Source organism: Bombus bifarius, unplaced genomic scaffold, assembly GCF_011952205.1.
Source record: "Bombus bifarius isolate JDL3187 unplaced genomic scaffold, Bbif_JDL3187 scf7180000007984, whole genome shotgun sequence".
NCBI classification, from domain to species: Eukaryota; Metazoa; Arthropoda; class Insecta; order Hymenoptera; family Apidae; genus Bombus; species Bombus bifarius.
Genome location: NW_022884367.1, coordinates 401 through 469,915, shown reverse-complemented (window position 1 = coordinate 469,915; position 469,515 = coordinate 401). Strand labels below are relative to the sequence as shown.

Sequence of the window (469,515 nt, the reverse complement as noted above, 5' to 3'; positions counted from 1 at the left end):
TGCGTATTATCCATTTTTGAGGGACCGTGGCCACGTGTAGCATCTCTGCGTTTAATTTGTATTCAGGCCGGGTCCCGTGGCATCTTAAATTTCTTTTAGTCTTCGTGACGCTTATGCGCTGCTTCAACCACGTAACTCGTAACGTGCATTAATTTCAGATTACATCGAAAGCTATCAAGGCCGAGCGCGTCTCACGGCGTGCCTTGGATCGCATTGTACTGTTTCCAAGGATTCTCTCCCTCTCTCGCTCTGATCGTTAACTGCGTCAAGAGTGGATTAACGAATATAACGGTCGGTTTACATCTCCTCCGCAAAACATTCGCGGATCTTAAATGCACGTCTGTGAAGGGGTACTCTGTACTTCATTGAAAAGATTGCATTGTGACTACCCTTTTAGGTAAGAGACACGGGGCCTCTAAAGATTGAAATAAAGTATTTACTCCGGTTTCTCGGTGGGATTGTGCCTTCTTCCAAATGTTTCGGTAAAACCAGGCGACGTTGGATTTTCCTTATTCGAAGTATACGGTCGAAGTATACGGAGAGGAGACGGTCGTTAACTAACTGTATTACAACGATGCCCCCGGTTCGAGAGATAAAAATCGTGGACAAAAGACGAGTGGAAGAGGAGGAATTAAAAGAAGCAGAATACTGTAGACTTAGGTGGTACGCCGACTCGCGTATACTCAAATGAAACTTTTCGTTTGCCGTGCGCGTCAAGAGGCCAGGCCTTTAATAAACTTCCCGGGATTTTCACCGAGCCGTTGCGAATAACTGTTACCTATTACCTGTCACGCGCACGCTTACGAGTTTATCAAGACCAGCGAGTACGTGTAACGTGGAACTAGGTCCAAGATGCGGACGTAAGAACAAAGGCCACGGAGCGATCGCATGAAAGTTTCGTGTTGAACAAGAAAAATGGAAGAGGAAACTCGCGAAAGGGAATTCTCTGATCATTGTCACGTAGCCATATCTTTCCCATGCTGTTCTAAAGGAAAGGGAAATATTCATCTTCTCTTTTTTGGGGCAATTTCGAATTGCACGATTCCGCGGTACGGTTTGCTGGCAGCTTCGCATATTTGGCACTCGGACGACAATAAAGTGGAAAAACTCGACTAGAAGAAGGTAAAAGCTCGACGTATCGCAAGGGGAGAAAAAATAGCCGACGAACGAAGACGCTGCGGGGACGATTGTGACGCAAGTGTCTCTCCGGGGACGTCGCGATACACCGAGGGGGTCGGTGTCATTAACGAAGCGCGGTAGCATGAAGCGTCCTACAGTGTATCATCGACGTCGATGAACAATGGCCGGACCAGGCTCCGGAGTGTTATTCGAGCATCTAGTTATACACGGTTATTCAGAAAATTGTGCTTGAATGAAGTGTGCATCGCTGATTAAATAATACCGGACTGTGCAATAACGATTTCATCAATTTATTGCGCATCATCGATTGAACTTAACGCTGGCTCTATTAATTTACCGACATTGGGCCCAGAGGGCATCAATTTGTAGCCGTCGCGTCGGTTTGCTAACAGCACGTGCTATGCCAAATTGCGTGGCTGCGATGAATCGACGCCCCGGTCCGTGATACACGCGATCGCTCGTGTGCAATTTTCCATCTCAAAAATTGTAAATTCAATCAGGGCAAAGACGCAAAAAGATGTAAAAAAGAAAAGAACAAAAGTAAAGAAAAAGACTCTACACGCCGGCTATTGTTGCTCCTATTCTGTCTGAAGATTCGAACGATTCGCTATTTTATTCCAATCACGTTTTTTCAATGGAACGTCGTATCGAATCGAATATCTGAAGACCTTCCTCGGAACGGAGGAAATGAATTCGCGAGGACAACGTTCTAGCCACTGTGCTTCGCACCTCCTTCGCGAACGCAACACGATGCTATCGACGCAGCCGAACCGCGAAGGACTATCGAAATGCGAAATGTTTTCACTGCGTTCGACACGAAAAGCGTGCGTTAATAAATTTGGGAAATATCTGCAAATATTCGCTGATTGCCAAACCCAAACGTACAAACATCGCGCTCGCGGACAGAAAAAAAGGACTGAAAACAAACTCTGTCGAGAATTTGCTATCTTTCATTTTGGATTGTTTCGCGCTCGTACCATCGTATCGCGCTCAGACATGGCTGCTATACTGATTGGAATTATTTAGTACTGGATGAACAGTAATAATATAATAGGAGGAAATGTTCATGTAGCTCGTGCAAGCTTTCAAGTCTTACAACTATTCAACGTTTCATCTTTGAGAAAGCTTGATAAAAATGAGAATAAATGATCGTGATATTACGTTATATTCAGTGCGTGGGATGAATGGAGTTGAACATTCCAGTTAGCGTCCGATGACATCTTGTTATACCAATTTCAGTTTCCTCTTCGAGCCAGGAATAGCATTTGTTCTAAACTTAATATACGATATATTTAAATATTTATCGATGTACGACGTTCCTTCGTCAGAGCGTTGATTGGGTAGGCTGAGTTAGAGTGGCTCATTGTTTCAATGACTGAGAACAAATATACTCCTGCAAAGGGTCAAAGGGATTTTTCAATTTGCCCTACAGATATTTTGTTTCTAGGATGGAATAAAGAAAATATTAAAGCAGTTAGACAGTTTGAATCGTTTCGAGTGGATTGAAATGGTTCGAAATTCCAATTTAGCTGCTGTAAGCTTCTGCTTGTACGTCGCTGAAGCGAGAAATGGAGATTTTATTTTCTTCTTGTCGTTACACTTGTTATAATAAATTAAAGTTTTATGCAATATTTGAAGCGGCTTTTAGTGGAAGTTGCTTTCTACAACAAGCTTCCGCGGAATATATCAGAAATATTTCCTCAGGAAACGTTTCTCCTCGTATTTTCTTCGACTAATAACAAGATTTTATTAATAGCATGTTTTCTACCATCGCAAACATTAAAAATCATGACTACGAAAGTGTCAGTACGAGTATCTACCGAGTATGATAGAAGGATAGAATTACTAAACGTGCTTTCGAGGGATCGTCAATTGCGAAATATCTGTAGACGTTGAAAAATGCCAGAATGCCAGAAGATCACGAATTATTCAAAACAGGATGTAACGATATACAGAATATTCAGATACAATGTCGTCTTCATTTCAAAACCGAAGTTGTGATGAACGATGAAAGAAATGTAAGCAATTTGAGTGTAAAATCTGTATGGAAACGTTGCAAAATTAACATATGGATATTCCACGAAATGACTCACAAATCATATCAAAGAATTTTGAATATTTACACCGACGTAAGGGGGAGAATATGTATTTTACATCGAAGAGATCTGCTTTAAACTTTATAGAATCGAATTCTACGATCATTCCCAAAGTACATCATGAAATTACGTAAGTTACTTGAAGATGAAAGAAATTATCTGTCAAAATAATATGGCAGACTTCGTCTTTATTAGAAGAAGATGATACAAATGACAGTAAATTCGTGATGACTTAAACTTCGCTGATAACATTAATTCATCGTGCGAGAAGGCTTAGATCTCTACCAAACAAAACTTCTTTCAACGTCCGGTCATTAAACCCATCTGTCGTCTAATTTACCGGTTTACCGGTTTACCATAATTGAGAGATTTCATTGTTTAACGCTCTCGTCTATGCGAAGGACGTAGCCCATTTGGTCGTATTAGAAACGTAGAGGAACAGCGGCGGGAAAAAAGAAACTGAAAGAGAGCAGAGACGCGAAGGAGGAAAAACAAGTCGTCGTCATTGTTGCTTTCGACAATGTAGCTGTACGGTTGCATTGGAACACGTATCGCAACGAACTTGTATAGATGTTACGTTAAACTGCGAAGAAAGCGAAGCACGGGGCCGTCGTTCGCATGGAAACTGGAGTGAGTTCCGCGAAGGAGTAAGGAGAAGAGCTGAGGGGGATGAGGAAAACGGAATACTGGAAAGAGCGTCGTGCAACTATCGACCACTCTCATTTCGTCATCTTCTTCGTTGTGTGTATCGGGCATATCTTGGGTCTTTCGAGTAAATTCCATGCAATCATCTAGCCAGGACGAATCTGCCTGCCGAGTGGAGGCGAGAAGTCGCAATAAAATTGACGATCGAGGAAAAAGAGAAGTTGTTAATTTCCTTTTCCCCCAGCGTTACTCCCCGTCCACGTTACGATGGATTCGATCTTGTCGTTAATCTATCGATGCCCCAGCGTTATTGTCCATCTTGTGCACGAGTTTTCAATAAAAAGGAAAAAAAAGAAGGAAAAAGGACAAAGAAAAGAGTAAAAAGGAGGAAATGACACCATGAAATATTAAAAGTTTCGCGCCAGTGTACCGCGATGACGGGCACGACGTTCGTTACTTGTTTCGATTACTCGACGAAGATTAATACGCGCCGGCTAATTAATACGTCAGCTATCTCCGTAAACTTTCTTCTTATCGCGGGATGTATCTTACAGTGTCGAGGACTGATGAAAAGCCTGCCGAGGTAAAGTAACGCTCATCACCGTTAGGCACGTCTTTATCGTATAAACTAAGGAAAACTGGATTCAATGAAGAGACCAGGATCACGATCGAGTAATTGTACGTGATAAAAGGGAAGATAAATCCGGTTTCTAAACGATCCATCGGCAGAGTTTGTTATAATCAGCCGTTGAGGGAGTTGGTCACAGCCACAGCTGTCTCATTGACTTTCCGCGAAGCAGTCGGCTTTTACCCTCGAGGGACAAGATACTATCCGACCAGAGCCGAGAAAGAAGAATCAGCTGTGCGTCGGCGTAGCAAAAGTAGAATGAGGACGTGGAAGAAGCCGAGTAGTCGCGTGCCAGACAAACGTCTGCTTCGTGCATCGGAAAACAGGAGTTCCACGTATAGTTGCAAGAGAATGGGATAGCTTTTACACGAACATGAACGTGCGCGCGTGCGTGCTCGTCGTCGAGTTCTCGATTCGCTGGAAAGTGAACAGAGCGGAGAAAATAGAGCAAGAAAAAATGGTGAAAGGGAGAAAGAGATACTGACGGTGGCGACGATGGTGGTAGTAGCGATACGTGTGAAAACGGCCTGAAAATAAAGGGCTGAAAGAGGGTTACATAGCGTCGCAACCCGACCAAGCGGTCGTCGCAGGAACGAGATAGTAGTCGCGCCTTCTTCCTTTTGCGAACACGAGCGAGAGAAAACGGTTCGGCCGGCCAGAGTAGAGCTACAAGTGGTGATAAACGAGGCCGAATCCTCGTTATTGCCTGTTGGGGAAGCCTCGAAAATTCCTGCGGAATTCAACCAGTTGATTCCAGCCTGAACTCGTCTGCTTTTATTATCGTTTCTTGTTTCGTGAACGCGCGGATTTCTAATACGAAGTTCACGCGTTCGCGCGTCCAGTATCGGTGTTCAAACGGAGAGTCAAATAACGGGGCGGCTTGATAAAAATTCCCTTTTACAGTCAGAAAAGCGAGGATGACCGAGCGTCGAGTCAGCTTGAATTAGATGAATATCATTGCTAGTACAATTCTATTTCTTATGAACAGTATGCGTAATGAATCGATCCGATGGTAAAACGAAGAACAGGCTGTTAGAATGTCCAAAGTATATCGTGTAATTTTATACCGCGTTCTTCGCTAGTTCAACGGGATGGAGAAATCTTATTATAGAAATACGTAGCCAGAATAATAAAAGCCGGCAGTTTATCATTATTTGGAAGCCAATTCCTGTTCCAAGAGACCAGACGGTTTGGTAAACACGTCGTATTCTCGCGTCGAGACGGTACATCGCTCACTTCGATTTCTGAAACCATCTTCAGCCAACTATATTTTGCTTAAAGGAAACGCCTATCATCCTAGCTGGGTGCTCCGGTCTTAGTATAGAATATACTTGTTGCAAAGGAGGACAAGAGGAGCGGTGATCGTGCAAAACCGTTCATCGCGCGGCGAATTTCACTCGGAAGCATTCCGCCGGCTCTTTCTCCGAGAAATCTCCGGTCCTATGACGGAAAATGAAATCCGATATTGTAATTCCACGCGCTTGTGTAACGCGACCTGCCATTGGAAACGTCGAGAACGACATGTGCGTCGCCCTTTTTCAAACCCGACGCTGCTGCACTTCGTGAAATGAATTTAAAGCGTGGGCGGCACGGTGACGCGAACGTGAACGCCGCGATATTAAAACACAAAACGGCTGGATGTCAGACTGAAATTCACTAGAAACCACTGGCTACGCTTTATACGAGCTGCAGACACCTAATAATAACGTGACGCGACGCGGCCACGTGTGCTCGTTTAAATTCGACGTGTGAACGCCAAATATGAAATTAGCTATATCCCAAGTTATCTCTCCGCCGAGTTCGAACGTCGCGTCGCGTCAGAGGTACTCGACAGGATTAGCTCGAGACCTTTCGACGACGTAACCTCGCCTGCAATTTTCCATAACGTCCGAAAACCGTTCAATGTGTCGTCGCTCTTTCCTTCTTGCCATTTTAGTTTCTTTCGTCGTCGAACCACGCGCCGTTCGCTTCTTCGTTCGTTTGCTCGCCAACCCGACTTATCTGCTTGTTCGTTCGTTATTCCGTGAATAAATAATTGAACGAACATGCGCGTGCGAAAGCACGATGAAAATTTCAATCGATGGCTTTTCGTCCGTTCACTACTTCAAAATTATTCATTGATCTCCTTTTTGCAGTCCGGTCTATTCCACTATTTCACACTCCCTTGTTCCGCTTCTCTTAATTTCTCTCTCTTTCTCCGTCTCTATTTCTCCCTGTGGGAGCGGCTACGAGTCCTGCAACAAGGAATACTCTGCTCGCGCAGCATCCATATTAGCCTAATCGAAAATCTCGCTTCACCTTGCATTTATGCCACGCTGATGAGCGTTGCAGGATACGTTTCGCAATTGTAAAACATACGTCGATGTATCTGTTTCTTTCAACAGCGATATAGCTGGAGGGAAACGGGGAATGGCCTATGAATATCTGCCACTTCGACTAGCGTTTAATCTAGGTCAACGGAATTGAATGTAGGATCGAGTTGAGATACTGTGACTATGGAGTGTCAAGACCAAATACATTCGAAGCAGTACTGAAATTTGATGGAATAGATTCGAAATAAATAACGATGACGTTTAAGCCCGGAATCGTATTTTGTAAGAATTTCCATGGTTAAATATATCATACTGAAATGGAGTGTAAACGCACGCAAAGTGCTAGAGTAAATTTCATCCTGTTTCTAATGTTTCTTACCTATGAAAATCCCTCTTCTGAAGCACAATATATCGCTGCTTTGTTAACTACAAGTAATTCCCAGAAGCTGTGTCACGCTCAAAAGAAACATCTAGCGTCCTACTCCGCATTCCTTTTTGCCTTTGAGATAAAATAAACGAGAATAGATGAATGGGACATTGTCTATTATGCCGAACACTATATAGTTTATTTGTAATGAGATTTCTTACTCGTATGTTTGAGTCTTACACGTAATAAGCAATTTCGACATCCTAACAGCGTTTCATAAACAATTTAGTTGTTTTTACGCTACTGATATAAATCTAACGACTAATGCTCACGTAGCCAGTTCTTTAACATTCATAATGACGCATTGAACTTGACCCGCACACAATTACGGTTCGTTCGAACACGAGCAAACAGCTTCCAGAAAACTCTCTTTTGCTCAACGCTACTACTTTATTCGTGCAAGTGTGCGAGGCAAAGGCGGGCTCGAATAATTCGTTCGCGCAAGCCTGAGGTTCTGTGTCTTCGCTACGCGGCTACTTACATTCTTCTTCTTTATCTAACAAGTTAAGCGTAGCGATGGTACACGCATTTGACCTACGTATATGTATACGCGGATGTACGGGAAGGCAATGTAAATAAATGATTTCAAGCAACGCCAGGCCACGCTACCGCTGCTAAATCATCTCGCGGATCAATCATACCTTTGTCGCATATTACAACGGTGAATCCGGGAATGGGAAACGTCGAACATCAGCCAGGAAGTAATAGACGAGTGATAGAGTTGAGCACAGGGAATTTTTATGGGTAAATCGATGTTGCACGCGGAAAGGGCAAGACTGTGTGAGAGGGAAACGTCAGGCGACTCGTAGAGGGGCAAAGAGAAAGAGCGAGAAGGACAGCAAGAGGAAAATAGCAGGGAGAGAGAGAAGGCCCGATTGGTCGAGGAGAAGGGAGTAGCTGCGAAGGAGTGAGCGAGAGAGGAAAAGAGAGAGAGAAAGGTGAAATGTGTATACACGTACGATTGAGCGACAAAGAAGGTGAGAGGCAAAGGGCGCTAGAAATCTGGAGCGGGGATAGATCCAGGGGCTTTTGCGCTGTGCACGCGACCTTGAATGCCAGCCAGCCTAGACCTTGCCACAGCTCTTTCGCTCGGCTTGCCTAGTCCAGAGACCGCTCCGCCTCTACATACATACTGTTGTTTCGAGCGCCGCGCCGGCCTAAATCCGATATCTCGCTTCCTCTTTCTTCTTGCCTCACCTATCCTATGGCTTGCGGCGGGTTCAGGCCGCGCGCGATCGCACCGATTACGTAAAGATAAAAACTCGAATAATCGCTGGCTGGATCTCTGGTAATTTTACTTAGAGTCATATCGGTCGGTGCAATTATTTCTGAAATGCAATAATATTGCATTTTCTAGAGGAGCTTGGACCTAGAATCACATTTTGCTATGACTGAGCACTATCACATACTATGACTGTACAAACTGTAATTTAAAACTTGAATCTATACTTATGCTTCTTGTCACTGCGCTTGAAAATACGATATGAATTTTTACATAAATATATCATTTTCTATAATTAACATATTCGTATGCTCCTTAATGCGTATAATGTTCTTCTCGTTTCATTTTTAATTCTATGTTGAAAATTTTAAAGGAATAATTTAGGACGATCAAACTGGAAATCAACGAGGAGGAAATTCTACAGAATATCGCATATTTACCGTGCAAACATCGAAGGATACAAAGTCGTAGCTTAACTTTCTATTTATACTCTTCTAATGATGAACTTGTACATTCTTTTCTAAACAAAACTGATTTATCTAACCTTTATCGTAAATATACAAGCATAGCAAACCTACGACTGAAAAACAACAAAACAGATAGTATTTCTAAGATACGCATTTAGAAACATTCGTACTTACATCAGGCATTTTCATTTTTATGACATTATGCTCTTCCTATTTGTAAAAGGCAGACGAAGATATCGTTTCGCCTTATGACATACATGAATATTAGATACTTCACTGTAGGTTTGTGTCTACTGATCACGGAGCTTTTAAATTGAGGTTTATATTTCAAATCATACAAGAATAATACGTATCTGAAGTATAGCGTTCAAGGTTTACGATTCTGTTGCTCGCTGAAGCGTTCGCGCTAGATGGGATCATAACGGATCTTTGGACGCGACCGCGCCTAGAATCCAATGGGTCCAACACAACTCCGCGGTTTATCCACCTGACTTTTTATGTTTTTGCCAAATTGTGCACTTCTTAAGATTGCAGCGGCATCTGCCTTGAGAATCGCGAGGCGTTCGTAATCACGTGACTACAATTGCACCGGTTTTCTACTCAGATGTTACCGATCACATGATCTATTGAAGTTCGTGCCAAATTGCACCGATTCTTCATTTTCAATGGATAGTGAGCTTAAATTGATTTTGAAGAATTATGAAATTCGTTATTATACGTTTCCAAGTATTAGGTAATTTTATTATCTTTGTATTTTATGTTTCTTCTGAAGAATTGTAAATTATGAAGTAAGGAAAGCGAAGTATTCTTATGAACGATGTAACACTTTTAATAAATATAGTAAAATATGTTATATTGTTATATATATATGTGTGTATCATTGCGAATAACTTTGTAAGTAATATATTTGTACTAAAAAACAGTATGATATATAGTACGATAATATGAAAGAAAAAAATGTAAGCAATGTGTATACATAAAATTCCACGAATGTAAGTAAATTCACATATGGCTGAAGATATCACATGTGGTTTGCTATATATAATAAAACTTTTATAACTTATTCTATTATATTTAACATTTTACCAAACAATAATATAATATAAAAAAATGATTTTAAGTTCTAGCGTTCTTTATTTTAATACAAAATCAAAATATTATAAATTAAGGTACTATTTATCAAAAAATGTTTCGGAATTCTTTTGTTGTTTATAGATGTCATATCTAGCACCGATGTAGAATCGTAGTGCACAAAGTACGTAGTACATAAATTTGTAATTGTGCTAAATCTAATATAATATTCAATCAAAGTACACATTTTTACTACGTTTTGTCTGTCGGAATTAATTTGAATTTGCTTTATTAGGTTTGTAAGAGATATTTTACTCTATTATTTAAAAGGTGTATTGCGCGGGTACTCAAAGTCTTGTGCCGCCACTGGGACAGAATTCAAATGTGTGCCGCTTCGAGTTCCGCGTGCCGTACCGTGGCGTGTAACTAAAGAGGTTCGTTGATTCGATTAGTGAGTGTTTGAAATTGGTGATCGTACGAGTTATTCATTATGAATAAAATGAAGTTCAGAAAAAATTTCAAGTATATTCAAAATTACAATTTTCCACCTACAAAACTTCGAAATGTATTTTGTACACAATGTAAACACCAATTTTTTTTTGAAGGTAATCATTCATGTTCTCGAGTCATATACTTACCGGTGTTTTATTCTTTCTATTATTTACATGTTGTACATATTAAATCTAAGCGAAATACTTATTTTTAACCTTTTGTAATGTGATTTCAACAATCGTATTGTAAAAATCTTTTGATCTACTTCCATGAACATATATTTTCGTTAATGACATTTTATAATAAGGAAAAACAGGAAATTTACACAAGAAGTATGCCTGCTACTTTCCTTTGTAATTCTAATATAAATGATATCCCAGAGGTTAGAATAATATATAAATTAAGGTTGATAGCATTGTTTAGATTTGTGTTACTCATGCCATTTATAAAGTATGATTAGAAAAAATACTAAGAAAGCTTTATCTTGTTTGTTTCAGCATTTGTTCCTATGCGTGGTACAATACCTCTGTTATTAGACTGTGGACATATAATATGTGATAAATGTGCTAAATCATTTGTTAATCAACCTTGTCCTATATGCAATATAATCTCAGAGTGTGACAATAATAATATACTTCAGTTACCTCTAAACATATATGCTTTGGGATTAATAGTCATGTCACATAATCGACCAATTAATACAGATGATCAAGATATTTCTTTTTGTAAACCTTCTACTTCTAAATCAAAGCAACAGAGCATACAAGGTCTGTATCATATCAGAGAAGGAGAAATTATATTTTTTAAACGATGCTTTAAGTTACAATGAAGTATCCTTCATTTTCAGGTTTATGTTCTGAATGTGGAATTCAAGCCACACTAAAGTGCCAACAATGTAACGTTCTCTTTTGTCATATTTGTTATTCCAAGGTATATTGCTTATTACAACTGCTTTTTATTACATTATTATTTGTTTGTTTTTGGGGATGTATCATTGATTGCATTTTCTATAAATTATAAGAGTATGTATGTCATAGTTAGTTTTATCTTTATGTTATATTAGATTCATGGGAAAGCGCTACAAAATCATTCAAAGGTCGTGCTAACGGAGGAAAATAATGAAAATTCCTTCATTTTAAAAAATACTTGCTCAGAACAGTGTCTTGAACGGATAGGATATTACTGTGAAAATTGTGATATAGCTGGATGCTCACATTGTATGATACAATTACATAAACAACATAATTACTTTCCTTTAAGCCAACAGGTTTGTATTATAACCGATGTAAACAATTTATTAGTGTGACACTGAAAAGAAATAATATAGTTTTATTCGTGTGTTTATTAGAACAATAAACTGATGACTGAATTCCACGACGTGTTTAACCGTGTGAGTGAGAATCTCAAGAGGGTTCAGCAGGTGCAAAAGGTAAGTTTAAATTAATTTTTTATTCTTCTTATGGAAAAGTTATTAGATCTTAGAGCAGATTATTAAGAATTATAGTGCATGCATAATAAAGAAAAATATTCATGTTAAATGGTAAATAAATAATTTTATTATGTACTTGCAACAAAGTATTAAGTACAAATATTAATCATTATCGTAGAATCAATTTGTTGCAATATAATTAATTGTACAAACTGTTCTCTGAAGTAGCAGAAATTTTCAAATTAATTTATCGTCATACTTGTTTATAATTGAGTATAATATGTTGCATATATGATATATACCTAACATATAGAAGACTGTTATTTGTCTGTGAAATGCATGTATAAATGCAAACGTTTTTTTATAAAGTAATAAAGAATATATGCTGTCATAAATAATTACATAATACAAATATGACTAGAGGGAAGAAAAATACTTATTGACATTATCGGTTGTTCCATATGTGTCCAGTTCCTGCATTTCCAGTTGCTTTAAGTGCTTGAATAATTAGATTCTGCATATTAAATATTTCATTACAGTAATAATGTAGTGATTTGATTTCTTCAATCTAGAGATCTTATACCAAACTTTTCTTATAAAATACACTATATATATATAAGAATAAATCACACACAAACCTATAATAAAAATATTGCACATTTTTGAGTTTCACAAAATTTCTCCACATCCAATGATGTGTAAGAGACACAACCTACAATCGTTCACTGCTATTTATAACAAATAATGGCAACAAGGTATATACGTTAAATACGTACTAGAGTTGAATCAGCAAAATTACAATAATTTAACTAGGATCTAGACATATCGATTATTCATTTTCTTTCTCCTGTGTTTGTTGTTTATCCTTGAGTTTTTCTTTTTGCTTCTCTTTCTCTTTCTCTTTCTCCTCCTGCTGTTTCTTCAGCTTTTTCTCCTTCAGTTTCGCCTCCATCTCTTTAAATTTGAGTTCTAAATACCGATCTACTTCCGGACCGGTGAAGTCCTCCGGGAACTTTGGCATTATCGGCAGAATGTACTTGTAGAGTCGTTCGTTTAACACGTATAATTGAGTTGTTGTTTCGCATTTCACGTTGAACCACCAGTCGCACGTCAACGCCACTTGACTGAATATAGTACCGTTCGGGCATAAAAACGATGATTTACCACCATTAAGATCGCAGTAATGCCATACCTGCGAGAACAACATTATTATCACTGTTAGAAATCGCAAGCAACTTTGAAATTTCTGTATACAAGGTGAACAAGAATAGGTGGTACAAGTATCACGCAAAGACAAATTTTTTCAATCATCGTTTTTCAATATTTGTATACGACAATAGGAGCGAGAGTTCCAATAATTCCTTAATTAATACAATTGATAGATTTATTAATGAAATTATCAACATTACTTATTACTTGATAACCTTTATGACATCATCCAGGCATTAGTCATGAGAATTTATTTGTTTATAGATCTTTCAAATTTTTATATATAACTCTACAACATATCTTTTTTCATAGTTTCGATTTATATCTATATAAGATATCGTCCTATGTTTAATTGTTCCACTCATTCTTGCCTAGTTTGTAATATAAGTCGTCACACAATCAATTTTATTATTAGAAATTTAATATTAGAAAATACAAAAAATAAAGACATTACCTGGCATCCAGTATCCGGATCGCCAAAGAATCCTTTGTAACGCTGCTCCTTACAATTGAAATTCGTACGAGGTATACTAGAATAGGCCGGATAGTCGACGTTAGCCTTTCCTCTGGTAGCACCATATTTTAGCGACGTCTGTGGGACAACTTCCGTGGTAACAGGTGGCAAAGGATATCGTTCCTGTTGCAATACATCGTCACTCAAATCCTCCGTGATAGCGTAGGAATGATCAGTCGGATCTTCGTTGGTTTGCGGTCTGATCGTCGGTAGGAACGGTTCTTTCTGTTTCGTTGGAATTTCTTGCACAATAGGAACATAATATTCCACCACGTTGTTGTTGGTCAAGCTGTTCGTGTTGTAATTCGACTGAGGTGGTGGTTTAGGTTTCGTTTCATCCTCGTACGACGTTATTTTGTAACGTTCAGGATCATCGGTCAAATATAGCGGATTTGGTGTAGCTTGAAATCGCGTCTCGGTTATTACTTTTGGCCTCGTTTGCGGTCTTACCCTGAAACTCGTTGGTTTCTCCGGTATCCTGGGTGGTAGAGGTGCCACCACTGGTGTTAAAGGAGACGCTTGGATTTGCGGGAATTCTTCCTTTTTCGTGCTGTGAAGGATATTCAATATCTCTACAAGTGTCTTTAGACTATTGTCTATGTTATCCTTGTTCAATGTTTCTGGTAAACGTTCACTTAGTTGAAAGCTTTCCACTATTTGTTGTAGGTTTACGTTAGGATTTCGTGGTAGGGCGAGCATTGGAGATTGTTTACTCGCTGGTAGAGGTTCCAGCACGTTGGGATACACGTTAGGTAGTGGAATTTGTCGGTGATCTTGGAATTCCTTCGCAGGATAATTAACAGCAGTACTTGGTCTGACATTATAATCAAGCATGTACTCATCTCGTAGATTACTGTAAATAGGTTTAATGGGTTGTTTTCTAGGCAAGTGATCTCTGCCATTTGTTGTGTAAGGTCGTAATGGTCTCACGTTTGCATAGTATCTGTTCTCCTTACGGATAGCTTGGCTGGATACCGTAGTTATCTCGGGATACGCTACCTTTTGATCCCGATACAGTTGATACGGTATCGGGTACTCCTCATAATTGACCTTCGAACTGTGTCTCACGGGTGTGAAATAGTCGCTATCGGCTCCTACGTTTCGCGGATCGTATTGTATCGATGGAATGAATTTCTTGTCTTGATTCGGTACATTCGTGCGATAATTGTTCGTCCTTCGTGGCACGGTATTCACTCTGACGAACGATTGCGGGCTCTTTCTCACTCCTACCAGGCCACTTTGTATCTCTTTTCCAGGAGTGCCTTGTGACACCGGGTTTTGCCCGTTTACGTAGTTGTTTGCTACGTAGAACGTCATGTAGGGTATCAGTCTCCTGTACCTTTCTTTGAATTCCTCCAGCGTGATCTCTGGCAACGATTCGTCATCTTCTTCGTCGACTACGACTTTCGTCGAGTTTGAATCAGAAGATGCTGCGCTAGTCTTGGTGGTTAACACTGTAACAAAAAATTAAAATTAATTCGTACGAGGTTTTTTTCTATGTAGAATAGGTATTAAGTAAACACGTATATTTTATAGAGCATAGAGAATGCAAAAATTGTCGACCCAATAAAACTAGCCGGCATAAATAACGAAACGCAAAAAAAGGCTATCCCGTTAACCAAGTAAATAGATCGATCTGCGCGCGAATCACAAGCTAGGAAACAACTTGCATAAAATACGCTTGAATGGTTTAACACAATTGAAGTACCGAAATGGTTAGAGGGTCGCGCATTTGACAAACGTATCGTACGAGTCCCTCTGAAATTTAAGTGTTTTCGAGTGTTGCGCGAGCGTGTCGATGAGAGAAGGACAATAATAATAGGAACGATCTGGCGAGTTCTAATTACTACGACGATCCTGGTGCGGGGAAGCTGATAAAAAGACCAAATGGAAATCGAGGGCGGAGGGGAAAACAGAAAATTGGAGGAAAGTATGTGAGGCAAGAAGAAAGAGGGGAAAAAGAATCAATTCAACGCGATGACGCTGCCTCATAGCAACGCGTGAGACATCTTCTTAATCGGTCTTTTAAAAAGCTACCAGCGTGCATAGTTATACTTCAACGCGCCTATTTCTTCCCTCCCTCCCTTCTTATTCTTAATCTTTTCCCTCTTGCCGGGTTACGTGCGAAGTAATGCGTACGCTGCACTCCGGTCTGGTGAAATTAAATTAAGGGGAAAACATTCGTAGAGCTGGCCAACGCTTTTGTACGTGCACCGAGATAGCAAGAATAAAGACCGTATCGGTGTGTACCTATATACGAACACGCATGCTGATATATTCGAAGCACTCAGTGCGCGAGCGCGTTTGTTCCCTTGCGTGTGTGTATGCAGTCGTGCAGGATATATTCGCCCTGGCACGTTCGAGTGCTGCAACCACTAAAAACATACCAATCCTCCGGCTCTGCTCTCCTCTGGCTTCGAACCTCAACCCTACGCGTGTACGACTACTTTTCCCCTTTATTCGCGTCTTGCTCGATCGTACAGAATGGTTCAATCTTTTGGTGTTGCTGCAGACGTATGTACGCTGCCTGGTTGAATCAAATATCCCTGGGAAATGGAGTCTGTTCGATCGATTCCGTTGCCAATTATTCCCGTGTTTAACAGCTAATTATGTTTTCTTCATTTTGCTGTTCTTTCATGCTTCTTCGTTGCAAGGTATTTGCGGCTCTTTTTTTGTTCGTACGTTTCGAACGGATTTATTAACTTTGATTAATAGGTCTTGGAAACGGAGGGTGGAACTATTTGTGCGGCGATTCTTTGTTCATTCTGAAGAAAGATACAGTTAACTCTAGTTGATAACATTTTGCTTGACTACGCGGACTTTGATCAATATAGCTACTGCACAGCGCAGCTAATTAAGAAGTTCTTCATGTAAAAATAGGAGAAGTTACTTTGTGTTATCGTTATTGCATTGATTTTCATCTTGTTTATTCTTCTTTTAATTAGAAACATTTCTTAACTTTGTATCGTAAAGAATCGTTCGTTTATGGCGGATTTGAACGTACTTATTTCTATGCAAATAATTTCAACTAGAGGCATATAAATTAGGACTCAAACTAAAGATTACTTAACCTCTCCTTCCGAAACAGTATTGATTTATCTTCGTGCATTCATATCGATTTCTTTGTATGAATAGTTATATATATATCTAGAACTGGAAGAGAATGTGCACAGATTTTCTACCATTCGATTTCATTTCTTTATTGCTTGAAAAGATTTTTATATGGAAAGTTGCGGAATATTCCTATCGGCTGAATTGAAAGCGATGAAAAAATTCATGTTTGCGAAGAGATAACTGTGGATGAAAGTTTCATGTTGTTGGAAAAAGTAAAAATTGAAATTTTGCTGGTTTAATCGACGTATACGATCGGTTAACGCTTAAAGAGTGATATTATAAAGGTGCTCGATTATATTTACCTTCAGTCAGTATTCAAACTTTCATCCTCAATCTATTTGTAATTTTTATACTTTTACAATCTCTATTCGTAACACCCGATATTACTCGTATAACGAACACGTGCTAATATTTCAAACAAAATCCTCCAATCCTCGATTCTCTTTCTCTAAACGAACGCCAGGAGGCCGTCTTCGCTATGCCTGATCCTGTTCGTCACAGAGATGGTCGTATTCGGTGCAAAGGAAAATGTGTGTGTGTGTGGCCATAAACCCGACGCTTCTCTGTATCCTGCATGAATTTTTATAAACCGATTATTTAGTGGCGATGTAACATAGTACGTGGCTAGGTGGTATCGTTTTCGCGTTATAGATAGACAGAGATAGAAGAAGCTCAACGGTATTCGAGCGTGGCACATCAAAGGGACCCAGTCTCTCTGTTGCATTGCACACAGATATACACCGACCCCGACCTGGAAATCCAATTCGATTCTGCATGAAATGAGTCTGGAAACTCTCCGCGTAGCGCGCGCCGCTTTATTAATCCTGTCAGTACGGAACGTGATTGAAAAATCCGCAAAGCGCGTGTGCCGCGAGTAACTCTCTCCGTTTGCCCTGTCTAAAGAGGTGCTTGCCCTGAAAATTTACAAAGCGCCGTCGCCTATGTCTGTATCTGCGTAAGGATGTGCACCTTCCTTTGGGATAACCGGACTCTTGACCTCTCCACCCTTTACTTTTGCATTTTCTCCTCTTGTTCGCGCGAACCCGATTCTGCTCGACAAGTTATGTTCACACTCGTGCTGGCCACATCACAGACACTTCGTTTCTCGTCGAAGAAAATTTTGAAGAAACGTTTGGAGTACGCTGAACTCGTATTTGAATGATATTGCTAGATAGCTATGTATCTTAGAGAATGGCGATCCTTCGCAGGTTTGATTTCTTTAGTCCGCGAATTTTCTATCGCGATGAGCGATCGGCGCTTTACCGAGGTAGGTTTGGGATTGTTGGTCGGTAAATTTGAGACATACAGGACTGTCAGGCTATAGGAAGGTTGTAAGGATACAAAAGCCTCGAGTTTTCTTGAAATTTATTTGTTTTACATATAAACTTGTGATAGTAACAGAGAAATACAAGTTAGGCTCAGGTTTCTTCGTATCACAGTGACGTAGATACTTTTGCAGTTGATTTTAGAGTATGAAATCTTGACGAATAAAACCTAGATCTCAAAATCAATCAGCATTCGATTCCTTTGTACCACAAAGCCAATCGTTATGCCAATTTCTAATAAATTTCATTACACACCTCGATAACCTTGTACCGTTCTATCGATTCGTCACAAACATGCAGATTGTCGTTTGTTCAACCTAAAAATTCCGTGCCGAAAATTTACAATGTACAGCCACGTCCGACTCTGCTAATGAACGTTCTCCCTGTTCAATTTTTTATCATTTGATTACCTTGTTCTCGCAAATACCTTTTGTTTTCCCAAGCTTCAGATGCTCTTTTCTTTTTGTCTTTTTAATGCCGCTCGTGCACGGTATATTCACACTGAGGCGAGTATTAATTTCGTATGCGATTCACGCACGCGAGTTAATATTTCCGGCAAAGGCGTCGCGATAGTTTTTCACTCGTTAAGGAACTTTCGTTTTCCGCAGGCGGGAAAATGAGAAACGGGTTTATTTGGTCGGATGTTCGGAGCGCGTATTGCCTCGCTTTTTGACACGGCCCTTCGTCTCCTGGCCCATACAATAAATAAAACCGGCGGTCGCAGTAATTTTACCGGCTCGCGCGATTGGGAATATCGACGTTGCTCTGTTTTCCATAGGCGATATCAATTGTCCGCAGCAGTTGTTCTCTATTCTGTTGGTCTCGTATCTCTGAATTACGATTGTAACGATAGGCTTGTATTACGCGAACTGGTGTCCATGGATTTTTGTTTATTTTATGCCGTCGAACCGCGAACAAGACAAAATAGACACCTGGCCGCGGCGGGATTTTTATTATCCAACGAGAGTGCGACCAACCAATGAATTTTTTTCTCGCCCCTTTTCTCACTGTGCTTCCTTTTTTTGTTTCTTTTTTTTTCAATTGTAGATTCTATAATAAATTGCGTTGTATTTCACAGCGAATCCCGACTATTCGATTCTTCGGCGTCCGTCTCGAAACCCGGTGACATTTTATGTTATTGTTTATTCATTTTTATAGAGGGAATTAACAGCGTTCAAGGATTAAAAAATGTTAAGAGCGTCCGTCTGCTGGATTATACGCGTCCTTGTCAATTATGGAGGTTATACTAATTCGGTCGTACGTGGGGACGGAGGAAAGAGGTTGTTTTGTAAATTCATAAATGCTCGCATTAAATTTATTATTGCCGTTGTAGATTGTAATATCTCGTCTCTGGCAATATAACTTTTATTCCATTTGAAATTAATTTGTAGCTTGTAGTTTAGAATAATTTACTAATCTTATACTTTCTCACTATCATAAACAGAATTTCTGTAGTCTTTGTTTTTAAAAGCATCGTTTTTGTGACCAGATTAATCTCCGAACTAAAACAACACAGCGTGAGTCTTTTTTTGGCCATGTTTGTCTCAAATGTCTTTGTTCTTTGTTTATATAAATATTGCCGTTTCGTTGACTACGCAGCTATATGTACACTTCACGCTCGTGTCACATTACATTGCTAATGGAATTTCAGAATGTTTTGTGTAACATATACGATATGACTAGGAGTCCAGATACTTTCGTGAGTCATGGTATGTTGCAATATTTCGGGTCTCGCCGCGGATTGATCACCGCGTCTGTTCCTCTTTACGCTGCACGGGTTTCTACATTTGTGCAACGTATCGTGGCGAGTGGCCACGACACGAAAACTCGACGTGTCCGGCAGAATGTCGTGCCGATTCATCGGTATCTCGATACGGAATATTAATTGACGGCTATTGGTCTCCCGGATTACGTTATTTCGAAGGCACGTGATCTGGAAGCGTGACAGACGAGGAGTCCCATTGCGAGACAACTACTCAGTAGACGCAAACGGAATTCAGAGGCTCTTCTCCACCTTTGGTGCCAAACCTCTCTTCAACCTCTCTTTCGAACCCGTGTCTCTTGCACAATGGGAAAACTAATTAAAATCGTGGCGAACAGGGGGTATCTTCCTCTGTCGTAAGGTTTCGAAACAGTTCGCCTGTTATCTCTAGGTCGGATACACGTGAGTCGAACGTGGAGAAAGAAGTGTTTCCAATCAAGCTGAATACCTTTCTCGTTTCTTCATTTTTCTGTCTTGTTTCGTTTAAGATGAACGGTCTCTGTTTATTGTTTCCTTTATCGATGAAGTTTCATGGTATAGAGTGTTTTGGTACAGAGTTGGTTGTTAGGCAGTTTTCTTTTGTCCTTTTATTCTGTTTGGATGTTTTATTGAAAAGAAGAGAAGGAAATAGGTCGGAGAGGTTCTGCCGAATTATTTTAAATTATTCTGAATTAATAGCATCGGTTAATAGAATTGGTTTGGCGTGTAACAATTATACAGGGTGGTTGGTAACTGGTGGTACAAGCGGAAAGGGGGTGATTCTACGCGAAAAAAGAAGTCGAAAATATAGAATAAAAATTTTTAAAAAACTGTTTAAAAATTTTTAAAAATAACGACAATCGAGACAACGATCTACAGTGAGATCCGTTATAACGAGACGTGATAAAGTGCACGCGTACCGAGCGAAAATTCAAAGTCGATTTTTTGAAGAACAAAGTCTCAAACGAAAAATTTTTATTCTATATTTTCCACTTCTTTTTTCGCGTAGAATCACCCCCTTTCCACTTGTACCACCGATTACCAACCACTCTGTATAATTCGTAAGATTTTCGGTATTACGGATAGCTTTGAAAGAAGTTGTACGAATTTGACAAAGTTCTATATTTACGTGGCCATGTAAAATCCTAGCGTTAATCTACGATAAAAGTTGAATATTCTAGAGGATGATTAAGCTACTGACTTTCAATTTGCTAACGAAAATAAAATAAAAGTACGACGAAACAATGAATTTAATTGGCAACGTAATTTTAGCTGAAACCATCGAATTGAAATCTCTTTGAACGAATCAACGTTTGAACGTTCATCGAATACATGAAACGGTAAATAAATGAAACAGCTTTTTCAAGAGCGACGATTCTATGCACGATCCTGGACGCGCACGTGAAGTAGAACGACGGTGAGTTTCATAAAAATTGAAAGGGACCCAGGTTTGTAACCTGTATTCTGTCGCGTCGAGTGGATGTGTAATGACCCTTTCGCTTTCGTATCGCGTGCATGTAATTACCTTCGTTACGCGCGCGTACGACCGCATGAAACGGCGTATTTTCGCTTTTCCTTCGCATGTACGCGCACCGGCGTCAAGATGAGAGAATACGCGTTATAATTGCGCGTTATAAAAGCCTCCATTTAAAATTTCGGATTCGGTATATCGGAAAAAGGTGAGCCGACGACTGGCCGCCGAGAATAACGAGATTAGCACAGGCTAAATGAGGTTTTAATGATGATCGTTTTAGTAACGTTCCCGTTCAGCGTCATCGATAATTAATGATTGTTGTTCTTCCTTTCTCTCGTTTTACCGGGCCTGATTGCGTCTCTTTTTAAGGCTAAACCCCATGCCATCCGTATCGTTCTCATCGAGGATGTCCATTCCTATGAATACATCTGTTAGAACTCTCAATTAACAGGTGTTTTTCATACGGTAACAAGCTTCAGCGAGATTATATCACGTAAATTATTTTGTTTTACAGAAGTTAACGCAGATTTGCTTTATATCTGACACGGATTATCCCGCTGATAAAGACAATCGAATTTTTTCGTAATTCGTATAATTCCTAAACTTTCCACGCCAGGGTTAATTTAATATAAAATTGTTTGGTCTGCTCGTACAGTTGGAAACATCGATAACGAATTTAAGCTAGACTCGTTGCACCGCTATTCCTGTTTTTACTGTTGCACACATGCAACGAATTGCTTTAATAAAAGTTTACCAACTGCTATTGTGCGGCTTATATGTTTTTTGGCGGGGCATCGATCCTCGTATTCGATAATAGATAATGAAGCATAATTTTCTAGGAGAGAAACGTTAAAGCCGTAAACTATTTAGTAATGTAGTTTCAGGATGTAAAAGCGACAGTGTGATTCTTTTTATGATACTGCAACGTTGAATATGTTATTTCGTTTAAATTATTGAGAGATTTTCTTGCGTTACAGGTAGGAAAATATCTCCTTAAATTCCATACCACCTTGCGATTATAGCCGTAAGTTCATTCCAACAGGAAGTCCCGTGCATAATATACAGGGAGTTACATAAAGTCTGTTGCAACTGTATTCTTGCAAAAGATATCTTGATCTCTTATTATGGAGGTCTTGAATTCCATTCTCAGGTATTAAAGAGAAATACCGGACAATATATAATATATATATATTATACTGTATGGTTCAGTTACTAAATTTTCTGCTATTTCTCTGATAGCTAGAATTTCCAAATTAGATTTTCCATCGAATATGTTGATGTTAGAATTTGTAATATTCCAGCAGAATCTATTTCGTCCATACTGTGTAGTGTATAGGACACGATATCCTGCTCGAATGTATGTAAACAAATTCCACAGTTTCTGGGAAGAAGAATTACAAACTATCAATCACAAAGCTTGAGGTTCCCTTGCAGAATGTTGTCAAACATCGACGAATGTTCAGGATACGTAAGACTAAAGTGAATGTCATATTAAAAAGTCCAGGAATAATTTCCCCCCAGAAATCAGAATCTATCGATCAAAGAAATTGCACGTAGAATGCAATTCCTTTACAGAATGTCAAACGACTACAAATTCTTCGATCAAATCGTCAAACCTAAAAGTGCGCCGGAATCCAACAAACCATGGAAAAATCTAACGGTAGCGCGTTAATACGCAGTCGGTTGACAGCACGAATTTCTGGTTTATCTTTGACCCGTCTGAGTACAGGTATCCGGGAAGCCAGAAACGCGACTCTGCGCCGCGCGTTTCGCACGTCATTTAATTAAAACCGGAAAACGAGCCGCGTAACGACACTCGTCCCAGCGGCGAGTCGCGCGAGACATCGGTGTGTGTGTGCGTTTCGAGTCTCGTGGACTCTCCTCGAGTAACCGAGAACGCTGGATCACCTGGTTGTCGGCTCGCGATCCTGTTCGCAGGATTCGTGTGTACCGTCGCGTTACGCGTCCCTTGTGACGAAACTGGTCCCTAAGGGAAATACAGAGCTGTGAAATTAGACGAAACAAGAACGGACTGTGTGTGTGTGTGTGTGTTTCCTAAGAAGTTGCTGCGAGCAACGTTGCGTCTTGTTACCGGAATGGCAAGCGACTCTGTTCTACAGGATTTGACACTGCTGTAATGGTCATTGCGTACAAGCGTCACGCAAGTTCATTTACTTGGCGATTCCAACGAATTTGTGTTACGATTGTTGTTTAACTTCGCTTCTTCTTCTCTGGTGCAAGAGGTAGGTGTTGATTTAGGATGTAGAAACGTTGATGATCTTTACGTGGGTTTTAGTTAAATTAATAATGGGTTGCTCTGGAAATTTATTGTTGGAGTTGGGTTGCACACAGTTGAATAAGATTATTTTGTTTCTGAGGATGAAATTCATTGTATATTGACCTGAACTTTTTGGGAAGAGGAAAATACCTAAGTTTCAAAGGGATAGATAGATGGTTCAATTTCTTTTTAGTGTCAAGATGAGGGTTTCATTCCAAGGTAGAGAAAAATGTGTGATTTTGACTATTGGTGGTTTTTAAAAAGATGGAGATTTCATGAAATAACGTAAGATTTCTCATAATAAATAAAATAGAATAACATGAATTTTCTTCTTTTCTTTCACTTTGCCAAATTTGTAATCCGAAAGATTTTGTCCGCAATTCTAAATCGATTTAGTCGATTCGTAAAATATTTCCACTGATCCACATTTTACACTGGTTTTCATTACTCGATTGAACGTAATCTAATTCCTCGAAATCCTGCTTCATCTATAATACATCACTGAATACTAAAAACGTTGAAAGCAGCGCAACAACCAGAAACTTCTAATTAGAATGGAAGAATTCCAACTATTATAGAAGTACAACTAGAATTTTTCTACTCATTAAACGATTACATGATAGGATATTAATAGAAAACAGCAAACGAAGTTGGAATCGTTCGTTTGGAAAACAGGAAAAACTGGCGTTGTATCATAAAATTCGCATGGCTTCGCTCGATTTTGCCAGCGTACAATACGGTCTCGATTAAGCGACAAAAGGCAGGCAAACGAAAATTAATACAACGCTGTGGACGCGTGTATTCAATATTGCATGCATTTGCCCGTCCTCTCTGCTCCTTTGCCGGGTTCCTGCCAGACCATTATGCGTCTCGTTGCTCCGTTCCTCTTGTTAATTTCCTCGTTTAACACATGCAATCTGAACATTTAACAAGAAGAAATACTTTCGAATCGGGTTTAATCAGTTTTGATGTTTCTAACGGATAAGTGCAGAAACGACATGTTGACGTGTTGACGCGAGGGACATCGATGACTGTCAGTGGAATTGTTGATGAGAATCGAGGTTGATTGCGACGCTTGAATCGAATGAAAAGTAATATTTAGAAAATTTTGTGGAAGCGTTAGGATTTTTGTCGAAAGAATCTTTGAAATCGATAAAAGATTTGTACAAATGAAAGTATACGATTATTGGGACGCTATAGAAAATGAAATGAAAGTTCGAGTATGATTAGGAAATTATTAAGACGTTTTAATTGTTTGCTTGATTGGCATCTTACGTGAACGTAGAGATTATATTTCTTCTCGTTTATGTCCATTATACCTTTCGATCAATCTATTTGTTTTTCCTTAATTCTGAATATAATTCTTAGAAATGTAATTTAGTAATTTTTGTATCGTTACCTCACATGCAAAATAGTGATTGATTACTTGTTTCCTTGATAATTTCAACTGATTACCGCATGCTATAAGAGAAATTAGACCTTTCCATGTGATCGATAATCTTTCTTCTCGTATATGAAAATTCATTACACAGATGCTGTTTGAATTAAAATATGAAATTCCACGGTTCTCTGGCTGTTCTATAGATTTATTTTTCATAAATTACCATCAATTGCTCATAAATGTTTTATTAATCGTTATCAATTGCTCATAAATTACTATTAAACATCCAGACTAATTTTCCAAGGTAGGACTTTGCTGATCGAAATTACCCAAACATTCGATAAATCCAGTACCTTATACGTCAGAATTATTTAGAATAAAGAAGATCATATGAAAAATAGAACGTGTATTGATTACGACAGTTTAAGTCTACAAACGCACAATAAAATATTCAAACTCTTTCATTTTACTATAAGATACGTGTTACACCTTGTCGCGATGCCACGATACGCAAAATTGATTCGATAGCGAACGTGTTGAAGTTTCACGTTCACTATGATTTCTTGTCGAATGATCTGCCCACGTTTTCGCAGTGGTTGCTCAATTAGTCAGACAAAATTAGGTAGTGGCGAATAGCGATTAAATAGAGACCCCGGGCAGGTCTTCCTATCGAGATATCGCGGTGGACAAACGATCGTGCTCGAACAGTTCGGCGGAAAGTGTGCACACGTCCGAATGTCAATAAATAATCGATTAGTTTGGATTCCGGTCGGTCGTAATGGATTGGTATATTTGTGATTCGAACGATAGCTCGTCGATACTGGAGGAGCATGTACGAACATCGATTCTGTTTAGAAAGTACTTATTTGTACAGAGTTGCACAATGAGTATCTTTTGTCTCAAGATGATCCTATATTCGAGGGATAGAGAGAACACGTAAAAGGAAGAGTTTATTTTACTTTTGCTTCATTTCCGCCCTATTTAAGAATTGACGTTACGTGAATGCAATATTTCAATTACAATCTTGTTCTGTCAAATTTACATTGTTCAATTATATTTTTGAACGTTGTGAATTCCAAGGATTTGCTTGATGTTTATTTCGTCACAGTTTATTCTTCCACTTGGATCATATAATTTTACAAAATTTTCTGAAATTGAAGTATTTAAAGCACGCTATGACAAACTGTTCTTTCTTTCAAATTGTACAGCGTACCGCGTGTTGTACCTATTTGTCCAATGAGATTCTACAAAGTATTGTTCCAGTAATATTCGTATATTTTGAGAAAACGATAAGTAATTTTATTTATATTTTTCTATCTATTCTTTAATGGAAAATTACGCTAAAAAGATATTAATCTTTCTTCGTTAAAATTTTATTTCAAAAGAATTGTTTCGTTTAAAATTCAAATAAAATATAAATAAAATAAAAATACGAAATATAATAAAAAATGATTTCCTTTGACATTATACATTTAATATTCTATCAAATTGTCGTTCACTACAAGTAACTCGATAAGAGTCCATATCACGAATCAAACCGCACGTGGCAGAAAGTTTTTGTACGATATCTTTTATTCGTTTCTATATGCAAAACCATTCCTTAGCCAGTGGTGGTGGTACATCAGCGATAGCGAAACACCCTCTAGCAATTACCATCGACGAGGAGGTTTTATACTTTTTGCGTCAGGTGACGTTCGATCGCCGTTCGAACGTCGATTATGAGTCACAGTAAGCTGCGGCACAATGGAAAAAATCGTTCCTTTCAGATGGACAATCAGAATGGAGATTTATTGTGTTTTATATTTAATTACATTGGCGACGGGCCTCTTAATTTAAAATTAATTATTCCGCTTGCGAAACTGACGCTTTGTTCCCGTTTTTAGAAAAGTGAACGACTCGTAGGTACGTTCCGAATCTATTGAAACACATAATCGCGCCACAAATGCGCCGCTATTATTTGAATTTTCAACCGACTCGTTCATTTGCCCGAATAATTTCAACTATTCGGTCCAGGTACCCCGCAAATTTAAATCGATTCTATGCGACCCGATCTTATTGGCCCGCTCGTACTGGCCACACGTAATATAAAATTAGCGATGAAACGCTTTGATAATTGGGTATTAAAATCTTGCGATAATCGTGCTTTGTGCCCGGCCCCATCCACAATGCGTGTTCTTTCCTTTTGCAAATATTTATGCCCCCGCGAATTTCCCATCGTGCGCTACCCGTTGTTTCATGCACCGTTTCGTCAAATACGTTGTTGCTGCTGCTTGATGATGGCTAAATTAACCCCATTTTGTTGTAAATTGCCTGTTTGTGAAATTAACTAAACCGCGCTCTTCGAGTACAGTTTGTATTTCCTTCTCTACGTTATGCTGTTTCACGTCTAATTTTTGTTTACTATATAAACAATGATAAAACGTTGATTTTTATCAGTGCTGTTAAAGGGAACTTTTCTGCTTCTTTATTTTTGGTATTTTAAGATACAGCAGATTATTACCATTGATACGAAATAAGATAATTAGTTTGCTTCTTTCACTGTTGACTGGTTGCGAGTTATGTGCAAATAGACAGATAAGTATTTGCGAGAATTTAAGTGAAATTATTTCTTGTTCGCACGTTTCATGTTTTATCGAAACTTGTTTAGCTCTTCTATGTAGGAAGGTATTTTTATAAAAATAAATAATCGACAATGTGAGAAATAAATTTGTCATGTTACGTTATATGGGAATTTCATGCTTTATATTGCGCTCTTAAATTTTGAAAATTGCACGCGATAAAGAAAGTTGAAGTAATTGTGTAGGATGAATCCTTTCAAGCCACGCAATATTCGTTCGATCCAATCTTCCCTAACGCTAGTTATTCAACGAGTTATTCAGGTAGTTCCAGGGAAAAGTATGATAAACAAGATAATCCATTCTGGAACGACTTATAAAAGCGCCATGAAAAATATCGTACTTATCAGTACGGGAATAAAATTCTATTTTTTTTCCCTTACTTTAGAAACTTGTGCGAATGCACACGTGTTGACACATATCTTTCAATACTTTTCTTCCTATAACCAGAATTATTTTACTTACGGAGATGGCGTTAAACTATACACATTAATTCTCTTCTTATAAAACCGCAATTATCAGATGAGTAGCTTTAAACTTTTGACATAAGGTTTCTAAATAAAGTTTTTAAAGAAAAGTTTCCACTCGAAATGATAATTTTATTGCACTAAAAATTGTTTCTATCGCTACTTCTTCGACTATATGACAAGTTACCAAATATGTTACGTTTCTCATGAACTGATTAAACTTACTCGTCGCTTCTACATGCGTTTCATACGATACGTGCTACAGTCTTGAAAGTATTTTGCTAATTTTACAGACGATTTTCTCCAACTATATCTTAAATTTAGAAAAATCAATATCCTTCGAAGTATCTCGTTTTCGTCTATTCTTATCACGATTTTTTAGATTTGTCGGGTTAAACGGAAAGCACGTTACATTTTAATTTCCCTTTTCCATCAAACTGAAGTACGTGTTTTCTCCTTTACGCGTGTTGTTCTCCATCAATGAATTCCCTTCGATGACTTTTCGCCATCTTTGCGATAACTTCGTTATACCATCGGCGTGAAATAATTTATTCCTCTGAGAAAAAAAAAGAAAACGTTCCAATCCGCCCCTGTATTCTTCCAAAGAAGATAAGTTCTTATTGTCGAGGTAGTTCTGTGACGAGCGGAATAAATGGTAACCCGAGCATGCAAGAGCGGTAAAATGTGATAGACGAGATAGAAAATCCCATTCGAGCTGCGCCAATTTTTGTCCTGATACAATTGGCACATGTGGCCTTGCGTTGCTTGCTGAACCTTGGTGAACCACGTTTGAACCTATGCCAAGCCAACAAAAGACAAGTATCTCCAAAAATGTTCCTGAATGAATGAAAAATGAAGTACCTCAATTAAATTGTTTAATCTCAGTTTCGTCTCGCTACGAAAAACCAAACGATCTGTCTGTTCAACCCAACATTTTTACCACGTTGTACGTCGTTAAACGTTCCACACACGCAGGTCGTCTTTCGCAAACACCTGGCGCAGCTTCTTCGATTATGGCACAATACAGTTCTTCGTTAATATCTTCACAGCGATCAAACTATTCCCGGTTGGTTGTCGTCGTGTTCCACAAAGAGAGGGCGCGAGTTCTTCAGCGAACGCGATATGGAGATGACTTCCAAATAGTTTCAAAGCATATTATTCTCCGGCTCAGTGCAAAGGGTATCACGGTCAAAGGATAGCAGAATCGCCGTTGCGATGCCGGAATCAACGAAGGTTCGAGAGTGGATACAAATTGGAAATATTCGCCGGAACGGAAAATGATACTCGAAGGTTTAATGCGATTTATACGAGCTCGATCGGAATTTTCATTTTGTTCTTATGAGGCTCGATCGGCTGATGACGTTAATTGAATAGAATATTGCTCGTTACAAGTAATCGTACCTGAAACGCGTATGTATCTCTCTGCTTTTAACGAAGACGATCCGGTGAAAGTGGCTGTCGATACGCGGTTAAATCCGTCATTTTCTCGGATCAATGAGATCTCCGAATTCTTTCTATTTTTAAAGGTAGTTTAAAAGGTTTAGTCGTGTAAAAATTTAGGCGTAGGCGTTTTATACGTTAAAACTAGTAAAAAGAAAAAAAAAAGAAAAAAAGAGAAACGCTCAAACACACGTTTGTTTATCTTTAACGAGGAGCTCGTTTGCTCAATCACAAATTTCCAGCTTCAGTGGATATGGAGATACAGAGATACCCTTTCAGAAAACAACTTACCCTTTTTCATCTCTGCGAAGGTTGGATTTTGAAAAGCGCCTGTTTGTCTATTTTCAATGAGAAGCCCATATGTCGAATTTCGCGTCTCGAATTTTATCAAAACGTGGAACACGAATATCCTTTAGAAAAAACGGATTCGTTCTTCAGGATTCGTATTTCCAAAATACCTTTCTTATCTGATATTTCGCGCTATAAAACAGGTATACTGTTACGTCCCGAGGCTTACTAAAGATCGTGTTCCTAACCGTCGCCCTTGGTGCTTCAATGTCGTAGACAGATCGTCTTACATGACCGCTGAGATAAACACAATGTGGCGATAAGCGTATAGTTGTTGCCAAGCAGCGAATTCTAAAAAACATCGATTCGCCCTCGGTCCGTTATTTTACCAACACAAAAAAGGTGGCTTAGTGATCATAGGTCGTGAGACTTGAGCGTGGTGGGGGTCGTCTCCAAGAGAAGATAAAGGAAAAAATCGAAGGGCAATGAGTATCATACGAGGAGTCAAGCCGAATTCATCGGGAGGTTCAGAGAAATAAAATCAAGGTCGCCTAGTCAAACGAATACGTCGAGAAATACTATAAAGTCGAGTCGAATTATGATAACAAACTAGTTGTATCATCGTTCAATCATTTGTAACGTGTTAATTGTAATTTTAAATATTGTTAAAAATAGAAGCTTATGTTAATCCTGTTAATTCAGTGTTACAATCGTTTGAACTACCTCTGTTATTCTAATCGAAACAGAGCAACGACTGATTTGCGGCGTCGACTATCAAAATCGTAGCGAGAATTAAAGCCTCTCGTTGACGCGTTTCTTCGCGATCGCGTCTCTCCGCGAACGGTCGTAACACTGCCCAAGTTCTGCGTTTCTAGGTATAGCAGTTGGGTTGCACGTTGGTGAGCGAATCAGTCATTTTTACAATTTATATACAGGGTGGTTGGTGGTACAAGCGGAAAGGGGGTGATTCTACGCGAAAAAAGAAGTCGAAAATATAGAATAAAAACTTTTTTTTTTTCATTTTTCCATCGAGACAACGATCTACAGTGAGATCCGTTATAACGTACCGCACGCGTACCGAGCGAAAATTCAAAGTCGATTTTCTCGAAAACAAAGCCTCAAGTGAAAAATTTTTATTGTATATTTTCGACTTCTTTTTTCGCGTAGAATCACCCCCTTTCCGCTTGTACCACTAGTTACCAACCACCCTGTATATGTATAGATAAGAAAAGGTGTCTATAGCGTGTTTTAAAATTCATTCAAGATATAATTTTATTCAGCCATCGAAATTATCAAATTTGTCTTTTTATTAAATTTGATTATGGGGTCCTCTTGAGATATATTTGCATTAAAAATATTAATTTCTCAACTCTTCCTAAAATACTATCTATTTCGAAAGAATTGATTATATTTTAGATACTAGGTACGTGGTTACTTTGCTCAGCATAAGCTTAAGCTGGCTGTATACGAAATTCTAGTTAAAAATGACAATCATGACAACCGTGTCTCACTGTCGTGTCGATGAAATTTCAAAAATGCTTCGTATAACATACAATGCCATTTACCATAAACGTTTTTTCTTGTTTCAACATATAAAACTTACACTCAAATTTTGGTTCAGTCATTTCGAAAGATCCTGCGTAATTCTGTTTCTAAATTTTCCTACGACTCATTAGACTCGACAGAAGTTAAAAACAAGCAAGTTTGCCGGCTATTTGTAATTTAATTGACTGTCATAAAAACGATATTATGGTAAGAACAGTAGCCGGAGAACAATTGTAGCGTTTTATCTTTTAATAACGAATACAAAACCAAGTATCACGGCCAGCATTCGGAGAGATGCGACTCACGTACAATATTAAAGGAAAGTTTCGGATGCACGAGCATATTCTTTTGCCAGTTTAATTATTTTCATTCTGATCAATACTACATTCACAATTGCGCAGACGTTGGTATAAGGGAGTTTTCGAATTCGTTTTCCTCCAAGAGCCGCATGTGTTTACACTTTCTTTAGAAAATGGTTCAACATCGTCGACTGGAAATTCTGCTTAATTACGAGCCTGAATTTTCAAGTGGAATTCTTCTCAAAACTTCATATTCTGAAAACTACGGCCGCATAGTAGCACCTGTAAATATTTTACTTCGTTTAACGTAGCTTCTGATCATTTTCCTCGTATCCGAACACCGAAAATCCAACGAATAGTTCCGTTAAAAGTTCAAACGGCAAATTGCGACTTTTCATTTCCAACGAATTTGTCATAACGAAAATTCATTCGTGTGGAAAAATAGCAGCTTTCTTCGTTAATCCAGTTGAACGCTCTTTCCCGAGTAACCCGCCACTTTCGCCAATGCTTCGCCATTCTTATGCGCTCGTACACGTTTGCTTATTACGATACTTTCTCCGATTATTTAGCTGTGGGTGTTTCGTTTTGTCAAATATCAAACACATTCTTCACATACTACGAATACATAGCTATGAAGCTTGCTTGTGTCCAACGAATGAAGTATCGTTACTATTAACTTATCACTTTGCTAAACGCGTGTAGAACAAGCTGCGAACTATGCGTTCCTACATAATCAGGAATTACTCAAACACGCGCATATATATCTGACAAGTTTACAAACTCGATTTTCTCGGAAGCCCTAAAAGCCATAGAATTCGCCTGACTTCAATTATGCCAGGAATTTACGACCACGGTGTACATTTCCTTCTTTCAACCATAATTCGCGTATCTACTTGCTAAAACCGTGACGACAAAAATTAGCCTACGCGAGGATCCAGTTCTCGAGTCGAATTTAACGAGCACAGCTTTATTTGCATTAATCCTGTGTACACGACGCGTTTGATAATCGAATTGCTGGCAAAGTAACGCAAGGGGGAAGAAAGGCGCGTTCCCAACGGTGGGTGGCTGCACTCGTACACACACACAATCGCATTCGCGTCGTATGCGTACACATCGAGAGACGAAAGAAGCTCGTGTGGATGAGTCACGATGTTGTATCGGTAGTCTAGCGACAAACTTGCACTCGAACGAACAATTTCCCACTCGACACCGAGAGCACGGCGAATACTGTCTTCGCTCGTTGAAATTACAAACGCGACGACGGCCTGTCCTCTGTCGTTACGATCTTCGTGACCAGTTCGTGCCACCTAGACACGTTGTGAAGTGGAACTTCGCGACGTGAACATCCGCGAGACGAAGCAAACCTGCCGAGTTACAAATAACGAAAAGTATTCTGTCTCACTCCCCTCTGTCTGCCAGACTTCGCTGTCTGTATTTCTCCCTCGACTGCTTCCATCCAACTTTTACATGCATTGGATGGAGAAACAAACGAACGAGAGAAATAGCACGAAGGCCGACCCTTTTATACCGACGAGCGTGCGAGTAAAGGGATACGAAGGGAAACGTTGATTGCTAGGAAGGAAAACCGACCGGATTTCTCAGTGATTATAAAGCCAGCACGATAGGTTGCTGGGCCATGATAATGTTATTCCGCAGTCATTTTTATTTCGATGTACATTGTGCCTTTCAGCATTGTTGTGGCAATAAAGTGGAGCAGAGACGAGGGTGCCTTTTTGTCAAGTACTCGTTTTACGATGGTTTAATTAACTTCTCGATGTAACGTGTCCTTGGTACGACGCAGCATTTCTTCGCGGAATTTCAGTCGCTTTAAATGAATTTAATCAGTAAGAGATTTGCAAGAAGTTGCATTAGCCTGTAAATGAATTATCGTATTATTTATTCGTTTGAAAATTGGAAACACCAGTACATAGTTTATCTTATTGGAAATGTATGGTTTTGCGACGAGATTGTGGTGATCTCTGAAAGGAAGCGATGTATGGTACAAAAACATCAGAAGATTCACAAGGTTCCATAAGATCTCTAACAGGAAGATTAGTTTTGTCTACAATGACTCGACGTAATACAGTGGATGTTAGAGTAATCACATTATAAAGAGATATTAACCATTAGAAAGTTTAAACTTTCACAATAGTGTAAAAATTCGTAAATTGTTAAAACACGCGAAACATTCTTATTGCATTACTATCGGCCTTACGAAGAACAACCTACTGTTATCGTACTCAATTGATTAGCTTCAGCGATGAAATGAAAAATGATAAGAATCCATTTCGCTACGTTTTGCATAACGAACTAAAACGCGCAATACGCATCAATTTTCGCTTGTCCTGTTTGTTCGAAAGGCTGCATCGGTGCACACGATGCTCACGATAAAAAATCGAATTTGGGAAATGACACTAAGGGAAGGGGTGAGCGAATGAGACACAGGGGTGAACGAATGAGACACAGGGGTGAGCGAATGAGACACAGGGGTGAGCTGCTAATGTCGCGGAAACGCGGCGATTCTTTGACACGGACGCCTCGTTGCATATCCTACGCACGTTACTTACGCGAGCTCGTGACGATACACAGGTTAAACGCTTTCTTGAAAATGCTCGTCCGTGACTCTAGCGCAGTTTCCGGAAGCGTGATTGCGAATTTATCGCAAGTGATCTTGAAATTTAGTCGGAAAGGGTAGTTGGGTCTATTGTTTAAAATTATCGCTTCAAACGATCGTTTCTAGCAGTTTTATTTTAGAAATAAGTTAGAAGTAAGAGAAAATTTGTTGCGACGAATGTGTAACGAATAAATGTCCAATGTTGGTGGTTACGCTTTAGGTCTTTCTGAAGATTTCTTCTTTCGGAAGAAAGACCGGATAGAGTAGAAAGAAAATATGCGAAATGGATATTAGGCTTAGATATGACAACACCAAATTATATATTGATAGAAGAATGCAAGATAATAGAAATAAAAGAAAAAGCATTAAAAAGAGCAGCAAGGTATGAAGAGAAAGCCCTAGAATCAAAAAAGGAATTAGTAAAGGAGTGCATAAAGGAAAGAGAGAGAAACTGGGGAAATGGCCATGAAGGGAAAAGAGCAAGAAAGAGAAATAAGAGACTAGAAGAGATGAGAAAGGGAGGGGCGTAGATAGAAGCAGGAGAGGAGCAAGAAAGGATGACAGCAGACCAAATTATAGAAGAAAGAAGAAAGAGAGAAGCAGAAGAGAGGGGAAAATGATAAGGGAATCCAAATATAATATACACTACAGAAATATAGCTAAAGAAAAATTACCAAAGTACTTAGAAGGGAGGATGAAGTGGAAGGACAGAAGAATACTGGCAAAATTCAGGTGTGGAAACGAGACCAAAGCAAGGGAATACTGGAAAGAAGAGGGAGAAAAAAAATGCAGACTATGTAGAAGGAAAGAAGAAGACCTGAGACATGTAATAGGAGAATGTGAAATAATGGGAGGACCAAAGGACATAGGAAAAACGCTAAATGAGGCTGGAGAAGGTTTAACAGAACTGAAAGCAATAGTAGAGAAGAGTAGGGCAAACGACAGGAAGGATGCACAGCAAGGAGGCTAAAGACCAAAGTTGCAATAGTTTTTAGGCATTAGTTGTTAATTTGTGGTTTCTAGTTTTAGTTTTTAGAGATAGAATAATTAAGGGAATGCAATAGAATAGAGTGGAAAAGAGAGGAGATAGACATATAAGAAGAGAAATAGACATAAGAGATGTAAAACCGAAAGTTCGTCCAAAGCCGAAAGGCACAGACTAAGCAATAATAAAATAAATAAATTACAACAGTGCACTTTCATACAAACGCGAAACCAAGTCTGTTAAATGTTGCGGTGTTTATCTCAACAGAATAAAATGGATCGTACGTAATTCGACAAAATAATATAAAACAAAAAACATTGTGCGTCTATTATTTCCTCATAAAACGAGAGAAACTTTTCGGATAACATAATATTTTAGTGCAAGTATCCGTAATCTACTTATGGTCGGCAATATGCATCATGTATATCTATGGCGATAGTGTTGATGTTGCTAATAGAAGAACAGCCGAGTAACACCAGTAACCGACTCTATGTGTATGGGTGCTTATCCCACGAACTAAGTTAGTCGATTCCCTATGGTCACTCGCCTATCGATTGGTCGAAACTCTGAGCTTTCGTTGTTCCGCGCTGTGGCTAAGCCTCCTGCTCCACGGGGGTTCGTTTCTGGTTTCGCCAACATCGCACCACCCCCCATAACAAACTACGGATTGGTAACTAGTCGTTCTTCCACCGGTACCAGGGATTGTTCTATGGAAATGGAAATTGTTTTTGTTCCTTTCTGCGACTGTTCTTGGCGAGCTAATGTACAAACGTGTTAGTTGCAATTCTTTGTTTAGGAAGTGAAGCTTTAATCCGTTTCTCGAGTCGTTAAGAAATAGAACGAATTCGGTTCTTCTTGGATCCTATTTTCAGGATTAATAGTTCATTTTTTGACCATTAGCGTGTCAAAGTTTGCATGACTTAGATGGATTGGAAAGTTAGGATGATTTAGTTTTCGTGGTTTTCACCGATTTTTCGTGTCAAGGGAGCACACGAGGTTTTAAAGACTCTCAGCACGTAGAATTCGACAAAGTTCTGATAGATTTGTAGCTCATAGACCAGAGTCTCGCGGAATAATGTCGCCACGGAATTTTAAATAGAGTTACAACAGTTACGCACACAGTTGAGAAGAATAGTAGTATCGTTATGCACTTACATTTGTTACAAGATATCATCGTAGACTGTATGATTGCGATTAATATGATAATTAGACACGATGGATGTTGGATCGTGTGATATTTTATACCACATGTAATACAAATACTCGGACCAGTTCTCGTCAAGTATTCTCTCCATTCTTGCACAAGGGTTGCAAATAACAAATTAAACAAAATTACTCCTAACTCAATTGTTCGCAAAAACTCACGAATTTCCTGATTACACCACCTCTTCGAATCGTCATGCATTCCACTACGTAGACCCGAACGTAAGAAGACCGCTCTCTGCATTTCCCTTTTCGAACGTTGTCGCTGTTTACGTAAACAATTGGAAGAAACCATAAGGAAAGGCCAGGATACAGAAAGAAATAAACGAAATAGAGTAATACTTATTTGGGACGAAAACGCGGTTTAACGCGCACAATGGCTGTTCCTTTCAAAATGCAGCTGGAAGTTCGAGTACAGCGTTTCCAGAGAAACATTCTCCGGTGGATGGATCGCGGAAACGTGAACATTTGTTTTTCACGATAAAACGACCGCTACGGAAGAGAAGAAAAGGCCAACTTCCGCGCCACGACGGTTAAAAAGCGACGAAGACATTGTCGCGAATGAGTAGCAGCTCGTCGAGAAGGGGGATGAAAAGCGAAAGAATTGTGAGGGAGGAGGCAAGCGTTTTCTAATTGCATTATAAACTATCAAAGGCCCTGGCCATCATAATTGGCTTCCGGTTGCCGTGCAATTTGCATGGCTGTAGGCGCGCGCTTTGTGCTAATGATCGCATCGGCCATTGTGCACTCTTAGAAATCGAAGGCTACCTCTCTTATATTTGTGTCGCTTGTTTCCGCCCCGGTGAATTGATTCGCGCTAAAGGGTAGCAGCAACGGCGCGGTTCGTGGGCCACGTAGATCAGGCAAATGGAAAAGAGGAAAATATCTAATAGAGAGAGAGAGAGAGAGAGAGAGAGAGAGAAAGAGAGACAGCGGGGCAGCCGTCGAGCAAAACGATACGCCTCCGTCGCTTAATTAAAGATCGCTTCGAACTATTCGCTTCGAACCATTTGCTTCGAATGATTCCGACGTCAGTGACGATGCATCTGTTAAATTAAGACTCATCGATGATTTGTACATTCAGCGTCCTATTTTACGTTACAAATATATTCCATCCAATGTATATGTATTCCATTGTTCGCAAGCATTTGATTACTTTGATCGATTTTTCGATATTTTACTTCTATTTCTTTCTAGTCAATTTGAAATTCTTTTATGAATCCTATCAATTCACATTATGGGATTCTATTGAATTCATATCGCGATCACGAAGAGAAATAATTCGTTCAATAATTCGTTTCTTTCAGCTAAATCCTATAATTTTACGAAGTTCGAAGAAGATTAAGTATTTTATCGAACCATGACGAGCTATCTCTTTCGAATCGTGGTATTTGTTCTAGATTATATTCTATATTCGATTAGATTGCTCTAAATTATATTCTATAATTTATCTACTATCGTAATATATTGTTTTACTTTGTACTTTTAATCAGACTGAGTTCGTGCAATTATATCGCAGCTCGTTTCTTAATAAATCGACAATATTCGAAATTGAGCAAAAGTGTATAAATTATTGACGAATTAATGATTGAAAGTAGGGCTTACTATCTCTTTCAGAAGCGAATATTTTTTTGAATTAGTATCGTTCTTCGAGATTACACGCGATCGATGTTTCACCACGTAATACTCGCTTAATGTTAACAACGTGTGTAATCAAACTTATCGAGGCACATCGACATTTGTCTCTTTATAATGCGGCTAAATCATGAAGTCGATGAGTTTCCATTTCGAAAGTCCGCGCTAATTGCTCTATTTTTTATTCTCCGGATAGTCGATACATTTAACTTGGAACCAGCAGTAATAATACGTACACTTAAAACTGTACTGTGTCACGCACAATGCACGTCGCTTCTTAGCAGCATTTTCATTCGAAATATTCGCATTAATTAAACCACTTTCTACGCCCAGAACCATCCAAATTATCATTCCGTTCCACAAGAAGAACGTAATATCAGTAACATCGACTACGCCATACAATGCTCGAAAGTTTAAATCGAAAGCCACTCTTAATTTCACATTCTTTTTCCGATTTAATATTATTTTCCTTGGCCTTCGTGTGCTTCGTGTGTTTACGAAATCTGTTAGAGAAATTTAACAACTGAAGGGATCAGCTACGATCTGATATTACAACATATTTTGTAATCCCTAATTGAACAAACGTCGAATAAAATGTGCAATGGGGTCATAGAAGTATAAAAAAAAGTATAATCAAAGTACAGAGAAATACAAAGTATAGAATGAAATATAAAATAGTATGCAATGTAGCATGTAATTTACGGAAATTTACAGTTAACATGGAGTATGGGATATATGAAACCAAATTATAGAAAATATCGAATACAAACCATATAGAGTAAAGCTATAGAAAATACCAAATATATAGTTGTATAAATAAAATTATAGAGAATGTAAAATATGAAATATGGAATACCAAATATTTATATTTTAATATGCATTTTGTATTGTAGCGTATAGAATCTATTACTATACTTAAATATCAAGCACGAAATAAAATTGGGTTGTAGGTTCCTGCTTGAAATTTGATCGGTGATTCCATACTATCAGATTTACATCGAAATAGTATCACTGGAATAGCAAGTATTAATTCGAGGACGTCACTTTTACGCATTACGGGGCATTCGTTAGCGCCGCTTTTGTTGTCGTCAACAAAGTCGCTACGATAATTCAGGACGAATTTAAAGGGTAGAAGATTAGTACGCGATCACGGGTGCTTATTAGCGCGCAGTCGTAATGCATAATTGTCCCGCTTGGCTGAAACAATGACGCGAACGAGATTCTCGCAGGCTTGTTCCTCTGCACGCTTTGGCACGAATCTTAGCAACAATAAGACGGCAGTTCAAATAGAATTTAAACGACGGGAACAAAGTGGATGTTGACTTGATGCGCCGAATAAAACGACAAGCCGCCGGTAAAAGGGTCCTCCGACTATTTACGTCGTTTCATCAACATTCTGTCAACACACCGCGTAACGAGCTACGAATTTTATGTTTCTGAGTGCTGGATTAATTTTCTTTTCTTTGAAACAGTCAACCATTCGATTTATAACATAACAAAAGTTATATTATTTCGGTAATTCCATTTTTGCAATAGCAACGGCGAACAGTGTTTCCAAACATCTCTTCATTTAGAATCACGTAAAAGCTGACGGTTTCTTGCTATTGTTATGTCATATAGGTCTTTATTGGAACAATAAATATTATTTTAATCGTATTCTTGGTTAGAAATTGCACGCGTCGTACATGGAAATTATCGCTGCCCCTCGAATAGTTGTTTTCTTGATATTAAATAATCAAATAACGCTTCTATGTTCAATATTTTCACGGACGTTGTAATTATTAACGAACGAAGACTACGTCGATCGAAAATTCAAGTGATAAGACATTCACAAAGAAATTGTCGTAGTCTGTGGCTATATTATTTACTGGCAAAATAGAAACGTTGAAGCCTCGAAAGAGTGCACCCGATTATCTTTGGAATAATGCAACTAGTTTGGAAGTTCAGCGCGTTCATTCACTCTTAATCGAGAATGATTAGCGGCAACGCGCTTTTTTTTACGCAAGTTGGACTTTTTGGTGGATCGAGAAAGTCTTTATGGCAGCTCTTTATTATCGTATGGACGTAACAAGGGAGCCCGAGAGAAAGCGAACGAACGGGCCAGTTGGTCCGGTCTTGGTCCGCTGATTTTACGGTGTCCACGGTTGCTACGGTTTTACTTCCGACCGAGCTAGATTTTTCGTGCCTCTGCACGATCGATACTTTACGTGCTAAACGTGTCGAGAATGCCACGTTATGTAATTTCCGCGCGTTTTCCTTTTCGTCGTGTATCGGATTCGATCGTTTTACCAGCCTGAAGTTGAAGTAGCAAGGAGACCATGGTGATACGTATTGTATGTTTGCTCGTGTTGCTTAAAACGAATCTGCCGGCAATCGCCTTAGAATCAATATTGCTATCATCGATTTTTATCGACGTTTCTATCGTTTCGATAAATAAGTAGATTTCCTCGAGAATGCAATTTATAGACATTTTTATCTTCGTGGCTTTAACTTCCCTGCGATCGTAATCCTCAATTATCTCGTTGCAAAACCTGCGTCGATGTAAAACAACTGAAAACAGTTCGGTTTGCTTTGATATTTTATCGTCGAATAATGTTCTTCTTCCATTTCTAGATTGCGTAAAACTGAACTTGGTCATTGATATAATTATTCAGATATTGGAAAATATTAAAATACAAGGTAACGTAACGCAGATTGTCCGCAACGAAGCAGAAAAACGTACAGTCCTGTTACTAAGAATAAAAGTAGTACGATGTAACGCTGAACGGTTGAAGAAATCTGACGAACGATGGAGAGTTAACTTTCCTCGAATAATTGTGTGCAAACTATTCTAGTATTGTACCTAAACAGTGCTATTTGATTCGGAATGGACGACAAGAATGTCTTAAATATTCAAGTAATCGCTGTTAATGGCGGGAAAACGAGGAAACGAGTGTTTGCAGAAAATTAATCGGAAACAATACGCGGAACGAAATGTCTACGAAATGTCGAACCGTTCTAACGAAGCTTCTAACTTCGTTAGGGTTTACAATATTCGTTAACCCGTTTTTTTAACCGAAATTTTTTTTTTTTAAATCGAAAGACGCGATATCTGTATCGCTCGTCCATAAAACGAAAACTCGTAGAAACATTATTTTAACACTGCCAATAAAAACAGCGTGCTTCGTTAAAAACAGTACGCCACGACGAGCAAACTCGTAAATGCAATTCAGCTTAGCAGAAGCGAGGATATTCTAGGCAATGGCGCCAATAAACAGCGAGATTTGCCTGAAAGACGGCGTTAGTTATGTAACAAACTTGTCAGATTGCAAACGAGCCAGATAGTCTGACCACGAACGCTACTAATTTCACTTGCGTCCCCGAGCATCGTGGAAACAGAGACACTCGCCTTTCCCTTGGCTGGAAACTCGGTTGTCGGCTGGACACCGACACCAAGGTCGAAATCGCGTCGACACAGTGCCTTGGGGAGGTCGTTGGAAAGCGCAGAGCTAGAGATGGCTGCAGTGGCAAAACGATGGACACTGATATACAAAAGCACGAGGGAGAAAGTGTGTCCGCGTATAACGTTGGACTTGGCGTGTTTCGGGTTAACGGCTGTCTTTATGCCGCGTTTCTACATACGTAGACGCGTGTACGACTGGGGATACATTATGCAAACACGTTGACAGAGGGTGAATGGGAATTCTCGAGGCGGCGTGATCGCAGTTTCTATCGTGGCTAAGAGGACAAACGTTACGAACGCTAGCCGACTGCGGTTTCTAAATGGCCAACTTCGTTCGGCTTGCCAATTAATAGTATCCACATTCCTGCGACGTGTCGCTAATTAACGCTTTCCGCTAAATCTTTCTTTCCTGCTCGGTAATTCTCTCTGTTCTCTGTCTGTCTCTTTCTCTCTTTTTCGTGCGCGCTTTCTCTCTCTTTATCTGTCTGCCTCTTCTCACTTCGGCACCCATTGTCCCGACGGTGGAATAGCATCGTTATTATTTCCGCGACGCCTCGCGGAGGACAGGAATCACCAGGCTAGACTCTTTGTCGTCGCCTGCGAGTTTCTGGTCCAGCATCCTGACAATTCGTCGCGAAACATTTCCATTCCGATGACTCGGGCTCCGTAATTGCGTTACTCGACAGACAGACGACGAGTTCGAGTCTCCTTTGGCATCCAACGAGTGCTTGGCTTCTCGATACGCATTTTTATGCTGGATACGAGATATCGGAAGAGTGAGAGACAGGTAAGAAACGATCCGCATGAACGAGGATAATTATCGTACGATGCCGGGTTATTCGTGAAAGATTTATCGTCTCGAACGGTTGATTATGATGAAACGTAAGGTTAATGGAAATCCAATAGAGCCTGTTCAAAGTTTGAGAACAGATTCGTTATTGGATGTCATTGTTACGTTGAGAGTAACGCGTTTCCACTTTCTTTTTGTCTCGAAATTCTCGTAAGATTGTGCATTTGAATAAACAGAAAATATCTTCGTCGATCACGTGTATCGAGAACAACTTTTTCATGTATTCATCAAACACAAGACATTTTTGAACGACAGAATTCGAGAACAACACACGTATTAAGAATTATCGACGTGTTTTTTGTAATAATTTAGACGAAGAGATTAGTATATGTAATTTATTTTTTAAACTTTCATTTTCCTTCTCTTGATTTCACTTCAACAATCAGCGTACGCGCAGCGCATAAAACTGTTCAGCAAATTCCCAATAACCAAACAGCGTGACAATAATTCCTGAAGATCAAAGTACCCACATTTCCTTCGATTCTCATTTTCGTTGTAGCCTCGTTATTCTGAATTTTCTGCCTTCGCGTTAGAAGCATCGTCGCCTCTCTATTTTCAGGTCAGATCCAACGTGCAAGGACCGCGTTTTCACGGTTCTTCGCCGCTCTAAACGGCTATTCCACTTTTGCGCGTGGCGATACCGGGTTCTACAGCCCCTTCAGATTTTCCCTGTCGCATTGAAAAGGCTGTCGACGACGACGGTTAGACGCGGTGCGGATGTTTGCATGAGTCAGAGTCAGAGATCGATGGAGATACGTACACGTTCCTCGTTGCACTCAGCGAGACTCCAACGAACAGAAGCTAAGTTCTCGTTCTGGAAAATTTCAATTATTCGCATCGTCTCATCTCTGACTTTCGGTATCCACCTTTTCTCTTCTTCTAGAACGCCGACTATTTTCTTCTTTTCTATTCTTCCTGCTTTTCTTCTTTCTTCTTCGCCACGTTTCTCGTCTTTTCTTCCTCATCTTAGTCATAGTCGTCGTCGTCGTCGTCGTCGTCGTCGTCGTCGTCGTCGTCGTTGTATCATTCCTTTTTTCCTCGTCCGCGCCTCCCCTTTCATATCTGTCTATTTGTCGCGCGAGCACTCGTATTCCTCGACTGAAATAGATTTCCGCTCGTTTATACGGGGTGCGCAAGTGACTGAAGTTTCGCTAATTTTGATGCCGCTCGTTGCGCGACCCTCTGTCTCCCGACTTTGATGCGAACGCGCGCCAATGATCTCTCCTTAGGATGTTTCTTTACAGCTCTATGTGTCGTCAGTTGGAATTTTCGTGGAAATGGTAAAGAGGAACGCTAGTTATCTGTGGAATTCAGCCGAATAACAGGCTTCCGCGAGAACACGGCGCGGATGTTGTAAAATTTCGAAAGGGTTGAAACGCGATGAGAATTCGAATCGAAGGTAAAGGTCATTGTGGAAAATTCCACCGGAGAATTCGTCTGGAATCGTCTGGATTCTCCTACGGATTGTTAGAATCTGACGTAATAAGGTGATTTTTTCCGATGTAATTGCTTATCATGGAAATTACATGTTATTAAGGTTACTATTAGGCAAGATATAATTAAATAAATTATTAAAGTTATATGGAATTTTCATACGAAGAAATTTGTTAATTATAGTTTGATATACAATTAGATGTTTAGATATCGATATTCGGGTTATATATTTTAGAATCTTGTTTAGATTAGACATAACTTAAGTAGAGCTAAATTTCGTACGATATAATATTTTGTAAGTGAAGCGAAGAAAAGTTATTGATATCGTCTGGTAATAAGTAAATATATTAAGGAAGATATTGTAAAGGAAAAAAGAAAAGAGAAAAGAATACTTAAGATCAGATCCTTGAATTCTAAGCCGTCTTTTCTCCAAACATTTTTCTATACGACAGTAAATTGTTAACGATATCCAGTTAAGATAGAACACACCGAAACACTAAATACACCTACGAACGATCAACCGATAGATTAAAGTACGCGTGGCTACCAAATTGTTACATAAACTGAGGAACATAGACTTATTCCTGACACTGTCTCATACTTTGATTGATATCTTCTCTTCATCAGTCAGCCACTTTTACCCACCTTCTTACCACGGAACACTTTCATCTCAGTTATTCAGGAAAGTGCAAACGTGTACGGAGAAAAACAAATATTTGGCAACGTAGTATGGTAATGGCAAAAAACGAGCTCTGGTGCAGCTTTTTAAATAGGAACTTCTCCGTTAATCACCGCTGACGCTAAGTTTCTTCCTCGTAAACACCATTGTCATTCTGCCGAGGTTTTTATCGCGTCAGGAATTTCTCTGTCTAAGATTGGAACGCTTCCAACCTTTACAAAACCGAGAAACCGCCCGGCGAAAGTCATTTCCTATAGTTCCCCATTGCAGACCTTATATCTTTCTTATCCACTCTCGTATCATTTTAAAAGAATTCCGCTCCGGAATATATAAAAGAGTATAAAAGAGTTATAATAGTAGGATTTTGCTCGGCAAGATTTATTACACGCTCGCCAAGATTTTTTAGCGAAGATCCTTAAGTATTAATTATCGTACTGCCCTCCTTAAGCGAAATGTCCTATCCGCTGCCACTTGGAAACCAAAGTTTTATTATTTTCCATATTTAAAATACGATGATTCATTATTTCGCAACAACCTGTACAATGTAACTTTACTCGTCTACGTATCTTGAATGACGAAGTCATTCTCGTCACAGTCTCGTCTTAATTGTAACATTAATTTAAACTTAATTGGCCTACAATATAGGTATACGTTAACCTTTTGCACTCTGAATTTTATTTCAATTTCGTTACCAGCAGCTCTCAACGCTTTTAAATGTCTTATTTGAAATTTACTTTAACCAAAAAATAAGACGATTTAAATAAATAAAGGAAGAAACAAATTCACTTAAATACCAGTTTTATTCACACTATTGTTGTATTTTGTGATTTTTAAGTGTATGATATATCCTGAAACAATTTCCAGGATGCAATTCTGGTTTTCTTTCGCACGTTTCACGAGAAAAAGTGGACATGAAAGAATGTCGAGTGGGACTCGACAAAGGAGCTCCTGAGATAAAAAGTGACGTCGGTCACACTCGACATAGGAGTGCAAAGGGTTAAAGATAAATAATTTCTAGTATCAACGAAAGTTCGAGTCAGATCTTCCCTAACAGTAATATATATTGGCTTCATAGTTATTCTAACAATATTCGTCAAAACTTTCTGTCGCAAACAAAACACTAACGAACGAATAAAAAAATGAGAATAAGGCACAGAAACACGAAAAAAGGGACACTCGATCTAAAGCTACGGATACTAATCTGATTGTCGACAGATGGTATGCCTTCAATCATGTTTCGTCTAATTCCCGTCCAAATTCCAGTTAGCAGCCTGTTAAAGTTTAATCCGCAAACGATTTGTTTGCCCATTATTGCGGTTAGAAATTGAATCGCTAACTATGCCGTATTGTTATGCATCTGGTTGTCGGAGGGTTGGAGAGATTTCAGCAGAGGGATGAAAGAGCAAGGGGTTGGAAAATAGAAATTTTCAGCGAGCGCAGCAACAACGCCGGTCTTTGTGATCACGCGATTCATACAGACGTTTGCGCGTGCGTACGTACTAGCGAAGCGTTGTCGGTTCTCCAGTTAGTGTGCGAGAAATTCCAAATATAAAGCCGTCGGTATAATTAATTGTTACCGTGTACAGTTTTAATATAATTGTACAAGGTAGCCAATGGTACTGCTAATTGCGAAAGTTTGCCGAGTTCGCGGCCATCTACTCTCCGTTCGACAATTAACGGAAGTCACGACCTAATTGCCCACCTTTTTATAAGTTTCGAGCGGGTAAAATCGCGCGCCACATTGTTAACATCAATTTCAATTCCCTACCGGGCTGGCACAAGGCAGGTTTGAAACGGCAGGTAAGGTGGAAGTCTGATTGGTCGAAACTTGTTGATATTTACGTTGCTTATACAGCTCGAAATGTATTTTGTGGTATACAACAGTTAGCGGAATGTTTAAATATGAGATTCAATTTGTATTTGCTTTTAAACTTCGTTCTCCGTGTTACATATAACTGAAACTCGCGTTATTATTAAAAAAAGCGTAACGAATTTAGAAATCAATATGGAGAAGATTTATCTTTCTTGGGTTTCTAAAACTCGTCGAAAGTGTAACGAATTTTTCAATCGATATAGGAAAGGTTTGCTTCTAGTGAATTTCTGAAACTTCAGTCAGACATCTTCGTTATATCTCAATCTTTCGTGTTAAATTAACTTCTAGTTTTTGCGAGCTTCTAATGTTTTCAGTTTCCTGTCACGAAAGAAATGTTTTACAAAGATTAGAATGTGAACAGGGATACATTCTTAACAAATATCGACTACTTTTTATATAAATAATTCTGTTCAAACAATGTCAAATATATACTGCAACGGAGTGAGCTTCTCAAACAACCAAATGTTTCAATTTTATATTGACAAGCCAGCGAACGAATGAAATAACTGGTTCGTGCGATTGCACCAATTCAAATATCGTGTATTAAGTCAATCCTTTGATTGACCCTTTCTGCTAACGTTTGACATTTCATTTTAACTAATTCATACACGATGAACTACTTTCAAAACCTGTGCATAATTTCAACGAATATTTACATTTTCCTAATCAAAGGCACACCTATGTTTGTATACTTCTGCTAAATTCGTCTATAACGCCAAAGAGTACATTTTACGTATGAAAACTAAGAAGAATCGTATGAAATAGAATATCAAGTCTAGTTGGACATAGAGCCACAAAGAGCTGATGCATCCACTAGCTCTTTCCGTTACCTCACACAACTTCCAACCACGTACATTCACAAGTAACTCTGGATCAATAAGCTGTATCAACAAGCACTCGATCTCGAGAACAACTAAAAGCCGTATTAAACGTTACCATCGTTTAGTTTCACCAACTCAGCTCACAACGATCCGTCCAACTTACCCGCCTGATGTACGCTATCGATATCCGATATCGCACGGTACACCGAGTATACGGAAATGTCGTGGTTGTATGGAAACTCGTGACCCTCTGACATCGTCCCGGCAGGCTTTCTCGTGCGGGACGCCAAAAATCCGACCCTAAATCGACCGCGTGGTCTCTTTCTTTCACAATGACCTGCCTCCACCCTCTCGGGAACGGCCTCTTGAACGGCGCCGTAGTTTCACGCCGACGAGCGATTCGGCTCTCGTGCAACAGGTAGACCTGGCTACGGGCCAGCTGCTACCCCTATTATGCATAATTGCTCGAGAGGGAACGAGGAGTGGAAGACTCTTCTAGCAATCGAACACGCGTTCTCCCGTGCTTTGTCTCGCGCTTCTTCTCTTTCTTCTCTCCTTATTCCTCGTTCATCCCCTATCTTTCGTCTTCTACGATCGCTTATCATCCCCTTTGCAATAGGAATTTTCTTTCTGTTTTGCCTTGCCAGGTGATTGATGAGCTTTTATTGCTCAGCAGAGATGGATGGGCTCGCCATGTCTTGGATTTACATATTTTTTTAATTCCATAGAACAGGCTTGTTTGTGTCTTAGCTTGGTCGATTTCTTTTCTGCTCGATGATAAATTACGAGTTACCAACGCTGCATCTTATACTAATGACGCCACGCTGTATGTACCGGTCTGTTTGTTACGTAGGACATAGTCGTCCAGGATGGTTATACAAATTTTTGCGAAGTTAGAAGAACGTAAACGTAAACAAAGGAGTAGAAATTTGTTTTACTCACCAGATATTATAACATGTACTCGGTGTACTTTGAATATTTCTACGTATAAAGTGTATATACTACGTAAAAAGTATATTCCATATACTTTTGCATCTTTAAGTTGTTCATAAATGTACAAATATCCACTCTCTACGTATCGAAATAGAATTAGGGTTTGTTACGATTGTAATGGAAGTCCCCGGCGTTCTCGAAGTGAGATCAACTGTTAAGCACAGTTTCACGGCCGAGAGCGCGGATAAAGTTGTCCAATTTTTCAACTCTCCGTTAGAGCAATTCCCCACGCGAATTTTAAGTTGATTGTTAGCCGAAGTTAGGCGCATTTTCGGTGCTATCATGTTCTCGCAAGGAAAGTTTTATACTAACTGCAGTTATTATTACAAACTAGCTTTTCTTACCAACAATCTTTTATCCGTTTTCCTTGCTATCCGGATATACATTAGGATATCTTCCGACATCATGTGAATTGTGTCGATTGATTTAAATTATCAAGAAAACGATTAATCGACAATGATTTTGCATTTATGCGAGAATTTGTGAGAAGTGATATTTCACGATGAGATGATGATAAGTGATGAGATATTTCATGAATATATTATGTGTGTTACGTGGAACATTTTGAAATTTCATTAGCGCTGTTATGAGACTCTTATGAGTATATTGATAATCTTTGAAACAAATTATATGTATATACAGAAATTACAAGATATTTAATACAAGCGTATATTTCGTAGATCATACGAGTATTTAAACAGTTAATTATTCATTGTATTAATAATCCTCGATATTTATCTGTAATAAATATTTTGCAATTTATGTATCTTCAGATTGTTTCCAAATTTTACCAATGTAGTCATGACAGCCGTGTCTCATTACAGTGCTGGTGAAATTTCGAAATGTTTTCTATAATATATTAGCAAAAAGTTTCTATAAGCGTCGAAATATTTTCGCGTGTTACTCCATCTATCTTTACATAAGCTTCAAATTTAATATAATAATATTTTCTATAATAATAAAAATATAATAATTCTTGAAGGTTTTAATAGCTTTCCTTCTATAATATATTAGCAAAAAGTTTCTATAAGCGTCGAAATATTTTCGCGTGTTACTCCATCTATCTTTACATAAGCTTCAAACTTAATATAATAATATTTTCTATAATAATAAAAATATAATAATTCTTGAAGGTTTTAATAGCTTTCGTTCTATAATATATTAGCAAAAAGTTTCTATAAGCGTCAAAATATTTTCTTGTGTTACTCCATCTATCTTTATATAAGCTTCAAACTTAATATAATCATTTTTCTGTAATAATAAAAATATAATAATTCTTGGAGGTTCTAAGAGCTTCCCTAAGTTTAAGAGATTTTCTAATCGTTTCTGAGGATGATCTTGCTTTCTGTAAGTATACGTAAATATTCGTAACGCTTATAAACATTGCTAGCTTCCTTTTTGAAGCCATCAAGGAGAATTTCGATGGTGGATTGACCTCGCGCGCGCTTCAGTATGCCCTGTCGTCAATCAGAACCTTCGTCGATGGATTCTAGTGCGTTTGAAATATAATAATGCGTCTGTCGATCCGTCCAATGTGTCACGATTCCACCACGATATGAAATGATGTATATTTCCATCGAATATCCGCCGCCAACCCCGCTCGGTCGTCCGTCGTCATGTATTAACGATAGAATTACCAGTTCGTTCGAGAAATTGACGGCCTCTCTCTGTGCCTTTCTCTCGCGTAAATTTAAAGTGTAAAGATATTTTTACCTTAACCAGGAAACGTGATATCTTTGCGAGCATGTAAATTGCGAAAGGTGACGATACGCGGATGTAGTAAAATCTGAACGTAGATGAGCGATTGTCAGAGATTCCGTGATTTTTTATTCCTTAAGACGTTTCACAGGTGAAACTAAAGAAATGGAAAAAATAGAGATTTCTATCAAGTCTAAATATAGAGATTTATGGTACGTTTTAAGTTTTAATACGAATCTATAGTTTGCTTCGAATGTTTTGTATATTTTCGGTTGTTATAGGTGTTCTGTATGCCTCTACGTAAATAGACTTTTTACAAATGCATAATCATTTATGGTCGATTGAAGATTGCTGATTGTAAAATTGGATTTATAACGTAGATTGATTACATTAGCGTTGCTACAATAAATAGCAATTTAGCTTTTGAATTATCGAGCTTTTTCATCTAATTTGTACGACAATGATTCTTCGTTAGCCGATTCATTATTCCTAAAAGGATTGAAATATCACGAGAATAGGATATTTGAATAAGAAGTAGTCACTTGCGTTAGAATAAACAGGTGCTACGAGAAGATCACTGTAATCAAACACGGTCGCAACTATATGCTTTGGATCTGATTGCTCAACATTGAACTCAAGCATGGTACTCTCCGAGTAATTGTGTAATAAAACTGAAATTACAGAAGCTTGGTTGCTTCAAACGCGGAAGATGAAATTGGTTAAACAAACATACATACAGACTAAATAAAAATAGATTGTGTCTGAAATATCTTGCAATTTATCTCATGCTTCATTATATATACATATTTTTTATCAACGGTTAATCCCAGAAAGTTATATATATATAATAAATTTATTTAGCAAGGTTATTTACTGAAGTAATAAAATATGTGCATTCTTTATTTCTTCTCTCTGATAAATAGGAATTTATTCTTCCTGTTCCATCATCAAATTAATCGGAACAGCAAGATTGAACTTTTTCTCAAAACTAACAAAAATCATAATTCAAATTTTACATTTTCTTTAATATTATTACGTTCTTCTAACTGCACAAAAAGTGCAACCAGCAAAAATATTATAGAAACATTATAAATTGCTGATGTAATCTCGCAGAATAATCAATCCTCTACTTTCTCAGTAGCCTACCTCTGACTAGCCAATTTTTAATGGAAATGCATCCCACGTACATAAAAATATATCTCTTCTAAATACTGATCTTAAATGAGAAACAGAGGAAAAAATCTATAATTCGCAAAGACAGAAGAATATTTTATCCATATACTTGTACAATATTTTACAAAAAAAAAAAAAAGAAGAATACTCATTGCACATTTACAAAATTTTCATGAAAAACTCCAAACTAAGTATAAAATATAAAATTAAAATATATCGCTAATAAAACAAACCATCTATACTGGTAGCATTCAAATAAATGGCAAATTAATTCAGAACAAAAGAGCAAGATCGTAATTCGCATCCGCAGCGAAACGACGGGCAACGAATTCGACTCACGACGCAGGACGATCGTCGTGGCTTTGATCGATTTCCTATCAGCAATTTCCCCGCGTGTGCACGGTCGTTCGTAGCCGATACTCAACGCGTTTCTCGTCTACCTGCACCATGAGGGAAAAGGGAAAAGGGATAAACAGGGTGCGCTGCAGTTATCCCTAGCTGGTTTTACGAGCGGCACTCAACGCGTTCGAAACAGGCGCCTCTCCCTGTATGCAGGACCGTAAAACTTAATTGCCGTTGCAATCCGTACATACGTACGTCTATGTGCTTCAGCTCTATGTATCGTTGCCTCTATGTACACCTCTATTCATCATGATACTATGGTATATTCGTCATATACGACTCTTGTCTTTCCTCGCTGTCGTTGGAACCGTATTTAACGTTCTAGAATGTATAATGTGTCTTCTCGTTTATCATATATTTTTATTTTCCGTACCTTTGTCGGATTCTTTCTGCTTTTTGTTTCATTCTTGTCGAGATGACTTGTAAATTGCGGGTTTAGTTTACGTCGTTTCTGTTTCTTGATTTTGCTTAAGTAACGTTGATTCTATGAAGTGAGGATTCTAGAATGAGAACGTACCCGGGTTACACTGTATCAACCATCGTACAATGATTGAACTTTAAGAGCAATCTTAACAAGAAGCTACGAATCAGCCTGCTTTCTTGACGATTAGATTACGAGAACGAAATTCTACGATGGAGAAAAAGGCTGGAAAAGTGAAAAGATAGAAGCTAACGAATATGATACGACAGGGTATCTATTTACATAATTGCTTGGAATTGATATATTGATATATGCTATGAATAACAGTACGGTAGTCAGTCAGAATCTCTTTACAAAAAGCAGATATTTTGTTTCTGATGTGTAGTTCGAAGTATTAAATGGTCAATATTTTTGTCTGTTGAGGTTATCTAATATAGGAACGCGTGGATGAATTTTTAATAGAAATATATATCGAAGTATAAGTATAAGTATAAGTATAGATATAATGTATGATGATCCAGATCTTCACTCTAGCAGTGTTACATTACAATAGGAAATGATAGGCAGTACGTTGATACATTTATAGCCAAAGACATTGCCAGAAAAATAACCTCGGTGTGTAACTTTAGTTGTAGGTTACAAGAAACATCAATAAAAGTCTACTTATAGCTCTTTTGTTTCTAGACCTTCTAACACAAAAACAACATTCATATTCAAGGACACAATAATATGGGCCTCTCCTTTTTTAATCTTTTGCTTCACTAAAGTGTAAATATTTTCTTCGTAACAGCGGTGTCCATGTCACGGGTATACAAAAGAAAAAGATGTAGAGTTTTCCTTGAAGTAATTACTTCAACATTGTCTATAAAATCTTACAAAGCAACTGATCATTCACAACTTATGTAGCTTCTATTTCACTGATTGAATACGTAAGTGGTAGATGTTTGTAACTTAATGAAACTGAAAATTCGATTAAGAAATGTAAATGAAAGACATATTTTTAAGTATTCTTGTCTTTGATGCATCTTTAACGTTTCCATGGCCTGTAAGTTCAAGCAAGGCTCGCCGAACGAAGAGGCAATTTCAAGTCTCTGTAATTTCTAAAAAGTTAAATGAATCTTTAAACTTTTCCTGATCTTCCTTGTATTTACCTCTTTTACATTGGAGAATGACAATGGGAGTGCTTTGTTCAGCGCGGTGTATCTTTCACGAAGTGTAATATCAGATTTTTTCTCGCGTCTATCAATTAAGTAAAGTACGTACATCTGAGTAGTTGAAAACTGTTCCAAATAACTGTCACTCTTCTGCTTAAAAATCTTCTGTCAGGCATCAGTCAGCGAATATATTCGATATGATTGATAAGGATTATTTCGCTATTTGCTATCTCTTCGTGACACCTCTATCACACGTACAGTCGATGTTCTTCGTTGCTCGGAAACGTTTAATTTTCTCCGATCACTTGAACTGCGCTTTATTTCGACTGAGGAGTTGTTTGGAATAATGGAAGGAAATATTTACAAATTAACTCATTTTGTTACGTGTTAAAATATAATCTTCAACAATTCCTTGTAATTTTATACCGTTAATTCTATACACATAGGAATTCTTATGCACAAAACGAATTCGCAATGCATTACACATTCGAAATCATTGACGTTATTAAGATTGGAAAATATAGATTTGAAAAAATAAATATTCATTGAAATGTATTAAGATGAAAATTGATGAAAATCTTTGCTGACATGTCGTAAAAGTTCAAATGTCTTTAGAAGTGGAAGATATTAAATCGAAAAAGGACGTTTTTTCTGAAACTTAGCCATTTAACATATTTGTATTCCAGTGAATTATCGCAGTATAACATTGGTAATTTACAAGAATATTTAGCAAAGTTCGTAAATCATAATATTGCGATTAATGGAAAAAGAGACGATTCCTAACGCTGCACAAAATCATTCTGAATTTTCTTACCTGTAATTTTGCAATTAAATCATATCATATTAAATATAGGTCAGTGCTCAGATAGTTTTGTGCGATAGTGTGCACAATACAACGAAACGTTTAGACGCACTTCCCATTGTGGCGATGAGAGAGACGATGTACGAAAGGCACGATTAATCAGGATGCTTGCAATTTCGGTTGCGAGCCTCTATGCTCTGTGTCGTTTCAATGAAGCAGAGAGCATGCAGCCTGGACCAGGTTCGTTTAATCAAATTCAGCGATTTGAAGCCGGAGGAATAGCAAACGACAAGGAGGTGGAATCGATTGGGACTGGTGATGCTAGTTGAAACAGCTACGTTTATCTCGTAAAATTTCGTGGTTGTTGCGCGTGGAACGCGTGTGTCGGAACTGGATGAACAAAAGGGAGAGTACAAGGTACAAACCTGGAAACGCTTATGCGGTGCAGAAGCGAGATCGAAAGGAAATAGAGGCAAAATCTTATTGCAGCAAACACGCTTGAACTATACGATTTTTAGATCTAAAATCTCTAACAGCTGGATTCGATGAATGCACAAGTAGAAAAACGTTTAAATATTATTAGCATCGAAAGCAGCTTTCCTAACATAGTTTCGTTTGTTGTTACTAACATATTAATAACAGAAAAACAATCGTTTTTTTTCATCCATTATTACACATAGCTGTCATATCATTTACTTTCATGGTAAATTTGATCAATATGCTGAAAATACAGCAATAAAAATACTAATTTAAAAAAATTAAATATTCACATTATACGTATAAGTTACTTAACGAGTAAATGATGTAACTTCGTAATTAACTCGACGGCCGATATTCTCAAACAAATATTGAAGAACATCGAACGACTGATTGTGAGTTTGTTAACCGACAGATTTGTTGTCAAACCTTTCTTCGAAGAGTTCCTCAGATTCTTCGATCAGGATAAACACATTGGAAATCGTGGCACGTACGAGAATTTACGTCGATACTACTTCGCTGGTAATTCGGTTCTGTGAAATGAATGGAGGGAATCAAAGAGAGACCGTAACTGGAGGAAGGAAGGGAGAAACAAATATCCTGGCTACGACTCCCAGATAATGGAGAACCGTTTAATCATTGGACTCATTATAGAATGGAATTCTTGATCCGTGCCTCTTTGATTTCTGCGTGTACTTTATGGCGTAAAGAGGATTTCTTCTACCTTGATTAAAGAGAGTTTGAGGCGTAGGTCGAGTCGTTTGAGCTCTGTTTTGTGTATACAGATGTCCGATTGGTGGAATTTTTGAGGATATTTCCAATGTTATTTTAAATACTTGTCATCAGAGTGTTACAGCGAAGAAGATAAATGAGAGATTATTTGGAAACAAAATTTAATACAATATGTATTGTAAATTTGTTTCGTGTAACACACGTAATATATTCACAAAAGGTATCGATAAATGTAATCACAAATCGTATGTTAATGTCAGAAATTGGCAATCAATTACGCCGATGCCACAAGAGGATGCATAGCAGAATATATTATTTTTGATCATTAGTTTTCATTAATTCGTGCATTTGAATAACATTTATGTATTTTGTTATTAATATAAATCGACAGAAGTGTCCATATATTTATGGCTGCGACTCCCTGCGGTTTCCAGTTATCGCAGCCACGCAAAAGAAACTATTGTATTTCCAGAATCCACGGAATTCCGGCAAAGTTTCCGGTCTGCGTTTTATATCCGGTCAGTTGTTGGCGATTTATCGTTATAGACGATACGCTCGGTTCTATGCTGAGAATTTCTATTAATAATTTGCAACTATGCGTAACGAACTTCATCGTGTATCGCACACGCAGTTTTGCATCTTCCTTGCTTATTGCTGTACCGCGAGAACGAACTGGTATTAATAAACTGGTCATAGAATTCACGGTATTCGATATCGATGAGGATTCTTTGAGAGACGAACGAAAGTTTCACTTGGGAGTTTTATGCACGTTGGTTGATTTTTATCTTAAACAGTTTCATGGTGTGCATGGTTTCTATAACGGAATGTAATTAGTTTGATAGGCTATTTTGTTAACTGGATTCTTCAACTGGAATGGAATCTTGTGATTGTGAATTTTTTAATTACCAAAGACTGATACAAATTTTATCTGCTGCGAAATTCAAACTCGACTTTGTGACATTAATTTGTTAAAAGTAGAATAAAAGTCATTTTTTCTTTGTTTGTAATCTAGACTGAACTTCCATTGCTATCAGCCAGTTCTGGTCATTCATACCGAAGAATATTAGGCAGTGTAAAGATCGTAAAGTATAATAAGAATTACTTTTCAATTATTCTTTCGGAAGATTAAAAGGCTTTTACAAGAAATGAAATGGGTTAATAGGTTTTACGAAACTCTTATACCGCGTTGTTTCAGTGATTACATGTGTTAAGTCAGCTACCAGATATTTCAATGCCGGAACCACGGGAAGAAGGTAGAAATATTATACACAATTTACATTTCATAATTCTCAATTTCACAAATGAGAACTGAAATTAAACTTTACCACGAGTACAACCGGTGTTCATAACCTTCGGACCATAATCCCCTGCAGAAGCGTAACTCCACGTTATAATACAGAGTTAACATACTCCGCTACATATTCATTACATTCTTACTCTCAATAACGTAAAAAACCATTTAACGATCTATCTAAAAGTCTGCTAATTCTTCAAAGAAAATTCACATAAAACTCTCATCCCCATATTCTCTTTATCAGCCACATTTCAGCTGTAATCGTTTCTGAATTCAAACTTGAATTTTCGAGAGGTTCTCTTATACGTACAGTGTTAATAAAAAGTTCGTATTAGTATCTTTATAAGACAGTAATTTGTATCGAATTAACACGTTCGCTGCTAATCCAGCCATCATCGTTTATACTATACGGTAACAAGTAGTGTCTTACTTATTAATTGTTACAAAAGTGCTTTGATAGGACGCTGCATGGACGTCATAAAACTAAGTATATGCTGACTCGGATTTGGGACATATCAGTGCGCAGTGAACATAATAATTTTCATGAATAAATTGATAGATATTTACATGCACAGAATAACCATATACATATTATACCGCATTTACTGGTTGGTCCTAATGTACAAATTAAAAACCAATGTGTTTTCTCTTGTTGCTACGTGCATTTTTACGAACACTGCGACTTCTTCAGGATCGATGTAATTCAAAAATCCTGAGTATATTTTCGTTCTGTAACACCGACACTCGTATCCAACGCAACCAGCAAACTGTCTAAGCGATCTCCTTCTCTTGCTTTACTCTTACGTTATTCTTCACCGATTAAGAAAATCGTATCACGATTCACGGAAAATATCTTATATCCGGAAAGAAACTCGTATAAACTCGTCTAGCTACATTCTGGCGGTGTATTTTTCTCCGTGCACGGGGCGCAACGACAGCGATCAATCCCGGTTGGAGAGCAGCTTCGGGATTTCGAGTTAATTGCGCGCTCTAACACGTGTTAATGGGACTGGCAATAGGGCTGTCAGGTATTTTGTGCCCGCGAGGTAAGCAGGGACGCGCACGGTGAACGAGGGTGCGACAGGCGGTGGTGTCAGGACGCATACACGTCCGCCGATTGGGCGAACTACGTACGCTGGAACGAGATAACAGTTGACTAGGCGAAGAAAGGGAAACAAGAGAGAGAGAGAGAGAGAGAGAGAGAGAGAGAGAGAGATGGTTCGTATAGATAGAAGCAACGAGAGAAGAGGGGAGTTGCAATCTGTTCCCGATGGCTCCCGCACTGTGCTCTGTGGTTACCACTTTACAGTCCCTCGCCTGTAAAGCCATCCTTGCTAGCGTATCTATGTGTGCGTCACCAGGCCTCTCTGTGTGTCTGTCTTTCTCTTTTCATCCTCTATCCACCCTGTGACTCACCCTCTTCTCGTTCTACCCCTCCGTCTGGCCATCATTCTCTCTTCTCTGCTCCCACCCTGGAACCTATCAACGTCAGGGCAACCTCATCTGCCCGGCTGTCCGCAGGACATTAACCGAACTCAACGTTTGGTTTCCGTTTATCCGCGTCCACTTACGCACTGCCGCGCAGCGCGCGCTGCACATACCTCCGCGCCATCGGCTTGCATCCTTTGCGCTGTCATTTCGTTCGATATTCCAATTGAAGTTGGATCGGCCTGAGAAATTCGCTTCATCCCGCTACCATCGCCTGCTCTCTCTCTTTCTCTCGCTCTCACTCATTTTCCGCGGGATCTGTAACGTAATACGTGGACTCGTCTACGAACGATGTAAAGTAATTTCCATCGGTTTCTCGTTATTTTCGTTTAGCCTTTCCTCGCCAAGCTTTTTTCACTGGACCATCCCTTTGACCGGTCAGTACCTCTCACCAGGACCAGGATAGGCTAGTTAGCGTTCAAACAAGGGGTGAATTGTTAATTCTCGTTGATAGAGGACGAGTGAAGGGAATGGATATGATGTGTATGAATGTTTTAATTGAATATCCGGAGACAAGTTTTCGCTTTTCGACGGCGTAGACGCATTTTTGGAGGTGGGACAGGATCTGTGAGACTTTGATCGAGAGGACGTGAGCTTTTTCTCTGCTTCTAGTCGTGAGTCGCTCTCAAATTTTTTAGTTGTACGAAATTTTTGTTTTTTAGGTTTCTTTATAGCTCTGCTCTTTCTTTTTACCCGATTGCTGTTGATAGTTGGTTGATAACGTATCGAATTTTAATATTACTAGATAAAAGAGGGAGAATACGACTTGTAATTGCCTTACGGTGTTCGATTTTCTAATGAACTACACTAATGAAGTGTAACTTTCCTTCTTATGAGTAGCTTGTGGTTGTTTGCACGTTTATATAAAAATTGAAATCTGCAAAAATATACGGGATATCTGAAGTAAAATGATCGTTACAATATCTAGACGATAAAATATATCTATATATTTAATATGAAAATCCAGTAAAAAGGGAGAAACTGTTAACGTAAAATTCATTGACAACATGTCGAATTTTAATACAGCTTCCCTATAAAACATGAAAAATGTGGCTTCTCACGTTTTTCTCCTGTGACCTACATATATTAAGCTCAACCTATTAGAAAATAATTTCCGAGAAGGAAGTATTCAAATTTCCTTCGGTGTTTCTATCTATCTCTACTCCAATTGAACGTGATTTATAGTTCACGATGGCGTGCATACGCGGCTGTAAGAAATTGTCGATGAGTATTTTTCATCGGCACCCGGTTACCACTAAAATCATAGCATGTAGACGGAAACGTTTTACGCACGGCGAGCATATTCGCGAGGTTCATAAAAGGCGGGCACCATGTGCCCCGTTCGACCGACAAATGGTCGTAAAAGTCCATCCCGCCGTTAGAAATTATAGTAATTCCGTGATATACGAGGAGTTTCGGTAACGATCTCTAAAGAGAGAACTGCGACCGTTTATATATCGAGTGTGCAAGACACGAGCAAAGACAACGACACACTGCGTATGGTCGGCCTAGCTACCGAAGTAATTGATATATCGAGCGATCGTTCGGAAAAGCCGCGATATTACAGCATTCAAGATGTTATGGCCTGTCTTATTTTCCATTCGACTACGAACAATAGTCGTTCCTATCGTATCGTACTTCTTGCCGACAGTTGTGTATATTTTTATATCTTCTCTCCGTTTAACCTTCCAATTCTCATAGTTCTGGTTATGATGCAATTCGAAGATATTATTAATTCCTGTTTCTCTTCGTACGGAATAATAACAAGTTGCTACAGTTTATTTTGTATTAGATATAAAATATCTTCTTCCTTCTTTCCCTTGCAAATTCAAAAGTCCACAATCGTCCATTTACCACATTTTCTCCTTTCTATTTTTATTTCTGTCCGCTTATAATATTCGTCAAAAATTTGCCAGAATCGTATCAACTCGATTGATTACACTACTCGTCCGCTCGACAAGAGTAATATTCAGCAACTCCGTGAAGCGGAGCATGAAAGCCTCCTCTCCTCCTATTATTTCGCTCACAGCGACGATGCAGCGGTAACGACGATGGATCGTCATCGGTTTCGCGAACCATCGTGTCCGCCTTTTCCATAAACGACGTGAATACGCGGCTGGATCGGGAACGTCGCGGCCGTCTTGCGCGTATTTGCTCGGCGTCGATTGGCCAGACCGTATAGCGTGGCGGTTTTACGAGCCGCGGTAAAATTTTCTATGCTACAAAGTTATGAATTCGTTCCTGACGAAACCGTCCTTTTCCCTCTGCGTTCTCTCGCTGGCGGCCTCTTCTCTTCATCTTTCGTCCTCTTATTCTTTTGCGTTTCTCATCCACCCCTCCACCCACCACCAGATCCGCTACCTTTGTTTCTCTCGTCCGTTTCACGAGCGGCAGAGCCAGAGCTCGACGTCGCGTTGTCGACCTCCTCCTACTCCTCCTCGTTTGACGACTACACCGCGCTTTATGACACGCGATATCCTTCATCCGAAATATTATGCCTTGCTGAACCCCGTTGGCCCTCGCTGCTCGTCCGATGCACGCGCCCAACCCTCTTTCCTCCCCCCGCGAGCTTGCAAATCCTGTACAGTCGGCCTGCAAACGGTCGTGCACACAGATGCACACGTACAGTGCGTACGTGCAGCAACGACCAAGAGATTATATTGAAACCGTAGTAAACTTTAATTTTGTCCGCCCCCGGCCCGAGGGGAATTTAAGAAGCAGAAACGCCGTTTGACAAAGAACGTGCATGTCAAAGGACCACGCGGAATCAGATCTGATGAAGAACTGCCGCTGCTACCGTTGTCGACCGACTATCGCGTTGCCAAGACACTCTTCGACTACTTACAGCGACGATATCGCCGAAACACGATGGTTTATTAGGCGTTTCATTCAATTTTCGGTAGCGTCATGTTTGCTGTGCGTGTGTGTGAGCTGGTTTTGAATGGTGTTATTAGAATGGTTGGAATAATTAATTCACAGTTTGCTCGTAGGAATTTTGTAAATTTATAACGGTAGGTTTTTGAGAATTTAATATATGTAATATAATATAATTTATGATTTTTGATAAAGCATATTTTGACGAGGGACGATGGTTTCTGGTCTTGGACTATTATCCTGATTTCTTTGATAGAAGTTTATATTAATTCGTAGTTTGTATTAGTTGTTCTGGCGTTATAGATACTGGAATATCTTTTGCGAGAATTATTCAAATTAGTAGTCGGTGATTTACTGGCACATCTTTCTTCTTTATATATTTTTTTTCTGAGGTCTGTTCTAATAGGTTTTAAAGTAACTTGTCTCCTATTGTGAGTGCCAAATTATGGTGCCGTACAAGCTTTCAAAACAAGTTTTTACTTTCTAGTTTATAAAACTTGTTTCTCTGTGTACTTAAAAGGATATGCCGTAAAGAAGCGATATCACCATTGACAAATTGGTAAATAGAGAAGTGGACAAGAAAACCTGAATGTATATATCGATCGTGAACTTGCTTTCTCTCCATGTTTTTCGGGGAATGTAATTCAAATGAACAATTATGTTACTGGAAAATAATCGTTTAAAAAGCGAAAGATATAGTAGAAAAACTCTGCAAGTGTAAGCGCCTTTGAATTAGTTTCTGATGTTACGGAATTATTAAATCCTGCTGTTTAAGAATTTTTGTATGCTTTTGTTTCAACATGCAAAGCGACTTTTAATGTTTCAAGAGACACTCCAGCGTAAAATTCTAACTAAAATATAAAATTAATAACGAACGATAAGTATAGAATTACAGGTATAGGCAAAGTATATCAACAATGGCTTTTAATGATTTTTTTCAAATTAAAAAAAATTTGTAAGGATAAAAAAATTCGACAATAGTGTTAAAAAAGAAAGACCAAAGAAAAGACTAGCGGAAGAATATTAGAAGATTATCGATACATTGGAATAATTCAAGATCTTATTACTCAAAAGGCCTGAAAGTTTCTTGGTAATAAATCAATTTCTCCAAGCTTGGTTCTTCTGGTGCCTGCAAATAGGGCCATTCTTATCCACCAACATCTTCCTCGAGAACTTTTACGAACGTAATAAGTTCGGGCATACGTTTCATAAATTTCAATGTACCAAACTTTTAACAAGGATCGAATATTCCATGATAAGATGATCACCGTTGCACTGACCCTGATATCCATTTTCTGCTATATGTATATTTATTTATTTATAAAGAACTGTATAGATTCTTAGATTATATCGAGTTTCATGCTATTGGAAGAAATGGATAAAAAATATTCAAATGCCCGTGTATATTTAATCGCAATTAAACATCACAGATGCTAATACACGCAATATTTCTGCACAACGATGTTGTATATCCAATAGAAAATACTTCCTGCTGATATTCTAGTGTCTCAACATTTTCTCTCAATTCTATACAAATTTCATCAATGATAGTCTCAGCGCTGATCGTGAATTTTGTATCGGTGAATCGTTTCAATTTACAGTTAGTTGGTTTTAGATTTTCGTATTCATTACGGTTGTTTTATTTTCGATAAGTATCATCGACCAAGCACAATCGATCAGCTAAGGAGCACTGTAACAAATTTTCTACACGGCAATTCATCTCTAATTGCAACGTCCAAGTATACGAGAAGAAGAGAAAAGAGATGAAAACCGTCAATTGGATGCAATCAATCATCAGAGAAATAATATAACAAATTTTCACTCGCCTTGCCAGTATAGATTTCTCGATAGCTTCAGTATCGGGGAAAATCATCAGTATTCCAGGCGAGAAACAAACGGACAACTAAATCAAATGCGTACACGTTCGGGCGAACGCGAGGCGCGTACTTTGTTTTTCGACACCTTTCCGAACAGGTTTATTTTCGAAAAGGTCCGGTAGAAATATCTCTTAGCGACACGGTGTCCGCGTTCCGGGCTGAAAAGCATTAACACGACCGGGAGCCATGCATATTCATCGCGAGCGTGCCAGAACAAATCTCAACAATTACAGGCATGCAGGATTGAACGTACAATGAAATTTTCACGAACCGGTTCTACCCGTTACGTGACTGCAGAATCACGTTGACGTTTTTTTTCAACGCGACACACGTCGTCCGTCGCTTCCTGCATCTGGTTTCTCGGTATCTCTTCGGGATAACTTTTGTCCGCGTAACTGACGCTGCACCGGGGATCCCGCGAACTGGAAGATCTTACCCAGAATTGGACTAACCTAGGTGGATTCCATCGCTGTTATTCTCTCGAACTTTTTCTTTTTTCGAACGATTTTCTTCCCTTTTTTCTCCTTTTTTGTTTTACGAACTTTGAAATTGCGATTAGAAAAGAATCCGCGTACAGTTGAATTAAATTACAATCACGTAGCTACATAGAGATAAAATATTCGCATAGTGGTAGAGTTTCGTTTGTATAAATTTGATTTATTTGAACGAAGTGTTAGCTAGTGATTGATTCAACGAACTTCTGTTAATTGAGTCTACTCGTTTGTATGTGAATTCGCTGTGTTATATGAAACGATATGTCGTAACAGGATAAGCTTTCTTTATACAATATATATAATTTCATATAATCGTTGCATCATTGTACGATGGTTGACTGACGAATTAATTTCAATGATTTTAACTATAGTTTAATTACAAGACAGTCTTAAATAGTAACACGGGAAATTATAGTACGAGTTTTTCCATAAAAGATTCCGTGTTCATCAGTTGGTTTCAAGATTGATCTAAGTCGTGTACACAGTTGCTGATCCAATTCTTTGAGCCGTAAATTCAAGTATTCGCTTCATTAATTCCCATGCACCTCACACTTGCGAAGCAAAGTAACAAACATTGTCAACGACATCCCCGGTCCAATCTACGCGGCAGGAAACCCTGCAGGAAGCTTGGAACGCTGTGAAACTTAGCTTGAAACAACACACTCTCGGAGCCTCTCTTAAACTTACAAATTCTCTGGCCGAATGGTATCGCATCAAACGAAAACTTGCTACCCTTTCGTGGCCATCTTTTTTCCTAACCCTGGTTCGTTCGTCCGACGAAAGATAAAACGTTTATCCAAAGGCGTGTGCGCGCACGACACCGGCAATAAAAACTTGCTGCGCCAGGCTCTGTGATAAGTTAAGCAGAAAAGGTACCGGTTGCTGTCTGTCCCCTATTTCCACGAGGAAAATCTATCCACTGGCGAGCACAGCTGCAAGCAGAATCTCCAAAGGAACGAGATGGATTCGACAAAAGTTATTTCTGGAAATCACTTTGGCTTTTGAGCCACGGACGTCGTGCTAATAGCGCGTATCGCTGAAAGGTAAAAATTCTCCTTGAAACGGGATGGATAGCGGGATTTTTGCGTGGATATTTGCGCGATGCACGGTCCGCTTTTTCGCTACAACCCCTTCTTCCCTCATCGTTCACCTTTCGCCCCTATTTTTATCTGCCACCAACCGATCTCTCTCTCTCTCTCTCTTTCAACCCCATCCGCATCCTCATCCCTCGTTCAGTATTTTATCGCCAAACGTAGCCGCGAGCTGTTTCCTTTTTGCTATCGATATCTCTTCCAGTCTCGACGAAATTAACGACGGTATAAACGACACCACTTTGAAGCTCGCCTCTCGATCACAACGTTCGTTCGGTTTGGCCGATGGATCGATCTGCAGCCGACCTTCGGGCTAAAGTAAGTCGTTGATCGTGGCATCCCTCCATTTTATCCATCGGCTAATTCGTTCTATCTGTTCGGTTTTCCCTCTCTGTCGCAACGTCCGGGGGAGGCAAAGAAACACGCGACCCTGAGCCACGGCGTTTTTACGCGTTGCGCTTGCCAAATATCCTCCTCTCTTCTATCTCTCGTTGTTGCAATATGCGTCGCTCAAAGAGAATATTTATGGGATACCGCGCGAACGTCGGCTGTTTCGCATGGCGATCGCGTTACGATTTTCGACGATTGTGAACGGTTTTCGTGCGATGAAATTCTGATCGTAGCCGTGTTGAAATCGCGAGGCTTAGTCGAATGGTAATTTGATGCGATGGAAATTGAAACGGACTCCCAAGTTTGCTTTCCATTTGATTTGCTCTTTTCCGACTTGGTTTCAGCGTGTTGTTCCTATGCATTTGACGTAATAGCATATTGCGTGAATCGTGCGTTAGGTAGATTGATCGGCGTTCAGATTCGTGATAACTGCAGAAACCGCGTTTTACTCTTCCATTGTTATAAAATGTTTTATTCTTCGAACATACAGAAACGATTTGTAACTTCGTTCGCTCGCTGCTGGCAACTCTGCGACCAACGATCTAAGAAAATAACGTACTGTGGAGTAAATTTCTATCGGATCATCGGAAATTCTCTAAAAGAAAGAATTGTCGATAGCAACTCGCTTATGGTTGAATAGTCGTCATTTAAATTGCACGATATATATGACAAAGTGGTCGATTGTTTCTTAAAATCCGTTAATAGATCTAAATCGAGGATTGTAAACGTCAAATTTGAAATCTAACAGTGTCTTTGCAAGAATTTGCCAAAAGTGTTTGTCATCGAGATACACAAAATGCTCTCTGATACCTGGAACATCGTAAGTTGGATCGATCAATTTCAGCCACGTAGCATTTTCACCAGGATGACAGAGTTCTGCTCTCGGGATCTATCTCGAAACGTTTCCAAACTTTTCACTTATTTAAAGGCACGAACAAACGTTTTTGGACGGGCTCGAGCGAACGCACAGGGGTTGCGATGCAGGGGTTGGAGGCAACTAGTAAAAATGATTTTGATGGATATGGAAAGAAAGAGTCGAAAGTGCGACGGCAAACACACACGGTGTGTTCGCCCATACAAATATTATCGGGCCGATAGCTCGAAATCGAGGCGGCACTATCATCTGCCTGCTATCCCAATCGAACAGTACTTAATCCTCGCAAATATTGTCGGAATTCCAATGCATTGTTGCGCATACGACAGCCAGATTCGAATATCGCTACTGCGCACGTCCTACTAATCGCTCTGTCGTTCATCCATACGCCGATTAATTATCGGTCGACTGTGTAATCCCAACCTGCTCGAATCACACTCAGATTTGTCGTTCGCGTGTCCTCGAATTTTCACCCGGAATCCCCCGAAATCGATGCCAGTTTCCCACGCACTCGCTTCATTTTTTTAGCCACATATGTTACATTATGGATGAGCTATGAATAATTGAAGGAAACTGCGAATCTTTGGTATTCTTATTGCACAATTAAACGAAGCGTTAAAATGTTTAACTTGAGAAGGCACTGGTAGACTTTAATACTAAAATTAAAACACAAGAACCGATCTGTATAAACGTTGATTTTATATATCGTTTTGTTTTTAGAGATACACGGCATACGACAGTGTTTCTGGTTAAATTAATATACATTTTTCCGGGGATTGTATATTTTCATCATATTCATCGTTATGTTACTTCGTCTTACCATTGTAGTCGTTTACGTATGATATAATTAGGCACACGTTAGGGGTTGGTAGTTTTATTGTTCATCACGATTAAAGAAAAATGTTCGTTATAACCATATTTCACGACGTACGTGTCACTGCCAATCGTCTATTGAGTTGGATTATTGATATAATGCATGACAGTGTGATCAAATGCAAAATTCCATATTTTACATAAATTTGACAAAAATTTTATAAAACTCTAAAACTTTCGTAAATAATTTGAACTTATATTTATATCTTCGAATAATTATAGGAACGTCCCACTCCATTTCCTCGAAAGTACAGTACACGTTACTCCTCGAATCGCAGATGAATCGATGCAATTTTTTCATGTTTCAGCGTTACTCTCTGAAATAAATTATCCTTTTCTGCCAATTATTAGTCGGTATCCGTAAAGAGAGTAAACATTCCACAGTCGAACGGGCACGTAATTCCTAATTAGGCACGCGTCTCTGCATGGTCAGCTTGATTAATACGTTCTTACGTGTAACGAAACTAGTTTAATCCTTTGCGGCTGACAAACTGGCAAGATGATTATCTAGAACGCGTTCAATCGTCACATTCTCACGGCCTTCGGGCTAAAACCGCGATCGGTTGAGATTGTCGCTCTTCCGCTTCGTTGTACTTTATCCGCTCCCCTCGGCCCTTCTCCATGTCTTTTTTACTTTTCAAATAACACGCAGGATAATTAAGCATTCTGATAGGGTAATCGATAGAAACCAGTTTACCGTTTTAATGAGCAACTTTTTCCGTTGATTTCGGCATGCTTTCCATTCGGATGTCGATCTAAATTCACGAATGGCGGTGTTTTTTATTGCGCACGTCGGCAACGATACGCGCAGCTCATAACATTTGTTACAATTACCGGTTGGCTCTGGTAGTAAAAAAGGCACGAAAAAAAAGCAGAATGAAAGAAAAGGCAAAAAGAAAAAAAAAGAAAAAAGAAGAGAAGAACGAGCGAACCGACAAAAAGGATGGAAAAGGAAGGATAGAGATACAAAAAAAAAAAAACCAAAGGAAAAACAAACACAGGAACGAAAATTTGCTCCCAGTGTTTTACTGTCACCTGTCACTTTTTATCCCTGCGCGTAAAAAAGCGACGATGCGCCACGATGCATGTTGATTTCGCGTTTAAATATCCAGAGCGGTGACGTCGCGCGGGAGCGCGCGTGTCCGAGCGGGTCGGGCGGGAAAAAATATAAATGCAAATAATACCATAAATTTCGGCTTTAATTTATTTGGACGTTTTAAAAGTGCCTTTTTTCCCCATCGAAATATGACGTTATAAATGTTATTGGCCGCCGGGAAAAATGACACCCGACGCTTCTACTTGTCTCGTGCACGCGCGAAATTTTCTAATCATGCGTTCCGCTTTCCGCTTCGAGAATCGTCCTCGGAAAAAAGAGGTGAATTCATATCCCGTTGCTCTTTCCGGTGTCAACGTTCGTTGAGGTATTCGTGTTTGTTGTTTGCTTTTACGTTTCGCGGGAATTTATTCGAAACCATAATTAGGGGCTGTTCAGAGACAATTTTTTATCATTTCGGTGGTTCCCGCTCGAGTTTTCTTTTATTCTGCTCCCTTATACATATTATATATAAGAAAACGAGTCTTCAAACTTCGTATACTTGTTAATATTCGCGTTAATTCAATATATTTTATATCTTTACATTCGTGTTTTCCATGTTACACTAAAATCTTCTCGTTTAAATTGTTTATCGTATTGGCCATTAACTTTTCTTCCAATTCGTAGACTTGGAACCTGATACCCCTGATAAATATAATATGCATTTTTACGAGAGAAAGGTCTCATGTCTTTGTTTGTACAAACTGATGCTACAACGAACAAGGTTTCAGAACCAATCGGTTGGTTCTGTCGGGTTGGCAACTAAGTGATTGCGGATTTTGTCAATACCACCGAATGACATAATCCGCAATCACTTAGTTGCCAACCCAATAACATTCCCCAGTGTATTTTCAACATCCACCGACGATTATGTCCGATCGATCTTCCGCCTTTTGCAATACCATTTACTTAGAGATATCGTGCTCTTCTATCAAGGTGGCGCCATAAAAATCTCCAAAACTTCCACATCAATCTGTCTCGTATGCATTCGGTACAGAGGTCCTTGCGTTTTACGGTGCTTTCGCCGTCGTCGAGTGAGAACAACGCGGTGATCAGAATTCGTTGATAGCGGCACATTTGCATGGGAAATCGATGCAGCGAGTGAACTGCGAAGGAAAGTGGGACCAGAGGGAAAATTATCCCCTAAGCCGGTGTTCACTTTCTCGAATCGATCTTGATAAGACGGAACGAGACGGTCCTGAGCACGAGCAGCGTCGTTATTTCGACTTGATCAAGTGCAGTAGCAGACGGACCGCAGTGCCGTTAAGTGAAAGCTAAAGAGCGGTGAATGAGAGGCGTATTAATTTGCATTGGACTTGTACGTATTTGTGCCTGAGACTTCGCTACGTATAATGCGTGTGGGAAAAAAAGCGAAAGTGTATATGCATGTTGTTTTATCGTTGTTAAACGATAGGCCTTTGAACAGCTTGCATTTAGAGTTTTACTGGTCGTTGGAGATCGGCGATATTTAGACCGTGAATGTACATACTTGTGGAAAATCAAAGCATGTAATCGTGTATTATGCGTTTAGGGGAAATATTAGAAACGCAAAAATAGACAGAACATGTATAGTGGCTTGGACATGATAAAAAAAATTGTACGTTCTTTCGCTTTCCAATTAAAAAGTTTTTTTTATCAGCTTTTACATTTCATTTTCTTAATATCAAATTTTTGTGGTCACGCGAAAGCACAGTGTGAAAGTGAAGAAACTTGAATCTAATTAATCAATATGTAAATGGCACGACAAATACACTGGCGTGTCTAATATCTTTTATAGCTACTGTAAAATAAGCAAATATATAAAATATCCAAAGTGTAGTACTTGTTACGATATTGGGTGAAACAAATCTCCGGTTAGGTTCCGTTCTTCTAATTGTGTCCAATGGAAATAACGAATTTTAAGATAAAATTGAAGTTTCAATTGCTTAAAATGAAAGTCTCTGTGAAACAAAATGTCTAGTTGTGAATGTAAATCGAGCATCATCATCTATCAGCAAACTTATATTTCGCAGTTGCAAGATTTGTTTTCGCACTTTCTGCAAAGTTACGTGTGTGCACGCAAAGCCTGACGTAGTACGTGTCAGAGGCGCGTGAAATACTTGAAACTGCGTTTGGCCAAAAGATTATGTGCACGCACGTTCAATTGAATTTATCTTCTTCGCTTGGAATCTCTGTAAAACACGTACTGCTGCAATTTTCAATGAGTCTTCATTTAAAAAGAAAACTAACAATATTTTATTTTCCACGTTCCATTTGAATAGTTGCTCGTTCAGTCTTCATATTTCTCTGACACAATTCTAAAATATTTTGTTATATCTTCTAACTATCCTTGTTTCTAAAAAATGGCCAATTTTCATCTGTTAAAAGTTGCCGCTATTTTTCCTCCACAATCATCCTTTTTCCGAAAAAATGACCAAACCCTACCAGCTAGAAAAATTTATCTGCCAGTTATTTTTACTTTACGTTATTTCTATGTTTACTCTACTTTGCAAATATTCAGCAAAATCATCTTTATTTCCGAAAAATGCCAAACCATCGCGCTTTTACCAAAATTAATTCACCAAATATTCCCCGCAATCGACGAAACGGATCCCATAGCCACGATCAACGTGTCACGCGTACGATATAATGCGTACCAGCTAAGAGATGCTCGAAAACCCGGCAAAGTGTAATAAGAATCGCCATCGGATAAAGCAAAGTTCATCGCTACATTTCGACTAATTTACAACGCGAGTAATCTAGCCGTATTCCGCTAAAAGAAGACGCTTCATCGCTGACATTTTTTTGCCTACGCTTCGTCCACCGTTTGCTCGTTTCCACGTTTTTAACGCGCCCACTGCCACAGTGGTCATCGACGACCCGCGCTTTTTACGTTGACATTTTAGAAATAAGATAAATTTTATAAACTAAAAATTTGTCAACAATTCCAATGACTTCGAGAATATCACACTCAGAGAAAAAGTGTATTTAGGAAAATTAAATGTTACGGCCGTATGGCTGGTGGCACGAAATATGCAAATTCACACGACGAGTGTTAATAGCAGGTTCCCATAAACTCGAAAAATTCAAGAGCCACCGTGACCTGCGATGCTCGTCCGTTCTGTCTCTGTAGCGTTGGAAAGAACGTATGGATGATGCAGAAGAGAAGGGAGGGTGGTTAAAACAGGGAATACAGAACGGGGTGGTGGCAGGTGACGGGAGAGACGCGCAGGAACGAGAAGAGACCGACGGTATGTATTCGATAATACAATTTACGGTGGCGTACGATGGCGTATAAATTTTCATGGTGATCAGGTAGTACACCGGTTGATATACCCATAGCCGACGTGCATGTATGCGCGCTGAATTGCGTGCGCGCTACGATTACGGGGGTGGCGGTATGCTGCTGCCCGCTCCGAACCAAACCTGTATAACGATCACCCTCTTCTCTACGTCGCTTCAATCGAACAAACAGTGTATTGTCGCGTTTATGGAAACCTTGTTGTTGTCCCTTATCACCATCGTTCGTTTTATATTTTGTGTTCGAGGATATTTAGATGAGGGCGGATGAATGGTTAAAGATGCGAGTAAATTGTACAATAGACGTCTATGCATTACGTTTCTTAAAAATATGTATTACGATGCTGTATAGAATGCGCATAATACGTGCATCGAAGATATTGAAAGTATTTGTCACGATAAGTTGGTGGATTGTATCTTGCAAATTTTATTCACAAGAATATGAATTTGCGTGAACGTGATCGGAGCGACGTTTGAAAAAGTCTGTTGGTTGATTGGGTTTCTGTAGGTTCTTCGCTGGCTTTTTATTTTATCTTCTTTTCATTTTAGAAGAATACGAAGTGATGTTGATACAGGCATAGGGTGTATAAAATATAAGTTCGCGAATACCGTTAGATATCTTGATACACGACTTCGAATATCTTTAACCAGGAATATCTTTATTTTCAATTTGCACAATAATAATAATGAAAGACTACGTTTTGCTATAATTCTATGTATAATAAAGTGATTAAGTTGAAAGCTGCAGGACTATAAATCGACACAAACGCGAATCTGCACTGGTATAGGACGATTCAGTTTCAAAGCACCGAGCAAGTAACAAAGACGAGCGAGTTCAAAATTTATCGATTTCTCGAATCCATTCGAATCGTTACAGTTTTGGTCGTCGACTGATCGAATAATTGTGTCGGAAGACGTGTTTCAGCGTAAAAATCGCCCAGAGGAAAACGCATTTCACCGGAATACCTGTCGATTGATCGTCCAGCCGTAGATTTTCGTAGTTATCGAACGAGAACGTGGAGGAACAAACTATCGGAGACACAATAAAAGTGGCACGCATAGAAGAACACAATCGGTACTCTATGCATTGTATAGAGAAGATCGACGAAACTAGAAAGGCCATAAATTAACATCAAGATCAACAGAGTGGCCAAACTGACCGATTCGTCGCTTTTCATAGAAATTTTATAGATTTTCTAATTTTTGGAAATTCGAATCATGTGTAAACCTCGTCTTAATCGAATCTTTTGTTTATGTTCCCCGCTTATTTCACTGCTCTCATACAGATATGAAGTTGCATGAACATCCGCGGTCCGTTTATAACTATAGCCAAATCATGGACAGTTTTTCTATTTTACATAATAATTGCAAGTAAGATTAGAGTCACGATCAAACGTTCCACGTAGAATAACTCGGCCGTAAAGTATTTAACACTGGAACTACCACACCAGTCAAAATGACTGGTTCTACAATTTTAGAAATATGTCAATCCTCGTTTAGGGATCATGATCCCAGATGGATTAACAATACCAAAAATCTACTACGTAACATGGAATTCTTTTTGTTTAGAAAGTAATAAATCAATAAATATAAAAATATTCTATTATTACGTATTTTTTAAGGACCAGTCATTTTGACTGGTTTCTTTAGTAGAAATAGCTTCGTGTTAACTATCGGCAGTTCTAGTGTTAAAGATCAAAGCAAAGTTGTAATCCAACGTTGTCATATAAGTCAGATCGTATTTTAGCGAGAAGAGGCTGCTTCCTGGAAATTGCGAAACAGCGGCAAAACGCGCACTGGTACACTGAGACTTTTATTTCCGAATAAAAGATCGAATGGAGCGATTGTTATCGGTGGAAATATAATTCGCTCGAATCAATATCATTTGCATCATCCTCTGTGCCTTTCCTGTTACGCGTCAGTTTCCGTTTTGTCAGAACGCGACGTCAATGGCGACAACAACGAGGATGATTCGTTTTCGGTACGTTTCCCGCACGCACCGACAATAATCGCGTCGATAATAATGAAATTGAAGTAATGTGGCCGCGATACTCGCGATGTTTGGTCTACGGTTATTTATTGTGTCTCATGTTCCTTTCTTGCATCCGCATTTCGTTCCAACGGTTATTCATTTTACCCGACGCTGCGGTAGTTGTAGCGCTAATCATCGGGAATTGAGTTTTCGCGAGAACGGTGTATCTATTATTTTAGTTTTCCATTCGATGTGTTGGTTCCTATCGAATTTAGCGCAATTTTGGGTATTTGTTTGATAGACTGTGGTCATTTTTTTTTATTTTCCTATTTAATTTTGTTATAGCGAGAACGGTTAGGTCTCGTTCGCGGTACAACGAGTTCAAAATTGTATAACTGCGTCAATTATATTAGGTAATTGACAATATCATTCACAATTATATGTAACACCATAATATGTAGCATACGATTCACAATATATGCAATGCAGTTTTAATTTGTTTTACAAGGGATCGTCTCTGGTTTTCTCTTAATCTATCAATTTCTATTAATTTTCTATTAATGGATGTTCCAATAACCGATTCTTTCGTATCCAGCGTCTATCGTATCCGATTCGTATCTTAAAGATAATTCTGGCTTAGTTTGCTGTTTTGTAATTTTGAAATTAAACTACTCTGATACGTAAGAACTACAGCACCTCGTAATAGCAAATAATAAAATAGCGTTGGAAACAATAGAAGTTGAAAGTGTTGGATCAGTGGCGTATACAGAATGATACGGAATTCTGTATAATTTGTTACGGTTCGAGACCAGAGGTGATTATGAAGCGAAGTGAGAGTAAGAGGAGCAAAGGGCAAAAGGTAAAATTTTAATAGAATCGAGAAGTTCAAGCGTACACAGACCGAAGTATGTGATAAGTTCAATTCAAAGCATCCTTTGTATCTTCAACTTAGAATTCGAAATTGAGTTTCTACTTATTACAGCAAAGAAATTTGCTTCCTCGTTTGTCGACTGTAACGTTCAAGATCTTCTTCTACCTGTAATTACTTTGCTTTCACCGATCGTTCTCATTTCGTTTACATATATTCTTTCTCCCATATATTCCACCTTGCTCGTTTATGAAAAAGATTGAAAATATGCATTCAATGTCTTAATTATCTACTAAAGAGATGCTAACAAAATCTCGCAGTTTTCTTAGACGAGAATTTCTTATCATACGAGATAACTGTGAAATATTTTAAGGAACATCTAACTCCATAAAAGATATTTCGCACGTATAAAGAAAAAAATATTTCGACCAATATTTTGACCAAGCGCCAACAAGTGTACGGCGTAAAATTTTCCAAACCTCTTGTCTCGTATTATCGAAACAAACCAAACAAACCGATTCTAAATTGCAAACCAATACTCTCCCAGCAATGTTACCTATTTCTTTGCAAACCTCTCGTACGAAACCTTCTTGCAGTTCGAAATATCGTACATAGAAGCTGGGTCGGTGGCGAGACACGGAATTAACGTCGTTACGTTTTATTGCCGCCTCGTCGGCAGAAACTGATTCGTTGTAAGGAGAAAAACGAGAGAAGACAGCACGTAACGCGACGAAACACCGTATCACGATTGCCAACGTGGGAGGGGATCGTTCGGACAGGAAACAGGGAGGATGGACAGGAGTGGAAGAGGCAAATAGAGCTTTTCGAGGACCTCTGTCAGCGTTTAGTACCGGGGACGATCGTAAGAATTTCGCGCCAGCGCAGCGTCGCGATGCACCGTGTCGTTTAATGGCCGTGCACGTGTTCCTGCTTCCACTAGCTCTATTTTTCTCTGTTTTTGACGTTTGCCCTCGTAAATTTTCCATTCGATCGATCGACCATCAAGGTTGATTCGTTACCAATATTCTTGTATCTTTTGAACGAATACAATCGCTTTCGTGATCGAATTTTTCGTTGGTATAGAGCGGTCGATTTATAATAATTTTTCGTTTTAGCTGGTTTTATCTTCCACATTTATGCTTTCGTTCCTCCGTATTTGGATGTCCAGGGTTATTGACCCAAGAAATTTTATGCGTAACCCACATGGATCATTTAACTGTAATGTAAAGATCGAGCGAACGCGAAGCGATCTTTATCAGTGCTAAAGATCGTTTTAGAAAGTTTCTAATGAGTCTACTTAATCGTTCTCGGTCCAGGGAGTTATCGATATAAGTAGATCCTACAAGATACAGCGAGTTGTAAGATTTTCTTCTATCATTTAGATTAGAACGTTGGATAGAACTTGAGAAATTTAGGAAAGTTTCGAAAATACATCCGCGATGCGATCAATTGTCAAATACTTTTAAACCCAGGCAAAATCCGAATATTAAACACTCTAAAGAATTAGTCGAACCTACGTATTTCTACACTAAACTCTTATCCATTTTGACTGTAATTTAATTGATAGATTTTTGTCTCGCGGTATCTTCGAAACGAAAGAAAATTATTCCGACACTTTGAACCTATCTTCTACCGTTCTTTGTCACACTTACGTTACGGAAGGCAGCTTATTTCTTTCCTCTACGATGCCACAGAAGACAGCCGACGATAGAAAAGGTACTTTAAATTCTCAAACGCCTCTGAAACTTCGATAAGAGACATCGACTCCTCGATTATACAGTATTGATCTTCATTAACTTTACTTTTCATTCTATTTCCTATTACCTTAAAAATTTCCATGTCGGTACCTCCACACACATCCCAAACATTCTATACAAAATCAGAATAACAAGCAGGAAAACAAATAGCTGTGCAATCAACCTCTCGAAATCAGTCTCGTGCGGCCAAGAAGAATCGAACGTAGAAGAACAACGGTGCGCCACCCTTACGCGGAAAACAAACGTCGGTCACACACGGATGTTGGAAATGAACGGAAAATCGGATCAGGCCGCGTTGGTTCGAAAATCTGCTCGCGGCTGGGAAATTCCGCGGGAAAATTCTCCTGTTCTTTAATTTGCATCTACTTGGTGACTTAATGATCGGAGACGCGAGTTGTTCCCGCGGAGTCGTAGGCGCCATGGGGCCGCGGCGTAATGAAATTCGAGAGGAAAATCAGCGCGAGCTGCGAGCCACGAACCGGGAGGCCGACGCGACGTTTCGAACGTGACATGCTCAGCCCCATCATTTTATGCAAATAAAACTGGAGAACGCTTGATTTCCCTTGGTGTTCGCCGACGACGACGACGTCCTCGACGTCGTTCAAGCGTGCCAGACGCTGACCGGAAACACAAACCGTGTCCCGCTCTCACCTCTCTTTTTTTTTTTAAGTTTCTTCCTTTTTTTTTTTTTAAATTATCCGTTCTCGATGAAGAGATACACTGGCAGGAACAAGTGGAAATTATGCGTTTCTTTTTGTCTTTGAAGGTGTTGCAACGTTGGAAATATTATACGTAAGAACAAGGGGTAGGTTAGATAGAAATGTGCGTGCTTGTTGATACGATTTAGGAAGTGATGATTTACTTGTTTACAGTATCCGCAGTTAAGAGCAGAAATTATAGAAATTTGGGAGTTTCATTGACGATAATCAAGCGAGTATATTTCTTTTTCTTCCTTTTTTGCAGCTTGAGCGTGTTGAGAGGAAAACGAAATTCGAAATATGTAAGAGGTTTGTAGCATACGAGAGAGAAATTGTTTAGACGTAATTTACAGAGCGATTTATGGTATTTTATGGATCGTATTTATGGATTTATTGTAAATTAATCTAGAGCCTTCGATTGTATAAAATCATATAGAAATCGAAATTTTTTTTAAAGAAAGGCACAATTTTATTCCAATTACAATTTAGTTTCAAATTTTTCGTACGATGGACGAGTATTTGAATAAAAAATTGATACGTTGTATCGTATGTAATCTTCCACATCAAAGATACTAATGTTCCTCTAAAAACGATACTTTACACGAACGATATCTCTGCTTTATTTTCACACCCACATTTTTACGGGGATTCGCCTTGTGGCATCGTGATGGTCTCTTCACGTGGAAACGGTACTCGCATCGATTCCCGTGGGAGCGGTGGCGTACGTGTCACGGAATACATGTTTACACCGTCCTGGGACTCGCTTAACGCCGACTTCACCCGCGCGTTCTGCATTCGAAACGCACAGCTTCGATCAGTTTACACCTGCGCGGCAATTTGCTTTTTCCTTCGACTTCCTGTTTTCGTTCGATACCGTTTGAACGTTACAGCTGGTGCGTTCTCTTTTTTTTTTTTTTTTTCATCGAGTTACGCGGAACAGTGCCAATTCTTGCGTGTCGTTTAATAAAAAAGTAAACGAAGAATTGGATTTCTAGACCAGGTTGCGAAACACCGAACGATACACTCGTTACAGTGGTTTTTTTTATATTTATTGCGTTTCCCGCGGATTTTTATGTATTTATAGGAAATTTGAAAATGGGTAGCTGCGCGAAATGCACACAACATAAAAAAGTACATGAAATATTGAAGGTGCAGTGGCTTCGTATAATACTTGATACGTCAAACAATTTTCTACCGAATTTTCTCATTCCGCTAAGTATATCCTCAAAAATGTGAACTTGCATAAAAGTTCGCAGTTTAACTGCCACGCTAACGCATTTCTAATTGCTATTTTCTAATCGATATTTTCAGTCGAGGATAAATTCTCGAAGTTTGCTTTCATACTTTATTGTCATTGGCCACTTCGCGATATAACAAATATGATAAAATGAAGTCATGTTCGGAACGATTATTATTGGAAATTATTTATTATTTATTATTATTATTATTCGGAAATTATTGCAATATCTTTCTGTTATTGAAACTTTTAACGAAATTGAAGAAGAGGAAAACGAAAAGGGAAAGTTCGGAAATCAACTCCTATCGAAATAAATACAATTTCAAAAATATGGTTGCTGCTGAAAGCAACGATTTTGATAATTGCACGATGCTATACCACGAAAGCCCTAATCTCCGTTATTAAACTGGAAGTCCGTTATTACTGAACATTTAGTGAAAACGCAAGCCTGGAACATGCTGGTTCCCATAGCGATTGACGTATCATAAACCTGAAGATGTGTCGCAGCAATTAACAGACCCGCTAGCCTGGCTGAACACCTGGGGTCTGTTCCCCTGCGAGTCTTTCCGTAACCGACATTGTTCCCTGTAGACGATGGGCGGTGACTGATTATCCACGAAACTGTAACGATCGTTCAGCCCTTTGTTAACGCTACCCATCATTTGCTTTAATTATTTTCATATCCAAGACAAGTGCGAGCTTCGTCAAAGGATTCGAATGTTAGACGTAAAAAATAAGACGCATAGTTAATGCTGTGATTTCAAGAGACGAACAACGACAGATTAGCTGTTTCTACAGACCGTGATATTCGCTTTAACTAACGAACAAAACAGTTTTCTTGGTAACGATGACTGCGTATCTTGTGGATGAACTTTGTAAAAAATGTATTCACTCGTATGGAAATAAACGGAACAGAAAAATCTAACTTTAAAATAGTATACGGTTTAGAGTAGAAAAATTACATTAATCTAAATAAAATACGATTATCCATACGTTTTATCCATTTATGTAATAAACACAAAAACAGGACAAATCCACGTTACAATCTTATATTACGAGGACTACTCTACTTTTTGCATTCCGTACCCTATAAACACCTAAACATTCACAGCTTCTTCATCGGTACCATTCCTATCTAACTCCAAAATCTTGCATCTATCAAACCATAATTCCTCCTTGAAGACTGCTATCTCAAGAACCACCTCATCGCTCGCTGAACGACGTACACCTCGTTTAACGGACAATCAACATTCACCGATACTTTTCTACCTCGAGAACTTTGCTTCTTCGTATTTCCTTTAGATATACAGTAGGCGACAAAAATAAAGAGACAAATACCGAAAGTAGGTATCAACGAAACATGATCCAACTCTACGATTAGCGTCGTATACTCAAGTTTTATTTATTACAAAGCCTGGAAGCACAAAGTTAAGCTAGCAAATAATCGAAATCGATATTCACATCTTCGTGTAAACCAGCCGTGTTTAACGAAGCTTCATTGATACCATTTCCATTGCACTGTTACTCGCACTTATTTTTATCGCCGACTGTAAATCCTTTGTATCCACACTGTCGTATCGCAAGCGTACGATGTGTCCCATGGTACACGCGCGGAAGACGAAGATTCTTACTCACCCAGGGCGCACAGTAGAACGTGAACGAAGCACACGGGGACACTGGGAGACCGCATTTTTCCGTCAGACGCACTTGTGCACAAAGCGAGGCGACGCGACGCGACGCGATCGTGTGTGTATCAGGCCACGCGTGCAAAGAGGACGCGCGCGGATCGAGGCCTACCCGTTGCGGCGAAGTCCACGCGGAAACTGGCGGTTCTCGGTGACACACGGCCGCCTAGTATTGCCGGCTCGCTTCGACCAGAACGGAACAACGTTCGCCGACTTTTGCCTTTGCCAACGGTGTGCAGGCTGGCCTCTCTGCCGCCCAGAATCTCAGACCCAGTGGTGGGAAAGAAGGAAAGAAAGCGGCAGGCGGAGGCGCACTTACATCCTCTCGCAGAATCGCGAACGCCTTCGGGACGGCCGGTTCTCTGCTGCCTTTTTGGCTACTTGGTCGGATCGAAAGTTGCATGGACTGGGAGAATGTGTGAACGATGATCGAGATGTTTGGACAGAATGCATGGGATGGGATTGTCAGATTTTGTTCTTGTTGCACGTGTTTGAAAATTGTGAGATTTCGTGGATTGTTATCCGTCGAATGCTACGGAAAACGGGTTTGTTAATGTTTGACGAGGTATCTGAAAATGAGGTACTTTTTAAGATTCTCGGTGTCAGAGAATTATTTGGAAGAAAATATTTCGAACGTATGATAAAGTTGCTTTTTATGAAAGTATATGTAATGTTTAAATATATGGTATCTTTTCGTTGTTTTGTTGCTGTAATAAACGTAATCACTTAATTAGTAATATTAATTTTAAGTGTTGTCTTTTTAAGCCCTTCTTTGTATAGAACGGAGAAATATACTAAACAAGGCTGTGTTTATTAACATTATAGTTTTACTCCTTATCTAGTATGTTTATAGTAATTGGCAGAGAGCATAATTATTAAAGTTTAATGAACACGTTTAGAAACAAAGTACTGTTCCTGGAGAAAATCTCAGTCCTCTTCGTGAATTCAAGGATATAATTAAAAAACGAAAGAAACATTGTTCTTTCTTTGTGTTTTAATAGTGGTACGATTAAAATGTATACAAAGTACATGTATAAAGTAATAGTAACTGAATGTTATCTTAATAGCAGATAAGAAAGTATGAAAGTTACTGACAGGATAAGATATTGGATATTCAGATAGAGATTTTTCTTTTTACCGTTTCTAATTACCGTGAGATAGTTTAGAGTCTCTTAAACGTTATTCCAAATTTAAATACCATACAAAGCTGATAAATTAATCGTACTTTAAAAATAGTACAAAATATTTACTTCGTCGTTGAATTGCGTATCACAAAGGGTATGCAGACTTGATGAAACAGTTATTGAAAGGATCGCATAAATTCTAAGTTTTAAATAGGAAACACTTCGATTTTTATGGAAAAATTTTAAACGTTGTGCAAACGTTCTCTATGGTAAACTTGAAAGTTTCCAGTTTTCTTAACCTAACGCTTTATTCATTGAAAATGGCAATGACGAAAAGTTCGTTAAAAGCACTTGCTGAAGCACTCGGATATCGTAAGATGTCCACAACTCACCGGGAGAATTCGCAGGATATCTTACAAGTGTGAAAATTGTATATTCATACTGGTGTTGGCATAGCGTTCCTTCGTTGAAACCCTACCGATGCAGTTCCTTTGTTGCTTCTTTTTCGTGACGTAATTTTTCTGCTAGTAATAACTTTCGAACGTTGCATAAGTATAGGTGGTTCGAATTTCCATTCACGTACTGAACAAGTAGAAAAATTCTGTCCGATGGAATATTAAAAATATTCATTGGAATTGTGCTCGATGTAATGTAACGCGTGTATATGATTGATCACTGTATAAGACTTTCTCTTATTGTTCAAGTTCAATTTCGTGATAATCGTTCAAAATTCCACATCGTACAATCGATTTTACCATCTCACATTTTCACGTTGTTTCCATACTTTTTAATGTTTAAAGTGTAAAGCTCTCATTCTTCTGTGATTTTAATCATAATCATTTAATACTCCATCGCGCTTGAAAAATCAGATTTTTCACTATAACTGTTTCTTCTAGTTTCTATTATTCTAGTGTCTATTCTAGTTATTTTTAAAGACTGGAATTTTCTTGTATCTCGGTACTTACCGTCTTTTATCGAATACGCATATTTTTAAATAATATATAAACACAGTATTAATAAATTATCGATATGAATATTAATATGTATATTCACGGTCTGTATATTTATGTTTCAGGTACGTACGAAATATCAGAGTGTGCTAAATCATCAATTGTGAGTAATTTAAAATCATATTACCATTCATTAGCAATAGTAACTTTCCAATAATTACAAACTGCATCGTATATACTTTACGTCACATGCATTTTACGTAAAATTCCCCAGAATATCAATTACCTATTCCCACATTATCTTTTGCTTAAACAGGATCAACTTCCCATAAGAGCGACCGGTAAACGATTAAAAGCGAGCCGCGACTTACGCGTTCTGCTTTTTCTTTTTTTCGGTACTTGCTTGATTCGAAAGTGACTCGACCACTTTCCATCCAAGTTTTTCGCGTTAAAACTAATCCGTGATATTCCGCCCTAAAGGAAAACAGTGAAGCAAAAAAAAAAAAAAAAAAAGAGAAAAAAAAGAAATAATCAAAAGGTGACAAAATTAGGCAAAAAGATTGACATAGCAACTATCCTGTCGCTGCGTAGAATTATACTGCGTAGAATCGTGCATCTTCTTTCGTGTTTTCGCGTTAAACTTAATTCAAGAAAATAAATGCGTATAAAGAATTGCATAGAAGTTGGACTGAAATGTTGATGATTATCAAATTCAAGAATCTATAAGATATCTTATTTTCATACTTAGAAATATCGTATTTATTTTCATACTTATCTTAGACGTATCGTATTTATTTTCATACTTATCACTTAATTTGCTTTCCGTGATATCCATTTACTTTATAATAACGTGAAACCATCTATGCAAAGCAGTAGAAATTGAATCGTTTCGATCGAGTTGATCGTTGCGTTGTTAAACAGAATTCAGTTCACGCGTCAAACGCAAAACATTAAATATAGTGAAACGAAAAACACATGACTCAAGCCACTTTCATAATCATCGGTTCGACTAGAGAAGGCAGAAAACTAGATTCTGGTCAAAAAATTAGATAGACAATTGGTATACTTTGTCGTTTAAACTACGAAATTGTACAATTTGGACAATGTAAATCGCACTGGAACGTGATAACGTTATCAGAAAAAAGAAAAACATAATGTCTGATTAGCTTTCTAACGTTACATCGCATAATCGATTCGCTATAGCATTTCAATCTTCGCGTGAGATACGCGATGTTTTTTTTTTTTTTTAGAGAAATTTAATTGTCTGCCTTTTGGACGCGGAAGATTTATTTGCTTTTTCCAAATTAGCGGAAACGAATATTTTAAATTTATCTAGCGCAATGGTTATTAATGTTATCTAGAAGAAAAATTCACTGTTAATTTATCGAACGTGTATTTGAAAGATAGTATACGAAAAACACAAATTCCCAGGCCGAGAGTTAATAAATTTTCGTATCTATATATGTAGCTGAATTTCACGTATAAAAATAACCGTATGTCATATATTGAAATATGATATTACTAAAATACTACGATACAGTAGAGATATTGAAGTAGATATTAAAATAATAACAGTCGCATTTCTAATAATCTCCAATACAAATATTCTTCTTACAATATCAAAATGTTCATTATACAAATACGTTGATTTTGTAGGAAACAAATGAAATCTTGGAGTGATATGCAAGAGTAGCTTTTTATTTTCAGAGCGATAAAACTAATTTGAAGAAAAAATGGAAAATAATTGAAAGAAATACGTTTTAGAAAAGAAGACGAAAGCTACATATTCAGAATCTTTAAACCTTTTTTTCCATCAGAACGAAACTCATCGATCAACGATCTAATTAAATTTAGTTTCGGAACAGACAATAACCTAACGATAAAAAACATTGAAAAATCACTGAAAAGACAACGAAAGTTTAGAAAGATGAATCTATAAATCATTTATAGTATTTGTGACATAACTTGATCTCTGGCACAAAGTAAAAATAACCAACTATCAAATCACTGGAATTCAGTCTCTTCTCAAAAAGTTAAACGAAGTTACCGACAAAAAGAAAAGAAAAAAAAAGACGCCCAGAAAAAAATAAAAGGTAAAAGTAGTATTAAGAAATAAAATATTAAGCCATAGACCTTTAGGGAAGTTTCGTTGCTCTTTGAACCGCGCTAGTGTACAGATAAATAAATAAGCGAGGAAACAGAAGCGGGTGCCTAAGAATAAAGACAGAAGACACGGCAAAGAAAAGGGTATAACCGGTCTAATTAAAAGGGTGTAATTAGTCGTAATTATGCCAGTAGTTCTGCTTTCGAAAAGCGTGACGTTTCTAGCGAAACGCAGTTCAAAAAGCGAGCGAATCAACGCCGACAAGATATAAAGATGGCAAAATGGAAAAAAAAGCGTGCAAGACACTCGAGTGGCCCGTTCGTTTGTTAACATCGTGCGTTACCTCAATATCATATTACGTGTTAAATTAACGAATCCAACCGCGGAAGAAAATACTATTCGTATAATTCGCCGCGGCGACGGGATTATTGTTTTGTATCTTTTTTAATTAAGTTCTTTTTTTTTCTCTCTTTTTGTTGCTTTTTCACTTAGCCATTAGGACCTGGTTTATTTTCCTCAAAATGATGTGCACTTTTATTTTATCATTCGTTTTATTCAGAATAATATCAGGTGTACGTACAGCGCTATATGCCGACGAATAATTTTCATGTAGAGCTGACTTCGCTACCGTAAAACGTTACATACGCACTTTCTATGCATTCTTATGGAAATTCGTTTCTAAAAACTTTAATACTTACGCGGTTTAATCGTCACTTTGTTGTTTCAATACTACGGGGCCAATCAGCACAAAATACACTGTTATCAATGTGGCAAATTTAACTCTTTCAATGAATTAAATACAATGATTTGCAGCCTTTTACTTCAGTGGAATATAAATGTCTCTTTGTATTTGAAATAATAGCAAACTATTCTCTGTGTAGAAAATTGCTTGATGACTGTTTGCTGGGTACAACGAGTCTAAACTTAATAAAGTCAAACAAAACATTTCTAGCATTAATGAGTTTTATACATTTCTATAAATAATTCCTAAATGCCTGATATCGATGAATCTGGGTGCACGAAGATTCGAACAAATGTAAAATATTAATCATTGTTACACTTGCAATCAATATTTTCTTATAGAAAATAATTTCTGATAAATAATTTCACAATGTTCAATCAGGAAATTCGTAATGCAGCCGATGGGAATTACGAAGCGAACATTATACATGTTCGCAATCAATAGCGATTAACATCGTAAAGTATCGCGTGTAATTAGGTGTTACGTGATATATGAAAACGTTGCGTTTTCTTTGGCGTACGCGTTTCCATGTACTTTCGCGCGAGACGAACCGCTTGCCGGATCTTGTTTTAAGCAGATTAACCACTGCGAGTCTATTTGCATTTTGCATACAGCTTTCCTGCTGCTCGAATTCGGCCGATCGCGTGTTGCTGTAAATTTTATTTCGCCCTTGCTCCAATTAATTCAACGTTCGAATTTAACGCGCGTCCGATGAACATGACAAACGAAAATGCATAAATTATCGCTCTACTTATCTATATGAGTCGATAATTATTCGTAGACCGGCGGATTTTCCACTGACGCGTGTAGTAAATTAAAGATTTACTGAGATTTTTTCATTTTGTGATGCTACCACGTGCGAACCAAGTATCGCGATCTTGAAAGTTTATCGTTCAAGCTTCTTGAGGATTGTACAGGAATTTATAGAAATTATATTTATATTTATATTCGTGTATTACAATTACGCGATATGAAGGATATTTTTTTAGAAAGGATTCGAAGTGCGTGGGAGAGAAATGAAGAACATCGAAATATTCTTTCCAGGAAAAAGACATACATAGGCAAAAATTGTTTTGTTTGCACGAAAAAGAATGCAATGAAGGAAAAAAAAAACAAACTTGTATCCGCACATTTTACAAAAAGTTATTTAAATCCGTAAAACAGTACCACTGTGTGGCTACAAAAAATTCTATACAAACTTACGGGATGATAATTTCGAGCATTCTAGTAGTTTCAATGTAAAAGGAGGTTAATTTACTCGACCATAATAAAATAAATACCATTGCACGCGGTACTATTTCATTAAGGCCAAAACAGGCTACAAAAACATACTGCATAGCTCGATGGACGAATAAAAGTACAAAAAGTAGCCGCAATAACGCGCGTACCATCTCGATATCTCCTGCAGCTGCGTAACGATTAAAGTTAATTATTCGATAATTCATTTGACATAGTTTTTAGGGGTGAATCGTCAATCGGCTGAACATCATACGGCGCGTATACGGCCACGTGTACACAACCATAGAAAACTCGACAGTGTCGTAGATTTCCGTGGGAATAGCCTGGTCGTAGCATTTGTATAATTCACAATATCGACGTCAAATAAATAATCTATACAACGAAACATAAATAGTCGTGGAGCAACGATTCGCTGTCGACCAGCCTCGCTCCATTCCCCGGCTCCTCGGCTCGTATTTTTTTGTGCTTTCATTACGAATGGAAATTTTCACGCTCGTGTTTCATCCGGGATATTCCTGGTGAAAAAATAGCGACGATAACGAACACATCAGCGGCCGTGGCCAGTAATTGTCCCGCGCGAAAAACTGTTGCACGACGACCGAGCGAAAAAAGCTTTTTCCCCGGTCGCTCGGCCCCCATTTTCCCACTAATTTCCGTTCTTCGTTGCAAGTCGATGCGAAATCGTCGACGTAGTGTGTCCTCGTCCTTGCTGGAACGTGGCACGAACGTAGGTCAGACGATACCTTGAGGAGTTCGACTTGCTTCGTCTAAGGTTCCGTTTAGGAAAGTTATTTGGTGATCGGTTTTTCAACAGATTTGATTTATGGGAATTGAGACGATGACTGTAATAACGATGCTATACCGTACAGTTAGGTTAGAATTGGGAATAGGTGTGTACAAATTTTGCGAATTTCTCTTTAACAGGTTGGTCCATAAACTCGCGCGATTTTCACTTCATATTGAATATTATCTCGTAACAATTGCCTATCATCTATGTCTTATATTTATGTTATTCGATAGCTCCTCTTTCCTTTTTTTTATGCGGTCGTATATTCTTTCGTTCTCTGTCGATAGCAAAGCGATTAATTGTTCGAAAAATATGGAGGTTAACAAAAATTTCATTTTCCACCCGTTCGCAAATTTGATAAAAACGCGCCTGAAAATTGTGGATGAGAAGTTCTCTAACATCCACCCTGCTCGTCGAATCTCGTCCCAACGGATTATCAAGATTTTCGTTCCCTCCAACATGGTCTAACTGATGTTTTCTTCCACGACGACGTGGAATTGCGAAAATGGCTGGCAGATTCGTTTGCTTGAAAAACTGCGGAGTTCTTCGAGCGAGGAATCCAAAAACTACTCGAACCTTTGGCAAGAAGCTGTAAATAACGATGGACAATACACGGTGTAGACGAATTTGCAGTAAACATTCGAGAAAAGAGGCAGAACTTGTCGCGTTCAACAAGCCGCACAAACTTGTGGATCAGCTCGATATTAATTTAACGATAGGCAGGCTGTGGATATTTATGCATTTTTGGAAAATCTCAAGATGGAAAAATGCGATAAATACGCGTAACAGGAGGAAATGTACGCAGAATATCCGAAGGAAAGAGCGCGTCATAGCATCTAGCAGGTAAGACGAGGCTCCATTTAGTTTGCACTTGTTTTATCATTTTGATAAAAATATGAATTTGAACAATTCGATTATCCGTACAGCGTGTGTCATGATCAATTCGTGCGATAGAGATTCTACTACGTTTCACTCCTAATTTCCATTTCGCGCGTCCTTTCGCGAGATATTCGCTTATGAAGAGACACGCGACGACGTTCTTGTCCTGTGACGTTGCTGCCAGCAAGGTTATTCGAACGTAGACGTTAATCCATCCTCGAGAACAAGTCGAGGGTGCTTCTTGTCTGGAAAACTCTTTCCGCCCGCGGAGCTCTTTGCACATCCCCGAAATCAAAGTCTCTCGAATTGCAGACGCGAGGATATATTATTAAGTATTCAGCGAGTGAAGACAAATTACTGAAGGCTGCCACGTAGAATTTCAAACTTTTCTCATGAAACAAGTTGGCGCGCGCAAATCGCAACGTTGGAACGACGAATCTTCGTCGCGGAATTTCGCAGATACTTCGCGTTCCTGAACGACTGTTAATTATCAACCTTTTTAGTTTCCACTCCACACAGATACGCACATCCGGAAATACCTAAAAACTTTTAGCAAAATTATCGCGTCCATTTTAAGGGGTTCGACTGGAAAAATAGGATTGTTTGTTGGAAGAATCTCCGATTGTAATCTACGAAAATAACAGTGGCGAAAGGAAGAAAAATTGAGAAAAATTGTGTTCAGCTTGGAACAGAATGTTCGTAGAATTCTAAGAACACAGAAAAAATAGGAATTTTCGAATAAAAATGATCGATCCTGCTCTTTATTTCGTAGAGAGGGGTAGCTTTTCAGTCTTCTGAAAGATGTTTAAGCGACAGAAATTACCGATAAGACAAGCTAGCACCAACCAGACAGATTGTACAAAACTATTCGAGTCTTTCCAATTATTACAAAAACGCGTTATATAACTCTTTAACGTGAACCTAAATTCTTCGTGTACTTCGTTACACATACGAGTAGAAGCTTGTTTATCGTCCATCTCATTCTAGCAAATTAATTTTTTTTAATTTACACGTCGAGCAATATCAATAATAACTAATACAAATTCGCAAAGTTCATTGGTCAATTTAACGTTGAATGCGTAAATAGCGGAAACCTATCTACCTAACATTTATTGCACGACTACAGAAATTTGATTTTATAGACCAAACTATAATCTATAAATTCGTCCTTTAAGAAGTCAAATATTTTATTCGCGATTCCGACGTTTTGCTTTATTTCTCTTCGCGGAAAATCCGGGGGAGGGAAATGTAGCGCAACGACCAGGGATTACGTTTTTACGCAATTCGAGCCAGAGGTCTGGATTACACGTGAGAAGTCTGGGATCTAACAAAGCCTGCTTGACGTAAGAAATTGCGAGCGCGTGTTGGCCTCGGGGCTTTGTGCTCTCCTAGAATGATGCATTGCGTTGTACGCGCTAATGAAACGAACTAGAACGATTAAAGAAGAATGCCAGGCTCGCTGTGGAACACCACTTGTTCATTCATTAGCCCGTGGATTTTTCTATTAAGAGAAAGATCATGAAGACGTACATGCTTGCGTTTGAACGAATTGCGTGATCCTGCACTCCAAGATTAATTGAATCATCCATCATTTTCGTCTAACGATTAATATTCCCTAGAATCTTTCGCCATTGTCTACAATGATCTATGGTTGTACCCATTTACGATGATAATGATAAATTCATTTCACTGCGTCCAAGGAAAATTGTTTATACGTAGAACTTGGAGACGAACATTTTTCTTCCCATGATGAATATAATCATAGTAATAATAATACTAATAATGTAAGAATGGTATAATGATTTAACAATACGGATAGTGAAACACGCAAATTTGGAAAAAGTTAGATAGATATAATTTGCAAAATAAAATGTGTAGAAGTAGCTTCGTATTTATAATAGGCCTCGTTGGTATTAGGAAAATTATAATAAATATTTCTGGAAATTATCGGCGCTGATATTGCCTAGTAATAGGTAGGATAAATGCATTGAAAAATGTAGATTAATTGATATAAGAGATTCGTAATATAAATTAATAAATCAATAGATGTATATAATAAGAAGTGAAATGCTGTCAGAACAAATTATGCAAAATTAGTAACAGCTGGATGTAAATGATGGTGACTAGTGATATGATGTGTGCAGTACCGCTTTTTCAAATGAATGTATGATTCTCTATTACGAATGAGAGGGTGAAGCTAAATTATGTGGATTCTACAGAAATAAATAGTGAGTATTACCCCCATAATGTTTGATACATAATGTTTAACAAATAAATGATATATAATGACTCTTTAAAATATATTACGTAGGTTTTCGTGTTATCGTTAGTAGTATGAATACGTTACCAAACATAGAAAACATATTTACAGCAAAAAAAAATCTTGTATCGTTAAAACGAAATCATTTCGATGGGAAGATTATTCCGGAAATCATGAATGTCCTTTTCCATAACGTTGTTTTGCATAGTCGTACAGTACTAGTTATATAATTGTAAAGAAATTCCCCGATGAAGTATTAGTTATAAAAAATCAAAATTTTAATAAAATACGTCGTTCATGCTTTTAATGTCCTATCTATGTGAAATCGTATACGTGGCCAAATTGTGCGTGTGTGTATGTGCGCGCGCTCGCCAATCGCGCGTATACCGGAAATTCCCTTGAAAACGAAGCAAAACCAGACGTCCACTCTGGGTTTCCCATTTATTTTCCCACCGAGTATCACACCTTTATGAAACGCGCGGTAGAACGAGTATTATAACGACCATATTGCCGCGAAGCTTGGAATATTCATTCAATCGAGGGGTAACACTGGAAAACACTGTTATAATATTGATAACGCGAAGAAAATGGCCGGTTCACGGCTAGTTTTTCTCTCGCTCCAATAAAGTTTTATCTTTCCCCCGTGGTGGGAGTTGAAAAAGAAAGAGAGACAGGAGAAAAGGGTGGAAAATATAAAGAGCGGGGGGAAAAAAAAGAATGGTAAAACCGTATAATCGCGACATAATCGGATCAAAACCGAGCATTCCGAAAGCCGATTACCGACTAATAGCATAATGAATTTTCATGCCGAAAAGAATCGGTGTAAAGTAAATTACTGCTCCACCAACGACTCGAATTCGCGAAATACTTCGGATCCTTTCATCTTGCTGAAGTATCGATATTTCGTCTTTGACGAATGATGTGGGCTCTATGGTATCAAATCTTCTGTTTATTTTGTGCAATTTAAAGGTTGAGATCGGTGAATTTGATCTCTTTAAAACACGTAATATAATGAGCGAAAAGTTTCTTTGGTATTTTTATCGTTCTACGTTGGAAGACGAGATTACGTGCTCGATTTTGTATCTAAATTTAATTAGCGATTATTGTAGGAAGTTTAAGATGATTTAAATGGATCTTTTTAATTGAAATACGAAATTGTGTGATTTTTTAAAGATCGAATAACGTTGAAATGTCTATTGGTGAATATAGGATAAACTGTAGGAAATAGAATGTTCTATATTACGAAAAGCTGGTTTGGATGGTAATATTTCCTAGAAAATAACTCAACAGCGGTATTTTTAATTAGTCGCTTTCCAATCACCTTATTAAGGATAGTTGATTGACGAATAAATAATTAATCAAGAAATTTTCAAATTGCTTTATAATACTTTATATTGCTTTTTAATATTGATTTATAATATAAAAGCAAAATACAAAATATAACGAGGAAAATTTAAGTTTCGAGGAACAATAGCCTGCAAAAATGTTTCTAGTGTGAGACATTTTTATGTCATGAGACTTTGGTTTTTATTAAAAATACATTGTCACCATTCTTTACTATAATTATAGTTTATTCCTTTCCAACGAGCAATATTTAGAATAATGTCGATCAAGCGAAATTGAAATATGATTGCATAATTATAATGTATAATTTTTTCTATTCTTTTTTGTTTGATAATTTTTATCGTGGAAAATCAATTCGTAATTTACTTCTCCGTTAGATTTCTTTCTGCTCGTACGAACAGTCGTTCTTAACATTAAGTTCGCTGATTAATACGCTGTTATCGGAAATATTACTGTATTCCTTTTGACTGACATTGTTTATCGAGCAATTTTCCGCGATTATTACATTTACTCGACTGAATTATAAACAGTGTTTGCTTTCATAGAGTAGTAATCAAGAACTTGAAAGGCTGAACGTTTAAACGAATCAGGAGAATTGCAAACTCGATGCAATATGCATATTGATGTAAATATTGATGGAATCATTTCTGTTGTGCAACGTGACACGACTTTCAACGTAAGAGAACAAAATAGAAAAATGAGGGGCCGAGTAATTGGCGAATTATCGATGCTAATATCACGATAGCTACTTAGGCAGTCGCATAATTCGAAACACAATGAAATCAACGTAGTCATAGTTCATCCTATTATCCTTGCGATACCAATCTACAGTTGCTACATTAAGCATAATACACACCGTTGTATTTACTACAGCATTTATATAACAGTTAATTAAATATACGAAATACATTAAGTTTCATATTATTTTCTGACTACACAGACATTTAATATTTATTATAAAAATGAAACGCGGAATCTGATTAAAAAAAGCTTGGTTAAAAAATAACAGTACGTGGAGATCATTTTTCCACCCACTATGCGTCAAACTTCTTCCATATCCTATGACCAGTTTTACGTAACAAATGTAATAAGGTTTCGCGATATAGGTGCCCGAAGACGTAACGAGTTTCGTGTGTTCCAAGCAATTTCATTGTTGCACTTATGATCCCTATTGAACCCGGTCATGGGAGAGTGTTTTCGCCTTTCGAAAGCAGGGATCCATTGTTCGATTCGACAACGGGACAATGTCCCAAAGGCTGGAGGAGTCAGCTTGCTGGAATATATCCAGTCGTTGAGAGAGTTTCAGCCGAATCGAGCTGATTTCCGTAGAAAGTCGTGGAATTCGGCTCCCTCGGATTCGTTCGTGTTCCGTCCTTGAAAACGATATAATTGGAATCCAAAGAACGGTGAAAGTAGCCCAATCTCTTACTAACCGGCGGATGGGCGAGTTTCCAACAAGTGAACTAACAGCAATTCTCATTGGCGATTTTATTCGCCACTTATGGAACGCGGTGAAGTGATTAGCATTATCTGATTATTCCAGAAATAGGTTCTACCGATTAAGCAACTGTCAGAATAACGTAGTTCTTTTTCTTGTTACATATTTTAGGTGAAAATGAACAGCTATCTGGTTGTAATTAAGAGGCGATGTTAAGGGCGAACGTAACGTTTCGTTTGTAATGTTGATTTTGTTTATTTAAATTATTTAATTCAGATTTATCTAACCGGGCAAGTCAATTGATACCTTTTACTTTTCAGACGAAAGTAACAGCAATAATCGATTAGAATGTTTCACTTCGAAAACTATTATTAAGTCTCCATCATTCACTGATCCATTGATAGCGTGTCGTTGACTATTAAAATAATATTAATGAACACTACACTGCCTTCTCATTCTACTTTCTCAACAATACGTTTTCCTACGAAGCGTTCGTTCCAAAAGAAGGGAAAAAAGAATGGAAGGAAAAAACGTAGAAGCTTGGAGAAATGTAGCACGAAACCCCATGAAGATGGCGAAATCGCTGCGACTTGACCAATTTTCGCAGCGCACGAAGCCCGTTCAGGTTTCTTTCTTCACGGGAAATCCCGCGAGCGATCGGATACCACTAACGTGTACCGTTAACCGAGAAATCGTATCGGGACGTTTGCACTGGCGCACCAGGAAGTCGGAACACAGAGACATTTCTTATTCATCGTGGTGCTCCTTTGACACGGTACTGGAAAGACTAAATTTCGTACTGTCATTCCTGTCTGACTAGGTCTTTTTCATAATCATCGGATACTTTTTGCTGACGACAGGTGTTGCGAAGATTGTAAAAATTGTTACATAGATATTTCATAAATAATGATAATTACGGATGTTGGTTGGAGGTAGACGTGGCACGATCTCAAAATAGAAAATATCACACGGGACAATCTCAAAGTAGAAGATATCGTATGCCACAATCTCCAAGTAGAAGATATCACAGTAATAGTAAAGGATGCTTTTTGTCAGAAAGAACATTTACTAAATAAAATTAATGTATTTTAGGCTCTACAATTGTATATGTTGCTATCGATGTTGGTTCGTACATACAACACACTGAAGGATACTTAGCGTATTATTTTTATAAATCGCTGAATATCGTGATTCGAATGTCAAAGTCACGTGTTTCATTCATAGGCTATCCGTCTATGTAGGACAACCAGATATGCAATTTCGAGGACATTATCCGATGCCTTAATTTCGAGAAACCGGTTCGTAATTCCACACGTTGACTCTGCATATTCGAAACTTAGCATTCACTCGAGCTCCACATAAACGTATCCGTGTCCACTATAGAAAGAAATTTCAGGGTTCCTTATCTTTGATTAAAACTCGAACGAACTGTCGTGGTAACATCTGCTTGCAATTACGTACAGCTCGAGTCGTAATTTAACGAGCACAAAGAATCTACGTTTTGATCTTGTAAAGTATTGAAATATCTCTTCCTTCGGAATTTCTAAAGTGTATCACGTGTTTCGATCGTTTGCTCAAGGCTTCCGAAGGTGGAGAAACATATTTCGCGGTGAAGAAACTTGGATAATTCTTTAGAAAACTGGTGTTACTTGATTTTTTTTGTACAGTGAATATGACGGTGCGTTGGCTGTAATTGGTTATGACGAAGATCATCGTAAAGCAATTAAAACAACGTTAAAATTTATTTGTATCCAAGACAAAGAGACTGAGAAAACATCATACAGCGTACAGATTAATCTTGTTGGTTATATATTAACATGGAATAGCGATTGAAACGTTTCGTAAATAAACAGCGACAATTACTTCAAAGTTGCAGGATTCTCGATTAAATACTGAAACGATCTCGTAGCCAGTAAATCGTTGTTCCTTCTAATATGGTTCAGGTTAATTAGAAATCGATCTACTCGCTTTTCAATCTTTGTGTTTTTCGTTTTTTTTTTTTTTTTTGTATTTCAAAGTTTTATTGTAAGTGGAATTTACCTTTACTTGTCGTTTATTTCGTTTTGGATTAATTTCGGTCTGGTTAATTCGAACCTCTATGACCAACGAATTATAACTTTCTAACTTGCGTTCTAAGCTTCGTACAAAATTGAAAAAGAAATAGGTCGAATTCTCCTTTCTGTGAATTACAACTTTCTAAGATACGATCTTTGAATGGTCTTCTTCAATTAGAGCTGAAAAGTGGTGGATGGATCTCTCCGTTTTATATCTTTTCTTATCTTCCGACTGTTAGTGACATATTTGAAACGTGATATTAGAACATAAGGCAATTGTAACTGATCGTTTGATTAAACTTTAGAAACGACATTATTAAGAAGTAAAACATTATTATTTGTGTTACAGGAACAGACTCGATCGGTCTTCCTAGCGTTAATCTCACTCTTTAATAACTAATAATACCACAATTAATTTTTTTCAATTGGAAGTAAAATGAAAACGATATTTTCTTGAGACTACACATTTGTTAATAGAAAGCACAAAAATTCAGTAAAATTTAACCAATGAAATAATATACCACAGAAATGAAAGTACGCTTTGGAACATAGTCTTCAATTAATAGTTAATATTAATAGTTAATATACATAATTATTATCATTTTTAAAAAATGTAAAAACATTGTTAACCATACCCAACACGGTTTTATCAAATAATCGAAAAAAGATCGATGTTCTATTTGTAAAATCCAATTGCTCGAACTGTTCTTACTGAATCAATGTCTGTCAATAAAACATCCGTTTGCTACATACTTTTATTGAAAAGTTCGGATTAGAAAAGAGAAAGCACGCGTTCAAGAAGCCTGTTTGTTAGCTTGGACGTCTCGTTTGCCTGTCTCGTTCGACACCCGCGGTGCGATTGCTCGAATTATCGTCCTTCTCGTTTGAATATGCTTTATGCAGAGCTTCTTACTCGCGACAGGAATGAGAGTCATTTAGCTGCTGCTGCACGTGCACCGTTGCCTCGGTATCCGACGACAACGTGACGCGTGTATATTGTGCATGCGAATAAATTAACATCATTGTCCTGATTCGTCGCGAAAGCAATGCCATCGCAGCTCCGTGGCTCCTCTGCGTTTCTTCCTACCGATCAGAGTACCGATTTTGTGGATGAAAATCTGAAAAGGACTTAACTATCTTGTGTATCAGGTTGATCGAAGAGTTTTCTTGTCGAATTTTGTAACAGTGGTTTATGAAATTGGTCTAATACTCGTAGAAATCGATGGTGAATGTATCGTTCCTGTTACAGGGAACATTTTCTTCTTTTTTTTTTATTTAAGAAACTTCAATGAAAGTTTACATATACATGTATGAGCTTAAGCTTCGCTATAGCCTATATCATAGTGATTATCTAACAAGTGCAATGCGTTTTTCTAAATTACATTCCTTTAGAGAAGCAAAAAAGTATATACAAACTACGATGTTGGGTTTGACAATTGACATTTTCGTATTTGTAGGAAAGTTGAAATGTTATCTTCTGTGAATTTTTATTAATTCAGTAGAATTAGCTGTACTCTTTGAGTATCGTACAGTTTATACGGCCAGATAATATGATTCATATCTTCGCTTTCATAGTAACATTTGCATTTTCCATCGCTTGCTGCATTTACGCGAGCAGGACAGGCTGCCAAATTATAATGTTCCGATCTTACGCGGTTTATTGTGACAATGAAATCTCTGGGAAAATCGCCGTTCGATAAATCGAAAATCCCATTCACCGACACGTACGAAAAACACACACGAGAAAGAAAGGGGGGCTAAATTGTGTACGCGGAATATGATTAAAGAACCTTGGTACTCATACGGGACATTTACATAATATCTGAGAAACAATCTTTCATTAACATACTATTCCATAGTGTATGTTCGATGTTGCATTTTGTACGAGTCAAAGATAAAACTTGCGGTGGAGACATTTTTCATGGTCAGATCTAATCTGTTTGAGGTAAATTGATAGTTTGTTTAGATTTGAAAAAACTTTTTGACACAATATTCTCCTTGTACCGAATTATTATATTACTGTACATGTGAAAATTCTGTACGTCCGATAAAAGAAATTCGTGTTAATACTTTTCTCCCTCGATGACAACATACGCAGTGAATCGTCATATCAAAGCACGCGAATGATTACCATTTGATCCAGATATTATTGATACATAACGCATACCTGATTCCTTAGGTTCCTGGATCCTACCGACCGTTTCTTCCACCGAGAAAGTGAAAGGATGTCGAGATCCGATGTGTCTCCACGTGAAAGCAACACGCTGAAGCGACATGGTGGAGTAAAATTCCAAAGTTCCATAGAAAAGACGTGTATTCAATGAACAACCTTATTTTTTTTCCTTTGTAATAATTTTGTTTCATTTTTTTTTTCAATTATAGTCGTCTTCTTCCCTCTGTTTCTTTTTAGGTGATTTTTTATAAAAGGTTTCATGAGATTTTTAATCGCGTTTTTGTTAGGTTATGAATCGAATAATGGAAAATTCTACCACTTTAAAGAAAATCGTGTTTAAAACACATCCGTAGATGGTATGCTGGATAAAATGTTTGGCGAAATATAAAGTTAATTAAATCTGTGTCTGCGTCTGTATCGACGCCAAATGAACGGTACCAAATTAATTAAAATGAAAATCGTGAAGTTTGCTCTAAAAATTGTCGGTGAAGGTTGAAATTCGTTCATCGTTCCCGATATTTTAACATTCTCGTTCTACATTCGAGAAACGTACCTTTAAATGTACAATAATCAGCCATTATTAAATACCGTACAATTTATCTCAAGTATTTGTAACAAATAACATTCGTGAATTAAATATAAAGTATTTAACTCGTAACTAAGAAACAATATCGAGAGATATCTAAATTAATCTAAATTCTAAAAGAAACGTAACTAAATTAATCTAAATTCGTTTATAAAGAATTCCGAATATAACGTATGAAAACTCGATTTAAATATATCGATTAACAATTCTGAAGAAAAATTGTACGATATAAGCTAAATCTTGAAAATCATTCACGAATTATAGTAGAAATGTATCTTGAATAGTGTAAATAGACACAATTATTCAATGCCAATTTATCAATCAATCACCGGGAAGGAAAATTGCTGGATTAGCAACGAATGATCACTTAGACTTAGAGGATTACTTATAAATCATCATATCCATAAAGTATCCAATTAGAATTTTCTAGTCAATTGTCACGAAGGAAAGTTATAGGCGAATAATAACTTTCAGAATCACTTGTGATAATAATGTAATTTCGAATAATAATATGATTACAAAGTATTCAGTCATCATAGAATTAATGAAAACAGGATAAAGGAAAATTGCCGTACAAATGGCGAATAATTATTTCGTAGATTATCCACAAGTCATAGTGTAATACTAGTTATTTTATTATCAGTTTATTATTTCACTCTGATCATGTATGCGCTATAATGTAAAATGTTAACACAGAAACTATCCACTTTTAAATGCGTGTTTAAATATGATACACGTAATTTATTACAACTAAAACCATGTAACGTGTAAACACAAATACATATACGTATTCCATATATATCCATGGTATAACAATATTTCTATCTCAATAAAACTGAATATTAACATCGTCAAAAATACCCTTCGTGTTTGTAATAATTAATAACGATAGTAATTTTAATAATTGTAGAATCAAAAATCCTTGTATCAAACGTGTTCCCATCGATTTAACAGTTCTGGTGTTAAATAAAATAAAATTTGTGCAAGTTTTTTCACAAGTCTATCCATTAGACGTTCTAACACTTGTGTTCACCAAAGTGTCTCGCAAAATACTAGTCTGTACGAATCACGAAGCAGTCGTTCGCTCAAGTCGCGAATAACAACGAACGTATTTATCATTTTTCTGGCGAAACCATGCGCCGAAACACGTTCGATTGGATGACGTCGAAATTATCAACGACAGGGGAGGGGAAGAGAATCAATCTGGCCTGGAGAACGCGGGCGCGGGCAGGCTGAATCTCGAATTTCGCGTCAACTATTTCGCAAATATTGATGGTTAATAACGTCGGTGGATACCGTTTAATGGAACGCTCAAAGTTGATCGAGAATTCGTTTCCCACCTGTTCACTTGTATCTTTCTCCCTTTCACCTCTCGTTTAGCGCTCATTACTCCCGTACGTTCGTATTATTACACACCGATGTCAGTATAATCTGATTATCCGCGCGCCGATGATCGGTCGCGGATTTTACTCGTTAAGAATGCGCGGCCCGCGTTCCTCCGGTTTTCGTTCTACCCGGTTTCGTTGTATTTCCCATAGCGGCGGAACACGAGCCCTGCATATTTCCGTTGAAATTTCTATGGCTAATACGAAGCCGATAATTTTATTCGTTTAGAGAAAACACGTGGGAATGAACATGTGTTGCCCATCGATATTCCGGATTAGGAAAATATTATTGTAGCGGAGGTTTGCAAACATTCTAGCTTTGTCTTCTGCAGGCGATTATTAGATCGGTCTGTATGAAATTCGTTCGAAGGATAGAATTTTCATCAGTCGTAGTTTCTTCAAAGTATCATATATTTCATCGATATAATAATTCTATACTCGGTTCTCTATTTTCATGTATTGTATACTTAATTCGTTGTACGTGCATACGTTGCATCGTCGATTTAATTAAAAGTAAGTCGCTTTTGTGAATTTTTCATTCCGTAGTGAGAACAGTTTTTACGTATGAAACAGTCTAGTTAACATTATTAAATCTTGTGTTTGCTGAAGCAAAACGATCAGACTGCAATTTATTCGTTATTGTAAGGGTTATAACGCATTAAATGATTGATATCGTTATAAGTATTTTGTGCGTCTTTTATAATATTATTTGTGTAACGATTGGACGATTCACATCGAATTTTACAGTTGCAGAATTAAAGTAAAATATACGGATACTTACTTTTGTTATATTAGTTTTACTTAATTTTCTTATATTTTAAATTTATTTCTTTTTTGAGAGAAAACATTGTCCATCTAAATGCATATACGTGGGATAGTGTGACATCAGGGAAGGACGTGGCGTGAGGGGTAATTGTTTATTAGCGTTGTCAAGATATGTTGACATTGTCAAAGAGTGTTGTTGTGAGCGTTACCAAGGTATGTTTAGGAAAAAAGTGTAACGAGAGTTGAAAAAGTCAGAGTTGAATTTATCGTTGTCGTGAAACAGGGTATTATATTCGATTTCGTGTGGGTGCAAACGATATTGTATAAATTATACTGTTACCTACAAACTAATAATATAACATTCCTACATATATATTTTGTTTACTCAAGAGAGATTATAATATCGTATTCGTAATCCTAATAAATGATCCACGTTTAAGTAAAGTAATAATAAATGTGATTTGTATGCAGTTAGAATAGAAGCTTGGTTATTTTATTAAAAAATAAATCTCATACTTTCACATATTCATCAATATACCTGGATATATACAAATTATTCGCATCAACGTTAACGGACGAATAAAACTCACCACTCCCCAATCGTTAAGCTGCTAAAGGTTCGCATTATACTCTTAACATACATGCACATATAATATCAAAACCACAAGGAAACATATCGTGGTGTGGGTACGGTAAAACACGATTTTGCGATTATTATACACGGTATTCTCTTATGGTGTACGCAATTTCTCTGAAATTGGTGACCGCGATGTTATCCGTTCTTCTCGTAAAAGCTAAGTGGGATAACAGAATTGATAAAACTGAGGTTATACTGCTATCAATATTTGTAAATCCTGAACGCAAACAGGAGTACGAAACTTACGATTATTTGTCGTATTTCAGTAGGAGTATCGTTTTTTAGATTTTCCAAGCGTATATATTGTCGAAAATTAACGAGATTGTGAAAAACATGCCGTTTATAAAACTGTACAATTTTCGTTAGAAATTATTAATTATAAAATTTATGAGTATACCCTGCTATCTTTAGTATTGATCATTTTTAACAAAAACGAATTCTTCACAATCCGGATAGCAGTTTAGACGTCGGAAGGTGAAGTTACGCTGGTTAAAAAGCATAGCTGACAGTAACGTGTTGCGATGGATATCTTCTGAGATTGGTTACGTTCTTACGAATGGCCATAAACAAAATCATTCATTTATTTTTATTCTTAGACAGATAATATTTTGAAAAATGTCCGGCGTATATTTTACCTTACTTTAGTAACGTCATCGATTGAACGTGCATTATATTCACGAAGCTTGTTCGTTTAATAATTATAATTCGTTTCCACAATCCAGATAGCAGTTTAGACGTCGGAAGGTGAAGTTACGCTGGTTAAAAAGCATAACTGTCAGTAACGTGTTGCGATGGATATCTTCTGAATTTTCATAGAAATAAAATTGGTTATGTTCTTACGAATGGCCATAAACGAAACCATTCATTATATTCACGGAGCTTGATCGTTTAACAATTACAATATTATTGGAAGATAGTACAAAGATTAATTTAGTATTATAAATTCTACATGTTGAATACCATTCTATCCATACTATATGCAATCCAATTAGAATTGTTGCACAATCGGATATGAAAGCTGACGAATGTAAGACGGATCGACCAGAGAAACGATGGTTAATGGGACATAAAGCAGTTTCGATGGTAACGAGTGTAGAATGGAGCTGCGGGGGTTGAAATTGTGGAAACTTGGAGCGCGAAACCGATTATGATAGCCATACGATCCGCTTTTAGCGGGATTCATGTAAATTTCAGCAAGATTTCCAGCCGAATATATCGCGTGGGGCGCATGACGCATCGCCGTTGCGAGAAAATCCTCTCGTCGCTGACGGATAATTCGCTGATGGCTAATGGCCGTCGAACCCAAACTGGTGTACGTGCAACGCGGATTTAATTCACTATACCTGAATATTGGTGCGCTCGAAGAGAAAGCACGTCGAGTCGCTTCTAAAAACCCTTTCCATCGAAAGAACAGTCCAACTTGGCGAATAGACGATAGTTCGTTCCTAAACAATGATAAAGACTATGAGTATTGTGAGATACGATCGCTCGAACTCTGATATCTTAAAATTCCATCTTGTGCTTTGCATAGAATAATCAAACTCGTTGTATACTAACGAGACATCGTTATCTTTAATATAATGAAGGAAGAATTAGAAAATATCGTGTTCGGTTGGAAAAAATATTGAAAACTAGGGAATAACTCTACGATAGGGTTGTTTGAATCGGTAAGGATGTATTATACAGGATCTACTAAGATATAGAAGATCATTTCCAGGAATAAAGAAATATATATGTGATAGTGAATTATGATAATTGCAATTGAGGATGTTAATATCAATATTGATGAGTAAAGGCTAGGAAAGTATAGCTGTCAAACTGTGAATAGTATATTTCACTGTTTATTATGCAACCTATTAACGAGTTAAATAGTTTGTTTTCAAATGTAGATGCCTCAAATATCGTTCATAATCGAATTTATTTAATTACAGAGAAAATTATTTACAATTAGTTTGATTTAAAAATCCCATTTTACTCTATGCAGAATTGGGAATAGGAATATTTGTACTAAACAAGTAATTTGTAATTTCTTGTATATTTTCAAATTGGTTTTAAACTTTACAAACGTAATCATGATAAGCGAGTCTCAGTGACAGCTTTTATGAAAATTCAAAGTGTTTCGTACAAGACACACGATATACTCGTAACAAGTTTCCACAAATGTTCGAATATTTTGCTGAGTCTGCGTCTTAATGTTCAGCAGTTGCACGTACATCAACTCTGGTAATATTTCAAAACCAATACGAATTAAATATATTCAAAGTTCTATTTCTTTCAAAAATAAAGTCTTCGTAGTACACAAATCTCACGAATGAGAATATTTCACGCGTCACATGACGTGATCGGTTGTTCCTTTTTATTTAACCACGGAAACTTTCGAAGGATACAAACATTAACACTTTTTCCATAGGTCTGCTGATATTTGACGGACATAGTGGTCGAGCATAGAGCTTGCTGTGGCTGCTCGAAGAGGAGGAAACTTCGTTTTGCGATTCCTTCTGACGCGAGACGGAAATCGGTTTATGACGCATCTTAGGATTAACGAAATCCTCTTGAGCTGCCGCTTCACAGGCAGTGGCATGGTTTGATGAAAATTTTACTGGCTCGTCGCCTGTTCGACCTGTTTGTTTTACTAATTCTCACACGTATACTTTGTACATCAATTCCTAACCTGTTCTTCGCCTATCGCAAAATTATTGCATTATGGGAACTACGCTTTAAGTTCTTTTTTACTTTCTTGCTTCTAAGTTTTAACTTTTCATATTTTTCAATGATCGTTTGCTTAATTTGTTTACATATTCTTCATAGATTTTAACTAATTTTAACGATAAATTACCATAGGTCTTTCGAAGCTATTGGACTGAAAATACAGTTAAAATAATAATTTACGTTACAATATCGTTAAAACTATTTATCGATTATCTTAATTTACATTTTATCAATGCCACGCTGATCTTTTCATCGAGACACGACTCTGCCCGAAAATTCCAGCTTCTGCAACCAACAATTTTCCATAACCGTCGTCAAAAGCGGATACAGTGGAAGTTAGGAATCGTTAGAAAAATGTTAAACGTAAATGTTTTAAAAACAAGGTCTGTGACTAGGAGAATGCCAGCCGACCTGTGTGACGTCGATCAATAAAATCAGCTGCGCACAAATAGAAACGTACCTACTCCGTGGACGATAACTAAAACGACAGGACGTGAAACGAGAGGCCGCGAGGAGTGGGTGGCCGTCGGTGAATGGGTGCCCTCTCGGTGTCGGGACGCATTGCCAAAAGCAGTCTCGGTTATGGCGATCGTAAACTCTAAATTACAGGTGCACACCGTGAAAGCTTGCCTGTTTTGCATCCTACCGGCCGTTATTCCCTCGCTCTCTCGTTTTATCTCGTCCCTCTGCCTCTTTCTCTCCTCCCGTCTGCGTCCTCTGTTCTTCTTCATACCGCGTTATAATGCTTGTACGGTTGAAAAAAATGGGTGGCGAAACTTTCGGTCGTCTCGAATTAAAGCGATGCATAATTAATGGCTGGGTAGTACGCGTGTGACGAAGAAAGCGATTTTCCAAGAGAACGATCTCGCGTTTCTTCGTTGCGAAATTTCACGCCATAACGTCGCTGTAGTAAAATTTTTGCCGATCGTTTCGATCTCGCTTCTTTCCATTTATTTCGCCGCGTATTCTTGCTTCGTCCAATCTGCCGGCATTATTTTTCTGCTTTTAGAGTTGTTGCCACGATCGCTACGAATCGATAGGCTACGTATAGTCAGCTGTCTTTAGACCGGGAGTTTATCGATTTTCTATTACACTGTTTTACGAGATGCTCGTCTTATAAATTCACAAGGTTTCGTTGATCACGATATTGTTACAAGATTCATAGGGTTCGAACGATACTGGTAGCGAATTGAGGTGGAAATTTGTTGATTCGATGTTTAGGAAATGAAGTGCAAGATGAAGGTGTATTATGCATTGATCACTGATAAGTTGGATTTATTAATTTTTAACAGTCGATCGCATGGATTCTCGATTTTTTAAATTGTTGCCCGGTTATTTTTAATTTTCCCCTTGTCAAGATTTCCAATTAAGCTTGTGCATTGAATTATTAAGATGCAAATTTGAAATTTTTCGTGATATTAACGAAGAAATGCCACTGCTCCATTTTTTTTTTTTTTTTTAAGAGAGAATATAAAAATAAGGGATATATAGAAATATATTCCCATATATTTATGATTTTTACTTTGTCATTAATATTTCCGGAATGTCGTTGCACACTTGTCCGCCATTCGAAAGCGTTAGAATAATTCACCGTTTTGTCCCTCATCCCCTACCCTTCAAACAACAAATACGCCACGTCGATAAAATATCGACATTTTGTGTTTTACACGGAGGTAAAATGCACAAGTAATCGTGCAGCTGCACTTTCATATCGAATAATAAACGTCAGCCAGTGAAACCATTGGCCACGTAATACGACGTAACTAACCTTTGGCCGAGTAAAAAATTACAAACCTTAAAAGACGAAACACGTCTGCAAATACGTCGTTTACTCTTGTTTCTCTTCCAGACAGATTACCGCGAGACGAGAAATAATTGAAATTTATTCAGCGAATTTTAAGCTGATACAGAGGAGCCAAATTCGTACGTCAACTGTAATTTCTCCATTCGAATTACAATTCTTCGAATCGCTCGAACGAATAGCTACGAACGCCGTAAATGCGAGTTATTTAATCAAGGTTGTTTTTAGCAAAATTAAGTTGCTGTTGGCATACTTCGATTATTATCCTTTAACATAATGAATATCCATAATCTCTTCGTCTCTCTTTCGAATGTCTATAATACGATATTTTATATGAAAATTTTGCCTTTACAAGGAAAGGGGGTTTGATCGTTCATTATAAATATTCAATAATTATGTATGCAGATTAAAATTTATGGCGTTCACTTCGATATTCGTTCATTAATTTATCAAGTGTTTTTCATTATATATGAATGGCATAGAAGCTGTAGCGATTAACTTGGTAAATTGAAACATACAGAAAAGTGACCATGTTATAAAGAATAATTTTTTATCATTCTCTTTGATATGAAAACTTATGCGAACGTTAATAAAGCAACGATAAAATAATCGAAATGCTCCAATAAATTACAGAAGATTTTCCAAAACACCAACACAAATTTCTTCACGCTTCGAATTTTAAAATACATCATATTATGTAAAAGATAAAATTTCCTATTTAAAAAATAGTATAAAATAATAAAATTCAGGTGATCGTACGTACAAAACGTCTGTAGAACATCAACAGACTTCTTTTTACATTCATCAAATTCTGCAATATTTTATGCATAATACTCGCAATTGTTCAACCTTGAGATTAGGCTGACGAGTCAGTTCCTTTGTGAAGATCATACAGAACTATCGGAAGTTCTTTACCTCGAGTTTAACGGTTTAACATCAAACAAATGCTTTACAGAAGAGGATCGAGAATCAATGAGCTGGACAATGGCGGAAAGTAAAGCTCGCCGCAAAGGGACGCGAGTTCGTGGTCTCGTTATTACGTTTCGTGGTCGTCCGTGTCGGTTTGCTACGGATACTGTTGACGAAACATCGATGTACCGAGTCTGGACACAATGCACCGGCCGTTACGCGCAAATAATTGCTTTTGTCAACGAGTCTGGTCTTTTAAACGTTAACAAAATATGCTTTCTAATTATTTATCGCTGTTTGACATTTTCGATTTTGCGAAAATTGAAAGTCTTCCCATCTATCGTCATTCGATGGCTCTCGATGGAATTTTGTTTCATTTCCATTTTAACTTGTTTTACACGGTTTTCTGTTCTTGACGTTACAACCACTGACAAGTAAAATATAAGAAAGGAAAATAAAACAAAAAATAAAGAACTATCTAGACACGAATTTTATTTCCACTTTATCTTTGTTTTACACGGCTTTTTATTTTTGACGTTACAACCACTGACAAGTAAAATATAAGAAAAGAAAAAAAAAATAAAGAACTATTTACACACGTATATAATACCACTACTTTGAGCAACGCTTTTATAAATATCGAGGGCAATTGTGTTTTAAAATTGAACTTGAAGTGGAAGTTTCTTTTGAAACCTTAACAGGCTCTTAACATTTATAGCGAGTGTGTACGTTAAATGTACCTACGTTAAAATGTATCACATCGTCGTCGAGCGAACTGACACAGCAATTGAACAGCTTTCAAAGGCCCCGAAGAAAGCCATTCGACAATTAAAAAATCCTCGCGAATCGTTGCTAAACAACAAGGCATTACGTGCGCGCGTTCGGACGAAACGCGTTCGCATCGCGAAAGCGGAAGCTCTCGTGCAAAATGCGCTTCCGAGCAACCGTCTATCCCTCTTTTTCTCTCTCTCAAGTGATTAAGCGCGTGGAAGACCGATGCACATCGAAACAAGCGAAAAGCGAGCAACGAGACAACAAAAAAATGGAGAGAGAGAGAGAGAGAGAGAGAGAGAGAGAGAAAAGGGAGACCTAAAAAAAAGGAGGGTAGAGGGTGGAAAGGAAGAAAAACAGAAAGCGAAAAAAGAAAAGGATGGGGCGGAGAAAAAAAAGCAAAACCACGGTACGGTTGCACAAACCGCTCGCTAATAAAAGTTTCAATCGTATTTCGCTCGCGAAACGCGATAATTTCCATACAGAGCTCTCTCGTTACCCTCCAGTGACGAAGACCGGATACTTGTTACACGCAAACGACGATTAAAAGAAAAAAGGAAAAGAAAGAAAAAAAGAAGCGACGCGAAGGAAGAAGGATAAAGGTGGAGAAAAAGAAGAAGCCAGTATATGGACCAGCTTGAAAGCTTTGTCGCAATAGAAGCCAGTCGTAACGGAACTTTTAATTATATTTATCTGTCGGAGATGACGCGACTCTACAGCGTGCTTTTGTCCTACAAAAACCGCGTTTTCCTCTCCTCCGCACCATCGTGTCTCTCGAGTACTCGATTCTCAATTACACGAATACATACGTGCCATTTATTTTCTCTCAGACGTAGTATCAAAAAAAGATTGAGCGAGGGTGCACATCGGAGGCGAACCTACATACGTATATTCCTCTCGCGTCGATGAAATTGTTTCAGTTACTTGTTCGAGTGATGTTTGAATGGAGTTTTGTTATTAGATTTTGATGGTATGCGTGGGGATGGGTTATTAAAAGAGCTGTGAAAACCGTAAGTCACAGGTTACAGTGGAAGATTCTTGAATACAACCCGTAGTGAATTGGCATCATTAAGAACTTTTAACATCTATGGGTTTAAGAAGACACAGTTTTAAATATATTTAATTATAATTCTCGACCTGATGCATAAAATCCTTGCATAACGTTAACAAGTTTGCCAGCGAAAGAAATTCAATTTTGCAGGTAAATTATACTAATTGTACGGTTCTTATCTTATTCCACGAGAAATTATAAAATTGTAAGGAAACTTGTAACCTACAGCTCATAACTTGTCAAGTTACTGATATTAATAGTTGACAAAATATTGCGCAAGAAGGCACTGGCTTTGTCTCGCAGATATTTCTGATACAAATTTGAAAAAACAACAGAAGTTTCGTTTTATCAAAATTGTCTCCGATATCAGCGTTGAATTTTTCACTATCGATACTAGAAGATATTTCTGAGCTTCAAACGATTAAAGTACGCGTTCGAGAACCAAAAATTTCGACTTATCAACAATTTAATACTCGTAGCTATTAACAATTAAAAGGATATTATCTGTTTAAACGCGTCTGTACAAAATTCACCTTAAGACCATCTTCCGAAAAACTCTCTAGCAGAGACAAAAAGTGGAAAACTTTTTCCGCTCGTTGGCCACCTCCGCTCCGTAACTCCTATTCGTTTGGTTATTTCCTTGAGTTTCGTGGTAGACGTAGCGCGCGGCCCCGGACATTATTCAAATAGGAACAGACGCAATTTTTGCGCTGCTCGTGCCCAGACGATACTCATTTTTAATAACCGGTGCACTCGGACCCCTGTCACCCACTCTCCGCCGTTCTCACATGCAGCCGCGTGTACATCCGTTTGCTCGTTTCGCGTGCATACGAACGACCGTTTACACAGAAACGGAGTCGCTCGCCCCGATCCCATGAAACTTAAATTTCCTTCGAAACGGCCACGGAGTTACGTTCTCTGCTGCGAGTGACGCTTCTGAAATTCCTAAGGCAGATATATCTCTCTTATTCCTCGTTCTCTTTCACATTCTCACACTACCCTTTCGCTCTTCGCACCGTCTGTCCTCGTTTATCTTCCACGTACACCCTTTCTCTAACTTTCGCGTGTTGGTTGCTCGGTTCACGGTGAAACTGCCGGAATTACTGGCATAAACCCGCGCGTATATATCGGATAACGTAAAACTCGCGCCACGAAACAGATGTTCGTACGACGAAGGAAGAACGAGAGAAAGAGAGGAGAGAGAGAGAAGAGCAGGACGAAGGTGAGTGTTAAGGTGCTAACAATATGCAGATAGTTTTAAGTCGGGTTTATGACGTGGGTGTGAGTTCTATGATATTTTTCACGTTTTACATCTTCAATACTTATTTTGATCAAAGTCTCGTTCTTTTCGAGAACGTCGAATTTTTGGAGGATCAACGGAGAAATCAGAGTTTCCTCCTGTCCTAGCATTTCACGTACAAATTCGCGAGGTCCTGAATCCTATGGGAGAAATTACTGCCGTTTACTTTGGATTCTCTTTAACTCGACTCACGTGTACGTCGTTTCGATATTTATTCGTGCGCGTTGCCAATGTTTTAGAAACTAAGTAATTCTGCATTGGCCGGTACTCAACTAACTGTCTACGCTTGTCCTGCCTTTCTTCTGATTTCATGGCCGAACCATACTCGAGGAACGTGACTTTAGTTCATTATTGCGTGCTTGTGTTAATGGAAATTGCATAGCGGCTGCCAAAACCAAACATACCAACTTTGTGCGCCAGTCAACGCGTTAATCGCGATACAGTATCAAACCATCTTCGTAATAATTTGCATAATCGTGCGTTACGCTAACCGACTTTGTTCTAGTCACGTAACTTTTACTAACAATACACACCAACTCCCCTTGGTTCCTGGCTGTTTTTAAAGTCACGAAGACCGAGTCACTCGCAACGTAACATCGATGCTTGTGCAACAAACGTAAAATAGAAAGAGGTGGATAAACGCGAAGGACAAAGAGGGCGAAGGAAGGAGGCGAGAAGGTTGGCGTTATGAATTTGGCGTTTAAAACTTCGCTACGGCCGCGCCACCCTCTGCCATCCTCCAACCCCTCCGTGTTGCACCCTCTACACACGCGATCCGCGAGCAGTGCCGCGAAATGGCGGCTGTTCATTCTCGACTGCGGCATAGATAGCTCTCCTCTTTGCATGCGTATCAGTGTACGTGTGTTTTCGCCGTACGTGCGCGCTGGTCAAACGGAGAAACACGAAGGATCGGATGGATGGGCGAGAAGGGGACAGAAAGAGAAAGAGGATGGAGGTGTGCGTTATTGAAATTTCGAAATCGATAGCCGATGACGCCTCCGGTACAATCGATGCAGCCTCCTGCTACGTGTAAGGGATTTCTCCGGGTTGTTCCGAGGATTTTTTCCATTCGACTGAAGGGCTCCTGGCTATTGGAAAGGCTTTGGAGAATTTGAGGGTGCAGCAGTTCGCGGATGAAACAGGGTTGCGTACGGACGTCGAGACTGGCTTAGGTCGAGGAATCTGCGCGTACATCGTCGTTCCTAAACATTAGGACACTTACTGGTTACATGGGGCAAGCGTAGGAAATTTTTATTCATTTAGAGTTTTATGTTATTAGATACACATGTTGCGAATGGAATAGTAGGTTTGGAATAGGATGATTAGAATATGGAGAGAGAAGTAGCAGTTAACTCATTTACGAATCTCAGAGTACTATCTTTTTTTTTTTTTGTAATTTATGTGTTCTGTTTTACATATACTTTTTCATCGATATCTTCGATCAGCAATTTCTGATCATTTTCCTACCTGTGGGGATTTACGAGGAATAAGAAAATTCTGCTATATAACTACATTTTATAATTATATATAAACATAGAAATTCTGTTGTATAAATACAAAGGTTTCAAACTTTCTACTAAAAACAAAAGCTCGTACAGAAAAGAAACAAATCTTTCCACGCCTCTCACACGTGTTTCACCGTTTCCCGACTTCATCGCAATTTCCCGCAACTCGCTATTTACTACTTCCATGCACGGTATACTAACTCAAAAACCTCAAAACGCACGAACCGTTCCGCGCTACCTCCAACTGAATTCTCGCTAGCATATCCAACCCTATTTCACAACCTCTAAAGAACGCTAGAAAAAATAAAAAGCAAAAAGAAAGAGCAAGGAGGAGAACCAAGAAAAATGAAAGAAAAGAAAAATAAAAGCAAAAGTTCGCCTTTTCACATCGATTAACCCCTCCAAAATCTGATTCTCAAGAATTAATCGCGTTATTGAGCGGGTGTCAAGCGCATAAAGCTGCTATTTGAACTGCATCGCGTTACTTGTCGACGATTAGCTGCACGAGAGCGCGGGAATTTTCGTAGACCTGGCAGTGCGCGCCTTGTTCGTTTGCTCGAACAGAGGCTAAAGGGGAGAAGGGAAAAAAGAAATCCACGAAGAACAGCAGGCATCGTCGGCCTACCGTAATTGAAACCCAAACACCTTTGCCATCCAACTCTATTCTATTCTTTTTTTCTCTTCTTTTTCTATTTCACGCTTTCTTTTCCGTTGTACCTTTCATTCTGCACCACGATCGAGAAACAGAGAAAAAGAGAGAGAGGGAGAGGGAGAGAGAAAGATCGACGCAGCTTCCCCCGATTTAACAACCCTCCGCGATTTGAAATCGATCGCACAGCGACAAGACCTCGTCTCTTCTCGCGTTCTCCTTTCGTTCGAGACGAGGTCACGAAGCTCTCGAAAAATAGTAGAAGAGCGTCATTACACGTCTAGCGCGCAGGGACGACGATTCTTTCGTTTGCTAGGACTGGAAAATCGCTCGAAACAACGACGAAGGAGGAGTGAGCGAATCGGTAGTGCCAACAGCGACGCGTTCCCATAGAAATAAACGCTGTACCGTTGTTAATGACCTGCTATTATTGTCTTGGTTTTCGCGCTGTGCACTCGTGCCTGCAGTCCAATCAGCGCCGGGTTTATTGGCTTTTAATTGATTACAAATGACGGTTTGATTGGTCCTCTCTCTGTCTCTCCCGTCCTCACTTGGAATTCGCGTTTCCCACGTTCTCTCCTCCTCTGTCTCGAAACCCTTGTGTTCGATTCTCGCATCGCGTGAATTTCTCCAACGATCGTGTGCGCTCGCTTGCTTACTCGTTTCGTGTGTTCAACCCTCGTTTTCTTCGTTTCTCAGGGGCAGGGATTATCCTGGCTAATACTTTGTTCGTTGCACCGTGTACACCGGTGAAATTGGCGCGGTACATAGTGCGTGATCGGCAAACGTTCGGGTTCCTGGTTGTGGGTTTTCGTGCTACAGGACAGGAGTGAAGAGATTGAGGACTTTGGGGTAGGTGATGGATGGTGTCGTGGAATTATCTGGTTGTTCTCAGACGAACGAGATTCGCGTATCGTATAATCAAGCGTTTAAATGTTCTTGTGATTCTTCGTGATTTCATATACTTGTACTGAGTGAGTCGTTCGTTGGTCATATCGATCGATTGTATAAATTGAAAATGGAGAAAACTGACGTTACAAACGCTATTCTTTCTTTTTTGATTTACCTTGGAATTTACATTTATTTATTCCATTTGTTCGTAACAAGTAAACTTATGCAAGTAACCGTAATTTTCTTGAAAATCCAACACTAATTGCATTACGTAGGTAACGAAATTGAGAAACTTGCAAAACCCGCAGTTGATCCAGGTATCTTGTCATTTCTATATGTATTCTCAGATTTGTTTCCCACTGTACCAAGCTAATCAACGATAGCTAAGTGTCGTAACAACGTTAATGGAATTTCAAAATCTTCTATACGAGGGAAGTATCCTCGAGCATTCGAATACTCGAGCCTGTGTATTCATAAGAAATTTCTACAAGTGTCCCATACTTTCCTGAGCTACTGTATCTGTTCTCCATGTTTTCATCTGCCTATCCCCAAGCAAGCAATCGTTCGATTACCACACGTTATTTCGCGGGAGATAAAAGTAAACGCAAAGAGTTCAGTGGACAGCTGATATCCGATATTAAAAAGCTACCTTTCACTCGCGGCAATAATTTGAGTAAAAACCACGGAAACTCTTTTACAGTGGGAAAATCGCGCGAGTTGTACGCAGCGAGAAAGAGAGAAAGGGAGGGGTGGTTAGGGGTGCTTTTATGGGATTGCGTGTCGTTAGGATTCTACGTGTTATATCCGTCCGGTTTTGCCATCCGCTAATTACGATTTAACCCTTTGGCCGTTGTTGAGCGGCTGTCTCTCTCACAAAGCTAAAATTTACAATTCCGTTAATGCGACGCATTAAGCCGGAATCAATTATTCGAGTGATTTTATATTATATTTGATCGTGCCGGTTCTTTTCGCAAAGGGAATATATATCGAATAGATATTCCACTGACCAGCTTAAAAATACCCGCTGCATGTACGATATCCCATTTGAGATGCGATTATCGGGTTGCTTTTCAATGTTTTTCGAATGTACCGAATCTTGAGCTTTTTTTTATGCAAATCTTCCCAATGGAATTTTATTTTAATTCTTCTTTCTGTTCTGGTCAAATGAAAATTTAACGAGACGCGAAAATTTTAGAGAATACTTTTAACAGTGTTTTTTTTTTTTTGTCGGGATCTCTTTTGTCGGGTTTTATTTAAATTTTATGATTCTCGGTGGAATGGAAGAGATATTTTAGAGAGTTTTTGGCGTTGTTGAGCTTCTTCCTTCGGCAGAATTTTTTTTTTATAATTTTTACTAAGATTAGTTGATACATTAACGAGTACTTTTTTCACAGTTGACAACGAGATGAAAGGTACACGAAGTTAAATTATCGATGACATCTTTCCGAGGTATATTTTGTGCATCGCTAAGCGACTATTGACAATCCTTTTGTCTTATTATTGGGAAATTATAGCGTAGGCATCGTTAGCTAAGCTATAAATCTTCTATCAAATACCAATAATAGAACTTTTAGTATAGTTTTGGTATTCCATAACAATTGATAAATTGTATCGTCATCTTGACGCGTGACTATAATCACTATACAACATTTATTGCGTATTGTAATCTACCTTAAAAAACGTCAATGTTTTATCATTTATTGCACACCATTCGTAATACACTAACCTAAGAAAATATTCTACAGTCTGTACATTCTACATTCTAATTTAGAGTAAAGTCACCAAACCAGAATTCATTGTACGATAGGATGTCACGATAGGAATTCGTGATAATTCAAGCAGAAAGGATCTCCGAAAGCACTTTGCTGAGATACTCCGATGCTGCAAAGATTAAGATGACGATTAAGGGCGCGTGATGGTCTTAACAGCAACCATCCACTGGGACAGAGCTGACGCAGAGCAATTTCATTCGTCACGATCCAGCTACTCGTATCAATTAACTTTTCGAAGCGAACTCCTCCTACGATTATCTCTTTGCTACATAATTCACCGGCTATTTACCGGCTCGTATCCTCGAATTACGAAGCTTGTGGCCAGACATCATTTTCTGCCTCGTTTTGCACGTGTTATGTCTCGAGGCAGTTTCAGAAGTTTTCTCGACGCCTGCTTGCTAACCGCACGTTCCATCTACCGAAATCGTAGCGTCTCAACGTTTGATGACTGAAACGTTCCACTGATTGGTTAATGCGAGTCTTCTTTTACACCGCTTCTCTGTTATTTAAGAAGCGTGATTCCATTGTAACATCCATGAATAGTGTTTCTGGAAGAACCTGAAATCTTCGGTTAACGCGAATTCGTTAGTTTCCAGCTGCTGTTGCTATTAATAGACGTGATTTTATATTGGATGATCGATAGTGAATTTAAATAGGAAGACTTTGAACATTGTATTCTCTGTCTTCCTTTGCTTAGAATCTCTTGTTCTTTTATCGGCGAGATGAAATGATCTTTCCAAGATCTGGAAGCTTCAGAACGAGAAGCATTTAATCCTTATTAGAAATTGTGATAGTTTATTGAACTAGGCTTCCAAGCAACGCATAATATTAATTATCGTGGAATATATACAATATTGAACAAGGCTATGTAAGGAGATCATTCGTATCTTCGATCTTTAATATCAGTCAGTAAGAGTGCAATGAAAAAATACTGATATATATTATGAAACACTAAGTATGTGCCATACAGATTAATACAGGTTGTCATTAAGTTCATAGAAGAATAATCAGAAACAATTTTCAACATACAAATCTTCTTATCAATATTTAACAAATACGTAAAGTATTTACATATCTCTCGATATGAAGATTCTCTTCATTATGAATCTCCTCATTACGTATCATCTCTTAAATCACTCTGAAAGACTACTCCAACGGAAAAGAAGATTACGCATTTGGAATAAACCAAGCCAAGAGTATGAATCGTAAAAGGCAAAAACTATTTCCTGTTATATCCAGCCAATGGTCCAAACTTTCATCAAAATAATTATCCATCCTTGTTGGAATTACATATTTGCACTTTCTAAATACCAACGTCAACAGTTGTCTCCGTGTTCGCTGATCTTTTACGGAGAGACACTCGCGTGTAATTCGCAGGTATTTCTTTAGAATTCATAACCGTGACATATTAGGCTGGTCGTGGTTGACCTTCTCTATGGAAAGTTTAGCAACTCCACCTTTCTCACGATTCACCGTCGCAGAAGCAACTTACTATGCGATTACTATACCTGAAACTCTGATTAGGCAAGAGGGTTATGTGTCTGCTCCATGCTGGCATCAGTCAAATGCGTACTAATTATACTAACGAACTTAACAGATAACAAATTACGTTCAAAGTGCAATTATTGTACATACCGGTAATCGTCTCCTTCGCTGATTGTTTTATTTTTATAAATGTACAGTAACAAATCGCTAGAAATCTTTGGATTGTGTCATTGTGGCTTTCTGAATGACAGCGACGATATATTGGATTATTTATTGAGTTAAGTTTAAAAAAATACAGGCTTTTATCGTGGAAGTTTGACGAAATTAAAGTAGACAGGTAACTTGGTAGAAAAAGATATAAAATTATCGTAAATTCATCGATCAGCGGGTTTCATTTTCATCTAGTATGCGAAAATAAATAATCATATTATTGCTGGAATGGCGATATCGTGTTTGAAAATTTCAATCAAATGATAGTGGATTTATCGAGGATTCTCTGGTAAAAACCTTTTGCTTCTTGTGTTTTCAATAATAATATTTTTAATTGGATTTCTATGTTTATGGTAGTTTATTGTACGTATAAGTGTCTAGGAATTCAGTTAATTATCTCCCTTAGATTTTCGTTTTCAAGATCATTCGATATTCTATGTGTTTGAGATACAATCTTCAATTAAAATTTATAATCGTGGCTGTCAGGTTGGTTTCAATAATATCTTCGATTAAAATTTGCATTTTCTATAATAATAATTGATTCTGTAAATGATTTTACTGTTACGTGCGCCATTAACTGATAATATTGATGTAGAATTAAATTTCACGATGTTGGAAGTGTAATATTTTATGAGTTAGTTATTAATTGATAGCGCAGTGTCAATAGAACGGCAATTATCAGTATAAATTTATGGAAGGTTTTGTGTATGTGGAACTATTTGTTCGTTGTTTTTGCAGCAATAGTGTTTTCGATTGGGATTCTATTTTATAAATGACCGATAATCAAATCGTCTTTGTCATGTGGATTATTGAGTGACGATGACAATATAATGTTGCATTTAGTGGAAGTACGTTATGAATAAATTATTGATTGATCATGCAATATAAGCTTAATGGAAATTGTCACCATGTATTTCCTACATTCAATATTACTTATTTCCCTGGAATCGAATCATTTTCGATGGATTTGACAAAATGGTTTCATTCCTGTAATATCGGAAAACATTCATAAACAAATTTAGTGTAATCATACATTTAAAAAATCTTCTTACGAAAATTACATTCTTTTTACAAAGGAATTGAAGGATATTTGAATATTTTTTCCGTTTCTCTTCTTTTGTCTTGTAAAAAGAATTTTTTAATTGTATTTCAAAATTTTATTTCGTACAGCTTCTATTTTTCGTATAACGCAACACACGTAGTGTAATAAGAACAAGAACGTAAATCCACGAACCTTAAATTCACTTTAAAGAAACTGCAAAATTCTGACGCGCAATAATCAGAGGAAAGTTCACCTAACGTGACGAAGATTGTTTCTTCTAATTGTAGCTCCGTATAACTTTATCATCAGAAAGTAGATTTCGCTGGATCCCAGTTAAAACAAATGCTTGGCCATATATTACATGGTAGATGAAACGATTGCAACACAGATCTTAAATCAAGGTTATTTATCGCGAAATAAATAGCTCAACTAATAATTACCTGCATAAAGTGAAGCACTGCTAATTGTTACCTTGAGTAGAATGTTTCAAGAGAAATCGATTTTACTTAATGAGGCACATCAAGTACTTCCGACTAATTCCTTTGTGAATTTTCTCGTTCTTTGAAGATTTCAAAGAAGAACTTCATTTTAATTACGAGTCTTTTTTTTTTTTTATTACAGTATACTTGCTTCATTATTTTTTTTCTTTTCTTTCTATTCTTCTCTTCTTACAGTTTAACTTATTACACAAAGCAGATTGTTCGCATTTGTAAATGCTAAATAAATTAATCTCTCGCAATTAAATTTTCAATCCCAACGTTGTTAGTGGTAGCCATAGGTAACACAGTACGATTCGAGTTGGATTTAGAATAATTTATGTAGTTTCAACGTTATTGCCCACCACGTACTTTAATACAATCTGTTAATATCCAATTTCATGTAAAATATAGAACAAGTAACAAATTTGTGTAAATATTTTTAAATTGATCTAAAATATTCTAACTTAAACTATACTAATTATCCATAATCCAAAAATATCAATGGAAGGTCAATTTTGAACTACGCTTTCTAGGAAATTTTTTTTTTACTTAAAATGATCAAAAATAATACATTAAGTGCTCAACGGCATTGTTATTAAATAGCATAATCACTAGAATTATTCTATCCCAGAGAGTGGCTGGAAAACTCCTTTTCCTCGTGATGTAAGATAAAGCACGTAGAATTTCTAAGAGCGTGCGATTGACGGCTGAAAGGTTCTCAAAGTGAAAATCCAAGAAATAATAAGAAATACAAACTAAACAATTTTTTATATAAATTTTTATAAATCACACTATGTTTGTCAAAGGTACATACTATTATAAAAATATTCCTGATTCCCCAATAAAACTGTTGAAATTTTCACTTCAGTCATACTTTGCTATGTTCATTAACAACACTCACTGCTTTAATAACATGTTATTACGAAACATCTCATTACATTCAGCATTCCGTCCACCAGACACACGATAAACTAATTTCCACTTTAACCACCAGGAAAGATAATTCAATCGCGTGTAGTCTCATCAGAAATGCTGATACCTTTAATAACACACTGTCGTTAAATTCTGTTCGTTACGGAAAATTCAATTTACAATATTCTTCTATTTTAGTTCTATATCTGTCTTACCTGTTTTCGCCTGAAATTATACGATCGAGATTAATTATACCTGGTAATAAACTCGGCAGTATTGTGTAAATACACCTACAAGTACAGTAAGCTCAGAAAGTTTCTGAAACTATCGTTGCTATGTGAGTTTTCGTAAGATGAAAAAGTATTTTTAGAAAATCAAATATATTCGCAAATAATTTGAAAAGTGGTGGATTCATCGAAATGTTACGTTAGAAGTTATTACGTACTTTCTTCTTGATTTCTCCGCCGAAATGAATTTTTTCACTTACTATCGACGATTTCTTTGAGTTTAATCCCGTGGCAATTTTAAACGTTACGATGTACTGGTTGCACGTAATGTACAGCTTTCTGTTCAACGTCAGTCAACGTCTGCCAACATCGACCAATAGTTCTCTTAAAAACTCCAATATACCACCATACCACACTCGCTAAAAATAACAATTACACAACAAATTAGAACTCAAAAATCGCTGCACAATTGGTGCAACCAGCCCCAGCCACACGAACCTCTGTAACGCCTGATCTCAGAAGCAGCGCGTTTTCCTGTGCACTCCACAAAATGCGTCACGGTTATCGAAACTTTAGACACACACGGATAGCATAATTATAAAAACACACACGACAGATGAAAAGTCAAACAGCCAACTAGGTCTAACTACGCGAAGCTTCACGTGCAGTACGTCTGATCTCAAAGCGAACGAGTATTTCTATGCGCTCGGCAACATGCGCCACGGTTATCGAAACTTCGGATACACGCGGATAGCGTAATTATAAAAACAACAACACGGAACAGATCAAAAGTCAAACACCCAACTAGGTCTAACTACGCAAACAAACTCTACACACAACGCTTGATCTCAAAATCAACGAGTATTTCTATGCCCTGCACAAAATGCGTCAGAGTCATCCGAACGACGATCACGCGTGGATAGCGTAATTATCCGAACGAACGAAACACAGCGAAAAGGGGTTGGCTAGTTGGTGGTTACAACGAACACAAACGAGAGAGACAATGCGAGAGAGCGCAGGGCCGGTGAACGATGTGTTCGCAGCCACTTGTGGCGCATGGAACAGGCACGTGAGCGGGTGCAGGAGTCGCGTGTTGCATTCTATAGCGAGAAATGGGGTGAAGTGCGCGATTACACGAGTCGTGGCTATATAGAGGCCCGAAAGCGTGCTGCCAGCTCGCCAAGCAACAGTGTGCTCTCTCTCGTTCTCTTCCTGTCCTGTCTATACACCGGAACAGCCGTTTCCATTCGCGCGCGCGGCCACTTGCCTCGAAACTTTTCCCTTCTTTCCAGACGAGGACTTATTTATCTTTGTTCCTGCTGATTAAGAACATGAAAGAACTTCAAGGGCGGATACTTGACCGGTGCTTTTCAGAGATCGTGCATAATTTGTGCTACAATGGTTATTTCTTTTTTTGCGGGTAAATGACTGGTGATGGAGGCCAGGTGTGAATCTTAACAATAATCGAGGAATTTGGAATTTTTTGCATTGGTAGAATTATTCGTTGTTTTAGTAAATGGTTTGTGAATTTATATTTAATGATTTTAAACCCTCGTTTGTTTGTAAGTATAGATTACTATGATTTCTCGGCACGTTGTATTTTAAATATATAAGTAGTAGCTAATTACCTGAGAATAATTTTCTCGATGATGGTGAAAAGATCTGTGAGAAACATCTATAGAGGATTTGAAATTGTCTCGTCTGGCTAATAAGATCGAATCTACTTGAAGATGCCTCCTTTCGAGCGATCTAAATTGATCGTAGTTCGTATTTCTGTTCAATATTACTAGTCATTACAAGTCTCAATCTACTCCTGTGTTATTATATCTGGTTAATATAACATACTACGTATTTAAATAACATATAATAATTCATAAAAAATGCTTATAGTCAAAACATGCAATAGAAATAAATTTATGAAAAATATATATATAAAATTTACAACCACACGTTTAAGTCTCTATTTAATATACACGTAGACTACTATCGTATCTAAAATTTTGAAATCTTCGAAAATCGATAAAGGATAAGCGCTAAAAACTGTGGATCTAACAAATTATTGAACCATACACGTGATTTCATACATGCGAACACATGTGCAGGTACAATCCACGGAGATGATTATAGTGAGGATAATGTTAATTTAATAAAGTCATGAGAGGAGAGCAGCACATTCATTCGGCTGCAATTTTGCGCATAGGTGGTGCACGTCATGTTGTATTAAATGCATAGGACACGTTGCTAAAAGTTTCATGAGAAATGCGTGTTTAAAGGTTTCCATTCCGCATATGCTGTACTCGTAACTGCCATTAACTTTCCCATTTTTCCGAATAAAACAAATTCATTGGGAAACCAACGCTAGACGCGTTTCGCCTTCGATTTTCATTTCGGTCCCATAAGTCAACAATTTCAAACGAGAATATTGCCTACTAGTTTTTTAGGTTTGTCTAACATTCCATAAAATTCTTCGCAATGAGAAACAGAAATTTAAAAATATGAATTTGCGTAAACATTCACAGGTTAATAATATTCATCTTGAATTTCCAAGCGGTGGAAGAAAATTCGATGGTAGAGGAACGAACGTGAATTATTCGCTATATAATGCAATTAATCGTATCGCTATATCAGCAAACTTACTCACTGACGCGTTACATCGTCGCGAACCAGCACGATGATCCGCTCACTACGCGAAATTGTGAAATTTGCGGCGGATTATAACGTAGGGTTGCGGGGGTTCGGTGAATTTACGATTAACGGGAATACGAAATGACAGTCGTTAGCCCTTTGATTAATATTGAATCTACAGGATATTGTAAATAATTGCACATAGTCGATTAACAACGCGCTCAAACGTACAAACGCGAGCGCTCCAAAAACCGGCCGCGTCGGGACTCGATTATGAATGCTGCAGGCTACGCCGTGAAACGTGGCTCGTCATTGCTCGAGTTAACTGGAATAGAAGTAGTTGACCCGAGGCTCTTGTCGCAAATCGGCGTGTTCGAGCTTCAGGAAATAATAGTCGTTCCTATTCGAGGTTAATCGTGTTAATTTCAGTCCTCTCAAATTGTATATTCTCGGAGCTCTTGTAAAGTAATGTTCTTTTAAGTTAGTTTCTTTAGTTTCTAAGGAAGGAAGAATTAAGAGTTCGTTTTCTTCTTATTTCTTATTGACGTTTTCTAAATTTCATTTGTTATATCACCCTATTATGAAAATTAATTTCATACCGTGCAATTATTTTGTCTAACGATAGTCATCATCAATTGTCTCTGAGAGGAGACGGAAGTTTTATTTATTTCACTTTAGAAGCTGCAGCGTTTAACAATCTTCAATTGTATTTAAAAGATCTTAGTGGATACGTCAATTGCGGTCATATTATTCTAACTTTGAATATAAACAAAGAAAATTTCATTATATAATAAATTGTTTAGTATAGTATGTGCCTCCGATATTTTAATTTTAATAAAGGAATTTCATTAGAAGATTTTGAAAATAAAATAAACTTGAGTGTTATATTTGCCACACTGTCATACTATCATACTGTCATACTGCATCAATGCAAATGTCACTCAAAAACTATCCTAATATTCTGCCAAAAGAAATCACCCTTCCTCTAAATCTTAACTGTACAAAATCTGCGCAAACTTGAACAATTAGAAATCCAAATGGAATTTAATCGAGCGTATCCAAGCGATTCCACGTGTCAGGCGGAAACGATTCTAAAAATCCTCGGAAAAGCCACGCTTTTGCTCGCTGTTGCGTCACACGCAAACATAATTATCCCCTAAAACTGCAGCAACTAAACAGAAATCCAAATTGAATCTAATCGGGCGGACCGAAGCAACTCTGTTCGTCTCTTCAGCCGGTCTCCGAGATATTTGCCGTGACCAGATCGTGTCGACGTTATCCTCGCCAAACAAACGTGCCACGTGGAAAGTGGAAAGACGGGAGAGAGCAAACCCGGCGAAACTTGAGAAACAGAGACGAAAGAGAGCGAAACGTGTGCTTGGCGGTGAAGAGGATCGAGTCGCGACGTGAACGAGATGGAAACGAGGATAAAACGTAGCCACACGCTCCAGGCTGAACGTTGGGCGGTTGCAACGAAAAGGGGCTATATCCGCGCGTAGGATTGGGGAGATGGAAACTCGCGCGGGGGTGGCCAGGGGTCGATTTGACATGGGGCTCCATATAATCAACCAGCTAGCGTATTTATGGTCGAGAGCCACCCACTATACTTGGTGTGTACCCATTCCTCATTTCTGCGTCCTGCTCGACACACAGGGCTATTAAATTTGGAAACTCTATATTCCTGGTTGCATGCATATACACTGTACACATGTACTGCGTGTATGCATGCACCGGCTCGAACCTACTGCGTTTTATAAGCGCATCAAAGTTAATGGCGGAGGCGCTCCCTGCAATTCCGTCTAAAGCGCATCCCCTGTTCTCCGTTTCCAACATCCCTCTACCTGTGTCGAAACACCGGGGGAGGGTGGTTTTTAATACGTGTGCCCCCCCTCGCGTGTATCACCGATGTGAAGATAAATTCGGCAGTTGGATGCGAAAGCTGGCGTAAACGTGCTGCGTTATAGGGTTGCTTGTAACTTGCAACGTATTAGGACGTTTATGGGAGCTGTATAGCGTATGGCGAGTGATTGTCTGTAGTAGTGAGCCTTCATGCACGAGTGTTTTATGCAGACAAGTGGAGGCTAAAGAACACAAACGTGGATCGATGTGCGCGTGCTTTTTATCTGGCTTAGGTTTGTACCTATGCTGCGCGAATCCACAGAATAGGAACGAGAGATCTGTTAATATCAATTACACATTTTATGGTGTAGTCCGTACGTACGTTGTATCGTTTGTTTATTTTTTAAATCGAGCGTAATCTATAGTAACTGACGATCGATTGATAAGTAAACTGTGGATGTTTATACTATGCACATTTATGGATTTGAAAGTAGAAAATGCAATAATGGAATGGATAAATACGTATGAATAAACGTAATCGTAGATTTATTGGTAATTGCGGTTTTTCATTTTTATATGACACACAAAATCAACCATTTTTGTAGAACAGTATAATGAATGGAAAAGAGAGAGAGAGAGAGAGAATTATTATGTACTATAGGTAGATAATATAACATTTTTAATTTTCTTGTTTAAATTCTTCGTTCGAAATCGTAAACATATTTTCGTTTTCGATAGAAGCGCGACGTGTTGTAAACACAAAACTCGGTGGCAATAATAATTTCATACGATGCGCAGTCCTTGAGTCGAAAGTTTTTGCGGAGTTTCGTATCAACAGGTCACGTTCCAGCAGAACAGAGGGTTGGAATCTGGAAAATCGGCTCACATACGCTTCGACCATCGATCGGGTCGGGTGTGTCGCTTACGTGATAAACGTGGGTTCGCGCGTGTAGTATCGGAAATATCCGGTTCGTAATTTGTAAATACGCAATTAGTGGCGTGTTCAAACAACGACGATACAACGTACATAGGTGTTTCTGATTCATGCTGCGTATAACGTAACGACTGTTTTATTTTATTCTTTTCTCTTCATTTGTTACAACAATTACAGTTTAATTTCTTGTTTGCCTAAATAACTTTTCTTCTTCTTCTTCTTTTTCTACCATACTCTTACACGTTATTATTTTGCATTAGTGTTTAATAAACTCGGAAAATTGACGGTTTTTAACAAACGATTTAGAAATACGTATATATGAAAGCAAGACGTTAACAATTTGTATAATTGCTATAACAATATTTATAACGTGTAGACTGATTCACAAGTCCATGGTGATAGTTAAGAGTTAAACAAAAATTAGACAAATTTCGCTCTTCCATAGAAGAAAACTCTTTCAAACAAAATTCAATTTACATACGTTGCAAATTTTCCTTCTTACTCTTCGTTAAAGTGAAATCGTAGAAAACTGAAATTCGTTCTTTATCTACCGACTTTTAAATTCTTCGTCTAACAAGAAATATACCGTTATACTACACTGGTCGTTGAAAACGGGTGATTCTGCAGAAAGATTCTGCATCGGATATGGCATAATGGAACGATCGTGAACGTTTCGAATACGTAAAGAAATTAAGTATGAGCCATTAAGAAACTGTGGCGGTGTAATAGCGAACAGAAGCCGTTGCAGATGGTAAGATCGTATTTTTGTTTACAATCCTCGGTGAATCTGTAGCCAGGGAACGAGGCAGAATATGGCCTCGGTCCCGCCCCAAGAGTTTCCCCGGTAACGATACAGCTTCCATGCTACATCTCCGCCACGACCGACGTATAAACGTGTCGCAATAAAAGATCGGTGTAATTTAGTTCGTTCTAGTTCTGGCAGTTTTTACTGCTCTTCGCGCTCGTCAAGGGAAAGGGATGTTTGCGTTTCAAATTTCCCACTCTTGCAGCTTTTTTCTTTTATATGGATATCGACCGCTGAGTACAATTTTTAATTAACTGTTATAGATTTGAAAGTTAACATCGTACGAAGTTGACTGCAAAATCAAATCACTTTTTTGTCCTTTTTAATGTTGGACAAAATACAGCAAAGATAAGAGAGAGAAAGAGATAGAGAGGGGGGGGCAGAGAGTTTGGAGGAATTTTATAGCTTTTTTTATAGCTCGATCGAAATTTTATAGTTCTTTTGTGACGTATATCAAAACTTGACTATGGTACAACCATAAATTAAGTTCTCCACACTTCCTTACCTTTTTGAACATTTTTATCTATAGAATGTCATTTATAGTATTTTTAAAATATATATATGTATAATATATTCACAATCGTTAATTTATATTCGTAATATGAACTAACAGATTCAATTCCTCACTGTCGATATTAAAGATATTTTAGGTTCTTCCTTTTTATCCTTTCTATATTTCTTCCTATAATTTTTATCGAATCGTATTTTACAAGAAATTCAGTTCAGTTTAGTATCTTTGTTCTTTATCGTTAAATTCACACTGATTAATGTGAAAAATACAAACGTGTGGGGATGTTGCAACAAGTTCTCTCTGTCGCGGGTGAACGATTTGCGATCTGCAACGATGTGCCGAAGTCGTATAGTAGCAAGTGCACGCACGTGCAGGATATTGGATAGTGTAACACGAGCTATCTCGTAAAGTTAACCGCAATAATCGCGCCACATTGCACCCAGCCTAACGTCTATCTGCCACGCACATATTGCGGAACGAAACGTTCGCTATCGGTCGTTTTATCGCGAAACTACACTGATCTCGTTCGCCTAATAATTTTTCACAATTTATTTAATTTATTACGGTCAATCTACCGTGCTATTCGGTTAATTCTTTTAGTAATCGGAGCGTAGTTAACGAAGTTACGATTAACCAACGGTTCAGTCTTTAACTGAACGATACAAGTTATTTATTAAAAGATTTTATATTAGAATTAAGTTAGGACGCTTAAGTTAGTTATTATGATTCGCGAGTGATAATTACATAATTATCGATTAAGAAATCATTAGGAAATAGATCATTACGATTGACTGTATTCTAATTTGAGAAATACATTTTCCGCAATTAAGCTTCTAATACCATTTGCGCGTTTTTCAAATTTGTTCGCAACTATTCTCCTACCTTGTGGTCCTTAATCTTCATTTTTTATTATTGCGCCGAAAAAACTGCGAGATACTGTCCACCTGGGAACACAAATTTTTGGAAGCTATTTGTTCGTCATAGTATCAAAAGGGAAAGAAGAGAAATAAAATAATTTGGACTGTATATTATTTATTGTTATTGGACGAATATCAGAATGACAAAAGATTTACGAGCGCCATTGCATCATCGACGATGTATAGAAATACAAAACATCATTTTCTACACTCGTCGATGTTTTCTGGAGGTAACGAAGCGACGTTAACTCGCAAAGGAAATCTCTTTATCCCGTTAAAAACGCTCGTGTCGCGATCATCGCTTTTTAATCAACCCTTTGCGCCACTTGAGAGAAATATAAACGCGTGTAAAATATGCAAAATGCAGGAGGGTGACGGGGTTGCTGTTTTCCGACAATATCGCGGTACCTAATTATGCAGCCCATTTACAGTCAACACAGAGTTTAATGTTCTTGCGACCAATACACGTTGCTTGGTGTCGTCAAAATGTTTCAATACAAATTCCACTGGCCATCCTGTTCTACATGGTGAAACGATTAATTCGAATGACGATGATTAAGCAATAATCGAGTGGAATAGCTATAATATGTACACTATTGTAGCCTCACTTACGACGGTATTCATGCACGAATTTGTTATGTGTGTAACGCGAAATATTTCGAAATTTCACTACTACTGCATTGAAATTTCTTTATCACGATTATATTGCGAAAGTTATAGAGAAATATATAGAGAAATCATAAGGTATTTAGTATAAATATATATTTTATAGATATTAGAAAAATACTTAAGCTTCAGTACTCAGTGGGGCCATGTTTAACGTCTACAACAAGTTTGTCGTACTACAGCGTACATAACATAGCTACTCAGTTGTGTACTAATTTTTTTTTTACTAAATATATGTATTTGCAGATTTTTTTAAGGGGGGAGGTAAGGTTAATTCGTACAAAAATAAAGTATGTTTTTGTGAATTATTTGTGATGACACAGTCAAAATCTCTTTATTAAAACCAATAGTACATTAAAGTATGACATTCGAAGAATATTGTATAAAATTTTCAAGGAGAAATATTAAAAAATACGGCACTGGCAGCAATTATTCGGATGTGTCTCGGGAAAAAAGGAAGAATTGCGGTGCCCCTGATAACTTGGTGCTGGATCATCTGAAATAAGAGAATCAAAGTTCATTCGTTAGGTAACAGTTTTCCCCAGGTAACGCTGGGAGGGTTTTTCGAAATTTCAATTTTTCACTTTTTTGGAACACTTTGAAGGGAAAATTAGCCGCAAATTTTCTCAAAATCGGTAACCTTACCCCCCCCCTTAAACGAAACACTCGTCTCATTAAATTGAATTTATGTTCATGACTAAAATATTCTTTACCAGATGTTTTTTCGACCAATCGCGAGGAGAGACGTCAACGGGAGTCGTAAATTCCCGTTACGATTATAACAATCGACACCGCGAATTGATCGATCCCCTGATTTCCGTTGAGATAATAGGGGTGATTAAGTTTGTATAACACTGTGATTCACAGAATTATAAATTATGTAATTCCAACACTTAGATTACACTGTTGAGCATAGATAAATAGATAATCACTTATCGTACGAAGATAAGATAGATATGTACGTTAGAGCAGGGCTCTTATAATTGGATTTAATGTATTAGTGGACGTAGCACTATAATATATTTAGTAGAGGAGATGTATGCTCGACAATACCGAGAACCAACGCTAGCGTTATGCTTAGACTTAGTAGCTGACTTTTCCAACGATGTAGAAGAAGCGAAGTTGAGTGACGATGCTGTGTCGGAGGAAAACTAGTGATGGGTGTGTCTAGCGCACGGGACCATCGGATTTGTTCATGCCATTTTAGGTCAGGAAGTGAGGGCAGTATACATTGCTTCGGATTGGATAAACGAAGGTTGGTGGACTAGGAAGGGTCTTAACCGCCCTCGATAGAAAGTTGCTAGTGGGAAGCATCGTACGTGAGAAAAACTAACTTTCCCGTGTCAAGCCGAGTAAACAATAGTCTTTAGAAACTGATTTAAAAAAAGACATTTGTTGGGTCTGAAGGACCTTAGCAGGCAAGTTACTCGGGTTTATGACAGGCGCTTAAGGCTATTGAGGGTACGCCGTACGGAAGAGCGGACATCTGGTGTCCGTCTGGCCCGCGGTGTGTGACCTGGGCCAGGCAGAGTCGCCCGGCGTAACACCAGATGTACTCACGTTTAATGCTATGCATCAAGTGACAGTTACATGATAGGAATACGCGTAAACGCGTATTGAAACAAGACTTTAAGATCGCCATTTATGTAAAAGAAGACACATAGAAAGGGAAAAGGAAAGGAGAAGCTGAGATTCTTAGTAAAATCGTAGAGAAATATTGAAATGAAACTTGAATGCGCGAGAGTGTTAGATTCGACGTGGTAAAAGCGATTAAAATATTCCAATTGGTGGACAACGTGGAGATTGAAATCCTCTTGCCTTCCGTGGAATCTGAATCTCTGGGACGCAGATGTTTACCGGCTTACAAAACGACCTTTTTTCGTTCTATTTGTTTCGATTAAAAAGCGAAACTTTTATAAAATGACAATATGATGTAAAAATAATGACTTGTCAGCTACAACCATCATTTCGCAGGGCGAAATGAAAGTAACTGAATAAAGTAAAACTAATGGGACAAATTCTCTTCGTTATTTTTCCTAGATATTACAAATTACTTTCGTACTAACGTTCGTCGTATAATACTTGCAAATATATTTAAAAAAAACACACAATACTTTACATAATTTTCTATCCAATTTACCAGCAAATTTTTCCCTCGAAATTCCTTAAGCTTGCATAGAGAAAAGGAAACTTACAAATTTTCTTATCCAATTCATGCGTTTACTACGTGCGTCTGTCTAATTTCCTGCATTTCACAGCTCGAAAATCACGTCCTACTTTTTAAGAACCACCAGCAACAAAATAACCGAGCAAAGTCTCCGACGGGCCACAATTAGATTTCTAACCTCGTCCTAGAGCGCGACAGTGGAAAAATAGGAATTATAATGTCGAAGCTTTTAAACGCTTCCCGGACGGACGACCGAAACTGACACCGACGAAATTTTCCGATATCATACGGAATCGCGGTTTCAAAGCTTGCGGTCTGCTTACAAACGTCGCATTCTATTAGTAGATTTGGCCACTAAGTAAACTCGTCGGTTTGCCCATCCTATTCGCCGGTTAATCATCGTGTCGAGTTTGTTTTGTACGCTCAAAGTATTCTGCACGTCTCAGTCGGCGAACTACCACCAGCCCTGTCGAAGAAGCTTACAGGGCCGAAGGGATTATACCTTTGTCATCATCCGAATACACTTTGCTACTCTTCCGGCCGATTTAGCCCTTGTTTCTTCGTTTTTTATTCTTCTTGCAATTGTGTCGGCTACAGTTTACGTCGAGGGATAAAAGAGGTGATGACGCAACGAAAGATTATTTTTGAGGAAGAGATTTGTATGAAACTGTAATCGTTCAAAGCGAAGGATTAATTAAAGGGATAATAATTAAGAACAGATTAGGAAGAAACGATAGAGTTTTCGTTGATGTAACTCGCAATTTCGATATTTGTTCGATTCGTTCTACGATCGAGATCCTTCTGCTTTTTCCGAGAGACGAGACGAGTGAATGGTGTAACGAGGAATAATTTTGTATCGGAAAGAAGTCTATATGAGAGTATATGAGAGACTACATAATCATGGAATAAAAATTTCGTAATAATAATGTCACGGAAATGTTAAAAAAAAGCACCAGCTACTTAATTAACGTAAAATATATCTTAATTTTTCGTTGGAATTTTTTAATGTTCGAGTGTTTCGTGTCAAGCCACTCAATATCAATCTTCAACGACCAACTAACTTGGAATCTGCGCACAGTATCGGAGAATACGTACAATCACTGACAGTCAATCTCGCTCCCTTTTACTCCAAATAAAATTCTGTCCCTGTAACCGCTACGAAACAGATCGTTACATCACGATCGGCCCTGATCCTTTCTCACGGAGTGATGTATAGCTACGTAATAAATATTCCTGGCAAGCGTTGCAGAATCGGAATACAAGATCAGCGCAGAACTCTCGAAACATCATTGCGTAATGAATCTATTACGAGAGGTTTGCGTTATTAATTGCGAATGACCATAAACGACGTGAAAGAATAGCTTTGTACATACTCGCTACAAAATTTGAACACATATTACAAAATGCTTCGATGTAGACGTGTATGCGTGTATTATATTCTGTATTTTGAAATATCATTAACACTGTCGTAATTATATTGGTAAAATATTCATTTTTGTATCTTAGCTTGAAATATTTACTTTTTAATATTTTAGAAATCTTGAAATTTTCAATTATCGATCATCTGACTTTTGGAACCTGTAAACTTTGGAATTTTTAAGTTTGAAAGATTTTACATTTCGGTTTGAAATATGGACGTTTTCCAAACTTTGAAACTTCGAAAATTGGACATTTCTCCGTGAACGTTCGTTTCTCAACAGTACCGAATTTTCATTCAACGAACGTTTGTTTCATTATTTTTACGACGAGACAATTTCAACGTTGGAGACAGAATTTAAAGCGCAGGTAGCGGCATTACACGCTGTCTGATGAAGAAAGGCCGGTTAATAAGGTGAAAGAGAAAATACCATAATCATTGGCTTCTTCGTCAGCGATGGCACGTGTTCGTCGGCGACGTCACCATTCGATCGAGTTTTCAGCTAAAAATATTACAGGATTTTCCTGCGATACGACGTTCTTTTTCCTGTCTCTTGGCTTTAATTTCCACTTTCCTCAAGAAGAAAAATATAAAAATAACGATTCATATGTTATTTGATCGAAGAGTAACATGTCTAAAAAATGATTCATTTTGAAACAGCTGTGAAGATTAACTTTATAAGAGTGTAATCATTTTTACACGATGAGATTATGCTACGTGACAAATAGCGTGTCACGATTCAAAAACTGTTTCACTCTTTCTTTTTCCATTAATTCCGCGTCATTAAATATTCTTATTCGAACAGATTTTTTCGATCTAGCAAAGAGTTGATAAATTGCTGTTTCGTATGCATCTCGAACCTTAAATTTACTCGTCCAACCGAGCGAACGAATTTAATCAACAAAGTTACAATTAACTTGTCCGTAACTTGAATTTCCTACTGTATAGCAACACGAAGCATGACGCTGTATCTTAATGAAAGTACAAAGCATTAGTCTACGAAAATTTAACGACTCTAACAGAGCGCTATGATCCATCCCTGTTATATATATTTGCCAGTAGAACGTTTCATTTTTCTAACAAATGTCTCGTAATTAACGTTTGTCATTTTATTAATTGTACAAAATTTGACAATTACAAACGTACAATTTTGTCACAATAAGTAGCCATAAAAATCATAAAGAAGAAGGTTATAGTTCGATTCGTCTGCAATCTCGTAATTAAAATTCGTCCTATTAAAAGTAATCAAATGTTGGAATACTTGTGAACGGTAATGCGACTATGATACTTCGTCACACTTCTCAATTTCCTCGCAAACGCGTGATTCGTTTCATCCCGTAATGAAACGCTAAAAACGTCGACAAACACGTACAACAACGCGCAGAAATATAAGGGGATTTATCGGCGATGTTTCTAATTACCGCTTATAATGCTCCAGCTGATAAATTTCTCTATGTACGCGCACTTTATTCCATCCCGTGATAAAACACTAACAAAACACCAAACGGGTAACGACATGAAAAACAAAAAGCAAGAAAATGGCCAGCATTTATCGGCGATTTTTCTATCGGTCGGGCATATTTCATCGTGAAAAACACGGCGGTATCGCGTCGATAAGTTTACAGAGGCGTAGCAGAATTTTCGATCGGGCAGCATGCGTCATTTGCGCGGCGATTAAAACGCGCGATCATAACCCCTGTCGGCCTGATGCCCGTTCGACTTTTAATAGAGCACCGTTCTATTTGATTTTCCTCTGGAGCGTGCCGCGCGCGTGTTTGCCGGTGCACGCGCGCTAGATGAACGCACGCGAGTAAACAAGCCAGAAACATGCATCGCTCTCTCTTTTTCCGGTTTTTATTATTCCATCTAGACGGAGATTCGCAGCCAATTCTCTTGGCGAGAGTTCGCCATCCGCTGCGACTATGTTTCAATTCGTCCTCGCACTTTGTATCCGCTTTTGTTTGGCGTGGTTCAACGATCCTTGATTTTTCATGGCACTCGTGCTTCACGGGGATGGCTGTTGTTCGGCGATGCAGAGTGAAATTGAGTCGTTTGTTTGTGTAATTCTTGCCGGCTCGGCTCCATGTTCATGGAAATGACTATTTGGAAATTATACATATCGAATTGGCCTTCTGATTTTTTTTTTCTTTTTTTTTGGAGATTGAGGAGACTGTTATGGTTTCAGAGATAGTTCGCTTCTACTGTGCAAACCTGCATCTTTCATAGCGTTTCGTGTGTTTTCGTAAAAATATGTCGTGGTTTGTCAAACATCTTGGAACTGTTTCGTTGTATAACAAACTCCTCGTCTTCGGGTTGTTTTTTTCTAAACTAAAGATTTCTTGTAGACAACTGAGACTGTAAGTGCGCGAATTGAACAATTTTTCTTTTGTTTCTTTCTTGTCGTGCAAGTTTGACGTCACCAAGGCATACACTCTTACACACACTCTCTCTCTCTTTCTCTCTTCCCCAGCACTCTTACGATTCTTAGTTTATACCTTAAATTTACAACTTATACTATCCCAAGAAAACTCGAACTTAAATATATGACAGACCGAGCGTATACCTCCTTTTTTTGATATTACATTTTTTTCTAAATAAAGAAATGCTTGAAGCTGCTAAATTTGACCGTAGTCTGTGACTTTGTAAGAATAAAAGATAATAAATACTGCTCATTTATTCCCTATCAATTCGTAGATTATAATCAAATTCGTATATACTATTACCGTAAGTCCAGCAAAATGTCCAGATAGCCACTTATGGACACATACGTAAGCACTATATTCGGTGAAGTATGAGAAACCTTCTAAGCTCTTAAGCTTATGTTTGACAGCGGTGATTTAAAGCATTACATATACTTTCAACCCTCTTGCGAACACATAACTCACCGTCAATTTACAACCACGTTACCCAAAGTTCCCTAAAGTACTTCGTAAATTAAGTTTACCCAAGACAATCGATAATCTAGCGATATCATTCAAACTCAACTCTAAAATATTCTCATCCAAGTATCGAACGAATTTTTGCTCCCATTCGGTCACCATTATCCACGTAATTACGTTTGACGTCGTTCGAACGTGCTAGATGAATTCGCTTATTAAATCGTCGCTTATAATCGCGACCGATAATTGAACCTCAGCCATCTTTATTTTCATTCTCTTTTCCCATCCTCTTCGTCGAGTTTCAACACTTTCCAATGAGATCTAAACTAGGAAGTCGTGTGAGGGATAATACGTAATTCTGAACTCGTCGCGTTCTTCTGTTAATCCTCGAATGGCAAATTCCTAAATTATCATGCTGCGTTAATACAAAATCCTGATCGTTCGATCATTTTCTCGATAACAGAAACAATTGTCACGTTTCTGGTAAAATGAGATCGATTTCATTTTCGATTACACGTCGTATTAAACCCCTGCTCTTTAATCAGCCAGTGACGTTGAAGTCAGAAAATCAACAAGCGCATACACTAATCACGCTTTTCCGCTGCGATATTCGATTCATTACACAAACCCGCATCGCGACGATTTATGCAAACGTTACTGCACCGCCGGTGCTTTTGAATTACCTGTAGAGACATAAAAAAAAAAACCTCTCCCAGGAGAAACTGGCGGTCGCGATAGCTTTGTAATTGAAGTGCGGTTTGAATGCTGCAATGGCGGGAAACGTATTAAAATTCAAACGACCGGCTCTCGGTGAAATTTCGCGCCGCGCGGCTTCTTTTTCGAAAGGTCGTGCAGCGTGAAACGTCGAAATGACGGCCCTGCGCGCCGATATAAAAGTCCCAGAGCGCGTTCATTTCCGCGCGAATATCACCCTCGATGAATTATGGAGAAACCCGTAGGAAAATAGCGGAGAGCGTTGTCCCCAACGCGTGGATCATCGAAACGCGCTTCGTTTTCAGTTGATTATACTGAGCAGCGTATGATTTTCATCGGTGGCCGTCACTCGTGTAATTGCCACGGGCATTTTCAAACGCGTGATTGATAATTTTTTTCGCCGTAATTGTTTTTTAAATACTCCTGTCGCGGATACCTTTTCCCTCGACGAGCACCCGTTGTTTTATTTCGTTGTTCGGTCCCAGAGGATAGTTTCGAACGCTTGTTACTTTGCTGTTGCCCGGTTTAATGGTTTTACTTTCCAACATTTTGATCCGCGAGCTTTAATAGTTTTTGATGGGCGATTGATGATAGCTGGTTGTGGAAAATGATGTGGCATGTTGGAAAGCATTGCATGAGGGAATTTAACCGGCCTTCCTTTCTCGACAATTCTGCCGGACAATTATTCGCTTTGTTATAGTTATAGCATAGTAAGATTTCAGAGCCGCGTATACACGTTGCTGTTTTTTATCTTCCGAAATTTTTAGATTTCGAATGATTCTAATCTTAAAGTTTATGTCGCGTTTGACAAACGTTTTTATCCAATTCCTGAATATTTTTATGATCGCATGTATGCAATATTGTGTTTTATCAAGTTGTTAATTAACCAGATGATTTTCCTTCCGATAGAACTGGTCCTAGTTTCACTGTATCGTATCTTCTTTACAAAAACGTCAGAGAAAATGTCATTTTATTATTAATAATCGATAAGCAAAAAATTGATCGTAACCTGAAAGGACATTTTGAAGTCTCACTTTGAGTCTCCAAATTAGATTTCGATACGAAGACACTCAGTCCTGGGAACAAGAGTTAAGCAACTATATCTACATAACATTTTAGTAAGTTACTTTATATAAAAATTTGCTCGAATCACGCGTGACAACCTTGACACCGAAAAACTTCCATTCTCTTCAACAAACCGAAAGAGACACGATCAGTTCCCAGGCGTGGAAGTACCATTTCATCAGCAAGCACATTTCGCCACCCTTCTAATCGGTTTGTCACGCTCTCTGAAAGTGGCTTAGATCACAGAAATCGGCTTCCTTTCCGTCGCGAAATCAGTCGATCGTTCCTTTCATTCGTTGAACAAAAGGCTGTCGGTTGATTTCGTTACTCCTGACCAAGATGCGATATCCCTTTTCCGGCCTCGCTCGATCCTTTCTCCCTTGCCTCTCGTCCATTTGCGCCACAAACTAGCTTAATCGCTCTCAGCTCGTGCACGCCACGTCGATCCGCCTCGTAAATAGAGCGGCCGCTTTCCACGACCACATTTGCGTCCGTCCCTCGAGCCTGGCCTCGGCGAATGGGAAAAGCCACGTAATAATCTCACCTGCCACGTGGGATGCCGTTCGACCCTGCAAAGAACTTGTATCCGATCGACTGCACCACGTGTGATCGATGATTCAACTGATTCGCAATTATCTTTATGGCGTCGGGGTGCGGCCTTAATTTTTTGAGGCGAACACAGTGTGAAGTATGGCGATAGTTTGTGGGTTGTTGGAAAGAGCGACGAACTAATGTGGTGGCTGGGAAAAATGTTTGCACGTGCCCTTGGTGTACTTAATAATTTTTATATATTTAAGTAAGTGAATTTTAATATAGCAAATTTTTGCATTAAATGATATGAAAGTTTGATATAATTGGGTAATTAATTTGTATCACGTGCTATAATAAGTACTGTGTGGCCATTGCAAATTGAATTACTTTTACACGGTGCAAGAGGAATCGAACAATTTGTTTCTTTTCAAATTTTGAAAATCTTTTGCATGGTATGTTAAGATATGCCGATGTCCAAACTAATAGAGAGACACGGGTGTCTGGATAATTCAATTTTCGAATTACAAACATTTTTATATTGTTATATATATTTCATAAAACGACACTTTGATTTCTTTTACTCCTTGCATTTTAGTAAGCCTTTTTTGCTCATTAAAATATTAAAAACACGTCACAGTTTCCGGGTTGTCGAAAAGAATGAGGAAAAAATAGATTATATGTGGAAAGAGTTGAAAAATTTGTAGTAATTGGTTTTTAAAATTTGAACGTTTTCAAATGGAATTTGTTAGCGATATGTTCTGGTTCTGCGAGAATTTTGATTGATCATGATAGATAACCGAGTGTTGTACAAGGTGTGCTATTAAAATCGATCCCTGAAACTAATCTTGACATCGATGAATGTTAGCAACTGAAATTGAACAATTTTAAATGGAACATAATTTCTCTGAAACACGTCAAGAATATGGATATATCAGCTTCTTTTTTTCAAACGGAATCGTATAATTACATATCTCTTAATGCATTAATCGATGACGTTCAGAACAGTACAAATCAATTGTAGCGAATATGTAGCAAAATTTTGAAGTAATATCGTCAAGATAGTCGGCAAAAATTATGATATTAAATAAAACGTACTCGTTTTCTTTCGTGTGTTGTGGCAGCTCGTACGATTAACTGTAATTAAAATAGTTATTAATGAGCGATTTGCTTACGAAAGAGCAGTAAAAATAATTGCGGGTAATTAACTTGAACCTTTCTAAACCTAGTTCGCATAAATCCAGATGATCAAGATTACGTCGATGACTGAAAATATAACCTGCAAGTGAAAGTTTCATACTTTGAATGCCACTTGCTAATGGATTTACTCGACTCTATAAATCATTTTTATGATTGGTAGTTGCATCGCGTAATTGATAAAAATATTGGCTAGCTTAGAGTAGACTGAATCGGAATTACATATAATTTAATCCGTTATGGAGTATATTTCTCGCGTAAAGGTCACGATTTAAAGATCACAAATTCCTTAACACGTTCGCTATCGAAAAAGTTGCAAGGAACAGTTGAAAACCTATAACGAAATATTGTCAAAATTTCGAATGAAAGGATACGATATAATTGTACACCGTTCAATGGAAAATCGAAATACCAGAAATTCATTAAACAAACGATATTTCTACCAAACTATTCACATTCTATCGCTCTTCACTCTGATTTCAAACATCATCTGTTACGTCACGAAACACGTTAGCGAATCAACTATACCTGACAATATACCAGTTTCTGCAACATAATCAGGTGACCGTAACTCGCGTAACATTCACATATGGAACCAGTGACTCTAATAACAGGTGTCATTTTTTTCCACGATCATTCAAGCTCGGACAGCGTCTAATATCGAAGTAAAATTATGCTCGGTAATGACCAGGAATATCTGCTTCCTTTCCGGTGTAATATTAGCAACGATGCAATTCCACGGAAAAAATCTAAGTAAGAATCTAAGTAACTATCCCCCGTGGTTTCATGTAATTGGCTATCCATCTAAAGATGCACGCGAAAGATCGCTGCCTTCCTTCTCGTTGCGTAGTTCGCTCGAAATTGAGTTAACGAACGCGTACGATTTCTTGGAACTGTTTGGAATCGGCCGGTATCCATGGAAAGGGTATCGGCAATTTTCTTGTAACACGCTTCACTATACTCCTTTTTCTCGTGGATGATAAAGTGGTAAATCAGACCTCCGGTAGAAACCAGGTTTCACAAGCAGGTATTATAAACGGTAGTTTCGTTTCGTTGTGTAATTAATCAGCAGTAGTTAACCTAATCGTTGTTGCTCTTTTATGCCAATAGAGATTCTGAGGATGATCGGTGAAATTGGTCGATTATGAGATCAGTCAAATGCAGGAGATTACGGTGAAGATTTGTATGCCGCGTTAAAAGCAGATGGGAATGTGCGAATAATTCTTTCGGTTAAAATCTTGAATCTTTGTGATTTGCATTGTTCTAATTGTCGAGAGAAATCTTCCGAATGCAAATTCTTAGATACCCAACGACTACCGCAGCATTTACAATTTTTTCTTTTGCGATAATTCCAAATTATGTTAAAATACTGCACTCGTAATTAGATTGCAGTTTGTTGTGCAATTGTGTAAATAAAACTGTGCGAAATAAAAATGTCCAAAACACTCATTATGATACTTAGCAGATAAGAAAAGATCCTATTTTTTCCAGTTGTGATGAAAAAGATTTGAGCCTATAACAGCTTAAAAATTTGTCGAAACGGCACCCGACGATATCAAACTTGTCGAAAGCAAATTGTAGCTACTCTATCGAACCATATGTGTTACAACACCTACATTGCACAAAGTAACATCTACGATCGTCTAACCTTGCTCGACACTCGAGAATCGACTTCCATCGTGCTTAATCGCGTTCGAGTAGAAACGGTAAGAGGAAAGATCGATGCAGTTCCCTTGAATGTTACACCGCGAACCGGAAATAGGAAACGCGCGGTGATTCACGTAGATCGGCCGTATTTCGCGTCGATTAAATTAGATCTTGGTGCGAGTGGCGTGTTCTAGTCTGGTATCTTGCTCGCCCGGCTAAACTTCGTTCGCCACAGGGATGAAGTACCGTTGATTAGACGCGTACCGAGTATCTTATATAGCGTGCTCAGAAGTAAACTCGCAGTGGCGCACAACGTATTGGCGTTGATTCTAACAAAACTATATAGGATATATAATTTCTCTTATCGAGTCGGCGAGTGTTATGGACGTGGATTGTTTTAGGGGCGAGTTACGTTTTTGAGATATAACGAGAAGCTACACGCTGGCAAAATCGAGGTTGGTTGATTCGTTGGAGAGGGTAGAGGGTTAATCGTGTTGCGAGGTGAGATGAGAAACTGAGAGGTTCGAGTTGGAAATGGATAAGTATAATTCCTTGGCCATTCGACGATTTTATTTATCCATTTCGTTTATTGATAGAAACTGCTTAAACGAATAATAACGAACAATGTTTTTAATATTGCACGAATGTGAAATTATATCATCTCGATACTTCATCGATATCAGGTATTTTTACTGGAACGATGATTCTCTTCAAAAGTATATTTCCTAAATTATTTAACATGCCGATATGAAAATTTCTGCGTGTATTGTTACTTAACGTTATTCAAATAGTTACTATTCTAGTAGCTGTACATGTATGACCAGTTATTATTAAGCGATTCTTATAACGAGGCTGTATCATACATTCACAGTCCACGACCATGTCTCGCTTCTTTAAAATCTCTATCAATGTTAACATCTGCCATAAAAATCTCGTATCAAACGGAAGATCTGTTAATTGTTAATGTCTCCAGCAACGCATGAAATTTCAACTGAACGAAAAAAATCTTACAATTCCCTCAAACATTCCGCAAAGAAACACCCAGGAAAAATCCTCGCGGTTCTATCGAACGTAACGTTCTACATACATTCCAAAGCAAACGAGAGCAGACGATGGTTAAACGATCGCGAGGTGCGTTCGTGGGAAAGGAACTCGCTCTGTTTAAGCGAGATAAGCTGCTCACTCATCGAAGCTAGTTGTAGCGAACGTGCAAGCAAGTAAGCGACCAACCAAGCAACCAACCAACCAACCAACCAACCAACCAGCCAGCCAACACTGGCAACGGCCTTACCTTTTCCACCTTGGACGGCCCTGCGGTGAGCAGTTTGATCGACTAAATTGCCGGCGGGCTGTCAGTAACACCGAGCGTGTTCTTTGCATCCTCTGCGCGCAACGCGCGAAAACCACCTCTCGAACAAGTCCGATTTCCACGGTTTCCTGGGTTTGAGATCTCGAACACGTCGAGGAGGGTTGGATGGTTTTGGTAACGCTGGCAGTTCCACTGCCTTCGAGATCTCGCGTTTCACTCCGGGTAACACTTGGGCCGTGTTGCGTTGAAATTCGGATTTGCCTGTTTCGAGGCCCCGGCGAACGTTCTCCATGAAACTCTATTTTCCTGCTTCAGCGAAACTCCTCTTCGCGTTTCAATCCGCGTGCCTGTTCCTGGCCTGTTGGTCCGCGAGAAATTAGTTTACAGACATTTCGACGCCCAGCGGTGTCACGGTGAACGTTTCCTGAACATTTTTTAACGGTAATTCGCACCGAATTCCGTTCGTTATATGCGCTCCCACAATGTTCGCTGTGAATACTCTTTACCGGTAATACCGCTGTTTCTGCGTACATGGTTTTGGGTAATAACCAGATAATGGTGGTCGCGGTGTTACGTTTGTCGTTTAACGTAGCGTAGGTCTCGTTTCTTCTTTGGTTTTTTATTGGGGAAGATTGTTTTTGTGGATTTTTCAAAGGACTGCTCGTGGAGATTGAATTATGTAGGTAAAAGTTGATGAAAGCTAGATGGGAATAATTGTTTCACGTTCTGGAGGTTACAACGAGGACTGTATTTTATATATTCTTGTATGTTTGTTTGGCTCTTTGCATTTTTACAGCTTCAAATTTCTCATAAATACATGGGAATTCACAGTTATGGTGAATATCTTTTTTCTTATTATATCAGGTGAAATTTATTGCATAACAATTATTACTGCTTGTACGTTGTTGCATGTACAATGTATCGTGTTTTAAGGAATTATTATTTAACTTGACGATAAACGTATTTGTCTTAGTTAAAAATGCTCTTGCTCGAAGTTTGATTTATACATGAAAGTTTTACGTATATGCAAAGTTAAGAGTTTTACTTACTAGCTCAGTGAAATAATGCTTTAATAATCTTCCTTAATGAGGGATAACATTTAATTACAAACACGATATTTCGAAGAAAATTTATAATTTATACGCTTCTGTTGAAATGCTGCTTACGACAAGCAGCAGTAGACTTCTTACTCCTATTAAAATGGCATTCAGCGCGCGCTTCAAGGAAGTGAAGAAACGTACCGGTTGCAAAAGTGATAATTTCTATTTCTCTGATTTATTCCGAAGCAAATATAGTCCCTTCGGAATATTTCATTTAGCGATACTAAATTACTCGATTTTCGAATTATTTAAATTATTTCACGTATACAAAGTAACAAGAAATATTCTTTATTAATTCTTATGTCATTCTGCCAGTTTTCTGCTCTTTCCTTCTCTGTGTATTATCGTTGTATGTATGCGCACGTGTACCTCGAGTCTCGAGCTTTCTTAGCCGAGATGAACTAAAGAGATTTTTGAAAAAGCTGCGAAATGCCAGAGACAGTGATACAATTTACTATCAGCAGCTTTGAACAGCTAAGACTTGCTACCTTTCTTTCAATTTCATCCTTGTTTTTGTAATTCGGTGGATAGAACCATCTTTTACACATTTCCTTCCTGCAACGTCACGTTTTTAATAAATATTAATAAATTGCGTTTGCTGTAATTTAGTATTTGCAAATCCATTTAACGATGATTGAGCAGTAACGAAATTTCGATTTCGACAGTTTCACTGTAATTTAATATATTTGTAAAATGATCCTAGAATAATTTAATTATAGTATAATATAGGCAAATAATGTGACGGATAAAGTAATATTAAATGATAAATAAAAACTGTAAATGATATAAGAGAATACAATTACAATAACAGTAAAATACAATTTTAATTCCACCACAATTGAATTCATTAAAACTAAAACTATCTAGTTTGTAGATAATTTAATCGCAGTAAGATAACTAAATTTCAATTTCGGCATTTTCAACGTCATCTAATATTTATTTCCAGCCGCTGGAATATTGACAAACGTTCGTAACGTTGTACAATTAGTAACGTACATAGTAATTGCAATTTAATAAATAATACATTGAGTTTTTCACTTTTAACTGTACGTAAATTGTAAATCTCACGAGGTATAATAAGAAGAAAGCTATTCGTAAAACAATGGTAAAATCAGCAAACGTGGATTTCAACGCGATAGTGCAATTTAATTCAATTTATATAATGGTAAAATAATGAAATTTGAATTTCATGGTTTTAACACAGCATCGTATATTTATTACACAAACATGAATGATTTATGTAAAGACATTTCGTTTACGTTTCGAAACGTGGAGATAGCGTACAAATTTCAAACGTTTATCACCTGGCAGGGAAATTGAATCGCGTAAAAAACGTAAGGATTCTCGTTACATCGATACTGACTTAATTGAAATCGAGTATCTAAACGAATAATCTACATGGCAAAAATTGTTCAGCTTTTTCATTTCAAAGTGATCACATCGTACTGTGGCTGTTTTAATTTATACAAGAATCATAATTCTTCAATATTCCTGTCTACTCGCAGTAATTTGCACTTCGATGCGTCTTCACATTTCCTGAAATTCTTCTTAAAATTACATAAAAAGCGTCGTATTTCATTATAACGTAGTACTAATTTCAGGGCAAATATTCGTACAGTATAATTAGACGGATATTTTTCTTTTTATTACTGGAAAATTATTCAAATTACTACAGAATTTTTTATGCTAACGTTAATCGTAAATTAATTGATAAAAATTTTTGTATATTTATCTGCTTGCCATTTTTTTATACTATTAAGTTTTTTAAATTGTTTAGAAGTTTTATATCGAATCAAATTACATTGAAAGTTATATAATATTCCTATTTCTCTATTAAATTTCTCTTTTATGTTTTCCTTACATTTTTCTTTATTATCCTATATTTACGGTATATTTTCACGAACTTTCAATCACAAAGAGAATTTCCATATTTCTGATCGAAAGTAATTTACTTTTTTCCACGAACGGATATTATTTTTGTCACGTACACTACCATAGCTAGTCACAATTAAAATACGTACATTACTGTGCGAAAGTTCGAAATTACCTCTCGTTATGAACCAATGAATTTTTCGTTGGTGTTCGCGAGATGTATACATACGTTGCGAACGAAACTGTTTGCAGAATAGTGATGGATCTACATATGATTTGTATTTATTCAAACGTGCAACGTTTCATTTTTATCGCGCTCACTTCGCGTTTCCACGCTACCTTCTCAATTGCTTTCGAAATAGTATCGAGTTATGTGCATGCCATTCCTATAGCGTCAGTTTATCCAATTTTCTTACACGCCAGATTCTTTATTTACATAGATCTGCCTTTAAGTTTAAGCCGATGTTCTTAAATTTTTACTTAAATTGGTATATTTTAAAGTATTGACATGATAATTTAATATACATAATTAGACACAAATGCTCGTGAATCTTTGACATCTTTCACGGTTGAATTCCCGAAAATCGTAGCCGAAAAAGTTCGTGGAAAAAATACGTAGCATATGCGAATGTTATGCGATTTGAAATCTTCGAATAGATTTGCACAATTATATAGAATATTTTCGAAAGTCAGTGTATCGGCAGATAAATATAATACTTTTGCTCTTCATTGAATACTTTTACTAACGATATATGTATGCGATTTTTCATATCCTGTAGGTTACTGAAACTTTCACAGCTTTCAGGAATAAAACTTTCACTTTTTCTTTTACTGGTGGCTCGAGTATTGAATAAACAAAATTATGGAGTTTAATGATGTGAACGATGCAGTTAAGAAATTCACGTATACTGAGTTGTATAGATACGTTCTACGTACATCAACAACGTTGATAGTGAACAAATTTTTGCACGAACTCCGCCAGATACGCGATCGATTGGATCTGAATCGCACGAAAGTCTAACAAATCCAAAGTCTGGGTTTCAGGCGCGGCTATATCCAAGCCGAGTATGCACATAACTCGTACTTCAATTCACTCGAACGAGGATCTCTGTTGTGTCAGCAAAGGAACAGTTAGTCAGTCGCGAGGAATGCGCTATACTTGGATCGTAGACGCACACGCGAAGACGCTCGTTATCCACGCATCGTCTGCCATGTCGTCGCAGTTCGCCGATCAATTAAAAGTTGTATCTTCGACGTGATCGGAACCTTTAGCTCCGATTGATGCTGTCGCGTTACGATGATCCGATGACAAGCGGGAAATTTTTCCCTCTCGCCGGAGAAGCAAACGACCCGACGATTCGACATGTTGTGACAGAAGACTTCGAAACGTACACGTTCGGACGAGCTGCGAATGGGAAAACAGTTTTCACGAATTTCAGCTGGCTTGTTAAACAATGAAATCGAGAGAGGTTGCTCTTCAAACTTTTCCCCTTTGTGTCTTTTCTATTATTTTTAGATAGCCTTTCTTTTTTATTCGGCTATTTAGAGTCGCGTCGATAATTGTAACGGGTACACAGGATTTATGGGAAATCTGCAGGCTCAAAGATGCGTGTGATGCTCATAATACGCAGATATGTATGAGATATCTAAGGCATAGCGTGTAATTGTTAAAAGTAAATGTGACATTCAGTGGGTAAAATAAATTTTCGTCCAAGTTCCATTTTTTTTAAATTTCATTTATAAAAATATGAATTTTGTACTCTAATCATTAGCCACTCGTAGCTAGAAAATGGTTTATACAGAAATTAAGGATAGCGTCTTTAAATTTAATGTTGTAACGATCGTTTGGAGAATATGCCATCCAACTACAGTGTTTAAGAGATAGAATTATTTTCAAGTACAATCAGTACACTTTTTCTTAGAAAGCAACAATTTTTAAGGAATTATTTATATGTTTCATTCCATTTGATTAACCTGATTAGTGGAAAATACAATATTACGAATCCTAGGATTTCGTTTGAGAATTCCTATGCTTGAACCGAAACTCCCATTGCCGGACAATGATCAGAATATTGCAGTATCCTTTTCCCCATTTCTCTTTGTGTAACAGCGCTCTATTTTTGCTTGTTTTGCTTACACACTCTCGTCGAAAGTTAATGTGCCGTGACCAACTGGGATTCCGAGGTTGTATTTCGTGCAACAATTCGACTTCCTCCTCTCGATAAAACCTGCGCACTCTATGCAGCCGTACGAAAGTATCGTTATGTGAAACGATCACAAGGTTCCAATAAAAGTGTGTCTGTAAACCGTAACGGCAATGAAACCAACATCTTTTTCTCTTCTTACCTAACAATAAGCTACACGTAATCGTGGAACTCAACCAATCTGTATAGCAACGCTTGTTAAATTTAAAAAGGTAAATTTTAAGAAAATAGCATTTTTATAAATTTGGAAATTTTAGAAAATATCGGTGTATTAGAAAAGAACGATTTTTAGAAATTTGCAAATTTCAAAGGATATATAGAAATGTCATGAAAAATTATTACTAATAAGTGGACCAAACGTTTATGCAAATTTATATTTTTACCAAGACCACTAGAAAAATATAATTCAGATAGAAATTTGTTTCAGCTTCTAAATATTAGGTATACGTAATTTTACTTTGGATTAAACTTGTTATAAATGTGCAAACATTCGCAATCTGGTCATAAATTTCATTACAATTTTAATATCGGACTTGTGCAAAATTTAGATAGTATTTCTTTATGTAGGTTTAATCTATAAAAAAAAAAAAAAAAAAACGAAAAGGATTAAGATCTAGCTATTAGAGATCCAACGTAACAAGATTGTAGAAAAAGATTCCAGTACTTTATTATGACTTGCGCGTATGAGGTATGCAAATTTGTTTAATCATAGATTTAATGAATTTTGAGATTTTTTCCAGAAACGTAGCACATTGAATTTATCTCAAATATTTTGTTATCGATCCTCAAATCTTTAGATAGACATAGGAATGTATTTTAACGACTAGAGACATAATGATTTTAATATTAAAATTCAACCTTGATCGTCCATGATTTTTTCAAACTAAAGATTCTTCAAAACTACTTCAAAACTGCTAATTTAATATTTATCAATTCATCGATATCCTAGGTGGAATATTCTTTTCAAACGTAAAGATAATCGAAATAGAATTCCGTGTAAAAGGATGGAGGCACCAAGGATACGTCGAGACTTCCTCATACATTTTAAATATAGGAACGAATGTTCTTTAGATCTAATATGTATATTTTCTAATTTTTTAATCAAATTTCAAAACTCAAATGCCACTTCACTTTATTATACAGGGTGGTTGGTAACTGGTGGTACAAGCGGAAAGGGGGTGATTCTACGCGAAAAAAGAAGTGGAAAATATAGAATAAAAATTTTTCGTTTGAGGCTTTGTTTCCGAGAAAATTGACTTTGAATATTCGTTCGGTACGCGTACACTTTATCACGTCTCGTTATAACGGATCTCACTGTAGATCGTTGTCTCAATGGAAAATTAAAAAAAAAAAATTTTTTTATTCTATATTTTCGACTTCTTTTTTCGCGTAGAATCACCCCCTTTCCGCTTGTACCACCAGTTACCAACCACCTTGTATATCCTTTGTTGTCTTCGTCTATGAAATATTATTTTTGAAAATTATTTAACGCATTCAAATACGTACTGCTTTATACGTCACTCGCGTTTTCTTTAATCTGATTCGTTGATTACGCAAATTCAAACGATCGTATGTCAACGATACTACAATAACTAATGAGTCTACAACAACGACGATGCTTTTTTGTCAAATATTTTTCAAGAAGATTAAGGCGCATCGAGGATTAGTATGAAACAATACCTGATAAGTATTCTGCATGTATCAAATTCGATGAGGTTACAATGCAACGACTTGTTATCATATTCATCGATTTTTTGTAAGGTAGAGGGGATTAAATATTACCATACGATTGCATTTCATATTCGATTGATAATGCGGCGATTTCACAGAATTTATTTCTTGAATTGTTTCATTTCTTAAAGTGGCGAAAGATAAGAATATCTATCTTGCGAAGTTGAAAACTACGACGCTTCATTGTTTATAATTGTTGTGATAATATTAAGTAAATAATTTTACTACACTAGAAGTGTCACTAATTCCGTAGTTCTTTAGCTTTTTGATGTCGAAACGGTTCAAACCGGTAGGTCCATCCCGTAATAAGGTCCGTCGAAGTAGTTTCAGGCATTTAATTAAAGTCGTCCCTTAAAAGGGTTAGAAACCTTTGCTGTCACTGCATTATTCATACTCTTTTCTCATTGAACGTGTAAATTTCTCGTAAACTTCTTTATGAAGGAAAATTATGAAGTTTCTTGTTTTAGTACCATCATGAAGAAATACACGATCATCTGCGATTATAATATATTCCAATGGATATTAATATTGCTTCGCGTGAAATCATAAAGAAAATAATTTCCTATTATCTGAAAGTATGTGAAATATTTTCTATTGGAAGGATATTGACAATGATATTTTACCATGACTTCTATTTGCTGTGTATATAATTATAATTTCAAGAAGATAATTCTTTTTTTTTGTGCAAATATAACTATTACATATTTTATAGAATATTAGAGAAAATTATATTAATTTAAAACTACATCTATTTTTTGTAACCAATTACAGAGTACATTTTATGGCATGTTTTTTCATTGAAAAATGTCGAGCATCGCGACAATTTCAATAAGCAATTTTTAACAAGTGATTCTGAATTAACAGGAATCAAATTAATTTAGTATACGGTGGAGGTACAGTATATCCTTTTTTAATATTTATGCGTTATTTTTATTTTATTTCTTTACATTATATTCTCTCGCGTTCGAACGTGTTCACAATATGTTGCAAAGGATTTTAACGAAACTTTACATTACATTTGCTATACAAATACAATAACGCTAATTTTTCTCACGTCCAAACACGTCAACGATAAATTCTAGAGAATATTAATGAAATTTTATATTATATTTTGTTGTGAAATTTTTCAACGTTAATATTTTTTCGTTCCAATGTACAATATTTACGGTACATTCTAAAGGACGTTAAATTGAATTTTTACATTAGATACATCAGGTAAAAAGCTAATTTTCCCTCGTTTTACGTATTTACAATCGCGTACCGCGGCGAATGTTACGTAATTTTTCATTTCCTTTGCTCCATAGTTTTAAAAAGCTAATTTTTTTTCGTATTGCTATAAGTCGGTTACACGGGAAGCGAACTGAATTTCACTTCGCAGCTTTTTCATACTAAATATTGATACACCTAAGGCATATATGCATTTTCGAGCCATTCGTTTCGATTTAAAAATCAAGAGAGGAGTGACTAAAATATTCACGTTTAATTAAAATATTCACGACAAATATATTTTCCCAGATCGATCCTTCGCCATACGATCGTTTCTTTGATTTTATCGAAATTTCGGCTAAAAATTGGGGGGTCAAAGACCTTAGTTTTGTACGACTTCAGGGTTTACGTATGATCAATGGGAAAAGAATAAAGATCAATGTTGATAATTATTCGTATGAATTCAAAAAGTGATGGAATATTTCAAATGAATGTATTTATATCTTTGCATATTTCAAATATTTCAATTTCGTACAAATATGCACATTAAGCTGGCTAATCTCGTTGCCTAACAATTTCCAACAGTATCCTATGTCTATTGCAATAAAATATTTTCCTTTTCTCTTTTCATTTCGAGAAACTAACTTCGAGAAACATTTCTAAGTGAAACCTTATGCACGTGCGTGCACATGCTAAAGCCAACTTCAAAATCTTCAAATCTGAATCTAAATCTCATCTACACGACCAAAGATTTTCAAACTGATTTACTTCGATCATTTTCTTATTGCACTCCGGGCGAGCGGTTTTTTAGGGCAAGTTTGCGTAATTACGAGGATTAATTGCTCGCGCGACAGAACCACTTGCTTCGGTCCCATTTTCGCGCGATTCCAGCCGAGAGAGCACTCTTCGGTTCAATAGCGCCTGTGTTTCGAAGGAATTTCTCGTCAACCCGTTTCCGACACCGTGAAAATATGCTGCGCGATTTCATAGTAAGCCTGCTCACATCTCCAACATTTCCAAGCCGAATAAATCGACTAAAAGGGAAAAGACCAGATTTCATCGAAAGACGTAGGAAAACAAAACATTTTCTAGGATTTTCGTCAGCTCGACGATAGTAAATAAAGTAGCGTATTTATCGATATGTGTACGTGTATTTTGATAAACGATAGGTCAATCGTGATTTATAGGAGAAAGATTTCGTTCGGTAGTTTTGAATAAGAAAAAGATTTGAATAAGATTCTGGACTCTTTGACTCGAAAGACCTACAAAGTACAGAGAGATTTTGTAAAGAGTATGGAAAGAATTCTTAAGGTCTGCGGAAGTTCTTGAAACGTCCAGAGGGAAATTCTCTTCTTAAAGCGTCCGAAAAGGAAATCCTTAAAAGCCCCGGGAACTTCGAAATCTTTACAGATCTGTGCTCCATACCTTGTGATATAGCGCTTGTATCGAATACATCCATCTTTGTTATTTATTACGCTCATACTTCTTACATTAGATATAGTAAATTTACAAAAAAATTCGAGATACAGAATTTCGATCGATGTACGTTTAAACCCTGAAATGCTAGAAGAGGCGAAAGTTTACTCTGTAGCGCATCGTTTTTCGAATTAAAAAATTAATAAAGTCGAACGAGGGAAATTAAATGTTTCGTTTAGTAGCCAATATCGGACCAAGAGTCGCTTAATATCGCGATGGTCAAAATTTCATCTATGATTGAATTTAAGGGTTGACAATATTAAATAATATATGGTGGCTCTTCATCGATAGTTCCTGATTGAAATGCATTTTCATTTAAATTCTTGTTTACAACAAACTTCATAATTTCACTTCATTGCATTTTATATTCTACCAACATACTTATGCAAGTATATATATATATATATAGTATAATGCAGATACAAACTATCAATGTCTCCATGATTTCTTATTGTGTAATATTTTTATTATATTTTATATATAATTAATTCTTTTCCTTCTGTTTCAGGTATGTATCCTTTGACAGTGTTCTTCTAATTAACTGCAAGTTTGTGAAGGTTGTGAAGGCGATGTATGGTAAGAAGAATTTTTTTTTTAATTTGTAATTATATAATTTGCATGCTCTGGGAAACGTTCTTCGTTTAATCTTCTATTGTCATTGCACTCTATTATGTACAAAATTATTTTACTCGCGTCAAAATATTTCTTTTTTTTTTTTTTTTAAAGAACTTTTGGGATACGTAAAGTACAATTAGTTTGAGTTACTCTGACGATGAGTATAGAAACTCGTATTATGTACAAGGGAGAATACATCTTAGAATTTCGTCGTTGATGTGTCGGCCATTTATCTCACGTCAATGAATTCAGAAGTTCGGTTGAAGTTAAGACATTGCGTCCGATTTCACTGACTCTGTGAATTTTAGGCGCAAATTATACTTGAGAATCTTGCCACTATTGAGGAAAATTGTACAAGTTCGTACATTATTTTTTATCGGTCGATGTTCGGAATAGTAAAATCTACAAGGGAAGAAAATTCTAGAAATAGATTTTTATTAAATCTTTTAATTCTACGCTGAACGTTCACGAACGATGTAACGTCTTTGGACTTTCAAACATTCCACTCGATTTACAATGAATCTTTAAAAAATTCCCGAAAAATCTTTGTTTCGTGAATGTCGTAAAGAATCTGAGGTATCTGAGGTACAGAGCTAGAAAAGTCAAAGCGAAATTTTGCGATATTGAAACAACCCTATAAACCATGACCTTTCGAATTCTATGTAACTTTCATGGGCATAGTTATCCAAGCGTAGACCCAAAAGCGCGAAGAAAGTGGTAGAGCAGCTTCTTGCATAAACCATACGCACTATCGCTGATTAAGAGGAACATCTACCTTCCAAGCGCACTAGCAAATCGGTGTATAATGTACGAGACACAAAATGGATACGTGGTTTTCATTTACCGCAGGAAAAACAGTAAAAGAATTTAGAAAATCAAATTAGGTCCTTAAAATTCGTTGAGATATAATGCAATAAAAATTACATATATATTGTATAATATAATAAAAATAATACAACAAATATATTGTTTAGAGATAGTAAGTGAAAGTATATGCTTTTTTTTTTTAAATTCAAATTTAGGAATTATAATTCCATTCTTTGCTTAACGATTTATATTTCCAAAATTCCAACGAAATCGCGGAATTAGTTTCTGAGAAATTAATCTTTAATTAATCCTACTAAAAATATCTAACGAAGCAACAATTCTTTTAGGAACGTTCCTATGTGACTTTAGAGACAGCCTTCTTTTCTTCAATTTCTACCTAAAGTTATAAGTCACTATAAAGTCGGAAAAAATTTGAAATTTTACTGGCAAAAAGTCGATTCAAGTAGATTCACGCTTAATCCAAAGGGGAGGAAATTCAATCTGGCAAACTAATTTCCTGCAACTCTCTCGTTTAATTAATTCTCGTATAAGTATCTGACTTTTACAACCCGATAAACATTTCCCGCTTCTTACAGTCGAGCAAGTATTTCAGTCGATGGATTGTAGTCGGTCAAAGTTTCGTACCGGATTAACGAATTCGCTTGTAAATTTCGACCGGCTTTGGAAAACTTTCCAACCCTTCCTGCCCGGTTTCGTGGCTTCTTCTTCTTCATCCAGCTACTCCTACCAACACGTTCAAATGTTCCGGAAGGAAATTGTGGATCTTCTTCCTTTCGATTCCAATATTTTCCGCTGTCTTTTAACTCCTGTGATTCACTTTTACGAGACAGTCTGTTCGTGTTATTCCGTCTGAAATACACGAAAAAGTCGCATCAAGTCTTCATCTGTGTATCATTTAGTATGATAATGAAGAAGGTTACTTTTAAGTTGGAATCTAAAAATATGAGATAGGCGAGATAATGAACAATATAAACATATTGTTTCGAATTTTGTAATGGCTTCTTTTCGGCATTTAATCCTTGTATTTTCATTGATATTTTCCGACCAAATATTGATATATTAAAATTAATACAAAGTCTCATACAAATTGTAGGAGTATGTTATTTGATTGGATTATTAGTCGTAAGATATTTTTAAGTGATAAATAAATATTATTTTGTCATAAATTCGTTACACAGTAAAAATACTTTGATTTGTTCGTTAGACTCTTACGATGTTTCGAAAATGATTCTAGTAGATGAAACGCGTAAACATTTATGAAAATCCATTTCATTAGACGATTTTTCAATATTCGGTTAAAGCATAGTCTAAAATTCAGACACTATTAATGTTATTCATTTTTCATTTCAGTCTTTCTTCTGGATATAAAAAATTATCTTTCTACCTTTTTTCACAACCGTGGCAAAATATTTGTTAAACATAAAGTGGATTAAAAATATAGTCGAAATGCTACATTTTTCGGAGATTAAATTCCGTATTTCGACTCTCTGTATAAAGGTAACTATAATATCGCAAAATATTTACCATTTTTGTGCCACATATTTCGTTGAAAAAAGAAAAAAAATACGGAATGTGTGTTTTGAAATGATAAAAGAAACTGATCGATTTTGATTAGTTTTTGCGTGATTTTTTTTTTTATAAATTATTAACAACAAGAAAAGGGATGAAAAATTCTACTTTTGAGAGCGAGAGCCCAACGAAACGATTAGGGGTGAAACGCGTGGATGATCGTTATTTTCCACGATCAATTGCCACTCGTAACTGCTTTTGCTGGTTAAAAAAAGATATAAATCGAGTCCTCCACAAGGGAAAAATTCCAGCTTTTACATTCGAGCACGCGAGGGGGTTAAAGTATCGTAATAATTGCTTGAAGTGGAAATTTTACGCCAGCGGCGTACAATATCGTTTATCAGCGATCGAATTGCATTGGAATTCCAGGAAAATGCGAATTATATTCGCAAAGAACGTCATTTCTTCGTTATAATGTGAAATTGTAAGGTAATATTGTAATCTCGATTATTGAATTTTATTACTTTCATCTTTTTTAATCGTTGCCTGAATTTTATTTAGTTTTTTCGCGTAAATTTATCCTGCGTATGAAATAAATTCCCTTTTTTAATATTAAAAATATCACCGAAAGATATAATAAATATTTGTTATTCTCTCTAAAATCTCTCTTTTTCGTATGTTTTGTAGTCTTAGCATAATTAGAACGATTATCAATTTTGCGAAACATCGTAGATTCGAGAACTAATGGACAACTAAGTGATTGCGGATTTTTCCATTAGGTGCTATTGACAAAATCCGCAATCACTTAGTTGCCAACCCAATATTTCCAAAAACTTTTGTCTGCCTGCATTTAACAAGTCTTCTTTTGTAACAATATAAATATATTAAAATATTCATTCCTAACCATTAAGTAGTATCGCAATTAAAAAAAGAAAATATATTTGTCGTGTTTTTTCCTATGATTCTTACTTGGAAATAACATGGTTGCATTTTCAAAATTCACCATAATAATAATGTTTGTACTATACGAGTGAATAATTACAAATGAAAAAGTTCAATTGTACGCGAAAGTTCGTTACGAGTTATTTTCATAGAGTATCTGTAGATTCTTCGCTGGACGAAATCGACGAATCTCGAACTCGTTCGATCGTATCCGCTGCTACGTCGTATTACCGTGGCAAGGTAAATCGGCTTTCGAAACTCGTGAAAATTATTAATGTTCTCCATTAGGCATTATCCTGCTCCTGGCGGGAGCGAAAAAAATTACCGTGTCTGAAAACATTTCAATAAATTCGATCCTCGCCGTATAACATTCGACGCTAAAACGAGATAAAAGGTAACGAAGACTATTAAATAAAGCGTTGCATATACCATGATTGGACACATTCGGAATCATTGATCACACAAATAGGTTGCTTTAAATAAATTCAAAAAATTTGGAAGTTGAATAAGATAAGATATTTTTAGGAAAATACAAAGAATAGAAATTTTCATAAAATGCCGTTAGGAAAAAGGAATGAAATTTATCAGCTTCGAGAGAATAAAAAATTCAGTTTCGATATTAGACGAACGTTTTTATAGATGAATAAAAAGGTCGTAAAATATGAGAATAATAATGAAAATTAAAATGATCAATTCGGATGGTGAAAACACAAAACAAATTATCTATTCATATATTCAAGAACAAGTGTGAATCAGTCATCTTCAAAGAATATTCTAAATATCCTAGAAAGGTATCTTTAACTAAATACAAGTAATTTAAACGTTTAGTACAGTGTTTGTACAACATGGTTTCCGTAACAGGATCTACGATTCAAAAAGGACTCTTCGTACACTTGCGACGTGTTTGATCTTTATAATTCTGTCGTCATCGAAGATAGCGGCCGTTTAACCGCTAATTAGCCCAAGCACCCTGTGTAAAACGCAAAGTGCGAAGTTCGCTCGCGTGGAAACTCGAGAAGTGTCTCTTCATCGAGTTTCAAGAAGCGTGACAGTCCTTTAGGAAATTCAGAAAATAGTTCATTTGCTCTCTCACCGCCGTTAAATTTTCATTAAATTTAAGGCAACATCTCTAACATTCACAGTGCTAGGAAACGTGTTATTTGAGGTATTTCTTCTTTCGTCCAGTGTAAGAAACTAAGAAAAATGGACAAATTTTAAGAAGATATAGAATAACAAATGAATCACAAACCTACTGTTTTATTGTACCACATGTTACATACAATGATTAAGTAATATGTATAAACTGTGTTCAATTACGTAAAATATTCTATTTATTTATTTACGTAAAATATTCTACATATTTAGTGTTATAAATATTCCATACCTTAATTTTCTCATGAAAATCTCACATGCCTATTTGTGGTTTTAATATGGCGCATGTATTAAAAACAAATAGACAATGAACACATGATCCGAGTTACTGGAATATGTTCTACCGAGTACGAAACAGTTTCATGTCGATATTTCCGCGGTCATATTTTCCCTCGGACTTATTAATTCGCGAATTCGGCCGCAGTTTGCCGAGCTTGGGCTTTTAATCTTCGCTCCATTAATTATTAAACCGGCTGCTAATTAAAGACTGGAAAAACAAACGAGCCGTTTCCCCGTCCCGAAGAAAGTAATTTAACAGCACCCATATTATTTCCCATTTTCTTCGCGTTCCCCTCGCCCATTTTTTCCAATATATCTTTTCTCTTCTTTGTTTATCGAAGCAAACGTCATATTCTTTCGCCCTCGTATCTTTACCAATAACCGGTCATCCGTATCGAGATGCAACAAATTTTAGCTATTCCTTTCTATTCGAGATTAATTCAACTACAGTGATTCATTCATAATTAACATCGCTTTCTCTCAGAGAAATGTTATATTTCCGAGATGGAAAGAGGAAAAGTTGCGTCATTCCGAATTACGAATAAAAATGTGTAACGATACAACCCTATCGAGTACATGAGACAAAAACGCCTTCGACTGGCACAAGGGGTTAATTACATTCATCCGCGAGCAGACTACATTCCAAGAGATTCATCCGGTTATATCCGCCGGAGAGCCGTTAAAACGACCGTGGAATCGCGCTCTCCGCCACTTCATATCGTTCCATCAACGACGCTCGAAAACTAATTATCCGGACAGCGATCGTTTCCGATTAATTACCCATAAAACACGCGCGCTCCATGGACATTTTTTATTACACTTTTCTGCTATTCGCTGGCAATTTCAAAACGACAACGTTCGCTCAATGGTAGAAGAAAAAAAAATGCCACCCCTTTGGTTTATCGTGTTTCTATTGGACAAAACATATAGTATGGTCACGGAGGAAAGAAAGAATCTGACGAGCACATTTTTCTTAGTTTTTTCTCATTTTAGTGCCAGCTTATGATGCGGAAAGAATATTTTAATATAAGATCGTTTGAAAAACTACCGTATATTAGTTTAAATCTTGTCTTACCTTAAAAATATCTTAGTTTAAAAAGATTCTTAGGGTAGGGAATATATTTTTTATAGGAACGTTTTTTAAATTGTGAAATGGTTGGAGAAGATATAATATATGTTTAATCTCGAGATCAAGTAAAAGGAGGATTCTGGTAAGAGCAGATAAATCATGGTGAATTTAAAGATTGTTGCTCTGTAAAGAAAATGTCACATCGTGTACCTTAGCGCAGTTGTGAAACTTGACAAATCCGAGGATGTATTTAAAAATTTCGAGCTAAAAAATTAAAAGATTTCAACCTACCCGTAACTATCTTTGCGACTATATTTTTACTAAAAAAATTAATATACGATACAAGTGACCACTTTAAGCATACGATAAGAGTGAAATATGGTTGCAGTGTGAATATTTTCCAGCTCTTGTACTCGTTTTTTTCAGTTTCGCTTCAAATTTTATCCATATAATTATGATAGTTCTGTCTCGTTACAGTGATAATGAAATTTCAAAATGTTTTATCCGCTAAATGTTTCGTGTGTAATTATCCAGATACTTTGAGCGTGAAAAATGAAAAAAATAGAGAAAAAGAAATTATAGAAAGAGGGCGAAAGAGAGAGAGAGAGAGAGAGGGATGAAAAGGGAAGAGGCAGCAGAAGAGGGTGGGCTTAGTGATCGCGTAGCAACGGATGATCCGTTAAAACTGCTACATGACAAGTCATAATTCTGACTGATTAAACATGCATGGCATTTACTATACACCACGATTTCGTGACGTGGCAATAACGTGGTTCGTACCACCCTCTCTCTGTCTCTCTCACTCTATACCTGACAATCCATTCTCAACCTACTCTGCCTATCGTATTTGCTTCAATTCGCTTGTTTATCCGCTAAATGCACGATAAACAATGGATCTACACCGGTCCGACCAATAATGGCGGCCTTAGCGGCCTGGCCAGGGCACGAACAATCGATTGCTGTTTAACTCTCGCGATTCCATGGCTGGCTCATTTCAGAACCAAATATTTTTGGAAAGATTAATTACCGAACGTATACACTGGCTGGACAAAGTATTCGCATACCACTGTATTTATTACAGCATTCGCGATATAGTAATTAATCAGATTCAAACATATTGAACTTCGTATGCTTCAGTAATTCTTTTATAATATGAGAAAATTTGATGCTACGAAGATGAAAGGTGGCAACATTTTCGAATTTTACGATTCTGATATTATAGATTCGAAGCTTTCGTATTACAGAGCGGCGATTTCAACGCTCCACAACTCTAAGATGTCCAATTTCCAAGCTCTGTACCTCGAAATCTTAGGATTTTTAAGTTGGAGATTCGAAACTTTTGAAATGCAAAAGAACTTTCGGCGGCTAAAAAGGGTATTTGGCACGCTCAGAGTCACGAGGCCTATCGTTCCGTGGAAAAGTAATCGGTCGATCGGTAATTGGATTCTCCGATGAGCAGCTGATTGTTGATAACTTGATGGATTCCTCGTGAAGCAGATTTTTCGGATGTAGCTTGATTGTTGAATGGGGTTGTTTTGTAATGGACGAGTTAATATCGCACAAGGATGAAATTGGTCGATGGTAATTGGATTCCGCGTTCAATCAAATGTGACGAGCTAGTTGTCGAGGAGTCGTTGGTCTTTGTGGCAAGGATTTTTTGATAGATGCTTCGCCGGCCAACGAGATGTTGAGCCGATGAAATTGTAAAATTGCTTCCGTCTTGAATCGAATGTAACAGATCAGTTATTACATATTAAACTCGTGGATCTTCCGAACTTCTTTTTTTTTATTATTATTATTGTTAATTAAGGAGGAAATTTTTGATAGATTGACATTTGTAAACCCTTGGTAATTTAATTAGGAAAAAGAAGTTTGTCGAGAAACAGATTAAGCGAAAGCAAGGAAAACAAATATAAATTAACGCCATAGTTAATTGAGAAAAATGCAAAAAACACATACAGCCTCTTACTATCTTGCGAAGCGAAACTTTTTATTTACATGAAATTGGAAAATTTCGTACTGTGGGAAAAAATGATAATACGATAAACGTTCTGTCTCCGGTGTAAAGATTGTCGCCACGATTTTCGTAAGTTGGATGTCGTCGTTTTGTTTCGACCGCATTCAGCCTCCGGTCTTTTAATTTCCATTTTTAATTAGTAAATCCACCGAACCGTTTACCTCGTCTGCCCTCTAGGCCTCTTCTCTCTCGTTCTCTCCCCCTTTTTTTTTATCCTCCTCTCTTTCGACGTTCCGCGTTTTCGCAGTGGCAAAACACGTACTAGGCGCGAGCCTGTTTTCGAAAACCGGCTGTTTCTCCTCGATTGCTGTATCATTTAATCAAAAATCGAACCGAAAACCGAGAGGGGAAAAATGGTATTTCGCGTTTCGATTGGAACGTTTTGCGGTTTCCGCGAAAATTGAATTTTCTTCTTTGGTAACAATTTGTGTCGTTGAAACCTGCGCATTGTATACGCAACTTTTTTTTCTGTCTGCAGTTCATTGCTGCAACGTCAATTCGTTATCAACGATTTATTTATTATATGGATATACGCTGGCTAGACGATAGAAAGCTTTTATGTCTGTATCGTATATGTAATATACAGGGTGGTTGGTATCTGGTGGTACAAGCGGAAAGGGGGTGATTCTACGCGAAAAAAGAAGTCGAAAATATATAATAAAAATTTTTTTTTTTAATTTTTCCATCGAGACAACGATCTACAGTGAGATCCGTTATAACGAGACGTGATAAAGTGCACGCGTACCGAGCGAAAATTTAAAGTCGATTTTCTCGAAAACAAAGCCTCAAACGAAAAATTTTTATTCTATATTTTCGACTTATTTTTTCGCGTAGAATCACCCACTTTCCGCTTGTACCACCAGTTACCAACCACCCTGTGGAACACGTTGAAATTTCATTAACAACGTAAAGGACAACTGTTATGATTCTACATCTTGTAATTTCTATATATATTCTTTGATCATATATTCTTAAATATACTATAAAATATCAAAAGTAAAATAAATTCTGCATCATTTAAAAGATAAAATACATTCTTGTCCAATGTTCGCTAGTATCCGTAAAAATATGAATTTACATGGAATACCTGCTGCCAAATTATTAGATATTATTTTAATTATCCAATATCTATATATTTTGCACGCGGAACCGATGTTTGATCAGTTGTGAAAAACGTATTTCTTGAAGAAGTGAACAACGTATAGCTTCTAATCAGCGAATCAACGAGAAAAGAGGAGAAGACGGAAATTCACCGGTAAAATGAGACTTTCTTTGCCAGCTAAACACGTACAGTTAGACGAAATCCCGTGAATTCGTCGTTTATTCTAGAAGATACTGTAAACGTGCGAGGGGTGTCCACGGAATAAGATACAAAAAAAAAAAAATATTCGATAGGATTATCGGCCCTTGCCTGAGTTTGAGATCGATCTGTGGAAGCTGCTTAAGGTAAGCTTACGTCAGTTTCGTTGTTTCTCGATTCTCTCTGGACCGATTTTACATTTTCCAAAGGATATTCGCTGCTGTGGCACGGATTTGGTGTGGATTGCAATTTACCGTCTATCGTTTACCTACATATTTATATAGTTTTGCTAAGTAGACGCGAAGCTTTTAATCAACGCATCGATTAAAATGGAAGGAAAGACGACGAACACAATTTTTTATTGTTCTACATAGTATTTTTTTCTTTTTTAAATCTGGGTTAAGTAAGAAAAGAAAGTATATGAGATTGCGTTATTCCATGGTTTTATGGTACTTAGGCATTTTTGAATACATTTTAGTTTGGTAAAAGAAAAAAATCATCATCAAAAATCATAGTTGCGCGTAACATTTTAAGTCAAGTTTGAGTTAGGTAGAAGAAAATAGCAATATTGTGCTATGCTATGGTGGCGTCTTTCGATCAAGTAATTGGGAAACAATGATACTAAGAACTAAGGATAATGATACGAGTACTAAGAAGATATTGTCCATCGCTGTCACATATTACATTTTGTTCGAACACATCCAAGCAAATGGAAGTAAAAATGATGCACTATCCTATGTTCTCATAGCATAGTATTTTTGCATAGTAGATTCGTGTTAAACAAAAAGAAAAGTGCAGCAGGATAGCAGCGACGCTATTATACTGGCAATAAGAGAAAGGAAGTATAGATTGAACGTTTCCCTTTATCTTGCGATGTTAGAAATGTTATGTTTAAGTTAGATTTGTATTAGGAGGAAGGAAAAATTCGGAAAAGACAATCATCGTACTTGTTGCGTCCAGGCTAAAACATAATTCTATCAAACTAGTTGTAAGTTGTCGAGTAGTTTTCCAAATCCCTTCGTGTCGAGGAAACCGATGGACCGTACTAAGAACTCGTGTTTAATCCACGGAGATTGCGGCCTTCGGACACAGCATGTATCCCCCCGAGGACCCTAGTTATGTAGATTTCAACATGGATGTTCTCTTAGCCGATTGGATAGGTCCGTTCTCGCGTAAACTTCAGGTATAAACTGCCATGCTGTCTGGACAGACGACGTTGCGATATTATCTCGATGCACGTTAGAAAAATTAGCAAATTTATTTCAAGATTTATGCAAATTGGCTTATCATTTAAGAAAGAGTAATTAATTAACTTATTACGCAAATAGATATCAAACTAAAAGTATTTGCAGCTGGACGAAGCTTAGCTGACGTATAAGGAAAAGTGTAAAACACCTCATTGGCTAAAAATGCGCATAATCTTTGGTGTTATATATACACAGGTAATTTTATTCTATTATTTGTACTATTATCTCCTCAGCCTCGTATGTATATTGTATTCATTTCAATGAATGAATTTATTATGAATTTATTATATATTATAATGTATAATATCAATTTTGTTATTTCGTGAGCGCCAAACGATTTTTAGCGTTACATTATAATTTTATCGATAATTACGTCCGCTTTCGTGTACGTTACAAATAACAGACGCGTTAATTTCATTGCTTTAAGCTCCTTTTATCGAGGAAAATTATTATTCGATAGAATCGTACAAAGTCGGAAGACGTTCAACGCCGGTCATTAGAGTCTACATGCAAATGTGGATTTAAAATAAAATGAATCGCGTTAGAAGAGCGCGAATCTGCCGTTTGAAAAATCAGTTCAAGCGTGCGTTCATCGCGAGGAACAAATGATGGACAGTTAATTAAAGACTTTACCATCGTATCAAGTCTGAAGTTCTGACCGGGCTGGTCCATCTAGCCGGAGGCAACTCACCGTTATTGTTACAAGAACTGCGGCAGAGTCAAATACTTCCAGAACACTCGGTGTTTTTCTTCAGAGTAAAGTTTGACGAAACTCGTGGTTAGCTGTTCAGATCACGAGAAACTGAAATTATGATCATAATTTCAATTACGGTTAAATATAATGTAATAACGTCGTAAACATGCTTTTCTACGAATAATGGAAGAATCCTTGCGTTCTGAAAATTGTTGTCGCGATTCTGTCGACCAACGAATCTAACACAATTTTAAATTGAATCTTTAGAGGCCAGTAGTTTTATTTCAAAAGCAAACAGATTGCCAATTCGTGGAGACTCGTTGTAGCTTTCTGCGCCTTTCTTTCTCATAAACAGAAAATGTGATGGTTAAAATGTGTAAAATAATTTTACGAAAATATTGGTGTTAGTTTCACGACGTATAATCGACATGTGTAACATTATTTCATTAGCGTCCTTACTGTTTGTCGTGCCCGTTAAAGCGAAAAAGCCCGTGTCCATGAAAGCTGGGAAGCAGATTAATTCAACTCGCTGGAAACCTTGTTTCAACCGTGTCTCCGACGTGGCGAAATTAGACAAAACTATGTTTGAACAAACATTTTAACGCTACGTTTTCCGTACTTTGGAGTGCGGGCAAAACCGTTAACCGATTCAATTGAATTCGGGATAATGACCATGTGCGTGAAGTATAATTTACATAGCATGAGATTACTGCTAAACAAGATCACTATCCCACCTCCGAATTATTTCATTAGTATTTGGCAAAAACTGTTTCATTGAAAATAAAAGATTATATATTCGTTTCGTGGACTTCTGCTTGCAGATTAGTACAATTTGTAAATTTTGAGTATGAAACAGCATATTGAAATTTAATACAGAGAATGAGAAAAATGAGATTTCCTTTGCAAGCAGATTTATAGATAAATATATATTTTTGTATGTACTTTCGTAAGTAAACTGCGTCATTTATATCCAAATTGAATTTTTTTTATTGTTCTAAGATTAAAAAAAAAAAAAACATACTGTAAATTATAAAAGGATCGACCACGAAGTCTTAGATTTTATTATTTTTTCATCATTCTTCGTAAACAGTAGTATCTTCGGATAATAAATAAATGGAAAAATCATTATAGCTTATGAAATATTTAAAAGTTCCTAAAAGCTTCCTAACTTGCTGCAAGCAATTACTTCTGGGATTCAGCCTCATAAATATTGAAGTCTCGGTTTTCAATGTTGCCAGGGATAAATGAGCTCGTGACAAACGTTTTAGCGCTACTTCTAAGAACTTCATGTTATCACGCCGGAAATTCGCTTGCTGGAGATACAGAGGCTGAGTGAAAGCAGAACTTGTTACTCTTCTTTAATCTTTTATGCGCACTCGCGCTCGGTTTCAAATTCTTTCCTTTTTTTTTTTGTTTTCCTTTTTATTACTTTTCCCTCTCGTTTTTTCACTTTTTTTTGTTTTTGGGTAGCTAGCATGCGTTTCAGACTGCGTCACGCTGTCTTTCCCACGTTCATTTTGCTCGCAGAAGAAGTTAATTGAACGGTATGTGGCGGCGCGAATAAATCGAAAACGGAAATTCGACGAGGCGCGGAAGTGAAACGGTTAGATACGTATTGCGTTGAACACCCGTTGAAATACGTTTGTCACCTTGCCGCTCACGCTGATAATTCTTGTTCGAGTTCCTGTGACTCGTGTTACCCTAAATTTCCCCACATTAATTATTTCCTCGTCGGGTCTAAGTTAAATATTAACTTATTCTCAAGCTGTCAACTTCAACAACCGGCCAACAAAACTCGGAATTTTCTCGAGTAATTCCTCATAAGATCCCCTAAGCATTTTAACGAATTACGAGTCATGAAGTATTTATGAACAGTAACAGTAATAATCGAATCATGTTTCAACGATTTTGTAAGATAAATCATGGAGTGATTTTTAGCTTTTCAAATCTCTTCCATGTTCTTTACAGTTCCTTCTAAATTTTGATTTATTTATTTATTCTTTGCCTATTTATTTTCGCTTAGTCTATTGTTTAAACGTTCGTTGTTTTATTGGAAGAAGGGTGTCATTTAGATTCCTAGTCAAAGATCTTCGTTAGCATCTGTACATTTTTGTACGAGTGCAACACGTAACATTCTAATTGTATATCACAGCGTAAATTATGTTATCAAACTTCTTGCCATCATACGACAGAATTAAGAATATCGAAATCTTGAAAATCGTAACGATACTACTCATTTTTCACTTTTTCACTTTTATTAAACATTCGAAGATACAAAAATGCACAGAACTCGTACAATACGCGAAAGCACATAAAGCACGCAAAATACAGCGCTCTATATGTGTAACAGAAAAAACAACTTTGCATCTATGTACCATTCTGTAAATCATATTCGCGAAATCACGAATTCCCATGAATATCCGTAGTCTAATCACGACTTGTAAATTTCTGATTTAATCTTAAGATTCTAATAGTGTCAGATATTTCAATCGCGTACAAGGATCTTCCACCGTTAATTTCTCCTATAAAATACCCAGTCGACATTGCGCTAACACGTTTCGTACTCTAGCTATCGTGCTCGATAAACCATAAGCTTCTCGGGTAATTCCGTGTCTGGATATTTTATCGCAAAAGGCTTAAACTTCCTCGAGCAACGGCTTAAAGACCGCCCACGTGTGTTTCACACCAACACTATGGCGACAGGTTTACGTGAAAAGCATCGGGGAAAATGACGTGTCGCTTGTGCACATGAAAGAATAACAGGTCTAAGAACTTCTGCACCTAATCGTTAATGTAATAACCCGTGGATATATTATTAATAGACTCGAAAGCGCGTGTCTTCCCCCGGTGATCGAGGGCTGATGCGATAAAAATTACCCCTTGCACAATCTAAATGTCACTCCCTTTCTCCCGAACCCTTTGCCATTATTTTATTCTCAGGATATTTTTTCTACGGTCTAATCGTGTGCAAGGTATTTTTTCCGCTGGAACCACGTTCTTTTTTTCTTGGTTTTTTTCGGGAAGAAATTACGACGCGTGCATCCGCGGCTATAGCCGAGGGTAGTCGCGGTGGACTACTCGTTTATTTTCTTTTTTTAAGTGCAGTTTGCGGTCTCATCGCAGGGAAAAGGTTAATGACGTGGAACTGTGGCAACCGCAACGTCGTGTTTATTATTAGGAGGATTGCGCGCAAGAATACGGGGAGCGGAGAAGTTGTCAACTGCTCTTCTCGCTATCTAAACATTGCACGACACCAAAAGCATGTTTTATGTTTGAATTTACCAAAGTTGCGTGGGCGAGTTGAAGTTTCTTTCTGTATAACGTGAGAACTATTAGGTGTGACTATTTAATATTAGTGAAAGTGTCGATGATATGGCAACAGGATGTGTTAGTAAATGTAGCGAAATTGTTGCAAAGAGTAACTTGCACCTTTTTTTTTTTTTTTAGATGTCGGAACTTTCTGAAATGGAATATATTTTTGCTGTCGTTCGAGAAATTTTGTTTAACAAACGCGTATTTAGAAATTTATATTTCTTTTGATTCTGAAATAATTCTAAGCTATAGTACACAATAAACATAAAAGAAACGATCATAGTAAAGTAATGAAATTCGACGACGTAGTTGAAGCGTATTCGTCTATTGTGTAGAGGATGTCCGTCAATTACATTTTTTAATTAATTTTTTGTAAAGAATAGCCTAGTATAATATCGTGTTTACAGAGTAGGAAAGCTCATTCAGTATTTTTGTGGCTTTTTTACGGGGAACATTGTTCAAGGAAAAAGTATAATTCTAAAAGGGAAACAGTGACTGGAAGGGAAAAATTTACCGGAGATCGTTTTATTTCGAGACCACAAAGCTGTTGTAATCTTTTCTAATTTTCCCTGATTTTTCCTATCCTATATTTCCTCCCTCCTTTTTTGTAACATGTCATTCAGGTATATAATTGAATATTTAACTTGAGAAAAATATAAATTGCGAAAGGAAATTTAAAATCCATCGCTATTTAAAATTGCAGATAAAACCGTTAACTTTAACAAAAAAAAAAAACCCGCATGAAAGTAACAAAATCGTATCTGCCATAAATATCGTATCTCGATTCGCAGCTCAAGTAATTTTTTTACCGAATTCCTCCATATCGAGCATATTTCCAAAGATACGCGGAACATACAATGAAATATTTAAATTGAGAAGGATATAAATGGCAAAAGAAAATTTGCAATCCATCACGTTTGAAAATCGTAGACAGAGAATTGAAATAACCTGCCGTTGCCACAAACGCTCTTAATTGATACCATAAAAAAATGAAAATAACGAAATCACATCTGCCATAAATATCGTATCTCGAGTCACCGGTCAAGTGATCTTTTACCATACTTTTGCCGTGTCGCGCATATTTTCAAAGATACAGGAAAATCAGCGCGCAGTGAAATTGTTCTTCTCTTATTTCAATAGCAGCGATAAGCGTACACTGGCTATGCATCCCGAAATAATAATTGGCGAAAGAGTTCGAAATTTCGCGTTATCTAGTCTTGCAAAGCGTTTAACGTGGTCGGCATCGCGGAGCAAAAATATTTTATATCAATCGCAGACCACCTGGCCCGGGGGTTATTCGATTTAATGTACGATCCTTGCCGGTTATTATTTGTCAATGTTGCCTGCGCGTGTAATAAACTTTAAACATCGGGCCAGCTTATCGCTGACGTGCCGTTTTCACGTTATTTTTTACGGTTTATGTCGGCGCGCATTGCGCATCGATCTGGCTTCAGGTGCCGCCGTATTTTCTACGCTAATACTGCGATCGATCGATGGAACCGAAAATTCGAACTGACAGTGGACGCGCGTTTGTGAATTTTAAAACGCGCGAACGGTGGCAAAAGGGAGCACAGATTGAAAACTGCAAGGCTACGTTGGAAGGGATTTCTATGTGAAAGCTAAGAAAATCTTTCTCCTCTTTCCACTTTGATATTTTATATTCATCTCTTACATTCGTCCAGCTCGTCAATTGTTATATTAAGTACGCCACTGCAAATTCGATTATGCAAGTACTTGGTTATTGGTTTGAAAAAATAATCGAAATAATGGACAAAGCAGAGTACGATTTGTGGATATTTTCTCAACTGTAACTGTAATTGTGTTTATATGTTCTGCTATCACTATGAAAATAATTTTTCCTATCAAAATTCAGTCGAACAGCTTATGCTCTAAATTAATCATTTTTAATACCTGAGAATGTAAGTACAATATATTGAGTTGGCAACTAAGTCATTGGCACTAAGTCAACATAGTTGCCGACCCAATAATTCGTTGCTTAACGAGTTCAGAGAAAAGCACAAAACGAAAGTAGAATATTTCTAAATACAAAAATTATTATGTTCAATTATTACTGACAATCTCAGTGACTAATTGACTGATTGAATGCAATGAGAAGATAAATATTTAAAAAAATAGTTTTTTTATTAGAAAGGTCAGTTTCGCAAGTTTGTGTAAGAGTGTCAGTATATTCGGAACTACTATATACTAACAACTTCCCCTTAGCCGATCACTGGCCTTGTATACTGCTCACTCTGTGGCCAGTTAGTGGTCGTTAGTGGTCACTTTCTCCCAAATCATTTGTGGCGATTACCTGACTGCTGTAGGCGTTTCTGAGGGTTGTCTTCCGGTTTCTGCCACTTGCGGGATAGTGTCCTGTATCACCATGTATAAACCATAGAAACATATATAATATCTGGTGGGCTCTTTTTCGGCAATACTTTTCTAAGATAATTTCTCTAGTATGTTAAAAGTGAAATTTTTAAAATTTTTGCATACGATCAGAGATAAATGCAGTCTTAAATAATATAAAGTAGAGAAACTCTTATCTAATTTGTATAATAATGAAAAAAAGGCAGACAAAAAGATATTACAGTAGAATTTCTAACAGTGAGGATATATAGCGTAAAATCGTCAGAAAGGAAATTTCTGTAATAAAGAAGAAAAAACAATGCAAGAAAATAAAAAAAGCAACTCGAATAGTAAAAGTAATAGCGCGAGATTAGTAAAACAGAAATTTCTCTAATAAAAAAGGAATGAGGCAAGGATACTAAAAAAGGAATTCTAGCAATAAAAGAAATACAATATAGCAAAAGCAAAATAGCAAAAGTAGAGAAAGCATACAAAAAAAGAAGGAATTGCAGGAACGACAAGAGAAGTCTGAGAATTAGAAAAAGGAGAGATCGTAGCCACAAAGGTTGCAACGTAGAAACATGAAAATGCGATAAAGTTCAATAATAAAAGAAATTAATACGGGCAGCAAGGAAGTAACAAATGAAAACAAAAACTAGGAAATTATAACCTAACAATTTGAGAAGGACGATGTACCTGTAATTAAAAAGAGAAAAGAAATCTCCTAGCATATGTTTTAAATCTTCAAGGAACAGGTGTATTCCCTATATAAAAATGTGATACGCGCGATGCGTATATCCGAGCGCATACAGCTTGACATGTCCTTTTTCACTTTTACGAGGAAATCTGTATTTATGTCCGTATTTTTTGACGGATATAAATTGCCTTATGTTCCTCGAACCTTATTGTTAGTTACGTTTTTACGATTTTTATACCATTTTCACTGTATCCTATCTGAAGGTAAACTTGTCGCTTTCACAAACTGAACGAGCATGTAACCCATAAATCCAGTCGGAAATTTCCCAAAAATTAAACGATGGTGACAAATGTAGAAGACACGAGAGATAAATAGCATACTTGCAATGAATTTCTAGCTTTTGAAAATTTTGAAAAATTTCAGAGATTAATTTTCAGGGAAATTTTTACAAAATATCAGGTTGTACGATAATGAACAATATTAAAACTATTCCACATAGCATAGTGGAAGCGTAAGAAATGGGAAGATTCTGCAGTTTCGAAGAATAATTTTCATCGTTTCGAACATCGTAGTGGTAACTTTTTAATTTTACAGAATATTTTACGCTTTGAATTTCTAAAGCAAACAATTTGAAATACGTATTTGGCGATAAAAAAGATGGGGAAATAGCATACAATGATAAATAGTAACGAATTGGAAATGAATTTTATTTAATCGGTAGCAATGCCGAGCAGTTTTATTCCAGCACGAAATGATGAATTACTCGTGAAATGATCTAATAAACCGTATCAATCAACGGAAAATAATCCAACGAATGGATTATCGAATTAATTCTCTGGAAACCTCTAACGCCGAATATTCGCAAACAGGCGTAAACCAGTTTTACACAAATTTTCCCCATCATAAACCAATAATCCTTCGTGTATCCGAAATTCTACATCAGTGAACTATTTTAACCAGAAATTCGCACGAATTGAATGGCCGGTATACAAAGTTTCTGGTAGCCATCGGTGTCGACCAATTAATTCCAGGCTGATCCTCGGACTCCGTGGCCAAAGCGGCTTATCGTGGCCATTAATGCCGCGAAACCTTTGACCAGCGATGAAACAACGTTATAAACATCGACGAGGAGAAAAGTCGGGCAAGTTAAAAGAAGGAAAAACCGAACGAAACGCCCCGTATGGTGGCAGATGTTATTATACCCGTTGTTGGTTAAATAACGTTTTAATCGCGGACAGCAAAGAGGTGGTTGCGTCTCTTTCATGATAAGAGGATTTTATTCGACCGATACGTAATTCCTCGTGTACACCGTTGAAACGTGTAGAGGATCCAACACGAAAGATCATCGTGTATCGAGGATGAAATCTTTCCCAAGGTACGTGATGTTGCTCGTCGTTCATCGGCTTACACATTCTTACTCGATTGACTTTGGAAATTTTCATAAGCGAGAATGCGAGTCTTGGTTGAACGTTGTGAAGAAACCGAGGATTTCGAAGGAAGTTCGTTTTTATTTTAGAAAGAAAATTTCCAAGGATCTGTTGCTTGTGAATAGCCGATACGTGAATTGAATTTTCTTTTGAAAATTTGATTTTCAAGGATCTGTTTCTTGTTAGCAGTAGGCCGATCCATAATTCTTCCTCCTCGAAAATCAAAAGGAACTTGGCGAATAACGATCCATCTCGGTAACTTGTATTTTTTTTATTGGTTGCGTCCAATCTTAAGACAAGAAGAACATTGTCGAAATTTTCAGTCATATTAAATTATCTTCTAATTATCTTTCCGTCTAATTAACTTACGTCGTCTATCAACTACTGTAACCACCATCATTTGTTATTTCATAACGAACTATTATATGTAATCATAATAATAGTAAGTATAAGAATAATATCACGCGTTGCCCGTAATAATAAATTCACTAAGTGTTCCTAAGAAATAGAACAGAATTTTACCTAACGATATTCCGTCTCAGCGACTTCTACTCGGCTGGAAAATTATCCGCGTTCTTGAACAATGATCACAATCCTCTTTCCATCGAAATAACAGCCGACACTCGTCGCTAATAAGGTAATCAGTATATTAATTAACGCAGCTAACGAATCCATCGGAATTGTCAGTTTACACCGAGTTTGGCACAAAATTGATACCTGTCCCGATCGCGATAAACTAGTGCCTGTAAATTATCGTGAAACGTATGCCAGTAAATTATATGGTACACGAAAGACACAATACGGAAAATCGTAGAAACTTTTGTCGTTGTAGGCGTCTCGATGTTGTACCTGATAGAGTCCGAGCTGGAGGAAGTTTTCAATTGGTCGCGAACCGCGTGTCGAATGAAACGACACCAGCGTTGGAATAAAAAAAAGGAGAAAAAAAGGACAGAGAGAAAGATTAAAAAGGAAATATGGTGAGAACGGTGTACTACGTCAAACTTGGCAATCGAGGCTGCTTCCCTATGCACGATGCATGCTTGCACGTCCATCGATGAACAGTGTTGTAGTGTTCCGCGAACGTGTCCCGTTTAATAGCGTGACGAATGGTCTGAATGAAATGGACTTGGAGAGAGTGTTTTGTGGAACAGACTGTTGGTAACAGATATTTCACTCGACCTGTCATTGCAATTACATCGGTTTTACAATTTGTAACGATATATAAAAATATCAGGGTGGACCAGATTTTCGAGTCTGAAGTTTAGATAAATCATAATGCATTATCATTAAGCAGCTACGCTAAAGATAAATGATAGAAAATATGCGCGCATAACGAACTGAGATATAGACCAAATTAGACGGACCAAATCCTTCGGGAACAAACTTTCGAGTCTGAAGCTTAGATACGTCGTAATTCATTATCATTAAGTAGCCGCGATAAAGGTAAATGATAAAAAGTTTACACGTATGATGAACCGTTTTTAATTCCTGTACTGTACGTAAAATCTCTGTTACTGTAAGGTGAATGGTACAAATTATTTTGCGATTGATGTAGAATCAGAAAGCTGATCTAAATAGTAGAAGACATAGTATAGAAGTGCTATTAATCATTTTAACAAAATATCATCTACGTAGGATATTGTAAATAACTGTTTGTATATACCGATCTTCGTCCTTTTTTATTTTTAAAATGCGATATTACTGGTTTTATCAAAAAATATTTATCTAAAAATATGTCGTCGTATCTAACCTGTGAACGTTGAGAGAGTAAACCGATAGATCGCTGTCAAGGCAAAACGTTTCGAACACGTACATCGAGAAGGATGTCAACCACGTAGCGACATTTATCCGCGACATTCCCGTTCTGTAAACAATCAGGGAAATTGCAATTAATGACGCCGCTATGTCATCGGATGTCGGTTTGAAAAAATGGTGGGCAGCACACATTTTTCGAAATCGTTGTTTAATCCTCCCATTTTCACCAAATTCCATTTAGGTTAATCTCTTAATATATTTTTTACCATTCAGAAAGTTGAACGATTTTCAACCGCATTTGCGATAGATGCTGTTTAATTCCTGTGCTCGCAGATAAAGAAACTCTGAAATCATTGTCAAACAGAACAAGTAATTGCAAAATTAAAACATACAAAGTGGAGTTATAACGAAGTTTCGTTATAACGAAAATTTGATAGTGAACACGAATTTCTATTTGAATTTTATTTCTTTGATCGCGCGTGTAAAAAATTTGAATTTGCATAGAGGCTCGCACTCTGAATATCACTTGCATCTGCGATTCTATTCTAATTGTCATATTCATAATTAAAATCGTACGAGAATAGGGAAAAGAGCCGAAAACACGGGAAACTAAACAAGTTAATGGGAGAATATGGTGCGAGGAAAATGATATTCAACGTAGTGTCGCAGGTCCGTAAACGAGAGGCGCGTGTAATTTGGCTGAAAATGGATTTGCTTTTCATCGACACGCGGACGGATGGGAGGCAGGCGGACGCTGTCCGTCGCGTATCGTGTGTCATATGAAGCGTAAAACGAAACAAAAAGAAGAAGAAGGGAGGGCAGGGGACGATAAAAAAAAATCGTCGGAATTACAATGGTATTTGTTTTCTAGCGTTTCGCAAGCGCCGATAATACGAAACCCACGCACGCGACAAAAGGCTGCGTGTCGAAACTTTTCTACCCCTGTCTCTCTTTCTCTCTTTCTACCCATAATCATTTCGAAACCGCCTGTGTCCGCTCGATCTTGATGCGATACGGGATACCATTGCACAACCGTTGAACGAGATATCGTTTTAATAACGAAGCTCAATGCGAAGCATCGAAGAAATGGTTTTGGAATAGGAAATTGAATCGCGTTGAATGTTAGTTTTTATCTTGCGGAGTACATATTTACGAGATTCTGCGTATCACGAGTTACAGTTTACGATTCTTTTTACTAAATTCTGTTTCATGATATTAACGAACGTAGAGAGATTTAATTGAAATATTAATTAAATTTACAAGCGTTCATCGGACCTACCCTCTGAAAGGGACAAATTACAATTTTTAATAGTAAATGGAATATCGATGAATTTAACAAACTTTTATCGATCTCATTTCTTTGAACGTCGCAAATCACAGACTACAATTCATAGTAAATTCTATTGGATAATAGCGACAGTAAAAATATTGAATTGCAATGTTGATAAAATTTTACAACACAAATTCTTATCGAGCTCACTTCCTGAATTAGTTTCCATTACATTCCATCGTCTTATCTATATATAATACGCAAAGTATGTGAAATATTCAAAATAGAGTACTGGTTGTAAACTATACAGTAAATAAGACAATTTTCGTATAGTTTTTACAAAACCATAGTATTCGATCTTCCGATGTTTCGTTCATCTGAACGATAATTCGTCAGAACGCGATAACCATATTTACAAATCTACCATAACCCTAAATAACTATAGCCTGATTATAACGTGAGCTAACGTTGATAATGTGATGCTTAATAATTTGACTATTAACCGGAATTTCAAAACACCGCTCTTTTTGCGAAAATTGGCGACACTGTGGCTTTGACAGCCGTGTATAACGCGCTTTCGCTTCCGAAAATTCTGGTAATTCCTGCGTTTTTTCCTAACCGATGAAACCGCTACAAATATTCTCTTTCTCTGCGTATACGCGACCAGTGCATGGCTCTTTTTTTTTCTTTTGATTTTTCGTCGTTCGTTCTACCCTTAGACCGGTTTCACACGGAGCTACTGAATGTACGTGTACACCAATAGAGGCGTTCACACGACGATTCTCGTGAGTCGTAGCCAACTATATTTTCATACTACTTTTTCCTACTTATGTCTTTCGTATTATATTTTTCGTACAGAGGCAACAGTCAAAACGTTAAGACAAATGGCGACATTCAAAGGATGTGCTTCTCGCGATACAGGTATCGCGATACGTGTATCACGATACGCGTATCTTCGTGTGAAATCGACCTAATCTTTTTCCCGTATTTCACGACTGTTTCTTTCCTTTTTTTTTTTTTTATTTGTTTAACCCGGTCGTTTTGCGTGCACGCACGGAGACAATCGAAAACGCACGGAAAATTAATATCTCGCGTGACAACCGGTCTGTATTTGTATCGTTTACAGACTAAGCCAGTGGCGCGGAAGCTCGCGTCGAAACGATCCCTTTGGGCGTGCATTGTGAATGCACCGTGTGCCAATTTAGCCAAGCGACGTCTGTTTGAGCGGATGCATTAATCGATTAAGGGCTAGATTTTTATTTAACGCTGCAGCTAGCGACGAGTAAAATATGAACCTTGCGTGGGAAGCTGTACACATCCGTATATTTCAGATTCTGGGTTTATATCTTTCGTATTTATGGAACAAATTCTATAATCAAAATTATATTTATGAGATGTGTAGTATCGTGAACTATTATAATTAGTTTATTAATAATAAATGGATTAAACAGATGTTGATTAAACATTATTATAATTAAGACAACTAGATAATTAATTAGCAACTCTCGTCACCACGGATTTAACTCTGTCTCAACAACGCAATCCGCACTCTCTGGCTTCTCAACTCATACTCCTGTTAATTCGTTTATGTCCCTTAGCAACCCCTTGTCTTTTGTCTTAGCCTCATATCTTTTGTCTTAGCCCCACCACGCACATGCTCGTTTGTTTGTAAAATAACAAAAATAGGATTCAAAAGTTCAAACGTAGTGTTGAAATGAACGCTAAAAGGAAATTCTATTTGTCTTTATTTAATACGATTCGATATTGTAAGACGAGGGGTTAAGATTTTCATCGAGATATAATTTATTATACGTTGGTTAAGCATAGTCGAGAGTATTGTCTTGTAACAAAAAATGGTTACACAAAGTTTATGTTGCGATTATGTAAAATTTGTGCATAAAAAAAGTATCGATTGGTCGGACATATTTTTAGATAATCTACATTTTTACGCTCTCTTTTGTTAAGCTTGGAATGACCTAAAAATAGTGGTATAATGGAAAAAGGATTACTTGCTTCAAGGAATATAAATTCGGATTGTAGGATAAAGCATTTTCACGTGAAATTCCATTTTTCATAGAAATACCCTTAAAAATATGTTCCCGCAACGTCGTCTCAGCACGAGTTCATCCATTCAGACAGAATGTTGTGAATCACTGGTGTCGTACATTAAAAAGCTACAATATATTTTTTTTTTTTTTTTTTTGAATGGATACTTCGGTAATCCGGCAACTGTTTCACCAACAACATAAAGCAATATTTATTCGTTTTATTTAAAATTGTACTATATCATTTACCTCAACAAAATTCATATCATAGATGCAACTGCATATTTCAAGAATTCATCCCATAAAGATTTAAAATCCTGCAAAATAAATAACACAAGTCTCTCCTTAAAACAGACAAAGGAACAATACACTAAGCTAAAATAAAACGAAATCTTTCTTCAAACTTTGGAACTTTTTTATAGAAATCGTAAATCGTGCTTGTCGTGTATTAAACGCCCGCGTATTTATTTTCCATTGAATAATGTTTTAATAATTAAACAATTACTTCGACGTCCAATGCAATAGCACATTTGAATCCATATTATACTGTTTATCTATAAACTTACAAAAACTTTCCACGAACTTACTAATCCGCGAAAATCTTCTCAAATTGAGCTTCATAAAATCTCAAGAAACAAAGAACCGTGTAAACTAAAATCCATATTCAATATACTAAACCTTCTGAAAAAGTTATTAACTATTAAGAATTAGATATTAAAACAGCTAAATAAATGTTGAAAGCTTTAAATGTTAAAGTAGTACACATATTTTTACGTAAAATCCACGTTGAATTCGGTTTCAAGAATTTAAAAAATCTGTCACCCCGTATAACAATCTTAAAAAAGGAAAGACAAGACAAAATCTACTCAAACTACTGTGAAAAACAAGAACGTGGAAAAAACGTAACAAGGATAGTCAGTCGCTGACGTAATCGCGTTTAGACGGCCACGAACGCGATTCGAGCTGTTTCCGTGTTCCCGTGAAACACGTGCTCCTTTGATTCCATTGGACGTGTTACCACCGTGTTTCGCCCTCGCATCCACGCTGTGTGCTCTAAGATTCAGCGATACAAACACAGAAAGTTGTACACTATATATATGCGCATACAGTCTTATCCAAAAATGTTGGATCCTTTGCAGAAAATAAGATAACTGCATTGCGGATCTGTAAGAAGCTCGAAAGCACAAAATTGTACGAAATGCGTATAATACGAAAAAATACATGCAATATCAAAGTATAGTGCTTTTTATTATGCTCGGTATATAAAGCGATTCTCCATCGAGATTCTACATTATTTTAATTATATCCGAGAGATTCACGCGAATCTCTGAAAATCGTAAAAAAATGGACCTAATGGGAGTGTACGCGTGCTGAGTGGAAAACCGACTGGAAACCTTTGTATTCGTATGCTCCGCGTACACGAACCGAGGGCAGACAGAGAAGCAGCCTGTTCTGGATCGCTGGATCGTTGGATCGCCTGCTCGCCAAAGGATAGGCAATCGCATTGCTGTCTCTTCGCTCGATCACTCCTCTTCTGTTCGTGCTCTGTGTTACTGTTTCTCTGTCCTGTTCCTTCAACGAAACGAACCACCGCCGTGCATCGATGCGGCCGCTAATTGTTACTCCATGCCCCTGGTTATCGATTTCCAGAGTTTCTCTGGTCCAAAGTTACGTTGCTCGCATAATTATAACAGTACTTTGTGATCGATCTTACATACCACGTCGTGTAACTGGCATATTGTACATACAGTGGCTGACGGAAGTATTAGCAGTGAAAATTTGTACAGATACTGCTGAAAATTTCAAATCAACAAGGTTTTGGATGCTTCCTTCAAGAAAGAAAATAAGGGTAATAAATAGACGTCACACGGCAATTTATTATGTATCAATACGTATATACGAAGTTACACCTAATAGGAAGTGAAAGTTAGATACTTGGAGAATGGTGAATGTATAAATAAGGAAATGTTCACTGGTAAGGTCGATTAATCGTATTATGAAAAATTCTATTTGTACTTTTTCCTGCAATTTAACATTTTAAAATATATCCTCTGTGCTTTAAGTCGCTATAAACATCCAATGACTTACACATTTTTCCAACTAAATTAAGTTTCATTTAATACAAAAACCTTTCCTATTTACGTACTCGCCTCTGTGTAACAACATGAATTATTATGATACGTGGAGAAATATAAATTCCACAATAGCCAGCACGTACACACGCTAAATGTCTTTGCCAAAGTAATCGTTCAAATCTTCACCGACTCATTCGTCACTGTCCATTTATATAAGCATTCTTTCCACTCTTTACAAGTAGTTTGTTAAGCGGTAGCATTTGACGATCATCGATGTGTCTCTTTTGCTTTTCAATCTTCCATCTCCGAGTGTCTATACCGTCGAACATGCGTGCTACAACTTCGTAAATCACACTAAGTCGTCTGTCATAATTCTCGATGCGTGATACGGTATTGAACGATCCGTTTTCACGTAAATTAGGAGACGACGTGGAACGCGTTATCAGGCGCTTTCACCGCGGATCAGTTCCGACAATACTCGATGAATGGTCGAGGACACGGACGACGAATTCATGTCACGAAGGAACAGGTTAATATCGGTCAATGTCAAAGCCCAGTCGTCAGGCTTTCTCCGCGAGATACTGGAAGATTCGAAAATGCGAGTCTCCTCCATCGAGGTCGTTTCCTATTCTTTTCACTCATAAATCTTCCGCCATGGTCATTGACGTAGCGTATCGATTGTTTTCGAAGCGATTCCTGTCGCGAATTTACGTTTGCTTGTTATTATGTATTTTTAACAACAAATTCCATGTAATGTAATTACATTTTAATGGTCGTGTCCTGATATTTTAATATTTTATATCTTAATGGTCATATTTCGTAGCAATTGTTATTTCAAGAAGTTGAGAAATAAAGTAAGAAAAACATTGATATTCGTAAAAGAAAATTTTTTTTAAATAAAGAAACACGCCAAAAATTTGTTTATCTTTGAAATACAAAATTCAGAGGTAACACGTACACATGTGAGTTAGAATTTTATTTAATATAATAATATAACTGATAAAATATTTGCTTGACTTCCTTGGCTCTGCATTTCAAGCATATTTTATTTCCTTGCTAGTACTTTAACGATGCTACAAATCAAATTCAACGATTGCGAAACTTTCGAGCTGTAAGTTATTGCGACAAGCATTAGACGGGGGACTCAAACGCCTGGTAGCAGAGATTCACTTCCGGCGTGCGGTCGGGCGTCGAAATCTCCATATCGAGGACGTTCGTTTCTATTTGTTTCCCTCTCCTACTGTAAATGATCGTAATATTTTTCTAACTTTCCATGGTTTATTTCCATCCAATAAATTAGCGTTTCACTTTTTAACAAATTCCACTTCGAATATGATAAATATAATACGTAGCTTAATTTTATTTATTATTTTTAATTTATCAATATACAAGTTACTAAATACAGTAAATAATTCAAAGAAATTTCTTCTCTGCTTAATTCCCACAATCTCTCAAGCAATTTATTACAAATTATGTAAATACTTCAATTTAGCATTTTAAATATCATTTTTCAACAGAATCGAGAAACGAAAATAATGCCAAATATCCAAATATACGACTTAGCCAAGTTAAATTCGACGAAATAAGGAAAATATCGCCCTATCGACGACCAATTTACCATCGAAATCGATACAATCCCTGTTTAATTCTCGGCCTTGCTTTTTACGATACGCGTGAAAGTCACAACCGAGTCCACGAAGAGCCATATTCGAGAGAAAATAAAAATGACCCCCATTCGAGGGACCAGTTTACGTGTTTTCTCGAGCATTCGAAACGAACCACGTGAAACAGGAGAAACCAGGCTCTGTATTACGTTCGTATTAACGGGCTTTCGATTGATCATGGAATCATTAATCGGTCGTAGAAACAGGTAATACATCTACGTTTCTCAACGAGTTGAACATTCTACATGCTCTCGATTTTTTTTTCTTTTTACGAAGATAGCACTCGTTCTTAGTGTTGAAGTCGAAACAGACTTCGTTCATGTGAAATTCTTTTGATGTTTCAATGCTCAACTGGAATCTTTCTTATGGAGAATTTTTAACGCGTTTGTGAAAGGAGTTTTATTTCAATTAACGAATATGTTAATATCAATTAATTCACGTATATAGATTGTGTGATGAGTGCAACGTAACGTATTAAGATGTAATACGTGTAATTGATATAACGTGAATAATCACGCGCTATAATACGAGATATACGAATGTCTTTATTTCTTTTAGAAATATGTATATTTTCTTACCGTATAGATTTAAACGAATCTTCGTGAAATAACAACTTAATAAAAATAGTTTAATACGACCATTAAAACAATACTGCGACATAAAAAATATCTTTAAACTCGTTGAAATTTCTTCGATATCTTTTAATGCAACCCGTAATTCTTTCTGTGTCTTTCTATGTCTTTCTTCTTCCACTGAAGTGGAACCGAAAAGTAAATGGGAAATAATCTTAACTGTATCGTTCTATGACTTTCTGTGTTCTAACTTCGCTATCGACACTTCCGAAATTCAAAATTTCGAAATTCCTATCGCACAATCGCGCTTCTATTATTAGCGAAAAATTGATAAATTGTGACAGTAACAAACTTCCTAGAAGAAAATTTATATAAATTACAAGCTATTTAACTTATTAATTTAATTATAATTTAGAATTATAAAACGGATATTATTAATCAACAAGTTACTGGACATATTTCGCTTATGATCATCGTTTCCCTTCGCGCGATAGTACGTAATTTTCTTTTGAAGACGAATTGCATATTTACCTAACCTCGAATATTGCGATTTTATCCATCGATGGTCATCGATCGGCTAGATCTTTCGACCACCGTAGGGAAGCGAGGGTATAGCGAGTTCGTTGAATCGAGAAATTTTCAGCCGCGTTGCGCCGGTCGCCGCGAAATATTATCGACGTCTGTTGCCCGCGGGCCTACCGCGTCATTGGTTGCCGAAAATTAACATGCGAACGAGCCAGGAAATATCGGACGAATTAAAAAACCGAGCGAAATGGGCGAAAAAAGGAAAGAGAATACGAGTTCGACGGGGATTGGAGAGAAAGTTCATTCGAAATAAAAAAAAAAAAGGAGAAAAATATATGGATGGAAAAAAATAAATATCGAAGGAGCTCCAGGCGACCTCTCCCCTTCCCTCTGTGTACTCGTGCAACCTCCACAACCCCTTCGTTGTATCCGTGTTTTTCTCACTCACCCTGCGCGACCCTTTGTCGTTTGTCTCTGTTCCGCCCTCCTCGAAATCCTGTCGATCATCCGCACCTTTTGGCAAGCGTGCAACAACTGGTTGCGCGACAGGGAGATGTGCAACTCGGAAAATAGAGCCGCGTTTAGGCTGCTGGAATACGGCTTTGTGCGTGGGGTTGTGGACTCGTGTGCAACAGGCAAGAGCTGATACTCGCGCTGCGAAGTTGAAGTTGAGAAGCTACAGGGGTGAACCGGATGGTTGTAGTTTATCGCGATCGAATAATTTATTCATTGCTGTTTTCATTATATTTCTTTCCTTTTCTTTCTTTTCGCGGCTTTGTTAGCGTTTTTAGAAGTTTTGCTCCATAATGTTTCTTCCGATGTTTTATAATTTTGTTTTTTATTGTTCTTATTTATTGTCGTCTACGTCGTGTTTTGATTTAATTTACATTTCTATATTTCTTTATCCTTCTATTTTTTTCTTTGTCTCTGTCCTTTGTTAAGTGAATATTTTGGATATGTTGAATAGATTGTAGATCTTTTTTTGTAGATTTAATGTTACATTTACGCTTTTTATGTCATTTTCATTCGCCATTCACTGTGCTGCGTTTTACTTTCGTTTAATTTGGCAAGTTCTTCTACGGATGTTCCCTTTTCTGTCTTTTTTACTTTGTTTCGTACGTTCTCGTTTCTAACGATCTTATTTCCTTTTTTTTGTCTGTTTGTTTCAGGTAAGACATGAACTCTTTTCCTCCAATACGAGCCTGGTGAGTCTAAAGACAGCAAAGTCTAACAGTAAGTCGAAAATAGACTTTCCTTTCCGCTATTATTCTTTTTCATTATGGAACAACATAATAATTCCTGAGAAATTCTATAAAAGAACGATAATACGATTAATCTTAGATGTTTCATAAATGAAATTTGAATTTTATCGAAAAGGGCAACGAATTAATTTACGCAGTTAATAAATCAAAGTTTACTAAAAATTCTTATACAACATATATCACTTTAATCTCGTTAGTTCATTCCTTAATTAACACTTACGTAACACTTCACGCTTAATAATTACAATTAATATAATTAACTTTCGGAAGCATGTTTCAAGAAATAAATTCTTCAACTGTAAAATACTCTGCACGCTAACGAAACATTACTTTACGCGTAAAAATCATTTAATAACGAATATACCAGTAGCATCAAATTCTTCAGATATCTTTGAACAAACGCATTTCAATTAATCCAAAATTGCATTCGAAGCACAGTGACGTAACCAACATGTGGCAATGTGGCATAATAAGCGGTTAAATACTGTTAACGATCCACCAACAGAAAATTGTATCCTCAACCACGTAACGATCACTTTTACTGGCCTGTGTTGGCGCACAAACTCGGCACACAAACCTATTAATTCCAGTGGACTGTCATTCGTGATGTATTAGCGTGTAAACTCATATTAATTCGAGCATTTCCTCGTTACGAAATCGTTACGACCCACGGTTTTTTCTTTCTCGTGCTATGCATCTAGACTTTCACCCATACACAAATCATAATCAACCCTTTGCAACAAAAAAATATGGAACAGTTATGTTCGTTTTATTAAATTTAAAAAAAGTTATCGATGAATCGTCGGATTCGAGATTGCAACAAGTATTGTACCGATAATGATATTGTTATTATCATACTTTATTATACGTTATTATCATACTTTGTCGTATCATACTTTACGGAAAAGTTAGATAGTTTTCACGAGCTTTGCACAGCCGTGAAAACTATTCGAAGAAATTGGTTATCGGAAAAGAGGAGAAATTTGTGAACGAAATTGTAGTGAAGTTACGAATGACAAAAAATCTACCTCCAGTCACGTCTTTGTTAAATTCACTCGGAACTTTTCCAATAATATGTTATAAGAATGCATTTAACTCGATACTTCGTATGTGCCGGTAATGTATCAACAATTTTATTAAAAATTGCATACAATTTCAAATTTATTATCTACGCCAAATATGAAAAGCTTCGTTGAACGTAGGTGTGCCAACACTTTTAAGCGGGAATGTACGAGCAAAGTTTTCATTATTTAGTCGACAAGGGCTCATACCAACCACGTTATGCCACCATTATCTGCGTTTTCCCTTGCGTCACCCCATGTCTGCCTGCCGTGCTTCACTCAAAACAATCGTCCCTGGATCACCCTCTTTCTCGCGAACACTTTTTCCCTCTCATATTTATTTTTTTTTTTTTTTTTAGCTATTAATTCCTAATATTAATTCCTCGATTTTAACTTGCTACTTGTGGTTCGTTGCAGCATCGAATAAAGGAATTTACGATTATCGTTTTTGGTTAGTTTATACTGTGAAATCAACCCCTGTCGAAATTTTCAACGGTGTGGCTCAATTTTACATTGGAAAGTTCTTCGATTGTGTACGATTGCTTTTTCAATATGATGTTTCCTTGTTTCTCTAATTTGATAGCTGAATTTTAGAACAAAGGAAGAGGGAGGGAAGCTTGGAATAATTCGGCCAGTTTGGGCTGCATTGCTTATTAAAATTGTCGCTTAGAAATTCGATTTTCATATCGAGAATTTCTTCAATATTTTTTCACATAATAATTCCTCCAAGTTTCGTTATTCCATATTACTGAAATTCACTGTTTCTGTCCACGATGTTTTAGATATTCAATTATTTCCCGTAAATACTTCCTCTGCTATTCGCTGCACGAAAATCCACCAAACTCAATGAAACCTGCATCAAAACCATATATACACGCTCCACTCGCAAAACCCACAAATCAAATGCATTCTTACCTCGAAGCACCCAATCGACACCAGAGCTAGCCAGCCGCGAGCACGCCTTTTTATCCTTCCGTGATGACCGAAGCCGCGAAAAATGGAAAAGCACGGGAATACAGCCCCGTGGGAAAAAGATAGAGAGAGATAGCTCTGCTAGCCAGCGAATTATTTTCGTTCGCATAAACAAAGTCACGACTTGAAAGGGGAGTTTAAATTGTTCGCTAGTTTTACGTGCCCGCGGCTCTCTGTACCACCCTACCTTTCTCCACCCCTTTTTCACCCAACCAGGCTCAGTCTATCTTGCTCCCACCGTTTCGTCCAACCGATCTGCTCATCCTCGTCGCTCTCACCGCGCGAGACTAGCATCCCGGCGTTGTTACCGGTGCTGTTGCCGCTGTCCATCAGGAAAGATCCCGGGATACGAGCCTGCGCTTGAAGCCCATTGATTAACCGTTGTCTGCTGCATGTTGCGAGCGTTCGTAGCGAGTAACAGACGGAGAGGGTTGGACCAGCTGGACCAGCAAGCAGAAGAGGATAGAGGATGCACGCGGATGGATGGCGGGATGAAGAGAGAGGAAGCGAGTGGTGACCACGAGCAACGTTTATGAAAACTTTCTGCATCGACTGCACCACAGCCACGAATAAAATAACGCCGTGGATTATTCCAACCCTCTACCCAGGCCACTTCCCTCCGAACAACCCCAGTCAGCGGATGAACGGATCCTTCCTTCCTTCTGGCGAGCTGAGTGTTGTGGCCCAGGCTTACAGAGTAGGAGTCAAGTATTGTACAGGCTGATTCACAAATACAACGCTTCAAGGGGTGAACGTATACATCGAACTGAATAAAACACACGTATTTTATTATATGGATATCGGTGTGCGAGTTACGGATAATTGAAGAAAATGTTCTAAGTGTGGAGAGTGTTGAATAATTAAGAGATAATGGTCGATGTCTTGCAGTTGTATTAGCCTGAGGTTCATTTAGGATTGGCATATAGTAGGTCGTAGTCTAAGGTATTATTTATTTATATGTATTAGTATTGATACAAGCGAAGTAGGCAAACTGTATCTTGGAATCTGAAGTTGTTATTGAACAATTGAACATTTTTTTATAATCTGATAGTGCAAGTATATTATATAACGTGCTGGCTGACGCCCTGGAGTTGTATTAGGCTGAGTTCGTTTAGGATTGGTATATAGTAAGTCGTAGTCTAAGGTATTATTTATTTATATGTATTAGTATTGATACAAGCGAAGTAGGCAAACTGTATCTTGGAATCTGAAGTTGTTATTGAACAATTGAACATTTTTTTATAATCTACTGGTACAAGTATATCAAGAGAAGTGTGCTCATAAAACTAGTAAGTGTTAAGAAGATATGGCTGATTATTTAAACTAACAGCAGACTAATATGTAGTAATAGTAATATATGTCTTGAATTATAAGATGGGTATACTTAAGAGTATTAGGAAACTTCATTCGACTTTTGAAATTATCACGTCAGAATATGTAAAATGTAAATTAAGTGAGACTATGAATTATTGCTTTAACTGGTACTGAAGTGGAAAGTCTGATGTCTATATTGTTGCTTCCAACTACAACGAGTCTAGTGCACGAGTTGTTTATGCGGAGGTCAGTGACTGTTTAATGCATCTTCGTGATTCGACCAACGCTTGTTAGAGTATTCTTCGCCTCGAAGACGACTCTTGAGTGTTGCGTTGCATGGTGGAGCCAGTGGAAAGTGGAGCTGACGAGTTGAAGTGAGTTGATTGTAATGATCATCCTATTAGCGACCAGCTTTGTACGTGGTGGGTCTGTAGAAATTTTCTGGTTTCTTATATTCTGATTTATACACGTGGTATACAGGTTTCTGCTTTCTTATGTCCTAATTCTGGTCGCGTTTAATGAAAATTGTCTGCCTTTTGTAGAGAAACAGAATAATTGAAATTTTGCATTTTGTAAATCGTCATAGAAAAGTGGAATAAGCGTAATTTGCAATTGCATTTTCAGATGTTTTTATTAAAATATAGAGTAACTATATATTGTTTGAAATATATGCTTCATTGTTTCTTCTACTCTTTTTAAATGTCAGAATAACAAAGTAAAATTTTACTGGCAGATTCGGATATTAAAATAGTAGATTACGTGATGTCGTGTTTATTATGCATTTGAATATTGTGATAAACATAAAACGGAAATGGAACGCTTAAAATTCATTCGTGTTTCATTCGAAAATTAACATTCCACTTTTGTAGATAAATAACACGATCGATACGGCTATACAATATCATTGGGAAAAAATGGCTGTTACTTTATTCTTTCGAACGATCATAAACGGTAACAAAAATTAACGCGTTCGACAATCGAAGTTTTCATTAGTTTAATCGGCAAAGTTTTGTATCTATTTGTCTTATCTCAAACCAGAACTTCAAAAATTCAATTTATAAGCAAGAATCTCGTCGACGATAAACTTCATCTGTGTGTAAGAAGAGATCGAAATCATCCATTATTAGAAATATTTTTCATATACGCGAAACATACAATTATCTGTTACAAAGAGCTCGAGAAAGATTGGAGAATTCTATTCTAAAGAACAGAGAAACACCATAAAGGGAAGGAAAACCTGATGATACTAGTCATCCACTCCGCGGATTTCTTTCGTGCGCGTCGGTAGCTGCGGATTGGCACGATCTTCTGGCCCAACTATACAATCGGTAACGAAGCCAGCAAGGACACCGGAGTGTCTTTCGCGCCTGTTCACCTCGAGAAAGTTAAGGCCGGCATCGCAGTCTGCCGGTCTCACCGACAACTAAAGAGAATTACTTTCGAACTCTCGTAGACCGATAAAACAGGCCCTCTCGTTCGGCGTGCACGCCAGCCTGCCGAACCTAAAAACTTTCCGCGCTCGTAAATGAGTCGGCCTGTCGGAGCCAGCGAGTTTTATGAGCCATTTGCATCCGGCTTTAAAAGTGCCGCGAGTCCTGCAATTAAAGGCGCGCCCGCTGCATCCTGGATCCACGTCCTGGTATTCGACCCTCAGCGTTTTTTGACGCTCACCCCCTTTCGCTCGCCGCTTTCCACAATTTCAGACTTTACGCTCTCCCCCGCCTCTGGGAAAACCACTCGCGCATGGAACGACCGAATGGAACCCTCCTGCGGATCCTGGAGACAGGATCGCCTCTCTTTTAGTTCTCTTCCTTCGTACTCGCCTTCTTTAGCTCTCTTTCGAGACGAGTCGATGCTACTTTATTGTCTTGGTTTGATGAGGTTAGGTTCGTATCATAGGATGGTCAGAAACGAGGACGAAGGAGGTGGTTTGTGTGAGTTGATCATTGCTTGAGTCTTGGTGAAGCAGCATTGGATCGAACAGAAGCAAAGAGCGGTTAGAAGAGACGAGTTTTGTGCAGGACAAAGAACAGAGAATTATTTTTCTCAAACAGGAACAATATTCTTTTAGCGTACAATTACTTTCTAAGCCTTAAAGACGTTCTCACAGTAAAAGATCTTAAGGGATACGCGAAAGTATCAAATGACACCGTATACAATCTTCAAACTGATGATGCTGATTAAAAGATGTATCTCGTAGTGAAAATATTAATTAACGTCACATGGAACCTTCAGGCTTGTGATCTATGGGCCCTGAGCCTGTAACAAACGCTAAACCGGTTGATGAATCCAAATAGAACAAGAGACAGAGTGTCGGGCGAAATGTTTAATCATTCGAAAGCCGTTACAAGCTACATCCGCGAATATTCTTCCATAATCTTCGAGCCTATTTACCTACGATCTTCTTACTATTCTCATGAAAAAAAAAGAGATTCACGCGTGCGCGAATAGAAACAGAAACGACGGAAATGAAAAGGAGCGAAGCATATCAACGGGGCTGGCTAGGGTAAAAATGCCAGACGAGATTGGATTCTTGAAAGTGGCTCGTGCGAGCCCCAGCAGATTACCAGTTTCGTTGATGGATTCTTAGGCCAACCCTCTGCACTCTCGCGCTCGACAGTTTCGCCAATCCACGTCCGCCAAATCTGCGACAATCGTCGTTCCTCGCTGTGTGCTACTGCTCTGATTTTATGACCATTTTGGATAAACGATTCTGGTATTTGTGTGCGCATAATATTGGCAGATCGGCTGGCCTCATGGACCAATCGCAGTTCTACACGCACCTGAGCTACCCCAATCGTAGATACTTTACGATCGCTTGGAAACCGGGATGACTTTCTTGGGAATTTTGTCCCTTGGGTCAGCGTAACGAAAGCTAAGCTTGATTTACATAGCTGAAATTGATGTATCGTGACGATGAATCATTGTGATGGAAATCGTTCGTTGTAAAGACGAGTTTCTTTGGATATTATCGGTGATTCAAAGCAGGCTCGAATAATTAACGCGTTTTCTAAATATAATTTTTCAAGCAGGAGATATATACAGTCTCAGAATTCAAGAGTCTCAGAAAATCTTTTGTTTTTAGCAGAACGTTGATATTCGACGCGGATTATGAATTTGAAATTACAGGCAATTTTCAGTAGAATTGATAATAGCTGTAAGAGGGGCGACACGTATGTTGTTTTCATCGTGTAAATACTAGTAGTTGTGGTATTAATAAGAATATATCTTGTTGCTGATCATGATTGCTGTTCTGTCATCGAAAATGTACAATAACCGCTTGATCAACCGTCACAGAAATAATTGAACAACGGAACAAAAAATATATCGCTATAATACGCGAGCGTGGATAGTCCAGCGCAATGGAACGCGTCGTCTTCGTTGAATTCTCGGAAATGAAACTACAAAGAGTCAGTTTTATTTCAGCCCCGGTTGCGTTTGACACGGAGCGGAAATGTGGGATATTTATCTCCATGGTAAATAATATGTTCGGTATACTCGTTGGCGAATTTTCGCGATTCGAATCAGCATAATTTCAACGCGTCCAGCGCATCCATGTATTTAATTAGCAGCAAAAACTGGTCGATCGATGAAACGACGTCAAAGTAACAGGAAAATTATTAAAAATCGAGGGACACTACGCTCGCGATTGCACGGTCCATCCCCTGCTGTTCCATCCCCTCGAATTTCCTGCTATTCGGATTGTCAAATGAGCCGGAAGCTGTGAACCGCCCAATAATTCGCGCGTCTCGCACTCTGCGTCATTTTAAACGCGTTGAAGACTTAAGTCTCTTTTCAAATATTCTCTCACTAAAACCAATTTTTCTCCTTCTCGATTTTTATACGTTTATGAAAAACCTCAAACTGCAAAAATACACAGAATGCATATAATACAGAAAGATATACAAAATGCGCAAAGTACGGCACTCGAACGAAACAAATCTCTGCTTAGATTTTGTTTCTTCAAGGAGCATTCAGACGATCCATATTATTGTCAATATTATTTTCAACATTTATGCTTGTCAACATTATATTGGCGATATACGTATATTGATCGCTTGGAGTCTAAAAGGTCTTTTACGTACGATAATCTCGAGAATCTTAAATATCGTTAATAATGTCAGAATGCTTCTCCATATACGTTTGATAAAAATTTCAATTTACATAAACCTTGGCATTCTAATGGGTGAAATTTCGTTGATTTTCTGATTTTGTTACTCGCTTCGCTGGAAATTCTACACTGGCAGAATATTTCTCTGTTAATTTCTCACAGTCAGTATTTAGCTCGTCCTTTGAATTAAGGACAATAAGAAGCAGAGGTTCAAACTTCGTTTGTTCATTCCTTACTTTACCTCGTCTGTCTTTACCACCCTTCTGTTTTAAAGTTCGAATCCTTTATTCGTTCTTTGTGATCAGTTTTCTTCGCTGGTGTATCGAAAGGCGATGGAGAAGATAAAATTCTAGCGTTAGGAGAAAGACAGATTTCACGAGTTTAATGGACGTTCGTTATTTTTTTCCAGGATGGCGCGTGCCAACCGGGGGAATCGCGCAATTTTCAACAAAAGCAACTTTTAATTATTCAGCAATTTTCTTCGTTAACCGTTCCTCATTAGCGAATGGCTACTAAAGGGCGGTCATCCCCCTCTTCTCTAGCCCCGCATCTCTTTCTCTCTCATTAAAGATACATTTCATCGAGAACTTTTGAAACTAATTCACTTTAATTTCGCGTAAGGTCTATCGTTCTATTATATTAAACTGCCGAGTTCCGTTGCGTTGGTAACCGGCCGGCAGAATTGTTGGCAGCAATCGACGCAAACAATTTTCGCCTTTTTTATTGTTGGGACGTTGCATTCTTCCAGAAAAGTAGCGATCAATATCACCGTACCAATACAGACCGGTATTTTCTGATATTCTAATTGCAATTCTTACAATTTTTAATCCCAATCGTTACGATTTTAATTACGATTGTAGTCGTTGTGTTTCTTTTTGATTGCAAACGCGTGTAATCTGAATAATTTTTTTTCAAACACCACTGTTCTTTATTCTTGTTTGAAATAGCAAGGCGAACGTCATGAAACTCTAAACTTCAATTTGAGCAGAATTCTTGAAAAATATATTTCTTGCGTCGATCGTACAAATATATGAGAAATGAAACTAATCTTTCAGTTTATACTCAAATTATACCGAAATAGAAGAACTCAGCAATCATCATTGTTATTGTAATTTAAAAATTCTCTTCGACGAGTACTTAGTAGAACATTATATACATAAATTGTTAAGACGTTAAATAGAATATTATAAATATCAATACATATTGGATGAAATATTATAAATATTAATAGACATGGAATAAAATATTATAACAAGGAATTTATACCTGTGTACAAGATATGTGTTCGAACATTTTTGTGAGGCAATGTAGATCTCTTTAGGAATGAGAAATCTTAGGATGTAAAAGAATAACGTCAGGTGATAACGACAAGAGTAAAAGTTAGATTAAACGCGTAACACGAAAAGTGTAATCAAGTATACGGTAATTTGTCGCTCGTACCATAATGAAAGATCATTCGAAACACGTCGAAAGCGATACGTGCCCAGACTCGCAGCTACGCCATAAATTAAAACGGGAGAGTTCGATGAATTGATCATACGTCGCTTACATCAAAGGTTTCCAGCCATGTGAGGAAAATAAGGACGCGTATCTTAATCAGGTTTGTCTAATTCGGAAGAACGTGTCTTGCAATTCGTGTCACTCGTTACTCGCTGGGACCTTTTTTCCTTCTTCTTTCCTAACACTCGTAGCATTTATGCTTAGGAGTACTTGCACCCTAAATACACGTGTATACGTTAGAATTAAAATGAATTATTTAGTGTCACGTGGCTAATTTTATTGAACTACGAAGTATAATTTGGTCTACGAAAAAGGCTATTAATTATCGTTGCTGAGTTTGTTATTTCTGGTTGTTTGACCAAAATAAAATTTAAAATACAAAATGCAAAAAATAATTTAAAATACAATCTGGTCAAAGGAGTTTTCTCGTGAGAACATTACCAGTATCCTCAAAGTTAGAGCAAAAGAGACAAAATCTTCATAGTATTAAAACAAGAAAAGCAAAGGACAATATACAATATATCTGTTAAAAAATTGTTCGGCAGATAATTAATTTCGCTAAAACACGATCTCGTTTGCGAAAAATCATAATGTAAACTCGATTCTTCCATCTCGACATTCGATTAGGACTCCTGGAAAATATAATACGCTAATCATGCTCACGCATACAGTTTATTTCCAGAATTCTTAATTACGTTTACATTTCCTGTCAGATTATTTCGTTACAGCCGCGATGATTCGTTCGCTTAACTATATAGCACGGTATACACAGTCCTTGTCGCATGGCTACTTATCAGTTCGACTAAATCGTATTTATATTATGTACACAGAAAATATTTTTTCATTGGGTGGTGCACGCAAAAAAGAAAAAGAATATGTTTTTCTCCTCTCCATTTTTTTAATTATAAAAATCACGGAAGATCTATCTAAAAAAAAAAAAAAAAAAAACTATACATTAATACGTACTTGCAGCTTTAGCAGCCATTTCAATAATGCCCCGATTTTATCGAAAAATAAATTCGATTTAAGTAATAACCTGATGATAATGTGTTATATGGCAATCTCTGCCCTCCAATTTTATATCTACATACTCATTTCTGTGTTGCTTTTTTATAAAAAATATTCAGACTGATAATAATTTTTGTCCGATTCGTGGTTCGCTGCGTTAGGTTTGATTCGGTTAGTGGTAGGAAAACAAGGTTAAGTAGATAAATGTACCTGCTCGATCGTTTCTAGTCGATTATTCGTCGATGTTTAATCGAAATTGGATTTTTATAAACTCATTAACAGACTGTGGATTCTTATGCATTTCACTATAGGAAATTTAGGACTACAAAAATGTACATAATGCAAAAATATACAAAATATAGAAAGTACAGTACATAACATAATATTCAGTGGCTGAAATAAATTTTCACTCACATTCAGATAATTTGTCTAATCATTCAGGTTTAGGAAAATACGAATTTGCATAAAACTCTATAGCCTGCTCGTTGCGGTTTCCTTCCCTTTTCGTTGTAACAATGTAACCAACTTTTTTTCAAAATCTTTATTTCGTACAATAAATGTAAATCAATATCAGCTGAAATTTGCACGAGAATTTCCCCTATGCATATCTGCTTATCACCGTACATACAGCTACAAACTGTCCTTTTTTTCTCGTTTGTTTTTGTCGTGATCATCGTCTCTCTAAAAAGAGAGATCAGCATGATCGTTAATATCGTCTCACTATTACAATGAGCCAGACACAAGTACGATCGATCGGAGTCGAAACGACGGAGTCGATGAAACGAGAAATGCGCGACGATGGTTTTCAGGAGACAAACCGTGGACACAAACGAACGACACGTTATTATTAATTGCCAGCAAACTTGCTGTTGTCGTATTTCGTTCGGCTCGCGGTGCGTGCACAATTCTATTAGCGGATATCGATTCTTGAAAGCGTTGACTTTTAGCCATACCGCCGCGCGAACAATGTTGCTTCGCCTTTGTTCCTTTTCTCTCCTCTTTTCTCATTCGTTCCGCCGTCTATCAGTAGCCTATTGTGATTTAAGTGCATCGACGATGAAACGTTATGATCGACGATTGACAGACAATCATGGTAAATTAACTGTTTGTCTCGTAACGATATATCTTATTTTCTTCCTTCTTCCTTTTTTTTTCTTTTTCTTTTCCAACTTCGATTAACTCGGTTAATTCATCGTGGAAGAACGAGGCATTCAGAAGCCAAAGTAATTAACTCTAATTTTTGGAAGTTCGTTAATTTTGGAACTTCAATATTTTGTATTGATATCGAACCTTTTAGAAATCAAACGATATCGTGTGGAATATATCGAGGAATTATTTATTAGGAAAATTTATTATACGTACACGTAATTTTCGTTTGTAATGTTAGAACATTTACAGGTGAATTTACAGTTCTCCTTGTATTAGTTTCTGGGGTCTATAATATTGAACGCTTTAACAATTCTCTAATACAAGAAGAACTATCATTCTTGCAAATTCGACGAACGTAGACGATCAGGAGTGAGAGCTCCGTGAAACTTACTCTCTTCGATCATTTATTGAGGCTTGTACAACTCGACGATTCTTTCGTAAAGGAGTTAACACTTTTGGAACTATAATTTTTCCTGCAAATTCATTGACTAAAAAATCGCCAGAGATCGAGCGAAAGAGGATCAAGAAACAAACCTTCGTAAAAATACTACCCTTTTCAATTTTTCAATAACCTGCGTTACTCAATAATCATTATAAATCAAAAAGTTCATAGAGAAGGAAGCATAACTTTTCCAAAGCAAAGTCAATTCCCCGGGAAAGTGACTATGAATCAATCGAGGAAGAGTGGAAAAACAAGAGGATTAAAAAATACCACTGTGAAAACCATCCCCTTTGACCATATCGCAGCCCTGTGTTTGCTTGTTCGGTAGCGTTTTCACGATAACGCAGAGCCGCGTCGAGTTGTTTGCCGTGGCACAACAATTTCCCGGGTCCATTATCGCGCGTATAATCGCGATCGTTCCACGTGTAATCGCAATTGTTGCACGTATGACCGATCGTCAATTGGTTCGTTGCTAAGCGAAGCGTCAGGCCTTGGGGCGAACGCGATGCAATTACGCAGTAGCCGCGCGCGATTGTAAGACATAAGCTGATCGAATGGATGCGCGCGCGTGGTTCGTTGTTTAAGCGAATAATCACCATGGATTCGACGGAGTTCACAACTCTGGGGAAACAGTTCGATATAGCCTGACGTTCTTTGTGGGATTTAACAGATTCACCGCCATTACGGTCGCTGGTGATTAACAGATGGAAACTTTCGTGTCTATATGTTGAAATCGTACAATACGTGATTATGATTTTATTATACGCCAGCGAATATCGTTTGGAACGGATAGCCATTTGTCGAGAACTAGTTAGAAATAATATAAAAATTTCATCGATACGTTTATTTTACACTGCAAATAAAGCGAAGAGAGTGTAATGGAAAAAAATATGAAAAACAATTTCCACATACTTGCGGCAATTTTATTTCATATGATTTTATTATACGCTAGCCAATATCGTTTGGAACGGATAGCCATTTGTCGGGAATTAATTAGGAGTAACGCAAAAATTTCATTAATACGTTCGTTTTAAACTACAAACGACGAGAAACGAATATAAACTCGAGAAATATAGAAAAACAATTACTATACATCCAGAGCGATAATGTTCCCAAAATTACGACTATCTGTTTCATATTATAAATTTACACGGACCACTGTAAACTTTTTCCTCCGTCAGAGTTGTCCGTTCTCTAACGTCAACAGAAACGATGAAACACGTAAAATAATAAGAAATTCCTAAATCGAGCCGCTAGTGCATCCATGAAGCTCAACAGTTTCACCGACTATTTAACTCGTCTCTACCAAGTTGTCAAGTTAAAAATCCCAAATCGTGAAAGTCTAGTCATCCGTTGCCAATCGAAGAACAGCTCAGAGCGTATCCACGGCTTAAGCACACGTGTATAACGAAGTTCTCTGTTTACGATGCGAAGTATCGCGGGGAGTCTCGATCCAAGATGGATCGAACAGCGCTGTTCGTTGAATCCCCGTACAGGTGAGCTCGTCTCGCGTATTATTACCTGACCGGGGAAAACTCGACTACCTCCGCCGTAAAGATCGACCAGTGCACTGGCATCGCTCTTTATTTTCATGACGTAGAGAGAACGAAGGAGGGATGTACCTCGTCCCAAATGCGATCTCATCAACGATTAAGAACCGCACCGAGGATTGAAGCGCCGTCTTCTTCCGCGTCGAGTTAGTGGAAGGGAAGAAAGATCGCGAGCGATCGTCCTTCTTCAAGACTCTTCGCTTTTACTGACGCAGCGGTGCTCATCGAGCCTTTCTTTCTTTCATTCTTTTCGTCTTTCGTCGTTTATATTTACGAATGAAGTACGTTTTGATTTTGTCTCGGCTCGAGTACATCGTCTCCGATGGAATTTAATCCAATAAGAATGTTGCGATTGGAGTTACGGTTTGTCTGTCTTCAGATTGTTCCAGTGAATTTGTACAGAAGGAATGGGATGGTGCGGGTAGTTAGGAGTGTGATTGCGTTTGCATGCGAAAATATTCGAGTTTTGGAAAGGTGGAGTGTTCGACGATGGATTTCTTGAGTTTGAGGAACAGGAACCGCAATTGTCTGAGCGCGTACGTCTGGTTTTATGACCTCGGCGTTTTTTAAATGGATGTCGTTTCTTGTACCAATGACATAGAGTTTGCGTGCACATCACTCAAAGATCGTTCCTATTGTTGAAGATAATCCATTAGATCGAAGCAACCAAACAGATTTCCGAAGCGAACGATTTTACTGATCGACTGATTTGCGTGTTTCACAACTTGTAATATGCTCTTATCCAGAGTGTCCTTGTTTAAAATCTCGTATACTCTTCTAGGATGGTAGCTTGCAAATCTTAGTTACTACAGGTAGCAATTACTTGACTATTGAGTAGCTCAATTACTACAGTGAAGTAATTTTATCGACTTTCTGTGTAACATATGAAATGTCTTTTATTAGTTTTCTTTTTTCGTTTATTATTTCAGATATCTTTGCCGATAAAACTTCATTTATCTGAACAATCGATGTAACCATAATTCTAAGTAATTATGATTTTTATTCAGATAATACGACTTTACGTCCAGGTGTACTAGGAGCTTGAAATTTCGTTCCAACTAAATGATACGAAATAATTCCGTTATAATTCGTTGAATATTACATATGTTACTATATTATCATTAATAACACATATCACGGATTTAATTTATAACTTGAAAATTATCAAATGATCTCGCTTAATAATTCACATATTAAAACGTGAATCTGCGTGCTATCATCCTACGAAACAGGACGAAATTCGAAATCAGACACCGCGGTATGTCCTGTCGAATTCGTGGCACTTAAACTGTCCATCGTTTCCTCTAGTTTTTAAACAAACTCCGCCTCATTCTTCATCGAACAGCTTATCCTATAAACCAACCTAGTGGCACTTCGAACAAATTCTATCGTATCCTTTTTAATCTTACTTCGACTATTCGTCTCTATATTAATTACATCCGCGATTGCTATATCGATATTCTACGCTAACATTCACCGTCATTCACTCATACAATGTTACATAGGTAGATCAAAAAGAAATACAGGACTGCCTTGTTATAATTGGGAGAGTGATGCTACATGACCCGACTTGTACATGTGACGAAGGATCGTCAATAACGAAAATTCGTGTGCTCTATCTGTATGAAAGTGTGAAAGAATATGCACTTATTCATACATTTTATTTTAGCTCTATGAATACATAGAACTACATACAACTAATTAACTTCGACGTGATAGTTTTCTTAATTTATACTGGATAGAAAGAAACAATTGCATATACTCATTGTAAGAATTGCGCGTTTCCAAGTTACGTTCGACTATATTTGGGATAACAGAGGCACACGTACAAGTTCGTGCATCTTCTAAAGAAATTCTAAAGAAATCCTATCGTTCTTAGGATTTCCTGTAAAACTATTATCCTGGTTAACTGGCCAGATATGATCTCGAACCCCAATCACCTAACAAGGCATTTCTGTGTATCCACTGCTCCCCAGTTCCAACTATTCGCAAAACGGTCGACACAATCGTCTTATCTACCAAGAAAATACAAGTCTATCCAGACAGGTTCTCCGTCAATGAAACAAATCCTTGGAGCAGCCTCTTCCTTCCTTTTTGCCAGACGAATTAGTGATGCGACCGATCAGTCACGTCGGCAATAGACGAGAACGCAGCCTCCGCTTCTTAGCTTCATTTCCGCCTAACGAAGATATTTTCAAGAAGCTCCTTAGTGATGAGTCTATGTGGTCTCGTTGGACTCTCCGTGGGTCTGCCATAAAGACGGCTATTGATGGCGTACAACTTGGGACTGAGTTCACATCTGACGTTGAACCACCAATCGCAGACGAACACTGCTTGACTGAATTGTGTACCATTTGGGCAAAGAAAGGTCGCCTGGCGGCCGTCTATGTCGCAGTAATGCCACGCTTGGCATCTTGTTTCCACGTCCGCGAAGAAGCCTGGGTATGGCTGGTCGTCGCAGTAGAAATTCGTGTAGGGAACTTTGCCAAGCACTGGATAATCCGTGCCTGCTCGACCTGTAAGTTTACCAGAGAGTTTGGTTAGTTGATGCTTCTTCAATGGGTCGTTGATATTTTTCTTGTTCAATAGAGAGAAGAATAGATGGTTCATTTTGTTATTGGGAACGACAAGAAAGGAAGTGCAAGAGAACTGGTGAGAGGATGGTTGTAAGATGCTATCTTTTAGGATGATTTGTTGAGACGTTCGAGATCTTGTCGCGTCTTAATTTGATTTGAATTGATTTTTGCTTTTTTAGGAAAAATTTTTGGTTACGTCTTGGGCAAGAATTGTTTCTAGATTGTTTATAACTTCATTCGCCTATATATATATAACATGGATATAATTAAACATATGACATAATTCAGTTTCAATTTGATGTGACAATACAATCAGATCATGCGATCTTCGGGTTTCTTCGGGTTTCAGTCAGGACAGACTTGAAACTGTTTCAAGCTCGAACCAACGAACTGCAACGTCCACGAAACTTCGAAACGAAATCTGAAACACAACTCTTCCTCCTTTACTATTTTAAAAGTCGCACACTGCAAAACTGCAGTAACAATCATCTTCATCTTCAAGGACGATTCCTAAAATCCACCCGTCCAAACATTATTCTTCGGTTCAAGGTGATTATCCTGCGAAGGCGGTAAACGACGAACGTCTACCGTGTTTTATCCGAAAATCTCATTAACCGACATAACAAGATACAGAACGATTCCGAGGGACGATAGCTAGCGAATAGAAGGAGGAAACAGAGAGAAGAGGATCTTTCCCCTCGAACCGATCGCGGAAATCACGAGACGGCGTACGGATCGAGCAAAGCTCTCTCTGCGAGAGGCCTGCGCTTTCGATTGTATCCTCGATTAATTGGTGGAAATGCCGCGAGGTCGAGATGCACCGCGCGTGTTCGGCCCAGCTGACACGTGTATTACCTGTACAAAGCAGCCACCTGTATTACCTGCACAAAGCAGTCACCTCGCCAGGTATCGACGTGTGCACGTCGACGGCAGCCAAATCCCCGATCTGCCGACGCGTCTACTGCTTAACGATGCATGCAACATGCTTCCCCCGACCTGTTTACACCATGGCGAGTAGAGATCCCCCACCGTTTAATCCATCGGATTATCGTGGATCTGTTTGACCATCCTCGAAGATGATTCTGTTTGCTAGGATCCTGGGGTGGAGGAGGTATTGTTACAGATATCGCGGAATTGCGGTGAATTTAGGGGCGAAAGAAGAAACGAAATTGTTGGAAAGTTTGGAAGTGACGTTGTATAATTTTAGATAATTAACATTTCGAGAGTATACTAAACTGATGGAGAATCCAGGGTGGAGGATTTGAGAAGTAATTGCCTCTTTGTTAGGATTTAATAAGGAGAAGATTTTTCAGAGTATTATGAAGATTCTCGGCTTGTGTTATAATAACTTTAAGCTCCCTTGATAGTAGTATATTAACGTGCAAGGTTAGCGCTTTGAAGATGATAGTATACCTCGTAATGATAGTAGTAAATTCATAAAGTTAATTAATAGAGGTATTCAGGCTTCGACAACTGGGATTTTCGCTTGTTTCCTTAAAGTATTTAGTCTTTTACATTAGAGCCTGGAATTTTAAGAAACTTGAATTTCAAATCGAATAATAAAAATTTCATTGTTTATTTTTCAACGATCAATAGAATAGAATATTTAGTTGCTTATGTAGTAACAAATTTCCATGTCGAATTTCTACGAATTTACGATTTCGATTGTGCTTTCGGGCCTTTATTTGCTCATATTCGTGGCAATTCGATTATTCTGTCACGCGATACGTATTTGATCACAACCTTGTTATATCATGGTCCGTATATTCCACGCGTTATTTATATAATAATAATGGAGATAGCTATTAGCACGGTGAACAAAGAGAGGAGAAAAAAGCTTGATCTGGATAACGCAGTAGATTGGGACAAGCATCTGAAGAGCGAATTGTCTCTGGATCAAACCTTAATCCAGTAAACCGGCCGGCTGATCCTTTTTCCTCCCTACAATTTGTATTCTCAAGGGAAACTGCGATTTGCATTCATAGAGTTCTCCACGCTTTCCTCGAGTCCAGCTCACAGTTCCAAAGAACTGTCCTTTTCTTTCTATAAAGAAGGCGATTATCGAAGGTGCTACTTATTTACGTCGTTGCAAATAACACTTTGTATTTTACTATCGGATAGTGATATGTAATATTTATAAATACTGTAGTGTCGTAAACTATTATAATTAGTTTATTAATAATAAATGGATTAAGCAGACGTTAATTAAGCAGAAAACAATGGTTATTTAACATGGACTAATCGTAACAAGGTATTATAATCAAGACAACTAGATAATTAATTAACAATTCTTGTCACGACAAATTCAACTCTCTCTTAACAACGCTAACAACACTATCTCGACAACGTAATCCGCACTCTCTGACTTCTCAACTCATACTGCTGTTAATTCGTTTATTGTCCCCTAGCAACCCCTTGTCTTTTGTCTTAGCCTCACTACGCACATGCTCAGCAACAGCTTGTTCACAATCCGCACGACACCCCCAGGCCCCTCGTCCACGATACTACAATACCATAAACTTTGAAAAAATATTTCCATGTAAAGCTATTTCTCTGCTATTGAATGCTTCTGAAACTTGGACAGTTCCGTTCATTTCCACAAGTAACCATATCGTCGTCGTCAGTTAGCATTTCTTAGCTATATATCCAAGTGAAAATTCCGAAACCCCTGCGAAATATCACAAACAGATCCAGAAAGAAATATATAGACCCCTTACGAATTTAGCGATGCTTAACGATGATAATTAAAATCTGAAGAATGCGCGGCGAATTATAAAGACGTCGTTCCACGGAGCAACTAGAACGCAAGAAGCACGGGATGGTAGCTAAGGTGTGGGGTGGAAGGCGGCAGAGGCGGGATGGAAACGGAAGGAAGCATCGGCAAATATTTCATGAACACAACGAGTGACCCGCATAAAGAAGGAAATTGCTCTAAGAATCTTCAGTCTCGAATTGCTGGGCTGGAATAAATAAGCAAAACTCGTGGTGCACGCGAATCAAAGCGCGCGCGTTTTCCTGGCGCGGCTGCTTCTCTCTCTCTTCCTCCCTCCCTCTTCCACTGTCGCTTTGTCCAGCGTCCGTTTCCTTTCCTCGTCGAACAAATTCCTCCTAACGAGGGAGTCTCGTCGATAATAGACACCTTTTGCCTCTTTAGTCTGTCTGGATCTTCTCGGACAATTGTGAACTCGCATGGAAATATACGCGAGCCTCTTTTTCTTCTCATACCACTTTACTTTATTATCATCGCCCTCTCTTTACCTACACTTGCTCGCGACAGTGCGCGAATTTTTATCACAGAAAATTTGTATGTATGTTCGTGTTCGTGTAGCTCGTGTTATATGGACGTTATAAAATATTTATTGGAAACGTATGTTCAGTAAAAATTTAGTATACAGCATGAATACCTATCTATCTAAAACATATAATAAGTATTTTGTATTAAATGTGTCTCAATCGAATATCAAGGCTTATTAATATAACAAATAACTGTGTGTTTAAATACTTTTGTAATCTCTGTGAAATATGTACTTACTCTATATACAGGGTATCTCAGTTAAACGAGATCACACAATTACTTTCCTTATTTACGATTGCATAAAAAAGCTTCTCAGTATAAAGTATTGCATATATAACAACGGAAAGAATTTTTTCTCAAATTCATTCTTTTTAGAAGATTTCGATATGTACGTGTATTTGCAGATTTGCTTGATGCTTTACCAATATGCATAGTGATGACAGTCGAGTGAATGAAAAAATGTTTCGTATTCATAAAAGGTGTCTACAAGTGTTGGAATACTTTCGTAAGCCTCTATACGTTTCCCTCCGTTTGCTTCTGTCAGTTTCTCTTTTTATATGCATTGGCTTTTTGCTTTGTATCGCGTTCGAACATATCCTACGAAGGGAAAACTCTGTTTTCTTTGCGTCATCTTATCGTGCGACGGGGATCATATTTTATGGAAATAGTGTAATACGACTGCCAATAACGTTTCCAACGTTACCAGAGGCATTCATTAACGAATAATACGTACGGGATTTCATCGATTCGACGAACATAATGGGACATCAATCGTTCTCGGGACCAGATGTTGCGACAACGCGAGACTTTGAGGCTCTCATTCCGTCTCGCTGACGATGCCTCTAAATCGTCTGTCGACATGTTCCTCTTCTACCCCCATCTTCAGGCCAAGTTAATGGCCGTGTACACTCGTCGCCTGTTAACAATTTATTGAATCAGCCCTGGAATGCTTATAATGCTATCAGCGCGGAAGCATTTAACGATTTGCTCGATCGCAACGATATTTTTCGAGAAATTCGAGATATAGTGGAGACTCTTGTTTTTTCTTCGTTTTATATCTCGTTAGACTACCAGATGGTGACTTCATCAGAGAAATTTTACTAATCGTTTGCTGATCGATATGCGTGTCTAGACTCGAAGAATATTGCAATAATTTCAAATATGAGTTATAATGTAAAAATACGATTGCATCGAAAATGGCCTTAAAAAAACAACGTTATTGATGTCGCACCTTACGATAACGATGATTTCAAAGAAAAACAAAGAAGAAACGACTATGTGAAAAACGAGTCGCGTATCAGCATCGTTCGAAGCAGCTATGTGTTGTCTGTAAAAAGACCGATAATAACAAACCATAACTATACACATGAAAATTGCAGGCAACACGGTTATAGAACGTGAAACCGAATTGCGATGGCCAGGTGCGCGATGGCAAAGCTTCTTAGCGAATTATAACCACTCGTGCGAGCCTTTCTTCCTCTCTGTTGTCCGTCTAAACAACTTTGCGTCACTACTAGGAAGCCATAGCCGTTCTCCATCCCCTCCATTCTCTCCCACCCTCTATTTCTACCACCCCGTAGCTATTCGAATCTCATTCGACGAGCAGCATAGTTTCAGGTGGCACATCTCGCCGATCTCTCGCTCAGCCCCAAGAATACGCTCGTTGTTGCCTCAAACAGAGGCGGATAGAGAGCAAGCTGACAGACACGATACAAACGAAACATCAGACAGGGAAATACTTGTATTCAGACAGAGACAGATTATACACAGGTGTAGAAGTAGAAAGAGACGCGGATACGTGACTATAGAGACAGAACGTGCACTTTCCAACATGGTTGGAAACTCGTCCGTATCGCAGTGACATCCATACGAAATTCGCACCTTCCATCGCTTGTCCGACCTGTTTTGTCACCGGAAGAGATTTCGTGTACCCGCACGAAATAAACGTCCTCCTCTCTCTTTCTACCAGCTCGGATCCTCCCTTCTCGATCACCACCTTTGTTCTCGTCCTCTTTTCCACTACCCATCCACCCCTTCCCTCTGCTCTTGCTACCCCCTTTCGTTTCTGTATTCGATTCGGTACTCTCTGTTCAACTTCGACTGTCTCTTCGTTGATGATACTAGCGTTCTCCCGACGCAAGCACGCCCGCTTCGTCCAGGTAATTATAACTTCGCCTGGCTTCACGCGGAAACGTATTCTCGTCCTCCGGCTTTTCATCCCTTGCACCGGCTCGCGACGCGAGACGATCGTTCTAATTATTTCGTTCCTTCGACGCGCAACGTAGCGGATTGTTTCCTAGTCGAATGTTACGCGAGAGGAGTTTCCGCGAATGGAATGTTTTTTTTCGACGAGGGGCCGGAGGAAGGCAGAGGTTTTTTAAACGTGGAACAGTGTGTCGGTGTTGTGAATTTGACGCGTTGTATCGAGGAATTTCCGGAGGAATTATTCGTAGATTTAAGGCGTTTGTTGCGAGGAAAAGATGATTGAAAGGTTGTTCGTATCCTGGGCATCCAATCGTGAGCGGATTTGGAATAAGGGGTAGTTTTTGGAGTATGAAACTGCAAGTGTAATTATTAATTATATAGTGGCTCCTTGTTACGTTAGGCAATTTTGAGGAAGAAGAGATGTTTGTGGGGTAGTTTGTATTTTATATCGTCAATTGTACGTCGAGTTTGAAGCGAGGGGTAGTTTTTGCACCGAGGAACTGGAATTATCACTACGAATTTGGATACAGAGCTTGTTATTACTAAAATAATATTTCTACAACAAAAATTGTTTACTTGTGACACACAGTTTTCTTAAATTCGTTGAAGGTATGACACGTTGGAAAATTTTGTATAACTTGAAGCAGGATAAAGTCTGGTCTAGAGGAAAGTTCAAAACATATTCGCGATATTCGCATCAATATTTCAAAACAGCCAGTCGGAAACGAGACATTACGATTCGAGATCCTTCGCGTTCTTTTTCACAAATCCAGCTTTTAAAGCTATTCTTATTCTCGAGGAAGGGATAGTGGCACCTCCGAAGATGGCTTGACGGAACAGTAGAATTGTAACCAGCTGCTTCATCGTCAGGAATCTTTCATACGTGGCTAAAGTGTGAAATAAAAAACCCGTGTAAAGTATCGTAGCACGGAACGAAGAGTTGCTGTCCTTTTAAAAATCGCCACAGCTTTCGTCTAAAAAGGGTGCGCCATTTGCTGAGAATTCGCCATCTTGAGGGGAGTTTCGCTATTTGAATAGCAAATTCTGTGTATTCTATCGTATAATGAAAGCAAATTTTACTTTGTAACGTAAAACGGCACGATATTCTACGCGGCCGTTTAAGATGCATCAAAATATTTTATTCCCAAGCTCCTTCTGCTGTAGAAAAATTACGTTGTATGTATTTCCTGTTGAAAGAGGAGATTAATAGAGAAGATATATTAGACTTTTGGATATTTATTACGATTAGTCACTCGCTTAGAAATGTAATCGACAGGCGTGCGATCTTCTTAATCTTGCTATTTAATATTTCATTAGCTGTAGGACAACATTTTTAACAGAGAGATATTCGTTGCGTTGCTATCATTCCAACACGCCATAAACAAGTAAAAAATTAAGCAAGTTTGGTACTGTATAATACATATACACTTTTGTCAATAAATTGCGAAACACTTGCTAATTCCAAACGTAAATTTTAACGAAATCTTCACAACATAGCATAATAAGATTCTGTCTGTACGCGACACGACACATCTTCACTTTTCATCTGACACTTCAATCGCGTGCGAAACTATTTTTCGACGTTACGTCGAGCAAGGAAAAATTTCATAGGATTCGCATTCTATGGTTGTTGAATTAACGCTGAAATCATTGTTTATACGATTATATATCAGCAATCGAGCATATCTGCGGCAGTATTATCTATTTAATCACCTGCTGATCGATGGATTAATAGTAATACCTGCTCCATTATCCTACTAGTCAATAGCGCTAGATATTCACACTGTTGACTTATCTTGAATTTGTATGGTATGATCAGAACTGGTGACATTCACATTGTTTATTTCATGCCAGGTTTCATATGCTTAGAATATCTTTATCCTTCAGATGTCCCTTGCCCTCTATCATTTGCTTTTTAGCTAAAGTTTCCTTATTGTTAATTACTTGTTCCTAGAACACACTACGCAGGAACAACGTGTTTTCAAGAATTTGCTTTTTATATTTTACTATTTTTATGTAAGAATTGTTCGTGCAAGAGAGACTTTGTTACAAGAGAAAATGAAATTCATGCTTCGGCAAATTATAATAATCTTCTATATACCTAAAACAATAGACGTTGCGTTATACTTCTTTAAAAACACCTCTATTTATTTCCAACAATTACAATGATTTTAATTAATACAATATAATAATATTCGTAATGAAACTGACAGTTAAAATACAAAAATTAGATTCTCCCACAAAAGAAGCATGCAAGAAACCGCTGTTGAATAACCAAAGGGTTAATATTTTCATAGAAGCCCAACCCCCACGTCTCTCTCGAACATCTTCATCTTCTCCGGTTAAACTTACAGCGTATCAGTTCAAACACAGACCACATCCTGCTCCGCTTGGCAAATCGGTGCAAATTAAAAATTACAAATTCACGACGTATTCAACGACGAACCGTCACGAATCGATTCCCAGTTCCGTCGCAGCGTTTCGTTTGTCTTCAGCGTCCCTTCAGCTCTTGGAATCTCGCCAGGCCGTCTCGTCGAGGTCAGAGAAGAAGAACGCGGCCAAGCAAAAAGGGACCATACTTGCTCGAGGCGAGAATCTCTTTGCCTCTTTCTCTTGCTAAACCAAGGGAACGCGAACCGTAGAAAACAGCCGTAAGCCTGGAGAAAGAAAATCGCGTACCGATCCGCAATTGTTTCTGTTTCTCATTGAAGGAGGAAAATCTATCCTACTGTTTGGCAAATGAAGGACAAACGCCTGGGAAATGCATCAGTCTCAGAGGTTCTGTCTGTTCTTCCCCTCTTTCTCTCTTTTATATCCTTCCGGTGGCAGCCATCGTCATAAAGTCAGTCAGCCGAACAGTACGAGGTTTGTCGCTACCCCCTATCCCCCCTCCAACTAGTATCATTTCGCCTCTTTTTCCCACCCTTCTGTCTTCTCCTTCGACTTATCTCTTTTTCTTTCAGCCTCTCCCATCTCGACGCATCTCCTCTCGTCTCCTCGCGCTCGCGCGTGCTCGTACATTCCCGTTCAGAAGTATCACAGCACATCCTGGTTTTATATAGAAGACACTGTGATTAGTGGAAATTGTCGATTGAACGACTAATCGATGAAAATTTTGGATACAAATTCGTTTCGTGGAACACGGAATTTCTGACCTTTTTATGGTGTATAATAGTTTGCTAGGAATAGAGTCTAAAGATACTAATTTCAAGACGCGCAGATCAAATTTTTGGAGTTTGACGTATATCAATTTTATGCAAGTCGTAGAGATTCGTATGAATTGACAACTGTTTAGCTTAGGTTTACTTAGTGTTATTTAGAAAGGCATGTTGCCATTGGATAGGCAAGGTAAATTGTCGTATAGACTTTACGTTTGCACAATTCATCAAATTGTGGTCCCCACGTTTGAGAACTGCGATTTTTATGCCAAAAATTACACATACGTATAATCAACATTGCTTTCTTGTCATCGATAATCATTATCGACGAATTTGCTTGCTTTCGGCCATCGTTCATTTTTAAAAACGTTTCTATAAGTAACCAAAAACAATACCGGTTACCAGTAACAGAAAACAAAAAAGAAGGTTTGACTCTTCGTAATCAAAAACAATTTTCTTCGTCGATAATGTTTATCAGTGGCCAAAAAGAATTTTTTACCAAAATTGTTTCAATTCAAATGCTAATTCTTATGTTATATATATATATATATATATATATATATATATGTTTTTTTTTAATTACGTGCAATAACCGTTATGATCCCTGGACTTAGTATACTTATGAACGGGGGTGTACGTCGTGAAACGCACGAGAAAACGTAGTAAACCGCGTTTAGAGGTTCAACCGAGAAAGGAAAGGAGAAAGGCGATCAGACGAGATGGTAGGTTAAAGAAGGATAGAAATGCTTGGATCCGTCTCTTTTGCACCCTTGTTCTCTCGTGATTCCACAGCCCCCGGAATGCTCCTGCAGAATCTACCGCCTTTGGTTAGTGCAGAGGTCGCGTTCCGGGCTCGGCTATTTCATTATCCTATCCCAGAGTACGATGGGGAGACAGAGAGAAAAAGAGAGAGCTAGAGAGAGAGAGAGAGAGAGAGAGAGAAAGTAAGTGGAGAAGGATAAACGTGGAGGTAGGTCGGTTCCATCGTATAACCGACCCTTCGCGAGATTGAGTGGAACGTTAAGTCAATGAGATAACTTTACGCTGTGCCATATTGATTTTGCTCACGTTTTTCACATCTTTTCCATGCTGGTGGATTTTTCTGTTGCCTGTGTTTAAGGGTGAGTCTTGGGTGTGTTGAGATTGAACGATGGTTTCTTCATAGTTTCCATACGATGTCTTTTTAATACACATTCCTGCTTGTTCTTTATAGACAATAGAGAAAAAAAAAAGAAATTTGTGGTTCGTGGTTTATGGTTGTATGGCTTTTTCTCTTGCCGGTGGGTCTTTTTATTGCACGAGTTTAAGGGTGAGTGTTGGGTGCGTCGAGGTTGAAAAGTGGTTTTTTTTTGATAGTATCAATATGATGATTTTTTAGTATGAATTCCTGGTTGTTTTTTATTATAAAAACTTGCGGTATCTGATTTATGGTTGTGTTCTTCCTCGTGCGGAAGTTCACGATTATAGAAATTTAAAGACTAGCGTGATAAATAACTTGGAACTTGTGTATTAATTTGTTGAAGCCTTTTCTAGCCTATGTAACTAAGAAAAGAAAAATTCTCGAAAGTAGAACGTTCATACGTAATCAAAAAATTCGCCGTGTCGTAACAAACACACTGTAAAATAACAAAGGGATTACAGCCACCGTTAGAATCGGTTTTCTTTGGCATAGGAATTACGGAAAACGTTCTACAATAACATCCACCGCGTGACGATGGGCGTTACGTGTTTCGGTAAACGCTGTGGTGATTTGCGGTGGCACTGGCAACACGCGGAAATACCCTCATTGTCACAGAATTCGCGATCGATAATCGACATAACGCGAGACTTGCCACGCGGTCAAGCAAATCGTCAAAATCCTTAAGCTGATTTCGAAATGAGAGGCCAATCGTATCGGAGAAAAAAATAATTATAATTAACAATTAAACGACGTTCAAAAGCTTCATTATCATCCAACAGCGTCAAATAACTTCTAACGATTATTCTATCCAAAATCGTGACTTTATTTTCAAAATTTGAAGGATCAACCATTGAACAACGTCGTTAAACAATTTTCAACTAAATCGAAACTTAACCCCTGAAATTACGATGTAATTAATTTTAATAAAACGACCACAAGGATGGCTGTTCTAGCCAAAACATCAGTTTTTCGCCTGAAATTTAAACAGTTTACTATTAAACAGTGCCAGCAAACAACTTTCACCTATCGTTCTATCCAAAACCAAAAACTCCTGCAATTTGAAGCATTTATCAATTGCACGACATTCTGAAATAATGCTCAGCAAGAACAACTATAACCATCCTAACGAAAACTTTGATTTTTCGCAAAATATTTGAAGAATGTACATGTAACAACTCCATTAAACCTTTCAATGTTCCAACGCCTAAACTGTCTAACCAAAAATCGAAACTTCACGTTTTGGAAGAAGCGAACAACGTTGCACATTATTCACCCATGAATCGTCTACGGATTTCTTCTCGTGGCTGCATCGACTTACCCTCTGCCCCATGTTCGAACAACCATGCAAAATATACCCTTGGTAGCGTGTTAACCGCATTCTCTGCCGCTATCTTCGCGGTACACTTTAGCGGAGGCTGGTATCAGCTACTCGCCAGAAGAAAGGCGTGTCTTTTCCACTGAATATCATTTAATTTAACGCGTACATTTTATAATCGGCTGTTACACGCGTGTTCGCGTAAATCCATTTCACGACGGTCTTCCCTGCTTCTTCGTGGTTGTGAACCAACGTCGCCACGTGTATGTGTGTCAGTGTATACGGTTTGGAATAGGGTAGAGAATGTCAGAGAGAACCCTCGCAGCAGCAGACCGCGCTATAGAAATTTTCCGCCGGTACGTGCAGACTGGAGGATATTTTACGACCGATCGATTATCGAGGAGTGAGAGGGTGTGTACGCACAAAGGGCTGGAAGAAAAGTCGAAGGGGAGCCGAGCCCTGCATACTGTCAGGTCAGTGAAAAATCTTCAAAGAAGCTGCACCAGGGTACCAGACTAACGTGGCTTGGATCTCAAGCGCCTGTGTATTAATAATCTGATCGATTTGGTGTTTTTACCTCGTTCTTGAAGTTGATCCAAGATTTTGTTATTAATATTTCCGAATTTCATAATGATTCATAAAGTACGACGTGTTGCTCGTACAACGTTATTGGTTTTCTTATCAGTCGCGCGCTTCTTGCTTTCGTTCAAGTTTATTGATCGTGTTGCGCGCAATTTTTTTTTTTTAGTAAAAACTATGCCTTCGTAAAAAACCGATTTTTCGACAACCTTTCCAATAACTTGTAAATATTTGACGATTTTAGATGGCGAATTTTTCACTATTCTATGAAAATTATTGCGTAATATAAAATACCATCGTGTTATCCGAAAGTTATTTGCGTTAAAAGATCAGTTTATTAAATAAGTGGTATCCTTTTTTACGAAAGTGTTTTACGTTGACGCTTCCTTAATAAAACGATGAAAATTGATTTCGTTGTTTATATTTTGATAATGTATAGCATTAAAATTAACATGATACCAATAATGATACAAATATACCAATTTAATGACGTTACATAGTAAAAGCTTTGGAAAAGAGATAACGTTCCGATAGTTGAATTTGAGAAAATTTCAACTGCGTTTATCATCAAGATATTCTTCAAACGCAAGCTACGAGCTTTGGAAATGGTTGAAAAAAAGAGAGGAAAAAATCGAGAAGACAAACCTAACCGGGGGTCTAATAAACGCCCTTAAACGCGATCTCGAGACGCTCCGGAGGTCGGAATAAAAACGTTTTCCGGTTGAAGAGCAGCGAGACAATACGCTGGCATACCTCGGCGAGCAATAACTGTCTATGTATTTATTTCTTGCCTTTCATTCCGCATCTCCACAATCGCATAAAGCGGCCGCTTAAACCTGGAGGAACTTGTCGGAAGATCCGAAGCTCTCTACTATTCCCCTCCGTAGAAAAGAAGAAGGGACCGGAAGAAACGAATTTAAATACGACGTTTCTCGTGAACGACCAATTTTCATAGTTCTCCTTTCCATAGTTCCTCTGCAATTGCCCGAAACGTTTCCTCGCTTATTCTTCCTTCAACATCCCATCAGATATTGAATTTTGAAAAAGAAACCTGTTTAGAAAATATGGACAGTGTGTAGCCTTTTCGACGTTTGATAATTTTTTGATTTAAACGTCCTATTGTTTGAATAAAAGATCGTGACAATATAGCATGTGGATAAGATGATTATTCATGGATCAATCATGCGAGAGTATGGAATAATTATTCCGATCGTCGAATGTTGGTTTATTGTAATTAATAGTTTGGTATATTATATCACGAGCTGTGCAATTAACATAGCGGAATTTTATAGATATTTCAAGGAATGAAGCATTTCATAAAATAAAATTTGCAATGAAATTGACGTGACTGCTGTTTGAAACATTTTCCATAATGTTAGAGAGAGAGAGAGAGATTTAATTTGTACAGATAACAAGGTAGACCATTAGAGTATGAATTAGCAGTATTTCATACGGAAATTGCCACACTTCTTATTTAGATATCCAACTATAACTCCGTTTCAAAATGTTCAGCGGTTCTATCGATGCAAGAATATCATTACTCGTTGAAATTAGAGTTGTGGAGGTATTTGGTACCTTCTGGCTACTAATAGATTTGAAATATACCTGATCTATCAATACTTCGTATCATAACAACGCGCATTTCGTATATCGTTTCTTTTTTTCTTGACAATTCTTTAACAATTTTTCCAGTGAAATATATTTATATGATACTCTTTTCTAATCTTGACCTATAAAATATACCGATAATTGATAGAGAAAACACTGGAACAGCCTGTATAATAATATTAAAACAAATACACGAAATATGTAACGTTATATCATTGCCTCGTAATTGTCAACGAATAATGACCGGTTGATAATTGAATTAATTGAATCGCGTGCCTAAGTGAATGCTTAAACCGTATCTCAAGCTCTACGCTCTATTCTGCTTCCAATGAAACCTTCACCTCCATCTATAAAATACGCGATAAGACTAATTCCTCTGCAAATAGTCATCCCAGTAGTTCTCCCCTTCTATTCTCTCACAGTGCTTTCTCGTGTTCAGACTCAATTGTAAAAGAATTTTAACACCTGCTGAAAAGAGCTTGAAGAACGCGAAAACAAATGAAACTCGCGATGAGAAAAAAGTTGGAGTCAGACGAAAGAACGAGACGAACAGATGAGAGAAGAAACGGAGGAAATAAAATTCTTAGAAAGAAGAGAAGGATCAAAGAAGAGACGAAGCAGCAACTTTGATCGCGAACAGGAAATGTTTCGCAAGACGATCTTGTTTACGTACCGGGTATCGATTTCCCGAGATCGAGATACTCGCGAACAGAGGGGCTGAGAAATCCAGGAGGTACAACCGGTGCCTCGTTCGTTGGATTATTTCTTTCTTCCACGTCCTCGTAGTAGTAGTCCTCGTTGTCGCGGCTGTCCTCCGCGTCTGGGTCCACTGGTTTCGCCCTCTTCGACACTTTGCCGCTTTCGCTGTCCCGTACACTCTCTGCAACACGAATAATACACAGTCGATCACAAAAGTATTCGAGCACCTTGTATAATTTGATTTTAATTCTTTGTATAATATTAACGTGAAACATAGAGCACAGAACATCGGCCGTACAACCTGCTGTACCTTGGATTATTCTAAGTCTGTATCTTCGTTTAGAGAGGAGACTTCGCTCTTCGGGTCCATGGTAATTTCAATCATAAAAAAGTTTCTCAATATCTGGAGGGACGTTTGTAAACTTTGAAAAGAAAAGACGTCTTTACTTTGCCACCCGTTACATGATGTAAAAACCATCTTTGAAGAAAATGAGTTGAGAATTGTGAAAGTTGTGGCTTGAAACGAGCTCAGACGAATTCTTATACGATTTGTTTCTTCTACGAAGTTTTAATTACAATAGTTTCGATATCGACAAATTTTTATCGAAAACTTAGACTCTGTCTCCTAACAGGTAACAGGGAGATAATAAAGGATGGTGTTACTTAACTTTTCCAATTACAAATTCATCGCCGATTTATACACTTTGCAATAATTTATATACCGTTCTTCTAATTCGACCAAAGTATCCCGATGTTTATAAACGACAATAACGCGAATAACAATGGAAACTTCGAATACCTGTCCCTTTTGAAAAACAGAAATAAAGGGAACACGCCACGGTACGATGAAAGAAACGTTATGCTGGAGTGTGAACAGAGCAAGTGTTTGTAAGTCTCGCACACGATCGACGTAGCCTGTACACGAATTAATCCGTTGCATTTAGACGCATAAAGTTCGGCTGGTCGATGAGCTGTTAATTAGCTTCCACGTCACGGACGCACCGGCATCAAATGGGATGAACGCGGGATTGTATCCACCTTTCCTCGCGAAGTAACACGTACACGACAATGTGCGCAAACAATACACTATAGCGAGAATTCCGCGATCCAGATTCTAGATGCGTGTACGATCGGCCAGCTGTCACTGGAATTTGAAATATTTCGAAAATTACTGTTTGTTTCTCTTCTACATACGTAACGTGCCTCTGCGAAGGATGATTATGTTAACTCCACCCAGAGTAGTGGCTCATAACTCTCTGTTATTTGCTGCAGTATATACGAAATTAATAGAGTTCCGTGTTTGCTGGTTGTGTCGTTATCGTCATGTATAGGGTGATCCTATTTCCGATGCTTTGATAGTTTTAATTGTTCGAAGTTATACTCCTGCAACTATGATGCGACAACGTGTACGGTATAAGGTGACGATCGAAGAGTTTCGAAAAAATTGTCGGACAGATTTTTGGTTTGATAAACGCTAATCTTGTTCTCGTTATCGGACTGCGGATTTTTATGCGAATTTATATTTTTATAGACACAAGCGATACAACGTAGAACGTAAATAGAGCTTCGTTTCGCCTATCGAAGGTATTAACGAATATTCCAGTTTGCATATTTTATATATTTTTCCATATCGTACACACTCTGTTGCATCTCTGCGTTTTTTAATTTGAAGGTGCAGAATGAATATGTAAGATATCGAAAGCGGAGTATGCTCGTCGTAATCTTTGCGTATGTTCCATTGCTTACGAAACTTTTACATACGTCGTATCTCTTTACCTCTGTTTATAAAAGTACGAAGCCGCATGAGAATCCGCTGTCTGCTTATAGCCAGCAGCGTTGAAAGCGACTTACTGGGCGTATCAATTCACCAGAAGCTTCATTTCATTTTCTCTCGATAATTAACTGTATTGTGGCCGCGAGATGAATCGATCGTGCGAGATTATAGACTCTCGCGGCTCAACAGTTTACACGAGTAACCCTAACGATTTCGGGAATTTTGAATATTTCACAGAAGGGGAAACGCAATCACCGGCCTGTCCAACAGAGGAAATGTTTAACGACAATGGTATACACAAGGCTGAAATTAATTAGCTGCCGACTTTCCGAACCTGGTGTTTCGCTTCTCGATGAAGTGGCGTCCGGCTTCGTGAAATCGATCGCGTGTGCACGAATCTAGCCTGAATAACGCAACAACTACGTACGAACCTGTGGTTCGCGTAATCGTGGCGACATGGCCGCAAAACTTTCGCCTCTATAACCCCTTCTACGAGGCTTTTAATGCACTCACTCACTCACTCTCTCTCTCTCTCTTTTGTTTGGCCCATAGTTTCTCCCTTGTCCGAGAGAGAACTTAGCTTCAACGTCCCCTAAATTACAGTCAACTCCTGCAACCCCCTATTTCTCTCCCTGTCTCTTTGGTGGAAACTGGGTCAAGTCTAGAGGGCCTGTGGCTTTTGCCAATGGAAATATCGAGGAAACAAGAGGTCAGGACCATTGACACTTCCAGCTGGGCTTAGTATTTTCGATATGAAATTTGGGGGATTAGCGATTACTTCCTTTTGTTGGAATTTTTGCATATTTTAACGATGGAGATGTTTGTCTTTTTCTTCAGTTTGTCGAATCGTTGATGGATATTTTCGACGTAGAGTTTAGGAGACTGACGACGAGTTCCTCTTGTTTTGGGCTTTTTCTGAATTTTAAAAGTGTTTTATTTATCTAGGTGAATTTGAGGTAAATAGTTAACCCATCGATGCATTGTGGCATCTACCATTCTGCTTGATTTGAAAAATTTTTTTAGTGTCCATTCGCTCCTCCGAATTTTGGAATATTTATTTGGATAATTTATTTTGGACAGCAAGGAAAAAGGGGAAGTTTGCTAAAATCGAAGCAAATCTTCCTCGCTAATTATATGTATGACAAATAATTCGATAAATTGAAATAAGGATATACGTAAAAGTTAGAAAGGTCCAAATATGTAAATTATGATAAAAACAAACCCCGTTGATCTTTCGCTGCAAAACAATTCCAGTAACCTGCCCATAAATGTTTTTATGGCAAACATTCGCATATTTTCGTAAGTTACACTAAATAATGAATTATAAATTAAATATAATTAACAACTGGAGATTTATTAAATCATAAAAATTTGAAATTAACTTTGTACACTTTTCGAGCAATTTGCCGGAGGAGATTAAAATGAATCATCCTCTGTATTTCATCATTTTTCACTAGATTCGTGACTTGTTACTTAACAATAAAACAAACAAATCCTATGTCTAAAAGCAGCTTGTTGCTCGATCTGTAGCTTAGGTTACGATTGATATTGCTCGAACTTACATCATCGGATACCTGATTTTTGCCGCTCGATGAATTCCACGGACAAGATGTTCAGTGTTACGTAACCCAAAGCCTCGACCTGGCCTTATTGTTAAGATTTCGTTCCTCTATGTATATCCTGGTTACGTCATACTACGAATAAAACCATTGCTATATTCGTTCATCACTTATACATTTCGATGTTATCTACTTTGTCATCGTGGAATATGCATTACGCTCATAAATATTCGGACAGTGCATGAATGTATAAATTAATGATTGAACGCGGCGCTTCTATTCTCTTATAGGCTTAACAGATTATAAATTTAAATTATTTGAAAAAGTTTATCAATAGTGCATTAAAACGATACACGCGATTTACATATTGCCGCAGTGAATTAATCGCTACGTTGTATTTCTGTTCGTTTAAGAGCTAACTCTTTTTACCTGATACATAGTTTAGGAATTGGATAACTAGACGACAACGAAATTTTGATATCACCTGATATTTACTTATTTCTTCAATCGATCGTTTACGATCGTTGTACTGGATTATTAGGAAATATCCGAAATATTATTTTACTGTATGCTTCTGCCACCATTTCCTGATATGTAAAGCATTATCTTGGTAACTGTACCTCTTTGATTATCTACGTACCCTTGTTTGCGAATTTACGACACGTCTACCACTGTTCGCCACGCAACTAGCATCCAGTGTTGAGTTAACAGGATATGTGGCTCACGGAAATACAGTTTCTACGTGCATAGAGCAATTTCTAGGTCTCGATCTTTGGCTCGAACGAGTAATTGGCACACTGGAAATTTAATAAATTTCTTTAGAAACAGAATTGTCAGGCAGTCGTGTCGTAAATCTAACCGCCTTAGTATTATTATTATTATTCTTTATGAGAATGAAAATACGAAAAAAATGTTACACAAACATAGATACATACATATAGTGGTAAATTCTGATGAAGAACTTGATTTCGTTAAGAATTGTTATTGTTGAGATTTTTGGATCTTAAAAGCCGAAATAATGGTATAGAAACACTAAATTTACACTTAGAATTCATATTAGAATAGTTCTATATTTATTTGATAAGCGATGTCAAAGATATTCATCGATACACACTTGCACGCGTATCGACACTTTCTTCCATACCCGACTGTTAACCCACTGAACAGTTTGCATTCATTTGTTTTCGAGACGCCGCGCACACACGTACTTCCACACACTGATATTCACATACAAGTATTACCACTACGCAGCTAACCTAGTCTAGCATATAAAATTATACATATCTCAATAGTTATTAATTAATTCTTCTTTAACACGTTGACTGCCACGCGTTCTCTCAAAGAAATCTCCGTCAGGCCACGCGTACAGCAGTACCAAGCGTTCTCTGCTAGATGCTCCCATCGATATTTTAGTAATGCGAGTCGCTCAAGTGGTGGTCTCAAGAATGATCTTTCGTTTCATTTGTTCGCAACATTAAAACCACTAGCTGTTGTTGAATATAATGAAGGAAAGTGTGGTATAGATTATACCGACCAAATGGTTTCTTATGCCACCACAATTAGAAAAGGAATCAAATGGTACAGAAAACTTGGCATTCAATTCCTTCTGGGAATTTCTGTTGTAAACGCTTCGAGGGTTTATAAAATTGCAACAAGAAAAAATATAAATATTAGAATATTTAGACAATTATTAGTTGCAAAATTATTAGGGTTGTCTGAAAGTACAAACTATGTTATGCAAATAAAAGACGTCGAATGGACCGAACAAGGACACAAAAGAATTTGAAGAAAACGACTTATTGTCCAAATAGTCCCGACCAACCTCAGCTATGTATAGAATGCTTTAAAGTTTTACATTCTAAATAATTTTTTTAATAAACTATTTTCGTATTTTTATTTTATAACAATTTTATTATTATGGAAAATCTTTTCAAATACCTACGACGATCCTTCGCAAGTAGTCAAATAAGCGACAACCGAATGTGGGTTACGTGGCCTGACCAGAAACTTTGCTGACACTCGAATACGGGTGTCGTGGCAGTCAACGTGTTAAGAATCTTTATTTATTTAACGTCTTCTGCTATTCGTAACATTGTCTAATATCTAAGAGACGATTCCATGATTTGATAAATATCGATTCCCAGGAAAATCCTTCGACGAGGATCGCATCTAACCCCTTTAATTCCAAAAGAAAACAGCTTGCGACAGATTGATGGCAGCAACCTCTCAAAAACGGCGTTTCAACATGTCGTTTGATTATTTCCTTGTTCACAAATGTTTGCTATGTACCGTGTCGACAATTGATAGGCCAGCGAAAACATTCCATCACCGCTCGTTTTCATCGCAGTCGACGCTTGCCAGCCATTCTCGCGTATTCGCAAAGTAAGCCGGGAATACGGTCACGCGTTTCTTTGTTAATTAACGATCGTTTAATTACCCGGCGTGGAATTGGGCGACCGTCACCGGCCTCGCTGCTAGAACTCGTACATTTGCCCAATTTTTCCCCAACTCTGCTCCCACTCGAATATCACGATAATTAGGCCAGCAATGGAGAATAAATTAACGAATTCGTAAATTCGTCGATTGTTAATTAACCATTCGTCGACGAACGGGTCAATCGATAAAAACACTTGCAGCCTCGAGCGTCGCCGAAAACGCACGATAGTTTTCCATCCTGTTGCATTTCCTGTTTTTTTTTTTTTTATTTTCTCTACATTTTATTTCGCATTTCTTTCTCTCTGTGTGTGTGTGTTTTTTTTTTTCAATTTCGGAGGCTAAACGTCCTCGGGCGATTCGTCGATCGATGCCGCGGAATTCGTTTGTTATTACACGCAACCGCGTTAATTTAGTTCCGGCCGGGCTAGCGCGATACTTTCGCCCGGGAAAACGCTCTCGCGAAACATTGATAATTATTTGATATTCGCTTGGCTGCCGAATAATTACACCTGTTTGTTCGTGGCATTTAATACAGCAAGTATTATTTGATTTCGCGTCCCTACTTACTCGCGCGTGTTTTATGAAATTTGGCCGACCAAGCGCGACGAAATTGGCCCCGGCCTGATAGAGAACCCAGCCACCCAGCAGCCAGTCGACCAATCGGCCCACGATGCTTTCGTAAAAAGCGCGTCGTTCCGCTGAATCAAACGGTCGAACGAAATAACGAGAAAAAAGAAAAACACGAACACCTGGGAAAATAGTTAAAATACATGTCCTATCGAGGTTTTATCTTTGCACCGCGACCGTGGTTTTTCGCGGTGTTAATTGTCCGCGAAAGTGAGTCGATCTGTTGCTATACATATGTACATACGGTCGTTTATGAAACGTTGTCAGGCATTGGAAAACTATTTCAGATGTACTGTAATATAATCTGTACAACGTGTATGATGTAATTTATATTATGCTTTAAACTGTTCAATTCATGCATCTCTGTACATGTGTTAACGCAGTAATCAATTACAAGAAGTTGAAAGTTCCATTTCTGTGTTGGTGCTGCGTTGATTCGAATCAGATTAGAATTTTAATGTTACGGTGTTTAGAAATATAGAGAATATGCTCGTACATAAGCAATTATGTTGTGATATTTGTAAAACATATTTACGTTATATACGTATACGTATAATTAATTTTCAGCTTGCAAAAAAGAAAGGTAAATGTTGAAAAGACTTATTATTTCTAAGAAAAGTATATTCGTTAACGAGCTGGACATTTTTGTGCATCTGTAAGAAGGTTAAAGTTGAGAATATAAAATATCATAGGCAAATTAGAATATTTAACATGGAAAACAAACGTCTACACAAATTCGATTTTTTCACTTTCCCTCCCATTCACTGTGACGTCTAAACACGTCAAGAAACTTCGTAGTTTGAATCTTGCAAATTGTTCCTAATTTTTTACTCTTGAATCTTGAATTTCCAGAATCATCTCGAAAAGTAAACCTATCTTATTTTCCAACACTATTCTTTCTTCGTCTTCTACAAACCACTGCCGTCATAGGTCAAATTATTCCTCCAATTTTCCACGTTTCGCGTCGATCAACTGGGAAATACGCTTCGATTCACCTTATGGTACGCGTTCCTCTTTAATATCCTGTCGGGATCACTAGAAAAACTTGGAAGACGAAAGCGACACAGCCATGTGAGATTCGATCCTCCGTGTTCGTTTCTTTGAGTTTCCAGCCCTAACTTGATCTTTGGTTCGGATTAAAACTCTTATTACACTGGGTGTCTCGAAAACTTGGGGAAATCGTAGGGGACCGATAAACTAAGGAAAATAAGATTTCTTTGCGTATCTGCTGAGCTTCGCTGCGTTTCGAAGAAAAATTGTTCGCGGGAACAGAAAGAAGAAAAAAGCGTGTTATCTACTCGACGAAGATATTGTTGAAAATATTAGCCTCTTGCAGCAGTTCAAGCATTGTATCTAACAATGGCCACTCTAACTGCAACTAGACATTGCTCCGGTGATATTTGATGCACTGCAGCTACGATTCAGTTTTCATCTTCGTTGAATAGATGATATCACGAATGAGAAAGTTTAAATGGCTAAGTATAATAACAAAGACATCTCTTCGTTTCTCTTTTCGTAATCTTCCCTAAACTGGAGCGAAAACGAGTAAATCCTTAAGGGAGACTTTCTTTTTTCTTCGTTCATTGGTCCCCTGCAGGCTGCAGAAATTTTGACATTTAATTTAGGAACACCCTGTATAAGGCAGAGGGTGGTAGACACTCGCGTGTGCACCACAAGGTGGAAGGTTAAAATTCGAAGCTGACTCTGCTAACAAGATGTGTCTCGTCGTGGTGGAGAACACATAATTCGAGGAGGTCGAATTTTCGGACGTTCGCGAAGAAATTCTTGCCGGGTACACGCGGAAGTTCGTTTCGTCTAGCGAAGAAGAACGATACCGGGAGAAAGACAGAAAGAGATATGTTGTATATATCTAGCACGAGGAAGAGAGGATAACGCAGAGTGAAATGAAGGAGAACGAACGAGAGACAATAATCCGACGGAAAGTTTGAAAAAGGAGGAGCGAATTTTGCGGAAAAAGTAGCCGGGAGCGAATGAAACGCGAAATACCGCTTTCTCTACGTAACGTGACTATTCCCTTTTCTCTCTTCTCTTACTTTCTCCTGTTATTTATTTCTTTTTCTCTGCTCTCGGCCTCCTTGAAATATTAGCGTCTTATTTTTCTACGGACGGACCGGTTGCAGAAGCAAAGCTCGAAATTTCCTTCGAATAATTTTTCAACCCTCCGGCTGCGATTATTTTCTTCTCTTCCTAGATTTCGACGGGATACAGCAGATTTTGTTTCTCCTTTTCCTTCATTTCGAGCGGATAGATACGGTTTCGCTAGGCTTCCACGGCTCTTCCGTGTTTGTTGCTAATCGCGTGTAGGTAATTAATTTTTGATGGTGAATTTTAAATATTGGGGAGAGTTGGCGTATGTTGCGCGGTAGTTTTGGATAATATCGTTTTATCGAAGATTGGTTTTATTGGGGTTTGAGTTCCCTTTTTTTCGTTCTTGTGATTGACGTCGTGTGGATTACAAATTATTGATTATTGTAAATTACTTGTTACGTAAAATTGGAGTTTTACTATCTTACGAATAATTAATTTCAATTACTGTTATTTCATTTTGTAATCTTTAGCCGCTTCAGGTAAAATATGTTCTCCGGTATACTTTTCGGTTCTCCCTATTTATGTGAAACACATGAAAATTTGGAGTACAATGTGAATACTAAAATTAATTTGATATAATTCGATGTACCAACTATTATTACATCAATTTAAATAAATGATATCACATAATATCACGCTCTTCATCTCTAATAGCTACTATTCTACTATTTTCCAAATTAAATAGTAAAACGTAACACTCGTGTAAAGATTGGCAAATGAAAAACGAATGTACCTAAATAAAATTAATTAGTTCTTAATTATTTCTCCTGCAGGGCATTATTAAAATAAAGTTAATGAAATTCCTGTAGTCGACTGACAAATTCAAATTTTAATTAACTCCATTGAGCGATGTAATCTTTCTCTGTATTTATTCCATTTCTGTCCGGATTGTATGCTGTATTATTTAATTAAGAAATTTCAATCGTTGCACGCAAGAGTTAAAAAGAAAGAGATTAACGGTAGGAACGGCAGGGTCGAGGATGAAAAAAGGTGGTAACGAGAGAATCTTTTCACCCAAGGTAGTCAGCAAGCCATCTTTAACAGCAAAGAACGATCCTGATTCCTTTGTGTTTCTCGCTCGGTCGACTCCTTACAGAAGGATCCATTTAACGGGTGCATCCCTTTGTCTTCGTCCCGCTTCACTAGCGATGGACTCGCCGGACCATTTGAAATTAGATGTTGCTCAACACTCACGGAATCTCCAACTTTTTAATCAATTTTATTTTTCTATGTTATTGATCTTAGTTTTTATTAATACTAAGTTTTCTCTGGTTCATATATTAATAGGTACATTGCGGATATTTATACATTTACAGAGAAATTGAAACGTATAGAAGAACGTATAATATAGAAAATATGCCAAGTATTTGTCACAGTATTTAAAAATGAACTAAATCTCCGTTTAAATTCTATCTCGTCGGTTGCGTTCAGAAAAATCTTACGAAGATTTCGCAGTTCAACGATTGTTTCTATTACTACAACTTATATATTTGAAACGAGCTTTGCACGAACTTTCGAATTCGTAATAGAAAAGAACGTTCTATAGTTGGACAACAGGTCTATAGGAAGAGGTCTGTAGAGATAACAAGTTAATTACTTCCTAACCTTGACAAGTTCTTCCCTGAAGAATTTCCCTATCAATCCCGGTTAACCCACGTTAACACAATCCCCGTTTCTTCCGCGAATCTCACTAACCCCTACCTATCTGCAACCCTCTAAAATCGCGTACATTCGTACGTGCTCGTGGATCGCGAGTTTTCTCATCAAAGGCAAACTAATTACGCGGCTATCCTGGCCACCCCTCGCCGCGCGATCGCTGTTACGATTCCTCCTGTTCACGATGAAATTTCAGACCGAACCGAGCGGCTCGCTGCCATCCGCGAATACGCGGATGAAAAGAGAAAGGCAGCAACGCCTAGCGAATACGCGGATAGAAAGGGAAAGAAGACACAGAAGAGAGGTTTGGCTGGTGGTCGCTTAACGTAGGTGAGCTGGATGCGCAACGGATGAAAATACAGACGGAAACAGACGGACGTTGCTTCGGGGCTAAACAGTGGCGCGGCGACGAGGATGAGCAAGAGCGAGGGGGTAAGGGCGGCCGGTTGACGGGGCCAATGTGGGCGGCGCAGGCTGCTGAGAGCTTCGTTAAATAATTAATCGATCCATATCTGCTCCGACTGTCGAGCAACTACCCTGGTATTCTACCCTGGTTCGCACACATGTTGCGTTTTCTCGGCTTATCCGTACCCCTAGCGCCCCATGAATCACTGCCTCGAAGGTGAATGACGGAAGAGAGGAGTGAGGCAGAAAGAGAGAGTCGATGGAGAATAGGACGTTGGTTTATTCTCCTCGTTGGTCTCGCCGAGCAACGTGGTGATGGAATATTTGGAGTGCAGCGACGAGAGATTTTCAGAGGAGATTTTTGGAGTTTCGTTGCTTCTAATTGTTTTGTTCGTCAAGCATCAGATTTTGTAGGGAATTTGTCGGTGTTTTGTTGCGCTATTAAAATTGGAATATTAATTGACGAGATGATAACATTTGTGAAATCTTTAGACTCCGTTCGCATCAAGTAATGGATTGTGCGATAAGTTCGTTCGTCTTTTATTGTACCATTAATATTGGATTGTTGATTGACAGTGTCATAATGGAGAAACCATTCCAAATGTTCAGACTGTGTGTTCGTCTTTCTTATTCTACTATTAGTATTGAATTATTTATTGAGAAGGTCGTAGTAAGAAGGAACTTTATTATTACAAATTACGTATTATGAATAATGTATTCTATTATGGTGGAATTGTTGTTATAAAAGACGATCTGTATGTTGACTAATTGGTGAAGGAAGGTTAACCGGTTCCAGGGGATTCGTGATTTCATGATTTGATTAGATACGGTTCTTCTGAGATGTAATTATAGATACACTCACAGGATTTATATTACACGATGAATTTTTGCTTGGAAAAATTGAAATGAGCAGAAACTATATACTAGATAATAGTAATAAAATATTAAGTTTTATAAAGTGTCCCATTTTCTTCCGCAAAGTTAATTTAACTCATAGAATATGTTAGCATCGTTTTGCGAATAACTGATGTAATTTGTGTTTACAACTTTATTTCACAGATTTCCAAAGATTTTCGCCTTATGCATATTTAGCGGACAGCTACCTTTTTATATTACATCAATGAAAAATAATATTTTGCTACTTTACATTTTAAACTAACGCATACTTTTCTCTGTTTTGTTCCAGGTACGTATCCTTTAACAGTGTTCTGGTAATTTAGAAATAATCTACCATCAAGATTTGACGAGGTATGATAACGACGATTATTGTAATCAAGTAATTTGCATGCTACATACGTAGATCATTTTTCATTGAATTTTTTAGTTTTCCACATTCCACGTACCGTAATAAGATAATTCAACTTTGATCAATACTATTAACAAGCAAAAGATGTTAGTTTCGATAACATCAATGAACGTCGTACGAAACTTAGCTTTTTAACATTTTGAAAATTAATCGTTCAAATCTGTGATGTTTATAATAAATTACTTAACAGTAGCAAAGTTATATGGTAAAAGTAAGCTCGATTAATTATAATAAACACGTGAGCTCACAGATTGAATCTTCTAACATAATTTCTGATCGAAATATCTGATATCTTCGTCTAATTGTAAATAAAGTTGACAATAATCTAAACGCCAGCAAAAATGTTGCAAAATGTAAAATAAGGAAACGATACGTTTTCTGATCGATTACGAAGATTCTGAACCCACTTATGGCACACATAATATCTACCTTACAATCTTTGTGGACTGTGGCTTCGTCCCCTTCTACTTTCAAGTGTATCAAGATAACCGAAAAGGTTTCTAAATTACCAAACTTCCTCGATTAGTTTTCTTCATTCCGTTGAATCCTCTGCAGCAAGAACATCCGAACTATGATTGCCACATCAAACGTTTAATCTACTTCGTCGAAAACCACCATCGAAGTATAATAAACCTATGCTTCCTAAACTCCCATACTTTCGCAACTTCCAATTAACTTCTTCGAGTTTCTTCGAATTCTCAAATATTTACAGCCTAATTTACACCTTAAAACGAACGAGATTAAATTGAAAAATTTATAAGATTTTATATAAAGGAAGGTGAAAGAGGAACTTTCGAACGATAAATTTTCGAGCAGTTAACGATTTCTATAAGAAGTGACTTTCAAAAATTCGAAAATTCGTTCAATTCAAACCACAGAGAGAAAAGGAACGATAAAGAAGAAGAAGAGAGGAGAACGTTCGAGTGATAAACTGAGCAATTGGCACTTAATGGCACTTGCACCGTGCAGAAAATAAATCTAAAAAATCCTAAAGTTCGATCGAGTCATTCAAACCGTATAAAAGGAAAAGAAAGAGAAAATAAGAGAAAAACTTTGGAATGACGAACTCGTGAACACAACTACGTAGAAACACACGGACAAACTCGTTTCTTTCCGCTCGCAACCTCTAAGTAGGCTGGAACACTGCCCTTTAAATACCGCGATTAATTCCGCGCAACGTAATAAAGCGCAACCACGAAGAATGAAAATATTGTAATAACTCGCGGCGCATAATGAGCGAAAACCACGGAACGTGCCTGGCTGCGTTATTCGCGATACAACGCTCTCGTAGCCCGCGTGATCGTTTAACACGACCCCGAATCGCTACTATCGGAACGTTGCTATTAATAGGTCGAAATTTGGAATTCATTAACGTCAGATTCCCAAACTGTCTCCCCCAGCCTCTAAACCAAACCGTAAATTAAGTGTAATACAAAGCTGTTCGAAGGTTTCCTGTGATTTCTGGCCATTCTCACTGGCATAATACGCTGTTTTCTATCGTTTTCATGGAACGTTTCCCGTTTATTGTAGCTCTGTCAAATCTTCCGACAGATTTAACATACGTCAAAGGAACTTTTTTAAATGAAACGTTTTCAATCTAATTTGAATAACGACTTATAATGTGTTTGTAACGAGAAGTTGTGATTTTGCGCTCTTTGCTTGCAAGTTCTATGGTAAAAGATAATTTCCGTTTAAGATGTACACGATATAGTAAAAAATAGAAAATCTACGACTGTTCTCAGTATGAATTATAATTTTAACCTTGATAAGGTTCATCGCACGCTGCCAATGTATGAAGAGTACGTGGCAAAATATCTTCCAGCAAGATCGTTGGATCGCTATAATTTTTCTGACATCGCTGAGACCTATTGGAATATAGTATCCTATGATAAATTCCGCAAGAGGAAAGAATAAATATCACAATATGATATCGTCGGTCGCAAATACGTTATCTCCAAGCAAACAAACGTCGATTGTCAACTCGAGTCACGTACATGCAAATCATCCTCGTACCCGAGCTCCGTTCACCACTGAAGAATCATCGTTTCTTCTAAGCACAACGCTCATTGCGCTCATAACTCTCATAAATTTCCATAGCCATCTGTAGTCTCGTACAATTTTTTACAACGAGGTCTCGCTCGATTACCCTTCGAAATGACGTTTCTTTACGCGTGTCTATTTACGCACGTGCCTGCCGTATTATTTCGTCTAAAATGAAGCGCGATAGAAGAGGAATCACTCGACTATCGCGCTAACGTGTTCCGTAAAACATCGGTATAAAACGATGGTCTCGGTGCTCAGAAGTAGCTGTTTTGTTTCGAACTCCTGACGCGTGTCTTCTTTTTGCCCGGGTCGACCCGTGAAACCGAGCAAAAAGACACGCCGAAGAAAAAGCGTCGCGCAGTTATTTCCTGCGTTTCGCGACGCGCAAATATCCCAGGGAAACGGCACTTTAATATCGCAGCACCGCATGAAAATTCACCGTGAGAGAGGAGAGTCGGTTACGAGAAAAAGGAAAGGGGGAAAAGGGTGAAGGAGGGTGTTCTAGTGGTACAGTGGCTACAAAAAGTGTCAGCACACCATTGTATCGGATATTTAATAGTACGTGATTAATTAGGTGCAAATAAACTATTTACTATAGCATAGTAATTACTTGGAGACGAATATATTAAATTCCGTATGATTTAGTAGTATTTCCATACGATTATAAAAATTTGATACTACGAAGATCGAAGATCTTCGTATGTTTAACAGAATTATCATTTTTCTAATAGAATTAATTCTAATAGAATTTAATTAGATTCTAATAGAATCAATAAAGAATGTTATCTGTGATTAAAAAACGATTACAAGATCGTAATTACTTTAGGCGATCATGGCGGTAGCATTTTGTTGTATTTGCTTTCGACTGCTGGAAGACACACGCGACGAATGTTTCATTTAGCAATTTTCGTCGGCAGGGTATCCCTTTCAAAAAGGGAGGAACAGGAATTTATCGCCAGAAAACGTCAATCTTTTCCCGGCATCAAATAATTAACTGATGTTCCGCAACGGTCTGCTCCAGACACGAAGCTTCGCTGCTCATCTTCTATGATCCTGCTATATTTTTTTCTTCCACGTTATTTTCACCAATTATGCGGAGGACAGGCATGAAAAAGTCGTCGGTTAAAGTTTTCGCCAACATCGAAATACCTTGAACCTCTCCTATCTCAGAATTTGAAATATGCAGCTGAAAACGAGCAACTTATTTACACTAACGATGAAAGACAACATGATATCGAAATAATATTCTCATCATATTGCAAAACATTCTGTTATTATACCGAACGTGTTATTACAATTTTTTAATATTTATTTCCGTTTTATTTTTATAATCGAGCCGAAAATAGTCGGAAGAACAAACATAACACGATAATCGTTAATTGGAATTAAAATAAAGTAGCGTGAAATTGCTCGATCTAAGCTTTTCTTCCATGGAAAAATTATTCAAATTTGAAGTTTCCTAAATGTTTTCGTACGATTTATACCATTTCTGGCAAACTTTTTGGTTATTCGAACTTGCTCCAACTTAGATTCCTTTTCAGACGAGTCAGCTTTCTCGCCGGGTTTATCGCGCGCGATTGAATCGCGACTTTACGCGTCGAATTTTCGCACTGGCCAACCGTCGCACCTGTCACGAGGAAACGTTCTCTAGGAAAAAAAAAGAAACGCTGCGCGAGAAGTTTAGGCGACGCGAGTTTCAATCGTAAAATGGAGATGCGAAACTAATTTTCCCCCTTACAATAGCTACTCGATCGTCGAAGCTAGTTGCCTGGCCGAACTTTCGCGAAAAATCGTTTATCTGGATAGCGTGATCGCTGGATTGTGGATTTTTATGCAAATCTATATATTTTTCCGAACACAATTAATCGATCGATTCCCTCAAATATGACAAAACACTTTGAAATCTGTTTGATGTTTTGGAAAATCATAGAGAAATGATTTTAGAAACCTGTCTCGCTTTTCTGTATCTTTCTGTTTGAAAGAACAAGCTATAGCGTATGTAGGAAAAACTGATTTAATTAAAATTCAAATTTAAATTAGATTAAAGTGGATTAAGTGTATGAATTTTAATGAATTATATTAATTTAGGAGACACATAATACGATGATTACGTCTCTTATCGAAAGTATTTTATGATAGTAATAATTCCTGCAAAAAGTATTTTCTCGTTAAAAGTTCACGATTTTCAATCTTCGTTTTTTCAAGAGTCGGCAATTAAAATGAAGTCACGGAAATAGCCTCCAAAATATATAATAATTATTTTTCAACAAATATTCAGTTTAAGAGATGAAAGAAACTATATGAGGTACACAGAATTGGGCAAAATTTTTAATTATAAATGAGACATCGTTTTCATTAACTCCCTGAATTACACTATTTCAAAGATAAAAGTTTCGAAACGTACGTAGGCGTTTACTCACGTGGACTGGAAACACTTTTAATACACCGGCAACTATATTCGAGAATGAGCCGAGGTCCTATTATATTACAGGCCGAAAACAAATGGATAGAATGAAATTTTAGCAGTTTTTAATCAAACGCTTTCGCGGTCGTTCATTGTAGCTGCTCGCGCGTAAAAATTTCACGAATCGGACACGGTTAATTTTCTGGAATGACGAACAGACGGAAGAAACGTCGAAACTAAAATTACCCTGCTACGTCGATCGGAGCTGGCCAAGTAAAAACAATTGTCAGCTTCGTTATACTAGCCATTCTTTTTTATTTCCTTTTTGCTCCAAAATAAAAGTAATACTTTTTTTTCAATGGAAAACACTATTAAATCGAAGGCTGAAAACTTTACTTGTTAGAATACTGGAATTGAATGAATTAAATTGGAACAAATTTTATGCGTATATTAATTTCGTTGTGTTTATTAAACTATATTTTTTATTGAGTTTCCCCTCATTAAGTTGTTCTACTTTTTTAGTAAATCAATAAATACGATGAAAATGGAATTGGTTCCTACGTATCTTTCTTATTGAGAACGAATAATCATATGTAATGAGTAACAATATTTATTGTTCCATATCGAAAGAGGAAATAATTTTTTCTCTTAATTAAACGAGACACAGATGAGTAAATATATAAAGATCCTTTCCATTTACATGCCAAATATATAAATATATGCAAAAGCGCTCGATATATCTATCACAATTTTTGTCGCGTTAGCAGGATCCTCGTCTGGCCACATACGATCCGTTTTCACTTGCCTCTTCTCTTCTTACGTATCAAGAATAAACTCTAAAATTATAAATATTTTATTCATACATCTTTATATTCTCTTGACATATGAATTAACTATTGAAACATGCATTGCTTCAGTTCTAAGCAACATGTATAATTATATATTTTTCTATGTCCTTTTAATAAACCAGCAAAAAGAAAATTCATCAAAACAACTGATAACGCTTATACGAACAAAAATTCTTACGTGTCTCGAGATATTCCATGCTAAAGGGCTAATAAAAAAACGTACTAAATGATATTTTAACTGTTATTTCTTGAAACTCATCATCAGATTACTCGATCTTAATTCTCACCTCTTTGTAGTAGATTCCACTTCACACAGTGAAACATCTCGATCCACCAACGAAAATATATTCCATACACGAGAAGGATAATCCTAGACTATAAAAACGTACAAAATATCAAACAAAAGACGATTATTGGGAAATGAGAGTTTCTTGCACGGTTATTACTGCTCGCACTTTGTTTATGATTTTCACGGGAAAGAACCGAGAGTCTAAGCGCGCAGAAATAGAAAGCCAAGTAGTTGAACGAATAAGGGCGAATAAATCGTTTGACGTAGAAATCAATAAAGCAGAGTTTAAACGAAACAATAAAAAAAAATGAGAGATTGGAAAAAAGGAGAGGATACAACAGCGGAGTCTGGCGAAAATAAAAGAAACGAAGTGGCTGATTTACATTGACAGCGACAGGTTATCTCGCCGGTGGATCGTACAAAGCCTTCGTCCGCCTCTTGCAACGGATCTTCCGCATCCCGTCATTTTTTTCCCCTGATAACTTTCAGCCCACCCGCCGTTTGACGTAATATCTAATTATGGGGCTGATGAACGCGTCTTCCGCAAATGGTTGCACGAAACTTTCATCCCTTTTTTGGTGTACTATATTATCGACGTGTATAGCCGCGGTATCTTAAGCTGTTACATCGTTTGGAAACGTTGTTTGTCAAGTTTATTCCTATGGAAGAATTATGTTTTTATCGGCAATAATAGCTTCGTTTAGTCGGTTACCGTATTTTTAGAATTGCAAGCTCTTACGTCCTTTGAAAACTTTATTCACGGAATTCATTTCTATCGAAGAATTTTTATTAGATATACGACATAAATTATTTCCAAGCTATTCCTGAAACAGCATATCAACTAGAAATAATAGCATCACTAGTCTGACTTCGAACATTCTGACTCTACTTAAAACTCATTCTCTACTATCGGAGAGCGCTATTTATTTCTCAATATCTTCGCTACATTTACCGTTTACGATGGATTACGACTTAACAATCGGCTATTATAATTTCTGCCACTTTGCGCTAAAACAATTTTCAAAATTAACAAAAATGTCTGCCAACGTGATTCATCGAGTTACAGTCTTACGTGATGATATGACACGTTAAAAATCACAAACAAAACAACGAAACTGAAAAATATGTTTGTTCATATATTTATATATATCATCGTAAAAATTGCCTCGCGTAAAAATTCTTGGCAACGCGTTAGCAACAGTACTTTACTCGATTCAGCTTCGGAGCGTCGACCGAGGGTAATTTCGTGACGAGTTAAGTAATGTTGATTAAAGCCAGCGTCCATTACGAGATTACACTGTGTTTAACTATTATATTTTCCGCAGCGGTGCACGTAGCTCACTAATAACCATCATTAATAGATCCAACGCGACATCTTGAAATTATCATCGGCGAGCGTTTTCGCCTCGCGTGAACCAATCATTCGCGTGATTCTTCCTCGTTTCTCTTTACAATTGCTGCAATTCCTACGATCATTAGTAGACCGTGAAAAGAAGAAATCTATGGCTGCCGAAACGCACGAAACGCGTATAATATACGAAAATATGTGAAATATCCAAAGTACAGTACAGTACGTATTCTTATATCTAGTAGCTAAGATAAATTTCTGTCTAGGTTGCGCTTCTTTCATTTTATTTATAAAAATATGAATCCGCGTCCGCAGTCCAGCCATTAGATTTCTCTGGAATTATTTACGACTGCACGATAAAGGATTCTTATAAATGTACTGTACGTATTATACGAAACTCTTTGGAATATCATTGCAACGAATCGCATTAATATGACGTTTAGAAAATTTGTGACGAACGTTTAGAAACATTTGAAGGAGATGTACTTCCATGGAATTAGCATCTTGAAAAATATTCCTTCGAATAAATTTTGCAAAATCGCGATAAATAATAATGAGATTGTAACTATACATATTCAGTGAGTAGTAAATGGGATCAAGATGAACGTTCCAGTTCGGATTCGAAATTTATTGCTCTTCGCGAATACATAGGATACAAAATTGCCTGGCTGGAAAAAGGAACTCTGCAGCTTATTAACAAATTTTGTACATTTTTCTTTATTCCTCTTTAATATCCAACTATCAAAAGCATTTGATTATTTAATAGAGGTTCATAGTAAAAACGCTCTAGACAAGCCTGTACGAATCAATAGAGCCTGTCATTTATTTCGTAAATAACAATCGGCAAAGTATAAAACCAAATTAAACTCACTGCTAGTGATAAATCGTTTCGACGTGCATCATATCAGGAACATCGTCGCGCTGCGCAATCGCTGCATTGTATCGGTAGTGATCGTGAAAGCGCATTTACAACGGTTACCTCATACTGCTCGTGTGGCACGTGTTAATCATGACAATCACATTTTCGACGCCTTCGTCCATCGATTTTCGTTGTCTGGTTCTCTGCCTCTCTCAAGGTTCTCACCTCGTTTTCACTCTCGTTCCTCGCCACTCGTGTTAGCATGCGAGCCACGCTTTAGAAAGGTGATGTACAAGCGTAGGATGACTTTAGAATGTTCGCTAGGTGTGCCAGCCGATCGTTTCCGACACCTTACCTGCTATTGTGACCCGATTCAATCCGATTATCGATCGAACAAAGCACAGAATCTCGCACACGAATCTTCGGCCGCGTTTATTTTCCATTGTGTTCCTCGGTGATTCAATTTTTAGTGCCACTCGTAAACGGCGCGTTATTCTTGTAAAGAGTCGTCGTTCAGTGAGGATGGAAACGTTGTAAAATATTTTTATCTGGGATTTATGTTAGATAGTTTTAGCATAAATTTGAAAATCTACGCTCCGCGTTAACTCTTTCTCGCTTAGTATCACGTATCGAGTAAGTTGTTAATTAAACGAACAATAAACGTATTTATTTTCGACAAAAAGATCTTAAATTTTTCTGTATTTTTCTTTACCAAATCTTTTCTCGAGAAAATTATGTAATAACGAAAAGTTTATCAATATTCCAGTAATAAATATTCCTATAATTTTCTTCTCAACTAACAAATAACATAAGAGCGTGTGACGATCAATAATCTTCATACAGGTTGAATTCTAACTCGTAAGCTCTTCATAAAGATACTTGTCAGAACACGCTAAACGTATTTTCATTTCGATCGAGGATCAGAATTAAGAGCGATGTAACGATTAATCGATTGTCTTTGGTTTTAATATTTCTGACACTTTTGCACGACCAAAAGACCGGCGAATTGGCACCTGTTAAAGGAATGGCTTCGCTTGAAAAGCTTCTTTCTTCGCGCGAAAATTTCATTGGGTGACTGGCGGCAAAAAAGCTTGTCAGTTCGTCGACATGCTCTGTCGTCCGGCTAGCACGACGTTCGTTGTAACAGTCTCGCAAGAAGCGGTTGCGTTTCTGCTTCTTTCACGCTTGACACTACGCGTCGTTTCCATCGGATACCCGTTTCGCTTCACGTATTTACGGCTTCAACTATTATTACCTGGTTCACGCGAATATTGCGCGCTGCAACTGTCACAGATCCAATTTACACCCTTAAACGCGCGATGGAAATATTTTTCTCTCATTTTTACAAATTTTTTCTTACAATTTATGTGAAATATTTAGCAGATTTAGGAGTCGGCTCGATGTGTATGCATTAGGTCGTCCGAAAAGTTTCTTTCGTTTTATAATGGATGCACAACATTTTTCGTTTTATATTATTTTATCGAATAATTATGATCCATTTTGTTCTATCAAAATAAAGATCGCAATGTTCGACAGATTAGGTTTCACGTTTGTATAAAAATGCATCGTTGTAAAAGGCGCGTCTGTAAAAGAAAGACACTTTTCGGACAACCTAATATATTATTATGCTCACCTAAGTGCGCATTTAGTAGAATTTCGTTTGCTTTTTAACGTGTTACCTACATCTATATCGCTGTGTTTCCAATGTAGTTTTTGTATACTCAATGTGAAATTACTATATCATAATATATTTGTATTTTGAATTACCATTATTTATTGTATATATTATTAACTATGTATTGTAAACTATGTTATATACTCTACATCACAGTATACTTAATGTTTAAATATACCTAATATTAAGATATATATCAGTACCAGGATATATCGTATTATTTTTGCTAGTTTGTGGTTTCTTTGGTTCTTTGACTTCTTTGCAACTACTGATATTGCATTTGGATTTACTCTTTCAGGCATATTGCCTTTAGTTTCGTACTTGCTTTTATGAAGTTTGTCGGCTCCCATACTTGTTCCTCGATGCTGACTCACTTCGATATTGAGATTAGGTAAATTTAATTTATATTTATGAGCATCACTGAAGAAATAGATTCTATATAGAAATTTGTATCATTTATTAAATTTCATAATAAATCCTCTGGTGTATATGTATTTTTACATATTGCGCGCATTTTGTAGAATTTTAGAATCATAAATGTCACGATAATGCGTCAACTTCCTCAATCTATTTGTCAAATATCGAATTTGTTAATTTATTTAGTTAGTTTATTTATTAAAATATTCAATTTGCTAAAAATAGCTTAAAAAATTGTTGTAATTATAATAAGAAAAAGAAGATTATCAGAATCGATTACAAAATTATCTCAAATTGCACGAAATCGATGAAAAGACAAGAAAATTGTTATGTCATGGAACACAGCGAGATTGACTTGGAAGTCGAAACTTTCTGACTCCTGTTCCGTGCTACGACGTCAACCGAACCATGGTAAAGCTATGTAACTAGCACGCTGGCAAGTGATTCTTAACTAACTCTGTAATTAACTGAGAACTAACACGATTAACGATCAACGTAGCCACGGTAGCAAACATGTTCTTAAATCATGCTACGTATATGGGACAAGCTCAACACCAACCTGAACCTTTTCATATACAAAATTTCGCGTACATTTCCAGACATTAATCATTTTCCGATATGGAACCTAAATTGTTTTACATCAATAATCGCTTATACTCGAATAACGAAACTAATCAAAGTTTAATTGTAATATTAATTTTTAATATAGAACGTCACAGAACAAACGTAACAGATATATAAAATATATTTTATACGTTCTTTAGAAAACGATTCTGGATAAAATGATTTCCAGACAATATATTCTCAAGACTTGGATTAATTATCGGTCTAAAATTTAATTTCTGTCTTAATTAAATTACAAATTTAATACACTTTGAATATTAAAATATCGATGCTGCAACAAAATAACTAGATAATTCTATAAATATTAATTCGCATAGAAAGTCACGTATATAAGTCACAAAGTACATATTTATTTCCTACCAAAGGAACATAATTTATTTTGCATGACGAGGTCGCTAGCAAATGGAGTTTAAACGCCATATAATGCAAAGAAGACGCGATTTATCCTTTTAAAACGCGGCCAGGTCGGCGATAAATGAACCGTTCCCTCCTAACAAATATTTAACTGGAAGTGGAAAATGATGCGTGATCCGGAATTTATGGGATTTCGGACGCGCAAGTTGTTGCAACTAAAATTAATGGTGCAGTTGCGAATAAATGTTGATTTTTCCACGATTCTGAATAATACATTTTATAATTAAACTTCGCTCAATCCTCGATAGTTAATTGCACTATTCTACAATATCGTTTTTGACAAATAAATCGAAATCCATATATGTCCCTTCCAACCTATATTTGCAAGGATGCTTCTTTCTCAGTTGATGAAAAATTATTACGTTAAATCTCAATTTATTTAATTAATTTCTAAAAGAAAATGCAGTACAAATTTCCAATGGCAATATCGTAGTGATATTTCTTTGGTATATCCTTGTGCATTATAAAGCATCCCGTATTTATAACGTCTCCATCTGCAAGGAAATTTTCTACTTATATAGCCGCTAGCCAATTACAGAGCATGATTTTAATGAACAAAAATTCAACTCCATTATAGGATGATTGCTTTCTTCTTCCAGGACATTCATCTTCGAAAATTGGAGAAACGTGAAGTGGAAACACTGTTTTAGGTATGAACTTACTTGAAGTAACATGCATGGCTGTTGCGTTAGCTCGCATAAATTCAAAAATCTTGCCTGGTTAAGTCTCTTATTCACTCGCAACACATTCATGTAATGCATGATCGTTCAAAATCGTTCAAAATCAATCGTACAATTATCTGAAAAACGTATCGTTCTAAAATTTATCATCAGGAAGATCCTTTTTATTATTTTCAAATTTATCCACAATCTCGCCGCTCTCCTACGCTTTTCTCACGTTCGATCAATTTCGTGGATCGGTCGCTCGGCAAAACCACGCGAGCAATTAAAAGAATCGGTCGGCTGGGATAAAATATCCTCGAAGGAAAAAGGAATCCTGGTTGTTAATAATACACAGCGGGGAGAAAAAAAGAAGGTAGAATCGACGGTGGCGAAACGGTGAATTTCGCGGTTACCGTGAGCTACTTTCATAAATTCCGGGCGACGCGTCTCTATTCCGATAATAAAGCGGTCAACAAGTGCGGCCGGTGGATAAAGAGCGCCGCGAAATTGGACTGCAGTCAGGCTCAATGGAATCCTTTGCATGCATTAATGCACTCCTGTGCAAGCAGAATGCCAGAACGCGCTGGAAATGAGAATACACATTGCAACCATTGCGGCTACATTCGGTTCCATGCTATGTACACACATATTCCCTTCTTCCTCTCTAGATTTCCTCTCCGTTTCGCTATCTATTCGCTTGCATGTGCCTATGTGCGTGCATGTGTCTGTGTATTTGGGGGTATACCATAGTCGTAGGTGATCAGTGTCAGGGATACGTGCGTGCATTTTGCGACCTGGCGCGCACACATACACACACACTCGGATCCTATGGACTGGTGTCGAACGGACGAATCAATAATCCAACGTTTACCTGTTACGCGAAGCGTGCCACGACACTTGTCTCTGGGTTACGATATCTGGAAGAGGAGACGGAGACCGATTTCCTGCTTTGAAATGGAAATTATGGCGAACGTTGTTGTGCAAGATGGGGTGATTGGTGGTTTATTTGGAAAGGATTCGAGTAGACATGTTGTAACTGTGGAAAGTGCTGGTTTGAAGGATCGTGGAACCGAAGCTGTTGTTCGATGTGTTAGTGTTATTTATCGCAATTATCTGGTGTTTCGATTAGCCTTGAATTACAAGGAATTTAAATGGTAAATGGATTGGTCGACGAGTTACGCTGTTATTCTACTTTTTCATTACTATGGCAGGTTGCTGTTCAGCGTGTTCGATATAGCTTCGTGATGTTTCTGAAAGGCCTTTATTAGATTCGAAGCAAGGATGGATCGTTCGCTAATTTCCTCTGGAAGAATCCAATCTTGTTCTAACTTCGAAGGACTGATGAAATGAAGAGCATGGATCATTATGCCGAGTACTGTTCGATAGGTTCTCGCTTCGTTATTTGAACTTTGACATTCTAGTGCTGCATCGGCGATTCATCGAGACAAATTCAGCCACGAAATATCTTCAGATACTTCCAGAAACCATTCGATCTCAAAATGCATGTTCCCGACGATGCTGGTGCGTCGAAAATATACATAATAAATAAGCGTTCAAAATTCATGCGAGTTTATGTGATTCCTGCGGAGGAATCTTCACGAGTCTCGAAGATCTTGCGCACCTTCCTGCACACGACCGTCGATATTTCAATATGTTGCGACGAAAGGAAGATCCAGCTAGAACGTTATTTTGTCTCGTGACTCAAAGCACGCGTGACTGCTCCGCTCGCCATCCGCGATCATTCCTAGACCTTTTCTGCAGAGAAAGAAGACGAAGAAAAAAGAAGGAAAAAGGAAAAAGCATTCGAGTCTGTCGCATCTTCCTTTCGTATTTCTTACTCCGTCCAATTGCATATTACGATTACGTTGCATTTGGAACTTTTGATCACGACGATTCAGTTAGTTATTGCAGACAGAGAAGAACCATAAGTTGTATATTGCAAACGTAGGATTTCATTAAGTAACGAAATGAAATCATAAAGTAAAATAATATTAGCAAATTGATTGGTGACATTTTTCAGATTATAATGGATTAGACTGTCGTATTAGGTTGTCCGGAAAGTGTCTTTCTTTCGCAAACGTGATTTTTACAACAACGCACCTTCATACAAACGTGAAATCAAGTCTGTGAAACGTCACGGTGTTTATCTCAACAGAACAAAATAGATCGTACGTAATTCGACAAAATAATATAAAACGAAAAAACATTGTGCGTCTATTATTTCCTCATAAAACGAAAGAAACTTTTCGGACAACCTATACAAACGATTTCTATAATTTTACGAAGTGCAAAGTAACAATCAGGTTGTTTGTGATTTATAAAATTCACCTGTAGAGTCATACGACTGTCTTCCAGAAAATAATATTCCAGACGAGATTTTGTATAGCTTCGTCGTGTTATAACGTATTGTTAATGTATTTCCGCTGCAGGTTCGCATAGCCATCGTTCCACGTCGTTCTTTAACTCGCCGTTTCTTGCGAAGTGTTATTCATCCAAGAACTCTTTAATTTTGCAAAAACGACGATAATCTAGCTTCTTTGATGCGTCGATCATTTGCAATGAAATTGCAGATACGTTTCTCGAGGTGTTCCGTAATGAGAGACGAGTGACCAAAACGTTTAACGATCAAACGCAGTTTCTTTTCCTGTACTGAATACTCACATCGGCTGTCTTACGAGTGATTCAATAGGCTTATTACCGTAAGGTGCTGTAATTCGACGATGCACTTGTATTGGATAAACTTCGACCATTGGGCGAATGTTTTCAGAATTTAAAGAGCGTAAAATTGCGTATAACGTTTCGTCTCTTTGGAGGAATTTTCAATTCGCATCGTTATGAGGCGTATGTATTGTCCGTGATAATTATAGAGCTGCTAGTCGTAGATGTCGTTGATGGGGTATACTGCTATTTTTCTTCTAATTTAGATAGAGAACCCCGGTCGCCGGGATTCGAACCCGGGTCCCGAACGTTCATAACCTAAGGCGCTAACCACTGCGCTGCCGTCGTCCAACTCTAGTTAGTGTCGAGTGGTGGTATTTGCTGTTGAGTGCCGCCACAGTTATCTTAACTCTTTGCGAACGAATATCGCCAAATAGCCGCTCAAGTCTTTTTACCGTTGCGGACGCGTGTCGGCATATAGCCACCCGAATCTCTTCACAGTTTCGGACACTTATTTTGAAGTGCCTGGCGTACGTCTATTTTTCTGAGCGATGATCTTATGCGTATTTACGTATGGGTATAATAAACTAAACGATTTTTGCGATTTAAAGTTGTTTATTGAGCCCAAGAATACAGTTTTAGGTACATATTCACAATAAACGGTGAATTTTCGTAATGATATGTTAGGCAAAGGTACCGATACGCGACGGCACGACATAGCCATGCTGTATTATGTGTCGGCGCTTTACATTTTTCGTTGTATAATACAATTTTTAGGTTTAAGCCGCTGGGGAGCGGAGCTTCTTTACATATTTATTTTTTTTTATTTTTTTTCTGTCCTGAAAACTTGGTCGCAAAACAGGACGCTTCGGTAGTCTGCTTGTAGCAGCGCAGTAGGCAGCGCGTAAGTCTCATAATAAACTAAACAGTACTATATTTTTGATGAAAGTGTTGCGAATTCTCGACTAAAGTGCAACCGGTCAGGTCAGGGTTTTTTACCTGACCTCGGAGTCATTAGGTTTACAGCTCAGGGAGTACATGTAATTCGGAATTTCCTAAAGAAGCCATAAACGGACGGCCACTCAAAATTCCGAACAGAAAGAAAATTATAGATCTTTAGAAATCTTATCTTCCGTTTAACGTACACCCGCGATGTAGGATGACGGTCGAGTCAGAACGAATTTCTGTCTTTCAGTGGCATTACCAGACGAATTAGCAAGCTTTTTATATATTCTATATATTTTTTATAATACCACGATGCCTAAAAGATCCTGAACGTACATGTTCGATAGTGATAGTAGTGATGACAAATATTATTTTGAACCTGACGAGATAGAAAACAACGACAGTGCTTCAGACAGTGGAAACGAAGTGCATTCAACAAGGAATCGGCTCAGACATTTTAAACAAACGAAACTTCAACGGTATTGGTCATTTAAATACGAAATATTGTATGATTTATGTCAATATACGAATAAAGGTAGACGATCTTCTGTAAGCAGATCACATCGCTCGATATGACTTCTATGCGTAAACGGGTATCACTTTCTGAACGTTTGTATGCAAATTGTTTATTAAATCTTTTATTACGATGCGAGAGAATTTCTGTTATAACATAGAAGGGTATAAAAAAATAAAAAGCAAAATCGTAGGATTACAAAGATTTATCAATTTTCCGAGGAAAATACGCTCGCCTTTTCGATATCTCTCAGTGACTGTCACGGTTCACATCTCGTTCATGCTTCATTCACCTTTTTTTCTTCTTTACGATCCTTTTGCCACGCACTCTATAGATTCTTCTGCGTAAAGAATTCGAGAAGAGAGTTACGAGACGATAAATATTTAAATGTAAAAGTTCGGAATATTATGTTTACATAAGTGTTATTAATTTTAGAAAATTTCAAATTCCAAAAGAGAGTATTTTATCCAAATTTATTCAGGATTTCTCCAACGCCGGTAAATCCAAACTGTTTATTCTGTATTTCAATTAATAGATTTGTCTGTGTTACTTATCATTTATACATTATATCTGTTTCATTATATCTGAATCTTTTAATTTTGGTTTCGATAGCGCGCATTTACGAGGAGCTTGAAGATACCTCGCGTCGTATGTAGTTGCATATAATTGTAATATCACAGTACAGAGATTCCTTAACACAAAGCTCGCGCAAAACACAAATACGCCGATCCACTGTTCTTTAATTGACGAATAAAATTCCCATTTTGTTCCCATCCACTTATCCATCCCGATGTGCGAATGGGGTTCCACGGCACTCGAAAAAAACGTTGAAAGATTAAAAAATTAAAATCAAAGGAAAACAGAGCTGCACCGGAAACTGCGAGGTGGCGTGAGTGAGAAAAAACCGCGAAGGAACGGTTCGAAAATCGGTGTACCCTGGCCATTGTATTATCGTTATTTTACGTTAGCTGGTGACGAAATTAATGGTTCATCGGAACAAAAGCGCATAAAAGTCTCCGCATGAGGGAGGGGGCGACTCGACGAAGGGGGTTGCGATGAAAGGCCAACGCGGTGACAAAAGCAACCATTGGAAATATATTCCGGTTTTATACTTGTTCCGTAAGTAGAGAAACGGCTCCCTTTCTCGTCGATATGCATCGCGCAATTTATTATTATTGATCCATGTACACAGTGTCTCCTAAGATTTAATGTAATGGTTTAAAATTATCAATTATTAAAAATATATTTAATATTAGTTCAATAGTTAAATGGATTCTTCGGTATATTTTGATATTTGCTTTGGTGTGTTTAGTCTTTTATTCGAGGCCCATATCTACTTAGTGTTTATAGTACGTAATTGCTGTAAGACTTGATTTTTTCAGTCTAAAATAATTATTAAGAAATATACTGATATCAGATATATTCTCTTTGGTATATCCTTATTCAGAGTCCAGTTAGTTTTTGTAGTACTATAAATTCTACATATCAAGCGTCATCGTCATCTTGCCTGTGCATTTCTCAACAAATATTTCTATTCCAATGCTGAGATTGCATTACTGTATGGTAAGTTCGGCTTCTCTGACACAATCATAACGACAAAGCACACTTGATCGAGTCGAACAATTCAAAGTAGATAAGGACTTCGCTCGACAGGCAAGTGTACATATATGTAAAACGAGAAATTAAATTTATGTTGATGAAGTATACTAAGGATGATATTATATGATATATACAGAGCGTTTTCCAGGGATTGCATGCAACACGCTAGACAACCAAATGTAAGCGAATTCGATTCGATTACGAACATCGAATCTTTAATCGTGACATTGCAAAGTGTACGTTTGATATCGAGGCTTTGAAATTTATACTCGCACGTGGACTGCCCCGTATTAACTTTAAAATCGCTTATCAAATGGTAATAAAAATGACAAAAGAATAATCAGTTTTGCGTTTAAAAGTTACACAGCTTTGATCCATATACGTCTGTGTGGGTTCGTGGTTGTGGTTGCTGTTGTATGGACAAAAAGCGAAGAGCGTTGCGTGAGTTATGCGTATTCGTTTTACGGTTTATAAACGGATCGGACGAGTAAAAATTGTTGTTTAATAAAAGTCACGCACGGTGGTTAATCGTTGCATAAAGCGAGCCGAAATCGTTAAACGAAAAACGCGTACACGTGTCGTCGCAACGATGAGTAAAAAATTCGATTCGACCACTGATCGGATATCGCCTGATCGTGTTTTCTTTTTTTTTTTTTTTTTATTTTTGCTTAGTACAATTTTGACTCTCGTAACGTCTTGTCTCTTTTCTTTTCTCCTTTCTCTTCTGTACACGCAGAGATTTTACTTTTGATACTTTGGTTCGCTATCTTTCAATAGCAGCACATGACGCACGATAGTTTAAATTAAATTATTTAGCTTTTATTATCAGTTTCAAAAACACCTTTATTATCTAGCAATTTCAATTTATATTATTACTTGGTTTCTCACGAGAAAAATCGTCAGTAGCTGTGTTTCAATTAAACTACACTTGTGTCTTAGATTATATTATACATTAACGTAATAATGCAATACATTCCTCTTATACAAAAAATTTGTTTATAAATTATGCTGTATGTCGTATTTACTTGAATATTAGTTCCTTTTCTATAGAAGATAGTTTAAAAGTTAGATAATTTAAAAAAAATCACACTATTATATATAATCGATAATTCCAATTAAAAATCACAATTAACTCGTCATAATGATGATATAATTATAAACAATCAATTAAGAAGGAATGAGTTCGCTTGTAATTAAAAGCACGATCTGCTTTCACGCCACGCTTTTTCCTTTAGAATTTCACGTTTGGTTGTGCTAGTAACAGCGTTTCTGTTGTTTTGAGGAAAATTAGTAAACGATGAATTAATGATTGATGTGTTGAAGCAAGGCAAACTTGGAAGATTAGGTTCTTGCGAGAGTTTTGTTGTAGCTTGACTGTAACTTACGGTCAAGTAATACATTTACTTTACACGGCTCTGTTATAGTTTGTAGCGACTAAAGAAATATATACGTCATGATGCTTGTGAATATGTAAATAAGGTACCTATACACGTAACTTAATATTTATAAACTAAATTTCCAAATAAACAATTTTGCTGTGTTTTAAACTCATACAAACCTACATCATCACAGCTTTATCCCTCGTATTAAATAATAATCAACAAAAATCTGCTGCAATATTAAAATGGAGATTTTTCAAAGGAATCTTTTCAACATGAAAATTAAATATTTCTATGATTAATTCTAAAATTACTGTGTAAGACCATGTCGAATTTTTAGGCCATCGGGTTGAAATAGATACAATGCGGTACAATACGATGTTTAATGCCGAAATTAAAACGCTGCCATAAATGAAACTAAAAAACCATCTAACGAAAATCAACATGAAAATCCCAAGAAGAAAATGTTACAATATCATTCGCGATCAACGACCCTCGTACGAAATAAATAAAAAACCGTCGCAAGCTTTTAAAAATTCGTCGCGAGAAAAATATATTCGACTGGATTTGCAGACTTGACTAGATCCGTGAAATTATTATATCGTATCTTCGATCGCCACTTGTCCCGGCGTGCATTGGTCTGCGCCGGCCGCTAATCATATTTTTCTCGCGTCGACACGGCACACACAAAGAGCTCTCGCTCTGCCGATATTTGGCCGGGACTGTTCTGTAATGTTTTTTCGCGAATTACGCTTCGACGGTATGTCAGCTTTTCGCGTGCAGGCGTGCCACGAAATACGATATCGAAACAAACAATAGTGTTAAACAATGTGCAGGCGCGCGCGACAAGCCTAGAAATCGGACGATTCGACTCACTGGCCTGCCGTCGATAAAAATAAAAAGTGTCAACAAAGTACAAGTGGACAGAGAACATGTGCACATGGGGGCACAACTGTTTGTAGATCTTTTTACATTTTTTTATTTTTTATTCTTTTTTTTGTTGTTTTTTCTGTGGAATGGAAACGCGAGTCTGAAGCATCGAACGCGTAAATCTGGCTTAGCGATATTAAATAATTCGTTTTCAGAATTTTCGAAAATGGAGGTTTTTTTAGTTGAAAAGTGATTTGCGATCTTTTCCTTGCGGTTTTAACGAGGATATATGATTCTTGTTTGGTAAAAATTATCGTTAGAATAGCGTCACAGAGGTACGTTTTTCCCTTTCGTTCTTTCTGTAGACGCGAAGGTTTTAATCCCGGAAAATTAATTAGTTCGGGAAGTTAACACTGCGTGTTACATTCCCGTAATTTCTTTCGGTTAATTTATATTGTCGACTTGCGTTTTTCTGTTTTTTTTTTTTATTATTTGTTTAATACTTTCTTTTCGTTGCCTTGCAACACCTTGCAACACCATTTTTGAACAAATTGAAATGTATCGCTCTGATGATAATAATAATAATAATAAATGTTATTTATATTTTACGTCCATAGCCTATTACAAGAAGGTTGTTGGGTTCTCATTTCTAATTTCTTACGTTATACTACATTCTTATATGGATCTCTTGATTATTATACTATATTGTTATTACTATAGTTTGTATATTGCTTAGCTCTTTCTCATTGATCTTATTTACTTATTTATCCTAATGTGTACAGTACAGTGTTGTATATGTATATGTATATATAGCTACATTTACATCTATATTTCTGTGTAAAGGTATATTCTTTTGATTGTAGTTTATTATTCTTCTAAGTGTAGTCTCCTGGTCTACACGGCTAATTGCACGTAATTGAACATGTCTTTTTCCTCTTCTCTACTCTCAATGATTAATATCTGGAGGAAATCTTTTCTTCTCTCTATATAAATGTATCACTATTATATAAACTATATTTCTTTTTCAAAACGCGGAAGACTCTGATTGTGTATAAGTCTTTATGTATGTGAAATCACTGATTTCTATTCTGCGTTCGAGCTCATCTTAAGAACAAGAACCGCTGTACTTTTGGTTACAGTGCGACAAAGATTTATCTCGTTCAATTTCAACGTTACGTGTATCATTCACTTCCTCGTCTTCTATACAGGTGTTCTATATAAAGCATGAAGTATTATTAAGCAGATTTATCATCTGTAGATTCGTTCTTCTAATTAAAATTGCGTACAATTTGAAAATAGAGCATGTGTTAATGCCTAATGTTAGCTACGAAAGAAAAAACAGGTATCAGATATCTTACTGTTAATGTTTCCTTTATTCTTACAAAATTGAAAGTATCAAATACGTACATAGATAATTCATTGCTGTTAAAAATTAAACATGCTCAAAAAAAAAATATATATATATATATACATTAGGTTGTCCTAAAAGTCTCTTTCGTTTTATAGGGAAATAGAACAATTTTGTTCGAGTAGAAGAAAATGGATCAGATATAATTCAATAAAATAATATAAAACAAAAGAAACTTTTGAGACATCCTAATATATACATATACATGTATACGGAAGAGTCAGAAATTTCAAGATCCCCGTCGAAATTTCTTTTCCATCTGAAACGTCGAAGAAAACATGAATAATTGGAAATAAAAGTTCGTTCCTCGCCTAGATAGGGAAACATCTGTCCATGGTGGACGCATTTAGTGGAAACGGCACGACTTCCGAGCAATTCCCATCTCGGCCTCACCTGATTACCGAGCATCGTCGCAATTTCTCCGAAAACCTCTGGGAAAAGCTGGCCAGTCGACTGTTAAGACCGATTTACAAGTCGCTAGAAACGCGAAAGACGGATGAGTCGGTTTATTGAGAGGAATCGTGCCCCGGCTGACGCTTACGTAAACCTTCGTTGTTACGTAACGCGCATCCACGATAGATCGAGAGTTAAGAGACGATATCCTCGTCGATGTCGCCGTCTTTGTAACGCGTTCAAATCTCGGATCTTCCAGCCAGAGATTCTTACCCTCGAGGATTATATCGTGGCGGTGATGCTTCGCTGAACGTGACGCTTCATCGAGAATTTTCTCGAGAATTTTTCGTCTCCACCGTAGAACTTTTTGTAGCTGGATGTTTTCGCTGTGTTCAGATGCTGTCAAGCTACGTGTTACTGTCGATTATATATTTCAAATGAGTTTCAGATGTAATATCTATTGTTCGTTCTGCGTATAATCTTTTTTAGCGGATCGAAGTCGTTCGTTGTTTTAGATAGCATTGAACGAAGCGTTTGAAATATACAAAACTGCATGACGAATGAATTTTATATATTTGATACATACGTAAGTGTGTCTCTTTTGAATTTAGATCAATGGAAATATCATATCTTGAAAAAAGGTGTTGAAGGAAAAATACTAATATTACAGAAGACTATATTTTCAGGACCAGTTCAACGGTGCATTTTTTATTTCTCTTATATTTCTAAACGGGAATATATATCTTTTTATTTAATTGATGTTTCATTAGTATTTTAAAGTACTTTATACTCTAACGTTTCACTAGTCACGAATAGTCATTCACAGAGATTTGTTGGCTCGGTGACAGCATATGATTATCTTTCATCAAAGCAATCCTCTATTTCTTTCTTGAATTGCTTCCTTAATTATTAGAATCAAAATTCACGTGCTTTTTAAACGACAGTTGAAAAATAATTGACGCGTATGGTAACTAGCGTGACTGGTTTTTTCGATTGGATACTACTGCGGTGAAAGGGTATATAGTAAGGGTAATAATAGCGATAAGAGAGAAAAGAGAAGTACAAGTCTCTTCACACGACTTTCCACCGATCAGTTTTCCTTTGTTCGTCGCGTGTTCACTCGCGCTTATACTGTGCTCGCGTGTGTGCTAATTAAGGCCCGTGCAATTCCCCCATTTACGTAGAGTGTTTGGTAAAAAGCGGTTCTGCGCGATAAAACGAGTGAAAAATATGGGAGAAAGTTTTTTCGCGGGAGACACGTAGGAAAAATGTTCATTTTGGAAATTAATACACACAGGATGGGAATATTCCCGAAATAGTTGGCATACGACTATTTTTATAACTGCAACGATTATACGATTATAATTGTACTTTGTTTATTATCGTAATTCGACATTTTGTGTATCGTTACCGTAAGGGAAATAAAAGTATAAATAAGTTAAATAATACGTACGCGATATAAAGTTAGAAACATCGAATTTTACTCCTAATGTGACAGAAGACATTTTAGTAAACGAATTCTATACTAAGTTCGTCGAGTCTTATATCCTCTGAATTCTAGCAATAGTAGTAATTCCAAAAATCCTACAACTCTAATTTTTGAACAACTGCAAACTGAAAAATATTCTTCTTCCCAGCAAACTCGTCGAAAACGCTACGACTCCACGTCCAAATAATCCTGATTTTTTAAACAATCCTCCGTTAAAGATATTTGATCCCTCAACGGATCTCTCTCCAAGAAACTGTATATCTTAAACAACCCTCAACTAGATCTATTTCTTTCCTCGACAAATCCATCAAGAGCACTATAACTGCGTAATTCTAATTTTTAAACAACTCTGAACCAAAAGTATTCTTTTTCACAAAAACAAACCCACCAAGAAACTGTTCCAAAAACTCGCTGCAAACTCTCCGCTATCAATCTCTATATCTAAACAAGCTCACCCCCGTAGGACGATTGAACCGTCCTCGTCCCGAAGACGCTTCAATCTTCATACAGAACGAAGTGCATATTCCCATGACTCGCAATTCGAGTCCGATCATGCTCGAGAGAGGGAAGAAGCAATATCTCGAGCGACGTCGCTCGATCCCAGGTACAGCCTGGTCGATTGTCATTCGCGTTAGGTCAGCCTCGTATTCTCCGTGTCTTTCGAGAATGACGACGACCTCCATGCTGCGGCATAGGAAAACGGTAATCACAGAGTAACTCGCAAGGAACCGAGGTGAGGACTCGAGAGAAGATGCTGGATCGAGTTGACTGTAGTGTAATACGGGCCGCAATGCATACAAATGTCATTCCCACCTCGAGAGGACCCCCTTCCTTTTCTCACCTCCTCCCTCCCTCCCTCCCTCCCTCCCTTCCTTCCTTCCTTCCTTCCTTCCTTCCTCCCTCCCTTCCTTCCTTCCTTCCTTCCTTCCTTCCTTCCTTCCTTCCTTCCTTCCTTCCTTCCTTCCTTCCTTCCTTCCTTGCTGTGTATAGGATATTTCGTAGCCACGTGGCTCACGCGCATACATGGTGGTTCTGATAACTTCGTTAGGAGAAATGTTTAGAGGGAGCAAGCCAAACGTATGTTCTTAGGATTAGAGCGTCGATGATTTTGATACGGTGTGATGGATTAGTTCAGCGATTTTCAACCTTTCTTACCTTACTTACTTATACTTGTGCAAATTTATATTTTTATGGCAATAATTGAAGAGTTAGAACCTGACCAGAGATTTGTTTCGCTTGTTATGTATTATAATGATTACTGCGTTTTGGATATTTTTCATGTACTGGCGTACTATGCGCATTTGTGCATTTTTCAGTTTCCTATAAATGCGTAAGATCTCGATAATTGCGGAGATTCTACAGCACGCTGTGATATATGTTACATGTGCATTTGACTCCAGACAGGGAACAGCCACCCTGTATATGCGTTTGCAGCTTCTCCTTTCACTCAATCATGCCCCTCACCGAGGAGTCATCTTCGAAACCTCCCTATGCGTGTCTATCGGATCCACTAACAATGAGAGCTAATATCGAATTATGCAGCTCCTCCTGTGCACAAACCAAGCGGCTCCACCCGCTAAACGCCCCCTTTTCAATCCCTCGCCCATCCTGCTTTTTCTGCTCCACAGCCGAACAGCTTGGCAGAATAATCGAGCTAGCTCGTTACCGCGAAATCGAAACAAGCGAATTTCTCCCATCGACAGTCAACTACGTGAACACGCGATACAAAACGTGAGAGAATGAGAATAGATTGAATGGACAGAGGACTGGTTCAAGTACAGTTAAAGAAAAACGGATTTGATTCGATGAGCGCTCAGTATGTTTTGATCTTATAATAATGATGGTTCGAAGAGATAGCGTAAGAAATTTCACGTCTGACTTTTATCGAAGTGAAACTGTTAAACGACCAATTTTCATACCACAAACACACACACACGTACTTACATATACAAAAAGACATACATATTAAAAAGAATTTTATTCTATACATTGTTATACGTATATAACCTCCGCATATTTTCTACGCGTTCACCTACGAAAAAGACTAATCATGTGAAATCACGTCGTCATCAAAGACAAGCGAGATATTCCAAGATATTCCAGGATATTTATTCCATAAAGTTAGGTAGTCCACCCTGTATATATGAACACGTATGTAACACGTGTACAAGGAATTCGAATAAGTGAAGAAGCAACAGTACAAAGTAATATTAATAAGATAGGAAGAAAGTAGTTAAGAAACAGAGAATATAACAGTGAAAATAAGAGATTTGAGCGAATGGGAGAAGCGAAGGATTTTGTAAACCAGATACGTTCCTTAATCGTGAGACAGAAAATAATATTATTATTACACGTTGTTACCTTTATTGTAATCCGAACGAAGAAATGATTACGCGATTTGGAGGAAACAGAGCTGAACCAACGACAAGACGACTGAAGAATTTTCCTGGCGCATGAGATGAAAAGCTTTGGATTCGCTGCATCGAAATGAACGTCGTGAAATTTCTAGGCGAGCGACCAACGTCGCTGCTTTTCTTTCGTGTCGTAAAAACACCGTATAAACGCGGTTTAAAGACAAACGCGCATCGTAACAGAATCGCATTTAACCAGTCAGTTGCCTTCCTTTTTATATGCGCCGGAGATGGCATAACGGATGTTAGGAAAAGGTAATACGAGCGTTTATACCGCGACGTTGCCGGAGAAAAAGGCGAACTCTTGGCTCTTGTATCACGATGTTCATGCGATATCACACGATATTTGCCCTCGAGAAACGCCGTGTTTCGCCCTGCGTATCTTTGCTCACTTTCACGATGTTCTAAAGTATATGTATGTACAGAGTAAATGACAGGGTGATTCTTTGCGAACGAACGAACAGATGTTGCGTCGAGTAATGATTTTTTTTTGTGGAAAATAATATTTTTCGAGAATTTTCGAAAATTAATTTTCAAGCTTCCCAGGGTTCGTGTGTGTGCCTTTTTTTAATTTAGTCGAGTTTGAAGGATCGTTTCTATGAATTTACTAAATAGGAAAATTAATAGGAAATATAGAAATATATATAATATATATATATATATAATTCTTCCTAAAATATTCACATTATTCCGTCGTATCTTTTAATCATACAATTTTTCCTTCTAAATCAAACCACGATAAATCAAAAGCAAATCATTTTTATGCAAAATACATATGATATGATTGTCAACTCTTCCGGTATATATCTTCGGCGAACGAACACGAAAGCTAGTTAAAATCAATTCCTGAAAACTCTGCAAATTATCTCTATATTACACATTCATGAATATGAATATTACATAGCCGAAACGAAATGAAACTAATGTCTGATCAAACTACATTACTTACACTCGCTTTTAACGTAGCTCGTTAACGAGTCGTCGCGGAATTATTTTAACCGTGTGTCGGTGCTGTCGAAAAATTAGCGAAATATATATAAAACGGGTACGTCACTTGTCAACGTTAATCACGTTTTCATCAGGATATTTCGATACAGATACAAGAACCATAAGTCGATACGAAGTGAAAACAGGAAATAGAAATTACGACAAGTGAAACGATCCACGTGGTCGCTCCTCTTCCTGTCAGATTATTCCCTTGCTCTTTCAATAATCCTCGTCTCGTTTATAATTGATCACATTCTCTGCTTCCATACACGTAGATTATTAATCTCGTGAATCGCTTACAAAAGATTTGTGTCGTAAATTTACGCGTTTGTTATTATTATTATATCGTTAATAATGTATCGATAACAGTACAATAATAATTGCGATGCGAAATTCAGTTGATACTCCTCTTCTCACAGAACCCTGTACTTTCGTATCAGCATTGAAATCAAAAATATTTAACATTGTCAAAGCCAGCAGAATTCTTGACGTGGAGAATCAGAAACGAACGTCAGAGCGTCGATACGATAGGATCAACAGAACTTCTCCATTTAACAATTTACGCGTGTCAGTCTTTCGACGACACATAGCACCGTAAACGCTCTCTTACAGGGATAATCGATACATCGAGTCAATTAAAATGTCGTGACAAACAAAAAGATCATCAGCCGTAACAATCGAGCGAGTGATTAAGCTTGCTCACGAAATTATATGTCCGCCGCTATACTACGCTGTTAACTCAATGGCTAACACTTCAATCTCTGCTGAATAGACTGTTTAGGTGAGTAAGTTGATTGATTAATTTGCGAAAAATTAATTAAGAAAGTCTGGTATTGTTTCTTTATTTTTGAAGTATGTATAGGTATTGACACGATTGACGAAGACTTTAAGCAAGAATTATGTGGTATTATTCATGTGGAATTGTGGTAATGGATAATTGAGAATTTATTTTAAATATCGTTTAGAGAATTCTTTGATAATGTAAGGAATTCTACTTGTTTTTAACTTGAGAAATATCTAAATGTTTATCAACTAATAATAAATATTAACTACAAATTAATGTCTCTAAATAATTATAGATATTCACAAATGTTTATAATCTTGTTCTTTTCGAAACAAGATCTTTTGATTTGAAAAAGTCTGGTAAAGGTATACTACAGTTGTGCTGATGAAATTATAAAACTTTTCATAACGTAAGGTGTTAATCTTTAATTATAATTACGGATATATTCAATGGTAATCGTATAAATGAGCGTAATTTTCTTAAGAATAAACTTCCATTTTAATCTTGCAGTTTAATTCTATTTCCTTCTGTAATATCGAGCGTTCCTTTTTTTCATTTAGCCAGGGGAAAATCTCGAAGAGGAAAGTTTATTTCGGACGATAACTCATGCTTGTTTAGTGCCTAGCATTGCAAAATATTACAGTTATTATCTTAACATCGTTGTGCAGCGAGGCTCTAACGATGAAGAATCGCCTGTAAAATTACGATAAGTAATGAAGCTCGGGAAAGAGGGAAACTGAATTTATATAGGAATAAAGATCTATCTTTAGAGAAAGGAGAATTAATTCGAACGAGTATGAATTTTAATTCCGTCGTTCGGTCGGACGCTTTTAAGTCACGATTTTGCGAATTCAGATGCGCTCTCGTCGCGAAATCTTCTCTGCTGTTCAGGCGACTTCATATTACGAAGAATTGAGATTATTATCGGGAATTCTTTAAATGACGCCTGATAAATCGTCCGTACTTGGAATCGAATTAGATTTAATATTTACTCTTTTAAATTTTCCTTGAACGAAACGAAGAATTCTTTGTACGAAATTAAAGCATAAACGAAATATAGATAGAATTACAAAATATATTCTAATTTAATTGTCAATGTTTCATTACTGTGGTTATTACTATTTTCATCGAAAATTCGATTTTCTCGCATTGTTTTTAAAACAGTTTCACTTGCGCAGTGCTCTTTAAATGTTTAAACTTAATTTTTTTTCATTTAGTAATTGTTTTAAATTCCTTAATTAGATTTATCAAACATTGAGTAAATTACATAAGGAACTGCGTACAGGAATTATACATTTGCTAGTTTGTTATATCATTATCAATGTCGCAGTGACAGAATATAAAAGGTCAAGATTTTGTGAGATTTGAAATTCAGATAAGAAATTTTACAGATTAAATACAACTGGCTCACTTGCTAGGAATATTTTTTATTTCATTTTCGCTAATACTACTTTAATGAAAATGTAAATTAGTATAAACAGAAAACGGAGCGTTTCTATCTTACGACTCTGCAAGTGCAGGATGGTTTTCATTTTTGACGTTCTTAATAATATTTTTCTTCCATCTCGAAAGATACTCCTCAACGCCATGGTGTATTTTCTATAAAAAAGAGACTGCTGTTTTACGAGCGTTAACAATATTTCGACGTGGTCTCTTTCTCTCTCTCTCTCTCTCTCTCTCTCTTGCTCTCGCGAACGTTTATATAAAATACAATGTGTTACAACGTGTCGCATAAAGTTTAAATTGACTCACGCCAATTACAACTTTATTAATAACGTAACAAGGAAAATCTATAATACAACGCGAATTTTCCTAGTTCAATTTAATTTTAACGTGTTGTTAAATTTCCAAGAAATAAGAAAACTCGAAGCAATTATCTTTTAACTGATAATTTTGTAAACTCAACTCGTCTAATATTTGATAAATCTATTTTAAAAATATCTAAAAACTTTCAACGCGAAGGAGGATGTTCATACGAACCATTTCGAAATGTATAACAGAAAATTATTCGACGATTGCAAGCTAATTGTAATATTAGACTTGTGTTTTCTATTCTTCTTTTATATTTAGTTCGTTGTCGATTAAACTCGTATTAGAAACATTCTTCCTACTTTGCTGGGGATTAAATATGTATTTTTACTTTACTTGTTTGAACATTTAAAAAATATTGAGTGTCATAACATTCGTTCGTAAACTAATTAATTAATAATTTAAAATTAATCAATTTACAATATTATTTTTGCTATTAATTAACTATACAATATAACTTGTTGCAAGATCTATAAAGAGTTCGATAAGAAATTAATTGGAACCTCAGTTCCCACTGTCATTTTCTCTGACTTTGGTTAAAGTCACGCGTAAATCAGATCTTTAACATTATTCGATAAAAAGGGAAATTCATTTTTTATCAAACAATATAGATACGATAAATTACACAAGGATTTATGGTTCCTTTCATGTTTACTTTAGTATTAAACAGTGTTTCAGTGATTAATCAGGTATTAACAGTTAATTTCCCTAAATTGATGACTCTTTAAATGTATAAAATTCCTAACATACGATAATATCTTATGAGATCGTTTTATATTTATATCGTAAACCAAATAAACATAATAAATCATAATAATAGTCGCCTATTGCGACTCTGTCCTGGTAACTACACAGATTTTTCTTCTGTGTCGCTCTGATATTCTAAGCATCCTTAAGTCTATTCGTTCAAGCAGATGATTTTTATCTCTAACATTGTTTGTATAAAATAATATATTGCTTTTGCTCGTTCTTCATTCGTAGTATCTCGGGCAATTCCATTGTAACATGGAATTTGCACGTCGAGTACTGCAGTATAAATTTGTACAGTATATATGGTTTTCGGTTTCAAGTTCGTAGTTATCGCACATCCTACATTGCATCGTTTCCCTAATGCTATGGAACATATTATTTCTGTTAGTCAAATTAACTTCTTCTTTCTCGGTCAGTCTGAGCTACCCTATATTCCTTGCCAGTTTTAATGTATTATAAAAGCGCATATGTATGTATTTCATCGTAAAATACTAACTTATTCTTTCTATAAATTACGCTTACCTCGTTTTGTAAATTACGCATAAATATACTCTGCGATGTAAATGTACACAAAGATAATGTGCGGTCTCTGCGAACCTTTCGTTTCGACCGTGTGCAATTATATCAGTCGATTACGTTTAGATTATTTCGTGTCCATAAACGGAAAGCTTCTGCAGATATAACATCTCCAGAAGAAGCAAAATTGCCGTGGGTAGGGTTAATCGCGGCAGTTAGCTTTAATTGTCCGCGACGGGGAGGAAAAACAACAAACGGTCGTAAAGCAACTCGCGAAAGATATCTCGAGGCTGAAACACGCTTAACGGAGAAACTACATTGGCTGACGAAAGTATCTGAACATCTACCATAGAAATCTTTTCTGTTCATATCGTATGTGTTGCATTATGAAAAATGTTGAAATTTCACTAGCACTGTAACGATTATATTTTTTCGAATGTGAAACCATTCCGGAAACGTATGTACAAGTTACAAGATATTTGCTGCAAACGCATATGTGCAGTAAAAAATTTGTAGACGACAAGAACAGCTATTTTAAATATACAGGGTGGATGGTAACTGATGGTACAAGCGGAAAGGGGGTGATTCTCTGCGAAAAAAGAAGTCGAAAACATAGAATAAAAATTTTTTTTTGTTTTTTTTTCATTTTTCGCGGAAATTCAAAGTCGATTTTCTCGAAAACAAAGCCTCAAACGAAAAATTTTTATTCTATATTTTCGACTTCTTTTTTCGCAGAGAATCACCCCCTTTCCGCTTGTACCGCCAGTTACCAACCACCCTGTATACGTGATACGAATTAAAAATAATCTCCACTGAATATCGAGGCCAATATATCGAATATTATTGAGACTATATATCGAATATTATACGTGGTATGGTATGTCTATGGTAATATGTATATAGTAGTCGTGTGTCCGGTATCCCGTGTTCCTTCCCATGAGAAACCCCTCTTGGTGAAGGATAAATATGGCACTAACGCGAGAAACTAGTCAAAGTTGGTAATCGCACATGTTATGGTCATCGTTCGAACGATCGGCTATTCTGAGGTGCTGCTGTGTGTACACTTAGGTTGTTCGTCTCAAGTGTTTTATCGTTAGATTGTTCATATATTTACGGAAATTTCACGTTTCTTATGAAAGAGCAATTTTAAAATAATATATTTGATTTTCTTTTTATAAAAAGATATAACAATCTTTATTGGACTTTTGCGTTAAATTTATATTTTTCTTTTTTTTTTTTTTCTTTGTGCCCATCTTAACGCTCCAAAGAAATATCCTGGATTTCGCTCGTAGAAACTTTACGGATTTGTCGCGGTGCATTTTTAGAGTCTCGAATGACTTCATCTTAAGTTCTCATCTTTCGTTTCATCTCGTTCTTTCGATTTGATTTTTGTGAAGCGTTTGGATGAACGTATATATCTTATTAAAATTTACGTAAATGGAAACGTTGGATAGAAGTAAAGTTTCTCAATGAAAGCGAATACAAGTCGACAACTAGCAAAGCTGTATCATTGTTTCAAGATGAAAGTCACGTCGAAGAGGTTGCTAGGCCGCAGAAGCTTCATGAAAAGTTAAAACATTGTTCTCTAACTTTTCTTGCCTCCGTTTAATTCCCCCCTTCGTTATCTCGTTAAACCTTAACTTTATAATTGACTTTTCTGTCTTTGGAAAACCTGTTTCGATTAGCTGATTACAACGACAAATCATATACATACAAGACAGATTAGCAGAACGTACTTGCTGATATTTGACGATTTTGTTATTAAACGAGCATAAAATTCGCCTTTTTTATTTTAGAACACTCGCGATCCGATTATTTATTTTGTACAATTTAATGCAGTTTAACACGCTCAGTTAAATAATTATAATTAAACGCAACAAATTACCAAGAACATACTTTTATCACGTTTTCCTTCTGCGATCTTCAGTTATATTGATTCTTAAAACAGCCTATTTCCTTTTAATTTATTTTCAAAAATTTCGTAATGATTCAACCATTTTACTAAAAAATACACTTACTCACTCACAAGATGAGTGAGTAACAACAATACACTCATCTTACACACAATACACTCACAAGAAAGAGAGAAAGAATTTATGAAAAGGAAAAATGTATGTGTAAAATCTGCCCTATGTGCCACCTCCTAGTTATAGAGAAAACTCAATGCACAATTCATTCAAATAGATGGCGTAGACAAAGGTCAAGAAACAATTAACTAATGTCTACCAGCATTTATATTTCTCTCTACAGAGACGACGCACTACCATCGTTAATAATTATTGAAAAAATAGAACTGCCTTTACACAACAAGGAAGCTAAAGACCAAAGTTGCAATACTTTTTAGTCATTAGTTGATAATTTATAGTTCCTAATGCTTAGTTTTTAGAGGTAGAATAAACAAGATAGTGCAATAGAATAGAGTGGATAAGAGGGGAGGTAAACATATAAGAAGAGAATTAGATGTAAGAGGTGTAAAACCGAAAGTTCGTCCAGAGCCGAAAGGCACGGACTAAACAATAATAAATAATAATAATAATAATAGAACTGTCTTTAAATTCTACATTTAAACATTTTCAATTTTCGCACCTACAGTGTTTGCTACGGTGTGTTCAAGCGCTATTCGATTAGCCGAACTTCTTCGCGTTTCGTTTTACTCGTTTCCATATAAAACCTAGAGAACATAAACGAAAGACCATAAGTGACGGGCCCGAAGGCAGAACAAAGCGGTGTAAAGACACGCGAAACTGCAACGGCGGTATGGCTGAAACGTAGGAAAATAAGCATTGAAATATTCAAAGCAAATATTAACGCGACGCCGTGCCAGTAAAGCTGGCGTAGCTGGTATCTCTACGGCTTTCGTTACGAATTCCTCTTCGCCATTGAATGTGGGCGGGAATCTTTCCCGTTCCACAGGCGAATGAATAAATGATTAAACGTTAAACGCGTTCTGTTCGGTCCAGAAAATGTTCGGATGGCTCCAAAGTAATCCGAAACGCGATAAAACATGTATCGAAGCCAGCACCGGCGGCAGCCGCCGCTGTTGCTTCAGCTATAAAGCGCTCGAATTGCAAGGAAACGCTAACAAATCCTGAGTAAACACGTCCGCACGATGCGTTTCCGAGTAATATGCTCGTTATTAAACGTCTTCGCCATGAAATCATGGAACGAACGAAGGTGGACCGAGAACCAGCCGTCAACATATAACATTCGTAATGATGGGCAACTTCTTCAAGACACGTTTCTTCGCGAGGAAGATAGCTTTAAGACTCTCGGTGTGGAAAATTTGATTTGCAACAGGAGAAGTTTGGAAGGTTGTATTTTATTATATATTCGTTTTTAATATTCGTTGCGGTTCTTAATTTATGCTTGAATTTGTTTGAAAAGCGAATTTTATCTGGTGAAATTATGGTATCTAGTAAGAACGAAAATAGTATAAATTAATGAATATAGAAATTTTAAAAAAACAATGTATCTACATAAGCAATATTTTATTAGAAACGTACAAGGTGTTAGATATTATTGTTGATTATGATATTTAATGTAAATATTACTGTGTAACTCTATTACTAAATTTTAATATAAGCAAATAACTGAAATATAATAAACTTTGAAAAATTAGTGAACGTATGAAAATGGACAAAATTGAGAAATTAATATAACAATGAAAATGAAACAATTAATAAATCAATTAAATATCAGCCTTCAAGCTAAGTTTTATTATTATTATTATTATTTTGTTTAAACTCGTATCAACCATTTGTTATGATCATTTCTTTGGGAAAGAAACTGAGATTATCATTTAAAGTGTAATAAAATTAGAAGCCTTCCATGTTTACTAGTACACGAAACGTGCACGAGGATCGATTAATCATCTAAAAAGTCATTAATCATGAAGCAGGAACACAGTTGCATGTACAAGGACGATCGTGGTCTCGAGAGAAGTATTTTAATCATTTCGTCGCGTCGCGCCTATTTGCCTGTTCAGACTTGAAACCACACCGGTGACGTAATAACAGTTAATTGCGACTGATTGTTAATACGAAGCTTTCCAGCAAAACGAGGAAGAGGCAACACGGAAACAATGGCTTTCAATTAAATTCCTCTCTTATCCGAAGTGTCTATCTTGCGATTGAAGTGCCGGAACTGGAACGTTCTCCCGTATTCCTCGCGTCCCCGGTTCCGCCTGTACTTTTAAGGACACCCGTTATACAATCGATCGAACGTAAAGCAGTTGTTGAGGAATTTACTTAATTCTAACGTGCAACGTCCGAGCTTTACTCGGTGGATTGTAGTAACATCATGATGCGGCCGATTTACATAAGTCGAATACGTTTAGAAAGTTATGGTCATTACGCAGGGAAAATTGTGTTTTCGAGGCAATGTGATTATGAAATTGACTGTGTTACATTATAATGAGTTTGAAGCGTTAGAAGTTAGAGGTGCAGGAAGAAAGGAATTAAGATGTGAAAGAAAAGTGTCTGGCTACTCGACATTTTAGTTACTCCTGACTTCCCATGTATCCTGGGAAATTCCACGTAATTTATTTACACTGAACGAGAGCATATAAAATTAATTATATAATATATTGCATAATATAACGCATTGTGCAGAAGATCGGTGCATGTATTACTAGCAATTTGCTAGGACTGAAATCGCCAGTTACTGCGTGTAGTAAAATTGTCATGCGTCGAATTGCCCGTTATAGATCGTTTTATTTTCAAACAATTAAAATCCATCACCGAGCAATGATAATAACCATTCGTGCAAAATAGATTTTCAATTATTGTTCTCTTCTTTGCTGATTTATCATTGTACGTAAAAGCATACGAAATACATCGAGTAAAAATAAGTACTTTCTTCCAACCAACTATAATTACATTTAAGAACTATTTTATGGAAAATAATTGTATGCTCGAGGTAATCGCCAGATAGAATTGAGATGGAGAATTGTTTCGTGTTGCCGATTTACTTTATTTCCTACACGAATTATATCCGTTCATACGTTTAAAGTTTATAATACATTCATACTTTTATATAAATTCGCAAACTCCCGACCCCTCTATCATACCACAAATAGCTCATAACTAAAATTCCTCGACAATTAAACTGGGAATGGTCAAAATACGATAAACACTGTACCAAACGGGATTGATGGGATGATTTATTCGCAACATTCAACCAACAGCACTGGCGGTAATTTCCTGAGAAATAATCGAGCAATTTATAACGACACAGGTGCTGGTACGCGGTGTAAAAATTGATTCCAGAAGTTGGCTATATAATCGATTACTTGGCCAATTATTAACCGTATTATAACTTCTTCGGTCCATTAAAGAACAGAGACGTTGAAAAATTTTATTGGTTATACGAGAGCCTGCAATCCGGAAGCTTATTTGTCTTTATCGATTTTTGCTCGACGCGAGTTATTACGCTGGCTGCGACGGATACGGTGGCTCACAAGAATATTTGAACGCTTACCATAGGAAATTTTTATACAGAAGTTTCATAATAACATTTTATATTTTATTGTGGAAATTGTTATACCAATCTCTCAGAAGCCACACTGATCAATCCGCTTTTTCTATTAACTTCCTTGGAGCAATTTTTGTGTTTGATTTCGTGTATGTTCGATATAATTTGATAAAATTGATTGGAATAGTAAGAACTGAAGCTAGTGGTGATTCGATTAGGACGGGGATCGAGAAGCGAAATTTGAAATAAATTCAAAGATCAAATTTCAACAGCTGGTATCCGAATTCAAGTGAAATTTGAATTAAAGTCCACATTTTTTTGGGAACCAAATTTGACAGGAATGTAATTTTTTATGGGATTCAACTTTGAATTAGAATTTATATTTCCCATAAATGCACGGAAAGTTGGCAGTTCAAATATTACATTTTTATAGATCCCTATAAAAATGGAAATATGCAAAGATGTACGAGGACAAAGGTAAACTCAAAGAACATATTACACGATATTATAGAAGAAAATAAGACGTACTTTCCTTCAATTTCTTATTCAATCTCATTATTCGTCAAAATTTACAACAAATCTATTCTAAACGCACGTTGAAAAATCCTGCGTGCAAAATCATGATCACTTAATCGAATAAAGAAACATAACAATTGTAAGATTTTCTACAGAAAATTCTCTCGTTTAACATTGTCCTCCATCGATTAATTCCTCGCCATAAAAATATTACATAATTCTTCCATTTTACGATGAAACATAATCCCATTTCCTTCCTCTGCTTTGTCGATATGTTTTCTTTTTTAACTGCTAGCGAGGTATTGCGAAAGATTCGTACAACGGCTGTAAAGAAATCTCATTAAGTCGCGAGAATAACATGGATTCCTGCCGATAAAGGCGACACACGCCCATCTCGCGATTTCGCAACGGTGCCACAAGGATTCTTCGTGTTCCTCTCTTTCTGTCGCACTCTGTCTGCGTGGCAGATGTGTTAACCGAGCGTTTCTTTTTTCCGCGAGGAAAGGCGTTGCCCAGCCAAAGAATTATGACCGAATGTTCGCCTCGATGGTATAAAAGATTCCTTGAGACAATTGGTAACGTAGCTACGTTTCTTCCGAACGAACCAACCTTGCAACATTGCAATATCCGAGTGTTGATTACGCTTGCTCGCCACGTTTGGCCCGAGTTTTTCTGCTGAGAACTCAGTGTCGACCCATGTATGGAGAAGATTGAGTCAATCTTCTACTCGCGGGAATTTTCAGATCATATTTCACGTAGATACACAGCGAATTATTTAGACTTTTTTTTTTGTTAAAGACAGTGAAGAAGAAATTGATGTTCGAGTCGTGTGGAATATTTTGAATTATAATTTTGTTTGTGTTTTATATGCTTCGTAAAAGTTTCTCTTTGGTTTTGTAATTAGCAATCTTTCTTGTGTAATCATCGGCATTAATAGTTTGCAGAAATGCAAATCAAACACACACGTCATCGTGTCTCCAACTTAATTAATTGAACAATTTTTCAGGCTTAAGGTACAAATATATAATTATATCTCGATGGGAAATCAATTAAGAAGGAAGCGATTCTCGACATAAAATCATAGAATGAAATATCTAAGAAAGAAACGCTTAAAAGAGGTAAATAATATTTATGAAAAAGAATTTTCATTATACGAAAGAAATACGAGTCAAACACCCATAATCGCGTCTTCAAATTAACCGTTCGAATGATTTTTCGCGTTACCCTTCAAACATCATCCAGCTTGTATACAATATATCTATACATATCGAATTTTCAAGCAATAATAACATACAAAGTACTATTCGATATGCAGATCAGACATCGATCACACAATTTCTCAAACATTATTCAACCTATACACAATACATCGTTCAAAGTAATATTATTCGATTCTCTAAAAAAAAAAAAGACGTGTAACCAGAGAAGCAGAGAAAGCAAAAGAGACGGCTGTTATCCAGTTTCTCGAGCAAATGCAAGCCAGGCGACTGATCGTTGGTATTTTTTACTCGCGATCAAGACAAATGAACGTAATTTCCGCGCAGTGAGCACGGGGCTGTTATAAGCACAATACGGAATTCCATTTAATGGGTTTTTCAAACAAAAATCTCGCTGCGATATCGCAGCCCCGGTCCATTTCGTTCCGACATCGTATCCATTGGAAGCCGACTGGAATTTGCATTCCCGTTGAGTAATTATTTGAGCGAGTTTTAATGAAATAATCGTCAGAAATAATATGTAGTACAAATGTTAGCGGCAGAGAGGGCTGTATCGACCGATACGATGTACGAGCGACGATATTCAATCGCCAACAGCGGATTTTACGCACGTTTAAATGCCATTCGATCAGACAATGACGTACGTTCTTCTGAACAACGTTAAATAATTCTTTTTACGCAACATCTTGTTATGGAAGTTTGTACATTGATCCTCTCGCACGCTGAATCATACTTATTCAAATAATTCTCTAACCTTCGGACATAATCTGTCGAACGTATACGAGCCTCCCAGAAACCAAACCGATTAGTTCTATTTTTTATGCACTTTTTAATTTTACACTATCCAGACATAACATTCAACATCTCAGAGAAGGAATCCTATGTTCATAAAATTTATCACCGAGACAAGCAAAATTATCTTTATGCTTTTACAAGGATAATACGCGTATTTGGCTTAATCGCTACACAAAAGATCCTCCTTCTTCAGGAAGGGAAACAACTTCCATCGTTACCATCTTCAAGTTTATGCCTCGTCTATAAGATCGATAGATACTCGATGGCACGAAGATTTACACGAAGACCTGAATAACGCCAACTGTGAATCGACCAATACATCTTCTAGAGCTCGTGAATGAACAGGGCAGCCGATTTCGCGGTCCTTTCTCTCCAGAATCTGCCTCTTTCTCCCTTAGGATGCATTATGCTGGCCTGACAGATACGAAGGTCGAGCCGTGCAACGGTATACAAAACAAATGCAAGGGGACGTCGACGACGACAACAGCGGCCAAAACGACCACGACGACGAGGAACAAGAGTACGTGTAGGACGAGGATATTTCCCTCTAGAGAAGCCGCTCTGTAACCTGTTGCTCCGTTCTTGAATATGTCTGGGTTAAGCCTCTTTGCCGTTCCACTCGACGCGTACAAGTTCCTTACTAATTCATCGCCACGAATTCGGAAATCACGGACCGAAAATCCGATTAGCGGCCGTCGTCTTCGGCTTTCTCCCGCTGACGGTTCTTTCGCGTTTCATGGCTCTTCTTGTCGCTTCTTCTTTGACGATAGACTCTTTTGGTTTGCGAAACATCGTTGTAGCAGATTTTAGTATAGCTAGATTATAGTAGATCTTTATATACGGGGTGATCTTTCTAGGGCCAATAGAGTTTTTTCGATCCCCATGATTTTTTAGGCTCTGTCGATGGTCGGGCAAAGAGATGCTTCGAGCAAAGGTCCATCAGTTTTCAATTAACTACAAATTTATAATATAAACCCTTTGCACTCGAGAGGCGACTTTCAGTCACCACGGCATTCCGTGCTGCAACTCCATTGGCGAGCGAGAGGCGATAGTCCCTGTTTATGCTAGATTTCCACATCTCCAATTGATGAGTACTCGACCATCTTTTAAATTTATAGATTTATATAGTCATTTGGATAGCAGATCACATAGTTGGTTTAGTATTGATTCAGTACGTAAGCAGAATACTACAAATTCCTAAGCGTGATTTATTACCATGACAGTGAACTACAGTATTGATGCTTTTCTAAAAGTTTCACCCTTTCACTTTCGATAGTGATTCAGTTGTCACGACTTGAACAGTGACATGGTATGCAAGTTAATTGACGATAATAGAAGTGCATTCACTGAATATGAAGTACAGTCATAAAAATCCATGGAATGCATTTCTTATTAACTGCATAAGACACTTTCAATTTTACCTGACACTGTACTTTTATACGCATCTTTACTCAGGCAAGTTGCCATAATCAAACAACTCGTTTAACTTGTACTTTGGAATTTAATATAATACATCGATGTAAATGATATTTTTTAAACAATATCTCGAAGATTCAGGAAACAGAATATTCTAATTAAAACGTCATATTAATATCTTCACACAAAACAAATGTTTCGAAAACAGAGGAATAGGTTTTGTAAAATTACGAAGAAAATACCCTTTTTTTCTTTAATAAGCCCATATGTTTCTTTTTTTTTCAAAAAAAAGTACAAATGTAAATATTACGAATTTTTAAATTTCCTAAGAAATACTGCTATTATATATACTTTTCTTTTTTCATTCCACGTTAAATGTTACAAAACGGGTGTATATTTTTTACCTGTAATTTTAATTGATCGTCCTTTCAATAAATTTCATTTTAATTACGATCATAGGTTATACAGTTTTAAGATTCGAATAAAAATTGTGGATATATTCGTGCAAAGGGAAACAAAGAAATGACACCAAAATATTTCACAGTGATATAAAATCACAGTGAGCTAAGTGTTTTCTCTAAAGGATTACGTTCACTCTTTCACGACGACAACCAGTCTCTTTTTCCTGTCTCTCGCCATCGTTGTCTCATCCACCTGGAGAATCACCCTTTTGCTCTATCTTATTCCCAGGCCAGTGTATTTGTCTCCATTTCTGTTCCATCTTTATCACAGCATCTCAAGAGAAAAACGGACGAAATACGTAGTAATAACTCCGATCTTTACGTACTAATATTTAAGATTCCAGATTTCTAATTATTTTATATATAAATTTTCGTTAGTGAACGTAGAATTCGTCCCTGAAATTAATTGGAGCTCTCTGGAAAATATTGCAACTGAGAGGATTGATGTTAAAAGAAGATATCAAATGTGTACAAATTCTCTCTCAATTTTAATTACGTTAACATATTAGGAAATAAAGAAAGCAAATGGACATTGACAAGAAGGAAGATGAAAATTGGGGAAAAAGTTATACTTGTTCTTGCAATATACACGACGACAATTGAAGAAGAACGAAGTTGCTGGAAAACTGGATTCTAAAATTGGACATGAATTTCTTATCAGGATATGAAACAGGAAAACATATTTTACATGGCCGAGCGAGTGGAATGGAAGCTCGGAACCTCTGAGAAAGTAGTTTCTAGCGAGGAAAAAAGTGTGATGTCCCTTGTAAGGTTCTTACGTGACTCGTTGCAACCGTATGCTTCATTTGTGCGCCGTTTAATCCACGTGAATTAACTTTCTCCTGCTCTTCGTCCCGCGCCCACTGTGAAAACTCGATTATCCGAATGTTTCATCGTAAGTAGAACTCGGTTCTTAAAAGGTTTTACGGCTCATCCAATTAACACGTGTCGTTGAATTCTCTGTAGCTTCTCTCTTTCAATTGCTTGGCTCCAATTGCTTCAAATTAAAGAATTCCAATAAAGGGTTGAATAACATAAGAGCATACAGTGTCTTTTATTCGTCGATTCTTTAGAATTCTGTGTGGCTGAAATAATACAAACTGCGTTTCAAAAATAACTGTTCTATATATATGTATTGTCCTAGATTTTTCCATCACTTTTTATCTTATTACAATTATTATAATTACATTTTCCTAAAATTCGAAGATATCTTCGCGTAGTTTGGACAAAGTATGAAAAAAGTTCTTTTTATTTGCTAAGTAGGAGAGTAAGATTAAATTATATTTTTTAAATTAGGATTAAATTCTATTTTTATTCTTAATTGTATACTATTTTATATATAAATTAATACTTATTGAATCAACTAAAATTGTTTTCCTTCATTATTACGAAATGTTTCTCGTTCTGCATCGCAAGCTGTGCAGTGGATTAATTAGCCTAAAGGTCTTCGTCCAACGAAGAGATAGAAATCCCCATTGTTCCGCAGTGTCCAAATGTAAAATTGTATTTCAACGAGGAGCTGCTCGTTTAAGGGCGAGAATTGCCACACCAGTTTGTTCATAACACGGATGAATAAAACAAAATTATAAAACCGGTTTTGCACGTGTGGTAAACTTGTCTGAAAATTACTGAATCAGAAAAGTATTGAATGGAAGTAGTAGTAAATTAAATATCAACTTCTTCGCACATTTCTTCGTCGATTAAATTTCCATTGTTCATTCATTGTATGCTAACGAATGTAATGTTCGTAGAAAATTCTACTTGCTGAATTTCTTGCAGAGTATTTTTCATATAATTTTATGTTACTAAGTTTTATACGTGTGTTTTATGTGATCTGTTGTAAAAATGTTTCTCATAATCTTACGATTTTTAATTTGCCTCATCTATCCGATGGATATCGTAAAATTTTTAACGAAGAAGAAACAAGTGTCGATTAATTTTTAACAAAATTACAAATGCTTTGTAAATGCAGCTTTGTCGATTTTCCACGTAAACATGGACTGTGTGTCGACTGTAACGGGACCACGCGAACGATCAAACGTAACTGAACTGAATACATGAGGACGATCAATTAACCAGATACCTCGTAGAGTGGTTGTTATATCCGCGCAGAAAACATTCGAGTCCGCATTACACGCTGGTTCAACGCTCGCCTCGATGTTATGGGAACGATGGAATCTATATCGTACATCAGCCTCGAACTTTCACTTTCGCATGTGCGACTGACAACGCGACATGTATACATATATATGCACACATACACGTGCAGACCATTCATGCACACATATACGTTCCTCTCGAAACACGATTCGAGTACACCACCAGGATTTGCGATATTTGTGCTATACCTGGACATTCAGTGATTAATTCGAATTCAAGATTCTTCTTCTTTATATAATTTTTTATTCAGAAGTTTCTTTGAAAATTATTATAATTTATTTATCTAAAGTCCGTATATTCATTTGTACAACGTCATCTTAGATATTGTTTCGTTGTATTGTGTATCGCGTAAGTTTTATGAAATTCCATTTAAAAATTATCTACTAATGTTGTGCAAATCTTTAGTGACTAAGATATATGATGGTACGTGGCACTGATACTATTAATAACAGAATGAATATATTATATCATCTTCGACGAAACCGGTTCTAGCTCGTTTCTAATAGTCTCAGACATAACGCCACAACCGATCAATTGGTTAAATTCTATTAAGCGATTGATTCGAAATTCCTTCCTCAGAAAATAACTTGCAATTATATTACAATACTCGCTCTTAATTCAAACCGAACTGCTCTTAAAGAAAATCCCAAGTTTCTATCAGTCACCTACCTGTCAGCAACCTCGAGTCCTTTTAGTCCAGATCAAACTATTCCCGATGAAAATTCCAAATTAATCAACCAGCTATCCATCAAGAACAAATTCACCGAACTCCAAAGTATTCAAAATATTCTTTAAGTTATCATAAATAAAACAAACTGTCAACAGCAAATCGCACCAGACTCCAAAATAACATCGGAATATTCTCTAAGTTTTTCATTAACTCCTCAAGTACAAATACATTGTCATAGATCAACAACTACAATGCAGCTATCGATAGACAATCGTCGCTCATCGACGACGGTCGAGTTCCACGAAATTTTCGTTTTCTATCGGCGGTAGCCGTGTTTAAAGGGTTAAACACTAAATCCCAGTCAGCACACGAAGCCTTAACACTCAACTTGAAACGCGTTGACCCGGATCCGCTCCTTTTACGAGTCCATTGTTCAGTCAGCTCACCGAATAATCCTGTTGCACGCAGAGAACGGTCCACGCTCGGTGTATCTGGTGTTGCTTGGTGTGTGTAGCGTGACGATTCACAGATCGAGCAACTATTCGGCAACGGGGTCAATGTCGTGCGAGCGTTTTCACGTTTCTTTCAGCTGGAGAGCTGTCGCGTCGTTGGCCATTATGCAAGCGCCGGCCAACAGGATAATGCCGAGCGTATAATAGAAGCCAACTGTCCGGAGACAAACACGAACTCGAGCCATTGACCCATACTCGCGAGCTTCGACTCGATGGAGCTCAATAAATCCGCGTTTTTCACGCTATTCCGCTCACCCCCGCAGTCTCTCTTTGTCCGCAACTCGGTTTTATTTAACAGCTCGGTGATCTTACTTGTTTGATTAGATCTGAAACGGACCTGGTAAAACGTGGACAAACGGTGTAAAATGTTTGTTAAGTGTTTTGCGATGAATAAACTGCGGATTTTTATACAGCTTTATATCTTTGTGCAGAGAAGTAGATAAATGGAACTTATTTTATTTATTTATCTATTTATTTATTTGAGTCTTGGTTTTCGGTTTTGAATGGCTTCCAGCTATCAGTCTCATAATCGTACGTAATCTCCATACAGTACAACAATACTAAAATGGAACTTACATAGTAATTTGTTTCGCCTATTCAATATTATAACGAATACTTTGTTATTTTTATATGTTATATGTATTGTGTGTTATTTGTATTCTGTAGATATTGGCGTATTGGAATTTATCGTAAAATGTGTAAAAATCCGCATTCTGTGCAAGCTCATATTTTTATAAACTTAACTGAACGAATAGGACTAAAATAGAAATTTGTTGCGAGTTACGAATAAGTAATGAATATTAATAATCAAGCGCTCTACTTCGAATGTTTTGCATATTTTTGCATATCGTGTGATGTTCTCTATATTTTTTGCATCTTTAAGTTTTCCATAAATACATGAGCATCCGTAGTCGGTAAATCAGATACCGAATGATAAATGTATTAAAAATCGCAGTGAAATGTAAGGAAGTGTGATTCTGATTAATAGGTCAGGAAATCAGAAGTTGAAGTAGATAAGGGAAAATGGATCGTCTGTGGTCAGACACGTTGAGCAGCCAACTTGCTTGCTGATATATGTATCCTATATCGAGAAGTGCAACATTTTACTTACAAGTATCATCACGATTATTTTTACTCAAAGATTTTTAACATTCAACATGACATTGTTATATGTATATGTTATCATATAACAAATGGATTGTTAACGAGTAGTTAACGAGCTGAAATCTCGAAGTAGATTCAACATTACATTAGAAAGTTCAACGATACACCAACTGTCAGCATGAACAGCCCTAATAACAACCTGTAAGCCAGCAATCCTGTCCAGACGATCTATTACATAAACCCTTTCAGTTTTCCTTGGTTTCGATTTCCAACTTCCAATGTTTAATCTCATCTCCTCAAGGAAATTACCTTTGTTTCGACAATCTCTAATAATTCCAAACGAATCTTCACCTTTCATATGCAACCTAAGTTATAAAGTTCTCGTACACTCGATAAGAAGTCTATTCTTATTAGAATAAAATAGTACAAAATTTTTGCTCATATTCAAACGTTTTTCAATGAATCATTTCTTAAAATTTTGACGAAAATAACGTATCAAAAACAAGCCACTACAAAGTTAGTTCCGTGACATGATTAAAAATTATTATATGTTAAAAAATATGTACATACATATTACATATATACAGTATCTTACAGTATCCTAAATCACCTAAAAAAGAAGAACTGCAAATCGTCAGATTCGCGCAAGGTTGATCCTCGACATCAGAATTCCCCCGTCCAACATCTAAATTTTTATTCTCCAAATGGAATCCTTCATTAAAATACAAAAGTCGTAAGAAAAAATACTACGGACGTAGTGCACTGAAGGTAGTAAAAATTAAACGAATCTCCCTCCTCGATCTGCCGATTTGTTCCGGTCTTCTCTTCTTCCTCGAAATTCCCTGATTGAATTCCATAAGTCAATGAACCGACGTTACTTATTACTCAAGGGAGAAGAAGGGCGAACTTTTGAAAGGATAAAAAAAAACGCGGAAGAGAGAGAAAAGGGAAGACGAGACGCTGATGGAAAAAGCTTGAAGCTAGAAGAGAACGCTTGGACCAAGGAGACACTGGAAATGGGAAGTTGGAAAGGTTGAGGGGCAGGGACGAGCTGACGGCAGTAACTCAGGGCTCTAAAACTAAAGCGGCAGCTCTGACAATTTCGATTTTACTGTCGCGCGTCCCCCTGATCCCTCTCGTCACTGGAAAAAGCCCGGGCTGCTAGCCGACATCAGGGATACTCACGTCCCTGGCTGGCCCATTCGCATTCAATCGCTCCATGGCTACGTACAACTAAATGTACAGGGTGATACGAGAAACTGGCCAGCGATTTTGCTCGGACATCGTTCGCAAGTGCTCGTTTCGGAGTTTTAGATGGCAGTTCGCGTCGGATTTTGGGTGCTGCGGGTTTTCGGAGGCTTTTGTTCCATTGGAAGGATATGAACGAGTGAAGGGAACATGTATGGACCGTGGATTTTTATGTATTTAATAGGAGATTTGAAAGTGCGAAATTGCACAGAATGCACATTGTATGAAAGCAGATATGACGTATTCAAAGTGTTGTGGTGTTTTGTATAGTATTTGGTAGGTAAAATAATTTTCTACCGAGGTTCCACTGTTCTTAGTTACATTCTTAAAAATATTAATTTGCATCTGGCGACGTGAGTCGGTTTAGTATGATTTGATAATGTTAATTTTGCCATGTTAAAACACTGATTATTGATAGGATGTATGACAAAAATTAATATTGATTATCGATGTGCGCAATTTGTACAAATACTTGTAAGAAATATTCCTCTTTTTGACTGTACTGATGATATGGCAAATAACCCGAGTTTTGAGAATTTTATTGTCGAAAATGAACTCTATCTAGGACTAATCATGTTTGTGAAGATGTATCAAATTATATAACGCTCGCAGGAGAGATAGCACAGTTGAAATAAAATCTAAAAGCACATATAAATCAAATTATTTGACAAAATTCATAAAATGTTACTTTTGCAGTAGCCAATATTTTACTCGGTAATATATGATACAATTTGTCTCGTGGAATTTATTGAATTTTTCTCTTAATTGTGTTGCATTTGAATAACTTATGTCATAAAAAAGGACTTTAAATCATCAACACAGTAAAAAAAACTCGTGTATGACGATATAGTTTATCGTGTGGAAAACGTATTGAACATAAATTCATAATTCGATGAAATTAATCTCTTATATCATAATTTCATTCCTGGAACATTGAGTCGAACAGATAAGCTGTTAAAAATCGATGCGGACCTTCTCGATGCGTTCCTCCTTTCTCGGACAAGATTCATTATCCTCCAATAAATTCACTTACGTATATTTTCACTCATCCTTGAGTTTTACCACCCGCCAATTTTATTTCTCCAATAAATCATACTTATTTTTCCAAATGTATTACTCTGAAATCGTCTTTAATCAAACGACAAAACCATTTTAACATTTTCCGTTCTACTCTATCACTTCTACGTTTCGTTATTTCTCCCAGTATCTTCTTCGATTATTAAGCAGAATGCTGTTGAAAAATTACATAGCATTATTTATTTATATTACTTTTCGCCATTACAGCCTTTACAATTGTTATTATTCGTCTTCTTTCCGATTCAAACATTGACGTGAAAAATTCACCCTCTTCGCGATCTCTATTTGACATATTCATCGATCTTTCTAGAATTTATAACGGTGCTCATCAACCCAAAAATTGCACAAAAAATTCCTTCCCAGAGTAGTTTTAGTCAGTCGCTATAGAAAAGGATTATATAAATTTGCATCCATCCAAATCAATTTTTACAAAATTTTTATCTCCATTTGGCCAATTAATTTCTTTAGTTTCCTTTCTTTATCTAATTTTATTTTTGTCTTTTTTTTTTTATCAGTGTCTCCATAATGGAAGAAAGCATCTCCATACACGAAAAATCATAGAGAATTGAACGATGTGAACAAAATCTGATAAAAATTATCAAAGCGAGAAAGACAGGATAATCAAATCAGTCGATCGCGGTTAGAATGGTTTTCTTTCGTGCCACCCTTTAGGTAGAATCGCGGCTGTACCTGCCGAAAGCTCTATAGTTTACGGAGACTCTTGCAATTTCAGTTAATACCATAAAACCTTCGGTACACGTACGACGCCCTGATCGTCGACGACAGAGGGCAAGAGAGAGTCAGATGCAACGTCGTGCTTGCGCAAGCTACACGTCTCTCGACTCGTCCACACTTGTCGATAGGAAGCTTCGCTTTATAGCTTTTCGTTCGCGGAGACGCAACCAGGCTACGCCAATATGGGAACCAGATATTTCTTTCCTGAAACTATTTTCGACCCTTCGATCACCGTTATATCGCGAAAAATACTATACATTACGCGTATGTAGTAGTGTATATCTTCTTTTTATATTCCTTAAAACATAAAACCTATAATTATCGTGAAGGAAAGCGTTCTAATTACTAACTTTTGTTTATAAAAATTGCATCAAGAAATACGAAAGCGACATAAAGTTTTAAAATTTTGTAAAATCTCATACAAAATTTAACGTGATCCTAATGCTGCTTAAATTTTCGTTACAAGATAGAAGAAAAGCTGTGCAAAGCGACCCGTACCATTTTCATCGCCACTGCTACAAATTTCAATTTTCTGGAAATCTCATCGTCTAATAAACCAGTCTATTTAGCTTCTCGCAAAAGCTCGAGTCGATTGGCCGAATTTTAAAAAAGTTATTCCGTTTCAAAGGGACTGTGCGGAGACCTTTTTATCCGGCTGTGTATCCGAATTATCGATACCAGAAGAAACCTCGCTGACTTTTGTCGACAAACGATAAGAATCTACCGAAGCTTCTCTTTAATTACCCGTCTACACCTGCAACCAATCACACCAAAGGAACCGACAAATCCGAACGAAAAACATTCTTTGCCAAGATATCTAGATACACCGATGGAAGAAGCACGGTTATCGAATGAGTTAACATACAAAGGAGTACAAATAGCAATCCGCTCGAAGCAAGTGAAATGGAAGAGCCGAGAACAGGTCCGAATCGAGGGATTCGTTTTTCAAAGCAAATAAAGCGTTTTTCGCTGAAAGACCGAAACGATATCAGAACGTCAGTTCGATATCCATCGAGAAACGCTCATCGATTCTGGTTTACGCAAACTCGTCATTACCGTTGCGTACATCCAGATCCGCTTTGGAAAAGAGAGAGAGAAAAGACGATATCGTCAAATAAGGGAGGCGTTTGAGGAAAAATGAACGGCAGTGTGCCGCGTCTCGTGCGCGCACGCTCTCCTGTATCCGGAGATCTAAATTCATTCTCGAAACGGACACTTTCTATTCAATGTACACGGTAACGTTCACCATTTTCTCGTAGCCTGAGACCTTTTAGAGCGCGTTACGACTGCTCCAGAGACGTGTGACAGAACTGTATACGACGTTAACCGGACGTTATAGAATCACAAACGAACGAGTTCGCTGTTAAGGCAGCTCTCGTGGATAGGATTTGCGGGATGAACGTGAATCGTAGCGTTCGAGATTGAAAAGTTATTCGCCATTATTCGGAATCTGTGACTGTAGATGGTCTTTCGAGCCTTATTTCGTCGGTTCTTTGTCCTATTGATTTTATCCTGTTCTTTTGGTGATTTCCGGTATAATCGTATTATTTTAACGTTGAGGAGTACCTCGTGTTTGGATAAAATATAAAGAAAGGAAAGTTTTGACGGTGGTACGTACGATTCCTCGTTTTAATTTTACGTGAAACGTGATTTTCACATATTGCAAATTGTTTTTATATGTCAGAACAAGAGCAAGAGAGAGATATAAAAATTCGAGGGTCCCTGCAGGATTGATTTGTATTCAATGGGGAAAAATTGGGTAAATTACCGTGGAAATTTAAGTTGTATAATAATTAGTTTCTACCTAGTCTTACCGCGTCAATTCTTCGTTTCATTCATTTGATCCACATTAAGCGAAAAAATGATTATTGTGTAAAATTGTTGTTTAAATTAAGGATATTTTCCATATGGAATTTACGCAAAATTTTAATTGTATAACTCGAAATTTAAATGATTAAACGTACCATCTAAATGATAAAATATTCCTTCATCTTTGCAAAGTGTATATGTATAAAACTAAAATATAGAAACAAAAATTCTGGCACCATTAAAATTTGGTAAGAGGATTACATTAAATGATTAAAATCGCGATTCAGTTTATTAATTCGTTAATATTCATGGGGAAGCTTGGAAGGAAAAAGACGATTAGGAAAAATTAGGAAGATGCTGTGCTCGTCGGGCTGTAAATAAAATGCAAGATGATTATTTGATTTACGATTGTGAATGACGTTTTCTGTACGATTTAACGATTTTCTGCGCTAGCTACGAACAGCAAAACGCGGACAAAAAGAATAGAAGGGATGGGAGTCAGAAAGGAAAAAGGCCAGAGGCGGCGTATAAAGGAAAAGAAGGCGCAGAAAAGGAAATAAACGAGAAACGATGAAATGAATGCGACTTTGTATCTGCTCGTTTTATTCTGAACAGGCATCGCGACGCACCTGCAAACAGAAGTATTGAAATGCACGTGTACCTTTATTCTGGAAAATGTCAGAACATCATATTTTTATCGTACGATTCTCGGAACGACGCGCTATCATTATCAATTCTTTATAATCACGTTCGACACTTAAGAAAATACAAAGCTTCTAAACTCTTCGAGAACACTTTCTTCGTAACTTAACATTAATTATTTTTCCTTAGAAACTTCTAAAGTGTATCGAGAATATTCTTTGTTTCCTTAATAAAACCTTCCTAGAAAAAATTCTTTCGATTATATTCGTAATGACACGAGCCTTCGTGAACCTCCGCCGTAAAATAATTAAACATAACGCGCTTGACAATCCCGTGATATAATTAATATCTCGCAACAAAAAGGTACAAATCTATCGAACGAGGCGCAAAGACGTTAAACTGTCTTCTTACTCGCACCAGGAAAAGACGAAGATCGACAAGGATCTCTTTCTATCGCAAAATCCTACAATTTACAAATACAGAAAACAGCTCGATACGAACAACGACAGAAATTAAAATCACTGCCAATTTCCATACAAAACAATGACAAAGCAAGGGTTAAAGAAAGACGAAAAACGATTAATAAGGATAATCGTAATCGTACAATTGGAAACGTCGATCTTCGCCATTTTGGAAAATACAAGAAACAGCCGTATAATCCAGCGTACGATTTATAAAATCCTTTTCATCGAACGTTACAATGGCTTTCGATATGGCGAACGCGTCGAAAAACAGATGAACGCGAGAAGAGCAGAATTTTAAACACAATCGTTTCTCGATACATTATTAAAGGTATTCGTTAGTGTGTTGCTGTGCTGAATGTGTCCCCGCGTCCCTCCGTCTCCCCCTCCGCGCGGAAAATTCGCGTTTTCGAATGAATAAAACCGTCCCATTTCGACTAGTGAATGCGAAATATCATTTCGCCTGCCTCGTCGATATAGGATCGGACCGTAAAAAGGACAATGATAAACGCGATGGGGACATCGAATTATTCTACGCCGAATCGCGAGCTACAATGTTTTCCAGCTGCCTGGTCGACCGAAAGTTTCGCGCTACCGATGATCGTTTCAATTTCTTGCGTTGGAATACGACCGTCTTACAGGTAGTTGCTGGATGCTGAAAACATGCGGATTTATTTCCATGATTTTAGTTACGATTCTGCTTGTTCAAATTGTTTCCTTCATTCGAGTTTATTTATATAGACATGCAAAAGAATAATCGTAGAGAGCGATTATAGTATTAATTATGAAGATTAATTAAGGTTGAAAGATTGTCGCCTCGTATATAATTAGTACAATACAGTGTGTGAACGATGTATTCGACGGATTCAATTCGAAGGAAACGCGCGAAATCATTTGACTCACCTTTACCAACTTGACTTTAAAGATACAATTGAGTGTTGCAAAATGAGTGTATGTGCGTGATTGAAGAATCATCGAGAGGAAGTTTTATTAGATTTTATTAGATATCAAAAAATGCACGAATTCTTGCGCTGCGTCTAATACAAAAGCTTCTTTTCGTTTTGAATGGTGATACGGTAAAACAAGGAACGAGATCATCCCTTAATCAGAAACTTCTACAACCACAGAATCACCAGTTAATAAACACGAATCAGTTTCAGTCTTTGCAAATACGATATGCATAATTTTGATCAAAGATGAAGCCAATATTAATCTAATTAAACAAATTTATTAAACGTTAGAAAATAAAGAATCTCTGAATAAAGATACCATCATGTCTAAGAAAGCAACGGTTTCAACGTCGGAGTTAACTTCTCGTCTTCTCCGATTAACAGGTCCATCATCGCCAAAAGTTCTCAAAACTTTCGATCCTCTTCTCTTATAATATTTGCGAAGTTTTTAACTTTTACCGAGGAATCAGTGTTCCGCTATGAAAATTTCATATCGCTGGCAATTCGCGATATCCGCTCCCGTGTTACGTATCAACGGACCTAGCTGCTGTGCATCTGGAAGTCCAATTGGTTGGAAACGCGTGTACACTGTACACAAGCGAATTTTCAACGCGTTTCAGCGACTACGAAGCCGAAGTTTGAGGCGTGTCGAGCGGAAACCGTGAACGAACCACGTTAGCTGGGAAATATTCTGGTTTTATATGGGCGGAACGACGTTTCTGCGTTTCGCCAGGGCGAAAGGAAACGAAATGAAAAAGAGGAACGATCGTCGTTTCGTTGGAAAACAAGATTTTCCCTCCGCGCTTTGGTTCAACCCCGTTGCTTTATCATTTTTTTCATCCGGAATATGTCTAGCAGAGACGATTACAGAGTTCGAATTAATATGAAGGATATTAAAATACTACATACGATTTCGATTAAGCAAGCGCTGTTCAACGTTAAACGTTGAAACGCAATTTTAGATTGCTATCGAATTTTTTTTTTCGAGATTTCACTTGCAACAGACTTTTACTGTCAAAAAGTTTATTGCTGTTTCCAGGAGATGCTTGGAGAGTTATTACTCTCAGAAGCGAGCTAACTTTTCTACAAAACTTTGATGTTTTTGTTAATTATGAAAAATTCGTAATTTTTATAGCTTTCTTTATTAAGGAGCTCCTGCTATAAATTTAAAAGAATAGTTAGTTCCGTGATTCTTAGCCAATTTGGAAAGTAGTTCATTGTTTATAAAATCTGACATTTCTTCGAGATTTATTAATTTTTCTTTAGATTTCTTCCGGTAATTCTGCTAGGAAAAATTCTTAATAATAACAATCAATAGATAGCAACCATATAAAAATGTAGCAATTTCTTTCGGTAATTCTCCTGAATAAGAAATTTTCCAAAGTGTTCAAGTTATGACGTTAACGATTGAACATTAAAAGATATAATTTATTTTAATAAATCTACTAAAAAAAAAATTCTTTTAAAATAACTAACGTTCGATTAGCCGGAGTAGATGTCATCGCTTATAAATTGTCCGTCTCTTTTTACCCGGCATTTTACAGATATCTCGTTCTCCCGATATTCTGTTTCGCTAGGCCGATCCAATTAAGCTCTTGCAGCTAGTTAATGATGCTCTCTTATTAATCCTATAAAAGTGAAGCACGTGTAATGAGCAGGCGCCAACTCCGCGAAATTAATATTACTGACGACTGGCCGCAATAAATCAACTTTTACGACAGAACTCAAATAAACGTCCCGAGGAGAACTTTAAATTAAAACTTGCACCGCCTCGCAAGCTCTCTTCAGCTGCTTCTTTCCGCCTCTGTGTCCGTTTTACCTGTCCCTCGTAAATCGAGCAGAGCCACTCGACTATCGAGAAAGAGAGTATCACGGAGATGAGGAAACGATGTGATATTCAAATGTTTGGGGTTGTGACGGTATAGGGATGGAAGTTTGTTCATTTTCTTTATTTTGGATTCTGTTAGGCAATGCGGAGAATAATTTGATCGGTTGAAAGATATTTTTATTCGATATACGATTATTAAGCGTTTGATGTTCATACAAATTTATATCTTTTTGGTTGATATATTACTATTAATTTTTAGAAACTCTCCATGGAAGTAAGTAATATTTGAGAAAGCTACGAATATAATATAAAATACTGATCAGAAATTATAATACACACGAATATTACAAAATCGAAAGGTAATATAAAATCTGATTTACTTGGCAGTATATTAAGAATGATCGGTTCAGACAGCTTATGCTTAAAGATAATAAAAAGAAAACTACGAAAAGCAGGTGAAATTCTAATAAAACCAAAGCCCATTTGGCTTAATGTACACTTTCAGAAGGTTGTAAAATGCATTGGGAATGTAGAAAGTACAGAAATATGGTACTATTTCAAAGTACATACTTACTAATGAATCGAAGAAAAGAACCTTTCACTTTTCTCGAAGAGACCATTTAAATAGTCGTTTGGTTTCCTAAAGGAAACTAATAATACTGGCAAATTTTAAGCTTTTATTATTAACATCCATTTATACACTTTCATTAATGTAAATTCATCAACATCAATTTCAGAATGAGAACTATTTTTGACTAGCTGACATTTCTTTTCGAACGAAAATGGAATAAAATTTATTGCCTACGATATATTATTGCTTCTTGGACAATTACTGGCATATTAACCTACTTAATATAGATTGAATATTAGAAATTTAGGATTGCAATATTAATCCTTTAAGAAACTGCTAATTACCTTTATGTATTTGTTATAAATTAGTATAATCTACGCTATATACAGGGTGGTTGGTAACTCGTGATACAAGCGGGAAGGGGGTGATTCTACGCGAAAAAAGAAGTGGAAAATATAGAATAAAAATTTTTCGTTTGAGGCTTTGTTTTCGAGAAAATCGACTTTGAATTTCCGCTCGGTACGCGTACACTTCATCACGTCTCGTTATAACGGATCTCACTGTAGATCGTTGTCTCGATGGAAAAATTAAAAAAAAAAATTTTTATTCTATATTTTCGACTTCTTTTTTCGCGTAGAATCACCCCCTTTTCGCTTGTACCACCAGTTACCAACCACCCTGTATATAAGAAGATTAGCCAAAATCTACAACGTTTCTATGTTACGTTCTTATGTAACTCGTAATCGTTTGTATAATTTCATATTATAACGTAATACGAAACTGAAGGTACAACAAACAAAAATTTTCTTCTTTGTGATGAAAAATATATATTCCATGTTAATTTCGTTACCTTTTCATTCAACATTTAGTGGATTTTCCTTTATTCTTAATTATCTCTGTTAATTCGTTGGGTACACTATCCACCAACTTATTTAAAATTTCGCTACGAACATTCGCCCAGGCGAATTTTATTCTTTTTTAAGTTTAACGATATTTTCTACAGGTGGGTTCTCCCGATCGTAAACTTTTCTTGTTAGAATTCTCCGCAAGTTCTCGATCGCGTTCAGATCGGAACTCGATGCTGGCTATGATAATAATTCTATTCCGAAATCTTGAAACCACTTTTCTGTGCTAGCGAATGTACGAATAAAAGCATTGCCTTGTTGAAAAATTGTCTTCTTGTGTTCTACTTCAGCCATGAGAGGCAATAATTCACCATGCAACATTGCCTAAAATTTGTAACATCCTATAACGTTCGATTTTCCCTTTTACGAAAACAATTTCACTTGACAAGGTATCTTGGAAATGTTAGAGAAATAACACAAAACATGAGTCTATAATTATTCACAGCATCGTATAAACTAAAATGTTACGCGTTCGTTAATCTCATTTCGTTCAGTCTTTTTCAAGTTCCGACAGCTTCCAACTCGCTTGGAGCCGATCGTATCAAAAAATCTGTCCAGCAAACGAAAGTTATTTCTGCCTTGTGGATTTTTCACATCATTTCTCTCGACAATCTGGAATACTCGAATGCTCCAATAGCTAGTAACCAGCCTCAGACTCATCTACATCTAGAGACAATGTCAAGCTTTTAAAAAGCTGTTGTTCAAAAATAATATTTCGTATAATACACATAGTATATTCGCAAATGGCTGTTCCAAGTGTTCAAATACTTTCGTCAGCAACTGTGCGTGCGTCTTAGAAATCTGGAAATCGCCAAATCCATCGATTCCTCTCGTACACGTTTATCAGAACCCCTGCAAGGTATTTTCGGCACGGTTCTCGATTCTCAACAGTTCGCACGTGTTTACATTCCCCTGAGAAGGCGAGTGACGGCAAGTATCTCGGTGCTACGCGTGCTCGTGCACTCAAATCCAACTACACCCATTGTGTCGAGGTTGCGGAAAGCCGTGTTATCTCGAATAATACGATTACACGGAATAATCGCGTATACCAGACGAGGCCAGCGTACACCAGCAGCTCCATTACATTTATTTCGTCCCACTGTGTTCTGGTCGGGCCGGGTCCGATCTATGGGGAGATTGATACACTCGACGGTAGCGAGTGGCGCGTGACTGGAAATCTATCAGATTTTCACGAGAGACACGCTGTGTGCCTCTTCGAAATGTAACTTGTTTCTCGCTTGATGGTTCCAGTTTCTGGCTTGTCGATATCTTTTACTAGTTTTATCGATATACTCTATTAGAGCAAAGAAAAAGAAGGTAAGATCGTAGATAATAAAAATTGCAGGAACTCCGTACATTTTTCGACAATACAAATATATTTCATACAGGTGTAATTGTATAAAGGTTGATTTTCTTTTTTCGTTTATTATGTTCTTGTTATTGTTTGTTATCTTACGCGTCACTTATCATTAGCTGCGTCAACGGATGGAAATTATAACGATGTCGATATATTGAAATATTCAAAATTTTGTATCGCTGTTTCGAAATATCCGCAATTCGCGATCAATATGTCATAATAATAATCTTGAATTTACAAACACACTTGACGAAATTAGACAGAAGATAATAAATTACCAAAGTTAGAATCGTATGGAAGAATTATAATATTTATACAAATTATTTGCATAACGAATACATAATAAGAATTACGTCAGCTATTTTACTTACCAAAAGCCTCGATAGCCATTTTAGTCGATGCCCGTGGACATGTGTGTACTTAAGTACACGTTTCAGAATTCCACCATCGAATACTTAAGTCCATTTCCGACAAGTTTCAAGAATCTTGATCCCTTAAACGATCTTACAAACCCGATCCATTGTCGAGTTTTATGAACTTGTTAATAAACCTCTCTATTCAATTATCTCCAATGCGATGACTTAGCAATCACTCGCTAATTACTCGTCGGTAGATAACGTCTGCTTTTCAAAAGAAATCGTCGCCGAGAATCGTTCCACTTAATCACGCGACCCGTTCACTTAAATATTCGACCAGTTAAGATTTCGCAACGATCCGTTTCATCTAAAAAGAGGGAAGAGGAGTGAAGTGGAAAAGAGGGTTAAACGTTGATTGTGCTCGTACGGAATAACAAATGGTATAAATTAATTGTATAAATTGTGCCAGTCGTGAGATAAGTCGATTAATTTCGTCTTATTTTGGCAATCCTCGTGATGCAATACTCGTGTCCCTCGATTAAACAGGTTGTCAAGATGCCATCATGTTTTACTTTTTTAATTCTCCAAGATGAAAAAAGGAACATTTATTCGCTGCCTCTTTGTAATTTGTTCTGACGTTTTGTAATGGCTGATGCTTTCGAAATTATTTCTTTAACGACTTAAACTGTAATTAGAGTAAAAAATACAAAGATACACTGGCCATGCGTATGCACCGTACCTTATTTTCCTCGAGAATTTCAAGACATTTATTAACATCGTCAGTCAGTGATTTAATATTTTAAAACGTATTGGAAAGTTACAAACAATTATCTTTTTCTGGTCCTAACAAATTCGATCTTAAAGCGATTAAAGTTCTTCGGGATCAATAATCTCTGAAACCGACAGAAATTACGTTCCATCCTGATCGACGAAATGGTATCTTCTTATATTCAAAAGCATGTTGTTTTGCATTTTAAAGGAATTGTTATTTGTAAAAAAAATTCTTTCCCATTCGTGTCACTCTCGCGCTAAGAGTACCTACGACATTATGGTTGCTACGAAAGAAAAGGAAACCATTCGATCATCGATCCATTGCTACAACCCCTCGGTCGTAACTTTTCATCCCCCCTCGTTGTATCTATACTGTTGGCCGGCTCGACGAGCAAACTATAACTGGAAATTGAATTAACGTTCGTTATCAGAATTTGTATGTATAACCACCTAAAGACAGAAACTAATACATTGCGTTGTTACCAGCCAATTATCGAGTTCGAGTGTCGTACGATAATACCCGTTCGTATCGCGAACTCTCGGGACGCCACGCACCTATATACAATGCTCACGCTAAACTCTAGCTCTGCGACTCCGTAGCCGAAGACTTGGAAATTCCAGACGAGAAATTACAATTCCCTTACTAACTAAAGGTCTATCCGACCGAACGAGCATTACCCAATTTCGTAACATGTACCTGCTATCCGCCAAACTCGCTACGCTTTGTTTTATCATCGATCCTTGCAATCAGATGTACCTTGTACGGTAAAAGTGTGTGTATCCAAAAATTCTCTGTTTGATTGGTTTAATTTTTGTTTAATTTTTATTAATTGGTAGATCGCGTGCGCTGCTGTTAACGATGAGCAGAGTACGATTTTTCATGCAGATTCTCATTTTGACGAACCTGTTGATGAAATCATTCGCTGAGCGAACAGAGTTTCCATAATCATGAAATTATATGTTAGTGAAAGACAGGTGAATCTTTCGAATGGATTTCAAACGAATTTAATAGAACTATCGAAATAGATGAGACTAGAGTGTTATAGATATTTGAGGATATAAGCGATTTATAAATAAGGAAATTATTTAATATTTTAGTTAAATCTCTGTGAATGAGTAAATAGTCGAAGAAATACGATAATATAACAAATAGATAACTAAATGAAATAAATAACTAATTAGATATGGTGGTGGTTTTCATATAATATACAGAGTAAGACTTTCGTAAATAACTGAATTTCAATTTGTTTGATGTTCTCGATGTTCAAATTATTGGAATCAGTGTGTGTCGAAGGTATCGGAATTATTGCAAATGCATAAACATTTGAAGAAATATAACAAGTCATAATCAAATGTACAACAAATAAACAATTAAAATTAATAACTGAAATTAACAAGTATTTTACTTATTATTAGATATTATTTTATTATCAAATATTTCGAGAAAACTAGAATTCACATGCTGCAGTTTCAGATCTTTCATAAATACCTCTCATGTTATACAACAAATAAAACCATTAATTACCTGAACCAATATTAAAGTATATCATTTAATATACTAATTATCGTGTATCTAATTATATTCTGTTAACGAAAGCACAAAAATTACAATTTATTTTCCGCGCTTCTGACCGGTCTTTATCTGGTCGTCGTTCAGTTTATTTAATTGTAGAGAAAGTAACAACAGTGGAAAAGAAGAAGAAGAAGAAGGCCACGAAGAAAAAATCGGGGGCGAGTTATTAACGCGCTTTTTAAGTATCCTTCGCGCTCACACGAAGGAGCGTTCCTGAGAATAATTAAGAAGGCTGAAAGGTAAATTGAGCGCAATTATTATTATTACGCGGCGAGAACACGTTAATTTACAGCTGGTAGCTGCACGAACTTCTTCCAGACGAGCCGCTCCGACAGGTGTTATTTAATAGATCAATTAGAGCCGACTAATTAAAGCGCTTTATGTTAATCGATAATCGCTTTCCTTTGATTAACGCGTCCCTGCGATCATCGCTTTCATCCCCCGAGCGAGATTCTCGATTTATTTCGAAGTTGGCGCGAAAGCGAGAAAAAAAGGAGGAAAAAACGGAAGATGAAGGAGCATCCAATTGAAAACACAGTCTTTAATTTCTGTTAAAACCTTCAAACCCGACTTTATTCTCCACCCTTCGTTTATATAATTAATATCGCTCGCGTTAATTGCGATGAAATCTTCAAAGTGGCCGCTTTTACAAATGTTACGCGATATTTATTTTCTTTAACGCGTTGAGCTTGTTCGTTTTTTCAATACAATTGGTTGTAAACCTATATTTATTATACCGAAAAATTCCTCTAACTTTTAATTTCATCTACTTTTTATCGACTACGTTCAAGGAAGATCGTTTAATTGAAATACGTGATAAATTAAATTCTACAAGATTCGAAATAGATCTATGCAAATTGCATAGTCAAAATACATAGTGAAAATATAAATCTGCGAAAAAGGAGGATATTGATACCTCTTTTTTTTTCAAGGACGATGTAAGCATAGAAGGAGATACATACACGCAATTAAATTGTAATTGAAAGTGTTTTTCACTGTGGAGTAGAAATCCGTTGGTCTTCTAATCTAATAAATGCCGCAACTGTGTAAAATTCCGAGCATTTCGATTAACAGACAGACAGAAAGACAGAGAAAAATGCTGTGAAACATTCTTTTTCAGAGAGGATAATCCTGTTCGTTTGCGAGTATCTAACAGGGCGAATTTATCGCAACGCTGCCAAACGTCATTAACTACCAATTTCGTGCAAAACGGGTTAAATAGTTCGGCGAGATTCTCTGAAAGCACCTTTCACAACGCGCACATTTCATTTACTGCAATTTACTACGAAATCCGTATGAAAATAATTTTCAAACGTCGCTAAATGTAGTTTACGATAATACAGGGCCCGCACGCCGACAAAAGTTATCAAACAGCATTAACGTCTTCTATATACCGATTTCATATCGCCTGCGCAATTTTACGAGTGAGTGAGCAAGAGAGAGAGAGAGAGAGAACATTTTCGACATTTTCGGGTAAAGATGAAAAAATGAAATGGCCAAACCGTAAATAGGTAATGGAGAAAACCCATTCGTAAAGAATGGAATAGGATGAAGATGAAGAAATAGGTGTATTTCCCATGTGGCAAAAGTATTGTTGTTCGTCCATATACGCTACCGGAAGAATTTATTGCGTCAGAAAAATATTCATTATTTTTTAAAGGTAGAAACTTCCGAATAATTACACTTTCTATCGACTGTAACAATTTCTGTCTATTCTTTGACGAATAAAAATTGGTTGTTCTAGTGTTAATAATCAAAGTATTTCAGAGTATACTTAAGACAAATACCAGGAAAGGAAATTTTGCATATATCTATTTAAAATTTATGATATCGACTATTCTTGAAAATAGTAGAAAAAGATTGTATCAGATTTACGACGCAAAGGGTCATCCTCATTCGCTAATTATAGCTATCATTAAAGAACATCATTGTTCAATCGTCTATTACGTTTAAATATATCATAGTAGAATGAAGGAAATAGAAACTTCACATTTCGTATCGTCGCTACAAAACAAAGAGATACTCGATAAGACTTCTGCTTTTCGAAAGATCAAATAAAAGATGAACGGATCAGAGGATGTCGATGTTAGCCAAGAATATTCGAAAACCAAGTTATGGAACCTGCGTCAAATTATCAGACGTCTGTTTCTCGATCATTAGTTTTGGCTGTTCCCGGACTATACGCGGCTGTTCGTATCGCCTGCACGTGACTTTGGTCTCGTGCAAGGTCTGCTGGGTCCATGCAAGGCACTGTTATAAAGGACTATGCCTTGAGACGATAAAAACAAGCACAAGCAACGGCGAGCCATACATTTCTCGAAATAACGTTAACTCCGACGCCGTCCGGCCAGTCACGCGCACCATCAGAGCCTTTTAAATTCGACGTTTCTTCGCGCTTTATCCCCATGACAAGGCAAAATCGCGCAAACACCTTCACTCGTCTCGAGATATGCGTTTCGTACGTTTCTTGCTGGCGTTTCCGTTCGGGACTTCTACGTTTCAGGGTATTCTTTTTGTATACTCTGACGTGGTTATAAATTTAGTTATACCATTTTACGTCATACCATAAATGTTGGATCGCGATTTTTAAAAAATCAATTTTAAGTTTGTCGTAAGGTGGATTTAATACCATTGACGGAAAAAATAAAAAGAGAAACGTAAAGCCTGTAGAAGACTTTTGAATTTTGGAACAGGGAAAGTTAAAATAACAATTGTGTTGCTATTAAGATATGTTTATCTGTTAACAAATATGTAATTTTTCGTTGTTTTAAAATATCTTTATTCTATTTGTAAAAGTATATCTTCATCGCCAGATAAATGTTTAATTATTAAAATAACGAAATAAATCATGTTCGTAGATAATGTTTCCATTTTAATAATAATTTCGTCTCTTTCTTCTGTTTCAGGTAAGACATCATTTAACGAGTCACTAAAAACTCATAAATTACCGGTGAATATAAATAGCTGCTATCAGTAGCTGCTTCGTTCCGCGTTTACCTCGCGAAATATATAACTTCATTAACTCCTACGTAATCACGTAAGTTTGTCGCATTCCTAATTTATTCTTCCAAATGATCTCTCATAAACTGTCGCTGATGCGTAACGCTTTGAGAGCTTATCTTTAATTACTTGCACACACACACACACACACACATACATTTAGCCGTAGTTGCTTATAGACCAAGTTACATACAAAGTTCATAGTTCGTTGCGAGATATAATCCTAAAGATGCATTTCCATTAGCACTTTGAATGATTAAATATCATTGACTCGTGATCTTGCTTTCAAGAAGCACATACAGAAAGCAAGATCTTTTCTTTCGAGATATTTAGTTTATTAAAAATTTGAACTTTTACGAAAGCTTCGAAATAGTTGGGAGATGAACAAGTTTCGTCGTGATAATTTAGAGTTTTAATATTTTTTATATTTCTAGATATTCATTCATCTCTGAAACAAACGCTCGAAAATAAATTTTCTAATTTTAAAGCGATAATATCCACAGTTCGTAAATTTCAAACATAAATCTTCTAACGTCTTAACAAAATTTCCATCGTAAATCAAATTAAGAACGATCAGTGTATTAGAAGTTGCAATGGTAAACATATGAAAGTATGATTTTGAGTAACAGATCAGGAAACCAGACGCAAATGCATACTTAAGTAGATAAGGAGAAACAGATCGTCTTTGGTCGGACACGTTGCACAACCAACTCGCCTACTAATATTCGCCACTCTTTGGATCTTCGCTATTAACTTTATTGTTACTTTGTTGTTAATCGTTTAATAATATCCTTCGCTTCGATGAAACTTTTTATTAACAAACTTTTTAAAATAGTAGAATTCTGAGGTAAATTTTTCTTTGAATTTTTCTCTCTTAGGGAATACGTCGTGATTGCAAACTTTTGACCAGAGATATATAATGATTTTATAATTTTCATACAAAAGATAGTTCGAAAATTCTACATATTTTCGTCGTGAATTATTATGAAAAACTTTCTTGTTTAATTTCGAGATTCTTTTATTCGTATGCCGTATAAAGAAGAATTGTTTTGGCGGCAGCAGAGACAAGGTAAAACGTGTAAAACCTGAAAGGGAAGTTGCGTAGATTATCGCAACGTGCACGTACATCGTCGAACAATGAACAATGACTACTGAGAGCGAGTCATTAGTTGACTCGTGAGTCGCTTGCAAAAAGAATGTAACGTTGCCTTTTCGCGCGCGTGTTTCCTGTTGGAGAAAACGTAAGAAAACGAAACTATTTCTTCTTGTTTATTCTATGTCAAATGACATTCTATTCTCGGTGGACTAAAACAATCTTTTTGAGAAGAAATACACATCTGGAAGAACAAATCTATCTTTAAATAATAAAAAATTGTATAGGTATTCCATTTGAGAAAAAATTAAGGGTGAAAGTGTTTGTACTATTAGAAGTCAACCCTGTAAAGGTCGATCGCATTCGAAATGATTAATTTCTCATTGAATTTAATGTTAAAGTTATCAGAATAGTCAAAACGACCAGTTAGTAATTTATCATGGATGCATTTTTAGAGATTCTTTTTGCTAAGAGCTTGTCTTTCTCTTTCCATTTTCTCATATACCTTTTATTTCCCTATCTTTGGTAACAAGTTCTTCTTACTATGTTTTAGCCTTCGCTAAATCATATCCAGTGCTGAATAAAGAACATAGAAATAAATTAGGTGGGATCACCTTATACTCGAATACTTGAAATCTTCGTATTATAAAATTTCTAGATTTCCCAACAATTTCGAATAATTATCTTTATATTTCGAAAAATCTTTTCAAGTACCTGCCTAATGTTACGTTCTTCCAAATGTTTCCGGAAATTCTACCTATTTGATTACCATTACATGCAAAGAATTTAGCAACTCACTTATACTATCTCAATTCATCACCAGAAATTACTCCAATGTAAAAATGGATCTCAACTCGGGAACAAGGTCAAACGAGACACGTTTATAAGAACGTTCTTCATTGTCTTTATATTCCCATTGTCTTTATATCCATTACTAAAGTACAAACTACTATATGTTACACGTATTACGAAACAGCCTGTATGACCACGAATTCTCTCCAAAGCCCATGGAAACGTCGTTATGTACTTTCATTCATAAACCATCGTTCATTATTCGACAGTTACTCGACAATGTATCATCGATCGATCTTCCCTTTCCACGTGACGTAGTGTCAGAATCTCTCTCGAACGTGTTTAACAGTGATAAAGGATAAATTAAGAAGCAATCACGTTAAAGAAACTGAGTTAGTTGAAACTGCCGCGAGGACTAGAATCGAGACGTACAGTCCTCGTAGGTTCATTTAGTTCGCAGCCTAGTAATTCGCAATCTGCCTTTCGCCTGTTAAACCACCGGCTCCGAGATAAACTTTCAATGAGAGAAAACGCCTAGCCGCAACCTCTTTCTACAGGGTGTCGCTAAGTTTAATATTTGGGCCGGTGATTTTTATATGTTTATGAGAAATTTGAAAGTACGGAGGAAATGATTAGTATCTCCGATTTTTCTCGAACTACAATATGTCGAAAAAGGATATTTGAAAAGGTAACATATCGATAAAGGAAAGAGTCGCGGACAATTTTCTGTACTTTTAATTTTCTATCAAAACTAAACCTAATCTAAGATTCGCGTGAAATTTTTATTGAATTCTATGATTTTTTTCATATTTATTTCTCAATTGATCAATATCTTTCGCAAAGAATTGTTAGTTCTTCGAGCCTTGACGTTTTAATTTTGTAATTGTCGCATAATTTTGAAAACACGAAGAAGGGAACGCACAGATCGTTAATAAAACGCGAGAGAAATGGGAATTTGATGAAAGGGACGTGTTTGAAATGATGTCACTAGATGGAAAGGGCTGATATATTATGGCGTGAACGTATTTCTACGCTGCTCTCGGAAGATTTTGCAATCAATTTTCGTCACATAGTGTTTGAAACACGCTTTATAGGAAAATATTATATTTACCATCAGACTTGTTTATTAAATGGAAAATTAATTAATGTAAACAGGAAACATAACTTATAATCAATAAAATTTTAGCTTAATATTTTTGTTACTTATTTATTGATACTTATTTATACTTCTTGATTTACTTGATTATTTACATTACATCAAAGCAAACTTTTAAAGTATGATATTAATTAATCTACGTATTAGAAAACCAGAAATAAATAGAAGTGGATAAGGAGAAACGGATCGCCTGTGGTTAGACACGTTTCTTAACCAACTTACCCACTAACATATGTCTTCTCTATAACATAGCAATGATATTTTACTTTGAAGATAATTTACGAAACATATATCAATTTATTACATGTTAACTGAAGGACTATTTAAGATGCCAAAGTTATTAAATAATAGTACAAAAATATTCATTTCACAAAAGTGTTCATAAAAATATAAAATTGCAAACACAAACGTAAAATAGCCCACAAAGGACATTCTGTCACGAAACATTTCGTCTACAAACACAAAAGCCTCGACATCGCACGATTATATCAACCAATAATCAAATATCTTCTATGGCACGATTTAACTAAATCCAACATGATCAAACATTTCCAGTAGTAACTTAATCTCAATTCCACTCGATAAATAGAATCGTCAGACTTTTTTTCAACATTTTCCACTTGCTAGTCGTCGCGCCGTTGGCTCACGGGCCTCCGTATGAAACAACGCCACCAGGGACCTGTAATGAACGTAATTTAAAGTCGATCTCGCGGACGTATTCCACGAGTGATGGCGGGGATGGGCACACACAGGTCGTTTGCCGTCTTAGAAACTTCGTTACGTTGGGATGAATATCTCGATTCAACGGGTACGTCGGCAAGTTTCCACGTCGTGACGAAAACTCGCGAAAGTTCTGACATAATACACGCAGCACGCGTAATATGATTTCGGATGAAATTATTGTTTGCGCGAAGACATCCGTCTACCGTCTGTTCAACAGGCATCTCTCCCTCTCTTGACCTCGTTCTATCGTCACAATTCCTTTGAAAATTCGTCTGGTCGGCACTGAACTTCCTCTGACGGCAAATATTTTCCTCTTTTTGTACGAGAAGAGACAAAAGGGACTCGTGAACAAATATCAATAAGTCTGTTACAGCGAGATGGATGAATGAATTTTTTGTTTGAAACTGATATTGGAAAGAATTGAATAAGGATGTAGGAAAAGCGAAAGAAATATCAAAAGAATTGAAAGAATATTTTGCGAAGAAATTTTGAAGGAATTGGAGATATATTCGAAAGGAACTTAGAGGGAATTTATGGAGAATTCGAATGGAATTATGGAGGAATTCAAAGAGTACTTGAAGTAAGGTTCAAAGGAATTAGAATCCTGCTTCGAAAGAATCTCGAGAATATCTGAAAGAAACTTCGAAGGAATTCGAAAGAAATTTTAAGATAATTTCCAAAGTATTGGTAAAATCATAGAAATGTGGTAAAAATTGGGCAGGGAAAATTTTAAAAGATCCCTAAAGAAATTTTAAAGGAGTTGGAAAAATATTTCAATGGAATTTCAATATTATTTTAACTGAATTTCGAAAGAATTGAAAGAATAATCGAAAAGTTTCAAAGAAACTGTACGTGAAGTAGATACATTGATAAAAAAAAATTGATGAAAAAGGGTTCATTTGTGGACAGACACCTCGTGTAATTAACTCATTTAGAAATATGAATAAAAAAACAAATTCTTTTACAAATACAAAATAAATACGAATAACAAAGAACTGAGTTAAAGCTAAAATAAAGATGATGAAAATAAAGACTTATTTCATGGTCAAATTTCTCGTCAAAAGGATGATATAGTAATTTCAATCTCGAGCGTGTCGAACCTGTTATCCTTCAACACTTTTGTACTTTTTCGTTTAGTAACCTTCGCAGTACGTTCGCAAAGCCAGAAGTACGATAGGTTGGGAAGAGAAACGGGATGCAGGAAATAAATCGAAGAGTCGAAAGATCCCAGTACACCGTGAACACTTCCAGTTTCAGAAACTGGAAATCCTTGCCCGCCACCTTGGTCGATCCAGGTTTATGATCGTGTAACCTTGCCTCGATCGAGGAAACGGTTTCGTCAGTGACCTTGCTAGCCAGTTTTCCGCCGAGCGTGTCGGAAATTTGCATTGGAAAACGTTTAGTTCGCCGAGCAGATTTTCCATTCTCTTCAACGACCATCCACTTCGTTATCGATGCAAGAACTAAGACTATTTTAGGATTTACGTAAGTTACAAGAAAGAAGAAGATAAACGAAGTCTTCTTGTATTCTTGGAATTTCTAAACATTCGAGAGATGGTGTTTTCAATCCGTGAAGATCGCAATGCTTCGAAATAAAAACGAGCTGTTAGTATCTTTTCGTTAGTTAGAATGGGAACATAAGTTCTAGTTGTCAAAAGGAAAGTTCATTCAACCGATGCTAATTAATATTCTCAATTGTAATTATCATAGCCCAGTAGTGCCTGTATATCGCTTTATTTCTGGAAATTATTTTATTGTCTGTTCGAGACAAGTATCTTTCCTTGCTTAACCTGAAATGTACGATATTCTCTCGTTGTCTAATTATTATATTAAAGAGTAATCCTGTCTCATAATATATAACAAGTTTCATCATTCTGTGCAAAATTCAAGTTTGAGATTTTAATATGTTGAAGCTTAGGTGACTCGGACTATTCTATTTTGATATATTCGTGGTATTCGAATAATTGAGGCTGGCTATCGTACAATCATATAAAAGTCGCGTACCGAAACTATCGTAACGAGCGATCTACGCGGGAAAATCGTATGAAAAAGCACGTGATAGAAGGACAGGCTGACCATCGATCGATTAAACGATTCAACGGAGAGGCACGCGATAAAGCGTATGATAACGAAATTAACATTCCACGCCGATCAACTAGCCTAGATTATTCGCAATCTCTTACTGCTATGCGTAACCAGCCTTCGAATTTCCAGATCCTCAACCTACTCGCCACGGATGAACGCGTGTTAACACTGCGAGAATTCGCCGTAGGTATACACAGTCATTCAGAATGCGGACGCTTACGCATCTGGTGAAAGGAAAAACAAGCCGCGTGGCCGCGATCGTACGCGATCAAAGATGTACCGACGCGGTACGATGATCTGATAAATAGATTTCTAGAGCTTACAGTTAATCTTCTATAATGGAAACTTTAACAATAGATATCTATTCACTTATTGATGTAATTGGGTGAATCCCATTAGTGTGCATAAGATGAATAGCGTGCGGAATTAGACAGTGAGTAAGATTGGTACGATTTACGAAAGCTCGAGTACTGAAATATTAAAAGTGTTCACAGATCCGATAAAAAAATTGAACGATATACAAAACTCATTAGCACCGACAGAGATTCGGTTAACGAAGTCGGTGGCAGCACGCTCATAAATATACATAAGTAGTAGAAATGCTTGCGTAAACCTGAATAATCTCGAGGGTGCGTAAATGTTATTAACTGCAAGAGTTGCGAGCGACGTATAAAGCCAATTTTGTTTGACGTATGACTTACGAGTAAACCGCAGATTTTTATGAAAATTTATATTTTTATAAACGCAATTAAAAACGTGAAAGTAAAGATTTTGTTTCTTCCCTAAGTACTATAATATTTTTTCTATGCGTTCTGTACGTTTTCACATTTTTTTAAATCTCCTGCAAATGCATGAAAATCTACAGTCCGCTTGTAAGTTAATATCCCAAACAAAATTTCCATTTCACGACCTAGATTCTGGAAGTTCCAGAATAATCGTAATAAATTACGAAACAAAATTTCACCTGACGAATTCCAATATCTGCAAAGTTTAACGCAAACTCTCGCTCTTCCTATTTCCCCTTGCACGTTAAGACCAAAGTATACCACCTCCTGTGCACAATGAAATGGACTTCCTCTGCACTCAATATATTCTCCTCGGTCCTTTCTTTCGTATATCCCCCGTATCAGCAGTGTTCTCCTCATGAGAGGAGAGATCGACTACGTGCTCTGAATTTGCGGCTACAAACGAAGAATAATGCTGCTTGACTTTTGTGGATATCTTAATTCGATGCAGAGCTTGTCCAACTCGAGCGAAGGAAAATAGGAAATACACTGCTGACCATAACTTATTTGGATTCCTACCGATATTTAATACAAATTGAACGATTCTCGATGCTTTTGGTTTCTAGCTATTTTGTCGTAAATTTGTTGCTTCATTCGTCTCGTCGTGTGTCTCGTGCAGACGTTGATGCAATTTTATATTTTGATCAATTTGACTGAAGAAATAAAAGTACACGAATGAAAAGTAATAGAACTAAATGGAAACTTGTCTCACCTACTAAAAATGATCGTTTTAATCCAAGTATTTTACATATGTTTGCGCATTATATAAATTCTGCACATACGTTTGCGCTTTTAAATTTCTCACCAATGCATAAATATTTGCAGCCTACCTACCAAGTAAAATACTAGATAAAGATAAAAACTTGTTGCTGTTTCTCAATAAGTTTAACGAGCAAGTGTCTCGATATTCTTGTATCTAGTATCGTATTCGCTGTATTTGTCATTTTAAACGAACAACGATGTCACTTGAATTTTGCCAGTATCTTAATTTCGTGTGGAGTTGAACGTATCTCGATATTTCTGTAGACACAGTTCCACAGGAAGGAGAGTGATATCGAGAAGGGGAAACATGTGACACAAGGAGAGGGAGGTGGATCACATATTCTCTATGAGAGAATTGCATAAGCGATGAGTCACGCGCTGTTCGCACAAGCATTAACGTTGCAAAGTATTTTTTGCGAAATTTTAATTGGAACGCGACTGGATATGTGATACGATTAATTGGATTCGACGGGGATCCTACGTCGCGCGTTATAGCGCACGATTTATTAAAATAATTTATGCATCGCTCGCGCAGCCAGAGAGGGGAGGGCCACGAGCAGAGAAGAATTAATACCCATGCGCGCGAATTTCCCTTTTATCGCGGTCGATTAATGCCGTTTCGAAGGCAATTTCGGCAGTTGTCGATGATCCGGATTCCGATTGCGTCCAGACGTTCTCTATCCTTCATCTTCCGCCGAAAACTCGCGATAGGAAACTCTGTAATGCTCTTTTTCTATTTCTACCTTTTTTCATATATATATTCATTTTTTGTGGAAGCTTGGATTTAAAGTTATCGAACCTTTGCAATTATTAACCGTTTGTAAATATAACATTGCAAATTTTAGAGAATCTGAAGGGTAAAGAAAATTATTTTCGAAATTGTTCATCGTGAGTTAGTTCTTCGTCGTGTTATTACGCTGTCCAAGAATTAACCTTAGAAATTAATATCCTTTGAATCATCCACGAGTCAACCTTGTTTCTCTGTAATTGAAATAATTTACACATGATGAAATTTCTATTACCAGAAGTAAGAATACTGTTTGTACGTTTAAATAATATAACTCTATGATGTTTTTATTTTTAGTGGAAAATATTTTTAAACAACATATCATTTCTTACAACAAAATTGTCAAAGAATGATTGAATCCTGTTGGCAAAAAATGCTACCTTATAGTTGTATAGAGCCGTGAGTTGACTTTTTTAAAGCAAAGAAAAAGATTTATACATAGAAAATGTTGGAATTTGTTAATTTTTTCGGGATTTTCGAATCTATAACGCGGTTAAAATATTATCATACAATATGAGGTCCGTTTTCGATGAGAACGATGTCGTGTGGCAATGAACGCATTTATAGATTAAAAAATGGTAATTATGAATTCTGAATGAATTATTAGCGCCAATAATTAAAAGGAGCATTGCCTATTATAATTAAAGACCAATTATTGATAATAATTATCATGAATATTCTCTGCATTCGATCGATTTGTATTCGTGGCCCGATACGGATGACTCAACTGAAATATGTTTATTGCAAGAACGAACTGCAAATGAATAATCTCCCATTCTCGGGGCTATGCTTTGAAAATCATGCATCGTGTTATACATGCAGTTATGTGAAAAAGGTTTTCAAACTTCCCTTCATGTTGCGATAGATAAAGAAATATACATAATACATATATCGTGAACTGTGAACCTTTTCGACTATAATATCTGTGGTAGATTGTAGTATTTTACCTCTTTTTTTATGAGAAATTACTAAAGAATATTCGTATTCGTATTTTTTTCCATTTTTCGCCATGTTAAGCATACTTCGTATTTTCTCAATAATAACAACGAGAATGATTTAATTTGTACGTCCACTGTATGATAGAAAATCAGCCTGCGTCAAAAGTCGAATAGAACTGAACTACCCGCCAATATGGCAACGTTCTCCGAAAATTTTATCGCACTTTGTTAACGAGCAATTATTTGATACTTCTCTTGAAATTGTTAAAAAATAGAATACCTTTTATAATGAGATATATTTAGTACTTAATAATTGACAGAATCGTGAAAAAATCCTCTACAGGTCAAAATGTTATTTTATTTCTTTATTTGTAGCAATATATAACGAGAAGCTCGGAAAATTTTTTCACACCACTGTATGTTAATCTATACGATTTGTACATTTTCAAAGGTATATTTAAAATCTTATTCTTTTTTTTTTAGCTTTATCCTTTTTTTTTTATTTTTTAACGTTTATGGTAAATGCAACGGTTCGACGCTTCGATTTCTCCCACAAGCACGAACAGTGGCAAATTTATAATTTTACTTTGAAACTGCAGTGTGCAGTCCATTACAGTTGGTTAATTAATACGTTTGTTCCCGGCCACTCTCAATCGAATTATTTTCACAAGGAATGAATTATTAACGCGCAACATATTGATACGCTAATATTTACATAATAAATTTACGCCCGTAGAAGAATAAAAGAAACGGAACGTGTACCGCGTGGATAATTATTGAAATTTGATTAAATCAGCTTGTTCGCCGGAATGCACGCCGAAGAACGCAAACACTCAATAATTATTTTTCCCTTTGCCAAACTGCGCGAGCTACCGCGATCAGTCATTTTGCAAAATGTTAAACATCAAAAGACGAAGAATTGCCGATAATTACCTCAACGAGTGATTGTAACTAAATTATCTAAAGGAATTATCTTATTACGATGAAGCGATGATGCTGGATGATAAAGAATCTAAGTGAAATAAATATAATTTATATATAAATCAAGTTATACGATCCAATTTCAGATCAAGAAACGATCTCACGGAATAATTATAAAAAGTAATTAAAAATATAAATTACTTTTATGGAACGCGATATAAAATTCTAGAAAGCAAAAATTAACGATAACGCAAGGCTGAAACTCGTAATAGTCTGACCTGTATCTTCTAAAATTAGAAAATACAGGATTTTTATTTGAAAAAAAAAAGAAAAAGAAATAACAGAGGACGCGAACGATTTCCAAATGATTTCCATTGTAATCAGGCGACGTTGTCCCACGATCTGCTTCGAGAAACCAACAGGCATCTGCAATTCTACCGGAATCTATATCTAAGCGTTTCACAAGGCTGTAATTCCGAATCGTGAAAGCAGTAAGACGATTTGCGTTCGGTTCAACTACCTTGTCGAATCGTAACGAAACGTTTTAATATTTCTGTGTAACGCAATGAGTTTACGGTCACCAGTGAACAGAGTTGGTACGTAATTGGTGATTTACACGCGGTCGTAGCTAGTGGCGGAAATCGTTAGCGATGTATAATCCTCCGCTGTAACCTATTTTCCTGAAGAATAATTCAACTTTAGGATGTCTGACCTGATTTTGACAGAACGTAAATCAGCGACGCCTCTGTCAGCGAGAATTGTAATAAAAAATAAATCAGAATAAAATTAGTGAAATTAGTATTGTTTTTTGTTAATTTGTTACTCGTATTCGTATAATTTTGTAATTGTAATTTCATAGAGGATTTTTAACCAGCTAAACACATACGATGTATACCGAATAAATTTTCTTGTAAAGAGTTTCATAAAGAACGAATACACATACATGTGTATATATATATATGAATATATAAAAAAAAGTTTTACACTAGGAAAAATTTGTTCCTCATACACGTAAAGTAATAATTCGTGCAGTCTAGTGCGTTTATCGTTGCATTTACGACGACTGGTAGCATCGACAAGCAATTTTCGATAGCATTTTCTCATTTTCACGTTTAATGCTTCATTTCACACGATTGTCAGTATCGTTTATATCTTTATCTCTGTTGCCATGTGCAATATTCATCGTATATTTTCTAAACTGTAAACAAGTCTGGCAATACTGTCGTAAAGGCAATTACGAATATACTTTTTCCTTTCAAATAAATATTTCGAACGTTGTGTGACATTATAAAAGGACTATAAAAGAATATATTTGAAAACACGGGAAGATGTAAGTGCTGAATCGCAGATAAAAAAATATTACGACTGAAAAATATTAAAAATTGTTATTTCATAGCGACGCTAATTTTAACCAATTTTACCGATCTCTGTCGACTTGCTTAAGTTTAGGAAAAATGTGAAAATCGCCGGAGGCAAGATCCGGGCAATGGGCTACGGAATAATATACAGATAGTCGAAAACCTCTCACCCAAAATTGCCCAAACGAAGCTCGATCTTTACTCACTGGATTATCCTCGTATTTGATCATTCACGATCCATTGAAATACGCTATACCTAAGTAAAAAAGTAATATATACGTAAGAAGAGCTTCGGAATATCGAAGCTCGACTATCATTGAATTATGAACGCAGAAGAGAATAATAAGCAGAAAATACTCGGATTTATTTAATTCTTTATTAAAATCACCAAGGATTTTGACTTAATCTATCGGTTAGAAATGATACTCGAAGTGCAATTAGTCATGACAACTGAAGAATGTATCTAATGAAAGCCATTCCGAACCAACCAACAGTAATAATAGAGAGCTTTTCATTCCAAAAGCATATAAAAATGGTGCAAAAAGTAATGCGCAAGGGGAGAGACAATAAGCTTATGATCCTCTAAAAGAAAAAGAAAGAAAAAAGGAGAGAGTAGGAAGACAAGGGCATTCGAAAGGATGACTACAAAAGGGACACCCCGTATATGTCACGCAGGACGAAGTGCCATGTCTATGAATCGTCGCGGTTTGTTCACACGGGATATACACGAGTATCGGTTTGTCGGTGTATTCACGCGACTCGCGTACGACTCGTGGATTATGCGCCTATGCATTATTGTCACCGCTGATTTGGCCGCGCGACGTCGAAATGAAATTTACCGTGGCAGGCCTCGAACGACAACGAGTCACGCGTCGCACTCTCCAACAGATTTATTTGCTCCTGGACCAAAGGGGGAACCTAGCCAACGTTTCAAATAAATCGCGTAATATAACGTAAATCGACATTCTGCACGATGGCGTTCCAATTTTATGGATTTCCACTAAGTTCGTCCGAATACCGACGCGAAAGAGAAGGTAACGACGATGGTTTAACGATGGGAAAGCTTTGCGTCTGTTGCTGCTGTTTGGAGAGTAAATGAGCTTTTATTTGGTCTGCCCGGATTAGTTTTCCATATGGATCATAATGGCGTGGCATAGCAAGTTGAAGTAAAATTTTTGGATTTTCTCCATGGAAAAGAATTTTGACGTTGAACGAATTTATGTTCATTGACGGATTTCGTCTGACACGTTCTGCACATGGACAGTCTTGCACGAAACTTGTATCACGCCGTTTTATCGAATAGGATGATCGAATAATTTATGTTGTAAAATTCTGTTTCATTATTTTCCGTTTCATTACGAAGCTATTGTTAATTAATAAACCAGGATATTGATTGATCATATAGAATGTCACAAGTTGTTAGAATTCTTGCAAGTTTTACTCATGCGTGTCTAACAATTTTATTTCGTGCAGAATGGAAAAGAATTACAAGTAACAATTTTTATTATAATATCAAAATTCCAAATTTCTGTTTATCTGTATTTTGTAGAATTCTTCGAGCTTCGCATAAACTTGCCTCAATCAAATTGCAATTAATTTCTTCAGATACAAAACCAAGGAAGATTCTAACATTATATCTAATTTTTCTTTTTCATATCTTGCGTTTAAGAAAGACAGGTTTATTATCTTTTTACAGAAATACCTATATTTACGATATAGCCTTTATATCATCGTACAATTGTGAAATAGAAATGACATAAAAATTGTACGATCGAAGTCCTTCCTATTCTTGTTTCTCAATCTTTCTTTGCAAGAGTCCATCTACACATTTTGCATTAATCAGGTGTTCCAGTAATCAAGATTTTATCAAATCATCTTTCTCGTACGAATTGTTAACGCATACCGACATTTCGCTACTTAAGGTCTGCGGTGCACTGCGTCATTCTACTTCGTACATTGACGTGACTGTGTCGCTTATCTTAATCCCGTTGATACGACTACCTTTTAACTAAATTCTGTCAAATAAATCTAAAGCTCAACTGATTAACGAACCATAACCCGTTATTTCTGAAACATCCTGTATGCCATATACCAGCGCCACAACTTTACATCAGGATCGCTTGCGTTTCGCCAACCATAATCTTAGACCAAGATTTTATAACAGCAATTTCCCGTGCAAAACCCTAACACGTATCCCTCGTTCGATACGCGGTTCTCGTTAACGCCGCTAATAAATCCCTCGCCGTGATATCAACACCGTGGAATTTCCTCGAATCTATCACGTCCTTGTATCGCTCTATCTTCTCGTTCGTGAACGCGTTTGAACGCACGGACGAATGATAAAACGTTGAAATGGATATCCAACCGCGTCGAGGTGAGCCTGTTTCCGGTCCGCCGGATTTTTCGTTCCCCGGCCACAATGGCCATCGAATAAAGAGATCAGACTCGTTGATTTTCATTGCGAAGGAATTGCGGTTGCACACATCGCGAAAATGTTTGCTCGAGAGGATGCTGTATCTTGGCCGATATTTTGTCTTTGTACGATATTTTGCCCATGTTTGGTCCACGAAAGAAACTTCGATCGTCGTTCGATCGTAAGTTGTTGTTTCGCTGCTGGCAAACAGGGAGAAACATTGATACGCGTTTCTTCTGCTTTTCCTCTCGTCTTTTCTTTTCTGTTGCCATTGCCTCTGCTGTGTCTGTCGGTAAGATGTTGGAAAAGCGACGATGGAAAGGATACAGTGAAAAGGGATAGAAGAAGAGGTATTCGTGTTACTTTGTGTTTCGGAGATTTCGAGTAATTTAATCGTAATCGCGTTTTTGGTATTTTTTCATTAAGTCTCGTGCAAAAATCTTGCGTCGTTTCGATATATTAAACAATACTAAAATCAAATATTGTTGAAATATAAATACAGAAAATAAATGCTGAAAATAACAAAAGGAAATCTTCGAAAGTTTCTTTGAACAGATTTCCTACGTACCTTGCTATCGACAGAAATGTCACAAAAAAAATTTTTTTTACGTTCAATGTGCCACACTTTGCATCGAATTTCGCTATTCGGAAGCATTGTTTTAGAAACAATTCAAATAAGCGGCACTGCGCTGCGATTAAATCACCGAGCCAACACTGACGTTCTCCTTATTGTTATTGCTGTTTCTTATCACGCCACAGATATTTGAGGAAATCGAGGAAATCGTGCCTAGAATACACGGTTCCGAAAGCACGCTATATATCGATTGGTGTCTAACACAAACCAATGCAACATGATCCAATAAATGTTGCCGGTCTAGTGCGTTAAAATTATATAATGCAGTATTTTCAGCCAGTAACAAAAATTATCAATTGTCTCTTATAAAATTATCTTCATCAAATTTTCAAAGTTACGAATTTTGTATTAACATGACATCACCAAAAAAAAAAATTTGAAGTTACAAATTTTATATTTAGAACATGTGTAATTAATTATTTTTACTATTATTACGTCAGATATGAAATTTTACACTAAAGCTGTCGGAATAATTAAAATTACCAATTTATAGTTGTTCATAAAAATTTCATAGATTTGTAACGGTACAATTTCAAACATTCGAATAATTTTCTATAATATAAAAATGAAAGCTTGTTTTTCTCCTTTCATTTCGGTATCCTTCATATTCGTATTATACCTTAATTGTCGGCAGTTCTAGTGTTAACTTTTTAGCCTCTCGTCAATAGCAAGTAGACTGTTCTCTACATGATGCCTTTTATAAATTGAAAAAAGGGAAAGAAATAAAAAATAAAGAAGAAAAGCAGAAGAGAAGAATTCATTCACAAGTTTTACATGTTATCGCCTTCGTACACACGGTAATAAGTTCTAATTATAACGAGTCGAACACCAGTGCGGAAGTACGTACAGTGCTTTATACGATCTATAATGAGGCGTATTAAATGAGCACGATTTTGCCATTAAACCACCCCCTTCCCCTATATGTTACGTTTGCTTGAACCATCGTCAAGGTGTTGCGACATCATTAAATTTAATTGAAGAAATCGTTTTACAGCGGCTCCTTGTCTCTTTAAATTGCCTTGTGAACGATCGATCGTGATTCAGGAAATTTGTCCAAGTGTAAATGGCAAGAAATCGGCAGTGAACACGAGGATGCTTGAAAAGTGTGTTCGTTACACGTGGCATTTACACTCCGACGTTATCACGGATCAGAGATAAAAATTAAGCGCAAATGATGCTCATTCGTTAGTAGTGGTTAGTTCTCGAGTATCGAAAATGTTTAAGAGAAACGAGAGACGTTTTGATGAGATGAAGATTCAACTTATTACTTGATATTTCGAGCTTTAGATTTTGATTGGAAGCTACGAAAGCTACATTTAAATAAGATTTATCGATGTAACTTAGATATTTCTGAATGTTTGTCATTGATAGCGAACGGATGGAATAACAATTCTTTTTACCAAACTCCTACATTGGTTTTTATTAAACTTTTAAAATACGAAATTTTAAGGTCTTCGTGTCTTTTATTAAAATATACAGCGTTATTCTTTGTCGTTTACTATTATCGACCTCTGTCAATTCTGTCACTTCGTACGTTCTGTCAATTCTTAGTAAAATATACTTCGTCGTTCACGAATTTCTTTTAGGAACAAAATCATTCCCAACTGTTAATTTCTTAGTATCTTCCATATAACAATATTTAGATAAATATTCACACAAATATTAATTTTTGCTAAAGTCTACACCCCACACTAAAATCACTCACACCATCAATTTTATTTAAAATCCAAATCATTCTTTACTCTTTCCCACTGCTGGCTTCACATATGCTTCTATCAACCAAACTTTACAACATAATTCACCATCCTTTACCATTCTCTACTATCATCCTATGTTCCCATCACTTTCACCTAAAATGGCGATTTAAGATGATCCCATCGAGCGTAAACCTCTTTGGAGATCGGTCTGTTCGGAAATAAAGAAAGGAAGGAAGAAGACGATGGCGGAAATCGAACGGAGTTACGCCGTATAAGACGGCGATGGGCACTCGCGCGAGCTTACTACGTCTCTCCACTATAAGTATTTATCTACCGATCTTGCCGCATTCGAAATGCAAATTGGGCGGCGTCGCTTTCGCGAAGCGGCCCGCCACTCGAGCTAGCCGCGTTTTACCGCTTTATCGAGTTTTCAGAGTCACGCGCACACGGGCCAAGAACAAACGAGATATTTTCTCTTTCTTCGTTCAAGCGCCGGTTGTCGATCGAACGATTCGAAAGGCGTTCCACTTGGAACCGTTTGCTCGGTCTAGATCGAGAAATAATTTTCATTCAAGGATCGCTCTCTCAGCCTCGCTCTCTTTACGCTGAACCAGACCGGAAAGCGTATAAATAACACCAAAGCGGAGCGTCCGCCCGCTTATCGTTCACAGTGTCCATCATAGCGATGCGTCGGCAAAAATCCCTATCTTTCGACCAAACTCGTCAAGATTTTGTCACCTTGCATATAACTAACATCCGACTCGCGGCCGAACTCATTTTTGCTGCAACTATCGTAACGTGAGAATTGAAAAAAGCTTTTATTTACTTAACAATGATTTAATTATTAATTTATAACATTTAAGCCATTGATTTATAACATTTAAATAATTCATCTATAATATTTGAACTAGGATGCTTTATAGCGTTTTAATTTAATTGTATTACAATCAGGAAAATCGTTTGGTTTGGTAAAATAAACAAGAAAATGGAATATAAAAATTCGAAGATTCTCAATCTCTAAAGAAAAATGTAGAATTCGCCCGTAAAATGTAATTTCGGTTGACCGGCGAAAATTGCTCACGAAGACCACGGTATCTCAACCAGGCCATAAATGTGTATCGTGTCACGAACTTAACATATTCTCCATGATATATGATCCGTTTCACTATGATTTTCCCTCGAATAATTTTCTTCTAACATCGAACTATGTTTTATCTAGTAAAATCGCTTTCCCATATTCTCGTAAAAACACGATCCCTCGTAGTTTAAGTACGTTTCTCAACTTTCAGCTGGTGATCTAAAAGTAGATAAAATGAAAATAAAAGATATTTAAATTCGATGTTCGCATTTAATAATTTGTCTACCTTGGAAATTATTTATTATTTAAAACGACGAAAATACCAGATTGATAAGCAAGTAATTAACCAAAGAAACTAATAGGTAGACAAAATTCAAAATTTACTTTCGCATTTGGTTGTTGGTGTGTTGTGGGAATACCTTGTTATTCAAAATTAAGCAATTACCGGATTAATAGACAGACTCTGTTAATAGACGCCCGGACAGACGCATCATTCGATCGCTTTAAACACGTTTATCCGAGGATAGCCATAAAAATACGTGATTTTCAGACGTAATGCTCCATGGGTATCGCTCTGTCAATTTATCATGCGAAAGATCGTCGAGTCATAGACGTTGCGCATAATGATGATGGATGCTTTTAGATTCGCGAAAAACGTTCCCCAGCGAGATTATCGATTGCGTGGCTACAACCTCGTCTAGTCGAGATGTCCGAAAAATGTCGTTTTCCGTGCGATATTTTTTAAATTTCGTTCCCATTTCCCGTTTAACGCACCTCGCACCTGTTCGTTTCCTTGCGCGATCGCGTGTGCACGAGCGCACCACTTTTCCACTGCTACATAAATCTTTCTGCATGGTTAAGTTCCTATCTGTTTTATCGGAAGCAATTGCTTTTTGTAACGAAATAATAGAAAGTAAACAAAATATTATGATACGATTTTTATTTTGTAAATAATATTGCTATATTATCTGACAGTTTTGGGTAGAACGTAATCCTTTAATGGGTTTTGGGGTTCGCGTTATTCATAGTCGAATTTATTTAATAATTTACTAAACGAGAAATAGATAATTATCTGTTTATTTTTCTTAAAACAGAAAATAATGAATCTCGTATTATGAATATTTCTAGATAGTTAAATTGTTATTTATTTCCCTATTAAAAAGAAAGATTAGATTATTTAGATTAGATTATTTTTTCATATCGAAATATTAGAAAATAGATAAAAGATTCTTAGACTATCAACGAGGATTTTTATTTCACCAATAAAATCGCTATGTTCTCCAAAAGTAAAGTTACAGAAATAGAATAGGCATTAAAATAGATAAAATAAGTAAAATAATAGCATGCTATTACTTTAAATTTTTGAAAGTGAATGATAATAGAGCGTCATTTTTTTTTACATTTTTGATATCTATGTAATCCTTTGGAAGTCCCCATTTTTAATAAGAATTAAATGCAAATTGGAAACAAGTTTGTCATCAATTTAATAGAATCAATATCTCAGCATTTTACGATTATCATCGGCTATTATTATAACCAAAGTTGCAGCAATTTATTATTTACCACGAATTTCGTTATTTGTTTATTATACTCAAAACACGCTATTCGAAAGCTTTTACACCTACAGACGTATAAATATCGTTTTAAATGAAACGAACGTTTCCTCTAATCGCACATGTTTCATTTACGTTGAAGCAGATAAAAAGGAACAGCAAAAATACTAATTATCCGATAATAATCAATAAATAATAAAAATACAACATATTACGATTGGAAATTTTAACCAAAATCTTTACATCATAAAATTAAACAGAGAATTATATAAACATGGACGTGTTTCGACCAATGGAACTCTGTGATAAATTTAGATTTGCAATCTCGTAACAAATTCATGGCTACACGAGTTACACGAGCATCTACGTATTGAATAATGATCTGAGTAACCAAGAACAACTTACTATTTATACGTGACATAGTATCGCAATTTAAAAAGCAATATTTTTGTGACTCTAATTCAATGGCTGTATGGAACTCGTTATAATATTTAATGGCTGTAACAAATCTCTACTCGGGTTACATTTCTTTAGTTGTATCTATAGAAAAATAAATTTGCATAGATATTCGCCTAATCATCGCGTAATTTACATTACAATGAAGAAGTCTGAAACGTCTGAAAGCAAAAAACTTGCAAACTTTCCATCTTCCATCCACTCGCGAATAATATTCCACGATACACGTCCGTAATCTCGATGTCACGTTTTTTCTTTCTTTTTTTTTTCTATAATCACTTAATACGACTTACGACACGAGAAGAACGTTTAAAATAAGATCCTTTCCTTGGAACGTAACGATCCACGTAAATACGAACTTGTTTGAAGAACCATCGAGAAAGGTTGGGAAGATTGCATCAGCTCCAGCGATCCCAATGCTCCGTTGGTATTCGTGTCGTCGTCGGACAAACTGCTCGTCATTAATAATAGCCGTGGATACGTATACATTTGCACGATCAAGTGAGATCGCGTTTACATGGGCAAAGAAGGGCATGGGTGAATTAACGAGACTTCTGTCTTCGTTCGTTGGAACGCGTTCGCCCAGCTAAATCAACACGGATGGTTCAAACAGCCGATCTGTCGATCTCTCGATCGAGTATGCGCGATTAAGTATCGTGAAATAAATTCCGGACCTCCTGGTTAATCGTCTCCGTGTTTTATACGGATCTCGATCAATCTAACGCTAATTAAACGTCAACGACGAGCCAACTGTTTGGTCTCTCTCTCTCTCTCTCTCTCTCTCTCTCTCTCTCTCTCTCTCTTTCTCAAAAGAGATCGTTGTCTCTTTCCTCATAAGAGACTGTCCTCTCTCTCTCTCTCTGTTTCTCTTCCTGTCTCTCTGTCTCTCTCCTTCTCTGTGAGAAGGTGATCCAGGAGAAGATGGATATATCGACCACGAGTAAGAAGGCAAAGAGTGGCTGGAACGAAACTTGAATCGCGAGGCGAGGATGAACTTAATTTTCGTATCCAGCAAGATCTTGCCACGACCTCCTCCACCCGTTTCGCCTCCTTCGGGGACTCCCTTTGACTGTTTACGTAGTATAATTAACGCTCCGCACCGCGAACACGTTAAAGTGGATTCTCTGCGGCTGATTCAGCAGGGCAAACGAGATTGCAGCGGCCCCTTCTCTCTCTCTCACACACTTTCTCTCTCTCTCTCTCTCTCTCTCTTTCCTTGTCACATTTTCGTTGCTGGAAGACGAAACAAGGAAGATGGACGAAGACGAAAGCGATAATAATTGTACTTTGTACTTTGTACAATTCTTAGCGTAGTTTGTTGTTTGATATATGATCGGGAGGATCATAATTTTTGTGTTTAAGTTCGGAAGAAAGAAACAAATCTTTCGAGCTACTAAAGTCGTTGTTGTTCTTTTAGAGCTGTAGGTCCTGCGATCACAACACCAAACTTCAAGCTACGAAATATTGCGCTTCAGAGTCGAACATCCAACATCCAGCATCGAGCTTCGAATTTCAAACTAGACATTCGAGACCATCGCGTCGATATAGAAAGAAAGTCACACATTTTTTCGCTATAAGAAAACATCGTACGAGGTGAACCAAATCGAAAATTTCCCCTGTTCCAATCGACGCGTTCACATCACTTTCCATCATCAACACCTAACTCCGCTCATTTACACGAGCACTCGAGTCACCTGCTTCGAGAACGATCCGCAGCTCCTCGTTCCTCGTTAGAAGGGGAATGGTAATTGATTTTTCGCGGTTTACGTGTCGGAGGAACGATCATAGCGTAGTTGTGGGCGCGAAATTAATCGACGAGTTCGGCATTGGCAAGAGGCTAAAAGGAATGGAGAAAGCGTGGCATTAGTTGTCCATATTAGGACTCGGCCATCGACTGTTTAACACTCGTGAGAATTTGTTACATATCAGACTTAGAAATAGGTCTATGCGGCCGTTTACTGTGCGGCGAGGCAGAAGGCAATCAGAATGCCGGGCTCCGGAGACAATGGACTTGCATCACTAATATTTCGCGGTACTTTCCTTTCTCGAAGCGCAACTCCGCCACGCGTAATTTCTACCTCGAGACGCTTGAATTTACGCGAGAAATTTCTTCTTTGAATTTTCCTCCGTTCGTTCAGTGTCTGTAATGTTTTAATCACTTCGATTACTTCACGCTATATGACATTACGTTTTAATATCCAGGGGAATTTTATAGATGATGGAACAAATACGGTAGGATCTTGATTATTCGAACTAATATCATGGATTTCATAAATGTTTGCGACTGCATTTGTTTTACTTTCCTATTTCAATTTCCATGGCATACAGTGTTGTAACTCTGCTTCGCTTATTCTCGTTTTCTAATCCTTCTGTTTAAACAGAGAATATTACGCCAGGTATATCAGATGTTGTATTTAGTCGAAACAAGAAACACTATTTGAAATGTATGCTGCAGCAATTGTTCGTGCAATATCTGATAAGCCAGACAATATAATAATATTTATACAATACAGAGAAGAACATTTATTAGTATTATTAAATAAAATTATGTATTAATTATGACACAATAAGGAGGTTGCCTGTGGTTATTACTTGCAACATCGTTTTAAACATCAGATATAACACCTCACATTTATATAAATTTAATTTAATAAGTTCACATAAATTTAATGAAGAGCACTAATCATCCACGATAGGAACCAGAGATAACATTAGCCGAAAAAAAAAGATAGGTATCTTTCACATTCGCATATTTTCAACAAAATAAATAAAATATGAATCGATTATCCTCCTAATTATCGAATTCAACGTTTTCTTAAAAATTCTCATTTACATTATGACGAATTGCTATTTGCCAATAAACGAATCGAAAGCTAAATTATAGTAGACTGTATATCGTAAGAAATATGTGGCTTCGATAATTGCAAGGGTAATACTTTCGTAACTCGTCGCATATCGTCAGTGGCATCTAACGCTAGAACACGAAACGACGTAAAGTCGTTGACATTCACACCGCTATCAACACTATTAGATAACATTACTCATGAAACTGGCCAACACATAAACCACCAAGAAACATCGAGAATCATCATCATGAAAAGAGACTCACCGATAAGCAACAAAAGGAACGCGATGTATCCCAGCGCGCAGAGGTTGTCGAACACCCGCATGGTACTTCCGGTTTGCTCTTGGTCCCCAAAACCCTCCAACAGGCTCTAGAAACTAAGACCCAACGGTTCGACGAGGAACCAACCTCATCCTCAACACCGTCAACAAGAGTCACAGGAAACAACCGATCACGAATAATGAAACACGGAACACGAGGCCGACAACGGAGTCAACGATGGTAACCGGTCCTCGAGACATGAAAGACTGGGGAAAGGCGCGTTTGTTCGGTCGTTGGTTCGACGTTAAGCACCGACACACTGTGACCACCTCTTCTGTTCCTTTACTCCCTGCCATTCCGATCTGTGCCGCTCTCCCTTCACGACAGATAAGTCTTCTCCCTTCACGGATCATCCTCTAGAAAGTCGCTCGAACGACCTTCTAGTTCACGGCGAAACGACGGCACGACGCCGATGTCATCGTAGTGTGTTGTTGATATTCTGGTCCCATCCGGAGGCGAACCAGGGCTTGTCGTTAACGAAGGTTAACAGTTATAGATCCTTCGATCTTTACAGCTACGATTAATCTTTTAAGACGTCTCTCGGTTTCGTGCAGAAACTCGAACGACTATAGTAGAATTCCATTTATCTGAATTAGTCGGCAGACTGACGGTTTATGTAATTGCAGTTCATATATAATCGGAGCTCACCAATTATTCTCACTGCCCGTTACTTCTCATTCGCATAATAGGAGCTCACGTGTCAGCATAAGCGAATTCAAGCAGCAAAAGTTAATTGACCATTATCTTAAATTTCGTACAGATAAATGAAGTTCTACTGTGCCGAGGAAATTAATGGACGTTACTTCTACTGCGATCTTCGAAGCATATTTCGACTCTTGCACTCTCATTTTAGCAAACAATACGGATTTCTCGTAATACCTTAAGGATATGTATAACGTAAAATTATATTTTTTTTTAAATTATATTTAAAATTATATTTTAACAAACTTGAGATATCTTTCACTTCTAGAAAAACACAAATTTGTCGAAAGCGACTGAAGGTATGCAAAAAAGTTAGCCCTCTGTAGTTGTTAACGTCGTCTATAACTGTGACACGGACAAGAATTTAAATCGCCTATTTTTATTTTTAGAGACGTTTGGTGGTTTTGCAAGTTTCGTCAGATTTATATAAAAAATCTGACACGAAATCACAAACGAATACTATGTTAAATACGTTCAGACTTTCAGACGCTGAAAGTCGAATTTATCGATATTAATAATCTTGTTACATGTAACACTTAAAATGCGAAATTTATATTTGAATGTGAATCGACTGGAAATTCTACTCTTCAATAGAAGAAGCTAACACAATTTATCTTTAAGAGTGTCATTCTTGTACATACTCCAGACGTCTAAAATTAAAAAATTCTCAGCATCAGCGTACTCGAGCACCGTTTCACTCGGTAGTCATTGCTAAAGACGCCTCGATTTCTTAAGATGCGACCCGAACGACCGGTCGAATATCAATCAGCGTATTGCATCAGCTTCCTCTGGTTACGTGTAATTTCACGTGAACGTCTTATGAAGCGATTTCTCTATTTTTATTTCGACTATCATCGAGCGTTCACCGGGACATGACGTTTTATTGAATTCCTCGCTATGATCCGGTGACAGTGGTCCATTTAAATCGTAGAGTTCTCTGTATTGGCATATCTCAGACATTAGCTTCAGCCTTTGTCGACATGCCAGATGCTGGCATACTCGAAACCTTTAATACCGTCGAATTTAATGGCAAGGTTTTGGACATTTTTACGGCAGTCGGTTTATCGAGGATCTTCATCATAGTGGTTCAGTGAGAAAAATTCTTAAGGAAGACATTTTCAAGCTGGAACTTGGTCACGATGTTGGCACTTGGCCTGGATTTTGAAACTTGGTCTCGATGTTGGAACTTTGATGTTCGATTTGTACGGTTCCTTCTTTGTAAGAGTTTGACGATTCACGGTGATGTTTTTCGGCAATGAAGATCTTTCGCTTTCGATTCGCGGACCTTAAATCTACTCTTTGCTCGAACCTTAATGTCGAAGGACGTGTACGTGGAGAATTATTCATGGTTCGCTTATCACCGAAAGCATTTCGTTTAACAACGAAACTCATCGAACAGTCAGTGTGATAAGGCTAGGAAGAAACGTATCGAAAGAATGAAAGAAACCTGGATTTAGTATCTGATTAAATTAAGACACTGATTTTTAACGTTTGGTGTTTGACGAATGCAAATTCTTGAAATTTCCTTCCACAATCGCAATGTTGGAAAAGAAAATTATATAACATAGATTGATTGAAAGAAAATTTGTGAGTGGATTAATACAGATCATTAGGTTGATTCTTGGTGGAATAATTTCTATTCCGTACATACATTTCCTTTTCCAATATAACGTTAACATTGATTTTTACGTATTTTTGCGTTTGCATTTCAGAAACTGATGTCTGTATCCTCCACCTCGATAGAAGAAATACAGAACATCGCCAGTATAAAGGCGACCGTGACACAGCATTTCGCCTATTTGCATGGTGTTCTTCAAAATACAGAGCAACAGATCATTGATGCGTTACAGGAGTATACAAATTTGCAGAACAAGAATATCAACGAGATTTTCACGCAGCTGAAGAAGTACGAAGAACGACTTCAATCTGCCATTCTGGTAAGTACCCGATTTGAAACTTTTACATGCACTACTTAATCCTTTAGTAGTGTTTATAATTTATTCATTAATTAAACAATATTTGTTTTCGGTGAAACTGGTCTCAAAATTTAGTACAGTCGATCTTCTTTGCTAAACTATCCGAAGAAATGTGTTTCTATTATTAATTATTAATAAAAAATAATCTCTCTTACAGGCTAAAAAAAGGTTGGTCCTGAATAATCAAAAATTTCGAATTTTCTTTTTTTCTTTTGCAATTTAAAGATTTGTGAAGTTACCTATTTTAATGCAAAAATATATTTTTTTTAGCATCTCAGTATTAGTACAGTAGTGACAAATGTCTGGCTAAACGTTTTCTTTGCTTGTTTTTTTCTTTTTTAAGAAGCAGATACCGAACAAATTTTAATTGATTTATGGTAAAACTAAACTAAAATTGATCTATATACATTTGTTACAAGTAATAATGAATGAAATGTAAAGTATTCCTCCGTTTTCTCATTTTCAACATCTAAATTATTTTGTTACTATGTTACAATCTCTTATTTGTTTGTATGTTCATGTGTTGTTCAGTAAATCAGTAACGAGCCTTTTTATCACAAATATTCGAATTTGTCGTGTAATTTATAATATATGTGTTATAAATCATGTTATATATAAATCATGTATTTATACGATACGTTAAACGATTTATCAAATATTCAAATTTCAATTTGCTACAAGTATCTCCTATTTTTCAGTTTAGAATCGACATCACGTTTCACGTGCTCTATTTCGTTGGCTAAATTATATCTACATATGTTTTTAAACAAAGCATTATTGCATCCACAATTTCAACTTGATTGGTATAATTATTAGGTCCGCGGGGAAGTTTTATCGCTTTTATTCACCCAATGTTTGACCTGTACGCAACAAACGAGAATACCTGCACTCGTAACGAGATTTTCCTCGATTAGTCTATAGAGTTTCGGCTACGAAATTTTTATAATATAAGCGAAAATCGTTAAAAATGTTCCTCGCGACGTTTTTCGAGAATTTTCTAGGACAAAAATATGATATCTATAATAATAAAATTGTAGGCACAAAGTTCTTTTTTATATTTGCTAAATTTTTATATCCAGCGATTTAAATACACGATTTGCAAACATTATCGAATATTAATGAAGATTTGTTATTTATTATTATCGAGGGAAATAACACGCCTAATTATCTTGTTCCACAAAGTCCATAAAAATCAGGGTGATATTAAATATGTGGATAAATGTTAAAAGGCTACTGTAAAAGATCAGACGATCGATTGGCGCACTAAAAAATCTGTTTCAGATATCGACATCGGTCAAAAACAACCTCGACCACATAGACATTCAGCAGGTGATAAAAAAATTGGAACCGATGACCAACATTCCATGCTATCTGATTCAAAACACTGATAAAAATAATAAAATCGAGTAAGTGATATTTCATTTTCGTGCAATATTTTTCTCTTCTTTAACTTTCGTTTCTTTAACTTACTCCTCGTTTCCTTTCTCCGAACTTTTTTTACTTCCGACTGCGAGAAACGAGAAAATAATTTTTACCTTCAACTTCGATAACAGCTAAAGATTAAAAACAAACATACGATTTAAAGAAACTAGAAAATATAACATTCCTAATCTCTTCGTTCTATCCTTTGATGGAATGACGAACCAATGCTTTTAAAAATAAAGTAAAATAATGAAATTTCTGAAAGTAAAGCGAAACAGTGAAATAAAATTTTAATAAAATGATAGAATTTTATCGAGGATATATCTGTCGCATAATTATCATCAGTTGCCTCAAATATCTGCTTCCATTCGTCTCGGTTACCATTGTCTCAAAAACAATTGATAAAGAGAAATAAGAAAACAACGAACGAGGAATAAAATTTATTAACACGTTTTTATATTGTTTGAATAGGTGATCGATGTCGATCCAGCACGATATTTATCTCGATTCCAACATTAAAACGGTCGAACAACAAAATCGTATTCCTTAACGTTCTTGCAGCTCTCGTACGGTACACAGAGATTTTCCGACACAGTGAAAAATCTAGAGCTTTTGATAAATCAAAATCTCCGGTGCATATTGAACGATTTATTTTCCTCGACACCGACGATGGTGCAGAGTCAGACAAATCCTCTGTCGTTTATATTCGTAAGCAGCTTATAGATGTCCGAACGAAAAGAGAATGAAAGACAGAAAAAGAAACTGGTGGGAATGGAGAGAGCACTCGAGGTGTAAGAGTAATTAATTAAAACGTAATGTATCTACGGTTGCGTTTTAAAGCGGCTTCGGTATATTCCTCCTTTTCTTTTTTTTTTTTTTTTTTTAACCAGCAGAACGAACGTTATTTTCTCCCCGAGATTTCGACTAATTAAAACAAATCTGTTTTTTTTTTCTTTTCGATGCTTGTATGCGATAATTCGAATGCAATCGAGACTTTAATATTCTATTGGATCGATAGATTTTTTATGAAATTTGCACATCTGCAAATAACACCAATACCAATACATAGAATAATTAACAATGAAAAAGAACCTATAGATTTGTAATAAAATTATTTATGTTTACGAGCCACTGTAATATTACTTGAATTTTAAATCATTATATTGCGATTAAGTGTAACTTGGTCATCGAAGCAGCTGTTATTTCTTAATTAAACGACACATCCTCTAACATATTTTCTTAAGAAGAATGAACGCTTCTTTTCGCAGATTTGACATCAACAATAACGTCATTAAAACCATAGAAAAACACTGCTGCGTGTACATACCGAAAACGCCAATTTACAGTCTGCAACAAAAGGATTTGCTACCAAAGGATTACGAGATAGAACCATTGGTCGAAGAGATTGTTACTTTGCGTAATATTAATTTTCTTCATTATCAATTTTCAAAATGGAAAGAATTGAATGGTGAGGCAGCTCCACTTTCCAATAATTTGAATAAACCAACAACGACCAACTCAAAACCAGAATACTTTATCAAACATGCTATAAATTCATTATCAGCTAACACTTGGTGTAATAAACTTTCGCACTTTTAAATATGAAACCTAAATCTTTCTTTCCCTTCGAATAAATACAATTTAAATATTGGAGCTGCCCTCCTTATTGTTGCAAACTTTTTGATTTTAAGAGTAGACTATAGTATTATGAAACGAATAATTGATAATTTTATTAATTTAATTTTATTAGTTGAAAATTTTCTCATAATGAAAATCGTTTATTTTAGTAGAAAATGAGGAAACATCCCCGAAGACTATACCTAACATCATAACGGACGATAGTCTTACTAGTATTGGTACGTAGCTACAACTTTTTCTTAATAACGAATATCACTTAGGACGTTCTTTGCAAGTTTATGCAAAGATCGCAATTTACGTAATATTTTCGTCAGAAATAATTTGTCGAAAATTATCCAAATAATTGTAATCGTTAAAATACGCCGTTCTTCTATAACTCTTGTAGATACTTGTTTAAGTTTCTACCAACTTTCATTATACGATCCGGATCGTTAGTTTGCGACGATACAAAATTCTAATCGATCAATTGTTTTCTTGATTGATCGACGTCAAATATTGTATTTTGGGCAGTACCAGTGGATGTTCTGATACTTATAAATGATATGTGGATACATGGGCATATAACTTCTAAGTTATATAATATTATATATGGAGGATTAATTTATTCTCTTTTGTTTCAAGGATCCTCGGAGATGGTCAACGTCACCCACATCGTGGACCCCTCTTGCTTTTACGTTCAGGTAGTACAAAATCAACAGAAAATATCGGATCTTAGCAAAGGACTGGCTACACTGGCAACTACTACAGGAGTAATACCAACGGAAGTAACTTTAAGTACGATAACTCCACTTGCTTCAAGTTTGAACTTTCCCATTTCTTTGGTCGTATTTTTCTTAAAATTTTTATTAAACACAATACCCTTTCCGTAACTTTTGTATAATGAAATGACCGCTTAGTAGGATTCGATTTATCTGAACTACTAAATGCAACATTATGATCGCTTTTTACAATTTTTCAAGCTTCCTGCTTTTAAAAACGATATATCTCTGTTTCTAGATGCGCTGTACATCGCGCAGTGCTCTAAACACAATGTTTGGTACCGTGCACGTGTCATAGAGAAGAAAACGGATATGAACAATGACGAAAGATATAGCCTGTTCTTTATTGATTATGGCATGAAAGAGGAAAATGTACCTTTGAGTAGAATAAGAAATATCATACCACAATATGCAATGTTACCGGTGATGGCCCTTAGGTGCACTTTGTTCGATATTGTTCCTAATAATGGTAAATGGCATCCCGATGCCACTCGAGTTTTTAAAAAACTAGTTTGCACGTAAGTATAACCAAACTATACTTGTTATTGTTACTGTATTATCGTAACTATATTTGTTATTGTTATTATTTATTATATTATTTAGAATTTTTATTAATAATCATATTTACTTTTAATTATTGTATCAATAATATTTTACATTATTATTATATTGTATATTTTTAGAAATTCTGTAGTATCGATGTGCATCAAGATGATAACCGGTGATACCTATTACGTCGATCTGTGCGTGATATCATCAAAAGACTCGGGTTTAATATCTGTGAAAGACTCCTTAACGTATATGAAATACGGCACTTGCATTTCACCAAACACATTAATGGTAATTGCGAACCGTCCATAAACGTTTCAATTTTACTCTGCATGATTTGATCATCGATCTCTTGTTTACAGAGAATGAATCCTGACTCAACAAGGAAGTATTTTAAGGAAATGTTAGACCTAGAAACCTACTCGGATGTTCAAATCCTATTTGTCGAATCTCCTAGTTGTATATATGTTCAAAGGGTACGTAATTTGTTAATATTTACTTTCTTCAGTTATCAGTAAATTATTAAATAGTTGATAGTAGATTAATATTTAATTTACTATTACTATTACTAATATAAATTAATACATAGTAAATGAATAGCTTTAATAGATAGTGAACTAATAGATATTATTTACGGTCAGTTATTAATAATCAGTTTTCCGTTTAATAAATAAATAAATGAATAAAAACGTAGGAATTAATAAATTAATATTTATGTTACAGACACACGCAAATAGATATACCTTTCACAAAATGCAACAAGAAATGATGAATGATTACGAAAAAAATATATCTGCCACTGATTATATTATCTTTGCACCTTGTAAAGGTAGATTTCCTAAAGTACTCTTATTAAATATTTAATGATAATAGTAAATATTATAAAATATAAAATACCAGAGTGTACTACCACGCTATTAAATATTATACAGTAAAGTATACAACTATATATTTTAGAATTGAGATCTTACAAAAATTCTTTTTATAATTCACAAAATATGTAGCCTAATAGATTCTTAACATAGAAGAAGCTACCTAGAAATTACCTTCTAAAATGTCCAATCGTATTGCGCGGTGAAATATTCCTTTGATTGAATAATTAATTACGCGTGTCCTTCTTTACACAGATTTACCGTGTGCTGCACGAGGAGTCGATGGATATTGGCACAGAGGGCTCATACGCGAAGTTACCGAGAACACTATAAAAGTTTTCTACGTGGACTTAGGATATACATTGATATTAAGTTACGATGCCATCAGAGCTCTTCCAAGAAAATACATGTCCTGCAGAACACAAGTAATTTATTGATATGTATCTTTAGTTCTAATTGTCTTATATATAATTCTCTTCTGAAGCAAAATATCGTTTATTCACCGTCAGGCTGTAAGAATTTCATTAAGAAACATAAAGCCACGATTTAACAATAAAAACCAATGGGAGCCGGAAACTAAGGAATTCATAAAGAAATTTCTAATGGATATGAAGTCAAATTTCAAAGTTATCCCTTATAATCAATTCGGAGATACATATAACGTTGCCATGTTTACACATGATGACAGTATTAATGTCGCTGACTTACTAGTACAAAAGTGCCTAGCAACATACATCATTTCTAGGTAAATAATTGAACAACTAACAACGCTTTTAAAACATTAATTATCATCCCTTCTCTCTCTCTCTCTCTCTCTCTTTCTTATTTTTCATTTTTATATTATCGATATTGTTTTTGAAATCTAAAATCTTAAATCTAAAATCAATTTATTAAAAATAATCAGAAAAATATTAAAAATATAATTATTATATTTAATATAAATATTAAACGTATTATACAAATGTTATGATAATAAATATATGTTTCTTTTATTTTATGACATAGCCCGCACAATACAACAATGACTACATTCGATTTAAAAACGAAAAAAAAGAAGGATGTTAGTTATTTAGAATTATCTGATCAATATTACAATAGTCCAATAAACGAAAACATGAAGAAAGTCATAGAAGAAAATGAAGATCCTTTCAAAATAAAAGTTCAAATACACCAAGTGCAGTCTCCAGACAACATTTACGTTTCTGACGCCGCGTGCGATCAGAGCGACGTGGAACTAATGATAAAACAGATGCAAGAATTTTATAGCAAGTATCGTCCCGAAAAACAAGATACTTGGACCAAGGGTGCTACTTGTGCAGTTTATTTTACAAGAAATGGCATGTATTATCGTGGCCGAATCGTTGATATTAAATCAAACGATACAGTAGTCGCATTTTTATATGACATAGGAGTCGAAGAAACTGTATCGACAAATGACATACAACCGTTGTATCCCCTGTTTTCTAAGATATCAACGTACGTTTTTAAGATAAAGCTAACGGGTATATTGCCCTGCGGAGGATCCACCACGTGGCCATCGTTGTCTTGTGAGAAATTGCGCGAAATCATAGATAACAATCAGACTTCCAAATTCTACATATCTAAATTGGTAAACATTAATCACAAATAAGTGAAAAAAATATATTAGTTAAGAAAAACACTGAATTTTTTTATATCTATCTTATTTAAATAGTATCGCATATAATATTTTTTATCTTGTTCGTAAAACAAAAGTTTTACTTCTACTGACCATTATAATGCATGATACGAACAGATTAAGTACTATTATATAGATTGTACATTATAAATTTGTTTGTTATTTATTTTACATCTTCGTAATGTGATTACCTTTTAATGCCATGTATTTCCTCCGCCATTTTATAGGAAGACGAAGATATGGAAGATTCTGCAATACCGGTTGAATTATGGATTAAAGAAGTAAAAATGGACGGGCCATTGGCACCAACAAGATATGAAATTAATTCTATCAATAGAATGTTGGTTGAAAAAGGAGTAGCATTACCCGTGAAGGAGTACGTCATCGCTTCAAATATTCTCTAAAATAATAGTATTCTCCTACCCAATTTTTTCCTCTTAAAAAGTTGATTTACACACGCTTAAAAATGTCCAGGTATGCGAAAAAAAGAGATAAAATTTTAGCAATTGAATTGAAACGACAATTAATGAAGAAATTTGAAAGATTAACGAAATATGAATCAAGCGTGAAGTGGCTTGAAATTAATAATTGCTCCAATGAGCCCACGGAGATAACAGCTACTACAGCGACATCGAAGCCAATATTGTATCATTTAACTTCTGATTTCAATAATCAAATTTATGAGAACATGGAAGAAATACTTGGTAACGTTCCGAAACTTTTATCGTCAGCTTGGTTACCAGTAGAACCAATAAATGAAGATACATTTATTGCTATACCGACATACATAGATCATAGCGGCTTTCTTTATCTTCATTCCAAAACGGGTAGTACGTATATACTTTTTAAATTAACTCTATTAAAAGATACAACGTAATAAATTTAATAGTAAACATATAATATACTTCATTCTTATATTCTTATTATATTCCTCTTTTCTTAGGTAGTAAAATATTAGAATATATAGAAATGAAATTAGAAAAAATATACAGTAATCGTTCAATTGAACTTTATGATACTGTATGGGCTGTGGGAGATCCATGTATTGCACAGTATCATCTAAATAAAAAATGGTACCGAGGAAAAGTAGTGGGGATTCAAGGAAACGACATAATTAATGTAAAAGTTTATTCCCATCATTTGTTCAATTACAAAGTATATATGTGTTGTAATACTTTACGAAATATATTTATTATAGGTAGAATTTGTAGACTATGGAAACATAGAGCAATGTACAACTGAAGATTTAAAGAAAGAAGTTATCTTAGAAGATATTCCAATTCAATGCACAAAATGTTTGATCGAAGGTTTAAATCCGGTAAATAATTTAAATGATTCCATATATTATCTATTAATCAATATGTTCTAAAATTATTGATTAAATTTACTTTAATAGGGGACTGAGAGTGGAATGTGGGCAACAGAAGATTTAGATAGAATACATAAGCTTCTCATTGAACAGGAATGCGAAGTCACAATCACTTATAGAAGTGAAAATTACCTCAATGTGAGTAATGTTGCCAAAACAAACTTCATTCAACAATAAAATTAATATAATTTGACAATGCTTATAAAATAGGAAAAACGTTTACAATGTTTAAAATTTGATAAAATAATTAAGTTTCAGTTTTATTTATTTATTCATATCTTTTTTAATTTAGTACGCCTACAATGTTTCAGATTTCTTTAAAGATCTTACCAAACAAATACTGCAAAAAGAAAACTGATTTAATCACATTTCTTATCAATGAATTGGAAATGAACATTAAACCTAATATTGAGGCCATTACATCTCAAAATAGAGTAACTACAAATGTTACTACAGATGTTACTTCAGATGTAGTTATAGAAAACCCGAGATCATTTTCTTTAGGCGATGACGTGATAAAAGATCCAGTTATTACTGGAAATTCTGTGTTGCTTCCAGATAATGATACAGATACTGTACATAATATTGACAATGATACTGTAACTGACGTTGAAAATGTATCATGGTTTAAATTAGAGACAACAATTACTTCAACTCCTAATATTGCTTCACAAGAAGATCTTTCAATGCATTATAAACTTATAAATATACCAAACGACATAGACTATATTGAGATAGAAATGTGTTGCTGTATTACTCCTACTATCTTCTATGCTCAATTAAAAGAAAATATTCATTGTACGGTATGTTATGAAACTATCATCTCATGCCTCGTTTTCTCATCTTATTTTAAATATTTACAATGTAAGTAAATATTTCCTCCATTTTAGATTTTAAATGCATATTATACACAGTATGAACTTTTAATGAATGACTTGCAAGAAAATGCGGACAAACAACCATTGATTACAAAGTTTACTGTTAGTAAGTATTACTCAACTAAAAGTAATAATTATTTAGAAGGACTTGCTATGAATTTTAATCAAAGTGATTATGAAAGAATTAAATATAACAAATAATTCTATATACTTTCACCTTTATGTATCTTATGAACTGGAATGAATTTATTATTTGTAGATACTCCATGCTGCGCGAAATTCAATGATAATCTTTGGTATCGATGTCTAATAACGGAATCTGAACCTATTATAAATTCAGATAATATTGAAATTAAACTGCTTTATGTAGATTACGGTAACGACGAATATAGAAAAGTAAATTCACAACAGTAAGTCACATTTATCTGGTTTATATTAATATGTTATTGCAACTTAATATAAAGACCATTCGTTTATTTACATAACAGGTGTGAATTGTACACTTTAAAAAAAGAATGGATGGAGATACCTACTATTGCAATGAAATGTAAATTGTGGAATGTAGAAGTTGTTTCTATATTCGATCATGATAAGCTACTCTCTCAATTAGAAAAAATGTACAATAAACGTGTTATAGCTAAAATTAAAGTAAGTAATTATGTACTGATTAATCATACATTTAATAATAGATGATAAATAATGAAATTAATTGTTTTAGGAAACTGATGAAGAGTTTATGAGCGTTGAACTGTATGAAGACGAAAAATGTGGGAAAGTTATGTACAATACTTTAATTGAAGAAGGTTTATTCGAAGTTAGATCAAAAAAGATCGACGATCTACATTATCCTTAAATAGTAACACATATTTATTTCTATCATTTACAACGATAAGTTGGTATAAAATTATTAAATTCCAGAATGAGATTTTATGTTAAAAACTTATTAACCATACGAACTAAGTTTATATGTTAAACTATTACAGTTTTTAGGCAAATTTAGATGTTTATTGTTATAAAAGGAAAAAGTTACTAGAAGTATATTAACGTTGAGCACTTTTAGCAATCTGTTCTTTAAGTAATAAAATACTTTGCCTTTGTTCAGGTGGTAACATAGCGATTTGTTCATCAGATAATTGTAGTACTTGCATTATTAAAGCCGCCTACAATGAAATTAGTAATTATTTTTACATTTTGTCATCTACTATATAACTGAATAATATAAGATTTTATATATTTTTATATAAAAATAAATGACATCTATATGTAATTTGTTTTTAAATACCTTCTCCTGATCAGACGCACCGCTCGGTATATTTCCCGCTGGAGACATGCCTGCCATAAGCCTCGACGTTGCAGATGTCGTTGACGTGGTCAATGCAGTAACTGGAGTTGCTACACTAGCTGTAGCAACATTCGAAGATGGACCAGTAGGTGCTGCAACAGGTCTTGGCACCACTGGTAGTGCAACTGGCACTGGTGCTAAAGGATAAAATTAACAAAAAATAGATACAATTATAAAGAAGTAATTAAATTTCTTATTTTGAATTTCTCATTATTATAATAAATAAGAAATATTTTGAAAAACTTACGATTAGCTTTTGTAATTCTTGGATCAATAGGCATTCTTGGATCTCTAGGATCCCTTGGATCTCTACCAAATCTATCTGTTCTTGGATCACGACAGAAACTGAAAAAAATCATACGCTTTTAGAATGTTTTAAATACTTTGATTTTAAATTATCTATGATAATTGTAGAACCTCTCAACTCCTTCAACAGGAAGTGTGCTGTAAAAAAGAACACATTCTTAAAATATATTAATTTAAGAGATTTGTTTAACATGAAAGAAATACTAACTTGTCCGAAATATTGAATGTACTAAGTGCTCTAGGATCTGTATTGGCAGGTACAGCTGGAGATGCACTGACAGGTGTTGGTTGTACTTGTTGTGGTCCTCTTAAATCTTGATCCATTCTAGCTAGACGTGGATCCATTTGTCTGTCCAATGTACGTAAATCAACATCTTGACCTGTCATAAAATTTTGTTATCTAAACATTAAAGGATATCTAAATTTAGACAAATAAAATTAAAATTTCACTGTTCTCACCAGCAAAAATTGGTGCTGGAGGATTAGTAACTGCTGCTGGACGCGTAGGAGCCCATGGTTCTTCTATTCGGGGTACAACTGGATGTACAGCTGGCTTATCAGAAGGTGTTAATACACCTGGGATTGGATTTGCTTTATGTAACATATTAACTGCTGTATGAGGGTCCACTATTCTCATTACTACCTGAGCTTGTAGCAAGGCATATGCCAGTTGAGGATTTTGGAGCAACATTTGACGTGCCTCATTTGGATTGTTTTGTACACAAAGCTTCATTTGTTTCATAAGTTCAAACATTTGCTCAGGTGGTAAGGATGCAACAGCTTTACTTATAGCTTCTGGAGCTTTATCCGATTGTACTGCTTCTCCATATGGATTCTCAGTATTCTGCCCTTGTAAAAGACTTTGCATTTCCATTCGACTCTTTTCTGTACATGCATTATCAACCCGCAATGTTCTTCCACCAATTTCATAACCATTCAAGTTCCTCATAGCACTAAGAGCTGTCTCTTGATCTTTGTACTCACAAAATCCATATCCCTTTGGCTTGCCTGTCTCCCGATCGAACACTAATCTAATTAAATTACAAATTTTTGTAAGTAATATAAAGATCTACAATAACAATTTATTATTAACTAATAATATTTAAATTCAAAATGAACTTACTTAAATGAAAGCACTGGTCCAACTTCGCTAAAAATATCCTTTAAATTCTCCTCTGTGGCTTCGTACGGGATATTCCCGACTATTCAAAAAGATCATACATATTTGAAGGTTATGCGGTATCATTATTAATAAAAAATAATCTAATATCAAACAATGTTTCTTACCGAAAACACTCCGCATAGACTTGTCCATGAGCGATTGATCAGAAATAGTTGAATTACTCATTTTTGCAATTTATTCGCTTTTGTTTATTATTCGAAGTTTGAACACAGCACTAGTTCGCTGTTACTAGAAAAACACAAACGAAAACCAATTCACATTGATACATGGCTAATCGATAATATCACATTATTTTATGTATTTTTATTTTTTTTATTACACCATTTATATTATTCTGCCATAAATCGCATAAATTATATATCTCTCATCTATTAATTGATCTTCTAAATGGATAATTTAAATTCAAAAGTAAACAAAAATAAATTAAGAAATAACATATTTTTTGTCAGTTTATTTTATTTCATATAAAAGTACATTTTCAATATTACAATCAACCATACATTAGCTCTTGATAAATTTATGATGTAAAACTATTTCTTCATTACTATAATAGACTATAGACAATATGATTTTCATAATGTATAATGCTTTGATATAATTAAACAAGAAAGCAATCGTTGAATCATATCTTTTTTACTTAATGGTGGAACAATCTCAAATTAGTATGAATCAATACCATTTTATGTTCATCACAAGCTTGTATTACTGTCTTATCATTTACAGAACCAGAAGGGCTTGCAATATATTTGACGCCGCTCTGTAATTAAATAATTACCTTTTAAAATTTCAAAAAAAGATATGGCAAGATAATACAATAAATAACTAAACTATATACCAATTTAGCTCTATCCACATTATCTCTGAATGGGAAAAAAGCATCGCTACTTAAAACAACATTGTCCGCTTTGTTTATCCATTCTGTTTTATCACTTTCTGAGAGTTTCTGTGGAACTTCCTCGTACATTTCCGCCCAAGTAGCCTCATCCATATCTTTTCCAATAGATCCGTTTACATAATTGTCAATAGCATTCGAAATTTCTGCTCGTTTTACACTTTTCTTAAACTTCATACCAGTAACTTTGGGATGCTGTCGAAGCCACCTGAAAAACGTTCATTATAACGTTGACAATAATAGATCGATTATTACGATATATGCAACAGATACTAGATATTAAGAACACAATATACCAGTTATCAGCTTTATCACCAGCAAGTCTTGTACAATGAATCCTTGATTGTTGTCCTGCACCTATTCCAATTACTTGCCCATCTTTTGCATAACAAACTGAATTACTTTGGGTATACTTTAAAGCAATAGTAGCAACAATTAAATCTCTCATAGCACTATCAGAAATGGTCAAATTTTTAGTTACTACATTGGAAAATGTATTTTTATCAATAACTGCATCATTACGTTTCTGTTCCATAGTTAAACCAAAAAGAACTCTACGCTCCATTTGAGATGGTACATAATTTGGATCAATTTGAAGAATACAATATGCACCATTTTTTTTCTTCCTTAAAATTTTAAGGGCATCCTCTGAATAGCCAGGTGCAATAATACCATCAGAGACCTCTCTAAAATATGAATAATAATAAAAAATAATTAATAGTTTCTTGACTTCAATTTTTAATTTGATTATACCATACATTACCTAGATATGATTTTAGCAGTAACTTCATCACATATGTCAGATAATGCAATAAAATCTCCAAAGCTTGACATTCTATCTGCTCCTCGTGCACGTGCATAAGCAGTTGCTAGTGGTGTAAGTTGGTGTAATAAGTCATCTACTTGACATAACTTTGCTTCTACAGCGTCCAGTGGTACACTAACTGCTGCACCAGCTGGACTAACATGTTTAAAAGATGTTGCAGCTGGCAAATTTAAAGCTGCCTTTAACTCCTTCACCAACTGATATCCATTTAATGCATCACAAAGATTAATAAAACCTGGGGAACCATTTACTACTGTCAGTGGTAATTTATCTAAAGTTGTAAAAATTTGTGCTGGTTTCTGATGTGGATTCATTCCATATCTTAATGTCAATTGAGAAACCCCACTACTATATTGTTTACGGAAATAATCTGAAATAGCATTATCATACTCTGCTGTATGAGTGAATGCTTTAAGTGCTAATACTTGTCTAAAAATTTAAAAAAAAATGCAATATTTTAAAGTATAAAACTATTTTCTCTAATATCTATTTTAATAGAATATATACCTAGTTTCCAACGAAGTATCTTTGTTAATAGATGATTCTAATTCCTTCCCAACTTTTTCATAATCACTAGGATCACAAATAACTGTTACTCTACTATGATTTTTAGCAGCAGCTCGTAACAAAGTTACTCCACCAATATCTACATTTTCTACTGCATCTTCAATTGTCACACCTGGTTTAGCAACTGTGTTCACAAATGGATACAAATTGCATACCACAAGCTGAATGAGCTGATAATTTTGTTTATGAAGATCTTGCTGATCTGAGTCTGTGAGTCTAGCTAGTATACCTACATAAATAAACTTTCTATATAGTATGTATGGCATAAGTAAAATAAAAAATAAATTCAAATATATGAATCTCTTTACCAGCATGAACAGCAGGATGAAGAGTCTTGACTCTTCCATTAAGCATTTCAGGTGCACCAGTGATATTAGATACATCTTTCACTGGAAGACCAGCATCTCTCAAAGATTTTGCTGTTCCACCAGATGCGACTAAAGACAAACCTAGTTCATGTAACTTTTTAGCAAATGGTAAAAGATTTGTTTTATCGGATACACTCAATAATGCTAGAAATAGAATAACAAAATAAAATAAGTTAATTTTATGACATAAATATACTAGTTACTTTATTTGGCAAAGTTTATTGAATAAAAAAAATTTATAAACAATATCTTTATAATATATAACATTACAAAATATTCATAATTGCAATAATACTAGCAATTATAATCGCATAAGCAATAAATTAATAATATATCAATAACTAATATTTAAATCAATTATAGATATTAATAAATTCTAATCATAAGTATTCCAGGTCTGGAAAATTTGATTTTTCACTCATTTATTCTCATTTATGTTTCTTAATTTTTCCTTAATAATTACAAATATACTTACCTAAATTTCCAGCAGACATGGTTTTATTTCTTCTAAAAATATTACTGTGAAAAGAAATCAGTCTGAACGAAATTCAACGCTTACGGGTATTGCAAGCACAATGGGAGAGATTCAACAAGTGTGCAACTCTGAAATTATCTTATCCCCCATTATAATCCGTACTGTGTATACATATATGTATATAAATATGTATAGGTAACTAAATACTACACACGTGTTCACGAATGTGTATACGAAATAGCATCGAATATTATAACTTCAAAATATTTTGCAATTTGCGGGGGTCTTAAAGATCAAATGTTATCACATTAGATAAAATATCTTATAATAAACTGCAAGTATTAAAAGACTTAAAAAATTGATACAACTTGCAAAATATATTTTCATCGTTGAAATATTTTGATACACTTTTTATATTATTGTAAGTTATGCTAAGGTCATAATACATTGTACATTATACATAATTGTATATATTATATATAAATACAGAGATCTATTTAAAGAACTACTAATGGCCTTGACATGCTTTAAAAAAGTCTATTTTTGAGATATTTTTTCATACAACAATAAATAAGGCAGATATTTAGGTGATCTTATTTAACTGGGTTACCCTATATATTGACATAAAAATATATTAACTGTATATATGTATGTATACATATATTATTATATACGTATTATTATTATTATTATTATATATATATAATTTATATATTATAGTAATAATATAAAATTAAATAAAATTACTTAAATTTTATACATTAAGGATACTTCAGAATGTTTATAAAATTCATACAATCTACAAAAGTAACTTTTATGACGTAAATAGCTCACTGTTGCCATAAAAGTTTCACCGATATGATAAATCACATGTAACAAAACAAGCAAACATCATTTGAGAGTTTGAACGAAATAGAATAATAATCTTTAAATTATTCTATGATTTATTTGTTATTAATGCAACTTATCAATTATTTATTATTGAATTAATAATATACAGAGGAAGAAGGGCAGGAATATTTTTTGCTGATAATGATATAAAGAAATCGCTTTAATTTATTTCAAGAAATTTATTATGCACATTTTTCAAATGTTTAATGTAATAAATTAATCACTGTTAATAACAATAGTAACAGCCTACTATTTTAGATAAAATAATTCTGTTATTTTTTAGATTTAGGATACATTTTTAGTTAAACGATTTAAATACATTAGTACAAATAAGGCACCTGAATCTAATTTACCGTTAATATCATATTGATCAATGTTATATTCAAGGCAAAAAAGATGTTACATACATCAGTATGTGTGGTAATAAATATAATGTTAACAGGCATATCTCGGTTAAAGAACATACTGTAGAATAAAAATTGATATTATTTAAAATCATTTCATGATAATGTTATAACTTAAAATGTATTGTAATTATAGCCTGTCTTACAAAGTTTATATAGTTTTCTATTCATAAAGAACTAGCTACTCAAAGAAAAAGAATAACGTAAAAGAATTGATAACATTACCATTATCTAAATATTTCAAAAATAACAATTTCAATGTTGCACATTGCATGTTTTAAACAAGCATTTTCACAAACAATTTTATATATTTGCAATTTATAAGAATAACAAGATTCTAAATGAATGTCTAAAATCAAAAAATATACCAATATACAGTTAAAAATTAAAAACAAACACTATATTCTTGAAAAGTATTGCATTAAAAGTTGCTGAATCTTAACATTATCACATTTGTATTGTTTTTGTGATTATTGCAGTTAATTTTCTTTAAATATAGTTATCCTTAAATTCTTTATTATAAGACTGTTCTTAAATCTCATTCATCATTATCAAAAAAGAAAACATGCAAAGACTTTCATCCTGTTTCATTAATTATAAACAGTATATTAGAACTTAGCACAAATATGACTATTTTACATATTTATATTTATTTTACTAATCAATTTTGTATACTTCCATAAACATTTATTAAAAGTGAATATTATCAAAAATATTTTCCAATAAAACTGAAAATATTTTTATACAAAAATATATAAAAAGCACATTATGTAAGATAGCGATTTTAATGCAGCACTTAACATGGAAAATTATTCTTTTCTACATATAATATAATTCTATACTTCTATAGTAATATAAAAATGAATAAAATTTTGTTTTAAAGTATCATTAAAACATGTATATGTTTATATTTTTTTACAGAGGAACAACATTAATGTTTTAGTCCTGAGGAGCAACGTAAATTATTCTAAAAAATATTTTATCAAATATTCTTGTTAGTAAATACATAATTCGATTATTCCTTCTTGTATCTAGTAAAGAAAGATAATCATCTATGAAAATGAAATATTTCACAATACTGAATTTTTGTCATTAAAAAACAAATTTTTCCTAAATTCTGATTACTACAGCATCAGAGTTGGAAAAAAAATTGTATCGAATATTAATGTGCCTGATTGTTGTAGTTTAAAATTACAATTTTGTCAAACTACATAAAATATATCAATTTTTACCTAGATTGTTTTATTTCTCATCACCTATTCGTCTTTTTCGTAAAAATCTAACAATGGCAACTTCCTTCCTTACCACTTTCACAATAACTATGACATATCTACTTTTTTGGCGAATTCAGTAAATCTATACGTTCCTTTTCTTCTTCCGTGAGAAATATTTTGGTAATTACTATATCACCTGTACTATACGTTTGGCAAGCCACACTAGTTACGGTATTATAATCTGGTCGTGGACTTTTATTTTTATCTTGACACGAGCATACACACTTTGTCGGAGATACATCTGCACTGCTTGAGGAAAACTGATCAGTTGTAGAACCAGTAACAGCTGAAAGAATAGCTTCTAATTTTTCAATCTTTTCAAATCTATCCATTCGTCCATCAGAAAGAATTTCATCTACCATTTGCATTGATTCTGTGAGGCTTAGAGTATCAGAATTCTGTGATGACACTAGACCACCTATAAAAATAAATATATAAATATATGTAACCATATGGATATCACTAAATAATGCAAATTATTAACTGTAAAATGTACCAGAATGTGAATTTTCAGAAGTATAACTTTCTATACTATGATACTGCAAATCTTCAATCTTATCATCCTCATCATCATCACTACTTTCACCTTTATCTTGACCCATGTTTTCAAGTTTTTCTAATTTTCTTGCAACTTTATAACTACCTTTCAGTTTCTCCTTCTCATCTTCAGTAAGATCAAGATAACGCAAAAGGCGTATTTCACGATTGCTTAAAACAATATTTTTGGTAGTTGCTTCTTCCATTCTTTTTTTCAAATCTGCAACTTCTGTTTCCACTTTCCGTTGTTTCTTTCGCGTTTTTACTTCTGCAGGTTTAATATGTAATTGAATTTGCTCCTCACACAGCTCATTAAAAAGACCTTGTACTTCTGGTTTTATAAGTCTAATAATATCATAAGCAAAGAAAACAATTATAATTAACAAAGGGCACCTAAGATGCAATTATCATCTACACAAAATTAAAGAAATACTGTTTTGGTTATTCATTCGTTAAGTCATTTGTAAATAAATTTGTAAATGTAAAATAATGAACTACTACATTAAATATGCATAGGACAAATCAATCAATAAACAAAAAATAATTAAATACTACACCTAGACATGGAGACATATATTTGTGGAACCAAACTCAGAACATCACTGCTAGCATAAATGAGCATATCTCGTGTTAATGGACGCCTACACCAGTATCTTTGATTATTACGATAGATATTTTTCAATTGTTCTTTTAATGGATTACTTGGAGCACCATAATGATCACATAGTGTATTCAAATTAACATTCTTAACTTTATATACAGGTTTACCAGTTTCTTGAAATTGCAATACAGCATGAGCTGCCTAGAAATATAAACACAATTTATTCTTTAAGCATCATATACTTTTAGTATTTTATATTCTAAAAAATATTTAAAAAAACTTTAATAATTGTGAATCTTAAATACCTGTGTATCAAAAACATTATTCAACATAATTTTAAATTGTCTGTACAAATTGACACTGTCATTTCTACAATCATGAATCACCTAAAACAATACATACAATTAATAATCAAAATAAAACCATGAAAGCATAAATAAATCTACAAAGTGTAATAAAATTTCAAGTTTTAATTCTACTTTAATATCAAGTTTTAAATATTGTTCCTTACTTTAATAACATCTTTATGTTCTAGAAGTTTTTGAAGGCCTCCAGCTTGTACAAGATTAGGACAAGCAAATAAATCGAACACATATGCTTGTCCAGACATAGTTCCAATTTGTACAAGTGTCAGTTGTCCTTTAACTCCTAAATTTATTCCTTCGCAGTCAAACGAAACAACTATTTTACCATTTGGAGGAGGCTTACGAGGATTTATTATATCTTCTATAATTTGAAGACTCTCCCTGGGATTTACTATTATTTTAGTTTGTTGCAATATCTTTAATTTCCAAGCATCTCCCATTTGCATGGTTTGTAAACTTCTATCCTTTTCTGTATTATCTGCTAAAGTCTTCATTACAAGCATATTTATTCTTTGTTTCAAAGTTTGTTGTTGCAAGCTTACTGGAGGAGAGCTATTATTACTTTCAATAGATGGAGAATGAGAGTTTTGTACAGAATTAATCTGACTTGTAACATTGGTACTAATAGATTCTGAATTAACTGTTTGCACGGATGTTTGAGTATTGTTTGGTTGAATAACTTGATTTATATTTGCTTTGTCTGAAGTATTATTTTGATTTCTTGTAGAATTTGGAAATCTCGTTTTTGCTTTTCCTTCTATAGGGGAAGATTTTGGTCTTCCAATTAATGTTACTAAATTACTTTGAACGTGAAATGCATCTGGGAACATTTTAACAAATGTACACAAATCCTGCGGTGTCTTAAATATTGAGGTCCAATTTTCATAAGAAAATTTATCATTAACTATGTTGAACATTTGATCTACAAGGATTGGACCCTTTTGTTCAATACACTCACACAGAAAATCTAATAACTTTGCAGTAATCTCTGGGTCTATAGGTATATCAGGTTCTAACTCCACGAAAGGTTCTGCCTTCATGCCTTCATATTGCTTTAACATTACATTATCTTCCGTAACTACAAAAGCATCAGGATATTTTATAAGAAAGTCTCTAAACTCCTTATAATGTTGACCAGAAATATGTCTAACTTCTGGAGAAGCCTGAGACCGATGTCCCAAAAGACTTTTTATTGGTACTTCTGTACCAACGCCATATTGCATTAATTTATTTGTAAAATATTCTACAGCCTCTCGAGCATAATCGCGTTTCCCTCCTAATTTACACCCATTTTCTTCTTCTACAACTTGTTGAAATGTATTCACTGATACGTAATCACCATTAATAAGAAAAAGCATTGGGTATTGAGCTAAAAACTTTTTAAGACCACTCTGTGATCCACCAGCTATTTGGCGCATTTCTTTTGTAAATCCCTTAGCTCCAAACTGACAGCTTAAATCATGTAATGTTCGTGGACCACCTTTATCCACAAGAAGCTCCAAAAAAAATAAAAGTGTCATATTTCGTACAGTCTCATACTCTGAGCTATCCATCTTTTTATTTTATTTATTGCTTCCAGAAAATATACCTCTTATTGATTATAATATCCACAGAATCATGTCATGATATATCTAAATACAATAATTTAAGTAATTAAATTTAATCAGTTTTAACAAATAACCACAATATAAGTATTATTTTTTATTTAAAATATTAACAACGTTTATTTTATATTAAGTAATTGTAATGTAATTTCTTAATAAATTAAGCATATATATAAAACTAAACTATTATATCTATCTTATTAATATAAAAATATAAATGAAAGCAATATGTATGTATTTACCATTATAACTATCAAATACTAAGGATATGAGCACAAAAATAAATTATTGCCATTTTTTAATATGTACTCTTACAAGTAACTCATTGGCAAGACTTTTATATAAAAAGATGCACTTGTTTTAAGATTAATTAAATGCCAATGACTAAATAATTGCACAGTCACCATCACAGGGAGAGAAAGCTAGATCTAAAAACCCATTAATATACATAGCTAAATATGAAATATTTTATCAGACTAATTTGTATCTTCGGTAATTATCAACACTTATATTATACTTTTTTATACAAACCTTGTATTATGAATAACTAGGCTTCCTATAGGTATAATTTCTTCTTTGCTAATGCAGTGTGTGTTGTATAAAATATGAACATTATAAAATTTTCGTTTCTCTCCATAAATTACTTCAGACTATTAATAATAATTTACTTGGAAAAAATATGGATTATAATATGATACTTATGTTAACCTGTTAAATATAAACATTGATTATACTACATATATATGTTTATTCAATCACTAAGGATCAGTGGCAGAAATTTAATATTGAATAATAAAATATCTCTATATACCAATGAATCTTTAATAGACTAAAAAGAAAAAATTATGCAAAATGTCTATAGAACATAAGTAGAAAAAAGCTGCCCACCTATAACACACATAAATATTTATGAATTCCTACATTTTTTTGCATTGCAAATCGAAGCATTAAAGGTGTATTTCACAATTTGTTAATGTATCACAGTCCATATCACGTACAAGACATATGTCCGTATATTAATTCACTATATTACTATATAGTATTGTATAATTTGACATTGAAGAATATGATAATTACCTATAACAAATAAAACTTCGCTGAACTTCGAAACACATCAGATCAGAGATTTTAGAATCGACGATATCTAAATTCTAAGATATCACAGGTCAAACAACTCTGACATAGATTTAAAATACCACGCCACACTAATGTTCTCGATATGTGTTTCTATATTATTTGTCAAACATTTTCGAACTTGTTCTTCTCTCAAGTAACAATGATAGTTATAGTTTATCAGAAACTTGTTTTTTTTTATCTTGCCTAATATTATATGGTAAAATTTCAGTCATTTGCCAATGTGGTGCACTGTGCAATATATCATCCTATACATACTGATATACACATATCCAATTAATCCTCACCTGGTAAAACAGGCACAAGAGGGAGTATCAAAAGAAGAAAATAATTTCTATAATATCCGAAAATATTCATTTAATACTCATCTAGATTTCAAATAATAAAATTATTTTAAAATAGATTTGCATTTAATTTTATTTGTAATATATACACATCAATTGAAATTATACACACTATACAGAATAAGTCATTCGTTTATCTACTAATTCTTTGTAGAAAAGAACATACTTCAAAGATATGTATATATCAAATACATAAGTGATACAACAAAAATTTATAATAAGCAAATTTTTAAGAAAGATATACGTATAGTAAATATATATGTATAATTATATAATATAACTATATACCAACATGTATATATGTATATTACGAGTAGTAAAATATATGTAACATAATATCAGAATTGTTGATTTGGAAAGAAATTCGAAAAGTAGTAAATCTAGTAAAATTACATCTAATTAAAGCATTAAAAAGATATTCTTTTTGGTTATGAAGAACAGTGAAAAATTCGAAATGAATCAAAGTTTAGAATATTTTCTTGGTTTAAAAAGATACTAAAACGATATACATATGTATAGTTTATTCACCAGACTTTGCTATTTATGTTGGCTGCATTTTTATTTCGAATCATTTGTCACACAATTTGTTTGAAATAAGTTTCCAGTGAAGTAAAAGTATTTCAAGCAAAACCTGTTGCAAGAAATAGTATAAATTAAAAAATAAATAAAACAGGGGTTTTATAAAACATTTTTGAAAGTTTTAAATTAATTGCAAGATAATATTGATAATTTACTAATTATAACATATATGTGTGAAAATTAATGAATATAACGAATGTGTATAAATTACAATTATTAATTTAAACTGAAATATGTTTTGCGGTAATGAAGATGAATTTGAACCGAGAATAACACCAAGACCTGCATCTAAACTTGATGTAAGTTTTTCTTCAAGATGTAAATTAATATATATATATAATAAAAAAAAATAAAATATATTAATCTTGAGATTTCTCATAATATTAGTAAGCTTAAAATAATAGCGAAATATTAATTTTTTTCCATCTTTGTAAAGATTTTATTAGAAGCAATAAAAATTTAATATTGATTTACATGCAGTAAGAAATACAAGCCAATAAATAAATTGAAGATTTAGTGATTACTGACTATTGGTAGTTAATTTAAATTTAAAAATTAGTAAGAATAATATATTTTAATCAAAAAATTATTTTTTAATTATTCTAATTTCAGTGTTTTGCAGTACCATGTGTGCCTGAAGTTTCTTTAATATTTGACAAACCTGTAAGTTGTAAGAGTACAGAACATGCACATTTTTGTTCACCATCTGAGGAATCTAAAGGTTTAAGAAGTAAAAGTAGTCATTCTTCTCCATTAAATGTTAATGGATCATATGCAGCCTGGAAAGAACAGAACTATTTAGGGAAACCCCTATCTTCTAAAGTTAATGATTGTATAGCTCCTTTAAAAGAACAGTCTAATCAAAATTATATTTTACACTCGTATTTAACAGAAGGTAATATTACAAATACTTTAAATGAATCCAAACGAAAGAACTATGCTTTAAGGGATGATATTTATAATTCTTCACACTGCAAGCAAAAATCAAGTAGAGAAAACAATGATTCTCCTCATAAATATAATTATGAAGGGTCTGAAAGTAATACATTGCATACTGATAAAGAACAAAATACAAAGATACAATGTAACAATAAAATAAGACATATAGATTCGTTGTCTGCTATATCACAAGTCATTAAGCCTTGTATAAATGCTGATAATTACAAAGTTAAAGAAGATGAATATTCTTCACTATTATATGAAAGACAATTAGCAGCTCATAATTCTAACCAACAGAAAGTATATAATGATTCAGTTCCTGAATCAAATGTACAAAATGTACCTACTAATCCAGGTACATTGCAACGAAATGAACTCCAATTACCACATTATTTAGGACAACAATATCCTTATTTTAACATGAATGCATATCCATTTCCTCAACTCCATCCTTATCCTACTAACAATACAGATAATCAAGAAACAGTAAAGAATTTATTACAAATTATAAATAGTCAAAATGAGCAAATTAAATCTTTACAGATACAAGTGGATAGATTGTTGAAAATACAAGAAGAAAATTTAAAAGAAAGAAAAAAATGCTCTTGTTCCTTTCAATTACAAACACAAAGTGATCAATTCCATACAAACTCTAATAATGTTTTAGGTACTTCTAATTATGTTACTGTGCCTGAAAACACAAAAAGAAGTGTCTATCGGAGAGATTCTTCTCAAGTTAGAAAAAAAGAGAATTGTAACAAAAATGAAAATATAAATCAAAATGAATTGATATTAACAGATGCACAATCAAAAAAAGCATTTATGCAACAGAAAGTTTCAATTGGTGTAATGACAAGTTTTGAATTCACTGTACAAAATAATCCTTTTACAATGGATATTGAAAATTATGAAAAAAAAGATGGTCAACAAAAGCAAGAAAATTTAAAGATGTGTAACAGTGTTGGTTCTCATGATACTAATGAATCATTAAGAAGATATAAAAACTCCTTTACTCGAATGCCTGGTGCACAATTAGAAAACATAGTTGAAGACTCAGAGAGTTACATGTCATCTAGTCAACAACAAAGTAGTAACTTAAATGCAACTACTTCTACAAAGGATTTAGAGAAACAAGCTTATGTAGATATTCGAAGAGAAACAGATACTCATAGATCTGAATCTCCAAAATTATGTAAAGATGAAACAACAAAATCAAATGAAACTGAAAATAGAATAAAAAAACATTTAGAAAACTGTACAGTGAAAACAAGAAATTACGAAAATATAAAAACACCAATGATTCAAAGAAATCATGTATGTGTGGGTACTGTAGGTACTGAATGTACTGCCCAAAAAAATACAAAATTTATAGCAAATACCTTTACTAATGTAGATCAAGATAAAGAAGCAAATATACAACGAGATAATAGTTCTTTAAAAACAAATAATTTTGTAAATAATTCTCGTTATCACAATGATTATCAACAAGAAGGGCAGCCTTTTGGATTGAAGCAAAATTCAAATTGCATTGAAGACAGTCTAATTTTAAACAGTGATGATTTGAAAATAAATGAAAGGCCACTTAGTCCAGAACCTAGTATCCATATTGAAATGCAGGAGTATTCTAGTGATGATGATAGTGAAAATGTTAAACGAAGTTCAAAAGTGGGCTGGACATTTTACAATGATGTTCTTGGACAAGTAAATCAATTATTACAGAACTCTTGTATTATAGATGATCAACAACAAAAACAAACAAAAGTAAATCAAAATGAACGAGATGAAACTGATAATAGAGCAGTATTAGATACTGTAAAAGTAGCTACATTACAGCAGCTTAAAAAATTCGGAATTAGTTTAAGTGAAAATTCCGAAGCTAAAGAATTGAACAACAGCAACAAGTATGTTTTGCATCTATTAAAAGTTTGTACATAATGAAAATCTTGATTATCTATATTTTGTTAATCTAATTACGTAATTTAATCAAGGTAACTTTTATTACAATCTATTTATTATAGTTCTTACTATATAAAATACATTATTCAAATTTTATATTGCAAAACAAATGATTAACATTACTCTAGATAATTAAGTATTATATAATTGAGTTAAATCATATCTGTATTATATATAATGAATAATTCTAATAATTTATTTAAAAGAATGGCATTTGACTTACCATTTTATCCACGTTTGGATTATCAAACAAACATGACACAAGCTACAAGTGCTGTAAATGAAACAAATACAAGTATGCATATGAAGGCATTAGCTTTAAAGTATCTAACTGACGAACAACTTGCTGAATTAGCAGTACAAAGACAAGGTGCTTCAGTTAATCATCTCATGGTTAGCAATTTACAAGGAACAAATATGTCTTTTGCCACAATGCGTTATTTACAAAGATATCAATTAGTTCCAGGAAAAAATAATATTCAAACAGAAGGTAAAAATATAAATTAAAACAACTTTTAATCAGTGTGTACACAACATACTTTTAATTAAATTAGGTTATTTATTCTACAGATATTAATGCACTACAAAATGAAATGTCTCCAAAGGCAGACTTAAAAGTTACAAATCCAAGAAATAGTCCAAAACAACGTCTTCCATTTAGTCAAACACCGCGAACAACCTGTCCCAGTAAGATTTTAGACATTTCAGCTTTAAAACAGCAACCTAAACTCTTATAAACAATTAACAAATTAAAATTATAATTTTAGTAGTCCTTAAAATTTTTAACTTTTTGATTGTTAATCCCTATGCTTTAATCACTACTATTAAAAGTTTATAATTATATCTGTTAATTATATTTCTTGATCAACTAAAAATATATGTTTGTGAATACAACTAAACACTTTACTATTTGTAAGCAATCAAAGGGTTAAAAATATTTGTATTCAAGAGAGGATATCTTTACAGTATACTTTACATTATTTATTTCTTATTTTTATAATAAATATAAGACAATTTTTTAAAATGAAATATTTTAAGAACTATTTGACAATATAAAAGTGTTATATACAATATTTATACAAATAATTCGTACGATATAACAATTTGTCGTAAGACACATGTCTCTCACATGAACAATATAAATAAAAAAAGTAACATTTCTAACTAATAATGTACACAAATTTTTTGCATCTTTAGAAAATTAAATACAAATAGTTTTGTCATTTAAAAATATGACCTTTACGAATGATATTTTATATTAGAAATGTATAATTATTAAAAAAAAATTTGTTAATATCTTTTTTATATATTTTGTTTTAAAAAGAAATAAATACCTAGAACTTTCTATTAAACATGTTGATCATTTTTCCAGACTATATATAAATATTTTCCATTGGTACACACACAGCAATTATAATTCATTCAGTTTTAATGCATAAACACTTGTATCAAAAATTAATTTGAAATGAACTTTTGTAATAAAATAAGCTTTATTCAAACAACTCGATAATGATAAAATTCCATAACTAAATGACTAATATTGATGCCTGCACATAATGTCATAATATACATTAGTAATATTATTGGTAATGTTGATAATATTATATGTGTTTTGTGAAGTATTTCCATACCTGAAATAAATGCAAAGAATTTATTAACTTTTATTTTCCAAATTATAATAGCCAGGCTTTTTTTAATTTTTTAGTTTTACGAAACGTAATTATTTAATTGATGTTCAAATGATATAATACTAAATTTGTGTACTTACTTGTGTAACCCAAGAATGTTATGTAAATATAGTAACTAATAGCTATTAACCAGATTGTGTTTCCAACAAATCGTGATGAAAATGTATCATAGTTTATAAGACCTATAATAATAAATACAAGAAAAAAGATATTAATAAAAGAACAAATTGCAAAATATTAATAGGAGACAAGTAAATTTACCATTGTACAAAAACAACTGTACGATATGGAGTATGATTAAAGGTGGAAAAAATGCATTTAAGTGTATGTCAAATGCATAACCCCATTCTACATCCTGGGTTTTGTCAATTCTTAGATAACGATTTGTTATAATCCTGCAATTAGTAGAAATTATTTGCTTTATAATATTTTATTCATCATACACACACACACACACACACATGTGTATATATATATATATATATATATATATATATATATATATATATATATATATATATATATATATATATATATATATATATAATGTATACCATATAGTGCAATTTTAATAGCGTTAACATATAATTTACCAAAATACTGTTGCTACTATTAAGCCAGCTGCAAGGTAATCAATAAATATCATATAAAATAGTAGCTTTATAAATTGAAGAAATCCTAATCCCAAAACAATGGTAAAACCAATGGAAGATATACATAGACAACACATTAATAGTACCAAAAATGCAGGATCATCCCTTGCAAATTGTGACTTTGTCTCTAGAAAAGATTTAATTTTTCATAGTGATAATACATTGTGATATCATTTTATATATAAAATAACTTACGTTTTCTACTTTGAAAATTTCTATATACTTTTTGTGGCGATATAAATAAAAAGATCATTTGCCATAATGCAAATTCAAAGTCCATTTGTTCAAATTTTAATAATTTCCTCAGATACTTGTAACATTTTGTTGCAGCACCCATACAATCTTGCCTAAAATACATTTGTAAAAATATTCAAGTTTATTAAACTAATAATAAATTTAAATATTTTGATTGATCTTATACCTGTAAGTTACTGGCATAGGTAAATTTGAACCTGTTTCAACTGGACCTGGTGAATTACATCTGCTTACTGGTGGTGATGTGGAATATTTCATTTTGGAATCTATTCAACACAAACCGTTCATTCTGTAAATCTTAAATAAATCATTAGAAATATATTATAATATATAGTATATATAAACATTATAATTTCTTTTGGATATTTTATTACACAACTATCATTGTACTTAAAGTATAACAATAATAGTATAGTCTTTTAGCAGGACCATCACTAACATTTATTTACTATTTTTTTATTATAAAAAATATCTAATATTGTCAGTTATATAGATATATCCTTATTATTATTATAGGTTATGTTTATGTGTTATAAATGACAAAAAATACAGTATATAATAGTCTTTTTCGACTATTCAATAATTACACAATGCTACGTAATTATTTACATTAATAATATTCAGGTAAATATATATGTAAAATATAACTTTATATTTTCAAAGTCAAGATTACTTGAAACACGACAGTTATTGGTCAGATTCCATTCAATCTGATTCAATTTTACATTCATTTTATTCCATCACCGTTAAATATCTACAAATATTTCAATATCAATTATGATACATGAAATAGCTTAAAATTTCTATTAAAAATTAAGTTTTTAGAAATAACAAATATAAGTAAATGACAAAATTATTGGTATTTATTAAAATATATTTATCATTTTTACAATTCAATTTCAAGATAAGGAGCAACTTCTATTTAATTTGGAAATGTTAACACTTTTTAAATATTTGCATTATCCAAGACTTTACTCATTTGATTCATAAAAGTTTTAAAAGCTACCATAATATTAAAATCGAATTATTGCTTTACTTAAAATTGTTAATTATTTTATTCTTTATCGCTTATATGAAGTGCACATAAATTCAAATGATAAATACGTAAAATATAAAAATTGTTGAAAAATAGTAGAAGCATTAAAAGGTAATATCAAATTTTAGTTGTTAGAAAATAAATATGATTTACATACGTTGGGATTAGTAAATCCTAATATATTATATATATATATATATATATATAAATGCTTACTTTCCAAAGTTTTTTATATGTCTTTATTTATTCATTTATTGTTTATTTATATTATGTACAAAGTAATTTCTAAACATATAATGGACGCAACAAAGAAACCTATTATATACAAATATATATGCGGTTACAGATATAGTGAAAACTTCACACGTCAAACATAAAATTATATATGTATGTAATTGAATTTTGTTTTATACATTGCGCCACGAGATAATATTTAAAGCTAATATAGGTTGTATCCTAACTTCCTGTCTTCTTTTCCATATTTTTCTTTATAAGATACAATTATATGCGCGTATGGATACCATTTTTGTCGTATATTCTTACATATCTTCTATACATTTTTGTATGTATATATTTATATTATATATATATTTATATATTTATTTACTTATTTATATAGCAAACCATCGCATCAATACCGAAATTTATAAAAATATACATGTACTTTTAAAAATTATGCACTTTAAATTAAGCACACTAATGCTAAATTATATATGTTTGTAGGTATGTATGTATACGTAAATACTCGATTTAAATTTGGCTTATTTTATATTTACGTATAATAAGCCAACATTCAATTAAGTTTCACACTTCTTTTATATCATCCTCTGTTTCGATATAATAGGCAGGGAATATAAGAGCTGTTTCGACAGATTATTTTGTATAGTGCGAACTCCTTTCACGTGGAAATTGGAAGATATTGATAAATATAAAAGGATCAATTGGGACTTTTACATACATATGGATATATGTAAAAAGGCACTGAACGTACAACGAGTTCGTCCGCAATATAACTGATGATATTAGGACGTATTATAGGTATTACAGGAGCAACGGTGTAATTAACAAGAACATTTCCATTATTTTGCGATTTGACAATGACAAGAAAATATCGATATTTTAATTATAACTTAATAAATTTATAATTGGCCGATACAAATCAACGAGCCAAATGAAAGTATCATCGCATTATTTTTTAATGTTGTTCCTAAATAATCGAAAAATAATTATTAAATTAACTCTTAAATTTTTCAATTAAAGTTTATTTATCTAATCAAACGGTTAGCTACTAAAAAAAATGTTTAGATTGTATCATTCATATCTTTATAAGAAATGTTATAAACAATTTGGACCCAAATGTACAAATTAATTCTGTTACTATAAAATATATCGCAAATATATAAAATTTTTGCGTATAATTCGAGTAATACTTAACACGATCTTTGTTGCAATGTAAATTTTCCACTTGAAAGATAAGTTTTGTTGTATGCATAGAATATGTAAATCCCAACGCTTTATTAAAAGTATTGCATGTGTAATTGTGTATATTTGTTATCTGAAATTGCACGAAGCACATCAGAAAATCCTGACCAACAATCAATAAGTATTAAGGTGTATAAGAAACGATTTCTCTTTCGATTTCATATTACCATATTCTAACGTTTGCTCAATGATCATTTTGATCAAATTTTATTTAATGTCACTTGTAATATGATATATTGTAATTAATTAATCTTTCTCATTTGAGCACGACAAATTACATTTATTGCAATATTTTCTGTTTAAATTTAAACAAATTTGATTTCTTATTGTAGAATGGCTCTGTATACGAGTTTACATATAAAGGCACATATAATGTGCGATATTAATTATAAAAATTTCGCATGTAGACTTCCTCGTTATACAAGTCGTGCCACATATGCAAGAAAATTAAATATTTATAATATACCAATAAAAATACATTAGCACAAAATATTTGCATATACTTTCTAAGAAATTTGTTAATTTAATTACTTTAGATATTGTAGTCCAGTGCCTATTATGATAAATAAATCTTATTTACAAATTGTAATTTTCTCATCATACATAATATGTTATCTGTGAAGTACTGACAAACGTAGATCTTGTTCAGGAATGTTTACCAAATTAATTTATAAGTAGTATGTAACAAAGTATTTGTTCGTATTTTAATATGGTTTTAATATGTATATTATGATGTATTCTTACGCATCGCTAATATTCCAAACACTAAATGTTTAATTCATTATGTTATTTCACTTGTATTTAATCGTAACATCCTTTAGTCATTTGTAAAAATGGTCATTATAGTAGTTACAAATATTTTAAGAAAATTTTCGTATTATCGTATTATTGTTCTTCTATACTTTCTTCGAAATCATTAAGAAAGTCATTGAAGTCGCAAATGTACGATAAAAAATGCAGCATTATTTAAAAGCTTCAACTTGAAACGTTTTAATGTAACATATTCAGCACAATGTATATGATGTAAATTACTTTCTGTTTCTTAGATCATTGTTTCAAGAACAAAATAATTGTATCTTCCTTCAAGAACGTGTCTGAGTTTAATATCTGTAAATAATTATTTTTAATATACACAGTGATTAATAACTTTGGTTATTTAACGTTATCTCTATTTTGAGAAGTATGAGGAAACTTTATTTATAAAAATTATATGATATTAAGAGAGTCATAACATACCAATATTAATTTTTTTTGAAGTAGAAGACTTTTAGAGATTTCGAAGTTACTTCTATCTTTTTTCAACAGTATACACTATACTTTTTTATACTTAGAAAAATAGCGAATTAAGCGACTTTAAGGATCTTTAATACAAGTTCATTCGAGAATAAATAAAGAGATAAAAGGAATTTTATATCACGTTTATATTGGAAATGATGTTCCTTTGCATCGACGTAATATTAAAGTAGCCGAATTATTGAAGCCCTTATACTTGTTGAAATTTTTAAATTAATTATAACACATATAACAGTGATTAATATTTATTTCGTATCTTCTAACGTTATTGGATTTTTAGGATACAGAGATGGTTCATGATTCAATGTGATTCCATGAATTGTTCTCGATCTGAAAGATTCATGAATATTAATGGAAGGAAGTCTCAAACAGATTTAACAATGTCAGTTGTTATTTACATTTCTTATTATTCTGTACTATTTACATTTCTTACTACTCCTATGGTTTTTTGTAGGTTGAAAATACCCACATATAACGATCAACCCAGACAGCTCAAGTATGAAGAGAAGACTCATTGCATGAAATGTGTAAGTTTTGCAATTTCATAATTCCAATGTTGATGCAAACAAACACTACTTCCAATATTTCCCATAATATAAGACTCGTTTTACTCTTTTATTTAATGTCAAATATCCGTTATTTTATTAGAAATAAAAAAGTATAGTATGCCCTTTAAAAGAATATAGAGGTGGATTTTGAAATCCTTAAAGTTCCTTCATTTTATTAATTATTAGTGATATATCATGAACCCGCTCGTACAAGTCTTGTAAATAAAGTCTATTTATATTTCACAGGATAATAAAGACATTTAAGGTAGTCAAAGTTTATCCATTATTCGCATTTTGATCAATATGAAAACTTAAATTCTAGGAAAAGTACAATTCACTTATTCTAATTAAACAGTCACGTTGAAATTTTGCAATCCCTCTGTTTTAAAGAATCTTATAAAAACAACATAAAACAATTAAATGCAAAATGAATAAATACTACAAAATATATATATAATTTTTACATATCAGGAATTATATTCTTAGACAAAATAAATGTTGTTATATTCTATATTCTGCTACAAACATATCTTAAATAATGAAAACGGAAACCTAATATAATTGACGTTAATTGCTATCAATATATATAATATAAGAAATATTAATACAAGATAATAAAGGAAGACAATAAAGTTTTATGTGATTACGCAATGTGATTGTACATCATTAACTATCATCGATATCATATTTCATAAAAATAATAACTTTCAAATCCTGCTTTCCAGCAAATATTAACAATGACTCGAACTTATTTCTTGCAATTTTCTCACATTCAGTTATGCATCCAGCAAAATATGTATGATATTTTGTAATTTTCAAATCATGTAACTACTATTCACTTAATTTTGAAGTATGTTCATAGTAAGATAATGATTGATATATCTCAATTATGTAATCAATAAGTAATGTTAAATATATATAATGATATAATATAATTTGATTCCTTATAATGTACAAAGCGTTTAATTTCAGCTTTGTGTACTGTGACAAATAATTGTTGTCTTTTGTAAAATAATATTTAAGAGATCACGTAATTTTAATCAAATCTGCATCTTGAGTAAAGATACTGTCAGTCTCTTGTTTCAAAGATAGTGGCAGTTTCCTTATGCCCTGAATAAAATTACATGCAGAAGTAGTTGCCACCATATTTACTGGAATACCTCAGTTTCCTCTATCTTATTCATAACTCTAGGCCATACTTCATCTAAACTGTATCTATACAATGTTTAACAAATAAAATACATGTAACGTAATGTGAGATTTTAAAGTAAAAGTAAAACCAATAACAGTAATTAATGTTTAATTTTGAAATTTGTCACTTTACATAGTAATAAACAAACGTCATAGATCATATTATAATACACAAGTTTTCATAGTTAAAAAATCAGACTTTCTAGGCCTGTAGCCTATGAAACGGAGTACATTATACATTGTATTTCTGTTGGACTTCAATCTAATCACAGTTTATTCTGATGGATGAGTTAACGTAAGTTTATCAGCCACGATTTTGTGACGAGCTTATTAAAAAAAGAACCGAGTTCTAATATACTTTTTTTTCCATACATTCCAATCACAATTTTATCTCAATATGCCACCCTTACCCTGGACCATTCAAACGATATTAACTTGAAATCATTATATATCTTATTTCTTAATTACAGTGCCAGCATAAAAACTTTTTCTATACCAGTCCTTCTTATGTGAAGCTTAAAATGTCCCACCTTGTGCATTTGACTTTACAAAATAATTGTTTTACGTAACTCTATGATTTGTTATTGTTGACAGAATAAGCGATCATTACGATCCAAGGTATTGGTGCGTCTATTTCTTACGTTATATTATACAGGTATATAATATATACCAACAGTTTAGCATTTCTTACATTAAATTCCATACATTTAGTAAAGACAATGTATAGAGAGGAATCAACTTTCAAATTTTTTTACATATAATCCGTAGCGATAATTAAAACGAATATTCAAAGCATACACATAATTAGCTATACATAATTTATGGGGTAACGCATAAAGTAAGACAAATCACTTTAACATTGTTTATGTTTTCTAAAACTCCATTATCAAGAAATGTTAATGCTTATCCAATTTTATATATATATATATATATATATATATGTACATATATAAACATATATATACATATACGTATATATACATATATTTATTTATTTATTTATTTATATATAAGTGTGTATATCTTTTGTATTTATATTAATCTTTTTATCAGTAAATTCACGCTAATATACATTATATATAAACTAAGCAAATTAATTGACGAATTACTATACCATTTAACTATTAATTATTCCTCTTTTATTTTTATTCGATAGTAAGATATTAAAATACATATAACATTAAACAATATCAATCTTATTTGGAATAAAAATACTGTGCACGCGATGTACCGTTGATGAATTTATTTATCTTTTATATAACTGCAGAAAATAAACTTTATTATTAACTGATGTAACTAAAAATTGATATTGATGTCCTGCTGCATGTATATTGAAATATTACATGGTATAAGTTAAAAGAAAACTAATAAAAATGTTTTGCAATCAAAATCAGTTTCATTTTTCTTTTAAATAGCCAAATTTAGTGTATATTTCCCTTACTTATATCATGCTCTGTCAAAATAAAAATAAAAATGAAAACAGAAAAAAGTAAACGAAAAAAGAAACAATATGACATATTTACATCAAATAAAAGTAAAAATAACTTCGTGAATATTAATCTGCGAATTAGTGAATTTACTAATGAAAAGATATTTATGTGTGTATATTAAATATACTGTACTTGTTTCTTGATGTAATCAACTGAATTATATTAAATGTTGAAGGTATCATTGAGATACAATTAATATAAGTTGTGCTACAAGACTGAGACTAAAGCAAAGTGTTTACAGCACCACGATTTAAACTGAAACAATTAATATCTTGATGCATTTACAGTTGACAATAAATTTTTCTGTATATCCAACATTGCGACTAATCACTTCAGATATAAAAAAATTAAAAGGCAGTATTATAAATGTAAAGTATAATTATACATGTTGGTAATTGTTTTATAGTTCAGGAGATTGGTTTTCCTTTAATATTCATTATTTCAATTTCTGTACGCATATCAGTAACAAATATATCATATGCGTTATTCACTATAATGTATAGGTACATGTAATTATATAACATCTAAAGCCAAGCTCCTGTAATATACACAACATTTTGAGGCACTTAAACGTGTGCTCAAAGACCATGTTTCTGACAACTCTTATATTACTTGCCAAAGCATAATTCTAAATTGTATGTTATCTCATGTAACGGTAATATTAAAAAGAAAAGTCAGTGCCGTAAATAGGTGCCTAAACATGTCATAACAACTTTTTTCTCATTTGAGATGAATACAAAACTAAAATCTATTTAATATTATTTCCAGAATATTAATAACAGTAGATAACTTATTATTATTTCTGATTTACTCGGAATAAAAATTTTAAAGCTTCTAGTAGAGACTAGAATGTACCTGAGGCAACGTGGAATGTTATATTTTCTAAAGTCAAAGAGGAAGAAAGAGAGAAATATACTAATGTTCTAATTTAATTTTCTTGTGTTATATTATTTTCTTTGCTTGTATGTGTATTGTGTCTTAGAAACTATTAATAATTTTATCAATAAATATACCGAATTTATATTTCTGTCTTATAATATAAAGGTTACAGTATCGTAAGACAAGTAATTTTTTAGTATTTTATAGTATTCTGGATAAGTATGAAAGATTAAGTTTTTTTATTAATAATAATCTGTTTTTAAAAATATTAATTATTAAGCACGTATAAAACATAATAATGAAAATATAACAAACCAGTGTCAATTTTAGTTCGTATACAAAACCATATAATTCTAGTTTAAACGGATTTCGTTACTTAAGAGATAATTATAAAGTATTTTAATATTTTTTTAATAATAATTACAATAGAATAAAGCTTTACTAGTGTGATCTTGCGATAGATTTAATAGCTTTAATAAATTTTATTGGTTTTTATGTTTTTTTCATTAGAATGCTTTAATACATATCACTGTAGGCAATGATAGTGAGACCACAGATACTTTATATCTCACCAATAAAGCATTTCCTTGTTTCGTTTTCATTTTGAATTTTCAAACACTTTCCAAATACTTCCCAAAATTTTCAAAAACTCAGATGATACGGTAAATATTTCATTTGTACATTAATTATTTATATTTTAACGTCATCTATTATAATTGTCATTAATATTCTGGAAAAATGCAGATCTTATTTATAAATAATGTAAATGAAATATAGAAAATTACAAGAAAACAGAAATTAATTTTTTCAAATTAAGCATCCTTATGATTTATCTGCTTTAAAAGTTACATTCTTTTTTTCGTTTTTTTAATCAGAATTCTGTATTTACTGAATAAGTTTCGTTGCACTCTGAACATTCATTAAGCTGTACGCACATAGCAAGGTTTGGCACAAAGATAAACATTTCCCAGTTACGGCCCTGTGCTATGAAAGGGGAGAGGAGAAAGGAATTAAAAGATTAATACCTTAGTTTAACATTTTTACAAGCTAACAAATATGTACCTCCAAAATCACAGAACCAAAGCATTAACAATACTCTTCTACACAATGTATTATCCTGCCAGCAAACGTATTTTTTTTTTAAATATGCAGCGAATTAGAGTTTCTTCAAACAATTTTTGTATGATAGTTAATTGATACCACATTCATTGTAGGCGAAGTCACTGTACAATGTAAAAAGTTTTCTTCATACCCACTATATCCAGTATAGGATAAAAGCAGTGGTACATAATCCATATAATCCAGATGAAGAATAACAGCTAAATATTGAAATTCACTGCGGTAGTATCTGCAAAGGTACTTCCTTTACTACATCTTTAACTATACATGTTATTTAAAATCTTAATTAAATTTGTGGGTATGTGTATGTAAACAAACATTATAGATAACTAATAACATAAAAAAAAATAAGTTTACTCACATATTGATTTACATATTTCCATCCCTTTCATCTGTCTTATGTTTTGTACAAGGTAATTCGCGACAGTGTTGTGCTACTTGAGCATAACTCGGTCTTGTAAGATCCTATAATAAAACGTATTAATGTAGCAAATACAATTAATAAGATGTTTAAAAGTTATTTATTAAAAAACATTCTTATTTATAAAATTTATATTTAATAACATTAATGATGTGGCTTTAAAAGTTAATTTTTATTAAATCTTATAACTTGTTTGTAACCATATAACAAAAACATTTTGTAAGTTATATTAATATCAAAATTATCACAAAATTTATAATAAATAAGATAATACTAGTACTTTCCATAAAATCTATTTCGTTCATTAAAACGTTCATTAGTTATAGCCAGATTTTTTATGATATGATATGTATATATCAACGTTGCATTACATAATTAAATATTTCAATAATAATATTTTTCTACATAACTTTAATAAGACATTTTTATAATTTTTAGGCTTTCATTATTATTCTTTCAAATATAATACTATATGAGTATATTAACATAAAGTTAATATTGTAAAAGGAGGAGTACAAATTATATATAAAAAAAGGATATACTTACTACAGGGAAAGTAGAAGTTCCTCCCACTTGTGACTGGGAATTTTGTGAGGCAGTAGGGATATTACATTCACACCTAGATACTTGTTCAGAATCTTCCACTGTGTGTGCATTTGAAACAGCCTCGTCCACTCCATTCACCATGTTTGAATCGTCAGTCTTTACAGATCTGTCAGCGGTGCATTTCAATAATAAAGGACTAAACCTGAACGTGCATATATATAAGTATAATAGATACATATTCAATACATATTAAATAATTACAACTGTGCACCTTAAAATACCATGCACGAATATAAGACAGCCACTATTATATACATTTCATTCAAAAAAAAGAAAAATAAAACAAAGGGGGGGAAATAAAGAAAAATATTATTACTACATAGTTAAGGGAATGGGTCTTGCAAGATTGCAACACTTATTTAACAAACCAGTATACACATCATTTATTTACTTTCACTGACAATGAATCTATAGTCATCCATTAATAATGAACCATGCGTTTTATTATATTCTTATGTGCCGAATATTACAGCTTAACTTTATATTAAAAATTAAGAATTTAATTGAAATGTCTTTAAGAATAACTTGAAAATGAACAATTAATAATTGTAATATAATATAATATAATATACTAATACAGTATAACATAACATAATATTATAATAATGGATAATAATAATAATAATAATAATAATAATAATAATAATAATAATAATAATAATAATAATAATAGTAGTAGTAGTAGTAGTAGTAGTAGTAGTAGTAGTAATAGTAGTAGTAGTAGTAGTAGTAGTAGTAGTAGTAGTAGTAGTAGTAGTAGTAGTAGTAGTAGTAGTAATAGTAGCAATAGTAGTAGTAGTAGTAATAGTAGTAGTTGTAGCAGTAGCAGTAGTAGTAGTAGTAGTAGTAGTTGTAGCAGAAGCAGTAGTAGTAGTAGTAGTAGTAGTAGTAGTAGTAGTAGTAGTAGTAGTAGTAGTAGTAGTAGTAGTAGTAGTAGAAGTAGTAGTAGTAGTAGTAATAGCAGTAGTAGTAGTAGTAGTAGTAGTAGTAGTAGTAGTAGTAGTAGTAGTAGTAGTAGTAGTAGTAGTAATAGTAGTAGTAGTAGTAGTAGTAGTAGTAGTAGCAGTAGTATTAGTAGTAGTAGTTGTAGGAGTAGTAGTAGGAGTAGTGGTAGTAATAGTAGCGGTAGTAGTAGTAATAGTTGTTGTAATAGTAATAGTAGTAGTAATGGGAGTAATGGTAGTAATAGTAGTTGTAGGAGTAGTAGTAGTAGTAGTAATGGTAGCAACAGTAGTAGTACTAATAGTAATAGAGTAGCAGTAGCAGTAGAAATAGTAGTAGTAGCAGTAGTAGTAGTAATGAATAATAATAATAGTAATAATAATGAATGATAATAACAATGTTCATCATAATAATTGTAATGATACTGGTAATTTCATAACAGTGATCATAAACACCATGAGAGAGAAGAGAGACAATTTTAATAATAATAATAATAAATAAAGAAGTGGTACCAATATTAATAACAATAGCAGTAATGATAATAGCAATAACAATGACAATGATAATAATAATAACAGTGATAATAGTTATAGAGAAGATAGTACTACAGAAAATACATACTACATGACTACTAGCAATATCAACAGTAATCATTGATAACAATGATAATTGTTATGATATCAGAAAAATAATCATAATAATGAATTATGATTATAAAACAGGAAGAGAAAAAAGATATAGAGAAAATGATAATAGTGATGGATACCAAAGAAATGATTTACTAAAAATGATATTGATATTAATAATTATAACTTTAATAGTCACAGAGCAAAAAATAATAATAGTATTAGAAGTTACATTAGCAGTATTAATAGTAGCAGTAATAATAATATTAGTAATAAGAACAAAGATGTTTATAGTGACAATGGTGCTATCAATAATGGTACAAATAATAATAATAGTGAAAATGATGATATCAATGAAGATGATGAAAGTGGTAAAATAATAATAATAATAATAATAATAATAATAATAATAATAAAATAATGATAATAATAATAATAAAATAATAACAAACTCATGTATTAAAGAACCCTGAATAATATAATAATTCATATGTATTGTTCATTTGCCGCAGTAATACAGGCAAGAAATATAAATTGTGCTACCACAGATTACTGCATACATTCTTGCATACATACGCATTGCAACATTGTGTCATATTTAATCACCATAGAAGACTGGTAAAACTTCTGACTACCTAGTATCAAATGAATACCTCGATTTTGAGCATTTTATGCTTTAAAATTAAAGTTTGCTTTTTCATCGAGTGGAGCACCAGCTCTTATTTGAAAAAGAACCATACTAGCGAGGCATTCCAAGCAATATTAAACAACTTATCACTCGATGGAGAAAAAGATGTGGCAATGAATAGAAATAAATGGCAAATTGGTATAACTGAGCACATCTACAAAATTAACCACCATAGAGAGTAAAATAATGGTAAATTCAGGAAAAATACACCTACTCCTTACTGCTCTATGTATGAGTATAACATAATTAAGAAAGGGAAAGTTTAAAAATTATAGTACAATAAACAAACTTTTTACATAATTTCAAAATTGTTATGTGTGGACATATGCTAATAACATTAAAGGTAAATTTACTTTTGAGGAAATTAAAAAACAATTAGCTGCAATTGTTTTTGTAATTGTGTTAAGAAATTTCATAAGACATCACTAAAAATAAAATACAATAATTGCAAAATATTTTGGTATCTTTTATTAATTATTGACAAATTAAAATATAATACATGGACTACTTATTATTAACATAATGTAAAGTCAGCTTCCAAAAATAAAATATATATTTTAGTATTTATTATTCTTACTTATTTTGTCAGAGTAATTAATTTACTACTTTTATCCATTCTATTTATGAATTAGTAAATAAGCAGAAACTTCAACATTATTACAGTATCATATTAACAGAATATAACTTATACTGAAAGTAACAAACTACCAAGAACAAAGCTACTTTCCCTTTCCTTCTTATATAGGTGATATGAAAATATAGGTGGACTATATAACTTTCACTAATACACATCCACCATACAGAGCATAGCACGCATATAATGCAGCCAACACTATCAAACACAGCTTAGCAATCTTTTCAGGCTCTATGTGACTGCCTGTATATGAGTCATTCTGATGTATATGTGTGTATGTGCGCGCATGTTTATATGTATGTATATATCTGTGTGTATATCTATACATATATACATAATATATGCAATGTATCATTAAAAGCAATTGAAGAACTTTAACAATAATTTATAATAAGCAATACTTTAGAAATGTAATTAAACAACTACCTGCTTTTACAATAAACGAAGAATATATCTTCTATTACACACATGCACATACACAGATTATGTATGCACATATACAAGCATATATATGTAATATGTATTTTATACATGTGTCATACATATACAAATACATAAATGTATGTATGTATGCATGTTAAATGTACTTGTGTACGTAATTACGTATGTGTGTGTCTGTATATGTACGTTGTACATATGTGTGTATAAGAAGAAAGCACACTCACTTATCAGGAGATGACGGGGGAGTGAGAGTGATGGTGCTGAGAGCGATGTCTGTGGAGTCATTGTTGCTAGCAGAAGCATTAGAGTTGATATTTGTAGATGCAGCGGAAGTAGTTGTTGATGTACTGCTAGAACCAGTTGGAGCTTCTAGCAAACCAGCATGACCACCAGCACTTGACCCTGGACTTGCAGACCTACTGCTGTTACTTGTTGGTTGTTGATGGTATTGTTGTGAAGTTCCTGTAGGTTCTTTTTCTTTGACGCTTTTCAATTTTGCAGTACCTTTAACTACATCTGAAAGCCTATTCTGCGATTGCGTACAATCTGTACCAACAGTTTCTACTGAAGCATTATGGGATTTTGCAAGATCAGCATCTAGACCAGGAAGAGGAGGGAAAGCAGAAGCTTCCAAATCGAATTGTACCCCTCGGTTGCATTGTGTGTTATTATTACTGGCTGGGGTAGATTCTCTGATTGATGGTAAAGGGCTACTATTAGCCTTTGATAATGACTCTTGGTCTTTGGTCCTACGATGCATACGGTGACGTGGAAATTGTACTCCAGAATCCAGAGTTTGCGCATCATTTTCTTGGGATCCTTTCGAATGACTGCTATTATAATGGGCCTCTCCAGTTGCTACGGTTGTATGTGAGGAATGGAATTTTGTGCCGGTCTGGTAGGAAGAAGAAGTTGGCTTCACCGTAGGCAAGCTCGAAGTAAAAGTCGGAACTGTTGCTCCTAAAGATATTGGTGCCCCACTTATAGGCGGATGTGAAGTACGTCCCATTGGCACCATATTACCACCACCATCCATTAAGCCTGGCCTTTCAGATCCATTTCTTTGCTTATTTCTGCATCACATATATATATATATATATATATGTATATATATATAAAGTAATTTTTTGTAAATATTACTTGTAAAGAAATTATTTTTTTAAAACACTATCACATTTACGTTGTTAAAAATAATTATTAATGTCAATACCTGTGACGAGGGTTGTATCTGTTATGTGGTTTAAACGTGTTATGTGGTGTAATACCATTCATAAAAACACCTGACATATCAAAGTAAGCGGGACTCGCAGGTCCCCAAGGCATCATTCCAGGAGGATAAAATGGTTGATGCTACAAAGAGTATACAAAATTATTCAAATCTAAATACCTAATGCAGTTCGAAACATTTAAACATAAGAACACTTTAATATTTAATAATACTTAAGTACTATTAAGCAATATTTAATTGAAGACTAAAAAAAGAGAAATATATATATTAATATATGTAAATATTAAAATACAAATGACAATACATTCAAAATATTGAGTAAATTATTTTTTAAATATATCTAATTGTATAACTTGGAACTTTTTATATAACATTGTCTACTTACATATACATGAACCTGATTGGCATATGGCGGCATTGTAGTTTGTGGCATAGTAGTACCATTTGTATAAAGGAAGCGTTGCTGTCCAGCTGTATAGCTATTTGGATCATAAACAGGCGGTGGTGGTGGTGTTGTTCTATAACCATTTTTAATACCACCCACACTAGCAACTGCCGGGATTGGTAGCCTATTCATTGGTTTAGCTTTGATTCTAGCCATTATTGGCTTTCCCTACATTATATATAATAATATTAACATTAAATATTATAAAACAAAAGAACTTTGAATAGAACTTACATATATTTCTAATGTATTTTGTTTATAAGCAATTAATACAAGCAAATAATCATTATAATTATTAATTGTTCCAAACTAAAATAATATCTTGAAAATATTTTTCTTTAATTCGGTTTATATTATTAATTATATATTATATAATATATACTGCAATTTATTGAAACATAAAATGAAGGTATATAGACACAAGTAGTGGATAACTACAATTTTGTATGATTATGTAATATGTTTTAATGCCTTTTATAATTTTTATTAAATTAAAAATAAATTATTTCTTTACTGAATAGTACCTGAAACTCCCGAACTTCCTCACGTAAAAACCTGTAGGCCTTTTGAGCATCTTCATCAGATTCAAAAGTTACGTACCAAGAACTATTATGGGCGAACTCACATGATATAAACCTTGGACATCCTTCCCCAGAGAATAAATTCTGTAATCAAAAACATTATTTCATTGATGATCTGTGATTAGAAAGGAACACCTGTTAATCAAATGTTATATCAATGTCTGCTTTCCATACATAACAAAAAAAATAATATGTATATCTGTTTCACCTTTACATCTTCCAATGGCGTATTATCTGGTATTTCACGAAGAATTACAATACATCGTTTGTGGTTAGGTCTTACTTTCTGCCCCTCTTCATCAACTTGTACATTTGGAGATTCTCTAAGAACTTCTGTTATAAGTTTTATATCTTTTGTCAATTTCTTTACTTGGTTGAAATTTGCTACTGTCCATATTGGTACATATTGATCATTATCCATTTGTGATAATAAATATGTATCATTAGCTAAGTTTTCTCTAGAAAGACAATAAAATACAATAGAATATATATTTACTGAATACAAATGATATATAAATATTGTTGAATGTTCTATAATAATTGATGTTCATTGTATATGTTATTAACTGTTGTATGATAAAACAAAATATAATATATCTTGTACTATTGTTGTATAATAAATAAATAAAAAAATAAGAAAAGTAATAACTATATCAAACATTACTCATTAGTGTCCTCTAATGCTATTCTTTATTTCTTTTGTTCTTTTATTCTCTACTAATTCTTTATTCTTATATTCTTTTATTTTAAAATTTGAATTGTGATCAAATTTTAAAATACTTTACACAGATAAAAAATAAATATACATAATAAAAAGGGAGATATAATATAAAGAATACGTGATAATTCTATATTGTTTATAAAAGTTTGCAAAAAACTAAAATCATATTATAATCATAATATGTCACTAAATTAGTAGTAATCAATAGAATTCTATACAATGTTATAATAAGTTTCACGAGATTAAGAGCTTACCTGGAGAAATAATATTCAAGTTGTGAAGAGAGCATTTGTTTAAGTTGCTCCAGCGGTATACCAGGGGCAGATATGTCACCCATTGGAGCAGGTTGATTTGGCACATCACCTAAGGGAGCAACGTCTACTGGACCGTAACCTGCTGCACCCCCTATACCAATAGCGTGTTGCAATGTAGGTTCCAAATTACCAACAGCTGCCTCCAATATTAATTCATTTCCACTTGGAACTCCATTCATGATGTTATATTCCAGATTGGATGCAGTACTTCCAATTGCACCCCCAACAGAACCCAAAGGTTCAGGGGTGGCTGGATAGACCGCCCCTGGTGGGAGCTTCCCGATGTCCCCATTCATGTACACGTACCCTATGAAAAATACAAAATGTAATTAGTAACAAAAATATATAACATATTGTTATATATTATAAGAACAACTAACGCCCAGTACATGATATACTTACATATTATAACATGGAATATAAAATTTAATTAATTAGTGATTTTAACTTTATTTATAAAGACCATTACTTTTAATTATATCTTAATTTTAAGAAACCAAAAATAGATTTGTATCAATCAACAACCATAATGAAATATATATCATTAATACAATTAATACATTAATAATGAAATTGTATCAGATCATTTTAGATAAATAACTGTAATATGAATACAATAATACCAGAAAAATATATCTTCTACTATTTTTATACCCCAATTAATACTAGATTCATATTTCATAAACAAGCAAACAAATCAATAACCTTGAAAAGTGACCTTTTGATCTTTTACACTTGAAAAATTAGCTGATATAGTATTTATTTACATTATTAAGCATATGCATATCAAGTCATTTTGCAATCATATTAAATAATTACAGCAATTTCTTAAAAAAACAATTTTAAATGAGATTTTCAATAATTTTCCTAAACTACACAATTGCAAAATGTAATATTAAAATTTTAACTATTAAATTATTTTGTTATAGAGAGAAATACTTTCCATAAATGTGATTAAAACTATGTAATATGCATAATACACTAGTCTGATGTAATACATTTGTAGTACCTATATGTATATATATTTGTACACATACATACATGAATCCATATATACACAGACATGGGTGTATATGTGCATGTGCCCCACGTATGATGCGCGCGCGCGTGCTTATGTTCAATAGCACATAGTCGTGTTCATGATGTGTACATGTCTGCGCGTATGTGCGTGTATGATGTGTGTGTGCGTGCGCGCGCGCGCGCGGGCGTGTATGTGCATATCTAAATGCACATATATAGACGAATTCAAATTATACAAAATTTATTTACATGAAATCTCGGCGAACCATAAAGGAACGATAAATATAAAAATAGAGAAGAGACTCCAGATTTCTTGATGTTCACGTAAAACAACTGTTTTCGAACAATTACTTTTTGATTCTATATGTAAAATGAGAAATACCGTGGAGCATGTTTTAAAATCATAATTCTAATAAGAAATTTTTCACTGATTTTGTTGAAAGTAAAAATTGAATGTTGATCGTACAAACCGTGCCACATGCTAAGATTTGATCTTGTTCAGTATCAATGTGCAATCGTCAAGCATTAACACTTAAACGTCACATTGTATCCTTCTGATATAGTTCTTTGGGAAAGGTTACGGCATGAAAAGTAAAAATTTTGAAAAGGCAAGATATGCAATATGTTGGATGCGATTAGCCAAATATAGAGCGAGACGTTGGCCGGGCCAACACGTTCACGCACGCAGATATGGTGACAACCACTTGGACAGTACACTTATGCGTATCGTATATCGTTACCGAAATCACCATTCATCCCGAAACAATCCCAGATTCCATGTGCCTTTATCAATAGGTGTTCTCAGCAGCTTCGTTTACTGGCTCGTTCTTCGGGTGTAAGTACCGTGAGCGCACACGGTTGTGCGCAAAAAACGCAACCTTATTCCTCGTTCTCAAGCTATGAATAGTTAGCCATAAGCATCTGCCCTCAATCCTCTACATCATTTGGATCAATGTGAGTCGCGCCGTTTTAGAATTTTATAAAATTCTTACCGAGAAGATGAATCAACTCAACACAATTTCTCAAGGAAACTACAAAATGGCCGACACAGAAAGGCACATGCCGTAGCTCGGTGCATTGTGGGTCGTAAGTATGTAGCTCGACTATAGTGATATCTGGTGGTTAGATTGCCATGACTCGCATCAGCCCGGTAAATTTAAATCTTTAAAAGTATTTTGCGGGACTGTCCTATTCATTTATATCACTTGAAAAACTCTATATTATTTTATATTAATATACTTTATAAGTTATAGATTTATATAAAAACTGTCTTGTTAGATAATTATAATTATCTTATTTTCTATTACCAATATCTAATTAAATATGTAGATATGAACTTAACCTAAATTTAATATGTATAGAACTATTGCACTCACTGACGCGCCCATATAATTAAAAAGAAATATATATAGATCTATACTTGTATATGCATGTATAGACATCCAGAGCTAATTATATACGTACACACAATATACAAGTATAAATTATTTCCCATCTATGATATTGATATAATTTTTTATATGTTTTTATTAATATATTTTCAAATTTCTGTATTATACGATAAATTCTTAATGTAAATATTAAGAAAGTCATTTTCTAATATAATGATAACATTAATTAAATATAATTATGACTGTAATTCAATTTCTATCAATGTAATCTTATCTAAAATGTTATCAAGAATTTAATAAAGAAATTTCTGAAGTAATACGTAATTCTTATATTCATTCTTAATTTCAAGATGTATATTTTATGAAGTAATATTCATTTTATGATTCGAAGTTGTTTTAGCAATAAAATTACATGGAAAGGAAATAGGAAAAAGTCCAAATAGCGGTGAATTACCATTTATTTAGAACAGCCACATTCTTATCTAAAACAATTGCTTTCATGTTGTCAATACTGTTTCAAAAAAAGAAAAAAATTGGCAATTCTCCCTCAAAATAAATCCATTACAATTAAAGATGATCCTTTCAATAAATAATACAATCAATATGGAATTAAAGGCACAAAACTTGGAAACGACAATGTAAAAACCAGGCCTGTTACCTTACTGTATAAACAAAACAAAGCATTCAGCATTACACACAATAAGCCAATCTAGGGTCTAAAATAATTTTTTTATATATATATCTCTCTCCCTCTCCTATCCTCTCTGAACACGTCTATAGCGCCGAGATACATACTACCTAATCCCAAAAAGAAGATCCATCCGTTGCTATTTGTATCTATTCCTTGTATAAGTATTTTCTCAAATCACTAATTAGTTATCACTACTACTTTAAAACGTGATGAGTTTAGTGGATTACACCTAACATAAGGCTGTAAAATATTGCTTCCTACAATCTTACAAATGTCTGATTAGAATATTGTGCCTATATCGTTACTGTTATATATTTTTTATTGAAATATATATGTGTATATAATAGGATATCTCACGATGTATCAACAAGTATTAGTGACTGATACAGATAATTTAAGATGATAAGGTGTTGATGAAGGTGGAGTGTTCTTAGATAGTGGCATGGATGTTTGTTGGTTAAAAACCATGGACTTTAAGCTGGTCAGGTTTGGCCAGACCTGACTTTGTTAGCCACTGGCATATATTTTCTCGCTGGTCCCCCTGCAGCTGCAACACCTCTCCGTACTCCGGGTGTTCGATTACTGTCCCATTGCAGGCGAACTCCTAAAAATAACAATATTATTTTGCCCTCTTTTCTTATTTTATTTCAAATATTTATTTTTTATTAATAAATAATTTAATTTTATTAATAAATTAAATTGAATATTCTAATTTGATTATATTTTATTAGTAAGTAAATTTATATTTGAGATTATGAAGTAATATCTGAATCAGCTTGATAGAAACTTTTCATTGCATGCATGCAAGCAGACATTTAAGATAAGAGAAATATAATTAAATTACTATTACTAAAAACTTTAATTTTATGCAAATAATAAGATATATAAACAATTTTGTATTATTTATAATCATTTGCAAAACAATTATTTTTTTAATTTTGTGAATTAAAATGTTATTTTATATAATATGCGCGAAAAGCTACTAAAAGATGAATTTAAAAATCATATTTATTAAATACAGATGTAATATGTAGAATATGCTAATATTTTATTTTGTATAAAAAATTTAAGCAAAAAATATGATAATGAAATAATGTTAAATAAATTTTCTAGAAAAATTTCACACATACTACAGATACATGTTTATGATGTATGCAATTACATTTTAACTCTGGACAGTTGTTTGCATCAGTTCTATTTTTAGCATGGTATCTGACACTGACAAAAGATTGAATTATCGAAAATCATATAGTAAATATGGTTTTGTTACCTTTTTACATGCTCTCACTATTTTCTTCAAGTCATATTCAGATGAAAGTCCTTGTACTGTTGTTAAGGTCTTACGACCATTCCGTTGCTGGATCCTTATATGCACGAGACCGTCTTGGACATCATCATCTGAACCCTTGATTGCATCTGCAAAGGGGTCTGCAAAAGAAAGCAAATATTATGTTAAATATTAAGAAATTTTTCATTTAACTGATAAATCTTCATCTGAAACAAACAACTTTCAAAAGGAAAACGATAGAAACGTTAATTGCGTACTATGATGCAAGCAAAAGACGCCATCGCCATTTTGATAAAACTATCTTCTACAATATGATCAGTACTACAAAATAGAAAATATTATATTTACCGAATGTGTTAAGATTCTGGATGGACATACGACAAACAAAATATATCCCCGGGAGATATAGAACTGCAAAGTGCAAATGCAGCTGTGAAAAATTACGGATGACGCAGGATAACAGAAGCACCACGCAAGAATACTGCTAAACCCAAAAAACCTTGTGCAGAAGCTGAAGTCAACCGGAAGTAAAAGTTGCATTTGTCATGAACAGTGGGTGGGGTTGCGCATGCGCTCTTTCAACAAGTAAGCGTCGTTTACATGAAATAAATGTTGCATTATTTGATTGGTAAAACTAGATGATATATTGCATAACATTTCATGTGTATAAGTTTAATCATTTCTTCTATAGGAGCAGGGATAATCCAAATTGTTATAATTTATAATTTATTTTACATATTTCGTAATAAAATAAAAAATAATTATAAGTTTGTTATCGTGTAATTTGTACATTTTACTATCTACATTTTTCCGGATTTACACGAACATGAACAATATACGTTAATTAAAAATAATAATATTTAATAGATGCAGAAACGGTTTTCTGGTCGATAAAAATACCTTTATCTCACTTTACCATTATTTTTGAATATAAAAGAATGTGGTTGGTATAAAGCGCTCTATAGTGGTTGTGGTATATTTTAGAAACACGCGTACTTGAATTTTTAGTCATTGCCCATTGCTTTGTTGGTACTCTCCTCTCATATGAGATGAAATATCCAATGAAATGATCAGTTCCATAAACTTTATGACATTATGTTCAATTTGGTTGTATATAAATGATATATTTATTATTTTACTCATATGATAAAATTTAAAATACATATCAAGTAATTGATATATATCGGAATTGGTTTTTTTATTCGCTTATTCGTCTATGACAAATTGGGATTACTACCGTCAAGGGATTAACGACAAGTATAGTATGGTGGACTTTTAATTTAAAAATTAAATATTGGATTCGATTTTTTATTTGAGTTTCAGAGATTGGAGATAATGGCTAGTCCACGAACTCGAAGAATCCTAAGTGGGCTTAAGCCAAAAGATGAGAACAATGTAATTCATTAATTTTATTTTCTTCATAATATTCCATATGTTAATTGAATTTTATTATTTTGCAGAAATGCTTTGAATGTGGAACTCACAATCCTCAATGGGTTTCTGTCACATATGGTATATGGATTTGTCTAGAATGTTCAGGCAAACACAGAGGACTTGGTGTTCATTTGTCATTTGTCAGATCCATTTCCATGGATAAGTGGAAAGACTCAGAGTTAGAAAAAATGAGAATTGGTGGAAACAAGAATGCTCGTGAATTTTTTGAATCACAACCGGATTGGAACGATAATATGTCAATAACACAAAAGTATAATACTAAAGCAGCAGCATTATATAGAGATAAGGTAAATATAATATATTGCTTTTAATCATAACATTTTGTGCTTTCTACTATAATGCATGAACAATTCTTTTCTTAAACTTTTCCAAACTTTTCTTAATTACATTATGTATAATTAGGTGTTATGTATAATTTTATATCCTTGAAATAATTATTTAAATTAGTCTATACATTATTTAAGTAAATGTGATGGTATGTGAAACATAACTTTACTCATGTTTAATGTCTTTTTAAAAAAATAAACAACATAGAATATTATGTTACATAAATAATTAGGTTGCAACATTGGCACGTGGAGAAAGCTGGAATCCAACTACCTCCACAGCTAAGGATTTTCAATCTTCAATGTGTTCAGAAAATCAACAAGAGTATTCCTCATATCAAAGTGATACATTAAATTCTTATCAAAATTTTAATTCAAATAGTTGTAAGTCTCAGACAGAAGCCTTTTTTGCAAGAAAACAAAATGAAAATGCTAATCGTCCAGAGTAAGTTTTACTTTTTATATCAATATTATTATTATTATTTTATTTTATTATTTTTAGTTTTATAACTATAATAAAATATGTAATACAATAATTAATATATATAAAATATAAATAATATAAAAGTTAATGAATATTTTTAAAGTAATATTCCACCTAGTCAAGGTGGTAAATATGGAGGGTTTGGTTATCAAATGAATCCACCACCCAGGAGTTCATCGCAAGAATTTTTTGACAGTGCAGTATCCTCTTTAGCAAGTGTAATTATGCTTAAGATAACTAATTATAATTAACATGTACAGTTGATATATATGAAATCTGCAGTAAACATTCACTTTTTTAGGGCTGGTCAATACTTTCTTCATCAGCATCAAAAATAGCAAGTAAAGCTACAGAAAATGCCATTAGAACTGGAGAGTTAGCCATACAAAAGGTATTTATATCTATTTATTTACATTTGCATATAGATATATGCATACTTATATTTGTATTTGTCTTATGTTTCTTATTGTAAAAGAAATTATTAAATTATAATTTAGTGACAAAAGAAAGTTAATAATGATCATTTATTTTGTATTTAGTATTATGTTTATGTATAGTGAAATATATATTACTTTCAGTTAAATTTTTCGTTTCCGTCTTATTTTGCTTGTGCTAGGTACGTGATGGTACTTTTTGGGAAGAAGTTGGAACTCAAGCTAATAGTATAGCTGCTAAGGTACATAGCTGTATATTAAAATGATGATTAATAGTACTTATTAACTAGATAATTTAATTCTTGGTTGATATGTTATTGTAATTGTAATTAATATTGTATTAGAACAAGCAAATTTTTATTTTTTCTTTAAATAATTAAATTCCTTTAAGCCAATTAAGTAATTAAACAATAAATCCATAAACTAATTAATTATTAAACTTCCTAAATATCTTTCAATAGGTTGGAGATTTAGGGAGAAGAGGATGGGGTGATATTGGAGGAACAAATTCAGTTGAACAGAATCAATATAGCTCAAAGGAACATTATCAAAGTTCTTCCACTACTTATCAAAATAGTGATATAACCCAGCATCATTCTACTGAAAAAACATCTTTAATGAAAACATCGCAGTCCAAGTAAGTTAATTGTAGTTCTAGTGAAACTATTATAAAACATAAACATTTTAAATTTAAATGATTATAATCAATGCAATTTCATAAATTAATTGTACTTTAAATTATTTTAGAACCAATGTATCAACTGCAAATTCTTCCAATTGTGAATGGGATTGGGGTAATGAGACAAAACAAAATAACCAAATAACAGATCCTAAACCAGTTGCAAGAAAATCAAAAGATAAAGACGAAGTATTAATCAACTTTAGTACGGACCATTATGCATCTAACTGGGATTCAAAACTTGAAGATGATGCATGGGAAATATTAAAAAATTAATCATTATTTATTAATTAGGAAATTTTTATCAAAGTTCAAAATCTTCGAATATCTTGCCCATCCTAAAGATTTTGAACTTGTATAAAGCAGTGTAACAGCAATTATTAAAATGAAATTATTTTTATTCTGTATTTTACCTCTCTAATGTTACGAATATATGTAGATACATATAAAAGAGTAATCATTTACGATTAGTGTATACGTGCAAGAGTGTACACATTGTACGCTTTAGAAAGCGTAAATAAATATCACATATTGCAAGTTAATGTACTTCAAACTTTGCTTTATGATTAATGCATATTAAGGTGCAAAGATATGTTGTTATTGTGTGTTGTTCACTTTATTCGATTAATTTTCATTTATTATGCATTTATATTTTTCACAAATAATATATATGATATTGTTTAATGTACTATATCATCATTCTTATGTAATTTATACATTCATTGAGCTAAAAATAGATGGAAAAGATATATTACAAAGAACTTCTCTTCAAAAAGATACAAAACAATTATTTTGTATTATGATATGTATTAGATGAATGTATATTATTACATTGGGTTATAATTATTTACAATACAAAATAACATCTCTTAAAATAAACATTTATTTTATTCTATATATATAACTTACATGAGGTAATCTTTAATACATTTTTAAGACAATAGATTTCTGTCACATAAAATAAATCAATTTACTCTATTGGATAAAAATTTGTACTTGCTTATGTTATATATAAATAAAGAAAATTTTTTTCTATCACAGCAGAAAATGTATCCAAACTTTAAGCACCTCCACATTATTAATATTTATTAAATATTATCATTACACATGAATGTATAAAAAAACTATAACTATGATATTATAAAAGTTGACCTGGGACCCTTTTTCCTGGATATACTTTTTTAATATGTCTTTTATTGTAAGTATTACCAACATATTCCCAGATATCTTTCTCACATTTTGGCCATATCTTGCGTTCTAGTCTTGATAGCAAAATACACAGTAAATCTCTATCTTTTGGTGATAGATCAAAGTATGATACTGGTCCCAGGCTTGAGCGATAAAGAAAATTATATATTGCTCTACAATAATTACGTACAATTATCAATAAACAGAGTTTATTAATATTATATATAAACTGTTATAAAGTAGTCAATAACTTATTATCAATAAATAAAACTATTCATATATACCTGAAATTAAAACCTTCTGCTTCTGAAGGAGATGGATGCTTTTCAAATAAATGTATAAATAATAATGCTTCTGGGATGAGACTATCCCCAGGTTCAAACATTCCACAATTCATCCAGTTGTTTATTAGTTCATGTTCATATAAATATTCTGCCATTTCAGAATATTCAGCTATTTTCCATTTAATATCTTCAAAAGACATGTTTGGCAACATTTTTGATATAGCTTCAACATTTTCGGTCCCATATTTTTTTAAACCTTCTAACAATATTTTTTTATCATTATTAGTCCACAGTTTATTTGATTTCGCTTTTTGTTGGTTTACTGTTATCATCTTGCTACTTGTTGCTTCACTTTCATTATTCTTTTGCTTTATAGTTTTTGCTGCTATAGCTTTTCTTTCTTTAGGATTATTCATTTTTATATTTAATTAAAATATTGCTTGAAAACGTAAGTACAGACTTTAATGTATTGTAATTGTCTTAATATATCCAAACACTGATTGATGATGAAAACAATGTTTCTAGGGAAAGATGGCTAGACAAATAGTGCAAGTCTAATTGGTTACTTCTGATCACGCTGGAGGTCGCCATGTATCCATAGATCGAACAAATTTTTATTAGTAAAAAAAATTAATTAAGGGTATTAATTTATGAACTTTTATAATTATATCTTTCCTAATTATATCCTTTATATCTTTCTAGTTCCTCAGCTTTCTTTCTACTAGATTTCCTACTACCTATTCCTTTTAACCTATCCTACGAATAAGTAGATACCTTCCTCTTTTGCTTATCGTCGCACATTGCTGTATGATTTTATTTGATTGTAGGTGTGAAACAAGTGTGTTTATTTTATATGTATGTATAAATAAGTAATTGTATTGAGTCTATCAAAAACACAGTCATATAGATGTAAGATGTAAAGCTTTTAATGTCGTAAGTTGTAAGGTAGCCTTTACAAATCGGTCGTTTGCTACTCACTAACTCGGTATTTGTTACGCTATTGTCACTAGCCATAGAACGCTGTGATCTAGCAGATACTTTCTGTAAATCTTTAACTCTATGTTTCGTATATTTCATAGGCTATTTTACTATCTGCTCCTCTTGTCCCGCGAACTTTCTTCTGATAGACGCAAAAGGCATAGTATTTTTATGAAAACTATGTATATTCAATAATTAATTTTCAGATATAAAACAACAAAAACTAATATTTATATGGATATGTAACAACAAAAACAAAGTAGAAAAAGTTTAGAAAAAAAAATATTTTTCATTACAATATATATATTTATAAACCGCATATTTTTGTTTATTATAAAAATGCTTCGTAATTGTATCGTATCAAAAATGCCATTTTTTAACTTTTTATTTATGAATCGTCTATATCATCAAAAAGTGAGTGCAAATATTTATTAAGTTCATAGAATATATTTTAATTTATATAAAAATGAAAATATTTATAAATATTTTAATATAAAATTTTTTAGCTTATAACAAAACATTCTTTAATGTGTATAAATTATACACATAATTTAGCTGGTAAACAACAAAGAATAAAAGAAAATGTGCAACCAGTTAATAAATTTGTTTCAAGATCTCATACATGTGGTGAACTAAGGCTACAAAATGTAGGAGAGAATGTTCAATTATGTGGGTGGTTAGAATTTTTAAGAGCTGACAAATTTTTGATATTGAGAGATTCTTATGGTTCTACTCAATTTATTATACCTAAACATGTGAGTTAAAGGATATAAATTCCAATAAAGTATACTATATGTATATATATTGATATTAAAAATAAACTATCTGTTATGTTAGAGAAAGGACTTACAAGAAATGGCTAGGAATTTGACCTTTGAAAGTATATTGAGCATAGAAGGTAGAGTATTAAAAAGACCAGAGGGTCAAAAGAATAAGTGCATGGGAACTGGAGATATTGAAGTAGAAATAAAATCCTTGAAAGTTTTAAACATAGCAAGTTTAAATATTCCATTTATTATTAGAGACTATAATAAGGCAAATGAAAACGTACAAATGAAGTATAGATACATATCATTAAGATATCCTGAATTACAAAAGAATTTAAGATTACGTTCAGAAGTGATAATGAAGATGAGAGAATACCTAATTAAAGAATGCAATTTTGTCGATATTGAAACTCCAACATTATTTAAAAATACTCCTGAAGTATGTATATCAGAATGGTACTAAAAACATTATGGCCAAGATATTTAAACCTTCTTTTTTTTAACATAGGGAGCACATGAATTTATAGTCCCAACAAAACTCTTGGATCAATTTTATTCATTAGTACAGAGTCCCCAACAATTTAAACAATTATTAATGGTTGGTGGCTTTGATAGATATTTTCAAGTTGCAAGATGTTACAGGAATGAAAAGCCTAGACATGATAGACAACCTGAATTTACACAGGTATAATTTTTGACTTGCAGATATATATCCTATATAAAATCATTTAGTACTCATAGATATGTTATTACACAGCTGGATATTGAAATGTCATTCGTTGATTGTGAAGGAATAATGATGTTAATTGAAAACTTATTAGCATATTCTTGGCCTCAAGAATCAGGAGAATTAACTATTCCTTTTAAACACATAAAATACGAGGATGCAATGGAATTATATGGTACAGACAAACCAGATTTACGAATACCACAACAAGTAAGATTTAAATATGCTTCTAATTTAAATTCGAAGAATAATTTCAAAAATAGTATTAATATTTCAGCTTTGTAGACTGACGGAATTAATTGATCATTCAGTATTAGAACAAAGTTTAAAAATGGAACAAAATGAACACCGTGAAGTTTATGCTCTAGTTTTTTCCCAAAAACATGTATGTTTACAAGTTATTTATATTTTCCTTGATTTTTGGTATTTTTATATTTATAACATATTTTGTATACCCTAGGATTTTCTTACAAAATCTATCAAAGATACTATATCTGAACTACAATGTACTTATTTCCCTTCTGTGAAATTAATACAAACAAAGATACCTAACAAATCGCCAGTAATAACAAATATTATTGATGGAAATGTACAACAAAAGTTAAATTTAAAAAAAGGAGATGTACTGTTTTTAGCTTGTGGAGAAAAAGTAAACACGGTAAATATTAATCTGTTAATTATATTTTCTACATTTATTAATGATACATTAACATCAAGCAGTTATATATATTAATATCAAACTTAAAATTACAGCAATCACTATTAGGAAAAGTACGTCTTGAATTTACAAAGTTTTTAGAAAGTGAAGGTCAAGAAATCTTTACTAGTAGGAATGAATTATTATGGATCACTGATTTCCCTTTATTTTCGTTTAATACTGAAACAAATTCATTAGAAACTATGCATCATCCATTCACGCAACCTCATCCAGATGATATGCAATATCTTATGAACAATCCACTGAAGGTACCCATGTTAATTAATTAATAAGCTTAATAGTATTTTAATAAGTGAAATACTTTTATAGGTTAGAGGATTGCATTATGATTTGGTTATGAATGGTTTCGAGATCGCAGGAGGATCGATACGAATCCATGACTCAAAATTACAAAAACAACTATTTAAGATGCTAAATATAGATGAAACACACTTAATGCATGTACTTGATGCTTTAGAATCTGGTGCTCCACCTCATGGTGGAATTGCTATAGGTATTTTATTTTTAGTTCAAATATTAACTATATCCGACAATGGAGTATCATAACAAATAAATTGGATTTTTAGGATTGGACCGTTTAATGTGTTTGCTCTGTAACACAAAAAATATAAAAGACGTGATAGCATTTCCAAAAACTACTACAGGTCGAGATTTAATGTCAGGAGCTCCAGTTCCCATTTCTGAGGAAATAAAAAGATTCTATAACATACAGACGGTAGACAAATAAAACAATATTCAAGAAGTATCTTTTGTATTTTTTACTCTATTGTAAAAATATTTATAAGAGGCTAGCTGGTCATATTCACTTCAAAAAGTATTATTCAATAATTTTTGTATATTTTATAAAATATATCCGATATTTTTATTTGTTTAAAAATCGTTATACTTATAAAATCTATGTCGTTACAGCAAAAGTGAAAAGGGAAAACGCTAATGTAATATTAACAAAGTCAATCAAACAATGTGAACTAAGGATAAGGGCCTCTAGTGGTCAGTGCCCGAACTATATGCACATTTCTTTTCCGATGCTCTGGGTGAAAGAAATGTGCATATGTACGACGAGAAGGGAAATTCGTATTGACGATCGGCGAAGGATAAGGGTAAAAAAATATAAAAATTACTTGAAGACTTAATGAAATATTAGAAGTAAATTCCTTTCCTTTGTATTGTAGAAATAACAATAAGGATACTAAGGATACAACTAGCAACAACGATTATTAGAAATGATTATACAGTACAATAAAAAATGAGATTATTTGTTGTAAGATAATTATATGAATGTATTTAGAAATAGTTTCAATAAATCAGACCGTAGTTTAACAGCATTTTACAATCTTGTTGTTTGTCCTTGTCACTCTCCAATTCCATAAAAACAAAAAATCAAAAAATGCAATCGGGAAATATTTAAGAACGCGTGGAACTTTAAGAGGTAAAGTATAACAAACGACCGCGAAATAGTTTTCAAAAATTCCGAGATGTGATGTCAAATTCCAAGTATTATTGAAATAGTGCTGCCTCTTATAATATTATATTCTCCTGTTATAAAATCGAGATTTTGACGAAATATTTTTTCAAGAACCTAAAAATATAATCTAAAAAATTTCTGGAATGTAATGTTATTTTCGAATTGTACCACTTCCTATTACCATGTTTTCCTGATACAAAATCGCTATTTTAGCTGATAAATTTTTTATTCTCATATGTCCTTAGAAAATTACCTGTTTTCAAGAATTTGAAAAGATTCGAAATACCTCTTATGTTGTTTTATTCTCTTAATATTTATCAAAACTTATCAATTTTCTCAAACTCTTTCGTCGTTTTTTATAACTTGTTCGTTAAACTTTTGGAAACTTATTGGAAAGGATTTGAGGATTTTATTCATTTGCAAAATAAAATTATTTTATTCAATTCAATCTGTAAGTTTATAAGAATTGTATAATTCTACAATGAGTTCGTAATTTTCTGTATAACAATTTGTGTAATCGCGTACTTTTATAATAATTTCATTCCGTTAATTAATCGATAGATCTAAAACAATTCCTCTCATACGAAAATTGAAAATGACGATCAAAACCTATAAGAGCATTGATTCATCGGTGATAAGAGTTCGCAATAGAGCGTATTTTTGGTCAGTTCCGTACGATCTGATACTAACATACATTTTCACCTCTTGCTATGCATACGCACATTTCTCCCGTCAAAAACATTGTAGGAAGAACTGTGCATATAGTTCGATCGTTTGATCACTAGAGGTGATAATTTGTGAAGCGTATTTTTGGCTAAATTCCTCCCATACTCATCAGTGATCTTCGTATTATAATAATTCCTACTTAATGTTCGCTTTTTTTGCCATATTTTAGACATATTCTTATATTCACTCACTCATATTTTACCTCGATTAATGTTCTTATAATCACCTTCATCAATTCTTAGGACTGCTTCTCCAAAGCGAGTATGTTCATTTGCCGTAAATATGTCTCACTCTCGCTCCCAATGCAAACTGAGCTGAACGTACTGAAAAAAGCACCTTTCTAGACCTTTCTAGATAATATTCACCACGTGAACCCAACCAACGTACATTAAGCGGGTAGTAGTGTATATGAACATTTATATGTATATTACTTTATGACATTAATTTTATAAGAAAATCTCATACGTTTCATTCATCTGTAATCAAAGTAAATACTCAAACTTTGGTATTCTGCTTTTCTTAAGGTTAAAAAAATGCATAAACATGTTTACTCTATTCGAGTCTATGATCCAAATAAAATTGAATATATATACTTTCAATACAGTTATTTTATTTACAGTAATCAATAATATTGTTTAAATATGATAAATCATCCTTGGTTAAATTTGTAAAGAAAAACTGACCTATGTAATTTAGTTTAAGCATTTTATTCATATAATAATATATGTTTCAACATTTTGCTTAAATTTAATTAATTTTCGGCACTTGATGTTTCTTAAAGAGTTGCGTAATCAAAAAAACTGGGTAAAATCAATCTTTTAGTCAATGTAAAAGTTAAGCTGCAAATGTTATAATATATAGTTAAATTATACATAATATACACGGTATATCTAAACGATATATACATTTAACTAGGTATCTAATGTAATTGTAAGATATTTCTTTAATGAACATATAAATATTTCCAATTTTTATTGGAAGTATGAACATATTATTATACATATTTCACATTAGAAGAAATAGCAGCAGTATCTGTCATATATCACCAATTTCTACAAATTTCATGTGTTGATATTTGAAGAGATCAAAGTTTTCGTGAACGTCCCCGTTTTCTGAGTGCAGTAATTTTACTTGTCACTGACCTAGTTGTGTGTAACTTCTTTTGAATATTCGGTACGGATTTTATATTTTTTTGTAAATTTCTATGTTTCTTCAAATGTTGTACAAAAAGTAATCTAGATCTAATTAATTTCTTACATATCTGACATCTGCGTATTTGTTGTTCTGTAATAAATATTTTTCAGTTATTTAATGTTCTCATAATGAATTATTATACATATATCAATAAAATAATTATTAAAAATAACATACCAGATTTTTTTGTTCCATGTTGTAAACAATGTGCTCTTAATAAAGCAGCACTGGGAAACCACCTTCCACAATCAGAACAACTTAATTTTTTTACCTCCCAGGTGCATTTTGGTCTTTGATTTCTTTTCCTTTTAATCTTTTTAATTATAGTCTGTTTTTTTGGCTCAATGTGTTCCTTCTTTTCTTTAATTTCTATGGATGGTCGTTCGACTGATAGTTTACTAAATCTACGTTTTTTTCTTTGAGAATGTTCTGAACGTACATGACGGGCTAACGCTACCACTACATCGAATTTTTGTTGACATATTTTACAAGCGTATTGTTTTTTAACAGTATCTTCAGTCGTTCCATTTGCATGTTTCAATTTCTGTTCATTAAACCGTATTGTATTAGAGGGTGATTTCGAACAAACTCGCAAATGAGTTTCTAGAGCTCTTTGTTGTCTAAAATTTCTTAAACAATGTTGACATTGTAATAAAATTGCTTTTGAATTGGATTGTTGAGATTCGTCATCGGAATCTCCAACCATTATAATTTCATTTTCTTTATCGCTAGAATATTTATCTTTACTATCATCTATAGTTATTTCAACAACATCCCGTTCTGACTGCAGGATACTTTCTTCTTCATCAATATCAATTTCAATAATTTCAACTTCTTTTCGCTTGACCTTTTTCATTCTTTTCGAGTCGGTATTTCTTTGACGATATCTAGAATGAGCTACTCTTTTATTCCGTCTTACTCTTTTTCTAACATTATTGTCTTCTTCAGTTACAAGAGATGCTGGTTGTATAATAATTTCAGAATCTTCGCGATTTACAGAAATTAATTGTTGTTTCCGGGATCGCTTAGTTTTGTACTGTATTTGTGACGACTCGGGTGACGTATATTCAATCGAACCATTTGATATATCTAAATTTGTACTACTTGGCATTAAATCTGCTGATGAATTTGCTAATGTCTCCAATAATTCCTGTTGACTATCTAACAGATTGAATTTTCTCTTTGTTAAACTATTAGACATCTTATTAGACACATTAGAATTTTGATACACTGAAGTTTCATATTCCGTTTCTTTGAGATTTCCAAAGTTATTTTGATCTCTGTTAATGATCTTTTTATTCATTTGCTTTTTTGCTGCATTTGCTTTCAAATTTTGAAGAGTTTTGTGAATTTCATCGAATGTTAGTTCAGAATCAGATTGATCACCTTCGAATAAGATGTATTGCACAGTTGATTGTTCTACAAGTTCACTGTCACTTTTATCATCTTCCTGATATTCTTCAGAATTATCTGTTAAAAATTTAGATATTTTTGTAATATTTGAAATTTCGTTATATCAAGATATTATTTAATAATTACCAGTTTTAGATACATACCCATATTTGCAGAACAATCATCCATCATTAAATATGTTACATCTGGTTGTTTTTCATCTGTTGCATATATAATGTTAGAAACTCGTTTTGTACCTAAATTTAAGTTAGAATGTTTCATTAAATTTGAATTTTCTTCCAATATATATTCTTTTTCTTGTATCCTTTCATTTTCATTTGACATGATTTTATTTTCATTATCCATTGACATATCATTTATTGGTTCACTTTTAGGAAAAAATATTGGTGACTCAGTAGTCAATAATTGTCTTTTTATCTGTGTTGGTTTTTTAACAGTTCTAACTGCGCCTTCTCCTATTAATCTCTCAACATCTGATCTGTAAATATGATCATTTTATTATTTTCACATGCAATTATTGAATTACGTCTGTTATTAACTGTATCTGATATGTAATATATGCATAAATATACATACTTCATGAGAAATTGAAAATTTGTTGGTGGTTCACCAGATTCGTCATAAACTGCTACAGCAAAAATTTCATCTGAATCTTCAACCGCATATAATGCTAATTGTTGACCAGCGGCAGTTACAAATGTGGCTATTGTTTCTTCATCTCCATCTTGCTCATCAATTATTACTTTATTATATGTTTCTGCTTCACTTTCCTCTGATTCTGAAAGCTATCACATCGTATTAATTAACAAAACATACTAAAATAAAAGAAGAATTTACCGATTTCATTATTTTGCTTTTATCACTTCAATGTATTCTGATCTTTTATCATAAAATTTTAAACATTTAATATTTACCAACAATTCTTCCTTATTGACATCATTTGAAAGCCACTTTTGTCTAGGTGTATTTTCTCCAGATAATGATATAGCATCTTCCGCATATTCAACAGACATTGTTGTATTCATACTTTCTTCAAAATATTCAGAAGTATCTTTCTGTTTACAAATTACTTCCTCTGACATTTGATTAATATCTATGTTTTCATCTACAATTATTTCCTCACCAACAATCTATACATAATATTGATAATTAATAATAAAATAAATTGAAAATATGTAAGATATATATATATATAAGATGTAGTAAGATGTAATATGTAATAATATAAGATATATATTTGTTGAAATATTAATTATTTTATTACCAATGTTTCTTCCGAGTGTTCACATTTGGGTAGAACCATAAATTCTGCTGAAGTTTCATTTATAGTACATGGTTTTTGTATGATCTCTTGAGAAACCATTTTTTTGTAGATATTAACATCATTCACAAATGACATTTTTTTTACCGTTTTGTATATTAACTGGTAATTATACTATCTCAGCTAACAAGTACATATGTTAAGAAAATGTAATTCCTAAAATACAATATTGAAAATACATATTAAAAAATATATTTATGCTACTTAATTAAGGATCAAATATTATAGAAGTCATTTCATACATAAGAAAACACGTCTAAATTATCAATACAGATATTTACTTAGGGTTATGCTCATTGTAATAATCATGACTTACAAGTTAGAGATTTTATTAACAGCAAACGATAATTAGCCAGCACACTCCTTTTTACATTTAACACAAACTGATATATATATTATGAGTTTGCATATTTATCGTTGTGTTCAATAACGAAAATACACAACTATTTAACGACTTTATAAGTTCCATAACATAATAACCTAAATAACATAATTAGTAATAATAATGGTGGAGTCGTATATCGAGTTTTGTAGAAATGTCTTTAATGATAACTTGTTTTCGTACTTCTACATATTTAATACAACGAAAAACAATGCATAAAACTATACAATTTAATACAATTTCCCGTCTTTCAATTTACATATATAATTAGTATCAAATACACATAGCACTAATGTGTGCTCTAACACATACAGAAACATAACCCTAGACATTACGCGTTGCGCGCATAGAGAAACTATCTAACTAAAGTTGTCATATGTTTCGGTTGAATTTTTTATCAATATATTCTTCTAATTTCATTTTAATAAATTTATATGTTTTTATCCTCGTACGCTAGTGAATGAAATGGTAAAAAGAACCATTTTACTGAAAACTTAGCTTGATAAGTAGAAAAGTTTGATATATGTAAAACAGTATCTTATAAGTTTGCACGTTTAGAAATTATCTTTCAGTGCATACTATCTACTATCATGTATTACATTTACATCCTTTTTCGATCGATAACGTAGGAAAGACATAAAGGAATGATGGATATCTGGCTACACTGGTACGTACATATGTAGGTATATAGTATGCCAAATGCCAGCCTATTTCAGAATTTGCTGTTTTTAAAGTTGATCAGTACTCCTCCCTCCCTTCCATTTACTGTACTATTTCGATTGGACAAGTTTGACACGTGATATTCTAGTACATAGCTTAAGCACGTAGGTGTGACTTGTCAGCTGATGTATCGTCAAGATTTGTTAAATTAACAATTATTCTTTTAAATTTGCTCTGTTATTCTTCATTTATCGATAATAATGGCTTTACATTCAGCGGGGAAAGGGAAACTTCTTGCTGTGATCGGAGACGAGGTAATTGAAATGTATATTTAAGTTTATTTCATATACAAAGTATATATATATAAAAGTTTCATTTTTAGGATACTTGTGTTGGATTTCTTTTGGGCGGGGTTGGTGAAATTAATAAACATCGACAACCCAATTTTATGGTCGTAGATAAAAGTATGTATGTAACCAAATTTCAATTAAAAAAAAAATCAAATATGAAAATCTATATTTTTCTGTGCTTGTATTCAAATATTGTATTCAAATATTCTATACTTCGTATTAAAATGTTTATCAAACGAATTGTTATTATTTAAAAGTTTCTTAAATCTGTAGCATTTACATATTTCTTTACAGATACAGCTGTAAGTGACATAGAAGATACGTTTAAACGTTTCATTAAACGAGATGATATTGATATTATACTTATAAATCAAAATGTAAGTATTATATCTATCCTTAAAATAACAATAAGATTCTAAAAAATAAATGTGGTGTATTTTAATAATGTAAATAGGAGTAATATTTTTATATACTCTTTATATAAAATAAAGAATAAGAAAAAATATTCTTTGAAAAATAAAGTTTTAATAAATACAATTTATTAATAAGATTATCTATGCTTTGTAATTAATAGAATTAAAATTTTGTTGTATATAATATTCAACTAAAGTCATATTTATTAGTAAATTATTATTAAATAACATGATTATATTGATATATCTTTGATAATGTATTTTTAAGGTTGCTGAAATGATTCGTCACGTAATTGATAGCCACACACAACCCATACCTTCAGTATTAGAAATTCCAAGTAAAGACCATCCATATGATGCCAGTAAGGATTCTATTTTAAGGCGTGCTAAGGTAAGATTGTAGTACTTATAATTATTAGTATAAAAATAATCATCACATTTATTTATTTTTTATCAATTCTTCATACACTGTATATAATTATGGATAATGATCGTAATATTTTATTTTTATACTAATATTATGAAAAAATATATGTATTTTAACATTATACATAAAGTAAACTTATTTAAAGAGAAACTATCAATTTGCTATAACTTTGTAATTATATATTTGATTATTTATAAATAGTATTTTATTCTATAAATAGTCTAACTATAGATCAATAAATTGATCTATAAATAGTATTTTATTGCAAAAAATTTTGTTTTATGTTAAAAACAATATCCATATAAACCACTTACCATACCTACTTTAAATTTACCAATTAATTAGATATTCTAATTTTACTTTACAGGGAATGTTTAATCCAGAAGATATACATTAATCTGTGTATAAAAAAGATTTGACGACCTCTTTGGTATTTGTTAATATCTGTATGTAATGGCTGTTCTGACATTATAGATTACATAGAAAAAATAGAAATATGTATAACATTCCATTATTTACATCTCAAAAATTTACCAATTTTTCAATTTCTTTATACAATGTGTGTATAAATCTTGTTCTGTGCAGACATCTGGTATTATTTAAATTTTAAATCATTGTTAAACAAAAGAAGCATATTCTACTAAGACGTTGCTTATATGAATTTTTTGATTATGTAAATAAATATAATAAACAACAATGTATTTAAAGCTCATTACAAGACAGCAAAAATATCAGTTTCATTAATGTATGTAATAGAAAATTAATGTGCATGAATGTATATTATTTACTAATAAGTTGTTATTTCATGTATTTAATGAATATTTAAACAGATAAATGACAGGAGATACAAAATTAGAATATATGTATTTAAATGTGTTGAAATTTTGTCCTTCTCTAACAGACAGAAAATTTTATTGTCATATTATTTTTTTTACTAATTCCAATTAAAAACAATGATATCAGCTTTTATCTATATAATTTATTTTTGAAATTATTTTATCACAATACTATAAAAACTTTGATCAAACTTTTTATTATGGATTATCTGTATCATGGAAGCTATGATTAATATTATTATATATCATATTTTACTTTGAAAGTATTGAAAAATATCATATTATTATTACTTTAAAATTATTTAATAAAATCTTAACATGTATGTTTACATTGCTATACATTGCAGTGTAATAATAATATGCTTAATATCTTCAACACAATTATTTAAATTTAATGATTAACTCATACAAATAATGTTTATTTTTTTAATTTATTAAATAAAGATTAGAAAATATGTATATTAATACTCGTAAAAATAGATCATCACTTCTAGATAGATTTTGTAGCAATATTCGCATATAATACTATGCGATTATTAGAAGACCAAAATTATCATTCTATATGTAAGAGATTAAAATGGTTATGATTTTCTCAAAATAAATAATAATTGTTAATTATACAATGTAAATAACACATATAAATAATTAATCTTACACTCTAGAGAGCAATTTCGCGTTTATCTTACATATATACTGTAAACTTCTGTTTACCAAGAACACAGTTATGTGGTGTTAGCAATATGCAAATTAGTACCATGTATATTAAAGCAAAATGTCAAAATTCAATGCAACACCAAACTGTTTTAATATTCGTACTATGTAAATCAATGATCCCGTTCCTCGGTGGCAGATATGAATAATTTTTGAACGGTATAAGTAATTTCAACTGTAAAAGCAAATGTCATAAAATTATTGAAATGCAAGAAAGTTAACATTACATTATAATTAAAAATGTGTCTGTGGAAGATTTATAACATGATAAATATATTATATGGATATTACGTACGAATAAGTTGTCGAAACCATAGTGGCTTATTTTTCCATCTAACACCAATAAAATAAGCTGGAATTCCAGATAAAGTTATTAAGGCACCTATTCCAACTTCGTATGGTCTTTGGTAGGAAGGAAAAAATACTAAAAATGCACATATGCATACAAACGTGATAGGAATCCATAAAGGCATCTAAAAAATATATTTATAATTTTAATCAAAATATTTCCGGAGAGTTTGAAGTAATATCTATTTATTAGGTTGTCCGAAAAGTGTCTTTCTTTTGCAGACACGTCTTTTACAATAACGCATCTTTATACAAACATGAATCCTAATCTGTCGAAAGTTGTGATCTTTATTTTGATAGAACAAAATGGATTATACGTAATTCGATAAAATAATATAAAACGAAAAATGTTGTGCATCCATTATTTCTTTATAAAACGAAAGAAACTTTTTTGACAACCTAATATCTAATTACTTACTTTAATGGGTCGACTCATATTGGGCTGTTTATAACGAAGCCATAAAACACCAGATACTGATAACATTATAAAAAATGATTCGACTATGCTGCAGTATGTAATCAATACAAAAATATCACTTGTGCACAGCATTACTAAAGATAATATACACTAAAAATAAAAAAGGAAATATTTATATTTCAATGAACATTAATTTGGAATATGTAATACAATATATATTTCATATACAGGGTGGTTGATAACTGGTGGAAAGCTAAGCGGAAAGGGGGTGATTCTACGCGAAAAAAAGAAGTTGAAAATATAGAATAAAAATTTTTCGTTTGAGGCTTTGTTTTCGAGAAAATCGACTTTGAATTTTCGCTCGGTACGCGTGCGGTACGTTATAACGGATCTCACTGTAGATCGTTATCTCGATGGAAAAATTAAAAAAAAAAAATTAAAAAAAGAAAATTTTTATTCTATATTTTCGACTTCTTTTTTCACGTAGAATCACCCCTTTTCCGCTTGTACCACCAGTTACTAACCACCCTGTATATACATACAAGAAAAACTAAGGCCGGTGTAGGTGTAAATCTCGAAATATTAATATGACTTAACATTGAAGGAAAATGTCCGTTCCTAGCACCAACAAAACACATTCGAGACGATGTCATAATATGAACACTTAATCCTCCAAATGCACATATAGCTACCATTACAGGTATTGTCCATGCCATCACACCAAGAAGTTGATCTCCAAAAGTCTAACAAAAATTTGTCTCAATAGTTAAATTATACATCTTTTCAATAAAATCACCATATAGAAAATAATACTAACCACAGCAATTGCATGAGAGGCAATCATTGCAGTTGGTGTTAAAACTGATAAATAAGCTACATTTGCCAACACATAAATGAAAGTAACTAAAGGTAGTGATATGTATATAGCTCGTGGTAAATTTCTGTAAAATAAAATTATTTATTCACTATTGAAAAAAAAAATGATCCTATGTTACTTTATACTACATACACATAAGGATCTTTCAATTCTTCAGTCATAAAATTTAAGTAATTCCATCCAGAATATGAAAATATACCAGAACAAAAGGCAACTGCGATTTTGCTAGGATCCGTGATTGTATTTTCAAAGGCATTTTCAAAATTTTCTGTATGTCCTGAAACAAATTATTAATACATACATATAGCTAATTATTAAAAGAAGAATTTTAAGAAGAGCAAAGTTATTTAAGTTGAGTCCATAATAAAAAAATTTATATCCTTTTTGAAGATTTAATAATACTAATACCTAGCCGTATATTAAAATTATACTTACCTAACATTATCCAAACCAACCCAGCAATAATTATAATTATTAATGCACCAACTTTAGCAAATATGAATACATTTTGCATTTTAGATGTTTCTTTAACATCATAACAATTTGCGAATGTAAGTAAACCTGTTAAAACATTGAAATTATAGAAATGATAAATCAATCATATTGCTTCATAAAAATATTATAGAAACAATATTCTTTGAGCAAAGATAATGATGATACAGAGCTACAAATATCTATGAATGATTAAATAAAATTAGAATTAAAAATTTAGCAAAAAGCCTATAGTATAAATGAATGATATGATATGACTGAAGAAAAAAATAGCTGCATTTTATGTGCAAAGAAAAACATCTTACAAATAGTAACTGCTGCCAGTAGACGTACGCTATTATCTGGAATAGAACAATTGGGAAAAAATGGTTTTAAAACATATTCAGCAAAAGTTAATCCCATGATAGCATTTGTAGTTGGTCTGAAATTGCAGAAATAACATTATTTCTCCTCCACTCCCCCTGTGGCAATAAATAACACTGATAAAATTTTATGCATGTAACTTACACAAAAATTAAGTTAGCTGCCCATAAATATAGAAAAGCAGGTAAATCACCAAAAGCCTCATAAATATAAGCATAATCTCCACCACTACGAGGTATGCAAGTACCCAATTCAGCATAGCATAATGCTCCCACCATGGAAAGTAAACCGCATAAAACCCAAACAATTAAAGAAACTCCAACACTTCCTACTTCTATGATTACACCTTTTGGAGAAATAAAAATACCTACGAGCAGAATAATTAATTCTATTAAAAATTTATAGTTATAGTTTGTAAAGTTTTGTAACTACAAATTAGACAAAGATATAAGAAATTAATTTTAGAAAATTATTAGACATTTGGAACGTACTATAATATATAAATCACAATAAGTTCATACCTGAACCACATATAATTCCTAAAATAATTGCAACTCCTTCTAAAAGGCCAAGCTGTTTTTTCATTTGTACTTTATTAGTACCACCAACTTGTTTATTAGTTGGTATATGAGTCTGAGATTCATCATCTGAATTAACTAATTGCATTCCTTTTGGAGATTCATCAAATATTTGAGAAACCATTTTACCTATATGAAACAAATGTAATAAGCAAAATATTAAGAATAATATGCATATATGTGTTAAAAAATTAATATCAATCTATCATACATATAATGAATTATATTTTGCTCTAATTTAATATTTATATAGGTAAAATATTACTGAAAAATTTTTATATTTCTAACAATATTTAATGCTGAATGTTTGTATTGTAAACTAGTAACAAATACGTAAAGATTGTTAAAACAACAGATTAAGAAAATACTTTTTTTTTTAATTCATGAAATTGTTATTTTCAATGTTATTAGTAAAAACTAGTATACCTTTATGAAAGTTAAATTTTTGAAATTAAGTAAAATAAAGTACTAAAATTTCTGCTTCTAATATAAGAAAACTGATAAATCAATGTGCAATATAAAATGTAAACTTTAATTATTATCTGTATACATCAATTTTCTGAATTCCTTTCTGGACGAGCATGATCTAAAAGTAAAAATGTTTGTTAATTTTATTTATAAAAATATATGATAATTAATTTTAACACAATACAGCATTAATTGCTTATCCGAAAAATTTCGTTTTAATATCTGTTAATTGAACCAAAAGTACATATAGGTTATTTATTGAAGAGAACACGTGTTTTACAGTACCTTAAAGGTTGATTTGCAAGATTCGTGTAATTTTATGTTTAAATTTTCTGAATAAGATAAATATTATAAAAGTATTTAAGTAAAAATTGAATTGTTATTTAACATGACTGATATATTAACAGCTGTAGAATTTGTACTCTGCGTGTTACATACATATTTCAATAGCAATCAATACGGGATATCTGATGCAATTTGTTTTAAAATCACATAATATTAACATAATTGTATAACGTTTACAATTTAATTTTTCATATTTATTGCTAAATCATTATGACAAAAAGAAAATTATGTATTAACATAACAAATTCCGTTGTTATTAGGTAACCGGCATAATCATAACTATAGTAATGTGCTGTTGAATGCATTTATTTAAATATATACCTATGTACGTTCATAATTACAAATTGTAATCAAAAATAATTTCGAGCAATATTTCATATTCATCCTTTAATACAATTTCTGTTCTTTTTTCTAAATAGATTAAGTAGATATTCGTATTGTTATTTTAATAAAATTTGTGCTGTTTTGTTATCACAACAATTCAAATTTCAAATTTTAAGTCCTAAATTCATAATTGTTATAATTATTAGTAATTTATACCATATTTTTACGAATGTATTTTGTGGAACATATTTTTCGAATATCATTAATAAAAGCTTTTATATCATCTGGTTCTGGGAATAGATGTGTTTGATGTAAAGATTTCATCGTTAATGATAGATTCATCAATCCTAATTTCCTTATAACATTTGACTGAATTGTTGCTTTCGTTTTACCAATATATAAAATGCACTTGCGAAGTTGCATTTCTAAGGATTCGCTTTAAACAAAATAAACGTGTTTAATATAATGTAGTGAAAATTTATGTATTACCTCATAAAAATTCTGAATGAAAAGTAAATTAAAGAAAGATAATCAAATACGAAAGTAACATAAAATTTTCGAAATAATTTCATAAACAAGCATACGTTAATTTTTTTTAGTTTACCTCAATTTAATATGAATAATTCCGCCTAAAAGTATGAAATCTTCATAAAGTCGTGTAAAAAATATATAACTGCTATTATAATAAATGCATTTATGTTGAATTGGGAGTTTCTTCACCTTTTCCCAAATTTTTAACAAGTATCCGTTTGACAAGCCTTCCAAAAAAATGTAGGATTTTTCACAATTTTCTATAGCGAAACCCGTTAAAATATGCTTTAACATACCCTGTGTCTGTATCATAAATAACATCAAAAAATCATATCAACTAACTAAAACTGATAAGTATGTATGACAATAGAAGAATATATAAAAAGTGGTAAGAAAATCAAACTACAATTATACTTCAAAATTTTACTTTTAAATTATTGTCTTCTATTGAAGATTCGTAAATGGTCAGTAAGTTGGAATTATGAAGAGATACATCTTTCAAAATATCATTAGCTAATTTCAAATCGTTCAAATTGAAAAATATTCTATTGAATATATTTTCATGTCGAATGATCTTCTTTTGAATTATTCGCAAATCACACGTTGCACGAATTTTAATTTTCATCGATGTACTGTACGATGTAAAAGTATCTGAAGCAAGAGGTGAATTCTTCCACAAAATTTTCTTTCTCTCATCATCTGTATAGTCAATATTGGTAGCAAATATGTTGCAAGGATGAATCAAGTCATTTGTCAATTTTACTTCCCAAAATCCTCTCAAAAGATCAGATACATCAAATTTAGCAATTCCTAGTAAAAATTCCTCTTTCGTGACTGCTTTAGATGATTTTGATACCGATTTATCATGGTCAGGTCGGTCAGAAATTGAGGGTTCAATAATTCGTACGCCAATTACCTAATTACAAAAGTTGATACGTTCTTAAATTATTTCGCTCATTATACATATATACAAGATTCTAATCACCTGGACAGTAAGAAATTTTGTTGTAAGAAAATTAACCAATTCTTTCGGTTGAAATTCCTCACAGAGGAAGCACTTAACAAATTCGAAATACATGATTCTATTTGGAATATAGCATGGTGTGACAATCGTATGATCTACGAAAAGAATTTTCATATATATACACTTGAAACCGTTTTCAATCACTATATTGGCCGGGAAATTCGATAACTGTTCCAATTTGATCGATATAGGATTCAAATTCATGCGTAATTGCTTGTTTGTTAAAATATTTTGACACTGTGCGTACATCAAGATCGATGAAATACATGGTAGTTGTGGTGTTCGGTTGTAACTAGTAATTGTACCCATATCTGAAAATAAAATTATTATTTTTTATTCGGAACTAGTGTAAAATTATTATTTCAATTTATACTGAAGATACAATTATAGATCATAGGTCTTTTAAATAGCATAATATTTAATTCTCTATGATATTCTGGAAACTGAATATTATTTTTATATTTTAATTTGGTGATAAGTAAGGTTTTTTCTATATAACAAATTATATAAATTGTAAATTGCATATTGGTGATTTTAAGCGTCGATGTGTAATGCAAAAAAATTTCACTTTCGAACAATTACAATAAGAACTTACAAATATGCTGCGTGTGACCAGTAAAAGTAAGTACATATGTATACGAATAACAATACATGTATATATATATAATTAAACAGCGACTTGAAATTATTTGGAAAAAGATAGTAGAAATTTTAGGGATAACGACAACGACGAGAAACCAGACATTGGATTGACTTTAAATAAATCTGATCACAGGAGAGAAGAAGGTGAAAGATCTTTCTAGTAAAATAATTGTAAGGAAAAGCACAACAGTTATGCTAGAACTTCGTAGTTGAATTTATGTTCAAATTTGCCCATAAAAGGACAAGGATTCCACCCAAAACAAGATAATATTTAATATGTAATATAATTATAGATTATAAAAATTAGACGAAAAATGAATCAAATAGTTATAGCGTGAAAAATTATCAGTGTAAGTGTAAAAGAACGTGAAACTTTAAACGTTTCAAACGAAGCCAAAAGTTGAAACAGTCTTTAGTTTTCAGTATTATGGAACTTTATAAGAGTAAGTGGCAGACATTTGAGGGTGTCACAAATTACTACACTGTATCGTGAATCAGAGGGATCGAATGATTCCACAGGGCGCAGAGAAGGAATATTCTCCATAAAGTCATCAATGAAGACGTTCAAAAACTGTAAATGCATTGTATATTAAATTAAATTTTACTAAACATTAATTTTACATTAGATTATATACGATAAATATAGTATCTATAATTACAATATATATATAAAAATCACGCATAATAGAAATATAATAAGCAATAAAAAATTTACAATAATGAGCGTGGTTCACTAAATATATTCTACCAGGAACTTTTATCTATTTAGATAGTCAAGGTTACATTTACAGCAAGGACAATACGTATCACATTACGAAACAAGCAAACGAAAAAGCAATTCTTTATAGAATTAACGTAAACTATGTGAACAATAATTGGAAATATAATTACAAACTATTTAAGATAGATCAAAATGACTCGCACCGGCGTGACATAAAAAGATGTCGGCCGTACGAATGATTGTTAAAAAGAAAACTACGCTACATATTATTAATAAATAACTAAATAAAATACGCATACTAAGTTACGCTATATATTCTCGAAAAATAAGGACGCGAGACGTAAAAATCCTCGTTAGTACAGTGGTCAGTATCCCCGCCTGTCACGCGGGAGACCGGGGTTCGATTCCCCGACGGGGAGTTTCCAACTTTTGCTCATACTTTCTTTTTTCTTATAATCCTATTTTATTTTAAAAATAAGTTACTTCATATTCTATTTGGATATACTTCAAAGTATTGTGCAAACTACAAATCAAAGACAAAAATAACTACCTCATGTATAAATGCATTTCTTATATTCTATTATATAAAGTATAAGTTAATATACGGATTTTATGTACAGTTAACTTATAATTAGTCATTTTAGACCTAATAAATCAACTGTAGTCGACAAGTTTTACATTACTCCAGTATATGAACTAGAAATTTGATTATATATTTCCTGTGTCACATTCTACAAACAAAAGAAGTCATAGACTAAGTAAAATGCTCCTTTAATGCCTAAAATTACCTTGTAAACTCCTTTATTATTTAAAACCCTTCTAAATACTGTATTAATTCCGATACAATAAACATTCGTTTTCAGAAAAGAGTGGTCAGTATCGCAAGTACACATCGAAATGCTGAGGATCTTAGAGCAGGTGTAACGAAACAGCACGACGTGCACACCAAATATGGTCCGTGCACCCTCTTGCGAGGGAGAGAATAAGCGAATTAATTAGAGCCAACTATCATAAGGTCTAGTAATTCGCCGTTCGCGAGCCCTATGTTACTCGTGAAGACGAAAGATGGTTCAGATAGATGATTGGTAGATTTTCGCGAGAACCAAATAAAAATACGGTCGCGAATCAAGTCGCGAGATTGCAAAAGCAAGATATTTTATTAGTCTGGACTAGGGTATTAGGGTTTTTCCCAACATTCCGGACGGGAAATCCCGCTGTCCTTCCATCTCCGACATATATATATATAAATAGATAGATAGATATATACTTTGCAAGAAGAATTTCGTAAATTTATGTGTGCACTAAGTGATACTAAGTTATTTTTATAATATAGATATTTTCGAAAAGTACAAAATTATAAAAATTTTCATCAGTATATTAGTCAGTGCAGGAATTACAATTTAAATGAAGTATAATCGCAAGGTCCTCGGTAGTATAGTGGTCAGTATCCCCGCCTGTCACGCGGGAGACCGGGGTTCGATTCCCCGCCGGGGAGAAAATTTTTTTTTTTCTTAGCCATAATATTTCTTAAACAAGCCATTTATTATTCCTATACAAAAATTAGTATGTGATCTCAACTTAATGTAATATATATCCCATCTCAATCCTTTTCTTTCTTTGCTATGTTACTGACACCGAGTTTATAGTATTTTTTTGCCATTTTTCTATACAAAAATCATGACTAAGGTATAAACGATTGCGTTTACTATAACGTAAATATTGTAACATTAAGTGCAATATATAATAGACAAATATATAAATAATGCAAATAAACCTCTTCTAATCTATAATTTTCTGTTACGTTAGCTGTTATACTTTCTGACAAGTTTATTGCTGACCTTGTAAATATAATTATTGTGAATAACAATTAATAGCATTAATTACGTATATAAGTACATAAATTACGTTTAGTTCCTACATTATAGAGCCTTTAATCTGCTGGAAAATAAATCTAACAATTATAAATTATAAACTACGTATAAAATGTAAAAATTACCAGAAAACAAGGCTTCGGCGGGTAAACATATCTCATATGTATCTATTCTGTGTTTTTGATTTTCCTTCTCATTTTTTTTAATTTGGTTCTGTCGAGTAGATCTTTTAGTTTGTTTTGGCGACGATTTCCTTTCATTCTCAATCGAATTTGTGGCAATAAATTCAAGCTTTAAAGATTCAGGTGGAAAACGTCCTTTTCTCAACATTTTCCGAAATATATATTCATGTATACTATCTAATGAATTTTTTTTTTAAATATGAATAATATTAATACAAATTTTTTAATTTTTATTTTGTTATGTATCTTTCCTTTTAAAATTCTTATTTATACAGTATTCTACAAGTTATTTCTTTATATAAAAATTGTATTTTTTTAATATGTACCTGGTATTACATCAAGATATGTAGTAATACTAAAATCACCATAAATTTCATCTGTAATTATTATGGGTTGTGGAAGTGGAGGAGTTGAAGGTTTAACAGAATTGGAATGATACAAATTAAGAGGATATATTTCAAGAAATTCTTCCTGCCCCACATTAATGGATTTATCATCCATATAAAATCCTTTTACTTGATCTTTTTTAGCTCTATGAAATAAATATAGGAAATGAAGAAGCTAAAACAATAATAGTATGTTGTACAACTAAATATATTATTGCATGAATAATTTAATGACAACCCAATGTAAGCATTCTTTAGCATCTTTAATTAAATAGTACAAAATTGTTGGAAATATATAAAAAGTCACTAAAAGAAACTATATAATTATCATGATATAATTAAAAATGTAATTTCATAATTATTAAACACATGTATTGGAATATTATTGATTTGAAATATTGTATTTCAATTAATTGTTACTTTAAAATTTGCGTACATACATCGAGTGTGATTTACCTTTCAAAAAATTTGTGTTTTCCACAAAATATATGACAATTAATTACATAGTTAAAAAAGTTTTTTAATTGCATTTCATTTAAGTGAACTAAATGATGAATAGAAAATATGACCCAACATGTATCTTTATTTATTGGACATGGTATTGATCTTAAACAAAAATCATCATTTTCAGTATAGATCTATAAAGAAAGATAAAGAAAGCTATATTATGTTTGAATTTTAACGTTGGATTCTAGTATTTATAGCAAAGGAAACATTTGTAAATTGTAATAGATGAATTTTCTATTTATAAATAAAGTTATTGTTAATGACTACTAATTTATTATAAGAATTACTCAAAATTTTTAATAGCGCAAAAAAGTAATTTCTCTAGTATTGTATATATATTGTAAAGTAAAATTTATTGAAATGTCTACATACAATACTTGTTTATTAAAATATTAAAGAGTTCGACATATATATATTGTATATATATAAATTTTTATAATATTTCTCTATATATTAAAAGAAAATGATGTACCTTCGTTGCTTTTTCCCAACAACGACAATCAAATTTAAAATTATAATTTGGGAAAAGTTCATATTCCACGTGTATTTCGGCTAATATTTGACCTACATATATAACATTCTTCGAAGATTCTGTAATTTCAGATGTATCCTTACTTATTTCCTTTTCTTTACGTTGACGTATTATTTTCTTTTTAACCTTATCTTTAACTACATTTTTATCATTTTCAATATTTGAATTGGGTTTAGTAGAAATTGAGAATCCAAATGTTAGTATAAGATGCATTACAATTTGGTATTAATTATTTTATTACTATCATTCATTAATACGCTGTACTCTTTAGTTTATTTTAATTTAAGCTTCTCTCAGTATCAATATTCCTCTTTAAATGACAGATTTCGGTGAATTCTATGTATAATATGCACTTGTAAATTCCTCTTATTATATTAAATATTTCTTATTATTGATATAATTATATTTGTCCATATTGTTTTAATTATTATATAGTTTAAACTAAAGGTCTATAATAAAAAGATAGTTATAACATTTAGTAGATTTAAACTGTGATGAATTAAATTTATAAAAGATTTTTATGAGATATTTGAAGGTATAGAGACATACAAAATATGTGAAAATATATAAACTATTTAAAGTAAAGTGTATTTAATAAGTAAAACAAATCTCTATTTGGGATCGATTTCTTTAATTATTATAGTAAAAATATGATTATGCATATATTGTAAACATTTGCAATTTATATATAATCAGTTGAAAGAATTTGGAATAAAATAAAAAATAAAATTTTATCTATAAGATTAACATCTAATTATTGAATATATCCAACAATGATCATTATAAATAAATAATTACTTAAATAGATTAATTGTAGTTCCCGCTGAAGGATTTCGGGATTCAATATGGCGATTGGATTCTGATTCGGGTAGAAACATAGCGTCGGAAGGATAACATTATCGAAGGAAGTTTCTTTATAATTTTGTACAGTAGTTAAATAATTCACTAAGAGACTTCAAAATATAAATATGAAATAGCATGTACACTATTATGATATATAATTATCATGTATATTATAAACTTTTAATTTTTATATGTTAATAGTAATATATTTAAAGATTATTAAATTTTATATATGTATATACATATAACTAAAAAGTGAAGAAAACTTGTGCCAAGAATGTCTCAGGAGGACGATGTAGGATTTTTATATAAAACAATGAGTAAGTTGAGGAAACAATTTGTTAAAATATTTAATATTATAAACAAACATAAATAATCGTTTTTTATAACACATATTATTGAAATTTTTGTTCCAATTTTTTTTTTTAAGTTTCTAAATAATTTTAACTGTAATCTTTTCTTTCTTCTTCCTATTTCACAATATTAATTTAGAATCTAAACAAAATCAATTAAAGATATAATGCTATACAAAACATGTTTACATTTTAATTCTATGTATGCATTCTGTTTAAACATACATGCTTAATTGAAATAAATATAAAAATCTAGTTTAATTAATAAGTAAATTAAATTTGAAATAATAAATTGCACAATTTTATTAATTTTACAATATAAATATATTATAAGCTTACGTTAACACACATTTTTCTCTCTAAAATATTATGATATTTCCTTTTTTAATTTTTTATTTAAAAAATAATTAATGCTTTAATAACAGCTTATTTAAAACGATGAACAAAAATAAAAGAATACATAAAATAGTTATCGTAATCGTAATACACGAAACCGGCGTCGTATATTACGCATACGTCAGTATTTTACATTGACGATTTGATGAATTCGATGCATAGTGGAAGACATTTAAAAACTATATAGCGGTATATGAATGTGTCAGAATCTTTAAAAGAAATATTAAGTTTGTGTGAAAAAAAGTATGAAATTTTACCATTGAAATTAAACAAAAGTGTTGCTTTAAGAGTAATATGACTAGCATTTGTACGTATTTACCGTGAATTAAGTACATAACCTAAAATTAATTTTTTATACCTTTTTGGGAGTGCATATCCCTCGGATTAAGTATGTTGTTGATAGAAAAATGTTTATTGTTGTATTTTATTCCTTTTGATGAAACATTTAACAAATAAGTAACAAATTATTATATAAAATAATTCTTTTTAGTTGAAAGGGATCCAAAAAAGAGGAGGGTTAAGCCTGTAGGATCAGCACAATCTTTACTTGATTTTGATTTAGGTGAAAGCTCTGATGATAGTGATTTCAGAATTGAGGATCACTGTGAAGAATCTGATGACGATTCCGTGGATTCTAATGATATTGGAAAAGGTAAAATATACCGATGATGATCTTTAAATATAATATTATGAACATTTGTTTTGAAATTAACTAATATAAATTTGTTTACATTTATGAAAGAGGAAGAAGATGTATCGGAGCAATCTGATGACTCTTTGGAAGATCCATTACTGAAAAAAAAGGAAAATCCTAACTTGACTGTTGGAGATGTAATTGAACAAGCTAGACAACAAGCATTAAAAGGAGGTTCACTTGAAGATAAATTAAATAAAATGTTAATTTGTTGTGGTTGCTTAGGAGACAGAAGTGATGATGTTAATGAAATTGTTGAATGTGATGGATGTGGTGTTAGTGTGCATGAAGGTAAACATTTTTAACATTTTAATTTGTAATTTAAATTTTATTTATAATTATAAATATTGATAAGTAGCTGGTAAAAATAATGTTTAAATTAAATTTATTTAAGGATGTTATGGTGTATCTGATGTAGAAAGCTTTTCAAGTACTGATTCTTTATGTCAGTCAGCACCATGGTTTTGTGAAGCTTGTAGTGCAGGAATTGAAGATCCATCCTGTGAACTTTGTCCTAATAAAGGTGGAATTTTTAAAGAGACTGATGTAGGTAAATGGGTACATTTAGTATGTGCACTTTATGTACCTGGTGTTGCTTTTGGGGAGGTACACAAACCTTTAATTTTTGTTAAATATGGGCTAAGATTATTTCTAGGTATACATATACATATATATGTTTATTTAGGTTGATCGCTTATCAAGTGTAACACTGTTTGAAATGGCTTATAGTAAATGGGGAGCAAAACAATGTTCTTTATGTGAAGATGCACGTTTTGCCCGTACTGGTGTGTGCATAGAATGTGATGCAGGGATGTGTCATACATATTTTCATGTCACTTGGTAAGAATTAGTTGTAAATACAATTAAACTATTCAATATAAATAAAAACACAGTACAACAAGTTTGGAATCAACATAAAAGACATATTGTTATGTTTTTGTAGTGCGCAAAGAGAAGGACTGTTATCTGAAGCCCATAGTGAAGAAGTTGATCAAGCTGACCCATTTTATGCACATTGTAAACTTCATTCTGATAAAACACTTGTTCGTAGACGTAGACGCAATTGGTTGGCGTTACAACTACGAGCGCAATATCGACAACAATTATTAAAACAACCTAATCATTTAGATACTGAAGAACAGCGTAGAATACAAAGAAAATTAGCAAAACATAGACATAAATACTTGGCTCATAAAGCCTCTAGGCCACCACCATGGGGTATGTTAATTAACTACATACGTTAATTAAGCATAAAATATTACATAAAATACTTATGTATTATTTCCAGTGCCAACACAAAAAATGCCTCGATTATTAACTACTTCAGCTTCGGCTTGCCGGCAGCTAGCAAGAAAAGCTGAACTTATGGGTGTTGATACTGCTGCATTGGAAGCTCAAGAAGCACAACTTGTAGCTTTGGTTGATGTTAGGAAGAAGTGGCATATTCCACCTGCTTTTAGTGTAGAATTCATTGGTTATTATTTAGATCGCAATTTGCGAGTCACATCTATGAAAAGGCGACTACAAGAACTCCTTGATATTAATTCTCAATTGCTTAACGAACAACAAAGATTAGATAGAAGATATGACGAAGTAATGAAAGATAATGAAGAACAGATCCGAATAAATGTAACAATAAAAGAAAAGATAGAAATGTATCACCAAGTGCTTCAGAGTAGTGGTTATGTGAAACCTCTTCCACAAATAACTGATTTAGCAAAACCAAGAATAGCGCCAACTTTAGGTAAGTTAGATCTTAAATATACTGTACAAAAAGAAACAGATATATCATGATTTTTAAATAGGTACAGGTTTAGGTGTACCTACTGCAGCGGCTTTGAAAATGGGTGTTGGTTTTCCTTTACCTGTTGGTAAAGGAACAGAAGGAGTACGCGAAGGTAGAGTGTTAAGCAGTCAAGCACAAGATCAAAATCATAAGGGCGAACTGACATTAAGGCATCAATGTGGAATATGCAGGAGATCTACAAATCAACATCTACTTGCAAAGTGTGACACATGTCATCTTCATTACCATTTATCATGTCTTAGTCCACCTTTATCACGTATGCCGAAAAAAACGAAACTTATGGGATGGTATGTATATTATGTCTATATAAATAATGATGTATTCTATTTATTAATTATTTACTATATAAATACAATGTATACAATATTTTCCAATGTAGGCAATGTTCTGAATGTGACAAAGAATCTTCTGGGTCAGAAGTTGAACGTGTTGATACCTCAGCCCCACGTAAATTAAGGCATTGTAAAGATGATTTGAATTTAACATCAACACCAACACCACTACAAGAAGTACAATTACCTACAACGCCAACAACGCCTAGTACATCCAAAAATTCTTCTGACAATCTTAATAGTATAACGAATGCAACCACGCCTGACACACCTACAACACCAAAAGTAAATACATATTGTTAAATGTTCTTTCGAAAAAATTTGTTTTCTTATATTATATATATAAAGAATATATATATATTATATTAGGTTGGCAATTAAGTGATTGCGAATTTTGTCAATACTACCTAATGACAAAATCCGCAATCACTTAGTTGCCAAACCAATATATATATTCTGTTGTCTAATATATAGGTAACTATAAAACCAGTTGGACCACAACCTCCGTCTTCAACTCCCATTCAATCAAGTGAGCCAATATATAATCAACAACCTATTAATAATGTGACAATAACAAGAGAAGGTTCGCCTGAATATATGGTAGCTTCAGCAGATGGTACAGAATCTGTTTCACAGAGAAGCGCAAAAAAAAGAAGAAGGTATGTAAAATATGTATATCTTCATATAAATATGAACCATAACATTTTTTCAAATTTTATTAGGGAGAAACATAAAAGATATACGCCTGATCCAATTACGGGTATAAAGCAAAGGAAACGCAAACATAAGAGAAAAAGTCTTGATGTGGAAAATCCTGAAGGACAAAGTCAACCAGAAATTCATAGAAGAATTACAATAAAGGTATTCATTTTGTAGCTATTCATAAACTTTAGTGCTGTAATATGTGTATGTGCATATATATATGTATGTATGTATATCACCTCATAATTATTTTATTAAATAGATAAAACCAATTCCAAGACCAGAAGGAGATGTAGCATCAGAATCAAGTCCACAAATGTTTGTTGCCACATCTACTAGTACTGAAATTACATCACCACCGCCATTACCTAAACTACCACCACCTCCACCTGTTCCACCTTTACCTTCAAATACTGTTCCTGTAACAGCAAATGTATCTACTAATAATACAAATAGTAGAACATCTACAGGAAATGGAAAAAGAGGAAAAGATACAGACCTTTTAACACATTGCAATGTCTGTGATATGTCTGGTACCAGTCAAAATCTCGTCATGTTAGTTTACATAAATACATCAAATATTTATTTCTTAAATATATGCTGGACATATGAATTCATCATTTTTCGTATCTCAGGTGTGATGAATGTAAAAAATGCTACCACTTCACCTGTCTTGATCCACCAGTTAAAAAATCACCCAAAAGAAGAGGCTATTCGTGGCATTGTGCGGACTGCGATCCTAGTGTAAGTTAATCAAGTTTTGTTGTTTACATTTATTGCAACATTAACCCAAAATATACTGTTAAGGTACTTTTTATTTAGTCAACACAAGAAAAAATAAACCAAAGATCGATTTATAGATAGTGAATCATAATTCATAGAATATCTAGATACTACTAGTATGTGACAAAATATGAAGTACTTTAATATAAAATTTATGTGAATTATGAATTCTCTCAATAATTTTAAAATAAATAGAACAAACAGTCTTATTAATAACTAGTTGCTAACATTAACTAATTATTTTCAGTAAAAGCTGTGCCATCTTTATTTATTGAATAATCAAATACAACGTTCCATTTACGAAATATCGAATGGCAATTAGTTATTAATACGAAAAAAAAAACTTAAAATCTCACTTTTGTAAGAAAATGGGAACAATTCTTCATAAAAGATGGATAATACACCTACACTTCGTATAATTTCGAAGCAGCCAAAGCAACAAATTAGGCTAAAACTTATTTATGGATACTTTTATCTTTGATCTAAAATTGTCACTAGGAATATATCTTGAAGCTAATTTAATTCAATAAAAGAAAGAATCTGTAATAGTAAAAATATTTCTTTCATTTCAGGCCTCTGAATCTGAGACTTAATATCAACAATTTTATGTCTGCAGCTATAATTCTACGTTCAAACAAATTAAGACATTGAATATTGTTTTTTGTAAAAATACAGAATATAGATAAAATTTTCCTCTAATCATAAAAATCTCTTGAAAATACATACTGCAAATTTCACTGTTAAATATACATTAAAATTTCTGCATATATTTAGTGAAGTTTTTAGTATTTATTTTCAATGGGTTATTCTGCCTAATTTTAAATTTTTATTTCTAAATATGCATATATGTGTATATATATTTTTGTTTCTACATATGTACATATATACGTGTGTGTGTATGTACTTAATATTCATCAAGAATCCTACATACACATATATTTTCGAAGGTAAGAAACAGTTAAAAAATCATACAATTTTAGAACCTTTTTTGATACTTATGATAAGATTTAGTAATTATTAATATAAGTTCTACAAAACATATTAAGACAAATTTGATTTTCAATTATATATGTATAATATTTTTTTATATTACAAACAAATTACATTACATTTACATTAAAAATAAATTAACATTAATTTCGAAAGTTACATTGAAGTAAATAATATTTTCGTCCTATTTCTTCCAGATATATAACCATTACAAAAATTAAGAGCACTCATAGTACGTTTACCTTGTACAGTTACTTGCTTTGCAGAAACATAAGTGTTTTCTTTACATTTTATAATCAATGCATTATTCTTTTTACTATATATCACGGTTCCTATAAACACAAAATATTGATAAATATATATATTCACTAATAATCTAATATTTTAAATACTTTATTTAATATTCTAATATCAAAAAGTATACATAAAATTACAAATTTACCTGGTTCTGCTCCTTCGAGGTTTGTTACTATTGATTCTGATTCAATTTTTTGAACGTCAAATAACTTTATTTTTGCGTTTTGAAATGAAGTAGTTAAAGGGTATAAACCCACAAGCGCACGATGTAAGTTATAAACATTTGTTGCAGACATTTTATTCCAATTAACTAAAGATATTTTTGACGTTATTTTTGGTGCTGAAAATTATATTGATCTATACTTTATAATGCATGCATCATTATAATCCGATAATTTATCCATGATAAAATATACAAGATGATTTATGTGAAGCTGTTAAAAACTATTTTCTTTGGTACCAACATTACAGATATATTTGCTTTCCTTTGTGTGTAACATTTAATAAAATGGCTCTCAATGTAGAATATGCTTACATTTGCTAAATTTAAATTCTTTGTGGCTGGTAACTTTTGTAACTTTTCAACTGTGTAAAAAGTAATGAAAAAATAAATAAAAAAGAATATTTCAATCAAATATTATTAAATCCAACAATAGCTAGCTATATATGATAAAATATTAATGTCATCCTATTTGAAAAAAATGAGAGCTGAGAATTCTCCTTTTGCAAAAGCTGTTGTGCCTAAAATAATTAGTCCTCTGTTCCATTTTAATTAAAAAGAAAAATAAGCCAGAACTTGCAATAATTTTTAAGAAAACAGCTTGTAATACTTTATGACTCATTTTGTATATTTACCATATGTTACGTTTTCTTCATCTTGAGGTCTTGCAGATTTTAATAATTCTAATAAATTTTCAAACGTTTCTTCTAAAAGATTTGCACCAAGTTTTGCTAATTTTGTATATAATTCTGGCAGAGTTTCATGTTCATTAATATCTATTGCCTTTTGCAATATTATTTCTCCTATATCAAATCTAAAATAATATTTAATTCAAATAATATTAAATATGTTAGAATATTCTCTTTTTTATACTTGTACAATACAACTTTCTAAATGTTTAAAAATAAATAACAGTGAATTTTACTTTTTTGGCATTATTTTCATTATTGTGACACCAGTTTTTGAATCTCCATTTATTAACGCGTAAATTATTGGAGCTGCTCCTCTCCATCTTGGTAATAAACTACTATGTACATTCAACATGCCTCTATAAAAGAACAATAAATATATGTCAATACGTGAAACATTGATACATAAATAAATTGAAAATTCCAAGAAGATAACTTACAGTGGAAATGCATTTATGATCTTGGATGGTATTAATTGACCAAATGAAACAACTATTCCTATATGAAACTCTGATTTATTAATTTCAACTGGCCATTTATTTACAATAATTTTATTTTCTTTTGCATATTTTGTGACAGAATTTTCCCTTTTTTGATTGACAGTAACAATTTCTAGTCGTTCCACTTCCTTAGATCTACTATACACAAAGATATGTGTATTAAATTTTCAAATTTATAAATATAAATATAAGGTATTTATAAATATAAGGTATAAATGAAAGGCTTATAATATAAAGGTAACAGTATTATTCTTACTATTTGCTATATAAGACTTTCAAACTTTCGACAGCAAATTCATCTGTGCCAAAAAATAATACTTTCCATGCACCACTTTGCTGTTTTTCATGTGATTGACTATAACAAGTATAATGTTTATTATATATTTTTGAATTAAAAGTTAGAAGAAATATTTTAGTTACTTCTTTTAATGAATATAAAAATGGTGCTGTGTTATACACTGCACGGTTGAAAATTAAATACATGGTTATGTTTTCACAATTTATTGGACACCTTTTTAATCACGGAAACATATATATGCTATCTAATCCAAATGTGTTACTGTATTTCAAATAAGATAAAATAATATAATATATACACATATGATATATTCTAATGTAATATTTAATAATTTAATTTAATTAATTTAATAATTAAATTATAGCATCAAAATTGTAACATTTTTCTTTGTATCTTTAAGATTGAACTTTCTCGTCTTAACTATATTTTACTCTATGTTACGAGTGCTATGTTAGTTTAATACGCGCGAATTCGAAGTCGCACGATCTTTTCAATTCATTGTTCACTGGGTAAGAGTAAATTGACGTGCAGTTCGATCTATTGTTTCCGTTTACTGTATTACATTATTCCGTAATAAACAAGCTAAATTCGTATATTCTGAACAATGTCACGAATAAGAAGACTTTCTATTCGTGGTATTCGTAATTTTGGCGATCTGAATGATGAAGCTAAGATTCGATTTTCTCGTCCTTTGACACTTATTCTTGGTCCAAATGGTACTGGAAAAACGACAATTATCGAAGCTCTAAAATTTGCTACTTGCGGTGAATTTCCACCTGGTTCAGATCGAGGAAAATTCTTTATTCATGATCCAACTCTATCGGCGGCACCATCGGTATAATATAATATCCATTACATATTACATTATGCATAACTATTTTCATATATTTAATTAGTATAAGTTAAAAGTTTTAAAAATAAACCTAGGTTGTTAAGTTTACAGATATTCTCTTAAAATAATTCTTTTTAAACTTTCTCTTTTTACGCTTTCTCTATGTAATTAATTTATTTTTTTGCATAGATCCGAGGTGTTGTAAAAGCTGAAATAATTGATGCAGCAGGTAATATGTACATAATATGTAGAACGATAGAGTCAACAAAAGGAAATGTGTCAGTGAAATTTAAAACTCTCGATAATGCTTTAAGCAGAATAATGAAAGGTCAAAATAAGGTATGTTCTTTGTAAATATAAATTATATTAATAGAATTAGTAATATACATTAGATATATATTATATAGATTATATTATATATAGAGTATATATTATTTGTATTGAGTATATATTATAAATTATAGGTGTTTTTAATGATGTTTATGATCTTTTGTTTATATAGCCAGTATCAATATCTAATAAATGTGCTAATGTTGATGCAGAACTTACATTAGCAATGGGAGTTTCAAAACCCATTTTGGATTATGTGATCTTTTGTCACCAAGAAGACCTTAATTGGCCTTTCCAAGATGGTAAAAAATTAAAAGAAAAATTTGATGAGATTTTTGATAGTGCTAGATTTAATAAAGCTCTTGAAAACATTATGAAATATATCAAAGATATGAATCAAAAGATGCATATATTGAAAGAGCAAAAACAAAATTGCCAACTTATTGTTAATGAAGTAGTAGATAAAGAAGCAAAGTTTGAAGATAATAAAAAACGATTGGAAGATTCCAAAGCCAAAATTGAGGAATTTGATAAAGAATTAGAACCTGTGCAGCAGAAAATTAAAAAATTTGAAAAATTAGATGCTGATTACAAAAATCTGCAAAACGAAGAAAGTAATGTTTTGATAAATATTAATAACAATTTATTTCATAATTAATTTTTTTATATATAAATATAATTATAGTTATAATTTATAATTTTTGTTTTTATATATATGGTTTTTTTTAGAAAGAAAAAAAGCAGAATATGACATGTTCAAACAACAACTGAATAGATTAGAAGAAGATTTACAATATGTGTTTGAAGGGACTAAAGAAGAATTATTAAAGCAGATAGAATCGCATGATGAAGAATTAATAAAACAAACTGACAAAATAGAAGAGGTATTATTAATATCTATTATTAAACAAAAAAGATGTGGTGAATGTTGATTGAACTTTTCTTTGTAAAATATTTAGCTTGAAAAAAGATTAAAAAATATTGCTGGAAAAGAGTCTAGCATATCAAGTGATTTATCTAATGAAAGAGTATCCAATGGTTCTTTAAGACAACAAATTAAAGATCAAGAAAGGAAGGTTAATCTTCGCAATGCAATATTAAATGAAATATTATCTTCTTGGAATCTTGATAACATTGATGCAAATGTATCAGAATTAGGTTTGAATCTAAAAAGATATTAAAAAACAATTTTATGTTTGAACTGACATATATGATCATGTAAAATTAAAAATTTTTTAGAAATAATGGCCCTTACTAGCCGGCTGACTGAAAAGATGGAAGAACTACGGCATTGCGTAGAACAGAAAAGATTGAAAAGAGAAGAAGAAGAAAATGCATTACACAGAGCAATTGATTCTTTACGTAGCAAACATTCAAAAGTAGAATCAGAAAAAAATCTTAAAGAAAGTGAAGTAACACAAACAAAAGAAGAAATTAATAAAATAAAATTGGATATTGTGCAGGTTGTATATTTTTTTCTTCAAAATATTGTCATTTTTATTTTAAATTTGCTTAAGATTTTTTATTTCTAGCTTGGCGCAGCAGCAAGTAAACTAAGTTCCATTGAGTTAAGAATACAAGAAGTACAGAAAAAAGTTCAGGAATTAAATGAAGCAATGGATGTGAATGTTATAAAAAAAGAAGTTGCTAACAAAATTAAGATTCGGAATGAAATGGAAACACTTTTAAATACGGTTGATGAAGAAATAACTTTATTATCGAAACAGAGTATGCAGCAAGCTGAATTAGATTTACATAAATCTACATTGCATTCTAAAGAAAAAGAAATAGAAGAATTAAAGAACAAACGTGAAAAAGAAATAATGACTTTGTTTGATATTAAAGAACTATCCCAAACTAAATTAAAAACTAATCTAGATGTGGTTCAAAAACAATTGGTATTTAAAGATAGTCATTAAATTTACAACCAGAAAGTTTGTGAATTTAGTTGCATAATTCTATTAATTCTAGGCGAATGAAATGGAATCTATTAACCAAGAAATTCAGGCAGAAGAACGTCGAATAACTACATTAGAAACAACAATATCACATATTGAACATGAGCTTCAAAATAAAAAAAGAGAAATAAATTGTGAGCTTAAAATTAAATAACTAAAAATTATATTTATATACCAATCTTTAAACTTATCATTGACAATACATCTTTCTATTTTAGCGGATAAAGAAAAAGTTTCATCAGTTTGTCACTACAAAAGTTTTGATGAGACTTTATTATTACAATCGAAAAAAGTAAAAGATCTTCAAGACAAAAGGGGAATGTATGCTCATCAAAGTGTAGCTTATAAAGAGTATATGAAACAATTAAGAGAAACAAATCCTTCTTGTCCTCTATGCCATAGAGATTTTGACGAACGTGAAAATGTTGTAACTTTATTAAAAGAAATGGAAAGTGAAATGGAAAATCATCCAAATCGCTTGAAGGAATGTGAAAGAGAATTGAAAACACAACAGGAAAAATATGATAAAATGTTGCAATTAAAACCGGTCGTTGAAAAAATAATACAATTAGAAGAGAGTGAATTAGAAAAATTAATGTAAATTTTTTATTGTTTATGTATTTATCTTACTATTTTGTTATAAAATTTATAACGCTACATACAAACAATATTTTAGGAATAGTTTAGAAAAATCAAAAAATAAGTTGAGTATATCTCGAACAACTGTAATGGAATTAGAAACGAAAAAATCTTGTCCTAAAAAAAAATTAGCAATATGCAAAGATATCGTAGGTGATATTATGTTATGGGATACATACATTGATGACATTTTCAAACTGAAACAAACAATTGATAACTTACAGATTCGTATGACTGCTGCAGGTATATTAGAAAAAATTAATTTTTTACCACATTTATAAAGAAATTTATTTATTTATTTCTATAGGCATTAAGACCAAACGTAGCCTTGAGGAAGCTCAAAGTCAAAGAGAAGAGTTGAAAATGTCTTTAAAAAATATTCGCGATAATATTGAAGAATTACAATCTAAAATAAATATGCATAATGAAAAATTAAATAATGCTCGACAAGAACAAAATACATTACAGGAGGAGCAATTAAGGATCCAATCAGATATACAAAAAGTAAAAGAATTGAAGGAAAAACTGGAAACTTTGTACTCAAAAGAAATTTCTCTTTGGAAATCAATTAATATGTTGAAGAAACAAGTAACTATAGCAGAAACCGAATTAAATTCAGAGCTTGAGAAATTAGAAGAAAAGAGGGTATATTTTTAAATTACTTTTTGTATAAGAATATTAGTGCACTTTCATTAAATTTATAATATAAAAAATGTGCAATATATTTCTATTTTAGAAAGATAATTCGGCGAAACTGGAATGTGATAGAAAATTGGTAACAGATGCAGTTAGACGTTTATCTGAATTACAAAGAATACAGGATGAGGTTGATATTTCCATATACAGTAATGTTCCCGAATCTTTAGAAAGCTCTGAAAAGAAAATAAAAGATTATGAAAAGTTGCTTAATGACCTGCTTTGTGAAAAAAGTGATATAGAAACAACGATTAATAAATTAAAGGAAAATGTTACTCGTCAAGAAGTTCGAAAAAGGGAGTTGTCAGATAATCTTGCACTGCTGCAAGTTCAGGAAACAATCAAAAATTTACAACAACAATATTTAAGAATAAAGGAGAAATTAAATGCTATAAATCATTCTCAAGTACTTAACGACTGGAAGAATGTGCAAAGTAGAGAACAAACTATACTCCGTCAGGTAAAGCATTTTATAATTGAAATTTTACATGATCACATATATACTATTTCTTCATACTTCGTATAATTTATGTATTTACCTTTTTTATACTTTAATTGTTTACGAATGCTCTGAAAAATCATTTATTTGCAATATATTTTTATAAATTTATATATTTTTCTAAATTATTTTTAGCAAAATATAATTAAGGGAAATCAAGAAGAATTGGAAAGAACACTGCAGCAATATACGCAAGAACTAAAAAAGGATATATATAGACAAGCTCGTAAAAATTATAAAAGCAAATGCATCGAATTAACGGTAATATACAATACAGAACTTTCAGTTCTTATATTTTATTCGATATTAATAACGTAAATCTTAAATAATTTTTCTTTGTTCTAGGTTATAGAAGAAGCTATATTAAACTTAAAAGCATATAGCAAAGCATTGGATGTGGCTATGATACAATATCATGAAGAGCGTATGGCCACAGTTAACAGAATCATTAAACAGATGTGGAAACTTGTATATACTGGAAAGGATACAACATCAATAGAAATTCATACAGACGCAACCGAAGGGATAGGTAGCACAAGAAGAACATATAATTACAAATTAGTTCAAATGAAACATGGTCATGAAATAGATATGAAAGGTCGTTGTAGTGCTGGTCAAAAAGTAATTTTTAATTTACAGTAATGAAGATAGTAAAATAATGTATTTTATTATTTGTGTACGATCCCACATTTAATTAACAGGTTCTAGCGTCGATAATTATAAGACTCGCTTTAGCAGAAACATTTTGTAAAGATTGCGGGATTCTTGCATTGGATGAACCAACAACAAATTTGGATCAAGAAAATGCTGATAGTCTAGCAGAAGCGTTGGCTACGTATGTTGTAATGAATACTTATTAAAATTATTTTTAATGTATAATTATAATATATAATTTATAATTATATAATATATAATATTATTTATAATATTATATATTATATGTTATAATATATTATATTATATTATATATTATATATTATATAATATATTATATATATTATATAATATAATATATAATATATACAATAATATAATGTATAATTCGAAACTTTAATGTATTATTTTCATGTTAAAGGGTTGTCAAATTGCGATCACAACATCAGAAAAATTTTCAGTTAATTGTAATTAGTCACGATGAGAAATTTTTATTCAAATTAGCTGAATTAAACAGTAATAAAGGATTTTATCAACTTTACCGTAAGCAAACGTATGTCTATAACAAATACGTATATGTACACATACTATATTTTGCTTGTTCAATTGTAATTTATATATTTTTAGCGGTTACACAGCAATTAGACATTGTCTAGTGAACAGTCAAGATTGTATTGCGTCAGATCCTGTAAAACAAGAATCTGATGAAGAGGAATCGTCTAATGAAGAAAGTGAAGGACGTTTCATCTTACAAGATAAATTACATGAAACAACTTCGCAAAGAAAAGCGCCTAATGAGCAAACACATAAGAAAAGAAGACATATTTCGGATGATGATGCTGATCCTCCTACTGAAAGCGCAACATCAAAAAAAAGATATATATTTCAATAAATTGCTCTTGTATAACTTAAATAAAATATAAATTACTATTTGCATAACTAAAACATAGAATTAAAGATTATTTTTTTTATAAATAGAATTTCTCTTATTATGTATATTACGATTTTGAAGAAATAGTCTATCCATACTTAAATTTCTGTTCTTTGTATAGTGTCATATCGTTTTTCAAATATTGCCGCATTTTTAATCAAACGTAAGTAAATGTATCGAGTATTGAATCGATTTTAACAATCGAGTTTTGATTGTACTCGGTCGATAAAAGAGACGAAGAACAGGTGACGACATCGTTGTCATACTCGTGATTTCATAACACGCCATTTTCTTTGTGTGAAGCTGACCGAGAGAAATTTCACTTACTGTTTTCTAACTAATTCGAGGTAACGTAATTTATAATTGATATTTTAGTATATTGTTGATTGTCATTCGCATTTATCAATGAACGTCATGTACATTTTTTAGGGCACTTGTTTAATCTTTGATGCTAAATCTCAATTGTCGAAATCGCGTGTTGACAGGTTTTCAAGCATCGCAGTTAAACGGATTCTATTTTGTGTCTGTCTAATTACGTATATTTTCATTTTATCATATTTACTTTTATATTGAAGCGGTGTTTTGAACTTTTATTATAATATAATTCAAACATTGTAGACATTAACCGCCAAAAACAACGTATTTGGAACGTCTCCGAGCAATGATTTTTTTCAAGTAATGTACATACGTCATTGCAAGGGGAGTACTTTTCCCATTCACGTTCAATGATTCACTAAAAAAAAGTCATCTACCCGTGACATTCGGACCAGTGTTTTGCGTTCGCATCGTTTTATAGTGCGATTTCACGTTCGTAGACTGTTGCATGCTAATAGGATATTTATTTAAGATCAAGAAATAACTGTCTAACAAAATATTCAGTTTATAATTCTAATTGTAAAAGGTATTGTAAGATTTTTTTACATATCAGTTTCAAGTAATTAAGCTTCATACTTATTTATGTTAAAAGAGGATTAAGTATATTTTCATCTAGCTGATAATTAATTCAAATTCCAATTTCATTATTTGTATTTCATTCTTATCTAAGTTGTTCGTACATATGACACATGTATGTTTGATTACGAATGTTTTGACTCTGATTCATAACTAATATATTTTAATATTATCTTCGTAGAATATTTCTCAAATAAAACACTGATGATATGATTTAGCTTTAATTTATCATATTTTTAAGTGGCATTCTAAATATCATTAATAAGATTTATGTCTTCTAATTAAATTTACTAACAAAACTCATAGTAAACATGATTTTTTTTTGTTTTTAGTTCACAATGGCTTCTCATAAGAAACTACTGCTTAAGGTCATTATCCTTGGAGATTCAGGAGTTGGTAAAACTTCTCTTATGAATCAGTATGTAAGCAAGAAATTTAGCAATCAATATAAAGCTACTATAGGTGCAGATTTTCTTACCAAAGAAGTAATGGTAGACGATAGGATAGTTACTATGCAGGTAAATATATGTTAAATAAAATAATATTCATACAATACTATACCTTCTTTTATCTCATCTTTTATTTTTAAATAGATTTGGGATACAGCTGGTCAAGAAAGGTTTCAATCTTTAGGTGTTGCTTTCTACAGGGGTGCTGATTGTTGTGTACTCGTATTTGATGTTTCAGCACCTAGTAGCTTTAAATCTTTAGACTCCTGGAGAGATGAATTCTTGATTCAAGCTTCTCCTCGTGATCCAGATAATTTTCCATTTGTAGTACTTGGAAATAAAGTTGATTTAGAATCCAAAGTGGTAAGAGCATTTTAAATACATTTTAGATTATTTAGAGAACAAAGGCATTTTCAATTTTAGTCAGCCTTCGATCTCTTTACATTTGCATTATATTTTACGAATCTAAATATACAGCTTCCACGAAAATTCGTACACAAGTGTATATCCGATGCTGTACAAAATGTTTCTGGAAATTTTCCAAAACCTAATCCAAACCTAAACTTAACTCATTAATGATAATCGTTTTTAATATCGATAGAACAAAATGATTAATGGCTTACAGCCTCGCATATGCAGTTATGCACGAGGCTTTCGTCCGAAGGATCCATGAAATACCCAAGCTCGCCCAACCTCCATTTATGTAAACTATAAACTAGAAATAAGAAGTAGGTTCAGGTTATCCTTTGTTTTATTTACTGATGCATATGCTACCACAATTATAGGCAGAATTCATTGTAATGGTACCCACAGTGTTTTGTAAATATCTTAAAAGCTAAGGCAATCTGATGGTTATATGTATAGGAAATAATTGTAAAAGATGTTGATTTTTACAACATATTTAACCCCTTGGCCTACATGCTATCTGCCGATCGCGCGAGCCATAGTAAGCAAGAAGTTCGATCGCGCGCCGTGCCATTTATCTGTTTAGCCGTATGCCCGAACTGGCGCAAAATGTATACTTCTTATGACATATATTTAGGGGCTACAAAAGGAATTGTGAACTAATAAACAACGTTTGAGGATAAATAGTGTTTTTAAGACGTTTAGGGCGTAATCATGATCAATTGATCAGTTAACAAAAACAATTTATTATTTCAAAGTGGATAATAAATCACTAACAATTTGTAAATTACGACGAGTCAGACTCGCGGGTTCCATTTATGGCACATATTCTTTACCACGAGTCTGACTCGTGATTTTCGCTTATGACTCAAATCCCTTACCACGAGTTAAAAATCATCGAAGTCGAAAACGCGTCCGCTTTCTAAATAATTAGCTTGTCATTCTTTTTATTTAAAGATCTATATTTATTTTGATTGTTTTAAGTTTCAAATAATTTGTAGCCTTATTAATAAATACATTTCAGATTCATGGTAAGAAAGCACAGCAGTGGTGTCAATCTAAAAACAATATTCCATATTTTGAAACTAGTGCTAAAGAAGCCATCAATGTTGAACAAGCCTTCCAAACGATAGCGAAGAATGCTTTAGCTCAAGAAAGTGAGGTACGTCATACTCTTTTTTTGTATTTATCTGTTTATAATTAGCAAATATTAAAATATAACAAATAACGCTATTATTTTAGGTGGAATTATATAATGAATTCCCAGACCAAATTAAATTGACCAATGACCAAAGAAACAATGGCAAGGGTGATTCTTGTGCTTGCTAGGTCTTGGAGTGGTGAAAATTTTGGACAAGCACATAGATGCACAGGTCAGATCGTACATTCGCGTACCTGCGCATTTTAGGAAATACTACATCGAGCTTGACGTGTTTTGGAAGTCTTAAGCATGCACCTTGGTTTCTTTTACTTAGATTTCATCCAAGATATTTTTAAAGCATATTTACAACTTTGAAAAATTGTTTTCATTGGAATTATGTGAAGTATTGAAAAAAATAAAGATATATGTATATATGTATAAGGAAATTTATAAGCAATGCATTTTAAACAATAAAATTAGACAAATTTTGTACCAAGGAGCATCCATTTGGCTTCGTTACATGAAAGACTATGTTGTATTTTATATTGTGTGTTTGTGTTGATACTTGGCTCGTCCAGCAATACGTTCAACACATTATTTCCGAAAATTGTAATGCTCTCTTATTAGGTATGGCGAACAGTATGAGCTGCCCTTTTTAATTGCATCTTTACAGCTCATTGTCGATGTCCTTCATTGTGGGGTAACACTACAATGTTTTTGAATCACATAGATATAACTTATGTTGGGAGGAAAATTCACGGGTCGGGAACACACTTAGCATAACAATTAGATCATCACAAGTTTGCTCATAATTCATTAAGTACAATCGCATTTATTGAGGAGCTCTAGAAAAATTTTTGTGGGTATATTCGTTTGATCATTTCTCAAATCTAACTTCCTGTCAAATTAAATAGAAATTTATGTATTTTTTAACATCATTGATACATATAGTGTAAATAATTTGATGCAGTGGGATTTTTATTGAAACTTTGCAATTATTTAACTACCTCTGAATTTTTCTAGCAATGCAAACCTTGCTAATTGTTATGTCACTCGAGATATTGCAGTTTTCCAAGAACATTACATACATTGTTCGCATAAATTTAAATAACTGTGAATTTGTTTAATAACATCACAATGTATGTGTGATGGTATTGCACGATCATCTCAATCTCAAAAGGCTAGTGCGTTTTCGAGGAAAAATTCCCTTTTTAAAAACAACTCAATAATTGGATAATTTGTTATTTGGTACACTCAATATGCCCACAATACTTGCATATTAGTATTTTTGTGTATCTTTAAATTCCTCCCTAAAGTGAGAGTCCTGAGCCGCGCTGCAGTGATTTTTAAACGTTTTAATTCTATGGAAACTATTCAGATGTAATCATAAATTTTATCAAATATTGTTTAAAAAGACATTTTTATATTAAACATATCATGCAGTGTATAGTAGATATTTGATGAATTATTTTTAAAAGTTATAAATTTTTGCTTTTATTTTTCTTACATTCAATGTTATTGCATGCATTATATTTTCAAGATTATTTAGTTTGTCCAAAAGAATTCATTAATAGTCAAAGGGTAACTTTATTGTTATGTGTGAATAATTTTTTTTTAGAATCAAACTTTTTCAATGAAAAGACATTTGTTGTACAGCAACTATATTCTGTTGAATTAATACGTTTATATAAAAAAAAAGAAAAGAAGAATTTATAAAAGTGATATTATTATTTGATATAATTGTGCAAAAATTATGCGACGCGGTGCCGACGATCACTTTCATATTTAAAAAAAAATATAATTTTAGATGTAAGTCACCATCCTGAGAAATTTAGAGCAGAAGATTGCGTGAGCTGAATTGATACATACATATAAGATTTCTTATGAGAAGGTTTAGCACGTGTAATATATGCGTACTTCTATGATAATAGTCTTGCACGTTGAAACGTGCGTAATCATACATGTATGCATATACACGTAATATATATGTATATAAATGATGATGGTCATGACGATTACAATTATAATTATTAATATAATTTTATCGAAATATGTTAATGATAGTTATTAAAAATATTATCATTATTGCTGCTGCTGCTGCTATAAAACTACTATTGCTACTCTTAGTTTTAAGTGAACTAAAAAAAAAAAGAAGAAATACATTTATTGCAACAAAATCATGAGCTGGTCGAATTAATTCGCTGATATATCTGTGCCACGGATAATCATCGTGTGACCTGAAATAAAATATAAGACTATCATTATCCCTATTATGACTCGATGTCTATGTTGTTATTATGGAGATGAATGTCTGTTGAGATAGATAGTAAATCTAGCAAACCCTGTACGAAATAGCGTATAAGATTAAAATATAATTCAACATAACATTAATTTAATAATTGAAAGATAATGGCAAGAAATGGCTGTTTTCAAGTAAAAGAATAGCCTATAACACAGTGTAGTTTTATTCGAAAGTTTTAACATGTTATGTTTCAACCAATGTAAATTAAATATTTACCCCTTGTACGATTGTAAAAAAGTATTCGTTTTTATATAATGCAATTTTATCTTTCCTTTGAACCAACTATTTATTTAAGTGAAGTCTACAAAAGTATACATATGATGCACGTATGTGTATATATTATACGAATATATATGAATGTTGAACCAAGGATATCTATGATTAGATTATAAAATGCGTATAGACTATTTTATATTAATGTCATGTATGATATCACACGGCCTTTGTTAAGTTTTAAACAAATTTTTACGATTAATGTCAAATATACACATACATACATACATACATATATACACACGACTTTATAGAGAATAAATTACATTCATTTACAGATAAAATATAATATGAAATAGAGATGTCTCTTTTGAGAATTGGAAAATAATTTTATTCTTATCACTAAATTTAATGTAAGCCTCTATATAATATTATAAATTCGGAAACTTACGAGATTTGTCGATATATACGTATATAACATACATAAAAAGAATTGCAAACAGTGAGTAGTGGGTAATTGCACGTATTAATAAAAAAATTCAGTTATTAAGGTGATTCATTTAGCTTTGAAACCATATCGAATCATATAAATTTGTGAGATAAGTAGAGATACAAAAGAGGGTTGATATAAAGAAGTAGAGATACATAGGGTGTCTCCAGTGCCATTGATTAACAATATCTCAGACGTATTCTAGCATGAGCAAAGCAAATGATAGGATAGTTCATTACGATGTCATAGAGGTGTAGGCGTTAATTTATGGGTTTTATTTTATAATCGACAAATTTAATTTTCAATTCAACATTCTATGGATTTAAAGTTTAAGACCTATTCGTTTTAGTTTTTAAGACAATCAGCTGCGGCATATATGGCTTTAGTAGATGCATTTTGAACTATGGAGATGGCATCACTATTGCAAGATCTTTGTTGCAAAGTAATTGCATTTTTATTCCTTTCTGTATTCGTGTTCAGTTGTGAAGCTCTTTGTTGGTATTGACGAATCTCCTGATTGATGGCTCCTACTTTCATAAGTATACAACTTGCGACTTGTACAGAATTAGAAGAACCCATGCATCCCAAGGCAACCTGATCTAATTGATTTTTTAATCTCTGTCCATTCTGAAAGTTAAAATGTATATACCAATATAAGTGTATATAATATATTAATTATATATAATATAATTAATAAAATATTTAAAGCATAAGCGTAAGTATTAGCTACTTGACCTGGTCAAATTTAACAATTAATATAAAAATATGATACATACTGCTTGCTCGTTGTCAAATGCTTGCAGTTCTGTGTCCAAATTTTTATTTGCTATGTTTTTGCAGTTATCGAGTTGATTATACCCTGTTTGACCGGCGTCCTTCAAATTCTTTGTGACGGCATTAAAACAATCTTCAGCATTCTTACCTGACTCCTTTGCTTCTTGTGACTTTTCCTAATGACCGGCATTTATAATGTTAATCATTTAATTACTCGTCTTAAATCATTGTGAAGCAAATGTTATTTCGTGAGACTGTGACTTACCTTGATATAATCAAGACGAGTTTTTAGAATTGAGTTGATGTTCTGACCAGCTTGAATATAAAGGTTGCTAATTTCATTTTTTCCGTTTAAGTCAATGTTCCTCTGAGAGTGTTTCAAATCTAACATGACACTGTCAACCGAGCTTTTAGCATTTTTTATAGCATTCATTGCCTGATTTAATATGTCGTTGGGGAATCTCTAAAATCAAAATATTTAATCAAACGTGCAGACATTATAACCGATAAGTAAATGTGTCAAAAATTTGTCGATTAATTTGTCAATTGCCGGCCTCATTCTAGATCAATTTCTAACAAAGAATTTATTAAGTTAACGAGTATTATTTAAATAGATTATTAAATTAGATAATTAAATTGAGTTATTGAAGTTTGTGTTGTGTATTCAACGAATTAATAATATATTTCAATATTTATAACGTTTGTTACGTCCTGTGACCCAAGCTTATATTCTAATCCATTCTTCGGCCAAGATAGGCAACAACTATGCAAACATATTTGCTGGACCCCGCAATAATATCAAGGAACCGTCAATCCCCATCCTCAGATTTAGATTTTTTTCTTACTGTCGAGGCCCTTAATTTATACAATGCATTCTTTAAATCGAGATTCCTTGGTAATTTTACCGCTCATTATGGTAAAACACAGGATAAGCGGGTGTTTCGACCGTTCGCGGAGAGACGCGATCTCGAAAAACCGCGTCAACGGGAGTCGTAAATTCCCATTTCGATTCCAATAATCGACGCCACGAATAGATCGATTCCTTATTTCGATTAAGATAATAAGGATGGTTGAGTGAGTATAACGCTGATTTTAACAGGTATATATATATTTCCAACAATTAAATAACTTCAATATTGGATACAATTGTGTGTATGTTGATTTCCAAACTACGAGTGAGTACGGCCTGAGACTCTTTTCGTGTTGGCGACTACGTTTTGACTTTGACTGTTGTCGAGATTTGACTCTGACTGCTGAGATTTGACTTTTGTCGCTTCACTGTTTGTTACTGTTACTTCGCTCTCGTGTCATTACGGAGAAAAGCTCGGTGTGAGTGTATTTTAGGTACGAAAAAAGCGGATTTGTTTATCACACTTTTCGTTAGGAAAGTGAGGCTAACGATCCGCGATGCCCATTGGTTATGACCAACGTTAATGAATGAGAATAGGTGGATGAAGCCTCCTACCAATGTGGCTCGTGTGTGACATTGTTCACGCGAAAACCTGCTTTTTCCATAATTTGTAAGAACGCACAATAAACCTAAGGACTGTTCTAAGGACCATCCATAACCCGAAAATACTTGCAGGATTAGAGATTCCTGCAAGTTAATAAGATTAAGTTATAAAGATGACGTTAAAAAGATTATGTTTATGGTGGCTCCTTAGGTTCATTGAGGGTCTGAATAACGGTGTGTGGGCCTTTGGCGGCCAGACAACGAGGGATGGCGTGCGAATTGTCTCACGCGACGTAACAGCGGATTTTTCCATGCAAACACTCGAAGGCCGATTTCTCCCGCGAGTGACCTTTGGTAAGGGGCAGCCAGCACCTATCACTAGTTTTCCTCGTCAATATCTCCGTCACAGAACTTCATTATTATATTTATTTATTATTTTAACTTTATGCTAATCTGCTTCTCATAACATAAAAATTTTCTTGACTGTTGAAACGAAGACGAGAGTAATGCAATTAAGATCGTAGCGCGATTAATTGCGATACAGCTATTCATTCGATAATTTAAATTTGTAGTCTATTGATTTCATAAATAGTTACTGGCGCTTCTGGTCATTAATTTGTACACATTTTTCATCATTTAAAATTGGTCATCCCAAATATTACAATGAATCGAGCAAAGCATTCAGATATTTATGAACGGTTTGTATAAAACCTATGCAAAGAGAAGTAAAACATTGTAAGTCTCTTTTAAAGTTTAACAAATTGATCCAGATGCCGGACAATTGACTACTAAATTTCGCCAATTAATCATATCAGACTGTGGGATACTTATGTATTCTGAGAACAATTAAGAAAAGATGGAGTCTAAACAGCGAATTGTGAGTCAAGGTCCTTTACTTTGGATATGTGTGTCCTATACATTTTTGCGTATTTCAAATTCCTATAGATCTATAAATATCCATATTTTATTAAACAGACTCTTACCTGTGCAGAACAGACAGTCACAAACAATAGGCAAAGAAAAACGAACGTCTTCATGTTTGTGAATAAGAAGGAAAAGTATCGATCCACTTGGTATATCACGTCTTGGCGTACTGATAATGATGAATGAGCACACTTGCCCTTTTGTAGCAAATCAGTTATTCGCTAAACGTGAATTATCTGGGTAAATGAATGATATGAATGAATGATAACACGTTCAGGTATATCTGATCATGTATCTATCAGTCTGTAATTGAACGTATATATATATATGTTGCAAATGATTCAATTTTCGATAAAGTAGCTATTCTATTATTATCCTATTTAGCACCCGCATGTATTCTTCTATCCGTGTTGAAATTCAGTTTGTGGTAACTTATAGTTAAAAAGAAATCGATTCGTGTTAAATATTCTAAAATATGGAAATATAGGTGTCCAACTATCGATGTAAATTGTTTATGCAATAACCTCTTTTGTTTCTCTAGATTCAAGTTACTCGCTTTAAATACTCGAGCAAAAAGATTATTTTTAATAAATAAAGAAAATAGTCTGAATAATAAATATGTTTTTCTCTGGTGGAGAGATTTATTTTGGAACATAGAAAAATTGATTTTTCATTGATGAAAATTCTGTTTGACAATTTTGTACGGTAAATATATATACTTTGTGATGATTAAACATTCGGTCGAAGATGTCGAAGAAATTCACATGATTTGCAAGTTGTTTACAGAATTCTCATACTCTACATGTCGATAACAACTCTAACAAAAATAAGCACGGTTAATGTTATTGCGTTGCTTGTTATAATGGTCATAAATAATTATCTCCTTGTGAAATTTCCTGAAGAGCTTCCTTATCTGGGTATTGTAAACATTTCTCAATCTTTTCCGCGTAAGATAGTCTAATAAGATCAAAACACTTAATCACGTCATTTATCATACAAGCGATAAAAATACGAGTTAAATAGAAGTAGAGTGGTTTATATAAAAATCTAATGATAATTTGATACTTCAAATTAGATTGCATATCTTTGTTACCAGAATTACCAGAGTTTTCAAATAAGATTACCGTTTCCGGTATAAAATATAGGAAATGAATATTTTTATTCAAAATATAAGCGTTTATTTCGCATACTTTAAATTTCTTCTTGAAATATATTAATACATTCAGCAAATTTACACATGCTGTTGATATGTTTGTATACATGATTTTGTGGCAAATATAAATTAAATGCATCCAACATATCTGGAAGCAACAAAAAGGGGCTTCATTTGTCTTTTTTATGTGAATCTCTTTTATTTCGTAGTAAAAATAGAGATCATTAAGTGCAATTCATTTGTTCGTACTGATCTAACGCGCGTTTTATAACCATAAAGATATATATAATGATAGAGTGCGTGAGTGAATTGAAAAGGCAATCCGTACAGGAATAGAAAGAAAACGTTACATAGAGGCCCGTTGTATCCTTATTTAATAACGCATACACATTCAACAGTAAATAAACATATTAATAATAATAAAAAAAGTAAATAACATAAAACAGTTTGGGTTGCTCCGGCTCAGTACAAATAGCAAAGAAGTGGAGAAAGCAGAGATATTGATGTCTAAAATGGTGATGGACTCTACACGTGACTGGCATTGTATTAGATAATACAAAATTTGGGTGACTAAAACGACTAAAAATATTCAAAAACAATCAAAACAAAAGCTTTTTACATTTTTTTTTTTAAACGGTTCAGTAAAAAGATCTTGTAAAACTCTTTACTACTATTTTTTTTACTCTTCCCTTTTTAATCAATTTTTTATGAAAAGTTTACAATTTCGTTATACTTTGACTAGAACTTAAATTATGAATAAAGACGCTTTTGAAAGTTTCGAAACCAATTTCGAAACAAAGAATTCAAGGTTAAAAATTGGATATAACATAATTACTTAAGGTAGGTAGATTATTTCAAACACCTTAAAGTTTTAATTCGGCAATGACTGACTATAGAATTTACTATTTGAAGGAGTAATGATACATATTAATTTATTTACATAATACGTAGTATATACATTATCGTACATATTATTAGATATTATGTACGATACTTACGATACTTACGGGAGTTGAATCTTATTCGTAGCCCTCTAGCAGCAGCGTCAGGAAGTATTGCTGTAAGGTTTGAGTTATACTGTGATTTGGGTTAGTTTAAGCGAGGTAGTTAGCAAACTAGTAGCTAAGAGTGTATATGATCGTTTATTCAAAAATGAATGTAGTTAGCAGTGTAGAAAGTAATAACAAAGATGATAAAATTGAAACGATTCTTAATATGCTAAAGAACCAAGTAGATCAGTATAATACTGTGAAAGAGGATAACCCATCGGAACCCAAATTAACGACGGATCAAAGGATCCAACAACTGGTGATGGAAGAGAAGCAATTGTCAACACAGTTCCAAAAGGTCAGAAAGGAACTAAGATTTTATGAGCGGAAATATGAAAAGATGTTGAAGAAGAGAGTGAAGCACATAAAGATACAGATTAAAGAGGATCTTAAGAAATTAAAAGAAATAAAAGAAAAATATTTTGAACTACACTCTCAGCTAGAAACAGAATCCTCTACATTGGAGAAAGCGAAAGAGAAGGAATCAGAGGAAGCAAGCAACCCTTTAAACGTAAATATGCTGTCATCTCAGCTTAAGCAAAATGATATACCGCTTAGTAGCAAGATTAAAATTAGCATTAAAAAAAATGAAAACTCATGCAGCAGTGAGATACATTTCGTTCACGATATCAATGGACAAAATGCGTTTACAAATCTAGTTGAAATTGTAAAACCTGTGGCTCTGAACACTCGAGAATGTAAAATTATCTTGCAAAAATTAACAGAAGAGCAAATTAACAAGTATATTGATCAAAAGAGGTTAGGTCAACCGCAAATAGAATACAAAGAAATAACGCAAGATTGTTTACAAGAAATCAATAAAAGTATTGTTTGCCCAAAGTGGCACATAAAAATTCCAAGATCCGTATTTGAAGAAAGTCAGAAGGAAAGTAGAAAATCCATATCCGAAGAAAGTCAGAAGGAAAGTAGAAAATCCATATCTGAAGAAAGTCAGAAGGAAAGTAGAAAATCCATATCTGAAGAAAGTCAGAAGGAAAGTAGAAAATCCATATCCGAAGAAAGTCAGAAGGAAGGACAATCCGATTTGAATGTAGCTTCTTGCTCAGAAGTCATTTAATTAGATTGATACAATTGACTATTAGTAGTAGTATTTATATTATATGTTAACCAGAAAATGTCGTATATGTCAATATCTTCCCAAATTTTTGTTACTACATGACAATACAGATTAGTTGCAGAAATAGTTTAAATAAGAAAATATATTAAAAAGATATTGTGTAATAAAACTCCAAGCAAAAGTGTTGCCACATTGATCTTGCATTAGTGATGACACCTATGCAGTGTTTCACTTAAGGTACATTCAGTGTAATTGACCATTAGAAGAAAAAAAGGAATCATATTTTGATGTCATTTATTTTCATTTCATATATTGCTTTTAGGATAAACCAAACAAAGACACAACATTTCATGAATATCATATTACTCATAGAATAAAGTAATCAATGTTTTATACTCAGTTTTATCTAAAAATTTGTTTGAAATCATTTGTTCTTTTATTTTATTTCATTAATTTCAGCAGTATTAGTACAAAGATATGATATTAAGTTTTTCTTTTATATTTATTAAAAAAAACCTTGTGTCTTTTTTTTTATTTCCATTTCATTGGTAATAATAATTTCATCTTTTATATAAAATTTTAATTTTGTTAGAAAATATATTTATAAATTTCATAATCTTTTTATGCATTCATTTTATTGGCTTTCAAATTGTAAAAGAATTATAGATTTAATTGTTACAAGGTTATATTTTTATTAACATTTATATATTATAACATTTTATTCATATGTATTTGTGTGTACCATCACAGTAAATTATGGTACCATTTTATTGTCAACATATAATTTTAACAAATAGAGTTCAACCTTCTGGTGTGCTTTTTTAATATGTATAATATTAATATATCTTTCTAAAAGATATATTAATATGTCTATTAATATATCTTTTTAATATGTATAAATGTGAAGTTAAAAATGTTAATAATTAAATATTCAAAATAAAAGCACTTACTATACATATAATTATCGCAATGCGGAGAACTTGATATCAGTATTAAAATATAAATATACAAGTTAATAAATAATATCAATCTAGGATGTTTTCCTTTAATAATAACAATAATAATAATTATCAAAGTGCTTCTTCTATGAATAGTTATATTATATGAATAGTTTTTATGGCATAAAATGTCAATTAATATATAAATAACGATATTTTGGTCTAACTAATTTATTGTGTAGAATGTATGTTGCTATAAAAGGTATATATACATATTCATATACATATACATATAAAATATACTTTGTACTATCATAAAATGGTTGTAAAAGTAGAAAAATATTTATAAATTATTATAAAAAAGTACTTTAGTGTAAGTACTACTAAAAGTACTTTTATTGTAAGATATTTTAATTTGTGAAAAATACATATAACAATAATTTATAATAATAACATACTCATGTAATTCTTAAATGTTTATATTTATTATTTCATGAACAAGTAATTTGTTATATCTTTATCATTGATAGATATGTAAGAATGGATTAAGTTTAAGTCAATGAAGTTTAATCTTTACAGTAAATGAGGTAAGTAACGATAAGAATTGTAATATAAGTGTTTTAAAATTTATTTTTTCAGTGCTACTGGAAATTGATTCGATACCATATGTGTAATAGATGCATTTTTTGATCATGATAAGTGTTTTGGCCAGTGTTTCTATTAAGTACATCTTTAAAGAATTCTTGAAGATAAATAATTTTATAGCTAATATGAAATATGAAGTATAAGAAGTGTGTTACTGAACATATGAACTTTGAGTTTTGAGATTAGAGATTATGATTTGAATTAGTAACTAATAAAAATAGATCTCTATATAAATATATAGTGTATAATTTCAATCTTTAATGTTGTTATCAATTTTCCATAATCATTTGAAAATCATGATAATGTAACATAGAAATTACTGTAAAGTAGAAATTACTAAACTCAAATTGTTTAATTAACGTAAGATATAGTACTCTAATTATTTTTATTAAGACATGAACATTAATGATGTAAAATTTGGAAGGATCATTGTACAGTAGATTTTATACATACCAATCAAGTATAGTGAGTCTTATTAAGAGCTATTCCATCGTAGCTCACTATTGAACCTTCTGTAGAAATATAACTCCCTTTTCCATATAAATCATAATTAGTGATATATATATAAGCATCAAATAATAGTCATTTCACTATGACCAAAAATTTATTCTCATCATAAGTGAAACAATGATATTCTATGATATTTATGAGATATAAAGAATATAGGGGCCGATTTCTTTCCATCTGATAAATTATTCAGACTACTTCAGTTTGAAATAGTAAATCTATTTTAGACTATTAAATCATATTATCACAATTGAGTACACTCTGACATGATATTTTCATAATGTTAATGTGTAAAAAGACAATTTTTATTTCATCTAAATTTTTAACTTTTTTATATGATAAAGAGGACCTTCAAATGAATGTAGAACATTCTTATTGGTGAATCTAATATATTTAAATAATTGCCGTACACTGGTACTAATCATTTCTACAATAAGCTACACATTAATGATATTAAACGAAATACGTACTAATAAATTATTATTAAACGAAACTGTACAATATTGTTTCGCCGTGCTAGCGCTTAGAACAATTACTTATTCTATTTTCGTGGATAGGCAAAGAAGGGAAAGTTAAATCAACCATGGATTCCGAGATCGCATATTCGATTACCGCGTCGAACTTATACTATTGCGACGAAATTAATATATTTCGAAATATAAAAAAAGATACTCAATCTAGGTGACTGATAACGATTCGTTATTGTCGTAACAAGAAAGGGGATGAAAGATCGTTTCAATGAAGTTTAGAAACTAGTATGATTATACGAAAAGAATACATATGGTGTAAATCGAGGGTAAATGAAAAAAAGAAGTAGCAAGAACGTGTATAATAATATATACGGGGGAAAACATTGTCATATGTTAGTTTGTAAACTATCGTTCGATTATGATCAATATACATACAAAAGAAACCATACATTCGATTATGTAACGTGCTTTATATTCAAGATTCTTAAACAGTCATTATCTAGCATCCATTATGAACATTTTCAATGAAAGGAAAATAATTGTTGAAGATGAATAAATCTCGTACATTATAAAATATTCGCTGACGCATATTCAAATCGTACAATTATTCATTTTCCTTTTTTGCTTTGCGCGTTCTTTCTTTTCTTTTCTTTTTTTTTTTACAAAAAGCTATTCAAACGGATTACAACAATGTAATTTTCTTTTTTTTCTTTTATTCATTACGATTCGCACTACTGTAACAAAAATTTTGATCATGCGGCTGTACAAAAGTAAATATATAAAGACAAAATATGTTCCGTTTTTCCGTTCTACAATGCAGTCTTCCGCGAAATTCTCGAAATTCATCCAAATACATCGGATGGCGCGGATTAGACATCGTGGAAGGCGGTGGATTGATTGATTCAACTTCTATGCTTCATTATACAGGGTGATTACAGGAACAAGCAGAAGCTTTAACTTAACTTCTTTTATTGCGTGAAAATAATTAAAATGGAAAGAGACAAATTTTCCATGATTCGACCAATTCATGTTTTATTACAAATTACTTTGTTCTTATAGCTACGCGGTGAAATTTTTATTTTCCTTATTTAAATAGAATCACTGCCTTTTGTTTCAACATAGGAGGAGAAACGTTGAATATTCGATCAATGCAGGCATTAAAAATATTAAGTATTAAAAATCTAAAATATGTAACATTCAAATATTTCTACGTATAGGATGAAGAGAATATATCTTGCGATTCTACTTAAAAAGTTAAGATAAAAATTTAATCGAATTTGAGGTAACGAAACTTTCTCGATAATTAAAATCTTACGAGATGTTATGACATTTTCCTGTATTTTGTTTCTTTATCTTTCTTTTACAAAAATATAAAAAAGATAAACATCGATGGTTCCATTTTGTAGAATCACCCTGTATACCGTAAATTCGTCGCATTACTCGCTCTCTAATAAATGATACTTAATACATGTACTCATTAATAACATTAACTATGGCAGTCTGTTGAAACGTTACATACTTTTAGTTAGTACTAAAAATTCCCTTCGGTTTCTTCGTTAAAAAATAGCTTAACGAGAACAGGGAGGGAGGGAGAGGGAGGAGGGGGGGGGGGAGGAGGAGGGATTGGTCGTACTTTAGCCAAAACGGATTTGTACTCGGAAATTGTTTTGGTATTTTGGTTTAGGTACGACACTCTTTTCATTTCTTTTTTTCGCTTCTTAATCGAATTGATTACATTGATTGATACTCGAAATCATGCGAACATCTAATCAAAGAGATTTCAATGATACGAACGACATATCCGGTTGATAATTTTGAAAAATTCGAAAATATATAGGGTGACTGTAACAATTGGATCAGGTTATATCTATATTCCAAGTGAAATTAGACATGTCCATAAAATCGGTTAAAAAATAATTCACTTTTTCTGAGAGTTCAATTTAAAACGATGGAACTCGAGAGAATATGATTTTCATAAAAGAAGACTAGAAAACTTGATATAAAGATAGTAAACATACAATATTGTAACAAAGATATATTATTTATTAATTACTGATACTGAATTAAGAAACTATGTTATCTATTGTTCTATCGAGTTTTTACTGGTTATATCTTAGATCTTGCATTTGCGATCAATTTACATCGGAGAGTCATTTTATTTGGCGAGGCGAGACGGCGAGGTTTTATTTGAAAGAACGCTCGAGAAGAAAATTACAATGACAAAAATTAGAGTAAAATTTTCGTACTGCAATTAAAAATTAAATTTCAAGGAAAGGAGGTAACATTTTTCTATATGGCTTATTCTTAATTCCATTTGGAACAGCGATGTAACTTGGTCTAGTTGTTAGATTCTCCTTATAATATATAGGCGTCGTTCTTCTAAATATCTTTAAAAAAGATGTATATATGCGGATGTTACTATATATATATGTATATATATATACTTCTATAAAATATTCGAGACAAGACCGGCTGAATTATTATATTCAGCTATTGTCGACGTCCATTACGCGGACTCGAGTTAATAAGTTAATTCGTTCACTAATATGGAGTTTCGATTAGATTAGTTGAATCAGCTAACTCCGAAAATATGTGTTTACGAGTCTACCATGCTAAATCATAGCTCGTCTATAAACGTTTACCATTACTACTACGTACGTGCCACTAAAATCGCATACTAAATTGAATACTAAAGTCGTAAATTATGATTCTTTATGATGTAATAATTTCATAAGATAGTAATGCAATCGTCTCGTCCAAACGACACTTGTATTTATTTCAACATTTGGTCGTTACACGCGATATGTATATGGATGAAATACGAAAGCACTACGAAGGTATTATGGCAGTGGCAGAACGTACAACTGTTTTACGCATCAAGGAAACGCGACTCGGTCGCAAACTTGTCTCGCGTTTTACAATTCTTTTCTTTTTTATTAATGCAACTTAATTACTAAGAGTGGTAAAAATTCACGCCTGGACTTCCATTAGAAGGTAATCCAGAAGGCTCTAGTACTCGAGCTATTCTGTTTACTTGTTTGCATCGTTAGAAGAATGTTTTCCACGGAAAAGAAAATTATTTACGAACATCCGGTTATTTGCATAAGCGTTTGATGGTCTAGCTTATTATTAGCTTAAAATAAGTTGCTATGGATAATCCTTGTAGAAGACTATACGCCATACAACATCGAGTATCTATACAAATAACCAAATACAAAATAAAATACTTTAAATGGTCCTTCTTTAACGAAGTTGCCAATATACTAATTTTAACTTTGAACAAGCTTTACAGCTGCTGTTTTACGTGTCCTATTGAAATAGGACCGGCGACTTCATTCAGAAGGGAAGCCGACGTAGAAAACATTTCTTTTTCTAACAATTGAAATTCAGTAGTAAAAAGTGAGTTGAAGGGATGAAGTGCGTTAGCTGGCTTTATATTCATTCAAGCCTAATTAATTTCACTCTTTCCAAGTAAACTTATAATAGCACCATAGTTGTAAAAAATTCGCGAAGGCAGTCTAATTTCTTTTTCGGTATAATCAACCTCAATTGAACAGATCCTTAATTGAAACTCCTCGGCTCAATTAAAGCAACGCTGGGTTTGTGGATTTTGCGTGGCTCGCCGTTTTCCAGTTTTTGTACTTCGCGTGCTAAGATCGACGTATACATATGTTTTACTACGATACTTCCATTGTTTCTTGTTTGATAAACAATTAGCTTTTCGAGCAGTCATGATGTTCCAACGAGTATAAACAAAATGAATACTGCAATTCTTACCGGGCATTATGTTACTTCTATACCTAAACGGACCTCTTAACCGGACACAAGTATTTGAATTCGACGAATAACTCGGGGAGGCGAAAAATTTACGCGGCTCTGTCGAACGTATAACTTTTGTTACACTTTCATTACAGTAGAACTTCATTTATCTGAACCTGCCAGGGGACGAACAGTTTATATATATATATACATTGGAGCTTACCAATTTTTCCCACTATCCACTATTTTTCAATTAGTGTTCAGTTGATCAGGCATTAACTAAGATTTCGTTCCAATAAATGGTTTCTACTGTATTTTCTCTTACAGAGAATTCTTCCTACTAGTAATGTTTGACTATTCATCCCTTGGAACGATTCCATTATGGAGAACAGTTTCGTTTCGTGAAATTGGCTATATGCATGTAGTTTCCTATTTCGAATTTATTAACTTTACCTCGCGTTTTGTTTCCTTAAATTGATTTTAGGTCGCTTATCAAGAAGCTTCCACTTCTACGAGTATACTTATTTTCGATGGATAAAACTACTGAAGATTAAATGCAAACTGTCGAACGATTAATGAACGTAATATTAATTATTCTTTACCATATTTGGTATTTCGTCAGTAGCGTTTAAACATTATCTACGGTCCATTGAGTCTATTTCGAAGTAGACTCTTTTTCATTTGAATGTACAATGATTATTGTTAAAAATCCACTAGCGGACTAGTAACGATTTAAGCGAATGATTCAGAGCAAGTTCGGAGTGGAGGGGATCGATTCGGTAGCGGATCTTGTCGATTTCATCTTGTGTTCGTCGAACCAGTCTTTTGCGATACGCTCAAAGATCCATTAGTGGAATTTCTACCTGCTGAAAACTGCAATAACGTACGTTTATGCTACCAAAGATTTTCAATTTATTCACAAGAGGATATGATTGATAAATTAATTGAACCATGTTAATTTTATAAATAAAAGTAAGAGAAAAGTATAGTTTATCTTTTGTTGTTTCATATAGCAATATATCAAAGTTTTCTACGTATTAATTATTAATTTTTAAATAATTAGTAATTATCATGAGCATAACTTTATCTTCAAAGAGGAGTGTCAGCTTTTTAAATTAATGCTACTATGCTATAGCTACTATGATAACAGTAATTAGCATATTTCAAAAATATCTTTCACTCACCTGTACTTTACAGGCATTTGGAGATTATTGAGCCCTATATATTGCGGACTAGGGTGGTAGAACGTCTAGTTTCAATCCGTTCTTCGGCTTACAAAAGCCACAATAGCCTCCACATTTCCCGGTGACATGCTGTCTGCTCTAAAATTACAAGCATAATTATATATAAATATACATATAAATAATAAGAAAACATTCTTTTTATCTGGTAAATATCCTCCTATATGCTACTATTCTGAATACGTTGTAGTTCTTTTATTTTTCTCTATATGGTTATTATTATTATTGTTATTATCATTCGTCATTCCTTAGAGTATCTCTACTACTGTATTTTATTCTGATTTTATTCTAATGGATTACAATAGTCTGTGAATAGAGACCTTTTATCAAATTAGTTGCGAAGTCATATCTTTAAAAAATAAATGTAATAATTTAAAAAAGGCATACATACTTGCGAAGGAAGAATATACAAATTTTTAGTTTCACTATTAAGTAGATTTAATATTATGGATAATATTATGGATATTATAGCATTTAGATAACAAAAAATGAAATATTCTGTAATATAAATAGAATATTAAACTTACAATATTATCGATTTCCATCGACGCTTCACGTTGCGATGTCCAAACAACACTCGACGATAATTGTAATTGAGTTCCTTTTAAGTTAATGCTAAAACGACCCTGAGGACAATGCGCAATGCTATTACAATCACCAGCTGTTCCATATTCGACACGGTTTAACCCTGTCATCCGCGAAAATGTATAATCATTCTCTAAAAGACACAATATTTTTTCCAAGATTTATTATAAATAATTTATTTGTTATACGTATTAAGACGTTTATTACAGCATACCTATGATGTACAATTCTACAGGGTCAATTCGTACCCTCCTGAATGTTGTCTTTCCCGAGGTGGAACAATTACAGTTGCTGTTTCTTGGTCCATTATAAGGACAAATATATGGATCGTTTGATCTAAAACAGATAATGATATAAATTTCCAGCATTAATGACATAAAATTGCCTTTTTCTCATTTTCAATCTATATCAATCTCTTAAAAACATATTGATTAATTTGAAATAATTAATACTTTATGTCAGCTTTTTTTCCCTCAACAATTTTTCTTCTTCCAAAAATGTTATCAAATAATTCTTCGATAAACTTGTTTCGCACTACCCCGTTTTTAATATTTCAAACAATTTCTTTATTTTTTAATTTCTTTCTTTTTCGGACAAGTGATCATATTCAAGTCGTTCTATGTTTGTTTTATAATATTTAATTTAGGACTCTATTTATCAAAATACTTCTAAAACAACTTGTGACTCAAGAAAAAGTTACAAACAAGTACATAGTACCATAAAAGGTATTACTTTTAATAGTAATATAGTAATAGTAATTTTAATAGCAACATAACTTTTGGACAAATGTAATTTCTGTATTACGTAACACAGTGGTGAGTTAACGATGGCATTACAATGATTTAGATTCTTTTTTTTATACTAACGTCTTATCGTATATTTCCGCGTAATTCTCCTCAGGACCAGCTGGCAGTGTTAAATATTCTTTTGGTTCGGAGGTCGACATTCCATGGCAGTAAATCGACATGTTTCTTCCGCTCAAAACCAAAATGTACTCGCCATCCTTGGTAGCGTTGAAATAGTTTTTCTCCTCATAGCAGGACATTGCGTAACACTTTCTTTGGTTGCATTTCCGCTTCTGTAGCGGTTTGAACTTCTTAGGACAATGGGAACGGTGTACTCTGTTGCCTTTTAGGGACACGCAGTATATGCTTCGTGTTTCATGGCCCTTCTGGCCACAACTGTGAGTGCACTGTAGTTGAAATTTCTTTCGGTTATTTGGCGATTTTCATCAAATATCTTTAACATATGCTATTTCGATATTTTAAAAATATTTCTTAACTATCCACTAGCTTAATTACACTGATTTACAGACACTTTAATTAAATTTTTTATCAGCAGTATTTTAGCATTTTGCATTGTAAACCTTCACGATCCTTTTTAATTAATTCAAAATTGTGAATTGTTTTCAGAAACCTCCAATGATCTTACACCACGTTACGTACAAAATGCAAAATACTGTACGTCGTGGGAAAAAGATTTGAGAAGTGCAAACTAAAAATAATAGATCTGAAATTTACAACGCAAGATTTTTTTGAAGAATAATCACGCAGGATTAATTGTATGATCTTCAATTACTTAATTGCTTGTTATCGTTCTTGACGTCTTCTTTATTTAAATTACACTTACTTTCCCCCACGGACCAGCACGCCAATAATATTCATCGTCGCACTCTCGCAATTTGCAAGGCTGTTGAGATTTAGGCTTCTGATCCATCGGGCATTTATCAGTGGGCGTAGGATCGATCAATCCGTAACGATTCGCACGGTGACAGGACACTGATCGTTGCTGAATTCCTTCACCACACTCTGCCGAACACTTGAAACATATTAATTGATTTTAGTATAGAAAAGTAGTAACATATCTTCAATATTTTATCATCTTTTTTCGTTCATCTATTTCTTTTTGTGCATTATATTTTGGTGCTTGTTGTACACGTAAGATGTGCAAGTATCTTAGTGATTTATCAGAATATTTCTCGCACCATTTGTTATTTTTTTGATAAATATTCGCTGTTGATGTGCAGAAAGCGTGACAATGTATGGGTTTCATGCTCATTATTGCTCATGCACCGATGGTGTTTGTACACAAAATGTATATAAAATGTATGTTAAAAAAGTGAATATCATTGAATCATTATATCTACAGATATGCATATATATGGTATACATATAAATATAGAATGATACACAGGATGTCTAGATTGGTGTTAACACTTAACAATTTTGTAAATTGACATAAAACTTTTACATTCACGTTTATTTTTTATGTCTACTGTTTTATGTCTATTGTATTTATGTCTACTGTAATGATATTTATTATTAGTGGCGAAAATTATATATTATCTATGTATTCAAGCAGGAGGACACTTATTATCTTCAACTATATTTTGCTTTGGGATAGGAATGATCAATATTAGAATAGACTGTAAAAATCTGTAGAAAATACTGATACAGTTACAACAAGGTTCTGATATACAAATTTGGAATCACTTACATACATTGCCAAGTTTGAACAAATTTATAGAATATTCTTGAAGAAGAATAGATAAGTATCGCACTTAATGCAATAAACAAATTAATAGCTGAGGCGCCTAAAATGGTAAATGCAATGACGAAAAGCACGAGATACAGATATATAAAAAAATGTATAATTATTATTCCATGTTAGGCAACTATTTGAGTCATGGCCATATAAAATATTTAATTATTATTTATTATTTATTACAAATATATACTCTGATGTAGTATATAAAAATAAAAAAATGTATTAATATGTGTTAATGATCCTATAACATTGTCCAGAAATTTCTGATAACATTATAGATTAATTATAATTTATCAATACTTGCTATAACAAGAGTCGTCATACTTTTGAACAGGAGTGTACATCGATGATATTGTTTTACAATGTTTACATCTTTCCAGACTATCATTTTTCCTTTTTTACTTAGTAACTTAATATTCTGTATATATAAAAATGGTGGGAAACATGTTATTTAATTTTTTCTGCAATAAATCAAATAGCTACTATATCTACCTACATACTATATATACAATATACTATAGTGATTCACTCGAAGATAAATTGATGTGCGTTCAATTAAGAGATAAGTATAGCTGATAAATGTTGTTATGAGATGATAAGGTTTCATGAAATGCTTTGGGAAAGAGCATTGACAAAAAAAAAGAAAAGAAAAAAAATAAAGGAACGATGACACCAATATCTAGTGTCATGTATATCGATAACTTCCGCATGCTGCATCGACAGGAATGATATATTTCATGAAGAAAATCATACAAATCGCATGCTCGTTCGAACGATTAAATATGCAAGCGTGAATCAACCGTGGATTAACACAATATTATTAGTGTTAATAGGATGAATTATTATTAGAGTATTCGTATGGAATCCAATGGGACAGACTTCTCTGCTCCAATTGTTGTCCTTGGAATTTTCTTGTATTTATTAATCAGAGGTGGACAAAATAAAATAAAAAAATATATTTTATTAAGAAATGGAACGTCCAAAAAACATGGAAATTATTAGACACGTGTTAAAGTAATATAGGCTTCTGGGTTACTGTATCTACTGAATTATGTAATATCTTTATGATATAACGGAAACATACCAAGACCTCATTCGATCAAAGTTAACGTTGAATGTAAATAATGACGCTGATATGGTTCTGTGCAAATTCGAAATTTATCTCGAAATTTGACTCACAATAATCGCCCAGTTTATGATCCATTTTCATCGAAAATGGATTACAAAGATTGGTTAAGGATTAGTGAGAATATCGGCCCCTCAAACCACACGATAAAATACGACTTCCTAGTGAATATCTTTCGCCAAACAGCTTCTATATCGAGCATACGAAATCGAGCTTACGGATGAATCATAGGAAACAAATATAAAAGATTTCGGTATCTCTAGACTCTAGACCTCTCTAAGTAAGATTATTTTACATCTATTTTGGAGTATCTCATTCTCCATTTAGGATAATAACGTACTGGCTGAATACAATAAAGATTATTGTAATTTCTTCGTAAATAATATCGTTGTTTCTTAGAATCAGAAAGTAGAAGCATTAATGAACCGTTTGGACACAAGAAAAGTATTGTAACTTAATCTCATTCATAAAATTCATCGATAAGCTCGATCGAGAGGATCCAACCAAGACAAAATCCGAATATTGAAAGTGGATCGAAATGAACAAGAGGCAGGCAATGGTGTAAAACATGATCGATAAATCGTAGATCATAGCGGCGAGGTATGAAGATACCTCAGACCAAGGTCCTTCCTGCCAAATAAAGTTGCAGGCAAAACGTCGGCAGGGTCTCTGCGATCTCGGTTTTCTCAGGCCAAGCCTCGAGCACTGCTCGTCCTTTACAGTCACTTCCGGCCCGTGGTTTCCTCTCCTCATCGTGCACTCCACTCTTCGCCTTTGGTGTCCGGTACCACACGATTTCGAACACTGCAAAACATTTTCGTTCGATCCAAACTGCGATGGAAACTTCTTATCAACTCCCTTCGATCCTTGACGCTTACACTTCTGACGTTTATTCGACAAGCATGGTATTTTAGACTCTAATGGGGATTTATTTGTAATAATAAGAAAGGTTCAGAATTCATAAAAGATTTATGAAAAGACAGTTCGAAATTGTTGTTTAATTTATTCTGGTATAGCCTAATAAATGGTCGCTAATATTCAAGGGTTATTAATATTTCTGTTAGTGTCTAGTAGTGTCTTTCTATAGCAGACATTATGGTCGTTTGTTTTTTTATTTTTTGTCTGTCTATTAAGAACTAATATTGTTTGTTTATTAATTGTAATTACCCTAGGATATGTTAAAAGTTAGATAAATAGTATTGATTAAATCTTTTTGTTTCTATTTAATATCTTTTTAATGTTTTTGATTCCGCTGTTACATATTGTGTATTAGTGATTTGCGTATTATATAGTGCAAAATGTGGATAGCTTAAATAATGGTGGAATTGAAAAATCACGACATCGACAAACGACATTTAATTACTTTACCTTCTTTGATATTGTTGTAAAAACAAAATTAAAATTTGAACCCATAGTTCCTATTGTTTTATTGTAGTTATTAAAGAGATTTTGTCTTTTTATCATAAATAATATTTTTATATAAATAACAAGTACAATATAAAGATAATAAGCAACAGATTATCGGCCTATGTATTTTTATTCAGTAAGGGTTTTAAAAAGGAAGCGACATCAAAGAAAATACGGCAAATCAATACAATACTTACGGCACTCCATTTGGAAGTTTTCCACTTGCGGAGAATATTCGTTTCTACTCGATTCTTTCGGTCTGTAGAAGTATTTACACAAGGTCTCCTTCGGCACGTCTTTGCTATTTCCGGTTTTTCGATGTCATGGCAGTTCTCATCTGGTAAAATTTCACCACGTGGACTTCGACAACGTACTTGTCGATACTGGTGTCCCAATCCACATTCTACGTCGCACTAAATTGATAAATTAGTAAATTATATTAATATACATAATTTATATAATATTTCTTAAATCGTATTTTATTTACTGTACTGTTATATTTTATTACTGTGTTATTATATTGAGATCAAAAAATTTATACACAACAATTATTATTTTATATTTTTCTGATTAGAAAGGGAAACTGTAATCAAATTTCTATAAGTAAACTAAATATTAATTAAAGATTGTTAATTATCCTAAAGTAATACTTTATATAATTTAATCATTAATACGTATAATTCCATAATTCCCAAATGAGGTAAATATTCCTGAATGTCAGAAATAAAATGATAGAACATCTATTCATATCATTATCGTTTTATGTATTTCTAAACTAACCTGGCCCCAGTCACTATGAATCCACATTGGACAATGATAACGATTGCAGGGGATCTGAGTAGATGGTTTCTTTTCGTTATCACAATAACTGTCAGGTGCAATGGTTCCTGTTTCGATGGAGACACATTTTACCGCTGTATTCATATAGCCTTTGATGCACGGTCTGGAGCACTGGAATACGAATAATATATACATATATAACGTTACTATCTTTTTTTCTAAATAATTAATCAGTCATTTACAACTACGATAATTAAAAAATTGAGTGAAATATTACAATCATGTAAATACCAACCTGCCGTGTTTGAACGTGCCATTTATATCCATAACGGAAAATTATATCATGAATTTCGTTATCTTGCTGAGAAGGAATCTCATATGGTGGATCAGAAGAATATTTAATTGGCGGTTTGTTTATCTGTAAATAATAAAATATGATTTTACAAGTGAAGTAATATACACTAAGGAACAGTAAGAATGTCGAATTAAAAAAAGATCAATGTACCACTGGACAAGGTTTCAGTACACAGACTGCAGTATCGTCAGGTTTGTTGGCAGGAGAACATTTGTTACTTGTCATTCCATCAATAGGTTTGCATATAACTTTTCTTCGCTTTATGCCTTCACCACATGTAACTGAACACTGTGAACAAAGACAAGTTTACTTAATGCAGAACGTGCTTCATGTATTTTATTTGAGTATATATAAATTATATTAATAATTGCCAGTTACATTATATTATTATACTAACTACAAGCTTTCAATTTTTTGAAATCGCTTTAAATTTAAATATGTGTAACACCATTACGTACTGGGCTCCAATCACCAGAGTGCCATTGCTCGCAAGGTCCAGGGTTGCAAGTTTCTGCAATATTAGGAGGAGTGTCACCGCAGTAACTGTTTGGAACAATACGATTCTGTATGTGACAAACAAAGTGCCTGTTTCTCTTCCCCACGCCACACGTTACTGAGCACTATTATAAGAAGAAATAAATAGATTACAAAAAACAATTTAATTGTGAAATCCCTTAACTGCTTAAGGATCAATGTTGCATTAACGCTACATTTCATTTGCAACCTTTTTCAGCTAATTTACATTAGCGATAAGGCTAGGAATTAAATAAGTCAAAATAATTGAGACATATAATTACACGACTCCAATTCTTGAACGCCCACTTGGGACATTCTTCGTTTCCACACGCTCTTTCCAAATCTTTCTTTTGTCCCATACAATTTTCTTCGGAAACTGGTCTTCGATTCGAGTCTACGCAGATAGCTGTTCTGTATTGAACTCCACCACCACATGTGGTATTGCACGCACTCCATTTTCCGTAACTCCAGTGAGCATCCTCACAGGGACCTATACAAGCTTCCGTATCGTTTGGTTGTTCAAGATGAGCGCACGATTGTGCTGGAATTGCACGAGGTGGATGATTCGAATGCAACAGCCTTTGCATACATCTAGAGGTCACCATGCGAGTTCCTAGACCACAGTGGTTCGAGCATTCTGATACTTCAGTGATATTCCATCTGGAATCATTCAACAGAAATGTGATTTGTCTTACTCAAATAGATTTTTGTTATAGCTTGACAGTAACAAATTAATTAAAGCATTCAGAGTAAAAATGCACTTAGTCCAATATAATTAATTAACTAATAACTATACACTTATCAACAGCATACTTACTCAAGTATACAATGATTGTTGCACATTTGACTCTCTTCCCGCGGCCTTTCCGACTCGCGACAGTAATCATCAGCGACGACCTCTTTGTACTCGATGCTTATACACTCAGCCTTACGATGCTTCATACCTTGACAGGTGAGACTGCAATCTGACCACTGGCTTAGTTTCCATTCGTAGCTCTCTAGAATATCTCGCGGTACCGTGTATTCGTAAGTAATTTGGGGCGGATTTAATTCCCTCACTGATAATATCTAGAAGATTATAAGTAATATGATAAATATTATGTAATATTATATTATATTATATTCATCATATACATAATATATATAGAATCATGATCAGAATTATTAAAAATTTCCAGTGACTCCTATTCTATGTGGATTAAACAGGAAACGATGGTTATTTAACGTGAACTTAATGCAGTAACGTGGTATAACTAAGACAACTAAATTGATAATTCACAACTCACAACTAATAATTAAACAACTCATAACAACACGCAACTCGCTCTCAACTCTCTCTCTTGACTTAATTCTCTCAACTCAATTGACGACTCGCAACTAACTAACTCCTTGCAACTAGACTCTCAATTAACGACTGAAGGTTAATCGTCTTTCTCCCTTAAGCATCTCTTTGTTGTCTTCTCATACTCCTACCACGTACGTGTTCCGTAACCGTCCACGATCATAATCACCGTACGTCTCCTTCCGCGTAACTATTTGACTGAAGGACCGAGGACATATTGATGGGCCGCTTGGCCCATTGAAGTTTCCCGACCCTTTCGGTCTGTCGACACTTAGGCTTTCTCGCACCTTTGTTTATATTTTGTCGGATCTCTCTTAGACAATCTTTCCACGATACTACATATACGTTAATATATAATTAATTTTATTCCATGATATTCTATTGTTATATTCTATAAATATTCTATGATTGATTACTTCAGTATCATAATGAGTAATAATATAGTTATTTTGGAAATGTTGAATTACACACACACTTACTTCCAGAATTAGGTCAGTTTCGATTGGCCTGGAAGTGTTCAGACGTTCCACAACTGATTCAGGTCCGCTGTATTCGATAGTTACGCCATTATCTACGATCACCCTTTGGGTCATCACCATAAAGTTCCCATTTAGTATGTATTTCCCGTTTTCTCCAAGACGCAAAGCTGAAACAGATCAATGTCACAATTTAGCGATGAATACTAAAATTTAGACATTCATCAACAATTTTTTCCCACAAAATGAAGATAATTCTACGATTATTTCTATATTTGTTAAGATACGTTACATGACATATACTGGTACAGCAAGAAAACATTCTTTATCTGCACATACAGTATTCTATTGCGTCATTGAACTGTTAAATTGTAGTACGTATCGTACAGACCAATTAACAATTATTTCACACTGTTTTATAATCTCATCTTTTTATCAAAACTGAGGAAACAAAATTCTGATAAAAACATATTTTATCATAATCTAATCTTTCAAATAAAATTGTAAGCAAACTGTACATAAGTTTTAAAAAGATATCTCCTCATCATATAAGGATATCTTAACAAACGTAACGATAAATCATTTAATTATTCTCGACAATTTTCCTAAAAAGAAAAGAAAAAAAAAACAAGAAAGAAATTCTCAAAGAAAGTTCAGTTAAAGTTAGCAAGTTTAACAGCTCCCTTGAAACAGGAAGGTTTCACACGATTCTCGCAACGTGTCAGGTATCACGTTCATTGAAAACTGAAAGGAATCAAGTACCGAGGTAATTGCTGTCGCCTTGCATGTCCTTCCAACCGTGTTGCCTGATGTCGATGTTATTGCTACCCGCTGGGATCTTGGCGACTCTGGTATAGCCGTACTGGGTGGAGTTGTAGGAACCAGTGATCCACTGGCAGGTGGAATTGTCGCCTCTGCATACGCCGCAGATATCGAGTTCCGCCGTCGAGTTTAAAACGTGGTCGCATCCCGCTGGTTTACAGAGGCCGTTCACGCATATGTGAAAGGTATCCCGGCTGCACGGTGTTCCGTCGATCACCTTGTCCGCCAGCATGTAATACTGATTGCTTTCCACTTGGCAGTACAATTTACAACGATCCCCCGGCGATACTGAAACAGGAAGAAAGAACAGAAATTGTAACGTCGAGGACGATAAGGACGAGCGTTAAATTCTTCGCGGCTCAAGCAGCATTTTACATTTAATCTGTGACTAGTTCATAATCCATAAACTTCTTTTAAAAATTTGAAACCATTGCTATGGTGTTATTAGTATCTCTATATTTTTGTATACATATTTCCGTTGATAGATTTAAGAAAAAAATTTGTGTCTCAAAGGCTTCAGAATGTGAAAAGAAAATGTTACATATGTTCCATTCTTCCAGTTATGTTGGTGAAAATATAAATTCGCACAAACATTCGCGGTCTAGTCATTACACTTACTTCGCGAATACTTGGCATGCCATTTAACGTCCTCCGTCAGGTTTGGAATTCTCATATTGTTGTTGTCGAAATACGAACACTGTAGTTCCCTAGAGAACAGAGTGGAGAACAGGTAGATTAATAGAGAAAGTATTGCAAAAGTTGCTAAAGATTATCGCTTAACTTATATCGCTAACACCACGACACTAATCAAATCTCAAAAAAGTTTTATACAACACCATATACTATATTCGTAAATGTTTCCTACGATAAACGTTCAGATATTTTTCGTGCGTCGTTATAAGTTGAAATGATCTGAATTCAAAGTAACTTGACTAATCCGAACCGGAATAATAAATACCTGAAATCAGGACTTCCTGGTGGACATTCCTTGGTACCACAGCTGCGATATTTTACTCGTTCACCGATACAGTAATGGCCGTTGTTTTGCGGAGGTGGATTATTGCATTCACGGTATTTTTTCTTGATACCACCGCCGCAGGTCCTCGAACATTTCCCATATCGTCCCCATGCGCCCCATTGGCCATCCACTGGCTCGAGATTTCTGCGGGAGACGCATTCACCTCGAAGACACCATTTGTCTTGGCCGCAGGCGGTTCCATCAGCCCACGGCATGTGCTGGGTACGACACTGACCTCCGTGCGGTGTGGTGCACCACAGTCTCCTGCACACTGCCTGGCCAATAACCAACCAACCGCTCAGTTTACCTCAATTCTTAAGCAGTATGTTTGCTGCGTATTGTTTCGAGCATCGTGTTGCTCGAAACAATTAACCGTGGCTCGGTAATTTTGAGAAAACTCTGACCTTTGTTAGAGATGAGATATACAGCAACTCTTACTGGAGAGTTACTCACGTTGATTATTCAGGAAATTGATCATGCATGGTATATCTGGTAAAACAATATGCCTACTTATACAGTGACAAAAAAGAAGGGCAGCTTTAGAAAAGCTTTCAAATATTATTCGTATAGATTATTTTGAAGACACAGGGAGATTGAAGCTCGAATCTGGCGGCAAGCCATATACAAAATGTTAGTATCCAATAAGGGTTAATAATTTGGTACGTAACATACAGTGTCTATAAAAAGTATTGGTACATCACTGTATTTATTATAGCATTTACATACTAATTAATAATTAGGTCCGAGTATATCAACATTTCATTTAGCAGCACTCTCATAGCACTACGAAATATACAGAACTTGATGAAACACGCTTCATTAGAAAATAAAGGTGTGTGTCAATATCAATGAAGCGGTTTTTTAACAGCTTCTATATTTCATTTTTACAATAACAATCTTTCCTTTCGTTGTCGTATGAAAATACATATCGCTAAATAACACGAAATTGAATGTATTTGAACCTAATCGATATATAAATGCTATAGTGGCTCTTTGTAACCACTGCATGTATACGTACAAAAATGTGTGACTTACCATCACCCACCATGTGAGCGCAGACTTCGGATCCCTTGCCGAACACCAGCTCGCATTGCTTGTTCACCGAATAATCTTCGCCAGGGAGTCTTCTCGGGTTCTCTCGCACCATTGTGTTATCCGGCCTGTCCAGCAAACAGTTTCCGTTTCCGGCCCTTGAAATAAATTTCACCAAGTTTGAACAGGTCCATCCGAGGGGAGGCTCTTGAATCATTCGCCGGCCGAATTTTTGTCAGAAACGGACAGGATCCAAGAGATGTGCGGCGGCCGGTCATTCAGAAATGCAGCGGAACCGGATTCCTAAGCGAGGAGTCGTCTTCTTCAGGTTGTTCGCAGAAAAACTCGCGGCACCGGCTCTCGACCCGATCGAATCGAATTTAGAATTGTTCTGAATGGGAGCATCGGCTTCCAATTTGGCTAGCTTTAGTTTTCATATCGCTATTTCAAATACTAGCAAAACGCGATATCTCCTGCCTCGTGTTGTGACAGAGAACAAACTCCTTTTGTCTATTGGACGCGGGTTACATTTAAGCAAAGACACAGTGTTTTATCGAAGATCGACAAGCAGAGCTTTCGGACGCGATACAAATGATTTCAACAACGAAAAATATACAGTGACGTGCAAAGATCTTGGGAGGTAGGCTCTTTTTTCGCGGATTAAAGCGATAAGGTGTTGTAATAATTGCGTTTTCGTGATTCTGTATATTGTAATAGCGATTTGACGATCTTACATCGTCCTACGAAGTTTAGCGACACTTTGCCAAATATTGTATCGTATTATGTAACTTTTCACGTTCTCGCTGAATTTTACGTGATTTTACACGACCCTGCCACGTGTTTTTACATAAACTTCATCGCAGATTTACATGGCATTTCTGGGCTGGATCCGCCTTTGCAGGAAAACGTGTGTTATTTTTTAAAACCACGTGCTTTTTTAATGCGATCATCGGTGGTCTGACGAAGGAAAAGGAAATCCTAACGAGGCTAACGAAGTCGCAGTTGTATTCAAGGGTCAATCTGTCAGTGTCACACTTTTCAAAATGAAGACGGTTTAGTGGTTCGTCAAGGTAATGACTGACTCACTCGAGGAACTCGGTGACGTAGTGCCGGGAACATTTCGACCATTCCCAGGGGCGAGTGTTGCCGTCCAGCATCCTCGACATTATGTTGTGCGCGCCAGACCGATTTCTGAAGGAGGTACATTTCACATCGTCGTCGTGGGGCATGCTCAGCCTAAAATCCAAATTGGGTATCAATTTTATTCGATGCAGATTTTTAGAATAAATGTAACGTGCATAAAAATGAAAACTATGGGTGAGGAAGCAATTTTTTAATTCCATACGCTGTTACCTAGTCCCATATTATATCTAAAAGCTAGTTTTAAATATTAAAAAAATGTTGATTTTCATTTCTTAGACTTATCATAATATTAATTTTTTGCACATTAAAATACCCTCCTTCAGCCACAAGGCGATATAAAAACCAGAATACAAATATTTTTTAGCGGAATTAGTATTAAACGATTAAAGCCGTATATTTAAGTCATTTGTGTTATGTGCATACGTAATAAGTTGATAAGAAACATGTGTTATAATTTTGATGTATTGTACCGAAAGTAGTTTATATTTTAGGAGAAGAATAGTTAGTTTGGTGATTTTAAATACAAAAGTTGATGATAATTCAGAGTCAACGACGACGAGTTAACTCGTTATATTGAATGTTATATTTTTTGAACTGAAATTTTTTATTTTATATTTGTTAGATCTCTAATCCCTAATAATTTTACTCACACGTGGCCAATCTCATGAGCGATTGTGAATGCAGCAGCCAGACCATTGTCTTGAACAATAGCGCAGGAGGATCCGGGCATGCACATTCGTCCAAGCTCAGCCAGGCCCAAAGTGTCGCAGCTCATTTCGTCGGAATTGTGACACAGATTTTCCCTGTAAAAGTTTTGTTTTATTTGAAATCATTACCATTCCTTGGAAACACCATAACTTCAACGATTTCATAATTCGATAATAGACATAGAAATAAAAGATTGTATACATTTTTAACAAAAAAATCTATAAATTTACAAGAACGTATTTTTGGTAAAAAGAAAGAAACAAAAAATACAAATAAAATTCTGTTGTTTAAAAAAATTACAATTTCGATTATCTTGTTGCTAGTAAATCCACTCTATTCATGGGACAAATTACTCAAGGATAAAACTCGTACTCTTGTAAATTATTACTGTTTTTGATGATTACGAAGATACACACCAGAGTATTAGTCCATCCTTAGATCTTGATCAAGTTTGCTAACGAAATGTTAGAAGATTTTTCTTAAATGAGTTTATTATATCATTTATTTGCAAGCCTATATACTACAGTTTTCAGATACAATTAAACAAACAAGTTACAAGTAACAAATATATACCTGGTTAAAAGGAGAGCAGTGTCGTAATGTCCTGGTGACGATGCGCTCGGATTATTGCTTTGCTGCCATCGACAGAACTTGTTCAACATGTCAGTCGCTGCGATTCCTTCACCTTTGGTACGTCTAGCTCCAAATATCTTCTCTATCGGCACGATATTCATCACCGAAATGCTTATGGGATTTCCAATTGACTGATCTTTGTAGATTAGCGAGACCTGTGAAAAGGAAATGATTTTAGTGTCATTTCTATGCTCAACTTTTTTACTGCATTGGAATCGTCACGTTGCTTTAGGTTTATCTTGAGAACGAATATAAGTAATTGTGAATAACAATCGGATAATCGGATAATTTTTACTCTATTCTTATATCATATTATATCTGACGATAAATTATCATATTTTCTGAAAATATTTCAATTCTTTTCTCCAAAACAGTAAGTTCTTCTGCTAAAAAGATCCTGCCTGTTTCTCTTTATTTGATTTATTCGTTGGAAGCATTTCATCATTGGGACCAGAGAAATCAACAGAAATGATGTGTAGTTTCATCGAATAATTAACCAGAAAAGAGGGAAAAGCAGTAAATGCGTTTTAAATACGAGTATTAAAAGATTTCTGATTTATGTTCTCGTTACGATAACGTTCGGTGATTACGGCATATTAAAACCGTATCACGCAAATCCTCGTTCCTTGTCGCTTCTCTTAGCTTTCTAAACGCGATAACAGTTTATAAATTACTAGACCAGAACCGTCGTTTAACTAATAATAAATCAGCGTAATCGCGAGTACAGGGAAGTTCGAGAACTACTTTCCAGATATTTGAGTTATCTAAGCGCCTGCAATGGATTTCCCCCTTTTTCAAGTAATTTTTCCAGTGCAAGTTGAAGGAAACACTTGTAATCTCTTGTTTTTATTTAATTCCACGCTGTCTTACATTTTCTCAAAAATTATTCTCAATTTTCATCAGTTCCAAACATGTATCGATGCTTATGTCAGTTATTATAGTAACACGTCCGATAACAGTGAAACAAACTGGACTTTAAATTTACATTTTTTCAAATAGTAAGATACCTAACTATCCCATCCAGCAAGATACAATAATTTTTGACAAGGGCGAGTTCGATCGTATTCTCGATGAGGCGTTACGCTAACAAATTTCATAACGAAATAGATATCATTTTATAAAAGATCAATTTAAAACTATTGAGATATGTATAATTTTGTGTGCTGTATGGAAGTATATGTGTGCATATACGCTCGAAAAACAGATGAATGCAACTGTTCCATTGGCAGTGTGGTATAGAAGATGGTGAGACAAAAAGAATGCTGAGACGCGTGCAAATGTATATCGACGAAGATCCTGTCAATCATTTATTAAATAAATCTACAACTATTTTAATATAAATTCTAAGTGTAATCTCAGTGTTCCTTTACTTTTATTTCCGCATATATTTTTAAGATCCACAATTCTCAACAAAAACCTAACATAAAATTGTAAAATTGCAAAAGACAATTATTACCGAATTATCGAGCACGACTCGAGTCAGTTTAACATTTTCGCTTGTAGAAAGGCGACACGTTTTCGTCGTTTGATAACGATGGAATAATGATTTTTTACAAAGGCGAGGTCGATTGCATCTTTGATGAGGCGTTCGAAAAGGAAAGGGCGAGGCTCATGCAGAAGAACAGTACCGGAGACGAGACGCGAGCAAAACGAGGATATAACCGTGCATAAACAATGCGAGACACAGTCGACTCTTAATTAGTAGCGTGTCTCGAATCTCAACCGACATCGCCCAATCTTCATGGAACGAATCCGTGGGACGGATGATAAAACGCGGAGGATGCGTGGCTGCTTTTCGATTACATCGGTCAACCTTACGTCCTCTTCCTTGCTTTTTAATTACACGCTACTTATTCGACGTACCTCGCTGTCTTTTTCTTTCTTTTCTCTTCCTCGCGTTCCGGTTGACATGCGAGCAAATAACTCGGATACGTCGGTCGATGTCGATCACGATCGCCAGTTGTACTTGGTAACTTCTGTTTGCTACTTTCACCATTGTCACGCGTCTCGTTGTATTGGAATATTTAATATAGATCGCAGATTGGAATTCGAGAAGTTTGGTCGAAGAGTTTAACAGTTTGGAAGTTAGAAGATCTGCGAATTCGAAGGATCGACGTGTGGAAATTTGAAGATCGAAGGTTCGAATATCTGAAAATCTGAGCATTCAGATATTTGGAGATGTGAAAGTTTGAAGGTTTTTGATTTAAGTAAAAATCAATTAAAAATTTCGTCTTTTTGTGCAAACTGTCAAATATCGTTTCTACTGTACCACAATTGCTTTTTTAGTACTACAAACGTAATACTTTGAATATCATCATTTTTTTATTTTACTATTATTAACATGTATTTCCTGTACAAAGTTGAGAAAATACATTTCCTATACCTAATATCATAAAATACGATAAATCTCGAGAATAGAGAAATAATTATTTTCCAAACCATTTATCCTGAATTATTCGAAATTATTCAAAAAATTAGTCGAAGAGTTAGCAAACACACCCATTATAGTATTAATGCAAGAAAAATCTATACAAGGAAATTCTACGAATGCCTAAATAAAGGAAAAGTAAAAATATTCAGATTCAAACACCATCGTCCACTCTCGCCCATCCATCAAACAGTCATCATCCGCATTAAACAATTTCTTCCCCGCTTTCCAAATCCATTCACTTAATCGACCAAAGCGACTCGAACTAATCTTCGTCTCCTCTTCCTACATCGTCTGCTATCCGGAATGAACTGACTCGTAACTGCACTATAATGATTCATTACAAGAGACCCGACTGGACAAGCTGGTGGAAAAAAGAAGACAGAGATAATTCCTCGAGTCTCGTGGCAATGGACGATGCCAGAAAATCTTCGTTCGACCGATTAATCGCAAGTTGTCTCGAACTGAAACGAACTTTATTAGATGAAACGAACCACGGGCCTGATGCGTTCAATTGGAATAATTCTTTCGACGTCCGGATGATGTGTTACTCTGGCTACAATTTCTTCTAGGGAATTTACCGAGGAATAGAGCAGAACGATTACAACAGATTCGTTCGCGTCAGAATCGTTTGATAGCTGGTAATTGATTGATTAAACGCGTGCGAGCTTTTCTACTAAGATATAACGCGATTTGCGTGGTACTCGAGCGACTTTTTGCTTTCATCGTGTTTCGACATGTCTCCCTTTGATAGGCCATGGACGCTGGTGAATGGATCTATGAGAGATTAGAACGACGAGTGTCGAACAGGTGTTGCTGTTCCAGGTGTAAGCAACTCTGTCGATCGTTATCTGTTTGAGAATCACACGGTGAAAGCGAAACGAATTAATACTACGACTACCTGAGCAGTCCAGACGATTAACTTGTCACTTTTCCTCCAGCTATTTTAGAGGATTCTATGACGGAGATTGGGCAATTTGAAGGGCTGTAATTGGCAAAGCTGGGAAATTCGTAGGTCTGCAGATTCTCAGGTTCGCAAATTTCAAACTTTCGAGGGTTGGGCAGTTCGAAGATTTGAAAATCTAGAGATTTGGCAGTTCAGAGATTCTTAGAGTTCGAAGGTTTGAGATCGGAAGAAAGTGGATGGTTGGAAAATTCGCAGAGTTAAACATTCAAAGAATTGGGAATGCGAAGTAGCAAAATTTGAAGAATTGGGAAATCGATGGTTTGAAAACTTCAGGAATTCGAGACTTAAAGCTTTGACGATTCGAAGAATCGTAAAAATTTGAAGATTTGAAAATTCACAAGTTTGGATATCCGAATGTTTTGAATATAAAAAAGGATTTAAAAATAATAGTTTTGATAGGATATCGAGATTTAGGAATTCGAAGGTCTGTCTGAGGTAAAGTAGATAGAGCGGATATTATCGAGATAACGTGGGTAGTTTTGGATTCTTTTTCGTGGTCGTTGCGTTAGGTGTGACTGCAGAAGTTTGGAATTTGCTGTGAATTGCGTGCAAGCGTTTGGATATTTCACTGATTGGTTTAAGTAGCTGGTAATTTAACAGTTGGAAGAAGAAATTACGCGAACTTCAAACAATGTTGAAACTGAAAATAGAAGAGTTATGTTGATCATTGAAAGACATTTAGAAACTGCAAGTGCAAGTTATACTTAATTTGAAACGGTAGATGTTAATAGAAATCGATTAATATAAAAAAAAAAGAATTAAATAAGATTTTGATGAAATTGAAGAAATTTAATTAAATAAATAAGGCAAAGAAAATGAAAGGTAAATAAAATTTCTTTTCATTCGGATACGTTTTAAAAATTAAGCGATATCCTGATTGAACTTAGATTCTATTAGATAAAAATAATAAGAATTATGTGATTAAATATGAAACTAGATCTTTTACGTCATTAGCGCGTAGTAGTTTGTACTTTAAAGAGTAAAAAGTTGCATATCTTCGTTGCATATATCCATTGCAATATAATGACATAGCACTATAATCGTATGATTTACGACAGTCGAGTGTTACAACTTTGCGTAAGTCGGTATGAAAGCAGGTAGAAAAAACTGTATTAAAAAAAGAAGTAGTCTGCTGCAGCAAACAAATTACTTCTGCTACATATTCATTGGATTGCATGTCCTGCTCATAGAATCAATATGCTCGCGTTTAGAGACAGAAGAAACCACGTCGATCTTTATATTTAATCAGTTTCATATGAATTTACGTACGACTTATTTACTGCAGCGTTCTCCAATAATAAAATTTCAACGTTTCTCAACCTACCAATTCGATTAACTTAATCATCCCACAAGGGAAACAATATTTCTCTTTCATAACAACAAACTATTCCACTTCTATCATTTTTCCATCGCATGAAAACTTCCATCCGATCAATCCTGTGATTCACCATAGTATTTTATTCATTGTTATACTATGTTTTATTCCAAGTATGATAGGTATTTTCAATCTGCAGATTTATCGAATTCCATTGCTTTCTACTTACAATGATATTGTAGTACCGAACTTCTGCGATACGCCGATACATTGCCGCGACTCTACTGTTGAAACTGGTCACTCGGCCGATCAATCTTCGCATCAAGATCGCAAAGAGACACGCGATAACGCGAGGAAAAAGGTTGGAAAAGAAGCGTCTCTCGTTGGACCGGTTAGAGGAACCGACCGAGAAACGCGGCAATCGAATCGTGTCACCAGGAGATCGCAATGTCAGCCGTGCGCAAAGAGGCAAGTTTTTCATTTCCACATCGGAGGTGGTCAGTCGTGAGCGATGTCGCTTAAAGCACCGTTCACATCTACCACGATCCTGTCCCACACTGTACAGGTATGGTCAAATGGGTTATCCAGGCGACAAAAATTCATATTTATCGAGTAACAGCTGCCGACAGTTCCTCTTCTTGTTCACTTTTCGTTCATTGCGTGTCAGTATCGACCAACTATTAGTAGACCGTGGATTTTTATACTCTGACGAATATAAACGAAGAAACAGAATAATTATAAACAGAAGATTATTCAAGTTTGTAAATATTACAACGAGCAAACGAAGCATTTGCGTGTGAATATGGACAAACCATTCGTAGACCGTGGATGTTTATGTAAATTTATATTCCAACGAATATACCGAATATATTAAAAGAATAGAACAATAATAAATAGAAGATTATACCGATCTCTAAATATCATAACGAGTAAATGAAAATATATTTGGATATTAGAAATCTCTTGCGAATGTGTCATTCGAGTATTATCATCAGTATATTCCTCCGAAATTTCATTGGAAGTGTAATGAGACCTGGCTTTGGCATAGTTATACATAAATATTGTCCACAATATACTTTGGTATCATCTTATATTATATTGCCTTATCACTGTATTTATTTCGCTTTACCATCCCTTACCAAGTAAAAATTTCAATTACTTGTTAATTTCCGATGAAAACAAAGGTACCTGACTGTAACGAACAATTTCTGTAATTGCTCTCCCCATAAAGTAACAAAATTTCAATTACAAAGTGTTATAAGCTCAAGGAAAAATAGACTGTGTACCTATTTTCCCTGACGCGTCAGACTAAACAATAGACCTATACTACTTAAGTGTCAGACATTAGACGTATGCTGCTCAAGACCAGACTAAAATTCCAAGTATAACACTAAAACTTACAATATCCTGCATCATATTTCATATTTTGTCGCTGTAACGCTATTTCTATAACCCTGAGCTCTATATTTCAATTAGTCTCTCCTTAATACGTTGGTAACTATCGAATCGTGTAGCGTTCTTCCGTCACGAGATAGCTAGACAGGGTCGACGTAGTGCATCGAGCATAAATTTGCCTGAAACTCGGTCAATCGTCGATCGACGTTGTCGAGAGTACACGGTGAATGCTCCTCTACTCGACACGCACGGGGCCTCGTGGATGGTGTTCCGTTGCTCTCGTAATCTTATCGAGCGGTCGTAACGCGGCTTAAAGCCATGAAGTTTTAATGGTTTTCGAGATTGGCTGCTTAAGTGATTCTTACGGCTGAAGAAATAGAGAAAAGGAAGAAGATGGGTGGCGCGTGATTGTTCTGACTGTTAACTAGATCGTTTCTTACAGGCAAACTCGTCTTGTTTTCACGTACGAGATGTTGCGTTTGTTAAAGAGAAATTGTTTTCTCGTGTCAAGCCGAGGCTTAATAGCTTCTTTCTAGCTAATTAGGAGTTTCTTGTCTCCATACTTGCTCCATGGAATCATTGAAATGCATCGAGTCGATAGAATAAATTCAAATTTCTTTCTGCTCTGGTCACGTTTCTAAAAATGTCAGTCTCGTTAGAAACGTTCGTAAAACTATGAGACTGTTAGGAATTCTCATGTATGGGGAGGTTTAGAGGCACGGTAATGTATAAAAATATATAAAAATATATAAAATATCCGAAATATGATATCTTATGACGTTCAGCGGATCAAACAAATCCCCGCGTACGTTCTATTAGGTCGTCCGAAAAGTTTCTTTCGTTTTATAAGCAAATAATGGACGCACAACATTTTCTGTTTTATATTATTTTATCGAATTACATACGATCCATTTTGTCCTATCAAAATAAAGATCGACAGATTAGGTTTCATGTTTGTATAAAGATGCATCGTTGTAAAACTCTGAAAGAACCTAGTACCTTCTCGATTATGTTCTCAAGAATATGAAATTCCTATAAATATGTAAAACTTAATAATATGTTACAGTTTAACAATACGTAACAAACGTCCAAGCATTTGTAAGAAATTTAATAGTGCAACAACATGCATTATTAAAATAAAATATCTAAAATATAGTATCTACTTCTTCCGATGTTCGACATTATTTACCCTTATTTTTTGAATTAGATTCACCGCAACATGAATTTGCATAAAATTTCTTACTCCACTAATAACCAATAACGGACCACCCTGCACGTAATCCTCTCTCCAAGCGACCAGAGACGATTCGTCGAGGATCAGGACCGGCCGCTCAACTTATCAAACCGGCGCTCGACGCGGTGTCAAATTAGATTTCATCGATTCGGCAGGAGGAAAAAGAAGAAGAAGAAAAAAAAAAGGAAGAAAGAAGGGAAGGAAAGAGTGAATGAATATCAAAAGACGATCGACAGGCCGGGGACGGCTGATTGAATCGTCGGATGAATGACGGGCGTGGGCACGTGAAAGTGAGCCCCGGACGCTTCGTGGGATGTTGCCCTCTTCTCCGAGGTGTGGTCTGTCTCGCGTGGGATATGCAACCGACCGGATGGTAATGACCTGGTTGACAATCGCGAGGCTAACCGTCAAATTACATGAATCATTCATTTATCGATCAAGTCGATCGAGTTCCCTCCTTCGAGCTGTTTCATCCTCCTCGACGTTTCCCTGATCCTCGTCCGGGGATCGATTGATGGGGTTTATCATGGGTCTACGGATTTTTATTTGAACGGGGGTTTTATTTACGGGTTACGAGATTCGATCATTTTCTTTCTAGATCGACAGTGTCTTGCGACGTGTTTCTTCTTTTAGTGGTGCTTCTTTTCAACGATCGACTAATTTTTAATTATTCCACGTTTAGGGCAACTATCGTACAATTTTATAACTTTCGCGGTTTCTTTACTTCGACACGAGATTTTTTATTTCAGTATATTTCCTGAAAAGTTATTGAAGTATCGCTGGCCACCGTGTTCATGGAACGTCTGAATAAATTTGCGAATGATGTAGTCGATCGATATATTTGATTGTCAGATTCGATTTTGTATTTTACATACGAGGATAGTTTGTGAAATATCCTGAAGCTCAAGGCGATTCTGTTACATTGTTCGCAATGGTTGATCAATTCTGTCGTTCTACGCTTGTTCATTGGCACAATTCATTGGTCGTCGAATCTCTAGAATGCTACTTTTATGGACTTTTTATTTAAAGAAGTATATGATATATCGGCGATCGATACGTGGAAAAGAGGAGCTTTATTATCAGGAGACGAAGAGAAGGCAGATCGAATTGAAAGAGACGAGCTGGCAGACGTGAAACACGGTTTATCAAATATCGAGAGTTGTTCTTAACGTATCTATTGATCTTCCTATCTGCCAGTAATCGATCTGTTAAATATTCGATCGAAATAATAAACACATTTGTAGGAGAGAAGCTCTTGAAAAATCACATCGAACGAATCCGACAAAGAGGAAAATATCCGAAAATCCTTCAGATTTTACATCGATGGAAGATCGATTCTAAGCAGCTGGTGGGATGATCGATTATATAATTGGCGATAGTCTAGGAACTTTAAATAGCGTAGCACGGATCGCGTGGGATGCGTCCTACTAAGTTGCTTTCGCGTACCAGCCGCTATACTTTTCTCCGGCAAACGTGAACCGTATACGTATCACCGTTGTAATTTATGCGCGTTGGTCTGGTTTTGCAAGCGGCGCCTAGCGGAGCCGACAAAATAGAGAAAATAAAGGTGATTCGTTTCGCTGAGGTCTGCACGATTAGTAACGTTGGGACCAAGAGTTTCGCGAACACAATGATTCAGTATGCAGCGGAGAAGAAATGAAGAAAAAAACAGACATTATATGATAATGTTGATTATTCAGTTCAACTATAGGGTATGGGGTTGTGCAGATTGTATTATAATATTATATAATATTATATCGCATAATGTTGAATTATATCGTATAATCTACCCTATATATATATACATATATAAGAAGATTAGTCAAAATCTGCAACGTTCACATGTCATGTTTTTATGCAACGTCTTTTCTTTTCTTTTGTAACGCATGTAATTGAGTTTAACGCTTATGGTTGAACCGAATCATCGACGTTACATAATATTATACCGTTATAGTATTATGTATTCAGCGAGGTTACAAGTGAGATAATAATTCTTAAAAGTTATCCTCGAAAGGTTAACAAATCGTCAGCGTCGAGTCTTTCCAGAAGGAATTTTTATATTCATTGGTAAAACTTTCAAACGTTTCGCTCAACGAATAATCGTATGGTATAACAGAGCGTTCGATAAATGTCCCACTGTTTTCACGAACTTTCTAAAAGTCTGGAACGGTGAAGAAATTCATCTCGAAGATAAATAATCTAATTTGTTTACAGAGAGTTATTTCGACATCACGCGCGTTTCTTTTACAACTCTACGCCACGTGTACACACCTTGCAATCGAAACAAGGTTGAATTCTACGATACTGGACCAAGCTACCTGGACGTTTTAATAACGAGTCGAATTCCAGGCTCCGATTGAGGCCGAAATGTCAACGTCGCGTTAAAGCTATAATAGTTAGGTAAGGTAGCCGCCCGCTAGTTGCAGATCGTATCGGTTCACCAGGATTTATAATAGTCAAGGTGCAACTTGTACTTTCTATTCTTTCGACGGTGAATTTTACGCCTGAAGCAACAACAGCCGGCTCTGACCATAGCACGAAAATTTATGTCTTTAGAATATAAGGCTTTTAAATGTCCGACGTCGCGGTTATCTAGCGATTCAGCTTCGTCGACAGATTGTATCCCCTTCAACAAGGGACGTCCATTATGTCAACCGATTGTACTAATCTTTCGCTACGTTAGGTCATTAACGATCAACCAGCGAATAATGCGTAAGTTACATAAACGTGATATTAGAAAAAAAATTTACATAACTTACATTTAATGTAAGTTTTGTTAATGTATAAAAAAGATATTTTACAGAGACACGCGTTAGCGAAATTGTGAATGCGCGTTTCTTGAGAATTTGAAGATTTCGAAAATCTACAGGATGCATATAATATGCAAAAAAACGTAGAAAATATTCAAAGTATTATGACATTTAGCGATTAAATAAATCTCTACACAGATTTCATTTCTTTAACTATATTCGTAAAAATATACAGTTGCATAAATATCTGTAGTCTACTGCACATTACAAATAGGAAAAGGCGATGACATCTTTCTTCATTTTCAGAAAATTAAACGAATATTTTGATTATTCACGATGCCAAATATAACGGACAATTTTTATTTTAGACCATTTCAATATATAATATTTCAATAAAATTAAATCTCTTAAATACAATAATATATTTCGATATAGCGTGGCTTGCAGTAAATCTCCTCTGCTTTAATATGATAAATTTCAATTTATATTCGATTTTAATTAAAATTTCGTGATCTCTGCGAAATACATATTTGTATTAAATATCTAGTAATTTCTAAATATACTTTCAGATTGGTTTCAAATTTGACCAACATGATGATGACAGCCGTGTCTCGCCACAGAGCTACTGAAATACTTTATATAACAAAATACTGAAATTCAAAATACTTTATATAACATACATAAAATATACGTAAAAGTTTTCCAAGTCAAATACTTTCGTAATCCACCTTAATATCTCGTTAGAAATTCGACTATATACGTGGTTGAGCTGATTAAAGATGACTAATGACCCTTTGGGGCAACGCTTGCGAAACATCCGACCCACGCGTGTTTCTCGCGCTAAAACGAAACTTTCCTAGCTGTTTTGGATACACTTGGACAGAGGTTGCTCGGGGCAAAGGTAATAAATTGGATAGATGAAGCGATTGGGGGGAAACTAGTGGGTTTCTCGAAGAGAAAATTGCTAGCGTGTCGTTGAATTGGTGTTAAGACTGATGTACACCCCCGTTTATAAGTATTAAGATTAGGGCACTCCCTGACTCGCAGAAGATGTCATAATCGAACCAAACTACCAAAGAAATAAGATTTCATAATCAACAAAATGCTGAAGGAAATTGTCGAGAGAAATTAATTTATCAGAGTATGAGATGACAATCTGAGAATTTGTAAAGACTGTCTGCAAAGATTACAAGAGGAACCTGATAAATAAAGAATTATATTTTGTGCTACGAAGTGCTACCTCCGCATTAGGTTTCACGTATGTATAGGAAAATTATTATTTTAATATAATTATTATATTCATATTTATATACGAAATTCATCGTATCAGAGAACAAATGATATCGAAAGAAGGAAAAATACCAATAGTAACATTTCCAAATCATCAAACAGCAAAATGACGCAATGAAAGAAACGCCGAAGTTGCTCCACGTTTCTGATAAGCAAATTTACATCAGTTAAAAGTAACGATTGAAACAAATATGTATCGATAGAATCTGAACATTGTGAATACTGCAATACCAATAGCATCATCGAACATCTACTTTGCTACTGCAGCAAATTCTTCTCGAAAGAAATAGATCTTTTGCATAGTATATACAATATAATACCTAATTAATAGCTAACTAATTATACATACTGACTAACAGCACTGACTAAAGTAACTATAGCAAATTAGCACGTAGATGCTATTTAAATATTTATACATTTATAAAATACACGTAATTGTAGTTAAAAGGATAAAGAATAAATAAAAAGAGAATCTGTCCTAAAAAGAAAAGTCCTAAGAAAGAAAGAATCTGTCCTAAGAAAAGAAATGAAATTAAACGATAATTAAGCATCCGACGTATTTAAGGAATCGTAAATTGCAAATCATTGATTTTTCGAGCGATAATTGAATTAGTCTCCACAAACAGTTGCCGAGGCGGATGACTGATGATCGAAAGCAACCATGCTACTACCATTTCGGCATTGAAAATTAACTAGGAACACGGCGGTCGCATTAGCATAATATTTAACGCTCGCGACAGATCCTGCTGGCTTACAAGATCGATCATCCGAGGAACACGACCGCCGCGGTTTCGTGTATCATCCAACTCGGTACCCTATGCGCTTTTCTTTTTCGTTTCACCGAAACCATGCTCGAACAAAGTGATACACCCACGCCGGCTGTCGACCTCTGTCCCCTTCTTTCCCCTCTATCTTCCCTTCGTTTCCTATTTCTTTTACCTTTTTCATTTTCAAACAAATGTCCCACCGATGCTCCGTAATAAATACTTGGTTTTTATACAGCGTGACCCATGAGAAAATCTTGTTCGTTTTCGAATGATATGATATATTTTGTTTTCCTTTCGTGTTCCTTTTATCTTGTACTTCTTCATTTTTTGCTTACTTATTCTTAAGAGCTAACCGACTCAATGACTCATATTTTACAACAAGTAAGTGTACTTATTTTTTATATAGAGTGGTACGTGGGACAAATATCTTATTCTTATTCTGTCTGATGGGATAATTACGTCATATTTATTCCTTTAGACTTTCGTTAATGCAGAAGCAACCTTTTGAAAAGAAATTACTCAGGAAGAGTATGAGAACGCGAATCGTGATAAAAAATTGGCAAGACTGTAATCTTCAACCGATAATGCGGGCCACCGATTAAATAGAAAGAACAATCAGTAGTCCAGAAAGTCTTTCTACAGAGTCGAAACGATTATCTTGGTAATAATTCATATTGTTGTATAATTGTTATCTAGTTATACAACTAAGAGTAAGAATATAAAAAAGATGTAAAAAAAAAAAAAAAGAAAATGAGAATTAAAGTCTTACCGTGCTCATCAGGACCAAAATGTAATGGAGCAAACCCTCGCCGTGGTACCTCTTCATCTCCGCGTCTGCCGCCACCATGATCTCGATGAAATATTCACTTGACAAGGCTCTACGTGGTCTCCAAGTCACGGAGGGATCCGATTCCATTTCCGAGTCTTGGCTATACTCCTCGCTCAGATCATTTCGTCTTTGCTCCACGGAGTAGTATCTGTAACATTTTAAACGGCCGTCTTCTTAGCTTTTGACACTGGAGAACTAGGATATTCCGGATATATCAAGCATTCACACGGTCTCAGTGACTCATCCTGACTTATTGTCAACGTGATTTATCGTTAGGTCGAAAGATCATCTTATTTTCGAAGCTAGAAAATCCTTCATTTAGAAGAGTATATCATTGAAAGCGAATTTATGAATCTTATTAATTTATTCATTTTCTTCTTTCTACTGTCTATTGCACCGAGAAAATGATACTAATAATCACCGCTAGTAACTATTCTAGTAATTACCATCAATCCACGTAATATGCAGAAATATATAGAGCATCCAAAATGTAGTACTCGTTACAATACACAATCCGGAATTCATCTTTTTTAAATTACAAATTATAGGAATTCCGATCTCGTTTCAATCGTCCGAATTGTAAAAATGAATCGAAAATATAAATATCTCAGTCACAACGTTCGCTCATATCGATTTACATTTTAAGATACAAAAGGGACGAAATAAAGATCTGTACAGCGAGGCAGCAACGGAACGTTCGTGATGTAACATTAAGGTCTTAATTTCCATTTTCATACATGGAGTCGCGATATGGACTCAATTTAAAATTCTGACTGGCTGGAAAGTTATTATTCCTCTGACTATTTCGCGCCCCATACTTCGCGAGAAAGCCGAGAAAGTTCGTTGAAAAGAAGGTGCAATTTTTTTCTCATTACTGCAACCGATGAACTATATTGCCTACCAAAAAGTACGCGAGACCATGTGATGTATGATTTCTTCTCATGACGCAAACAGGCAGGGATTAATGCGACGATCAGTCTCTGCCTGCGTTGAAAGTACTCATTTAGTAACTGTTTCTTGATGATAACTTACTGTCGTATCAGATATACTTCATTCAAACGTATCCTTAATTGACTATTTGTTACTACGGCCGAGTTGTTACGCCTGACAGGTAATTCTCGATGATATTGAAATACTTGGTGCGTTCTAATTTATTTGTTATTGTCTATTACGATTTATCAACGCGCAGCAATTGTACAAAGTGTCTGCATATATCCCCGCGTTCTTCGATCAACTATTCTTTCAGTGAAATTTTGCGTTTCCGTTTCCGCACAGAAATTTTTTTTTAATCGATAGGTCTGCAGATATTTGCGTGACTAAGGGAATGAAACTTAAGCGGAGACTTGTCTTATTCACCAATACGTATCCAATTGTGTATTTGTATATTTCATAATTGTTCTTCGATGGATGGTTAAATATTTTTAGCGGAAGCAGGCTCGATAATAAATTATTTAATTTATATTTCAAATTTTAACATGTACGACTCTCGTCGTTAAAATAAATTGGAAACTGAAATTAAATTTCCTTCATAAGATTGAAAAACCATTCCATTTCCTCGTCATCAATCACGATTACCGATTCTCTACGAATTTGCAATATCCACAACTTTCAAATTACGGATGCAAACATAGTCTTCCCGTAAAATAACACCACTTACGATTCTGAAATTTCGACCGACAGTCTCTTTATTCGTCTCTGTATTCGTCGTTGACCATCGTCAATAATAATCGCAGAGAATGCACAGCGTCTATAATTTTTCAATTATAACAACAAATCTGATTTCCAACAGTCATCCATCATCACCGATGTTTCGCAAGGCACCCTTCCATCTGTGTCTTCCTGGAGTTACATCAAATTGCGTTTAAGTCCGCCCGGACATCCTCGAGAGAGCTTACGAGCTAACGACCAATCAAAGAAGCAGCTTAAAAAGAAACGGTTGATCACCTCTCGTACCTGGCGTTGTTTCGTAAAAAATTTCGATGCCCCTCGGCTTGTCCCACGAGTTGCTCGTACACACGGCCGTCCCGAGAATCTTCTACGTTCTTTTCCTCGGTTAAAGACCTGCGCTTGCGGCGTCGACCATCAAAGTAAATTTTACCCCTCGACGACTCTTCCAAAATTGGAGTTGCCGCGTTGTCATCTGCGAACAAACATCAAACATAAATTTGATCAGTATAGAATATAAAAATATCGAACGAGAGATACAAAGAAGAGAATTTACGATATATTGCTTGCTTATATTAGGAATAACTAAGCAATGGTCCGGTAGTTTTTGTTTCACGAAAAATACAACCGTTGATTTATGTTGCGAGGTGTATTCAAGAGGCGTTGGTTTTTCTTTGCTCGATCTTTGCGATGATTTACGAAATAGAGGGACTAATTTATATGACGAGGTATATATCGAAAGAGGAGCAAGATAGTCTGCTCTTGGAATAGATAATTTTCTGCAATTTGTAAAAAACGTGGTGTTCGTTTCGCCAGACTTTGCCACACTGCGAGTAAACAACATTTCTATTTCGTGGAAATAGAAATTTAGATTTTGTATGATTTATAGAAATAATTTTTATATATTGTTCAATGTAGAAAGATAGAAATACTAGAATTAAGAGAATATACTAAATAAATGTAAATCACGATTTTCGTTACGAGCTTCAAGATCTCACATCCTGAAACGTAAAGTGGAAATTAACGTTTCGATTTTTGGATAATTTCTCGATTAAATCTATGGTGGGAATTTCAAATATCGGGCGCCTGCAATGAAGTCATCCAGATAAACAGACGTTCTACTCCATCTCTTTGAAAAGTGACTTCCGTCTTCTCGCGGACGTAAACTATTAATCATTCGCGAGATGAAGAAATGCACGTTCAAAGTGATCGAGTAAATCTACGTCGTTAGAACATCTTTCCTTCCCGAATTGAGGCACTTATAGGGAAATGCGTTTATAATGGATCCAATATAGAAATTTTAGCTTCATACTTTTGTCGAAATTATAATTTCATATTTTTATAGAAACTTCGATCGAACATTGATTCGTTTTTGCTACTTTTACGTTAGACGATATTCTCGAAGGAATTATAAATTATGTGGTTACGTGAAGTTTCCCCCAAAATTCTTGAAGCTAATAAAAATTGTTTAAATAATTCTAATATCATATAATCAAAAACAGAAGAGTATCAAAGATAACATCGTAATCTTACCATGTTGGAAATTATTCGAGGGCATCCTCCACTTTAAAATTCCAACTGTAAGACACGACTAAGCTGGACATTTCAAAAATTTCGGCAATATTAACTTACGTAATCTCTGAAAAAGCTTGGAAAGTAATAAAACGCTCGGAAACCCCGAAGTTCATAAAAATGCTGAAAATAATCTCTAAAACACAATCGTAAATCAATCTTCGAACGTTATTGGAAACACACTAGCCTATGTTTAATCTAATTACGCACGTGACTTCACCGCTCGATTTATTACGATAGTATTTCCTTCGAACTGAAATTTTTAATGCCGCGATTAATCGTCGACGACGAGGAAAACGGAGGAAAGTAAAGCACAAAAATGTCGTTGTTTCGCGGCACATAAGGAGCCAGTTGAATTAATCGAAGACAAAAGGGGAACTGTTCGCCGCGCAGCTGTGAGTATATCGAAGAATCTTCGCAACGATTATACGCGTCTAATTGAATGTGCAGTTGACACTTTGAGAGAAATCGATATTTTCATACCGCTTTACTCGTTCCTCGATTCATCCTGACGTCCTTTCTGCCTCTAGATACTTGGCTCTTAAATCACTATACTTTCTACGTGAGTCTAATCTCGCAGCGTCTCGATTTTCCTCTCGTTTTCTTATCGTTTAAATATTCGTATCTAACACGAATTTTCAGATGTCGATGTTAACAGATGTTAACAAAGATTATTTAAATTAATTTAATCTCTTAACGTATTTCGTAAGTACGTGATCTACAAAGTGAAAAAATTAAATTATTCACATTACAAAATATATGAATCGATTTTGGTAGATTTGAAAGAATTATTTTTTGCAAAACGGTTAAAATTTAATATGAAAAGATTTTTCTACGAAGCAAATCTCTACGTTAATCTCTATTGTTTTAAATGTTATGCATATAATGGGCATAGTAATTAGTCATTCACAAAGGGGAAAGAATTTTATATCAGTCGTTACATGCGCGTCGATGAATCACGGCCGAACGGTTGCTTAACGATTTCGTTAAATCGATTAAGCCTGGATCGATTAAGCATTCATCTGATCGTGTGTATGCACGCCTCATGGTTCCGCGTATACAGATTGCTGTATTGATAAACAGCAATGTCTGCAGCTCGTAACCATGAAATGGAAACCATGAAATGCAAACCATTCCAACAGATTTCTACCGTATCACGCGTTCTTTGACGTCTGAAGGATCATTCCAAGCTTACGTGATTCACACTTTATTCAAGTCTTAGTAAGTTTAATTTCTGACTAAGTTAGTTACATACTCGTACGTTGATTGCTTTATCAAGCTTATGTCTGTAATAAATGTTTTGTAACTTCTATACATATTTCATACAAATTTGTTCTAAATTTTAGCAACGTCTTTAGCATAACCATAGTTATGTCTCATGGCCTTATCACAGCGCTAATGAAATTTCAAAATGTTTCGTATAACACACACAATGAATTAATAAAAGTTTACTATTGTATTCAAATACTTTCATTAGCTACTGCATATCGATATGCAGTCATCATTGTTGCGTGTGCGTCGTGATCATCGATGTTCCAGCGGCATTCATTGTTTTTTCTACGATTATTGACATTCTCGTAAGTACTTGCATAGTACTGATACTTTCGTTCCAATCTTTGAGACTAAAGCCTAAGTTATATACAGAATGTAACGTGTGTTCGCGAGAAAAGGTTGTTGCTGAACAATTATTTGAACTGTAAAAAGGTGGTCGATTTATTTATTCATTCTGATCTGTAGGAAAATGGCTAAATGTAAATTTAATGTTTGCAATAATTTTCTGAAAATATTGCAGTGTACGAAGAAGATGATATGTTTCTCACGAACGATCAAATTTTATTCATCTGTAGTTAATAATCCAAAAATTGTTTGCTGGTACAAAGTAAGATTAATAAATCGGCTCTGTCCTTACAAAATTCTTTAACAAATTTTTGCATGATAAAATTTTCCAAAGAAAATGTGTTTCACTAAAAAATTCTACAATCTAATATATCATTAGATACTTTAACGCTAAGCATACCAGGTCAAACGATCGGTTTCGAAATTAAATGTAAAATTGTACATTCGTTCATCTAACTTTATGCAAATTCTCATATTATCTGATTAGTCAGTTTCTCAATTTTTGTTGATCATTTGGCCTGCTTTGAAAACATCTCTACCATGGCAAAAACATCAAGAAAACTACAGTAGAAACTTCAAGTTAAAAGATTCTCTATCATCGCATGAACAATGAATAATAAATTTTCTAAATTCCAAAAACGAAACTCCTGTATTATAATGAACAAATAACGATAGTAGCGTACACGAAACAAAAAGCATCGTTCACGTATGCACGATATAATATACCAGTCGACAACCGTGAAATCGAAATTCCCATAAGATACAAACCTACGACGCATTCAAACGTATAATAATAACAATAACCAGCCGGTCATTACGCTAAATGGCGAACAGATCGCCTGTTCAACAGAAGCAGCCCCTTAACGAACCAACAAGTCGACGATATAATTCGCTAACGACATAATAACGCGTCCCATGGACGAGCAACCGAAAGAATCGCGATAGAGGAAGAAAGAGATGCCTGCGGGCATCGCGGAGCCGCGTCTCGACGCCAGGCATCGCGTCTTCAATCGTCGCAAAAAAACCACCGTACAGTCCTTTACGTTGCGGTAGGTCCACGATGGAATGCGCTTTCATTCCAATCGTAATGACAGCTTTATTGCTCGATGTAATTGCCATTATTATGCCTGGACGAGATTGCTCGTACACATTGTTCCGCGTGACTATCATCGTTCGACGAACGGAAATATCTTTGTAATTCGTGAGATTTTTTGTTTGGCGAAATGATACTGACACGAGTAATTAGATTGATGATCGTTGCGCGTGTACCTTTCCGTAACCACGAGAATGGGATTTCATTTTCTAAATGTGGCTGATCACGAGCAGACTGTGGACATTTATGCAAATTCCTGCTTTTATGAAGACACGGCGGCGGATAAAGGAAAGATTAAATGACTTTAATCTTCATTTTAATCAATACGCCATACATTCTGGTAACTTTTACATTAAAAATTCTTCAGGATGTTGATAACAGTTATCTGCTTTGTGATATACAGGGTGTTTCGTAACACGTGCGATTCGCGTTTCACAAGAGGACAGGAGACACAGACACGATGATAAAGGTTCGTATCAACACGTGTCTCCCCTATTTGACCATGTTCCAAAGTTATAGTCACTTTTGTGTTGCGATAATTCGCGACAGTTTTATCTGCGGAGAAGGTGCTCGAAATGGCCACCCTCGTCGGTTTGCACGCAAGCTTGCAGTCGTCGTGCCAAAGAATTTCGCAATCTTTCAGGAATTCCAGGTGTATGTCGAATAATACATACCAGTGGTAGCCATTTCGAGTATTTTCTACGAAGCTAGATTGCGTATTATTGAAACACGAAAGTTGCTATAACTTTGAGACATGGTCAAACAGAACACGTGTTTACACGAACCTTCTCCATTGCGTTATGTCTCCTGTCCACTTCAGAAGCGAGTTCCACATGTTACGACACACCCTGTATATTACATTTATTCGTTGCCCTTGTTAAATATAAATCCACTTTGTAAAATTATTATAAAATGAAACTTAAGCAGAGGACCATTTTGCGTACTAAGTATTACGTATACCGAGTAGGTGGACGTTGTATATCTTGCAAACGTAAGATAATTGGCAGTCTGATTATACTAAAATATGCATACAATATATTTGCGTCATAGATTAAAATTGTAATCGTTGTGGCTGCGAACGTGCCAGTACGCGATTCGATAGAATACGAAACTTTGTAACTTCGCATCGTAAACGTCTCTTCAATCTTGCACGATAGGAGCTTTGATAATTTGATGCAACGTAAATCGTTGCATTTTAGACCCATCCCAACAAGATGCATTTCGAGTACTTTTCAAGCTGGCAGCTTGTTTCTAGCTCTCATTTCGATGTCGAGAGTCATGTTTCTGCGGTCTGTTAGCGTGTTCCGGCACATCGGGCCTTTTAACAGCCATTAGGGCGCGGCTTTTGTCATTCTAATTTCAAACGTGCATTCCTTCGCCGATGCCAACTGCTTTTTCGTTGGCTTCGGTTGCTACACTTATAACACAGGGTGTGCCCTGACACTGAATGACAAACGAGAATAATGCAAGAAAGCCGATCGTGAAAATATTTCTGTTCGCGGAGAAAGCGTCGACTGTGGAAAGTTGATCGATTTAATTTCTCTGACAGACGAACTTCTGTATTTCTGTATGAATATAAATCTGTAGAAAGGATGTATCGTAACACGTGGCAGCCACTTCAAGACAGGATAGGAGACACAGAAACAAGGAAAAAGATTCGTACGAACGTGTCACTTATCTGACACCCTTTTTCAAAGTTAATGGCCATTCTTCTGTTTCCATATAGATATATCGAATATAAATATACAAGGTGGTTGGTAACTGGTGGTACAAGCGGAAAGGGGGTGATTCTACGCGAAAAAAGAAGTGGAAAATATAGAATAAAAAATTTTCGTTCGAGGCTTTGTTTTCGAGAAAATCGACTTTGAATTTTCGCTCGGTACGCGTGCACTTTATCACGTCTCGTTATAACGGATCTCACTATAGATCGTTATCTCGATGGAAAAATTAAAAACAAAAAAAATGGTAAATGATAAATGGTAAGTGCTGGAAATGTCCATCCTCGGTACGTATTATTCGACACACATCTGGAAATTTTGAGAGAATGAGAAATTCTTTGATACGACGACTGTGAGACAGACCGTGGTCATTTCGAGCACTTTGTACGAAGGTAAGCAATTGCGGATTAATGAAATACAAAAATGGCTACAGCTCCGAAACAAAGTCAGATAGGACACTGTTCTTTTTATGAAGTTTTTCCTTATTTTCGTACCTCCTGCAATGGATGCCACACGTTATGACACGCTATGTACATAAAATCTGTTCATCACTGAAACCTGTGAGGTGGTATGTGGTGATAGGGTCGGAAGGAAAACTCAGATTTATTGAACGATAAATGTTTATTCATTCTAATGTCAATGAGTACACTTGACGCAGGATTCGCGATTATATTCGGTTCGCGAATGCGCGGTTATAAGATAGAGCTGGGATAGCTACGATTCGAGATGCGCTGCGAGTGCGGACAATGATTGCACGAGATGTCGAGAGCTTAGATAATTATTCGACTCGAACCGTGTAAGTATAACGATCGTGATATGTTGACTCGCGGTAATAGACTGACTTTTTGTCGCGATGCTGCTGCGGAGGAAGACTGCGTTGGGATGTGTCTAAGAATGCGAAGACATCGGATTCGTTGAGAAAAGCTTTGGTTCGGAAAGTGCGGGAAATGTACTTTAATGTTTATTGGCTAATTCGTGTTGGTCGTTGGAAAAGGATGCTAGCTGCCCTTGAGAGGGTGTTGCTAGCGGGAAGCATCGTACGTGAGAGATAGCAGATTTCTCGTGTGTCCCCGTGGTAGGTGGTCGACTTCGAGACTGATAAACAAAGACTGTTTGTCTCTTTGGAGGACCTTAGCTAAAATAAATCCTAAGATTTATAGCGGTCCTTAGGCTAGCTGGAAATATTCGGTACGAATGTATCGACATCTGGCAATCATCTTGTCCGCAGGTATAGGGTCTTTGTGTCGTGCGTCACGCGACGTAAATTGTTGGGAAGTTTACTGTCAAGTGCCGCTACACCTGCTAACGATCTTTCTAGCAGGTATATCCGAGTCTCTAAAAATCCTCAAACTTTCGCATAGCCTGCAGCGTTTCATAAAAATTCTCCACGTGCTCTCTCTCAGAAAATTCGAAATATTCCTGAAAGTCTCTGGAGACTTCTAGATTTCGTTGAAAGATTTCCTCTATGACCTGCCAGAAACTCCGAATTCTTCCTAGATAGAAGATATCCCAAATAAAGGAAATCCACGAAACAATCTTTAGACCCTGGGAAATGTATATCTATGCATCTCTAAGAATCGTTACGATACAATTTTCAACCTTCCTGAAAGAAAGCCTCTAATTTCTACGAACCTCCTAACGGTTGAACTTCTCGGAACCCGTCGATCTTCAGAGAACATCTTTCCCTTCTTTCTACCGAAAATGTCTTCGCCTCCTATCTCTGCTCTTACCGAAAATCCAGAGCAAAGGGAAACAAAAATACCCATCCCGAGAGAATTCCGCCAAGGTGTTCAAAACACCATGTACAAGCGGTATCTGTCTGTAGAGACAGCGAACGCCCACGCTTCGAGCGGCACTTGGCCGCGGTGCAAGAGAACGGAAGGCGCCTCTCTCGCGAGATAATAGAAGCGGCGGGTGCGTGCAGCCTATTTGTCGTTGGTTTCGTGTCCGTGGCCGCGCTCGCTATGTTTTTCCCAAGCTGGATCTCGATCGAGCCCCGGGACCAGGCCTGGCGTGCACAGCCTTTATCCGCGTTATTGTCACGCGCCGTGCCTCCCTAACGTTAGTCAGCCGGCCAACATTCGCGGAAACCGGAGAATAAATCGCGGGCCACGACGTAATCGCGATCGTCCAATGGTATTCCGGTTCGAGGAACCGACGGGAGGATTTAATTGACGTTGGAATTCCTTCGCTCGACTCTGTTCTTGCTTTAGGTGGAAAACGGTTGACGACCAGCCTTTTTCCGGCTCCAACGCGCAGAGTGACTTGTCTAGCGGTAGTTGCTTATTAGATAAATCTGGATTGTCCAACGCGGAGTAGCGGGTTTGTCGGTTGAATCGATTAGCGAGATACGGATCGTTCTTGAAGGAATTTTCTCGGTTAGCCTGTTAAGTGGCCTGTGGTTTGGTCGATCGTGCGAGAGATTGAGCGGAGAATAGAGGCGTGACTGGGGGTGTTTATCAGATTTACAAGTTCCACTGGATAGGTTTCTTCGTTTGATAATGACGCGGGATTTTGTGCTGTATGTGGGTGGATTCTGTTATAGAAGCATTGGGATAGAGTAAACCAGGGAGCCGAAGCAGAGAATAGCCATAGGGTTTTGGTGTACGAGCGATTTACATTTTTTAAATTTTTATCTGCTCGTGCATCGATGTATATTCAAACATATTTCACGTCTAATATTCTCCTGCCGAGCTTCTTCAATATTTTCGTCTTCCTATTTTCCGAAATAACTAAACTTTGAATTGATCTTTCAATTACATCGTAGAAGCTAATATTTAATTCCAAAACATTAAAAGAATAAATTTATTCTAGCGCTTTAACAGTTCTAAGAGCTTTACATATACATATTTATATATATAAACACAAACATGTACATAATTCAAATGAAAAATTCCCAAAGTTCTAAGGAATTTCTCTCTCTGACATCTCCATTTTCCCAACTTTCAAAGTAAGTAAACTTTACGACTAGTCTCTCAAAAGTCCTAGAAATTAATGTCTAAACCGCCTGACACATCTTTATAAGTGGAGGTTCGCGACTGATAGGTGCATTCTAACAATAAGCGTCTCGAAACGACGGAAGAATGGTCGAACGAAGGAGGAAGAAAAAGCAGAATGAGTTATGACGATGGAAAAAAGTTTCGACGCGGAACTCTTACTTTTCTTGCGCCTCTTCAAACGACTACCCTTTCCCGTAGAACGTGTTAACACGTGTAAAGGAACGGATGATTAATTAAACGGAGGGCGAAGACATAGCATGGCACGTCAGAGTGAATGATCGTGAGAGTGGTATCTGGTGGTTTCTTGCCCAAAGGACGAGAAAAAGGGCCAACCCTTTCGTCATGGATCGTACATCATCCGTCGAAAAATCCCTAGACCGTTGTTCGTACCGCGATTTCATCGTCAGAGGCACTTGCCGTGTGCCGGACGAATAATGGCCTTAAGACGGTCCCGATGAATGCCGGGGCTTATAGACTCGTTCTAACGAAATTGATTCATTCGCCGACCGACCTTTTTATCGAGATTTTACGGAATTTCTGCCGCGTATCTAGCAATATCGTCGAGTTTGAAACGCGGCATAAATTTACAAAGATTTATTCTCGAAAGAATGTAAAGACTTTAAGGTGTTTTATATTTTAAAGTCCGAACCATCGAAATTGTTGCATTTTAAAATTTGATCGATCTCAACATAGGAAGATATCTTCGTGTTACGAAGCTTCAGAAATGAATTTCCCTGCGAATCGAATATTTTTTATATACAAGGCGATTTACGTTTGACAAGGATGGTCAACGATTTTTAGCCATGTCGCGAAAAATGATTTCTACCATTCCAACGCAATCGAATTTAAACGTTGTAAATTACATATATGTATAGAGCGTAAACGTTGCAAATTAATTCTTAAATCTTATGAATTATTAGTTAGAGAGAAATAATCTGATAAATGAGAATAAACCAATTAATTGTCGAAATGAAATGTTACACAGCTGAGTATTATTTCAATTATATTTTTAATTATAGCATCCATTAATTAAACAGAAGTGAAATTTTTCCCATTTAGAACAGTGATTTCCTTTTTCTCGTCACGCGTGCAAGACTGAGAAGCGATTGAAAGATGGTGGAATTCCACGCTGAGGATGAGTTCGGTGGTAAGCGGCCGGTTTCATACGGGCGCGGTGATTTATTCGTAGATTTGAACCAATCGCCATAGGGGTTCTGCCGTGTATAAACCTGCCTCCACGTGAAATTTATTAAGCATGCACGGTCGTCCGGTTTCTTCCGTTCGACGCCACAATGCAGAACGTATTCGAAACGACTTCTGTCACGACCGATTCCAACGAGCCGCGTGAAATTATTCAACCTATCGCGCTCAGCTATTTCTACGATAAGTTCGCGTTCCATTGCTTCGATACGGTGTAAAATTAACGAGAATGAGAAATTTCACCTCTGAAATTTTTGCTATTTCTGGAAATTTTTGAATTTCCAACATTTCTGGAGCTTCCAAAATATCGGAAATCTTGCAAATTCAGAAAATGTTTAAATCGTTTAGAATTTATTAATTATTAATTTGTTAATTATTTAGTATAATTTTTGATTTCGCCAAATCCTCATTTAATAGAAAATTTAATTAACAATTAATGCTAAATAACTGGTTTCGTAGATACAGAAAATGTCTAAAAAATACGTCAGGAAAAATAAGTTGCATCGCACTAATAATTTCTTATAATTTATGAAAAAGGAGAACAAAGTATATATATATAAATTGAGAAAATTTAATAATTAAATTAAACCAACTAACTCCACAATTTTCGTGTCGATAATTTCATCGATATCAATACGTTTGGCGCAAAGATCAATACTAACGAGAGAAGGCGAACTTTCTAATTAATCTCCGCCTCGTACGCCATATACGTTCCTACATTATACTTACCAATTTTTCTCGAAATTAAGCATCAACCATGAACGTTCGATTTTAAGGACGATCAAATTGGCCACGTCCGCGTCGTTGTTCCACGCGAAGCAACGAAACAGCCGGGTTCTCTGTTCGTCGTTTCAGGTTTATATTTTCCCGCGTATGTTTCATCGCAAATCTGCCCGCAAAACGCGAAGAGCAGCAGAAAAGTAAATTACGGATGATACGAACTTTCACCCGAAATTACAGCGCGCAACGTAACTTTCCAGCAATTATCGGGCGTTCAGCGAGTAACATAAGTGTCCGTGTATAATTTGTATAATCGAAAGTTGCGCGATTTTCGTCTCGATGGATCGTGGATAAAATAAAAAATGTTAAAAAAAAAAGAAAAAAGGGAAAAATATGGGAGAAGGAGAAAAATTGCGAAAAAAAGGGGAGAAAAGATGGTAGAAAACGGCGAGACTCGTAACCTTTCGCGAATTATTAAGTCATTGGTAGCGAGATCGTGATGGTAGGATGGATCGTAGCGAGAGAAAACATCGATCGATCGTTCATGGATCGTCAATTAATAACACGGAAGCGGCTCTCTAATAACATCCTTCGTTCAAATATTTTCCCGCCATAATTACGTCGTGAATGCATCAACGAATCGCTGAATCGGTCTATTAGCGTCGGTGTGGATGTTCCTAATGCGGGCTGGAAACCGGTAATTATCGCGATAACTCAAGTTTCTAACATCCTTCCAGCGAGGTGTGGTGAGTCAGTTCGTTGGAATGCTTTGGATGTTGCAACTATTATTTCGTTTGCGGATGTATCGAGTGGTTTTAAAAGCGACGGAATTTGTAAGTTAAATTTAGTTTAAACCAAACGAAACGATTATACCGTTGTTCTATGCGCATTGACAATTTGTCAGAATGTGAGAATATTGGTGTATAGATTTTATTTCATTATTCATTTAATTTTATGTTATCATGCATCAAATGTTTTAGGAACAATTAACTGGTATTGGAAACATTGTATTGTACCTTGTGCTTGAATTTTACTTGAATTAAATGCAATTTACGTTTGAAACTAAATCTATAAATCGAATGAAATTTGAATAAAAGTGATAATTTTGGATTTGTTCTAATCCGACTGTAATTAAAATTCTAATCGAGCTGACTCCCTATTGATCTACGTTTAAATCGAAAGTATGCAAGAATATAATTAGAAAATTCTTTTAGACCAAGTTCAATTTGTAGAAACGTTTTGAAAGGAACAGAGATTCCAAAGTCTACGTTAAAAGGAGATGCCAAAAGAAACGAAAAAATAAAGCACAAAGTAAATCGCTTACATCACGAACACTTTCACGTCTCAATATTACGTAACAATCGATGCAATGCGATTTCCAGATGATGGTATCCAATCAAGGATCAAAAGATCAAGAGATCAAGATGATCATGCGAACGAAACGTGTCGAGGTGGCGTTAACGCCTTCGATCTTAGAGACGCGATAATTTTTGAAGCTCGTAACTTTCAAATCCTCAAGTTTCGGAATCATTAAAATTGTCAAACAATAGAACGCTTGAGTGTTCGAAGTTTCAAATTTCCAAACTTGAAATTTTTGCATTTCCAAAGTTGATAATTTCTTAGCTTCTGAATTTTACAGCTTCCGAACTTCCAAACCTTTAAGTACCTAAATGTCCGAAGCTTGAAACTTGAAATTTTCGAATCTCTGAGGCTTACACAATTCTCTAACTTTCGAATTTTGGAGCTTCTGAACGTTCAAACCTTCAGATAGCCAAATGCCCAAAGCTTCAAACTTTAAATCTTTGGATCCCAGAAATCTACAATTCTCCAACTTCTCAAAATTTCAAGCTGCCGAATTTTCAAACCTTTAAACACCCAGATTTCCAAAGTTTCCACCTTAAAATTCCTCCACTCCTCGAGTTTACGATCCTCCAACTTAACAAACTGAAAGCTTCCGAATGTTCTACCTTTCGAACGTTCCAATTTTCAAACTCTTCTCTCTTCTCAAACTCTCCAATTTCCAAACTGTCGAAATCCCAGTCGAACGTTTCGAAGTTCAAATCGTCGGAGCTAAAACTTTCTCAAAGAGATCGAAATTGTGATTTGTAGTGGGCAAAGTCGACGCATCGTCGATTTCCGTGTATTTCGAACATAATAAAGCCGATAAGCTGCGCGAGAAGGTCCGAACGGTAATCATGGAAGGTTGTACTGTAATGTCTGTCATTTCGTTGCTAACCCGTAATAACACGACTTCTACCTTCGCGATTGTCGGATCGTGTCGCGATCCATGAGATCAAGATCGAGAACGGCGAGAGGGGAGAGAAAGAATGGGCCCTGTGCTTCGAGCGGAAGAGGGGAGCCGAAGGGCGCGGCGTGTACGTTCGATCTTGATCATCGTGTCCGTTATTCCGGGACGATCGCGCCGAGTCAATGACTTTTGCATATCTCTCGATCGATCTTTTCGCTTCGTCGTTCGGTAGAGAGTTGTTGCTTCTTCTTCATCGATATCCACGTGGTCGGCGCCCAGCTGTCTACTGAGAAACGTTTCACCGAATTTGGCAAGCCTGCTTGCGATCAATTTTTTCTATACTGAGAAATCCATTTTAATCGATCAAATTTCTGCTCGGGCAATTTTATTTCATTTTATTTCATTTTAATTTCTTACTATTCAGTGGATAATTGGATCGAAGTTGAAGGTCTGCGAGCTATCGAGCTTCGAAGCTATTCAATTTTCTAGTTATGCATTCTAATTCGTTGTTAACGTCTTTTGACGTGCATATGCGTTCTAGGAGTATTTAATCTTCAATTACAATCGCGTTTCTCTTTCTATTTGTTTCTAATTTGCTGCCATCAAACGGAGAATCGAATCAAGATTACTTCAATCGTGAGATAGAAGAATCAATAAACTACATATATAGCTATTACTGTTCGTTTGTGTTCGAACTTTACTTCGTAACGACAGTAAGAAATAAAGTTTATAAACCAACGAACCAAGCAATATTTTCGAAAGATATCAAATAAAAATAAAAATACCATTCCAATTGAAAATCATTTCACTTTTCATCGGTTGCATAACCGATCGTTCGTCGTCGCGTATCATCCAACGTAGGTTCGGTCATTGGCTTGCTCGTCGTCGATATAGTGTACCTATACGAGGTTAGAAGCTAGCCTAAGCGCGATTATTAGTAATTACCGAGATAGCCTGAGGTCATCGCGCCATCGTACACGGCCGCACACTCTTTCCGCCCGACAGTTTTTCTTCGCTCGTCGTTAACCCTTCGTTTGAAAAGGATTCGATCAGAGATCATTCGGTTTCGAAAGGCCACCCTCGAAGGGCACACGCCCTCTTTGCGCAAAGAAATCTTCGCATCTCACCACGCCTTCCATTTAACCGGGCGCTTCTTGCCCAAGGTGCTTTTTGCAACTCTGATTCCATTCCATCCGCCTTCTTTTCTTCTTTCGTTTCACATCCACTTCGTTTTATTGCAGGCTCCGTACTGTTCCATTGCATGTCGATTCGGTTTTGTCAGATAATTCGGTCGGTCGGTTTCTTTCCTTTTGTTCTGGCTTGTTGAGAAGGCGGTACGAAAAGGGTTGACCGAGAATTCAGCGCGTACTTTTTGCTTGAAGTTCTTGCAGTATGTTTAGTATTTTTCCAGTACTTTATTTTCCTTCAATCTTGTCGATAATCTGTCAACGTATTAACAACTTGCTTATTTCTTTACACGTAGACTGGAATACGTTAAGTTGAATCGAGTGGATGAAAGGGGTAGCCGAGGTTTGAAAAGAATTCAATCAACGATTTAGAAAGATATTTGAGTTCTTGGATTTTGTTAACAGTTTGACAGAAATTCTTTGTTATTTGATTGCGTGTTCTTCTGGTTTCTTCGAACGATTCCATTCACTTCTTTGCGATCTTTTTCTTGTTCGCTCAATGAGCGAAGTAACAGATAAAAAATAGTTGTAAATTTGCCACATATTTTCTGACTGAAGTTTCAGGATCCATTTCGCTTTATGTCTATCTAATTTAGTTGTAGATTATTTTAAGTGCTTTTTATTTATTAAATGAAAGGCATTAATCAAGACTTGAAGCTGGCGCATATCTTACGCGTAATTAAAGTTTCTGTAAACGTTCAATATCGAACTATTCCTCCGACAATTTTTTAATACAATTATTAAACATTACTAAACTTTTGTAAATTTCCTTATAACATGTTTTTCGAGTGTTTTACAGAAGCCTAAAAGAAAAAAATTATTCGCGAAAGAGAAGAATTTTTTCCATCGCCGCAACTGTTCAATAGAAGGAAACAATATCATTCGAAAAATTGCTTCAATTACATGCACGAACCCTAATCACGACGATGATCTTTGTTCCTTCGAATGCGAAACAAGCTTCTCTGTCATCGTTTTCATGCGTCACGCAGCTTTACCTGTTTCACCCGCCTTTTTCTTCCCTAAGTTAACCAGGAGATTTCAGTTTATTGCTCGGAGGTGCAGAAGGGCTGGTTTCTCGTTCGAAATTCGCGCGTGATTACAGGTTCATCGGCTTAACAGGTTTACCATGCCTCAGGCCCGATTCCAGCCTGTGCCAAAGGAAGGAACGAGCCATCGACCAGAGTATCGAGCCCACGACCGGCGTGGATCCTCGATCGATCGCGATCTACCGCCCACGTGCCTCTTCTACCCAATGCGTATGCCGCTTCGTATATATCCTTGCTTGTCATGCAACGTTTTGCTTTTGTATTTTTGTAAAGGACTTTTGTTCAAATATCTTGGAAATGTGAGCAACTTTTTTTCTTTTTTGTAATTATAATATCGGGTTGCAGTAACGAGTTCATTCGCGCAAGTAATTTTTTGGATTTTTCAAGTAACTTAGAAATATATTTTTAAATTTTGCACACTTTTTTCAGGCTCGTAAAGGAACTTTTTGTTCAAATATTTTGGGAAAATTTGGATTTTTTCTTTAAGTAATATTTTTAAATTAGTTGATGCTGGGTAATAGTAGTTAATAATTATCGCATTCTATATGCGAGTAATTTTTTAAAGAAATAAATTCCCCTGTTAATATCAATATTTGAACTTCGAATTACTTTGACAATGTGAAAGCCAGCTAAATCGTTGATCTGAACGTCGCGTACACTATTCTTGGTATAAACGTTAGAATACTCGAAGGTAAACTTCTATCTATTTAAAGTGATCGATGATTACAACACAACTTCCGGGGTAAGGAGATTCCAACTCGGAAGGTTCCTAATGCTAATATTCGCGAGATTTACTACGCTAATATTATCGATCTTCTACTCTAATAAATTCGATAGTTTCCCAATATTTCTTTTCTACTTTAACAAACCTAAATCCAGTTTAGGGTCGGTTATATATAAATCGAAGCAAAAAGATATTCTACTTTTCCTTTCACTTATCTATTTGCTTCCTCCTTATTGATGCTTTAAAAATTTCTAAAAAAGGTCTTACGATATTACATTTTCATGCTACCAAAATTTAATTAATGTTAGAATTTAATCTTAAAGTTAAGATAAATAACCTGTGGAAGACACAATGTTTATGTTGAAATAATATTAGGTGATATTTATTAAACAGAATTGCAGAACCAAAAGTATTTAAGATATAAGTGAGTGATATGGTATAATTAACAAAGTGTGCAGGTAAAGAATTTATAGATTGTTGACAGTTGGCCAGTTACCCTCAGACTGACTGTACGTGGTGATCCATGGCCCCTTAAAAGATTTTCAACCCCACTCTCTATACAGTAGTGAGCATGACCTGTGTAAGTGTCCTGTTCAAATGCCTGTGTAGGTGTCTGTATAAGACTATTTGTGTCTATGTGTGTAATATCGTTGTATTCCAACAATTAATATATGTGTCGGGTTAGTCGGTTTGGCGCTGGTTCTTGGGGCGCGTTGTGTTTCTTCATTAGGACAAGCCATTGTAGTTGTTCAAAGAGGTTTATATTTATAGTGATATGTACAGGAGTTTAAACAAGGTTTAATTGTATAACGTAATAAGTCACTCTTAAAGTGAACAATGTTCTTAGGTTCAAACGAATGCACGGTCAACTCTTTGTTCAATTGGATATGTGTTAAACTCGAAATGACGTTTGCTATGACGTGCGGTATCTTTTAGATTGACAGACTGACGTTGTGAATAAACTCTCCAAGGTGCTCATAAGAATAAAAGACTGACACGTTCACACTTGTCAATTGCGTATTGATCAGGGTTATCAACAAAATTCCAGACGCCGTTACTAGGCAGACTCGCGTAGAGCCGTCATTGCTCCCGCCTCGGGACTTGTTTGTTAATACAACGTGTGTCCCTCAACATTGGTACTTCTACTGTGAAGTAAAACATTCATCCCGTGACCGTGGCTACGTTCGGTGACCAGTTGTGTCACCTTGACCCCAAGCCCACTGTTATAATACTATAATGAACAGCTAAAACAAACAGTTTAGCCCAAAGTATTGGGAATCTTCCCAAAATTCTAAAAGAAAGGCTCGTTATCCCTACATCTCCGACATATGTAATTCAACTGTCAAATAGAGAAAAGTTATACAAAGAAAACGTAGCAATATCGGAGTTAATAGTAAATCTAATTAATAATAATCAATTAATAGTAAATCGAAGATAAAATCGATAGACGTTCTTATTAAACATTGTATCTTGCATGTTGAAAAATAAAATTGCAGCCAGATGATTTTAAGTGTGTATTTTGCGTGTTATATTCGTTAAATTGATATCTATATAGATATTAAGTTCAAGTGAAGTACATACGCATAGTTAAAAGATGTATTCACCAACTACATTTCTATTCGAGAAACGTAGGTCGTTTCTATTCGATGGCCTACTATTTATGCATCGCTATACTCGACCGATTGTTGTGATTTATTATGCTACTCCGTTCTTTTATAGATTTTATCCTAATTATACAAGATCGTAATTGACACTCAGCTGGGTAATAAAATATCCCATTACAATCGGAGTACAATCAACCTTACAACGTCACAGGAAGTACGAACGAACGTATGTTACAAGCAACCCAAAACCATAAATCAATTACATCATTCAGCTCTTTGCAAACACACCTACATCGCTATTAAAATCTCATTCACACCGCCATACTCTCAACCCACTTGATTGTCTAGTACTTTCAGCATGCCTATTCTAGTCTTGTTGATTTACTTTACATCTTCTGTTCAGTGTAAGTTACACGAATGACCAAACACAAATAAATAATAAATATTAGAAAAATAAGATATTCCATTGGTTAAGCAGGAAAATGGACCAAGTATCGTTGTATTACCTATTGATCAATGATTTATCAGTAATTTCGCAAGGTTTTTTGCACAAGACGAAGAAAACGACGATTTTTCGTCGAATCAAATTACTAAAAATGTTCTTAACATGTACTTAAGATCGTAATAATCAAAGCTTAATCAATCGATCATTACCATTCCAACATCTTCAAATTTTACTCCAACCAGACAGCGCGTAGAAATGTACGTGCAGAGGTTCCATATTTCTATAATCAGTGATTTCTAATTTTATAATTCCATGTTTCTACGATCTTCTAAGGTTCTCTCATTCGTCGAATTTTCTAAAGATTGTACTCGAGAGCCTGAAATATTACATTGGGTTGGCAACTAAGTGATTGCGGATTTTGTCAATACCACCTAATGGCAAAATCTGCAATCACTTAGTTGCCAACTCAATGTAACTTTCAGCATTCTCGCGAAATCTCTACATTTCCTAAGAAACCTTCAAGTTTCTTGAAATTTCTCTGAAATTTTTCAATATTTCCAAATAAGTTTTCGACTGAGTATGTTAAATTTTAAAAGCTTCCTAGAAGTTGCTCGAAGGTTGACGATATTCCTAAAATCTTCTCATTTTTCAGATTTTCCAATAACCTTGGAACTTGGCGAAACGATCTCCTAAGAACATTGCATTGTAAAGCATCGTCGCGAGACCTCTCAACAACCAACAACGACGATATAATCGAATTCGTGCAGCTCGCTCGGAAAACAAGAAACGAATGCGCAACAAGGTGCGAATAAGAAGCGATAGAGGGCACGAAGTATTTGAATTGAACGTTAAACGCCTCATAACGCGATAAGGCCGATGCTCACGGGGCAAAAGCAGGGCAACGGCCATCGTGAAAAGTCACGGTCTATCGTGTAGATGGTCGCGACGTGGATCGTGACCTAATCTCGTTTGAAAGCGAAGGGCGTAACCGTGGCGCGGATCCAGCAAAGTCAGAGGGAAGAGGCATTAAAGAAGTTGGTCCCGGCGACGACCACCTGTACCGAAACAGGTTCGCCGCATTACGACCCCCCAGGCACTCATCGAGACAGCTGGGCGACGTGCTCGCCCGCGAGTAACGCTGTCCAAATCTGCGCGTCTCTGCACGCGTCCGACCACCTCTTCGATCTCTGCGTTCGTATCTTCGCGCGATGTCGCCTCGAACAGGTGAATGCGATTCGAACAACGAAAATAACGAAAATGGAAAAGTAACGAACGATGCCCGTGAATCTAGAAAATTGCGAATCTAATTTTTTCACCATGTTCGAATAATGAAATCCTTGACGAAGATTTTAGGAAGAAATTAAAATTCAATCGAAGCTACTGTGGCAACTTCTTCCCTTTCTCCAAGTCTACTTAATGTTGTTACTTTCTCTTATTCGTTGCAAATCGATAAAGACTTCAAGAATTCATCATCGAAATATGAAATTACGATAACGATTCTTCCATTTCACCGTGAAACTTAAAAAGAAGAGAACGAGTTGAAGGACACCAAGGGTTAAGTAATCTAACTTCTGTTTACCTAACATCTCTAAACTTCCGAAACTACTAAGTCATCAAAATTACTTCCCACTCTTTCTCCTCTCTCCCCATATATCTCCTTGTCCATGGGCACGAAATCTCCCTGTTCTTAATTGCAGCTTTCTGTAAAGGGCCTCCACCCCTGCAATATCTCTTCGATAAACACACAAACGATTCGGCCAGGATCGCATGTTAATACCAGTGGAACGTGGTGGCGCGCGATAAATTTCGTCAGTAGTCGAACACGGGTCCGTTTATTTTTCCTGAAAATGACGAAAGCCCCAAAGCGCTACCCGGAGGTGAGCCTGCGGCTCCGACCGCGTAGGGTTAACGTTCTTTAAATTCGTACACACGCGCTAGGCCCCTCGGGCGAAGAAAAAGGGCAGCAACCGATGGGGAGATGATCATGTCCCTGAGATTAAAAACATACCAGCAACCATCAATTAACCACGCTGCTGATTCCATAAGCAGATGGAAGCGTGTGTC

At 35.0% G+C, this 469,515-nt stretch overlaps 24 protein-coding genes, 1 long non-coding RNA gene and 2 other non-coding genes across 61 annotated transcripts; 12 read left to right on the top strand and 15 right to left on the bottom strand.

The window, feature by feature from the left end:
- Nucleotides 1-8,824: 8,824 nt before the first annotated feature.
- LOC117204811 (tudor domain-containing protein 1) lies at nucleotides 8,825-317,221 on the top strand. Of its 3 annotated transcripts, none has more exons than XM_033442570.1 (27): nucleotides 8,825-9,670; nucleotides 10,998-11,267; nucleotides 11,348-11,430; nucleotides 11,564-11,767; nucleotides 11,849-11,929; nucleotides 306,552-306,776; nucleotides 308,097-308,221; nucleotides 309,506-309,654; nucleotides 310,025-310,093; nucleotides 310,497-310,649; nucleotides 310,872-311,151; nucleotides 311,317-311,473; nucleotides 311,545-311,658; nucleotides 311,906-312,011; nucleotides 312,310-312,479; nucleotides 312,564-312,799; nucleotides 313,060-313,663; nucleotides 313,939-314,087; nucleotides 314,186-314,541; nucleotides 314,655-314,830; nucleotides 314,910-315,029; nucleotides 315,108-315,218; nucleotides 315,392-315,883; nucleotides 315,971-316,064; nucleotides 316,218-316,368; nucleotides 316,447-316,606; nucleotides 316,677-317,221. In XM_033442570.1, the coding sequence occupies exons 1-27, from the start codon at nucleotides 9,637-9,639 to the stop codon at nucleotides 316,809-316,811; spliced, it is 5,004 nt and encodes a 1,667-aa protein (XP_033298461.1). In that variant the 5' UTR covers nucleotides 8,825-9,636; the 3' UTR covers nucleotides 316,812-317,221. The 3 variants fall into 3 exon arrangements, with proteins under 3 accessions (XP_033298461.1, XP_033298460.1, XP_033298462.1); XM_033442569.1 differs by lacking the exon at nucleotides 8,825-9,670 and adding an exon at nucleotides 10,372-10,613; XM_033442571.1 differs by lacking the exons at nucleotides 8,825-9,670; nucleotides 10,998-11,267; nucleotides 11,348-11,430; nucleotides 11,564-11,767; nucleotides 11,849-11,929 and adding an exon at nucleotides 281,755-281,777.
- LOC117204812 lies at nucleotides 12,299-79,053 on the bottom strand. Its single transcript, XM_033442572.1, has 3 exons — nucleotides 78,802-79,053; nucleotides 13,593-15,106; nucleotides 12,299-13,121 (listed from the first exon to the last, which is right to left on the bottom strand). The coding sequence occupies exons 1-3, from the start codon at nucleotides 78,854-78,856 to the stop codon at nucleotides 12,759-12,761; spliced, it is 1,932 nt and encodes a 643-aa protein (XP_033298463.1). The 5' UTR covers nucleotides 78,857-79,053; the 3' UTR covers nucleotides 12,299-12,758.
- Nucleotides 190,739-304,686, bottom strand: LOC117204814. Its single transcript, XM_033442575.1, has 3 exons — nucleotides 304,081-304,686; nucleotides 208,142-208,348; nucleotides 190,739-194,068 (listed from the first exon to the last, which is right to left on the bottom strand). Exons 1-3 carry the CDS (start codon nucleotides 304,139-304,141, stop codon nucleotides 193,722-193,724), a joined length of 615 nt encoding a protein of 204 aa, XP_033298466.1. The 5' UTR covers nucleotides 304,142-304,686; the 3' UTR covers nucleotides 190,739-193,721.
- On the bottom strand, nucleotides 316,942-319,059 carry LOC117204813 (cleavage stimulation factor subunit 2). 2 transcript variants are annotated; one of them, XM_033442573.1, is made up of 8 exons: nucleotides 318,894-319,059; nucleotides 318,730-318,808; nucleotides 318,066-318,637; nucleotides 317,815-317,986; nucleotides 317,718-317,744; nucleotides 317,548-317,645; nucleotides 317,241-317,437; nucleotides 316,942-317,118 (listed from the first exon to the last, which is right to left on the bottom strand). In XM_033442573.1, the coding sequence occupies exons 1-8, from the start codon at nucleotides 318,952-318,954 to the stop codon at nucleotides 316,999-317,001; spliced, it is 1,326 nt and encodes a 441-aa protein (XP_033298464.1). In that variant the 5' UTR covers nucleotides 318,955-319,059; the 3' UTR covers nucleotides 316,942-316,998. The 2 variants fall into 2 exon arrangements, with proteins under 2 accessions (XP_033298464.1, XP_033298465.1); XM_033442574.1 differs by lacking the exon at nucleotides 317,718-317,744.
- Nucleotides 319,060-319,227: 168 nt separating this feature from the next.
- LOC117204892 (bifunctional purine biosynthesis protein PURH) lies at nucleotides 319,228-322,028 on the bottom strand. Of its 2 annotated transcripts, none has more exons than XM_033442773.1 (7): nucleotides 321,918-322,028; nucleotides 321,383-321,586; nucleotides 321,015-321,303; nucleotides 320,445-320,936; nucleotides 319,978-320,367; nucleotides 319,625-319,889; nucleotides 319,228-319,546 (listed from the first exon to the last, which is right to left on the bottom strand). In XM_033442773.1, exons 1-7 carry the CDS (start codon nucleotides 321,934-321,936, stop codon nucleotides 319,427-319,429), a joined length of 1,779 nt encoding a protein of 592 aa, XP_033298664.1. In that variant the 5' UTR covers nucleotides 321,937-322,028; the 3' UTR covers nucleotides 319,228-319,426. The 2 variants fall into 2 exon arrangements, with proteins under 2 accessions (XP_033298664.1, XP_033298665.1); XM_033442774.1 differs by having other exon boundaries at nucleotides 319,306-319,560.
- A 2,304-nt stretch (nucleotides 322,029-324,332) lies between these two features.
- On the bottom strand, nucleotides 324,333-332,869 carry LOC117204890 (egalitarian protein homolog). 2 transcript variants are annotated; one of them, XM_033442763.1, is made up of 9 exons: nucleotides 332,769-332,869; nucleotides 328,482-328,670; nucleotides 328,125-328,301; nucleotides 327,836-328,021; nucleotides 326,136-327,620; nucleotides 325,930-326,010; nucleotides 325,581-325,825; nucleotides 324,983-325,368; nucleotides 324,333-324,904 (listed from the first exon to the last, which is right to left on the bottom strand). In XM_033442763.1, exons 5-9 carry the CDS (start codon nucleotides 327,540-327,542, stop codon nucleotides 324,543-324,545), a joined length of 2,481 nt encoding a protein of 826 aa, XP_033298654.1. In that variant the 5' UTR covers nucleotides 327,543-327,620; nucleotides 327,836-328,021; nucleotides 328,125-328,301; nucleotides 328,482-328,670; nucleotides 332,769-332,869; the 3' UTR covers nucleotides 324,333-324,542. The 2 variants fall into 2 exon arrangements, with proteins under 2 accessions (XP_033298654.1, XP_033298655.1); XM_033442764.1 differs by lacking the exons at nucleotides 328,482-328,670; nucleotides 332,769-332,869 and adding an exon at nucleotides 328,671-329,005.
- LOC117204889 (putative leucine-rich repeat-containing protein DDB_G0290503) lies at nucleotides 329,884-333,873 on the top strand. Its single transcript, XM_033442762.1, has 4 exons — nucleotides 329,884-329,949; nucleotides 330,263-332,490; nucleotides 332,752-333,035; nucleotides 333,116-333,873. Exons 1-4 carry the CDS (start codon nucleotides 329,884-329,886, stop codon nucleotides 333,280-333,282), a joined length of 2,745 nt encoding a protein of 914 aa, XP_033298653.1. The 3' UTR covers nucleotides 333,283-333,873.
- Nucleotides 333,874-334,000: 127 nt separating this feature from the next.
- Nucleotides 334,001-335,894, bottom strand: LOC117204893 (protein unc-50 homolog). 4 transcript variants are annotated; one of them, XM_033442775.1, is made up of 7 exons: nucleotides 335,815-335,872; nucleotides 335,308-335,407; nucleotides 335,082-335,233; nucleotides 334,827-335,013; nucleotides 334,495-334,628; nucleotides 334,314-334,415; nucleotides 334,001-334,176 (listed from the first exon to the last, which is right to left on the bottom strand). In XM_033442775.1, exons 1-7 carry the CDS (start codon nucleotides 335,870-335,872, stop codon nucleotides 334,040-334,042), a joined length of 870 nt encoding a protein of 289 aa, XP_033298666.1. In that variant the 3' UTR covers nucleotides 334,001-334,039. The 4 variants fall into 4 exon arrangements, with proteins under 4 accessions (XP_033298666.1, XP_033298668.1, XP_033298669.1 ...); XM_033442777.1 differs by having other exon boundaries at nucleotides 334,040-334,176; nucleotides 335,308-335,438; nucleotides 335,751-335,894; XM_033442778.1 differs by having other exon boundaries at nucleotides 334,040-334,176; nucleotides 335,751-335,885.
- Nucleotides 335,895-342,613: 6,719 nt separating this feature from the next.
- Nucleotides 342,614-353,961, bottom strand: LOC117204891 (la-related protein Larp4B). 8 transcript variants are annotated; one of them, XR_004487153.1, is made up of 11 exons: nucleotides 353,587-353,602; nucleotides 351,767-352,133; nucleotides 351,000-351,249; nucleotides 350,735-350,875; nucleotides 350,151-350,378; nucleotides 349,748-349,887; nucleotides 348,762-349,610; nucleotides 345,147-345,348; nucleotides 344,541-344,644; nucleotides 344,123-344,408; nucleotides 342,614-344,044 (listed from the first exon to the last, which is right to left on the bottom strand). XR_004487153.1 is itself a non-coding variant. In XM_033442766.1 (11 exons), the coding sequence occupies exons 2-10, from the start codon at nucleotides 353,600-353,602 to the stop codon at nucleotides 344,549-344,551; spliced, it is 2,289 nt and encodes a 762-aa protein (XP_033298657.1). In that variant the 5' UTR covers nucleotides 353,603-353,743; nucleotides 353,839-353,952; the 3' UTR covers nucleotides 342,746-344,408; nucleotides 344,541-344,548. The 8 variants fall into 8 exon arrangements, 7 of the variants coding, with proteins under 7 accessions (XP_033298657.1, XP_033298656.1, XP_033298663.1 ...); XM_033442766.1 differs by adding an exon at nucleotides 353,839-353,952 and having other exon boundaries at nucleotides 342,746-344,408; nucleotides 353,587-353,743; XM_033442765.1 differs by having other exon boundaries at nucleotides 342,746-344,408; nucleotides 353,587-353,912.
- Nucleotides 353,962-354,677: 716 nt separating this feature from the next.
- LOC117204894 (eukaryotic translation initiation factor eIF1) lies at nucleotides 354,678-356,764 on the bottom strand. Its single transcript, XM_033442780.1, has 3 exons — nucleotides 356,565-356,764; nucleotides 356,199-356,356; nucleotides 354,678-355,532 (listed from the first exon to the last, which is right to left on the bottom strand). Exons 1-3 carry the CDS (start codon nucleotides 356,590-356,592, stop codon nucleotides 355,386-355,388), a joined length of 333 nt encoding a protein of 110 aa, XP_033298671.1. The 5' UTR covers nucleotides 356,593-356,764; the 3' UTR covers nucleotides 354,678-355,385.
- A 439-nt stretch (nucleotides 356,765-357,203) lies between these two features.
- On the top strand, nucleotides 357,204-360,184 carry LOC117204954 (ADP-ribosylation factor GTPase-activating protein 1). 2 transcript variants are annotated; one of them, XM_033442903.1, is made up of 8 exons: nucleotides 357,204-357,611; nucleotides 357,677-357,958; nucleotides 358,231-358,442; nucleotides 358,585-358,699; nucleotides 358,783-358,872; nucleotides 359,098-359,157; nucleotides 359,377-359,552; nucleotides 359,663-360,184. In XM_033442903.1, the coding sequence occupies exons 1-8, from the start codon at nucleotides 357,552-357,554 to the stop codon at nucleotides 359,868-359,870; spliced, it is 1,203 nt and encodes a 400-aa protein (XP_033298794.1). In that variant the 5' UTR covers nucleotides 357,204-357,551; the 3' UTR covers nucleotides 359,871-360,184. The 2 variants fall into 2 exon arrangements, with proteins under 2 accessions (XP_033298794.1, XP_033298795.1); XM_033442904.1 differs by lacking the exon at nucleotides 359,098-359,157.
- Nucleotides 360,185-360,665: 481 nt separating this feature from the next.
- LOC117204955 lies at nucleotides 360,666-361,686 on the bottom strand. Its single transcript, XM_033442906.1, has 2 exons — nucleotides 361,067-361,686; nucleotides 360,666-360,955 (listed from the first exon to the last, which is right to left on the bottom strand). The coding sequence occupies exons 1-2, from the start codon at nucleotides 361,480-361,482 to the stop codon at nucleotides 360,733-360,735; spliced, it is 639 nt and encodes a 212-aa protein (XP_033298797.1). The 5' UTR covers nucleotides 361,483-361,686; the 3' UTR covers nucleotides 360,666-360,732.
- A 673-nt stretch (nucleotides 361,687-362,359) lies between these two features.
- On the top strand, nucleotides 362,360-365,001 carry LOC117204951 (aspartate--tRNA ligase, mitochondrial). Its single transcript, XM_033442897.1, has 10 exons — nucleotides 362,360-362,458; nucleotides 362,551-362,799; nucleotides 362,882-363,250; nucleotides 363,320-363,496; nucleotides 363,569-363,748; nucleotides 363,816-363,923; nucleotides 363,999-364,196; nucleotides 364,292-364,504; nucleotides 364,566-364,749; nucleotides 364,823-365,001. The coding sequence occupies exons 1-10, from the start codon at nucleotides 362,384-362,386 to the stop codon at nucleotides 364,981-364,983; spliced, it is 1,914 nt and encodes a 637-aa protein (XP_033298788.1). The 5' UTR covers nucleotides 362,360-362,383; the 3' UTR covers nucleotides 364,984-365,001.
- A 1,512-nt stretch (nucleotides 365,002-366,513) lies between these two features.
- On the top strand, nucleotides 366,514-367,039 carry LOC117204957. Its single transcript, XR_004487162.1, has 2 exons — nucleotides 366,514-366,591; nucleotides 366,690-367,039. It is a non-coding gene; the product is annotated as an uncharacterized LOC117204957 (long non-coding RNA).
- A 361-nt stretch (nucleotides 367,040-367,400) lies between these two features.
- Nucleotides 367,401-371,513, bottom strand: LOC117204950. 3 transcript variants are annotated; one of them, XM_033442895.1, is made up of 8 exons: nucleotides 371,433-371,513; nucleotides 370,692-370,855; nucleotides 370,319-370,531; nucleotides 369,969-370,184; nucleotides 369,631-369,839; nucleotides 369,198-369,532; nucleotides 367,819-369,111; nucleotides 367,532-367,731 (listed from the first exon to the last, which is right to left on the bottom strand). In XM_033442895.1, exons 3-8 carry the CDS (start codon nucleotides 370,451-370,453, stop codon nucleotides 367,532-367,534), a joined length of 2,388 nt encoding a protein of 795 aa, XP_033298786.1. In that variant the 5' UTR covers nucleotides 370,454-370,531; nucleotides 370,692-370,855; nucleotides 371,433-371,513. The 3 variants fall into 3 exon arrangements, with proteins under 3 accessions (XP_033298787.1, XP_033298786.1, XP_033298785.1); XM_033442894.1 differs by lacking the exon at nucleotides 371,433-371,513 and adding an exon at nucleotides 370,941-371,328; XM_033442896.1 differs by lacking the exon at nucleotides 371,433-371,513 and having other exon boundaries at nucleotides 367,401-367,731; nucleotides 370,692-371,328.
- LOC117204956 (V-type proton ATPase subunit F) lies at nucleotides 371,418-373,481 on the top strand. Of its 2 annotated transcripts, none has more exons than XM_033442908.1 (6): nucleotides 371,418-371,436; nucleotides 371,672-371,731; nucleotides 371,800-371,881; nucleotides 372,062-372,144; nucleotides 372,449-372,571; nucleotides 372,975-373,481. In XM_033442908.1, exons 2-6 carry the CDS (start codon nucleotides 371,678-371,680, stop codon nucleotides 373,002-373,004), a joined length of 372 nt encoding a protein of 123 aa, XP_033298799.1. In that variant the 5' UTR covers nucleotides 371,418-371,436; nucleotides 371,672-371,677; the 3' UTR covers nucleotides 373,005-373,481. The 2 variants fall into 2 exon arrangements, with proteins under 2 accessions (XP_033298799.1, XP_033298798.1); XM_033442907.1 differs by lacking the exon at nucleotides 371,418-371,436 and adding an exon at nucleotides 371,495-371,581 and having other exon boundaries at nucleotides 372,975-373,473.
- A 226-nt stretch (nucleotides 373,482-373,707) lies between these two features.
- Nucleotides 373,708-378,161, bottom strand: LOC117204952 (Y+L amino acid transporter 2). 5 transcript variants are annotated; one of them, XM_033442900.1, is made up of 12 exons: nucleotides 377,984-378,161; nucleotides 377,657-377,816; nucleotides 377,174-377,359; nucleotides 376,797-377,019; nucleotides 376,595-376,710; nucleotides 376,233-376,358; nucleotides 375,930-376,074; nucleotides 375,738-375,861; nucleotides 375,463-375,663; nucleotides 374,921-375,070; nucleotides 374,450-374,627; nucleotides 374,252-374,329 (listed from the first exon to the last, which is right to left on the bottom strand). In XM_033442900.1, exons 3-12 carry the CDS (start codon nucleotides 377,352-377,354, stop codon nucleotides 374,268-374,270), a joined length of 1,506 nt encoding a protein of 501 aa, XP_033298791.1. In that variant the 5' UTR covers nucleotides 377,355-377,359; nucleotides 377,657-377,816; nucleotides 377,984-378,161; the 3' UTR covers nucleotides 374,252-374,267. The 5 variants fall into 5 exon arrangements, with proteins under 5 accessions (XP_033298789.1, XP_033298791.1, XP_033298790.1 ...); XM_033442899.1 differs by lacking the exon at nucleotides 377,984-378,161 and adding an exon at nucleotides 377,883-377,978; XM_033442902.1 differs by lacking the exon at nucleotides 377,984-378,161 and adding an exon at nucleotides 377,883-377,962 and having other exon boundaries at nucleotides 377,781-377,816.
- A 469-nt stretch (nucleotides 378,162-378,630) lies between these two features.
- Nucleotides 378,631-380,168, bottom strand: LOC117204865. The gene is made up of 2 exons (XM_033442676.1): nucleotides 379,884-380,168; nucleotides 378,631-379,814 (listed from the first exon to the last, which is right to left on the bottom strand). Exons 1-2 carry the CDS (start codon nucleotides 380,124-380,126, stop codon nucleotides 379,314-379,316), a joined length of 744 nt encoding a protein of 247 aa, XP_033298567.1. The 5' UTR covers nucleotides 380,127-380,168; the 3' UTR covers nucleotides 378,631-379,313.
- A 1,464-nt stretch (nucleotides 380,169-381,632) lies between these two features.
- Trnad-guc lies at nucleotides 381,633-381,704 on the top strand. The gene has a single exon. It is a non-coding gene; the product is annotated as a tRNA-Asp (tRNA).
- A 1,004-nt stretch (nucleotides 381,705-382,708) lies between these two features.
- On the top strand, nucleotides 382,709-382,780 carry Trnad-guc. Its single transcript has one exon. It is a non-coding gene; the product is annotated as a tRNA-Asp (tRNA).
- Nucleotides 382,781-385,630: 2,850 nt separating this feature from the next.
- LOC117204836 (PHD finger protein 14) lies at nucleotides 385,631-391,420 on the top strand. Of its 7 annotated transcripts, none has more exons than XM_033442617.1 (14): nucleotides 385,632-385,926; nucleotides 386,846-387,007; nucleotides 387,098-387,340; nucleotides 387,444-387,655; nucleotides 387,735-387,889; nucleotides 387,993-388,267; nucleotides 388,338-388,793; nucleotides 388,855-389,143; nucleotides 389,236-389,473; nucleotides 389,663-389,847; nucleotides 389,911-390,049; nucleotides 390,153-390,445; nucleotides 390,526-390,634; nucleotides 391,246-391,394. In XM_033442617.1, exons 1-14 carry the CDS (start codon nucleotides 385,884-385,886, stop codon nucleotides 391,264-391,266), a joined length of 2,820 nt encoding a protein of 939 aa, XP_033298508.1. In that variant the 5' UTR covers nucleotides 385,632-385,883; the 3' UTR covers nucleotides 391,267-391,394. The 7 variants fall into 7 exon arrangements, with proteins under 7 accessions (XP_033298502.1, XP_033298506.1, XP_033298505.1 ...); XM_033442618.1 differs by having other exon boundaries at nucleotides 385,633-385,926; nucleotides 390,921-391,372; XM_033442611.1 differs by having other exon boundaries at nucleotides 385,631-385,926; nucleotides 390,153-390,634; nucleotides 391,246-391,420.
- Nucleotides 390,525-393,903, bottom strand: LOC117204837 (methionyl-tRNA formyltransferase, mitochondrial). 2 transcript variants are annotated; one of them, XM_033442620.1, is made up of 7 exons: nucleotides 393,626-393,902; nucleotides 393,310-393,507; nucleotides 393,106-393,228; nucleotides 392,816-392,994; nucleotides 392,106-392,300; nucleotides 391,906-391,995; nucleotides 390,525-390,587 (listed from the first exon to the last, which is right to left on the bottom strand). In XM_033442620.1, exons 1-7 carry the CDS (start codon nucleotides 393,850-393,852, stop codon nucleotides 390,547-390,549), a joined length of 1,053 nt encoding a protein of 350 aa, XP_033298511.1. In that variant the 5' UTR covers nucleotides 393,853-393,902; the 3' UTR covers nucleotides 390,525-390,546. The 2 variants fall into 2 exon arrangements, with proteins under 2 accessions (XP_033298511.1, XP_033298510.1); XM_033442619.1 differs by lacking the exon at nucleotides 390,525-390,587 and having other exon boundaries at nucleotides 391,805-391,995; nucleotides 393,626-393,903.
- A 220-nt stretch (nucleotides 393,904-394,123) lies between these two features.
- LOC117204799 (DNA repair protein RAD50) lies at nucleotides 394,124-400,279 on the top strand. Its single transcript, XM_033442543.1, has 17 exons — nucleotides 394,124-394,502; nucleotides 394,689-394,838; nucleotides 395,002-395,443; nucleotides 395,559-395,713; nucleotides 395,789-395,987; nucleotides 396,069-396,292; nucleotides 396,362-396,727; nucleotides 396,801-396,921; nucleotides 397,006-397,384; nucleotides 397,464-397,669; nucleotides 397,734-398,071; nucleotides 398,163-398,582; nucleotides 398,757-398,882; nucleotides 398,967-399,242; nucleotides 399,323-399,456; nucleotides 399,697-399,828; nucleotides 399,903-400,279. Exons 1-17 carry the CDS (start codon nucleotides 394,272-394,274, stop codon nucleotides 400,165-400,167), a joined length of 4,164 nt encoding a protein of 1,387 aa, XP_033298434.1. The 5' UTR covers nucleotides 394,124-394,271; the 3' UTR covers nucleotides 400,168-400,279.
- A 152-nt stretch (nucleotides 400,280-400,431) lies between these two features.
- On the top strand, nucleotides 400,432-405,425 carry LOC117204801 (ras-related protein Rab-7a). Of its 4 annotated transcripts, none has more exons than XM_033442547.1 (7): nucleotides 400,445-400,553; nucleotides 400,636-400,728; nucleotides 400,825-401,107; nucleotides 401,490-401,675; nucleotides 401,751-401,969; nucleotides 403,036-403,173; nucleotides 403,254-405,425. In XM_033442547.1, the coding sequence occupies exons 4-7, from the start codon at nucleotides 401,496-401,498 to the stop codon at nucleotides 403,338-403,340; spliced, it is 624 nt and encodes a 207-aa protein (XP_033298438.1). In that variant the 5' UTR covers nucleotides 400,445-400,553; nucleotides 400,636-400,728; nucleotides 400,825-401,107; nucleotides 401,490-401,495; the 3' UTR covers nucleotides 403,341-405,425. The 4 variants fall into 4 exon arrangements, with proteins under 4 accessions (XP_033298436.1, XP_033298438.1, XP_033298437.1 ...); XM_033442546.1 differs by having other exon boundaries at nucleotides 400,636-400,742; XM_033442548.1 differs by lacking the exon at nucleotides 400,825-401,107.
- A 26-nt stretch (nucleotides 405,426-405,451) lies between these two features.
- Nucleotides 405,452-409,504, bottom strand: LOC117204800. The gene is made up of 4 exons (XM_033442544.1): nucleotides 409,368-409,504; nucleotides 407,197-407,394; nucleotides 406,934-407,107; nucleotides 405,452-406,784 (listed from the first exon to the last, which is right to left on the bottom strand). Exons 1-4 carry the CDS (start codon nucleotides 409,419-409,421, stop codon nucleotides 406,503-406,505), a joined length of 708 nt encoding a protein of 235 aa, XP_033298435.1. The 5' UTR covers nucleotides 409,422-409,504; the 3' UTR covers nucleotides 405,452-406,502.
- Nucleotides 409,505-411,518: 2,014 nt separating this feature from the next.
- LOC117204888 (nucleoporin GLE1-like) lies at nucleotides 411,519-413,013 on the top strand. 2 transcript variants are annotated; one of them, XM_033442761.1, is made up of 2 exons: nucleotides 411,519-412,371; nucleotides 412,444-413,013. In XM_033442761.1, exons 1-2 carry the CDS (start codon nucleotides 411,596-411,598, stop codon nucleotides 412,586-412,588), a joined length of 921 nt encoding a protein of 306 aa, XP_033298652.1. In that variant the 5' UTR covers nucleotides 411,519-411,595; the 3' UTR covers nucleotides 412,589-413,013. The 2 variants fall into 2 exon arrangements, with proteins under 2 accessions (XP_033298652.1, XP_033298651.1); XM_033442760.1 differs by having other exon boundaries at nucleotides 411,519-413,013.
- A 2,037-nt stretch (nucleotides 413,014-415,050) lies between these two features.
- LOC117204858 (A disintegrin and metalloproteinase with thrombospondin motifs 9-like) lies at nucleotides 415,051-449,753 on the bottom strand (the record flags this gene model as incomplete). The annotated part of the gene is made up of 24 exons (XM_033442658.1): nucleotides 415,051-419,780; nucleotides 420,092-420,229; nucleotides 420,676-420,866; nucleotides 420,948-421,069; nucleotides 421,600-421,925; nucleotides 422,363-422,551; nucleotides 425,019-425,210; nucleotides 426,011-426,226; nucleotides 426,594-426,764; nucleotides 426,889-427,011; nucleotides 427,099-427,236; nucleotides 427,407-427,568; nucleotides 427,746-428,124; nucleotides 428,282-428,532; nucleotides 429,286-429,452; nucleotides 430,045-430,392; nucleotides 430,723-430,811; nucleotides 431,063-431,397; nucleotides 432,168-432,312; nucleotides 433,241-433,390; nucleotides 433,948-434,100; nucleotides 434,579-434,793; nucleotides 447,554-447,761; nucleotides 449,567-449,753. Coding segments are annotated over 23 exons (4,547 nt in total), but the record flags the coding sequence as incomplete, so codon positions are not given.
- Nucleotides 449,754-469,515: the final 19,762 nt, after the last annotated feature.

Excerpts from the sequence above, each read along its gene's own strand:
- LOC117204813 (XM_033442573.1), bottom strand. The coding sequence starts at position 318,954 with ATGAGTAATTCAACTATTTCTGATCAATCGCTCATGGACAAGTCTATG. Across the intron at positions 317,987-318,065 it reads TCCAGCACCAATTTTTGCTG|GTCAAGATGTTGATTTACGT; the intron begins GTGAGAACAGTG and ends ATTTTATGACAG. Across the intron at positions 317,438-317,547 it reads AAGAATTACAAAAGCTAATC|CACCAGTGCCAGTTGCACTA; the intron begins GTAAGTTTTTCA and ends TTTATCCTTTAG.
- LOC117204951 (XM_033442897.1), top strand. The coding sequence starts at position 362,384 with ATGCTTCGTAATTGTATCGTATCAAAAATGCCATTTTTTAACTTTTTA. Across the intron at positions 362,459-362,550 it reads ATCGTCTATATCATCAAAAA|CTTATAACAAAACATTCTTT; the intron begins GTGAGTGCAAAT and ends AAAATTTTTTAG. Across the intron at positions 364,197-364,291 it reads GTGGAGAAAAAGTAAACACG|CAATCACTATTAGGAAAAGT; the intron begins GTAAATATTAAT and ends TTAAAATTACAG.
- LOC117204893 (XM_033442775.1), bottom strand. The coding sequence starts at position 335,872 with ATGAATGTAAAATTGAATCAGATTGAATGGAATCTGACCAATAACTGT. Across the intron at positions 335,014-335,081 it reads AAATTTTCAAAGTAGAAAAC|AGACAAAGTCACAATTTGCA; the intron begins GTAAGTTATTTT and ends AATCTTTTCTAG. Across the intron at positions 334,416-334,494 it reads ACAGTTGTTTTTGTACAATG|GTCTTATAAACTATGATACA; the intron begins GTAAATTTACTT and ends TTATTATTATAG.
- LOC117204837 (XM_033442619.1), bottom strand. The coding sequence starts at position 393,852 with ATGTATTTAATTTTCAACCGTGCAGTGTATAACACAGCACCATTTTTA. Across the intron at positions 393,508-393,625 it reads AAAGTCTTATATAGCAAATA|TAGATCTAAGGAAGTGGAAC; the intron begins GTAAGAATAATA and ends CTTTGTGTATAG. Across the intron at positions 392,995-393,105 it reads ATGAAAATAATGCCAAAAAA|ATTTGATATAGGAGAAATAA; the intron begins GTAAAATTCACT and ends ATATTATTTTAG.
- LOC117204811 (XM_033442569.1), top strand. The coding sequence starts at position 10,499 with ATGAATAAAATGAAGTTCAGAAAAAATTTCAAGTATATTCAAAATTAC. Across the intron at positions 311,152-311,316 it reads TTTAAAAAACTAGTTTGCAC|AAATTCTGTAGTATCGATGT; the intron begins GTAAGTATAACC and ends GTATATTTTTAG. Across the intron at positions 315,219-315,391 it reads GAAGTGAAAATTACCTCAAT|ATTTCTTTAAAGATCTTACC; the intron begins GTGAGTAATGTT and ends ACAATGTTTCAG.
- LOC117204836 (XM_033442611.1), top strand. The coding sequence starts at position 385,884 with ATGTCTCAGGAGGACGATGTAGGATTTTTATATAAAACAATGA. Across the intron at positions 387,341-387,443 it reads TGGTGTTAGTGTGCATGAAG|GATGTTATGGTGTATCTGAT; the intron begins GTAAACATTTTT and ends AATTTATTTAAG. Across the intron at positions 388,794-388,854 it reads AAGAATAGCGCCAACTTTAG|GTACAGGTTTAGGTGTACCT; the intron begins GTAAGTTAGATC and ends ATTTTTAAATAG.
- LOC117204812 (XM_033442572.1), bottom strand. The coding sequence starts at position 78,856 with ATGCGGTCTCCCAGTGTCCCCGTGTGCTTCGTTCACGTTCTACTGTGC. Across the intron at positions 15,107-78,801 it reads CGTTCTACTGTGCGCCCTGG|TGTTAACCACCAAGACTAGC; the intron begins GTGAGTAAGAAT and ends TTTTTGTTACAG. Across the intron at positions 13,122-13,592 it reads ATCCGGATACTGGATGCCAG|GTATGGCATTACTGCGATCT; the intron begins GTAATGTCTTTA and ends TTGTTCTCGCAG.
- LOC117204956 (XM_033442908.1), top strand. The coding sequence starts at position 371,678 with ATGGCTTTACATTCAGCGGGGAAAGGGAAACTTCTTGCTGTGATCGGA. Across the intron at positions 371,732-371,799 it reads TTGCTGTGATCGGAGACGAG|GATACTTGTGTTGGATTTCT; the intron begins GTAATTGAAATG and ends TTTCATTTTTAG. Across the intron at positions 372,145-372,448 it reads TTATACTTATAAATCAAAAT|GTTGCTGAAATGATTCGTCA; the intron begins GTAAGTATTATA and ends TGTATTTTTAAG.
- LOC117204814 (XM_033442575.1), bottom strand. The coding sequence starts at position 304,141 with ATGCGGGTGTTCGACAACCTCTGCGCGCTGGGATACATCGCGTTCCTT. Across the intron at positions 208,349-304,080 it reads GTTCCTTTTGTTGCTTATCG|AGAGTGTACGGGACAGCGAA; the intron begins GTGAGTCTCTTT and ends TTCGTGTTGCAG. Across the intron at positions 194,069-208,141 it reads TCTCGGGAAATCGATACCCG|GTCGAGCAGGCACGGATTAT; the intron begins GTACGTAAACAA and ends GTAAACTTACAG.
- LOC117204950 (XM_033442895.1), bottom strand. The coding sequence starts at position 370,453 with ATGTCATTTGTGAATGATGTTAATATCTACAAAAAAATGGTTTCTCAA. Across the intron at positions 369,840-369,968 it reads TCAATAAGGAAGAATTGTTG|CTTTCAGAATCAGAGGAAAG; the intron begins GTAAATATTAAA and ends ACGATGTGATAG. Across the intron at positions 369,533-369,630 it reads AATTTTCAATTTCTCATGAA|ATCAGATGTTGAGAGATTAA; the intron begins GTATGTATATTT and ends TCATATTTACAG.
- LOC117204888 (XM_033442760.1), top strand. The coding sequence starts at position 411,596 with ATGATCGTTTATTCAAAAATGAATGTAGTTAGCAGTGTAGAAAGTAAT.
- LOC117204889 (XM_033442762.1), top strand. The coding sequence starts at position 329,884 with ATGTTTTGCGGTAATGAAGATGAATTTGAACCGAGAATAACACCAAGA. Across the intron at positions 329,950-330,262 it reads GACCTGCATCTAAACTTGAT|TGTTTTGCAGTACCATGTGT; the intron begins GTAAGTTTTTCT and ends TTCTAATTTCAG. Across the intron at positions 332,491-332,751 it reads GAATTGAACAACAGCAACAA|AATGGCATTTGACTTACCAT; the intron begins GTATGTTTTGCA and ends TTTATTTAAAAG.
- LOC117204890 (XM_033442763.1), bottom strand. The coding sequence starts at position 327,542 with ATGGATAGCTCAGAGTATGAGACTGTACGAAATATGACACTTTTATTT. Across the intron at positions 326,011-326,135 it reads AACATAAAGATGTTATTAAA|GTGATTCATGATTGTAGAAA; the intron begins GTAAGGAACAAT and ends GTATTGTTTTAG. Across the intron at positions 324,905-324,982 it reads TTCTGAAAATTCACATTCTG|GTGGTCTAGTGTCATCACAG; the intron begins GTACATTTTACA and ends TTATTTTTATAG.
- LOC117204801 (XM_033442548.1), top strand. The coding sequence starts at position 401,496 with ATGGCTTCTCATAAGAAACTACTGCTTAAGGTCATTATCCTTGGAGAT. Across the intron at positions 401,970-403,035 it reads TTGATTTAGAATCCAAAGTG|ATTCATGGTAAGAAAGCACA; the intron begins GTAAGAGCATTT and ends AATACATTTCAG. Across the intron at positions 403,174-403,253 it reads CTTTAGCTCAAGAAAGTGAG|GTGGAATTATATAATGAATT; the intron begins GTACGTCATACT and ends CTATTATTTTAG.
- LOC117204952 (XM_033442900.1), bottom strand. The coding sequence starts at position 377,354 with ATGGTTTCTCAAATATTTGATGAATCTCCAAAAGGAATGCAATTAGTT. Across the intron at positions 376,359-376,594 it reads ACTGGCAGCAGTTACTATTT|GTTTACTTACATTCGCAAAT; the intron begins GTAAGATGTTTT and ends ATGTTTTAACAG. Across the intron at positions 375,664-375,737 it reads CCTCTCATGCAATTGCTGTG|ACTTTTGGAGATCAACTTCT; the intron begins GTTAGTATTATT and ends AATTTTTGTTAG.
- LOC117204865 (XM_033442676.1), bottom strand. The coding sequence starts at position 380,126 with ATGAATTTGAATCCTATATCGATCAAATTGGAACAGTTATCGAATTTC. Across the intron at positions 379,815-379,883 it reads CAAAATTTCTTACTGTCCAG|GTAATTGGCGTACGAATTAT; the intron begins GTGATTAGAATC and ends TTTTGTAATTAG.
- LOC117204800 (XM_033442544.1), bottom strand. The coding sequence starts at position 409,421 with ATGAAGACGTTCGTTTTTCTTTGCCTATTGTTTGTGACTGTCTGTTCT. Across the intron at positions 407,108-407,196 it reads CTCGTCTTGATTATATCAAG|GAAAAGTCACAAGAAGCAAA; the intron begins GTAAGTCACAGT and ends GCCGGTCATTAG. Across the intron at positions 406,785-406,933 it reads CATTTGACAACGAGCAAGCA|AATGGACAGAGATTAAAAAA; the intron begins GTATGTATCATA and ends TTTAACTTTCAG.
- LOC117204894 (XM_033442780.1), bottom strand. The coding sequence starts at position 356,592 with ATGTCCATCCAGAATCTTAACACATTCG. Across the intron at positions 356,357-356,564 it reads CCAGAATCTTAACACATTCG|ACCCCTTTGCAGATGCAATC; the intron begins GTAAATATAATA and ends TTTCTTTTGCAG. Across the intron at positions 355,533-356,198 it reads TAGTGAGAGCATGTAAAAAG|GAGTTCGCCTGCAATGGGAC; the intron begins GTAACAAAACCA and ends TGTTATTTTTAG.
- LOC117204799 (XM_033442543.1), top strand. The coding sequence starts at position 394,272 with ATGTCACGAATAAGAAGACTTTCTATTCGTGGTATTCGTAATTTTGGC. Across the intron at positions 396,293-396,361 it reads TAAAATTGGATATTGTGCAG|CTTGGCGCAGCAGCAAGTAA; the intron begins GTTGTATATTTT and ends TTTTATTTCTAG. Across the intron at positions 396,728-396,800 it reads ATGTGGTTCAAAAACAATTG|GCGAATGAAATGGAATCTAT; the intron begins GTATTTAAAGAT and ends TATTAATTCTAG.
- LOC117204892 (XM_033442773.1), bottom strand. Across the intron at positions 320,937-321,014 it reads GATACTTCGTTGGAAACTAG|ACAAGTATTAGCACTTAAAG; the intron begins GTATATATTCTA and ends TTAAATTTTTAG. Across the intron at positions 319,547-319,624 it reads ATGTGGATAGAGCTAAATTG|AGCGGCGTCAAATATATTGC; the intron begins GTATATAGTTTA and ends ATTTAATTACAG.
- LOC117204891 (XM_033442766.1), bottom strand. Across the intron at positions 349,888-350,150 it reads CCAATCAGGTTCATGTATAT|CATCAACCATTTTATCCTCC; the intron begins GTAAGTAGACAA and ends TACTCTTTGTAG. Across the intron at positions 349,611-349,747 it reads AGATACAACCCTCGTCACAG|AAATAAGCAAAGAAATGGAT; the intron begins GTATTGACATTA and ends TATGTGATGCAG.
- LOC117204954 (XM_033442903.1), top strand. The coding sequence starts at position 357,552 with ATGGCTAGTCCACGAACTCGAAGAATCCTAAGTGGGCTTAAGCCAAAA. Across the intron at positions 358,700-358,782 it reads CAGTATCCTCTTTAGCAAGT|GGCTGGTCAATACTTTCTTC; the intron begins GTAATTATGCTT and ends TCACTTTTTTAG. Across the intron at positions 359,158-359,376 it reads CTAATAGTATAGCTGCTAAG|GTTGGAGATTTAGGGAGAAG; the intron begins GTACATAGCTGT and ends ATCTTTCAATAG.
- LOC117204955 (XM_033442906.1), bottom strand. The coding sequence starts at position 361,482 with ATGAATAATCCTAAAGAAAGAAAAGCTATAGCAGCAAAAACTATAAAG. Across the intron at positions 360,956-361,066 it reads GCAGAAGGTTTTAATTTCAG|AGCAATATATAATTTTCTTT; the intron begins GTATATATGAAT and ends TAATTATTGTAG.